This window comes from Harpia harpyja, chromosome 10 (assembly GCF_026419915.1).
Source record: "Harpia harpyja isolate bHarHar1 chromosome 10, bHarHar1 primary haplotype, whole genome shotgun sequence".
Taxonomy (NCBI): Eukaryota; Metazoa; Chordata; class Aves; order Accipitriformes; family Accipitridae; genus Harpia; species Harpia harpyja.
This window is the reverse complement of record NC_068949.1, coordinates 12,551,222-13,088,111: the sequence shown is the minus strand read 5'-3', so window position 1 is coordinate 13,088,111 and position 536,890 is coordinate 12,551,222. Positions and strand designations below refer to the sequence as shown.

At 40.1% G+C, this 536,890-nt stretch overlaps 4 protein-coding genes across 33 annotated transcripts; 1 reads left to right on the top strand and 3 right to left on the bottom strand.

The window, feature by feature from the left end:
- Positions 1-15,598: 15,598 nt before the first annotated feature.
- SLC16A9 (solute carrier family 16 member 9) lies at positions 15,599-35,026 on the bottom strand. 3 transcript variants are annotated; one of them, XM_052799680.1, is made up of 7 exons: positions 34,978-35,026; positions 30,600-30,659; positions 28,739-28,967; positions 20,559-20,702; positions 19,538-19,633; positions 16,800-17,708; positions 15,599-16,457 (listed from the first exon to the last, which is right to left on the bottom strand). In XM_052799680.1, exons 3-7 carry the CDS (start codon positions 28,932-28,934, stop codon positions 16,279-16,281), a joined length of 1,524 nt encoding a protein of 507 aa, XP_052655640.1. In that variant the 5' UTR covers positions 28,935-28,967; positions 30,600-30,659; positions 34,978-35,026; the 3' UTR covers positions 15,599-16,278. The 3 variants fall into 3 exon arrangements, with proteins under 3 accessions (XP_052655640.1, XP_052655641.1, XP_052655642.1); XM_052799681.1 differs by lacking the exon at positions 34,978-35,026 and adding an exon at positions 34,029-34,078; XM_052799682.1 differs by lacking the exon at positions 19,538-19,633.
- A 16,306-nt stretch (positions 35,027-51,332) lies between these two features.
- On the bottom strand, positions 51,333-105,143 carry CCDC6 (coiled-coil domain containing 6). 2 transcript variants are annotated; one of them, XM_052799000.1, is made up of 9 exons: positions 104,821-105,143; positions 84,221-84,370; positions 76,448-76,576; positions 71,240-71,343; positions 69,315-69,475; positions 66,591-66,747; positions 63,183-63,283; positions 59,219-59,343; positions 51,333-56,871 (listed from the first exon to the last, which is right to left on the bottom strand). In XM_052799000.1, exons 1-9 carry the CDS (start codon positions 105,127-105,129, stop codon positions 56,680-56,682), a joined length of 1,428 nt encoding a protein of 475 aa, XP_052654960.1. In that variant the 5' UTR covers positions 105,130-105,143; the 3' UTR covers positions 51,333-56,679. The 2 variants fall into 2 exon arrangements, with proteins under 2 accessions (XP_052654960.1, XP_052654961.1); XM_052799001.1 differs by lacking the exon at positions 51,333-56,871 and adding an exon at positions 56,908-58,868.
- Positions 105,144-113,090: 7,947 nt separating this feature from the next.
- Positions 113,091-501,732, bottom strand: ANK3 (ankyrin 3). Of its 25 annotated transcripts, none has more exons than XM_052800053.1 (49): positions 501,487-501,732; positions 450,241-450,279; positions 265,457-265,558; positions 264,886-264,984; positions 263,704-263,802; positions 258,550-258,648; positions 254,513-254,698; positions 253,928-253,951; positions 252,622-252,720; positions 240,075-240,173; positions 232,099-232,197; positions 227,314-227,511; positions 225,215-225,313; positions 222,339-222,437; positions 220,967-221,065; positions 218,607-218,804; positions 217,986-218,084; positions 217,156-217,254; positions 213,311-213,508; positions 210,250-210,348; positions 199,617-199,715; positions 199,429-199,527; positions 198,930-199,025; positions 195,206-195,278; positions 194,945-195,007; positions 187,604-187,727; positions 184,577-184,679; positions 178,503-178,609; positions 170,672-170,896; positions 167,444-167,598; positions 160,401-160,612; positions 158,402-158,609; positions 157,727-157,823; positions 156,277-156,505; positions 155,547-155,672; positions 154,657-154,779; positions 154,143-154,169; positions 152,309-152,390; positions 140,266-147,966; positions 139,553-139,627; positions 138,585-138,716; positions 137,378-137,521; positions 134,360-135,032; positions 131,976-132,354; positions 128,218-128,316; positions 119,750-119,833; positions 119,565-119,624; positions 117,649-117,741; positions 113,091-114,492 (listed from the first exon to the last, which is right to left on the bottom strand). In XM_052800053.1, exons 1-48 carry the CDS (start codon positions 501,532-501,534, stop codon positions 117,673-117,675), a joined length of 13,845 nt encoding a protein of 4,614 aa, XP_052656013.1. In that variant the 5' UTR covers positions 501,535-501,732; the 3' UTR covers positions 113,091-114,492; positions 117,649-117,672. The 25 variants fall into 25 exon arrangements, with proteins under 25 accessions (XP_052656013.1, XP_052656022.1, XP_052656027.1 ...); XM_052800062.1 differs by lacking the exons at positions 450,241-450,279; positions 501,487-501,732 and adding exons at positions 174,479-174,511; positions 324,607-325,032 and having other exon boundaries at positions 134,360-134,447; XM_052800067.1 differs by lacking the exons at positions 450,241-450,279; positions 501,487-501,732 and adding exons at positions 174,479-174,511; positions 324,607-325,026 and having other exon boundaries at positions 145,390-147,966.
- Positions 501,733-508,292: 6,560 nt separating this feature from the next.
- On the top strand, positions 508,293-517,765 carry CDK1 (cyclin dependent kinase 1). Of its 3 annotated transcripts, XM_052800028.1 has the most exons (9): positions 508,372-508,389; positions 509,019-509,148; positions 509,726-509,776; positions 511,241-511,397; positions 512,528-512,651; positions 513,042-513,212; positions 513,773-513,936; positions 514,068-514,209; positions 517,419-517,765. In XM_052800028.1, exons 3-9 carry the CDS (start codon positions 509,740-509,742, stop codon positions 517,530-517,532), a joined length of 909 nt encoding a protein of 302 aa, XP_052655988.1. In that variant the 5' UTR covers positions 508,372-508,389; positions 509,019-509,148; positions 509,726-509,739; the 3' UTR covers positions 517,533-517,765. The 3 variants fall into 3 exon arrangements, with proteins under 3 accessions (XP_052655987.1, XP_052655988.1, XP_052655989.1); XM_052800027.1 differs by lacking the exon at positions 509,019-509,148 and having other exon boundaries at positions 508,293-508,389; XM_052800029.1 differs by lacking the exons at positions 508,372-508,389; positions 509,019-509,148 and adding an exon at positions 509,263-509,594.
- Positions 517,766-536,890: the final 19,125 nt, after the last annotated feature.

The following is a 536,890-nucleotide window of genomic DNA, read 5'->3' as shown; positions in this document are numbered from 1 at the left end:
AAGGCTGACCGAGTGGTGGTGCACAGCCTTCTAACCCCATGAAATTTGTGAATTTCTACCCAATTTACAAAGATAAAAAATGCAAGATTCATGGAGGAGCCAGAAGAGGAATTTAAGCAGCAGCCATGGCACAAGCCTGGTAAAGGGTTCCCATCTGCTCGCCTGGTTATTCCAAATTTCTTACCCCAACAACCAATGCAAAAACATATGTAAGAAATCATGAACAACCTGAGCTTGGGAGCTGTTTTTTCATCTTGTTAGGATGGAGAGCCTGCCCAGTATGTGGGCTGAAAGGTATGTGGGATATCACGCTGGGTGCCTGCACCCAGGGTCTACAGCGGGTCTGAGGGGTCTCTGCGAGGTTCCGGCCGGTTCTGGAAGGTTCCACAGCCTGGCCCGCTGAGTCCCTCAGCCCCATGAGTGGCACCTCAGGGGGATGTATTTAACAAAGGGGGAAACGCTACCCAGCCACGAGGAGCCCTTGCTCCCTTATCCTCTTTCCCTCCTCTTCTACCCCCCTGCTTTGGCTTATAAGCAGGTGACATTACCCACTGTGCTACATTTGTCCTCATTTTCCTGTCAGGCAGGCTGTGCTCGCAGTCACGAAGGAGAGGACCCATTTCCACCATGCAATAAGAACAGAAGTCCAAACCGGGAACACCTGGATTTACCAATTCTGCATCAGGAATATTTAAACAGTATTTACATTTCATTTTAAAGGGGGATTTTAATTTCTTGCAGCATTATCCCAAGACATTCTAAAACCAACCTCTTCTTAAATGTTTTTATTCCTATGTTTTCACAAGGAAAAAAGGAAAGACTTTCCGATAGATTTCTAGCTGAACCACTACGGAAAAGCTGTTTTTGGGCTCATAAAGCTCACACCTTCAGTAAAGCCGCAAGCCAGAGCTCGAGGAGGCCAAGTCCAGCCATGCTGCCATGGTGAACATGCACAAACACACGCTGAAACATCTAGACCCCATTTCACTCTTTTGCTACATAAGCAAGCTTAGAACATGATGTTAATGCTAAAGCATTAATAATTAACCTAAAAGGAACCAATATCAGCATGTACCAAACGTATTTTACAGCATTTTTATATAAAAGCAGCAAGGTCTTAAAAAAAGCCTCTATGATATATTACTCTAAATATGTCCTCTTTCCTTCTTCAGATGCAGCAGTTGGGTTGGGGGAGGAAGCACAGCCTTCTCAGAAAGAAGAAAAGATGTAAGAAAGGACTCAAGAAGCCAGATTTAAGCTCACTTACACAAATGGAAAGGGAGGTGCTTGCTCCCATATTAGACTGCAGGAGAGTGTCAGTATTTCAGCTGTGCTCCTCAGAAGACATCACCACCTTTCTTCCCCTCACAAATCCATGCAGGCCAGCCAAAGCTAACTGCAGCCCAAGGCTGTTCCTCTGCAATTAACTTATCGTAGCATAATTGCTAGGCATCATCTTAATCAGTAGTTTTACTCCAGATTTTGTCGAAGATAGAAATTAAGTGCTAGTAGAAGTGGATTCCTTGTAGCCAACACTTGCCTCCGGAGGCACAAGCCGAGGGACGTGTTGCCATCAGGAGATGTTTCCATGGCACCTAACACACACAATGGCACAGCTTCCTGAAGCATGCTGATTGTGTGCTTGATATTTACTTTTGAATGGGTTTTTTCAAAGCAGATTTGTGGATATTCCTACTACCTGCTGTCCATTCTGCCTGCTAGCAGCAGTAAGTAAAATATTTCGAGGTGGCCCACAGTGTATACATATTCTAGATGCATGTTTATATAACATCTGCACAATCATTTTGGTAAACATATGAGTAAGGATCCCTCCAGCCTTTGAAATATGGAAGATGTAGATGCTGTTAAGCCCAACATCTTCTATTATAATTCTTTCACATACAAAGCCTCTCCTAGGAAATAAGCCAGAATGAAGCAAGTAATGTTGCAGTTAAATCTAATTGAGGGAGATTCTTAATACAAATTTGGTAGGTACATACGAAACAAAACCAAAACACAGAAGGCAAAAAAAAAAAACCGCAAACAGGCACCGAGTCAGACCCCCTTGGTGGAGTACTAGAAAAGCCGGAGTTACTCTGTCAACACGCTGGACTGCTGTTTCAGCATACATAGACGGTAGAGAGGATTCCCTCTTCCTTACTAGAGGGAACACCGCTTAAAAAATAGTGCAGATTTTTAGCTCACTTACCTTTCCACAAGATCCCACGATGACGTCTAGAAATGCTACGGTTTAAGTCTTTCTTGCCCTACAATTTGAGGCTTTCCTGCCCACCTGGCATGAGAACAGACCTCTCTCGTTAGCGCACGTCAACACCCACCACCCAGGTGCAGCTAGGACTTAGCTAAATCCCTAGTGAGTAGGGTTCATGTCTGGACAAAAATTCCTCCCTGCCACCTGTGCTGGCTCCAGGTCTGTGCTTTCCAGCCCTCAGAAAATTATGCATTTACCCTCCTGTGCACCAGAAGTGGATGGCTGACTTAGCCGCCCCAAGGGGCATTTAATCCCTTTCTCCACAGTGCATGGGCCACTCCCATAGCACAGCTAGCTCTCCCCAAGTCCATTTTGGCCAGTAGCATGTAAAGCTCAGACCCCCCCCCCCCACCACCACTGCTCCCCACAGCCCCCTCACGTGCTCTGCCCATGGGCTGAACTGGGGGCAGATGCCGTCTTGCCCAGCCTTCCCCAAGACAGCAAGAGAGGAGACAACCACCACCACCACCACCACCACCCCATGGCTACCTCCTGATGCCTGCCCAGCAGCCCTGCCCACCACCCCAGGCAGGGGTAGCCTGGCCTCATCACTGCAGACGTGCTCCACCGGAGCCCATCACCACAGCTGTGGCTGCTTGAGGGGCCCTGTCCCTACCCTGACCCCTCCAGCACTGCTGCCCCGCCACATTAACCACTTCACAGCTAAGCCTGTTCGAAGCTGTTGGGCCCCCAGGCAGTGCCGAGGCTGATGGTGCTGTCCCCCCTGACACTGCTCTATATAAAAGTGACAGCTAAAAAAAAGAAGAAAATGTGTTGGTCCTCCCATACCCGATGGTGTGGCTGCCCTCTGTCACAGCAGTCCAGTGTCCAGTGCTCATATCTGAGAGGATACGGGGGGCACTTCGGTGTGCAACGTCCCCTCCCTGCTGCATTCAAATCCTCTGCCCCGCCACTGCCCTCCAGCCACCATAAACAGTTCTTTCCCACCCTCCATGCCCTCACACACTTTATCGCTGTGTTTGCAGGGCAGCTGGAGCAGGAGCAGCTCCCCCACCCTCACTGGGTCCCTTTGGGACAGACAAAAGTACAAGGCACTCAGACCCACCGGCACCCCAGCTAACCGTGCTCGTGGGCTGGCAGCAGTTCGCTCTCTGCAGAGAAACATCTCACAAAAAAGACCTGTGAAAAAAAATCCAAAAACTAGAAAATAAATAATCAACAACTCTCTCTTTCCTCCCCACCCCACAGCACATTTCCACCCTCCATGTTACCAGATGTCATAGGAATGATCCTGCTGGCATGTCACTTGCCCCTGCTTCAGCTGAACATGTAAACTCTAGGCAAGTATCTTTTAAAGCAACAAATTCTCTGCCTGAGCAGCAAGCAAGCACAATGTTTTTTCTGTTGGATCATCCCAAGGCAAACCAGGCAGCAGCAACTGCAATCAGCCTCTTGGTCTCTACTGCTCTTCTAATGGCAATTACTGAAAAATTTGTTTTCAAGACCTGCCTGCAAAATTCAGCAAGGCTTATAGAAAATGAAGACATTTCAGTTCCCCAGAAAGCCTGCAACAGCTAGAGGGCACACGAGGCTTGCTGGAGAGGTGGTCCTCCAAACCTCACTTCAGACATAGCAAGGAGCCCCAAGCCCTGGACAGGATTTTCCTTTGTATGAAGTAACACAGTTCAGAGGGATGATTTCTCTTCGCATTGCTGTTGTACAAAAAGCAGAAGGCCGCAGGCAGCACAAATTAAACATATAACTGCTCATACTGTGTAGCTGCAATTCAAACCCTTCCTTCACAACTTCTGGATCAAAGTCAGTCCCTGCGGGACATCAGCTATACGAATAGGATGTGTGGTACTTTGAGCAGCCACCCTGACTTCAAGGGCTGCGTCTAAATTAAAACCAAAACTTTTGGTCTCCCAACACCCTGCCACCCAGGGGAAGGCTTGTGAGTAAAGGCAGTGCCTTGGCCTGGGCAGCGAGAGGGGCTGGTGGAGCGTTGGGGGTTGCTTTTGTACTCTCTTCACTGGGGCCATGGCCTCCAGCTACTGAAAGGGCTGCTTTTGAGGGTTGCTGATGTCTCAAAAAGATAGAGGAAGAATAAACATGAAAGGAAAACAGAAAAGTTCAGTTTTCTTCCTTAAAAACCAAGGGTTTTTACAGAAGCATTAGGAACAACAGGATCCCTGTGAGAGAGGGCAGAGGTAAATCCCCTGTCAGCAGCAGTAAAAAACAACAGCAGCAAGAAAAATAATTAACCGAGGCTTCATGGTTCATTTCAGTTTTCCTTCAAAGCTGCAAGCAGCCTGTTCTGCTAACCTAGTGATCTGTGTCTCCGCTTCCGGAGTCTCCAAGCATCCAGCCAAATAGGAAAGAAAGCCCTTCTTGGTGGGCAAGAGCCGAGCAGCCTGAGCGCATGCCCTGCAGCGAGGCTGCGGTGGGGATGTGGCGTGGGCAGGCCTGCTGTGCCGCTTTCCCTGCCGTGGCCCAGATCCAGCTGGAGAGGCTGCGGTAGCTCTGGGTTAGAAGTAAACACTGGGGAAAGCAGCCCCACTGATGCCGGCTGCAGCCTTTGAGCAGTGGATGCTCAGGAACAGAGTAGAACAGTGGGGTTCATAGACAAACACATAAAACTTGACCTGAAGCAAAGAAATTCAATCCAATTGCAACTGCTAGCCAACTCCTCCATGACATGATCCTCATTACCCAGGGACAACTTCAAAAGCAACATTTCAAGGACATGTGGGCATACAATGCTGATTAAAAAATCAGTACTATATGTTTTTCATTTAAAGCACTGTCCACCATAAATGCTGTGCTTCAGTCACACTGCTTGTCTTCTGGTATCTAATGTTATCCTAAAACGGAATTTGTGATGCCTTGATTTTAATTGTGTTGATGCCTTGATGTATTTAGAGCGTTTAGGTCTTTTTTCTTGTTTTTTCAAGTGGATAACTGCAGAGAAGAAAAACCTTTCCAGTGTGTCAGAAGGCCAGAGAACACCATAAATACAAATTAATAAGCTCATGAAAACATCATTAAATTTGTCTCATCTGTAGTAAACACTCTAGCCCTCTGCGATTGCTCTGCTGGAGTCGCTAAATTGTGCTGTTGATACAGGAAAATTATGAACTGACTGTGTTGAATCCAGCACACTGGACATTACAAGCTCACATAATCAACCTCTAGGTAATTTCAGCTGCCTTAAAAACCTTTTATTCCCATATATTAAAATAAATGCCAGCCTGGTGGAGGAGAAGGCCATGGGGTAGCACCCCACAGGACCTCACAGCTAATGGTGTTGCTTTTTGCAGCTTGCCAAGAGGCAAATCAGCACATGTGCCACAGCCAGCCGGTCAGCACCCCCCAGCTGCGAGACCCACAGCGTAGTACGCCGTCTCTTGCCCACCCCAGCATTGGGGCCTGGGGACAACATGGGGTAAAAAGGGCCAGACAGACCCTGTGGGTGCTGAGGGAAGAGGAGAAGGCACTGTGAGATGAGAGAGTATAAGAAGCTGATGTTGTAGCAGGGGATGTAGGACTCCAATGCACTGTTTAGAACTGTTTCAAAAAGCACTCTGCTTTTTGTTTTGGGTGGGGAGCTCAGAGAAAAGTCACTGGCATAAGTAGGAAAACTATTGCTTTGACTTTGCAACTTATATGACTTTTTAAAAACAGGATAAAACACCATGACAGGCCCATGAACCCACGCCAAGTGAGTGTATGCTTACCTCTTACACTTCAGAGCTGACAGCTTCAGCAAGTGGGACTGGAAATGCTAAAAAGCCCTAACAATTTGTCTGAACAGAAGGAAAACAGAAAAATTACATTGTCTACTCCTTGGCTCAAAATGCTAAAAACTGTCCCATTCAGGAATGTATTTTTTCCTTTCTCTATGTAATCTTTTGGGAACAGCATATTCATTTGCTAAATGCACTATGATGCATTGGTTGCACCATCTCAGCCTTGACAACCCTTGTGCGCTTACCCCATAAAAGCATCCCTGAATTATCACGAAAAACATTCAGGGCCAGACACACACAGATGAGTTTCCATCAGACAAACCTGTCTTACTGGCTTTCGAAGCAGGTTTTCATTGCCACCCTCGAGACACAGCATTTGTGGTTTTTATTCCAATGCATTGTGAGTCACTTTAAATGAAAAATGAGTAAGTTCTGAAAAATTGCACGTTTTAAAGTATATGGAGCTGGTAGGGAAACTGTAGTGAGTCTCAAACAAAAGGGAAAAATGGAAGTATGAGCTACAAGCAAGACAGAAGTACAGACAGGGAAAAATGCATCTCATATTAAGTAATCATTGGCAAGAAATGAGGCATGAAAAAATGGTATTTCTATTTTAATTGCTACTGTATCAATATACATTTTCCTACATCTTAGCTGCTAAAAGCCATAGTACAGACTTATAGGAAGGTTGCCACATATCCCTCATCACACGATTTTGACTGCCAACTATGTCTACTCACCAAGCTAAATTACCAGAAAGGCAGAGTTGCTGTCCTGACAAGAAAGCAGCTCTCCCCTGCTGCTACATGCATTGCTTTTCACTGCGCTTATGGAGAGAGTACATAGGCCACAATCCCTGCTGCCAGGCAAGCTCTTGTCAGCTGCCAGCAGCGTCCTCTCTGACTTTGTTTTATTTCTGCTCACAGCTGATCAGGTGGTCTCCTCGGGATGTGGATGCCCAGGGGCAAAGATGGGTATGTCTCCACAGCCAGCACCAGGCAGGCGCAAGGGAACTGCCCCCTTCTCCATCAGCCAGGCACACATAAGTCCGGTGCTGTGCCTGAGCAAATATCTCCTGAGTCACGGCAAGGCTTTTTGTTACTGTAGACGCAGCACTACATTAACCCACCTGGCAAGCTTGGAGTTGCTTCCCTCTATCTGCACCCATCTCTGGCAAGGGATGTGTTGGTGTCCTGCGGTGGCTCAGCAGAGCCTATTTCCAGGCAGCTGAATTACAGGCATGTGGAGAACTGCCCAGCAAAACAGTGGGAGGCACATGTTCAGACTGCTTGCTTGCCTTTTTTTTTGTTCTTTTTTTCCCAGCCTATTAAACTCTCTAGCATCATTTTTCTTTTAAGGCTTCAGAAAAGCATGCAGAAGGCAGTTTTGCAGAACTGAAAGTAACTGGCAAGTGACAGGTCAATAACTGTCAATACTCTTCTCCTTTTGGAATGAAATGTCATGAAGGTTGAATTGGAGCCTGCCTCTCTCTGCTTCCTGTTTTGAGTTTCATTTTCTTCCTCTAATCTCCACCTGGCACCTAAACCTCTTAATTTTCTTGATGCTGTTCCAGGGAAAACAAGTCAGCATTCAAAATTCAGTATTGCTTCATTATCTAAAGGCACTATCTTGCTGTTGCTGCTAAAGAGCAGAACATCAGCAGAACCAGCTGTGGGCTGAAAACTGTTGTAATGAAGCAAGTAAAGCTCTTTTGCAGGCCTCAAAAATTATTTAAGACCCACTTCAGTCTACATCATGAAGTTCAAATGACACATGAATAAGGCTGATAACTGAACTCTCTATTCAGGGAATAAATTGAGAGAAAGTAAAGCCCTAACTGACACATAGGGTAATTTTGAGAGGAAAAATATATCCAAAGTAGCAGGAGGTATAGTTGTATTCAGTAAAGGCTCTGTCTGGTAAAAACTAAGCACAGGCATAAGGGCTATTCTGCAACTAGACAGTCTGACCACTGTTCCTTATTTGAGTTCATATGCCAGGGTATACAGCATCGCTTACTGGAAAAAACACAGAAAGAAATATATCATGGGAACAAAAACTATCCTCCCTCCCCAGAGTTTTATCATCCCTGCCAGAAAGGCAAATATTCAATCTGCTGCTTGGTGCAGTTTGCACAAAAAAAAGGAAGTCATGGGAATAGCAGTTTGGGCTGAAAACTTGTAAGAGAAGAGCATTTATTCTTCTTTCCATGCAGATTTCCTTGCCATTTGCTGGTGGTTGCTTCATCTCACTTTCTTCAGTCTGAAGGAGAAAGATCAGAAAAATCCTCTGTTCACATCTCTTAAGCAGCACCTTCTCCCCTTGAAAGTGCATTACAGCACTATAACTTAGTGTTTCTAACATTGCAATTGCACTGGAGTGCAGACTGGCTCAAAAAGTCTTTGGCCTCTGCTGCAGGTATTTTCATACATGGTTAAGTACACCTGGATTTTCTGCTGAGGCACTACAGCAATAGTTAAGCAACACAACTCAGTTGATTGACTGGCAATTACTGAACGTGCATTTAAATGTAATCAGGAAGTAATAACTAAGGAGAATTTTCTTTCAGTTTGGCTGATCCCAGGTTTATTTCTCCAAGAAATAGGAAGCTGAAAAGCAAAACACAAAGCCACACAAAATTTTTGTAATCATAGTTTGTTCCCTATCTGCTCATTTTCGTGGGGATTTTGAATTGTTGGACTAGTTTTAGCAAAAGCTACAAGTACCAGGCCAGTTTCTGCAGCCCCAATCATCCTCCCAGGAAGACAGATCTCCCATGAGGCTCCATCCACGAGCTGGTCACTGGTTTCTGATAGCTTCCCACAGCTGACAGGAAACTTAACTTCCAGCTTCAGCTCTAGGCAGCTCATGGCCTATGAATCTGCAGCTGAAGCAATTATCTCTGGCACCATACATGGCCATTTTGCATAAATAATACAGTTCCAACACAATATTACCTCTTTGAAGAAATCTTTGAAGAGCTGTAAAAAAATAAAATATTATTAGTCCTTCTGCCTCTAGCTTTTACAGCACCTGTGGTGGGGATTAAAAAAAAAAAAAAGGAACAACATGGTAAGTGGAAGCTTCAGCATCCTTTTGCACCATAGACACTGCCCTAACCCATGTAAAAGGTAGGCAGAGACAGGTTTTTATTTGTATTTCTCCAGTGGTGTAAAATTTCAATACCTTTGGTCCTTACTGATTGAACATTATTTCAAATTAGTTGCTCCTGTCTATTATGTTCAATTAACTCTGCCTTCTGCAGTCTTGTGATACTACTTCTAGAGCAAAATTAGAGAAAACTCAAAAAAGTTGGAAGACCCTCAAAAGGGAGATCTTCCCTCCAGAGAAACTGAGATGGCATCAGCACTCCATCAAACTTTTCAGTTCCAGGCAAGATGATGTAACCCTGTTTTCAGTATTTCAGTCTGTCATATGCAAATTCAAGTCTCCTGCTTCTGAAGCAGTAAGGTAAATGGTGTGCTCAGTGGGAATTCCCTCTTCCTCATCTCTCCCTCCCAGGAATGTTGTTGGTAGCCAAAAGGGTCATCCACACACCCAAAACAGTGACTACTTAATTGTTACCTATAATTGGTACTGTACCTGGGGAGATACCAGATTGTCAAGCCCAGTCTCGTAAATGTAATTTTTTGTTCCTTACTCCCTGACAGCACCTCCACATAACCCTGTTTTATTTGAAGCAAATATTAATTAATTGAAGAATTCTTATAAACCCTTGCATGACCTCATACACAGTATTTATTGTAATTCAAGGCACACTGGGTGATTTCAGTTATCCTGATCTGCAAAGATGGTCCCCTAAGTAATGCAAAGCAAGGAGACAACCACTCTAACCCAGGGACATTTTAATTAAACAGCAAAGTAATTTGATTCTAACAGAAGACAGCATGACCTAATACAAATTGATATGCATGTCATATATCAAATTTTGAAGTTATAATGTATTGGTTTTGTGTGGCAAGGTTGTGGTAGCGGGGGGGGGGTTACAGGGGTGGCTTCTGTAAGAAGCTGCTGGAAGCTTCCCCTGTGTTCGAGAGAGCCCATACCAGCCGGCTCTAAGACGGGCCCACCGCCGGCCAAGGCCGAGCCAATCAGCGATAGTGGTAACGCCTCTGTGATAACATTTTTAAGAAGGAAAAAAAGTTGGGACGGCGGTATTCGGCAGCCGGAGAGAGGAGTGAGAACATGTAAGAGAAACAACCCTGCGGACACCAAGGTCAGTGAAGAAGGAGGGGGAGGAGATGCTCCAGGCGCCAGAGCAGAGATTCCCCTGCAGCCCGTGGGCAAGACCATGGTGAGGCAGGCTGTTCCCCTGCAGCCCAGGGAGGTCCATGGTGGAGCAGATATCCACCTGCAGCCCAGGGAGGACCCCACGCCGGAGCAGGTGGGTTCCCGAAGGAGGCTGTGACCCCGTGGGAACCCCGCGCTGGAGCAGGCTCCTGGCAGGACCTGCGGATCTGTGGAGAGAGGAGCCCACGGAGCAGGTTTGCTGGCAGGACTTGTGACCCCGTGGGGGACCCACGCTGTAGCAGTCTGTGCCTGAAGGACTGCACACTGTGGAAAGGACCCATGCTGGAGCAGTTCGTGAAGAACTGCAGCCCGTGGGAAGGACCCACGTTGGAGAAGTTCGTGGAGGACTGTCTCCCGTGGGTGGGACCCCACGCTGGAGCAGGGGAAGAGTGTGATGAGTCCTCCCCCTGAGGAGGATGAAGCGGCAGAAAATAACGTGTGATGAACTGACCATAAACCCCATCCCCGTCCCCCTGTGCCACTGGGGGGTTGGTAGAGAATCCGGGAGTGAAGTTGTGCCCGGGAAGAAGGGAGGGGTGGAGGGGAGGTGTTCTGAGATTTGGTTTTATTTCTCATTACCCTACTCCGGTTGATTTGTAATAAATCAAGTTAATTTTCCCCAAACTGAGTCTGTTTTGCCCGTGACGGTAATTGGTGAGTGATCTCTCCTATCCTTATCTCGACCCACAAGCTTTTTGTTATATTTTCTCTCCCCTGTCCAGTTGAGAAGGAGGGGGAGTGATAGAACGGCTCTGGTGGGCACCTGGCATCCAGCCAGGGTTAACCCATCACAACAAGAAACCTACATAATTTAGATATGATCTGTAAATGTAGAGCTGGTCAGAGCACTGGCCATTTACAGAACAGGGGAGTAGGTATTCATCTTGTTACTCAGCAACATCTAGTCATTGCTGTTAATCACTGAAAACATGTTTACTTTTCAGCATGAGCTGAGACACTAGGAAAGAAGGAAAGAGAGTTTAGTTGGATGATTTTCAGTCTGCAATGAGAGAAATAGGGAAAATAAACATTAATTTGAACTAAAAGAAAATGTTTTTGCGAGTTTAACTATGACCAAGTAAGATTAAGCTTGAAGCCAAAGGCAGCTGGGAACGTTTGCTGCAATCTTACTGCACAGGGGCACAACCACATGGGCAGCTTACAAAGGAATTGCTCCAAGCTCCTTCCCACCCATGCGCTGCAGTGCACTACAGCATGTTGTGCTAGCAGTTACAGGTGAGCCCGCACTGCAAAAACAAGCTGATCTCAGTTAGAAAAAAAAAAAAACATTTCCAGAGGTTCCCTGAGTGCATTTACAACACAGCACCCACAGTGATGCACTGTTGGATGCCTTAAACAAGCAATTCCACTGGCAGAAAACACAACTTTAAACTATGGCCTGGAAAACTCGCTGTACTTAATCCCTCTGCAGCAGCACTGAGGCTCAGCAAGTAACAGGTGCAGGGATGCTCCCTTGAAGACTCCCGAGGTATGTGTTTGATGACGGAACATTGCATGGTACTCCTTGTTGCACACTAAGTGAGGAGACTGGAGGTACCCAAGTGTTAAATCTCACACTCCAGGCATGTGACTCTTCTACCTCTCACCTTATGCTAGATCATAAAACTGCAGCGCACACAGCACAAAAGCTGCACCTGACACAGGAGATCTAAAGAGAAGAAAGCACAGCAGTGAGACCCTGGAGCCAAAAGATTTGTCCTGTCTTCACTCTTCATTATCACACATGCACAAGACTCCCATTCCTCATTAAATGAAGTCTTGAGCATCTGCAGGCAGAGAAGTTGAGAGATCTGCATTCATACCAGTCATAGTTTATTCTGTTTCTATAGCTCTGGCCAAGAATTTCAGCAAGTTGCTCATTTCAGACATCTTGGCCTCTAGGTTCTGACAACATGAAATGATTTGAGGGCTAATAAAGTCAATTTGGACTGATATGATTATTTAATACTAATGAGAAAAACTCAAGCAAACAAATACTCCATACACTGAATAAAGATAGCTAAAGCTGACTAACAGTGTTGTTGCAAAAAACTATGGACACACTAAAGAAAAATAACATAAGAAGCTATTGCAGAAAATGTGAGGCCTTACAATGAGCACATAAAAGAAAGGAGTCAAGCCTTCCCCACAGAGCCATGAAGGGGACAAAAACCCAGAAACAGACCAGCTATTTAGAGAAATTTGAAATCACTATGTCATGGCAGCAGGGTTAAACTAGATGATCTTTAAAGGTCCCTTCCAACTCAAATATTCTATGACTCCATAATTTAGTTCCTGCAACAAAATCCTTACATGATATAGCATGGTACAAAATGAGCATGTGTATTGGCTTCTGAGGAGACTTTTCAATTGTTTAAAAGCCACCATTTAAAAGCACAAATACCTTTCTTTCCCCAAAAAATGTAAAAAGCAAAATGGATTTTGGTAAACAGAGAGCATGCTGACATGACTCTAAAGACTATTTCTTGTAAGAAGACTGACAAGTCTTTAACTTGGCTCTTCAGCATAATTGAGTCTACAGCAAAACATCACTGAAATAAGTCCTTTGAATCAGAGGAATTCTATTTCATAGGAGAAAGCAGCTTTTGCCACTTACTTTGACACACCTGTCCAATTTCTGTATTTTTTATCATTTTTCCATTTTTAATCTGACCAGTGTCATGCTCAGCCCAACATATTCACCATATATATATGTGAAAGGCCTTAAGTAAAATATCTTTCCAATAAAGAAATACCTTAGTATCAGTTTAACGCTATGCAAATGTCTCAATTTTTATAGCATGTGATCTGTAGCCCTTACTCAGCATATTGTTCAACATCAGTAAGTGATGCAGGAATCCAGTATCAGCATGATGTAGACAAATTAACAGCTACCAAAGGAATGTAATAGACTTTTGCAGCTAACCATAAAGACCATCAGTTGAACAAGGCACAGAACAGACTTTAAATCTAATAAAACTTAGCAGTTTCATTTGTCTTGTGTTTTGGTAACTACAATAAATTTTCTTAAGATCTGCAAATAAGAAGATAAATGTAACCAATTAATTTATGCAATAAACAATAACTTTTTCTTCTACAATAAAGAGTAATTATTTAAGCATCTCATTCCTTCTGTTCCAGATCAGTTTGTCAGGGACTATAAAACTCAAGAGGATGCACAATTTAGTTCTACATGGCAGAACTGTGTACCTACCTACCTCTACCACCCTGTCAATGCTGATGACCTACTTTTCAAGCAAATGAGACACAGATAATCACGTTGTACCTCTCCTGCCAGCTTCCAAAAAACCATTTGAACCTAGGGGCCAATTTGAATGAAGCGTGCCAGACAGAAGAAGGAAAGGCTCTCAGATAATACTCAAGTTGCAGCATCTCTGGAAATATCTTCTTGGAAAGGAACCCTGCAAAACTAGACAAGTAAAAAGCAAAAACCCAAACATTAAATCTTAGGTCTTGTTTATCAATTCAAGTCAAGATTAATATGGTCACAGTGCTCAACTAACTGGCTAGGACAAGGAGTCCTAACAGATATTGCCTGCAGTGGCAATACAAAATTCTTCAACAGCCAAGGCTCGCTCCTCACTGATGGGTAGGGTTACATCAGGAAACAATCACAGGTCACTAATCATATTTCCAAACATATCAAGCTGCCTAATAATAGACTTCATTTCCATTGCAAAAGTGTGCTACATATTGCCCAATCATTAATTCCAGCTGAATTTTTTCAAACAGACTGACAACTAATTTAACATCAGTTTCGTATTTAAAGTACTCAGAACGTATTGTTGGCAGGAAGTGAGAGACTTTAGAAGATACTAATCTGAAGGCACACATACCCTGATTATATCCAGTATATCACTGCAGTTTCTTTAAGATGTGTAAAACATGGTACTACCTTTATATGCGTGCAGTGAAATCTAACTACAGCTGCCATACAGCACATAAAACGAGTGCAAATCCACATCAGATACCCAGGGCTCCAATTTGGAACTGGAGTTGCATTTAGCCTATATTGAATACTCAATATCTTTTCCACATGCATTGAATAAGCAATCCAGGAAAAAACACACACAGTAGTTACACCCAGCTGACAAATGGAGGAAAAAAAAAAAAATACAATCTAACCGCATCTTTATTTTTGTCAAGTTTTAATAAAACATACATAAGTGAATCCCAGACAGTCAGCAAAGACTGTCTGAAGCCAAGCTGGATTTCCCTACCTAGGACCAGAAGAGGGAACATTACTTGTACTTACGCCTGCCCCACTTAGAGGGTACATCGCTCTTGCTTAATGAGGTGTGCGAACACAGTAACTCTGTGCACAGCAACTTGACAATAAAGGTTGCTCATTATATGCCTGTTTTTTACCTTAAGGATTATTTATGAGCCAGAATCACAGCAGACCTCTGAGGCACATAGTACTGCTGAGAAATACTTGGGCATTTCCAGGCAACCATACAGGATGTATCTCAGGACTAAGAACTTCTACTTCACCCAAGGCTTCCCAACATGCTCCACTCAACTTTAAACCCACAGCAAGAAGCCAAAGCATGCAGCACATGCCACAGGTGGATAGGAGATTTCTGTGGCTACTGCGCATGAGCAACCAGCCACATCTTTGGCGCGGGAGCAGGTATGGAAGCAAAAGCTATTGCACAGGGCACGCAGGGCAGTGCAGAGCTAGCTGAGTCATCCTGCCTTCGCTGTAGCACCTGCCCAGCTCAGGAAAGACTTCAACCTCAGAGAGCATTCCCCCCAGTCATGCCAGCCTTGGGTTAAACAAAAGCAAAAAGCCAGCACACACACAGCTAGCCTGCAGCTAGAGAGTATCCGGGCAGTGGGTTTCAGGGGCTCTCTCTTCATCGGCCTGTTTGGTATTGAAATGTTGCAACTCTTTCCACCTCAGCTTCCCCCATACCTCTTCTGTTATCCCTCTCCCACGCTTTTTCTTGCTCCCTGTTACTAGCTTTTCTCCTTGCTATGCCCATTCCAAAAATGACAGCAAAGATGACACTGTTGTCATTTTTCCTTTTTTCATCAGGTCTATCTTGTTGAAAGCTCTACTGCTAAGCTCTCTACAGCAGGTTCAACCTACTAAACTGTAGTTGTGCAACAAGAGGTGCCCCCATTACTGCCAGACTGCGGTGACTTGCCTAGGAACACTCACCTGTGGGCTTCTGCGAGCACATCTCCAATTTCGATCTAAAGATTATGAACTTGCATAACCAAGTCAGCATTTCTTTTCATGGTTTCAACAATCATATTTATTCCTTGGTTTAAAAGGTTTTGGTTCAACAGTTTTATAAACAGACTTCACAAAATGTGCAATATTTATAAACATAGTTCTTAGTTGCAGTGGTAGTAAGAATCTTTACTTTCATCATAAAGTTCACTTCAGTTATGCAACACAAGGTTGGTTTTGCTCCCCCTCTTCTCCCCCCCCCCAGTTGGCACTTCATTGTAAATTGGAGAAACTTTAAAAAGACAAAAAGTTAATCTAAGCACGATGTTATAAGCACCTTGCCACGGTATTACATTCTCATAAGGCAAATTTTTGTTTTGTAAAGTCTGATTGTGCAACTCAGAGACCTATAAAAGGTGACAGAAATGCCAGTCTTCTCCTATAAAGAACAGGTCTTCATTTTTGCTTCAAAGTTTCCACCCCTCCACATCACCCCCCTTAAAAAAAAAGTACAGCTGATAATACAGCAGAACATACCCCTTACAGGGTAAAAGGAAATTACAGTAGACAAAGGCTGAAAACACAGTGCATAATAGACAAAATAAGACTGTTCTTAAAAATAAAATAAAAAAGAAATAAAAGAAGAAAAAGAAACTGAACAACAAGCAACAATGGAATTTTTCTAGTGGAAGAGGATTTTGGGGCTTCATAAATAAGTGGAAAATTACTAAAATACTTTGCTATATAATATAAAAAAGCACAAAGTGTTTTCCAGTTGTCACCTAAGCACTAGATGCAACTTTGTAGGAGTAAGTATTTGGAGGCAGCTTTGAACTCTGATTGGTACAGGCATTCCAGCAGGGTAATGCTGCCAACAGCAGAAGAAATCCACCCAGTAAGACACAAAAGCCACTGAAATAGAATGCAGTGTCATACTCCTGCGTCCAGTCGTAAAACCAACCTGAGGGTGAAAATAAGAGAAAGTTCATCAGTGAGGAGTTAAATGTAACACAGCACTGTAAATTAGAAAAACATCATGAAAAAAAAAACCCACCAAAAAAAAAAGGGCCAAATCTAAAATGCAGTTTGACCACTTGGACATGAAACGTGCTTTCCATCAGAGCCAAAACCAGAACACAATCAGCTTGGCCAGCTCAAGCAAAACAGGCTTTAATTTGTGTTGAAGATTTTGATTTCATCTTTCCATTGTTATTAGGACCAACTAGAACTACTTGCATGCTAATTAATTCTGTCTGGTCCTGACAAGCTCATGTTCATTTTATAGTATCTACCTTGAACTTACCTACAATTGGTGGTCCGAGGCTATTTCCCAGTCCAGCAAAGAACATCAATATCCCATATGCATGAGTCAGTTTCTCAATTCCCACAGTCTTTGTTGTTACATATGGAAAAATCGACCAGTTCCCAGTCAGAAAACCCAAAATCCCAGAAAGCATCGCTAATGTAAGGTAACTTTTGGCAAATGGAATTGCAAACAAGGCCACTCCTGTCATTAGTAAGGTAGTTACGTATAGATATAAAGTGTTAACCCACTCAAAATCTGCCAGTGTTCCTAAAGTAAGTTTGCCAACAGCAGTCATAATACCTATAATGGAAATAAGGGGCATACGATAGTCATCTTCATTAATGTTTGCACTTCTTGCTACGTCTTCCATGAGTAGAGAAGGAGGAAACACACCAATATCAAAGAGCAAGATGGCAACAAAGAGAGCTGCAAATACTTTGTTCTTAAAAAGAACCACGGTTTCCTCCCAGTAGTTCAAATAGAGCTGCCACTTCCTTTTGGCGAGTTGCTTGCAGAAGTTTGTCTGTTCTACAACTTTCTTTTTATAAGTGTCTTTCTCATTTACATTTATTGAGCTTAATACATTCTTATTTAAAATGCTATCCTGTTTGTAATCAGGCATATTGTTTGCACATTTTTCATCAACATAGCCTTTTTCAAGGATGCTTATATTTTCTTCAACAGTCTTTTCTTTTTCATGGTAAACAAAATATTGATCTGGGACTTTGTCTACACATGTTTTTTCTGGTGGAGGGGAATAAGATGACTCCAGTGGTCTCATTAGGCTACCACATGCTAATATATTTAGAGACAGTGCGCCAACTATTAGCAGACAACCATCCAGTCCATATAGATCAATAAGCTCTCTCTGCAACGCTGCGTATATAAAAAGTCCAACACTCGAGCCTATAAAAGAAAAATGAGATCAGTTTAAACTGAAGAACCGAGAACATTCTTCAACACTAACAAACTTCTACATTTCAGCAGCTACAAATATACCATCACAGCAGTGGTAAGTCATTTGTGCTCCTCTCTCCCTAGTCTAATGAACTGACAAGTTATCATCCCTCTTGAAGTTACAGCTTCTTTATTGAGTATCCACAAAATAAAAAGCCTTTCAAAATATCTGAAGAGTTTATGACAATTAACACTAGCAGACACTTTAGAAACAAGTAGGATCAATACTATATCTGATGCAAAACATCAAGGAACTATTAAGCCATCCTTCTGCCATGCACTTACACATATGTATCCCTTCAGGTACCATTTTGAGTTAGCACAGTTAGAATTTCACACACCAACATTTTCCCCTTTCTCCTCCTCGCTGCCACCTTCCTCCTCTAAGGCAAGAACAGACCAGGGGTTCACCAAGAGCCCTCCTAGAAACAGCCCTTGACTGCTTGGTGTTTAACGAGGGGGGCTCACATGGTGTGAGTTTACTCCAAAGGCATTTCTGAAGCTCTGCAGGGCCAAACATGCATTTGAGAAATTTGGATATTCAGAAGAAAACACGGAGGAGTAAGCAATTACTATGAACACAAGCACTTTATGCAATCCCACCAATTTAAAGAAAAAGCTCTCGGTTGAAGCGAGCATAGATCCATTGTAATCAATGGATGTCCACTCACAAATACAGAGCATTGTTTTTTCAAGTCAATTTAAAGACAAACTTTAAATTAAAATGATTTGCTGAAGACTGTCTCTAGGTTACATTAAAGCCGTTTATAGACTTTAGTGCTAAACACAGGAAAAAAATTATAAAATTCGGACTTGTTTTGTCTTCCAGGTACTAAAATTAACTAGGGCTGAATAAGATCAGGCCTTAAGGCAAACTACCTGGAACCCCAACAAAAGCCACTGAAAATTATTCCAAGGAACATTTCGGCAGAAGTTCCCCTTTATTCCACTGGTGTGGATCTCGCATTAATATCTCACAACACTCACTGTACTGACCAGGCCTCTCCTCACTAACAGCTACTTGAGAAAACGGATCAGAGGAGACACTCCATAAAACACAGAAAGCAAGGCATGGGACAACAGCTGCCTTTAGCAGTTCCTACTTGGTCCATTAATTTAGCAATTCCTCTTGGTGTAAAAGACAACATCCCACAACCTAAAGACCCAGAGAGAGGATGAGAAAGACTGCTCAGCATCCTTCAAAGAATTTTCCTTGTATTATCCAGAGGTTCATTTTTTCTAGGATCCTTTTAATATACATGGACAAAAAGCTGGGATGAGCTTTTGGAAGATTTCAGAATTTAGTCTACTTTTAGATTGGAAAGGAAAAAATATTAAAAATCTAAGCCCAAACTTCAACTACTCCTTTAAAGGTACAGCTAATGTGAGGTTATGGTGATCCAGCATTTATATCCTGCTTCTCCAATCTCTTTCTCACCTCTGATCTTGTGTAAGAAAGAAGAGGGAGAAGAGAGCTCTAGGGAAAGTTTCCCTTCTTATTACCCATGGCATACAGCCCAAGCTACTCATGAGTCTGCCTCCATTTTAGTGAATATCCTTTTCTCATCTATATGGATAATGCATACCATACACCTGCAAGTGTAGTTACTATTTTATATGAAGCCTGATTTTATCTGTTCATTGCTACTGATGTTTTGACTTAAAAGGTACTTCAGGAAGTAACTGAGAAAAATATAATCTCCTGGTTTTTATTGCCAGGGTAATGGTAGCTGTATCAGATTTTAAAAGTTAGAAAGAATGACAATTAAAAGCCATACCTGTTGAAATCAGACCAAGTGCAAGGCCTCTGCGTTTGTCAAAATAGTGGCAAGTGATGGTAACTGTTGCGGTATACAAAAGACCACATCCAAGCCCTCAAGAAAAAGAGTTAAAAATAACGCGTGCAACGTACTCTGGGAAATGAATGCCCCTTTTTATTTCCCAGATAATACAGTAGTGTACCCTGGGCACAGAGGTACCTTTTAACTCTGGCTCAGCACCAGCCACACTGGCCTCACACTGACAGGGCCATTAGGCTGCCTGCGCTGTCCCACCTCCCTCTCCCCTGACCATCCCTGGCTGCAGAGCCTGTGTGGATCAGGCTGGATTTGAGGAGTTCACCAGCTCAGGCTCCATGCTACGTGGAAGGGTTACATGGCTTTCAGTCCAGGGGCTGGCCCCAGAGAAAAGCAGAGCTGCATCCGCACGGCACTCTGCCCGAGGCAGCTTGCTGCTGGGTCCCTGCGAGGTGCCTGGATTCCTGACACAGTTAATTTGATAAACCACCCACAGCAGCCCTCTGCAGCACAGAAGGGCAGGTGACCACCTGCTAGGAGGAACAGCACTTTCCTGCCTCTAGCACAGCATTTTAGGTTCAATCCAGTTATGTGGAGAACATCATCGCTCCCTAATGATCCCTTATTTATCAAATTAGAATGAGTACATGAAAAATTCCAGAAGAGATGTTATTCCTTTAAGATGGGCACTTCACACCTGCAGAAGACCTGCTTGATTCCACCCCTTAGGTAAAACCTCAGCTTCTCCATCTCTAACAATCATGTCAATGGAGGACAAACCGTTTTCAAACCCGGATGAACATATGCATTGCTTTTATCTTTCACTACATGGTAACGGCGTGCCTCTGCAACACCCCTCCCTGCCCCACAGTAAAGTATTCCTTGATAAATCAAGTCCCAGACTACCACTGCCACTGTGAATCAGTTTCCCATTTCAGATTCATAAGCCAAGACTCAAAACAATAAAAATTAAGTCTCTGCATGAAGGGAAGGTGTATCTTACCAACAACAATCCCATATGAAATATATAGAAAGTATATGTTAGGTGCAAAACTGCTCATCATGAGGCCCCCGGCCACCATAAAGCCACTGAAGATTGCTACTGGTCTTGCTCCGAAAGATGATACGCATATACTGCAGACAGGACCTAGAGGAAAAGCAGGAAAAACATTCCTAGTAAATATCAGCACTAGGAAGAATTTCTAAAAAATACCAGTCTATGGAAATGTTTCTTACAATAATTATTTAAATATATAATTATATTAAACAACAATTCAGAGTACTAATTTTTACAGGATTCTTTAAAAGAGTCAGCTACAAAAACATACAAGATCAGGCTTGCAAGGTTTTTGCTCAAGGAGAAACTGACATCTAGACCACAAAATGGTACCAGGGCTCAGAGGAAGAGAGCAAGCAAAACCTTCTTTAAACATAGAATGATACATATATGGTATTTTTTAACAGAGACCAGAAACTGCGTTTCAGAAAGACAGTTATCTGTATTCACCTTAATGTAAGATGAGATATATAAAACTGAAATGGAAAATAGTAACTTCTGATCATAATCATGGTAAGAATGCCACCTGGTGCTTACATAGAGGAAATATCTGCTGATATACTAGATCAAGACAAACACTACTCTTCTCTGATTTCTATGGAATTAAATACCTGCTAGTCAGTATTTTACCAAATAACTGTTTACTACCTATCTTGGTTTCTACTGTAAAACTATGGAAAATAAAAGCATTTAATAAGAATGTCCAGAGCAACGTTCATGAAGTTCGGGAGAGGTTTCTCCTTCTCTTCACCCCCCCAATATTTCTTGGTTGGTTAGTTCTTCAAAACAAGAACAAAGTGCAGGCGACATTTGTACTCTGCCTCTACTCAGCCAGTTCCTCCTTCACAGAAGTTGTAGAACAAGCACTTATTTTCAGTTGTGTGACCTGGAATACACCTTTTAGTCTGAAGTAGCATGCAAGCTTGGTGCCCTGCATAAATAAGCACCCAGCAAGGGACTTGGCTTGCAAAAGACAATCCCTCATCTGAAACCCTGCAGTTCCAAACATTCATACGTAGACTTATATACTGGCCCCAAGATCCTAAACTCAGCAACTCTGAGATTAGAAGTTAGATACACATATGAATGACATTATTTAAAAACCAACCCCCCCCGCACCCTTTGTATCTCATTCACAGTGATACAAAACACTCCATGGCCAATACAATCTGCAAAAGCAGTAACTTTGGAGTCTGCCATTTGTTAAGGTTGGTCCTCCCTGACTCACACATAACTGAGATTCCCAGCAGATGGGAGGTGAGCCCAGAGAGGTGATATGAGGTGAACAACAGTCGGAGCTGAGGACAGTGCTTGCCTAGGTCTGCAGACAGGAGCCAGCAGCTGGGAATGTAGGCAAAGTTTTCGTGTGGTTACCAGCCATGGGACAAGCAGTTCTGGCAGGCATGAGTACAGATTTGTTAGCAGGTGAAACGATCCTCAAAGGCAAGGCAGGTCAGAACTTTTGCCCTATGTAAGAGCTATCTGCCTAAGGAACATAAAGGGAAGTGAGTCTGAATTGGGGCTTATCCAGGCAAAGAGTCAAAGAAGAATCGAGAAAAATCTTCTGGGGAAGTAGGGTTTATTTGGATTTTGCAAATGATGAAAAAGGAAGATGCAAGCACTTGCTGCCTCTCAAGAGTCAGCACGCTGTGGGAAGGAAAGCCAGCCAGAATAACTTGGGGAGAGTAACTTGCTGAGAACAAAAGCTAAGAGTGTTAGATTGTTGCTGATTCTTAGAATTAATTACTAGAACTGGCAAATTAAGATTGGTATGTTTCCTAAAACCACAGGATTTAAAAATAAACAAAGGATTGAATCTGTATTACATAAAAAATTCTTCTACACTAAAAAGAACATTAGGTAGTGATAACATAATTCAATTAAGCAGAGGAATTTGCACTCTTTCTATTCTTTATTTCTGACCCACTACCTTGCTAAAACAAACAGTATTCCCCTTCCACCTCCTCTCTATATTTCAACAAAGCTACTTTCAGGTCTCTGTCCAGCCTGGGGTGGTGATACTGGTACAGACTGCATTGATGGCTACTAGAGGATCTGAGGTGAAGCTGGACCCTCTGACCCCAAGCCAGAACAAGGGAGACACAGAGCTGAAAAACATGTCTTCATAATCTGACAAGGACACTCTCCTCTGGAACACCATCAAAAGCACCTCTGACAGGGTCCAAGGAGATGCTTTTCCAGCTTCTCCCACGTACAAAAAATAATCCCAAAGGAGAACAGAAAGTACAAAGAGATCTTTTTGCTCTGACATGGAAAACAACCTGCACAAAACTGAAGAACCTGCTCCAATAAGCTCAGTATTAACGTGTCATCTCACACAGCAAGCGATCTGGCAGCTCAGCAATGGCCCTGTTTATAAGAAGGAGTGCCAGTATAAGTATTAAAATAGTTATTATAGGTCTCCGGGATGAGAAGAAAAACAGCTCCATCTTCCCCTTCACACTAGGCCCTACCTTCACACTACCCTCATCATACTGCTAGAAAATAAAAGTCACAAAAGAAAACCCCCATGACAGCCAGCATCTTTGTTCTTTTCCCTGCCTCCTCGCATTCCTTCTCTTTCTCTGTTTCCCAAAGAGCTGGCATTTTTTTTCCACCAGGCACAGTACCTTTGGTTATTACCATGGTATTTGCACAGGAGTTCACTGTACACAAACATGTTATTCTCTACAATGGGTTCAAGGCAGTTAATTCTAGACAAACATCCAACTTTCCCAGAGTGGGACTGAGACTTGCTCTGTGAACTCCTGCCCTGTGGATTTTGTTCAAAGTGGACATTCTAAAGAATGTAGGAGTCTATGTACAGCCGCATAGGAAACAGCTCTTCAGGCAGCATAAGGGTTTTCATTAGCTGACTCTCTTTCAGAAAGATCCTTCCACTGATAATGTATTTCTCACTGTAACGTGAACAACATAAAAATAAAATCCCAGTGGCAATCCTCAATAGTAAGCATGGAAAATGGCTTTTAAGCCAGCATTTTGTTCAGTTTGCCAAGCAACTCCAGGGGTTAGCACTGGTATTAGAATAACATTTGAAGACATTGATAAATATGTACCTCTTTTACAGATAAAATCCCTGGGGCTTTTTTCCTTCCAAATGATGTATCCTAAAATTAGACCAAACTCTTTCAAAAAAAAGATACCAGCCCAGTTTATAGGAATGACACCTGACCCTAGGAAGAAAGACTTAGAAGCCAGCACAAGGACAGCCACCGCTCTTCTGCACATGACCTATCAAGGCTCAGCAGCCAGTAATACAATTATCAGGCTCTGCAGGGGAGCAGTCAAGAAGATCCCTAGACAAAATGGGAAGAAGCAGCAGAGAGAAGGTGGGCTCTCACAGTAGATCTTCATGCAGAGAGACCAAAGAGGAAGAACTCCTAGGAGGAATCGTTTGTACATTGATATTTTCATTAAGATTTTATTGAATAAAAGACTTAACACTCAGTGAGACCCAGCTGTGAGTGAGTCCATCCTGAGATGTGAAAACAAGCCATCTGCTGCTCACACAGGAACTTTATAACTACCACAATCTTCTGAGCTCCTGACAAGTACAAAGTTGTTTTGTTTGACGGACATCAAGAACTAACACTCTCTTCCTCAATCTTCTCACATGAAGCGAAAAATTCTGCAAACTAACACACCCTTCCTCCACTCACTCATTTCGAGGGTCCTCCCTCCTTCACCTCATACACAGATAAGACCATTTGCTAAACAAACAATACTGGACAACTGAGTTCTTTTTCTTATCGCCTGCATTAATCTGTCTCACCTTACTTGTTGGTATCTGCCTGAACCTGTTGAAACTGTAGAGTAGAAGCAATGCTCATGGACTGTACGTAAAATCCACTGGACAGAACACAAGAATATTTTTTGCCTATCAAATGCATTGCTAAAACCTGGTCATAATAAATATAATATTCTCCAAATGTTTGTACTTTGGATAAGAATACAGATCAGAAAAAGCCTTTTTACGCTGGACAGCAACCCACTCCCAACTGGTTGAAAAGACTGCTCCTTTCTGATAAAGTTATTAAATGAACTGGGCTCATCTTCGGACAAATCTTAGGGACACCCTCTCCCCTCCCCACAAACTACGTAAAGCTGCCATAATTTACAGTGGGGGTTATCTCTGTGCAAGGTTTTTGTCCAAAAATATGTAGATGCATCAAAGGTTTTTTTAGGGTTGTAAAAATATTGCTTGAAAACACAAAATTAAGCTCTTTAAACATTTAACACGGAATGCCTCAGACCAGCAGAAACACCTCATTAATTTATCAAGACATGCCTTTCAAGGAAGAATCTTCCCTTTGTTCTTTCTCCATTAATAAGGTGGAGTGGGAATGGGAGACATGTTGCTGGTGTCTCCTGCTATGCCAAATACTGTGAAGTCAACTCTTACTACAAACAGCTGTGGTGCCAATTACAGGCTCCAAGGTCTTTGTCTGTTTTGCTTTTAATGAGTGTAACATGGATCAAATTTAATTTCAGGCTCCAAATGGATGTAAAATTAAGAACACTTGGTGCAGGAGAAACACACTACCTTCAACAATGTAATAAATATCCTCTTCTGGCCTGTTTTAGTAGGGGAAACATGCTAAGCTCTTTCAACTTCTTCCTGTGCAACAAGCCCTACATCATCCATGGAGCCATGTGCTGCGTCCACCTAATATTACAGAGGAGGTCTCACCACTGCCCTGTACAATATCACTGATGCTTTTCTTTCACTGTTTTAGGCACATTTCTTCCAATACACTGTAAGGCCGCATCACAGAAAGGTGTAACTCAAGTCATCCTGCAAGGAAGAGATCAACCGGGTCCCTGTCCCATTCCGTTTTCCAGCTGATGAGCTGAACGGTCCAGCTCAGGGGTGAACACTGGCCTTAGCAATGCTGTCTGTGTTGCAAGCAAGAGGAGAGAAATCGAACACCAGGCGGCTAGGAAATTCATCTCAATAAACAAGGTGCTGTACTGGGTTTCTATGTCTCGAGTCTAAGTTTAGCTCTCACACAAGATAGAAGTAAACATTGTAGAAAGGACACCAATACAGCAAATGCAAAAGGACTCACCAGCATCAGCTACTTCAAAAAATAATTAAGACTACATGTACAGAGGGAAGGGGAGAAGACACAAAGAACCTTTTTCTGTGCTAGCTGGCACACATATGAGGACATTTTCTTCTTTTTGGTGAAATTACAGCACTAATATAGCAAAGTCACTGGACCTACCTTCCACTGTTACAGAAGCTAGCTAATGTGATTTCCAGTGCTATCAATGAGAAAAGTCTTCCTTAAGAAAATGGACACTAGCTTATTTCCTGTATGTAGGTGCAAACCTACCATAACTGCCATTCTTTTTCCAGTCTGGCATCTACAGCTTCAGAAAGGTGATGTTAAGTTGGAGAGGGCTCACAGAAGAGTCTTAATGGCTGTCCAGAAGAGTCTTAATGGCTCTCCAGAAGAGCCTTAATTAAAAGAGTGGAAGTCTCTTGTGTCGATGGCAAGAAGACTGTATCAAGGTACAGGCTTAAAAGAAAATTTAGAAGTAATTTGACTGCAGTCTCTAGACATATACCACACTAAATCAGGGGCACTTCAAAATATACCACTTAAAGATCAGCTGAACACTAAAACTAAGCAACTTGTATCATAAGCTTACATACTTTTAAGGAGGGAATTAACTACTGAGAAAACTCATAAGAGAGGGAGAATGCACTAAACAAGCACATTCTAAATCAAATGAGAATTACAGTATTTTCTGCATCCAACATGGATTGCTTTAAGAGTACCAGTACTTGAAAATATGATTTTGGATAACTAGATCAGAGACTGGAAACTGAAATAAAGAAGGAGAAAGGAAAGAACAACAAATACTAGAAGAGTCAAGGTAGGAACAGTAAAAGGCAAGTGGACTACCGGAAGGCTTTGGGGTAAAGCTTTCCTGTTACTAGCATTCAACACATGCAATATTGCTGCTGAAATCAGCTTGCTTGGGGAGATTGTTAAGTTACTAAGTTACAGATAATATCTTTTCACATACATGAAAACATGCTAATCTAGAAAAATTCAATTAGCCTGATCATCTACTTAACATGGGCTTCAACACACAATGGTTCCACCTGGCCTATAATACTGGAACCTGCAATAGCAGAAATAAGAACAGAAGCAAGTTCTCTTTTCCTATATTCATGACAAGGGCCTAACTTTGCAATGTGTTGTATCAATAGTTTTGCATTGAAAACACATATGTTCTTTACACTGGCGACTGGGTCTGAAAAAGGCCTGCTATGACAACTGCATGAAAAATTGTAACTTGTCAAGAGCATTCTAGTTTTAGGTAGAGTTTACAATACTTAAGTGTCCTTCAACAACTTTACTTTAAGTAGAGTTATCATTAAGGTCGGATCCCAGCTTGATAAGATAGTGGGATCTTCCATTTCAGGTAAAGCAGGGAAATATATTTTGTTTTCAGTCAACTCTGATAACATCAATGCAATTAAAAAGCCCTCACTGTACTTTTCTTTTAAGGCATTAAAACAGAAATGATTATTAAGCTTCCAAATCCCAAACTGAAAGAATAAAAGTATACTGACAGACAACATTCCTCCTAACCTGTCAAAATTTCAAGTAATTTAATCATTCATACCAAAATCAATCACAATAGCGGCCTTTATTTGTATTATTCAGTCACAGAAGTTTCTATTTGCTACAAAGCACACTACCGACAACTGCTCACAGTGGCAAGACAGAGGGCACTGAGAAATCTGGAAACTAGCGTGGTGTTGACGTACAAGAAAGGGGGCTAAGGTTTTTGTCAGAGGAGTGAGCCAGAGACTTCTGGTCTCCAGGGAAAGGGTTTTTCTTCACCCCTTCTCTTGCAATCCCCTTCTGCCTAGTTTTTCTTCAGTAGCTATCTTATTTATCCTTCTTCCCCTCCCCACTTCATTCTCTCACCCAAATTTATTTAGTTCTTGATCCATTAATAACAGCAGTTAATGCCCTTAAAACAGGAAAATAAAGTATGATGGAAGAACGGTCTACAGTCCTTTGCCCACTTACCCTGGGACTGAATATAATCTTCTTGTGATCAGTGATCCACCTGCCTTTGCCCATTTTTGTTCTGCCTAGAGATATAAAACCCTAACACCAGTGTGACACCAGTTTTGGCCAGTTACAGCATCAAACAAACCAGTGGTCTCTATTCAGCTCTGTATTGCTGTATTGAATATCAACTTTCTTTCAAGGAGAGATTTCCTCAGAATCCTGAGCTGCATTTTGTCCATTAAGCTACATAATTGCTTTTCCCATAGCAATTGCTCTGCTGACAGGCAAGTTTTTCCAGATTCAGCAAAAAAATAGTAGTTCCCATGGTGAATCTTTGAAAAGCAGAAGTTAGTGATATTACCAGGTACAATACCCATGCTCGATATTAAAACAACAACAACAGAATGGACCTGTGGACTTTCAAAGTGGTGTTTTATTTCCCTAAAACACTGCTGTTACTCTCCAAGTGACAATGTCTTACTAAAGAAAAGCTTCCAGTAAAGTTGTTTTATTTAATGCCACTGTTATCCATAACTTTCCAGGCTTCAAAGGGATTTTTTTCTCAAACAAACAGTAGAAAAGAGCCTTCACCCACCCTAACTGGTGGGTTTACTTCTAGAGCTGAAAAAATGAGTAACTGGTTTATTAATTGACTTTTTTTTTCTTAAAGCACTTGAAGCATTTCAGACTGTTCACTCTAATTTAAAGATACTAATGCAAATGTTAGTCTTAAAGCCTCATTTAAAAAAAAAATAATCCCATCAATAAAATTATCATTCAGTTTCCCAGAGTTTGTTTTTTTCTATTTTATTCAAATACAATAATTTTGAATTTTCTAAGGGTAATATTTTTATTGCTGTTTTACCATTGTATTGCTTTGGTTTATGTATAGTGGAACTATAAATGTAATCTTCTTACCTGTCTTGACCTAAAACAAAAATGCAGCATCTTCATTCTATCATTGGCAGCTGTCTTTAAAACAATTCTGAAAGCACACACAGATTAAAGCATCTATTACAAAGAAATATTTCAATTTTAGATAGGGACTGTTTCTACACTTACTGGCAAGCAATCCGATTCCATTTGCTAGTGATCCAACCCAAGCAGTCTTGCCTTTCCCTTCTCCAAAAGCATCCAGCCATTCTAAATACAAGACTCCCACCGCCAGCGGTGATCCGTAACACAAGAACTGAGTAAAGAAGGAAACGACAACAATCACCCAGCCCCAGCCACCATCTGGTGGTTTCCGAAATACCATCTTGTCAGATGAGTGCAGATGTACAGGCAGAACCTGTGTAAACAAAAACCAAACAGAACAGAGCATTAGAAATGTATTAGCAAACCCAGGTCACTCACAAGTGAGCTGTACAGAGAAGTACACGTCCAAAAAGAGACTTATTTCAACCATCCTTCAAGAAATATATGCAACACAGCTTACAGGCAATGAAAATTAGTTACCATTTGGTACTTCTACCTCTTCTGCATAACACAAGAACAGTACACAAAGCATTAATAAGTGATACATACATCAGCACTGTATTACAGAAAGGGGGAACATTTCATTTTCTGAGTGTTAAACAGTCTTTGTGAAGACCTCAGGCATTAGTATCTGCCACAGTTCAATGACAGAACCACATGGCCACCTGCTCGAATATCCTGAGTGAAGCATATAGGCTTGAAGGACAAGAAAAACTACAAGTATAAAACAATCCCAATAAATAATTTAGGATTTAAAAAAAAAATCACAAATATAAAAATATTAGTTCAAGGTCAAAAAAAAACAAAAAAACAAAAAACCCCAAAACCAAACCAAATCTCTACTTAGTTGTAATCTCAGCATGGTGCCTTGCAGTTTATAGCAAGGTGTTTGCCACCAGATAGTGTACTCTGGGAGGGGCAGGCCAAGAGGAAGACTGACATTCTAGAAATAGTAACAGTTCAGTACTCTGTCAACAAGGTGACGTGTAGCGGAGTGATGCATCCAAAAATCACTTTGTACGTATTAGTAAGTGAAGTGAGTTCTAAAACCGTGTACAGGTGTGGCTTGTATGCCAAGACATGACAGTATTAAACAGGCACACAAAAACCTGTAACCTGTTACAGTGTCTGGTCTCTGCGCAGTTTGCACAGATCACCCTTTCCTGAACTGGCAATCACTTCTTGGACTCCGTAAGTACCACCTTACTCCTCTGCATGGCAAGATCCAATGCCTATGCATCTATGGCTTTAAATAACTTGCTGTCCTCACACCTTCTCAAGACTAGTTTGTGAATGTAGGGACCGATACCTCTAAAATCTAGCAAAGAATTTGGAGGTTTTCCAGGCTAAGTTGCTTTGGAGTTTGGATGACTCCAATGATGTAAGTCCCTGTGCACACAACTAACCTGCCCTCCCTCTCTACAGGGAGCAATCTGCTGAAGTCATGATCACAAAACCCATGTTCTGTTCCTGGCTCTGTCACTAACCAGACATGCGATTCTCAACAATTTTATTTCCTTTACCCTGTAAGATAGAAACAGATAAGTTCTTACCCTGTTATCTTCATGAAATATTCTCAAGGACCATCTTCACACTGCAGCTTATGCATTAAGACTGCTGCAGTAACAGTTCTGCTCTGGGAGACCCCCAAGAGGCAAAGCAGAAGAATAAACACGTTGCACTGCCTTTTTGACTTACAACCCAGAGGAGATGGAAAAAAAATTACTGCTGTATGAAAGCAATGGTGTAAACAAGTAGACAATAACAGAACTTCTATTCAAGCTCCTTGTACTCTTTGCTTAGGCAATTTTTAAGAATTTGCATGGACAATTAACAAAAAAAGCTACAGCATAAGATTTTCAGGAATAATTACTACAGAGACACGAAAAAGGCCAGTTCTAGTTTACAGACACACTGAAATGTTACTTTGAGGGTAGATACTTACAGATGATGACAAAAAAGTCCTTCAGCTTCCTAGAAATGTAACTTCACGTGGTGACTCTACCTGCAGAAAAAGAGCAGCAAAGCAAGTTTTCAGCTGAAGTATCACTGCAACAGGGAGCACAACTCTGAAAAACTGGTGTCCTCCCATTAAATTTCTTCTTTTTAATATCTTTTCAAAGGAACTTCAGAAGTAATCAAGTTATCTCAGTGGAGAAATACTGGTCCCCCCTCAATTAATTAACAGCTGACAGCAGCCTTGAGCTCCAAAATAACAAAAACATTGTCTACTAATGTAAAATAAACTTTGACGTTCTAGGTCCTTTAGGAGTGATTTACAGTTTTAACATACTGACAGTCCTTCAAGATACAATATTTCCAGTTACAAATGTTACAAAGTTATATATTTCAGTTAAAAGTGTAAGCTCTAATTTATTTCCTCAAATGTCTGGTAAGTGTCCCTTGATTACATGAGATGCAAGGGTGACAGCTGGGACAGACAGAAATCATGCCATACCGTAAGGTATCAAAGCACTAAAAAGCTGCTTATAGGTAGTTTCCTACAACAATAACCTTTATATGAAAGGGGATCCCTGTATTTCTTCACAAAATATTTAAACTATTTGTATGCAGTCACCAAAAGAGCTGACATATGCATCTCTCCCTCCATTAAATAAGCATCACTTGGCTTGTTTTGTCCCTGACTGGAGTGAAAATGGTGGAAATAAGTAACAGCTTCAAGAAAAGACACTTCCACTGAGACAAAGCAAGGAAGCTTTCAGAAAACCACTAAAATAATGGAAATAGTGAATAATCCCAACTCATATTTGTTTAAAAAGTAATCTTTAGAAAACAAACACATTTTAGCAGTTATATTGATTTCCACTATATTGATGCCCTAAAATTTGGCACAGAGACAGCTCTTGAGTTCAGTTCTGCTATTCTAAACATTTGATGGGGAGGAAGGGAGGGCAGGGCAGCAGAGGGAAAAAGTTTTCATAGTCTTAGGTCACGTAGTCTTTTCTAATAGAAAGACTAAAAAAAACCTCTGGATCAGTTCCTCATCTGCTGCAAGTCTGCACAGCTTTATTGACTTTAACCAACTGCTCCCAACTTATGGCAGCAAAAGAGCTAACCTTCTACATCTTGATGTCTCCTATTTTACACCACAGATCTCTTTTGCATCTTTTAGCTAAATAACAGAATTTTAGGTAGCAAAAACATCTCTATTTCCTAAAACACTTAAAGCCATTTACAGCCTGCAATTGTCAAGGAAAAAGTGAAAACCACCATCATTTTTCCCCCCAGAAATCATCCTCAAAGTGAAAACAAATCTATGAAGACCCAGAGTTTGTTTTTAAGAGCCAACATGACCTGGCTTTTCCCTCCCCTTCTTGCAGGTTGCTCCTTCACGTCACACCGCTGTGTGCCTATTACCTAAAATAAGGCACATTTTCTAACTTCCCTGAAGGCACAAAGTCCTCCTGAAGAGAGCACGTGAGCTGAGAGCTCTGTGCAAGGAGCCCATTCCCCAGAGCCCTCTGCAACGATACGTAGTTAAAGATGTCCCAGTCAACCAAGCTGCTGCTGGGACTGTGGATACCAATACCCCTTTTATTGGTACATTATTTAATGCTTCCCTGAAAATGACAAGTTGTAGTATAAAAGCTTAGTAGCCCTGACAAGAGCAGTAGGAACTAAACCTTTGCTACTCCCAACACTGCCTGCACAGGCATTGAATCTGTGCATCGATTTGGAAAGGATCCAAAGTGCCTTTTACTACTTTCTGTCTGTGCAGAAGGAGGACACAGAATATACAGAAAAAACACGATCATCAAAAATAAAGAAGCAGAAGCCCAAACAGGAGCGAGTGCTCAATAGTTTTGTTTTCTCTTGGAACCAACCAGGAAGACTTGTGTGAGCCTGGAAACAGACGAACAACCATGGGTTTAATATTCAGGTGGGAACCATTTCACAAACCTTACTGCTCACAAAACCGAAGGATGTTGTTTCAGACTCGAGGAAACTTAGTTACATCAAAAATACTGAAACGGAGAAATGAAGCATAAAGAATTCAACAGTAACTTGAAGTTTGGTCAGAAAAAGCTTTTCAGTGAGTTGTACTCGCTGCGAATAAGAATCAGAGGAAGAGAGCTGCTTGATGAAAGCCTTTACCAACAACAACAACAAAAAGAAACCCTAGAGAGCGAACTGAACAACAACAGTTTTAATGTGGAAAGAGAGAGGTGTCTGGCTGCAACGATTTCCTTTTATCTGAGCAGCTTTATCACAATATTGAGCTCTTTTTCTATAAACCTTAAGATTTGGTTTAAAGATGACAGAGAAGCACAAAAAAAAGAATTGGTCTAAAGAACACGAGTACGACCGAAACGTTAGCCCTCAGCACAGAAACTTCTATTAATTTGTGGCAAAGGGAATCTTGAGAAAGACGGTAGCAATATGACTGTTTCCAGTTTGTTATTTGTGTAAACGGAGTCTGGTTAAGTATGCTGCTTTCTGCGAGCAGCACATGGCTGCCAAGAAAGCCGATGTCAGCAGAATCGCTGTGTGATTAACACTCAGCTATTCCAGTTTTGCAAGGCACTGATACAAATTAAGACGGTACCAGCCAATTTCACATAAACTTCTATTTATTTTTCAGGCAAGGTTCTTGCAATTCTTATCTGAAGCTTCTGCTACCCTTAGCTTGCAAGTAACACCTAGAGCGTTAGAGTGGCAGTGATGCATTACAGTTGTTTTTAACGTACTCATTGTATCCAAACACATGCATGTGTACTGACATTACAGTTTAAGCACTGCATTAAATGCACTCAAAAAGACACATCTGTACTTTGGTGACATCAGGCTTTAACTAATGTTCTCACTATAGTACCTCCCCACATTTAAATATTTGTCTTTAAGTTCTTTCACGCTGAATGTATATTATTTCCCTCTCAGTTCTCATTCAGGTCTACCTATTTCTTGCGCTCCTCTACTTTCCCTTTTGTAAGTTATGCAAGATGCTCATCAACGTCAATATTTCCTTCCATTTCTGCCTGACGAGGGAAGAAGAGCGGAGTTTGAAACAAAACAAAATACCAGAACAAAACTTAGTGATGACATAATAACGTTTTTCCACTGCGCAAAGTAAGTTCACATAAAGAAGCATCAACCGAGGCAGCACATAAACCAGCCAGCTTTGTACAGATCTGTCAGCTCAGCAGAACCAGTCCTACCTGTTTCCAGAGCCTCATTGCCCCAGAGGGGATGGAAACCCCCCCCACCACCACCCCGCAAGTATAACTGGCTGTCAGACACTAGCACGCATCCATGCAGACAGATGTAAGCCAGCACTGCTACAAACCACCAGCCAACTTGATTTACCGGAGGAGAATTCCTCTGCAAAATGAGAGCGCGGTACGCGCCGCCTTACGCATCACAACCTGCGAGGGCTCCCCGTGGCGTCCGTTCTCTCGACTGGTCTGCGCCCCTTGGCCAGGTCCTCCGCGGGGATGGATGGGCTCTTATAGCCCCTGGCCCGGCTCGCCTCGCCTCTCCCCACGCCCTCGGGGGCCAGCCCACACTCCCGCTCCAGAGGACCGCGTTACACATTGACGCCTTCCACCTCCAGACCCGTTTGGATGGGAAGCGCTCGACCACGCGACGACGCGCACCGAGGGGTGACCGAAGGTCGCCCTTGCCAGCCCGATGCCACGCACACGGCGAGACAGGATTGCGCCACGCTGTCCCGGTCCCGGGCAGCCGCGGCCTCCAAGATGCCGATGGGCGCCCGCAACGGTCACGCACCGATGCCGATAGGCGCCCGCTGCCTTGAGCCTACGCCCGCCACCACGACGCTGCTGGGTGCCCGCTAGATGCCAACAGGGACCCGCAAGGGACACCAGGAGGTAGCCGCAGCCAACACCGAGGCGTGCTCGCAGCGGGCGCCCGGGGCCAGACGTCGGTGGGCACCGTAAGGGACGCGGCCGCCCCGGCGGGCACCCAGGGGTGACGGCAGGTCCCGAGCTGGCTCCTTTCCCCGAAGCCCGGGCATTGCGGAGGCCCCTCAGGGCCACCGGCCTCGCCCGGCCGCCCCCCGCACCGACACGCGGGGCCGGGACAGCCCCGCGAGGCCTCCCGCCGGAAAGCCGGGCCGGGCCGACCCGGGTGGCGGCGGCAGCAGCAGCAGCAGCGGCCCCGGGGGGACGGGACACGGGACGGGACGGGACCCGCCCGGCCGCCCCCCGCGGCTCCCGCCGGCCCGGCCCCCTCGCTCCCCTCACCCGCAGCCCGGCTGCGCCCCGCGCGGACGGCCCGCGGCTCCCCACGGCGCGGCCGAAGCCCGGGTCCCCCCGAGGCGGCGCCGGCGCCGTCCCCGTTACCTGCGCCCCGCGCCGGCAGCAGCGGGCGGACCTGGGGGGGGGCGGGGGGCGGCAGGAGCCGCTCCCGGCGAGCCGGGGCAGCCCCGCATCCCCGGCGCGGCGGGGCGGGGCGGGGCCGCGGCCGGTGCCGGCACGAACCGGTTGTAACTCGGGCGGGGGGAGGAGCCGCCGGGGGCCGCCGCCGCCTCCGCCCGCAGCCCCGGGGCGCGGAGGGGGGGGCGGCCCCGGCCGCCGGCCCAGCCCCCGCCCTTCCCGGCAGGCGTGGGGCGGCCGCTCCCCTCTCGGCCTCACCGCCACTGCGGACCCCTGCCCTCCTGCTCCGCGGGCAGACCCGGGCCTCGCCGCCTCCCTCCGCCCCGCTCTCGCCGCGGGGAGGCGGACACCGGGCGGCCGCAGCGGAGCCGGGGCAGGAGCCGGCCTCGTTCCCCGCGCAGCGTGCCGGTGCCCCTGCGCGTCCCCAGCGCCAGCCCCACGGCCCTCGGTGAGGGCCGGGCTCCAAGGCACGATAAACGTGTCCCCCCCCCACCAGCACCGCCATCCCCCGCTCCTTTTAGCGGCATGCCCACGCTGAAGCCCGGAAGGCGTGAGCGGGACCGCAGCTCCTGCAGGCAGACCGCCGCGGCTTTGAACCTGCTCGGGTACCACAGGCGGCGTAACCGCTGCAGGACGGGGATGGGCGCCGGCTCCCCGCCACCATCGTTGCCCGAAGGCCGCAAACTTGCACTGCAAACAGCGATGCAGGCAGCATACGTACAGCGCTGCTACCCCAGCCTGCTGGCTCAGGTAAGAGCCGACTCCCTTTCGGATCAGCGTAGCCGCTGCCTTTAGAGGCAGTCTCGTTAGAGCCCGAGCCCAGATCAGCGTGCACAGCACGTACAGCGCTGTTAGACATATGACAAGGTAGCTGTCAACTCACGCAAGTTCAGCCACCTGCAACTTTCACCCTCCAGACTGCAAAATCTGTTGCAGAAGCGAGCATCAGGTTCTACCCACGGCTGTGTGTTCAGCGGGCCAGCTCTGCTACTCTCTCTACCCAATTAGGGCAGCTCAGGTTACCCCCACAAACTGCAGGTGGAAATACAAACATTCCCAGAGTTGAGTGAAATTCTGAGAGCTGAAATATTCCTAGAGCTGAAATGCTGAAGCAATCTCAGATGTTTACAGCCTGGGCAGTTGCTACGCGTACAGCACAACTCCCCTTTCAGACCCGCCATCCAGATTTACTCCTTCGTGCAATATTTACAAAGGTTCCTGAACTTCAAGTATCTTTTAAAGTACCTAGATCCACCTTACAGTGTTCAGGTAAATATTAAAACTAATACTTGCTCTTCGAAGGACTGAGAGAAGAATGACACAAACTCAAGGCTCACTTCTAAGACATCTCTGTAGTGACAAGGCCTCAGCTGGCATATGGGTCAATTTTGGATACCTCATGTCAAAAAGGGCAGCCAACTGAAGGGGGGGTGGGGAGGGGGCAGAAAAAAAGAGAGGACAGGAACTATCAGAGCTCTAGAAACTGGTCCAGGGAAGAGAACTGAAATAAATGGCATTTAACCTAGAGAGAAGGCAGAGGGGAAACATCGTAACATTCTTCAAGAACTGTAAGAAATTACTGCAAAGTAAAAGGAATGAAGGAAGGAATTGTTCTGCATATACATTAGATGACTAAAAGAGGTGAGTGGCCTTAAACTCCATCAAGAGATGCTGCTTTAGATATTAGGAAAGGCAAGGCTAGCTTGGCATTTGCAGAGATTTCTTTGGGAGAGCATAGCATTTTGGGAACACAAGTGCACTGGGTTGCTGAAACAAATGACTGAAGACAGCTGCCCAGATAGTAAACAGCCTCTGTTTACTTTGATCATTTCTTGGGCTCCAGGACACAGGCTGAAATCGAAAGGTTAACTGAAAGCTTTCCATAGCCACACAAGAGATGGCTGGAAAATCACAATTCTGAAACAACCGTTTGAGATGTGCTGTTTCCTACACTTCAATACAAAACTAATAAATATGATAAAACTTTTTTGCATACAAGTGCATGTAAGGCTCCAGTTCCCATTACAGTGCTTGATATATTTTGCTTTTTGAATTCTACAGAAGCTTAAAAACCAGTGTTTTGGGCTAAAATTAACCACAGGACATTTCACTCTAGGAAAATTGGTTATGAGCATCTGAAAAAACAGTGAAGAAGAATATTTGTGTATTCACAAGTAGTCATTAGACTACTGCATACAAGAAGCTTGGAGTTCATAATGGTTTATCCGTACAGGAACACTCAGAAGAGTAAAGGCGTATCGGTTGCAGTGTACATTGAAATACACTAGATCTTTATGCAGAGGAAGTGGTCCTAGTCAGATGCAAACCAACTTTAGATCACAGGCAGCTTTGGACCTGAAGAAGAAACCCAACTTGAGAATAAAAATGCACTTTAAATTAATACATATTGATCCTAATTGCTTTTCTTTATCTTCTCTGGATACCCTCCTGATGACAAGTCCTCCGCTTTTAATTAACTCCACTTTTCATACGAACATGCCAGTCAAGTGCATACCGTAATATTGGCAAGAGACAGACCTGTGAGAACAAGCCACAGAAACAAAAGGCTAGAGGAAAAAGTCCCTCCTCCATGTCTCCTTTGTCCTTGGTTTCATAAGAAGCAACGCAGCCCCCTCCAGCTCTAGGTTTCTGCTCACTTGGCCTACAGTACTTTGGCAACTAACTACCATTTGGCTTAGATTTCAAATCACTGATTAATCTTCTCCTTTATTCACTTCAGAAACCCTTCCTACAGGGCCTTCAAAGGCAAGTGGATTATAATGGTGTCATAGTCGCACCTTTTGTAACCACACTTTTCTCCCACCCATCACCAGAAGAGTTCTTAAATCCTCACTTTAAAATAGAAAATGAAGTAAAACATTGAATAATGACTATAAAACCCTCCCTCCCCCAGCCTCTGGGCTTTAAGAATCCAAAGGATAAAGGTACTCAGATAGCATGGCCAGGGATGAGAGCAGCACCTAGTTAAATTACCTTATTTTTGGTAAGTCACGGTTGCAGGATGTGTAGTTCTAGGTCACTAGTAGCTGTATCAGCATACAGATGATCTAGAAATGTTCTCTACTCTGCAGACAGTGCAGCAGCAGCAGCAGCTCCTGAGGGTACAAAGAAGAAATTTAGAGGGTATTCATACAGCCATCCTGGAAGGGGTCCTTCCCTGCAAAGATCACAGCTGGTGTGCTGAACACCCCAGAACTGACCAAAACCGAATTATCACCCTGAGTAAAAGGGCGGGGGGGGGGGGGGGGCGGGATGCTTGGGTTTTTTATTTAGTTGGTTGGGGTTTTGTTTTCATTTTGTTGTTTGGTTTGGGTTTTTTTAAAAAGAAGGTACATAATCTGCAATGGAGGAAAATCTCAAAACAATTCTAAATATTCGATTAACTACTGTCCTGTAACCTGTGGTCCAGATTGGGAAGCATCCTCTTGTGCATTTGCAGTCTTTAAACAGTCTGCGTAGGAGGAGAGACTCTGGAATGAAAGCACCAAGCTAATATGTCTGAAGTTCATTGTCGTCTTAGGCATTTTGTTAACTTGCTTGCGGAAAATGTCCATTAATGATTTAAGGGGAAAAAAGTTGAGGAAAGCAATCAGTAGTTTGACTGGAGTTTAATTTAAGCAGATGTATTAAGTATCTGTACACTTACAGAGTCTAAAGGACACTCATTTGGCTTCAGCAGCCTTAAAAGGCAATACTTCAGTAGTTATAATTTAACCCTTCATGTGAGAGGCAGAAAGAATGAGGCTTGTCAAATGCTGTCTGACCACATTAGGCAGGGTCATTATACCTTCCCTCAGATTTGTGTGAAAGGGAATAAGATTGCTTTAGCTGCAAAGAATACAGATTTCCCCTGAGATGCCAATAAAGTACTGCAAAACCCCCTGGTGTCATCATGGCTATGCTGACAGGGAACTTAACCTATTCTGTTTGGGGAGATGCAGATTTAGTGGCAGAACTGCCTTCTCCCACCCAGTCTGTCTGTCACTGCCAACATGCAATGCAATGTGTCCACACCACCGTCTTCTGAAGAGGTCCCATAACATGGGCAAGACCTGAAGTAAGTGTTCAGATGAACTGTATCACCAGTCTAACTTCCAAATGCTGATCTGTAAATCACTTTTCTATGTTAGTCTTCAAATCTATATATATGTGCAAAATAAACATCACATGCAAACCTTCTGCAAAACTTGTAACAAAAGAAATGTAGCAGTCATTTAGGTTGAAAAATTACAATCTATAATCTCTTTTTGTACTTTTACATGACTGAAAAGGTTTTTTTGTTCTCACACTACCCATATAGGTAATGAGGACATGGAACGATTACAGGAAAAAGTTACCTAAGTAAAGTAATTTTATCTTGCTTCTTACTTAAATACTCTTTGTATGCAACACAATCAACTAATGTAGTTGCAAGGAATGTTTTTTTAAGATTTCAGAAGTAAACTTGCTTAGCGAAAGTTTGTTGTAACAAACTAGGGAACTATGACAATTTTTACATATTGTAATCTTCTGAATCTGCCACATATATCTGCATTCTTTAAGCTGATAAAGGAACTATTTGGGTTTGTTAAATAATGATATTTCATGTATTAGAACATTAAGGAAAAATCACAATAATTTAAGGCTATTTAAGGGACCTGATGAGATTCATCCATGGGTCCTGAGGGAACTGACAGATGAAGTGGCTAAGCCACTATCCATCATGTTTGAGAAGTCATGGCAGTGCGGTGAAGTTCCCACTGACTGGGAAAGGGGAAACATAACCCCCATTTTTAAAAAGGGAAGAAAGGAAGACCTGGGGAACTACAGGCCAGTCAGTCTCACCTCTGTGCCCAGTAAGATCATGGAACAGATCCTCCTGGAAACTATACTAAGGCACACAGAAAATAAGGAGGTGATTGGTGACAGCCAACATGGCTACACTAAGGGCAAATCATGCCTGACAAATTTGGGGGCCTTCTATGACAGGGTTACAGCATTGGTGGATAAGGGAAGAGCAACAGACATCATCTAGCTGGACTTGTGCAAAGCATTTGACACTGTCCCGCGCGACATCCTTGTCTCTAAATTGGAGAGACATGGATTTGAGTGGATAAGGAAATGGCAGGATGGTCACACTCAGAGAATTGCAGTCAATGGCTTGATGTCTGAGTGGAGACCAGTGACAAGTGGCATTCCTCAGGGGTCAATATTGCGACCAGTGCTGTTTAACATCTTTGTCAGCAACATGGACAGTGGGATCAAGTGCACCCTCAGCAAGTTTGCCAATGACACCAAGCTGTGTGGTATGGTCAACACGCTGGAGGGAAGGGATGCCATCCAGAGGGACCTTGACAGGCTTGAGAGGTGGGCCCATGCGAATCTCATGAAGTGCAACAAGGCCAAGTGCAAGGTCCCACACATGGGTCAGGACAATCCCAAGCACAAATACAGGCTGGGCAATGAGTGGGTTGAGAGCAGCCCTGAGGAGAAGGACTTGGGGGTGTTGGTTGACGAGAAGCTCAACATGACCCAGCAACGTGCGTTTGCAGCCCAGAAAGCCAACTGTATCCTGGGCTGCATCAAAAGCAGCGTGACCAGCAGGTCGAGGGAGGTGATTCTCCCGCTCTACTCCGCCCTCATGAGACCCCGCCTGGAGTACTGCATCCAGCTCTGGGGCCCCCAACATAAGGAGGACATGGACCTGTTGGAGCGAGTCCAGAGGAGGGCCATGAAGATGATCAGAGGGCTGGAGCACCTCTCCTATGAGGACAGGCTGAGAGAGTTGGGGTTGTTTAGTCTGGAGAAGAGAAGGCTCTAAGGAGACCTTATAGCAGCCTTCCAGTACCTAAAGGGGGCCTACAGGAAAGCCAGAGAGGGACTTTTTTACAAGGGCATGTAGTGATCGGACAAGGGGTAATGGCTTTAAACTGCAAGAGGGTAGATTTAGATTAGATGCAAGGCAGAAGCTCTTCATTGTAAGGGTGGTGAGGCACTGGAACAGGTTGCCCCGAGAGGTTGTGGATGCCCCCTCCCTGGAAGTGTTCAAGGCCAAGTTGGATGGGGCTTTGAGCAACCTGGTCTAGTGGAAGGTATCCCTGCCCATGGCAGGGGGGTTGGAACGAGATGATCTTTAAGGTCCCTTCCAAGCCAAACTATTCTGGGATTCTATTTTAAAAATCACATATACTTCAACTAAAATACAATAGTGCACATGAAATGACAAGTAAGTGCTGGCAGCATGAAGCACATCTGCTAAGAGAGTGAAATGGAAATAAAATTAGTGCTGCATCTCCAGGCAAAGAAATTTATCAGTTCCATTTTTCTAGAGCATCCACTTTCAGGGAATATAAAGTAGTACATTTTTACTATGGCATAGGTCTCACATAACCTCTAGGTTTGCCATAAATTTACCAAGATCAATGCCAGTACAGACCACAAGTGCTATTTTTACTGATACAAATTTTCTGTTGTTCAACACATCTTCCCATGTAGCATTGATCTTGTTAAGTGTCTCTCACAGTAAAGCTAAAACCCAGTTAAGATGGTGCATATTATACTAGGATAGCTCAGAATGCACTCATTGTTTTAGGAAAATGATTCAATTTTCTTTATAGATGGGAAGAAGATTCCTTACAGAAGAAAGGCAAGAGTCAGAGCCATTCCATACAGGAGCAAATCTTGTATATACAAGTATGTATGGTTACACTAGAGAACCAGATGTCAGTGAAAATACCAGCATATTAAAAAAATCACAATACATAAATAATCAAATCACTTTTGCAGAAAATAATTAATATCTTCATAAAATATCTTTCCCCTTTCTAGATGTCGCACCTTTCTCTGAGCTATTGTATATAGGGCACAATGTGCTTGCGTAACTAGAGGGAGGCAGACTGATTTATGCTACCTCTGCTTTTTTGTTTTTAATCAGGAATATCAGATCTTTTCTAAGTTCTATTTTTTATTACCTTCATGCGTTAAAAGGCTAGCATAACAACCTTTATTAAAGAATACGATGCAAATTGGTTAAACACATTTTTACTTTCAGCAGTGGATGGACAGAAAATAGCAAAGAACTGGATCCTTAGTACTGCTGAAAAGCAGAGTGAACTAGAACAAAGCAAGTACCAGAATGTCCCATCTAGTCCGACGCTACAAACTCCTGGGTGATGGCTGTAGTAATCAGAGCTGTAGCAGAGGGCATGATGAGGTGGCAAAAATGCATTAAAGAATGTCCTTTAAGAAAATAATGACTCATTTGTTACACAGAACTATCTCCAGCTTCTGCCTGTTGGGCACATGACATGCGCTGTTACCAACCACATCACACGCCTGCTGATTTTCCAGTGGGAATCGGACTGTACAATACTGTGTCAGTCAGATGCTCTAGAAATCCTCAGTTCCCCTCTGGTGGATAGCTTTTAGTCTTTGTAAAGACTATGTAAAATAGCCTTTGTAAACACGGACCAAGTATATGACTTCAGCTCCAGACAAAACAGATGACAATCTCAGCATATCAAAGGCAAATATTTTTCTTGAGGTAGTAACCAGATACAGCATGAATACATAAATAGAGCTCCAAGTGATTGATTTAGATGGCATTCAGACAATGTCACTGGAGAACACCGAAGTGAAGTACACTCTAGTAGGCATAAATGGGTCTACCTTGGAAATTTTGTAGCATGTTCAGGTCCAGTCTAAATTCATTCGGAGAATCCATTGCTGTTCCCCACCCCGCATATAGTCATTCAAAGAAGCCTCTATAATTTGCCCAAGAGGCCAATTGGCACCGACTTTGTACACAACTAGACAGCATCTTAAATACAGGGCTGGGGTCTTCATAGAAAATGCTATTGCTTCAAGTTGCAGAAATATTTTTTTTAAGTATTATTTAATAAATCCACGATTAAGGAAAATGATCTTAGAGCAGATTTACACTAGTTAAAAGAATTGAAGTAAAACAGGTAAAGAGATTAATTTTAAATTTGAATAGGTCAACAGTGAATTAAAGCAGCATTTTCAGAAAATAATTATTTTCCTTAAAGGGCAGTTGCCTGCTTTAGGGTAGGCTGACAAACCACCTTAAGTTTCTCCAGTCCAGAGATGGAAAACATCCTTAATGGCTTCCGTTAACCTATCTTTGAAGTCCTGCAGTAATTATGTAACTGCTCTGGAAAGAGAAGAGGCACAGCTAGGAACCCTGCCTCTGAGCAGAGCACTTGGGAGGGAAAAACAAACAAAAAAGTCTTTGCTGAATCCTTGCTCTTTGCTGAGACTTCCCCCCACATCAGCCTTAGGCCAACTTGGATGGGAAAGCTGTAGCAAGTGTCAGACTTTTATGGTCAGCTCTATTTTTTGGGATTTGTTGTGGAGGAAGAAAGTGAAGCCTGAGCATCATGTGGGCAACTTTAATATCAGGGCGTAAATTCCGAGAGAACAGTGCTCTGGCTCCTTTTGCCCCTGTGGGAATAATGTTGCTGTGCCTTTCATTGAACTCTAAGATCTGAGGCTTGGAGGAAGCGTTCAGTTTAGAAACTGCTGTAAAATTTTCAGGAAGGTGTAGAAGACATCAAAGCTAATTTCAAAGCCCACTCATCCATTTGGAATTTGCAACCAAACTCAGTTCTCATTTCTGCTTGTCTAAGTCCAAAATAACCTCACTTTAGTTATTTCATCAGTGTGAACAACAGCTGACCCACAATATCTAGGTAAGTGCCAATCTCAGCCCTCAACAAATCCAAGTATTTTGGGGAACTGAACAAAGGTTCATTGAAGTTTGCTGAATTACATCGTAGAAGATTCCTTGCATTAATACATTTTAAATAAGCTCAGGTGGCAATTCATAAATGCAAGTGGCAGTGCTGTAAAAAAAGCAAACTATTACAAACTCTTCTTTTCAGAACAGTTTTAAAACCAGGAATTTGGAAGATACAAAAATAACTGAAAAACAAGTGAGAATATGGAAGTTGTACTGTCAGCAGCTGATGAGACTACTACAGCATGACAGCTAAGCTTGGCATGTTCATTATCATCTGTAAATTACAGAACATTTGTATCATTAAAGAAAAAACTCTTAAATATAGTTCTACAGTGGTAAAGGAAAGCTGCCCCAGCAATTATAAGAGAATAAAAATATATGCAGTATGGCCCAAAGAGCAAGATTTGCAAAAGAAGCAAGTAGCAGGCAAATAAACCTGGCAGCATGTTAACAAAAAAACCCAAGACAAAACAAAACAAAACAAAAACACCCAAACTGAACAATGAAGGCAAGAGGTTTAAATATATTTTCATTATACTGCACATACAAAAAAAAAAAAACCCAAAAAAACAAAAAACCCCAGGCTACAATTTTGGCTGCTTGTGCCAGTATAAACTACTCAAGATGTGAATTTTATAGCCTGAAAGACTATCTCAGTCACAATCAGTTCTAACAGTGTATAGTTTATTCAACATTTAATGACGTGACCTAGTAAATCTTTAGCAAATCTTCAGCAATTTTTATTACTATCATGAGGCATCCTGACTCTGATCAATTAAATGTTAGGACTCTTTGGGAAAGAAGCTAGCTTACTTTTACAGTTTTTTTTCAGAGAGGTAACCCAGGAAAATGGAGATACATTCTTAGGTTTAACAGAAACCTAAAACTGAGAAAAAGTTTCAGAATCAGAATATTCCAAATATTTTAAAAGAACAGAGTTCTGTAAAGACTGAGTAAAATGAAAGTATTTGGAAAAAACAAGCTATTTAACTCTAGCAAAAGTACCAAAATCTGGTCCATTTCCATTTCTAGAAAAGCCCCTGGATTTCCCCCTCACTCAGTTATTAGGCAATGCAAAGGCAAGTATTCTGTTCACATTGTGCCCTCTTCACCCTTGTTATTCCCCTGGCGCATCCGAACTGTTTTCATGTATCGCTCATAATGATTTGTTTCATTATTCAAATCAACATTCTGTAAAATGGAGGGTGGTCAAGCTGTTAAACACCAGAACAGAAACAAAGTCTTTCTTTCCTTGCCTGACAGTCCTGCCCTGGAAACAGTGGTCTGTGTTGAATGTTAAAAGTTCAAAGTGTAAAAACCTTTCAGGGGTTCTTGCTTTCAGTAGATGTGGGACATGGTGTTCACAGAAGCCAATTACTTCCTTCATGTTTTTCTTTCTGTTTTCCTTCCATACGTCTCTCCCCTCAGACCCTTTGCACACAAAGATAGGAACAAGCCTGAACCAGTTTAACTCTGAAATGAGAGCCTATCCCGAGCAGTCTCCATGCTGGTCTCCAGCGTGCACGCTGGCAGAGCTAAAAATGTGCTATAGTATTCAATCCAAAATGGGTTTGGTTTCGCTGTTCTCTTACAGATCAGGCAGATGGGCAGAGCCAAGATAGGTGGTAAAACTGGCAGGACATTAATGATATTTCTAACCACATTTGCACATGCATGGAGATTTCCCTAGTAACATCTCTCTCCAGAAAAAAAAAAAAAAATCATTATGCTCCAGACAAGCTTAGCAGGGTTACTGCTGTCAAGAGACCATGTTTTCCCAAGAATCTAGGTAAGCTTTGGGCTGAAATTATAGTTAACATGAATTTTAGTGCAAAGGGCCATCATTTTAGTTGGGTGGATTCCTAAGACATACCAAAAAATAAAAGTCAAAGCTTTATCGTGCAATTTTGACTCACACAAATTGTTCTTGCAATACGTCATCCCTTAAATCAGGGAGACTGCTGGAAAAAGGGCACAGCATTCCCAGAGCATCTCTGGGAAGCTCTTGGGACGTTTCAGCTAAAAAGATAGGTTCCCCTCTTAGTTCAGATATTAATTTCAGTTACACAGAGTCAATATACACATACTTAATAGTAGGAGATGCTTTAGTCTACACAGAAGTTTTTTTAAAGAAACTTAATGACTTTTCACAATATGAAACAGTTAACTTGAACACCCTTAATTATCTTCAGGAACTAACACCATTAAAATCGTCCTTAATTAAACACTCAAGACAACAGCCAGACTAATCCTAGAGTTCCTTAATAGCTTCAGGAATGCAGTAAGTTTTAACAGGTTTAATACCTTAGTATGTTGTCATGGCTAACACTTGTTTTGGAAAGAAAACCCAGGAAAATAAATTTAAATAAAACTTATGACAGTTACAGTTCACTAAATCTGCTGCAAAAATCTCTGTGCAGGAAAAGTGAATAGATGATTTTAAACTTACACAGAAATATGTCTTGACAAGCAAAAGCAACACAGGAGCGTATTAAGTTTAAAAGCCTTAATCATTTTAATCACCTATCCACAGAAACTCATTTCTAGCTACTGTTTCTGTGAAAATCAAGATTTTGCCCATATGTAACACTGCAGTTGTGGATTTGATCATATTTAGGAACTTCAATTTTTCTACTGCCAAGGCTGTGCTATATTTTTTTACTTACATTGGGGCCTAGATAATTGATAGATTAGTTCAAGAGGTAGATCTAGATCTACAAGATAAGCAACAGCAGGAGAGTAACCCCAAAACTCACTGCCAATCTTTTCTTCCCCCATTTGCTCAAGTATACAGTGATACATAAATTATAACCTATTTCAGGTAAAGAAGGGTGCTTCATTGCCAAGCATCATACGCAGCCTTTAACATCTCAGAAACGATGTCCTGGCTGCTGTACTGCCACTTCCAGGATCTCTCAGTCTTTTGGGGTAATCGACCATCCCAGCAATTCCCACAGGGCTCCTTCCCTCTCTCTCCCTACTGCTAAGTACTTCTACACTTCTCCGTCTGGCACTGCCCTCTATTCTCCTGTCTGCTCTGAGCTTTCCAGCAAGTAAGTCTCTCCGAAGTTCATCCAGCTTTCACTTCTCTAGTCTAACTGGAATTTGCTTTGATAGTTTCTGGTGCCAGCACTGCTGCATAAAGAAGCAAACTGTATTACTGTTATTCAGCTTTGGGCTGTTCACAGCCAATAGAGAGATGTTTTTGTAGTCCTAGCTAGGCAGAGAGGAAAGGGCTAGTCAAGAGATATTTGAATACCTGTCCCATTTTCTCTCAGCCCCTTTATTAGCCTCAAATACCACTCTTCCCTTTCAGCCAGGTCCATCTATGCTCCTTCTGCTCATGATGGCTGCACATCCTCCTTCAGTCGCTTATCAGAGTCGCACATCTGTATTAGACACACTTTTACATATAAGATTGGGTTCAGTGCCATTTTCCTATCACCAGGTGCTTTCTTTGGCCATTACAGCATTTTGGTTTGTTCTTAGATTTTAGGATAATCAGGCAAGACTGTGCTGTGGCAGAGAGCTGCGGAGCACAGCCCACAGGAAAGGGCTGCTGAGCTGGCCTTTTAAATACAAATTCCTGCTGTTTCAGGTTCTGCAGAGACAGAAAGCTGCCGATAGCCCGGGTGGGGGTCCAACCCTTACAGTACCCAACCTGGTGGGCTAACAGCACGCTTGTTTACAGAGCCGAGAGCTGCAAAGCAACTCAGCCTGTGCTTCCTGCACACTCATTTTCACCTTATTCCGCACTTTGCTATGAGGGTAGAGGAAGGCTCTCTTACAGTGCTCTCGCAACGGCCTCTGCAGCTTTGGATCCACTTTATGGGGCATGAGATACCTGAAGGCTCAGAAGGTCCTGAGGATATCAATCCACGTTGGGATAACTAAGCATGGTGCAACTGACCCAGTGCAGGCAGGTATACAGAAAGGGGAACAACACCTAGAGGGCAGTTATTAAAAAAAAAAAAAAAAAAAAGTAACCATCCAACCCTTTTCATATCATAACAACTGCAAAAATTCACATACAAGTGATCCAAAACAACTTGCCTTATGTGGTGATGCAGATTAGCAAATCTGCATATTCCAAAGAAAGTCAGGTACCAATCTCAGTTGAACTGCAAAATTACTACACATTATTAACCTTCCTTCTTTCCCTCGTTAGAAAATAAGCAAAAGTAGATAGCATGTGTTGAAGAGCCAGAGAAAAATCAGGATGATTTTTAGGAAGCATGAGAAAAAGACAGGTCACAGCAGATCTTAAATTCCTATCTCCAGGCAGAAAGATAAAGTACTCATTACTGACCTCTTCTCCATCTATTTTTTGCTGTTGACAGCCATGACAGTGTTAAGATTCACTATGGAGTTACAACCTGTTTCATTCAGCACTGTCAAAATGCACTCAGATCCAGAACAGCAACAGCCCAGTTCACAACGCTGCTTTTTCACACTGCATTGAAGGGGCCTTCAGTTACAGGAGAAAAGCCAGAGTGTGACTACAGGGACTGAGGAAGAAGGGAGGTACGAGTGGTGTATGTATGTCTGAAGTTCAGCCCCAAAAATACATTCCACACTGTGACTGGGTGAAATAAAACTCCATGTAATGTATTATAAAGGGGCTCTATCAAGCTATGAAAAGTGCTCGCTCTCACTACCATACTGTGATCCCTGAACACAGCTGGCTACACCCAGATGTTCTATAAGGTTCCTGTAATTTCTCCAACTCATCTCTAGTATGACAAAGAAAAGCACTCATGCTGTGAAGTTTAAACCAGTCCCACTAGACATCAGTATTTCCCTCCCTGTTAGGAAGGATGGAGATGGTCACACAACAGATCTTGAGACTCCCACAGATCACTGTTCTGGTTTCATTAAATTCACATGCCAGATTTCGTTCAAGCCTTGGAGAAAAAAATATGGGGCATACTGTACAGCACCTTATTAATATAAAGAATTTGGAACTAATCTTGTTCCACTCAAAAAACACAAGCCAATCAATCCAGCTTACACTTTTTTTTTGTCATTGTCAATACTCCAATTCTTGCTCCATATCACCTAAAGGAAAAAAAGCTTGTCACAGCAGGCATCACCACCAGTTGACTGGTTAGCATGAAGAGACTTTTCCCCATACAGGAGTACAGAAAATCAGCTGTAGCTGATTTTCATGAAGAGCCCTGAGGCTCAAAAGCAAGGTTCCCCCATCTCAGTCATCCCAATACTTGAATGCAGAAAACCCTAAATACAAGTGAACTAATGGTCTTTATACGTACCTTCAGTCTCCATCTGGGAAATGCAGGACTGACTTCAACCTTTTCTTGCTTCTGGGCTGAAGGATATACCATATACCTTGAAAGGTATGGAATGGCCTCCAAAGCACATGAAACAGACTGATATCCAAGCCAGCCTCTTTACATACAGGAAGGATTAGGCTTATTAAAATTGCTTGCTTTGCAATAATTGTTCTTTCTCCTGCATTCAGCAGTTTATCAGAATTTCTAAGTTAACTCCTGCAATGCTGGGAACTTGCTTTCCTTTATAAAAGGGGTACAAGCACTAGAAGAAATACAAAAGAACAGTCTAAAGGGGAGATCACCTGGACAAGGCAACCTGAAATTAAACCAATCACATGCATCATCTTTCCCTTTTCATCTGGTGTTCTGAAAGTATTGAAGCGACTCATTTCTGTTCAGACAAATGCCAGAGAGAAACAAAATGACACACATGAAGACAGACAGTATCAACACAGCTCATTCATCCAGTCCACAGACCCACGGGCTGCGTCAGTGTCAGGCAGGGTACTCACAAGGAGACAAGCAGAATTACTGATTGCTCAGCATTTACAGCAGTAGAGAGAAAATAAAGGCATTTTAAGAAAACAGTACATGTGTTCTAGGAACAGAGCGTAACATGGATCAGCTAGATTAGCATTCACAGAAGTACTTCTATGGCCGGTGCCCAAGAACTTGCAGCCATCATAATACAGGGATTTTACTGGTCAAAATGGAATAACATGCTTTATATTGCCTGCAGAGGCCTGTGCTCACTGGAGCAGAGCATGCAGATGCAGCAATATGCCTGAATGGCAGCTGAACAACAAGACGGAAACAAGTGGATTCAACCAATGAGTTTAGCAAGACTCATACACTGAATACAGGATAAGCATAGGCAAATACTACTGAGACTTTAACATCTATGGCCAGAAACTTGGCAATACAGCCAGATACAGCAAATACTACTTACAAAAGCTATTGAGTATGCCACACAGGTGAGCTCCGCGCCAAGCTGATGAATGAACGCATACAATAAAAAGGTGACAAAAACAGAGATTTCACAAGGGATGACACAACAAAGTACGCACAGAATTTTCACAAATGCATACCATTGTCTTTAGGCATTTAAAGTTTACAATTAACTGTAAATACAGTTTACAATTCAACTATAACACTGCAGTTATAGTACACTATGCCTGCTTTTCTCATCTGTTTCTATCCAAAGATAGTTAATATGATGTCCCAGTATCAAGAAAGCACTCACTACAGTTAACAAAGATATCCATACATTCAAATTGGTTAATGCTCTAATATTGATTATTAAATATAATAATTAATGCTTTAATAAGAAAATATGACAAAACAGTAGAAATCATGGTGGATTCTTAAGGCAAATCTCCATTAGAAAATGGCTGAATCCATCAAGAGTAGAACTACTTAACTGTAATCAGGTTTGATTACAACAAAATCAAGAAAAGCTGAAGCAGACCACCAGATGCCATAACCTTTACTATTACAAAGAAATAGCAGCAGCACTCTTTTATGAACTACAAAATATACATCACACCCCTTAACACAGGCAAGGAAACATTTTTTTCCCTTCTCTTCCTCTCATACTTAATATCAGATTAGAAAAGTAGCTGTACTGCTGTACACTGCTTTTGACTCAAAACATGTAAAATGAGTTTTCCTGTAACTTTGCACAAATACACATCTCTGTCCCTGTGAGCTTAGAAAACCTGGAAAAAAGATGGAACTCTGTTCTTCTCCTACTCCCCAGTCATCAGAAAGTACCCTCAAGGTAAGCAGGCCTACTAAGACCAAAAGATACTGCAGTTCCTGCTGTGGCACTAAAAGCCCGAACTCTCACTGGAAGGCAGCTATAAAAGGTTAAACATACATGTTTAATTCAGGGGGAGAAAGATACTCTGGAATTTTCCCACACTAGTAGCTCAAGAAATAGAGCTACATTCTTCCAAGATAGAAGCAGAACTGATGGAGTCAAGCATGCATGATTATACTTTGAATATTCACCTAATCCAAAGCAAGGAGCATCTCCTATGCAAACTTTATTATGCAAATAGGATAATCCCCAGATTCCCCACTCAGCCATTTAAGTGAAAATACCAGAAATGGCCCAACTAGAACTGAAGACAGCAAAAATAAAGACAAGCACATATCTTTCCCTGATTCCTAGTTCTCATTTTCTTCCTCTTTTTCCCCAGTGGTGACAGGCTGACAGATAGAAGGAAATAGACATCCACCCCGTAGTCTTCCATACAAGTAAATACAAAAAAAATCAAGTGTTTATTGGAAGTCTGCATGAAGGCACAGATGAGCTTGATTACAGACACATCATAACAATTACAAATATATGTAAACACCTTGAGATATACAACAAAGCAATAATACAGCTAATACAGGAATAAAACGTAACCTGCTAAAAAAACTTCTTTGTATCTGAGGTTCTTTCAACGATAAGCTCCAATTCACACCAACACAGTGTAATGCTTTTAAAGTCATCACTTGGATTCATGCTCAACAAGTCTGCACTTTGACCATTGTTGTTAACCAGTGGATTTATAAATTGATCCAAATTTGAACACGCTTCCTTCACTGGGATCAGGAAAACATAGGAACAACCAGCTAGACACCCAACCAACCTATAATGAAGCTTCATAGATTCTCTAAATACACAAGAGCAATCACCAAGGTACTGAAATTAAATATAAGCTTCAGAAAAGCTAAGGATGCTTGTTCCATTTTTACTTGCATTTGAGGAAATTGCTGTATTTCTGCAGGAAAAGAACAGTCTACAGCTGTCAGGTGATTTTTTTTTCTTCCTCCACAGGAGGCTTAGATTTCATCTGAAACACCTGCCAAAACAAAAGTCAGCAATCACAGACTAAAGTGCCTTGGACAGCTTAGGTTTTACCACTAGAATAAAACACCTTCATTTATAGATACAGTATTAATTTATATCGTGAGAAAACCCACCTTTGCATGTAGAGGACTACTTCCAATATTTCTGTGGGAAGGGGAATTGCTTTTTTTTTGTTTTTTTTAATTAGATACCAATGCCAGGAACTTAAAAGAACTGCAACACAGCACTTTTTGAAAGGAAACCACACAGAAAAAAACCGTAGTTTTAGTACAGGCAATTCCCAGGCCTAGCCAAAGAGTACTCTGAGCAGTAATTTACTACAGGGACACACAGTTTTCTCAAACTCAACCATCTGTCCTAACTCCCCACTCCTCCTCTACAAAAGCTTTATAACCTCTGGAGCCCAGTGCCAGTGAGGAAAGACTCCTATCCAGGTAATACATGCAGAACAAAACCTAGCACAGCTACAACATTTCTCCTGACCCTGCGGCCACATCATCCCAACCTAAAGATGAGGTAGTACTTTTCTTTGGAGCCCAAATAGTTGAATAGGAACAAGCACTATTCTCCCTAATGTAGCAGCTATCTGTTAATGCAGTGCTGAACTCCATAGTTTTATGTCCTCTTCAGGGCACACTACTCATGCAAAACCAACAACAGCTGCTTAAAAAAAAAAAAAAATCATTACATGAGCACACACTCCCACTTGAACTATGACTGCATCATAAAGGCCACGGTCTGGCATATTCAGTGACTTCCTCCGGTTCACGAAGTAGCAATGACTCTTAACCTCTATTCGTACTGGGACTAGTGGTTATTACTCAAAAGGAATATGAAGGATATCCTGAGTACTTATTACAGTGAGATGTAGAATTTAAAAGGAATTGAAAGACTGAGAACTCTAGGCTGAATCCGAAAAGGGCTGGGAGAGGAATTCAGCTCCTCAGGGAACTGAGGAAACCAGATTGTCTCTATGCGTACAGTCCATTTGGTAATTAGGGGCTCTGTTTTCTCTCTCTTCAAGAGAACAGATCTTTCCCCTCAAGGAGGCTGTTGTAACATATGCACGTATTATAATTTTATAGCTTACACTCATAAACCCGGTTTCTTATGAGATGGCTTGAACTGGAGAAATATGCTCTGCATAGTCCATGCTCTGTAGACTCCCAAGGATCAAAAAGAAAGAGAGTGCCATGACTGAAACAAAAAGGAAACATCAAAAAGAGTTGAACAGTATTAGAACTCGTACTGCTTGTAAAACTAAGCATTAGGATTAGAAAAAGCACTACAAGACTGAAACAAGGTCCCTGGTTACATCCTTTCAGTAAGCAATAATCAATACTGAGGATGAGAGACTGCATTCTTTGATTGACAAAGTATTCTAGGCTCTTTTATTTGTCTCTGTGATCAGTGTCCCTTTATTTAACAAAATATCCGGAGTCTATATTGTCTCCTGTCAGCAGTGCAACTCACACAGATCCCAGGAAGCTTTCTCATTTTCATTGCTTCCAAGACTGCTTTTTTCATTCAGCTAAAGTGCACAGGGATTCCACCCCGGCAGATGGATTCCTGAATGCAAACATTTTAACAGGAAAGGAATCCTGTTCTGTTCAGCTCCAGCACAGTGACTGCCAATAGAAAAGCACTGACACTTTCTTGAAAAACTCTGATAGTCCTTTCTGCCCTTGGGAATATGCTCTCAGTGGAGTACATGTAACTAAATCTTATCTGGCTGTTAGTGGGAAGGCTATCTCCGGAACAGTCCCATCTCTTCTTCCAAAGAACTTCTCTGGAACAAATCGTGGATAAAATAAACTCTTAATGCTCTACAGAGTATCAGCTGCATTCCAGTGTCCAAGCCAGTTCCCTTGAGAGAAAAAGTGAAAAGAAAGCTGCTTGATTGTCAGAGAGGAAAGCACTGCTGAAACAGCTAAAAGACTTTTTTTTTTTTTTTTAAAAACCTTTAGCTGTAAAGGGGTACACTCACAAAATGCTCATCACAGCTAAAAATTGCTTCTGTGGCCTTACACAAGTAGTGATGATGCAGTGTGCAACTGACAAGCATTAGTAATGAAAAGGACAACAGAAACCCACCCAGGTTGTTCTGAGATAAAGCAGCCAAGCATTTAAGCCCTCATAGTAAGCTGGACCTCACTGTCAAGTAAGTTTCTCCAGTCTATAGGAGATCTGATAAAATCACAGCTGCAGAATCAAAATTCATGACTATAATTCACAAGGGAAACTCAAAATCCATTTACATTTATTAGGAGATAGTTGTGCACAATTTCTCATCTTATTCAAAAAGTCTACAAATAGAATTTAACACTTCTGATTGCAAGCAAATGTTTGTTCAGAGTTCTTAGTCAGGTAAGGCCAATTTAGTGCCTTGTTACACTTTCAAGATTTAGTATACATTTGTCAGTTCTTTACTTTCCTCTGGTAACGGTCCGACTGGAATAGCAAGGAGAGTTCACTAAGACACATTATAACAGCAGCTGAACTTGGGTTACACAAATTCAGTTTTGGAATATGCTTCAAATGTAAATTATTCTAGGCAATTTTCCATTTTAAGATCTTAAAACAACACTGTCAAAGGCTTTCCCCCCTCCCCCCCGCATTTATACTACCACCACTATGAGCTTGCACTCTGTAGAGCCGTATGTCCAAGAATCTCAAAGCACTTCAGAAAGCAGGGCACCATTTCAAATAGTGGTATACTTGAGCTGGAATCCTACTTATAAAAGAATATATTTTTTCCTTCATCTTATGTTTACAAAAGGACAAGCATCAAACTAATCCAATCCTGTCTTGACCTTAGTCCCACCTCTGACTGCCTCTAATTTTCTCACATGCAATCCTACCACTGATTCAGGAGCTCTGCTTAATTACAATGCTCACAGCTGAGTTTCTTCTATAGAAAGGTGAGCATCTGCTATGGTCAATTATTTTCAGATGGAAGCACTGGTCAAATTTTAGGTCTGCCACGATCTTGAGAATCACTTGATTGGAGAGTCACTACCATAACTAATGTAATTTGATAATGCACTTGATCCTATATTGGTTTAAGAAGTGTAATAGACTACATATGCATTTCTCTAAATTTGGTCAGAGCTGAAACTACATAGCTACAGTGAGGAACTTCTAGGTTTTTCCTTAAGCAGAACCTTTTACAACATTATTTTAACTTACTATTTTGATTTAGAGCACTAATTTTATAAAGATTTTCAGTTTGCAGTTCTTACTGAATAGGTGAGCAGCAAACATGAAAATGTATGTACAAGTGTTAGTATACTACCAGAGTGCTGTACTTCCTTCTTAAAAACGACCTTAAAAGCATTAGGCATGTCAAACAAACTTTTGTAAACAAAAGATAAAGTACTCATGTTCTGCTCTGATTATAGCCAGATACATATTCTCATAAAATAAACATTCTCTTGTCATTTTCCATGGCCCACATATCCATATATATATGAGGTAAACCACTTAAAATTATCAATAATATATAAACCTCAGTACTCAACAAGAACCTCTGGAAAAATGTAACCGAGTATGATGTCAATATCAAGAAGTGACACTTTGTTCCACTGCAAAGTGAAACCAATTTATTTGTGCTAAATGAATGGAAAGAATGTATTCAGAATACATTTCTTTATACACTGTACCGGCTTAGGCTGCTAAATAAGCATTCTTTAGTGCCATGTTGTGCTACTTTCTTGTACTCTGTTTCTACCAAGCAATACAACATTTTGGCTGTTACGCCAATATATTCCTATATGCTCATCTTATGTCTTATTTTCTAACAGACTTCTGAACATTTAGAATACCTGTTCAAACTTTGCTTCAGGGGAATCACAATTAATATATTTTAACAAGAAAAAAATTATCATCAGCTGTTCTATACAATCACATTGCCTTCTGCAGCAAAAAAAATCAAAGAGCACACTTTAATCAGCGATCAGTAACCTGTGGGCAGGACCACACTTACCGAAGTTAATTGTGACAGATCACACAGTATGGGCAGCTTACAGGTTAACCTAAATGTCATGTGAAATCATCAAATCTTAAGGTCCACGAATTGTACATTCCACAGACTCCAACAAGCCAGTTCCCTCACTGTAAAATTCAGACTGTACCATACATTTGAGGTGCTTTTAAACAGGAGAAGTATGGATGTGTCCTGTGTGCTGAATTAAGCTTATTTACTACATAATACAATAGAGTATGTGTCTTGGGCACTGATTAGGGTGTCTGACTCACTTTTGCACTAGAAGCTGTTATTTCAAACGACTGAAACGTAGTGCTGATTTTCCATAAGCTTGGTAAACACTGTAATATTTCAGAATTTATCATGTAGCCCATCATGCCTTTAATTTTCTGCAAATTGTCATGAAAAAATATAAAAAGGTATCCCTTTAATTTTACAAACCTAAAAGCCAGGAAAATGAAGCTTTGGAGCCAAGCAAAACGACATAATGCCGTATTACCAAACAGAGTAGCAAATGTTCCAGCCAGAGAATGGACATACATGTAGTTCAAGTAAACACTGATGGAAAACTTTGTTAAGTTAGTGTTGTAGACCCACAACACTGGCTGCATTTTATACAAACGTTTACAACACAATTAACAGTGAAGCCTATATAACCTCAGTGCAAATAAGTCAAATCCAAATATGCCAAGTAAGCCTTTGGCTTTTAGTAAACTGCTCCATGTTATGAGTCCACTTCTGACATACAGACTGCTGAGCACATGCACTAAGGCTGAGAGGAGGGATGCACTGAATGTTGAAAAGTGGCTGACTGCGATGCTGCGGATTGGACCGTAGGTTGCACAGGTGGCGGAGGTGGTGGCGGAGGTGGCTGCACTGGGGTCTGCGTGTTTGGAGAAGGAGGAGGAGTGGGACGTTTAAATTTGTCAGGGCTGTTACTTCTTCGTGGTGAAGGCCTCTGCAGAACAAATATTGAAATTATGTTTAACACACTCCTGAACAACGTTAGGTGCAAGTCCTCTAATGAATTTATTGAGCTTGGCAAAAGGAAAAAAAAAAAACCTCACAAAAAATTCTGAACAATTATGTGGGAAGAATCCATTTCAAAACATTGCAAGAATCACAATACGACTTTTACATAAAATAAACATTACTCTGAAGTAGAGTAGCAAAGGAAAGGGGAAGTACTTTTGACATCAAACAGAACATGCATTCCCTCCCGTCAGCTTGCAGGAAATGAACACAAGGCATATGTCCTGAAGATACTTTTACCTATGATGACCACCAACCTAAAAAGAAATGAGAGATGCTGCAGAGACAGCACCTCCCAGTTGTGCTTGCCCAACCAGTAGATGCTGATCAATTTTTAACTTTACACTGCTGGCGTATGAAGTCCAACTATGTGGTACCTGAGTGTGGATAGAAATGTTTCGAATGCCAGAGTCTGCCCAGAATCTCTAGCTTTCTGAAAGGCTCTTAGCCTACACACTGGAGCAAGACCAAAGCATAATACAAGTTGTTCTTTGGAAAATAAAAAAAAAGATTACAACCCTTTGAGCTGCAGGAGTGAAGCAGTTGTTAGAGAGCTCCCCTCAACAGAAACCACAGGTTTTTCAATAACCTGCACCTTTAAAGACAAAGATTTAAAATCCACTTTATCTTTATAAACTGGGTGAGGCAGGGCAATCTTCTTTAATGTTAGCAATGTAAAAGTATAAATTACACTGCACAACACTAACTTCTGCACTTTTGAAACCAAAATGCTCACTACTTACCGATCCAGCATTAATCAAGAACCTCATGGCATGACAAACCACCCACCCACGATTAATAATCAACCACAGGTGATCAGCTCTGGGGAGAAGCATGATTACAGTGCTATACCAATGTACTATAGGTAAAGTCAATTTATTCTGTAATGGAGATCAAAAAATGAACAGTCAAGAATCAAACTGCAGTTCAGTCAAATAATGTATATTGCATCTATTCTTCTGCACAACTATGTACAACAGATTAATGTTCTACGTGAAAAGCCAAAGGATTCTTGACAACTGACTGATGTCTCTAACACACTTAAAATCATTTATTGCATTTGTGTACATCTAATAATATGAAGGGACCTGGTTTCAGTATCGAGACAAAGCCAAGAGCTACTTATCAATACCTTTCTCAAAACAATTAGTATTTTATCCTGAATATGATCTTTTTTATAGTGAGTCAATGCGACACCAATTAATTTACAGTTTCAGAAAGAGTAGTATTTCACAGAGACTGAACAGAACAAGTTCCTTGAAAAACTTATTTACAAAACTAGGTTCCAGGTTTTCCAGAAGCATAAAGATCTTCCTGTGATGAACTCATGTGACACACAGTAGTGGGCTGAACCCGGAACCAGGATTCTACCTTCCTGTTGAGCTCCAGCTTCCCTCCTGTTCTACCCACCATTGCAGCATCCCCACCAATCTTTGCTCAATGAAATTAACAATTACCTTTGCACGCTCATCTAAATGATTTTAGAAGCAGACATATTTTAGCATTCTACTAAACATTCTATTCTCACATCTGAGAATGCCAAGTATATGCAAAAACCTTGCAGGATATTTACATACTACCATACCTGTTGAGAAAAATTGAAATGGTCTTGATAGAACAACTATATGGTATTTTGCCAAATGGTTAATATTTAGGCTCTTTTTTCTCATTAAATTCCACAAATACTTAGAAAAAACACGAGTAAGTAGAAATGCATCAAACATTGCAGGTAAAAAGGAAATAAATCCAGTTGAAAGATATGAGAAATTGCCCTAATAAATGTTTATATTTTCTTTGCCAATGAGAATAGAAAATAAGAGTTAACTGCCTGTTACAGTGACATGATGGTAGCATTGTGTGTCATCCTGAAGAAAACCTGAGCTTGGAGCAACCTCAGATGACTCATCCGTCAGATGGTGGAGACTAGGAGAAAAATGAAAGCAATGTTTTTACTTCCCAGGATAGGCTTAGTAGCTTAGAACATCACTTCTCACACCCTGCCTGCTGATCCGTAAGATGATACCTATTACTGTCCTTAAGATGATAATACATCCTATTCTTTTGCAGAAAATAAGGTTCTCCAAAAAGAATCAGTTTCTGAGGGGTGAAGAGGAAAATCAGGGTTGAAGAAAGCAGCAATAGATATCTTGGAGTAAGGAGACAAAAACAAACATTTACAAAATGTTTTGTAAAAAAGCTTAAGGAAAAGCAATCATAACTTTTAAAAACCAAACTGACATTGGTAACAAGTATTTACTATTTTAAATACTTACTGTAATACCATGGGATGGTCCCATATGTTGCACATGAAGGCCTGGGGAATTGTAGTAAGACATTCCAGCTCTAGTCAGTGAAGTTGGTGGTGTGAAACCAACTGTGTGACTTGCATATGACAGACCTAAAAATTGTTAAAACAAGGTAACATCAACATTCTTGTTTATATTACCAACTAAAGTGTGAGGGTTTTAAAAATTTTTTTAGTTCTGAATCAATGATAGGTTAAGAAATGGTAACTGCTGTCAAATTAGACATCAAAAAAATATTAATTGTACTGAAAAGTGTGATGTAAACTTAATTTCTTTTCCTGTCATAAACTACCATATGTTTCAAAACATATATTACATAATGTTAAACAAAACTTTTCACTTAACATAAACCGTGTAAGGCTCCCCTGGCAGCTTAGTTTTAGTCCACGAGTATTACCATTCTCCTCAGAGGAAATGACTCCCTGAACAAAATACAGTCTGAAGAAGCAGAGAGGTTGTGCCTGGAGAAGCCATCTAGCACTGGGCCACTGCGAGTTTTCACAAAAAGTGGATGTAGATGGCTCCTCCAAGGCATACCAGATCCACACCCAGGATTCCTCCTGTTTTGCCTCAGCATTTATTGGCAGGGACCCAAAGATCTTTGGGGCTGTGAAGTTAAAACCTTCTGGGATTAGTTGCTAGCTGGACTAGGCTAGCAACTAACATTTGAAATTACAACTTGTTTTATCTACATTAAGGAAAGTTTAATATTCAAAAGTGCTAATATCTAATTCTTCCATCTAAATATTTCCTTTCTGTAAGAACTAATTTATAAAAATGCAGAGTACCTGTATAGCTAACCAAGGTAAACAGAAAGAGCAACTGCTAAGTGCTTAAAGTTCAGACCTTGAAGTGTTCTAAACACTTTTGAGTATTTCTCAAAACAGCACATTTTCCAAAACGTTTAGCTCATTATTCCTTTCTGACAGAAGTATCAGTAAGGTAAGAGACAAGACTTTTCTCAGCTGTTTAGTATTAGACACTAGCAACTGCTTTGAGAATTATGACCAAAAAAATTTCTAAAGGTCTATTAAACTTTTATACCACCACACTGGATTTAACAGTTTTCACAGTTCAGCACTAAATCAATGCAAAATAGTGCCACTGCAGCTACAGTATGCACCAACACCCAGCTTTGTCCTTAACCACATCTATCTGTGTTTGTGCTGACAACTGATGAGACAAGATCTTGGGGTGGAGGGGTGGGGGGGGAACAGAAACCCACACCCAAGCCTCAGATCACTAATAAAGTCATTTAAGAAAACATACTCCTCTTGCTTCCTTCAATTCAAAGTTTGATTCTGCTACATCCCCAATGTATGTCTGGTGCAAATTATGAGTGACTCCAATAGAATCACTGTCACTTTAGAGTAGTTAAACAAGGCAGATGAACAAAATTAATCTGCTTTTTGACTACACAATCTAATTGTCCGTACAGCACATGTTGTATAACTAAGTGCCTTTGTAAGCACAAGGACAGAAATAAGTCAACGTTCAGGTAGGTGACAATGTGTTGCAAGTCAGAGACAAGAGCCCACACAATAAAAGGCAAAAAATACGCTTTAAGTCACTTTTGCAACATTACAATTTTGGACTGCTTTGGGATAAACCAGCTCCAAAAGTTTTACAAATCCAGGTCTACATGGCAGTCAAAGAAGCAATAACAGAGTAGTGCACGTACATCTAAGGTAGCTCATCTCTGCAGCCCAAAATCTCTATCTAGCCTAGCTGCAGAAGCAAAGCATAAAACAGTTTATCTACACTAAAGACTAATTGGTAATTAGAGTAACTAATCCCCAGCTGCCTAGGGGATTCCACAATCTTCAAAGTTCCATGCACTGTGCTAGAAATCTCAGCAGTATCTCAGCTTGAGAGAGTCCTCAAAAGCAGCATCTCAAGCCATGCAAGCACAAAAGGCTCTGGGATTCAGGAGCCAGAATCTGACCCATTAAACCTGACTGGCTATGCATATGAAATTATAGTGTTTCTAACTGGTTTCAAATTATGTTTCTACAAATTCAAGCACATCATTTCCCAAACGAAACATGCCAAGTCATACAATTACTTGATGCAAAATATAAGCATTGTATTATTCTGTGCTGATATTTTTGAGTGTCTTCTGTACTACTTTAGATATAAAGTACTCTCAAAAACTATTTGTTTTCATCCATTACTGCATTCATATATCCCAGACAGCTGTACAAAATTCCCTATTGATCTCATTAGTTCTCTAACAAACTGCTGCTTCTATTTTTCTGAAGTCTGAAGCTTCCCAACTGTGGATATTAATTTATCAGATGTGAAGGAGAGTAATGAGAGAAACAATCATTTCAGCTGTGCTATTTTTAACTCTGCTTCAGACTGTGTTTCAGCATCCCCTGTCTGTGAGATATAATTCCCACTAGAATGCAGCACTCTTGTATCAACTACTGATGGGATGTAAAGTCCACAGGGAATGAGGAATGTGCTTCAGTCCCAGTGTAGGAACAAACTGACAAGAGTACACCTGCACTGACACATCAGCATCTAAATTGGATGCATTTCTAGGTAATCTAGGATGCAAGCCTATAAGTTACCAGATAATTTTTCCTACACTTACTTTTAATTATAACCACTGTATGGACTGCAGATACAATGTGCAGTTGAATATTGTATTATTATGAAGGCTGCACAAATATAACCACAAACATCCACAGCAGTTCCTCCAGAACAGTTGTTAGCATGACTAGGCTTCTGTACACCCAGTTACAGGAAAAGGATAAGAAAACATACATTGTTCTCTTAGCAATACACCTTGCAAAACTTTGAGTGTCAAGTGATTTGGCTCATTTCAGAAGCCTGAAAACCTCTTGAAAAACTCTATCATAATGCTCATCTCCTAACACTGTAACTGTGTTGTAAGTGTATGGCTTATGGCCATAGCTAGTTTTCACACATGCTTACTCCTTTTGCAACACATTGGATGAAAACTATTTTGAGTCCTTCTGAAAAACTAAAGTCAATCTTGAAAATCAAAGAGTTTAAAGACATTTTACACGTTCTAGCAGACCTGTGTAATAAAACACCTCAATCCTATCTTGCAGAATGTGTCACTATAGAGCACATCTCATTTGCCCTTACTGCAGGACTCTGTCCAACAGGTTCTAAAGGTAAACTTGAGAGAGCAGGGCAGGCAGGACTCAATTCATTATGTACAAGTGAGTTTGTGATTGTCATATAAGATCCATAGCCAACAACTTTTAATGAATGTCCAAGTGCAATTTTAAGGGATTTTACCTTTCAGTCAATAAATTGTGTTAGTAACACAATACATTTCCTTTGACTTAAAAATACATTCAGTAATTAAAAACTCAGAAAAGGTTAGTTTGCCTTTTTTATACAAAGTACTAGAGACAGGAATTCTTAATTTTATAGTTATCGTTTTACAATAGAAAATAGCAGGAGTACAAAAGCCATTTCTCTACTAAACAGAAATGGAAATTGACTTTTTTCCAACACGTTCAAGATTAGACTTCTATAAGAAGTTCTGATTCAGAGCACAATAGCAGTCTCATTACTAGTTCATCACCAAACTCTAGGAATCTGTTTGAACTATGCATCTCATTGGGCAACTTCTACGGGGGTGGGGGGGGTGGGGGGGAACCAAACACAAAAGAAGAAACAGTAAGAGCAAAAAAAGAGAGGGCAAACAAGAAATAAAAGCTCAAGTGACAGCTACTTAACTGACCTTTAATATCTGTTCACAGTGTAAAAGAGAACCATCCTAAAACATGCTGCACTAGAAGACATCTAAGGCAAAACTATTCTTACATTTATGATGCATTTTTTTTCCTCCAGACTAGCTTTGAAATGCTACTGACCTAAATATATTAATAGGGCACGTTACTATGTGATGCATACAATAATTTTAGAAACTGGTTTAAATATTTACCAGGTGATATAGGTCTGCTAGAACTTGGTGAGGGTGTATAAGGGATAGGACTGGACACAGTGCGAGGTCTTAATCCTTGTGCAGACATCTCATTAAAATATCTAACAAAAAAAGGTAAAGAATAATTAGATCAAACCTTTTAAAATGTCCCATGTTTTAAATGTTTCACTGTGGCTTTTTCAATTCCCATAAGAATCACATTAGATTAATGAAGGACCGGTCACCTTTAGGAAGTCATGACAAGAACTCTCATTGCTGAAGGCTCAGATACTGGCTTAACTTTCAATGGAAATAGTTGGACTTATCTTAGTCATTTGCAGTTAAAACCATACAAGTTGCATACAGTTAGAATAGTACATATTAAGGCCAGAGGTATAAATCATGTCATCCAATCTGACATTTTTGCACTTTACACATCATTTCTACATTGAACTCAATAGCTTGTCTGGCTGGAGCGTATCTTCCAGAAGGGTATTCAGCACTAATCTGTAATCATGAAAAGGGGGGAAAAGAATCATTAAAGTATTAATAATTTGTTCCAACAGCTGATCAGCCTCACAGTTAAAAACACGCCCTGTTTCCTACTTGAATCCCTCTGGTCTCAACGTTTAGCCATTTGCTCACCGCATCTTTTGCCACTGGAACAGAGAGACATTTTGAACCCAGGACTTTCTCCCACTGAAGATACTTCTAGGTTGTGTTGCAAGACACCTCTCACACTTTACTGTGATAAACTGAACAGATTAGAACCTCAGGCAAGGCATTTTTCCCCACCTATAATAATTTTAGTGGTATTTATTTGTACTTTACACACTGAATACAGTGAAGCTTCTTCACAGCCATTAAGTGCTATATAAAAGGAGATCAAAATCATACCAATTGCTCCTACTTGCCACTTACTGTTTGTATCTCGAAAGTAATTTCGTGTATTTTTTCCACAGCACTAGGCTGGCAGCTTTCAGGGTGACTTGCTTATGCACCCTCCACCTAGATTTTTCAGTCGTTGTCTAGATTAGAGGTTCCCCTGCTCGCCTTCTCCCGCACATATGGCTGGAAATCAGTGCACCTGGGTTTATACTATTACATTTTGCTGTGTTTCTTTACACACAGAAAAGCAGCAGGCAAAACTGGCTACCTAATGGCCCTTTGACTCTTACTTGTCTCCCCTTCTACCACTGTGTTCTCAGAAATTACTTACATTTATTTCCTGATCACAGAAAAAAACAAAAACAACACAAAATGGAGCAGCATTAAAAATATTCCTATTTGATGGAACTCACAATGATGACTACTTCGAGATCTGTGAGCTGGTTCATATACTATTTAAAACATGTTTTGATACTGCATCTTATTAATTTTTAACCAGGATATTCAGTTACTAAGCCACAACACCTAACTCAGGCAGTACACTGTAGTGATACCAAGGTTGGTTTAAATTTGGGTAGATCAGATAATAAAAGTAGCTGTGATAGAGAAAAACATAAAATTAACAAACAGATAGTTATAGTTTAATAAATATAAGGGTAGCGAAATTGAACTGACTAGGCTACCTCTACAACATACAGTAACTTGTAATGCAGACAGTACATGTATTACAGCAAGGCAGTGGTCTTTGTGACTTATTTGTATTTTATTCTACATAAAGACAATTTTCTGTAAGTCATCCTAGTACTGGATCAGGTGATATGGAACAGCAACACACCATTAGCGTGCTTCCTGGTTTCAGGTATTTCCCTACTACTCCAGAGAACAGGATGGAGGATTGAGAAGACAAAGCTATTGCTAGTCAGGAGGAAGAAGTTTTGGGAGAGCTGTGTATTTTGCATTCAGTAAAGCATTTTCATCTACGCCCATCTACAAAAAATAAGTATCATCAGCTAACTGAATGCAACTGAAAAAACTAGGTATCTGATCCATCACCACCATCGTTTTTAGGAAGACAGTGTAAGCTGACAAAAAATTACATTTTAAAATCATTACTGCATGTAGTTCCACAATTATTTTGTCTACACAGTTCTCCTAAGACTAACCAGTCTAACACCTGCTTTGTCCTTCCCTTTACTTTGTATTACTTACTCTGCAAATACCTGTTTTGGAGCAATTCTGTCACACCTTTGTAGTACCAAGAAAATCAACATGACAATGAAATTTCTTAGAAGTACAGAAGAGTTAACGAAATTTCCCTGCATTTTATTGATTACCACTACCTACAACTGGTTGACAAAAACATTATTAGGATACTCTACATTTTTTGATTAATACTGATAATTCACATAGATTTAGATTTTGACTATATTTCCACTACGATGTAAATACTGGCAGAAAAGATTAGGCTAATAAAAGTAGATTCAAACACCAGAATCCTGTGTTTCTAACAATTTAATTTATATAGCAGTCACTACATCTTAATACCAGATGCTACTGCAATATGTCAGTTGCCTAGTATTTCATTAAAATGAAAACACTACCTTGAACTTTAAGGGTGCTCCTTGAAACAAAATATCTGGTACTTTGTTTCTGGTAAATTATGGCTTATAACAAATATACCGATGACCCAAGAAGAAATATCTCAGTATCAGAAGAATACACAGCACAGGGTAACTTTTTAATATTTTTTTTTAAAGGACCGCTTTAAATCCAAAATAATGTAAAACAGTAAAACAAAATAACGAGCATTTGATAAGAAATAAGAACGTTTTATTCAAAGTGTACTTAAAAACCTCTTTCAAGATATAACACTGTCATATGACTATGATGTGAGAAAACACTAAAAGGCATCATATAAAACCATGAAAAACTCAAGACTATCTGTAAGGTCAGTGCAAGCAATGCAGCTTGCAGTAGAGGAAAAAAAAAAAAAAAAAAAATCGAGGATGTTATGGTTTGGACATCAAGAACAACCCAAAAGTTCTCTCTATGGCTTTACACAGTATCCCTTTGTATTTGGCTGAACACATTTTACTTTCTGCAAAGGACAAATTATCCCCAAGTTAAGGACGTTGTTCCTACCTCACAGAATTCTTTGCCGTTACCAAATTAGGGGCAAAACAAAGGTACTATGATCAAATTATCCTGAATCTACCAAATTAGGGACAAAACAAAGGTACTATGATCAAATTATCCCAAATCTCAACTCCACAGCTATATTTATTTCAATATAAGTTATCAAAACCCTAAGCAATCTTCAGATACAAATATTTTGTTTCTCACTGTTAAAAATAATGTGATTTCTACACAAGTTTTACACAATTCTACTGAAGATATTCCTGGACCATGCTAAAATTTTATACGTGTATGAAACCCATATACAGGTAATTTCTATACTTATTCTATAATATTCAAAAAGAAATACGAGTATTGATTAATAAGCTCAATGCCAGCATATCTGGATGGCTAGAAAATACAAACCTTTCATCGTCCATTTCCAAGCTGGATTCACTTTCTGACAGTTGCCTGCAGAGTGCTTCCCTACGTTCCATTTCCCTCTGTAATTTCCTTTGAAGTCTCAAGTTTTCTTCTCTCATATGTCGCTCCTCTTCTAAATATTGTGCCATCTTCTCTGAATCTGAAATTCAGAATTTTGTTAAAATTTTATTAAAATTCAATCTCACAGACAGGCAAATATGTTGTGCCTAATTTCACTCAGGTGCTTCAAGAATGAGGGTACAGAAAATGCTCAGGATGGTTCACTCAAAATTCTCATGTCTAAGTTATCAGTTCAAAGTCTAATTCCAAACAGTAGCTACTAAAATAAATTACTCGTTGACAGCTATTTTGGAAATAAAAGGTAAAAAATTTAAAAAGTTTTAAAGTATTTACTTAAATGAATTTGAAAAGAAAGGAAAAAGTAATGAAGAAAATAATAAAACCAAAACCATAAAGAAGAAATACAATGACTCCTGCTCCACTAAAATAATGTTATTCCACGCTTACAAAGGTTTTACTGCAACACACAGAAGAAATTATTTTAAATGTGTATTTCAATTTTAAAGGAAGAAGCACAAAACAAGTTCTGAAACCCAAAACACTCAAACTTGTATTAAATTGCTACCGTATATGTATTCTATAGCATTCTTTCAATTACGCATTTTATCATAGAGACTAGCCAGCAGAACATATACTGATATTAAAAGTCAACAAGTGCTTTACTCTTTATATCAAAGGGCAGTTTGAGTTTGCAATTCAAAACAAATTCAGCAAACATCACTTAAATGGTCTGGTATCACAGGCTATTTAAAGTGATAAAATCAACTTATGGAAAGCTATGAAGCATTTTGACAGGTTATTTAAATAATGGAACACATGATGAAGACTTACAACACACAATGTATTTTGTAAGGTTTTCTAATGTTTGATCAAGTTTACAGTTAATTCCTTGATATTAAAAAAAAACAATTATGATTCATCATGCTTTGTGATCACTTCTTTATGCAGCACCCTTCAATCAAAAGAATATTCCTGTTTTAGAAGACTGTTCCCAAACTATCAACAATATGTAATTTATCTCTCTTCTGTGGAAATATCACTTCTCTATATAACAGTATCACTTACTTAAAACTATTATTACACCAAAACAGTTCGTAGACTAGAAGCAAGTGCTTCAGGAATACAAAATTTAATACCAATATCAGAATTTAGGAAGCAGATTTTATTAAGTATTTATGAATAATACTAGAGGTTCTTTAATGGCCACATATTGCAAACACCAAACTGAAAACTCTATTTCAGTTTCATCTGCTTGCAGGCTAGCACATCCACCATTTCTGTCAGTATTGCTATTCATATTGCAGCTCTGTTTAATCTTTTCACAAAAGGAAAGAGTACTTTTAATCCCAGGTCTTATTTTCAATGAGAATTTTACTTTAAATGCTTCTGAATTTTTACCCTAAATCACACTAATTCAAAAAGAAACCACTTAAAAATAATAGAGGATACTTTAAATGAAATTAAGTAGGCCAGATTTGTACAAAGAGTACTTTAAATCTAAGGCCTTGCTCTTGTTCTGAAGTTCAGTAAGTGAAGACTGCAGTGCAGAATTGGCAAGTACAAAGATTAGCAGTCCTTATCTTAACTGACACAAATTATTAATACCACAAACTTGCGCACAAAACCTCTGCAAAAGAGCACCCTCCCATCATCTCTGTCTTTAAGGAAGGCCTCTGCCTCTGGCAAGCTAATTCTCTAAACGGGGGTTGAAATATTCCAGTTAGCCTGTCAAGACCAGCACACTAGAGGGGGAGAACATGGCCTGTTTCCCACTCGCCCAAATTCTTCCATCTATATGATCAGGTATCTACTTACCTATCAATTGAAATATAATGCGACTGACCAGGAATTAGGCAAAACTCATGAAACTCTGATAGAAATTTTAGATTTAGCATGAAGGAATGAAGGATTGGCATTGCAAATATCACAGGAAAATGCAAGCAACCTTCCTGCCAGCTGAGACCATGTGCTCAAAGCCATAGCCTCTTCTGTTGAAAGGCAGGGCAAAAAGCAGGCTTTCCACTTCTGGTCAAGGGTCCACGACACTTTTCACAACAGAAACACAAGGACTTCTACACAACTATTTATTCTGTCTACCTTCCAAGCGATCTTACATAGGTAAGAACAAAATAAGATTACTTGTTCTGCTATATTGTGAAGTCAAATAGCTGCCTGAACAATTAGTCTAACACAGCTACAATTATTTAAAGATAGCTACAATCATTAACAAGTGAAATTCTTACATACAACTGTATTTTATTTTGCTAGCTGCTAATTCTTTTGAGCAATTCTTAATTTATAACAAGACTCTTACTAAGTAGGCCATAAGTATGTTTTGAAAAATCTGTATGTTGAAATACTGCTAAGTCTCTGAAAAAAAAGAAAAAAGATAGAAACATTTTTTCTGGCCCCAAATATTCAAGAAATATTTGTTGATTCTTCCAGATACCCTTCTAGTAAAGCTAAAACCACCAAACTGCAGTATAAAAACATCAACGAGCAATAATACAGCAATTATAAAAACGTTTTAATCCAAACCTGCCCTATTTTCTTCCACTTCTACCTTTATTTCAAACTCATGAAAGTATATACAAAAATCTTATATTACACAAACCCAAAAAGATTTAAAACAAGTTGTTTACTCACGCTGTAACTGTGCAGCCCTCAGTTGTTTCTTTAACCTCTCCACTTCATTCTTTAAAAATCTGATATGTCTCATCATATTTTCTGGAGAATCTATCTCCATTGATATGTCTCTGGGTGACGGTGGAGCAGATACTGGCTGGTCTAATTTCTCCTGCAAAATTCTGTACAAAAAATAGTTCAAACTTTACCTTCAATTCTAATGAAAAGAAAACCCCTTAAATCCCCCAGAAAACCACTGCAAGGATTCTGACAAGTATACAAGATTTAGTGTAACTACTGGTTTTGGGTACAGAATTTTGGGAGGATTTATAATGCTTTCTTAACTCAAAATAAAAGAAGGTAAAATTTATTGTCCAAGCACAGACAGATTTTCTAAAATATTCAGACACTGAAATTCCCAAAGATTTCTGCATACAGTTCAGGAAAAATAAATTCTGGACTATATGTAGTTACCTCAGTTTTATACTCAAACGCTACTTGTTCCATAAAATCATTTCTAAGCAAATTCATTTAATCTCCTATGAGTTTTTACATTTATGTTCTTAGAGGAAGAATACATATTCAAGATAAAAAGATGAGTAAAGTACATCTACGGTGAAACACAATGTTCTTCTCTTTTGGCAATGTTTCTGCTCTTCACCATTACCAAAAGACAAAACTTCACAGACATTTTCTGAAGCATAGCCAAATAGTCTCTGGGGGCTTTCTTTGTTTATTTTTTTTTTAAATCTCCAAACAGAAAGGTATTCCATATAGTCAAGGTTTCAAATACCTCAAATAACTGACTGTAAATTCAGGAGTAATGAACTCTTATAATGAAATAAGCATATGGTAGATATTAAGTGTTCTAAATGATGATTTTTGGAGTTAACATATGAAGTATTTTTCAGCCTGAAAGCATGGAACTGTTCTTCACTAGAAATATGTTGATTGGCCAGATCCAACTCTGCCCTGAAGGGCAGGGACAGCACTATACAAGCACAATTCTTTGCATGGCCTAGTATTCACACGTACCATACAAAGTGGTACTAAAGCATGGTCTGACTCCACAATATATAGCTCCACGTAAGAAGGCACACAGTCTGAGATAAATTAAACCAGAAATGGTTTGGCTTAAAGAATGCTTTACATCTAAGATGCACAAAAGTCCTACCAAAGGCCCATCCTGCTATGGATTTACCACTGTTGAGTATCACATGTAGCTCTTCAGAGCACCTTCCACACAGCAGGGGTCTGTAAAATAAAACTGCAAGACCTGCAGTTCACCTAGGCTCAGGTGTTTTCTGAGGCCCCAGTTAAGATTCACAGTCACGCTAACGTAACCATCCTTAAACATGTAGAAGAAAATAAGGTATTAATCGTCTCTTCTCCCCTACTCCCACCCAAAACCAGAGTTCTTATGATATGGCATTAAAGAGAGGGTTGCTTTAATACATATTTTTAATCTTAGCTTTCCCAGGAATATAAAGTCTCACTGTCTTAACTTCTATTGAAGAAGCAGCGGGAACTCTCAATGCCATGAGTGCACACCACTGAGAAAAAGCTGAAGTCTTCGAGCAGACAGGGAACAAACAAGAGCTTTTCATATAACAAATACACTAAAATACCACATTATTTCCTCTGGGCCACTAATATAGAGCTGACCCCAAACCAGAAGCTTTAAAAAGAGTCTACCAGCAGTTGACAAAATTCAGCAAATTCCTTCGAGCTTTCCCAGGTCATTTCTTATATTATTTAGTTTCATCTACTTTAAGCAATCAAGGATGTGACATCATGTAAACAAGGAGCTTTACAACTGCTTTAACTTCCAGGTTTTCATAGATTAAACAACTCTTATGGGACAGAGATGAACATATTTAATTCAGAACATTATATATTAAATGGTATCTCTCCCACAGTTACAAACACACTGCAACAAGACAAACCGTTTTTCTGCTTCAAGCTTATCCATCCTCTTCCAGAGACGATTCACTAGCGCTTCTTGTTCTTGTTCCAAAGTATTTTCAAGGTCAATCTTCTCACGTCTTAGCTGGAGAGGAAAAACAATCAACGCAAATGATGGAAACATATTTTTTGCAAGGACCTGTCATTAGGAAAGATCATTGCTATAACACCACCATTTTACATGATGCTCTACAACAGTAAGGAGAAGGTGAAGAAGAGACAGAAATCAGGCACAACACACTGGTCACAGAGCCAGTGAAAAATCAAGAGATTCAGGAGTTGCACAGTTGTCATCTCCTTAACAGAAATTTTTCTCACAAAACTTGCTGTCTCTGGCCAATAAGGAGGAGCTTGAAACCTGGACACTCAGTCACTGATGACTTGACAAGCCTACTCAAGGACATCTCCTATTCCATGTGTCTCTGAAGTTCAAACTGAATTTACTGTCCACAACACCAACATTAATTCTTTTGAAAAATTTTAGACTTTTTTAGTGGAAGAATCACAGTTAAGTAAGCCAGAAATAGAAAAGAAGCCATGTTTGCCCTGTGTCAGATAAAGGCGTGACACAACAAAAATAGTAAAGAAAAAAATTGTGTGAATTGCCTTAAGTGTTACTGTATCAACCCTCACTAGCAGAAACAAATGTACTTCTATCTTAGCAAAGGCTTTATAAAAGTGCTTGACATTATTCCCATTCACTTACTGTGCGAACAAACATTCTTGATTCTACTATAAGCTAATAAAAGCAGATATAACACAGAACCACACATGAAGAAATCTATTATTAGTATTTTAGTACAAATACAATGCAAATATTAATAAGAATACACTAGAATACTAAGAGGCACAGCTGATCTTACTCAGTAACACTGGCAGCTGAACTCCAGAAGTTAGCAATAATGAAATATATGGGAACAGATCCAACACCTTTACAGGTGGAAAATAGCATGGAACTATTTTTCCCAGCCAAGCCTTAGTTTAACACTCACCACTTTCCTGATGGACAAATAATCCCACATTACAAAATGGAAGGACTGAAAACAGATTAAGTGATTTCCTCACACTGCATCACTGGGTGAAGTACTATTACAGCATTTAAATCTGTAAGGGCTCTGTGCTAACCACTAAATTAATACTGAGATACCCAAACAAAATTTAACTTACGCACTTCAGGTAACAGTGCAAGTTTAATGAATGCACAACTTTCTTCTTTAAAGCTTAGAGGAATTAGTTACTGTAAGTAAAAATAGACATAAATTCATGAGTAATAGGGAACATAATTAGAAAAAGAAACACTGTTTAGTAAATCTTTCCATTTCTGAGTTTCCAGATGTACACTAACAGTTGAGGGAGCTTACACTTCAAGAAAAGAGAAGTCAGGAGCAACATGCTTCAGCTTCACACAAGGGATGAGAATTTGAATCCTGACCAACACTTCATCCCCCACACCAGCAGAAGCCGGAGTGGTAGGAAGGCAAAGGTCTCAGCCCTGGGAGATTCAGGGCACTTTGCTTGAGGGCACTGCTCGTTAGCCAATTTGGCCAATGCTTGGGGCTGACAGCATTCAGAGGGAAGAAAGTACACAAGACATCCTGGGAATCTGCACACCTTGCCTCTACAGTACCAACATGCAGATCTTTACTACATTGCATAGCCATCTATATAAACACACGATGAAAAAGGTTTGACTGCAGATCACTACTTCTGCAGCAATGGCTTTTGTGTCACTTCAGTGCAGCATGGATTAGACTCACCTGCTCTGATGTGGTTTTTTTACAACTATATTATTGATCTAGCACCAAACCCACAAAAACATACTGGTAAAAATAAGTCTATTTCATTTAATGCTAAGAAGAAGAGCACACTGGAATTGGAAGATAGAGTAAATTATTTATAACCTTGGATGTGAAAAATCTAAGATTACATTTAGTATTATAGCACCATCGTGAAGGCAGCAGAGGCCATTAATCTGCATGTAGGTAAGCATGCACAATGGCAAAGTCAAATCATCAGCAACAATATACAAATGCTATAATGAAACACCAAAGAAACCAGGTTGTAAAACAAAGATCTAAAACTCCACATTTCCAGCAATATGAAAACACACTGGAAATTAGTATCCTCTTTCCTGTTCTCGAGTGTTGTCCCAGATCCTTCCAGTGTCAGTATATTAAAGCTTTGAGGATAAACACCTTGAACTCAACCTACAGGAGAAGCAACTGCAGCATCCTGACCAGAGCTGTGAATTCAGAGAATAGGAATATTTGTTTTGTACTAGGTAGTTTCAGGTGTGCTTTGAAATGTAGTCTATCTCTAGTCAATGAATTTGTTAGGAACGTGATAATATTCTGAACGTGATAATATTCTAAATATAAGCAGGATGGGATTGTATCTCGAGACCAAACCAGCAGCTCTGTCAATACAAGGTCATTCTATATGGGTTCAAAGTTACATTCCAATCAAACACCATTTCATTTTTACCACCACAACAGGGAAACGAGGAAATATTCCTTGCTTTTTTGGACCTTAATCTTCCCTTCAGAGGAAGAGAAAAATCCCTTTTAACCTTCCTCACCATCCACTTGTGTTTCTTCTCATCTGTCTCTCTCTATTGCATGCATACACTTACTTCACTTCAAATGCAGCTAAAATATCCATTGTGTGTGTATTCCTGGATTACCGCTTCTTCAGTCTTCTTGCCAGCTTACTAACAAGCACAACTGTTCCCTCCCAAAATGGAGATCTTCCAAATCAATGAAAGTTGAATAAGATCTCTGCCTAAGCCCACTATCCCAAATTTCACTTCTCTGCTTCTCATCTGCCCCTCCTGCTTTGTAGCTTTAATTCTTTGCTGCTCTCCAGGAATATCTTTCCAGAAGATTTTACACATTTCATGTTCTTCCCCTTTCAAAGAAGCAGGCACAGAAGATTATTAGTAGCAGTTTAGCTCTTATTTCTCATCTCCTAACTGCATCAATTCTAGTTTCTCACTGTACTGCATGAAATGGAAAAGCAATTAAAAAGACTAACAGCAAGCCTACACAAACTTGGCCTCTGTAGGACAAAACTGACAGCTATTTATTTCCTATCAAACCACTGAACTGTAACACAGAACATTATTGCTCATTTTAACTGAGACATTCAGTTAATGAAATAGTCACATATTGCAAATTTCTTCACCATTAGCCTTCAGAGAAGAATGTTCTGCCACTTCAAGCTGACTTAAGAAAATTAAGTCAGGTCACATTTGAACACTATGATCCAACTTAAATTTTTATTTAGGAATAACATTCTACACAACCATCTCTGCTACAAACTGGCTACCTACCGATCAATCACCTGTGGCATAAGCAGCTCAGATGAGAGAAAGCAAAGGAGGAAGGGCAGAAAGCATAGATAATTCATGCTCTGTATTTTAAAAATAATAGTTTAGTGAACATATGTTGTAACTATCTGCTCACTGATTAAAGTGATCTAGTAATGCAGCCCTAGATTATGTTCAAAGCATTGCTGAAGTACTCTTTCCAAGCTCTGTTTAACAGGTCTCCCAAAGGTTATGTTGAAGTATTGTGGCAATCTCTCTTCCTTAATTCCCTATGTGTACAATAAAGGCAACATTGCTCTGCTCACACCTTTTAGTTGCTTCTTGCTAGGTACAGCACATGCCCCAAAGGCTGTTGCTTCAGCTGGTTAATTAACACAATAAGCTTTTTTTTTAATTTGCGTAAGAAAAGAAAGCATGCTGAAATTTAAAGCAACTTGAGATTTACTATACCTTACTGTAAGAGAAAACAAAGGTGTACATTGCATTACATATAAATACGCATGGCATTTGTAAGTAAGGCTGACAGCCAAATTTAACATCTTCATAAACAAATTAAGTTTTCAAGGTCAGATATTTGAGAGAAAGACCTTTGACCATCCACGCTTTTTGGACAATCTATCATTGATATTCAAATGTAGCAGCGAGTTTCAAATTTTATGATTTCACAACTCTGCCCAGAAAAATGATACAAAAATAAATACCATTAGGATTTTAGCTGTGACTCATGTTAACATTTCAAAGACTAAACCAGCTTATTGTGTAAGCTTACTTTGCATTTTGATTAAGTGGCCACCACCACCACCTTGTGGCTCAGAGAGTTATGTCAATCTCATGTTAATTTCCATGCTGGTTAAGGATTTGCTGGCAACTACATCTTCCTACCTTTCTATTTTTCAATTTGTTCCATAGATCTCTCCATACAGAATGTTAGCATAAGAATCAAGAAAACCCATTTCATCATTAAGATAGCCATTAATTAATTTATCCACAACGTCAACAGAAATAGGAGTCACACAAAACTGGTAGAAATTCAGATTACCAGCAACAAAAAAGTTCCACATCTGATGAGAATAGCAAAAAAATTCACACAAATAATCTACTATTTTTACACCACCCAAATTATTGGACTTCCACAAACCAGAAAAATTGAAATTCTTTAACAAACCTATATGTTTCATCAGTTTGCCTTTTAAGACAAAAGGACTCCTACTAACGCCACTGAGATGCTTTGATGCACATGCCTAAAATTAGACATAAGAGCAGCCCCAATGTCTAAGCTTCCAGTGGAAAAATGACTAAAACAAGTGGTGTTTTATCTCTACAATCTTCATAACTGTCTAGGGAGGAAGGGAGTTGGATGTAGTTGAATCTTTTAAAGTATACACGCAGCTGACATCTCACAGTTTAAGTCCTGTGCTATCCAAGCTGCCACAAAAAGGTGACCTAGAGCACAACTAGACCACATACATATCATTTACTGTTGTGCTTAACCACTATCAGAAGCGACAGTCTTTCTCACTAGTAGCATGAGAGCGGAAGCTGATGAACAGCAACAAGCAGCATTACTTACAAAACAGTTGCGTTTGCAAAACTCACAGCTGTCCAGCAGGCATGAAGGCCTGCAGTAAGGCTACTAAAAGTTATAATGGCCATGAAAAAAAATTAATTGAAGTTTCTCATAATAAATTATGTTAATGATTTATTGCTTTGAAAGTCAAACTGACTCTTCTATATTTTTGATATTGCCCAGTTTCTTACATACTTAAAAAATTAAGTCAAATCTAATACAGAACAAGTTTGGGGTTTTTTTTCCCAGAATCCCTTGTTTTACAGTCATATAATTCTGAAAGTAAGGAGTTACCTGCTCCAGCGTGAGCTGCTTCGAAATTGTATCATTTTCCAGTTTTTTAATCTTCTTCATCAGTTTGTTCACTTGAAATTCCTGTTCCTGCTCTAAATGCTGCTCCAGTTCAGCTTTCTCATGCTGCAGCTGAAAATTTAGGAGACATGGAAGTATTTTAAACACATAGATGAAAGTATAAAACTTTATGCACCATTTATTTACACGTTTATTCTTAACACATTAAATTCTCTAATGATAGTTCTTCTCAGAAGACTTCAAAATGCACAACGCACACAACAGCCCTTCAAAAAGCAACATTTTAAACTGTGTTCCATTTACAAAGCAGATGGAAATAAACTACATTTCCAAATATTTAATAAAGTCCAATCAACATAGATACATAATATATAGTATATAAAATATAGATATTTCAAAAGTAAAAAATCTATCATAATGTTCACAAAAGCATTAATTTTAATCTAAATGCATCATCTCAAGAGCACCCAAAGCATAAAATGCAGGTCTTAGCACTTCCTTCTCCCAGGCAGCTGAAAGCTTAAAATCACAACTGAAGTCATACTACTGAAATTGCTCTGCAACAAGATAGTGGGGAAAAAAAAAACAACAAACAACAAAAAAACCCCACATCCAACACAAAACAAACAAAAAAACCCCAACCCAAATCTAATTTCTATTCCTATGCTATCAAGTATCAAAAGATTTTGTCTATACAAAAACACTGGTTATTTCAAATCAATGTTACAAATTTTCTTAACACTCAAGGGAAATTTTGTTGAACTGTCTAGTTGGAAATAAAGCCATTTCATTTCCTGTGTGAGAACACACAGGGCTGCTAAGTGAGATTTTCATTAAAAGAAAAATTTATATTCACACTTTTAAATCAAAACACTGTTTGTGTTGTTTGATAACAAAAAATTTGAAGTTTCTTACTTCAGTATTGGAGTTAAGCTTGGTTGGAGAAAAACAGGTTTAATATGAAAAGGACATTATTTAGTCTTATAGCTCTGTAAGCCCCTCTCTCCTTTCCTTCCCCACCCCTACACAGCAGCTACAGTTTAAGACTGAAGACAGCCAAACAGCCCAAGGAGCAAACAGAATGCAGATTACCACCTAGCTCAAGGTACTTGCTGCACTGTCATCAATCTCCATTTTGCTTTACTAAAAAAGCTAGATGCTTTTTTCCCACCTAACTAAAAATTGAGACCAAATCCAGTTGCTGTAATCAGCTTATATTTAGTTAGCAAATTAAACTGTGTGAAAAAGCACATAGCCAGAATCTCTTACTCAGCCTAAAGCCAGATGCTGCTAACAGAAAGCGTGTGGTTGGGGACTGCTAGCATTTGCAGTCCGTCCAGTGAGTCAGGCAAATCATACAGTTGTATGAAGGAACCTCAAGCCAACTTAACAACAAATACTGTTTCTTGCTTTTGTGTGCTTCATGCAAATGCAACTACCACATTATTTAAACAAATCGAGCTGCAACAGCACAATCTTGCCTCGTTCCTTTTAAAACTTGCTGGAATTTCCATCACACAGGAACTGATGAGGCTTATTTGTTAGATCTGTAGCTGCTGTGTAGGATCTACTAACCCCTACGTTGGGAGTGTGAACATACTGCAGCCAAAACACCATTCCAGCTGATCAGAAAGCTACTAAGTGAAGCCAGGAGAGATTTATTACAGGAATATCTTCTATTCTGATTTTAACATAAATATACCAGAAAGCAAAGTGACTGGGAATAAAAAGAAACCCACAAACACTTTCCCCTTGAGTGCTAAAAGGGATTATAATATGAAAGCCCTCTCAGACATTCTGATGAACTTACTTTATTGTGCTACTCCTCTTCACCCCTTCAGCTTCATTATTCAAAGTGTGAGAAAAATACTAATAACACACCCCAAAATACATATTAATGGTGTCTGTCACTCATAATTGGGTAAAATAATTTTCCCTTTTATTGGCTTTGATCACCAAACCAAACCAAACCAAACCCAGTTAATGCTGAAACCCTAATGCTGAAAAACAGAATTGCTAACAATGAGAAAATATCCACTGGTAAAACACTGGTGGACAGTGTTTATTTTACTTAGTAAAGTAAGAGAGTATTTTCAAACTGTTTTTAATTATATGCAATTATATTAACAACTGTTTACAGATACACCTATGGCTTCCAGCTAAAGAGAAGGAAAAAAATGTGTTAGAATGTGTCACCCTGATGACAATGTCTTATAGGCCTTGAATTGCACATGAAAACTGCAGGAGAGATACTGGGGGGATTTTCAGCTACATAAGATCAGAGATGGGTTTGATGCAAGAGACCCAGCTAATACTTTCAAGTGAGAATAGGCCTACCAAATACAAAGCTTAGCAGCAGAAAGAGTGCATGCATTAGTTCAGGTTAAGTCCTATACAACTACAGTAATATCCTTCTCTCTCTACAGAAATAAGTTTCCTGATACAATGCAGGACCACATTTACCTTACTTCCTTACTGTACTGGCTTATTCTGGGACAGCGGAAGGTGTTTTTATTAAATAATGGAGCTAATGGATGAAGTTCCTTCAAAAAAAACCCCAACCCTCATTTATCCCCCAGACTATGACCTTGTATATTGTACTGAACTGTCTGTTTTTAGTACTCCAGCCATCAAAAGTTGTCCAATTACTCCTCTGCTGCATCCTGAAAGTCCTATTTATTAACAGATTTGTATCAGCAGTTTGCCTCCTCTTTACATCCAGATGTTCATCAAATAAATGATAGATGAGCTGACTCTGTTTATTCCACACAATCACATTTGCATCCTTGAGCTGACACATCGTATTTTGGAGAGCAGGAAGGGTAATAGCTTATGTTTACAGGCTTACAATTTTTTGAAAGAACTGTCAAGAATCAGACTTGCATGAGAAACAGTTCTGTGGAGCCTCCCAATTACTTAATCTGCCTGACCACACATTATGCTATTATCTTGGTATGTTGTAACATTTTACTTTAAAGGACAGATACTTGGACCAATTCGCACTTCCAAAAATATAAGGGTATTGAAAAAAAATCTGTATTTGATTTTGAAAAGGACTGTTGCACAATTTAAAGAATAATTGACTTTGTAAGTTCAAACAATATTAAAAATTAATTACTTTCAAGCAGCCTTGTTACACAAATGATAAATCTTCAAGATTTAATACTTTAAATTTCAAAACAGTAACTCAAGTCCACATCCACAGCTGCAAGAACAGATCCTGCATCAAAACACTTCTAATGATACTCTGCAAAATATTACTACCATTCTATAATGACTAGGGATCAAGAACTCCACAAAAAATATTGTTCCAAAGCTTCCAGAGACTTAGTCAGGTAGACAAAAATATAGTTAAGAGTAAGTACATGGGAAAATGAATGTATTCATTCATGAAAAGAAGGCTTATAAGAACTTTATCAGGAACGTATGTGATGAAAAGCTTCTGTTTACTCCAAAACCTCTGTTGAAATGCTTGTGCTCCATCTCCACAGCATTCAGCCTAAAATTAAAAGTTATGCTAAACAGAGGAAATTTAACTAGTAAAAGCATATACTTATTTTTTGGGCTTACAGAGGCAGTAACAGCTAATGCCACGCAGTTATAAACAGGTATTATCAAGCAATGGTATGGCACCAGAAAGCCTGTCAACAGGAAGACAGTGTTATTCCAGTGAAAACACCTTCTTTTATGTGCTACTGTGTACATTTAGACTCAGTCTGCCATATAGTAAAATGTTTCAAAATTAATTTCTTACAATATGGAAAACCTGATGTAACTCTCTATTTTATAATAGTAATGCACATCATGCTGAACTGGGAAATTCTTGTTAGGCTGTTAGTGAGGAGCGCTGCAGCTTGTGCTCTGGCAGACAGCTTTCACATTTAAAATGTTTTAACATTCTAGGAGCTCGTTCCAGATGCCGCTCTGAATGCGATGCATAAGCCCCTACAATTGTGACAAACAAAGGTTTGACAAAGCAAAAAACACACAGGCACTATGAAAAAAGTCCCTCTGCTAGGTGGCTTTCAACTGAATAATATGCCAGTAATTTTGACACAGCCACAGACTAGTAAATACTTGAAAAATTAAAAGACTACAAATCGTATGCAGTTTACCAGAAGTACATCCCCTCCCTCTGTTCCAAAAGGCAAAGTCTTAGACAAAACAGATTTATATGCATTCTTTTTTTCCCTTAGTCATACAAAAACCAGGAAGCCATTTGATGCACCATGTCTGACAGCATGAATTTTGAAAGTCTAGTTCCAGGTCAGACCAATGTTGCCTGGCAAATACAGAGATTAAGAGTTTAACCCCAAATAGCAAAGAACAGTGGAGCAACCAATTACTGCCCACAATTCCACTGGAGGCTACTGTATTTCTGGTTAAGTCATCATCCAAAGTCTGCATCTGATTTAGCTAGAATTCTCTCCAGAGGAAAAAAAAAAAAAAAAAAAGGAAGTGGGCATTTATCAATTCATTATTAGCCTCATCAGCCTTGCATCCTCTAATAAAGACAGAATTGCTACATTCTAGTAGGTAATGGTAAGTATTGGCACTCCCAAATCTCAGGAAATTAAAAAAAGTAAACTGTAATTATCTTAACCTTCTGCATTTGAAAAACATTAGTCAGGAATTTAGAACTACACCTGTGTAATGGGAAGAGTATCCCAAACTAGAAAAGATACTGTAATAAATACTAAGTTGACCACGTGATCTGTGCTAATAATGCCCTCTTTTCCACAAAATGAGTTTATTTGTAGTAACAGGAGTTTCTCTTCTCAGAGTTTTTATCTGGCAGTCTACATGGGTATAATTTCCAGGATTCATAACTGAACTTCCAAACAGCAGATAAGCTTTCAGAAAACAAAAATCAATGTCAATATTACTTTCAGTTCTTTGCTACTTAAGAAAATTGCCTGCAACTCACAAGTATTCTAATATCAACTTACTAAATCCATAATCACTATAGAGATACAAAATTATTTTTGTGGAAACATACTGTTTACCATAATTCTACAGGTAAGCTCTTTAGGGGAAGAGACCATTTCATTTGTATAATTTATAAGCTGCTGAGCATGTTACTAGTGTTAAGGAGAATATATTAATACACATTTTTTGCATTTCACAGCAAGTTTATCACATCAAAGACATAATCAAGCCATGACACGAGATCTGCATTCAGCATACACACAAACAGAATAATAGTTTTAGTATTAAACTGTTTGCTTTAAAACAAACAAACAAGCCCTCCACCTGTTCTGCAAGTCTTGAGCCACTGTAAAGGTATGAAAAGTCATCCAGATGTATGGCCTACAAAACCTGCTGACCAGGCAGATTCCTCTGACACAGCTTAAAATATGCTTTGCACTAGAACTTTGATATATCCCTTATCATCATCTCCTCTGTGCACTGCAGTTAACAGGTGAACCTGTAGGCAAGATATTCCATGGCACTCACCCCTCACAGGCACAACCACTACCAACATCGACAGGATGTTGACAGTTGTTCTCTTTTTCAAGTAAGCTGGGTTAATATTCAGATAGCAGACAAACAATTTACTTCCAAAAACTGCTACCTGATGATACTGACAGAAATGACACAGTTTTAGGACTAACAATTTGGAACACAAGTGTATTTAAGAATTGTCACCTTTTAAAAATCTTCTGGTTGACATGACCTTGTTTATCAAACGCTAAATGAAGCTTACAGGAAAGCCACACTAAATGAAGTGTAAGGCTGTAGGCTGAGATATTGTTTAATAAAAGCAGATGGTGGTCAGAATTATACCTCCATATTATTGTAGTTATGGCTATGTAGTTACTTTCTTTCAGCAGAAACTTGCAGCATGCCTACTGAAAGCTGGATAGCATTTATGGGAAGATGTTGAATCCAAAACTGAGGATTTTCTCCAGATGCTGTACAAAAGGTGAGAATAACTTCAGCAGTTTTATGCCTGCGTTCTGTTTCAGACATACATGCTTCTCTGAATCCTTCTCTCACTAGTCAGAATGAAGTTACACCCTTTAAGGGTTTCCAATGGATAAACAGCATAATGCCCTTGCATTATTTCATACATTACAATGAGGCACCCCCTTGGCCATTTTAGTAACAGCAGATTATTAGCTTTTTCCTTAATTTGGGGCAACAATCAAAGGATACTTTCTGAAAGTCCATAGCAGAAAAGAATAAAAATTAATTGTAGTTTTAGGTTCACAAGGAGCTTGTATTTCTCTTTGTAATGTGTGAACCTATTTTGCATAACATTAGTAATTTAAGAACTGTTAAAGATACAGCTTTATATCAATCTCAGTTGAATTCTAGGAAGAAGGCTAAGCATATTTTAAGCAATTACTAGATACAGATATTTAGTTGCTGCAGAACTTGGTGTTGTACAAATTTGTGTGCAAGGTCATTATATGAGTTCAAAAACCTTCAACCAAATCAAGTGTAATTCATGCTTTTACTTTTAAAGTAAGTTTTACTTTGCTCTACATAACATATAGTACAGTCCCAGGTAAGCTGGTTCATTAACAGATTTCTATATACCCCTTTCAATTAAAGAACATTGTTCAACATACTGTTTCTCCCTTTTCTGGAAGAGATTTTAGTGGAAAGCTTTTTCTATAGTGGTATCTCCATCTTACTTGAATTAGAAAAGAACACTCAATACCCCCTATTTTACTGCCATCTGCTTCTCTATTTTTCATAAAAATGTATGACTTTGAAAGCAAATGTACATCTTATTCAGAAACATTCTTGTCAGTCCTCAAGAATAGCAAAGGGAAATAGTAATATCAGACTGAGGATATTTGATCTTGATACTTAACTTACAGTGAGATAATAGGCATCAAATAGACAAAGTCATAAAAGTCTCAGTTTTCAGTAACAAAAGGGTCAGATGGGATTAGCTCTAATGCTGTTTCCAAACAGTGTATTTCCTAACTGCAGGCCTAAATATGCCTTAAGTCTCCAGCTGCAGACATAAGAAATGCTTACAACATACAAATTAGGTTCTTTAAAATGGACTAGTTTTTCATGACAAAGGTTAAAGTAATGGCATGAAAACAGCCATAGTGGATCACACCAAACGTTCACCTTAGTACCCTGTCTCCTACAGAGGCCAAAAGGAGGTATTTAGGCAGGTCTATGAGAACAGTGCACACCACTTCCAACAAATACTTACCCACTTTCCAAAAATTAGCAACTTGTGTAATGAAAAGAAGTTTCTCTGCCATAAATTGTCGCAGCATCTTTAACTTTTTACTTTTAGCACCAGACTGATGTGTTTTAATTCAAGAGAAGCAACTGTTTTGTTAAAAGTATGGATAAACTTACAGACAAAGTCTCCTTCAAGCATTGCTGCACATTCTTGTATATAAAATTTAATATTTTGGGACTCCTGTTAAATATAAAATACTCCAGAAAAAAGTGTCTGTTTCACTAACATTTTAAATTAATCAGTAACTCTCTTCTGTAAGACAGTTACCATTTACTTTAATGACATCCATTTCTTTGCATCTCTATTCAAACTTTTAGGTTCTCAACGCTATGAGTTTGCAGATGCAAACTTTAAAGCAATGTATTAAAAAATGCTTACTCACTACACTTCTTGTCTTTTACTTTTATCAAGTGTCAAGCTTTACAACAGCTACAACCTGACCACATCCCTCTGACTGCAGTCACACTAACAAAAAAGTTCAGCCACCAGTTGGTCCTGAGGCTGCTGGGAGAAACCTCAGTAAAGGCACCAATTACCTGCATCAGTTTTCTTGAGAGCTCATTAGTGAGAAATTCCTCTTCCTTTTCATAGTTTACTGCAAGTGTTTCTTTTTCTTTCTGCAGAGCTTGAATCTTCTTAAACAGAGTATTACTGATGAATTCCTCTTCCTGCTCTGCCCTTGCTTGCTGTGAAATAAAGACACAGTTTTAAGAAAAAAGGGAGTAAGTCTCCACAGTAAAAACTGCAATTATTCCATTCCCCTTTAAATGCCCCCCACCTCTTTTTTTTTTTTAATCTTGCCCATCATCCTTGAGAACAGTAGGCTGTTCTAAGTGCTGTTACCATCACCTTTACTATCATTGTAGCACTTTTCTTCCTTTTTTGTTCCCCATCTTTCAACTTGGGAAACTACACTGGTGCTTCAAAGTTGCCTCCCCCCAACCAAATGCATGAACTCCCCAACCTTTTAAACTTTATAAAAGCATTACTGATTCACAGATACCTACTTTTACCTACTCTATTCCTAAAAACAAACTCCTCTCTAAACATTCTCCATTACGATCTGAAGCACAGCTCTGAGACTGGTGCATTCAGCACTGTGCATTCTTTCCAGATCCCTTAGACTGCAGCCCTGCTTTCTAGGAGTCAAATAATGTGTTTATTCTTTCACGCAGATACACCTTGCTTCTGAGCCGCAGGCAGCACGGCTCATCTCACAAGGATTTCTACCCAACCACCAGCCAAGGAAAACATACTTTCATTACTTCTCAGAACTGTTACTTCACTACATACAACATCAACTTTAAAAAACGCCATGTGGTAGCTTTACCCTGAGGATTTCCAAATTTCACAAGAGGAGAGCTACTCTGGAAATCTTCCCCATGAAGAATCACTAAAGACGACAATTTCCATTTCAGCTCTCCCCTAGCACCTAGGCACTGCTCCAGAGAGCCAGCCTGTGAGCTTGTTCCCTCGCATTCCCTACAGTTCAGATGTTTGTACGTTTTTTTAATGTACATATTAAAAACTCAATAAATGAAACACAGAAGTTATCTCTTGGAAGTGTGCTCTAAAAGGCCAAGAAGGGTATTTCGTATGGGCAAATGAAAGATCACAGCTACAAATTGTTAGAGCCAACTCTTAATTCTACAGTCCAAACAGCCCAGAACAACAGAATGACAGAAATACAGAATTCACAAGCCACCACCTTTAAACAAATGAGACAGTGTAGTGTTGAGGAGTGTTTTCATCCCCTACAATTAAAATCCACATCACTTGACCTGCGGATCTGTGATTTGCCCTGATTCTAAAAAAATTATACCAGCTTATAGCTTACAATATGTAAAGATTCAGTAAGTTTTATTTCAGTAAAATTTGACAGAGGAAAATTAAGAACTAAAACAGAAGTATAACTACAGTTTTAATGAAAGCTTAGCTTCCATAATCTTCTGCCCCAAATGTGCCAAAATAACCATCTTTTTATATATACTGCATATTGGAAAATGCTCAGAAGATTTCATTATGTCAGTGATTTCTTAACTGGAATGATATATTCCCTGGTAGCCCAAGGGACAATTATTTCAAAGACACCTTCCATGCCTAAAAGAAAAGTTACTTAAAGAACATAAATGTCTTAAATTTGGGGGGGGGGGGGGGGGGGGAAGAGGGGGAGAGAGAAAATGAGGGAAAGGTCTGGTACAGCTTATTATCTTAGGAGCTTAGGTCCTACACAGCACCTCCTCTCTAATGTTTGTGCATCTCAATGGCAGAGAACTGCTACTCCAGCATGTTCAGCATTGGTATTATGACTTGTCACATCAAGACAATGTAGAGTTGTCCAAGAGCTCTGAAGAAATGCTAAATTGTCAGCTAACATCTCAGAGGATTAAAACTCAAGGAATCTAACTGATCTTAATAACATCATCTATACTTTCTAAATGTGGCTTTACTTAGAGCTAGTAACAATCTTAACATCTTCAGAGACATTTCGGAACAGAGTAAACAAGTCAAATTGCAATGGTTCATTGTTCTCAAATTGTTAAAATTCATGTGTGCTGTTCCAAAATCAACTCCTCCATTGCCTTCACTACACAGGATTTCTACTGGTGTCCGCTTTTCAATGGTTCAGACACTAAAAGTCAGTGACACAGACCAAGCTTACCTAAAATTAAATTAGAAGGCACTTGGTTCTAAAAAAGAAAAGAATCAGGGTGTTTCTACTTTGATTTCTGTTCATTTCTAACTTGCACAGGTTTGTTCTGCTCATGCTTTGCACCAATCAAAAGCTCTAAAATCCCATTATTACAGCACCGAGCCTGCACAACACTTCATAGCCAGATCCTGGTGTTACATTAATGATGAGTGCTTGGGCCAACGCGAACACAGGCTGCCAAGATCCCAGCCCACTCCTAGCCAAATAGCAATGCCCCTCCTTTGTGCTTGCACGGGTGCTCAAGCAGCCAGGCAGCAGGCCAGCACAGGCAGAAGGAGACACCCAAAAACTAATCCTCTCCCTTCCTCCTCCCATTTTTCTTTCCTGGATCCACTTCCTAAACTGGCATACCACACACGCAGAGTGCTGCCACCTGGAAACTAAGAACAAACAGCCACAATTTGGCCTGTTTAAACTGCTCTGCAACAACCCCCTCTGCCTACACCGTGCAGGACATTGGCTTGCATTCAACTGGCTCAAAGGAAAAGCTGAGTATGATTACATCTGCCTCCGTTACACAAAGAATATATTTCTCAACTGAACAAACAACAGGAACCCCATAAGTCTACGTATGAACTGTAAATTCCAGATATCCACACATCATATTTAATACAATTAATGTCCACTTAAATTACCCAAGGGTCAATTTCAACACAAACTTTTTAGTCAAAAAACACCATAGTTTAGTCTGGATACAAAAGCACATGATGCCCTACCATATTTCTTCTAAATCCATTGTAATTTCATTCTGAAACTTTCCCTTCATCTTGTTACTCATTACTTGGAGATAGTTCAATTATCTTATGTAATAAAATCATTCATGTTTACCTTAATATTGCCTAAAATCTTGAAATCTGTTACTCATTTAGCCCATAATCAAACTGAAGTTGTAAAACAGTCGTTAAAAAACAAGGTTTTAATACTATTTCCTGCACAGAATCTGTCACTACAATATTTTTTCCGGACATGTATACATTGTGTTTCCATATGGACAATCTGCCTTTTTATTAAGTATCTGCATTTGAAAAGAGGCTCTGATATGATCAGAAAAAAAAGATAAACAGAGCATGGACCTCGGACACAGTAGGTCTTCTATGAGGGTACAGAGTTCTTGGTTTTTCCTCTATTAACCATATCATATTCAACATCCAAAAACACTAACAGCAATTCACTCTGTTCTGTGTACCATATTACAAAATAAATTGCTAAGGCACCAAATGATATAATGTGGTAACACCTGATCAGTCTATCTCTGGAAACCCAAAACAAGTAATCTACTTCCACCACAGATTTTCTGCATAACCAGTCACATCCACCTGTCTCCTGTGTCTCAAAACTCCATGTATAGCTAACTCAGAGCATTTCACGGGCACATCCACTAAGGAAAACTCTGTAATTATTGTGGTCAAGACCATAAATGGCAAAGACTATCATGCTACTTTGCAAGAAATCAAAAATGAAGAGGGGAAAAAAGCACCTCATGCATATACAACACACAAAACCTCTTACACTTTCTAGGAAGAAAAATCCTATTATTTCTATTGCAGTACCACCTGAAATCCTGATCACTAATAGAGCTGATGCATGAAGTGTTGTAAAAACCTGTCCTTGTGAGCTTACAATCCAGTGAGCTAATTTTAAAAGAATAAACATATTTCTCCTAAACTTCATATAGTAACTGAGTATCACATTAGAAAGTGAATCTCATCAGAAGTTATTTTTCCACATGCTGCATATACTAGCATAAACTGTGAAAAGTTTAGTGTTAAAACCTTTTTCTGCTCTCAGTTCTTCTTCCTGTAAATATACCTTTAGCAGACAAAGTTCACACTGCTAGATTTCCCTCTGTCCTCCTGCATCTAGTACATGCAGCAGCTTCTACTTATGGTAGGATGCTCTTTCTGTATCACTGGACCATACCCCAACCACATTGCTCTAGTGACACTATTTTATGAAGCAGCAAAATCCAGTATTTCCAATGAGGCATCAGTTTGAACACAATCAAATAATTAAAAAAAAAAAAATCACAGCTGTCTACACTCCCTTCTCCCCTCAATTAGTTCTTCTAAAAGCTTCACAAACCTTCCTGATATTGCACAGTAAGTAAGCAGGTTCAACAGTCACAAGCAATACCTACTCCTTAGTCAGTATCAGTACAACATTATCAATGATCTGACACGAACAAGTTCTTGCATTTTAGTTTCAGCTCTCACTTCAGACACAATTTCAGTAACAGGTGTTTCACAAACTACTTCAGTCACCTACACTCAACCACCTGAAAGCCAGATGCCAAGCATGCCTGGTTTGCTTGCTGACAAAGCATCACCTGTCTCCAGCCAGCATCCAGAGCAGACATGACACTAGAATTCAGGGATTCTTGTTGGAAACAGCCTATCAAGCACTATTTTGATCTAATCCACTTTTGAAGGTCCCCCATCTTTAAGGCAAAAGCCACCATGACCTCTTCGCCATTCATCCACTTTTTTATGGTGCAATTTCTGTTGACACGACCCTATGGACAATACAAGCCTGCAGATGGAGCTGAAGAGCAGTTTAATCTGGTTGCTGTACACAAGAAACTCAATCTTTGCTACTGAATATAGACTGAAAGGTTGAGGCAGCTTCGGGAAGAGATGATCTCAGTTGCTGCACACGTTACACTGAACTAAAGCTGTCACTTCAGAAAGCAGCGTTTCCAAAAGTCCTACTAAAAAAATATGATGAGGTAAAAAGGGCATTAAGTGCAGAAAGTTACAATGGCATGATTTTAGCATATGCAGTTCTTGCATAAAATGAAATCTAAGTTTCCCAGTTCTCCTGAAGTACACACTCCTCCTCTAGCAGTACTAACTCAAGTTACTGCTCTGGCTGTACTTTCTGGCAACAGTTTAAAATAGTACGGAAAACTGCTGGTCTACAAATGCAATAAATACTCCAGTGAACTGATACTGCTCCCTTACAGGAGGACCTTTCACACTGCAGGTCTCCCAGGCTGGAGCTATTTTTTGCTACAGACCTTCCAGCCGCACCTGAAATGAGCACACTGCATGCAATGTGCGTTTCAGACAGGGAGAAACACGAACCACCACAAGAACAGAAGTCAACAGTAACTCAGAGACTAAGGGCTCAGCTACTGCCTACTATCACGACTGCTGAGCAGCATACTTCTATGTGTAAGGGCTGAAGGACAAGGGAGTTCCACTGAAGTCCCAGTATGACGTGGGCACAGCTTTCCCCCCATGCAAAGGTACTTTTTTCAGCTGGGTGGCCTGTCTGCAGAGAAAAAGAGTGAACGCTCTTGCAGTTAAAGTAGTGAGCTGGAATTCAAGTTCTGGGTTCAATTTGTAGTGTGATCTCCTGTTTAATCTACGGCAATCCCCAGGGTCACTTCCTCAGTTTTGACATAAAAGTACTTTTTTCTTTTTAATATTTTCTTTTTCTTCTTTTCCTTAAGATACATTTTCAGGAATAACAGAGCTACACAGATAGCAGAACTGTACATTTTTATCTTTGGGTATACAGTATCTCCTCGAAGACCCATACTTTTGAAAACAAACAAGCAGTAATACCTTGGTATGTTTCCTTCTGAACGCCAAGCTGTTGGGCTTTTTTTTTTTTTTTTTTTAAACACAAACCTGGTATTTGAGGCAGAAAGGAGCTTTTTGTTTGTTTGTTTAGAAAAAAACAAACAGAAACCACCAATTTATAGGCTTACCAGATGTTGTTTCCAAAACACACTAATGGAGGGGAAAAAAAAAAAAAATCAGTATTGAACCTCAGCCTGATAACTTCCACTACTCTAAATGTCACCTATCATGTAACATTAAAGCCACATGCAGAACTGCCTAAAAACATAATTCCTACTACATTTCAGCTATTCAGTAGATGAGTTCTGCTGTAAGGGGGGGGGGGGGCATCTGGTTTTTATTACAATAGTAAAGAAATATCTATATGATAAGCAATTATTTAAAGTGTTAAAGTTCCTTTTAATCTCCATTTATAGTTGGAAATTCTCTCTCCCCTTCATCCCTCCACCCCCCTCCTTTTTAAAAGGTCAGTTAGGTTTTGGCTGGACATGTCAAAATGCTTCTGTCACAACACTCCTACTGCTAACTCCAATCACAGCAAGTTTTTCACTTGATGCCTACCAAGTGATACAGCATATTGCTGTACGAATCCACAATGGTCGCAGACTGACTTGACAAAGGAGCCGAGTCAAATGACCTAAGACATACATTTTTCTCCCTAGTCAGTTTTAACCATGATCAAATGTTTTCAACTCAACATCACTCATGCAGCCTTATGAGACCTTCTCTCAAAAATTCAGTTACCTTCAAGACATGGGTGCATACATCTTGTGGTTTGGAAAACCACACAAGGAACAACACTTTAAAAGAGCCCTCAGAATTGACTAGCTTCCTAAACACAAAAGTTCAGTAGTATTTGTACATGCTAAATAATCTCTTAGCATCAGCAATGAAGTAAATTGTTTGACGGTATGCAATTCCATTCCAATTCAGATTTGTAAACACTTAAAATAGCCCCTCAGCATTTTGATGTTGACCTGCAAGAGTCTTGCACAACTGAAACACACAAGTGGTGAAAACAAAATAAGCACATTATGAAAACAGGCTCATTTCACAAACATAAATATTTATAAAATTAATGCATTTGGTTCATTACAAATGAGGTATAACAACTATAAAAAATTCATAATTAATACAATCAGTTCCTGAATTTACTTAAATAATTTTAAAATAATTTAAATGCCTTTCTTCAAAACAGATAAAAAATTAGAGTATATTCTCTTCACAGGTTTTTATTATATCAAAATACCGGCATTAAATAGTTAATACAAATGTAGCACACGAAAAAGCCAGATTTTCTGTGACAAAGAAAATGTCAAGACAGGGTCTGGAAAAACGTATCAAACATCAAATAACTTTTACTTAGGAGTTTAACCATGAACCACCTGCTGTTATGCAAGTCTTAATGTAATTAAAGACTATATGGTAATAAAGCACCACAAAGGAAAGGTAGCAAGGTTGTACAGGCAAACATTAAACATTTCCTATTTTGAGCATTTGACGTTACCACCTTAGCAATCTGACTATTCATTAGAGACATGCTTTATAGCACTTATTTTTTCAGTCACTTAAACATCATCATGTACAACAAGCTCCCAGACAGTTATCGGGGCTGGAGTCTCTGCTTCCAGTACACAAGAGCTGTAACCTGAGCCAAGAGAAGCTACAGTCCAAGGCAAGAATGACCTAGCAGGAAAATTAAATCTAGCCCGCAGACCTTTCCAAATGGTTCTATTTCACGAGGCCGTTTCTCCACCTCGTCACTCACTGCACATGCACACAAAGTATACATTCCTGCACTTCTTGCATTTTCAGTAGCAGTGGATTTCCAGTGCGTGTGTAAAATGAGCATAGCACATACAAGCAACAAGCCCAGCTCCCCTAAGTCCTCAGGTTCACTGTATACAAGCAAAGTATTTCTTCAAAATACACATTAAATGTTCCTCATTTATCCTCAGGGATCGTAATGACCACATGTCCGAACATGGCCAGGAAGGCAGTAAGAATGGGGCCATATTACACACCTCCCCTCCAAGTCCAGCAGAGGCAAGTGACCATTCCCAGCACAAAGGTTAAGCAAGCAACACCACTCCAGCACAAGATATGTGTGCTTTGCTAGGGTCTCCCCCTTTTCTGTTAGTTCGTACCCAACTGAAGATTTACATTGACGAAGACAACCAATATGTAAAATAAAACTACACTGTCATTTCAAACACTAAACCAAAGTTTGAAATACCTCTCTATATTAATCCTTTACTGATGACTACTTGAAAGAAATTTTTTATTTACTCTGACTGCCAGTGAAACTGCTGTTTTACTGGTGAATTTTTTGTACTGTAAATAGTTTGCTAGTTAATCAATAAGTGTAAACCAAATAGAATACAGGAGTACATGGAACAGGCTTTGCTTTTGTTCAGACTCAATATAAAAGCTCCTGAAAAACGTCATAAGGATGCTCCTATACACATCACTAGATTTGTAGTTTTATGTTTAGTTTGCCTGAATTTTTGAACTTGCAGGTTTCTGGACATGAAAGATAGAAAAAAAAGAGATCAAATTGCTTATAGTTATTGTTGTAGTATATACCATTTTGTTGCTTTTGGTTTTGTTTTTTTAAACTTATTTTCCATACCCTGCATGATCATTGGAATTACCACCCTTTTAAAATGTTGTGGGTTTGTTTGACTTACATCTAAAATACTCAAGTTTTAATAATCTGGTTGTGTTGTGCTACTTAGAAACCAATAACCAACAACAGTTTAAATCTCAGCAACACCACCAAGCAGTACTAGAACCTATAAAAAATATAGTGCTGCAGCAAATCAGTCCAAATTATTCTGTAATATCAGACATCTAATGCATAAACACTTCTTAAGCTAACATATTTTAGATACTTTTTTCCCTGTTTTCCACCCACTGATAAATCACCATTTGTCTTCGATGTACCTGCGCATTAACGAGTCCACTTTGCTGGACTGACCAATAAGCAAATTCAATATTGCACACTCCCAAAGTTTCAGAGTAGGAAAAGCAAAAGATTCAGCAGAAGAATAGACTATTGGGTGACTAATTTACTACACAGCTTGTGTTCAGAGGTATGTATATTGGTGCTAACAGGCACTGAGCTGTGCTTTAAAATAACAAACTTCTGCTCAAAACACAACCACAGCAAACTACTGTCAAAAGTAGCTTTGCTGCCACAACTGTTTCTCTATTCAAAGACAAAAGAACACAAACAAAAGCAGGAAGCAGAGATTTAATAGTCACCCCCCCCAAAATAATCTTCATGAATATCCTACTTCACTTTATGTAGCTTAGGTAAATCATTGCAAGTACTTAAATATGAAACACTTTTCTTCCTCAGAGTATATAATGAGTCAAAGTATAATTCTGTTATACCCAGGTTTTACAGGCAGAAGGTGTCAGACCAGTGCTGCATGGCATCCCACACACATTGTCACTGGTGTGCCACAGGTATCAGCAACTCTCCCTGTTCCCAGGCAGAAGACTGCAAGTCTACTCACTTCTAGACTGGGTCCTGAGCTCAAACAGCCTGTGTACTCACCATCCTTCTCTTCTAGATCCAAATGACTTTCAGCACTTGTAGATCCTTCTTTTAGGTGTGTATAACCTGTGGTATATCTACATCAATCAACCTGACTTCCTTTAAATTTATTAAAACTAGGGAGGAAGACTATGATATCAAAATCCAGTTCCGGGGTTTCCAAACTATAGCATGAGAGGCTCACCATGTAATTTCTTGATTCACTTTCTCCAAGACTTTTTTTTTCTTTTTTTTTTTTGGGGGGGGGGGGTGTTTGTTTTAAATGATAGTTTAAATACAACTTAGATTATCACTAGGGATAGCAATGTTTTTCCCCACACTAGCAAGGTGTCCCTAGTCACTCAATGTAACTAACCTCTTAAGAGGGCTCCTTTTAAAAATATCCCCTAATTTCCTCTTGCACACATTGGCTTTCTAAAGAAATACTTTCTAAGTGATCCACAAGTGCTGGAGACAAAGCTTGTTATTGATTATAATCATACCTTGTTCCAAACCAGCACATTCACCAAGTAAACACCACACTGTCCATCCCACTGCTAAGACACATTAGCTCTAACTCCATCACAGCAAACAAATGTTTCTGCTTACACCTCCTAGGAGTCAGTGAGTGGAGTAATATTTTGGTTTTTCCTCCTCTACAGTTTGGACATCTTGCAGTACATACCACAGTATTCTGAAGAGCAATCTCTTTTCAGGTTTTCAATACAAGTCTATCAATTTAGTGTATGAAAATATGATGAGGAATATGAAAAAACTCTGTACCCTCTGCCTCTGATCTCTACAGAGGTTTGCAGGATGCAGGGGGGCATACAATCATCCTTGATTATTTACCCCATACAGAACTGGAGAAATAGGTCTAACAGAAAAATGGTTAGGAATGCCTATCCACTTTTCCACCCACAGAGCAAGAACTTCCAGGTACATGTCTCAGTTTCAAAGAAAAGGGAGTTTTTTGCAGATCTACATCTCAGGTTAAATTTACTCTTGGAAAAGGACTCTGGAGGTGTCCCTCCTCTTGACCCAACCAGGACTTCAGGGTCTGTGAGGACAGAGCTTTTTGCCTAATGAATCAATTCCTGGCAACACTAACCATGACAAAATTTCTACTCTTCCTTTTTAACAGATGTGAAAAACACATAGTGTTTAAAGCTCTTGGAAAAACAATGATTAAAAACCCCTACATTTTACAAAATTCATAGTAACTGCTTTTTCTGTTTATTTGAAAGTGAAGGGAAACAACGTAGAAATCCCACCACTACAAAAAAAAAAACCCCAAAACCTTCCAACATCCTCTGTTGAAAGTAGAAATTAAACTGTGAGGCACAGAAAGAAGCATACTTCATACTACAGCCCATTAAACGTTGTTGGGTTTTATCGTGCTGACTTATTAAGAAACATTTATACTTCTATTCTGGACCGAAGTGTATCATTGTGGGAATTATTTATATACGTGGTAGGAGTTTTAAATATGATTATCATCATCAACAACAAAGCAACTAAAAAGACCTTAGCTTTACAGTAATAAGCAGAAACATCACATTTTTAGGCAGTTTAAAGAACTAAAACATCTGAGGAAACTTTACAGATAGCTGAAACACTGCTAGGCTGTTTTGACCTACACCAAAGCTGAAGAGACACTCATCTACCTCACTAAGCCTACTGCAAACTGAAAAACAGATTGCGTGTAATATTAATGCACAGAAGATGAAATATCAAACAAAGTCAAATTCAGAGTTGAGAGGAGAAGAAAAGGCCTTATCCTAAGAGTTTCTCCACCAATTAAAGTATCAGCCGATGAGCTGAGAGAATACCCTCTTTTCCAGGAGCAAAACTGCTGCAATGGAAGGCATGAAGGGATAGAAGACTCTCAGGAGCTGAAAGGACTGTCCCTATAGGCAACAATTAACCTACAATGTCTGTATTTTAACTGAAAAGTTGAAAAAAATTACAAACTTAAGTGTCAGGATTAAAAATTGCTTCAATGTTTCCATAAATACTTTGCTTTAGCTTTCATCAAGGAGTCCTTGCACCCCACAGAGAAAGATGTGAAACCTGCACATCTGCAATTTGTGCTTTGCAGTTTCCTACTTAGACACTTGCATTTTTTCTGTGGAATAGTTCACCTCAAACATCTTGCCTTCATTTTTACTTCATTCATTAAAATGGGACAATAACAGTCCACCTAATTAAAACTAAGATACCTCTTCAGTCAGACAAGGACTTGGCTGAAGAAGTGGAACGTGAGATGTTCCCTTCTGGACATCCCCAGACTGCTGTGCTGGAAGCAAGACATCGCAGGAATGTTTTCTGTTATGGATCCATGGGAACTTCCTTTATAATGTATTTTTTGCCTCTCTTCTAAAGCATGTCTTTGTCTCTTTTCCATTCATTCTGTTTAGATCCCAAATCCTGTGTATAATTCAATTTGTACATTTTGTCCTTATTACTCTCCTCCTTCAGTTTTGTTTTGTTTTTTTTCTCTAAGAGAAAGACGGAAAGGATTCACCTCTTGCTCTGCTGCTAAATTCAGCAACTTCCTCCTACCCCCAAGCCCAAAAAAGAGCAGCAAAGCAACTGTTTCTCTCACTGCTTTTACCAGGCTATGCTGAAATACGTCATACGTCTACTGCTGACAATTTTCACTCCTTTGGAGGAGAGCACTGCCTTGCTTCTTCATTCCAATCACATTTCCATATCTGTTTGTGAGAAACCAGCGCTCCATAAGTCCAGCTGCCTGACCAGCCTCGTCTGCAGCTGCCATGGAGTCACCGTTCCAAGCGCTTTCTGCTCTTCCAGTCCCCAGCTGAAATCCCATCCAAGCACACCTTATGAGGTGCAGCATGAAAACAAAACCTTTTGTTGAAGTCTCTAGCAGATGCGTAAGCTTGCTCACCACAGCTGTGTGCCACACACCAGCATTATTTCCTCATTTACTCCAGTGAGCTTTAGCACTGACAGTCTATAGATGAAAATATACCCCATGCATACCAACACTTAAAACTAAGGACTTTGAAAACAACTTCACTATTAACTGAAGTCCGTATCAGCAGTAGGAGGAAACAAGCAATGAGGACAAGTAAACAGAATTAACAAGTGCAAGAAAACCACAGACCATGCACCTATTCTGGAAAAAAAAAAATTTTAGAAAATAAAATCACTTTCCTTCACCCTTTGAAATCAGCAATAAAATTCAAACTCCATTACAGTCAAAGCCACAACTAAAATAAAGTACAGAACTTCCAGTATTTGAAAATTATTCTAAAGTCTTGTCTATACTAGCCTTCCAATACTGGTATTAGCAACAGCAACAGAACCTCTAAAAAACCTAACGTTTTACTCCACCATCTAAACCAGCAGATGTGAACGATGCAAAACTCTCAGTATTGAGAATACTCATTTGGGTGAGTGACCCATACTGTACTAATGTAAAAGAAAAAAAAAAAAATCATTAAAAATTTATAGCAAATATACAGCACTAGCATACATGAATATTTTTCTTCAGTGAAAGCAAACCTGTTGTTAGGTGTACAATGCAGAAAAAGATAAAACAACTCTCTCTTCCAAAACATTTTTAAGTCACTGGAGATATACTAAGAAAGAATGGTCGTTAGTCTCAGTAAATGTTCAAACCCGACATTAAACAGTATTCTCAAAATAAAAGCTGACTACAAACCAGTTCTGACATACAATTCAAGATACAACCTCAATGATAAAGTTCACTTAAGAGAAAAGCAAAATTACTTTCTATGCAGAATAGCAAGCCCACAGAAACACCAAGAACTTTGCATTATTAAAAATTCCCAAATGTACTCAAAAATCTCAGTTCTTATTTCACTTCCATCCCCAAAGTAATTCAGAGCAACATACCAGTATTCCTACTGACTGAAGATATTCCACCATTATTAAACATGGGAACATCAATAAAGTAACAGATAAAAGAAGTAGAGCTGTTGTGTAATATTTAAAGGCAAGCAAGACATAGATGGTTATCACAGTTTGGTATCAACCCAGTAGCAATACTGGAAACAAATTAATTTACTTTATAAAGGAGAGAAACATAAAAAGGGTCATTCAGCATGGTTTTATAGAGAACAAGTTGTGGCAGATAGGCATCTTTCAGCCAAGGACTATTTGTAATAAAGATAACCGCAAAGGTGTAGGATGTGTATATGGCGCCCATATGACTTTTTGATATAGTAATATATGCCATACATTATTTTAAAATGGTTACAAAATAATCAAAGTATACAGCAGGATTTCCAAAGTGGCTTACTGACCTCAAAAATACTTGTCAGTGGGAAATTTCATTAGAAATTTCACACCAACATGTACTAAGCATGATGTTGTTCAAAATATTCACTGCACATTATTCTTCAGTAATTTCTGATAAACTCTAGGAGACTGAGATTAGCAAGACTGTAAAAAATAATAGAAGAGAACAGACACCTTCACGTTTTGTTTAATTTGAAACAAATTCATTCTACCAAAGCTGCGTTTCTGAAAAAAAGGACAAACCCACAAACCAAGGGATTCTCTCAGAGAATGGACATGGAGAGAAGGAACAACCACCACCTCTGTATTAGCTTCACACGTGATGCCGTAACACAGACTGCTACCCAAGGTCAAACAGAGAGACAGCTCACCTTCACTTCTGTACATAGCATGGTGAAAATGATACGGGCAGGGAAAAGAAACTTAAGGGGTTGGTACCTCTTTGTAAAGAAAAACAGAGGGGTTACAGAACAGAGCCCCAAAAAATCCCAGGAATAGGAAAAATAACCTTCCTGAGACTATGGCTCCACAATTATTAGCCCCAATTCAAAGGGAAAATAACCTTCCTGAGACTACGGCTACACAATTATTAGCACCAAAGCAAGTGCTTCTGGACAACCTAGCAGTACAAAACAGACCTGGAAGAGGTACAACCATGCTACTGCATTTCTGCCAAATTAGCCAGAGCACATAACAGTAAGCTCATGGAAGACAACTGACAATACTGGATGAAAATAAATAAATAAAGCCTGTCAGTTCCAAATTAATCTATCAGAAACATTTGTTCAAATCTGAAGCAGGAAAGGCTGTTTAGACTAGATCAGTGCATCATATACCTGCAGCATCTTTGATCCAGCACATTAGATTTTCAGCATCTCAGAGCCTGAGAGCTTAGTTCAGTTCGTCAAAGTAAACTAGAAGATGCCTGTTACAGCCTGTATCTTCCTAAGGAGAAAGCAGGTGATCCAGAAGACTCATTAACCTAGCCAAAATGCACAGCAGGAACCAACAGCTCAGCCTTGATGAAGCTGATGGGAAGAAGTAGAGGCAGGACACCAGACCCTTTCCAAGCACAATGCTTCTTCACCCCCATGAGTCTTCAAATTAAAACTGGATACATCTCGAGGTAAGTTATGAGATCAATGCAGGAACAACTCAGAAAAACATGAAGATGTGACACAAATCAAGGCAGATGATTTAGTAACCCTCTGAAGCCACAAACTCCCTGAAAGTACAAGCATTCCTGTTTATTAACTATTTGAATCAAGTTCAGAAACATTAGCACTTTCTCTGTGTTTTTTGTTTGTTTTGTAACCAGCATTGAAGGCAGCCTACAACACAGACAAATGGTAACGTGCTGTTACCACTGCGCTGACAATGTTTTTGCGTGGGAACTTGATATGCTAGTGACTGTGCATAACTACCAAATGAAGCAGATGATAACAACCTTTCTACTATTAGGTCGTCAGCCACCCAGCAAGTAGCATTGCTTTTACCACCTTAAGGGCCAAAACAGTTAACACTAAAGTGCATTACTAAGCTTCCTTTTTCCTTTTGTAGAAGCTCAATAGAAACTTCTTGAGAATCTGAGGCAAAAGTAAAACTGAAATACAAGACACTCATTTCCTATGTGCCTGCTCTTCCTGAAAAATTTTGGATGGAGTTTAATTGTGCATGAATTTGCTAATCTTAGCAACAATGTTGTCTTTACTCTAGAAAGCAGGTAAGCAAAGCATTTCTAAAGTAAGTTATTTTTGAGTTAGACTTTTAGTTTAGTCCAGCTACAAACTAGATTTACAAATGACCCAGCAGGATACAAAAGCCCCAAGCAGGTTTCTTACACCTACAGAAGACATCACAAAACAGCATCAGCCTCTTTCACACAAGCAAGCCCTACTTTAAAAGAAACAGTAAATAACAGACTTACAGGTACCTCTTTTAAAATATTAATCTCTGATTTCTTGGTTTGCTTTCTACCTCTAGCTGCTACTAACTGATTTCCTTCATTCATCCCCGTGCCCTTAAGTGAGCACCTTTTAAAGGTTTGTATTTCAATTCAGTTAGCCTATCCTGCCCTTTCTTCTACTATTAATAGGCATATTCTGTACTGAAACCAGTGTTCTGCTTTGAAATTCTGGTGCAAACTCCAGGAGAGAAAAAAGCTGTTAAAAAGCATTTTTGCAGGGGATTTTCAACAATATAGCACACCCATTCACTTCCCCGAACTATCTATCCAGGCTGACATTTTCCATGAAGACCCACAACAGCAGATCTCATGCATACACACACACAACAGCCACCACGCACTTCCTTGAGAACAAAATGCTAAAATCATATTTATTTCCAGTGTCTAAATCTGGTTGTTTATTGAGAAAACTGTAACAAGTCTACGATACGACACAGAATTTTTCTGATCTGCAAGTCCCAGAAAGCCTGTTTGTTTTCAGGAGATGACTGTTATCAAAAGCAACAAATTTCTTCAGGATTTGTGAGTAGGGGTGAGGAAATAGGAGCCGAGTAAAGCTTTTTCTTCCATTGTTTCTCCCAACTGGTGGGAGGCTGTTCACTTCACTCTGCAGAAACGCAGAGGAGACTGAGAAGCCAGGAGATGCAACTGCCCTCTGCTAGCGCTCAGGGAATAAAAAAAGCCAAGCTGAGAGCCAAGGTGCAGAGGCGCAGGTTTAGCTACAGAGACAAGGGCAGCAGAGGTCTCACAGTAAAATGCTGCCACTTGCAACCCACAGCAGTGTACACCAGTCCCACGTCCCAACGGCTCTTGCCAGCAAGCACTGTAGCAGTCACTACCGGATGGTGGTAACTCACAGCAAGCCCACAAAAACCAGCAACCAAGTGTTACTTATGCCATTAGCGTTTTGGATCAGACTGTCTCAACTGAACTGATGATCCCGTTGGGGATCCACACAGCACCACAAATCGGGATTTCTAGGATAACTCCCTTCCCTACAAAGCAAACTGCAGGGAAAAAAACCTGAGAAGCTGTTCTTGTAAAATCTATCTTACAAAGCATTAGAACTGCTACATCAAGCATTCTGGAGCAGGAACATTTTTAAATCAAGGCTTCTCAAATACTCATTTTTTTAACTGAGATGAAGATAGTGTAACAGAATAAGGCTTTTTATACTTTAACTTTCTTACACTACAGAAGATGCCTGACTATAGTAGGCCAATCTACACGAGTTAAATTACTGAATCTAACATCCCAGAGTAAGCATGTATGTACCTGTAGCAATCAGGGACTAAAACTCTCATCATTATTAAATGCACTCTGTTTGTGTGAGTCCTGTCTGTTCAAAAGAGTAACAAAGAAAACCAAAATGCTTCAGTATCAGTTAAAGGTTACATGGCCTTCACTGAAATAGGATGACTTTGTTACATCAAACACTGAAAAGTAGAAAAAAGAAGTTTGAAATCCAAGTTCTACTGACTTCAAAAGAAACTTCCTGACGAAGACGTACCTACACCCGGCTGTAGTATTTCAGCTTTTGTCACACGCAACAATTCAATCTTTTGAAAAGCAGCCACCCCACCACCACCACCCAGTTTTGAAGGTACTCTCATTTAACTAAAGAAGTTGTGCTGTCCCAGACTTAGTCCATTAAATATGACATCTCCTTGGTAGACCTTTTTCACCAAAAAATTAAGGACGTTCACTCAGGAAATCCAGTTCTGGTAATGCAGTACTATAACCAAAACTCATTACTTCACATCTCAAATACATAGCACCTCAGATCTTCAGGCGTGTGATTTTTCCCAAGCCACGGGAAATCCATTCCATTTCCTAAAAAAGACCTTGCAGAAACATACCATGAGATCATACAACTAAAGATTGCTAAATACATATAAATTAAATCTCTGCAAATGGGTCAAGTGATCTTAGTTATTTCTTAATTAATCTCAAACTTTGCATCTTGTAATGTAATGCTCTTGCACTGCTAGATAACACTTCAAATTTACCTAGCTTTCTCCTCACTTTGCTCCCTCCCTCACAGTTTGTTACCATTAATAGCAGGTGAGATAACTTTATCACGTATATTTACTTAATTTCAGAGTCTTGCACACAAGCAACAGCATGATTTCATTTGCGTTTCAGGCTACTGAAAGGAGTAGAGTTCACACATCTGAAGAAGTAGAGTTCACACATCTTTTGGACGTACACTTAGTCCAGGCTAGTTTTACCAATTTCAGTATTAAAGCAGCACCTGTTTGTACATGTTTTAGATGAGAGTTCATATGAAGTTAGCAAGCACACGAGCCTGTCAAGTCAACACCTTTTCTCAGCCAGTTTTCCAAGTGCAACTACTTAACATAGGTCTCCTACGCTCAATTAACGCTTATTTTCAACCCTACGACACAAGGGTTAACTACAAAATAGAACTAATAGGATCCTATGCAGCAAGCTATTTAAATAATTCCCAAACTGTACACATCCACACTGACACCAATAATGCCACACACAGACACAGAAACAAAGAAGTCAACATCATATTAACACTTACATGAGCATGGACGCAAGAGGAAGGAGGAAGACGACCGCTTTCTGCCTAGTAAACCTCAAAGGGAAAATATTGAAAACCATTAAAGACAATGGTGGGAGCTAGAGAAAGTGAAGTCTCTGCGGCACAACGACGGGACAGCAAAAGGCTCGCAGATGAAGAACCACGTGGTTCGAGGAGCCACCTTCACCTGCAGCACACAGGTTTAGTCATTTCACCTGCTATTTTGGCTACCTGTCAGTTTCATTTGCGCTTCACAGCTCATCCTCGACACTTGATAAAAATCAAAGCTGATTTGTGATATTACAGTATCTACAACAGGAAACTGGTATGCAGCGCCTGCCTGCCAGCACAACAACAGGGCGAGGAGCTTGAGCTGGCTGGTGGAGGAGTAAATTGACAAAGGTTTAGAATCACAATAGAGAAAATCAGAAAATTCTCTATTTAATTACATTTACATGCAAATGGCACACATTTCAATGTTCCAATAAAGTTCATCTCCAGTCACTTGTAAACTATAGCACACAACAAAGTATTTTGACTGCAAATGTGTTTACATTATGGACTATGTAAACCACAGCACAAAGTCTCAGTGGCCTGAAAAAAAAAGTTATGTTTTGCATTCATTATTTCACCGCTTGCTGAATTAGAAGTGGTTTACTCAGTTGTGCACACAGTTTAGCATACCAAAGACAGAATGTCTCCTGAAGATGCTGGTTTTCCAGACAGCCTACAGGTTGCTACAAAAGTCTAACACACCTTTTCTCTCTTTATCCAAGATGTCAAAAACATACAGACTGAGTTTTAGATTTAAGAAAAATACTTCCCTTTTGTAAATTAAAATCTGATGAAAATATAAGATAATCAGTCCCTAGAGACAGCACCTAAAGAACTTTAACGCACACACAACAATTTTTCAAGTTGTTTACAAACAATACACCTACCAGGGGTTCAGAAAGATGCTGTGCCTTTCTAACAGGTGAAGAGAAAATGTCTGACTGACAAGATGTCTTAGCCCCTTTCAACATTAGAAGGCACTCCGCTGCTACCTAATTAAGACACATTCTCTTCTCATAAAGTATTAACAAAGCACACATTTCCCCAACTAGCACTATATTTGTCATCCTTGAATAAATTACTTCTGTATTGTATTTCATGCGCTTTTCCGGCCCACATCCTGCTAGATACTGAACGCTTACTACTGGGAACAGATGAGAGGTTTGCCTAGACAAGCTCCATTTCTTTACTAGATATATTGACAATGAAAGACCCGATTATCAATAAAATAGCCATTATGCTTGTAATAAAGTAACACCCTGTGAAAAATCAGATGAGAAGAGAACGAGCACATGCAGGTGGGAGGGATCGATCTTTCTCAAGGCATCTCTACCTGCGCTGGCAGGACAGCCTGTACAAGTATCAGGGTTACCCTTCACCGGTCTTTAACACGTTACCTACTTTGGATGCAGGCCATGATCATTACAACATCTAAACGATCATTCTAACTACCGAATTAGCACACCCCCCCCCAATCTAAACTCCTAAACTCCCAACTCATAAAGAAGAAAACAATGTCATATTCATTGTATTTTCTTATGTACTTTACTGAGAATTGATGCTTAACAGCACCACATAAAATGATGTTAAATTCCAAGTTGTGCTTGCAGTTGCTCGTAAACCAGTAGCTGAGCTCTTCCCGGGACAGAGTGGGGTGTGTTACTCGCGTTGTTTTAAAGGGGTTTATTTTAAATAACCTCTTGAAATACCACAGCTAACAAAACAGTACAAACAAATCAGACGCTTCTTCATGACCAAGACGCTACCCTGCAACTCGCTGTTTCTGCACAGTGGCTGAAGAGGTGGTGGCTGCAGAGATAATCCGTAATCTCCGCAGATTACTTATACTCGAAGAAAATCTCTACTTTGAGAAACTTGAGGGAACACCCAGCATCGCCCTTCCTCCGCACGGCCCTTACTGCTCCGTACCTCAGAACCCCGCCGAGCCGCCCCTTCCCGAGCCCTCGCCGCTCGGACAGCCGGGCGCAAGGGCAGGGGCGGCAGGGCCGCCTCCGGGCGGAGACCCGGGCCGGCCACGCCGGTCTGGGGCGGCGGGGGAGCCACCTGGGTTCCTCGCCGGTTTCCCTCCCGCTCCCGCAAGGCCCCTGGTCCCCGCTGAGGGCCCGGGGACGGCGCGAAGGGCGCGGGGTGACACCCCCCCCCACCCCCCCCGGACGGGCCGCGGTGACAGCCGGGCCCGCCTGAGGTAAAACTCGCCTCAACCACCGCCCCCGGGGGGGGGGGTGGGGGGGGGCGGCCGGCGGCGGCGGGGCGGGAAGGCCGCGGCCGGGCTAAGGGGAGGGCGGCGGCGGCCGGGCCCGCCCTGCGCGGACACCCCCGCGGCGGGGCAACCCCCCCGCGCGCACACGCGCGCGCGCGCGCACCGCCCGCCCGCCGCCGGGCCCGGCGCGGCGCCGCCCGCACTCACGATGGTGACGCTGGCCTTGCGCAGGTCGCGGTTCTCCTCCTGCAGCGCCTTGCACTTGAGCTTGTAGGTCTCCAGCTCGATCTTCAGCACCTTGTTCTCCTGCTGCAGCGAGGCCAGGCGGTTCGTCAGCTCTTCCAGCCGGAACGGCGAGATCACGATCCCGCCCGCCTTGCCCCCCGAGCCGCCGCCCGCCACCCCCGAGCCGGGCCCCGCCGCCGGGCCGCCCGCCGTCAGCGGCCCCGCCGGGCCGCCGCCCCCGCCGCTGCCGCCGGCGCCGTCCGTGTCGCTCTCGCTGGCGCTGTCCGCCATCGCCGCCGCTCGCTCGCTCCCTCCCGCCCGCCGCCGCGCCGCCAGGCGAGCAGGGGGCGGCGCCCGCCGCGCGCCGGCGCCGCGGCCTCCCCGCGCGCCAAGAGGGGACGCCCGCCTAGGCCGCCCGCCCATAGCGCCGCCTGCCGGCCCGCGCCGGCACCGCCGCTGGCCCCCGAGCGCGCCGAGTTTCCCGTCGGCAGCGTGAAAAAAAAAACCACTTGTTTCTGCTGTAGCGCCGGTTCAGACGCCCCCGACGGCACGGCTTCTGCGGGGAAGGCTTTGTTTAAGTATTAAATTATCCATGGCAAACAGCTTGCGCGCAAACTCTGGATTTTTTACCTCAGTATATCAGAAAACCCTCTCGTCGCTCAGACCTGTGACCCGTGCGGGGAAGCCCTGGGCTCACCCAGCAGCGCTGTGCTGGACCCCCAGGGGTTCATTTACACACAAGTCAAACAACCGAAAACCTCCTTTTTTTTTTTTTTTTTTTTTTAAAGAATATATCTATTAAAATAACGTACAGACACAGGCGGCGCTGCCCGGTGAGTGCCAGGAGGGCGTGGGGCGGGAGAGGCCGCAGGGCTGCCCCACGCCTGGAGCTGTACCTCCCGGCTCCAGAGGCCCCTTCGCTTGCGGAGCAGCTCATAGCCCCCCGCTTTTGGGCCCTGGGGCAGATGGGGCTTGGGTCACCCCACCCCGCTGAGGCAGGGTGAGCATGGCGGCAGCCCCTGACCCCCCGGCCCCACGCCCCTTCACAGCGCAGAGGCAAAATGGCGTGTTACTTCAGGCCTCCATACCTCTGTAAAGCTGCTTTAAATTAAGATTTATTAAGGCCCATCTCTCATTCCAGATTATTTCCTGATTAGTATGTGCATTAGTTTCTTTTTTTTTTTTTTACTATTTCTTTGTGGAGCAGCCGAATAAAGGCACGAGTTATAGTGAGATATAACGGAGTGTACATGCCATTCATGATATGGCCTAATGTGGTCCGTATTGCTCCTGGATAAATTAGTCACCAAGACTGTATAATTGGTTTCTCAATTATTTATGAAGGGGTCTTTTAACAACAGCGATCTTTCTGTTAATGGCAAGTAAGGATTTCATTATCTCTAACTGCACTACTTTTTTGTTCCGTGCCACAGTAAATTTCAAATTTTACTCTTTTTAATGACTATAATATATGAAGGAATTCCATCTCTGTAAAGGAATTATTCTTTTCGCCTGCCTGAGAATATAAGTGCAGGTCATTTTATTTTTGGTCTCTTGATCACAAGAAAAGCAGTAAAAGGGCCGTTCCTAGTTTTCAGACATGGGTACTATTTTCTGCAATGCCTGTCCATGTGTCTGACCCCAGCACTTTACGCTGCCATGCAAACAGAGCTCAAAATGGGGGGGGGGGGGGGGTAGGGAGGGAATGGGCATCCCCATCCAGTGCTGGCACAGCCCTGCAGCTCTGCCTCGGCCCCATCAGGTGCATCAGCTCAGGGCTTTTAAGGCTGGAAAAGGTCCTGCACCACCCACCCGGCCCTGCAGAAACTGAGCCGTACACCTGCATCCCGTTACCTCTGTACTGAGCCTGGTGATGCCATTAAAATGTAGCAAGGCCATCAGCACCAGCGACCCTTGGCACCACCCCAGGCAGCTACAGCCCCCCCCAGCTGGATTTCCCATCCCTGGGCTTCATCAGGGCGGGAATTCCTCCCAAAACGTAAGAGCATCAGCATCAAGAGACGCTGCTATAGGTGCACAGGTCTCCACAGACCAGCTAGATGATGTCCACGAGGTCTTGTGAGAGCTTTTTGGTGCTGCCCTAAAATGCCCCTGCAGCAACCCCCGGGGGACCCCTGGGTCTGCAGGGGCGGACAAGCCCCCATCGCCTGGGGCAGCCGCCGGCTCCTCTGCCCCACAGCAGCGCCCAGGCTGAGCCACTCCACCAGCGCGGGCTTTGGATAAAAAGCCCGAGGGATTAAAATAGGATTTGACAAATAATGAGCACTGTTTTGGACAGGTCGTTACAATGCAATAGAATTGCTTTTAAATAGGTCTGCTGGTATTCGGGAAGCTGGCCGAACACAGCTGGGTCGTGAGGAAGCATTATTTCATGTACACACTCTGCAGCGCTGGAAACGGCAGGCAAGCCAGTTTGCTCTGTCACCTCTGGCCGCACGCACACGTGCTCCTCAAAGCAAACTCATTTCTGAAAAAACAGGTTTGTAACTTAATGTTCTTTCTTCATCCAGCTGCCTGGCTTTGATCAGCTAGTTATTTCCATTGCCTTCAGTGGGACTGCTCATGTTTGAGTGTCTTGTTGAACCAAGGCCTAAATATTTTGAAAACCTGCATCAGCAAAACATGCATCTGCTCCAGGCTAATCTTACCCAGCAAGCCCCACGGCGTGCTTAACCTTAAGCCACTCACCAGACCTATCAATGCTAATCTTAAGTGCTTTGCTGATTTGGAGCACTATAATTTTCCAGAGGACGTGGCCGCTGCTCCTCTGACACCAAAACTAGCCTGAAAATGGACTGGGAGGTGCAGTGACATCCTCAATCCAGCAACCAGGACAGGCCGGCTGAGCCAGGGGCTGCATCCCCAGGATCACAGCACACAGCTGCTGGTGCTGCCTTCAGCAGAGCATTTCTAGAGCAGGCTGAAGGTGCTGCAGACGGCAGGTATGGAGAGGAGGGATCTTGAGGTGAGAGAGGAGCTCTCCCTTGGCCTCCTTGCCGTCCCTCTCTGCCGGGGTTGCATCAGAGGTCTCGCTCCCAGCCAGCATGCCAGCTTTCATAACAATAAATTATAACTTGGCACTTCTGTAGCACTCTCCAGTTCAAAGCCGTGCTGAAACATTATCTAATTAATTCGCACAATAGCCCTGGAAGGCAAGAAAGGGAGGTAGCGAGATGAGGTACTTGCCCAATGACAAACACTGAGTCAGTGGGGGAGTGGGAGGAAAACTCAAGGGCCCTTGATGTTTAGATCTGACGATGGCATCCTTGTCATAACAGCATTTCAGTCATTTAAAAAATAGCGCCCGTACATTTAATTACAATTACAGCCAACTACTCCAAATTAATAGATTAAACTGGGAGAGAAAATTTTATCCTAATTAGCACCCCCCAAAAAAATCAAATGCTTTGCACATCTGTAAGATGTTAACCAAACCAATTAAAAAAACATAACTATGTGGTATAAGCACAATTAGCAAAACCCCTTTCTAAAGGCTTAGGGCGCACGGCAGAGGCTGCCTCGCACCGTGGCTTCGCCCGGCAGCACGGCTGCTTGGGGCACCGCTGCCGGGACCCTGTCCCCCACCACAGGCTGCAAGGGGCTTGATGCAGCAGTAAAAGCCACCACAACCAGCCTGTCACCACTGCAGCGCCTGCAAGATGAAGTCTCCATCCTCCTTGCTCCCATATTTTTTTATTGTATAAAAAAAAAAAGCAAAACTATAAGGGGACAAGGGGAGGTATTGGTCCAAATAAAGAACCTCAAAATGTCACTGGCACCGTAACAATAGCAGAGCAGATACTCACATCAAGAAGCAGCAATAAAAAGGCAGGGATTTATTCACAGAAACTGTCATTACAGGAGGTAATGGGCAATTAGAAACAGTGTTTCATAAACTCACAGCAACAGTAGAAATATTTGTATAAAATACATTGCTAGGCATGAGGGGTTAGAAGAAGTATGTTCAGAGATTTAATGTAATCCTTAATATGATTCCAGAGGTCCATTAATCAGCTGGAAGACCTTCTGTAACAATACAATTTTATTAAAATATTCAGTAGTTATAGACTGAAGAGGAAAAGACCAACTGAAGCTAATTAACCTCAGGAAAAATTCTGTACTGTACTCAGAGTACGTGACTGAAATGGGGGGGGGGGGGGATAAAGGAAAGATAAAGTTGCATTAAAATGCAATTAATGGAAAATATTTCTAGGAAAATAAACTGAAACAGCATTAAAAAAAATTGTGACCTGTATACAAGGAAATATTCAAAGGGAAAAATGGAGTGCATATGTGGAAATCTTACCATTGTGGAGGGTTGTTAAAGGGGAGAAACCTCGATTTGAAAGATATTTGCATGAGCAGGAAAAACACCAATTCGCTAATACTGTGGATTAAGGTGTCTATTGATGCAGGATAAAACATGTTTTCTAACAAGCAATTCAGACAAAAATAATGCCATGCTGCTTTGCTTTTCTGACCATTTAATCAGAAACCTGTATTAGAAAAGAAGTCTCTGTGCAGGATAGTGTATCTGACTACGAAAACGTGCCGTGTGGTAGCCACCCAGTAGCTAACACGTCTTCAGCTCTGGGGCTTTGCTTTTGAATCCTTGTTCTCCCAGGGAATTTTTTTCAGAGTTTGTACTAGGCTGGTTCTGTTGGTCTGGCCGTGCCGTAACGATATCGAGCCTCTGGAAGCCTTCCAAGGAAGTTGGTGAACAGGGGATCGCTGTGCGTTGCTGTTTTATAGCCCAAATGGCTCTCAATAATTGAACATTAGCGTGATGGGAAAAGTACCAATGAAACTTTTATTATAAATCTTCGCCTTCCTTCAGGACTTAGGGTCAAATAAATAAAGCCATGCACAATTAGCATACTGTTTTTAGCACCAGCAGTTATGAAAAATGTGGCACGTACATAATTTTTCTTGAGCAGCTCATTTTTCTGTCTTTCACTAACCTTTTCCTCTCCCAAGTAATGGACTATTTTTTATGTCAAGCACTTTATAGCAGTCTGGGTCTAACTTTCCCTTCTTCCCTCTCCCTACCCTAGGATCTGTCTCTCTGTCGGAAAACTGCTGTGCTTTCAACGAAGCAAGAATATTTTCCTCCTCACTATCACCATGTTTTCCCTCCCTCACTCACTCCGGGGTTAGAGGGGAACTGAGCCAGGAGCTCTTCCTCCTCCAGCCTCGGTTTGGTGGGATCTACCCTGAAAACAGAAGTCCTGTTTGCAGCCACCCCCTCCTGCCACCCGTTGGCAATCCCAGCATGCAGCCCCAGGGCCAAGAATGTAATGGGTCGGCGGTAGCCTTTTCATACATCAGGCATGTAGCTAGGACAAAAAAACCCAAGCCCTTTGCTGATACCCTGCCCAGCATCCTTGCACCGGCCTCAGCCAGGCAACCCCCAGTCCTCCAGCCTTCACCCCCTTCCCGGGGAGAGGGCTGGCGGGGGCAGGAAGGCTACCCCGAAGCTGTCGTTGCTGCCCCTACAGAGCCCTCCGACTGCGGGGGTCCTCGCACAGCTCTGCAGCTCATGCCGGGGCAGCCATGCCTGCTTTCCTCCAGGCCAAGCTGCTCATGCTGAGTTTGCTGTCATTGCATAGGTTACGTGATAAAAATTGCCACTGATGGACTTCCATGAGTTTCATCAAATTTCATTGACTCGATTGAGCTCAAAAAAGCCCCAGTTACAAACTCCTTCCACAGGGGCATGGAGAGGTTTTTGGGGGTGCTGTGCGTGCCCCGCACGCCAGGCTGCAGCAGCCGGGGGTAGAGCACATCTCGATTTCCTGCACAGTGCATGCTACAGACAAAGCCCATGTTAAACACCCCCCCCAAGAAATTAGCATTAATTAGCAGGGTGCTGCAATGCTGCAAGCAACCACCATTTATCCCACCAATGTCAGCTCTGCACTACGGGAGCTCTTAGAATTTCTGACATCGAAACTATTACTGGCCACAAATAAAATGTAATTGATACTCCTTCAGAAATGGATAAAGTACAGTAGGATACTCTGCAGCGTTATTATTAGGCAGTGCTAAATCAAATATCAAAGGATGAAACGAACGCCTTATCTAGCAATCGAGTTTATTTTCATAGATGGAATAAAAGTCCCACAACTTACAATTTTGCCTCTAAGGGGAATGTTCTCATTGGGGAAAATATGAAAAAAAGACAAAAGTGCACATTAGACGTAGAGCCCTCAGTCACTCCAGGGCTGTCTGCGCTGTTTGCTAGTACTGGCAAGATTTCTGTTTTCCTTCTCAAATGACTGTTAATGCTTCAACCTTGTTTTTCCCAAATATCCTGAGCTACTGTTGGAGTCAATACACTCAGTGCAAAACAAACCACCACCCAGCAAATCCTGTTTGTGCAACATTTAATGTGAAATTTTAAACTCTCCAAATTTAGCTATGGAATTCCCGTTCCAACCCTTGCCATCTCCGTTGTATCAAAGCTTCAACGGGAAGCAGCGAGCGGTGACACGGCCGGCCTGCGCGGCAGGAGCTGGAGGGCTGGGACCTGCCCGTGGTGGGGGACCACCCTGCCTGGGCACCTAAGGCGCTGGCCTGGACGGCCCGAGAGGCACGTCTGCCCTCGTCGCAGCCTGCTCAGGCGCTGAGCACTACCCATGGCTGGGCCTTGCTGCAAAAGCATCTTCGGGAGCCTCAAGGCGAGCCAGCAGCTACTCAAGTGTGCTGTCACAGTCAGGACCAACTGCCCGAGCTTGAAGGTGCCACATAAATCACCACCAGCAGGAGGGGACCTGTTGAGATTCCCCTACACGCCTCTGCTACCTGCACAGGCAACCCCACTTTTCTGTCTACATAAAGAGAGCTTCTGCCTGCCAGAACTACCGTTCCAGGTACAATCACTGTCAGGCACTGAGGGGACCAGGCAGAGAAGAGAGATGCATCAAATGAAACGCTGCCTTTTGGATGCCATTACAGAGAGGTGAAGTGAGGCTCTTCTACAGCACTGCTCCTGCCTTCCAGCTGGCCGGTCACCACAGCCTTTGCTTCCAACTGTAGAATTGCGATATAATATTAAATATATACATCTGCACTCCATTTACTGAAAACCTTCTTTTTAATTCAGTTGATCTGGGTACTCACGAGCAAGAGGGAGGCATCTGGATGGCAAAGTGTCCAGGAGGAAGATCGCTGCTGTTGGACTGTGACCTGCAATAAGATGTGTCTGTTCTCCAGTGGCGTAAGTGGCATTTGCCCTCCAGACTCTGGCGTAAGGACCTGAACCATCAGCACTGTACCAGCGATGTCCTGACCTAGGTAAAACATGTGTTGCAACACAGACCGGCTGCTAAAATGATGAAAACCACCTAATTTACTGTCACTGCTTCAAAAGCTGGCAGCCCTAGTAGCTCGGAAACACTGACAAACCAACCCGTTACGCTCTCCTGAAGCCAAGTGCCTTTCACTGCAGTCAGGAGAGCTTTGCTGACTGACGCCAGGTGAGGAGCGGTTCCCATGTGGGTCAGCAGATAACAACAAGCAAACTGAGTTGGGTCTGTAGCAGCAGTGCTTCCTCAGGTGCCAAGCTGGGGTAAAATACATCATCTTGCCTTGAAAGCCAGGTAAAACCGAAACCTGAGTAATGAAAATTATTTATTGCACCAGAGCAGAAGCCTGCGGTCCAGAGCAGCAAGTGTGCACTGATGCTGCCTAAAAAACTTTGCTTTGGCCACATTATTTACATATACATATGCAGTGGTCCCTCACCTATAAGATACAGGAAGTGCATGCAATATACAGGAGATGTACACTTTCTTTACATCATCTGCAGTGAGCTGGTTATTGATCTCACTGATACACACTGGGGAAAAAACTGCTTTTAGTAGTGCTTTTCCTGGTTCTCGATGGGGTGAAGGAAATTAAAGGAGGTGCAGAGTTAACACGCGTTGGAGAAGAGGCTGCGCATATCCCTGTTGCACAGGTCCTTTCCCCATGCCCATGGAGTCCCCTATGTCCCAGGGAGGTGGGTTTCCTTAGCTTTGCTGAGGATGTGCTGCTGGCTGCTGTGTTTTCCTCCTGTTCCCCCCACCTGGGGATGGCCTGCCAAGTGATGGCCTGTCACACTGGGAAGAGGAGGAGGTGGATCAGACAAAAGAAACCAAGAGTAAAAGAAGCAAAAAGCCAGGGGTGGTTAACAGCTGGCCTTGCGAAGCCGCATGTCTATAAGATACAAGAACACTGCCAAATACGCGTTGTCCAAGAGTTTTAACACAATTTATTTTATGCTTAAATAATCAACTAGATCATCCAGTGTTTGTTGTTTTCATACATATGTAATTAGAGCTATTATCAATGAATGCTGTTTCCATATGAATATAATCAACAAATTAAAGTATTTCACCAAAACCCAAATAAAAATGCCCTTTAAAACACAGCAGCCTTAACAACCTAATATTACACTGCTAGGATGATTACAGATGATTGGCTTACTGAAAGATTCTACACCTTATAGCCATTACACAATACAGTAATAATTTTACAGCGTGCTGCCAGTCTATTAGCTAATAATTTCTCTTCAGTTCATTTAAAAATATCCCAAACTTGTGCTCCTTAGAGCACCAACCCACTTCTAAAGCTGCAAGCATTACCCCCGTTATAAAGCGAGAACAGATAGCACCCCCCTCCCCATAATGCAACTACTGTATATGTTATGGGTTTTAGGTCATTTCATTGAAAAATTGGCAACAGCAACAAATATTAGATGAAGGGCTTTGTGTTTACAGATAAAATCTTATTTTTCATGTTGCGGTATAGTGTTTGCAAAACTGGAAAAGATTTAATCAAAATAAGGTGAAACACATGCATCAAAATATTAGTACTCTGAAGAAAAATTTTCACAGAACTACAGAATTCCTCATTTTGGGAATCATTTAAATTTGCAGCAGATTTTAAAGATTTTTTTAAAATCAAGCTAGCGTTTTTGCATATACAAACATTATAATTGCTAATATACAAGAATCTGTGAAGATACACCCAGAATATCCCTGTAGGTGCAGCCATTTGAGACACCTAGCCTGCTCAATGCATTTGCAATATTCTGTTTGTGATCGAAAAGGCAGTGCCTTATCAACATTTATTCTATTTTGTTAGAATTTATACAGTGTTATTTATTTACAGCAAAACTATTGATGTTTAAAAAAGAAACAAATAGTGTTTTATACCCTGACAGTTTGGGTCCAAGAAAAATAAGGCGAGCTGTTGTGGATTTTAGTAATTTTAGTGTCTTTCCATGGTTTACCATTTCGTCTTCGTATATCCCCTCTGGCCACAGGAATTTATTTCTTTTGAGATGATATCAAACTGCTTGAAAGAAGCTGTTAACAGCATGGCATCTTGTATATACACTGCATTGGTAACTGCGCACCCTCCAATCCTGTGAATGAACGTGAATTTCCATGCTCTGTAAATTGGCTCATGCTAAATTAATTTTTTTGTTTGTTTTTTTGTTTGTTTGTTTGTTTTTGCATAAAAACCATGCGGTTAATGTGTGGAAGCAGCAAACACACGCACACTTTTATAGGTGAATGTTTAATTCCTGTTGATTTTTCTTCTGTGAGTTTCCCTCTAGAATACTGGCAGTAAAAGCACACAGTCCTATGGAAAGAAAAGATAGCACAAATCATTTCAGAAAATCTCATTAGAATCAATTTCGTGCCTTTCTCTGACTAAATAGAAAAGTTCTAAGTGGCATTATGGAATTCTGCAATAGGATAAATCACACACTTTCTAGGCAGGTAATGACATTAGTTGAGCTCCCAGCATGAAGGGAAAACGCAGCTGCAGATGTCCACGCTGCTTGTGAACTGACTTACAAATACGTTTGCAACATGCTGCATTTCATCAGCCCAGACAAAGTACCAGCTCGTCAGATCCGATGATGACAAGGAATAGGTGCTCTCCATAGCGGAAGAAATAGCATCATCTCCAGAATGCGAGCGCTGCTGCTTTCACAGCACATTTTTGTTTATTGTTTGCAGGCAACCCCACAGTGGTGGAAAACTGCAATCCTTGCACATCCACCTCTGCCAGTCGCTCAGGGAACGTGACCAGGGGAGCCAGGAATGTGGAGTCCAGCCTTTAGGAGGCTTGGCGAAGGACAAAGCAAGGAAGAGGAGCAGCCCCATCCATCTCCCACCTGGCTTGCGTGAGTGGCACCAGGGAGAAAGGGGGGCCAGCTCCTGCTCTCTCGCCCATCCAAAAATAGTCAAGCAGCCATCCACATAAGGACAGCAAGTTTGTTAAATCTGTTGTACAACAGCGATGTCTTGCAGCAGGCAGGCAGGAAGCAGAAATACAAACACACCGGGGAACAGGAGCTGGAAGACCTGCAGGTTCCCCAGCACCTGGGCGCAGGAAAGCCTGTTTGGGAGTGCAGCTTGCGTAGCGCCTGCAGGATTCAGGCTGGCATGGACATGCCTGTTTACTAATCAGGTCACAGGTCCACACGCATTTCCCAGGAGTGCTCGTGCTCTCCTTCTATGCTAAAACAATCTGTCCTTGCCCACATCTACGGTTGTCATAAATCTATCCTGCTGCTAAAAGCCGCCTGTTCACATTGCAGCAGTCACACCAGCTCATACAGTGCCGTCCTGCAGAACTGCATTGCATGCAAAAGTTCTTGGCTTTTCCTTTCAACCTATATTTCACAACAGGTTTATTTGCAATGGTGACAAAGACATTTTTACAGCAAAATTGACCTAACGTTGTGATTTTTTTCAAACATTCAAAGGAAAAGCAACACCTCTGCCTCCCAAACAGAATTTTTTAGTCTTTTGTGATCAGTAAACGAACTAGTTTTCTATCAGAATCCCCTGTCTGTGCAAATACATCCACTTCTGCATTCAAATAAAATGTTTTCAATAGATTCTTGACTGGGCTCACAATTACTTAATGCACATTTGGTCATGCTTATCATATCAAAGTTTGGACCACAGAGATTCATCTTACAGGACAAAGCTCCCCCCTGAGCAAAGGTTTGTTATCTAAGGAAAACTCTCGAAGTTCCTCAGGGGCTCTAGTACAGAAGAGTTGCCTACTGGAAATCACAGGAGAAATGCATCAGCAGTCATGGGAGCAAATCGGGTTCTGGGGAACTCAGACTCTGGCTTTCTGAAGGTCAGAATATGTTTCATACATTAGGCAAGGACTGCCTTATTAATGCCATTTTATTTTAAAATGAAATGCTTCTCCCTTATCCCCAATGTACGTTGCATCACACTTGTATGCTGGCAGGCTCTTTATCTGCACTGCTTATGGGGTTCAGTGCCCCATCTGGCCTTCAGCGCCTTTGAATTCACAAATTTCCACTGGTTTTCTGCTGCAGATTGACAGTGGAAAAACACAGGAGCTAAGCTGGGACATAATTTCATATGAGCAGTACCATCCCTTTGGCTTGCTTTCCTCCCATATCCTTGAGCTCCGTGAAAGGTGTGTCAAAAGAATCACCTTCCTTTTCAAAACATTAAATATTTTATGAGTATGTTGAGCAGCAAGCCACATGAAGCAGTATTATTCTACTAGCACATGTGGGAGGGCTCTCAATAGAAGCAGGAATTCAGCGGTTGTGCTAGGTGGATGCAGTAGGTGCTTACCAGATGCTGAAAGCATGCCAGTCGCCTCGCAGAGCTTGCTTCTTAGGGCTTGATCCCATAAAGCCCGCAGCTAGATCCCACACACCGTGTGCCACGGGTCTCAAATGGCACTACTCACATGCACAGAAAGTCCACACGGCCAGGTGGCTTTAGGGGCTACCTTACATTGCAGCAGTTAGAAGGGACTAGTGACTCAGGAGAGACTCTGCTTCTGTCCTTTACCTCCACATCACTATCCAGTATGTTTTCCAGGTCCTGTTTATCCTGTTCTTAAATCCTACAGTCAAACCTATACTAGATGTATAGGAAAAGGATAACACATAGACTTGTACTTCATAAACTCTTTCTCTGCCCAATTCCTAAAACCCACCAAAGCTAAGAAAAGTTCTGAGTAGAAAAAAAGACATGAACATGGTAAACATACATGCTTGAAGCCATGACTGACTGACCAGCATTAACAGACACAGACTGGCTCTTCCCGTATTTACAGGCACATTTGCTGTGTGACTATAGTTATGTGATTGAGACAAAGCAGCCTCTGGCTTCACAGTGCTCCGGCACGCCGTTACAGAGCCCCTGCAAGTGTGTCTTAGTCTGTGCATTTGGTTTTAGTTTGGGAAGCCCTTATAATGTCAGCTGCTGTTTTGTTACAACCGTTAAGGCTGGATCAATAAAATTAATAAGAAACAGTTGGTAAGGATTATTTGTTGGCAAATATTGAGACACTTCACTGGCTCTTACAAGGACTCTGACTTGCGTAACTGCCCTCAGACCACAAGGCCGACAGTGGAAGAAGCCTTCCACTCCCAGCAGATTTACTTCTGTGCAGCTCCTTCACTATTTGTGTTTAAGTTGACTTTTAGGAGTAGAAAGTGCCATGGATTACAAACACTAGACTTTGTAAAACTCCCCAAAATCTTACACATGCCTCAGTATTGCTTTGCTTTATGTTCCAGGAAGCAAAGCTCAGTTTCTGTACATGAACCGAAGGTCATTTTCTGCTTACAAGATCAAGGGCCATCTATTCAGCTTTGCAGCTCAAAAGCAATGTTAAGGTAGCCAAGACAAGCCATTGCACAGCCCAGGTGCTAGTCCCCGTGCTGCGCAGCGCTGTGCTGGCAAAAGGCTTTAGCAGTGAAAGAAAATTGATCACACTGACCGCTCAGTGGTCGGCTTTCAGCTTTCATGAGTAACTTTTCTTCTCCACGTGTCTGACTTCTTTCTTCGTCTTAACCTTGTAACCTTCTCCCTGCTTTAAAGGAGAAATATGAACATTAACAGAGTCTGCAGAGAGTGGTCATAATTACAAACCTGCTTCCAAAACAGGCTCCACATTTTGCTGTAACAGGATAAGTAAAAAGCAGTTAAATCACATTAACACTTCATTTCAAAGATACACACAATCTGCTTATCCACTCTGATGAGCTGCAAAAGCACAGGCCTGAAATATCATCTTCATCATCTACAATTTCAACACGACCCCTGGGCTGGAATGACTGACTGGCAGGCCTCGGCAGAGCCCCTGCCATCAACTGCAGCGGTATTCAGTGCCACCATCAAGGAAAATCACCTTTCCCAACTGGCCTCCCGGGTCAGCTGGGATTGGTGGACATTTCCAACAGCACAGGCCATGGCTGCTGTTATGATGTTTCACAATGTCTGTGCTTTAATGTGAGCAGGTTAGTAATGGAATAGAGGGAGGAAGAAGAAAGGCAGCAAAAACCACCACCAAAGCAGCGCAGAAGTAAAACCAATGACAGTGACAAGCAGTGCAGGTTTCAGTGTCTTTAAAACAGCAAACCCCGAAATAAAGTTCATCTTCACTCATTAAAAGTAGCTCAATAATCATCTAAAAATAAATACTCCAGTAATCACAAGCCTCATTCACATCAGAGAAAGGCATCTGTTTATGTGTGGTTATCGGCAGAATTCACCCCTCGGGTGATCTGCATTGATGTAATTGTAACTATTTGTAGCTTCCGACTAATCTAATCTGGTGCAGCAAATTGAAAATATTTCCCCCTTGCTGGGCAGGATTTATTTTTTCCCTGATAAAGGACTACGAAAGAGGGGATGGAAATATGTTTGTTTCAACTCTCTTATTTCTATGTCATGTCCCCCCCACACTTTTTTTCTTTTTTCTTTTTTATTACCAGCAGATGAAGAGTATTTGTTACCTTTGTTTGGTTTTGAATCTGTTTTCACTCAGTCAAAAATTCCATTAACCTCAATGACAACTTTACTGCAGCAAAAACCTCCCAGGGCCATGTGCTGGGGACCAAGGCAGGCGCTCCCCTGTAGCCATTTGACTCCAGAGGTGCTGCCTGTTCCCCCAAAGCCTCCTTAGGACAGAGGATAGCTCGAGGCACAGCCTGCCCACGCCTGCCCATACCCCTGGAGCCCCCTGTAAGGGGGCTAGGGCGTGCTGGGGCACAAGGGGCCTGCCCTTCCCACTGCCCTCCTTTCTTTTTAGGGGTGCTGAAGCTGGGCACAGTCTGGCCCTACAGAAGGGCTTCTGATTTTAACTGCCAGGGACAAAATCCTGTCTTGGTGCTTGCTTGTAAAGGATCCCATTGCTTGGGTATGTTCATGTTCCCCTGAATCCTGCAAACCCTCTGTCACTAGCACAGGGGTATTATGCAGGTGAGCGAGAGGCCGGTGGGGACCAGACTGCAGCTCACTCCTTTGGGCTGGTGAAAAAGCAACACACTACACCTAAGGGTGTAAGGCGCAAATTCTGCAAGGGCTTAACCAAACCCACAGACACGGCTCATCTTGATGGCACAAAACAGGCCTCAAAACTATGGTTTAAGCCTGCTGCCTGTTATACAGAAACAGACCTTAACGCTTTGTGCTGACAGAATTCAGCCAGGCCCCCTTGACACAGCCCCTGCCTGCACAGAGCACAGAGACCCCTGCCCCGTTACCCAAATGCACAACTTGTCAATAACCACAAGCACTGCACTTTGCCAAGGCTTCTTGTTAAATGCAAACCTCCAGCCCTTTAGCACTTTCCAGCAGTCAACACAACCCTCTACATCTACTGTTAATTCCTGATAGTCCCCGTTCCATTACCATTTCGCCAACTTTCCTCTCATGGGGGATAACAACGCGTCTTACTACCTTCCGTGTGATCTGTGGGAAGCAATACATGAAAAGGATCGATTTTTTTTTTTTTCCTAGATTCTAAAGGGAAAAAGTATGTTAAAAGAAGTTACTTGAATGCAAAGACTCAGAGCAGTGATGTAATTCATGATTACTTTTCTTGTGATGACGTTGCCTTCTTCATCAGTAAACTGTTCCTCTGTTACAGATTCACCAGGAACGTTTTTTGCTTCCTCACCCTAAAGAACGTGTTATAAGATTAGCAACATAGCCTATATTCTGCCAAACCCACACGTATTTCCACACCAATCCAAGCAACAAGCACATGCTAGCTTCAACTTTATGTAACAGTTTGCTTTATGTCACACAAATAGTATGAAAGCCTTGCTCATTTAGCATGCCAATACCTGTGCATTTATTCTACAGAATGTGTCCTTAAAGCCTGTAGTGAGCTTCTAGCACATTGTTCTTATTAACTAATTCATGACATGAAGCTCTCTAGGCAACAAATCATCTTGCGATCAGTCTGAGTCCTATGAGATGGAGGCACAAATTCATGACGATAAAATCTCTAATCAGACGTCCATTAGCTTTTCACAGCTTCTCAGTGCCCAGCACACACAGACGCATGGTCTAACACCAAAATAAGGTGGGGGAAATTTGGGATTTAAAAAGACAGCTCTGCCTATAGCTTGCTAAACACAAGATCTTAAACACACACACAAACAACAAGACTTCTCAGCATTTACAAAATGGAGAAAGGTATCTTACGTGACACTTTTCCTGGCACGGTAATGCCTGCCGACCTGCCAAGGAGCCTCGGCAGCCTGGTGCACGACTTACTGAGATCGGCAGCACTCCAGCCATCGCTTCTTGTAGTACCAGCAATTTATAGGACCAGCGTAAATAAATGTAAAAGCAGTTTCCTAACTGCTATGCTAGTGACTTAATACCACTACAAGAATTATTGCTGAAATTATAAATAAATGACATTACTTTAGAGTCTAAGGCTAGCTGGCAGTCATGAACTCATGTTCCAGAAGAACTTTGACAATTTTATCTCATAAAGTCATGTTTCCAAACCTGGGTGCTGAAGCAAGGACTGCATTTGATGCTTCAAAAATATATGACATCTGTGCTTATTTATTTCATATAAATAAAGCAAATATAATCGTAATGTTGCTGGCCTACATGTGAAAAATTTCCACACATAAATGAATAACCCTTTAAACAAACAAACAAAAAAAATCCTTGAAACTTTTCTTCCCTCACCCTCAACCCACTATGGAAAAAATAGCAACTAGAGAGAGAAAGCAGAAAGAAACATTGTATGAAACATGTTATATCAATATTAACAACAAAATATTTGAAATGAGATTATTACAGCTCAATATCCAGCTTTCATAGTGCTTCCACGTACTAAGCTGCACAGGGCAAATATAATTCCTATTTACTGTGGTCTACGTGCTACACAGTTGTCTACATAAGCTCCTGGCACTGCTCTATAATGAACAAATACAGTGATGACATGTTTAATTTTTTTAACTGTTTTCTCTACAAACACAGCTTTTTCAATACGTACATTATAACATTAGGTTTATACACTATTTCTAAGCTCTAAACCGAATAAACCTTTCCTCCTGTTTACAAGCCATTTGCGGTCTTTTCTATAGCTAAGCTTTTCCATTTTCCTCGCTTTAGAGAGAGGGCCTGCAGCAGGCAGAAGCCAGAGGGGTGTACCAAAGAGCAAAAGGCAGGTCTGCCGCTGAGCCCATGGTCAGCATTTGCCATTATTCAGAAGTGCAGAATTTTTGCTTATTTCATAGCAAAAGCTGTATTGAAATTACCACTTGATAATTAAGTAATTAAACAGTTTTAGACATTTTACATGTCTTTTTCCCATGCTTTCACAGGCTATATATAAACTGCAAAACTTTTTGAACTTTGATGCTTCTGGAAGCATCACTGAAAGAAGGGCAGGCTCCAGAGCCAGGCGGATGTCACTGCGTAGGGACGTAAGGATGAGGTCTTGTGTCTGAGATACACCTGGGGCTGAAGGGACCTAGCTGAGGTCCCCAGGCCTGGGAATGGTGGCATCCCTGCAAGAAGCACGGCAGAACAAACAGCTGCTGAAGCCTTCAGACGGAGCCTGGGCTGGGCCCATACAATTCATTTCCCAGAAGGACTCTGCTGGCTGAGGGGTCACGGGCAGGAGAAATTACACACTTGCCTAAGCACTGAAGTCATGCTACGTGCAGGAGGAGGGAAGTAAGAGGCTGGCCTCCGTGGTGAGCGGGGCCCCAACGACAGCAGCCTGCTCCTTCCTTTCTCATGAGCGAGACAGCAGAAACGAGAATGGCATGGGGACTGCTGCTGCGGCAGGGGGGCGATGACTGGGTAAAGGTTTTGGGAACTGAAACCTGTGGGGTTTCCTAGCCACAACGGGGGGAAATACTGATTCTGGAGACCTAATACTTTTTATCAGAAGCGTAGCAGATGGGGAACTAGCTGCACAGTTTCTTTCCTGGCCTCTCACTCGTGGTCTCAGAGACTCCCCAGCAGGCTGCCACGCCATGCCCTAAAGGATAGGAGGGAACCCTGGCCCAGACGTCCCTCCCACCCCATGGAGCACAGAGGTATGGAGAGGTTCCCTTTCATGAATGGGATCTCCAAAGCCACTACAATAAACCCCATGAAAAACAGAAATAAAACAACGTGGCCAGTAGCAAAGTCACCAGACTACCTGGCACACCAATACTGCCTGCATTTACTGGTCCTTTGACTCCTTACTGCCACTATGAGCAAGGTTATTCCTTAAACCAAGTTAGTGAGAATTGCTGTGTTCAGCTTTAAAGTGGAAAATGCATTGATGCACTGAAAGATGTCTCTTGGAAGAAAACGCAGTTTTAAAGGTATGGTGAATCTTGGTTTTTAATTACCTATGTGCTCCTTTAAGCACAATTTAAGGATAAATGCTGTTAACTACTCAGCAGTCAGCACGCATGAAATCCAGCTTTCACAATTTTCTTGCTGGTGGGTAGTTAAACAAATTGCAGGAGGGCTCACAATTGGCAGGAGGTAGATCTGATTTACTGACATTTCTAATCCTATGCAGTTATAAAGATGGATGTTTGCTAGGGAAAAAAACCCTTACCCACTGGCAGTTTTACTTGTCAGATCTCAAACCAGCTTTGGGTTAGAATGGCACGTTAGATGACCTTGTCAACAAAAGCTGTTTTTAAACACAAAGCTGGTGTGTCTGCGTCACTGCTAAAGAATAAAATTCCTTCTGCTGCATCATACTTATGTGGGCTTCGTTTTAGCCTTGACCCGTTGAAATCACTGTCACAATACCGAGAGCTTTAGAAAGGCACGGAGAAAACCTAATACCGCGATTACTGGAAGCTCGGTTATATCCCGGGGACTAAACCATACAAAGGCTGCCTCAGCCCCAGAACATGCCAGGAAGCTTTGCAAAGCAGAGTGCTTTAATGTCACCCTGCTCGCCGGAGTGTAGTCCTGCCAAAACCAGCTGGTATCCTCTCTCTGCTGCTCTCCAGGACAGGAGAAGCAAAGAGCAGCTTCCTCAAAGTCTTCTGCCAGCTCTACTGATTTTCTTAACAGTTATTTGCAGATTACGGGTGTTCCCAGGGACCTCCAGATAAACAGAGTTATACAGTCAGTGCTGCAGTATTGTGCCAAAGTTCACTGCAGATTTGTCAGAGCTCTGGTTTTCTTTCATGTTTGTTTTGCTACTAGAGGGATAATAGTCCCTTTTATTCCTCCTATACATCTAGTGTTGTTGTAACAGTGGAGAAAAAAGGTGCGGCTGGATGCCTCTTACCCAGATGGATAAAAGGGAATTTAAAAGCAGGCGGAAATAAGCAAGATGGAAAGATCCTAAATATTTAATTTTGCCAAAGACCAGAGGCAATGCTGCAATGGGAACAGGAGCTGTACAGAGCGCTCAGACCTCTTCCCTTACTGGCCTAAGCCACCATCAAGACATAATCCTTTCAGTCTCGAGATCACATTCTTGTCATGCATAAACAGCAGCTGCGCCTCAGTCTCCTTGGGGTCTCAAGCCTCTGTGGCAGTGGCAGTGGCAGTAGAAACAAACATCTTTCACTAAGGTCATTTTCATTAGTGAGTTCTGCCTACTCAGGGAGACCTTGTTAATCAGATGCCATGACTCTCCGTCTGTTGCCCGTGCTGAGTCTGTACTTGCTTGTTTGCAGATGTATTGCTAAAGCCATGGCGGGGGCGGGGGGGACGGGGACGGGGGGCACAACAACAAACCGCCAGGCAAGTCAAGGAGACCTGAAAGGAAATGGTGCCTCAAATGGGGCAGAGTATAGTCCAATACCGGGAGCTGGGTCATAGGTCTGTTGCTTGTTGCATGGAGGACAACATGATGAACAGACCTTGTAACAGCACTTGTAGTCTGTGGTTTAATTTACCTCTGTGTTATCTTACTGAGGCTGGCAACTCCGAACCTGTCAGTCCCTCCCGGGGCGAGGGCACTTACAGAGTAGAGCAATTCTGCAGGTCTCCCAGCCTGGCAGGGACTGCAGCAGAGAGGCTGCGCCCAGCTGAATACACAAATGAAAATGCTTCCCATGTGCCTTATGCGGGGCACAGGCCCTTAATTCTTCTCACTGACAGGATGGCCACATTTTCACTTTCCATAAATAAGTTTCCTCTGAATAATAAGATCATGAAAGCTGCTGGTTCTAGTTTTGACTGACTGCTGCTCAGGCTCCCATGCCACACCTCCAGTGCAGGCTGAACCAAACCCTCTGCAATCAGTAATGGGTGGTTTCATGAGCAAAATGCATGGAAAGAGACAAATAAATCTTTAACAAAAATTGGCAAGAAATAACAAAAGTACAAGACACAAAATGACATCAGATTTTAATAACCCCTGCTTAGAAATCTATTTTATTTTCCGTTACAAAATTCTACCATAAACCTTTTGGCAAGTATTTTACTAAACAGTTTTTGCCAAAGATTTGTACCCATGAAAGATATAACCACCTCTGAAAAAGCGTGAAAAATTAGACACTGATTTCTGTCATGACTGAATAAAAGGAGCTTTGGATCAGGCTCTGAATGTGCACATTGTGGCAGCACTCTTATTTTTCCCTTGTGTGCTAATTGCTCGCATTCCTGCACTACCATAAAAATCCATTTCTTTTGCAATGCCCCATCCCATCAATCCGCCATGTGAACAGAAGAGGGGAAAGGAAGCAAAACCAAAACCATATGCACTACCTTGAGGTTAGAATAGATCCTATTACATGTGGAAATGGGCATCAGTCCTTGCTTGTCTGGTTTTATGGGCTCAGCCCTCTGAAGTGCTAAATCCCATGGGAATGTGCTTGAGAGTAGAGTGCTGAACACTTGACAGGACTCAGCTCTTGGACTGCTGGGAAAATACCTCCAGGGTAGAGAAAAGTCTTTCTCCATATTTGGGCCAGGACAGAGAACTAAGGTAGCAGTTAAATGGAAATAATACTGTTAGCAATAATACAGAACAGCACTGAAACGAAACACAAGTTGGGAAAGAAGAACAAAGGTAATGAAGCAATTCAGCCCTGATGGTAGCTGTGGAGGCACATAGCAAAGCCTTTTTTCTACAGGACTCAATTTATCCTCAAGTTTTGGCGTTACCAAACTTTATGCCTGCAGGCTACGTGAGTACCTCTGTTGCCTTTAATGCAACATGCAGGCAGTAATGAATATATGCTACAGTAAAACAACACAGGTCCCTTGTGCGTCTCTACCCAGCGGAGGCTCCAAGGGCACCCTCGTCCCCTCCCGGCTGCTGCCACTGGCACAAGCCGGCAGAGCGGGCTGACAGCACGGGCAAGGCACTGCCAGCCATTTATGATGCCTGCGCCCAGGTTTTTCAGATGTTCAAAACAGTTTTTGTTCCAGAGAATGCCAGCTCAACCAAGATTTCTAGGGCTGGCTCCTAAGTAAACATAAGACAGTAGAGGATAAGTACTCCCCTGGTCCAGGTGGGACTGCAGATAAGCACTGGGGCATTTCATTGTCAGCGTGTGGCAGGCTCGCTGCCTGGGGGACGGGAAACGTCCCTGCCTCCTACTTTGCATTGCACCTTAACAACTATTTGGCTAGCCACGAGTGTCAGAAACCACAGGAGTAGAAGGAAAGCCCGATTGCCCTCTCGCTACTGCTACGTGCAAGCGATGCCAGCCCCACTCAGCGTAAGCCTCAGAGAGGGGCACCGGGGCCGTGGGGTCGGGCAGAGCACCCGCTCACTGGGCACTCAGGCACTGGCAGGCGAGAGCCTCCTGCTCCTCCTGACTGCTGCTCGGGGCCATGCAGCAGAAACACAGGAGTTATTTTTACTCTGCCTGCTGAGAGCGTTGCTCCATGCCTCTGAGCGCTGTATCCTGAGACCTCTTCCCTGCATGAGGAGCTGTTCCTCAGTTTGTGCATGGTCTCCCAGCGATTTCAGTTCACCCAAACTGAACCTCTGCTCCCAGGAATGTGCAGAAATTAAAGTCCAGATCTCTACCAACGTTAAAGTTTGACTCTTCTATTTCATACCACCATTTCATGAACCTTACATGATAAAATATATTTACTGAAGTGGTTGTTTCCACTATCAAACTCTTTCCACTACCAAACTCTAAAAGGCCTGATGATTGCTGCTGTGAAAATTTTTCTTGTTCTCTTTTGTCTTGAGATGCAGGGGGGGGGGACACTATAAATCTTCAGAAAATGGCATAAGTATCACGTGTATTTTCTAATCAAGAGACAGGTACAGCTCTAATCCAGTTTGGATCAGACACGTTCCCAACAGAGCAGGTTCAGCCACCTCCACTCATGGAGCAGACCCTCCTGACTGCATCTGCACTAGCTGCAGATTACAACACTATATACACTGCTTTACCATTGCTCTGTTAAAAGTTCAACCCCAAATTATACCACCACATTTAAAAACAATTTTCTATGCCTTTCTCTAAACACAGCAAATGTACTTGGAAAGTAAGTGAAGGATGCCTTTTACATACTTTCTCTTTTCTATTCTGACATCTCCTGACTCCAAACCAGTGGACGCTAAAATAGTTCAGACATCAGTTGGGTGGGGGACATCAGCCACAGGCCAACTATGCAGCCTTTAAAACTTTCAGCGCACGGAGACTTTATGTCTTACCAGAAACATTCTTACAGCATTCGAGGGTCTGTAATCACCCACAGGCCACCTGCCCCATTTGAAAAAAAAAACCAAACCCACATTCCTATTTCTGACCAGTCATGTCTTCTCTGCAGAGGGAATTACTGATGAAGGGTTATACCCCGATCTGCCCAGGGCCTTTCATGGAAGTCAGCAGGTTCTGCCTGTAAAGATGAGGTATTGGACAAAATATCCACTTCTACTGAGCTCATTTTGCAATTCCTGCCCTGTCCCAAACAGAAGCATGACTGGTATACTGAAGAAATTCAGGGTGAAGACAGTCAGAAATGTCATCCTGCCTTTTCCAAAAGTGTCTGTATCTTGGACAGATCAGTAGCTGTGCAGAGCAGCCAATCTGCCCTCCACGTTACACAAAAGGTGTGGTGCCTGTATGCATACTCTTCTCCACGAAGCATGCAAATAGCAGCTATATAGATATGTGCAATCAGAGCGTCACAAATCATGCCTAAAGTAACAACTATATCTTAGGCAAACTCAGCTAGTGCTGTAATAGCACTATGGTGGCTGGCTGTCTTTTTGATGGCTCGACTACATGATTTTCTAATAAGAATCTAATAAATCTTGTAAGTTACCGAGGGATTAACATAATGGTTTCCAATGCAGAATTATTTTCTTATGCTATACGCTGCAGGCAAATAAAGCCATAATATATGACCATACAAGAAAAAACATGAGGGCAAATGCTATTATTTATATGACTATGCCATTGTTATCAATATATAAAGTATATTATGCTGTAAATAAAGGTCATCTGTAAATAAATATACTAAACAAAGCCTGCTGAAGGCAATACAAAGACTCTTATTAACTTTGGTAGGTTTTAAATCACGATCACCCACTGTTTTGAGGTTTTCCAGATGTCCTGGTTTCAGTGAGTGAGCGTCTGCGTGGTGCTTAGTTGCTGGCTGGGGTTAAACTACAACACCAGAACACATTAAGCACTTAGGACCACAAGTTTCAACCAGAGTACATGGCTCATCTCTCCTATGTCCCACTCATGTACGTTCCTGCAATTTTTTAACTTGTAATTTAGAATTTTTTTAAGAAAATAGAAAAAAAGAAAAAAATTGTCACCCATATCTCTCTGCAATTCGTTTTTCTCTACATCAGACCAACACACTGCATCTAGCTATAGTCCTTAAGATGCCATGCAAAACAGTGGCAGTGAAGGACACAACATGCCATGCAGCCCAGTTGTTTTCCAGCAGAAGACAACCATAAACCTCTGGGTTAAGCTAGAAAAGGCCACCTAGCGCTTGGTTATAAATACATACTGGCAATGGAAAGCACACTACCAGAGGGACTCCGGTATGCCAAAACTGACATTCTGACACAGTGGTCCAAACCCACATCCATGCCAACGTTGCCTCAGGAATGCAAATCACAAAATACCTTCAGAATCAACCGCCGTCGATAAACTCTTGTAGTAATTCTCTGCTCTTCATCTGAGCTTGAATCACTCTCAATCTCACTGTCACTGTAACTATATTCCTAATAAATGCAGTTTTAGTACATTTGAACAGCACATTTGCAAGACAGAACATGCTGATCAGGACTAGGAGAAGAAAACAGAGGTTATCATGGACAGTGGTTTTCCTGTCTCTGTCATGTACATAATGACTCACAGTTTTGCTCTTAAAGGATATGGCAGGAGGAGGCTTTTTTGCTCCTTGGCATGCTGTAGCTTGATAAGTATACCAGGTATGGAATATCTCAGCAGCTCTTAAGTCGTAGAAAATGGTATTTGGAATGCATCTGACCTGTGGAATTTCTAAATCTTATGTACTTTCTAAAAATTTTGTGTACAAAAAAGCCTTATCATAACTCCTTGCTTTTTTCTCCTCAAAAATTAATGTTTCAAACAAATTGTATGGATTCACAAGGTATGGGAAGTGAATTCCCTCATAAAGAAAGAAGACAGTCATGCAGAAAGATTCAGTGGAGCACCTCCACAAAGAAGATTACAAATAAGCATTTTGAAGAACTTCTCCATGTAAATGGCTTTCCTGCTCAGTATTTATCTGCTTTTAAGTAGCAAAACTGTAGTGTGAAGTACAATCATTCTGCATTTTTTAAGAAGTGAACTGGTAGACCTCAGCTGAGGGCAAGGGGGAACAGCCTAACGCTGGTCTCAGCTTGGTGCTGGGAGGTACCACAGCCACACACAGGTGTCTACTCTGTCCTGGCACCCTCTGACAGCCCCAGGGTTTTCCCCTCCGAAACCCAAGGAGCTCCTTGGCTTTGGGGCTGAGCAGCTCTGTGTGCACATGCCTGGCAGAGGGCTTCATACCTCTGTCTGTGACAGACACAGGGCAGAGGCCCTGCTCACGTGATGTTTGGCTGAACCACCCTTTCCGTGAATAGAGAAACTTGAAAATTTTCTCTATAATTACTCAATTATACATTGAGTGTATATATACACAATATATATATACAGCCCCAAACTGATTTTAAAGTCATGAACAGTGGATATTGCTAACTGAATTTCTGTTTTGGTTTTTGAATCTGGCCCAAGACATCCCAAACAAGAAGCATTTCTCACAAATGATGTGTAAAATAAGAGTAGGCATAGGTGGGTGGAGGAGAAAAAGGACTGTATAACAAAAAGCATTTAGGGCAGGATGACAGTATTCATCTGCATGTAAAGTCTCCTGCTGTCCCCTGACACTAGCCAAATACACGTACAAAAAAATTATAATCCAACCCTATCCTGAAGAAGTAACAAGAAGCAGGAGAAGATTCCCAGAGGGCACGAAGGTTTTGGAGGAAGAGTTATTTTTAATAAACAGCTTCAAATGGTTTATTTGTGATGGAATTCTGACACTGGGAGTCACCTCAACCACATGGTGGACATCACCCTCTTTGGGATAATAGAGCAACTGTGCTGTGCTCTTCTCATTTAAAAAGATCATTGGAATCTGATGCTTGAGCATTTGTAGAGAATTATATGGCCTACATTGTCACTGCATTGCTTTTGTAAACTTTTGGGCATTTACGTGGACTTGGGATGAGGCCAACAATTTGTTTCATCCACATCACCAGGCAGCAGCCCAATATCAATTGTCTGAGTTTATCTCTTGTTGCAAACTGTGTGCCAAAACACTGATGCATCCCTCACCTTTTACTTTGGGAAGTAATTTTATTTTGTTCCCCCTTTCTTTCCACAAAAATAAATCTGTTTCTTCCACACTTTTCTCTTTATGGAGCATTTCTGAAGAACACCTTGCAGAAAGACTGCAGTTGAAATTCTCTTTCTGTTTTCATGACAGCACATGAACTGTCCATAAATTTGACTGTGTTAGTAACTAAACTATTGACTTCAAATTAAATTAGGAGATATTCTTGAAGAAATATCAACAAGATATTAGAAGTAATTCTTGTTGTCATTCCAACAAACACTAGTTTGTCACCCATTCAGGCTTTGTGAGAGACCCACATTTAGAAATGACATTATTTTCTGATACCAGTTTATTCCAAGATCATATCTATAAAAAGACTTGTTATTTAGAAGGTAAGATTATCACCCTTTGCCAATAAAGCAAAAGTAGTGCAAGAAGCACGCATAACAAAAGCACGTGCTTTTTCTTCCCAATCCAGATGGGATATCCAAAAGTAAAGAGCACACAAAAGTGGATGACAACTTATGTTTTCACTGATGGGAATCTAGAGGGGAAAGTGCAGCACTGTTGCACAGCCTCAGCATGTTACAGTGTGCATCTACGCTCATCCCTGCTTTTAAATGGATCATAATAATAAAAGCCTGAGGTCTGCCCCAAAGCCTACCAATGCTAAAGGAACTCTGCCATCTGCCTTTAACTGCCTTTGCAGAAGGCTCTTTCTTACATTTTTTAAGTATTCCAGTAATTGGTGAACATTAGGAAAGATCTTCACTGCTTCAACTGTGTCACGAACTAATAACATGATAATAACAATCATATGCTGCATAACTGCTGAGACTGATTATGTTACCATCTAATAAAAGAACTCTTGGTTGTATAATCGAAAGAATAGTTTAAAATGAACTAATTTAAACCTGAATGATTTATTGCAGCCTACCACAGCCAACATTTTTATTGTGCTACAATAAAAAAAGTGCTATATCATGTAGAAGCAATTCTACTGAAATACCTCGCTTCCAGAAGTTATAATCTCCTCCTGTATTACGCCTGGGAAAAGACAATCTCAGCAGAGAGAGGAATGTAGAAGAGCCTCTGCAATTCCCTTTTTCAGCCTGGTTCCCTGCCAGCCCTGTGGTCTATTCCGTGGCAACTCTCCCACTGCTGGGGTGCAAGGTGCACGCACCCATGGGTCTATAAGCCATTCTTTGAATCTACTTTACTTTTAAACTTCTGGGAAATAAATATGAGCAACTGAGAAAGCTATTAAAATCTTAATTGTCAGACAACAACTGCAGTTCTGCAGTTAAGGATGTGCAAGCCAGGCAAGGTAGAAATAAAAGGGAGCCCCTCCGCAGTATTTTTAGAAGAGCCACCACCTGGAAAAGTGCTTTACACGTTTGGAAATCTTTTGATTCCTCTTGGCTGGATGCACTTTGGAGTTGGGATGAATGAGGCCGTGAAACAAAAAACGTAAGGAGGAGATTAAATATTACCCAAAATTTATTTTTCTGCAAAATAACAGAGTAAAAAAATGCCGGAGGTGTTGGGGACAAGGAGCAGGATAGAGGCCGAAGAGTCCCAATATCTCTTTGCTCACTTCAATGTCACAAAAGGAGTGGAAACCAGTGGCATCACCTTACTGGAAACAGATGGAGGACAGCTGAGCTATTTGGCACTGTTTGCACAGGTGGTATGTCAGGGCAGGGAAGAGGCCTGTTCCCTAGCGATGCGGGACAGTGGTCCCAGAAGCTGCTCTAACCTCTTCCAGGGCTCGGGGCCAGTCAGGCAGAGGATTATGCAGCCCTGCTTGGCTCCTCTGCCCACCCACACTCCACCTCATTCTATTCACACTGCAGAACATAAATTTCCACTACCTTCCATTTTTCTTAATTTAGCAATAAATAGAAAAGGCATAAAGAAAGATTAAAAAAAACCCCAAACCTGTCACAAACAACGTTACAAGTCTTACAAAAAATTATGTCGAGCAATAGGGACTCCTCACGCAGTTAATTATTACAGGACATACTGTACCTTCTGTTCAGACATTACTGCTCCCTCCTCCTCTTGGATGCTTGTTCTTGGCTTGCTATCCTCAGAAGTACTCCAGCTCATCTTCTTCACACTGACAGGCACAGATGTTTTGTTGCCTTCTGTTGTTGGCTTGCTAGTCTCTTCCAAAGATTTCTGATATGCTGTTGATGATAACGTTTGCTCATCAGTACCAGCTGCAATCTGGGTCTTTGTTTTCAGGGCTTCTTTGCCACTCTGTCTTCCCACATCATTTAAAGATTCCTGGATGTAGGATTTAGTTTTCGCCTCTGCTGTGGATTCGGATAGGCTTCCATTTGTTTCTGGCTTCCCTGCTTCTCCTTTGACATATGAGGTAATGGAATCTCTACATTGGTCCGAACTACAAGAAAAAGAAAAAAAGCACAGACAGCCGTTCAGTGCTTAAATCACATGCAGAAGGGCAAAGCACCAAGCCTCTTACTGAGCCTTCATCCTTAGCACATGCGTTTCAGACAAAAAAAAAGTAAGATTTTAAATTCAGCTTGCAAACTTCAATCTATTTAATAGCCTTATCTTCTGCATCATGGTATCTTTCCAGAAGCAACAAGAATATGGTGAACACTGGAAACAAGGTCAAATGTTTTATGTTATTCCCCTTCCACTTGGCAGGGGGAAGGAAAAAGAGAAAGAAAAATACACAACGCCTACCATTTCCATTGTATAATTGTGAGATAAATCCCCAAGGCACTAATTCTTTAACCTGCTCTCTAACTAGGGAAGTGATGAAAGTATCTGTTACCATGCAATTACCAGTAATGACCAAATAGTTTATGTTTTTTTTCCCCCAAAGTACAATATCTATAGTCCAGATAACTCATGCCTTTTAAAAAATATTGCTATCTGAAAATAAATCCTTAGACAGTTCAGAGTTTCAATAATAAACAAAGCCAAAGGCAAGGAAGGTTACTACCAGATAGACAGCTGACCAAAATTTTGCCTCAGATTACCTACGGTTAGGTTTAACTTGCACTTCTGAGGCACAGTTTTCTTCCCTTTTGCATTTTTGATTGCTTTCAGATAATGACCGTACACATGAAAATACTATAGCTATTTGCGGGCAAAACTCTTACAAAAGATAGTAAATTGAATTAATCTAGTTAGAAATTGATATGTTATTTTCTCAAGGAAGCCCTTTTACTTCTAGAAGTGAACTATTTTACTAATTTAACACAATATAAAATGCAGAATAACAATGTTTGCTTAACAACAGAAATCGCATCAGTAATAGATCAAGTGCTTTACAGTCCTGAAAGACAAGCAGTTTGCTGAAATCAATGGCTGAATTCCCACTGGATTCAGTAAGAGAGTATCTAATGCTACCTGAAACCTTAAAACATCCTGAGTCAAAGCTGCAATGATGTAAACTGCTGACAGACAAATAATCATTCTCTGCTGATTTACAGCTCATGCAGACCTGGCTCTTTCAATTAGTAATCATGGGAGCCACATTCAAAACAAAGGCAGGCAGGAGCTCTTCACCCAGTGGGTGCCAGCAAGGCTGAACATGGCAACATCTTGTGAATCTTGAAAGTTTAAGTAGATCCAAGGGGAGGCTGGAAAAGCTCATGCGAGAGAAATGCATTGAGGATAAACATGTAGAAAGCATCCATCTCAGCAGGTCATTATGCTGAAAGCAAGTGACACTTGGGAGAGTACTGGAGGAAAACAGAGTATATGTCCACTCTCCTCCTTCCCTGAGCATCCTCTACAGTCACTGCTGGGAGACAACATGGGGGACTAGACAGATTTGGTATCACCATTCTTACCTTTTTATTCCTTGTAACTCATCTCTTTAAAAGTCTAGTAAATCACCATGACATAACATGCTTGAAGTAAGTGTATAAAAACAGTGACAATTTAAAAATTGGCTTATGGAAAAAGTAACGACTATCTGAGGAAAGGCATAGAGATGCAATGAAAAGGATGGCTGCTAAAAAGGTACTCGAGAAATAAGAGTAATGTAGTGTCCTGGTTTCAGATAATGTACATTTTATAGTCCTTGATTCCAGTTACATGTATATATCACTTAGATTAATTAAAAATAGAAATACACAAGATAAAGAAAACAAAAAGTAATGTTATCCACTAAACGTAACACAAACTACTTCTGAAATACCTATATTAAGAATGAAACCTGATAAATATACATTTTAAAAGACAAATATGTCTGAGGCCAAATCGAGTCAACTATTAATTTTTCTTTTAAGTACATATATATATACACAGGCACGTATATACATATTCTCATAGAATATTAGAACAGCAGCCTCAGCACTGCTCCTGGAGGTAAAAGCAGCATGGGAAGGCTTGCTTACACACACACACTCTTATACAAAGGTGCTCACCTATCATCCAAACGATCTAGCAGGCTACCACCTATTCTGCGTCCCGATGTCAGTGGCTCAGTGACACTTGACGAGTCAGGCTGCCAACCTGTAATTGAAGACATTTCGTGTTCTGCTTGTTGAACACCTTTAAGAATTGACCATACTCTTTCTTCCGTCATCTCCTCAGACTCAGCTCCTTCTTCCAGATGAATGTCCTCAAAAGGAGATTTAAGCTTTTCTTCCGTCATCTCCTCATCAGTACCAGACTTTTCTCTCTCAGGCTGTTCAGTCCTTACTCCTGTTTTACTAGTCTCTTCACTCTGCCTTTGTTTAGCATCTTTTGATATCCCGCCATAACTACCAAGATACCGTGGAAAATCCTTAAGGTCCACTTCCTCCAACTGGTTCTCGCCTACGGAAATATCTTTAGGTGTTCCTTCTCTAGGCACTGAGAAACTGAGTTTGCTGTCATCCAGTGAAGTATCTTCTTCAGTCACCACTGGCGGTGCTGCTGCTGTACCATCTACGTGTCCCTGGGAGGTCACTAACACGTCACTCAGTCTACTGGGAGTTCTAAGGGGTGACTCTAGGCTAGAGGTGTCGCTAAAGAAATCATCCTGATGGAAAGGGGTGGGTGGCACGAAGCGCAACCCAGTGGGAGTTTCCAGTTCCACTTGAATGGTGGGATAACCTAAGGAAGACAGCACATTTGGACTGACTGGGATGAAGCATGGAGCAACAAACAAGCAAATGTCAAATGATTCATGAGCTACATAAAGTATGAAACGTATGAGGAGGTGCAAGTGTATAAGAACATATGTAGTTCTGAGAGATTTCTTTACTTTGTCCTAAACGGATGGAACAAAAAATGAGTACTGCCAGTGAATAGTACAGTGAAGCCAGTACTTTTGAGTATTTTGTAAATAGTCTGTAAAGATTTCAGCAATTGGTTTTGCAGCCATTTTAACATTTTCAAGCTATAGCAGATTGTCTTATGAGCATGCAATAAATCAAATGTGGACAAGGGTGGCTGTCCCTTTATATCCAATACAATCTCTTGCAGCCATATTGTGTAAATCTTTCTTTCCCAGTTTTTCTTTTTTTTTTTAATTTGAAAGTTTAATAAATAGATTTTAAAGACAGAAGTAGATCATAACATAGGACAGCCACTTGTTTGTCAGTAGGTATTATTTCTGAAACAGGTCCACATTTTTAATATACTTTACATAAAAATACACGATACCAGCAATACAATATTACTAATAGATATCTCCAATTTAACCATAGAGCCACAAGAATGGAATAGTTAAAGAATGAGGAATCGAAATGGATCCTAATGAGGATACTAAAGAATAGTAGATCTAAATACACAGCAGGATAAAAAACTAAAAAGGGAAGCTAACAAACGGATAAGAGAACACAAACACAACAAGGGAGAGCTATATGAATATTTCAGGTACAGTAAAGTTATACAGGTGAGAGGACTGTGGTGAGTAAGGAGATCTTGGTGATCTTGGAGAGTGAGGTGATCTTGGTGACATGGGTACAATCAGATACACTGCTCAAATAAAGAGAGAAAAGAAAAGAAAAATTGATGAAAACATGGGAAAACCATACAAAAGGATTAAATTGAATATACACATAAAAACGACAACAAAATCTGAAGTTCGCATTCCAGCAAATAAGAGGTTGAGTAACCTACAAAAGGAAAAAAATACATGCTGTGGGGTTAACTTGACATTGTGCTGCCTGCAAAGGGAGGTGCATTAACAGGGTTTGGTTTTTGGTTTCCTGAATCAGCTGAGAGAAAGGCAAAGGTGGTCTGGTCTTGGTGAGGAAAGGAAGCTTGAGGAAGGTCCAGAGAAGAGGAGAGACAGAAAGCAACTGCAGAGAAGCGTATTTTTTTCATAAAAACATTGATGCCGCTATTAAAAAGCGCAATCAACATTTCAAGAGCAACTTTCTTAAAATGTCATCAGAAAATTATTTCTGTAATGCAATGATGCAATGACCAGCAATGCTGCTCAATAATGGAGGTACACTGAGCTTATATGCGCTAAAGAAAAAAAATCCTACTAAAATACAGAGGAAGCCCAATACATACTTGAACAAATTACAAAAAACAAAGGAAATGTTACTTACAAAAGAAAAATCTTATTTAAGAGCTATTTATAATACATGTGACAAAAATCAAAGTAAAGAATATAGCAACCCAGTGCCTGTTAACTAACATTTAAAAGAAGAAAAAACAACATTTAGCATCTTCAGCATACTGAGAAATAATAAGTATACCTATGGCAATTCTGGTTTACAAGCAGAACTTCATTTATCCTTTTAATCTGGCTCAAAAGTAACCTGCACAATTCTGTTCTCAGTTGGTACAGCTTCCATGTGAAAATTATTACACAATTTTACCCATTAGTAGACTGAAAAAGATATTCTCTCCTGCAGTAATAAAACATTTTCTTATTTTTCTACTGCCATTGTAGAAATGGTACAAGTCAAAATCATAAAGTAATTGATGTTCACTTGTCTCAAAGAGGCTTGATAGTAAATTGCACATCAATGTACTGTATGCAATTACTAAGCACTTTTTTTTTCCTCGTTCTTCCTTCTTTTTTTCCTTCGAAGAAGTCTTACTGTTACTTATCTAGACAGGAAGTCAAAGAATATATATACATTTCCAGGTAACTTGGAAAGCATGCAATACCAAGTACATTAAAAATATACATGGGCAAGCCTCAAAGCACAACTATTGCAGGAGAAAAATACGCAGGTCTTGTCAACTGACACCAAGGCTGGCGGGAACAAGCTTACTCAGGCATACGTTTGTGGGATCCTGGGCTTATTCTCTGAGATATTAATGTGCAGCCTGCGTGTCGTACCATGAGCATGCTTTAGGAGTGAAAAAACCCTTCACATTAAAAACAGTTATTTCTGTAGAACTTACTGTCTTTTTTTAAAGGCTAGTTTATACAACATTATTGTCTTATTGGACATGTCACTGAACTAAATATGACCACAGAATTCAATTACCGTCAATGGGATCATGAAAAACATTATTTTCATCTGCAAAACTTCTGGTGCCTGAAATATTTCCATAATCAAATATTGGTCCTTCCAACAGGGTCACAATATCTATTCGATTAATTTTTGTCAATACGGAAGTTAAGGCATCAGCTGAAAAACAAATAAGACATGTCAGAAAAAAGTTCAGTGTTGCAGAACCGTGTAATCGTCTTTCTCAGTTACATTCACATTGTATTAATTATAAATTGCTGGCATATGTTTCTGTCCCAATGCCTTTGATTCTAGCAAACCCCATCATTTGTCTAAGTAGTCATTCTTCTGCCTACTTATTCAAGATATACATCTATTAAGAGTCTTCCTTCCCCCCCAAGGGAATACATATATATATATATATATAATGATATTACAACACAAAAGGCACAAAGAATAAAGTCAGAGAGTTCTTAAAGAATGTATTTACTTACTACTGAAACAAAATATCCTTTTACTAGAACATAAAAGGAATGTAAAAATCCTTTTACCATCTGTTTCGAGGAACAACAGAATAGGTAGCCACGTAGGTAATAATGCATGTAAGGCTATTCATGCAGTACATTGTGAAATCTCATTTGCAGTAATCTTGTTGTGAGAACACAGTAACACTGGAAATTACTTTTATGGTGAAAGAGGTCAAAGTAGACTCAAATACTGTGCAGGAGTGTGTGGATTAGAGAATGGTAATGAACACCATTGGCCTAACACAAAAATCAACCCCCCTCTTTCAGTTTGAGCAATTCGAGTGAAACACACAGATAAAACCAGCAGAATCAGTGCAGAATCAGTGTCTCCATCACTCCTCACAGAAAGAGGTTTAGTCTTTTCTTATGACTTGCAATACTGCAAGACTACCTAACTTTTCCAGGCAGCCTATTTCCATGTTCCACATTCCTTGCTATTGGAAAGTTTTCCCTAATATTCTCTTTACCGGAATTTAAGTTCATTACTTGTCCCATCAATTATGGATGTGTAGAACAGATTATTTCCTTCTGCATATATACTGAATAAAGAAGACACGTTTCTGACTTCTGGTAAAAATATAACTGAAACTTTTTTTTTCCATCAGTGGTTTGAGAAAGACATTCATAATGTTTCCTTCAATTTAACCTATTTAGATCAGGCAACAGATGAAATGGGCTATAACTTATAAACAACAAAAGTAACTACTTGAACTTACTTGTAGCATTTTTCCCATCTCTGGTAACCCATTTTTTTAATAACATGAAGCTTTGAGCAATAAGAGAATTGGGGTTTTCTACTCTGATTTGATTTATTTCATCCACAGAAAAATTCAGTTCTCTTGCCAGTTCTATAAAGACAAAAAAAAGCAAAGAAAAGAAAACAACAATAGAAACACCAAAGAAAGCACAAATCCCTCAATCATCCTGTCAGGCTTAAAAATATTATCTTTCTTGGATCACACAGATGCCAACAAAACTACCTGACACAAGCTTTATAGACAATGATGAACATGGCATTATATACTCATACTTTAATTTCCTAAGACAGACACAATTTTGAATTTCAGTCATCTCTGTGAGCTATTATCGTACTCATACTCAGTAAGCCATTTAAACATGGTGAAAAAAACTCCGTGAAGACTACCTCATCACCACTTATTTATAAAATCTGTTTTTTCTGGTGACTGTTACTCCTTTGTGACCTTGCTGTGCAGCTCAGCACTGATGCTGTTGTCACCTACGCCCGGGGAGAGCTGGCTGCTGCAGCTGTAAGCCCGGGAAGGGCCAGCTCTGCCCATCAACACAGGGAGGTACGGCGGGCATACAGTTAGATAACCCCCCCCACAGCACCGACTTGCTGGGGCACTGCTGGGCTCCCTGAAACCTCCAGGGCTCTGGGTAAACTGCTGTCCAGATACAGAGGCAGCCCACAGCCTGAGCAGATAGATACTCAACTCCTTGGGTGAACATCTTGAGAGGAGACCCTTTTTAGCTATTTCCCTGCGAGTTTCTGTTTGATTTATTGCAAGACCATGGGATAATTTCCTATTAGGCATGTTTTGGGAGGCTGGGCTCACTGTGCATTGGTGGGAGCCTGATGCAGCCTAGCTGTGGCTTTTGGTGGAAGACTACCTGAAAATGTAATAGCGAAGACTAATTTCAATATTAAAGCAGAAAAGCTTACCTGTCCAGCTAAGTCCTAGGTGATCAGCTACAATTGCCATCCTTATATCTGTCCGTTCACATGGACTCTGGGGACCTGTGATTTACAATTTCTCGATTAAAAAGGTTTTGCACAGAAAACCACAAAACCGGACAATAGTTTATTATAAATAATAGCTTTAATTTGACTAAGCTGCCAGTGCTTCTATTGTTTACTAGAATGGTTGTGTGTCCTAATAACCTACAAAGCAAATTTTTTTCACAGCTTTTAGATTTTCACCTGTGTAAAGCCAAATGTCAAACTACATGATGTCGTGTAATGAAACCAAACATGCTGACAATCTAGCTGTTAGACTGTACACAAGTTGTTCAATTAGTGGTGGAAACCACCAAGACCAGATTATCATCTACTTTCTCTACTTTGACAGAATAAATTTGCTGTCACAGAAGAAATCTTTCAATTTCTGAGTTACATCAATTTTTGAGTTACATGAATGTCTTCGGCATGCTTCACTAGCTTTCTACAGTACAGGATTTGTTTGAAGGAAGAAAGAAGAGTATAAGACAGCACATACAGATGACAATGACAGAATGAAAACTAAAGTTAAGTCACTCCACAGGCAATCACAACAGTTCATGCACTAGGATCAACAAGTTGAAAGTTTTACAAACTAGGCTTGATCTCCACGAGGTGAGCCATGAGAGCTCCAGAAACCTGACTGCCTTCATTCTCACCAGTCCTCTTACTCCTCCTCCTCTCACTGTCGGCCTTTTCAATCTTTGATTTTATAGATGCTGCCTCTGTTCTCATGTCTCTAGCAGACTTCGATGTAATGGAAGGCTGGTAAACTTGAGTAGCTTCTGATAAGGATGTGTTCTTTGATGTACTGTCTTCTTCATCATCAGAGACCTCTGACTGCATCTTTTTCTCTTCATCAGATAGACGATCCACAAGCTTTAATGTCTCACCGCTAATTCCCTTAAAATATTCAATAGAATGTTTACATACCTCCCTAAGCTGATTTTTTCTTACTTTAACTGTTGTCATGGTGACGGAGGTAGATCTTACCTTTACTGGTAATTTAGAAGGAAGCTGTTTTGGTTTTTCTTTCTCTACCTGCTCTTGTTTTGGCAGGGCTGGAGTTCTTCTAGCTAGATTACTCCTATGTGTATTTTTTACAGGAATCCTAGACCTTGCTTCTAGACAGGGAGAAGGATTATTTTGTTTTGCTTTGTCAGGCTTACTAGCCCCTCTCACTTTACTCCCTGTATTGCTTTGGAGATTATTTTGTGAAAAGACTTCTTTTACTGAGCTGGCCTTTACAGGAAGCTTTGATTTTCCTCTAGCCCCTACCAACTCTGTTGACTTTTGCTGCTCTCCATGTGGTTTTTGCTTATCTCTTACTCTGTGTCCTTGTGTTGTCCCTGTACCTTTTCCTGAAGTGCTTTTTGCTTGATTAGCTTTCTGGAGGGAACATTTCGGTTCCAAATGTTCTTTTAGCACTACATTACAGGTAATATCATCTGTAGGGACAGCAGATGAATCCAAATTGTTGTTGTTATTAAAATTATCTTTTGGAAAATCAGTGTTTTCTGTTTGCCTACAGCTTGTCTGGCTAGAAGCTGAACTCACAATCACTGCTACAGTTTCATTTTCTAATCCCTGACCACTTGGCATCACAGCTTCTATCTTATCTGTCACTTCGCCAGGGCCATCTTTCTTCAGAGTCATGGTGGAAGCAGAAATTCCCATTTTAATTGGTGTGCGCAATTTGGGATCAACTTTAGAAGCGTTTACCGCTGCCGATGATTTTTCCAGTGAGTTACTACCAAGTGTTTGTTCCATGCAATCTCCACTGGCCTGGATGATGGGCTTATGTTCAACTGCTGTTGTTTCTACTGGTCTCTCTAGGTTTGTTTCTACAGTGTTGTCCCCTGCCTGTGGCTGTGTGATGGCAGTGACTGTACTTTTATCCCCTTCCCCCTTGTCCCCTGACTTCCCTTCAGAAGTATGCTCACCAATCTGAAAAAATTGGAGTCTTTCTTCAACAAAATCCCTCTTGCTCATGTCAATTGCACCACTGCGAGTCATCTCAAACATCTTCCCTTCATGAAATGGGAAGGGGTTGGGCTCGCTAGTTGGCGTACTTTCATCTGTTGGAGTTCTGGCTGGAGTTGTATCAGGTGTTGTTGCTTGAGATCTGTCTTCCACTGCCAGACCAAATGGTTTAGCCTCATCATCCCTTGATTTAGTCTCAAACACTTCATCATCACCTCGGTTATTGGACCACGGATCAAAATCTAGACTCTTGGTGGCCACAGTTTTGAAAGGTGTTGCAAATTCTTCATCTACTTTGTAACTGAAATACGTATCAGGAAATACAGTCCTGTCAGGGTGTCTGCCTTCCAAAGTGAAAAACTGCGCCCCTGACTTCTGTTCACTCTTATCTCCGGCTTTTTCAGAAGCTGGACCCTTGGAAGGTGTCCTGTCTTCTTCAGGGCCTACCTTGCCTTCCTCCTCAATGACTTCAAGCTTACTCTGGCTAAAGCAGCGATCAGTCTGCTTTAGAATGCCTTCTGTAGTCCATACGTCCTTTTTGGTTTCAACTGCCGGACCTGCAAGTTTAGAATCACTCTCAGTTAAACCATCATCTTCATCTTGCAAATCATAACCGTCAAGAGAGTCAATCTCTGTCGCATCGGTATCATGGGAGAATTCTGCAGTGGTTGCTATGGAACACTCTGTGACAGACTGGTCATTGTTACTCCCATTTTGCACTACATCATTCTGGGGTGAATCAAGCCCAATGTCAAACTCATTAGGTTTCCCAGAAGTGGGATGTCCTAACTCTTTCTGTTTCTCAATCTTTTCAGGGCCTCTGGGTTTTGAGGTTTCTTTCTGGTCATCTTCCAGTTCTTTCAGTTTGAATGTATACTTTTTAAGTGGAATGGGTTGATAGAGAGATTCATCATCACTGGAGTCACTGACATCTGCTCCCGGTGGCACAGGAGACGGTGGCTGTACTCTTATGACAGGTTCAGCCAGTTGGCATTTGTCATGTTCATCTTGCAAGTTCACTTCTGTCATCTCCATTTCACTTTCAGTGGAATAATGAGGCTTCTTTTCTGACTCGCCTTGATCTGCATCCAGTGGTGGAGGAGGAGGGAATTCAATGTAGGCAACTCTGTTACCTTTGGGTCTTTTGTTAGAGTCCTTATTTATATGATTAGGTAATGCTTTGTCAGTCTGTGATTCCTCAACCTCTGCCTGTTTTACAGATGTTGACTTAGCCTCTGCTTCCTCCTCTGATTCCTCAGATACCTCAGGTATAGGACTGGGCTTGCCTGGGATATAAGCTATTAGTGAGTCGGGTGTTTTAGACGTAAACTCATAACTCACTTCCTCCGAACTCGGTGTTTCTGGTGTTAAAGGGCTTTTACCAGAGCTATCTATAAAGGACACTTGTTCTAGTGTGTCATCTTCTGGACTGCCCTGCGGAGAAGGAGGTTGTTTTTGCTGTCTAGCTGTGTAAAATGTCCCCCTTGTCTCTTGTACCGTCTTACTCTCCTGACTGACAATTTTTTTAATATTTCCTTGTTGCACCTCTTTCTCATATTGCTTTCCTACTTGAACAAAACTGACATAAACAGGTAAGGTCTTAATTTCTTTTACTCCCTCAGTGCTTACTAGTGGTGCAACTTTATCCAAGTAATCACTGGCACCAGGGTCAACTAACTCACTCGAAGGAAACTCCTTTCCTGGACTACATTCTAAAGAATCTGGTGATTTGCTAGGGGATATCTCCATTTCCGCAACAGGACGACTTAGACCTATCGAGCTCTGCTGCTTGGTAACTTTTCTGATTTCTGAATGCTTTATTTTTTCATCTTCCACATAATCAATCTGCCTCTCAACCTTCTCCTTAATCACAGCTGATTGGGATACTTTAGCTGAAAGTTCATAGACACCATCAAGCGTGGTTCTCTTCTCCTCAACAATTCTGACTGGAATATGGGACACAGCAACTTCTTCTTTCCTTTTGGATATTTTATCAGCCACTTCACCGTTATGTTCCCCCTCCCTGACAACAAATTCTCTGTATAAAACCCTTTTTGAGGGAGATTTGACAGTCAGTTCCTTCACTTCTTCTGAATGAATTCCATTTGCTGCCAGTTTGTGCTCTGTCACAGTGATAAATTCACTTTTTTTGTCAGTTTTAGCTTCGGCATGCTCAACATGGTTTTCTTTTACTGTATCTGGAACCAGCACATGTGAAAGTTTTTCTTTTTGTGTTTTATGATTAGAAGTTCCAGGACTTTCCCATGTCCTATAGATTTTTTTGTCCCATTGTCCCTTCATTGTTGAGTCTGAGCCACATGCCAGGTCTTTTGCCAGTGGTTCTGAAAAGTGTTCTGGCATGCCTTTACTCATCTCAGTTCTTTGGCTTTGTGTGTCTGAAGCACGAAAGTCTTCGATAACTTTCCCTTTACCTGGAACAAAATCTTCCTGTATTTTCACCTCTTTCTGCAAAGCTGTGCTCCCATCAATGACCTCTACTTGCTTTGCGTGTTTCTCTCTGGAATAAAACTGATACACTGGTAACTTACTTTCTTGCAATTTCTTTACTGGAATTTTGGACTGACCATCCAGCTTTTTCTCTTCTTGAGTTACATCCTTACTCCTTGGACTTATACTTTGTTCAAATTTAAGCCTAATGGAACTGAGCTTTGATTGCTTCAGCTGAAATCCAGTCTGCAAAACCTCAGGTACTCCAGTCTGCTGAGCACTTCCTTTGTGTTCCATAGTTTGTTTAGAGTCCTCTGCAGGTTGCACAAATATCCTTTTTTCAGGACTGCTGGGCAAACTGGATGCTTTTCTTTCATCCACCTTGGGAAAGCATTTCCCATCATGTGCATACTGCTTCACCTTACTCCATTCGTCACCGGACGATGGTAATTCAGAGAGCAGAACTTTCTCAGGGCTGCTGCTGGCAGAGCTCTGGCTAGAATGCATTTCTTTGCCATTTTTTTTGTGTTGCTTTTTCTCCGGAGACTGTAGCTCATCATTCAACTTCTCTGTTTTATCCCGAAAAAACTGTGATACTTCAGTCAGTTTTTCTTCTGCCTCTTTAACAGTCCTGTCCACCCTGTCTTCATACATCAACTTTTCTCTACCTCTGTCTAATCTGTCCTCAGTAAAGCGCATCCACATTGCATGTTTTGGACTACTAACATCTCCAGTGTAGTGTAACACTGTCACTTTATCATAATGATCATCTTTAGACATTTTACCTACACCATTTTCAGATACATCTTTATAGATTTTGGAGAGAATCTCTTTTTTGGGGGCAGTAGCTACTTTTTCTCTGCATCGTTTATCAGACCCCTGTAACTCTGCACTAAGGGGTAGAGCATGGTCAGTAACTGACTCCTCAGTATCAGAATGAGACACATCTAGCTTTTCTGAAAGAAGCATTTTCTCAGCAAACCTGTAAGACTCCCCTCTTAGTTCTGACAACTCATCATCATGGTATTCTATTGAGTGCTGACTCAAAAGCTTCAGTGTTTTGTAAGAGTCATCAGACATGAGTTGAGCAGAACTAGGGCGACTGTCTTCTTCCTGGGACACGGGAGTGTTAACTCTAGAGGATTCCAGGTAAGAAGGAAGTGACTCTTCGGCCGTGAGCTCCTCTTCTTCTTGCTGACCTTGTTCGTCTGAACAAGGAAAAGCATCGTGTTTTTCCAACTCTTTTAAGTTAATATCTCCCCGAGGTAAGTCTTTCTGATATACATACATTTCTTTTTCTGGATGCTTTTTTGTTTCTCTAATAATGACTTCAGTAGGTTCAGCCTGATTACCTTTTTCAATATGGACCTCTATTATTCGCTCCAGTTTGGGTGTCAGTTTGCTGTCCTTCTCTGCATGTTGTGGTGAAGTTTCAGCAGACTTGCTAACATCGGACGTTACTGATGATTTATGTTCAAACAGACCTGCCAGTTCTTTGGAAGGGTCACGTCCAGACTGAAAGGCTTTCATTATGTCATGAACAGACATTGTTTCCTCAATTCTTTCAGACGTGCTTTCAGTGCATGGAGGTTTATGATAAACCATCCTAGTTGTCGTAGTGATATGAGTTTCTTCTTTTACTCGGACACCTTTACTAAGGACACACTTATGGTCGTCTTCTTCACTGCTGCTGGCTTTCATTTGAAAAGCTTTAACCTTCTCTTTAATAGATCCAGCAGGTTTTTGCTCCAGCTCCATAAACGTAGGGGTAGGTTTTGAGGCTGGTAGCTCCTCTGCTTTCTGCTCTGGAATTTCTTCGGATGATGGTTCATAGCTGCGGATAACATGAACAACTTCAGTTCTTGTTTCGGTAATGACAGGAGGGATGGGTACATCATGGAAAAGTGGTTTTGGCCCTGTGCTTTCAGCACTTTGTGGGGCAGAAGGTGTCTTTTCACTCCTCGTTTCAAAGCCACTGTCAGATAAGGGACTTTTATCTTGATCGTGTTGAGAAAAGTCATCTGGAGACTCTAAAATAGTATCTGTTCCAAAAAATGAATCTGCAATTTTACATAACTCCTTTTCTGATGTTGAAGGCCTCATGGAGGCTGGAGGCATTTTAAGTTTATGTTCCTGCAAAGCAATAGCTGGTTTTAAAATGCGTTTTTGTCTCTCTTCACCTTCTTTTTTCCCCTCTTCAAACTTGTACTTTATGTTTGTTAATGAACTGCTACCGATATCATTTGCTAAATAATCAATAACTTTTGACAAGCTATAATCCTTTTCCGACATGGTTTTATTTTTAATTTGGACCTTCTCTGGAACAGATATAGGAGGACTTGTCAAAGCTTGCTGTCTCGCTTCATCAATCTCCTCTGTACTGAACTCTACCCAGTCATCCTCAGATAGGTGTCCTTGATCACTTTTGGATACTTTAGCCGACCCTCTACTTTCTAAACACACATCTTTTTTCAGAATCTCACTAACTTTTACTAAGTCCTCTTTTACTTTCTCAACAATTTTAAAGGGCTCTTCATCATCAATTCTACCCTCTTTTTGTATCTCAGGTTGGAACGGTTTGTCCTCTGCGACATCTGTCTGCAATATTGCAGTCATTCTTATTAGATCCTCTTTCATTTCAGCAACATCTTTCAGTATCTCCTGACTGGAGGATAAAGAAGATGGTGTGGGCAATTTGAGAGCAGAGGGTGCTAAAAACAAGGATGATTTTATTGGAGATGAAGTTCGATTAAAGGGAGGCTGTGTGCGTGCCTCTGTAGTCAATGTTTTAATAGGTGACAGTAACGCAGCAGCTGATTTTGTAAGTGAAGACGACTCTGGGAGCTTCTTTAATGCTGGTTCAGACAAAACATTGACTACAGAATATACCGGCACTGTTATGGTCGATGAAGTTACTGATGAGGTAGTTGCAGATATTGACCCAAGGGCTGTGTACAAAGCACCTGCAGGAGGAGTTCTCATTGACTGGAAAGCTGATGGTGCTGAAGACACAAATGACCTGAGTGGAGAAAATGACATTGTTGTAGCTGTTGAAAACACTCTCTCAGCCGTGTCAGCAACTGCGTTAGCAGCACAACTTGCAGAATGTGCAGCTGCAGCGATCTTATCTTGAAAAACAGCTGCAGCCTTGGATCCATTTATTATGTTGGCAGAAGGTGGGTATTTCAAAGGTGACACAGATCCATTAAGCAATGGTACATCTGTGTGCCCAGCTACATGTTTTGCTGGCGACGAGAGAGACGAGGCCATCATGACTTTAGAGGATGAAACAGCATCAACTGCTGCCTTAGCAGGTGACACCACTGACTTTAGAGGGGACGATAAAAGTGAAGATGCTGATGTGATGACTGATTTAAGTGGCAAACTTGAAGAGTACATGTTAATGCTGGATTTGGGGGATGCTGGAGGTGTCATGGTTATGGATGATCTCTCCAAGAGAGATCCTGCTGTAGTCACTGGAGATGTCCGAGGGGGGAATGTGGTAGTGGATGCCAGCCCTTTTAGACTAGCAGCTTCTGTGACTGCGGGAGCTCTGACAAAAGAGCCTGAAGTAACCTGTACGTTGTATGGAGGCTGTGATACCACAGTTTTTATTGGCGAAGAGATTGTCCGAAATGATCTAATCGGAGATGCTACATCACTAACAGATTTAACTGAAGATGTGGTAGAAGCTCCTAATGTGGATTTGATTGGAGAAGCAGAAGAAACAGACCATATTGATTTTAATGGGGAAGCTGTAGGAGTGTTAGAGGAAGAGCTTGATAAGGAAGTGAAGCCTGATTTGGTTTGCCCAGGCACTGTAATTGGAGCTGTTGTCCATGACTGATATGGCCGTGTTGAAAAGAATGGCTTGTATGAGTAAGTAGCAGGTAGGGATCTTGTTGCTCCTGCACTCCGTTCAACTGTTTCTTAAATTGTTAAATTAAAATCAAACATAAAAATCAACAAAAATGATTGAAAAACAGAGAGACCAGAGAAGAAAATTGGTCAGTAAACGTTGTAATATTACAAAAAGCAAGTACAATTGTTTGCATGAGTTAGGATGAAGGAGGCAAAAGAAGATTTAAAAAAGGAAAGAAAAATATAGGAATGAGCCATATACTGATGACTGGTTCAAACCAAAAAGCAACATGAAATGAAAGACAAAAAGCACATAGCAACCAAATCTGCAAACAATGAAGAACAGAAAACACAAAGAAGGAATGCATAAGGTAAAAATAAGGCCACATCAAAATTTCTTCTCTTACTTCCTATTGACTTTCTGATGTGCTACTTCTGGAATATTCGTAACAGTGCTATTTTGCCTGTTTAGGTATGTCTCTGCTTTGCACAACTATTAGAATTATCCTTTTAATAATTTCTGTTGTTGTTCTATTCAGATATTGAACCTATACAAAATATAAACTTGTGTAAAATGACATTATATAGCTAAAATCTTTTTTTTAAACCACTCAGAACTATTTCATGCAGAACCCAAAATTCCTTTAAGTGACAGGCAATTGATGTGCAAACTGTGAAGCAACTGGAATAAATTCAAATCTGTATCTCCCATGCACAATTCGGATATGCTTCACACTCACAAAGCCAATAAGAGCAAGAGCTTTTCTGAGTCAATATTTTAAAAAAATAACAAAAATAAACAAAGAAAAGGAACTTTTGCATTTGTTTCTCATGCGATATTCCTTTTGTTTGGTAAAAACTAAAGTAAAACTTACATGAAATGATTTTAAGAAGCATATGTCATACATGAAATATGGAAAGTATGATATATGATAAACGTGAGCAAGCAAAGCAACTGAATCAGTTTTTATTCATGCACAATATATCATGTCAAAACGAGCACACAGATTAATACATTTTGTATGCTGTATTAAGCACAAATATGTAAACCTTACAAAATCATTTCACAAGAGGCCATTAAAAGAAGAGTACACTTTTTCTACAAGATGTAGTGTCTTGGTACCTTTTGAGGAGATTTCTTGTATCAGCTCAAAGACAGACCTGTTCAACTTTACATTTCTCAAAAGGTAACGTTAGAAAAGCAGTCAAAGAACAATATATTATGCAAAAACTTCCTGGCAAGGAGAAACCTGTTAACTGTTATCATCCCCCAGAACACTCAGCTTATTCATAGGCATTTCAAACAAAATCATCATCAACCACATTTTGCAGCACAGGAGGTACTCATTCCAGAAGACAGTATTTCTGGGAATCCCATTAAAGCATACATATCCTCTGATACAGCAGTAACATTCAGAGAGTTGACATTGAAAGTAACTTAGAGGTTTTTTTTTTTTTCTTTAAAGTTGGAGTTGGAAATGGAGCTAAAATATCCAAACAACTTATTCAGCATACCTTTCTCTGAAGTTACACTAATAATTTGTCAAGCCTGCTTGATCTGTCTTATAGACAGACAGTAACTTACAATGAAAGAAGCTTAACAAGGCTAATACTAAACTGTTAAACTTAAAGCACACACACTCTTATAGAATAGTGAATATTCAGTATACTACAGGTCCATATCCTGCAAGGAGAAATGTGCTGGTCCTACAGAAGCCAATTGAAGCCCAGAGGCTATGTGGATGGCTGGTGATATTGCAGTATGAGAACATTTAGGTTGAAGAGAGCTTGAATGTTAGGCCTGACTGGCACAGCCTATATCAAGAAACATCCATTTTTCCTTGCAATTTTATTTTTAAGTGCAAACATACTTCTTTTTTCCCCCAAAGAAGAAAGCATAGTGTACTTCATTAAACAAGCTACACTTTATTATGAAGATTAATTAGCAGCAGCTGCTAACATTCACCAAAAGTTCATACAGTCCCAAGTCCAAGAAACAAACCCCAAAATCATTCTGAAAAGAACTAATAACAAAACAACTTGTTCAGCAGTTTATGTTTGGAAATGTCTTTACAGGGACCCCACTGCGCTGTGATGAGCCAGTCCATCACAACTGGCTAGTGAGGCAATCAAACCAACAGGCTCCCCTCTTAACTGCTCTTTCTCCTGTTAAATCACAGATTCAGACATGTTTGAGATGCTTTTTCTGTGCTCCTTATTGCAGTTGAGAAGAAGAACCGGTACAAAGAAAATTGAGCAATTTACCAGTGTGTGCAGCTATGACATAACTCAAACAGCAGGGAACTGGGCAATTTTACTATTTTGAAACAGCAAAGAAATCCCCACAACCATGCAAGACTTTAGAGTGGGGTAATATTCTAAAGAGTGGTTTTATATAACAGCCCTTTTTGGCTACTGGAAACTCTTGGCCTTAACAGTTTCCATCACTCTGCATCCAAGCTTTTATCAGAAAACAGATGTTAGTTACTACCTTCTGTGCACCAAACTACACTTCCTTGCTTGCAGCTGATAACTGAAAGCGCTGAGTGAACCCATACAAGTGGCCTCCGCTCAGGCTTGCTCCTCTTCAGCTGCAAGCAAACAGCCAGGACCGAGCAGGTTTAACCCGCTGCAGCACTCCTCTTCTGTGGGGACCTCACAGCTGGGAAGAGCCAAGGGGCCCTTTCATCCCTTTCCCTGAGCAGGGGTGAGGACAGGGAGGCAAGGGAATATCCTTCTGCACCGGCACTGGCAGGGGTGCAGAGATAAAAAATCTGTATGTGTGCACATGCATGCATGCACAAGCTTGTGTGAGTAAAAAGAACAACCCTTGCTGCTACCAAAACTGCAGGAACTGTGCCATCAAATTCACTGGAAATAGGTAGAGGTTTATCACTCATATCCAATCACTGAAACAAACACCCTGCAGTGTAAAGCAGCCACAGCCACAGTCCTGGCTCTGTGTTGGGTAGTGTGTGCTCTCTGGAGGAGCTGCACCTCCAAGATCACATCCTCCCCTCGCACCAGCACGGTGCAGGTAGTAGCAGCAGTTGCTGAATACATGCTACGTGTGCACAGGAGGTGGTGCTCAGGCTGATGGCCAAAGCACTATCTACGATCTTTCCTGGCAAACACAATCATTTTTGCATACCCTTTTTGGGTAGCTCACAGCCTTAAGTAGTAACCATTGCTGAAAGGGATAGAATGGTGAAAAGAATGGTCAGGTCTACTGTGTTAACCCCTCTTTTTTTTTTTTTTTTTTTTTGAGTGGAGCTCAAGTGGTTTTAGATTTTTTCCCCTCCAACTTTTTGGAAATGAGACTTAATGGACCTTTGGTGAATAAATAAGACGACTTCCCCCCCCTCTCCCCCCCCTGAGGCCTGAAAAACTAATTGTAAGCAACATCCACAGCCATCAAACTCCTTTCAAGCAACTTCCTTTTCCCTCTCTCTCAGTTCCCATCAAGCCTTTGACAATACCTTAACAGTCCATCAAGATGTCTCAGCAGATCTGATAGCTTCTTCAGATGTTATATGCTTGAAGTCTTCTTCCAGGCCTGAGAAGTGTAATATATTCTGGAGCACATCTGATCCAAAGAAGCCACAGATCTTATAGGATTATTAAACAGCAGCCATCCAGTGGGAACTCCCAAGACCCGATGAAGTTTGTCTATGGATTTTATGGAATTATATCAAAGGGTCTGTTGCAGGGTAGCAACTGAGAATTCATGAGGGAAAAAAAAGGCAAGAAAAAGCCTGGGAATGGGGAACAATAGCAGTCAACCTCAGACAGGAGAGGTGAGGGAAGAAAAGCTAAGCAAACTACATTATTGTATTTAAAAGGGAAGGAAAGAAATGCCACAGGTCTGGTCAAGGGGAACATAAGTTTAAGAGGAAGCAATGTGTGGTGCCAGGGAATAAAAAGCATCTGCAGGGAACAGAGGACAAAGGGAAGGGAAGGAGAAAGAAGAGGGAAAATATAAAATATGAGAGAGTCCATTTTGGCTAAGCATCTAAACATTTAAGCGCTTATCTGAATGGCATTCTCCAGCCTTGCTGAACTTTTGCATAAGAATCCCTTCTACAGCAGCTCTCTCTAATCTTTCAAAGGGAAGAGGAACAGACTCTTTTTGAAAGCAATTTGCAATCCTCCGACTCCGGAGCTACACGGCACTTTTTAAAACTACTATATTTTTACTTAACTAACACATGACATTTGCCAGTCAGGATTCTTCAAGCTCTCACAACACAAGAGTTCACAGACCATCCAGGAGTTTTGTTTTACACAGGTGTTTTTTTCTTTTTTCTTTTTTTTCCAGAGTGACACCAAATACAACGTTTATAGAAAAAATGTCTCTTCTTATGAAAAATCCTGTATATATGGTTTAGTACTTTGGTAAGAGCAACTCACTCATTCCAGGCTCAGTCAGATAGCTGTAGCGCTTACGTAAAGCAAGGGAGACAAAGTTCTGGCGCCGGTCAGCTTTCTCCGTCTGCAACAAAACATAATACTGTTTAGTGCCTTTAGTATCGCTATCCCCTATTTGAACAGAACAATCATCAAACCTTAGCATGATGGGCCGCATTTTGCAGTACACATCCCCACAAGGGAGAACAGATGCTTCCGTTCAGCTTCAGGAAGGCATGCTGAAGGCAAATTTGGGCAAGCAGGCAGGGAATGGACAGAGCCAGTCTCCATTCCTGTCTGCCATGTAATGAGTGTCAGGCACTGTGGAGCAGGGAGTATGGCTATTGGAGGTAGCAGAAACCTGCTGTGAATTACTACCCTTCTGGGGCAAGTGAAGGAAGGGACTGCAACCCTAAGAGATGACCCCCTGGGTTCATTCCTGCTCACAACATCTCTGCTTATGAGGCAGAAGAGCTTAGACAGCAGATGTAGCTCATGATCCTGCCTTAAAGTATCTCAATAATATATTACCCCATTATCACTCAATAAACCACTTTACACTACTAGAAATAGTATGATATTATTCATTCTCTGTAAAATAAACCACCTTTGGCTAGAAACACAAAAGACTACAGATACAGACATAAAACATTCATAAGAGTACAACTTAGACCGATCAAATATTTCTCCCCAAATTAATTTGTCCTGAAAGCACATACACCACAATGTACACTGGCTTTAAAGTGAATACATTAAGGACAAAAAAGGCATGGGAGGGGATTTTTTTAATAGGCACAAAATGCAAAGATGCAGATTAGAAAGCAGACTATTATTGTTAACTAATAAATTGCATCATAAGTTGCTGCGTTCAATGGCATAGCTGCTAGTGTGATGTCTTGAGTATTAAAAGTCCTTCAGAAATCAGCTCACTTGACTATGTGGCTAAAAATATGCTTTGTTTAGAAAGAAAACTATTGTTATAGCTGTATAATAGCTCACTGGGAACAAATCCTGTGGAGACAAAGTGATGTGGTTGCTATTATTATTTTTTAACATGTAAAGGGGGTTTTGGTTTGTTTTATTATTATTATTATTATTATTATTATTATTATTATTTTAATCAGCAGGTGGCTACTGCTATTTATTTGCCACCAGGAAGAGAAGAAAACTTTGCTGCTAGGTGAACAGGATGCTATGTAGTTTCTTTTATAAGGTGATCTCATTTGTTACTACCTCTAATGAGTAAAACCCACTCAATTTCCTGACAATCTAATGTTGCAGTCTCCAGCAAACAGTGGATTTTTAAGCTACAAATATCTGAGTTTTATTTGAAAATAGATTTGTACACAATATTTAGAAATTGGTCTTGGTTATTTTGCTTTTTCAGAAGAATCCACTTTATTTTCAGGAGTAAAATGTTACAGGCCACTATCGTGGCCTCAGCAATACTTCTTTCCTTCTCAGAAATACAAGTTAACAAAGCATTGGCAGTATTATTCCAAGAGGTAAAATCATATCCACTAAACTATTCTTGATTTTGCCAAAAATGGACTTGGTCTGAATTTTATGATTATATCCTTTTTCAGAAGAAAACAAGGTAAGTTTTAGACTGCTATTATTCAATGTTTGCTTTAATTTCATAATAAATAATCGTGGTTTTTGCACATTTGTGTACTTCTACTGTTTTGCAACAGACTATCAGATGTTGAGGTTACGGTTATTCTGTAGGTATCATTTCAATGCCATAGTTATAAAGAGTTGTTTGGTTTTTTCTATAACATTACTTTTCTTCACTAAATCTGAAGGAAATAAAAACAGAAGACAGTGTTTATATTACCTCATCATCTTGATCTGACTCTGTTTCCTTTTGGTCCCAAGATGCATTGCAGAGACAAGGAATATTATAATGGACAGCAGGGAAAAGAATATCAGGATATGAAAAGGACCAAATTGGGAGCACAAAATGCAAGCTGATTTATAAGGCAAAGCAAATCCAAAATGTCAACACAAAAGAAAAAAAAAATCTTACATCCAGTGCAAATCAACACGTGACATTACTGAAAGCATAAACCTATGACTTGCAGGCTGAAGCATGAGCTGTAAACAGAATCATAAAAATTATAGGAACTTGACACCACAGTAACAAGAGACTTTAAAAGCACTCTACATACAGGAAACCAATAAAACATAAATTTTAAAAGCCTTTATCATATTCCAAAGCATTCTCATTACTGGCATTTCACAGGGATTCTTTATCGCTAGCAGGAAAAAAAAAAAAAGACAAAAACTAAAGGAGCAAAAATAAAACCAAACCAACCCTAAGGAAAATGTTTACTTTTCCTAACAAATACCTTTTTGTGTGCTGGCAGAGTGATATTCAAGTTGCAAACAGCTGTTTGTGGCAGTCCTTTTGTAGTCTTTGGTTCTTTCAAAAACGATAATCGACCACAAGGTTCCTGGCTGGTGTCTCTTACCTAGAAAGGAAATTTTAGTACAGTGTAGTAATATGTAGTAATTCAGATACCTAGAGGAGGTTTCTGGAGAGTTTCTCGGAGTTTCTTTCTGCAAGAAGCTATCTAATGGGTAAAGGCCAATGTTACTGAGCTGGAGCTCAGCCTGAGGTGCTGAAGGAGAAAAGGCATTACCATGAAAGAATTAGATCAGCCTGAAGCTCTCTGATGGTAAATCCATGCAAGACAAGATGTTGAGTGAGTCCAACCAGATAGTTTCATACTGGGATATTACTGAGAGACATTTTCTGCTCACCTTCATTTTTTCTGCCACGTTTTGCACTTGTGCTCACCAAAATGCTTAAAAACTTCTTTTGCACGGCAGCTATGATAACGGTAAGGGAAGTGAGCATCCATTCATGGTAATTTAGAGATGAACAGCCTGTGCACACTTCTTGGAGGCTGTTCTGCTGTACAGTTTGTTACTGAATGCATCTCCTTTGCTTACTCCCTGGGAAATAGTGATCTACTGGTAATATTCTGGAAGTCTAACTTGAGATATGGTTTTAATAAAAGGCTGTGAATCCATATCATGGTTATTCTGGTCCCAGCTCTGCCAGCAGGTCTTTTGTGGCTTCATGCAAAGCACCATCTCCATGTTATTCACATATTAAACAATTATACTTACATTCTCAGGGCAAGTTAGTCCTATCGGGCTGAAAAAGTGTTATCACTGGGGGTGGAGAGGGCGGGAAATACCAGCAGAATTATTTGGCTTGTTTTGCTTTTACCTTGATAGAGAATGGCAGTCTATTTTCTTTGAAAGCATAAAAATTAAAAACAAGCTGCTGTCCTCCTTTAGTCAAAGGGGCCAGATTTCCATAGCAATCAACGTAAATAGGTTTTCCTTCCAGAACCTATCAAAGCAATAAATAAAAGTCAATAAAACCTCTTTTCACAGTAGATCCATGCACATAAGTATATCGTGATTTCTCCCACCATAGTTCCTAAGTTTAGCGCAAGTCCCCACTCAGATTAAATTCAACAACAAATTAGAAGATCACTGTGCAATATGGCAAGATCTTATGAGTGCAGGCAGTTTGGGAAAACGTGAGCTACATGAGTGGCTCTTCTACAGTAAGAATGTGTAGGTTTCCTTCAAGAAACAGTGTGTTGGCGACTACGTATTCACCACAAACCAGCCCTACTCATGACTGTGTGTCTGTGGGGCCAATGAGAAGGAATTCCACGTCAGCTGTCTGCAAAGCCCAACCAGGGCTACTCGGCAGCAGCGCATGCAAAACCCACTGCAGACTGGCCTGAGGCATCCATTTGGAGACAGGTCCTCATACTCCCCCCACCTTGTCCTTTTTTGGTCTCCTTTCAAGAAATTTTTTGATACAGCCTTGCTGTGAACCTTTATTTAACTGGGCTTATAGTGGCTTTTGCAGGATCTGTTGCCACCTGGAAAACACATTGTCCATTTACAAGGAGAAAGTCAGCTGTGAGTAAGAAATATACCTCAATGTCTTTGCTTCTTGCAACTTCTTCAAAGTTCTCTTGTTGCTCCAAAGTTTTGTCCACTTTGTCATCCGTCATGCAGAAGCAACGCAAATTGGATTCCACAGGGTCATTCATTTTGGCAAATATCACAAACTTTGCCATATAAGGAACGCATATTAATTCTCTATAAAGCTGTGTTGCCAGCCCAACAGTCTCTAGTACTTGATGGCAGTCTGCGAGCCAAAATCTGAGTGGGGAAAAAGCAAACCATTAAATCAACTTTTCATTGTGCTCAAATATTGCTTAAGCTTTTAAAGAGAAACCATGTCCTGTGATCCTTGGCCATTTTGCATGCGTACTGTCCTTGTAGACTTTCCAAAGCTGTAATTTTCCTCCTACTTTCAGTGGTGCTTTAACCATCCAAAAATGAGAATACCTGGCAATGAAATGTTGATATACTTATTTGACCCTTCTCACACTGATATCTCATAAAACTGTCTATTTAACCCTCATTTGAAGCCAAAGCAGGGAAATTGTATTTCTTGTGACCACACACCATGTATATTGTAATGTGCTGATGCTTCACTGTACATTTGATTTGCTAAAACAATCTCCTTTATAACACATACATACAAGCAAAATCATATCCCCCATATAGGTTGAACCCAAATATCCCCACAGTGAAGCTTCCCGAAGAGGTAGATGTTATCCTGTCATTTTCTCAGCCTATGATTAAGAGTTTGACGACAATTTCAATACAAGTTATAAATATTTTAATTTGTAGTTTGTATGAGTCTTTACGCAATATTTCAGCCCTGATCTATTTGGTTCTTTCAGCAATTCTCTCTCTTTATAAAGCTTTTTATAGGTGCAAAAGTTATGTACTGAATGACAAACTCTTTACCTGGCATACCATGAATTTTCTCCACTAGGATGCATGATTTGTACAGATCCTGTTGAATGCCTCCCATCAGCATGTAAGTTCACTAAGTCCATCACAATTAATTTCAAACCATGATTTTTTGGCAAATGATATTTTTGTGAGAGTAATTTTACATAATTTTCAACTAAAAAGCCCACAGCGAGAAACTGAATGTGTTTAACTTTTTAAACAAATATTTTTTTATGAATCCCCCCAATTTTTTATTGAATGAGCATTTTAAACTTTCCTTTCTGTTGCTGTTTGCAGACAAACAAACCCCTGTGTGGCACTGCAGACTTTAGAGAAACAGCATGTGTGATTGCCAGGAGACATCACCACAGCAGAAAAGGCCAGGACAAAGCTTCATGTGCAACACTGGATGTGTGGGATGCTGATACATAGTGACAAAGAAGCATCTGGTCCGTTACCGCTTCATCAGTCTTGCAAAAGACTTACAGAAAGCCAAAAAACAGCCCCACAACTACGCACTTTGTCAATCAAGGGAAACTACTCCCTAAGTGCATTTGGCAAGCTCTGTTACCATACCTGGCTGAAACATTGGTTGTGAATGAGACACAGTCATTTGAAAACGTCAGCGGAGTGGTGCCTGTGATATCCTCCCACTGCGCAGGTGAAGTACCTCCTACGTAAATATAAACCATGGAGATTTTCTTTCAAACACCAAGCATATACAGACTACATAAGAATATCTTAAGTTACTTTGCTTCACACATGAAAAGAGAACCTAGACAATAATATTCTCCAACAGCTGAGCTATACATTATATATTACATCATACGTTACACACCAGAAAATGATGCTGATGTAAGCAAAGTACATACCTACAAGTCAATAGCACCCCCCCCACACACCCCTTGATATGACCTAGGGCAGAATTATTTCTGCAAACTACTTTTACTGACAACCATGTTTAATAGCCAAGGCTGAAATTCTTCATACTGACTAAATATAAAACAGCATTTAATATCTGTTGGCAAAGTTCTTTTACAACGGCATGAGACCAGATTCAAAGCCCAGGGAATCAGTGGGAGCCTTTCAAATTACCTCAGCTGGCTTTGCTCAGGAGAACTGATCTGAACTCTATTGGACCAAGCACACCAATGTTCCCTTACTGGAAAGCATGAGTTGTACAGTTACGAGAGTGAGCGCAGAGGCATTGCTGTCTCAGAAACCTTTGCAAGGAGCATGATTTTCTCTAACCTGTAATGCTACATAAAAGTCGAAGGCTGGGCGTCGTGTCTCCTTTGTACCCATTGGTTACACCTTCTCCTGATGGAGGCGGCACCGGAATTGTCATGGTTATTGGCTTATGAAATTTTCTTCTTCTTGGCTCCACAGTGACAATGGGACTGAAAGTTGCTTTGTTTCCAAGGATTTTTTTGACAATCTCCTCTGGAACCGGTTGAGCCTGTCAACACAGGGAAAGTATTTAAACTAGAGCTACAAATCGGTTATAGACATGCAGAACTGTTTTCCAAAAGATAATTCAATTTTCCTTTTATTTTCTGTAGAATTTTATCTCTTTTTTTTTCCCAGGCAGCCTTCTCCAATAGCTCTCAAGGGTGATTATTAGTACAATTCATGCTTAGTACTTTTCTTGACAACCCACTTATGATTTCCTAATAGCTAACTTGTAGAGCAAAACTATAAATCTCAGAAGGTTGCCTGCAGTATTTGCTGAGACTTTTTCAGAGCATGTTTGGTTTTGTTTTTAATTTACAGTGATGGGTGATATTAAATACAATTTCAAAATGCATAAAGAGCCCTATTTTGCACTTGAGAATTGAGGACTAGACACTCTGCCTTGGAGATGCTGAACAATTCTCACATCACTGCCAAACACAAATCCATGCTCCTGAGGAACACCGTGTACTCCAACCTACCTCTGTACTCAGTGCTTCCTATGCTACTCCACTATTGATTATTAGGAAAGAAATACTTGTTTGGGTCAAATTCATAGAGAATGCATTAATCTATAGAACACCTATAAGCAAATTTCAGACTTTCTACCCCCATTTTGTGCCTTGAAAGGTTTCCTAACTTTATATGAGAAGAAAGGAAAAATAACCAATATGGGAAGAAATGCTATAGAATTTTTGTTGTTTTTGTCACGTAAGACCTGAACTCAAAAGTGACAGACATCTTATGGGAAACAGGGTTTTGTATCCATTTGCCTTTTTTTTTTTTTAAGCTTTCAAGTCTATTTCAATCAGGCTGACCTGTGACTTGCTGCATTATTTGAACTGCACAATGTATTGATATGCATAGAATATGTAGCTACATTGCAATCTCAGCAGTCACAATGCTGAATATGGAGACATCATGCTTCCTTCACACTGGAGAGCTCTGGAAAAGCAGCTGTATAACCATAATAGCAGAGCTTCCATTTTCTCAAGATTAATCATCTTTAGATGTGAAATATCATTAACAGAAATGTTCCACTGTGAATTCCAAGCACTGGAATCCAAACCAGCATCCCTATTTCATGAACCCATCAGACTTGTCAGGTTATTAAGTAATTTTAAGTGATAATTAACAGAACTCAAAGAAAAAGATACCTCCTACAGAATATTTCTCCACTTTCTGTGCAGTTTAAGGAGAGTTTAAGCTATTTGCTCTTCCCAGATTCCACCCACTGCTATAAACACCAATGGTGAATGTCCTAAGCTACAACAGATGTATATGGGAGGTCTTTGACCCAGTAACAGCTGGCAAACAGCTGCATGCAATCCTTACCAAGCACATTCTTATGGCAAAGGGCAGCCCAGCAACACCAATCACAAGCTGCTACTTCGCTGCAGGAGACTGGCACTGCATGGCGGCTGTGCAGCTCCTAGCTGCTGGCAGCTGCGGCCAACAGGAAGATGGCAGACAATATCACTGAGGCTGTGGTGGCTCCAGGTCTTTGCTTTTCTCTCCATTCTTCAGATGCTAATCAATACTCAAGGTGATGATAAAAGGGGAGCTGGGCTTTTGCCACAGGGAGGAGGACTGTGCATCACCTGTACCGTGGCACACTGAGAGGCCACGAGCGTGCCCAGGCAGACACGTGCCAATTCAGATCTCAGGTGTGTGTGAATACTACCTGCCTTGCAACCCACTACTAAGGAGCAGCAGGCTCCTTAGCTGCAAGCCTCATGCATTAGGACCAACGGTGTGCTTGTAGATGCTGCGGATATGAACACAAGGGCACCTTTACCTGGAGCCCCACGCGGATTCTTTTGGTTAGAGCACCCTCGGGGAAGGATGCCTGGACACGTGGCACCGTTGTGCTGCTCAGCACCCCGCCCTCTGGGCCAATTTGGTTACTCTCCTGCTTGATTCGCGAAACCACTGCAAAGTACTGAGGGAAATCCTTTGTGACGATCCTGCAGATACGCTTCTTCTCTAGCTCCTCAACGCTGTCCAGCTCTGGTGGGAGAAGACAGTTAAAACATTCAGGCATTACCTGCCCACGTTCATACCAGACACATCTGTGAGTGTGAGGTTTTGAATATGCCTTAAAATGCTTGAGAAGTCTTTTTTTTATTTACCACAGGAGAAAAAAAAAATATTCAGTGTTATTAATTATCTAGCTTTGGTTTGCTCTGGGAACTTTCGCGTAAATCTTGACAATAAGGGCCAACAGCACCAGACACACAGATCTGCCAGGACACCTAAGGACTAGGGTGTGACAATCTCTGCAGCAGCAGCTGCCGTAGGGTGGCACGTTTGTCACACAGCGTGGAAGTCCAAGGAGGCCTGAAGGAGATGGTCAAGCTTCTTTCCTCTCTCAGCTACATCTGGAAGTACACAAGCACGCTGATTTTTCTGTGCACACCTTCAAAAGACATTTGTTTCCAGCCTGTTCCCTCACATAGCTCCGACATGCAGAAACACACAGGAAATCACAGTTCATGAACTAGCTAACTTCACACCAGGTGTGCAATCCAGAGTTTGCCCAGCTAAGGCACTTGAGAAAGTTATCTCCCAGACAGGCATCCATGTAATCCTGACCAGACACTGAGCTCTCTGGTAAACTGTGGATGTGACAGAGCTCGCTCTGCCACCACTACCAATGAAAGCATAGCAAGGATCCCTTCCCACACCAGGCTTTCAGCCATTCAGGTATCTGCCCCAAAATAACTGCATTGTGCTCCTCAGTTCCTAGAGAAACTTAATGCACCCTCAGAGACAACTGGAACAGAAACAGGTCATCAACAATTAGTGCTCTCAGCCACATTCCCAGCTCATAGGGTCACCAGGGCTCAGAAAGATGCATGGAGTACCTACCCATATTAACTAATTAAGTAGATGACATAGACATATGTGCACTGAGGAAAACCTCTGTGATATGTGACAAATATAACTACTTATGCAACTGTATCTGTGTGTGCATATATATGCACTAGTGAAATCCCTGTGATATAAACACTATTCACAAATGGAGATAATTACACAACTGTCATGCATTTCTCCTGTAATTTTTTGCACTCTGCCTTTTTAGCTATTGTAACTGGGTTTCATTCCAGCACTCCACAAGTTTCCACTCTTATTTTCCTCCTTAAAAAGAGCACCACATACCTAAAGAGGAAAGTTTGTTCCTCGAAAGATGACATTTCTATCAGACGCTGCAAGAGAAGGCAGGAGGACCAGAAATGGTACCAAGACAAAAGACACTTGTAAAATTCTTTATGTGACTGAGACATTTTCCTCCTCCGAACATGTAAGCTCAAACACAGCTCCAAAAGAATTAGAATATAAATTTGGTAAAATGTCAGTTTTCCATTTTAAAACGTTCAGCAGGTAATTTGGATTAATTGCACAGTGTTGCTGTGGATCATATCTACCTACCAGAAGAGGATAATTTCTTATCATAATGTCAGCTTCCATTTACTTTGACTCAGAGATTGATATCTGAAGCCCTCTAATAAATTAGATATTCTGCCTGCAGCCTCTGGAAGCAGTGGCTTGTGCAGGAGACAAACTGGATTCTTAAACTCCCAGGCAGGTATGATCTTGACTGGTAAATCCTATGCATTCTCCTGTTTGTTGCTAGAGACTAAACCCTCTGTAAAATGCTCACAGAGAAGAAGGATAATTAAAATTCTCCTAAAGTAGAAAATTCGTGTTTTATATAAGAACATTTCAAAATTCTTTGAGCCTGGCAGGCACTCTCCTTCAGAGGAGGAAGATGATGTGAAGCTTAGAGTGGCAGAACAACAGTCAGGCATGGAGAGGAGTTGGACTATATATAGGGAGGTTATGTTTGGATAATACATAGGTAAGCTTCTACATGAAGTTGCCCTCTAAGAGAAAAAAAAGATGATGAGCAATCAAACCACCTCTCTGACTGCCATGAGAAATGCAGCGTTAGCATGACAGAATTAATGAAAAAGGGAAAACTAGTCCTGGGAGAGGTCACATTTCTCGAACACACCTCATGCATTTTACAGAAAGAGCGATCATCATTACTATTTCCCTCAGCTGCTGACACTTCATTCCTATGCAATGTGTTTCAATTAAAAACCTCAAAGGATTTTTCGGTTGGTTGGTTGGGTTTTGTGGGAGTGTTTTTTTAACCACAAAGAAGTATGTTATACACCTCATCTTACAGATAGGGATGGCAAAGCAGAGAGAGGTAAAGCAGAAAGGTTAGTGGCAGAATTGGGAACAGTGTCCTGATGTCACTGTCTCCCAGATTTGTGCCAACAGCCCAAAGAACACCTATGGCCATTAATTTTTAGTAAGTCAAGAGAAAGGTATTGTCAATACTCTGTGCATATATGTCTTCCCCTGCCACCCAAGTATATGGTACACTTATCTTAAGGTGGCTGGTGGGAGTGATGGAGGAGAGAGGAGATGGAGAGAAGGAAAGGAGGGAGGAAAGAAAGATCACTCCTCCCCACCCTCTAGTGCATGCTGCCACATGAGCGTTATGTTAAGGTTCCTGGACAGGAGAAGAGAAACCCAGCCATGTCCTCCAAGGTCAGAGAGGGACCTCACATGGGGTGGCTCAGGTCAAGGAAAGCAATCCCACCAGTTTTGTCAGGTGAGAGGCAGTTGTGGGTCAAATTTATCCCACGTCTAATACCTTTCTTTTTTACTTTGAGGTAAAGTAACACAGAGCAAGTGTCTTCTGACTGGAAACGGAATAAAAGAAGTCACAGAACACCTGGCTGTTTCAAGAGCTCAAAGGTGTCTTTGTGTGTTCTGGTATCTGATTTCCCTTACCAGGGCCTTAAAAGAGTTTTGCTAGCACTGAAAAAGCAAATCTCACCCGTACTTAGCAGACTGAACAGCTCTCTGAGTTTTGCAACCCTCCTGCAGTACTGGCTAGAGCAGAGCTGACCTTGTCACTGTGCAGCAACTGAAAGGTGGGACAAGCATAGGATACCAGTTTCCCCCATACAGAGATGTGCCCATTAAGAAATTGTTGCATTAAAAGTGGGGCACCTGGGAGGCAGTGCTCACATGGAGAAAAGTACAGGAGATAGATAGAGGCAGAAAGAGCACATGGGAAGGGGCAAGGAGAAACTGAGGGCAGTGAGACTTGTCTTTAAAATGCTGGTAACTAGACCCACCCTTGTACATAACTAGATGCTCCCAGTGCCACGAGCAGGTCTCATCCTTGAATAAGGCAATGTCCTTTATGTGCTCTTTTGTCTATTTTTGTGCAGTCTTTTATCTTGCCATTCACAACATGAATTTTAACAGCAGTATGTTTAAAAACTTTTCTTGGAAGTGTGGCAAAATCACTGCAGAGTGATTTATGGTGGTATTTTAAACTTCAAGCATAAACAAGGTCACGTTCTGGTTTGATCTATAGATTCAAAGAAGTAGTTATGTAAAAACTCCTGCTTCCCATCTGAAACTACACTGTGCAGCTGCAAGCATATTGTAGCCACAAATATTTGCATTTCTTGGCTCATTGACTAGTTTGCAAATGCCTGTCAGAAGATTAGCTACCCCAGTGTGTGCATTTATGCCTACAATTTGTCTACAGGTACCTGTAAAGGGTGCAGGAATGTAAAAAGCAAACACAGGTTATATCTAAAAGAAGCCTGGCTGAAAACGTAACCTATTTACCAATTACAAGACAGAGAGCTTCTTCCTAAAAAATAAAATAAAATAAATAAAATAAAATATATTTTACTTGATTCAAGTTTAAATAAATGTAATATGGTTGAGAGCTGTGAATTGCTACCCTCTGTGTTTGGAACCAAACTCCTTCTCTTCCTAAAAATGCCATGTTCCCCATACTCCCTCCTCCCTATATTTGCCTAAGTACAGCACCATCTTTAGAACAAAACCTATTTAAGCAGAAACCTGATGGCACCAAAGAAAAACTGACTCTCTACATCCCAGTTCATTGTTCTCTCATGATAATAAAAGCAAAGTTCTGCTGTTATTTAATCCTGCATTTAGTGCCCCGAAGTGTTGCCTCCTGCTCTGGATTATTTTGAGTCTGAGATGAGGTTTTCCAGCAGATGGTGCTACTTCCAGTAAAGAGGCGGGTTTGCAGCAGTCCCCAGGGAGGAGCAAAGATGTCCTCGCTCTCATCCCCGCTAGCCAAGTGGAAGGGCAAAACAGGAAAAAAAAACAGAGAAGCAAACTGCATCTTTAAAAATTCAGCGTATTAAGGAGCTAGAAATAAAAGTCTGTTTGCCCTCCTTCTCTACACAGATAGGAAAGAACTAGTGAATCACAGCAGGTTTAACACAAAATGGACCAGCTGCTTTTAATAGAAAAACGGGGACTCCTGCAGCATGTTATGGCATTTAGAGATGACGGTGCAGGTGAATTTTCTTGCAAAGACACACTAAACTTCTGGAAATGACTGACTACATGGCTGCTTTTTATTTCAGTTAAAGACTGCTTCTGCCTGGTTCATACCTGGAATAAAACTTCTTCCAAAGTTATGGCTTCTGACATGCAAGATACTCCTTCAGAGCCAAGTCTAATTGTGGCATTTTGTAACAAACCAGTAAAAGTTCAGATGAAAAAAATCAACCCGCTCTCAATTCCACAAATTCGTAATTTTATGTCATTGCTTGGAAGACCTTTTACACAGAAAAGGTGTCATTTAACTGGAGCAGAATTTTGTCAAGACCCTTGTACTATTTTAATGTATGCGGGTTTTATTGTTTTGTTTTCCTAACTAGAGAAGGATTAAGCTAAAATAAACTGAATGAATAATCAACAAAATGCTCTGGGTGTGCCTGCAGGATTTTTTCTCCTTTCCCTCTCATAAATCATTGCCTGGATTGGTAAAAGGCATTTCTGTGGCTTGGCTTTTAAGGTGCCAAATATTTTCCCTCTAAGGGAATAGTCCAGTGCCCATCACACTTTCTGTGATTCACTGGTTGTACATATACCCGCTAACCTCAAACAGCAGCTCCCCAGAAGGGAAGAGCCACCTGAAACTGTCAACAAATCAGAAAGTTGTACTCTGACTCCAAATTGTGAAGATTATTATTTTAGGCTCTAAGTACTGAGGGCTTCGTGCCCACCTCTCTCAAAGTGTTTTTATTTATTGAGCTGTCTTCTCTGCAAAATGTGACTTTATCCATATGGCACCTCTGGAGAGCTCTTTCATAAGTGATGCAAGTTGGAGCACTTTAGAACAGTGGTTTTGTGCCCAGATTTCCTATCTCAAAATTGAACTAAGCTCAGTTTGGAAAGCACATGAAGCAAGTAAGCATGCTGCTGATCAGTTCTGACTAACTCACCACTGACAAGGCACTGATACTTCACCCAACTGCCAAATCATTACTCCCTATCTCATGGTAGTGCACAGAGAAGGAGGGAGTGGTGGTGAGATTTTTCTTTCAGAAAGGCTGCAGCTACTGCCTTCAATCCTGAAGTAATTCTTCCCCAAGCAATACTATCCTGGGCTATGCTCACTCTTTTGCCTGTTCTGCTGCTTTTAGGTACCCTTCTGTGATAAGGTTTATTGTATTCTTCCAAACCCACTGACCCAACATTTGCAGTGTTTCTGCCCTACTGCTTGATTGGTTCTATTATATTTATTTCAAAATAAATAGCTACGATAGATCATCATACAACAAGCAAATCTTTAGATCATCATACAACAAGCACATCTTTGCCATTGCTCTGTATTTTCACAAGCTCATGTGCAGTTCAGGTACTTCGAAGTGAAAATACTACAAAAGCCCATTCTGCTGTTCCCATTCCCAGATGACCAGGAAATCAGTAAAAATGCTAAATCTCAGACATCCAGGGAGCCCCTCACAACAGCACTACTCTCCATGTTCTCAAAGCATGCCTTTTGCTGGGGCTGCCCTCTTCAAACAAGGAGAGGCCAAGATCAAAGGCAGAGTCTGCTCACAGATACCTCTCATAGCTGCCATCCACAGCCTGATCATTTGCTTCAAATGCTTTTGCTGATAACGAAAGAACTTTCCTGCAGCTTGTACCCCACCACACTGTGATTTTCTGTAGGAGGTTATCCCGAGAAAATCTGGTGGACAAACCCTTACAGAAAACCAAAATCGAAACCACAAGCTATTTCATTCACACTCAGATGCAAAGGGCTCAAGCAATGGTTTATCAGCACAAGTACTGAAAAATACTTGCTAAGAAAAGAAAGCAGTGGTGCCAAGGGATCACTGCAACTCCAGCCTGCCTTTGCCCATGATGTGTCTGCAGGGACCATCTGTCACAGCAGCTTCTGATGAATTGTGTACAGCTGAGTCCTCTCATCTTAAGGGACTCTCACATGAACAGCAATGTCCAAGCAAAACAAGGGAGCCAGACTTCCCATATGGGCATCAAGAAGGCAGGTTGTGCATTTGTGGGAGGCAACCTCTAACAATACCATTTCAGAGAAGAACAGTCTATGGGCTGAGGTCTGCATCTGCGGGAAAGTCTAATATAGCTGATATTTATACTTAGTCGTTGGTTTGGAATGACCTTCACCTGGCCCTGCCTGAGCAGCAGAAACATGCTTACCTCCAGCTGGGATGTTATTCTCAACTTCATGCTGTAAAGCAACTGTGCAACTTTGCTTAAACTTGGCAAGACTTCAGACCAAAACTTACCACTCATTTTAGGATGTCTCCAGGCCACTGCTGAACAATTTCTCTTTACACTCTTTCCATTAGTTTAATATGTAACACACACTATATTCCCCAAAGTCAGATGTCCCCTGCACTGTTTTACTTTAGGTTGCTTTAGTCTGCTCATGTTAGCAAGCCTGCACAAAGGTAAGGCTTGCTAAAACTTTGAGAAAATGTTTACCTTCGTCCATGCCATTGAGTATTTCGGTTAAGTCTTCATGTTTGCTGTCATACTGGTGCTCCTTCCACGTTTCACCGTTTTCACTTCGAAGTACAATTAGTTCTCTTTCCTTTCCTCGCATTGATCCAAAATGCGGGATTTCCACTATGACAGGGCTAGAGAAAAAGGAATCGTATTATTTTTAATCCTATATCTCCTCACTGCCCTTAATTTCCTATGGGTGTTAAGTCCTTAAGAAAACTACAGTCATTTTAAATAGTTAGCACTGTTATCGTAAAAATGTTTTTAATTGCCAAAGCTGCACAATCCTTTATCATTTAAACTATAAGTAATAGATAACTTGAAAATATTCATATATAGCTCTTTTTTAATGTAAATCCTCTGAAACAGCTGCCTACATGAAAAAATCGTGACAACTTTTGCTAAGGAGAGTTCTCCCTGCCCATTTATCCCAGGATATAGGTGATCCAACCTGCCTCCAGCAAACACAGCACGGCTGACTTTTAATTGGCATTAGCATAGTCAAAATTTGGATTTGGCTCAAGGGATTTAAAGGGGCAAAGTCAGTTCAGAAACAGTCCAGCTATTGAAATGCATGCAACAGCTATTGACTGCAGCAGGAACTGTGCATGCAAGGTTTTAAACTTCAAACTAAGTCCCAAACTTTTCAAAGCGCTCTCTGGCTCTCTGTTGATGTAGCTCCTGTGAAACACAAGAGGTGTTTCTCATTAGCTTCACTTTCTGGTTCTCATGCCCAAAATCAGAGCTGCAACACCAGCACTGTAAACATCACTGGGGAATGTTTACATCCTTTCAGAATTGAGCAACATCATGACCACATTTATATTAGTTACTGTCAAACATTTTGGAAGGAAGGAAAGGGAATGAGAAGGTGGTTAATAATACACCTGTCACCAGACAATGTACCTTCAACAGAGGACTGCAAGTGCATTGCTGAACAGTTATTGTGAACAACCGACAGAAACCACCATTCACTTCGTGTGCCATTCCTTAACAAAACAGACACTTTTGCCAAACACTTCACAGGCAGGATATGCGTTTTAAAGTATGCTAAGACAAACCGACCGAAATCACACAGTAGGTGAACAATTATGGATTATGCAGCTTTAAGACATTTAAATAGACAGTATCATTATTTTCCTACAGAGGTTGTAAAGGATTTCACTGCTTCGTAATAACTCAGTTAAAAGTAGCATCACATGATGGGAGAAGTATGCAGCACTTCTATGGTACTGTACACCTGCAAAGTGTTGGGTGCATTAACCAATCAATTACTTGAGCATGGAAATCACAACAGCCATCATGAGGAAAAACATAAACTAGTTGGAAGTCCAGTTTTCACATTAAATACCAAGGGAGAAGAGTTAGATAGTACTTTTTGCCATGAAAATAGAAAAAGACAGTTTAATTAATACATATTTTAGATGCTTTTAAGAACACCCAGGCTATTACTCTAATCTCAAGTCCTTTTACAAGAAATAGGAATGTAGCTGCTGTCTCCCATTGTGCCCAGCAAGTAAATACCAAAAATTCAAAGACATTGCTTAAGATATTTACTCTCCAGTTCAAAAAGAGTACAAACTGAAAACAAACGCTATGGTACAATCTTTGCAGGCTAATAGTTCAGATACTGTCTCTGTAAATATTTAGAAACCACACAATTTTGTGCATGACATTTAACAAGAATACTCAGTGAGAAGGTATTGAACAGGTTTGGAACACCAAACACTCACCAATATTTTGAAAACCTAATGCAATAAATTTCACAATATGGTTTGAAAACAACAGTCAAAAATGTATGGAAACATTCTTACATTTTTAGACTATACGCTGCAGTTCCTTTGGGTAGCATACTTGACTTTATAAATTTATTTTAACAAGATGCCTCTTGCACATTGAAAAGGTTAGTATTTCTCCAACCTTGTTGAATGAAGTTACTCACTCAATGACATTTTTTCTAAATAATCTTTCACAAATAATAGACTTTATGCAATCACATTTTACAAATGCTCTTCCCAAAACAGACTCACTCAAGGCCTGTAAATACCTTCTCTACCACAGGGTTGAACTTAAAGGACTGTCACTGTGTATTAAAATGTATTTGATGCAGTTGAAACACTTCAAATTTAAAAAATTACAAAAGCACATAAGTTATGAAAGCAGAATGCTGGCAGTGAATTTTACATGCCTATAAGCACAAGATAGTAGCAGAGCTATATTAAATCAAGCCACTATGATTTTCTTTCAGTGACATAAATCAACTGAAAGCTTTAGAAAACTTAAAAAGAAAATAAAATGGGAATAACAAAAATTGAAAACAAAGGAAAAACTGTAGACATTCTGTATCTTTTCCGTACATATCCTACCCAATAAATTTTGTTCCTTGTGGACCAAGCTGCAGGATTCGGCTAACCATGCTCTCGCCCTCATTTAGAGGGGGAGGAGTGTTAGGAAGATGCAGTTTACTGAATAACATCCATGCAGCAGGAAGAGAAACGAGAAGGGGAAATTAGGAACAAGCTGTCATTCCCGACGGAACCAGCAGTTTACACCAGGGTGCCACTCATGGTAACGAACAAAATTTATAATTAGGAAAAAAGCGCCACATCATAGTGGATTGTTTCCCCTATTTTAAGCTTAAAAAAAAAGTCATTTTCTAGCCTTTGTACTACTTGATGCTCTACAGTAAGTGCTCCACCATTGCTCTCAGTGGCTTTGCTCCACAGGACGAAGACTTGCAGCTCCCAGCAACTCTGGCAGGAGCTGTGCACATGCCATGGCATAGGGAACAGAGCTCAATGTTTGGGTCCTTGTGGGTGACTTTAGGACACTTTTTTGTGACAGTGATGTTTCTCCAATACTCTACAAGCAAGAGGGTCAGAACCTGTTCTGGGTTATAGGCGTGTGACTCTTCCTGACTTCAAAGGCAGGTTGCATGAGTAGATGGGGAAAGGACCTGGCCTTTTCATGGCTTTCCTTACCTTTGGCTCCACCCTGCAGCCATCGTAGAGGCAAAGCTCCCCTTAAAATACCAGGGTACTTTCTGGAAGGAATGGCAGGTTGGTATTTTTTAATATTTCAAGTTAAGTAGCCTATCTTACATGCTCAGATGAGGTAGAGTCAATGTTTAACTACTTAGATCCACAGGATAAAAGAAATGAAAGATGCAACATGAGTGTAAACAATGAAATTCATAGAACAACTCACCCTAAAAATTGTGCCCCTGCTGGCCCCATTTCTACAAGTCTACTCGCTAATCCTTCTCCTTCAACCATTGGTGGTGGGCTGGCCAGTTTATGCCTCTTTACCAAGCGGCAGGTGATGCGGGTTGGTGCTGTACACTTGCGTGGTGGGATAATTATTCTCATTCCGTGATGGCGACTACCCCTCATCGAACCCCCACGTGCATCAACCATAAAACTAACCAGGAAACTGTAGGAAAAAGGAAACACGTCAATGAAAATGGTCACAAAACAAGCAGAAGATGAGCAAAAAGTCAACCACCATAGTCTTTAAAACATTATTAGAAAAGTCCTCCCAGTCCCAGCTAAACTATAAAGAACATGAAGATTCTTTTAAAACTTATACTTACTTGTTAACTATTGGTTATCAAAACCAGGAATTGCTAAAGGTCTAGCAACATCACAGTGAAATGAACAGGTGCTACTGAGTAATTTGGACTGAGAGTACACAAACAGTATATTAGTAGTGGTTTATTAGAATTTAAAAACATCCCTCTGTTACTGTTACCTCTACTGTCCGTAAACAAGAGTAATCAGCCTCACATGCAGAAAGGAATCAGACAGTGTAGAAAAAGGAGAATCAAAAATGCTTATTATTTTGGGGATCTCAGTCTTCAAAACCTCCTCACAGTCTCATTTGCAAACACTGGCAGGCAGAGCGAGTGCTGACACCATGGGTGACAGTCAGTCCAGGCTACTAAGGGCTTCCACTGATTGGGAATGAGTGAGAATACCACGTACATAACTTTCTTTAGGCTGCTGGCACTCTGGAGGAAATCATGCCATTACTCCTCTGTTAAGATGACATTCATTAGCAAAAAGCAACATTAAAGAAAAAACACATTTGCCAGTGTCATTTCAATGCATAATTTTCCATTTAATAATAGAAGGGTAAGCAGTTATATTTGTAAGTGGCAAGTGGTAGATTTTAAAATAAAATTATTTTTATAAGCAAAGGAATAATGAATATTAACAAGAATAACCATTAATAGCCATAGTTTATTTCATCTATGAAATGCTGAGAAGCTGCATACGTGAAGTGTTACTGTCTCTAACAGAACAGTGACAGGAAAAGTGGAATCTCCTCCCAGAACCAAAACCAGACTTCAGCCTGTTTCAAAACTCTGCAGCAAAAATCCTTCCAATTTACAGGGATCAAAACATACAGCTTCCTGAAGGGCTAAACAGGTATGGGGGGTCTGGTGCTCCAAAATACCTTCCCTTGTCCTCTGTCCATAAGCTGCTGAGAGAGAATAGCTTCAGGTAGAAGATGCAATAACAGGCCAGTATCAAGAGGGACACGAGTTACCAACTCAGTCTTGATGCCAATATATTTTTGGTTTGCTCCTTCTATATGATATGCAGACGCTGACATAGCTGGCACATCTGCTGTACGGTTGCATGATTTGCAAGGCTGTTGCCAAAACTTCCACACCTTAAGAACTAAACCTTCACATGATTAACAGGGCAATCCATTCAATTTCCTGGTTCCCTACTGTAAAATGAACTAAGGGTAAGAGCCATTAATCCGGGGAGGTCATGAAGATTCTTTAAAAAAGCCCCCAATGCTCTAAAGTATGAATGGGACTTTGTGAAAGACTACTACATTTGCTTTTGAGACCAGCAGGATATCAAAAGTAACAGCTGACGTGCATTGGCCAGGCCTGCAAATAAGCTGCATTTGGAAGTCTGGCCGACGGGGGTGGGAAAAATCTGCACAAAAGCAGGAGCATAATCAAAACTTGGTATTTAGTTGTCTGCAGGAGACAGGTGGGTAGGGATACAAGCTGTAAATATATGAAGCAGGACAGAAAGGTTGTCCAACTGAATTCCAGATAAAGAAATTGCTACATTGCCTTTCTTCAAGCCAAACTAAAATCCATCAGTAAAGATGGGGAGGTGAAACAGCCCTCTGAGATGACCCTAACCCCAATTTATCATTTCTTGTGCCCCAGACTCTTTACAATACTGAAATATGGAATAAAATTCACGATGTTTCACAGTAGTTTTCATACAAATAAATTGTATCCACATTTCTCTCCTAGATAAACACGCTATACACTATTGAACAAAACCAAATGTTGCTGCTAGGGTATCCCAATTCCTCATAAGAGGAATTGTTTCAGTGGGATGGGATCTTTTCTGAATGGCTAACCAAGCGCTTTCTACAAATATTAGACCTATATCAAAAACATGTGTTCGATATTTAAGTTATAGAGTATATAAGTTATGTTAATATTTATAGATCACAAGATCTCAGATGTCTGTAAATTCTGTTGACTGGAACACCTTTCTGTTTGCTAATGGAAGGCTGGACCAAGCAGAGACAGCAGCTCTAGAGAGCCTGGACCTTTGGTTCCCTCTCTGCTCTGCTCACTGAGCACTATTAGCCTGTCAGCATGTTTACGTTGCTTTTTCTCCCTGCAACTGCTCTTTACGGTGGATGTTGAAGGCTGATGGTAGGAGGCAGATGCCACTGAGCATGTGGAAAGACAGGCCTACGGTTGGCCTTCAGAGCTGGCAAGGAGCCAGCTCATGACTAGCTGTGAAGAGAGTTCAAGACAATCCATTAAAATTTACTATGAAGCAAAGTAAAAAATAAAGCAGGGACCCACAGCCCTTGGTCATTGAAGGAAGAATACTGAAAGGAATCTGTTACAATTGGTGCTTTGGTGGCCTTTTAAAAAAGTGCAGGGTTTTTGTCTGCAGAGAAGAGGGGGCCACTTCAGACTACATGGAAGTGTGCAAGGGCGGAGGGGTGGCTGGCTGGAGCATCCCTTTAGGGCTGATGCTGCAGCAGCTCCGGGGAGGCACATCTGGTCGGTGCACCGTGGAGCAACAGAGGGGCCTCCCGGGGAGCTTGGCAAGGCTGGGCTTGGCCTGACGGCTCGGTACAAAGCAGCAATGTTTTGGAGAGCTGCCTATCATGTACGTGATTACTGGCATGTTAAGCCAGCTCAGAATTAATAAAAAAAGGAGTTTCTCATCTAATGCAAAAATGCCAAAGCTTGCACTCAGATAAGATGTTGTCTCTGTATCCAAACTATTTAAATGACGCAAGCATGTAAGAGTGGATTGTCAAAAATCTCTAGGCACCTAAATCAACTGACTTAAATTAATAATGAAAAAAAAATTTTAAAAAATCAGTGGAAGTTAAAACTAAGTACGTGTAAAAACCAGGCCCCAAGTTCTCAAGTACATTTAGGCTGTAGATTTCGAGGTCAGTCCAGCCTTGGGAACCTGGGGCTTAGCACTGCTAAGGCACACTGCTCACAGCAAGGGTAGATTAACCCTTGACACGAGTCTATGTCCCACCGCAGGAACTAGCCCATTACAGCCAGCTTTGGTGTCTACCACCACACTGCAGCCTTCAGTGAAGACAAAACCTTTAGCAGATCAGCCTTTATGGATATTGCTCCCATATAAAGGTAATCATTGTCAACAGCATATTAATTATTTCCTTCTTTAGTTTTCAAATTAGTGATTTAATTTTTAAAACAATAACAATAATTCCAAACAATATTTCATGCACTTTCTATCAAAAAGATTAGTAGCTGATGCTTATCTAAATTAATGCTGCACTAATAATGGAAACTACAATATGATCTCTAAAACACAACGCTAAATGCTAATGAGCATTTCTACTTGAATACACGGAAGGGATGAGGATGTGGGCGGATGCACTACAAACATCTACACACACTCTGTGGGAAAAAAGTTAAAAAAATAAAAAAAATAAAATGAGGATTCACAGAAAGCACAGAGTTATCACCTTGAATCATACTGAGGGAGTGGAGAGGAATAGCTGCAAAATAATTTAGAAAGCAAATGGGAAAAATTAATGTAAGATAATTAGAGGCAAGCAACAGAAAATATCAATTATAAGCACAAAGGAAAAATAAAAATCAGAAAAATAACAAAAGCAACACATTCGAAGGCCAACTTTAGAAATTATTTGGCTCTTGCTTCGCATATCATGACCTATGTCATATAAAATATGCTACACATGGAAAAAAAATCTGAAAGGAATTGTTCATTTAATTAGTCAGCACAAGTCCATAATTTCTCTGAGAAATGCAGAAGCACATGGAGAAGAGAAAAGCATCTGCAATTTACTTAGGTCACCAGAGAATTTATTGTAACACAACCTCTTTAATTCCCAAAACATGCTCCACTGTGCCATGGAAAATCAGTTCTTGCACTTTTCTACGGCAGTTTATTTTCCAAAGTATAATGTATAAAGATATGTACAGCAGGATGCTTGAAAGGAGTATCAGTCCATGCCATTCATTCCACTGCTTTCAAAAATGAGTTCTTCTGCGTGTACAGGAGGTTGGAGTAAACTATAATTAATCTGATGTGTTCCACCTTGCAAGACTGGATCCAGTATTTCTGAGTTTCTCAATAAGGAAGGTAGCGTGACACATTAACTTCTTTTTTTTGCCTAAGAAAACCAAGAAGTTAAAAAAGGCAACATGAAGAGAGCACACCCACATTTTAGTTTGGGGAAGTTGCACGAGTAAGCTCACATCTGAAAGCTGAAGGTCATTTTGGCAAAGGGTCTCTACCCTTCCAGAGGCCTCAAGATTCATGACACATTTCAATGTACTGCTTACAATGGACCCTGTTCAAAATATATGCTGGCAAAACAACTTATCTGAACTCAAAAAGAAAAACATGAAACATTATCTTGGCTTTTAAAAAGGAAAAACCAGAAGAGTTGAAATTACTGCCAACAATTCCTTCTTTCTTCCCCTTTCACTGATACATCGCTGGATCTCCACATCCTGCTCCCAAAATTCCCCTTCTGTCTCAGTTAAGAAATGAGAACGAACTTTGACGCTCTCTTCTGACAGTGGGTAACTGGAGAAAAGAGCAATCCAAGGGAGCGGACTGCAGAGGAGCTCCCCCAGCATGGCGCATTGCAGAGCCCAGGGGAGGAAGAGGAATGCAGAGAGTGGTGGGGTCAGGCCCTGGCCGCAGGGTGACCCAGCCCACGAGGGCTGCTGACAGCAGGCGACCCCAGCCAGCATACCTCTGCCTATGGCCACAGAAAGAACTGGGGACAAAGCCAGGGATGAAGCACCGCAAACAAGCGGAAGCGGAGTTGCTTTTCAGAAAAAGACTGACAGAAGAGAAGTGAAAAGTCATGATCCTCTGCATATCAGATGTGTTGAGGTACTGGAAGATGTGAAGGGAACATCTGCTGATTGCCCCTAGATGAGGATAGTGGGGAAAACCAAACAGTATCATATTATAATACAGGGCCACAATCGAAAAGAAAATAAACGAGTGAGGGTTTTTTCCTAACAAAGGAACTGAGTCATCAGAACATCATTTCTGATGGACTTTATCTGTCAAGTGAGAAATGTGACAGGTCAGAAAAGCTATACACGCTTGGAGAATATTTTGGTGCTCAGATCCTCTCCCTCCCCTGCAGCCCCACAGTTTGCTCCACTGCTGCAGGTCTGCAGCCTTTCCCCTCCGGGCAGCAAAGGCCACATCTGCATTAGCGAGGACTGACGCACAAAGGGAGCAGATCTGAAGTAGTTGATGTGAAAGATCCCATGTCCACAGAATATATGTTTTGGAGGGTTGGTATCATTGGTGAGCATGATGAAGAGCTAAGGGCCGACAAGTATTGTCCCAGAGGACTGGCAGGATGCAGACATCAGACCTATTTTGTACCAGGATAAAAGGGAGCCAGAAAATTTTAGACCAATCAGTCTAACCCCAATTACCAGAAATATTCAGGAATAAATTATCCAACAATTATCCAATCTACAAGGGCCTACAGGATAATCAAGAGATTACAATTTACCTACCACCAGTCCTCAAAATAAAAAAGAGCCAAAATATAAGTGGCAAGAGTAACTCATGTCAAATGAATTTCACTTCCTTCTTTGACAGGGTAACTTACCCAGTGGATGTGTGGAAGTACTGTCTTGGTATTTCAGTAAGCAGTAGAGGTACAGTATAGATAAGGTAAGTACACAATCATCTGAGAAGTTACCTCAAAAGAGATACCATCAGTGCTTTACTGTTAAACTGAAAGGAAACTTCAAGCGGAGATTTCACTGTGCTGTCCTGGGCCAGGTACTAAGCTAATGTCTTCATTAGCTTCTGAAAAGTCTTTGGAAAATAGGATCAGAATTAAAAGCTATCTTGCTAAAATGGAAAAAGGGTCTGGAACCAACAAACTGAAATACCCTAAAGGCAAATGCAAACAGAGGGAAGAAGCCAAACACATAAGCACAAAACATAGAAAAAATAACCAGACCGCAGATTTTCAGAAAAGAACCGAGAAATTCTAGCAAACATCCCTCAACAGAAACTGCAGTTACTAAAATGATAATTCTCATTGTGGGATTGCTTAAGATTAAGCGTGTCGTGTCAGACCAAAGAGGTAGCGATCCCGGCTTAGAAAGAAGCTATCATGAACATGGGGAGAGCCGGAGGACAGCAGCAAGATTGTATTGAAATGTGGAAAGCACCACCTAGGAGGATCTGGGACATTTTAGTCTATAAAAGAGAGGACTACATGTCTTCCAACATATAAAACATTGTTAAGAGACCAGTAAGATATTCTTATGGATACGACAAGAAACAGGCTTAATCTGCAGCAAAGAAATTTTAAGTTGAATATCAGTGGAGGAAATATCGTAACAACGGATAATGAACTCCTGAAGCTGGGGGACTATAGAATCTCTTATGTTTAGTGACTATGAAGAAATTAAATATATTTCAGGAATGGCTTAACTACATTTTATCCTGCTATAATGCAAATGGGTGGACTACTAGCTCTCTGTGGCCCTTTGCTGACATACCTTTCTGCGATAACCAACAGAATTCAGCTTTTCATACTGCAATTCTTGAAATTTCAACTTTAGCATTGACCATATGCAGTGTTTTATCAGCTCTGGACCTAAAAATCCACCGTTGTATAGATCTGTTCAGCAGAAGCAAGTGTTGATATGTATTATGGGATTGTAGCTTTAGATTTGTAGGACTTGCTGCTGTTTTGGAACTGAAATCTTTTGGTATGTGCTGCACTCGTTTTCATTATAAGAATGTAACTAGTCACAAAATGGGGAAGTAAATTAAAAAGGATGTGAAATTTTATGTCCTGATCTGGAATATTAAACAACAAATATTTATACTAGACAATCTCATATGCAATAATTCCTTTCAGTTACACATTTGTTTGTAGATTTTTACAATACACATTCAAACATTACTACTATTGCATTTAAATCAAGTCTACTGTCAAGAAGCACCACAACTACAGTGATGACTCATAAATAAATGAATAGTACCACTAAAATCAAACTACAGATACTGAAGAATAGGCAGGAGTTTGGAGGTATAAATAAAATAAGAGGTTAAATTAAAAACCCCCATTTTTTCCTCTAGGAAAGAACAGAAAGCATAACATTATGTCTCTGATTTCATATTCCAAATAATTTAATACAATTCAAACAAAATCACCTTATGACACTTAAAAGCAAAGCATATGCAACAGAAAAGCAAAACAGGACTATTAAAAAGAAGCCTGTGGGACTGCAATGTTTTTGCATTCAGAAAATTAAGAGCAGAAGCAAGTTTTTGTTTTGATATGCAAGAATTTAGACTGACTCCTGCTATTAAGCACCCTCCTTGAAGTCAGGGTGAATGTTGCCACTAGCTCCAACTGGAGCAGGAATAGGCATGTTATTAGCCATTACAGCAGGCTGTATTCTTCAGCTAACAATACACTACCACATTTAAAGAAAAAGGAAATCTGTTAAGTGACCTACCCAGAATGGATGGGACTTGAAACAAGGTTGACATTGTCCAAGGTGTCTGCAGCCCAGCTATAGTGTCTGAGGGAATCAGAATCAAACTCCCTTTGAAACGTCAGGTGCTTAAAACATAATAAAAAAGAGATGAGTTGAAATTTAAAATTAACATGAAAAACAGTTGTCTTAAATGCAAGCTTGTTAATATAATTCTATTAAATTTAAATCTGGCCCCTTTGCACATAACAGTGCTGATATCCCAGGTGTTAAATTACTGGAAATCCCGTAACAGAAACATGGAATCCACAGACAAACTAATCTTATGTACCTTCAGACATTCTTTTTGCCTGCTTTTCCCACTTCCTTCAGTTACAACTATGTCTCTCTCAATCTTTACTTACATGTGCAAGGTTAAAAATATTGAAAAAATTATTACCATTTGTACAGCAATCATACACCATACAGACAGGCAGTATAATATTCCCCCACAGAAAACGCCATTGGATAGATCCTTATTCGAGCAGAACCTGTGAATAACTTCACTGAGAGTTTAATTGAAGCCATGAATGCATGACCAAGCTCCCGGTGGGAGGAGAGTTTAGTTTGTCTTTGTACACGTACAACCAACACGAACACTGTTTTCTGGGGTGCCACTGCCCCTACTCATCTCTATAAAAATAGCTTTAACCCTGTGAAGCGCTGGCACACTGGTGCTATAATTAACTGCCCCATCTGACAGACACTGTCATAATTTGTTTTTTGCTGCCGCCCATAGACATGCGCATGCACACTCGTGCATCCTGTGCCCAGCAACAAGGTCTCACACTATAAATCCTCTTATCTGTGTAGCAAAGCCATTCTAGTAAAATATTCTTTTTTCTTTGGTTCTTTTTTCCTAGGAAATTAAACAAATGAATTCTTCAAATAATGTATGCCCATATTTCCAGGGTGATATGAAAGCTTCTAAACAATTTAAGAAGCACCATGAGAAGTTACATCAATAAAACTAAGTCAAGAAGCTATCACGCAATACACACAGACTATCTTCACCCAAGATGGTGTTAAAGATGTCAGTGTTTCCTGTAAGTAGGTTTTCTGCTTACAGGCAAATACATCGAGAGAGTGCAGTCTGTTAAGAGTAAAACCTCATGGGCTGTTTTCAAATCAAATTCTGTGGGTTCAAGTCAAACCTGAGCCAAGCACACACTTCTAGCCAGGGAAGTTTTGTTATTTCTACCTTTCTTTTTTTTTTCTTTTTTTTTAAATGTACTGGCACACAGAGGTAGTGCAAATGAATTATTTTGAATGGAAATACCAGCATTAGTAGTAAATCTGGCAAAGACAGTCATAAACACACAAAAATATTTCTGTTGAGAAGCTTCCGCAAGATAAGCAAGCAGATAGTGCTGTTGTTGGCCAGAACCTGCAACCCTCCCATCACTCTGGGGTTTCCAAAAAACTTCTCACTTTAGACATTTCTTTTATTTCAAATGAGCATCCCAGGTCTCCTTCCAAAAACCACTGACATTATAATTTACTGCCAATCAATAGAAATATCTGCAGGGTACAACTTTGCTCTGTCACCCGTCCAACACTGTGGCACATGGCTCGATGCCTCCTCCTTTTGCTACCTTAACTCTTTTATTAGAATCTTTCATTAAACTTTTTGCTGTAAGATGCGTACTTGAGGCCTGATGGTTCAAGCACAGACAACAACAATAATGGGCAAACTTGCATATGTTAAACACCAAAACAGACCATCAGATATAAAAGATAAAATGAATGCCATTAAAACAATAGCAATTAAGCAATGGCAGTGCATTTAATGAGCACCATTTTGAAAAATGTATCATAATTTAGTTTAATGAAGACAGTTTTCTAACTCCTTCCAATAGAACACTAGGGATTCTCCTACTTTTCCTGAAGATCCCGCAGTTTAGGCAGGAAAGCCATCGCTGTGGATTTCTGCTATTTCAAGTGATCTAACTTTGTAAGAGCTCATACTGAGTACATTATTACTTTTGATACCAAACAGTGTAAGATCCAGACAGTTGGTCTCAGAAGTTGTAAAAATTTAAATAAGGAAAAATAAATTTATTCCTTTGCTCAGTGATTATCATCAAAAATAGGACAAAACAAAGAAACAAAGAAATGTGTAGAAACAACACCACAATTTGGTGTTTGTCATTCAAATGCCTGCTAAGCCATAACAGTGTCACTGCACTGAGGTCCAGGCACGCACGAGGACACATACATCAACAAATAAACGTGGGATTGTGTTTGCTGTAACAGATGAAAAACGCCAAAGTTCCTTCAGCAGTGTGATACAGAAAACTAAACGTAGGGCCACATAATTTCCAAGGAAATACCACCACTCTAAAATAATCTATAGATAGAGGTGCTACTATGCTCACCAAGTTGCTGTATGTTTGCCTACACATACATAGGGTTCCTTGGTCTATTCCCTTGTCCTGAGATACTGTCTGTATATCAGGTGACCGTATTTTTTGATGCATTCCTTTCTGACAAAGTGCACTCAAACAGATCTCTTGGACATATTTACAGCCAGCAAAAGCACACAGCCTGCAGCCAATAATTTTGGCAGAGAAACAGAGTAGGAAAAGCTAAGAGCTGGACACATGCATCTTACATGCAGCACACATCTGTTGATCTCATTTTGTCAGTCTGTTGAGGTGCTGGATTTTCCAGGCAGGCAAAAAAAACCTTCCTGTGTAAGTTGCAATATAAGCAGTCCAGAAGATGGTGCATCATCAGTGACATCAAATCACAGGATTCATCCTGCATTTGGTCAGGTCCCAGTGTTCCCTCCCTGGACCAAGGGAGATTAAATATGCACTGCTAAAGGGTGTGGCATCATTAGATGCAAATGCATATATAAAAATACTGATGGTTCTGCTGGCAAGGATTCTGCTAGTTGCATAACTGAATATCCAGGCTGTGTAATATCAGAGTTTAGCAAACAGAAGTATTTAGGCTTCCTCCCAGATGAATTTATCCATACAGAAGAGATTCAGCAAGCTGCTATGTAACAGACAGCCTGATTCACCCTAACTTTGGCTCATTAAATTCAGAGGCTGATGAAAATTATTCCATGGAGAAAGTCATTCAGATTTGGTCTGAGTTGCTGCATCCATGGTAACGCACCAGGACACAGCAATTTTAACTTAGCTCCAGGCACGTTATGAGGTACAGTATGGCCTGGACTCAGACTTCCCTGTTCAACAGGGCCAGCAATAAACCACCGAATGCAAACAATGGAGAATATCAAGACTTATCAGGGAATTATTAGAAACTCTTCTCTAATACCTAATGTGTCATGCTGACAGTCAGGTTCAGTAAAGATTGGTTTCAAATCTTCCTCATTTGACTCTTTTTAGAGTCCCAAGTCTCCCAGTGATCTTGGGGAGAGGTGGCCATGGGATCTTCTATTTTAACCTGATCAAGAGGTTGACAAATGCCCCTTACTCTTTTATATACTTATATTTGTGATAAAATTAATTCCCTTTACTATGAGAATTTGCTGTTGTCATGACCTCCAGACAGGTCTGAGCTTTACAAAAGAAGAGCAATGGCATATGCAGATAGGCAATGGCTCACTCCTTCAAAGGAGCGTGATACCCCAAAACAGCCTTAACTCCCATCAGTTTCCGGGTGGACTTTTAGGATATTCGTTTTGACCCACAATGATCTTTGTTCCTCTGAATTCCATTGTTGGAACATAAGGTGGTTTTTTCCCCTGCTTTCTACTGCCATAGCAGAGATTATCTAGAAGCCCAGTAATGTACAGGGGGAGGGATGGGAAGAAGAGAGGCAGGGGTATTCTCCATCTCCCCAGTACACTCCTCCTGCTTCCGCCGAAGAGCTGTAAAGCTTACCACCATAGGGCTGGGCTGGGCTGAAGAACGCGGGAATTCCAGAGGATGGATATATTTTTTATCAGGACCTTGAGGTTTGCAGAAGCCGTAGCAGAAAGCTTTAGCTGGGCTCCCTTTTTCATGAAGTTTGTTGCTTCACTGTCATTTCTTTTTCAGGGGATCATGGTTTTACTAACCTCTCAAGACAGGACTGACATTTTTTTCCACTACCACCTTCACCATTCCTGATCCCCTCCTGAACTTGAGAAACTTGAAGTTTGTCTAGAAGATTAAGATTAGAATAACATTTACAACTAGACTGTCAGCAAGGCCTCCAGCCTGGCTTCATTTTACATGACAAATTTGGACCAGCACTGAACTGCAACAATTGCACAATCATTGCTGGACAAAAACTGGAATCACAAAAATATGAAGACTAAAAATGCAATGAAAACAGCCTACACTAGTGCTCAGCACCAGCACTAGAAGGTTTTCATAGTTGTTGCCTTCTCAGCTCAGGAACCAGCACTGCAAGAGATCCTCTAGAAAGCAGAGAGGTCCATGACCACTCGTAGAGGATATGAAGTTTGGCCTAAAGTAGAGCTCCTGTACATGATGTGGTGTCACTGCAACACCTCCATGTACAGATAAGTAATTCTTATATTTCTAGTGGAATTTTGTAATACAAAACAGGTTAATGGTGCACACTTTGGACAATGTTCTTTAGGAGTTATTCAGCATAGTGCTGGTTTTAAGTCTTGTTATGTGGTCAAATGCACCCTAGCTGCTAAATCAATGCCATCTACTTTGATGGTCATCACAAAAATGGCCAGAATCATAAAACAATGTAATGTGTTCTCAGACTGAAGAGCCTTCCTCTCCTCTGAAATTTCCATCATATCAAGAAGGCTTAATGAAGGCTTAGGAGTAGGAAGTGTCGGAGTAACTTCAGGTTCTCAGCCCCAAAATATCATTTCTTGTTCCCAGTGCCAGTAGTTGCAGATTTTATTTTCTAACTTCAAAACAAACAAAAGCAACAAAATTAATGCTATGCAATGTTCAGAAATTCTCCCTAGCTGGCCGTTGCAAATCAAGGTTATTGGATGTTTACAGCATTTCCTTTGAAAGTAACAACCTAATAATAAACATTCAGTTGCTAAAGGCAGAATCCAATTTCTGCCATTGGCATAAAGCTACCAAAACTGTGTGCAAAAGCTGTAACAAAACTGGAAAATTTATACTATGCTAGAATTTACAGACTAATACAATCAAAGTTTAAAATGCATGAGTCCTGCTCTGTGGACCCTTTCCCCCATGAAAGCATCCTCTGAGATCAATAACCCCCCATGCAGGAATAATTGCTGCTGCTGAGAGGTACCTCTGTGAAAATGGCAGCAGAAAACCTCCGTTTCATTACAATCCACCTTATGCTCTTCCAGGACATAAACAACAGTTCCACTCCACAGTCCTTTAATTCCCAAGTAAAGATTTCTATGTGAATTTTTATTCAACTTCCTAGCAGATCTCTGGCTTCTGTGTATCAAGAAACTCTTGAGTAATTCAGTTAGATTTGAAAATCTGAAGCAAGTCTACCAAGCAAAATGCTGAGGAACTTAGAAACAAAGCATACAGTACCTCGTCATCTCCAGCATTAGCTTTTGGAAACACTTTCCCACGCTATAATCAGGTCAAAAGATTCTGCTTTTGTTGTATTAGTCATTGCACAAATGTTTGGAAGATACATAAACTGGCTAGTGCATAATAGCTTAATCTTTACAAGGCCAAATTCTTCCCAAGGGTGGAAAAACAAGGACAGCAGTTGGAGTCCCCTCCATGAGGCGAACGTATTCCCTGGGCTATACAGTACAGACAAAGGTTGCTTAGTGTGAAACACATTGCTCCCTCAAAGCACTCTAAGGATACACATAACATTAAGCTCACAGATACTCCCATTGACTTCAATGGACAACCCCATACTCAGAAACCTAACTGGTCCCTTAAAGACTCCTTTGGTTTGGGACCCCATCACCCTGTCTCTTGCAGGATCAAAACCATAATGTGGTAAACCCACAATTTCTTTTTCTCAGTTCCTTTCTTCTCCCTTTTCCATAGTTAAGAGAGTAGCAATAGTCTCTGCAAGCACGGCTGAGGGCTGCAGCCTGTCATCCTCTATAAATATGAAGCACAAATACCTGGTGGCAGAGACACAGCACATACCTGATCCTTTGCTGGTACCAGCAGTTCTTCAATCATCATGCTGTCTCGGGCATAAGAACTTCTGTTCAGCGTGTAGGACCTATCCGAACTGAAGGAGCGGAGGCTGTTGTATTTACCATTTATCATAGAAAGTGCAGATGACAATGAGATGAACAAAAAATAAAAATAAAAAAATTAATACATGCAACTTCCAGGGATAGCATAAGATGGCAAAACATACATAACCTGTGAAATAAATACAAGGGAAAAAAATGGAATAGTAAGTATTTGACTACGGTAAATATCCCCTTCCCTACAATATACACAAGTAAAATCACAACAGATGTTTACTGCTTTGGCAGTAATGCTGTGGCTTTAGAATAAATCTAGAAAAGTGTATTCAAGTATTTAGATGAACTTTGATAAATGTCTTCATGCCCTAATCCTGAAAGGAGACCCACGAGAGCAGGTCCCGGGGGAGCTGTGGAGAGGTTACAGCGCCTGCCCATACGGCTCAGACTGCTGAAGCAGGTTTAACTAAGAGCAAGTCTTATGTGTTGCCATTCTCTTTGTGGCTGAACCACTTTTGACTTTATTATACACTGTAGTTATTCATTTAGTTAGAAAAAAGGATAATAATTTTGAAATGAAAGAAGAAAGAGAAGAAATTTGTTTATTGATGATTAAATACAGATTCCAATGCTTTGGGGATTATTTTGTGCATGTTAGACTATTTAGAAATAACTATGATCTCTCTGAATGTATTGCAATTAAATCAATGTAGAAGTGTGTTACACTTAACCCTGGAAGATACATTATGGTATGTGCTAAAAACATGCTGCAGGCCTAGACATGCTTGCTACGTGACAGAAAATAAAGTAGTAAAAAACGTGAATTAATAAAAAGCAACATCCAACAACATATTACACTTCTGAATTAGTGACACTTTTTAGACTCAAAACTCTACAACTTGTTTCATGCATTTTGTAGTTGCTAATCGAACTTTTCTAGTCCCTTAGCACACGTTCCTCCTTGTGCTGGAAGTAGAACTGGGATCTTAATTACACACCGTAGGCATACGTTAAGCAGACTTTTACATGATAAAGGGCATAAAGAAATCAAGTGATATTTGTTATAACAGAGGGATATTCTCTAAGGCTGAGCCCAACCCCCGACCCCAAAATAAAAGCATGTCACTTTCCAATGCTGAATAAAATGAAGATGAGCAATGGCAGCAGCAGAAAGATGTAACACGATGCCATGCCTTCTTACCTGACTTTTGGACTAAAGCAATTTACAGTGGAAAAGAAACAGGAGAAATAGAAAGCAAAGAATCAGACAGGAGAAGCAAGATGTTATGGCTGGATGGCTTATATATTTCATGTGTTTATTTCTTAATGTTACACTCAGAATCAGTAATAAGATACATCCACAAAATACTTTTTGCTAAATAAAATACTTCACAGGAAAAACACTGTATGTGTCTCCTCTGAGCATAACATGTGCAATGTAAAAAATGAGTCACGCAGCAACAAATAGTAATGGCACTGCTGAAATCAGAAGCATGGGAATATTAGATTTCTCTCAAAGAAAAGGTAACATGAGGTTGAACCCTCAGATCTACCTAACAGACCCTGACTGTGAAATTCTCCTCTCCCACCTGCACAGTGAGAATTTAGACATGTGCAGGAAGACTACTGTAATGAGTAAAAGGTGTCCTATAAATCAGTGCCCAGCTCTGTACACAAAGCGCACTCCCTCTCCACCATCACAGTGGTACTTCAGGACTGACCACATCTGATCGTGCTCTACAATGACCTTGCTCACGTCAACTTCTGTTTAAAAGCAGCATGTCAGCTTTGTTAACTAAGTTTACAAAGGCATAAGGTTCTCCCTTCAGATCTGTTTTGCTGATTTTCTAGCTAATGGACTATTTAAACGTGTTTTGGCATTCCTCGTGAATGTATTATCACATAAATACTTATTAACTTACCTAAAAATTGTAAGTGAAGCAAAACACTGCTGGGCACTACTAAAGAGCAAATCTGCACTGCATGCTTGCATTTCTAATGCCACCGAAACAAGTAAGACTGAAGGGTAGACATCTAAGCTTTACCTTATGGGAGTTGCCATTTGCTGTTAGACAACGAACTCACTTTTTAAAACAGATCTTTAAACTACAGCATAGGAAGAAGTCCTCAGGGCTCCAGCTTATGAGGTTTAATTATTAGCTTCAGTACGATTCAACTGTCAGTAAATACACTGCAAATCCACAGCTATGGAAGTAGACTCTGCTCATACAGCTTTAATTGTTTTGAGCAAGGCACATTGCAGGCTTTAGCAAAATGAAATCTAAAACGTTGATCTAGAAACACCTGAGTTGAAATCAACATTAGTCAGATATTATATTAAGTTTACAATATTCTATCAGGTTCACAGAAACTTTGGCCTGTTTCCTGTAACACATAATCCGTTCCCTGTCAAATGAAACCCAAATTGAGGGCACACCTGCTTTTTTATTTTGGGGAGCATTTTTCTTTAATATTGGCTATCTCGGTTGGATTACTCACTAGCACCTTTAAAGAAACAGAAGCACCAAAATAGCAAAATGATTGTCATTCAGTTTTTCTGGCATTTACATTCTTTGGCTAAATTAGTCCATTAAGGAACACCCTAATGTATCAATCTGACCACCAGCAGTGAAGAGAAACAGTGGTTTTGCTGGCTGTTCTAGATCAGTTTCTAGACCAGTTGCAAACTGCTAGCAAAGAGGTGCCTTGGAGATGTTCAGAGCATGAGCAGATACCAGAAAAAGTGAATAGTTAGTTTTCTGTATCATTGCTGTAAGAAGCCAACATGAATAAAGAATATGAAATAAAACTGCAGTGAACATATGCTTTAAAGGCGCAGTATTATCGTAACACGGAAGTACACCCCCTCTACTTTGTTTCGAAATAGACTCCAGCTTTGTGTGAAAGAGCGCACTTGGTTTGCAAAAACTGGTAACTGTAGTGACACGCAAACGTGAGAAAACAGCAAATACAATACCTGGCAGAGCGGGCGCCCAGGCTAAAGCCCATGTATCCTTCAGCAGGCAAAGAATCATCTCCCAACTCCTTCAGATCTTGGGGTCCGAGGTATTTGTCCGTATCACCTGTCATTGCATCCTCACCTGCCAGTACAAAAGCCAGGCTGAAATCAGAAGCTACGTGTATTGTAAAAGTTTATGCGCTTAGTAAGTCATAACGCCCTTCTCTGCTCGCCAACAAGGAATCAATCCCGTCACCCCCACTTTCCCTAAGGCTCTTTCCATGTAGTACGTCCATCATCCGCCTGAGAAAATAATTTTATCGGGGGCAAACATAAACAGCCAAACTCCACCTTGACGTAAATCCAATAAAGTTATATGAGAGATGACTTTTGCCCAATCGTTTAAGCAAGCTAAAGGGTTCTTCTGTATTTCGCACCACTGCATTCACTTTTGCTTTCCTTACCAAAATGCCCGCCTGACAAACTAAAGTTAGGTTATTCGGTATGAAGAAACAAAACAAAACTAACAAACAAACACACACTTGGCTGTGAGAGACAGCCTGTTTGCCCACCAGTACTGAAAAGTGCAGCAAGCTTGAATGGACGCTGAGTAAGAGAAGAGGCCCGCCTTCCTTCCACCCTAGGTATTTCTCAGTAACTTTTGCAAGTTTGAATGCAAGAGGGGATTTCTTTTTTCTCATTAAAAAACCCAACCAAACAAAAAGCTTCACACTCCCAGGTTGATTTTCTGAGGGTAAGTACTTCAGGAAGCCTCTTCACCCCACAGCCAGCTGGGGGTGGAGGGCAGGGCTCCGGCGCAGCCCCGCGGCAGCAGAACAAAGGCTTGCGCCCAGCGAGCGAGCGCTGCCACTCGGTGTGTCCACCGGCCTAACCCCTCCCCAGCCATACGGTTACCCCCGGGGAAAACGGCAGACGTAGGGGATAGGCGGACATCGACGGGGAAGTAGGTGGTTAGGGAGTTTTAGAAAAAAACGAAAGGAAGGAAAGTTAAAGCTTCGGAGAGGAGGGCAGGCGCTGCAAAGGGTTAACGGAGCAGCTCGCTCTCGCTGGGAGCATTTGCATACCATTACATCATGCAAACCTACATTCCTGCATTGACAGAGCAAGTCCAAAATATGCCTTTTGCGGTTGCAGGGTTTGGTTTTTTGCCTGTTCCCTCAACAACACAGAGCAGAGCGAGCTCCCTGTAAGCTCCTTACTCGCCGACATTCACGCTCTCCTCCTTTGTTGCGAAGGCATTTTAGGTGTGTAAAAGTTGCACAACAGAGAAGTTTAACAGGGTGTTCTCGAAGGTAACTGACTCCGCCAGCCCAGCTACACGTTTCCCACTTTCATTCAAGGAGTTTAGACTAGTTTCCATTCACTTAACTCAGGAAACCACAGGCGAGCTCTGGTTTTCAACTAACAATCAATTCTAAAAATACCCCTTCAGCTACTGCTTTGCAAACGGCAAACAGACCAACTTTCTCCTCCAGCCCAGCAACAACCAGTATTTTAAGCAACAGTTTAAAAGCTAAAATGTTCATAATATACCAGAAAGCATTCAAAAAACCAGAAACAGAAACATTATATATTAAGTTAAATTTTAAAAAGTCTTACTGTTTTGGAAAGCCATTTTCACCAGTCTGGTCTATAAGAATTTTTTCCCTGGTGTTTCCAAGAATTCCTATTAGTCCTATTAGTCCTTAAGCAGTGATTTAGAGTTAATCTCCAACCCAGCACAAGCAAACTAATCCCTGTGGGTCATATTCGCTTTCCACACAACAACTGAGATCTTCTTAACATCTTGATCTCTTCGTATGTATTTTAGGACATGTGCATCTTTGTCCTCTCAACTCAGATCAAAGTTCTTTGCAAATATGAAACAAAATGAAACATAATGACTACGGTTTAAAAAAAAAAAAAAATCCCCTTTTAATCACTCCGCAGACATCCCTTTAAAGCTTCTGCTGATTGGATTACAGCCTCCCTTGGCAAGCCTCTTGAATGGTGACATAAATGCAGGCACTCCAGTTATTTGTATGTAAATAGGGGTGCTGCGAGGGTGTAGTTTTTCTGTAACTTGATCCCGGGGCTGAGCAGGGAGCGCGGGGCTGCCGGGCTGCGGGGAAGGGCGCTGCGCTCCGCCCGCCCTCGCCGGGGCCGGGGGCCTCCTCCCGCGCCCCCGCTCGTCCCCGCTGCCATCCCCGGCCGCTCAGGCGAGAGGTGAGCCCCAGCCGCCCTGTGGGTGCCGGTGGCGGGGGCTGGGTGCTGCCCCCGCTCCCTCTCCGCCCTCCAGCGTGGGGTGCTTGAGTCCAGAGAGAAGAATGAGGAGCCTGAGAAAAACGGACTGCAGCTTGGGAGGTGACGAGGTGGCCCAGAGCCGGTGAGAGATACGGGCAACTTTAAGCAACTGCTAACTGGGCCGGTAAATTTGGAAACTTCTGCCCTTACAACGCCTGAAGGCAAGCGCTGCGCCGCTGTAAGGAACAGACGAGGCGTTTTCTTGAGGAGCATCATTTGTCAAAGGCAAGGTGGAGAATGATAAACTATTCCAGTTGAGCTGCAAAATACATTAGATGTTATCCTGCTCTGCAGCTAATCCAGCCAGAGCAGGATTACTCTGATGAAATGCGCTCATCAAAGGAAAAGCTGCATCTAGGAGTGGTAATTTCAAAGAATTCCAGACATTGTTTGTGATCGTGGGAGGCTGGAGCAAAATGGGTGGCGCACGTTTCAGCAATCCCACTCTGTTTAATTAGGTGCCACAGCCTAATCTTCTGCGTTTCAGGTAACGAGCCCACTGTTTGCTCACAGCATTCTCTATTCCTGCAGAGAGAGGTCCCACGGGAAAGTGAAGACGAAATTAATCTCCGAACACAAACTACAGAGGAATGCCCCAAAAAGTGAGGCATCGATGAGAAACCACCAAAGGAGGAGAATGCTGCATTGCTTTGCTGCCATTGCCATCCTTCCCTTCATAATATGTTACAAGTTGAAGAAAGATGAATGTCACTGTTAAGAGTGGGCAAACATAGCTACCACAAGTACAGGAAACAGTTCGAAATCCAGGAAAGAATAGCAGCAGTAGGTCAAAGCAAAGGCCCATCAGTTCTAGTATACCCTGTCTCTGACAGCAGCCACACCTCACAGAAGAATAGCAACATGAAACAGTGGAAGTCCTCTGGGACATTTTTCTAGCTGGCAGTGATTTAAGCATGTATTTTCTAAACCTGCAAGAGGTTTGCATAGTCATGAACAGAGGTTTTTTTCCCCTTTTAGATTCTTCCCGTTACACTTTGAACTCGTATAAACTTTCTGCATCCCCACACACCATGGATGTGTGTAAGGAGTCACACAATTCAACTACCTGTTGGAGGAAGAGCAGCCCTTTTAAGCTGAATCTGCCTCTTGCTGGTTTCACTGATGCCCCCTGCTCTTGGACTTCTGGAGAGGCAGCAAGCATTACTGCTCACTTTGCCACCCACTACTTTATACGTTCTAGCCTAGCCCTCATTCAGCTTTTTTTTTCTGGGGTCCTACTCTCTTCACTCTTTTCTTCCCGAGAAGCTTTTCCACACCTCTCATCACCCGTGTTTTCCCCTTTTTCTGGTCCCTCAGCATGTCTCCTATAACTGGGAATTGCAAGAGTGCACGGTAGGTGCTCTTTTTAGAAGCCAGTGAGAAATACAGGCTCTCTAGCAGCAGGAGAGAAGGCATTGTGTGGCTTGGGAAAAGTCCCAAACAAAATTCAATCATGGCCTGGGATCCAAATGGGCATTTGTCATTGGCTTTGCTAAAGATCTCTGAAGCTTTTGCCACTCCCTTGTCACAGCCTGTCCTGAGCTGCCTGTTGGCAGAAGAGGTACAGCCACAGGGAAGAACAGGATGCTTCTAGTTGTAGCCAACGTTTTGGTTTCACATAAGTATGGAGAAAATCCAATACCAAACCGCTGAAACTTTTATGAATCTGTAAAATTTTATGGAGACAAAGAAACTCAGAAAACTCTGAACATAAAAATATAATAAATCAACCCTTCCTAAAATGATCAATAACAGACTTTCATGCACGGGGATGCCCTGACCTGTCTTAAATGCACTTAAACTGCTGTATCTCAGCACCTACTCAAGGATAAGGCAGCGTGCATTCACAAACATCTGTCTAATCTGCCAGGGATTGATTAGCATGATACTTACTCCTACTGAGAGAGGAATCTCCATTAAATGGGTTTAAAACAGTGTCCTTATTTACACCCAAAAGTTTGTTATCTATTGAAGACCAAATCAAAAAAATTAAAAGCTCAACAATAAGTGTTTCTTGACAATGACTGTCTAAGTTCTCAACACCCAAACCGTTGATTGGTTTGGATTTTTTTTCCCTTCATTGCTCACATAGTCTCACCATCCTTTGTATCAGCTTCCATTGCTTGCTATCCCTTTGCCTCGGGGACAGCAGCGGCAGCTTTTGGGGGGGCTGTTGTGACAGAGCTCATTGCTGGGTTGTGGCAGTCTCAGCAGAACTCCAGATTCCTCTACCACACTAAAGCTCTTGCACCTGGCTGGAGGGATGCTCTGAGGCTGAGCATGCGACTGCAGAGGAGGGGGTTCCCTCCAGGCCTCCCGCAGACAGCTCAGGTTGTGCTTTAGCATGGCTGATTCCCGGATCCCCACCAGCCCCGTGGCCACAGGGTGCACTGCTGGGGCTCCCAGCTGCACAGGGCGAGGGGTGGGAGCTCACATCTGGAGACTGTAAGAGGAAAGGTCCCGTTCTTGCAGTCTCAGGTTTCACATTTATAAGATTTGCAATCTCTTTAAAAATAAAAGCAGAGCACGTGTTCAGTGTGCATCGGAATTGCTCTATATTCTTCTACAAAATTTCTGCTACATACAAAGATGAGCCTTCAGGTTTTTTCCCACAAAATCATGTTCACATCTTTCAAAAAACACCATTTCTTTTTTGCGGTGTAGCAGTTTCCCAGCACTTAACCTCATTTGGGCAGATTTGCCAGAGTGATCTAGGAAAAGGAAGAAAAGATCTCTCCTCTCAACCAGTCTGACTCCAAACCAAACTGTCCTCGGCAGGGAAGAGAAATTACACAATTTCCATGTAAATACTTATTTAGCAAGCACAGCAAGACATAAACACAAGGCAACAGTTTCCTGACATTTGTGTCTGAGCTCTGAGACTCTACTTTCCAAGCCTTCAATTTCTCTTATGAGAGAAACCTTGAGGATTGTGGCATATTGAGAAATCATTAAACAAGTTTCTCTTGCTGAAGAGTTTTGGCTGATAATATGAACATTAGCCAAGTGAGGGAGAGCTTGGATTTGGGTGGTAAAGTTGTGCCCTTCTCTCACTTGGAAGTCAGCTCCCTGGCTATGAGATTTGTCAGCATGCATTACCATCTTGAACATATTTATTTCTACTGGTGTAAGTGGATGCATTGTATATAAATACCCTATCAACATTGAGGATATGTGGGGATGGGCGTCGGTATGTCTTTATAGATGTACAAGCCAGGAAAGAGAGACAGGCCAGTGGCTATTAACTCAAAGCCTGTAATTCATCGCATGCCTTGCACACTGGAATGCTTCAGCATAGATTAATAAAAACCCTATTATTTGATTTGAGAGCTCTCTTCCAGTGTTAGGTTTGAAAATGACCCTGTTATATATAAACCAGTCTCTTAGCTCCCCTGGTAACAACATGGGTGCAGAATACAATCTCTAGGCAAAGAACCGATTGCATTACCTGCATTCTTAATTTTTGGTTTGGTTTGGTTTTTGTTAAACTGAGAGTTAGTGACTATAACAGCCTTCCACAGATTTGGCTAAAAAATGATCCCGTACATTAAAAGACACGTTTTACATCTTTGGGTCTAATATTCAGATTCCATATAGGAGTGTTTCTTATCTGTACCTCACCGCATGCTGTGCAGTGGGATACAGCAACAGTTACTGCTCTATTAACTAACACTATTACGCATCATTGTTCCCGTCAGTTAAAACAATACAGTATTTTGAGCAGTACGATAGCCTAAGAGAGTTACTTGGAAAACACAGGTGTAAGGTGAGAACACTATCCATTTGGAACTGCAGGAATGGGAACACGATGACAAACTGAAAACACCAAAAGCTTCAATGCATGAATTAAACAAGAGCTGCACACAATGAACTTAGCTAAATATCTTTTACACGTTACTGCTTAAATGCTATAAAAATTACAAGTAAATATATCACTAGGGATGAAGAAAGAGAGATTAACTAAAGAAGCACAAGAAAATTGAACCCAGTCACTTGTTCGCCTACTAGAGAAGAAAAAACTGCAGCTCTAATGTAAGTGAATCGGCACTCACAAAAACGCCTTCGGGACACTGTCATCCTCTTCATCAACTCAAGACCTTCCTGTTTCTGATTGTCACCTGGGAACCTAATCCCGCCGTGACCTCTGGAAACCTGCAGTTCCTGGTGAAATTCGCACAGACTCCCGCACACCCAAACCAGGGGAAGTCTGACCTAACAGGGGATGTTGGTAGAGGGGAGGGAAGGAGTTGCCAAGGGAGTTTTAAATACTTGGGGACGACTGAAGCCATGTCAACCTGCCCAGCACCGAGGAGTGAGCTGGGATGGGCAGGTTGCTAGTGCCCATAGCTCAGGACACTTATTTAGAGGCACTGAAAACAGAGGCCTTTATTGCCACTCACAGATTTCACGTCACTCCGCAGGTTGATACAGATGAAATCTCAGCTACAAGGTACTTCCTTAATACTAGCAAACACCAATATATTCAGTCCAGTGCAGCACCCTCTTTATTGAGGACAAAATCTGATGTGTTTTTACTGAATGGCATGACTGAAATATTGTTTAAAAAAAAAAAACCCAACCCTGAAAATACTTCTTCCAGGCTAAGAGTCCTCTATCAATGTAAACCAACCATTTCAGAGCTGAATTCACATCAGAATTTAAAACAACAACAAAAAACTCATTCCTTCTGCTGTTCACTCTCACTATTGGCAGTTTCTTCCAAAGTGTTTTGGTATTTGAACCTTTTGTCCAGTATTTAATTTTTCAGTTACAACAATAAAACACTTCTCCCTTTTACAGAGGTAGCAGCAAAAGGACTATTCCAGGAAAGTGGGGGGAATTTGATTAAAAAACTGGGAATAAGAAATTCAGAAAAAGTTAAAGGATTATCAGCAATAGCTCAAAGAATTTTTGAAAGCGTTCTTAATTGTAAAGCAAAAATTATTGTTAGTAGGATAATAAGAAAATTATCTGAAAGGATTAATTTTCAGACAGATGAAATAAAAGGAAGAGGCTTAAGTTAAATATCACTGCAATACAAAAATGCACAAATACCTTCTTCAACATCTGACAAATATTCAGCATCACTGAGTATTTCAGGGGCATTGGCTTTACGAACTGCATGATTTAAATAAACAAAATAATTAAATAAAAGCATAGACTATCAATGTGTCAACAAAACAATGTAAAACAATAACAAATGTGCAAAGACCATATCCAACTAATACTGTTTGGTTGTTGTTTTTTTAAACAAACATTTCTTACAACAAGAAAAGACTGAAAAATAAGCAAGAGGATTTTTTTATTTTTTAATACCTTCATCATCAGACATATCAAGAACTTCATTCATGGTTTCGGGTACATTCATTTTGTGCTTTTCTGTAACAGTCTGTCGAAAAAAAAATCATTTCAGAGTGCAGACATCATTTTTCTTAAAATTATAGTTACTTTAAAAATTAAATGCAAGGTAGGACATATTTTTATCTGCAGTTAGAAAAACAAAATTTAATTTTTTAGCTTCTTACTCACTTTCCTTCTTATAGATGCATTGAACTATACGTTAAAAAAGACTAGAGAAATAGGCAATATTATATGTGTGTGTTTTAAACTATATTCACATTTTCACAGCAGCAAAAGCATGAGCTGAAAGCCTAGAAGATGGTGATATCAAAAGAAGAAACAAATACACTGAAGACAGTATCACATTAAGGGGTTTAATGAGAACTTTTTAAATAGTCATCTAAATTTTGAGCAGGAATATGTCATCTCTATTTAAACTAAACTTTCTGAGGGAAGTTGTTTCTCCTTTGCCATTCCAAAAATGCTGCAATTTGAGAGCAGGCTTAGTCTATGTGAATTTTTTCAGAGGTGCCTCAGCATGAACTGTGTGTTTTTCCCACAAATGAGAACAATTGTGTCCTGGTTTCGTCTGGGATAGAGTTAATTTTCTTTCTAGTAGCTGGTATAGTGTTATGGTTTGGATTTAGTGTGAGAAGAATGTTGATAACACACTGATGTTTTCAGTTGTTGCTAAGTAGTGTTTAGACTAAGTCAAGGAGTTTTCAGCTTCTCATGCCCAGCCAGCAAGAAGGCTGGGGGGGCACAAGAAGCTGGGAGGGGACACAGCCAGGGCAGCTGACCCAAACTGGCCAAAGGGATATTCCATATCATGTGACATCATGCCCAGTATATAAGCTGGGGGGAGTTGGCCTGGGGGGATCGCTGCTTGGGAACTCACTGGGCATCGGTCAGCGGGTGGTGAGCAATTGCATTGTGCATCACTTGTTTTGTATATTCCAATCCTTTTATTATTATTGTCATTTTATTATTGTTATTATTATCATTATTAGTTTCTTCCTTTCTGTTGTATTAAACTGTTCTTATCTCAACCCGCGAGTTTTAGTTTTTTGTTTTCCCCGATTCTCTCCCCCATCCCACTGGGTGGGGGGCGAAGTGAGCAAGCGGCTGCGTGGTGCCTAGTTGCTGGCTGGGGTTAAACCACGACAAATTGTAATCACATACAGGCTAAATGATACCCTTTAAGGAATTTGCGCATGAAAGACACTCAGAAGTGGTTGATTTTCATCCTGATGTTTATATTGATTCAGACCCAAAGACCAATACAAAAAAAAGTTAGAAGCAGAAAAAAAAATGTTATGAATGCCTGAAATCAGTTCCTAGAATACCTGTGTATCCCACGAATGACACACACATGCACATTTTAGTCTCCAGCTGAGGTACAGCACAACAAGCACTGGTAAAGTTTTAGGTCACACAGGAGACCCTGCAGAGTTACCATTCAAGGAGTGCAGTGGAATTAAAACAAACACAACCAAAAAACAAACCCCACACCAAAACCCACTCCCATCTTTATGGGTTTTTTATATTATATTATTTTTAACCACTATTACTTCTCAACCTTTATATACAAATAAGAAATTAACAAGTTCAGGAGGACAAAATAGCTTTCCTATTTTCATTTATTTCAAAATATTTCAGTTTTTCTCTGGCCTCATGAATACTCATTTGGCAGTTTATGTTTCTTGGTCTATTGCCATCACTTGATACAGGCAGAGGAGCTCCTGCATGCTCAAACATCACAAAACTTATAAAAAAGCCTCACACTTATTTAATTTTGTGGGAATTACTTGCAAAGCTTTTTAACACATTGCTGTTAAACTAGCAAAATCACAGGACTTTTTTTTTCAGGCACTACTGGATTTTTTTTATTGGTGTTTGAATATAAATTATAGTAAAATCAGCTATGTTCACCCCTGGTTTCATTAAATTTACTTTTGGGAGTTGTTTAGCCACAAACCTCAAAAAATGTCTCAGTGGTCTGACTGAGTTTTTAAGACTCTCAGTTGTAAATCAGATTTCATGTCTAGATTTCCAAAGTCTGAAAATTACACACTTGTGACTGATAAGCAGCATATTCTGATTTTAATGGAAATTATTTCTGGGCTTCTCTTGAGAGTAGGTATTTGGGGTAGTATAGACCTTTCAGCATCTAACATTCATTCTAGCACAATTCACAGCCTGACCCACCACCTCTCTACTCTTCTTCATCTACAGAACATAAATGATCAGTCGTCTCATGCAGCACAAACTCCCCCAGCTTCTTGGTTGTACAAGCTAAGAATGACCTTGTGATATTGGGAGTTCTTAGCAAAAAATGGGGTTTTACTTTTCCTGCAGCTACCTAGTTGTATACTAGGCAATCATTCAAGTTTATGCTACCCCATATAATCTTCTCCATTAAATTTTTCAGGTTGTGGAAAACTGTTTTGGAATCTTTCCAGAGAGAAATATGTTCCTGAAAAAAAACTAGAGAGAAGCTGTAAGAAAAAATTGTGATTATTTTCTGGCATATTCCTTTATATTTTATCGTTCTGAAATTTGTCTTTTGTGTGGTGGATTTTCTGTAAGCTACTGAATTATTGACCACTGCCAGGAAAGCCACAGGAAGAAAAGGCACCTGCAGTAGCAGAGCTAAAATCTGCCTGTCATCCCAAATGCACACCGTATTGCAACCACCTGCTTGCACTGATAGACCACACAAATGGGTGATGACAAAACATGGAACACACAGTAACTCTTTTCCATCTCTGATATGCCTAAAAATACATATGTGCACATAATTCTCTTTTTCTTTTTAGTCAGAAAAAAAAATGCAGAAAGGAAAAACCAAATTTGGAGTCAATGCTCTGAATTTATATTCTTAAGACCCAATTTTGGCTTTACCACTATGGTGGTACATGGAGGCTCCTCACCTTAGAAAACTGTTTTCTTCATAGAGCAATTTGGCAAAACGTTAGCAAACAAAAGATCTTTCTGAGAAGTATTTTGGATTTTGTGAATCACCTTTTTTCTGACAGCAGGTAATATTTGACCATTGCTCGTCCCTTTAATCTCTCCCAGCTAATGCTGCAATAAGCCTTCCTGAGAGGCAAGACAGATGAGCTGGAGCTCATGTATGTGTCAGTGAATGGATATTTAGGGTTGCAGGAGCTCACTGTGCCTACTTGCAGATGACAGCCTTCCACCATCTTTCGGAAGATGCCAGAAACTACACAATGAGGTGCTTTTAAGTAAATTTCAACCACTTTTTAGAGTGGAATAGGTTCTCTTAGGCCAAATACAAGCCATTATACATCAGTCCCTTGGCAAACACTCTCATAAGGCAGAAGCAGCTTCTATTTACATAAGTCTGTAGGAATGTCTTTACAACTACAAACCAGCCTGTATTCATGTGGTTTGTGCCCTAAACAACAAGATGTGCGGAAAAACATGGCAGCTATGACCAGTCATTTACACTGTCCATTTTCTGCTCGGTTGGTACTCTTTCTGCATGCATCCTAATAGTGTCTACTACCTTAAAAATATATTGCTCATATCTGACTGAATATCCACTTTATACTGCTAAAAGGAAATAGGTGGAAATTAAATTGGAATCTCAGTAGACATGTAACTGAACAAAGCTGAATACACTGGCTTAGGAAAAATTCTTCCATTCACTACTGAACTAAGCTGTACTTACAATTGTAGTCATGGTCTCTTCTGTCACCACCTTCAATGTGTCAACGACTGAAATGTAGCCAAGTCGCTTAGCAATGGCGAGGGCAGTGTTTCCATTCTAGCAATTGAAATATTTATAACAGAAGTTGACTGTTAGCAAGGAAAAGTGTAGAAACTGCTAATTAACTGTAGAAGAATGCATAACAAAAGCCAAATAAATGTTTGCATGTTGGTGATTGAAATAAATATATTTTGGGTAGTAGGATATATAACTGTAAGTTTTTAACTCTTTACAGAAATGGGATGAAAATGAAAATATTTTCAGATGTTTGCTGTTCTAGTTTTGGAAGAGATGATGGCATAGAGGATGTGGGGGCGATGGGAATAGGCTTCCTCTGCTCTTTTCCTCTCCCACCACACACGTTTTTTTCACATTTCCCTTGCTCAAATGCTTTACAAGGGGTGGGACAACTGAGCCCGAGGGGAAAGCGGTGCCCTCTTAGTGGCCCCTCTGTACTTACCACAGTGAGCTCGTTGGGTGCCGCGCCATGCTGGAGCAGGACGTTGATGATGTGGGTGTGCCCCTGCTGTGCAGCCTGGTGCAGCGGCGTGTACCCATTCTGTAGGCACAGGGAAAGGGAACAGCTGCAGCGGGGACGGCGCACAAGCCGCCTCTGCAAAACGAGCGAGGCAGAGGCGGAAAACTCACCTTCGTTTTGGCATTAACTTTTGCAGAATGTTGGAGAAGGAAGTTAACAATTTTTATGTTTCCGTAGTGGCAGCCAACATGCAAAGGAGTGTATCCCATCTAGAATGAACATAAGCAATTAGTAAATGTGAATATCCCACACATCCCCTGACAAAAAAAACCCAGACATGAAACAGCAAAAATCCTGTTAAGCTTTATTTCTTTGGCCTATGTGAAAAATCCTCCAACCTTAGAAGAAACCCATACTGCTCATGAATGTCGATTCAAGTCCCGTTCTCTGTGACCCTCTCTGAATGCCTTGTATTTCTGTAATCTTCAACACATGCAGTGTTGATTTAAGATTTGCCTTCCTCTCCAATCATCAGACTATCAGGTCTCTGGGGCAGAGCCCACCTTTTTAAATAAATGTGTGTATAATGCCTTGCACAGTGAGGTTCGCATGCTTGGTGCTACTATAGTGTGATAATAAACAAATAAGTAAATAAGTAAGTAATAACAACTTTCTAAAAATCAGGCTTGCTGAGGGCTGCCTCAGCTACAGTACAATTTGCAGCCCGTCCATTCTGACTGAAACACCCGGAAGGTAAATCTAAAACAATGCAACTGATTTGCCAGCTCTGCCAGAACAATATAGTCCTACAGAAACTGGAACACCAGCTGCTGAGTTAAGGCTCTAAGACAGAAAGGTCTAATTTTTCATGTGTCTGGCCTTGTGTTATGCAAACTGGAAGAAACTGCTTTTTCTTGGCAACTGCCAAGATGAGAATGTTTAATGTATCCCTTTTGTTCCTATTACTTATTTTTCATTTCCAGTGGACAGACTAAAAATGTCACCGAATGCTCTAAACACAACTAAATAGCTTTTTATAGCAATGTATACACATTTTGGAAATTTTTCTAAAACCAGTTAGTACAAGATGAATACCACTTAAAAACCTGACAAGATTTTTAAAAACCACTACTGTTTTTTAAAAACTACTCCTGGTAGCAAAGCAGGAGTCACTAGGCTGATTCTGAACTCGCTCACATTAAACCCCACATATTTAAAATAAGTCAAACAGCATGTTGAAACCTGTTAATTGTAATAAACACTTTAATCAACAGTTAATGTTTAACATACAATGCAACAAAACAAAGAGGACCAAAGCTTGCTCTTGCTGCTCTTTTTCTAATCTCTTAGGCCATGAGAACACTGTTAGCAGTTTTGAAAAAGTTGGACTTGAAATGCTTAACGTATTAGAAATGACTAGATTATCTTTCTTGAAGTAATTTTCTTTTCCTGCCTTATCTTCCCTGCAAGACAACACTATCTCTTCCTTAACAAACATAATCAATCTAGAACTGTGCAAAGTACAGTTCAGGAGAGGGCTACCTCTAAACGGGACACTTGCTATTTTTCTCCATGCCTTGGCAAGAGGCCACTGTTCCCCAAACCTCCCCCCCACTCACACTAACAGCTTGATGGCTTTCCAGCAGATGCTTTGCTTGGCTCACAGAGATGGATTAATGGGCTTCCCCCTCTCTTGAGGTGAGTCATCGGGATTCCTTTCCCCTTTAAAGGTCAGGTTTCATGGGCCCACTTGATGGGCTCTGAGATGCCGGAAGGGTCATCTTAGTCAGTGTTCACATGGGGCTTCACCATTTTGCAAGCAGGATGAAACTACACTGCCAGTATAATATGTCCTTTTGCTACTCTGTGGGACTTCCAATGCGGTATTGGCCCCATGCTCCATTACCAGTTTTTATGGAAAAATCAGTCGCTAGGCTGTAAAAATCATATCTGATACGAGGATCACAAATACACTAAACACATGGTAAAATACACTACAAATATGCACTGCTGTTAATCTACAGGAATTCTGCTTTCAGAAAAAGGGTAAGAGGTGAGGCTGAGATCATTAATTTCAGCGGCAGAAAGGTCAGTTATAATATATAGGGAAACACGGCCATGATGCGTGTCTTGGCTGCTGGTAGAGCCCAAAGCAGCCACATGGCCAGAAGGAAAATTCACTACTTGGGATTGAACAATCTGGAACTAGATCCAAAAGCCAACCTTGTGGGTAGAAACACTGAAAGATGGGCTGGTCTTACATTGACCAGGCTCCTGCTGGTCTCATCAGTGTTTAAAGGTAAAAAAGTACCTTTGCTTTCCTGCTTTGAGAAGAAAAGCCTGGTGCCCAAGCAGTAGAGGCACACAGGGAGTTAAAAGCTGCAGCCTGTCATCCTTCATTTGTACATCCATGTCAGTGAGGTGTGGCCAGGTTAGACAACTTAGTCAAAAGCACTGAAGAGGCAAGTCCAAGGTCAGCCTAGGGTTCAGGAGCTAGCACTACACCACATGTTCAAACCATGAGGTCAAAGTTGCTCAGAAGAAAGGAAGAGAAAACCTCAAATGTGAACTATTTCCACTAGAGGGAAGTTTCAAGCATCCATGGGTTTAGACACACCATTTTCTTCATGTCACTTTGCCTCTGATACTACTTCACACAAAGTTACCTAATTTCAGTTGTATTAACACATGCTAGGAGATGGTAGCTGTGCCAGTTACTTTAAATTAGGGTGTGTATTTTTTCCTCAGTTAATTTGCCTTTAGATGCCCTTTGCCATCTAAAGAAACTGCTAGCTTTGACAACCAGGACGAGTTAATCATTGCAAGAAACAGCGCCGAATCCAAATTCCATTGGCATCAGCAGAACGAAACTTTCCATTGACTTATATATGAACATTGGATCAGATGGCAAATGACTACAAGGAACTTTTCCCACAGAGTAGTTGCACACGGTGATAAGAGCCTGAGCACTAGCTAAAATGTAATCATCATGAACTGAACGCTAGGACCTCATCTTACAGTTACTGTTAGTTTATGGTTGGCCTAATAGCTTCCTAGCAGTGTCCGGGGTCTGAATCCAACAAGGCTCCCTAAGCTGGACAGTCTTGAGTCGTCAAGCAGAATGCTGAGCGTACGCCATGTACTTCAAACGCAGTTTCTGCTCCTACATGTCCAAAGATAAACTCAGATTAAAACATGGCCAAACTATCAAAATATCAGTTAGAAAAAAAATGCTGTGAAACCTCCTCATACAAGAACTTATTTCCCTTCTCCCCCTTCAAAATACAGGCCTCTTAACATGACCTGGAAGGTCAACAAAAATCAGACATCATAAAACCAACTGGGGAGATGAAATCCAAAGTCAAGGGCCACCTGCTGGGTACCCCCTGCTAATAACCCTAGAACATTAAAATCTGGAGAGTATCAGAGAGCCAAGACCAGCTGATCTCAACTTTCCCTTTGAAGTGATCTGTAAAGGCTCCTCTCTCTAGCCTGTAACAATTAATATTGAAGAAGGAGCCATCAAACCCCCAATATTTACTGCAGTACAACATCAATTTCCTTCTACAAATGGTATATACAAAGATTTACATGTGGTACCTTCATAAATGGCTAGAGGAGTAATTATTGATGCTCTTTGTCACTCCTAACCAGCCTGCTGTTTAAATCTGAGACTAAGTGAAAACTTTTCCTCTTTCCCCTCCAAATGCATGGTAGAAATCATAATGTTTCCATGGTGACATGGTCACTATTCTCCCTGTTACAGCCCTTGGTGTTCCAGAGCTGAAGCTGAAGGAGCCTCCCTCTGAAGCTCTCAGTGCTGCTGGCCTGGTCAGGTAAGGCAGCTGGAGGCACGTGCACTGAAAGGCAGCTGCTTTGCTACAGGCATCATGCATGTCCTGAGTAGCAATGTGGGCACCTGCTAGCCTGGTCGCAAAATACCAGTTCCCTGTCTGAACTCCCTGGAGGGGCCCGGGAGCTTTCTTTTAAGTGTGCCATACCCTACGGTCATCTCACATCATGTCGTGTTTGATGAGGCAGTGCCTAATGCAGCACACAGTCACTGACAGCAGAGTGACAGAGATCTGACACGGCAGGTCACATCTCACTGGGCATGTTAGACCTCATCAGCCACCAGAGGACACCTTTCATGTTTCTAGTCAGCAACATTTGTAGTGAAGGCATTGGTCAAAATAAAACTAATTAGCAAAATGCCCTTTTAATGCCTGAGACCTGGACAGGATATCCTTTGCTTCTCAGCTACAGTATAGATTCCTGCATTTGACTGTTTCTAGCTCAGGAAGGTATAACATTTATATTTATATCCTAACATCCTCATGGAAAACAGATATTCTGTTAACTTTTCTGGCAGATTCTGCAATTACACAACCAAATTAACTATAAAAGTAGTAATTCTCATGGCTACTTCAGCTTGCTACTTTCATTCTCTATAGAAATGTGACCAGGAGGCTAAAATATTTTGCTTGAAAAGCTATTAATGATTAAAAAAAAAAGCCAACCAAAAAAACCCAACCAAAACACAACGAACAAACCCAGCCCCACAATTACACACATTTCTGCACAGCAGTTTAGGTTCAGAGTTATATTTACTGGCAAAGCACCAAGAGACTTAGTAGGCATCCTAATATTAAAAAAGTTACTTCCAAGAGAATCAGGGCTTTTGTTTAAAACAGCTCTAACACACATCACCTTCTGGCAATCAGCTACCATGCTGCTTCTAGCTGTTTTAAAGAACGAGCAGCAATATGGGAGTTAGCAGCTGGGAAGGACTTATCAAAAGCCACAAGAATAAGCGCCAAAAAAAAAAAAAAAATCAGAAATACTGAGCTAATGGAACACACAACACAAAGCATCCCTTATTCTCTTGCCCTTCAATTTTTTTGAGGGAAATTATCACAAGCCTTGTATATCATGTCAGTGAATTACTTTAATATCCTCCACTGGCAATAACCATAAATCCTAACAGCTTGAATTACTGCATCTTTCTAGTCATGCTGACTCTCAAGCTGCTCTGTTTTTGTTTTTCTGCTGTAAATGTCAGACAATGAAGCTATAGTATTATTGTTGATAAGACTAGAAAATGGTCTACATCCAAATATCACAAAGGTATCCAGCCTTGATCCAATGAAACAGGCAAACCTATGTGTACATACACACTTCAGTGCTGTGCTGAATCAGGGCCTAACATGTTGCAGTACCTTGCAAAGGTTCATTATTGCACATTAATAGGCTAGAAATTTCCACACAAATGTCTTGATAACAACTGAGCATATACCGAGAGCCAAGGAGAGAGAGATAATGTAACGTGAAGATATACTGAAGATATCTGTATTTGAGTGTTCATTCCGTATGAAAGTGATTGTTCTTGATAGCACTTCCCACCCTCCCTGCCTCCTTCCTATCTCTTTCTGCATCTGAAAATTAGATATTCAAATGGAAAAATTGGATTGCTGTTATGAACCATTGTAGCACTCAGGCTGGTATGGGGCTCCTGTCAGAACAAGGCAGGCAGACCTGAATAAATCTGAAATAAAAGGCCCAGCTCAACCAGCAAAAGAACACCATGACCTCTCAGTCACCATTATCTCCTACTAATACTACAGTTTTAGGAACAAAAGACAGTTTAATACTGGCTTTATTTTCTAGACAGTCATCAGCCAGGGACTGTGAGACCATCAGTTCCCCCAGCAGAGGCCCAACACCAAGTGCAGTGTAGTAACTGTTTGACTAAAATGACCTGCACTGAGATCAAAGCTCCAAATCCTGCTCTTCACCCTTGACTGAACCAGCACTCTTCTCTCGTCACTCTTCCTTTGCCAGTCCATCACAGTGATGCTGTATCCTACAATAACACTATCCAATGGAATAAACCATTGAAAAATGACATGTGGAGGCCTGCTGAGCCATTAAACAATATTTACTCATGCCAACTCCCAACACAAAAGCCCTGCAACAAAAGCAACATCACATGTACCAGTATAGCTTTTACATACTCAACATGACCACCAGAGAAGGAGTATCTGCTCACAGCCATGGCTTCAGATTGATTTTTAACTTCCAATGTTATGTGTAAGATGAGCATTCCTTGTGTTAAGCACGATACTGCATAACACAGAGTTTCAGCATCGAAAACTCTTTAACATACCTAAATTCAGACACACAAAAGTAGTGTCAGAATGGACAAAAAGTGCTGCCTTTGCAGCAGAACACTAACATGCCTTCTGTGAACACTAAATTCAGTTTTTAAAGCTTTCTAAATGTGAAGGGTTTTGAAGCAGCTCTGAAGCTTCACCTGAAGTGCATTTTAGTGTTGCTACTTTTCCACCATTCTATTATTTGCTCCTTGCATACTAAGATAAGGTGTTTTCTGTGGCTTATCAATTGGAGCTCAGTCTAACATGGCTAGGCTTAAACCCACATAACAAAATCGCATCTTCAAGTGATAGGAGCAGCCTTGTGGCCTCTCAAGCACTAGTTCTGGCGTGCTAAACCAGTATTGTTTACTCTTCAGCATTGACTGAGACTCCTGCAGCTCTGGGATTAGAGGCTATTTAGTTAATTGGTGCAGCAGAACCAGAAGGATCCTGTTATACCATCAATAAATGGACTTCAAAACCAGCAGCTCTTCTTCCTTTCATGCCTTTTACTACGACAAAGTTCAGGAAAAAAATTTCTTGGGAGGGAAACCACCTCAAGAGAGAACCACAGTTGCAATGGTTCAGGTCTGAGAGCAATTTTGAAAATGCTCACAAGTTTTAGAGCCAGAACTGATCTTAATCATACAGACTAATCTCCTGCACAAGAGATTTTCTGTGGTGTTGGGTTTTTTTTCTTCCCCGCTACAGCTTCAAGATAGAAAATGTGTTTCTGCCCAATCGTCTCCTCTGATCACCTGAAAAACCCCAATCATGTGTGCGGCCCTCAGAACCTGAGCAGGAGGAAGAACTCCCACGTGTCAGAATTGCAAACTCGAGATGTTTTCACAGGGAGTGTAAGTTATATCTAAATGATGATTAAAGAACATGTACCACTGGTGAAAGATGATAGTTCATTGGTCCCTACTCAAGAAGTTGAATGACCTGCTAAGATATTAAGTGTTCTCCCTCTATTGACAGATACTGTGCTGGAGTGACATAACCGATGCTTACTTAACCTGCGAAAATAAGAAATATGATAAGGAGAGAATCAAACAAAGAAAAAACAACAACAACAACAAAGACTACCGAATAGTCATCTAGACCACAGTAACTGAGGTAACAAAAGCATATGGATGTGAAATGGAGAGAAGAAAACAAAGGGTTAGTGGTGACACTGCTGGTAGCAGAGATCCCCAATATAATGCCACTCTAAGCTGCATGGCTTCACTGACTTCTAAGGCACGGATGGCCACATCTCTGCCACTGTATGTCTGAAGAAATGAATCTAAACTGGACGTGCTGGACTGTATCATGCAAACATGCAAGCATAGCAACAGTGCTTCTGAAGCCAACTCCGCTGTTGCTGTACCTTGCTCCTCAGTGCCTCTGGTTTTAGAGGCAGCATGCACAGACCTTTTATTCCCATAGAACAGTTAATCCATCTAAACAAGAGAGCTTGTAACTACAGAGCTGCTATTTTACAAGCCAATCATCTAACTTCACCTGCACAGAACATGAGGCCAAGGTATGGTGGTTCTTACAGCATAACAACTTTTCCTTCATTGTAGAAGTTCAGAGCTTGTCAGCTCTTTCCTTAGCAACTCAAGATGATAATCAGTTTATCTAGAAACTATTCCATGCTAAAATACATGGTACTGCATTGGCACTTTTCTTATATCACAGGCGGTAGTGAGTAGATATCTGGCAGACGACCTCCATGTGGCTGACTGCATGGATGGAGACTGGAGGGCTCACTGCTGCACAAACCCAGCAGATGGGACTCTGCAGAAGCCAGTGAATAAGCATCAAGCTCACTCTACTCTAACACAATCCTGCAAGGCATGTGGGCACTTTCTTCCTAAGGAGCAGACAGTCCCCTACAGCAGACAGCGCAAATTAGCATGGTAAGCAGGAAGACAAGCCATTGAGGGTGTTCTTCACCACAGAGGCCTACAGGATTAATAATGCATATTTTCCCGGACAGGTGATTTGTTACGCTACAAAGCAGTTCTGCTTAAATACACCGTGACTTTGCCTGACTTATGAGGCCCTGCCCCACTTCCTGACAACTATGGGGCAGTCTCATGGAAGCAAATGTGTACTGGGAAACTATTCTTTACTTGCACTAGTTATATATGTCACTGAGGAATGAGGGTGAACAAAGGACTTACTGTTGGCTTCTTTAAAATTATATGACTATTACTGATGACAGGATTCACACTACAGACAGCCAAATATGACTGTATTTTTATTCAGTCTAGTTCATATTCTCATGAACTAGTGCATGGTTTTACCTACTGACTAGTTCAATTTTCAGAGATGCAGTTAAGAAATTCAGCTCCACCCAGAGGACATCTCTGAATGATAAACTGAAGGCCCTTTTCTGTGTGTCTCTAGAGAGTCACATGTCTGCTCCACCACATTGCCACCCTGCTAGGCTTAAAGTTCAGTACAGAGCTTGTGCAACTGTGCCAGGCTGGCCCCAAGACCCAACAAACGTGCCCTGCCTCTCAGCTGTGACAGTATCTCAGATGCTTCCACCATGCTAATGTGACTAAAAGGCCGCTAGTCCAGACCTGGATCCTACTTGGACACAGGAGAGCAGCCAAAGGGAACATGTGACTGCCTGCACCTGTCAACGTAAATGTCTCCTTAGACTACTTACTATTTGTGGGACAGAGAAGAGTGGGAGAAAGGCAAACACTCACAGACAAGTTGTACAGGCTAGGAGGCGATTCAGCTCTGACCAAGTTAAAAGAATAGGTTCTGCAACGTCTTGCTACAGAAACCAAAACCAGGTAGGAACTACCTTCAGAAAGGCAACCACAAACATCTGAGGAAATAGTGCAAAGAATGAACCAGGGCCGATCTCATCTGCTGCTGGATGATTTAGCAGGTGGTAAGAACCCAGACTGATTCATCTGTAAAATATAGGCTGAGGATATGTTACAAAAGTATAAAGCTGGAGAAGCTCCTGGGATTTCAGCAGAACTATTGCTGTTTCATGTCAGAATAATGTCATTGAAATCAGCAGCTGGTACAGCTGGAATTACACAGTAGAAGAATCACATATGACTTTTCCCTCTACCATGGATTATAATCATTTGAGCTGCAGCCAGAGGTGATGATGGATTCAGCCCTTTCTGAGATGTCAGTGTGATGACAGAATGATAATATTGCTGGACAGTCTGACACACCTGGACATTTCTGGGATGCGAGCACAGCACCTAATTTGTGGCACACACCTAGCAGAGAATTGTGAAAGCTGCTACTCTGCACAAAGGGTGCAGGTCAGATTGTGAGACTTGGTTCGTTTAGCTGATTTGATCAGCTACAGTCCAAGTATTTGACCACAACTGATTTCTTACCCAGCCAAAGGAATGACTCAGAGATCTAGACAATGCATGAAGAACTGTAAGTGTAATCAACACTGAGATCATCATCGTTAAATTCTGAGCACCATATACACCATTAGTAAGCATGAAACCATTTGTACACAGGCTCTCAGAATTTACTCACAACATTGCTCTTAAAACCAATACTGTGAAGCGGGAGGCATCATCGCTTGGGGTCTCAAAAGCCATCCCCAAGCATGTTGGAAAGCCAAGTCTCTTATTTAGGAGTCCAAATATTTACTTTAGGCAAAACTATTTTTAGGCAAGTAAATTTGAAATGGACCACCATCACATATATGCATTTCATATTAGATAACAGTGATAAAGAATTTCAAATTTGTCCTCAAGTCTTAAATGTTTCCTCTCTAATATTATTTCTGAAGGTAGAGTAGAGCAATATTTACTGACAACCTAACAGGTTAATGTTTACCATCAGGAGAACAATGGTCTAGTCTGAACTGAGGACAACAGAAAAGGTCAGTTCCCTAGAATGAACCCATATGATGAAATAGTTCGCCTCACTATGCTTTGCAAAACAAAGTGGCTTAGAAAGAGGCATCCAGTCATGAAGGCTGAGTCAAGCTGTAGGAGTAGGGGGTAATCTTTACAAATGAACAATGGCTTTATTTGCAGAATCATGTCTATGGATGGCTATTTAGTATTAGCTCAGGGAGAGGAGACTACTTTATTTCATAAAGTAAGTCTCATAAGTCATGGGAAAAAGTATTAACCGCTTAATAGCCAGGAATGCCTACATTGCATTTACATTGTTTCTCTTGCTGTAAATACAGATGTTTTAAGTAACAGTTCTCCTGTGTTTTGTTTCTACTGTCAGCTGAATAAAAAGTATGTGCAACATGTAAAAAATACCAAAAGCAGATGAGAGTATGCATATGGTAAAAGACTATATGACTCTGTAGAGAGAGCTCAAGCTTTTCCGAAAGTTTCCTTACATAAAAACCAGATCAATCGCACTTACCTTCAGTGAAACACAACAGTAGGATACAATCTAAATCTATAATGATCTAAATATTTGGCAAGAAATAAGCTTACTGCTCAAAGACTGAGCATAACACTAAACATGCAAGTTTACACATCCTCAGTTTTTAGAATATATTCTATAATAATTTATTACAAGGAATATTTCTCTGCTATTATTTCAGTTTCACCCTGAAATCGATTACTAGTCCAATCTACAGGCTCATGCCTCCTTGAAAGGAAATAATACATGTTGACAGTGGTGTTCGTACCTTCGTCTGTGCATCAACAGCAGCTCCTTGATTAACAAGAACCTCTGCTACATTTACCCTATCTTCCTGAGCAGCCAGGTGGAGTGGCGTCAGTCCACTCTGTAAATTAGAAGCAACAAGTAACAATCTTCAGAGGCAGCACATGAATACTAAAATGCAAATTCAGGTATCAGTAAGACTCAAAACATCCTACTGAATTTAAAAAAATATATAAATTCCACTTTCACTGTGTAATGTGCTTCCTAATCACATTTGTTGATTTGCATGAAAGCACAATTTGAAAGCCAGGAAGATAATGTTTTTTATACAAGGAACATTTTTTCATGCAATGTTAAATATGGGATAGCAAATTATAGCACTTTAAGAAAAAGTCACATAGTATTTTTTTACCTCCTAATTCACTTAAAACAAGTAAGATTTTAAAAGAAATACTGAATTATTATTTATACTTCTACAAGTTTTCTAGAAGTAACATTCACTCAGATTTATCCTTACCTTTTACTCCTCTACTTGACCATTTTCAAACACAAACAGAAAAGATAAAACTACATTTCTCTGAGATCAGGTCCATTTCTCTCTGCCCAGGGAGTATACAGACTTGCTCGATGACATGTACTGACACTCTTACTTTTTGGATAGCTCATTATTTTTCTTATCTGAAACTTGAGATCTAAAATCCTTAAAACCTCAGAAAGCTATGCAACTTTCTCTCACATAAAATACTTCAGGTAAAAGGGGTAGAAGAGAGAATCTGCTGAGGGGATGTTGTTAGGACTGGGAAAGAATATAATTTACTTGCAAATTAAGAGTTCTTTTCCTCTCCTCATGTTCCTACTGCCTTTAGTACCAGTGACAGAAGAGTGGGAGGCAGCAGGTGGCACATCAGACAGAAAAACTTGCTAAGTGTCCTACCCTTGAACCCAAACCCATGTCCACAGTGCACTTGCTACCAAAGCCAGTTATTCTGAGTGTCCCACTGTACTGTACTCTAACATGCAATCCTGATGACAATGCAGCTTAGGTGGGTCATGTTACACAAATACATAACAGTAACCAATTTGTCCTGGTTTCGTCTGGGATAGAGTTAATTTTCTTTCTAGTAGCTGGTATAGTGTTATGGTTTGGATTTAGTGTGAGAAGAATGTTGATAACACACTGATGTTTTCAGTTGTTGCTAAGTAGTGTTTAGACTAAGTCAAGGAGTTTTCAGCTTCTCATGCCCAGCCAGCAAGAAGGCTGGGGGGGCACAAGAAGCTGGGAGGGGACACAGCCAGGGCAGCTGACCCAAACTGGCCAAAGGGATATTCCATATCATGTGACATCATGCCCAGTATATAAGCTGGGGGGAGTTGGCCTGGGGGGATCGCTGCTTGGGAACTCACTGGGCATCGGTCAGCGGGTGGTGAGCAATTGCATTGTGGAACACTTGTTTTGTATATTCCAATCCTTTTATTATTATTGTCATTTTATTGTTATTATTATCATTATTAGTTTCTTCCTTTCTGTTGTATTAAACTGTTCTTATCTCAACCTGCGAGTTTTACTTTTTTGTTTTCCCCAATTCTCTCCCCCATCCCACTGGGTGGGGGGGAAGTGAGCGAGCAGCTGCGTGGTGCCTAGTTGCTGGCTGGGGTTAAACCATGACACAACTGTAAATTACCTAATGGAGCCTGGATATTATGGGCCAAACCTTCTGAAAAGATTTAATAAGTGCTCAGTGCCCACACTGGGGCTCTGAGTATTCAGCTCCCAACCATTCTGTGGATCCTGAAGAAAACAAATGTACTTTTTATTCACATTGCAAAACGCAAAAGTTAGTGTGCTTTAAATATCTGGCTTCAAATGTACATGCTGAGCTCAGAGGAAACATGCATCCTTAAGTGAGTACAGGGGGAACTATTTTCAAAAGGTGGTGTTATCAGTATAACAAGAAACTAGAGATTACAACTGAACAGTAACAGATTGAAGGATGATGCAGGTAATTAACCTCTGGTGGCACCGAATCAAAATGCCAAGCAGCTGCAATCATGCTCTCTGTATTAGCCTCAGCAGCAAAACCATGATAGCCAATGTGATGCAGAATGTGTACATGGCAAATTCCTCTGTGGGGATACAAAGTACATCCTGCACTGCATAAGCCCACACACTTGATTGAGACTGGGGAAAAAGATCAGCATCTGCAAGAGAAGCTTCCTGAAGGAGGGCCCCAAAATAATCAAACTGTAAAGTCAGAAACAAGAAAACACAGCAGCCTTGTGCAGCATCACCCACAGCCTCAGAGGACACTGAGTCTTTCTACCTGCTGAGAATAAGAAATATTTTCCATGAAAAACTTTTCTCTTGCCTTTCTACTTTAGCCACATAAATCCATACTGAAACTGCACTTTAAAACACCTCTGATGTCTAGTGGGGTATTTAAAGAATTAAGGCTGCACATTTGCTAGAAACATTACTATAGAGCAGAATTAATAGCCTATAAATTCATACATATAGAAACTAAAATCTACCAACTTCCCTTTCCTGCCCTCAGGAGAAATTACACCAAAGTCACTGTGCTCTGAGGAACACCCCCTGGGGAGGAAGAATCACTTATATTAATGAACAAAATCTCAGACAACCTTGCTGTTATTATCCCATTAAAAAAATCAGCTTCCCTTAACTAGTTTGTTGTTACCACTCCTTAGTGGGCAGGCATATATCTAGAGGCTCATATATGACATGCACCAACCACACTAACTGCTGCGGGGAGGAAGACATTTTCTCTCTGGACATGTTTTGGCAGGCTAGCATAACATGGAAGGAAAGGAGATGGATTAATAAGCTCCTCTGCAGCATGTGCTATCATCAAAACTTGAGTACTATGAAATACAGTTCATTCAGTGTGACATGGCATGCTGCATGCTGCTCTCTTTGCTAGAAGAAATGATGATGTGTATTCAAACACCTGCAGTGGTTTTCAAAGCGTGCAGCATCACAGTCGACAAAATTTAACTGCAGGCCCCTATCCTTCTCATCACCATGTTTGTTTATTGCCTTAGCACCAAGCAGGGGGAACACTTACCTTGTTGCTGAGATTTACATTAGCATTTCTAGTAAGAAGCAATGACACCATGTCCACGTGGCCATCCTGAGAGGCAAGATGTACAGGGGCAATACCCTGTCTGGTTACAGCATTGGCATCAGCACCATATTCCAGCAGTGTAGTTGCTATGTCCATCTGGTTTTTCTTGGCAGCTATGTGCAGTGGCGTATAGCCATTCTGTCAACAGAAAGCACTTCATTGCAAGCTACTCATTAAACGATGGGATAAATTACTTTCCTGTACCTACCCAACTCTATGAAAGTTAAGTCATCAGTTCTAAAAATTCTGACAAACACAGTCAAATACAATATTAACTAGTTGTACAAATGAATGTATCAGAGCTTTAAGCAATCTGGTTTTGAAAGTACTGCTACAAATAGGAGGATTCTGAAAGAAACTTTCAAATTTGGGAAAAAAATATCTGTTCAGAAGAGCACAACCTATAGCAATAGCAATTTGAGTTCCATTTCACAGACATTTGCTATTTTTCCTTAAATGTATATAAAATCTTTAACAAACAGAAGAGCAGGATGTGTGTTCGTAACCCAGAACAGCTGTTATTGTTTGGTTTCTTTCCCATTTCCCAGTGTGAATGAAAGCATTATGTACATGAAATATGGCCTTTCCTGCAGCATTTACCCTAGCCTTACTGACAGGCTGGTTTTGTTCAGATCAAGGGAAAATTAAAGCATATAACTTTATAGTCTTGCATTCTTTATTTTTTTATTCCTTCCAATATGTCTACCCAGTGAGCCCACTACTAAAAATAAAAATGCAGTATCTGTTGCATGATAAAATTTTATAATTCTAAAAAAGGATAGATTTGGCAGAAAATAGATAAATAGATATAAAGAATAACTGATTAGCACACAAATACCAAAACACTGACTAAGGTATGACCAGCTTTTGGTACAGATTGCAAAGCCTGTTTAATCAAGAACTTTGTCTTTCAAAAATGTATTAGACCTCATTGTAAAGCAAATGGCAAATGTGCACATGTATGCATGTGACTAAGGAAGAAGGTCGGAGGGGACAAGACCCTAGCTACATAAGCCATTTTGTACGGTATCGTAAGTACCACATGCATGTCAGTTTACACAGCCCAATAAAATCTACCTTAAGGCACAAAGCATTCACCTGGCTTGGCTCCTCCCTGCGCCCCATGGGGCAGCAGGGCTGGACTATACAGGAAAGCAGGTCACAACAGATGCAGGGCGATGCAGGTAGGAGCAAAGAATAAATAAACAGGGGCACACAAATGATTACAAGAGAGCTTTAACAGTAATCTGTAAGTGAGAGATGCACAGCACTAACTCCATGTGGAAAAGGTTCTGTAACCTTCAAAATTCAATTCAGATTCAGTTCAGACCTTAGATACTAAGATACTTCAAAATGACACCCAGGAAACACAGTGCCACAATTAATAAGGGACGTATAGAGCCACTGAATTTTCACTTTGAAGATAAAATGCTTCAGGAAAAACAAACACAATCCTCTCCCTTAGACTTCCTGCACGATACTGACATGTAAAACAGCATTGCCACATAAGCACCTACTAAATCCTAAATACTACGTCCTAAATCTTGCGTATATGCTAAACTCTGTGTATTTTAAATGGAGCTCATGTATATTTTGTAAAATAACAAATACATTTTTCAAGCCTTTTTCTCAGAAATGGGCATATGTTGCTTTCAGTGCAATGGAAAGCAGCAGGTTGCCAAGAGAAGGCAAAAAGAAAGCTGAAAAATAAAAGCTGAAATTCAGTTCAGTCTCAGACTGCATCTTCTCCTCATACGGGCTGTGCTCTGCCACTATGCATAGACACAGAAGGGAATGAAGAAGTTTGGAAGGATGGGTATTGTGTTATTCTGGGTGGAGGGAAGAGGTAAAAAGGGAAAATGGTTAAAGGTGAAGCGATAGAGAAAAACCGGGGCTTTGGGGGTGGGAGGGAGAGCAAGAGAAGTATTGTGAAGTGCATGCCAAATTAAAATTAGGCACAAGCCTAATTTTTGCCTATAAAAAAGAGAATGGTTCATCAGAATAACTGTTTGTACCACAGCGCTGTACATGGCTATTTCCCATACTCTTTCACCGATCACTCTTCAAGGCAAACGCTGCCCGGCCAGGCTAATGAACTACTCTTAAGATCAGCGTTAAAGACAGGAGTGTCACAGAAAAAACTAACTGTGGAGCCAGTGATGAGATATGACATACCACATTTATTTATTAGACTACATTTACAAAAGAAATGGGAAATCATCTGCTGTTACCAACATCAACTTTCAAATGACTGCACCGTGGGTGCCTAAAGCAACAAACATGCTGCTGTTAATTTTATTTAGTATTGATGCTTTTACTCAGTGTTGCTGTGGCTCACTTGCTGCAGAAAAATGCTTTCTTTTAGGAAGACTTACAGCTGGCACTTGAAGGCCTGAAGTGGCAGTGGCAAAACTGTTCTGTTACAGATGGGGAAGCTAAGGTGACCTGACACGTGAGTTTGTGTAATATTATACCACAGTCTATAGCGCTTCCACCTTGGTTTGGACTTCCCAAGCCCTTGGCAGTGGCTGCTGCAATCCCTGCCCCTACAGGATGCACAGCTTCCACTGGCAGTTTCTTTCAGTGAAAACTGAGTCAGTCTCTTCTCATCCTCTTCAGGAGGCCCTTTCTTCTCCACAGTGGCATTTAAGAGTGCTGTGTTGCAGTAGTAAAAGATCAGAGATCACTCCAGTTCACCTCCTGAGGCACTGCTCTGGCAGATTGCCACTATCGACATTATAGATTTTAAACTGTGCCATTGCTGCTGGCTATCCATGTTTATTTAACTTTCCTCTCTTTTGCACCACAAATTCTGGGACCTACCATGTATGACAGACTCTATCCTCTTCTTCAGCCATGCAGAAGGCCTGTAGTGTTATGGCTGTATTCAGTCATGTGTGAGAGGAAGGCAATCAAGGAGAGTTGTCTGTCTATCTATGATACTGGCTTTTCCACTAGCTCTCCGTTTTCCACAGTGTTTTTTGCAGTGATTTTAGGAATGTACCTGGGTTGTTTCAGATGAGATATTTACACTGCACTTAGCCCACTTGAACCTACATATGCTTCCACCTTGTTTTACTTATTGTTGTTGTCCAACTATCAATTATTGATTCACACTTAAAACTGGGATCCACAAAAGATATAGACACTTTAAGCTTCTCTAAATTCTTTCTTCTACTCAGAACTAGAATACATTTAAATATTTATTCTTTCACATCCCCTGAAATCTTACACTATGTGTTTTCTTGCCTACTGTAATTGCAATCAAAGCAGGGCTGTGACTAGTTGTTTTATTTTCTCACCAGTCCATTTACACCGTGGTAGAAGTATTGTGAAGCACATTAATAATTACATACGTTGTACTGAGAAACATATCACACGTCAGGAGTAATCCTGTGGCACAACATAGGAGAACTACCCTTGTGTAGCAAAGCATTATCTCCAAGCTTGCCCTGCACAGATGTTAAGATGCAATAATAGAAAGTTGGCTGGCTTGGACAAGTACTAAGGAGACCAGACAAGTGAAAGCAAGGCTCAGTATTTGCCAAGACTGAACTTTATTGAAACTAGACATTTTAAATGTTTCTATATTTGCTTTTTTACTGCTATTTTATTCACCTGCAGAATTATTCTAACAGCTTTATGTGGTTGTGAGACATTAATAAACAAGGTCACTGAGCCCCCTGTAATTGCAAGCACATACAGCCTAGAAAGAACCAGACAGGAAATATAAAGTGACACAAAAATCCTACATATTGTTCCCCCAGAGTGGCCAGTACTTGTACCTTGGCAGATGCGTGAGGTGAAGCTCCCTGGTCCAACAGTAGGAGTGCCACTTTTTGATTATCGTAGTGTGCAGCTACATGCAGTGGAGTTAAACCGCTCTAAAAACACATGCAGAACAAACAAGTGCTGTTACAGACCTTCTGCAGGGAAAACTTAAGAGTTTGGAAAATCGGAGTAGATAAGGTGAAAAAACACATTTGTTATTCATTCATGTATCCAGAGTCTTTGATAACTTTAGAATCAAAAATAAAACAGAGATTTGAAAATCCTTACTGAGTTGTGAAAGCCCTTTTCACTTTTCCCAGGGAAGATGAACAGAGAAGCACATATCTGTGCTGCCCCCAGGACAGAGCAGGTAAGGAATTTTGACCCTGAGGTCACACCCTCGGCAATGTTTTTCTTTTACTGCAGTGGATAAGTAAACTGTCCCTTGGATCTGTAAAAATCCAAGCTGGGCTAGTTTAAAAAGCTTGAGGTCCTTCTGGGCTTTTCCCCCTGTCATGACACCTGGGGGAGCAGAGCCAGCTGCCTTAATACTCTGATAAGGACTGTAAATAGTCTGGGCAGGAAGGTTTGTCTCCATTCCCCTAGATGGGTACAGAGAGGACGTAATTTTGTTGTCAATTAATGACAATAAAAGTCACTTGTGTCAAGAGTTTGCTGGCTCTTGGCAGCCCCAACAGGGACTGGAATATTACATGAAACCCCTTCCAGTTAAACCCAGGCTGTGGATACTAGTGTGATGGTAAGTAGGTAGAAGGATATTATTAGAATATTATGTGCATTTAGATATTTGCTGTGCAAGTGGCAGTGGCTTCTTCCATCCTACCTTTCCAGAAGCATCAGGAGATGCATTCTTCTGAAGCAGAAGGTTGGCTACCTCAATTTTCCCATATTTTGCTGCCACATGTAGAGGAGTAAATCCTTTCTATAAGAGAAAGCAGTTATATAGCAGCCTCGCGCACTCTTTTTCAGTGTAAGGTTTTTCTCTGATCTACAAGGATACTGCTGTTTGCATCCATGCCCTTACATAGTCCTGAGTACAGGCAGTAAGTCTGCAGATTCCCAACTGCCCTGGCAGGTCTGGAGGCCCTCCCTTGCAAGGCAAAGCCCTGTCTACATTAAAACAACTGTAAAAAGGGAAGAGTCAGTTCCTTTCTTCACACCACCAAAGACCCAAGGACAAGGCTGCGTAACAGCTTATCAACTCCCATCAGGAATTTCTGCCCTGCATTCCTTTCATTCCAAGAAAATGCATGTCTGATCACTGGGATATGTTATACATCAGGCTCTGAGGTAAAAGCATGAAGCTTTGTACTCTTTTAACAAAATGTAGTTTATTCTTACATTATTTGTATGCATATATGACTCTCGCAGCATTTAATTTACAAGTAGCACTTGCTACAGGTATATTTTACTGTTGACGCTATCACTTTTGCAACTCCCTTACCTTGGTAATGATAGATAAAGATGCACCATGATCCAGAAGAACAGAAGCTACATCTTCATGTCCTTCTCGAGCAGAAAGATGCAGGGGTGTATAGCCAGACGTTGTAGCTGCATTTGGAGATGCTCCTTGCTGTAGCAGCTGTTGTACTATATCTGCTTTTCCCAGTCGAGCAGAAATGTGCAGTGGTGTTTGGTCATCCTAAACATAAAGGAAACAATACAGTCCTACATAAGAAAACTAAGGCTCATATTTTGACAGAAAATATTTGCTCAGATTCTATCGCTTTTCAAAATTGCAGAAGAGCATTAATTCTACTGAGGTCTTACCTAGTGAATATTGCATGCTGGCTTTCCCTTTGTCATATAATAAAGGTATCCTGTGCTTTGTTGATGCATCACAAAATATTCTAGACAGGTACATAATCCATAACAGTAAATAAACTGATCGATTTTCTTCTTCTGGTTTTGCCTCACTTTGCTTTGCCACTAAGGTGCATTGAGTTTCCTGTTGAATTTGAGACCTTTCTTAAAATGCAGCAAATGCATAGCTCTGTTCCTCACATCTTGATCTCTTTTATGATTCCCAGCAACATTTAACAACTCAATCAGTTGTTTGGGATGACCTGAAGTGCTTAGCATATTATTGCCTGGTAACTTGCATTAAGTATCATATTCTGTGCTTTTTTACTGGTCAATGATTTGTTTGGTATTTTGCAGATAACTTTACAGTGGATGTAACTGAAGATAAAGCGTGGTGTTGAAATTCACTGTCATTTTCTCACTGCTCATTCAGAACACAATAATCCTAATGGTTTTAAGTATATGGGTTGCCCTGTCATGAGTCTCATTGTTTATTTATTTTCCTTCTGTGAAAATATTGTGGTTGTTTGTGACCTTGTTCTGAGTGTCTAATAGATAATTTCTTCCTTATTCATTATTTGGTTTTGTATTTTTGTCCTCCCCATTCTCAGTTGTACAAACTTTGAATTAAGCACAGTATCACAACAGTATGGCCAACAAAGCCTGTGACTTTATTTTTTTCGTATTCCTCACAAATCTATTCAAACATCTTTCTCTCCCCAGTTTTCCCTGCTGAATTTCCTACCTTTTGAGCACTGCTACCCCACGTCCTGCAGCAGAGTAGTTCTGGGGTGTTCTCTGCCAGGGAGACTTCTGCCCATGCCCATCCTACAATAGTGATTTTACACCTTTGGGATTTAGGATGAGAGTGCATCAGGATGTGAATACTGCTCTTCTGCAGGGAAATTCTCCTCTGACTGGTGAAGAGCCTTTGCCGTTCTTAAATGTTTCCAGTTTATGCCCATTTCCCACAAATTTCTCACGGCTGATGTTAGCACTGGTGTATAATCTATTACTTGTATTTAGTTGTTATTTATGATAACAAATTGATCACAGGCCATGGCAGTTTGCACAAATTAATTCATTGCATGAAATCACTTAGAAAATATTTGCATGACTGTGCTTCTGAGCATGAGCTGTTCACTTTCAAGGCTGTCTTTGGAGATTTATAGACCCCACGATTCACTTCTATTGTCAGACTGCTTGCAGATATGAAGTGTATCTGCTATAAATATTTAGTCAAGAGTTCCTTATAAGTAGATATTCTTACTAGTCACTTTATTTGTGAACCAATTCACAGATTTCTTTGAAATTGTATTGATTTAATCACTATTTGAAAAAAAAAGTTTTCCTAGTTTTATCTATTAAGACTGCTATTTATTGCATCCATTTATGTCATTCCCCTGTCTGTTTCCTGGAACTCTTTTATTTCCATAATTTTGTATGTTTCTTCAGTGGCTCTTGACCATTTCTTTTTCCTTCCCCCTTATCTTCCTCAATTGCAACTGTTTCTATAGGGTCCGTTCCTTCTTTCCAGCCCTAAGCTACATCCCCTTACTGTGCCTCCTTACTTTAGGAGGTGTTCTTTAGAAGTACAATTATTTTTGAATGCATACAGGCTGATGCTTTAGGGACATGACTGGAAACACCAGCAGCCTAGGGTTTACAGTTTTGCAGAAATAAAAGCAGCTTTGAGGCATTCCTCCCCCTCCTTGATTCCCACCCCAAAAGAAAACTCTTCAAACGCGTAATAGTTTATATTAAAAGCTGACAAAAAAAGGGGCATGGTATTAACTTGACATCTCCTGCCTTCTCTCTTACATACAGATCACTGGTGACTACAGTAAAAGGGTACGTAACGAAGTATCAGTGGTCATTACACCAAGGCCCTTGGCTTCATCTCCTTTTCTCTTCCCAAAAGACACATGCAAGATGAATGTGATTCCTTGCTTTGTTAAATATAGATAATCTAGGGTTATTACACCTGGACCATCACCTTACCTTAGCTTTAGCCTCCACCTGGGCTCCATTTTGTACCAGGTATCGAACGACTTCTGTTTGGCCCGCTCTGGCAGCCATGTGCAGCGCCGTTTCTCCTCTCTAGCACGCAGCAGCAAAAACAAAATATCATTAAAAACACACTGCAGGAAAAATAAACCCAAACATGTTTCATAAATACAAAAATACTGGCAACCCAGTTCAGAATAATCTCCATTAGAATATTTTGTAGTAGTTGTCTGTGAGCAAGATGGGAGATTAAGTCAATAATTGACCTCTTAGCTGTATGCTACAAAGCAGTTTATTTCAGGGTCAGATTCCCAACACAATAGTGCCTTTGTCACCAGTCTTTTGCTGAAAAGAGACAGCGCAATTTTTGTATTTACTAGCATTTTACGAACAGTGTTAAAAATAACATCCATTTAAATAGAGCCTAATTTAGTCAAACAGTTTATTTCAAATTTTGTATATCCAGATACACATATATTTGGCTCTCCTCCTGCTATGCCCTGTGACCCTACTATCATTTGTTATCTGACAAGCACTGAGATGAGTGAACAAGAGGAAAAAAAATAATTCCTGAGTACATTAATCTAAGGCTTCATGGACTTAATTAAAGACAAATCCAAGGAAATCAGAATAAATTCAGGAGGGAAACTGCTTTCTACATTTTCAGACATCAATATAACACCTGCTAATTTACAAATGGTGTTGCATTTTTATATAATCTAATAGAATTAGCAGATGAAGACTTGAATAAAAGATTGTATTTTAACTGCACCTGTGTATGGAATGCAAAAGGGAGATTTTGAGGCCAAACTGTTAAAAAGAAATAACGAGCTTCTACTTTCCCCCCCATTTCCCAACTTTCAAATATCCATCTAACAATGACTTCAGTTTTTACACATGCCCTGGGAGCCTTGGGGCACACAGTGCACATCCAGTAGAAAAGCACACTTGTACAGCTGTATGGACACAGGCAATATGTCCCAACAATCTGCTGCAATCTGTTGATAACAGCAGAACTTTCCTTAAATGGTAGGCCCCTGGGGTCTGGGGAAAACAGTGCTCAACAGTCAAGTACACATCTCAAAAATTACACATGAGAAGCTACAGTGTGTTCTCACTCTTTACTTCAGAAAATAAAAAGAATAGAGTCTGCTTAAGGTCAGACTCTTTTGAGGTTTCCTCAACCTGTCAAGCATCTCCCAAGTAGGAGTCAGCAGGTTGCACTTTCCCATGACTCCAGTAGGAGCCACGACTGCTATGGAGGTGGATGGTGAACACCAGAATTAGGCACTTCACAACAGTCCTGCTCCCAGATATTATAATGTATTCACAGTTTTGCCATGCTGAAAGGAAGCCTGTTACTCACCACATTGGTAGTGTTGGGTGATGCTCCATGATGCATTAGCTGCGATACAATATTTACATGTCCCATGAAGGCAGCAACATGGATTGGAGTTAGGCCCGACTGAAAACCAAACCAAAATCAAACTTAAATTCCTACCTCCACACTCCTTTACAAGAATGCCATGGGGAAAATGTAAGTTATTCTAAAGTAAGTAAGCCCAAGTGCTTGCTCTTCTGAGAAGATCTCGTCTTCTCAAAAACATATACACATGCTTAAACTAAAGGGCACACAGAATTAGAAACACCTATGAGTATGATTCATGAGCAAACATAAACACATTCTGGGAATTCAGTAGTTCTTCATCGACTAAAATCAACTATAGCTAAGGAAGATTTCTTCCTCAAGTTTTTGCTAAATATCATCTTGGACCAGGAAAAAAAAAAAAAAGGGTAGAAGCATTCCCAGTACAAAGATAAGACTTTCTGGAACATTCAGCTAATGCAAAAAAGATGCAATGTCCATTGTCCCCACCAAATCCAGTTGCTTGTGGATGAACAAATGGTCTATTGAACATAGTGGTGAGCTCCATCCCCACTGTTTCTCCAGGAGAAAGGGAATTCAAAACTGTGGCATCCAGCCAGAGAGGCACAGACACAAATGACATGGGCTAAAGAGAATTCCCCCTTCCCTCAGCACCTTGTGGCACCATCACAAATCTGCACCACTGCCCTTATACAAGATATAAAAGACCAGCTGGAGGGAAAGAGAGAGAGAGAGAGAGAAGGAGAGATGAAAAAAGGGAGCAGTCATTTAGCAGGGGATGACCTCAAGGATTTTACTTTAGAAATTCAATCAATAGTTAATATTTTTCCATGTAGAACTACCCTGAAGCTTTTTCAGAGCTGCTTCTGCACAGCTGTACCAACAGTCAGCCAGAGGCTGCAGAAGGAGGTCTTGCCACCAAGAGAAGGAGAAAGATCAGTGGATCTCTGGAAATCCCCTGATTTAGGCAGATTCCTCATAGACGTAAACAAGTCCCAGGAGGGTAGAGTTAAGGACAACACACTTCTGTTCCTTTCTCATGCAGAACAGCAAACATGAGCAGGAAGGCAGAATAACTGCCTGAGTATGTTACTTCTTTTCTCTCTTTCATATAATTTAGTAAATGCTTTTAAAATAATAGACTGCAGGAAATACAACGCATGTGTGTCATCTTTGACCATAAACACAAACTCATACTGCAGAGATTCAAGCCTGCAGCTGAAAAAAAAGGTGCAGTATCTACAAATGGAAGTATGGAATCTACCTGGAAACCAGAGTTTACCACAGAAAAAGGTAATAAGCATTACCTTTAATAAAGAGTTTACATGCAACAATGACTATTTGTAACATTTAGTAGTTTCCTCTTGTTGCATTTGCATTGTTTATTCACATCTAGCAACCAACACTTGTTTGCTCTCAGATTTCTTTGTGGAGGAATACTCTGAAGCTTTCTGGACAATTTGTTTTGACGGCCAGATATAAACTTTCTTTCTGCCTAGAGAAATAGCAGCTTATGTATGGGTGCTGAGTACCAACTCCTAATTCTGCCTTGAAAGGTTGTTACCATATACACAGCCAATGAAAGAAGCAAGCAGGAAGGTAGAGCCCTGCAGTAAAGTACCATGATGAATCTCAACAAATGCAGTCAAATGTGGTTTGAGATCATGTGAGATCTTGGGGACGCAGCAACAGGAAATAAAGGAAGAGCTCTTGCTTTTGGAAAGTTTTTACTTGAAAAAGCAATTCAGAGGGTACAGATCAGACTGTTAACCTGGTTCACTCACACGAGACAGTGTAGTTAAGTGTTGCTGTTGCTTTCATTCTCTTAATTCTTTGCATTTAAGAGGGATAAAATTGAATAAATAGTTTTTCTACTTCCACATTGACTGATTAATATAGAGGACAGGCATCACATCTCTTCTGTTAAGGTTCTCTTTGTGCTTCTCACTCATTTGCTAGCGTGACTTCACATTAGACTCTGAAAGCTGCATCTACAACCCCCATGGTTTTTAACAACTAGCCTGGAGATACGTGAGCTGGAGCAAGGGCAGGCTCTGATCTCTCTCAAGAAAGCTAGGAAGGGAGCTGTATCGTTTGCTACTGAATAGTTAGAACAAAAACCCATGCATCAAATGAAACTCCATTTTGGGGAGGTGAACTGCTCCCAGTTCTACCTTGTTTACTCAATGGAATTGTTTATAATTTTCTAAACTGGCTTCTTCCACAGTGGTCACACATTCCTATATGTGACCTTTCCTCCTAACTTAGTAGAATATACACACACATAGACAACCCAAATTTTCCATAGATACTTAATTAATGTCTAAATTGTGCCAATAACTGGGTGTAGACTATTTCATGCTGACTGAAGTAATAGCATATTGATTTCTGTCGAGCTGATTTGTGATGACTTGTGATGGTGGGTGAACGTAACTTCTGTGTGGAAAGCCAAAACAAGGTCTGAATTAAACCACCTTTCAAAATAGGACTTGAGTGAAGCAGTCTTCACCTTGATCTCCGTAACAGGGTGAATTTCATCTTCAGTGCATTAAATTACAGGCAAAGGTTGGCAGAAATGATAGATCTTTTTAAAAATTTTAATCTGTTTCACTTGTTACTCCTACTGTATTCCCAAAGTATAACAATTGTTTGGGTGTTGTGATCCATTAGGGCAACTGACTTTATTATTCAGTTTTATTATTGGTATTTATTTTATTATTTGGTAATACCTAGTTGAAAATAATTTTTTACTTGATTGCTACATGCTCTTTCAGAAATATTCAAATATTAATCAATACAGTTACAATGAATTTTATAGGAAAAACAAAGACAAATATGAAAAGACCACTTCTTACCTCAGTCACAGCTTGAATTGATGCACCGTGCTTCAGAAGAAGTTCCATTACTTTTATTCTGTTCTTCTTGCAGGCAATGTGAAGAGGTGTGAAACCATTCTGTAAATGAGAAAGAACATACTTTTTGATACTGTGTATGTCATTAAAAAGTAGAATTGGGTATGGAATTCACATAAAACATTCCTCTGTTTTAACAAAACACCTCCCACATTTGTTTTGGCTGCACTGAAGTTTTCATGTAAAAGAGAGAAAAAACTTCTAAAAAGAAAAAGATGTATTTCATATAGCCAGTTTTAATTATGAAATATATTGCCCATTCCAATAAATAATTTCTTTTTAAAAATTCTCAGTTCACCTAAAACTATCAAAGCTTCATTTTCTGCTTAGCATATTCACTGTTAACTGGGTGGTGTTTTTTGTTGGAGTTTTTGGAGGGTTGCGGGGTGGCGTGGGTTGGTTTTCTTTTGACTTTTCAGAACTGCTGGTAAAAAAAACACTTTACCTTTACAAGCTCTGGTATTTGGATCTTCTTCTAAACTAATCTTACTACTTTTTTTTTTTCATTCATTACCTGCCAGTTTACTGTAATTACAACTATTTTGCCCCCTTCTTTAAAAAAAATTGTGTGCAGCAGAGTGAACATTTAAAACTACCATCTTATTTAGTGTGAGATGATATAACGGAAAACAAGTAAAACAGGCAAATAAGCTGTCCAGAGCACCTGCGACTGGTACAGTAACATTAGAGCACTGAATGCTGATGCCGTTCCGTATATTCATCAAAAAACCCTTTGCAGAACAATTCTGAAAACAGCTGACAGAACCGGTCCCTCAAATCTGATCAAAATTAGCTTTTTTACCTGCCATATAGTAAAGAATATCATATGCTTTTGTAACATGAGGTCAGTGCAATTGTCTGTTCCAGTTAAGTGTGAGCAGTGGACAACGTCCAGGGTAAGCTCAGATGTGTTTCAGGGAAGAGTGAGCTCGAGCTCCAGATACTGCACTCAGGCTCCTTCTACTTAATCATCCTGAGTGGGATCAGGACAGAATAAAAGGAAACACCAAAAGATTTAGGGGAAAAGGAAATTTGTGGCTAGGTTACCAGACCAATGACAGGCCACTGCCAACAACTCTGACAAGCTAAACCTGATGATGATTTGCTTATTTCAGAAGGCAAAAATAAATATTAAAGGCCTACAAGTGTCCCTACTTGCTGGTTACAGTGCACAAAACCCTTATATTGTAATACCTTGACCAAAGACACCTGAAGACAGGTTGATCTGACACAAAAAACAGAGGGGCTGAGAAAAGGAATTATGGAGCCTGTGCTGTTTTCAAGGGAGTCAATCCCACCTGGCTTGTGATGGTTTCAGGAGCTCACATAATATTTGAGGAATTGAATGAGTTAGTACCATCAGGCTGTGAAACCAACAGTGAACCCAATTAATGTCAGAATGTAAATTTGTTTGGAACAGTTATTGCAGAACAAATCAAAAAGACATTTTAAAAACAATGGATTGCAAGTATAATTTTGAACAAAATGCATTAATGCATTCAGTTTGTGTGCAGTTTAATGGCACTAACAGATTTCATTGCTAAAGTTTTTAAAGTAGAAAGGCATATGACTCCATTGACATAATTATAAAATACCCCAAATATTCATTATGTAAGTCATTCCTACTTTTTACTGTTTCACATCTTTGAGAGCTAATAAAAATTCTCTCAGTTTCAAACATTGCTGATTTTTTTCTCTTTACAAACATTTAGAAAATGAGAATTCTCTCCATACCAAAAACACAGCAGTTACGTCTGCAGCTGCTTCATCTATTCAGAATCATAACAAGCCACCAGCAGGCAAAAGTGCTCCAGTTACACTAGAAATTCATAAATCACTGTTGACCGTCCATAAGCAAAGGTCTACTCTGATTGCATGGTACATTATCAACAATTCGAACCTCAAGCATCCTCTCTTAGGCTGTAGCAATACAACATATCCTTACTGTCAACCATCAGCAGGCACAAAATAACTCTCAAATAAGTCTCACTGCAACTTCGGAAGAATGTTTAGCTGTGAATAATAACCCGCTGTGTACTCACCAGTGCTTTGGCATTAGGATTAGCTTTCTTGTCCAAGAGAACCTTGGCAACTTTGTAGTGGCCACAGTGGGCGGCAACATGCAGCGCAGTCAGATAGTCATTAGTGACATCATCTACAGGCACGTTGTGCTGAATCAGAAGCTGAACACAGTTTAGATGATCTCCTTGTGTTGCCATGTGCAATGGAGACAAACCATTCTGCGAACAAAAAGACCCGACACTGATGAGTTACAGGATGGTCAGAGAAATGAAACTCCTCCGTGTTGTTCTTAGAGCATTTGTTGTATGAAGAATTTTACAAGCCTAGAGAGCACCCAAAATAAACTTAACATGTTCAGTGTAACAACGAGGGTTCTTACTCTGGCAAAAGCCACGTGGAATTTGGAGCTTGTCTGGTTAGAGTTTGTAGGCAGCTCTCCAAAAAAAAAAAAAAAAAAAGTCATACCGTACCAGCAATGCTCTAAACATAGCTTATATCAGCCAGCATGGCTCAGATAAGTTGCTCTAGTTAGATGAGTTATGTGAAGAACAGCACTTTGTGACTGTTAATACCTCAGCCAGGAAACTTGCTGGTTTTAAAAGCTGCATTAAACTCACCACTCTAATGTAGTCTGCATATACAAAGCATGAGAGAGCAGGTTAGAGCATCATTCAGTAATCACTACAACCTTCCCTCATCCTTCCACTAGTGTTTTCCTGAATTTGGGTTGTACATATGCCTTACACCACATTACACACCTGTGGAGACCATTCTTCCCAGCCAACATTGGTACAACAGCAAAGATTTCAAGTGCAACCAGGCTAAAGAAATCTGCATGAGACCGCCATGATGTGACCTACCAGCGGCAGTGGTAAAGCTCAGTTTCATCAGGGAAACACCTGAAAGATTCATGTTTAGGAACAAAACCTGTACCAAGAATTGTTTCTTGCACTGCTTACAATGGTTGATCAACAAGGTGGCAACATATATTACATTTCCAGAGTAAAAACATGAGAGAAATAATTCTCAGAACTTTAAAGGACTGACCCTATTTCATGACAAAAGATTAAAAAATATGCCAGAATGAAAGAGGTCTTGTTAGCAGAGGTACATGAGCTCCTTAGATAAACCTCAACATACCTTCTTTCATTTGTATTCTTTTTTTTTTTTTTTTTTTTCTTACTTGGTCCCTCTAATGCCAAAATTAGATTCAAGTGCAGGAGTTTTTCTGGTAACACACAATAGTGTATCATCTATAAATGACTCACAGTACACTATGTTTGCCATCATAAAGAAACTGAAACTCTTGCTCACAGATGTAGTGCCCTCATGTGACCGCAGTTAGCAAAGGCAAAGTAGCAATGTAAAACCAGCTGAGATCCCAGGCTTTCTGAAACAGATGATTTCTTTCTTCTCCCTTCCCTATCATAACAGTAATGACAAACATTCAAAATAAAGGTGGAAATACACAGTGAAATAATCTTTAAAAGTGACATGGAAGAAGGACGGTGAAAGCAAACAGGCTAATACTGTCAGAATTTGAAAGCAGTTTATATTCAGTGCTGAGAAGCAGACATTTGTGGACACAATTATATCTTTCAAGTAAGACTATCTCATGGGCATCTCACTTGTGATTTATGTTGGCTTGGATAAGCCTCTCTCCCATTCCCAAAGGCTACTACAGCAATTATCTGCATGGAAGCTTCTTTCTAGCAATGCATTTTAAATGTTTTCACTGTCTTCTAGTGTAGTTAAACAGTAGAATAAAAAGAAGATTAATTCCCCTCAGTCACCAAGCCCTCCTGATAACAGTTTATAACTGATGATGCTTTTTAGGTGATAGTAAAAAATCATGAAACGTTATACACTGTTCTGTTCCATTTCTATAAGAAAGATCCTTCAGGTGAAAAGTGTCATTCTTCACAATAACAGCCAATAAACCACACTTTTTAATGGAGTAGGAAATTGAGAAGTTGACATGGGACTCCTTTATAGGAGAGACTAGTACAAAAGAGGCTGACATTGATGGAAAAGTAGGGAAGAAGCAGAGCAGCCACACCTTAATTTGGGAAAATCAGCAAAATGCTTGACAGAAATCTGTCATGGATGAGAAAAGTGGAGCAACTAGCCACACCTTACAAAAAAGAGCAAGAGACAAGACTGGATACTAAAGAAGTTGATGAAGACAAAACATTATTGGAATATTGTCTGTTGTTATGACCTAAACCAGGCTTGCCCTTAATTCAGTTACAGTAGAAGATACTCTGCAATCTTACACAAGTCAGTTAATATTTCAATGCCTTTGTCTTCTGACTTTTAACATAAAAATATTACATATAACAATGTTCTCCTGTCCCATATCCATGTTGTGAGAGACAATCCACCAATGACCGTAAGAAGTGGGTTTGGTACTTCAGGATGGAGCCACTATATAAACACTGTTATATTACTGTTTTTATGAAGATTGCCAAGAAAATATTAAAAGGTGAAGAAGTTCAAGATTAATCAAAGATGTTGACAGTCACATGATACCTTAAAAAAAAAAAAGAGAGAAGAGGACCACAGAGATGAAGAGATGAAATAGAGTATCAAATGCCTGACTGGGCAAACAAAATTATCGGTGATACATAGCTTATTTTGTAGCTCTGCCAAAGGACTTTAATAAGGGAAAGTGCCATTAACTCTGGGGAGGAAAAAAAAAAAAGAAAAAAAAAAAGGAAAAGAGCCAAACAAGCCTGGAAAAACAGTAATTAAAAAAAGATGGACATTGATACACAGAGATGTCATTTCTCACACAGAAAATCATTGGCATACTCAGGGCTAGAACTCGGTTTTCCTTTTGCTTGTAGAAAACCTCAGATAATCCATTAGGTCATTGCCTCCCCTGAAAATAAATCTAAGGTTATTCCAGTGCAAAAAAGGGTCAGCACTACACTAAACAATCTCTAGCAGGAAATAGCTATCGAACTGCAGTCTGGTTATTCTTCTGAAAGAGTTTTATATAACGTGAGAAAACTTTGTGAAGTTCAAATTCTTTCAAAGATATGCCCTATTTCCAATAATATATGACTTAATTTGAAGAGAATGGAGCCATTTATTTTTGCAGTGGACAGCACTGTAGTTTAGTGCCAACTGAATGGATTCATTTATATCATTCAGAGGTACTGCTACTTCTTAGCTTACCTTCTGAAAATAGTAGAATTAACACACCAGAGGGAAACTCAGGAAGCTCTGCACTTTCTTCTGTTCACTTTTTAACACATAACATAGTTTTCTCTCTTTCAGAGAGGAGGTTCCCAGTTTGCTGAAGGTGTTTATATAAGCCTCTGCAGGTCAACGTCCAAAGTGTGTCTTTCAGCCTTGGGCTATTTCAAACCCACTATCCCACGTTCTCATCTGCCTGATTTTGGCTAGTGAACTCTGGGCCAGGCTGTGTGAATCTCCTCAGGAAGAGGAACAAATTCAAAACCCAGAGGCCTTGAACAGCAGGTTAAGTTTAGGGATAATACCTGACAATATGAAATCCACAAGACAAAGAAATGCAGTTCCTTAGGAGACATTCACATTTATGATAGTGGAAACCAAAGCAATGGGGTTTACTTTTATTCTTTAAGCAATTAATTGAGCTACCAGAGAGTGTGGAAGAGCCTTACTCCCTGGAGTATGAGGTCAAGGCTCTGAGAGTAGCAGCGGTGTGGAGATGCGCCCCAAGGGGCTCCTAGACAGCCCCTTGCTGTCACCCCCTGCTCATGAAGTTTGCAAGTCAGGGCTGTGGCAGTCCATGGAAATTCCACATGCAAAGGATGGGTGGATCCTGTCTGTCAGATTACCCATGACAGCAGTTGCCAATCACTCACTGAGCAGAGGAAAGCTGGTGCCAACCTCCCCAAACAAATGCTAAAAATATTCCAGTAAGAGGAAAAAAAACCCCAAAAACCAAAGAAGAGGGAGGAGAAAAGCAGAATATAGAAGGCACTGGGACAGAATAGGACACAATGACAGAAGAGAGAAAAGAAATAATAGAAGGAAACAAGAAATGTTGTTGGAAATACACTGCTTACAGACTGAGAGAAAAAACGTAGTGGAAGGTTATCTTGGGAAAGAACCTCAACAAATCGCACAACCCAAACATCAACCCTGAATGGGAGAGTCACGGATTGCAGTGGTGCTACAAAGGAGGCTGCTGCACTCAGATTTAAAATCAGCAATAACGGCACAGCAGAGACCACCACCAGAAGAGTTCTGGCAAGTGCGTGCTTTAATGCCAACCCTTGGGTCCAAAGCAACCTGTGCACCCTGGCACAGGTGATTTGAAATTCCTGTGAAGAATTCTGCATGATAAACTGTAGAGAGATAGAAAGTGGAGAAACTGGTAATCAGGCTAAGTCCTAAGGAAATATGAGCTGTCTCTGCAAAGAGAAATTGCTCTATTTTTATCTCTTATCTCTACTCTAGCCTTAGGGTAATTTGGTGCAAGATGAAGATATATTGTAATCACCATGTATTTATTCCAGGATAGATACAGAGATTTTCAACTACTGAAATTCTGAGGGGTAGGGTTACCACACATGCCTTTTTGGTTGGCACAGAAACCTTTTCTTGTGTATCTCAATTTAACACATTTTACATATGCAGACGTGCACTACATACGGCATTCACTTTGGAGATCTCCCACACAGTTACTTTAAATAGCTATGAAATAGCAAAGTTATTGTCAAACCCTGAAATATATAAGACATGTAGAATTACATTAAAAAAAAAAAAAAAAGTACAAGGATTATCCCAGCAGAAACAGTACCAGTTACCTTGGTTTTGGAAAGAATAGGGGCACCACGATCCAGCAGCATTTCTACAACCTGTTCATGGCCACTTCTTGCTCCACAGTGGAGGGGTGTCAACCCATCCTGTGGGACGCAAGCGTTATAATTGATTAGTTTCAGACACAGTAAAATCTTGTGCACTTTTATAAAGAGCTATGATGTCCTAGGAAACTAATTAATTCCTGCAGGATGCTGCTTTTACACAACTGAACAGCTGAACCTGTTTATTCAAATGGACAGAGTACATTTTGGGTCTGATTTTCTAAACATGTAAATAGTCATATCAAATAGTCATGGTGATCATGCACTGGGCTACTTAAAGGCTCTCACTGTACATGCAGTAAAGTGGTAAATATACATACAAGAAAAAGAGATTGCACTGCAGGTACTTTTTGCCTGCATGCCTTTGAGAAAACTGGGTCTTTCATTTGTCAGTATGCATCAAAGTCAATGGATGTCATGAATAGTCCTTTTGTCTGAGAGGAAAAAAAAAAAATCTTTCCTACTTAGACTTTTTTTATTACACTGATTTTGAGAGGTGTATAGCAGATGAGAAAACCACCTTAATCCCAGGTGATAAAAGTATGTTGGATTAACTTCTGCCTCTTGTCATATAGACCATACTTGTGTGACTTCCAGCTGAATGACTGGTCTAGAGTCAAGGCATACTGTCAATACCTCTTTTAGAATAGTTTGCTTAGTAATAGTTATCATCATATTAGAAATACATTCTTTAAATAAGAACATGACTCTTTTTAACATTAACAGAGTTATTCCAAACTGATTTGATTATTCTTTGACCTGTACCCTGTTTACAGTGCTCAGGTAATCTGCTGTACATGAGTGCTATGACGAAAGATAGCACATATACCTTGAGTAACTGTGAGTAAAGTCACATGGAGTTTTTCAATGCTGCATGACATAGTGCTTGTTACAAATCATAATGTCATAGTTTCAAGAAAAATAAGGAAGAAAAATTAATGTTTTCAGAATTAGCAAGAGCAAACATTTGATTTCTTACAAGCAAAACAAATATGCAGGAGATACTGTCACACAGAAACAATATTGTATTTTCACTAAATATGTCAAAAGAGAAGCCTTTATAAGAAAGGTTGAAACTAATAAAGAAGAAAGATTATTAGTTTTCGAAATACAAGTTATAAAAGAAGGGGCTTTTTTCCAGTGTCTTCTGGCACTCTTAAAAACATATATATTGTATTGCCTAAAATATATATGTCACATCATTTTTGTAAAAAAGATTATCTAAAATTCCTTCTCACGCATCCTGTGCTCATTAATTCATGCACAGGCACTCCCTCTGTGTCTGTCTCTGTATGGTAGCAAGTACTATTAAGATACCTCCATAGACATAGTTTCCATGCATAACTACAATATTCTTTCTTGATAATTTCTAAACCATTACACTCTACTAAAACATCAGCTTAAGGCCTGCAAAGTGTAGAGGGCAGCTGGGGAGAGGGAAGTAGTGATTCAGAGAGCCTTACACTCCCCTACTACTTTCTTGCCCTCTCCTAATAAGCCTATGAAAGACAGCAGACAGAAATTGATTAACTTTTTCTGCTAGTCCCATTTAAAACTTGTATTGTTCTTGTTGTGCATGTTCTTCCACTTACAGTAAGGCATATGTTTTCAATGTAGATGAAGAAAAGATTTTGGTTCAGACTTGATTTCATCAGGACTCAGGGAGTCATTTGTTCACGCAAGATGAACACAGTTTGGCCCACTATGTTCTTACTGGCATGTCTGGAGCTGATGCTAATGTCATTTCTGCTTCTTTCCGTTATTTCAGCCCATGAAGTACAGGGAAGGGCATCTTGTTAAAATGATACTACACAAAATAAAGATGTATTGCTCAAAATATGTAAGTAAAGACAAAGAGAAAAGATATCAAAACCCATGAATGGTACGTTTATCAGCTGAGTTGCAAATGTTTTGCTGTAGCTTCACAAGTGTTTAGAAAAGGTAATGCATATTTCTCATACCAGTAATTTCCACAGGCAAGGTCATACCAAATACTGAGCAGAATGCAAACAACTAACATAAAAATATTGCCCACACGAAAAAACATGTATGGGAAAGAAAATAAAAACCAGCAAGGCTAGGTAACTAGAGACCTGTAGGCAGGAGTTGAAGATCATGTAGATTAGACTGTTCATTCTTCTTACCTCCTACAATTATCATATTCTCCAGGTACATCAAAGATACTCAAGGATATCAGGCACAAAACTGTAAGTTAGGGAACATTTTCCAGATTTTATGGCCCCCCAACTCATTTCACCACCGTACCATGGATAGTACATATCAAGCTCACGGAGAATGAGACACATTTGATCATCTTCATGCACTAGACTAGACCCTTAAAAACTACTTCAGTGCTCCCCAGAGCACAGTGCCTGGCCGCCTCGGCTTGTGCCTAGGGCTGACAAGATTCCTGTGGCACATGAGGTGGCAGGCAGTCATGCTTGGCCAGCTAGAGCTTGTTCTAGTCCACACGGCAGTCACTACCTCCAGATGCATCACATGGCGTGACACAACATTACAATGCAATATAGGTGCTTGTTGGGACAGCCGATCTATAGCTATTGTTAAGGTGATGTCAGGACTCCCACTGTGAAGAGCAAATACACTTGAAGACAGCTCATTTAGCTGCAGAGATCTTTTCTTGTACTCTGAAAAGACACTGTCTATTCACCTGGCTTGGTTAATTGATATATGGCACTAAAAGCACGTAAAGAAATGTGCAGAGGCAATCTGAAACACAGATCAGAGAAAGATTTTGTTTAAAAAAAAGAGAATCCAAGATTAAAAGAGACTGCTCCGAACTCAGCAAGACTTCACTGATTTTGTCAGGAGATTTTCTAGTTGCTTATTTACTGTTCATATAGACTATACTATGCGAAGCGTAAAATATATTACATGTATTAGGAAGCAAACTTGCCTTGATATGATAGTCTGCAATGGCTCAGAAAAATCATTACAAACGATTATGACAATAATCTGCAGATTAAGGACTCTCTAAGTATGTGCTGACATGATAAATCATATCATCTGTATTATCTATCCCTTCAGAGAGCCTGAGAGCAGCTCCAGCAAAGCCAGGAGGACAATAGGAGGAGTTCTGCTTAGGCACAAACTTCCCATAAGTATTGCACACCCATCTCTGGGGCTGCTGCTCTTCCTTTAGCTTTTATTTCAAACATGCACACATCCCCCACACACCCCAAATAAATGAGATCTAAGCATTGTTTCTGGTCCCTGTTGAGACTTGGATACCTGTGTAGCTCCCTGATCTTGTTACACTGGGATCACAACTGGCTTGATGTTAGCAGATGACGGTACAGGGAGTTGAGCCTCCCTGCTGCAGTGTGTTTCCCTGCCACCACCTGTGGCTCTAAGGGACCCCTGAGCAGCATGGGTAAGCATAGACCAGCCTCCCTGTGCTCCCCAGCTACCCCTTCCCTGTCAATGCTCACCCAGGATTTCCCTCACATAATGGGATCCTCTGGGCTGTACCTCAAATCCATGGTTGCCTCAGTATCACAACTCTCGCATCAGCAAGCATCAGCTTCTAACCCAGTCTAAGAGTGATGAAATTAAGCACAATGCCCAGTAAAACTTTACTGTGATGCGTATATTCAGCAAGAGCCTGTCAGACTTTGAGCCAAATCCCAGAGCCTGTCCATGGCCTTGGCAGGAGTGGGACAGGCGCTCCACTTCCCTGAGACAGAGGTAGAAGGCATGCTTCCCCAGGGGAGCAATTACTGCTGCCTCCAGGGTTTATCATACTCATCGCTGCTTAGTGAGTCTCAGTGCACGTGCTTCAGTCTAGCAGGGCTCTGTATCTCATGGTCCCTCCATGCTCTAAGTCTCCTGAATTCTTCACTTCATTGGCACTATTGCAAATTGCCCCTTCTGTACAATACGGCAACAAATGAGGTTTGCTCTTCCTACGCACACAAAATGTACTTAGGAGTGCCAAGGCAGTGATATTCCTGCAGTTATTTTATATCTTAATACAAGTGGCTTTTCTGGAGCAGCTTATGTATGATCTGATGCATCTTAAAAGAGCATATCCCACATGTTTTCATGCAGATATGAGTGCTGGCCTGTTATTTAGCTGCAAAATCAGTAGAATGAAGATTATAAACACTTACTGTTAATCCAGGCTAAAACTTGCTTGCTGCCTGCTTCAGACACAAATTCACTTTGGCTTATACAGTATTAGACAGCCAAAGAAAATCAAGCTAATTTAATCAACCTTTCTAATTAAACATTATTTTTTAAAGTTTTTTCTAGAAGACAGAGAAAAAATAATTAGGGCAACACTCAGTAAACACACTACATGAGGCATTAATAGGTCTTTGCTTAGAATGTTAGTTAAAAACCTGAACGATAAAAGCTGCCCTGGATGGACAAAAGCAGCACAGAGTTCTTGAGGAGTACCCTTAAGAATTCAGTACAAAGCCCCAAATACCAGCTGCTAGACATCTCACACAAAAAAAAGGACAGAGAGAAGATAAACAGCTGGTTAAAATAAACAATGCAACATAAGTGTGAACTAAAAGGAAAAAAAAGAGATAGCTGAGCCTCAAAATAGTTGTAAGATCATTTTTGGAAATAACCTCACATGCTCACACATTATCTCAACTCCTAAATACAGCTTGCAGGTGTGCAACAATATTTATGGTGCTCATCAAATCCTAGTCCTAATGAATACAGAGAAATTGGGAGCCCATGGATGACTTATACAATAATTTAAACAGGATAAGGATTTAGGCCTTCATGTTAACCTTCTATGCAATACTTCAGCACTGCAGTTTCCAGGACCATCCGCCTTCAGCAAACGCAATGCTCATGGGAATGAGTAAGGAAGAGAAATCATTATCCCAACTTATTTAATACGCAGGAAAGGCTTTATGTGAATTTATCTATAAAATGAGTATGTTTGTGAAAAACAAAAACAGACATTACATGAAGCGTATTTCGTACCCCATACAGAGAATGGATTGCAGAAACAGATCACAAAACGACAGCTGAATAGCTGAACCTGTCCCACCTAAGAGTCAGAGTAGCAAATCCTGTCCCTGTTAGTGTTTGGTCAATAACACAAAACAGTATCTTCTGCATACTCATTTAAAGGTGAATTACAGACCTGATACAGGAGAAACAAAAGCCTAGGAATTTCAGCCTCTCAGCAAAAGAAACAAGCAATTTTCAAGAATTTTTGCCCTTTCATACAGGTACAGAAACTTTGCCATTCACCTTTAAGGGGATATATTGTTTTCTATAACCAACATTTGCATTAAATAATATCACAGTGTCCAAGACAAAAACTATTTTAACCAAACAAAAAAAAATTCTGCTCATCTCTTATCCACAAAAACTCTACTCACCTCTTTAAAACCTCTTAAAAAAAAAAAAAATAGAGGTCTCACATTATAAATCTGGTAATAGGAGCCTCACTTATTTTCATGTGCAAATCCCATCTATTTATCAAGTTGTGTGTGCATTCAGCACCCACATCGGCCCCTCAAGGGCACACCACAAGGCTGGGCTCTGGCTGGGCATCCAGTCAATAGGCATGACTTGATACACGTATCAGAAAAGACAGCCTTGGCTGCTCTTTGCCTTTCAATACATTCAGTAGTGGTAATGCTGTTGCAAAAGGATATGGCTAAAGCTTTTGTCATCCTGTATTTTCATAAGACCATTCTGTGTCTGGGACATTAAAAAAAAGAAAGGTTCTTAAAAAAAATGAAATGACTGCAAAGTTGACACACCTCAACTGTTCTGCCTTGGAAAACAACATTGGGTCAGGTAGGAATAACAAGAGAGATTTAGCAGGAACACATGTTCTAACAGCTCACAGCAATTAATCTTTGCTATTGAATATGAGAACTAGGCAGACACTCCTGAAACAATGTCCTTTTTTCATCTAGCACCACATTAATCTCAGCCTTCTATTGCTTCTCCTATTGATTTGTAAATCCTTCCTGATCTACTCCAGCGATGCTCTTCCCTTTCTCGATCATGCAGCTGTCTGCTCAGTTCAGTGAGTCTCCTCAGCAGAGGCACAGGCTGCCCAGACCACAGACTGATAAACCCTTGCCAGGATGAGTCAGTGCCGCCAGGAGCAAAACTTCCACTTAGTCATTAACTGCCAGAAAATGATGCCTCTGGTAATGCCAGAGAAGTGCAATGATGAGTGACACACGTACAGCACAAGCAGGAGAAGTTACGCAAATCCCTTCTGATTTATGGAGAGGATGGGTGTTTGGGAAAACAGGCAGTCTCTGGGAGAAGCCAGAAAAAACAAAACACCACTTCATGAACCACACTTATCCGTTGCCTTTTGCCTCCCTGGGAAGCTCTGCCAGACTCAGGAGCTGTTAATGCTTCTACCCTCTTCCTGGATCCTGTTTCCATCCCAGCTTGTATTTTTAGTTACATAAATTACCCTAATATCTGATCCTGGAGCCTGTGATACAGAAAATGAAGCAGATGATGAATTTTCATAACTAAAAGAAAAGAACAAGCTGGACTCCAACTATTTAAAGTAGTGGTCCCCAACATTTTGGCTGCAGTAGGACATATAAATGCTTGTAGAGAGGAAGCAAATAGTCCCTTGCCACTTCCCTTTCTCCCTGCTCTGACCAAATGCACATCTGTCACATCACCAAAATGTGGCCCTCCCCACCACATGGTAGGCCCACACCCCTCAGCCTGGCAGCCCCCATGTAGCACGTAGGAGGCTGGTATTTTAGTCCAGAAATTATACCTACTGTTCATGTTATCCATGAAAAGTCATCTCTTCCATATTCCCCAATTAGAAAAACCAGAAACATTTCACAAAGAAATCATGAATGACTTCCAAAGGTAAAATAAAAGAAGAACTAAAGAAAAATATGTGGAAAGAGTGAAGCAATGACAAAATAAGTTGACTCAGTTTCTGAATTTGCCACAGAAACAAAAAATACAAACGTGCCTCAACAAGCACTGAAGGAAATCTCAGAGACTGCTGCAACACTGGAAAACCAAACAGAAACCTGTGGATACAGTAATAACTGTACAGAAAAATGTTCTTAAGTTACACCTTTGTTTTGTTTAGAATGATTCTGGTGGAAAGTATACAGAATAATTAAAAATGGAAAATGGACAGGTGATAAGCTAATATTGCAAGAAAATTACAACTGTCAAAAAGTTACAGGCACAGCTCCTGAAGGTTACCTCACGTGCACAGGAGCATGTTGCAAAGACTGCCATGACAGCCCACAGCACCACTAGTTCTAGGTTTACTTTGAAACATTTGACCTTTTCCTTCTCTTTTTGCCCCTGTGTAAGTAAATAAAATATCTCTAAACTGGTTTGATTGGGTTTTAACTACAGCAGTTAGATATAGCCATATGCATTGAGCTTCTAAGTCACTCAGTGGACAGAGTTAGGTGTCAACCTAACAGAAACTGTGACTATGCCTGGCACGTTTGCTGACAAATCCAGGCCAGCAGCTGAGCACCCAGTCAGACAGAGGCTGAGCTGCATAAGACTCATCAGCAACATCGTGCTCTGTGACACTGCCCTGTGGATAATGAAAGGCAAACACCACTGCAGTTCAAAGTTACTTCTAGCATTCAAATTCTGAAATATCTGAATTTAATTCTTTCTTTTAGTATTTTCCTGTACACTCTCCTCTATGCCTGACTAAATGCTCTACAGAGAACATGGAAAATTGTTGGTTCTGAGCTTTGCCATACATGGTGTTTCACACACTGCTTTAAGAGATGTAAATTGTTAGCAACATACTGCAACCACTTTACAAAAAAGAAATGCAGTGCAGCTATGGTAAGCTGCCAGTAAGATGAATGATTCAAGCTGTACAGCAACTAACAGGTCAGAGGCAAGAATTCCACACAGTCACTCACAGCATTCACACTTAAGCTTACCCTTGTTTTGGCATCAATTTTAGCTCCTCGATCAAGTAGGAGTTTGACCATATTTGCATTTCCCCTCTTTGATGCAACATGTAACGGCGTGATATCATTCTGTGGATGAAAAAAACATGGAAGTAAATATCCATATATCTTTCTTTCATGAACTCCATGATCGGTTTGCTCACAGAATGAATTATGCCCAGTTTGCTAAAGCGTAACACAGTTTTGCTGCCCTGGGAGCATGAAAGCAAAGGGAAGCTGTATTTATCTACATAGGTGAATTACTGGCCTGATATGTTGACATATATATTATGAAGAGAAACAATCAAGTTGTGGTTGGAGTTATAAGCAGACATAATTGTGCTTCAGTTCTCAGCTTTTGTATAAGAGTTAAATTTATTCAATTTTACTGACTAAACCCTAGCAATTTAATTCAGCTATCATTGTTTCTGAGCATGTAATGATAAGGATTCATACCTCACAACTTCATTGGCCTTGTAGGAGCCATGGAAAATAAATAAAACCATTACATCTGTAGGTCTAATTCAAAAGCAACAAGATGGCAATACTATTTATTTCCAAACATTATCAGCAAACTCTGAAAGCTTCGTAACCACCTTCATTTCAGTTATATTACTAATTTCATCTACCGAATTTATTCCTCTAATTGATGTAATCCTGTACTTCAAGTGAGACTGTAAATATGTGTATATGCTTCCCTAAGTAGTGCCTGGCAGGCCAGCAGCATGCAGCAATGCTGCACATCGAGGACAGTTACATAACCAATGCTTGCGCACACAAACACACTTTTTTAACAAGATGTAGCTAGGACATTTTTTCATGCTCTGATGAATCCTTTATCTTGTGATGTATGAAGGCCATATCCTGTATATATTTGATCATATGGAGCCAAGTAAAAATAAAAGGATTTAAATAGAGCATGCAGCTACTGTATGAAGACAAATAGAATTTTAAAGAACAGGTTTCTGTGTATTCAGGGGCAGCACAAACAGCTGGCTGCATAAAACCAGCTTCCCTGTGACCGAGCAGAAAGCGGTAAATTTTAGTGAACCTGTGTCCTGTGGCTGATGGCATCAGAAAGGCACCCATCGCCTCAAATAGCTGGAGAGTGGTACAAGTGTCTTACCTGGCCAACAGACCTTTTAATAGTGCTGCCTCAAAACTGCAGGTGACTGGAGTGATAGAAAACCAGTACTGAAAAAAGATCCCCTCTCAGATGTGACAAGCTGACTCACAGCTTAATAATAATGCTGAGTACCTAATCCAGTATGCTACATATTCATCGACACAAAATTTCACTATGAAGCTAACTCACAGCTACTAGAAAGTACCAATTAATATTATCACAGAGGTAAAATACGTTTTAGCAAGATGAAATGACAGAGCTTCTTTCTCCAATATTAATGATCATTAGAGCATCAAAACAACTACTATTCCAGGATAGCTTCTCATTTCTTTAAAAAACAAAGTAAAACAAAAAGATGCATAGCACATTAAACAGAAAGTGTGCTATGCCTAGTCCTTCCAGGAATGTAAAACTGTGTGATTGCTTAATTTGTAATTTGTGAGTTGGTTTTGAAAAAAAATTAATTCTATTTGCCTGGGAGTTAACACTGGATATAATATGGGGACAGTATATTACTGTATCAGCCACAAAGAGGACAGAAAAAGAGGAGAAAAACAATTATGAGGAGATACTTTCTGCTTTTCCTCTCTTCCCAGGAGGAAAGATGTTACTGAGGTCAGAGGGAGAGAGAGAGAAATTCTACTTTCCTGAGAAAAAACAGTAAAGGAAATAACTTTTGTGTTGTCTTCAAGTAAAGGGTACTGCAGGTAATCTAGACTGAAGGACCACCTTTTTCCACTTGCTGGGGTTGATGGGCAAAGAGGTTAACTCAGTCTAATAGACCTTAGTGCTCTGCTAATATGTCAAAATAATTTAGTACTAATAATTTACTGGATCATACACAGATTAGAAGAAATACCTTTTCTAAGCATCAATAAAGAAATGGAGGAGGAAGGCACATCATTATAAAAGGTAGGACGAATACATATTAAAAAGTCTGGTTCTCATTCATCTTGACACTAAGCTAAATCAATCTACTGCAGAACAGGGGAGGGCATAACTACATAAGAACGTGCACTTTGGATCTAATTATTTGCCAGTCCTATCGTTCAAACCTCCTGTTGCCTTAAATGAAGGAGAGTTGATTCTAGGTTAGATGGATGAGTGCTGGCAGATACACACTTCAACTCCAAAAGAGATGACTTCCACTTAGCAGTTAAGGTTTAGGTCACACTGTTCACTTGCAACAGGGGAAAAAAATTTAAAAACATCCACTTTCATGTTCAAAAAGGAGTCCTGTTCAAATGACCGTCATATTTCTGGTTAGTACTGAAACTATCAGGACAGTGCAGTTCTCTCTCAGCTTCTGACAGGGGTGAGCACCCTGGCGGGGAACGTGGGGAAATTCTCCAGCACGGAGTAAGGAATGAGCTCACTTCTGCAAGCTGGAGAGCTAGCAATCCATCTTTCCTCCATTTGATCACCTGTCTTCATAAAAAACATAAATTTAATGTCTGAAGGATCTTTAAACCTTTCAATATTTGGTTGAAAATAGGCAGCAAGTTCACATTAGGAAAAGATGGATGGATAAAGGATGTGATCACTTTAGACACAGTTTGTTAGGAAAACCAACAACACACAGCTACCCTGAAATAATGAATTAAGCAGGAGAAATCAAGCAAATGAAACCCTATATGCCCAGTGAAATATCTGTCCTTATGGATGATCAAACTCAGGTCTTCTTTCCTGGGAAAAGGGCACTGCAGCACTCACTCTCTGGGAAGGAGGATGCAGTTTTTGTCATACTCTACTAACCTATTCAGACAGTTCATAAAAAGAATTAAGAGACAAAGAACAAAAAGCATGTTTAGCTCAGGAAAACACTGTGGGGAAATGAAGAGGAAAAAAGAGGGGGCAGGTCTCTTCAGAATTTAATTTTGCCATTTACCTCGTTGAGCTTTTACTGGTAACAATCAATATGAAGTAATAATTCTGCTGGCTGAGAGTTCTGATTCCATGCAGACAAAGAGATGCATTGTGTGAATGCTTGAATAATTGCACACTGAAGTTTATGGCAAGCAATTTGTCTTTCATCAATACTGTGTTGTGTGAAGGCTTAAAGAATTATACGTAGATATATCACACATATGGCGCCTTCCCATCTCTCATCTAACAATTAAGAATGTGAACTGAGAAGTTAAACCTCAGACAACATCATCATTAATGTTTCTGACAACAAAACGTAAAGCAAGCAACTCAAAATCGAGTTGTTTGTACTTGTCACAAGAAACAAGAGATAAAAAAATCTTCATAATATGTGCAGCTTGGGTGTAGGTTATTAACACTAAAACTGTGGTATCAGCAAACAATATAGCCACCGAATGTAAGGTTCTGAATTCTTCAGTAAATCAACAGCATCTGCTGTCTTTTCAGTCTATTTTTATCTGTTTGATCTATAAATTTCTCCCTTTGTTCTTAAGATAAAATAGTAAATCAGGAAACTTTTGAAGATGTTTTTCTGCAGTAATAAAGCTGAAATGCCTTCAAAAAGTTGCCATTAAAAGATGTGGTTTAGATCTAGAATGTCTGTTGGAGTGCTTCTTGCCCTCACTGTTGAAATTTCAAATGCTGGATAATGTCTCAGGTAGACCCCTTGACACTGAGATCCAACTTGCCATTCAACTTGAGAGTTGACAAATTCTACAGGGAATATGAAACATAACTTGTGAGAATAGCAACCTGAAACTATGCAATAAATGCTCATACGATTATGAACTAGCACATAGCCTTTCCTCTCCGCCTTGGCAGGTTTCCTGGGGTATATGACTTGAAGTACTCTGAAACTTTATATAGCTCAAAGTGTGACAGATTAGATGCATGCAATTTTTTTCTATACCTCACATCATTGTCGATGGCTGTTTTCCCTTTATCTCTATCCATTGCCTGCTGCAGACACCACCCTCTCAGACAGGCCCTGTGCCTTCCTTCAGAGCCTCACAACATCCAGAAATACAATGGGTGACAAGTGACCTGCTTTTACATTCAGTGGCTTTTGCTTGTGCCTGATCAGAGGAAACACTAAGCCCTTTCAGCTGCAGCTCTCTATCTACAGCTTCACAAGAAAAAAACACCTTTGAGCTATCCTATGCTGAGCAATAAGCCACCTACATTTCCCATCTGAAATGAGATCTGCTCCCCTCTGACACATGGCATTATCCAACACAGTTCACCACAGTAGTCAGAATTAGTCCTTACTATTACAAATTAGCAACATGAATGGTTAGGAAGTCAGAAAAAAGTAGGGATAAACTTAAAATTGACAGAATGCAAACACAGTACATCTTATAAGTTTTATTTTAACGCATTTAGAAAATGAAGAATTCCCCCTGGTTTCTGGTATGCTATGCTGTCCTAGGGGATTGGCTCCTTCTCTCATCAGTCTGAGTTTACAAGCATAAGGATGCTAATAATAAATAAGAAAAGTAAATGTTTGCACTTACAGTATCACATTGGGCTCTGAAATGTACCTTTAAAAAAAAGCACACAAAAAAGGGGTAAACCTTTCCCAGTCATGTGCTGCATTGTTTTAAATGTTTACTGACTGGCACATCACGTAGGGACTGTGAAGACTCATTGCCAGCCTCATGGGGACTTGATATTTCTCCTTGTTATCAATGAGAGAACTTACCTCCACCTCTGAGCTCTCCTCCCAGCCCCTCACTGGGGTGTAGTTTTAATCAGAAAGATTTCACTTCTTTATCTTTGATTTTTTAAAAAAAAACAGTTTCTTGCCAAAATGTTCAGATTAACTTGCAATTTAGTCAGATAGTCCTCAGTTCTCAACTGAGAGCAGACTCTGGGAAGAGCTTAATATTGACAAAGAATGTGTGAATAAAACAGAAGCTGAAAATAGCCAGACTGCTAAAGCAGAAATTTCCTATACAGTCTGGAAAATCCCTCCATCATTAGGGGTTCTTAAGGAAAGAGCATAATGTTGGCTGCTGGTTGTTGTATGCTGGAATTGTCATCAACAACACTGCATAGATATTACCACTATTACCAGTTCCTGGAGGTATGGGAAGCTTGTGCTGTGCGTGTTAAGACTATCACATGCAACTACGCAAATACATCAATATGTTTTATATGAAAACACTCAATATTCTCTCCTGTATTTTTCTGCAATTCAGAATTGGAGCTACAACACAGCAGAACCCGTGCAGAGAAAAGTCTTATATTCTAGTAGCAGTTACTGAGATCACCGAGACTTGCATAGGACTTTCTGAAATTAAAGAAATTATAGGTACAAACACTCAATCAGATGCTTTCCAGGAAACCTTACAGCAGAGCATAATGTTTTAGCTTTTTTCTCCTCTACTTAATGTTAATAAGTCTTATACTGTGCTAATTCAGTTCTTATATGCTTATATACTTATCTTTCTTCAGGCTTGAAATGTATACAATGAATCCTGGAAGAAAAGAAGGAAGAGTATAGCAAGGAGCTGTTATGGCAAACTACCACTAGGGAAATAAAAAGATGTTTTTCTCTTATGTTACTGTCACTTATATATTGTCTGTTCTTTTTGATGGGCTAATGGTGTTCTGCTCCTCAGCCTCAGGGTCATCATTAATGCATGCCGTCCTCACAGCACCCTCTCAAAATTACCAGATCCTTTCTCAACCTTCCAGTAAGCAAACTTTCTGTCGGCAAAGCCCAATCCGAGTAGAACTGAGATCTCCTCTAGAATAAGGAGTGTTGTGTATCAGGAAGGCTGTTCACAGGGTTAGATGCAGTTTTACGGCACAGTGACTACCTCCTGTTTGCTCTGGTAAGAAAGATATGGGCAGAGGTCATCTTCATGTAGAGGATTCCCTTGCTACCTGAATCTTCTGACTTGCTCAAGTACAGAATGGATGTGGGGGTCACAGGGGTTTCTTTCACCTGTTGCTCTGGAAGTTGCAGAGAACAATTTCTTTCTTTCTTCCTTCCTTCCTTTCTAACCACTGTGCTCCTCAGAGACAGGTGGAGTTTCAGAGGCATTTCCTCACCTGGACTATACAGATCTTTCCACTGGAAGATAATCTCAGACAGAAGAATGATATCTCAAGACTGTGAACCCCCAAAAGACAACTTTTTCCTAACTATAATTCCCAGAAAATACAGTTTATTCAAAGCACCTTCTTCACCTCCCTGGTCTGCATAGCAGCCTTGGAGAAACACTGATTTGCACTTTCTTGTTGCTGAATTAGCATGGGGCAGTCTGGACACACATCTCCATTGCAGCTGGCTGGGAACTGCAGCAGATAAAATTGCCTGCCCTCCCTGTGCACTGCTCCTGGGGATGCCCAAGCAAGGCCTGAATGGGAAAGGGCAGGCACTCTGCAGGGGTCTGATTTATAGCAAAAGAGCTTTCTTGCACAGGGTACCATAGGTATAATCAGACCGCTAAGGAAAATGGTTTCTCCTTCCTTCCAGTGGCTGTTACTTGCTTTAGCATGTATCTAGATACACCTTTCCAAGTCCTAGATACTGAAGTGCAAGGCAGTCTAGAGCAAATTTGAAGGGAGCAGTAGAGATAAAGAAGAAGAAATCCTTCTGTGACCTGTCCTTTTTCTCCAGCACCCCACCCACCTGCAGACTGAAGATGACCTGATTCTGGTAAAGAAAGTCAAGCCAATGGCACGAAGCCCCTGCAACAGCTTCCAGCTCCAGAAGTAGCAGCTAGGATGGGAGCACAGCAGCTTTCACTACGCATGTGGTCACTGTATGCCAGCAACAGATCTCCTGAATTGAAAGCCTGGAACAAGAGAGCCTACTTGGTGAATTTCACCATTTTCTCCATACTAATCACTAGGTTGGTAGTTCCAGGAGACGGGAAGTAGATATCAAAATTATTAAAATTCTAGGTAACACACCAGATACAGTTTGATTCAAAGGCACAAGTGGCTGATGCACAATATTTTTCTTAACAGCAATTACTTTTTCCTGTTGAAAAAATTGATAAAATAGGTTGATTTAATGGTCTTTGGCCTTCTTTCAGTTTGTAACTAGGATTTATCTGCACCTCTCCAACATCAGGTGCCATTGCCAGCTAAAAGAATGGTGCCTGGAATTGCTGCAATCCTTCAAAGCCCAGGTAGTGACTACACTTACATGTTAATATGGCTGAGAAAGGAGACTGACTTCATCCTTAGTTACCCTTTATTCTCTTCCTCTACTTCTTTAGCCCATATGTGATTGCCTCCCAGTTGAGCAAGAGGGAAATATAGTGATGCAATGAAGGAATTTCTTTAGCTTTGAAGGGTTTCAGAGAAGCATAGCCATACACTTGAAAATGTACTACAGAAAAAGGATGATGAATAGACATAAAATGGCCATTACTTCTACAATGCATACCCTGCCAGTAATTGTGACAGGTTTATTGCTGAGTTTGAGCCCAAGAAGTCAAGCAATTTGGAATGAGTATTTTTCCTTCATTACAAAATGGCAAACATCCAGCCCAATAAGGAGATCTTGTTTCACTTGGGCTGAGGTTATTAAGGTTCTTGGAGCTGCCTCCCTGTAAATAAGTAGAATCAGGGGCATCACAAGCTGGTTTACTGAAATGATCTTCATCCATCCCACAGGGAACTTTCCATGTTGTGCCACCTTCCCTGCAGCAAGACTAGAGAAGAAAGCACAGACAGAGAAGTGCTAATGCAGTTCAATGGAAGAGCTGACATGAAATCAGTTGCTGGGCTGGAAGAGTGCAAACCAAAAGCAGATATGTTTCCAACCCTCCCAAGCCTCTATGGTCAGCAGGTACACAGGCTGGCAGGCACTGTAACACCTGTAAGAACTCCTGGAGCTACACCTATTTTTCTTATATGCAGTGAAAGAAGGGAACAAGGGAGTATATGACAGCTGAGAGGCAGACAGGTGTATACCAGTGGGGGTGAGGGGAGCAGCTGCTACTGCGTATCACTGGGGACATCATTTACTTACTGTACAGCACCACTGCTCACCTCCTGCCCACACACTGAGAGCCATCATCAAGCTCATGTCTTTCCCTGCCTTCATTGCTGGAGCCTCTTTTTTCCCTCGGGCCTCTCAGAAATGCACTGAAAACACAGCAGCTAGAGGGATCTCCTTTGCTACAGGTCTGGCCTCCTTTTTCTTACATCCTTTCACCAGCTCCTCTTTTCACCACACTTGCCCTTGTCCTTAAGGCTTAGAGCTCTGCCTTCATCCTACAAGTCCATTCACATTTTCTCCACCCTTCCCCACCTTCACTACATCGATGGTGGGAGCTAGCTATTTATCCTTCCTTCACACATTTGTCTTCATGTTGCCCCCTCCACACAAGCATCTTCTGTTACGATAATCCTCTGCTGTTGTTCAAATCTCTCCCTAGAACTGATACTTGCCTAAATAGTTTAAACATAAATTGAGAGATAGACAAGTAGTGTTGATTCATATTTATTTAACAAGAACAAAGGAAAAATAGTTGGTGGTTTGCAAAAGCATGGAGTGCTTCTGAAAGCTACAATACACACATAGTATGGTTTTACTTGGGTTACAGCCCTTCTGAATCTTTGCTCTGTTCTTGTCTTAGGTTGTCAACAACTCAAACAAGGGCCCTTCCTCTAGACGGGTGACAGCACATTGTGGATATTGTTTACAGAAATTAAAACAAGAGGCAATGAGGTGGCAGTGGGCAGGCTGTACCCGTGGGTCATTTTTAGTACCTGTTCTAGTAGTACCTCTACCTGTTTTGCAGTTTGGGTAATCAAGGATCAAGCAAAGGCTCTGTTACTTGGTGCTGATAATTGTACTTTACGCTCAACTTATACTGGTGCTATGTTTGCCTACAAATTCACTGCTCTACCAGAATCTAATCAATCTTTCTGTGAAGCGCTTTCATTACCCGCAGTCTAATAAACACTAAAGAACAAAATTCAACTCCATATTACTATTATTTATGCTACAATTCCTTCTGTCGCAGCTACTTTACCTAGATTTGCAACCACCGTGCAGTAGATGTGCTCTCTGGATGCCCCCACCCAGCTATCACAAGCACAAACAAGCCGTTCAGTGTTCTGAGTCACAGCGTCAGCCCACTGCTCTTTAGGGCTGATGTCATTGCATTTGTACTTCCCTGGCTATCTGAGCAGTCTGCCTGCCTCTCTGAGGATGACAACTAATGGAGAGAGAACCTGGAATTCCAGATCTTGAAGAGGAGGGGAGGATGGCCTTATTACTACGGATGTGCTCTCCATCAGTGCCCCTAATCCAGAACAGAGCTGCTGAAGCCTAAGATTTATTATTTTATTAAAACAATCATAGGCAGATGATATTTAGTGGTACTGGCATTAAATGCTGCTAATTGCTAATGTAGTAGCATTGCTAATCCCTAATCTTGTTTCTGAGTGGGAAAGAGTTGACCCAAGACCCCCTTCGCCTTCCTTGCTCCTGTGATCAGAGCCTATCAAATACTGAATGCCAAAGCTTATGACCGTTTGAAATGCCTTAATGGTCTAATTTGGTCACTTTAAGGATTTGAGAATAAGAGGTCAATGTTATCAGTGAAAGGAAAGCACGCATAGTCAGAAGCTTCCCAGAAACTTAACGCCCAAATCTACTCTTAACTTGTGAACTTCATGTGGATCTAACCTGGCACCTCTCTCTCGCCAATAACATGAAATACATTTACTGATTAATGTGATTTTGAAAACATCATTTGTGGGTGATATATGAGAGTTGATCCTTACCTTTGATACTCAGCTATCAGCTTGACCCTATATCTGCTAGTACTCTTCTCACCAGCATTAGTAGGTACTGGATCATGCCTTATACAGTGTCTTTTAGCTTTGGGGTTTTATCTTCATTAACAAATCACTGAATGATGCTATGTTGAATGAATAGCGGCCAGCATCAACACTATTCACCTGCACTCCTACTTACAGTTTAAGGAAAACATTCTGGGTCTGTCTTTGAAATTTCTGTTCCCACTCTATCACACCCTCTACCAACTCCCCTTACTAATCACAGACAATCTCTAAAAAAGAACCGTTCAGGTTTTTTGGGGGGGGGTTAAATGTGAGAAGTCTTATAAGTAATGCAGTAGTTTCTATGCTAAATAAACATGGTATTATTTTATTGTTTTCATGGATTTGCAATGCTTATCATAAACACTTTGCTACATGTAAATATGTTCCTTAACTATAGAAGCATTCATGATTTTACATACGCAAACTACCTAAAGTAAAATAAAATACTACAATTTGCTTTTTGTTATGTGACAAATGCTCTAAGCAGTAATATAGTACTTTTCCTCTTGTAAAAGTAATAAACACAACACATGATCAAAATCTCTGAAAAGGAGCTGCTGAATTATCCATACCACATAATTCCCCTCATAAATATCATCTTGAATACACATTGGGTTCTTTTGCTCTGTCTACTTTAACTGAAAGGTTGCTCCAGAATCTCATTACTTAAATTTAATATTAATTCTTAAACATTTGTTAATTAATATTAATTATTAATACTTAATATTAAATACCTAAATTTCTAGACAACATTTACTTATGGCCAGTTTATACCTATTTACTCTTACATCAGCATTTACCTTCAGTTTGAATGCCTCTTGCTCCCTTGAGTTTCTCTCCCTATTGTCCTAGGGACCACTACCACTTCTCCTCCCTAGTTTTGTTTTGGTAAGGTTTGGTGAGCCAAATTCTTGCACAGCCTCAGTTAGTTCTGTTTTGTTTTGGTGGGTTTTTTGTTTGGTGGGGGTTTTTGTTTGGGTTTTTTTGTTTGTTTGCTTGGGGTGAGGTTTTTTTGGTCTATATCAGAAATACCTTGGAATAACCTGAAATCACATTTGCTTTGGGGGGCTTTTTTTTTTTTTTTTAACCATAACACACACCACCCAGTGAACAACTAATATAGACAGGTTCTTCTCTTTCTTGGTTGGTAGATTGTTGGAGAAACCAACAGGAGAAATACATGTACTCTTTAGCCAGGAGTTTGATCTGTTTTCCACTATGAATTTCAACACATTTCCATGTTCTGTTGCAACCATTCCTGGCTGTGTGTCAGCAGAAATTCCATAGGCATCTTCTTATTTGTAACAGCCCAAGCCATTACTGAAGAAGCTAATGAGCAAACAAATTTTTAAGAACTTCAGTAGGAAGTTCTAGCTCCAGCATTTTACAACACTAACATATTTTGAATGTTAGTCCCTTTTCTATTTATCTGTATGTCCCTAATCACTCTCCCTGCTTTTCCCTCGTAAAGCCTTGCATACTCTCATAGCACCTACTCAGCTTTCTGCCCACGTCCTCTCTACCCTACCATTCTCTAACCCTCCATCCTGGATCATTAAATTTTGTGTTACCTCTGCATTTGCTTTTCTTTTGTCTCTGGTCTCATGCCTGGCACAATCTGTTTCCTTGCCCTTCATGTTGCTGTATCCTTGTCCATATACATTTCTTTATTTTCCTGCTCTTCCAACTATATATAACTTCCCTCTGTCATTTTCTGTCCTTTACACTTCTCCTGCTTACATTTTGTTGTTCCCACATCCTCCCTACCCTGACCACACTCCTTCACTCTAATATTCCTCTTTGGTCTCCTGACAGACCCGACCCTTGGCAGCAGATACAGTCAAACTTTGGCCCAGGCTGTGAGATGAGGGCCTGCTGGCACCAGGCTCACAGAGCAGTCCAGCTGCCTGTGGGAGGGTGGGCCCACTCCCCAAGCAAGAAGGCGCAGCGGAAGCCACCGGCCAGCTGCTCCCCACCCAGCCCAGAGTGAACCAAGGGGACACCAGAAAGCCCATACCATTTTCCTCCTGGCTCCTGATCCTTTTTCATACATCTGAGGAAATACCCTGTCACTCCCTGGGCTGTCATGACTTTGGTGCACAGCTTACAGGGTCAGGAAGGTTAGTTCCCCCACTCTACAGTGGCTTTTGCCATACAGCTCCCATTATCGATTCCCCTCTGTTTCTATACCTCATTTCATTTTCTACCTCTCCAGTTTCTCAGATCTCCTTTATGTATCATCTGACTCTCACATATACAGTGAAGGCACAGTTGCTTTATTCACCGGTACACCTGCACTTCATGTTTGTTGGAAACAACTGCATATTGAGGACAATTCAACAGGAACAGAACTCCTGCCATATGTAAAAGCTACAAGTGGAAGCATTCATCTCACTGAATCCCAGCCTACCTTTTGCAACACTGGAACTATGAAAATAGCAGCTTTTTTTGATTAAAACAGAAGTTTTCAAAGGTGAGGACTAAAGGTCAGGTTTAGTTCAGCAGCCCAGGGAAACCCCTTTTACACCCTATGGTAACAGAACAGGAGCAGTGAGGCCAGGCCCCTCGGCTTGCAAGAGCAATGTACCTTTCCACATCTTTGTTGAAAAAGTGTTTCAAAGTGATGATTAGGCAAAATAAGCATAACTAAGATTTCACACTTACCCTTGCAGTGAAGTCCACAGCAGCACCCCGATTTAACAGCAATGTAGCTACATTGATATTTCCATAGTGAGCAGCTATGTGGAGGGGAGTGAACCCACTCTGGAAAAACAAAACATAACCAATAGATACTTATTTTTTTATATCTCATTGGTACTCCAAAATTTGTATCACATCACTGACAAAAGCTAGTAATAGGAGTCTGCTGCAAATCACCATTCCAATTCTGTACTCGTTTTCACTCACTAACATTTACTTAGAGACTCTCAGAGAGTCTAAATAAAATCATATTGCTAAGCAGGAGAGAAAAAAATTAACATAATTATTCAGAAGACCAGAAGTAAGATAAAGCTTTCAGTTATTCCAGAAAAACAACAGCAAAACATTTGAGTATTAAAGCAATGATCTGTCTTCTATATGAAATTAATTTCTAACTAGAAATATCTAGTTGTTATTGGTATTATGTCAGTCTTGCAAGCTAAATCTCTTAGAGATTCTTTACAGAAGTTCAGATACAAGTCCTTTAATGATACTTGCTGTTTTTTATAAATTCAAAGTAGATGCAAATGAAAACAACATCAAAGATTATTTTAAATTATTAATATGGATTCTTTTTTCCAAGGGTTAGTACCATAAAGATCAGTCTCCCACTGTGGGCAATCGCACTGGGTTATGTTCAGACACCATGAGTTACCACCCTAATTAAAGATGCCTTACTGATAAAATTACTTCAGCAACTTATTTTCATATTTAAGTAGCTTTACTTCCTTTTAAAATAATGCTAAAACATGCAGCAATTCCATCAGTCCTGCAAAGTATGAAACCTTATGGGAACTAGATGCATTTCTAAATTGTTAGCAAGCCATGCTAGCTGCCTTTGCCTTGCTTTGGGAGTTTTGCAGATATAAAACCACTATCGGATCATTCTATTTGCTGACACCATCAAGGTAAGTGTCATGCAGAAGCCTAAAATCGAACCTGGATGCACAACATGACAGGGTTGTCTGCAGCTCTTAACACATCTGATAAACATATGCTCCACGAGAATCCCTGAAAACTCCATCTTACATAATGTGGCTCTTTTATGATGGCAGTTAGTTCCCAAGAATGCTTACTCTTACTTTTAAACCCTAGTTTCAGCTGCAGAAAGCCCTGGTATCTAAACTACAGTCTTCTCTAGCACATGCTACTTCATTTCATCTAAAGCAGGTATCTATCCTATAAAAGGCGATGCAAAAAGGAGGAGGAAGAAATGATGCAGCAGCACTAAGTCATGGAGGAGTGATGATGCATATATATTTATATATACCTCTGTTGTTCTATTCACCATCATCTAGGTTAACACATTTGGAAGCAAAGAGGGGGAAAAAATGAACGGTTAGTTCACCACTGGTGATATGGATGCAAAAAGCTTCATGATCGCTACATGGCACAGCAGCTCAGGTGACAGCACAATCGGCACACAAAGGAAGCTCGACTGAATGGAAGCTGAATGATCGAGTACTTTGAATGTTAATTGTTACATGTTTACCAAAGTTCTTAAAGTAGCAATTGCACAAATAACTAATCAAATGACTTAATTGTACAATACCTATAGCACACCACTGCAGGAGTGGCTTTCAGTCCCAAATGAATAATTCTAATAATATTTTGCTTATTATTTTCCATTTGCAAGGTTTCTACAGGAGAAATTAACCCTGATTTAAACAAAAAGGGAATGGGGGAGAAAGAGGCAAAGGAAGAAAATGAAACGTTATTCTTAATCACACACTATACAAGAAAGTTGTGTGTAACTCCGCAGCAAAATACTTCGCACTAAGGGAGATCTTCACTGGATGCAATACATGTGGCCAGCACTTAATAGCATCAAACCTTTTTTCTATTTACAACTGACCTTTGACTCCACATCAGCATTGTGGTCATTCTGCAGGAGCAGAGCCGCTGCCTTCGTATCATCCTTGCGAGCAGCGATGTGAAGGGCAGGAAGACGGACTTTTCCCTTTGTATCATTTTCAAGCAACAGCGAAACCACTTGGTCATGACCTTGTTGCAAAGCTACCGCCAAAGGCGTGAAACCATCCTGCAACATACAATGGGGACTCTCAACACATGTTCCAAGCTTTCCAGGAGGCAGAAAGGGGAAGGGAAGAGATCTCAGCATTAGTAACAGTACTGGCTCAAATTCAAACGTAAAGTGTAACATGGTACAAATTAAAAGTACTCTGCAATGACACTCAAATTAGAGTAAGGTGTTAGTGAACTAGGTCCCAAATGCTCAAAACACCTTTCTGGCACTCCAGACTTAAACATAAAATTACAAGACACAAGCAAACAAAAATGACAGCGACTTGAGAAAAAAAAGTGTGAAATTACTCATGAATTAACAGTTACATAAGTATGTGTATAATAAAGTGTATAATTCTATAAAAAGGTATAAAAAGCAGAAATATTAAAATTACAGTTGTTAATGATGTCTCCATAGCAAATTATCATCCCTTCCCCCCACAGCTACAGGTTATAATCTACGTTTTTTAAGAAAAAAACCCCAACACTTCAGCTCTATCCTCTGATATATTTTATATGTGGAATTAAAATCTAATAATATTTGAATATTAATACCACATTCTCCCAATATACCAACTATTTTACTACAACTTGCATTTATGAAAACTTATATAGATGTGATGGACAATCCTCTTACAAACAGAAATTATTTCCTTTCAGACTAGCAAATAGCCAAAGTAGTGCAGAATAAGAAACCTGAAAAATAGAAGATTTTTGTTTAAGAGATTGTAGAATGGATTCCTCAAACACATGAAAAGTACAGTCTGAGATGTTTTTATAGTTTTATTTTTATGGATTCTTAGAAAACTAAAGAATGAAAGTGTTGTCATTTAGATTCTGCTCCTTCCCAAACATTTAAGTGGCATTCCAATCCAGGAACACATTCAGCTTTGCCCAAGATAATACCCATAAATCATTCAAAAAATCACAAATGCAAATTACTCCACTTGGGATATTTATTTATTACATTTGACTCTCGATCAATGTATCCAAAGCTTATATTACTAAACTTCATTACACTTTAGTAGGTAAACACCTTCTTTTACTTTTCAACTACTTTTGTTGTGGTGAAACTGTCTAAGTGTGAAATAAAAGTGCAGCAATGACACAGAAGAATGTAGATCCTCACACTATGTCAGAAGTGCAGAGTTCAAGTGTTAACTTTTTAACTTTTAGAACTAAAAGTAATGTTTTCAATAAGGAATTTTTCTCTCTGGCTTACCAAACAGAGAGTGCCTCAATTTAGGAGGAGAAACTGGAGGAGTTCTGAAAAAGAGCATTTTTTCAAAGTTTTGAAGGGGAACAGGGGGAAAAAAAAAAAATCACTGAAATTCCTCGGGTCGTAACAAGCTTTTTTCTTTTTCATGAATTTTTCAAACTCATTTCACCACAGCCTTCCCCTCTGCCTCCAGCTCACCATCCTCCAGTAGCGGGGCAGAGCTCGGCTGCAGTCCTGGGCCATGAGTGGCTCCTGGGATGAAACAACAGCGCAGCCTCAGACTGCAGCCACATAGCAGCACAGGGTGTGAAAAATGCTGTGTAGCTCTGAAGGCCAAAAAACTCCATGAGCATCCCCACAAGAGGGCTCTGGCAATATAGCTACGCTGTACCTGCAGAAATGGAGGCTCTTGCCTGGAGAAAACCTGAGTGCGACAGCTCTCGCCCTAGTGACCCGGAGACATTGGCTTCCTGGTCCATTTATACAGCCAACAGCAGTGGCACAGTCAGCCGCCTCACAAAGAAAAGTGGTTTAGCTATCTACAATGTCTTTTCTCATTGGGCTTTTTCTTCTGCTAAAAATGCTGGTAACAGTAATATAAAAAAAAAAAAAAAGGTCCTAGGAACACATTTTCTCCTTTCCTTAGGGAAAAGGGAGTGGACAAATGGGAGGGAGCACTTCATTTCAATCCCATAACAGCTGCCATCATCCCCTATACCCCCAGTTTCATAATTCTGATGAGAGTTGCCCATCATTTCAGTGCGTGCAGAGATCACTGTACCAAGGCCAAGCAAACTGCAACCAAGGATATTAGCACTGACAAGAATGCATTTCCACCACACGCTCTCAGAAGATGCCAACTCACAAAAAGCAATTGCAAGCAAGTACCGTGATGTCAGTACTATAATTAGCAACTGCACTTTAAAACATAAGGCAAAGTCCACTCCAGAAAAAAACAAAAGAAAACAACCCCCCCAAAACTAAGAACAATTTCAAGAAAAAGTTGGTTCTATTTTTTTATTGAGATTAAAACACCTTTGTTGAAGAGTTGTATTTTTAATGAATATTTAGCTAAGTGGCAATTGTTTAATAAGAAAGGCTTTTGCACTTAAAAAGGCAAAGGTAAATCAGATTTATATGAAAACTTGGACCAAGAGAAAATAAAAAAGCACCCGTAGGCAATTATCACAAACAAGGTAACAAAGGCAACACTGTTTTGTAGTCTGGTATCTTCAAAGGAATTCTCCACAGATAAAATTAGATTGCACCTTATCGTCAAGCTGAGTTGGAGAAAAGCTCAACCTAAACGGACATACAATGCTCAAGGGAAAAACAATATCAAAGAAAAAGAACCAAGTACCCATGCACAATTAAAAAAATTTCTATTTTCAGAAAATCATACAGTGGCAAGAATATTTTCAAAAGTCTGAATCTACTGTACATCTCTGGGGGTCCCGTGACTTCTTTGTTTCCAAGTTTTTACAAAGAAATAGAAATTAGTGTTCTGAAAACTACAATTTTCAATTAATTTTCCAGATTTAAAGTATTTCATTTTGGTATTTCTTGGCTTTCATATCTTTGAGCCTTTTCAGAAAGTAGTTTCTGATGCACACATCTAGTTATAACTAATTTTTAGTCATTTTGAAAACATAATTTTGATCCATTAGTGATTCATTTTTTACAGTGCTGACTTCAGAAGAGAAGAATAAGATTCCATACATACATCACTATACAGTGATACTATGAGGTATAGTGATATAATAAACTAATTTTGCATTTCATATTTTGCAAAAAGTAGGACTTTTTCAAATAAGCGTTATTTCCTTCATGGAATCACTTCAGATAGAGCAATCATAATTTAATAAATATTAGCAAGAGCACATACTGAAATACCGTTTTTTTTCTGGTAGCAAAATCTTGGGAATTAAGACAACTGAAAATTTATTAGATTAAAAACCTATCTCAATGCAGTACAATTACAACTATTAATATATCTGCTATTTTTTTTCCCTCCAGGTTGCCTTATTTGAGTTAGAATTACTTTTTAGTGCAAGAAATAAAAAGTGTTCTTCTAGAAGGATCACAGAACACCTTCAAGGATGGACCTTGCATTTTTCTGTCAGCTTGAAATTATTACTGCAGGACCAGATGGCATAACTAGGTGCTACAGAGAGGGTATCAACATGGCAATATTCGCAGTTCAGAAAATGCTCCAAGCACTAAGTAACCCTGGGTTTTCCCTGATATCCCAGGTCTTGCTCCAAAGCATAGGTAAACAGTTGTTCTTGCTTTATGGCTGCCCTCCACATTATACTCACTATTTTTAATGAAGCACAGAGAACTTTTATATTATGCACACAGCTTCCCTGTTTGAGCGCTTAACCTGAAAGATTACCAGTTATGACTAAAAACACATCTATTTTTAGAACTGTTTCTAGTTAAAGTCATTTTTTTATTTTAGAAATGGCAAAACATGGTTTAAATTGCTGAAAAGCCAATAACTCAGTATTCATTACCACACTTTGCAGAGAGAACTTCTTACTGGTCTTTAATTTTGTATTTATAAGACTAGTTTGATATAAGCTGGCAAGAATCACTGCTGAAGCACATTTTACTTTGTTCATAAAGTGTGAAATTCAAACTTTTACCTCTGTGGCAAGGCTTTGACTGGCACCATTGTCAAGAAGAAACTTAACAACCTCCAGGTGGTTTTCTTGGGCTGCCATATACAGTGGAGTGAAACCATTCTGAAATAGGAAAACAAGAGTATAAACACTCCACAAACATTTCATGCATACCACAAATCTGCCAAACTTGGGTAGATTAGGAGGAAACCAAATAGACTGTGTGCTCACATGCCAGTTAATGCCATGATCTCCCTTGATTTAAATTAAGATAGGAGAAGGGTAATATTATTTAAAAGGACACAGTGGAATCTTTCAGCTGACCAGATACAATTCCCACAGCTAAGCAAGAATACTTCTTCTTACATCTGTTGTGAAGTCAAACTAAAAACCAGTCTGGACAGACCATTTGGTAGAGATGAGTTATGACTCCTGATAAATGCAGTCACAGCAATGGAAATGCAAAATGGGACGAGCAAATACAATAGGAGTCTGTAGCAAAAGCAAGAGCAATGGCTCTTCAGAATACTTTCCAATTTTTTCTATTCTTTCCATTAGCTTTGACTTCTCTTTCACTCATGCCAGCTACTTATGCCTTTTTTCTCCTCAAAGAGCTGCCTTCTGAGCATAGCCTGCTTGTGGTCACTGAGCTACTTCATATTTCAGACACCAGGAGATCTGAGGATCATTGGTTCTCAGTAGTTTGAGACAGAGGTTTATCAGTGTTTCCAACCACATTAGAGCATTTCTCAAACTATGCTTAAGTTATTTCAGTCAATGCAATAAAAGTATTAGAAGCCGCAGAGTTTAACTGATTCTTTGGCAAGTGCTTTCCTCTTACAGTCAATTCTTTTGTCTTTGTCTTAACTGTATACAGGTCGCAGCCCTTCAGGAATTGAATTTTTGGGGACTAACATTAAGACAATATATTTTTCCCTATTGTTCTAAGCATTTCTGAAATTCACAGCTTTGACGTCACTCAAAAAACCAAAACAGCATAATGAAGTCATGAAACCAGTCTTGGGATCAAGATACCTCTGAAGGAATTTATAGAAGTTGCTGATTTACACCTGAAATTGCTTGGCTTTCACATAGCACTGCATGTTCCTCAGTCCAACAGAATCATGAACTAGTAGTAAATACATTTTATAGTAACAACTTAAAATGTCCATATACTTATTGACTGAGCAGTTTGGTACTGCTGAAGCAATCAAAGCAGCATCAGCAATAAGAACAACAATCCCTTTCTCCTCTGATCACGTTGCATGTTTTTACCCTTCATACTCCAGCATTACTCTGTCAGACATACCACTGCTAGATTTTCCCTGATCCCTTTCCTTATGGTACCAGCATGGGTGATAACGCCATTAAATGTTTTGGCCAGGAGGTCACTGAGGTTTCAGTGGGCTCTGTTAGGGCCCCGTTTTTCTTCTTATTATCTTCCAGATCTCATGCCATTGGGATTTCTGTGAACCTCAGACTTCTGTTAAGTAAACTTCACACAGAGTCAGCTGCAATCGGGGCAGCAGCTTCCCTCTTCAACTGCTCCCTCCTAAGATCACCCCATGACCTCTTGCTCTACCACACACCACTTCTGGTGATTACCCTAGAGTGTGGGGAGGATGTGCAGGAAAGGAAATACAAAATAAAACAGGAGGTAAGGACTAGTTAAAAATAACAGGTAAAACAGAAGAGAGATTTCATCTGGCTTAAATAACAGAAAAGTTGAGGAAGTGCTTCCATATGACTGGGTTTGGCTGAGAGTATCAGCACTCTCACGTGTGGGTGGGAGTGAGTGGTGAGTGGATAGTGTCTGGCCAGGGCAGACATTTCAGCAGGGTGGAAGGCACAGGGGGAGCAGCCTAGCAATTCAGCTAGAACAGTTACAAAGGACATTGACCTAGATTTTGCAGGAAACCAATGGAGCCAAACAGAGATGAGCTGAGAAGAGTTTGGCCATATATTTGCATCAAAGAAAAAACATCAACTTTCTGGGCTCTGGAGAGATGAAGGGAAACTGTAGCCTAAGACCTATAGCAGTGAATTTTGGCTGAGTTATAGCAGCCATGGTGAAAAGAGCTGAGACACATCTGACTGTCACAGCAACGGGGCAGAGTTGCAGGGCACACGTCCAACGCAGAGCACGCAGGAGAGCGTAGGTGACCCGAGGCTGAGCATGCAGGCTTCACTGGCAGCAGAGACAAATAGGAGGTCAGAAGAAAGGACAGCTGGAGATGCAATGGCGTGAACTGGATGTCTGATCCAAGAGGAGCTTTACCATCAACAAGACACTGAGCAGCTGTGAAGCCACATGTTGACAAGGCTTGCACAGGCTGCAAGGTCTATTGCTGTTCCAGTATTTTGGTCTCTATTCAGGGACGCATCGCTACAAGCATAAAGCAGGCGCTGAAGTCCTACCAGAGCCAAAGCCTGAAGTTAGCAATGTGTTAATGCACTCTCCAGAACCAAGGCCTAATGGCTTAGTTATTGTACAGTCAAAATTCTGCTTAATGAAAAACAAAGAAGCCCGAAAGTGCTTGCTAAGGTACCTAATATCTCTCATTACAGGTTATTACTAAAGTGAACAGCAGAGTCTGGTGTTTTTCCCTATCATTTCATGGCATACTCAATATCTATTTACTAACTCAGCTGGAAACAAAGATTAATTTTTTTAGTTTCAAACATTTGCATTTAGAAAGGAAGCAGGAAACACTTCCTAATTATTAGTTTCAGAAAATAATTAATAGGCAAAAATTCTCAGAACCAAGTATTATTAGCATTTAGAGGCAGAGCAGAACCTCTTCTCCTATGCTAAATTATTTTAGGGTTTTCAACATCTTTCCCCCCATACTTTGTTTTTTCTTCTCTCTGTAAAAAGTGTCTGAAATTGCGAGAGCGCCACAAGCCTAAGGAAAGCATTTTGTCTTCAATAGTAATAAATAGCCCTTAGAAGAGGTACAAAATTCAGACTCAGACTCAGTAAAAATTAACTTTTTTTTTTTTTTTTTTTAAGGACAGGAAGATTTGGTTAAAGAAGGCCTAACATCCCTAACGCTGGAACTGTCAGCAGGGTAGACCTGTTACCTTCAAGGGAAGAGGAGGTAAAGCGAAACTCACAGAAAACAGGGTCAGCATCAAAAAGAAAAAGAAAACAAAAAAATCTTTGAGTAGTCTCTTTGTGGGTATGCCAAATTCAGCAGAACTTTATTCTAAGCTTTAGGAAGGCTCAAGTGATACTCAGTACCACGGACAAAGCTGGTCCAGGCGCAGTTTGGTAACAGGGAGCACCAGGGACCTCCCAAAAGACTAATCCCAACTGGGGCATCTCACTGACAGGTATTGGTGTAGAATGGCCAATATGCATGTCTCTCAAGCAAAGACGTCAAAGGCATCCATAATGGAAGGAAAAAAAAAAAAATCTTTAATTCTCATATGTAGGCAAAATAAGGGTAACGTGGCAAAACCTTAGGGTGTATGGACAATGCAGTTATATAAGATGTTTACAATCTCAGATTATTTTTAGTTTCAGGGTTGAATACACAAGTTCTCAAACACAAGCAGAAAAGATCCTTTCAAAGCCATCTCAATTTCTTTAACAGGAAAACCACTGGAAATACTTCTGCTTTGTTGTATTTCTTAACAGTCATGGAAAATTTTACTTAAAACTACTTGTTGTTGTTGTTGTTGTTGTTCTCTTTAAATTCAAATTGTATGGTACCTGGAACCAAATATTGCTATATCTAGCTAGTATAAAAGAGTAAGAAAGGAGAACTGAGACACCTAGTTTTTTTGTCCAGGTGAAGGAAACATGAAATATAGATCACAAATAACAAACATTCTTGAAACAGATTCTGTTAAACATTTTGTTGATATTATTTGAGAGACCAATAAAAAACCCCCATGTTTCTTTAAAATGTAAATTTTTTAATTTCCCTTTTTAACAAACATTTTCTATCATGCCCACATCTTTATAATACAGAAGAATGGCAATACCGGGCCAGGTGAGACGACCACCTCTTAACCTGATCCCTTCTCTGACACTGCCTGCCAGCCCGCCCCTGAGCAGGGAGAACAGGAATAGGGCAGGCATGCAGGGACACCTCCTATGGCACAGCCATCTGGCTTTCAACAATCTGTGGTTTATGCATTTTTTTTGAGCCACAGTTTTTCTCCGTTTCATTTTACTGCTTTTCTCTTAATACCAGCACTGTTCTCCCTTATTTCAAATTTTCTATAATTGACCTAAATATTCACTCAAAGGACCTGAACAAACTTAAAAGCTCTGCATATGCTTGCAGCACCTCCTTGTACAAGGAAAGGGGATGAGCTCGATTAAGTCTGAGACACTGAATTATGTGAAACAGGATCCCTTTCATTTGAACAAGTTCTCTCTCACTCTACTGTTCTATCAGTATCTCTTCTGACTCTGTAACAATTAGCAGATTGTAGGACACTGGAGGGCAGATCTAAGGCCAAAGGGTACATGCTTTGCTCTGCTGCCTGTTACACAACCACTTCCAGTATCCTGCAAATACCCCTGGATGTGCCTTCAGTTTCTTCATCTCCAGGGGTGTGCATCTGTGTGGCTTCTGGACAACTTAAAACAGAGACATTTTTTCTATGTTTTCTCTGTTGATGAATGAGGTGGACAACTCAGTTAATCCCAACTGATGGTTGACATCCCATGTGGGCAAAGACCTGAACACAAGCTGGGATTTCACTACGCTGTCATGCCTGTGGGGGAGGGCAAGACTTGATATGTCCATGATGCCTCCTGATACACTCTGACCACCTGGCGAGGGGTAGAGCAGAAAGGGGAGAGCTGGAAGCACTTAAAGTTTTAATTGTATATTGAGTTACAAGGTAGGAATGAACTCAGCACTCCACTCACTAAAATGCTTGCTTCAGTAATAAAATGACAGCTGTGTGTTTAAACTTCATCCTTGCACCTGTTGTCGATTACCTATGTGTGTGGAACAGCCAAAAAAGAATAGTTTTTTTTTATGTTAGCAGGACTACATTCATCTTACTGACTTTATCAAACCCTATTTTCAAGAGCCAGCATTAACACAATGAGATCTACCAAATATACTTACTAATATTGTAGTTTATAAGGGGAGAACCATTTTAATGTGAGCAAAGTTTTTGATAGTACCAAACAGAGAAACACTACTTTACCTGAGACTGTGCATTGACATTGGCCCGATTGGTAACCAACACTTTGACTACTTCTGCTTGTCCAGCGAGGGATGCTATGTGCAATGCTGTGTTTCCTTTCTGAAATGAGAGACAGTGATATTTGAAAAGAGTACAAAACCTGAGCTTGAATACATGACAATACTATCAAGAACATATTCCACTTTAAAATGTAGTATTTCTTGCAATAAAATACTGTTAATGAATACTTCTAATGGGAAGTTATTCTGGAAGACTTGAGCAGAAACCAAGACAAGAATCTACAATTTGCTCATAGAATCATAGAATGGTTTGTGTTGGAAGAGACCTTAAAGATCATCTCGTTCCAACCCCCCTGCCATGGGCAGGGACACTTTCCACTAGACCAGGTTGCTCAAAGCCCCATCCAACCTGGCCTTGAACACTTCCAGGGAGGGGGCATCCACAACCTCTCTGGGCAACCTGTTCCAGTGCCTCACCACCCTCACAGTGAAGAACAACTGCCTTATATCTAATCTAAATCTACCCTCTTGCAGTTTAAAGCCATTACCCCTTGTCTGATCACTACATGCCCTTGTAAAAAAGTCCCTCTCCAGCTTTCCTGTAGGCCCCCCTTTAGGTACTGGAAGGCTGCTATAAGGTGTCCCCAGAGCCTTCTCTTCCCCAGGCTGAACAACCCCAACTCTCTCAGCCTGTCCTCATAGGAGAGGTGCTCCAGCCCTCTGATCATCTTCATGGCCCTCCTCTGGACTCGCTCCAACAGGTCAATGTCCTTCTTACGTTGGGGGCCCCAGAGCTGGATGCAGTACTCCAGGTGGGGGCTCATGAGAGCGGAGTACAGGGGAAGAATCACCTCCCTCAACCTGCTGGTCATGCTTCTTTTGATGCAGCCCAGGATACAGTTGGCTTTCTGGGCTGCAAGTGCACATTGCCAGGTCATGTTGAGCTTTTCATCATCCAACACCCCCAAGTCCTTCTCCTCAGGGCTGCTTCAGTAAGTCTCATCCCTAGTAACCTGTGACATTTACTATAATCTAAAAAGTTTCTATTGAACAATTATTGAAACCACTCCATCAGTGGAAAATGCGCAATTACTGCTGCAGTAATGTCTGTAATCAGTTGGCTGACACCTTGTGCCCATGCCATCAGTGTGAACAAGAGAACAATTAGATAGGACCGACTGACCTTTGTCGCTGCATCCACACTGGCACCTCGCTGTATCAGTTCAGAGACAACTTCTACATGCCCTTCTTTGGAAGCAAGATGGAGAGCATTCAACCCATTCTGATTAAAAAACAAGAAAGAAAAAAAGAAAAGCAATGGGAAAGATTGGCAAAGGTTTTCCAGCATAGCAAACATATCAGGAGACAAATTATTATATCCCAGTGAGAGGAATGCTTCCAAAAACTACTCTTATGTAAACTTTACAAGAACTAGATTATAAGGAAAGAGTATGAATTAAGTCAGGATATAGTAGCTCTGGGGTCTCAAGTTCTGTGTGCTGTCCCATAATCTGATGTAATACAAATGGAATGAAAGATAACGTTAAATAGCACAACATTCTCCAAGGGGAAGTGAAATAGTGTCTTGGTAAGGGGTGTTAAAAAAAAAAAGTTTTAATTGGACAAAATATGTAAACATGGCTCATCAAAAAACACATAAGTTATCATTGACATGAAGTACAAATATAAAGAGAGATTCAAGAAATAGTGAGAAAGGTATTTATCCAGTAAATTTGATCAAAATATTCTTCAACCTGATTTGAAATGTTGATATCCACTCCACTTTTTAAGTAGTCGAGAGCCTTTTCCAAGTTGCCAGCTCGAGCAGCTCTCAGGTAACTTGCATTTGTGTCAGACTACGAGAAAAAAGGAAAAGTCCCATTAGAAATTACAGCACAGTATAAAAATACATTCCCTTGGCAAAGAAGTTACTAATGATACAACATATTGTACATACATTCAACTAGACATGAAAGGATCCCAAACTGCCTCATCAAATATGGGTCAAATCCTGCCCTCCTTGTTTATGCAGCCTCCCTCTGGTGTAAATAGGCTGTCCGCCTGACTAGGCAGCACAAGATTTGGCTTCATATATAAATGTGAATTATGCAGCACTGTCTAACATGCAAGGCTAGCAGCCAGGGACACATCTGGTACCCATCATGGAAGACAAACATGGTGAGGCTCAGGATAGGACTCCATGGAAACCACTCTGCTCTTTCCAAAAGTGCCACACCACTTTCAATGTCCAAGCTGAACAGACTGGACCGGTACTGTAAAATCTCACATGACAGATTTAAAAAAAATCCAAAATACTCAACGTCGAAGGACTGGACTACCTGAATGGAAAAACATGGTTCTATAAATTAAGGCATTTTAAAAACTAATGTCTGATTACATTTTGTTTTATTTTCTCCATCCTCCCTCATTTTATGGCACATTTTATTTACAATATCTGTCCACAGTCAGTGAAGTTGCCAGAAATCCCTAGATACAGTGCCATTATCTAAACTGCATTTTACTTTTTTTCAGATCTTGCTTTAAAGATAGCTGTGCAAATTTGCTTTATGACTTCAGCTTGAATGTAAGGATGGCAGAAAGGATGGTTAAGTCATGAAAGAATCACTGTAAGTAATTCCCATGCCCGGAGGGTTTTAACAAGAAGTTATGCAAATATCCACCAAGGACAGTTTAGATAACGCTGATCCTGCCTTGGAGCAAGTGGAATGAACTGGTTTAGCTTTCAAGAAGGACAAATCATATGATCTTTTCATTTTATCTGTGCCACGGCTTTCCCTGGCATCTTGGGCAGTCAACACATTTTTTTATGCCCTCTTCTCCATTGGTATAACAGGAATTGTCTTTTTTTTTTTTCCTCACTATCATTACATCACAGGCTTACATCACTACAATTTTAAGTGCTTTACGATCCTTTAAGGTTCTAAAAGAGTGCAACAATTACCTTTAGAGAAAAAATTAAAGGCAGTAACTGCTGAAAGAAATACAAAACACTCTGGCACCAAAGCTCACTTACTTATCCAGTGCTCAATTCCCACCCCCCACCCCCCATTCCCCATTTTCTGGATTTGCTATAGACTTTTCTCCTCTCCTGTCAATGCAGCTGCTGCAAAACGGACATTCTGTTCAGGCATTGCTTCAAGCCCATCTGAAGTCACCTTCATGTGCAGAATGAAGCAATCTTGGGCATAATGACAGCAAAATGGTAAGTCGGTATGAAGTCTGGTTTCTTCTTTGTACCAGTATAACCTACAAGACTATTTTACTAGTACTTTCAATACAACAAGCTCTCTCTTCCAAGGAGAGAACCATTACTTATGGACTCTTCATTTTCTCCTGAGTTTTGCACACATGGCATTCCACTTTGCGATGGTAAGTCACTAGTTTACAACCCTCCCTGCTCTTAATCACTATTTTCCAAGCATGCCATGCTGATCATTACAAATCAACTTCTGCGATGTGCTTCCAACAAAACAGCCTCCAAATACCAATGTTTAATTAGGGTTTATCAAAACCAAGGTGCTGCTACAAACTACATGGTCAGAACTGGAAAGACTACAGGGAAGAATAGCTGCCTTGAGAGGTGCGGTAAAACACTTCCATTTGGAAGATCATCCAACTGTGCAATGCAGATTATTACAGGAGACAGGTCAGATTTTCAGAGCTTAGCAACAGCAGCCACTGGGGTAAAAAACAGGTCAGCATTTTATCAGCATTACTAAAGTATGAGGGAGGACTTAATAGACCAGGAGCCTTTTTTGTTGTCACAGTGTAATGGCATGTCTGTTTGGCACAGTCAGCAGGTGGATGATAATTAACATCAGCTGTTTACAGCTGCTTCTGGGTGGGGAAGGGATGCACCAGAGAAGCTTGCTATGGAAAATCAGTTCCCGCCAGTCACATTAATGCATGGCGAACAAGAAACACTGCTCATACTCAGAAACATTGAAACCTTTCTATTTGCTCAAACAAAATGGAGGCAGGGGGTGGGGAGGAGGCAGGAAGAGTGATAAGTAGCTGATATTCACATTAATAGCTAACTGCGGTTTCACTGTAGAGGGAGGGCAATGCCTATGTCTTTTAAGGACTTCTCTTGGAAGTACTTGCTCACTAATGAGAGGAAGGACAAAGGTTAGGTCACACTTCCAGCCTGGGGACATATAAAAATGTTTCCAATCAGGCTAGCTCAGGTGCTGCTAAGTGATGCACAAATCTGTTCCTGAAATCCCTCAAGCAAACAGCATGCCCTCCTTTGCCAGTCACCACTCAAAACTCACTCCTTTTCCTCAAACTGTCCAGAAACATCACTGACACCAGCAGCCAGGTTGCCACCCAAGCGGCAGGGCTGGTGGGGTGCTGGGCAGAGAGCCATGCTCACCCATCAGCCTGGGCTCTTGCTGCTCAGACAGGGACAGGCTCCCAGCACGAGGGGCACCGTACAGACATGCACAGGCACTGCAACAACAACTGGGAAGCACCCAGAGAAGCTGCCATCTAATAGCATGCCAGGATAACGCAAACTCTCCCACACTTCAGCTGATCTGAGTTGGCACTTCGAGTTTCCACCTTACTGGTTTCCAGTTACATGAATGTGATGTGAGTTGGTAGTATACGAAACTGCATGAGCTGCCTTAGCAGCCAGGGTGTAACACATCCCTATGCACTGGGAAAGGGGAAAACCTTTTTTTCTGACCTTAGCTAAAGCTCCCAAGCCCTCAGACTGGGTTAACTCACCCTTTCTGGGCCACCATGCACAGATATTTTGAGATTTGCACAGAGGAGCAACAGGCTGAGGTGGTACAATTGCGCAAAAAGTTTAACGGGGCTTCTGGGATTCTCTCCATCCGTTACGGTCTCTGCCATAAGCAGAAACAAGCAATAACATTAGAGAGAAAGGAGAGCCAACATCTTTGGAAACCAAAAGCAATTCCAGCCTCTCTAAAAGTAGCATTGCCAGCTTCCGCTTTCCCTATAACTAAGGCGTTACTTCAGACTTGCTCAGATAGAGAATAGTCTTACAAGCTTTTTCTACCTTGCAAAATGCCTTGAATACCCTTGTTTTTAAGACATTGCACTTTCAAAACCTGGAAGAACCAGTGAATGCTATCCAACTTTTACAAAAGCTAAGTGCAGGGGTCAGTAAAAACTGATCAAAAACATCAACCCAAAACTTTCACATTTCTAAACCTAAAATTTTCTCAACTTTACATTTCTATTTTAAACCTAAATTAATTTTTTCTAAATACCACAATAGAGTACAAAAATGCCATTTCCAATTGGCACTGTTTTGTTTAAAAAAAGCCTCTCGGAGTCCCTGATAGAGCCTGTAATTGCCTTTGTATTGCACAGACAGGAGCAGCATCAGAGCCTAGGCTCAAATCACTGAAGGATTTAAAAGGTCAAACAAGCGTTACAGTAATGTTAATAATTATTTATCTGGATTGCCATCATGCCTGGAAGCCCGTGTAAAAGACTGATCAAGGACCTGTTATATTAAATGCATTAAAAAACACAGTAGGGGAAAAAAGGATTTTAGGTTTCCAACCATTGCTCAGGGCATCCATGCAGGTAAGTGCTCCCTCTGTGGGTAACTATTCTCGATATACCCACTTCCACCTTTCATGCTAGTTGGCATCCGCAAGATGAACCCCACACAGACAGCATGTCCCTTAACAGACCTAATAAGAATTTTCTCCAATACTGATTACTTAAACCTCAATATTCCTGAGGCATTCTGTATTCATATCTATTATCTAGCAATCTATTCATATCCCTTTGTTTCTTTCTTCCTTTTTTTGTAATCAGTTCCAACGTGAAATGAAGATGAAAATTAGCTTTTGATTCTCCACTGTCTTGACAAATATCAAGAGAACAACTGGCATGGGACATACATCAAAGCACCCTGAAACCTAGATGTTCCTGCAGTCAGCCACAAAGACCGCAGCCCTTCCCGTGCGTTCACACAGGATCCCTGTTGTCAGACTGTGTCCCAGAAGCCTTTCCCAGCTCCCTCTTGTGCTCCCTGGGGGTGCTACCTTTTCAATCTCAATATCTAGACTCCAATTAAAAATCAAGATTCTTACAAGTGTTTTGATTCTTGGAGAGACAGACCTCAGATCCTGTGCACAGCATTTAGTTCTGGAATGGCTATTCAGACAATATTTAATAAACAGTGGATTTATGAGAGTACTAGTACTGATGTGTGCATAGTATGAAGCTTTTTATTCACAGATGGTATGACTTCTCCCCTCTCCTCCCATACTTTCTTGGAAGAAAAATGGACTACTTCTACTTTTAAGAAATGTGTAAATGCAGATGATTGGCTTGTGAATGCAGTTTTTATGCAATGTGTATTTCTTTTAAATTTGTGTGTCTCCCTTTAAGGTACTGTGCTATAAAAATTCAATTCTATAATGTACAGCAGGCTGATGAGCTTGCAGACTGCAGGCTGCCTGCAGCCCACAACAGGTTTTCCAGTCTGGAGCTCATTTCAACAGCCTTCATCCCAGAGACACCTCTGGAAAGGGCTGAGGTCAGATAAGCTGTGCTGGTAGCAGTACTCCATTTCCCAACCCTTCTTCACCCTAAGGTCCTCTAGTCCTGCCACATGATGGATGGCAGAGCCTGTGATGTGCAGGGGTAAGACCTGAGAACTGTTTCCCCATTTTGAGGAAATGCTACGTGAGTTGAAAACATTCCTATTACAGGAAAGACTAACTCCTAAGTCACTTGGATATTATCTTACGCCTTCATTTTAAACTAGAAGATGCTGATGCTGACTCATGCTAGCAAATACATATTCACTGTCTTTTTCTCCAAGTGCTCCCAGTGAAGTAAGAAACTATTTAGCATGAGTAAAGACAAAAACTATCAGGAAATTTGCACTGACTGTCAACCCAGGGTCTGACCAGACATTTCCATGGCACTAGAGAGGGTCCTATCAAAAACCAGAGAATATGTATTATTTAGTGAACCCTCAAAAGTGCAAAGCCATTATTTTCAATGTGCACAGGCCCCCTCCCATACTGGTGGTATTTTTATTATGCTCACCTCTCTTTCCTTTGTGTTCTGCTTACAGTGGCTGCTTTTTCAGATTAAAAATCCAGTCTTTTTTTTCACATTGGGAGCAGGGTTTTGTTTTTCACTCCATCTTTAACAGTAGCTGTTGTGAAGGGAAACCCCCAGTAGGTTCCCATTGTGCTGGAGCAGGGTGCGTTCTGGCTTGAGTCCCAACAAAAAGATGCTAACCATGCCTAACATTTGTTGTGGGGGGAGGCAATGACCTCATTTTAAGGGATGAACTTATGTTACTTCCACTTGGAAATGTGCTCAACAAAACTAGTCTTGCAGCAGCATGAGATGATCTGAGGAAACAGATTATAACATTTTTGCTTATTTTGATATGGGTGGGCTTACTGCAACTGATGGTATTTTTGGTTTTTGCAGTAAGGCTCAACTCTGATGGGCACTAAGTGCTACACTGGAAATTGGAGGTCCTTGGCATTTCTTAGATTTTGCTCCTATGTTAATTTAGAATCTTCCTCCAAGTAAATATATTACACTCACTTGGTAAGGGATGAAATTTTATTTCAAATAAACTATACTGGCCAGTTAACAGCAATGTCTGAATCGTGTGAAATAAACCAGCCATATTTTCCTGGGGAGACTCTTCATCCATCTTCCAAGCAGCTATATCCTTTGTATCTCCCTACTACCTCATACCTAAATCTGTATTAAAAATTTTCACTTTTAGTTTCTTTATTAGAAAGGGGGCTGGTTGCACCGGATGAGAAGATGATCTTTGTGCAAACAACGATAGCTGTAGTCATGCTTTACATACCATACTACCATACGTGTTTTCTTCTGATAAGAATGTGACAGCCTGGGGCCAACTGCTATCTGCAGTTCTGCTGTCAATTATCCTTCAGAGAGTTGCTTTTGGGATCACAGCCCTAAACACAACCACAGGGCAACAGGAAAAGCTCCATTCCTACTGCCTGACAATTCAAAGGAAACATCTTTTTGCTAGGGAAGGCTAGCTATTTTGAATATGATTGCAGAATAAGAAATGATTTAATTATTGGTTGAAAAACAAACAAACCAACCCTTCTAATTGTTTGCCCTATCATGCAACTTAATCATCAGCTTTCTTTGATCATATTATTGTATTATGCATGATAAAGTAGCCAAAAATATTATACTGTTTGGAATGTCCCCATAAGTGGGCCTATTCCAACTATGTAACTATGATATGTTTTCCACAAGTTAAAAAACTACGCTGGTTTCAGGCTGCATGAAACCCCTCTTCTTGGTCACACCAGTGGAGACTAAAACACTTCATATTTCTGCAAAAATTGTGTATGAATCTATAATCAACTATATTTGCAACAACTGAGGGTTTATCCCTGTACAGTAGTCAATCTTAACATGCTTGTAGAAAAAGTAAAATATTTCCTGAAAATCACACATTTAAGCAGTTCAAAACAGTAGAAAATGCATCGCCTTTCTAGAAATCCTTGACCAAACCAGGAAAACATCCAAGGAAAAAAGTAAGCCTCTTTCCTTGCTAGGCCACAGGACAAGTCTCTGACTTATAGGTTTAGCGTATTCCATTTTCCATATCACTTGCATCCCTCTACCTGTTAGAGTCTGTCTTGGCAAAATGCTGAATCTGTGCTCACTGTTACCACAGAAAATTAACCACCTGTACTGGGGTGGTGGAAGATGGTTGAAAAGGCCCCAGAGCCTGAGATGTTAAGGCTGGTACATACAAGAACATTTCACAGCTTCCAGTACACGAGTTGTTTATCACTGCCTTTGACAGCATCAAGAGGTCTAGAGCGAGTTGTTGGCTTGCAATGACAAACATTTCCTGTGAAGCTATGATACTTCCTGTGAAGCTTTCTTACTGTATAAGTTGCTTAGACTTTGTGCATAGTCTTCTACAGCAGACTATGAATCTAGTCAACTCTGTGACTTATGATGCAACTAACCCAGCCCTGGGTGTCTTTAAATGCCTGCATGACTGCTTCCTAAGAAAGTTCAAGCACAGGATAGAAAAGAAAAGTAGCTATTATTCTTTTGATTTTCTACAAAGAGCAAAGGGGATTGTGATTGCCAAAGCACAAAAGACACACATGGAGTTAGATGGGAAACCCTTACCTAACATCCGCACGTAACATGTATAACATGTTGAACATAACATCCAAGTTGTAAATGTCCCTAAAGATGTCATCTCCATATTATTTACTTGTCACCACAGATATTCAACAAATACAGAATGATTTAACTGCAATTCTAACAAAATTAACATCTGACAACCCAACAGAAAACACCTGAACTAAGATCAGACCCGTCCCACAGGGACAATGTTCAGACAGGAGGTAAGGGTTTATGCTACTTCCAATACTCTTTGCCAGTTTGCACAGATGATGTTTTCAGAGTTTGAAACACAAGTTTGATGCGTCAGCTTCACCTGAAGAATTTATGAACAATTATTAGTATGAATGTGTTGACTTAGTAACACCAAAAGCAAGATCCTAATTTTCCAGGACTACAAAATCAAAGTACATTTGCACGACACACATAATCTTCCTAAGTATGCATGAACAACAAACTACAAGAATTATTTTAATGGGAAAATAAGATTCCTTTAATACTGACTTTTCAGCTATCAGACTGCCCTGCATGAAAAAACAATTTAATGACAAGGTAAATCGGGACACACTGTTTCACCAGTGAATCACTGTACTCCATTAGAAGTGCACAATCAGGCAAAGAACCATGCCCTTTGTGACCAACTCACATGTATAACCATGAAAAAGACATGATACAGTTGAAGGCAAAAGATTTGAGCATCTAAAATTCAAGACTCATTCTCCAGGCTGACAGTCTCAACTTCTAGAATTTTATTTCAAACTCTGGAAAGAAATTCCTGAGCCTGTAATGACTCATCTTTCACTCTTCTAAAGTCTTCCTATCATACACTTACAAGTGAAAAATAAATCACTGGCTTTCATAACTGCTACCACAGTCACAAAGAGCTAGAGAAGGGCTGGATGTACTTCCAGGGTTTCTTCTTATGTTTATATTCACCTGAAGATAATAACTCTAATATGTCAAGCTAGATGAGATGCCATTGATCTCCTCCCTGCTATTTTTCTCTCAGAAACTGACTGCCCAATGAGCATGGAGGTAACTTTCAGCACATCAGGCTCAAATTTAAAGCCATTTCCATGCTAAAGTCACATTCTTCAGATCACTGCATGAATTATGTCAGTCGGTCCACCTCCTGTTCTCTGAGTGCATCTGACTTTAGAATCAGGATCCAGAAAGGAGAGGAAAAAAATTCAGCAACCTTCTTCAAAACATTTTTAAAAGTGTATTTATGTGTCTATAATTTCAGATGGGAAAAAAATAGTACAAACCTAAATCAGATAATATTGCTGATTTTAGGGAGAGAGATTTTATTCACTCAAAACGAGCTCACTACAAAAATATTATGTAAATATGCTTCAATCAGATATGAAGTGGAAGTTGCTGGTAATAAAGTGGAGCAAACTGCATGTCAGTGGAAGCATAATGCACATCAATATTCCCTAAAAATACTGCAGTAAACAAGCTATAGGAACTATAGACAAGCTACATGATCTTTTCTGTAGCTAAACAACCTATTAAGAGCTTTCAGTACAGTGAATTCAGAAGTTTCCTGATCTCTTTCTGCCTTTCCACTTTATGCCTGCTTTTGAATGCATCTCTCATTCAAAACGAAAATTCTTCTGCCTTGGAAGTCTGAACATCATTAAATTGAAAGATTGTTTGATGATAACCAGTCAAGCCATTTCTGAGGTGGCAAAAATATGCACAGAAACACACCAATCTACACTGCAAGTATTGCAAATCCCACACGTAATTAACGTTTACACTTTTGTAGTCTTAAGAGGCATTTGAATAGCTAGTTTTAAAGATATTTACTAGAGTTTTAAATTTTTTGACACATTGTTCAGGATTCTTACAGGAATTACAAACTTTTATCAGTTTATAAGTGCCAATGCATAGGTTTCCATAGCAGGGATTATGACCTCTGTCAGAAGCAAAGAATGTCTTCCAATTTACACACCTGAATACCTTGTTGAAGAGAGTCTCTGGCTGGAAAAGCCCATGTAGCTCATGTGATACTCACAGAATCTGAAGGGCAGTGGAAATTATCTAAAGAGCTTACAGGTACTAAGAAGACTCCCAGGGAAAGATTTGTAACACAGCCATAAACCTGTAACCATCAGTTTTGCAGGGCTGGTTAGAGGCATCACATGAGCTTTGTCATAGCAGTTTACCTTAGCAGAGCTTATAACATTTACAGAACAATCTGTCCTGACACCTCTTTGTAGATCTGCTGTGAAATATATATGCCCTGGTACAATGAGAAAGAATTGACGGAACCAATAAACCAAAGGATTCAAACATCACCTGAGAGCCAAAGACTGGCTGAGGTAGTTTTGGTTGCTCAGGAGGAAAAAAAAAACCTAGCTAGCACTTCCCAAACTCATGAGGGCAATTTCACACAGCAGAGTTAACAGTTCTCAAACGCATGAGCTGAGCAACCTACCAGGAGACAATTTTAATCTTGGTCTGGAGATGTAGGAGACCTACTGGAGAATACCATCAGTGAATAATCTGAGCTTGGCCATGTTCTTCTACAAGAGCTGAATTTCCCTGCTGACTGTAACCTGGTGTATCTCGTTTTCCATTTGATTCTGCTGTCATAGGTATGACCCAGTAACTCCAGATCCATTCTGTAATGCACCACGTTACTATAAACCACAAAGGCAAGGCAGAGCAAAACAGAGCAGGTGTTATGCACACTGCTGTTTGTTAGTGTTAGAAACATTGATGAAAGCTTGTCTGCTTTCTCCCAGACGTGATGCCATATGACGTGGCCAACAGCGCTGTGTGGCCTGCACAGAGCAGTGGGGCTGGACACCGGAGAGGCACCAGCCTCCACATCTCCCAGACCTTTCTCCTCCTCCTCCATGATTAAACACTGACATTCACCATTGCAAATTTGTGCAATGGCTTGGAAAGTTCCGTGATAGCATTTGTTGGGGCTGTCTGGATGAAATGTATTCAATGGTGTACGCAGCAAATGTAAAATAGTTTACAAATGTTTTGTCCCTCATTCCACATGTCCCAGGTTTGAGGATTAGCTCATATTCCAATGGGAAAATTGCTTTTCCCAGCCCAAGTACCATAATCTGTGAGCAAAAACTACAAATCAGAGCCCTGCAATTGTTATCAAGAGTTTTAAACTAGAATCACGTTCTGACTCTAAATACAAGATTCTATTTTGAAACAAAAGGAGGAGTCTAAAACACCACTGGGGCAAGGCTAGGACCACGATTTACAGGTACAAACAGGATGAAAACAGTAACAGTGAGAACAATCTTAGCTGTATGGAGTCTTTGAGCTGAACAGAGGGGGAAAGAAAACACAACATAGCTCAGTTTTATTCTTAAAGTGAGAAAAAAATACCAAATATATAGATAAATCACTGCAGATTACATGGTGCCATTTTCACACAGTCACTTTTCAGTTACAGTACAGAACTAGTATTTTTCTGGCTTTCAAAGCCACTGTGCACTAGAGAGTTGGAATTCTGTAGAACCACCGTGATGATCTAAACATCTTGGGAGGGACTTCTAATTTTTTGACAAAAATAAAAACAACAGAACTATTTGAACATTTTACTTCACCTTAACCAGACTTCATAGTTTATTTTCATCTGAAAATTACTACTGTTTCTTAGCAGCAGAATGAAGTATGTTTGGAAAACACATCATTGTTTAATCGAAGAAAATAATGCTATTTCACTAATGAATTAACACTTTCCAAACTGGGCTAAAAGACTTTACCTTTACTATTTTAATAAACACAGGTTTAGAATTAGTTTTTAGCTTAACTATTACAGTGAAGATCAGTTTATTACATACTTACAGAAATAAGCTATGGCCAACAATACTATCTACCAGCCCTATACAGTAACCTCCCCTAGCATTCGATGACAGAATAAACCATTACAATGAAATGTTGATTAAAGTATCACTCCTGAATAGCAAATCTACAGAATAAACACGCAGTGAAGTAGAGCTTGTCTCTCCCTTACACCTAAAATGTGCATAGCAACCTATAGGAGATTTAAATATGCATGGAATGAAAACAGAATTTACTGTAAACAACATCAGCAGGAAAAAAACTTATAAAACAAATATATACTGTACCCCTTCCCCATCGCTCAAGTCTATTTAAAATAGCTATTACACCTTCAATAAACAATGTATATGCTAACAGAAAGACCAGTTTCTATGCAACTTCTAACAAAACCCTGTAAAGCAAGAGTAAATACCATTCCGTAAATACCACACAGGGGCAGAGCATACCGCAGACCAGCACATTGCCAATGCCACGGCTCGAGGGCAGCAAGATTTTCAGTTCGCTCTACTCCCCAAACTGTTGCACACAGAAACTAGCAGGACTGCATCAAGTTCTGTAATACTGGGGCTCATATAAAGTATCAGCAAAGATGTTTATCACCTTGAAGACTGATATTATTGTGCTAAAAAAACCAGAAGAGAGTAAATAATATTCTCAGGACTGAAAAAAGAGTTTAATCAAGTACCATAAAACATCTCAACCTAACAAAACCTTCTCCTACAAGAAATTGCTTCACAAAGAAAATGCCCCAAATAAATGTTTTCATGGTTTTGAAATTACTGGCGGAAATGAATTTATGAACAAGAACAGCACCATCAGAAAACAACCAGAGTTTCAAAAATGTTTTTTAACAGGGAACAACCACCCAGTCCTGTGTTGACAGCAAGTAAACAACATCATACACATTTAAGGGAACTCACTGCAGTATTTTTTCAGAGCACAAAGCTATTGCTGACATGGAAATTAGCTAGTAAACTGCTGGGTGCTACCATCAGTAATATCTCTAAAAAAAATACTGCCATCAACTGACACTTCCACAAAGCTTGGCACTCATCAATATTAATAACATGATACCACACTTTCCTGGGAACCCAGTATTTTAATTCTGCAGTAAAGCAGCCTGGAGAACAATTGTTTTAACTGTGTTTTTTAACTGATGTTGTTAACTCTAGCTATTGAAGAACCTCAGAGCCTAGTTCACAGAGTACAGGGATGTCATTTCACAGCAGCTTACTCACTTGAGGAATTTTTAAATCACACAGGGAGCACCCTGGAGGTCACTGCGACTATCCCTGAGAGTAAGACCGATACGTGTGCCTCCTTACGGGTCACTACTAGCATACTACAACAGCAGGCTCCTTTTTAAGTTTAATTGACCTATGGATTGTCGGTAGAAGAGGTGTGTTATTTGATAAATACACCTTAAAAGCATAGATTTCAGTTAACTTTTTTCAAAATGTGCAAGATTTGCTAAAATATTTTAGTGAACAAAATTGTTACGTGTATCTAGGTTACTGAAGGCCCTGATCAAAGAACAAAACATTACAAAATGTTTCTGCAATTTTAATCAGCGTCTTCTACAGAGTGTCCTGAACAGAATGTAGCCATTGCTAAGGAGAGAGAGAACAAATAATTCCATATACCATTTGACTGCCGCCTCAGCCTATACCACAATCTTACCGTCAGAACACAGAATACACCAAACAAGCCAAAACGTACCTCTTCCTACATCCAGCTTTGTCTCGTACAATCAAAGACTTAAAACACTAATACAAGAAACTCGATATGCAGATTTCACTCATTTCAGAATCCACAAATGCTTACTTGTTCTGGAAAGCATTCTCCCTCTTCCACTGCCATTTTCTGTGGCCAGTTATGAAACCTGATGACTCAATTAGTTAACACTTTGGACACTGCATCATTACTAAAAATAGCGGCCCCAGGAAGTGATTTTCTTTCTTTTTTTTTTAAAAAAAAAAAAAGGGAACTAAGCACAGTCACTTGTTAGACTTCCCTTGGCTATTTAAATGGCAAAGGACAAGTGATTGTAAGACTATTAAGTTAGTAACAGAGCGTGTCCCAGGATTCCTGGCTCACTTACCATATTTGCTGCCTCCAATCATTCCCCGTGTATGTAATCATGATCTGTGGAATACCCAAAATAGCTGCAGTATCAGCTGATCAGAAAACCACTGCTGCTTGGAATCACTCATGAAACAAGCTTTTGTCATTCTGCTTATCAGCTCTTTCTAATGCAGACTACTTTGAACTATTTCTAAAGGCAACAATAACATCATTTTACACTCTGTGTGTTTTGAATACCACATATGCCTGCCTCCTACTCCATGGTAATTTTATATTTATTCAGATTTTCTGATGACTAATTATGATAGATTGGTGTCGTTGGTTCTAGAGGCTATTTTCCTGAACTAAAAGGCTGCACTCTATATACTTCAAGTTCTTAAACTAGAGAGATTAAAAGCAGTACCAAGAGCAAAATCACTTTGCTTCAGAGGGAAGCCCAGAGAGAGCTTCATGATTTCAGTAAAGCAGATCTTTTCCTTTTCAATGGAAGCTATTGCCAGAAGCAGGAATTTTCTTCATGCTTCCCTACTTACATTAGGACTGGTTTTAAAGAATGTCCATCTTCTGAGAAAGGGAATATTGAAATCTCTTTGATACACCACAAGCACCTGCACAGCATGCACTGTGCTTGCCTGTTACACATCTCACCTCACACATGTGAGCTGCACACAGATATTCACTGGCACAGAAGAACAACAAAGGGTAAGATGAGGGGAAAAAAAAATAATCAAGGTTTAATATTTTTCTCAGACAAGATATGCCCAATGTCTCCTTTGTCTATGAAAGGAAATTATCTACATGTAAAATATTATAAGGATCATTTGAAATTCTCAAGAAATAGTTCTCCATGTTTTCATCGACCAGAGCCCAGCCACCAGGTAGTAGCTCCATGCTCTCGGGCTAATAATGCAGAACTTGTTGCTGATTATCTATGTAAAATCTTTCAGAAGGTGCAAAATTTGAGGCCCCAGTGTATCACTAAATAAATAACGTATGCCACTCACTCAGGGGATCTAGCTTGAAATTACTTCATTAATGTCACTGACGATGCACTCTATTAACAACTACTTTCTGCTTCTGCACATTTTTGCTTATGGCATTGTAGTATCTATGACTAAGACAGACTTCTGCCTCTGACTAAATAGAGAGAAGCTAACAGCTGTCTGCAGGGGTGGAGGAGCCTTCCACCTCAATTTAAATACAAGACGATAACCAAGTCAGTTTAAATGAATTTACCTCCCTGACACATCTGTGCAGAGCTCCCTGTAGCAGAGATTTCAATCATCTGCACCACAGCTACCTCAGCAATGTCATTATTGCAGGCTGCCACAACAACATGTAGTATCCTGAAATATTCAACTTCTAAAGCTGAATTTTGATTCAGTGTTACTATTTGTTTTGAGGACTGAGAACTATCATTTCAAAACAATAAAAGGAAACATCCCAGTTCTAGAAATCCAAGATCACAGGGTTACTATCCAGTGACTGAATTTTTCTTTTAAACTGAAGAGGGGTTGGCCCTGAATAAGAACTAGGTGCCTAAATACCCTTCTTCTGCCTTTGAAAAGGTGCTTGAGAACAAGGAGAAAGGAAATATGATGATTCCTGTAATGGGATCCAAGGGAATCACATGAAATTTAAAACTTGCTGAATAGTTCTTTTTGTAGATAAAAGGATTAAATTGGGTAGTTTTATGAAAACTCACAAGAGTCCATCCAGAAGACCGAGCCCATTGTGGGGTGGTGTCCCCACACCACTGGGTGCCACTGAACTGCAGCCTCCTGTTGGGGGGTAGTGATTGGTGACACAGAACTGACAATTTGACAGCTCTCCTAAAGCTGAAGTACTGCTTGTTTGGAAAGGAGGAACAACGCTTTTAGAGAAAAGGATTCAACGCAGCCTCTGCATGTGTCTTTTACCGGCGGGCTGTGCCCCTTGTTCCCTAGGCAGTCCAGGTCCTGTGGACAGTGCCAGCATGGTCTGGGTGACAGCCTGCTCCCTCCAGGAGCTCCTCTGAGACCACTCTCCCCTACCCACTACCTGCTCATTTATTCTGGTAGAGCTACTTTGCTTTTCCAGTCACTGGTTCTTGGCTTTTCGAGTTCACATTAGTATGATGAGACCAGTGGATGATTGAGCCAGACCGTTGCCTATTAACCTTCACCAAATTGTCCTGGTTTAAGTTGTGACATTACCACAAGAGAAGTTGTCTAATACTCTCCCCATTAATTTTAAGAGAGCAATGATCAGAATTACAAAAGAAAAGCACAAAGAAAAATTAAAATCTGCCAGCACCAAATCTCAGCACATTCACATCCATCAATTTAGCTCTGATTACTGAAAGCTCACATCATAAATCATAGTGACACTATTTTTTTAACCTTGTGGATCAGTTCTAGAGCATTCAGGATGATTTCTCACATGCATGCTATTAACAAAGGGTAATAAAAGAAAGGCTCAATACTAATGGCAAAATCAATTTGCTATAGACTTTGGGTAAAATTTTTAGGATCCTTTTGTTACTTTGCATCCTGAATTATATGAACTGCAAATTCCTATAGTCATTCTTAGCTTGGGAAAGAGGCAGTCTTGGATACAATCATGTAATAAGTAGATATGCAAGGAAAAAAAAAAAATCTCAACAATCGGTCTCCTCCCCTCTTTGAAAAAGAAAAAACCCAACAAACCCCCTTTACAATGTCATTAAAATGGCAGATTTAGTACAGATGGAGGATTCTTTTAAACAGAATAGTGGAAATGTCCTTTTACATTATCACTACTCTGCTCCCCGACCAGATGGAGTGCTTATGATTACTGGCTTGGAAGCAACTTGCAAACAAAGCAACACATGGCAGAATTCAGCAGAAAGAAAAACATGGTTTGACATGAGATACAGACAATATAAATATATTCCCAAGAATGGGAAAGACAAGCTGAAATAGTTTAAACCATAATCTGGAGTTACTGAGCCAGATTTTGCAAGAAGAAATAGAATTTTTTTTTTTTTTTCTTCTTTCTGAAACTGCAGTAGATGACATTTCAGACAGTTTGGAAAGCTGAAGAGTCAGCTGAAGCCCACCAGAGCAGGGGATTTATAGCTCTGTGGTATTTCAGGCACCCTTTTCAGAGAGCAAATGGTTGACAAATGGCATCAGTACAGATGTGTGCTTATGCAACTCACACCTACGAAGGGTCCTCAGTTTTAGAAACTTGTATCACAGAAACCAGTGGTAGTATCTGAGATATTTAATACAATTATCTAAAATTCTGTTCTAGTCATTAAAATAATGGCTAATGTGTGCCCCAACTGAGTTTTTTAAATAGCATTTCAAGTGCAGACATTGCAAAGGCTACATACAGCAACAAGATACTCACAAAGCAGTTCCCTGAGACCCACAGGCCTTAGGTTCATATGTGAAGCCAGAAAAAGATGCACATTGCATACAGCAAGAGAGGCGTAGTGAAGCTCATCAGGCAGAGACTCACTGTTCTTTCCATCTAAGAGACCCCATCTCAAACACATTACACTTAACCGCTATAGATAGCTACCAGGCTTTTACAAAGCTACTACCAAGAGAAAATGTACATTTACTCATTTATATTTTAATTGTTAAAATTGTGGACACTGAGAATATACAGCCACAGGGTAAAAATTCTTTCCTAGTTATAAAATGCCAAAATGATCAGCATAATTTATGTATGACTTTTTTTTTTAATCTGCCTGTTCAACCACCATCCATCGTGAAAATATTATGTTTGATACACTACCATTCAAATGCTGCCAGCTCAGATCATCTGCTAAAACATCCACAGAATTAGAAATCTGTAGTTAGAAGCATACATTCTCTTTCAATAATATAAAATTTAAATATACTTATAAAATAAGGATAGGAAAACAATACTCCAAACATTAATTAAGTTGAAGTCTCACAGCAAGATAAAGATACACACACTTTTTTTCCCCAGAAAATCTGTTTTATGCTCCTGTGTAATCTATTGCTCTAGAATAGAAAGTATCTACAAAATCTGTAAATCCTCTATTTTCTTTTCTTGTTAACTTTGACAAGGATATTCACCTGCCATCACACCAAATAATCTAAAGCTCTGCAGAACTAAAAAAATGAAATCCTGTAACTTCTGCTACAAGATACTTAAAATTTCTCTTTAAAGGCTTTCCAAATGAGTGAACAGGAAGCCCATAGTCTCATCCTATTCTTCCTCAGCAGCAGCTAGGATCAAACCTCAAAGACTGAAATGCAATCACTTTTAAAGGATAGCCTGCAGTAATTTTTCAGAGGTCTCCAAGAACTTCGAAACAGCATGCCTTGAAGCCAGCCCTGCTGTGACCTGTGAAATTCAGCACATTACAGCTATTCAAAATGCCCATGAAAGACACAGACTGAAGCACTGCAGTGTTTACTCTGTCAAGATCCGTAACAGCTCCTGTTACCTCATCGTCAGCACTTTGCCTTCCCAGTATATACTGCTTTCAATAGCAGGGCAAGGGGCTCTCAGGGTAACAGACTAAAATAAATGATACATGTATGGTATGAGCGGTATGCTCAAAGCATCTGAACTGCTATCTACAAAACCACTTCAAATTCCATTTTTTAACCCTGTATTGTTCCCTTAAGCTATCAGAGTAGATTACATATTTCCAGTCTGCCATGCTAACCACCTTTCTGAAAGAGCACTTGTTTCATTTTCATCCATTAGCTGTGGTTTTCACGCCCAAGTTCTAAAGCTCCCTTAACTTCCAGCGACCCTGGGGCAAAAATATCAGCATTCTTCCCCAGAATAACCCCGTCCCCTAGGAACAGGAACAACTGCAACCAAGTGGAATACAGACTGTTAGATAACCCCAAACTTCTTGTCCAAAATGGACCATATATCATTCAAGGCTTCCACCACTGAGACTTCAGCAATTTCTCTTCCTCCTTCAGTATATTGCCTTTACATGGAAAAGGTGCATCTTCCACCTGTATCCTAGAGAAAGGTAATTTTGCAAAACCACTGCCACAATATCACAGAAGCCCCATAATCAGCTGCTGTGTGAAAATGGAGGTTAAGGTAATACTTATCAAGACAACTTCTTACTGTCAAGACCACTCCACAGTCTTCAAATCATAGTTTCATTATACCATTCTGTAAGCACCAAGAAAAGCAGCTTTAGTTAAGCCAACTGAAAGTCCTTGGTTTTATTAAGATTTCCTTCTCTCCCACTGATCATCTAGAAGACACCCATGTCATTGATATGCTATGGACAGCACCTTTGGAAAATACTGAGGTAATAAAGCTGCAAGCTGGAAGAAGTGTTTACATAAGTGTCGTGATGAAAATCACATGTTCGACTCCTGAGCAAATTGACTTGACACTATCACCCTTGAAAAATAACTAGTAAAAGCCAATTAGGAAGGGAAAAACCAAAAGCCAGAGACTTCAGTCAGCCCTATGTTTAGTCAAACTACAGACCTCACATGAACTCTCATGGAGATGAGGGGAAGACCAAGGGCAAAGAACTATACACGGAAAGCACAAGGAGACACGGTATCAGATCTTCCTATATCATCTTGAAGCATTGCTGATGTTTGCAAATTCTCTGCTGATTAATCAGATGGATTGTTGCATGCCATGCATCTTGTTCAAAGTCATGCTGAAAATTGGGATTTTGTACAAATTGAAAACAGCAACTGCCTTACTCCTTCTTTGACATACCTCACCAGAATATAGGATACCAGAAAGTAGAGATTCCTTGTATCTGAACAGTAGAGCTCAGCCTTTTCACTAAATAGGGAACTATTTGTTAACAGAAAATAATACTAGCAGGCTAGCGAAATCAGTGGCTGTTGATGGTCTCCATAGGTGTGTAGGTATGTAAACACATAGATAGGGAAATAAAAATCACATGCTAAACTTATTATTGCACCACAGCACAGGAAAATAATTAACAGAAATAACTTTTTCAGTTTTTTAAGAATACACAAAAAAATAGTTGAAAGTATCAGAGGAATGTTACATAGAGTATACTGTCCATTTGTATGTGGTATCCATGTGACAAAATGTTGGCGCTCTCTCAGTCTGGATCCTATTTCTAGCAATTTTCAATATTCCAGGATTGCCAGGAGCAAAGAATTAATCATTAAGATTCATGGTGATGACAGCAAAGTATTTCATCCTAAAGTTGAGTTAAGCACCAGAAATGTGACTGCTGGCAAATAAGCCTTTCCAAACACTCCCTCTCTCTGTTGTCTTTTAGGCTTACTCTGAACATAACTGCGATACGAAGCCACAGAACTGCCAGATGGTTTCAAAATACTCAGACATGGTTTCTGCACAGAAGAAGGAATTTCTATCATGTAATACATTCCAAGAGCAGTACTGCAAAAGCAGTAGTTGTCCAGCACACCTGACAGTTCACTGTCTCCATGAGACCTTAGCCAAAAAAACCCCCCACTATTAACAAAATATTTGATTATACATCTTGACTTTGTTCATTCCTCAAGGACCATCTAAGGGAAAAATTCAAATGAAAACAGAAGTAGGCTTAATTAAAAGAGATGCAAGTGTATCCACTCACCAAGGGCATACAAGGGTGTCCAATGCCCTGTGAAATAAGCACAACCTAGCACAACTATAATTTAGTGTACAGTGGCTTACTAATCTTCATTTATAGATGGTGCAGGGAATTATTCAATAAAAGAAAAATGGAACCACTCAACTAACTATAACTAATCCTTTGAAACTGTTCCCAAATGCACTGGAGACATTTCAATGGAGCAATTTTATGACCAAAGCTTTTAAACAACAGTTAGCCTGTTACTCACTCAGTGTCCAGACTACAGCCAAATTATTACACCGTTAAAACATGTGCAGACACAAGATAAAACTTGCATGAGAAAACTAACATGAGAATAGCTTGCCTATGAAGTGGTGGGATTTCCAACGCATGCAGAGTTTAAGAACACTGGACAAAAAAATAGAATAAAAATAAGAAATTGGCAGGAAGAGATTAGCAAAGACGATTATGGATGAAGGTAGACAAAAGGAGTTCTTGATATCACACCCAACCCTATTGCTAATAATTCTGTGACACATAGGAGCATTAGAGCTCCTCTGCAGGCAAACCGCACTCAGCATCAGAGTCAGTAGGAGGTTAAAACAAGATGCCATTGAAAACAAGCCCCCAGCCACATAAAATCAATCTGAGCCCTGCTTACAGACGCTGTATGGGAGAACATGTTGCTCACATGAGACTACAGCCTGCTGTTCTCCAAGGCACTGTCAGGACTGCTGGACCTTTCATCCTTTAAGAGTTACCATTTCAAAACACTCTAAAATTTCTAAGTTACATTTTGGAAGGACTTTCAAGGAAAAGTGCAAGTTTAAAATATCTCATAATCATTACAATGATGTAAAAATAAGATATTACACTGCAATGAACCCAAAGAAAAAGGAGTGACTTAACTGTGGTTGATCTCAGCATCACTCAAAAGTTATCCCCAGTCTCAGTATTATTGTTAGGACACACACAAACTAGTCACCAGTCGTCAAAAGATTGCTATACAGTAACCATTCACAGTTATAGGGTGCTGTTCCCAGTTAAAATACTAACCTTTGTCATGGAAAATAACCAAAATCTAATTTTAATCTCCAGCAAGTGCTCTGTTCAGTATCAACAGTATCAACTCTGTTCCCTATCAACTTCCTTTCATAAGGCACTACTATTTTCAAAGAAAATGCACATCAAGGAGAAAGCTCCATGAGCTACACAATCTTAAGTGCACTGTCGCTTTTTAACACAGTCACAGCAAAATCTAAAATTATTTCTCTTACTCAGCTTTCACTCTCAGCTATTCAATGGCATAAAATCAAAGCGTGGACTAATTATAAAACAATATATATAATTCACTGAATTTCCAGCTTCTTAGAGGTCAGTGCTCTGATCAGGTACAAAACTCTCTCTCAGATTTAACTCCATGGTGAAATGTCTGGGTAGCAAATAAAAGAAACTTCCACAACTTTTTCCTCCTCAAATTTTAGGTAGGGCAGTAACACTAGAGTCATATTGTCTCAACTTTGTTATTGCAACAGCGCTGAGGCTGTGAATAGTGCTTTCCAAGAACACAGAGAGCATTCAAGTGTTAGATGTAATAACCTCAAGATGTATTACACCAAGAAGGGGAAAACATTCTTCTGCATTGGGGTTATGCAGGAATTTCCCCAAAACAGAGGAAAATGCATAATACGAATAAAAAATGATCTCATCAAGATAATTTTTGACATGCTGCTGGGGGATGATGACAGTTGTGCAAACTGCATTCCAAACAGGACTTATATTTGTCAGCACAGATGTATGAAAATGTCTCTCAGTTCTCACTGTAGTGCTAGCAGCTTGGCTCAATATTAATGCCATCCCTGAAGTGCTGCTACTGATTTTGCGTCCCTTTATGTGTATTACACACATGAGATGCTGGCCACATTTAAGACAGATGCTTTCTGAAGTTGCATTGGAACTACAAAGGAAGAGAAAAGGGCAGCTTCAGAGACTGCATCAATGCTCATATGGCTCCCTAGGAGTTACGGATGGGAGAGAAGGGGGAAACTGTAGGATGCATAATTCCTAAAGATAGAGCTGAGCTTTCAAGATGTATAGCAATTTGATAATGGATTATATTGGGTTGTAGTGCAATACTTTTCAGTTATACTGCTGTTATTTTAAGCTACAAGAGAATTTTTATTGTACAGTAAAGGAGCTCTCCTGAAACTTGTTCGAAAATATAAGGTGCCTTTTCCTATCTTTATAGGCAAAATACAAGAGTCACAACTATTAAAAGTCTTTACGAAGGAGCTACGTACCTCTCTTTGCACTGCCTTAACTCATATGAATCACACTTTGTATCTGGTAGTCATGCTATACTTCTCAAAATGCATTTCAAACTATATGAGGTTAGAATATTACTGGGTTTTGTCCTGGCTTGCATAGTTGTAATCTGTGCTACATCAGTGAAATAGGTTCATAAAGCTTCTGATACCTGATTTCACACCAAATATTTTGAGCAGATGCACAAATACACCTTGGAATGACTGCATGAATAATGCAGTCATTACAACAGCACACATGGCCATATTCTGTTTTTTTCTAACCTGCTTAGTTAGCATTGCATTTCTTTTCCTTGGGAGAACCTTCAAGTCTCTAGCTACTATTATAGCTAGCTCTCACATTTCCTTTCTCTCTGTGAACTGCTATTTCTAATCTGATGTTAAACAGCTTTCACAGGGCTTCTAAAATTACTGTATAGCAGTAGTATTTCTTATATCTGTATTACCGACATGATGCTTCATGAAAAAGCAGTCCCTTGGCAGGACAAACTAGTGTTCACACTGCATTATGGAGGAGGCAGCAGCTGCTATATTTAGGGTACTGAGTATCTTCTTCCATTATAAGTCTGTTTATTTTACAGATCTCAAAACTCACTAATACATACAGTTATGCCTTTTCTGATTGATGAAAATCCTATTTAACTTTAATTGACAACCCAATCATTAAAAAAGTTGTCATTTTCCCTTGGTTATCTATTTGCCTTAGTAAAATAAAAATCATATACAAAATTACCCAAAGGAGCTGGGGCCCCATGGAAGCAGCATCACTGGCTCACTGTGCTGGGGATTCAAGCCATCACAGGGAAGGGTGGCACCCTGCATACCACCTGCAATGCCTGTGGAGATGGGGACCCTCCCAAGCACTGTCCCAACAACATTGGGGCAGGAACCCCATGGAGTATGCGACCTGGCTGCATTCATTGGTAGGAGCAGGAGTGTGCTCTCTGGTTTGGGGAGTTCAAGTTTTGCTGACAACACATGGCTAAAATTGCATAAGACAGAATACTCTTTTTCCTTGGAATAAAAAAAAAAACAAACCTTGAAATTTATAAATTAAAATGCTACCAGAAGATAAAACCAAGCATTTAAGATGTTGTCCCAGCAATCTCAAATTTTCCTTTGGCAAGTATATTATAGTTTCACAGACAAGAGCTTCCTATTTTTCCATAAAACTTTTTCATTTTCTGAGAAAAACATGAACAATTAAAACTTCATGAATAACACAGAGATGGCACTTCTTAATTGTCCCCCACCCCAGCAGTCATTGGTATTTAACATAATTTTAGTACGCAGTATTTTATATTGCAGCCCAGAGCCTTCTCCAATATGATTATTGCATCCAAATAGCATTCTAGATTTTACTGAAAATGTAACTATCTCCCATGATCTGCCAGGACAAACCATCAATCCTGTATCTATACCTTCTGTGAATAATCCCAGAGTCCAATGGTTTTTCTACATTTCCCAATTCTCTCCAGGGCAGTGGCTAACAAGCTCAAATCATACTGAGACTATCTCAGATGAGCCAAGGCTTTAATGTGGTTTTTAAAAGAGATCTAAAATACATTATAAATGTATCACTGATCCAATTTTTGTTTTGAGTAAAGTCGTCTCTCCAATAACTTACCTATGTTTTTTGTAATGGTAGGAAATGTAACAGATCTTTTCAAAGACTCAATTCTATGTTTAGACAAACAATTCTCTGTGCATACACACACACAGAGAGTTTGTGTTTGTTAGATATCTATGAACATATTCCCTAGTCCTATACATTTGTACATGCAGACAGATAGCTGCTGAAAACTGCAGAGAATAGTGTTGATCCTGAATTTAAAACAAAAGGAAGCCATGGACCTTATCAACTGGATTTTACTGGCTTTAGTAAAGAGGAATAGAGAAGTAACACGCTCCCGAGACACAAAGCAATATAACCACTAAGTAAAAGACGTCTTTTTTCCCATTAATAAATAAAGACTGCTTAGATTTGCACATGTACTAGTCCTGCTCAAAGTTAGAGCAAGGCACTTACGAATCTAAATACAAAATTTGACCCAACTCCCACATAATTTATTAAGGAATCTCATTTTTAGTTACCAGGCATTATAAATTATTTGACTGTTTAAATTAAAGTGACAAACACAATCAAAAGGGCAAATGAATGCATCAGAAACTGTACTTTACTAATGTACTTTAGTACCTCTGCTTTAAGTTCAGTTGGATTTTTCATGCTGTCTAACAAATATCATGTAGTTTGCAGCACGCAAGGGCTCTCCACAGTAACACTGGATTTCATTTGAGATTTAACAGCAGAGAATTTAAGAGGAGGGGAAATACTTCCATTTTGATTTGAGTTGTAAGCACCATCTTGTGGAACTACAAAGCCTGCAGATTAGAAGAAATATGGGTTTACAAGCTCCTCTCATAAACTGACTGGGAATGCCACCTGAACATAAAACAAAGAACAACCAAGAATAAAACTATTTCTCTCTCCTCCTCCAGACCCACAATAAAAATGAAAATAAGCTATTCTCCTACCCAAAGAATTAAGGCAATCTTGCCCCTACCTGCCTGCATACAAAGCCCTACGGGCAGCAGAGCCAATACATTCATTGGCAAAGAATTGTAGATCAGGATTCCTGGGGCTGTAATGAGGAACTACAGTCCCTCCATAATGTAGAGTATCATTTCTGATAAACAGAGCAAATGTCTTTCTCCCTAGAAGAAGGTACTTACCACAAAAGCTCAGCTCAAGCACTTAGTAAAATATTAGTCTGGTAAAATGAGCCTGCACTGTGGATGCATAATGCTAACCTTCACCAGGGGATACATGGTGTTTGGGTTATGGAAGATACCATTGGACAGACTGGATGGGAAGGCATCCTCCTTTCAAATTAAAATAGCAATATATATATTGTAAATGAAGGAAAAATATGCAGCTACAGTATTTTATAGAATAAGGCATATGCAAACTTCTGTGATCTATTTATTTCCTTAGCACTGCTAATGATATTATTATTAATATCATTGTATCCATCAGCATTCAGCAGACAATTCTCTTGCTCCTGCACAATTCCATGGAATTATTTGAAATGTAAATAGAGAAAGAAGAATAGCTCTTCTAAAAGAGCTAGTTCATCTATGAATATTAAACTAAAATGAACCCTCCTGGGAGCTCTGAAACACTGCTCCAGGATGGAAAACCATGTCATTACTGACATGAATCATATTTCCTAAAATTAGTGGCAAGAGAGTGCTCTTAAATAAGCACCATCCACATGTCTAATACCAAATCAGTATGTATGACCCAAATGAAAATTCATTATTCTTGTCCTTATTATTAGGATTTTTAGTAGAGATACAAGTGGAATGTAAATAACTAGCATCTCTATTTTTGTTATCAACTACTTTAGCACTTTGATCTAATCTTACCATATGCATATAAGGCTGAGAAATCACTTCTTAAAAGCTTACAAAAGAAGCAAGAGGTGGACAGCAGCTTTGCCTCTTGTGACAATAGTGCTGGTGTATGTGCTGCTCCTGGTGGTGTCCTTCTGCTTAATTTAGCCCATCGTGTAAATACACACTTTATGAGAATATTAACTCTGATACCAGGAAAATCGCTGGACTGTAAAAGAATGATTAAAACACAAAGAGGGTGGGACTACTAGGATGATACATACAGCCTTCAAATATCAGCAAGATTTGGGAGTTGGTATTTATTTGCAAAAAGATTGTGCAAGTGCAATTACCGCTTAAAAACTCACTGGACATTAATACAGTACATGTCTCTCACTTTATCATAGGATCACAGAATCATTTAGGTTGGAAAGGACCTTTAAGATCGAGTCCAACCATTAACCTAACAATGCCAAGCCCACCACTAAACCATATCCCTAAGCATCACATCTACACGTCTTTTAAACACGTCCAGGGATGGTGACTCCACCACTTCCCTGGGCAGCCTGTTCCAATGCTAACACATCTGTACAACTGTGTAAATTTACATCAAAAAGCTCCCCCATGTTTTTATGCTGTTATATTTCACTTATTTATTATCAGTAAGAGCTTGGATGAAGCACAACACCCCTTAGCACCTTATAGTCTTCAAAGACCCCAGCTTGCCTTTTGCAAACTTAGAGGTAAAGGGATGCCATGGCCAAATTCCAGCTTAGGGAATTAAGTTCTCCCTAACCCAGTTTTCAAAGCAGTGGCAATTACCTATAGTAGTAGTCTTTATCTGCTGACCTCAGTTATTGGCTACATTTGTGGCTAAACATTTGGCATTTTCAGTGCCAATGTTAGAGGTTTCTTGTAAGATTTTTTTCTTTTACTTTTCATGCACAGAAAAATATTGGATATACACAACATACTATGAATTAATTCAGTTAGCAAAGTCCTTCAGGATTCTTCACACTTTTTTCATTAAAAATACAGTGAAATAATGGATAATGATAGAAATCACAAAGGAAAGTTGTAAATAATGGCAACAGGTCAATGCCACTGTACATTCATAATCTCAGGTCTGCCTGCAAAATTAATGCAAATAGCCTCACATGTTTGACTCACATTTTCCATTGCTTATCAACTTTCAGGGCACTCAGCCTACCTTGAATACATCCAGTATGATCAGAAATTATGGCTGTGTAACTTCAGTTATAACAATTAGCCAATAAACTAGATACTAACCCTAAATGAATTAGATTTTCTAGCAATAGGGAAGGATATACTTGATATTTTTTGAAAGACACCTTTAAAGCCATATAATATATAGAAGCCAAAGGTGAATATGGAAAACCTGTGAGAATTAAATGCAAAAATAGCATTCCTTCTCCTTTTGGTACAGTTTTATTAATGAGGTCTCAAGAACTGCAGAATGAAATACCATTTAGTAAGAGAGATTCAGTTTCCTCACACGTACTCTGCAGAAAGTGCAAACTGGAATTTCCAGGTTTTTGTTTGTTTGGTTTTTTTTAAATACAGCCAGCTGATAGTGGTTTTAATAGCATCCTTGCCAACCAGAACTTAGGAGCCCTCCGGCACAGGTGTTTACTTCCGTTACACTGAGCAACAAACTCATAGACATAAATCACAATATTCTGATAAGCTCCCTCTCAGGCCAGCACAGCCATAAGATACCTACTGGGAGGACAGGATTTGACCACACAGGTATGAGCTGTCACAGCTTGGACACCGGGAAGCCAAATACCAACGCACACAAAAGAGCAAGGTCTGGCACAGGCAGACAGACCCAAGTTTATCCTGGGTGACTTCAGGCATTCAATCAAGGTCCCTCAGGAAGGTCAGTAACAGCCCACAGGCAGGGAAAGAGGTTGGCTGAACTGCTCTAAGAAGGTGCCCAAGTCAGCTTCTGGAGGTGTCACTTTCTTTCCACAGATTACTGAGGGACATGAGGGTCCTAATTCAGGTGCTATGAATCTGATACTAGTGAAAGCTGAAAGCAAGGTTAACCTCCTCACTTTCAACATCAAAGATGTTCAAAACAGTCCCTTTCCTCATTTTTTGTGCGCAAGATGGACATCTGACCTGTGAAAGCATCCAGCTTTCCCCATTTATGTTTTACTGGCATCATAACAGCAGCAAGTAACAAGTGCTGAACTGAAATATCTCATAGGGATTTACAGATTTCATTTAACAGTCACTTTTAACTGTTAAATGACTAATGGGTTAATTCCCTCTTTGGCACAAAGCCTTTACTCAGGGAGTACATGAGACTTTGCAAGCTGTTTTCAACAAAAACATATGGGAAATTGTAAACTTGTCCAGGTTATGTTTAAAATAGGATATTCTGTTGGAGTAATATTTTAGACAGTACCCTTAGAAAACACAAATCAATCATGATGAGTTTTAATGTTCCATTTTGGACAGCAGCTGAGTAAATATAATAATGATTCTCTTTCCTTCCCACTTAATCCTGCTGCCTTCCTAACCACTGAATCATTGCTCTCCTTCATTACTAAAATGCACAACTGAGATGCTGATTAGTGTCCCAGATGCTTGATAACAGGGATAGTAATCAATACGTCTTCTTTAATCTGTCTGTGGAGGACGTTTCATCCCTTTGCTTTTGGATACAGGCTCTGCTGCTGTGATCCACGGCTTTAATATTGCCTCTAGATTGGATTAGCGCAGAGCACTCTTCTTTAGTCATTCCATATCTTCTTTTAATATATAGCATCACTGTGCCACAGCTGTTGCCTATTTGCTGAGTTTGAAAGCACTGGTTTAAAAACCTAAAGCTCGAAATAGTTTCAGATCATGCTGCCCGAGAGAGACTTCTGCAGCCATGCCATAGTGCCGCAGGGAGCAACCAGAGCTTCAGCCCTCGTCTGTGGAGCTTGTGTGTGTGAACTGCTGCCACTCGACTTGTCCAATTGCTCTAGGGTTTTGGTGGGGTTTTATTTTATTTATTTGTTTATTTATTTTAAGAGCCATAATGGAAAAATACTTTCTTTCAGCAAGTGAAGAGCTACAAGTGGACTTTCCTTTGGGCAACTGCAATATAAAAGATTTAGAGTTTGGCCTGAGTTTTGCAAACTACACCATGCACATGCTTAGCTTTAAAGACAGGAGATATCTCCCTGAAGCTTAACAACAGACAGGTGCAGACACACTTCAGCCAAGTCCCACTATTTACTTCCTGGATGTTTAATTTATAAACATATTCTTCCATATTTGTGCTCTGTAAAACAAAACAAGTCTCTTTAAAAATCTGGTTTGTGTATCTTTTTTAAAAAATACTGCACAGTAATATCGCAACATGAATACACCTAAATATATCATTGCAGCTTTTACTGCATTATAAGGCAGCCAATTTTAAGACAACATCAATAATTTAGAAACTCAGCTATGTGCAGCAGCCTAATTGGATTATCTTTACTTGGCAATTTTTTCAGTAAGATATTAGCTTCTTTACTTTTATAGGGATGCATGATGGAGATCTTTCAGTAAACCCATGTAACACACAATCAATAGACATAAAACCACATGCAATTATAAAACATTTTTTCAGCAAGTACCTTTCTTCTTCTCATGGCTTCGGTAAGAGGAGTGTGCTGTCCAAAATTAAGCTAACATAGTAAATCAGGTTTTGACACAAAATATCCCTGGAGACTGAGATTTAGAGAGCCTTCTCTAGAGAACAGCACAGCAGCTGCCAGAACCACCACCTACAGACACCAGAGAGCTGCCGGGATACAGCTCCCTATTTTTGTGATGGAACTTCCTCATGATGCTTGCCTCCAGGAAAGGGCACTTTTAGCTCTAACTGGCTGAAAAGGTCCCTTTTCACCAGTGAGCAACTAGCAACAGCAGAGCAAAATACCCTTTTTTCCTATGGTACATTTTGTACAGTGTAAGGAATAAAAACAACATCACTTTGGAGTGAGGAGATCGCCTTTTAGTGACTACAGAAAAGGCAGAAGAAGCAGTAAGTCCCTAGGCCTCACGTGTCAGCCTGGAGCCAGCTATAGCAAAGGCAGCCAGCCAGCAGTAAACACTAGGATCAGAGATTTAGGTGGGATACAGCCTGCCCGAATAGAGCACAAAGCAGCAGAGAGGATCTTTTGCCCACAGAAAAGTGAAAGGTGCTTAATTTCTTTTGTGTGTGTGTGATTTACAGCTGTGACCATGACTCAAGTGCCTCTGAAAAACTCAGTTCAACCAGTCAGAGCATTTTAAAGGCCAGGCTGTCTATACTGGAATCTAAACCAAACAACAGACCAAAAAAAACCCCAAAATACACATTAAAAAAATCCTAACTTAAAACCAAGCCTAGCTGGCACAAGGAAGCTGCCCTTTCTTAGTCCCCAGAAATGGATAGATACAAGGCTGAGATGGTTACTTGTGTGCTCAAATGCTAATGCACTATTCTTTTATTGCTCCTGACATTTTCATCCAATGCAAACAGGCATCATGCGGAAGCCACCACCAGCATCACTGGGTGAGTACCCAGTGTCCACCTGGTTCATTTCTTCTTCAAATGGAGGGTGACCCACTCCAAAGTCCCTGTATGTTCATTGATTCAAAAATGAAAACTGTTGGGTCCAAGGATTATCCCACTGGGGCCTGACAGGCCTTGCTTTGTCTAAACTGATTCTCTCCGGACTGAAGGCTACTCCCTGTTCATGTGGGCTTCAAGCCAAAATCGTTTGCCAAATCAGGGGGATGAAGCTGTGTCTTTTGGGGGGCTGACATTCTCTTCAGCACAGACAGGAGAAACATGGAAAGTCCCTTCGTTGTCTGAATCTGCAAGCGATTCTTTAGGCCAAAGATTTTAATTACAACTGACAGTGCAGACGTCCTGCTGATGGCAGCCATTTTACCGATGTAGCATTATCCCTAGTGACACTGGCGGTAAGGAATAGCTGCCAAATGACCCACATTTGTAGGTGGGACCTACTGACCTGAGGGGGACTGCTGAAGCCCAGCATCAACTGCGTCAAGTGACTTCGAAAGAGCCATTATGGAGCAAGAGATTTCAGTAAATGTGCTGACCGACATGAGCTCCCGTAGCTCCTGCTCTCCTTAGCACAGGTGCAAAAGATCAATACTGTCTGCTGCACTAAGCACATGCAGTAGGTTGGGAGCCCGACTTCCCCAGGCTCTGCAAGGGAACCACTTGTGCTGCCAGGTCTACATTTCCAGAGCCCATGTGTTTCAGTAGGATCCTGACCACAGAGGCAGCTGGGGCTGAAGGTAGTTTTCACTGAAGTGTGTCTTCCTACACAGGGGACAATGTGTGTACAGGGACTGCACAGTGGGTGAAGACAGATCGCACAATCTGTCCCTTTCAAGCTCACGGTCATATAATGGCAATCTCTCATTTGAAATAATCTTGTTGACTCTTCTCCTTTTTATTGCACAGATGCTCCTTAGCTCTCTCTGAGTGACCCAGCACACTCTATAGCAATTACAGAAATCAGGTATTTTCCACTTATTTTCATTTAAAGCAGTAACGAGGAGGAAAGATCACCTCAGCAGCAAATACTCCATGGACCGCTAATGTTTCACAGATGAGTGAGAGCCATCAATCTACACAGTATGAATTCTGGGTAATGGCAGTAAGACATCAGTAGCAGTTTCCACTACAGATTATTTGCAGACCTGGACTTGAGACTTCAACTTCTGAGACTGTGATGAAATGAAAGGCTAGAGTTCATACGACAAGAAAAAAGCCTGGTTCTGACAGACGCACAGCGAGCACACAAGGATATGTCTTAACAGCAAATTGCTACCTTAAAAAATGCCCTAAGGTGTGCACACTACATACAGTATGCTATTTAAAATGCCTAGTAATGTATTCTGCAGTATCCTCTCTGACTTCCTTCCTCAAGCTTAAGGGCTCATGTGGAAGCCAATACATAAACAGTGTTACCAGAAATGCATAAAGACCCACTGGCAGAGAAAGTGGGTCTTTTTTCTTACTCTGCTTCCACTCATTTTTTGGAGAAACAATTAACCTATTTTTAGGAACATGGTTGACTTTGAAAGGTTGCATCTCAATGCTGTTGTCTTGCACAAAAGGTAACAGAGAACCGTGTACCCAAGAGCTATATGTTACTGCTATGTCTGCTATCTTGCATCAAACCCTAATGGCCCTCTAGAAATTTAAAGATATTTCTTAGAAAGATACAGCAGTGGAAAATTATAAAAAATGACGCTCACATCCACACTGTAGATTAATATGCCCCAAGACATTTTTGAAGACTGGAAATGAATTCATATTCAAAATGACAAACTCTATTATGACTAGTAGAATAAATATTTGTAATTAAGCTCTTTACAGGGCAATTACAGAAATTTAAAAAAAATATTGTTTTAAAAACAAAATGAAGCCAGAAGTGTCTTCAAAAATATTCGAGTAGCAGTGACACTAAAGCTCCCAACTATCATGAAGATAAGAAGCAATTAGAACGCAAGTGGAATATTTTTATGAAATTGCGCTTCTAAGTTTTTGGTCCCTTGCTGCACTGTTTCTTTTGGTCTCACCTCAATATGGGAAATGTCAATGACATATCAAGCATGAAAGCCTACCATTCAAATAGGTATGTTCTCATAAGCCTATTAGAAGTGTTTTTCTATGAGCGTTTGACTTAGCATATCTTTTACTGTATGTCTTTAAGTGTTTTACTTTGTATATAAAATACAACATACAGCTAGCGTGTAGAGGGAATAAGATCATGTACAGCTAAAGAAATGACCCTTGATATTTGCCTTTCTATTAAAGAATATATTCCATGAATAGAAGTGGATACTGCAAACCCTGTCACTGACATTGCCTCCCAGGGAAGTCAGAAGGATTCAATCCCAATGCCATAAAATTCATACTTGAAATTCTAACACACACTGAACAAAAAGGTCTGTATCATAAAGAACATGCTCTTCCCTAGATGAAGTCCATATTAAAATTGAATCTCTAAAGTTCAGCAAGAGGAAATATTAAGCCCAAAGATATGCATGCTTTGTCTGTTGCATGTTTAATGGCCTGAAATCATCTCTCCCCTCTCTTCAAGCATGGAGGAAAAAAAACCCAAACCAAATCCAAATGCCACCCTTTTGGCCTATCCTTATTACAACTGGAACTCCCCTTCTCAAAAGAAAGGCATTAAAGGAAGAAAAATGGAAGAATGGAAGACAGGAGGAATGAGAATGAGAAGGATGGAAAAGAGTATCAAATACTCCCCATGCCACTGAGACAAGTTTTGGACGAAAACAAAAAAAAGCAAGCTAGACAAACTGTGTAACATACACCCTTTCTTGTCATTGAGATAATGGAGATTAAATCCTCAAGATTAGCATAAAACAGGTGTTTCTTCCCATTATATTACCACTTAGTTTTGAAAGCAGGAACATTTGCACATTTGCATTTGCAAAATATCAAAAAGCAGCAAGGGCTCCATTATATCCCAGACAATTTTTTTTTTTCTTCCCAAAGTTTCACCTGCAGCTGTAATTTGTTGGTGCCTGTAAAATGAGCTGGAGCCCCTACACGAGCCCAAGAGAGCAGGTGTATTAATGGCACACAGGAAAGCATCACGCTTGGCACCACTACAGACGGCTGTGACCGAGGCAGCCAAGGTGGAAACAGCAGAGGAGCTTGACACCCATTTGCTGCTTTGCTCCTCTCAGTGGCCTTTGCACACAGGGAACAAGACACCCCTCATTGTCCTAGGTTTATACATTTATGTAGATCACAGAAAATCTTTGGGCATCTGAGGTATCCAATTTCACTTTTCAACTACTCAAAAAATTCATTCTAATGTTTAGTCAAGTGTGGCACAATAAGAAAATCCTTTTAAGAACCTTTTGCAAGGATTTCTTGTTTTTCTTTAAAGAAATTAAGAGGGTGCTCTCCTAAATAGCTTTGGATACAAACCTCCAAGAAGCAGGGCCTGCAATATATCCTAGAAAGCTATTATTTTGGAAGACAACTAAATACTTGCGAGATGTCAAAGGATGTTTCTAATGTGACAAACCTTGGGGAAGAAATGCTGTGGAGCACCTCAGAAATTAGGTGACAATTAGAAAGAGATGGCAACATCTTTTCTTTTTCCCTTCCAGTCCAGTATTTTCGATAACTAGTAAATTAGTCCCCAGATGCACTAATGGCTGCCATCCAGGAAATGCATCTGCTGTGTTTATGAGATCTGCAGTTCATAAATAATTGCCAAATATAGAATTATTCACTTCAGTGCTATCAGAGGCTGTTTTATAAGAAAAGAGAATATACCATAATTACACTTATAAGGTAAAGCAGATCAATCAGTTTGATTTAGAATTCATGTGCCTGTGTACCAAAGGTTAGCTTTTGTGGAAAAGGATCATTTACAATTTTTGCATGAACTGTCTGACTGGCAATTGATGCTTTCTGAGCCAAACACACTGCCACTGGCCCTCTTGCCATCAGCATGCCCGTGTAGGTATACCTATGTGGGTACACTTTAGTACTTCAGCTTATGAAAACCCTAAGTCCATATTGTCAATGATTTTTGACATCCTTGTGCTATATAACAAAGGAGCGGTTTTCGGATTGTACATGCCAAATACCACATGCTGCCTTTCGTGGCTCTGGACAGAAGGCTAAAGCTCCAGTAGCCCACAACAACCTGATATTGAGAACCATCCACTGACATTAGTTTAGTGCAAAACAACCCCACCAATTTCCATAGGGACTAGATCATACCTGAACTGATCCAGGAATGCACGGGTACAGTAAAGGTTCAGCTGCTTGCACGTGGTTCACACATTTAAACAAGTAAGAAATTTTCCCAGTATGATCAACTTCTATAAGTATTGGAAAGATAATGCTGCACAAAAAATTCGGGGGTCGGGGGAATATACTGAAGGTACACATGAAAAGGAATGACAACTGAGAGAAAAAGATTGAAATGCTTCATAATTGTGTAGTCTGTCCCTGATTTCTTCTTCCAAACTGAGTTCGTATCAATACTTGCAATAAGTTGGCCATCTGCAGGGTGGGCAATCCTCTGCAAATAAACCTGTCCTATCTTCACGTTTGATTCCAACTGGCTGGACCTGAATAAACTCTGCTGTGAAGGCCATCTCATCTCTTTAGATGCTGCTGTGCTCCTAGCATGGCTCTCCATATTAACTCCACCATTGGTCTTAGGAACACAAGAGTCTGACAAGATAAAAAGCCACGCAGATATAGTCTACAATGCAGCCAGAAAGCTTGAGTAAAGGCTTTACATGGATACTTTCAAGTTCTGGGCATACAGGCAATCCTAGGATAGCAGCACAATGCAGTCCCCCTACATTCTTTTACTAAAGAGATGGCTAGGAAAGGAGCTGCAACAAATTCCCACACGTGTGAGGAGCTGACTATTTGCAGAGGTCTGAGTATTTCCAAATGTCTTTGGCAGCCCAGACACCCACAACACAATGTACATAAGAGCTTCCAGCTGTATCGGGCCTGTGAGCCACAAGTTTCTGGTACCTTGTCAGGTACTAGGAAAAAGCAAAGCTCTTAAGCTTCCAGGCACTAAGATACAGAAAAACATTTAAACTGAGAGGCCAACAGGGGTCAGCCCTGCCTTAGCACGGAGGCAAAGACAAACGCAGTAACACACCGCTTTGATCTCCACAGCCTGTGGCACAACACAATCAAAAGCCACATTTGGAAAATACACAAGGCTTGAATAATTAATGTTCTAAAGCAACTCCAGCCATGAAAAAGCAATGAAACATTTTGCAGGAGGAGCCTTCTAAAGGAAGCTTCTCAGCTCTCTGACTTTAGTCCAAATTCATCTCAGTTCTGCAATTTTGTACCTGAAAGAAGCATGGAAGAGATCTGGTGGGCTCAGTTCCCTTCTCATGTGCCCACATGCATTCAGAAATAGAATCAAGTTCCTTGTTTGCTTATCACACCTAGTGGCTTCAGCACCACCTGGACATGGCAGCTGTAGTACTTGCTGTCCCCCCAGGGATGGCCCTTCCAGGACAGGCTTGGTGTGAATAATGAAAGTTGCATCTTCAACAGTCGTGAACCTTACTTGCAGGGTATTTTTCTTCAAGATAGCAGTTTTTACTAAAAGGCGCCATATCATGAAAGAAGGAAAACAAGAAAATCCTTCTTTGAGGAACACTCTAGGTAGTTAATGGATATGTCTAATACCACCCTCAGTCATCTTCCACCATGAAAAGCATGAATGCTGCATGGACAGGCCATGCCAAGGACTATATGCGGGCCACAAAAGCACAAAAGAGCAGCTCAGCCACTAACCTAACACTGCAACCAGCTGAATATACAAATAGTCAAGAAGTGGCTGTGCTTGGCTTGGATGTCTCTATTGCTGTGCTAATTTCAATGATGAAACGAAGCAAGTGCTTCAGATACAGCAATGTGCCTCAAATAGGCACGCACAGCTCCCACTGGTTGCAGTAGGAGCTGCACGGGCACACTGGAGAGGAGAAAGGAGCCCTTTGTGTCGTATCAAACACTGGAGCATCCACCAGATGATCTACTTTTTAGTCACACTTTATCTCATGATCAGCTGGGCTGGAATACTGAATACATTGTCAATTGTTTAATGATGGAAAAATAAAGCTGCAGGCTGTAGTTGATGTTTACTAAGGTGTTGATGAGCTATTTTATCAGGGCAGAAAGCACTGCAGAAGAAATGCTGGAAAATGTAATCATGAAAAATATTTAATACTGTTTCTATGTCATTGTGGCTGGGTCTTTTCATTGGTACTTTGTGATAAATATACAGCATACCCAGTAACTTAAGTGTGTGTACACATACCTACATGTAAATGCATACAAATTGTAATTTGTATTTGTGCATAAAAAACATTTACTGTTTTAAAAAACTGGCTAATTCTAACCCTCAAAAGGAGTTTAAATGTTATGGTTTGCCTCAGATTTCCTGTGCTTACTGAAACACTGAGAACTGAACATTGCGGGTATTCCATACACTACAATAACATTAAAGAGAAAGGTGAAACTCAACCCTGTAAAGAAAAGTTCTACTAATTCAGTTTAAAAAAACAAAACAAACCCCAACAAACAGCCACTGTATTGGTGATGTGCTGAATTCCACAACAGTTCTGCAGCCAAAATAGTCTCCCAAGATTGGCTACTTATTCCTACCTTCTGCTAGGTCTCCTGGGTAGCCACAGGCAACAAGCAACACATTATCCGTACAAGGACTTCAGTACAATGTAACAATTTCAAACCTTCCACTTTCATTCTAAAATGAATAAATTAACAAAAAAATCAAAGCAAACCCAGAAATCATTCCCTCATATAATTACCAAGAAGACCCCAGGCCAGATCAGGAGCAGGGCAGAAAGGCTTCCAGATTAATTTCTGTCACTTTCATTTTCAGTTTCTGTAGTCTTCAGGAGTTTACATTTGCTCATCCACAAAATGTGTCTGATTTTACTGCTTCACTATATATACACTCAGAAGTTTCCATTTGAAGGTTGCTTCCTTATGATACTGCAAGAAAACCCAGCCTACACAATTTTCTTTGAGGAACCCAGGAATCACTTGTTCCTTTAGAAAAATGTTAATGTTTCAGTATCAAAAGAAGATGGAACTGGAATGAAATGTATTGATTCTTTTTCATACAGAGAGAACTCTCTGCAAGCAACTAATATACTCTTTATATAAGCAAAATAAAGTTATATGGTTGCAAAGAAATCACACATTCCAATTGATTCTAAATAATGACAAGAAATCTTCGTGTTTGGCTATTCTGATTCTTCCTTGTCATGTATATGCCTGCTGGTAGGCTTAAATGGAAAGCTCTTAACTTTCTCTTTGAAACATTAAATGGGATAAACCTGCTTGCTAGGGTCTATTTCTTTGAGATTTTATACATAGTGGAACCATTTACATCTGAATCAAAAGAGGTGAGAGACTAACCATTAACAGAGCTGAATCCTGTAACACTCCTTTCAAACAAATAGGTAAATAATCACATAAGCACAACGTAAAAAGAAATTAAGCCTAAACTCTCCTCTGCTTTCATAAAAATGACATGAGGTGGGGGGGATTTTTAAACCACTGCTCGTGGTTGTTTCTTTTCTTGTATCACAGTTAAGAAACCTCAGTCCTTCCTTCTAAATATATTTTCAGACACATTCAAATCTCTGTTTATGTTAAAACATCATTAAAAGAGAATTGCATTAGTCTACCTGTCAATTTGCCACAGCAGAGCATTTTCTGGCACTTGGCAAGTCATTCCTAGAGGACTTGTTCAACATATGGCCAAATGTTACACAGAAAGTAAACCAACATATGTTCAGTGTGATGGAGGAAAGGAAGAGGAAAGAGGAAAGTATTGGTAAAAGTCAGTGTCTGGTAGCTTTCACTTTGTTTTCCACAAAGGATCAAGTGCAAAGATTCTACGTCTTTGTCTTCAGCCCTATTGCATTTGTCTGTAATACTGGGAGAACAGTTACATCTACAGAGTCATAGCTTTCTCTTGAGCTTAAACCTTCAGATTAGTAAGCATTCACCATATAGTCAGTCAACACGCATATCACACCTGCTTTTGCTTCCTCCCTGACACGTTTGTACCTTAGCAAACGCTCTGACATTACTGATGCTGTGACTCATGCTTCATGTGTAGCAAAAGCATGCTATTGTGAAAGCTTTATCCACAAGCTTTTTTCAGTTTCTTCTTAATTAAATTCTTCTTAATTAAATTCTTCTTAAAATATTTTAATGTTAAAACTCAGAGATTTAACAGCAACATACCTTTTAGGGTCAGATTTTCAAAACTCATACTGTTTTGGTTTTTCACAGTCACTTCTGTGACCAAAATTGTGATCAAGTTTGTGGAAATAAAGATAACTGGCCTTTGAAGTTCTGACACCTGCATAATCCACCACAGCACGGAAAAAAGAGAACAGCCGTGAACCCTAAGGCTAAAAGCAAATCACTGCCAAACCATAAAGTTCCGAGAATTGGGCTCAGCAATGTTTTCCTTCTGTTTCCTTATAATTGCAGGAAAAGAAAGCCAGGTGACAGGTTGGGGACAAAAGGAGCTTTTGCAGTTGGATGTTTCCTACAAGCACAGGTAGAAATTTGAGTTTCTGATGGCAACGGGGAGAAAGCAGAGCCTGAATTGAGCCTATGGAGGTTTCACTCATGCTCCTAATCAAGCTGAAGCCACATTGATCACTCACATACACAGTTATAACAGGAGAAAAAGATAGTTCTTTCTTCCAGGATTTTATCTGTTACGATCAGTAAAACAACTGAGTGCATGCCAGGCACCATTTTTTAATTGGCAAATATTGTCCTGTCAGTGGGTGAGGTTATTGAGAAACTGGAGATGTTGTAGAGATGACAACTTAGTAACAAAAAAACCCACAACATCTGTAGGCTAAACAAATACACTGAGAATGTGTTTTGAAAATGTATTCTTTTTACCTTACACTTTTACAACTGGAACTACACAAGGCTACACCACAATCTGTGATCCAGCTAAGTGTTAGAGGCTGGAAGACAGTTCTGCTTCTATTCAACAGAAAGAACCAAGCCATAAAAATGCTGAGGGTGCATTTTAATCTTAAAGTTAAGCTGCAAGCCAGAAAAAGGATGCTCATGCATTCTTCTCTGCCTCTCCCACTCGCCTCTGATTCCCACCGGGCCAGCGCTGCTGTGCCACCAAACCACTGGTGTCCCTCTACAGGTGAGTTGAACATCTGCAATACTAATACAAAAATGCTGAAGGTGGTGAGATTGAGGAAAAAGAGGAGTTAAGCCCTGCAGCTTTCAGTGACAAGTGGCTCAATGAGTCTACAACAAACTGTAGTCCAAGAAACACTGGGCCACACTCCAGGATCACACTGAGACTACAACTAGGTCTCCGACTTCTTTTCATCCATCTTAATGCCCTGTTGCTTCTCCAGGGTCATCAACATGTTGTATGTTATGGTTACAGTATGGTTACAGATATTCTCTGAGAGCCAGAAGAGAGATGAGCTGCTTTGTTGTAAATGAATCTATATTCTTATTTTTTAGCACACAGTATTCAGTTCCTCAATAATCAATGTCACCAGTTATTAAGCAATTGCATTACTAGCTGAGGAACTAATGTTGCAGGTTTCCTTCAGCTGTATTGATCAACACTTTCTTGGTTTGGTCTCCAGACATCCACTCTCTATCTGGAAAGGCTTCTTGCAAAAAGCAAAACACATCAAGCCATGACTTTTATTAATTTTATCCTGGAAAAGAATATTACATGTCCTCTGCAAGCATTTTACTTCAACTACTGACTATGCTGTTTATCCTTTAGAATTAAAAATTTGCATTTGAAGGAAGATACTCCTTCAGCTGATTCAGGAGATTTAGTTCAGTTGTAAAACCTTGCATGTTACTTTGGCTGGTAGAAATCAAAGAGCATATTCCTGACTTCATGCAGAACTGCATCAAGGACAGTCACATCAGCTTTGAACAGTCTAGTGTGTCCACAGTGAACAACGAAAAGCCCTGAAGAGAGAGTTGTTTAGAGCCTGGAAGGAGAACATGTGCATTAGGACAGCAGTGTCCTACTTACAGCAATACAGGGCCATGGGAAAGATACTATAGCTTGTAAGGAGCAATGGTCTGATAAAACCATATTGTTTCTGGATCTGCTTCATGAAGAGCCAGCAAAAAGGTCTCTGCCTAGTGAATAGTGCATAACAGGCATCTCTAAAGGAGAACGAATCTTCCTCTATGAAGATTTCCATTTTAATCCCATTGAAACAGCAGCTCCCAGTTCTCTCTAGAGTTGGACCCTTGCCTTTTCTTACACAGACTCCAGCCACCAACTAGAACAAGCCTTCTATTCTTGAACGTTAAACTTTCAAATCTTACTGCTTTCAAACTCCCTGATATTGCGAGACAGAAGAAAGAAAACTTCACTCTCTCATACCAAAGATAACAAATCCTTTCTAATAGCAAGTCATATTTACAACCACTGTCAGAAACTGTAGCTCTGCTCAAGGCTGGGCAGCCAACAGAGCCAAGTGGCTCTAAAACTAAACAGGTGGGAAGGGATATTCCAGACCCAGGGAGCTGCTCGCTTCCTCAGGGCTCAGTCCGTGGAAGGCTGAAGGCACAAAGAAGGACAAAGCCTGCTACCTACTGTACATATACCCTTGCACTCTCCTGCACATTCACCCAAACCCTGTTACATTTTCTTCCACCCACTTGAACAAACTGAACACCACTAGGTCTCTGCAGCTGGAGCATCATGACGTGCAGCCAGGCTTCTGAGGCCTTCCCTTCGTGAGGTCCAGCTGGGGACTGTGCTCTGTGACCTTCAGACAGGAACATGGTCCCTCAGGGGTGCTTTAGCCCATTTACACCGATGGCTAGTCTTTGGTCAAAGCCACTGTATCTATAGTCCTGTAACTACTGAATGCCTGCACAAGGTGCAGCCAGATTTCCCACACTCCACGTTTACCTTGCAAAAAGGAGAGAGGCCAAAGCCTTTAGTACCCAATAATTTAAAAAACACTTTCATATTCCTAGTTAAAAGCATTTTTATCTAAAGACACGCATAGTTTCATAATTTGTATCTCAGGCTATCAGTATTAGGGCAGAGATAATGGGATAAATCATGGATTAAAATGGAACATATTAAGAGCAAAAGACACTTGATAATTGAACAATTCCTACCAGAAAATCTGTGGATTTATCTACCTCTTATTTCTTTCCATTTGTACGTATGTGGGCACTATTCAAAGTAGTTAGTGATGCAAGGTAAGAATGCATGAGAATTAGATAATGATCCTACAAACAAAATTATTATACCAACATTTAACGTCATGAACATGAATAACCTTGGAATTCTGAGGATTTTGCTAAAAAACCTCCAAACCAATTATTTATTGTTTAATAGTTAGGGTGCATAGTCCTTACCAGCATACAATGCTACTGGCAGAGAACACTTGGTAAGCATGCTCGGAATATTAAAAGTACCATTTGAACATACCTTTGTGTAATTCAGACAAACCATTGCTCCACTTACAGTGTTGTATCTGATTGAGTTGTCCCTACTTCAGGAAAAACTTTTTATCATTTAAAAACAAATTATTCAGACATAATGGTCTCTGACTAAAGAGCTGTTCTGTAAGTTACTGCTTAAACATGTCTAAGTATACATATTTTGAGAAGCACAAATACACACACAGAGTACACGTGTAAAACTCCACCTCTCCTTATGTAATGGAAATTTTGCATGTTTTCTCTCTGCAAATGAAATTTCGTAGTTTCAAATGCATTGCCCTCGAGGGTATCAAGTAATGTGATAAAATAATGAAAGGTTTCTGCTGTTACAATGAAGGTCAGTATAGAGTGGACCATTTCTTTTGTCTCACTTTTCAGGATGATCAGAGCATTGAGGCGATAAGAGGGATGCTAGTGCTTTTATGTGATGCAAAATTATGAAGCTGTATGTCCAGTCATTGCCTGGTGCTGCACTGCAGCTTCTGAAACAAATCCTCGCCTGTCCCCAATGACATTAGGAGAGCTCAGGGCCTGCTTCTATTTTAAAATGACAAAAGCATTTTCCCTTTAAGGTTGAAAATATTCTTGATCACAGTATCTGATGTTATTGTTTTGAAAGAATCATCATAATTTATAATGGTATTCATTTATTAAACACATACATGTGGAAGTTAAAGTGATAGGAAAAAAGCGTAAATAGTATGCATGGAGCCCACTGCAAATGCAGATGGAATTTCTACGGTTCACCTGACACTTGTCTGATTTAATGAAGACAGTAAATTGCACAGCACAGTAACTGCATTCCACACTGCATACACCACCATGCAGCCGCAGCTACTGGGGACAGATATTCCCTTTCTTTCAGCTTTACAATATTCCCTCTGATTTAATCATCACATGGGATATTGGAGAATAGTCTCTAGGATATGGGAGAAAGTCTGTAATGTAAGCATACTAGCTAAACAGAGAAGAGGAAAATTACCAGGAAAAATTCTTATTTTCCTCACCTTGACCCTCCCCACATATAGAAGTTGAAGAATAGATGAATTATTTGTCTGGTTGCCATGAAAACTAAGAGATGTAGCCTTACCTCAGAGGAAATGATGTTGTGCTCACACAATGAATAAGAAATGAGAGCTGCATGGTCTTACCTCAGCAGCACAAAGCTGAGTCAAAAGAGAGTCTTTCTAAAACCCAGACATGTGTGGATTCTAATCAGCTCTGTTTATAACATATGATCATAGTTAATTGTTCATTAATTCCACCATGTCATTTGTTCAGAGATTATACCCTCCACATAATGAATGTTTTGGGGTACTCTCCAGCAGAGGAAATTAAAATAGATAATAGCTGTGATTTTAAATAATCTTCTTAGCAATCTTAGGTTTGAATCCATTGACCTAAACCAGTTTTTAAAAGGTTTCAAAACATCAAAAAATTGCCTGTTCTCTTGGAAAAGGAAACGCGCATGTGTAAATCAACAGGCCTACAGAATTGATGTGTTTCTCTCTAGCACTGGGCCTCACCCTGGAAGCTACTTCCCTACAAAGCCTTCCCCTGCAGGGGACAGGAAGGTGGAGGACCTCAAACCTCCGGGTACATAATTCACCACCAGTTCAGCCGGCAGCCTAGACTTCAGTTACTTGCAATTAGTACTAATACCATTGCAAATGCTGAATGGAATAGTCACTAAAAGAGCACACAGCATGAAATGCCTGTATTAATGATAATGGAGATGTTCATGTTCATGTTTCACTCCTGGATTTAAGAAAACACTTTAGTAAATTAATTTACTCCACTTTACAAGATGAGACATACTTGTGCAATGTCACAAAGAACATGCTCATCTGAGTAACACCGATACTTAACTATTTTACTGCTTAACTGAGTCTCCAGAATCATGGATGTGTCAAGAATGACAGTACATGCTTAACTGCCATCACCATGGGCTCGTATTTTGTTTCACTTGCAGTCTTAGAGTAAGTTGATCCTTAATAGTTTTCACAAGACTGAATTTGCTATAGGGTCATGATGTATTTGGACGGCTGTTACATAGAGAGCGGTGTTAGTTAGTGACTGAAATGGCTCCCATTACTCACAGCAATAAAAAAAAATCTTGGAAAAAAACACCAGGTTACACAGAAATTATTTTGGGAATCCCTTGCTGAATATAAATGACGCATTGTAATCAGAATTTTCAGCTTTCCAAAACAGTTGCAAAGAAATTTAAAAAAAAAAAAAATTAAAATAAAATCCTTTAGTTCAACATGTCAAAACAAAGCTTTCAAGTGACTGACTTTTTTCATTTTCAAAATTTAAATCAGCATTTTATGAGTTGTTTGGGGTTTGGGTTTTTTTATTTTATTTTTTCAGAATGTGTTCATCTTGTTATTGACTTAAAATACTTTGTTAAGCTTAAATCAAATTTGTGACTTTAAGCATATTAAACTCTGTATTTTTCAAATTAGGGAACTCTTATCTGAAAAAATTGGCCTGAATTAGTTGCTAGGCTTTGGCCGGTATATTCCAAATTTACATTTGTTTGTGGCATACAAATAACTGCCCAAAGGAGAATTTACATACTTACACTTCACATATTGGATTAATACCTCTGTAACACCAGCCATATAATGAGTTAATTAGCTGCTTAATAAGCATGATTAAATCAATAATGTGAGTGCAATTATCAGCTGTGACTTAGTGCTAGGTGGCCTTCCTTGCCTTGTTTAATGGACTTATCATTGTTCTTACCTTCAAGGTTTTCTCACTGCCAGTGTTTGACCATTGTTTACTGATGTACAAATAATGATAACACGGGTTTTAAATAAAAGCACCTATGAGGAAAATAATGTCTTTGAAATGCCAAATTTTGATCAGAATCCCCAATATTTCAATCTACTATTCAAGGTAAATGATGTCATCTCCAGATCACAGGTGCTCACACCCAAGCTTGTTTGCTCAGAGCTGAGATAACTGATAGCATTTCAGGATGGACCTTGTCTTCTAAAAACTCTCTCTTCTGATTGAGTAAGCACCATGGCCCCCATTCGACACATCACTAAAGACTGGACTCAGCTTTAAGCACACAGTGCTCCCTCTGTGTTCAACTGAATTACAAATAGGCTTAAACTTAAGTGCACGCTTAAGTACTTTGCTGGATTAGTGCCAGAATATTTAGCACTTTTTACTAACCAGACACATGACAACAGAAGCAAAGATATCGTGCAGTCTGCTTAGTCATTTGTGAGCTCTGAGAAACAACGGTGCACCTTTTTATTGTCTGTTTTTCTGGCTGAAAGCAGAAATAAAAATTAAGTAAAGATTTCAAAACCAGAAGCTGCCCAAAGTCTTTCTTTCCTGTCAGCTCAACACAAAGCTGATCAGCCTACCTAGTCACAAAATATTTTGCTTTCTGAAAACTGAAATCTGTGGCCAGCACATAGCATCATTTTTCCCTATGCATTTCAATTGCAACAGCTAATACATCTTTTGCAGCTAGAGGTTTTTAAAATCAAAGCAAAGAGAACATTTCCTTGATCTAATGTAAAGGAACTTAGTTCTCTGGAGGGAAAGATTTATTTAATTCCCCCTTTCTGATGAGATAGGTGAGTTCCCCTCATTTTGCAGACTACGCTACAAGTGGTTTGACTCCCTCCCACGTGCACACCCACTGCATTTGGCAGCATCATTCAAGAAAGGCAACATGCCATGAGCCATAGGTCAAATGTTTTTAAAAGTCATTCCAAGTACAATGTAACTAGACCTAAAAGACATGCAGCATCTTCTTAAGTGAAATCTTAAAGTTTGTAATACATCAGAACGGAAGAAAAATATTCTCTAAAATACCAGCTGCACGTTAATAACACAAGGCTGAAGGACCAGCTTTCCTCCACTGACTTCATTGGACTGTTAGCATGCAGTGCCAGGACAGCCATCAACGGAGTCTCCCACAAAATATAACTGCCCTTTTCTCATTACAGAAGGAAGTCTGAAATCCAGCATTATTATCACTGCTCTGCTATAAAACATTCTGGTTCTGCTATTTGCAAAAAGCACATGTTGTCATTCTGAGGCTGGTTAATACAGTCCCTCTGAGTTACCTCTGAACTTGTCCTCTCTTGCCACCGCTCTTCCTCTGAGCAGCCATTAATGTCTCTTCACCAAACAGCAAGATGTATTCAAAATAAGGTTGCTACATATTAAACCTAAATTGTACTGCTAGAAAATCCTCCCTAAAGCTATGCAGCCCTAATCTGTAACTGCCAAATATAAGAACTATAGACAATCGCATTTATTGAATCACAGTAACTGGCTACCCATGAAATAAATCTGATTCCAGGCAGCCCTCATGTTAATAAGAATTCATATATTCAATTTATATTTGCATGAACAAAACTATCCAAGAGGCAAAGGACTGAATATTCATCTGAACAATAAATGCATAAAATAACTCATATTAATAAAATCAACTGCCACTAGTTAATATGCATGTTTCTAAAAAAAAATAATAAAAACTCTATTTTGAATAACTAAACCAGACAAAACTGAACCCATAGGAAGACCCAATGTATTGCAAAGTTCCAGTCAGAAGCCTCCAAAAGCTCTGGCAGGGATTTTGCTGGCTAGCTTTGCAAGATCTCCCCCTGCTCCTCCCCCAGTTTTATTTTTACTCTTTGTATATTTCCTCAACAAGGAAGATATTGTTTAGTTTGACTATGAATATAATCTGTGACTTTATTTTCCTTTTGGGGTATTACCTTTCTTCCTTTTTCAGGCAACTCTTTCAGACAACTATTTTCTAGGGAACAGGCAGGTAGGCACAGAGAGCATGACTTGTGAGAACTAGGACAGAGATTCTGACTTGTCAAGAAAATGTGGAAAAATTTTACTGCAAATGAGAAAGAAACACACAGAAAGACATGATGCTAAATTTTTTTTTCCACTCCTAAACTTTAAGAAATAAAAAAAATGTATTTTGGTTAGCAGACTGCTATTTTAGGGAACAATTGCTGTTTTGTAGGCGTGTGTGAATTGCTCAACTTCATACCAGAAATACCTTAAAACTGACAAGCCGTGATTAATTTGTGGTTACCTCTTTGTATGTGGACCTTGACAAAGCACTAGGCTACATATCCAAAGTATAAATTCATGCAACCAGGTAATGGATAAGAGATCTTATCTTTTCAAGGATTTAATCAGATGCAATCTCTTGGATGTCCTCAAACCAACTAAATTTCTCACCCTGCTATATAAAGCTAGAGGCTTTTTATCTTTTTGCCTACTTCAATGCCTGAATTTCTCCCCCTAACAAGCCAACATCTCTGTCTGGGGAGGAGGGGTTCACAAGGACAACTGCAGTCCCACAGCAGCAATGCAATCAGAGAGCAGCAGCCCTGCAGGCAGCACAGTATTTGCTCACTTGCAGTATGGCTGATACTCTCAGGGAAGACAGATATCCCCTTAGCCATCTTATCAGCCATACATCACCTTTACTGCTCATAGAGCCTATCTGCACTGTCCTGAAAGGAACTGCAGGGCTCTCTGAACTCAGCAGGGTTTAGAGCCCAGTCCCCAGCAGAGACTGAATTTTTGCTGGCTTTGTCCTATTCTGCTCCCTCCCCTCCTGGGTTTTATCTACTGACTCAGCCTGCGCAAAACATTGTGGGTTAATAAGGAGCTCCTCAGAACGATGGGTTCATCTCCCAGTAGCTAGTTACAGCCAAAATAAAACCAAACTTCTGGGTCAGCTGCCCCAATCACTTCTGTATCTCCCCTTTAATCACTGCTCCCATTTCAACATCAAGGCCCTTTCTAATGCTTTCATTCCTTTTTCTCATCTTCCTTCAACTGGCTTGTTTTAAAAGTGCACCAGCTTTTTTTGCTCATTTGCATTTGGTAGTAAACAAGGAGAAAGGGGCAGCTTTGCTGTTGGGAACAAAGGGCTATGATTTTGAACAGCTTCCCTGTGGATCTTGTTTGGTCACAGCATCTCTTGGCTTTCCAACCCAAGGCAGATTGTGCATGTACCCTTTCAAGCTGAATTATTGCACATGTTCAGTGGTTCTTCTAATTGGACCTATGACTTGACCACAGTTCAGTGAGTTTAGCTTCAAGGATAACAGGCACATAGGTCAACAAGAAGATACATACAACGTTATAGAATATGCTACATTTAGCCATTTTAGATTAAACTCATTAACTTCTAAAACCAGGATTTGGACAATTTTCCTGTATATTGAATGAGCTAAACAGAAACAATTCTGAAAGAGCTTTACAAAATCTTTGTAAACAACATGCATTTCTATCTGCAACTTAACTAGTATGACCAGTTGTTCTAAAACAGCCTTTAGCCAATGGCTTCATATAAGATATAAAAGAAAATTATTCTAAATAACAGTAAATTGGATTTTTATACTGAATACCAAGGGCCATAATTAAATTGTTACCATGCATGCTTCCTCTCCACGAAAAGCTTTTTAAAAAGCATATACTTTTTTAAAAACATCTCTCCTCCAAAATTATGGCAAGACACCAGCAAAAATATTGCTGAGAGCTGTGGATGTAGCCAATAGGCTACACCAGGGCAGCACTGAAGTCATTAAAAAACTAAACCCTACACAGGCCTTATTTTGTAGCAATAGTCCTTATACAAGGCATGCAAAACATATTCTATATCAAGAACAGAAAAATAGTCAGTCATTTGAAAAGAGATCCTTAAAACACACAAGAACAAAAATATGGAGGTATTTTACAGGGAGGAAAACCAGAGATTAAATAAACTGCTTAAGATCAAACTGGAAGAGTCTGCGGGAGAACCCCCTACCCTTTGTTTGTTGTTTGGATGACTCAGAAGTTTGCATACTTTTATCTTTTATGTGGGTAGTGTGTGCTGAGTGTGCAAAACATTTATTAAGCCTTCTTTAAGCATAACCAGACATTCTGATATTACAAAAAAGGTAGACAGGAAAATATCAGATAGGAACATCAAACAACATACACTTTCCCATAACTGTTAAAAAGCGTTGGCTGTTCCTCAGGCTGCCCTACTTAGAAACTTTGATTGTTCACCCACTGTCATGAGAAATGTTTTCCTCTCAACATCTTTTTAATCTTTTCAGACTGGTAGAAAAACAGCAGTCTTAAGTTATCAGAATTTTGATGTTTAACAGCTTCAAGGTGCTGGTGGTTTCAAATTAAATCAAGTGGTAGGAAAAACTAGGACTGCAGGTATCCAGTGCATTCACTGATTCTCCTTGAAGATGTTTTCTTTGCTTAGATGGTAAAAATGTAATAAAGCAAGCCTTTCTCACCTACTCCTCAGCAATATTTCACTATGGGATGTTTTAACTTTTTAGAGTCTTGTGTAAGAAAAACAAAACCGTCCACAGCCACCCTCCAGAGCATACTGTCTGCTACTGCCTGGCCAAAAAAAGCCTCTTTTGAGAGGCTTCCTCAGCACTACAGGAAAAGGCTGCATTTACTCACACATAGATTGAGGTTCTTTTTTAGCTTGCTGCACCATGAGATGCTTGGTACACATATCTCTCCTCTTGTGGGATCTTTCCCCTCAGGCGTGGAGAGCACTCCAGGCTTATTCGCCTGTGCTTCAAGGTCTAGTCAGCAATCTATTTCTGAATAATATCTGCATTAATTTTCCTACAGTCTGGGCATGAAAACATTAGCCTCAGCACAAGAGATGATTGCTAGATTCATACAAATCCGAAGGGGGCAGGACAACAGGTTACAGACTCAGATCACCTAGGCACTGATATTTCCTCATGGGCCAATGGTAAATTCAGCTGACGAGATGGTTGCAAATGCTAAACATTAAGCTAGTGATTAATGAATGGGAAATGATTGCAATTTCAGAGATACCATGGTAGGGTCCAGAAGGAGTTATGGGAGAATGAAAAAGCGCTGTGTGGGAGAAAATAAAATTATTCAACCTATGAAGGAATTTAATCTAAAGCTAGGAATGCCTATATTTATAAGATACTCTGATTACAACCCTGGAAAAATTACTTGAAAGTTATACATTGCTAGCTACAGTCAGTAGCTCAGTTCCACCTTTGCCTTCTATTAGTAGAATGCCCCGTAAACTCGTGTTGGGAAGTGGAGGGAATATAAATCCAGGGGATACTGCACAGCTCTGCTTTTCTACAGGTTCCCAGAGAACACTGGGGACCACTTCCAGATGGGTAACCTTGGGGACAACATACAGGACATGTCACTGGGAAGGACAACTACCCAGCTAGCTGTGACAATCTTGCTTAACTGAAGGAGGTCAACGATGGAGTTATTCTACATCCTGACATTTAAGCATAATTCCCCAGAAAATAAACCAATATGCTGAACAGAAAGTGAATTCCACAACTGTATCTTCTACCAATACCAAATAGGGCAGGTAAAAGTATGGTTTATTAGAACATACAGACAGGATAGCATCACTGTGGTTTCTCATTTTAATACTGCCTTTAAGGAAAGCTCTTTAGAATATGCAAATCAGTGTGCTCTAATTGAAAGGTAGATATCAACAACTGCACTGACTTATGAATTCTTCTGAGCCTTGTGAACTCAGAACATGATGCAGAAATTGCTGGTGATGCTGTCATTTGAAGAATTTCAAAAGAAAAGTGGCAGAAGTTTGAAAAAGACCATTTAACATTTTGATCTGTTCTATCTAATGACTTGTTCTTTCAAATTGTCTTTTCATTAAAAAAAGGATTTATAATATCTTTAGTAATCAATGACAGCAATAGAACAGAATCACAGTGGAAATTACATAAATGAAAAAAACACATTATTTATATGCACCCACACAGTGTACACTTCTGAAAACACCACTAACATCTTTGTGGACGGCTTCTTCCTAAGGGCCCAGACTAACCAACAGCACTGGTGATAGGCTGAGCCTGGCTCTCCAGGAGCCACTGCATGGGAGCAAAGGGAACGTGCTTCCTCTGAAATTAAACCCCTTGCAGCACCATACAACCTCTCCCAGTGAAGTGCTCTCTAACACAGATGGAGACTCACTGTGGGAAGCAGGGACACTTCGGAGATGCCTTACTCAGGGCTATTGATGAACTGGTGCAAAGAACACAGGTGGGGAGTCACTGCCAAATCCCTGACCACCACCTCCCCTCCTGCTCTTGCCCTGCATACATACAAACTCACTCACATAGTACATGCATTGCACGTATGTTTTGCTGTGTATAAATCCTTTACTTGTAGAGGGTATGAGGTTTTGTACACACGCCAAACTCTTCAGCAGAGCTCAAAGATGCCATGCAAGCAGCTGTTTACAAGAATGCCATCCCCAGCTTGGCAGATCACATCATCATTAGTGGAGAAGAGTATTTGTGTTAAACCCCATGGTTACTTGTCAGTACTAGTGAACTATGTGAGTACTTGAATTCAGATTGGTTACTAGTTTCTTGTAGTCTATCAGAGTTGAAGGATTTGCATAATCATCGTGCTTACTTTTAAAATTTGATGATGTAAAACCAGCCACTTCAGCAGCTCCAGGAAATCCTTTCACAGCACTCAGAATTCAGCAACTACCTGCCTCCTCTTCCAACTTCGCTCCTAACTCTCTTACTCCAGCAGAGCCTGGGTACTTAATAACATCTTATTTCAAAAGGCAGAGGCCACAGGGTTAAGGACAGGGCTGTAGCTCAGAGCTGAGCTGACAAGATTTCACAAAAAAAGATACACTTTTCTGCTTTCAAAAATACCTTCCATATTCTACAAAAATACAGACAATTGACATATTATACCCTCATCCCATCTATGCATATGTACTTAAAGGGGTATTACAAATCAGCGTGGAACACATGAATGTAATTCAAGCTCATTTAGTGATGAGTGATTTTCCCTCAACACACACCAAAACTGAGCGCTGTTCAGAAATCTGCTCAGAATCTACAAACCACAATCTTCTACAAGCCATCACGGACAGCTTTGCAGAAAGCAGGCAGTGATTTCCACTGACACTGGATCAGGTATCAAAGCGACACATGCATCCTTTCCTTCACAAGGGAAGCAAGTGACAAGATCACAGTGGTTTTTTGTATTTACAAATTATTAATTCCATGGGTGAAGCACCAAGCACACCTGGGAGCCTGCCCAGCTCCTTGTAGAGATGGGGTCACCAGAGACACCAAGTTTAATGCTACTGATGGAGATTTTGTTGAGGTACCCTCCACTAGGCACTATGGTATATGTCATGTTACACCCATGAAACAAATGCAGACATTGTGTCTGCATAACTTGCCATGATGGTGTAATGGATACCTGTTAAGGTACAGACCTTCATTTCCTGCTTGTGCTCATGAGCAATGGCTGTGTTAACAGAGGCCTTGGATACTATCACTTTTATCAAGAAGTAACTACTTCTATAAAGTCCTGTTAATTCCAGTTGGATCAATATGGAGTAGGATATATTCTGCATAAACTAGGATATCAGAAACATAAGTGAACCCCTTCTACCTTGTCCTTTTATGTTTAATTATGAAAGATTTTAAATGAAAAATTAGGAAGATACTGAAATGAACACTTGAAATGAGATTTAAAATTGATACACAAGCTGTCATGGCACAACATATAATACATTAGATCCTTCAGCTGCTCAATAAGCTAAAATCCAAAGCTGTGAATAAAACACAGCTAAGCAACCAAAAGGTTAGATAAAATACATCATTCAGGTCATTAAAACAAACCATAAGAAGTTTTCTAAAATAACACTCAGATGAAGGTGGCTCTGCAGTACAATATGTCCTGTATCTTTCTGCAACTACAAAGGCAAAATAAAGTTTTAGTTCTAGGACATAATACAAAGGCATTAAACGGCTTGTGTACATCTCAGAGCACTAACAATCTCATGTGGGACAAATTCATGTTACTAAACAGTCTAACTTTCTAAATAATGGAGAACTTCAGTTTATTGGCAAAATTATGATTTTTTTTTTTTTAATAAATACATCCCAGAGCAAAATTTCTTTTCAATTAGCAAAACAATCTTCATATCTCAATCTAGTTCTCCTGTCCACATTAGTCTTACTTGAATAAATACTAAAGAAACATTCTGTTGGATTTCCCGTCAAAGTCACCACACAGTGATTTCAATCTCTGTAAAAAATAAAAACGAAAGCTGACCTCTTCTGTGGAGATCAGTAACTAGCCACCTCACAGAGCACTGGCTAACAAAGCAGAGCTCCGCACAAATACCACACTCAGGCAACAGATATACAAGAAAGATTTTAAAAAGTGTTATACAATCCCAAACATCCACCAGAGATGCCAGTGCCTGATCTGCAGAATGCCCAAAGCTCTCAGCTGAAGCTGCAGGGCTGGCGGATACTTGATACCTTTGAAAATGAGGACATTGCTTTAACTTGTCTCACTTACATGCACTGAATTATCCTCTGAAGGCACCTATCTTTTTCCATTTAATATATAGGGCTATAGTCTAAGTTAGATAACTGAAGTCAGGAATAATGTGGGGCAGCTATATTGTCTCAGTTGAGCTCATTACCTGAAAGGGCCCCCACACATCCCAGTCTAATGGGGAGGCATTATTTTGTGGAGTTGCTAAAAGGCCTAAGAGGTTTCCAACTTGACAGGCATGCTGGGCCTGATCAAACCCTTAAGGCCCAGTTCTCTATGCCTTTACAACACAGCCCTGTGCTAGCCCTACTGCCTCAGTCAGAAAATCCCCATTACCACTCTACCAGTGGCCTAAACAGCTGTACAAATTACTGAGTAGCAGCAAATCCAGCCTTTTATTGTCCAAACTTCTATTCAAATCAATGTGGGAATACATCAGGCTTTGTATGGGAATTAAATAAATATTTTTTTTTAAATACATCTTACAACTCAGAGTTTTCTTCCTCTCTATTTCTTTCCTCTACCCACATCACATACATTAAGAGCCTAGTTCTTACCCCCCATTCTAGTCAAACTAGGTCTGATTGAGTCTAACACTCAATTTTAGCAGGTGCTCAGTCAGTTCCACTAGCATTTAGTGTAACAAACATTTAGTGAATGGCCAAGGGGAATTCTATCAAAGTACACACAACTTATCCTGAAGCCATCAATTCAGGCAAGTTAAGAGCTTGAAATTATCAGTGCTTTGACTTTTGGCACAGGGCTGAATATTCATAACCGCATAAAGAGTTTGGGGTTTTTTAATTAAAAAAAAAAAAAAAATCACCGTTCATCAAACATTATCTTTGAACTTTCTTTTGCTTCAAAAGCATCCATTTTCCCCTCCCCCCTCAGCTCTTCAAAAAAACCCCAATCCAGCCTGGGTGGAAAAAACAGAAGGATAAAAGACTCCATTAATACCAACCAACCAGGTAGTTGAAACAGTATTGATTTACACTCACTGAGAGTCCAGCTCTAAATCTAGTCACTGAGCAATCTTCCTATAATGGCGAGGATGCCCATTGTTGGTCCTCCCTCTTCCCCATCTCCTCCCACCACAAGCTGGTAACATCAAGCATAACGTGGTTTATAACCCAAACTGACATTTGCATAATAACTAATGGCCATCCGTTGCGACGGCACAATCCTGAGGCATCAAGAAGGCGAAGAGGAAAAGCCAAATGTTCTAAACCTGCCTAAATAAAACTGTAGACGTATAACAGTGCAAAATTTTTTCTGGGTTTATAAACAACAAAGCAACGCTGAGCAGTGCCCACTTCAAATGATGCTGTAGTGCTACCCACACAATACAATGCAATCTTTTCATTCCTTTGGGGGTCATCTTCAAAGAAAGAATTGTTTTTCCAGCTGAATAGAAACACTCTTTCACCACCCAACCCCATGCTAGTAAGAACTCAACACTGCTAGTAGATGTCCCATCCACCAGTGCCCCTAAACATCTATCAAAAGTATCTTTCAATTATTTAATTAGATTTGCCTCTTACAGAGCATCATGTCCAAAATCAAGGACATGACCGAAATTTTCCTCACACCTAGGGAAGATTCACTGACTTAACAGTTTTTCCTTCAGGCCCTAAATCTACACAATCTTTTCATTCACCATAGGTCATGTTCCCAGATATTAGAGCAACATCCACCTGGTTTATGCCTTAACACAACTGAGTTAAGGAACAATCATTTGTGCCCAACCTATCTAGGTTCTACTACTGTCAAGTTCAACTGTTCAGAAACCATGGAACAGATCTCTCTAATCCTGAGATTTGTTTAAAAATCATAAAATTAAAAAAAATTTAAAAATGGATGGGGATTTGTACTTGTTATCTGAGTTAAAAGCCTTGAAGCTCACATTTCAAGCTTTACCTGATAACTGGTAGACTTGTTTGCATGTGAAAACTGCACCAATTCCAACCCGAATTGCTTTTTAAATCCACAGGGCAATTCATTGCAGGAATATGTGCCTGTGAGAGAAAGAATTATTCCTGTTTTCCTTAAACCTGCTTTAATTATCACTGTGAACCAAACTGAAGAAGCCACTTGTGCTGAAGCTGGTCTGCACACAACCCTTTGCTCAGCTTAATTGTGTGGGTGCAGATGGTGAATTTTTTCAAACTCATGAGACTCGTAATTGACATGGCTGAGATCCATAAAATATTTGACAGCCCCGAGAGAGCTGAGGGGAAAGGAAACAGTGGGAGTCTCCCAGCTAGGACACGATGATGCCCTCCTGGGGTCCTGATGCCCCTGGGAGGTGTTTCCAGCTCTGCTACCTTGGGCAGTCCAAGCCATCTCCCACAGGCCCTCGCAGCTGGGAGCAGAGCCCAGCCCAGAAGATGCACAAGCTCCTTGAAGCCACATGAACAGCCACACACCTACAGGTTGTTCCTGACACGGCATTTCAATTTATACCCATTAAGAAATTGCAGGGCAATTTTTCCAGCAGACCTGAAAGTTAAGTAAAACCTTCAAACACTGTGAGCCTTATGATAAAATTACCAGGATTTGCAACATTGGCATGCATTAATTTCTCTGCTGCCCACAAGTTTGCAGCAGCAGAGGATGTGACAGCAACAGCCTTTAACATCTCAGAGACAGCAGCAGTCAGGCTTTGCATTATGATCAAGCTATTCTGTGTTCCCAAAGAACATGCTAGCTCCTGAGCACTACATGCAAATGGAAACCACTTCAGTCCTACTGAATATTGTATAAAACATAAATCATTGAGTATGTGCCAAGACCTGCCCTTCTCTTCTACTATGTACTGAACAGAGAACACAAAAAACAATTTCAGAGATTTCACCTTTATTTTAGGAACGGCACTGACTAAGCAACTAATTTCTTTCCAGACATTATTATAGGATAAACAATTTCTAGTTTTCACAAACCAAACTATGTATGACAGAGCCGCACTATAAGAAATCAAGCAAGCTATCCTATGAATCACTTAATAATAAGGGTGGCTTGGCTTGTTCTGTGATACCATTTAAGGCTTAGGTCTGCCCTTGGGTGTACTCAAACTATTTGCAGTGTAGGGCACTGCAAAACCATCCAGAGGCAGAACTGCTTGAAGCTGTAATATAAACTTGAACAGAATAAACGGGAAACCTGTATAATGCAGACCCTTCACTGTACTCACTTCACTTGCTGGTCCTATCCCCTTCTCTTGCATGAGTTAAACTACTTAAGCTCTGAACCTTCAGAAATGTCTTGAATTCAGGCAAACACAAAGAGCATGGTGGGCCCACAGGGCACAGAAGCACAATGTCTCTACAGAGCTAAGTGTGGCAATTTGAAAATATCTCACCTTGAAATGAAATAGGATTGGATATAATACAGGGTTTTGTTTTGTGTATATTTTTAAAAAGGTAATTTCTCTCCTACAAATATTGCAGCAAGCCTTAACAGAAACATTATTGCACTGTAAATTACTTAACCAGTCAGAAGCAGTGAAATATTACCCTCAGACAGCAATCCTCAAACTAAATAGGAACATAAATCATCATGACTGTTGCTGGTATCATCAAGTCTAGGACACTGGGTGCTCCCACCAGCCTTGCTTTCTAACCATTGGCTGCCTTGGTCTCCTTACTGTATAAATTATCCAGGAACGTTAGCACTCTCTGTTGTTCCAATGTGATTGGAAGACCCTAAAGGATATTTCTATATACTGCTTAAGCAAAGGCTTAGCTTTGTGCAGTATCATGTGATCAACAAAAAACCCCCAGAGTACTGCTTGCTTGTGGGTGGTGCAGAGGAACAAGAAGTGACTCACAACTCATAGTGGAAAAATTGGGGGGAAAATGTTTTAAATAGTCAAGAAAGTACAAAATGGCAAACCACAATTATTGGACTTCCTACGCCCTATGTACTGGGTGGCAGAACCATGTCTTTGCTATGAGAAGACTGATGCCCAAATGTATAAATGTTAAGTGAAGCAATTGCTGCTTTTTGGTCCATTCTCCTAGTAGAGAGAGCCTCTACATGCCCTGAATCTGCAAAGTCCTAAGGAAACCTGGAAAGAAACTGAAATAAGCTACCAAATTCCAGTGTGACATGAAGGGGTTGGGGGGGGGGGGGGGGGCGACGAGACCCAAATAAAGCCTTTGGTGGAGCAAAAGCTCTCTATTTTATCTCATTCTTAAGATGCAGAAATAAAACACTGACAAAAATCCATACATTTGAGATTAATAGGCTGATATTTATCCATGTGCCACTCTGGTTGCCAAGAGATTTCTTTTCTACAGCACTGTGTTGTGTAAACAATAAAGCATTTTTGTCCACAAAGCAATTGTCTCACCTCACTGAATCAAGAGCCTTTCACTGCCACATCCCTTCTATATTGTTCTAATTACAAACTGTGAGAAAGGACCCTCACACAAAGACAGTACATGGGTATGGTTGGGCATGCTATTGTTTAACTTGAGCATATTAAGTACAACGTGGGCTTCCTGCATCATGAGTAGAGTCAGCTGAGAGACTATACATTTTAGCTCACAAGCCATAGGTAAATACGGGTTTGCAGGCCAGCTCCTAAAATTCGTAACTGCTGTGGTAATTTTCAGCTGGGGGGAAAAAACCCACCCTGATAGGTACATTACAGACCTGCATATAACCTAAATAGAAGGCAAGAAAAATATTACTAATTCAGGCTAGTTTCAAACAGCAGCGCCCCAAAGAATCTTACTTCCACACTTTCCTTTATAGTGGAAGATGATTCAGAAGATCTGTATTTATACATTCACACAGAAAAAATACCTACAGTTAACATGCTGCAGTACATTCACTGCAGCCATCTAAACAGTCTCCTAATATGCTCACTAGAACAGAAGGCAGTGGGTTTCTTAGTGCTTTTCATTATGTATAGTACTGCCATAGCAGAGAAAAAAGAGAAAAGGGCAGGGAAATGCTGACTCTCACCCAACGAAAAGATGCACATATGTTAGAGGAAATCTACATGTCATTTAGGAAGCACATGCACCGCTTATCTGAGCATACGAAGATAATCCAATCCCCCCCTTAGGGGGATTTCACAAAGGCACACAGAAGTACTACATACCCAGGTTTCTGTTAAGACAACCGGCTTCTTGATATGTTCTTGAAAAATTATAATAAAATACAGCCAAAGACAAGAAATCATGGCAGGGCCTTATGTCTATGGAGCAGAGTACAAGGTGTCATTTTTAAGGACATATCCACAGAGCTGCCAAAGTGACTGGCCTCTTTATCTGTCCTTATGCCACAAACCATAACTATTTTGCTGTATACCTTAGAGAGAAACAGTAAGACTGGAATCACACAGAGGCTCCTGAACTGAACAATGAGCAATGCAGTGCCTACAGAATTTTTCAGATCCTAGTTTGCTAGTGGGTTTTCTGCAGCTAAGACAAATCTACAGCAGAGAAAAACCAGGCTCTGCGATCTCAGTCACATATTTCCCTAACAAAAGAAAGTTGCTAATAACAGATTGTTACAGCTCAATTCTGTAAAACAGCTCACCCTTAGTAGAAAAGAGAAACACCGAAACACCTTATTTCTGTAACATTATCCCAAAAATGGATGTTTCAGAAGCCAAACATGTGACACAGTCCCAACACAAAGAAAAAAAAATCTGCCTCCACACACATCCCTTTTAAGTACATGTATGTAAGGCTAAACTATTATGCTGTTAAACCTATGAGAAAGCTCAGCATTTAACCTCACATCATGGTTACAAACTATTTTCAACTCACAGCTTGCATATCACAGTAACACAAGTGAGTTATCTGAGAATGAATGCACACCTTCTGCATCACCACTGCAATCAACTAATATCCAATTAAACATTCAATTGCTTTGCAAACCCCACAGCAGTGGTTATCAATGCTATCTTACAACGTTAACAAATTACTCCAACAGCTACCAAGTTACACGCAAGAACGAGCTTCGATACTTCAATTGCAAGGTAAGAAAACTAAAACAAAAGAATCTCTTGTCAGAATTTGGCACAGATCTAGATACCTTTTTCTTCCGATCCCGGGATCTTTTCCTGTGTTTTCTTTTTTTCTCAGTTTCTTCATCAGCATTAATTTCTAAATCCCTGTTTTTCTTTAACTGTGATGCTGCGTGAGCCATAATGCATTAAAAATCCTTTACAACAATGTTCCCTTGTAAAAGGTGATTTCCTCGGGCACCTTTAGCCAGCCCTTACAGCAAATGTTCCAGTGATTGGAAGGAAATCTGTGACCAGAGCCAGGAACACATTCAGGATTCAGAGATCTCACAGAAGCTTGCAGTCACTACAAAAAAACATAGTTGCAGATTTCTTCCTATACCTTTCTATACCTGAACCTTTATAAAACAGTGCAGCCATCGTAATGCATTTAACGTAATGAAAAAGACAGCTGGGACAGAGAAAGCTGTATTATGGCTGTATCCCCTGCCACCAGCTGGAAGTGTCTAAGTGACTCCACTGAAGGGGGAATGCTGAAAAGGAGTGCTTTCTATTAAAAAAAATTCCAGAACAATAACATATGCTGTATTGTATTTTCTTCACTAATCCTAAAGCATGTTTCTAAAACCTATTAAAAAATGCAGTGTTAGTGATGTACATTTCTCAGCTAGTTTTGTATGCTAAACCATTTAACCTATAATGAAATGGAGCAGCTCCTACTTTAGGTTAACTGCTGATGGTGACAAAAAATAAAATAAAAATTTCTTTTTACCATGGAGACCCTGACTGCATTATGTAGAAAACAATGCATGCATTGCCGTATCTTAACAGTGTGTCCTTTATACCCATTTTTCAATTCCAATACATTTTGTGAGAGAGGATTACAGAAAGCCCTGTTGTCTTTTTTCCCTTTTTTTTTTTTAACCATACTTATTACAACACATCATACAGAATGAAAGATGCGATCACACTAGTGTGTGAAACAGGCATTTAATTCATGGGAGATTTCCTGGCACCGTTCTTTTACGTGGTCAGAAAGGGAAATCGGCACTATTTCCATGTAGTTGGAAATGTACTTTTAGGCTTTTATGTCAAGGCTTGCTTCAATCATCTTACTATTTTTGCCACCTGAGTCCTCAATGACTGCAGCTTTTGAATATTCATTATGGGAGGTAAAATAGCAGCAGTATTAAGGCCTGCAGGAGGATCTTTTACTAGGATGAACACAGAGCAAGCATCTAGTAAATAAGGAACCATATTTTTTCTACACAAGTATGAACAATCAGCAGCTTGCCTCGAGATTGCTGTTTTTAACCTTTCCCAGTATTCCTAGCAGCATACTTCACAGTAATGAAGATTAGCGTTTTAAGGCAGTCTGATTTCTTTCAGAAAAGAACCAGAAGTCTCCACAAGTGAAACTGGTATATTTTACATGAGGCTAGCTTTTATTCCCAGAAGGAAAAAACAGAATTTACTGTAAAAATAAAGTTAAATTTATTTGAAGTGCAATTAGCCAAATCATAGCGAATCTTTGAAGTGTAGCATAAAATCCTGAGAGGTCTCATGAGGTTGTAAATATTCTTCCCCTGAACTTGAGAGACGTTTTCTGAATCCAGGTTGTTGAGGTCCAATAAGTGACATGCATCCGTTGCTTTAGTTTTCACAAAACATGGCTAAAAGTAAAATAACCTTTTAAATCTCCAAAACAGAAACTACTTTGAACACACTGTATGTTGTCCAAAAGGCAGCACATAGTGCAGTTTGTCTACTGTTCACAGGCTAACAAACTAGGTTTAAAAAGTTGTTTATTCTGGAATGACTTTTAAGAAATGCTCAAAGATGGAGACCACAGTTATGTGACCTTAGGGACCTTTCTTCCTGATGCAGTAAAATCACAGGTTCCTGTCTGTATCCAAAACTCCCTGTACCTACACACCACCATGTACCTCTCCCTACTCTTCCTCCACATCTGAAAGACTTCTGAAGACTCATATAATGCTGCCTTTGGAAAGTTGTGGAAAGAGGAATGTTGCACTTGGGCAATGCCTGGTTTTGAACCAGAAGTAAATTCCCACTTCTCCATGTGCTACAGAAGCTTGAATAAACATACTTCTATTTTTAAAGATGCCAAGAGTATACCCGAAGTATGCCCAGAGCATGCTTTCAGGTGTAACTGCAAGCAGTCAAAGGCCACATTCAGGCAGGTATCTGGATTTTGGCCCAGCTCTTCAGTGAAGCACTGGGCAGCAGTGAGAAGACTCTATTGTACCACAGGAGCCCTACTGGAGAGGGGAACTGGGTAAAGTTACTCATTTAAGGGGGCTGGAGAAGGTATCTCAAGGACGCTGGTGGAGAAACTATCAAGTTTCAGCGGGAAATGGAAGACCGCCTGGTGCCTATTTAAAAAAGAAAAAAAAAAAGGCAAAGAAAAAGCATCCAAGGCTTCACTTTCCAGCTCACGAGCTGCGTGCATGACCTTGGCAGTTATTCTCTCTGAAGCTCCATTCTTTCTCTGTAAAATAAAGTTGACATTAGTTCCCTTGTCTGACAGAACAGTTATTAGCAGGGAAGTGCTTAGAAAATACATCAGGACCAGAACTGAAAATGGATTCAACAAAATTTAATAGAGTTGGATCCCTCTTATTCCCAGCACATTTCCATCTGGATTTGGAAGACTCATGAGCCTTTGCCTTACGAAACCAACTTCTTATTCGACCACAAATGAAGTGAATGCTGCTGTCATTCACTGCTTGCTAGCTAATCCTGTTATGTTCCATAAATCTTTTAACTATACTAGCCTGTAATTTATGCCTAAATAACCTCATTAAATGGAAATACAAATAACATATTATAAAGTGTTATATGTTTAAAATACTTGAAGCATACTTTTTTAAATGTTGGTACAGAAAATAATATGCACATGTGCAGCTTAAAAGCCCTAATGCCACCTTATGCACAGGCTATATTCTATGCAGGTAGAAAGCAGTCCAAGCTTTTATTAATGAGAATAATTCTAAAAAATGAGGATAATAAGTGAACCCACCCAATCCCTTGAGATACGCGTAAGTGCAAGGATTTTATCTGTTAGCCAAGCCTGCTTCATCCCAAGTATCTTTTCAGCTCATTAACCAACTAGACCAAACATGTAGACGTTTTTATTATGTGGATTACAATCCCTGCTTGAACTGCAGAGTCCAAATTCCTCCTGAATTAGATTTCAGGAAGAAAAAACACTTTTTCAAGCTAGGATTTTGACAAATTATGTCTTAGCTAGTAAAGCAACAGTTTAAAAAAAAAAAAAAAAAGATGATCCTTTATAGTTGGAGCAATACTAGGGAGATTTTGGGTGGCTTGCAGGCTGGAACAGTCTCAAACAGAAAAGAGGTTACAAAAAAGGTGTGAGTAAAAGATTCAGACCCCTGTGGAAAAGAGACTGTATATGTACAACTTCTGCTTTTAGGGAAATGGTAAACTGGCCTCATTCACTGGACGGTGATAGGGCAGTGCCAGACGAAAGATGGACGAAGTGTGAAGATTTTCATGCCAGATATGTTGTAACTGACTTCAAGGGAATTAGGTACTGGAAAGCTTCATTAAGTGCTTCTTTTCAGACTTCAGTAAAATAATTAAGCTATTTGATTTCAGCCTTAATTACAAAGTTAATGAAATGCCAATGAGTGTTTCAGCACAATCCATAGGGTCCTGATAAAGTTAAGGAGAACAATAAACTGTATCTTATTTGAACAATAGGAAATTTACACTTTCTGTTAGTGCAAGGATAACGTCTACTTAGCTTCATCTACCCACAAAGTCCTAATAATGGCTGGGAAGTGATTTTATCAACTTGAAAGTGAAGTGTGTTATTTGGTTTAGTTTAAGCTGCTAGGCCCACTGTTAAAACTAGATTCAAGAGAGGTTGCAAAACGGCACTGGCACACAGTATTGAGACAGATTTTGAAAAACCACAAGAAGTTATTGGGGGGGGGGAAATGTTTGCGATCTAGTTATTGGAGTTAATTTATCAATTAGGTAGCAGCTTATGGAGCAAAGATGGTACCATCACTTTTACATTTATTTTAAATAATTACGTGGCACAAGAAAAAAAAGATGAGACAGTCATGAAAATATTGGTTTACTAAGAATATACCAAAAAATGGATCTATGAAAATCTAAGCTCTTTTAGGGAAGGTGGAACACCATAGAAACATTCAATATTTACACTACTTAGATCACTATGGATCAAAAAAGGCTTATAATCACACACAGTGCTAGAAGGTCACCATGACAACTCTTACTGGTAAGCAAAGTATGTTTACATTTTCCCAAAGCTGAAAAGAATTGTTATAGGTAGAATAGAAAGAGCAGAGAGCAAAAGAAAGGAAATCACATGAAGAAAAATAAAACCAATTCTTGTTATATTACTCTTAAATTCTTAATTTATGAGTTATCTGATACAGAACAAATGATAAAAGGGGGAAGGGAAGTCTATCTTTCTGCTGCTACAGGCCTGCTCTGGATTATTTTGTTGAGAAAAGCAGTGGAAGCAAGAAAAAAAAGAGAAGAAAGAACAACAAGACATGATAGAAATAAGGGCAATATCAATTTACTAATTCATGAAAATAACACTTTGGGAGAAGACTAAGCAGAAGAAATAAGACGTCTGGTTTTAAAAAAAATGCTATGTGAAATTTAGTTAACTGAGAACTCTTCAAAGGAGTCTCATAAGATTCATCTGCTTATGCGTTAGACTAGCAGGCCTTGTGTCTCAAAAACAAATGAAAAAATAAATCAAACAAACAAGATTAAAAGCTTATTTATAATCTAGTTTTACTTTTACCTCCTTTTCACATATCTGATGTCAGGGCAGGATTGACCCATCTCCAAATATGCAGAAAATCAAGGTCACTAAGTAGCAAATGAATGGAAAATAAGAAAAGTTAAGGCTTGTTTTGCCGTTCTGTTTTGTTCCATTGAGTTTCCCCCACCACTTGCTGCTTCTAGCAGAACTCTGCTTTGTCAATAACAATCCCAGAGAAACTCTGAGGAAACATGACAGAGTCAGAAAGGGATGCATACACTGCATGGAGAGAAGGGAAATATCTAAATTGTATTTTATAGACAACTTTTATATTGCTTACCCCTTAACTTCTTTGACTTTACAGTATAAAATTTGGGATTTTATTGAGTTATGTTTTATTTCTTATTTGACTTCTTTAGGGCACAACAGCTTAAAAAAAAGCTTTGGAAATGACAAAAATTCAGGGATGCAGTAATAATGGCCAGATATTTGAAGCTGAAGGTATTTGTACTCTCCTACCAAGAGGCTTACTACTTCTTAAATGACCCTGCTGCCCTCAGTGGAAATTTAAGTAGAAATGGTAACAATTGTAAATGTAAAAAACAAAAAACCCACCCCAAAAAACTCAATACCCCCCAAAACACCCACACAGAAAACAGTAACAGAATATGCGTTTCACTAAGCGCTCTCCAGACACGTTCACTTGCTTTCGAATCTCAAACAAACTCAAAGCAGCAGTAACATTCAAGATTGCAGAATTAACTGCAAAATTACTATTCCTCTACGCAAGGATGACACAGTTTGGCTTAACCGATGAAGTTATACCTCCTGCAGTCCAGCATACTCCCAATACGAGGATGACTGACATGTCTGTGAATTCATCACTAACTTCCAGTCTGAGGCATGACATTTAAAGAAAACAACGACCGATTTTGGTTTGCCTGTAAGACTTACATTGTAAATTGGGACAGTTCAAAAGCTGACTCAAGGCTCACTCAACCCATGGCCTCAGGGGCAGAGAAAATGGGACAATAAATCTTCAACTGTCCCAGGCTATCACACAGGCATGGTAAATCTGCCTGCAAACAAACTGGGAGAGGGAAACAATGCGTTCATGCACCAGCAGAGGAGAAAGTGTGACTGTAGAAGACTGCAGAGTACCCAGGACCTGGAGATTATCATCCCTGACTTTCAAAACAGGATAATTTTGTTTGAGGCCTATACAGAGAAAGGGAGCTAAAAGTGACAAATTAATATTAACTGTTCTGTGAAGATGGTGTAAAGAGTTTCATTTCTGACTCATAACAAAGTAAGAAAAAGATACTGGTGTATCTTATTTATAGAGGCATGCTAATTGGAAGATAGATTTTGAGTGGGTTTGTGGATGGAATTGCTGAGGAGCTCAGGAAATGCATCCGATGCAAGGAACACAGTAAGAGTAAAATATGCAATCTCTAAATTGTTGCTGAGCAAACACACAAAAAACTTTCTTCCTATTCTTCCTCCATCAAGAATAATATTGCTAAAACCCTACATTTACTGGGAACCACTGAAATTATAGAAGCGTGTACTTTTAGAAAAGGCTTTTCTGTGTTTTTCCCTGTAATTCAAATAACAGACTACAATCAGGATTGAAATTCACATATAGAGTATGTGTCTTAGAGATGCTGACAAAGATCACTCTGAAATGGTAGTAAATTGTTTTCAAACATGCTAATGGCTGGAAGTTATATCTGGGACTGACACTAGATCACAATTAGTGACGTATTTTTCAACCTTTGTTTGGAACTACCCAACAATGTTCTGAAACCATAAATTCAGTATATCAACATTCCCCAAATTCCTAGTTTCACAGTCTCTGCCTAGTCTACCATGCTCTCCTAGTTTTGCTACTGCAAGCCCCAGTACAACAGGGGGACCTGGAGGTCAGTGGGATGGTGCTACATGGCACCAAACTGAGAGTTTTGATCTGGGAATTGTTAGATGCCTCTGCAAATTACACCAACACAGCCAGAAAAAGCTACTCCGGCATATAGGATTAAGTGCAGAAGTAGGCTTTGTGTCAGTTTTGCACTCCCACATACATAACTTGAACACTGTCTGTGATATGATGGGAGGATCTATTCCCTCCTGGTGAGTTTCAAAAAAGAAATGCAAAAAACCATTAATCAGAATTTTATGGTTCAGCTACAAACTTCACCCTGAGTGGACAATTAATCACTGCTGCATCTGTTAACTTCTGCTCCAATACATGACAGCAACAGCTAATTCGCTAACACATCCAGGAGCCCTTGAAGGGGTTTCCTTCAACATAACAAAAGCAGATATCAAGGAGGTCCTTGTGTGGCTTTCAGAAGCACCTCTGACAGGTCACCCAGTCCCCAAACAGATATAAGAAGAGTTATTCCCTGCTCATCTCAGATGGAAAACACCCCATGTCAGAGCGGTTTAAAAATAACCCAAAACAGGAGCAGGAAATGTCTTTGTGGTATTTCAAGTTACTCAGCATCAAGTCCCTGCCTGCTGTCCTTTTTTGGGGGCAATAGCAGTCTTATAATAAAAGCTACATAAAAAGCCATACCACTGCAGAACTGCGATACCTGCAAACGTGTCAATAAGTGAATATGCTTAAGCAAATGAAGCTGCCAAAGAGTGGGATCGGACCAACAGCCATAAATAGATGCAACACCTTTGCCTATAGTTAATAGATCATTTTCCAGTGCCCTTTAATTAGTGTCCTTTGATTTTTGTTAGGTTTCAGTCAGAAACATATACTTCAAACTAAAAGAAATTTTGACTAAGTGAGCCTCCACATAAAACATTGCACAATGTATATCCAGGGCTAGTAAGCCCCTTTGCCTTAGGAAGATACTGTGACCATGAAAATACTATTTTACCTTCCCTACCATGACACAGCCACAAAAGGAAAAATACGTATAACTTTGGACAAAAGCAGCACTTGATTGCCTTATGAAATGGGTTATTTCCCCCACCCACCTTTGACAGTAGAGAGGTGCACTAAATGACCCAGTGCCCATACGTTTTCCTGTTGCCACGCTCTGCACATCAAGAGCAGCTTACTTATTTTATTTTGAAATAAAAAGTTGCTGAGTAAGTGTAACAAAGGACCCATCTGCAAAGGTCACAAGAAAGACTTTCGTTGAAGTTTCCAGCATTTCCCAGTTGCCCTGAGACTTTCAGCTGTACATTTTTTTGTTAAATTTCTGTGGTGCAGAGACACAGAAAGTACAAGGAAGGAAGAAAAATCATTCCTTGACTTGTTTTGTATGGTAGGTATTCTTCATTTTTAATTTCTCTGAAGTACTTTCATATGCAAAAAAATCTACTACTAACATGCAATATTCCTAAGACTGGGAAAACAGGTATGTGTGAGCCAAAGACCTGCAGTTTCAGTTCCTTCTCTGCTCAATGCCACTCTTGCGTGCTGGACCCAGGCTCCCTTGACAAGTGCAGAGGACATATTTACTAACTCTGACTTTAATTGCAGACTTCCCATTTTAGCAAAACTAAGTGCAGGATTTTCAGTGAAGACCCTAGTTCCTACCAATATACAACAATTTATTAAGTTTTAAGGAAACATTTAAAATGAAAATACAAGAGAAAAAAAAAAATCCCCAATCCACTCCAGCATAAGAAACTCATTTAATTAGACTCCTTAATTATTCATTATTCTTTTTCCTATGTTCAAATGACCATCTTTGTCTCATTCCCAAAGGATCCTCTCCATAATTAAGTCAGGGAATCATTAAAATCTCAACATGCCGCCCGAGTAAGATTTCAGCACTGTAAGCATTCTGCACGCTCTATGCAGCAGTGACTTGACTTTTAGAGAAAAAAAAATATGTAAAAAGCAGAATCATTAACAATCAATAACAAGAGGCAGAAGGTTATCAAATGTATATTTTTCAGGTGACATTTTTCTCATGTTCCCATAAGTAAATTCATATACCAGTCATAAAATCTACAACTTCACATTTAAAACAATGGCACGTGAAATTCTCAATTTTCTGAAAATAACAACCAATATCAAAGATCATTAAGGGTCACTTTAGAAACAGAGATTTACATTTTATCTGGGGGAAAAAAAAAAAGGAAATCCAGCTATTAGAATTTCAGTGCTAAAATCCTGCTGGAACAAACCCTTGGAGCAATAAAGATAACTACCAGAGACTGGTCAAAAGCAAAAAAAAAATTCACTGCTGCTACAGAAATTCAGAAATGTTGTTCATGCATAAATTTCACATAAAGCTATTAATGTCCACAGGAGGCCAAGTTCTTTCTTGGCCTGGCAAGAGCAAGCTAGCATATGAAAAAAAACACTTACCTGTATAATAATTATAATTATCACGGAATAGGTGCATTGATGTGGTGCCTGAAAACCCAGGTAATATTAGTGCCCTATTCAGAACAACATAGTAAGAGGCAATTTGTGCCCTGATCTGTTTGTAAGCTAAATACACAGTATACAGGGGGTGAGGAGGAATGCATTACTCTTGCTTTAGAGAGGGGTAACTAAGAATTGGAGATGATGAGGTTGGAGGGGATGTTGTTTTGTTTGTATTTTATGGCAAATGGAACATAAGTTAACAGAAGGCAAATATTGTACTAGGGATGTAAAAACAGAAGTAACAGCCTTGAAGACATAGGAAAGAAATCTCTCTTTCCTACGCAGCTTTGCTTGGGTCTCAGCTGGAACAGCGTGTCCTGTTTCAGGCACTAAATTTCTAGGAAAAAGTTGTCAGCTGGAGATGTGAAGAATTTATTGCTTTAACTCTGAAATCACTCTTCTTCACAAAACAATGCTGAATGCTTCTCTGAATCTGTGGTTAGTAATAAATAGCTTTGGACATGCATATTCACACACACATTTAGCAAAGACAAATACCAGTCAGCACTGCAATCTTGCCCATTTGCCTGCCCCCCCCGCCCCGCCCAAGACAGGCAAACTCATATGATTGGGCACAAACCTGCATAGGAACTAAAGGTGCTTTTTTAAATACTTTTTTTTTTTTTTTTTCTGTTTTCTTTCTGTTCTTGTGTTTTGTTTTACTTTAAAGTAGTTTGTGGAGGGACTGGGAAGGAGGAAGGTTGTATGGAAGTTCTATTCAGAGATAAATGCATTGTTACTCTTCTAAAGATAGTATAAATTCTACCTAAAATATTTGATTAACCTAAACTTCAAATAATCTTCTGCTTTATGTAGTATTGATACGAAAACAAACAAGAATTGCCACCCTAGAACAGAAGTGAAACAGCTTAAAGGGTACTAAAATAGATACATAACAACAAGGTGACCTCCATGCAGTTCATGCTAAGACACCTGAATTACAGGGGCCTAAGATAAAATTCCAGCCACTATAGTTTTGGGGGTTTTGGCAGGGAGGGAGCAGCATTGAGACCTCTTGGAAAATAGGCAAGATACCAAGAGACTGTTGAAGGGCAAACTTGGTACTACAATTCAAAGAACAGGGTGGGGAAAGAAAACTTGAAAGAACAGGAGATAACAAAATTGTACACTGGGCCACTTAACCTCCAGCCCTAGAAAACTCCTGTATCAAAGAATTTGTCATCACCCAGAAGGTAATGGGATGAACTGCGATCAATCTGGATTTGTCAGGAGGAAACTGTACAAAATTAATTTAATTTTGTTTCATGAAAGGGTGACAGAAGACAGGAGAAAAGCAATACTTGTACCTGACATTCTCATCAGCAAGGTAAGGGACATATGTTGATGAAAAGATTGTTAGATTAATCCAAGAGGGATCTGGTAACTGAACTCAGGAACGAGATATTAACATCCATTGTCAAAATGGATGGATGTTCTGCAAGAGTCTGTTCTGGCTTTGCTTCTCTCCAGTGTTTTCATTAATGACTTGGGCAACAGAAAAGAAATTTGTTACCAATGCAGACACCATAAAAGAACTGTATGCATGTTAAAGAGAGAAATGTTAGATTAAAATTATAAGTAAGACCAGAGGAATGGTTTGGGGAAAAAACCCAACCAAAACAAACCAGATTAATTTCAGTGAGAATGATAAGGAGGAAAAAAAACCCCAAAACATTTGCACAGGCTAGGGAACAAGTAAAGACTGTTCTTCAGCAGCATCTGGAGGGTATAAAACATTGCAAATTCAACACAGGACAAGAGACAAACAGCACGGTAGAGTGTAGAAGTATAGCCTACACAATAAAACAATCTTTCTCTTCTATTTAGCATTTGCAAAGCTGCAGGTATATTGTGACTGACTTCTGCTCTTCTGCTTGCAGAAAGATATGAATATTTGGAAAGCGACAAGAGCAATCAGAATTCTGTAAAGCGCAACTTCATTTAGCCTAAAGAAGAGATGAATAATAGAACATGGCAACAATCCTCAAGTCCATCAAAGCCTGCCAAAATGCAGAAGGAAATAGTCTGTTCTCCACTATTACTATGGATAGTAATAGGAGTAAAAAGTTTGAATTGCAGCAACACAGATTTGGGTAAGATACTATGAAAATTTTTAACAGTAAGAATAATGATGCTCCGCAAGAGAATGCGAGAGAAACTCGGCAACTTCATCACTGACCTTTAGGAAAGACATATAGGATCCATACTACTACAGAGGCCCATGAAAGTCAGCAGGATACTACAAAAGCAAAACCAGACCTGTGCATAACTCCTTTGCAGAAGGCAAGTACTGAACACTATCAAAATGGTTCATGTAATATGCCCAGAGCTGGGAAATCGATAATACAACCTGTACTTAAAAAAGAAAAAAAAAAACAAAAGCAGCCCTGAGACTGTCTTGTGGGTCAGATAGGCCCCTAAATAGTGCTCTCAATCAAGATATCCTGTGCCCTAGACAAACACGTGATCTACCTAATGCAACTTAATACATAAGTGAGCATTAGGAGACTAATGCGTAAGTAATTGTCTAAAACATAAAAATACCCACTACATTATCAAATGTATAAATATTTGAAGAAACTGAAAACTCCTGTTTCCCTGCCCACTTGCCAGACTAGAAATCTGAAGGAACTACATATTAGTTATTTACAGGGCTAGTTATCTGACCATTTACAGACAAAATCTTTGCAATATAAAATTCTAACTATGACCAGAATGGAAACTTTACAGCCTTTCCCTTCTAAAATACATATTTGGATCCATTTGGCAATATTTATGTCAGTGACGCTCATGACCATCCTATGACCACCGTACCAAGAGGACCACAGACATCCCAGCTTCCAAATGTCTGTTCTTAATTCAACCTTACTGTGACAGCACAAAACTATTTTATTGATTTCAGTGTTGCATGCTTTAATAAGGTTGGAGTTAGAAATATATTTTCAGTACCTAATATAAAAGTCTATGACCGTTAGCATGCTTTACATTATCAGAAGCATTTGCTGAAGATACCAGAGCTCCAAATGAAGATCCAAATCAAGAGTATAGTGATGTGTCTGAATTATTCTGGTGAGTTTGAAAGTCTTGAAAATGTATTTCTTAGTGTATCTAAAATAGATTTAAAAATAACATCTACAATTAGTTCATGGGTTTAAAAATGAAGATTAATTAAACACAATAAACTATGTAGAAATATACAATATGCTGAGAATTCTACTCTAAATTACAGGCACATTACAAAATTCTACTCTAAAGAAAATGGTGGGAGCCCATTACTTGTCCATTTAAAACTCAGCTAGAAAATACAGAAAAGAATTGTAAAGAACAATTCTGCATTGTCAGGATAATGGCTAAGATGATCTAATAGGCTTTTTCCATCTCTTATCATCACATTTTGATTACTTCTGTGTGTAGAAGTCCTAGGCACAATTTTTTTCTTACACAAGATGTTCTGTTCTACCGCAAACGTGAAATTGCAGTTTTATATGGACTCTTTATAGAGGCTGCAACATTTTTGGTGTTAAGCTGCAAAAGCACTACATAAAATTACAGCTGTTTAGAGGTACCAGAGTAGTTAGCAACACATCTCTTCTAAATATACATTACATAAGTTATAAAAGCAGAAAAAAATTTTAAAGTCTAATTTGTAGCCTTAGAGCAGCTTTTTAGAGTTATACTATATATTCCAAAAGGTATTTGCAGGCTGCGTGAACACAGGCTAACCAACATGCAAGTTATAGAGGCCACAATCCAGTGCAAACGCAGTTTGAGTAGCTGTGTATTTTGGCAGAGGCTGTGGATACAGTGATAATGAAAAAGAAGTTTTGGTCTGCATCACAAGAACTGCATGTTTGTGAACAGTAAATGAACAATTTACATACTATTTGGTGAAAACAGAAAAAGCAGCACTAATCAGAATCAGCTAGTTCGCATAGGCTTCCAGTGTGTAGGCTGAATAATTGTCTCATGATAATAGCCATTATGATAACCCATAATGTCACCATTGCACTCAAAGATCCAAAATGCTGCTGGTACTCTTATACCCACAAGAAGGCATATTCAGTCTTTGCATTTTAAGAAAATCCTACTCTGCAGCTTCAACCCTTGGCTGTTAATGCAGGCAGGGTGCGATCTTGTTATTTTTCATGCCTTTGTTTTTAAACTACAAAACCTCTAGATTCTCTTTGTAGATAGAAAAGCATAGACTGAAATTCCTGTTGTTATACACCATTAATTCAAAACAAATAGCAAAGTTTTCAGCAGTAATAAAAACTAGCAGTGTACACATCATAAACAAAATAAAATTGAGATGCAATTTTATGTTCTGTAGCTCATTTTTTCCACCTACTTTCTGCTTCACAAAAGCAGCAAGTTACAGTGTATCCTGCATTAGGACCAGGCATAAAACATGCCTTTTGCCACCACTTCCCTCTGCCTCCTATCTTATGGGAGGCCTGGAGCCATCTATTTTTAAGTGTAGTTATATTGTTTTCTCTAGTTTAACAAAGCAGTGAATATTAACACCAGCCATAGGTCTGGTTAAGCATGTAAACTCAGGCAAAAGGAAGTGAGCATCAACAACAGCCGAGGCAAAATCCAGTGTACAAAACAGAAAGACGACAGTTTTCCATTCCCGATGGGTAGGCAGGAAGAGCACCCATGCTGCAGTGTATTCAAACTACATACTGACGTGTTGTTTGTCTTTGTCTGTTCTAAAATGGGGCAGAAAACAGTCTCCATGATAAATGTATTACAAACATCATACCCACTTAACTGAAGCACCTCTTTTTGCCTTAATAAGATATTCGCATATTTAGTGGTGTAGCGACTGAGTTCACACACAAGGATAGGCCAAGGGAGAGGGAAGCACTTTAATTTGCAACAACTTAAAAGCACTGGACAAGATTTTTCATCAGTACAAACTGGTGTCAGGGAAGGCTGTGGACTGCCAGCTGGACTTCTATCAGACAGCCTCCTCTAGCCTCATTCCCACCTGCTTTAAGCACTGGATACTCCGTGTTTCCCTCCAAAACTTTGCAAAAGTGTATATATTCTTTTTAGTTTTTACAGCATGTGAAGTCTCAGAAGGCACAGTCTTATTGCAGAAGAGAATAGCTGCCACGGTGTCAGCATGTGCCAGTTCCTGGAATGCTGCTGGAGCCAGCTTTGGGTCAGCCCGACCTCCCCGACAAAGGCTGGCTACTCCTGCCCGTCTACAGAAAAAAAAAGCTTTCTGGCAGTTTGTTGCAGTGCTGTCTGGAGTATGGGTAGGCCTGCCACTACATGAAAGATATAAATAGAAGCCACTCCAAAGGACACATTTTTATCCTTAAAAAAAAAAATAATAATCATTACTATATGAATTATATATTCAGTTGGATGGGCATGTTAATTCATTCCATGTGTATTAGACGTACACTGTCCAAAATACCATATCATTTTTCAAATTTAAAGAATTTGCTCCCTGAAAAGCGGAGCTGCTAGGCCTGATTTTCCATATCACATTTGGATCATATGTCTCCACATTACTCCTTGCACAACAGCTTTAGGTCCCCACCATTTCTTTTAGGCTACTGCCATAGGTCCCCTCCCAGCCCCTTCCAGCCCCTCCCCGGTAGCCAGTTTGCCCACCCTCACCATGCCTCCAGTTTCTTTCCCACATCACTAAACCACCATAGCATCCAGTCCTCTTCCACTTCCCCTATGGCTCTCAAAATGGCTTTTTACGATTGTGTAACCTTCATTTCCTTAGGAAACTAGAGTTAAACCAAACACACACATACACACAAACTGAAAAGCAGAGGCATCATGGAAAACTATAGATATTTTGTTACAAAAGTAGAGAGAACAAGTTTTTCTCTGTACTTCAATAGTTTACCATGACCTAAGCACAATGACAGCAAGATTAGGGACAGTTTGTAGAATAATGGCTCTCTACACTTTTAAATTTTATTTTATTTTTAATTAATTAGGCCAGTGATATGTAAACAGAAAGATGAATTTTCAATTTCTTGCTTGAGTAACCTTCAAGACATCAAGAAAAGATCACAGTGAGTCAGACTCCAGCTCTGAACTTTCTCCTTCAGTTAGCAGATTTTTGGACAGATTTTTATTCTCTCAATGCGGCAACTTCTGTTTTCCATTTTACAAGCCCCAAGTAACTTAATGTGATGCCAAAACTGGAAAGGCTCAAAGGGGATTTCGAAGCCAAAACGTATGGAGAATCTGAATAATGCAATCTCTCTTGTATAGGAAAAATCCCAAGTTATCAACACAGTCATTATTATCAGATCATACGAAGAACCTGATTAAAAAGACCTACATACATAAGGCACTCTTTCCATGTTCTACTGCTCTCTAAATGGAAGTTGTGGAAACACAGATGATCAGCAAGAAGTGCACTTAAGTCAAATGAAGGAAGATTTTATCAATCAGAACTAGCAAGACATCTCTCCCTGACCCAGAAGAAGAAAATAAGGATAACCTTCTATATTGCTTCTTGTGATGTTTCTCTGTGTGATGTTTTGACATGTCAAAACCATTTTAAGAAGTTCCAATTAAAACTTGTATTTAAAAAAAAACAACATATACAAGAGACCCCAATGTGCAAAGGTGTCCTATAGGAATACCTAAAGAATCTTAAAAGCTGCACAGTGGGGTATTTAATAAGCAGTAGGGTTTTTTCAGGCTCCAAGCACAAGTCAAAGATGCTCTTCACCTCTGTTATCAAGTGTTATCAAGCTTTCTAAGGAAAACATCAAACTGATAGACCCAGATGTGGTGAGTTGTCACCCAAGTATATTGATAAGTTTATTGAACATAGCTGGTTTTAAAATGCTAGATGAGGACACAGCTTATTATCCCAGCAATCTGATCCAGGAACATAAACCTAGAATTCTGTGGAATTTTCATTTCCAAAGTGGTAAAATACTTTTGCTTTTTTCATATTTGTTAGCATTTAAAAATAATTTACCAGGAAAAAAAAAAAATCTCACAAAGCCATGATTGTCTGGACAGTTTTGATAAGCCTATGCAAAAAACTGGTGAGTAAAAGAATTACATTTTTGGAGAACTATTTAGAAATTTGGACAATTACCAGCATCAACATCACAGAGAAAAAAGATTTGGCTAAATTATATGCTCACTCACAACAGATGGCTTTATGAGCGGCAAATTTTGAGGCTTGTGCTATCCCTTTGTGCAAAATCTAAGCCCTTAAATCGAGGGACAGCAAAAAATAGCTAGCTAGCACTTTTGTCTACATTTCTTTTCCAATAAAGGAAATAGGAACCATGTTCAAATGGTTTCAATTCCATCTACATGCCTGTACCTAGTGTGTCCTGGCCTTTAGAAAGGCCTGGCCAAGAGGCAACACTACACTCAGGAAACTTAAACAGGATTTTGCGTCTCTGGAAATGACCTTTCGTCTATTTCCACCTACCTTTGGGAAGAGTAGAAGCTACATTAAAGTCAAACAGAGTCTGGGTTTGAGGCTGGTTTGATTTTTGTAGGTTTTATTGTTGTTGTTTTTTACTGGGGAAGATCCTGCAAAACTAAGGTTGCAGAAGCAGTAAACCAGAAGAGACAGCCTGGGTGTACTTCCTGCCACCTGGCAGTTCCAAGATTAGGACTAGAGGTAATAAAGACAAACTTCTCTAGCATCCCATGGGAGTTTTGCAGGAAAAATTGAGGAGGACCATCATGGGCATAAGAAACCAGGTACTCCTCTTTTACTGTCCATTTGTCTATAAAGGATGGCAACCTCCAGTCCTTTCCATGGAAAGGAAGCCTAATATTGATGCAGTGCTTTGGCTTAGGTGTCTGACAAACATTTTCAAGGCCTATGGTTATGAAGATTTGCATGAATTGAAATCTGCTGAATCCAAAGTGACAGATGCAACTATAAAGAAATTAAGTAGGCAAGTAAGTCTGGAAGCAGAAATTGCTTTTGGAACCACAGATACTTTCTGCATTCACAATTGTACAGTAGTCAGATCCACAATTTAACTGTACTTTAGACATGGAAACAGTATTTCCTTTAAATTGTATAAAAATACCAATGATTCATTCGCTGCTCATCTTCTCCACATCAGGCATGTTTTTATTCATCTTTATCATATTCCCCTTTATTCCTTCCTCTCCAAGCTGTAGAGACCTACTCTATTTAGTTTCCCCTCATACAAGAAGTGATTCTTTTGCCATTCTTTTCATCTATTCTCATTTTACATTCTTTTGGTGAAGACATATAGGTTGATGGAGCAACAGAAGCTCTTCTCAATGCAAGAACATTGCAAATTAATAAAGGAATATACATTTGTTTTGTTTTCTATTCTGTTTCAAATTATTCCTAATGTTATTTACCTTTTTGATCATACTATTGGACTGTGAGCAGACACATTTAGGAGGTACCTGCATGTTCTAAATTGTTGGTACTAAACGAAGTAAAGAAATCCAAAACACCAAGGCTCTGTTCAAATATTGAAATGTACATGATGAAGGAAGACATCCATTAATCTTGCCCAGTTCCCCCTCCAGTAAGGAAGAATTATATGTTTACATCTCGCCCGCTTTATACAGTTGTGATTTCAATGACTGAATCTCTTTTTTCACCCCAAAACTGCAGTGTAATTTCCGGTAGTACTCAGACTCCACAAAGGATATGAAATTGCTGGAAAACCTGATATACTTTTATGCACAAAGGATATGATTCTGATCTCACTATATGGGTGTTACAAATCAGGAGTCATTCTACTGAGGCCAGTGAAGTAATATCTAAGTAACTGATACGAAGTAAAGCAAAGCAAGCCTAAAAGGATGTTCTGAGAAATGCCACCAAGTCAAGAAAGAAGTCATCTGCAAATGGTGTTACAGAAGAAACGCTGAGCAACAGACAAATGAATGCTCATTTATTTCTGGACAAGACTGAGCTGGAGTTTCTGGAAATGAAATAACAGAAGCTAGTGACATCTTGGCAGAGGCATGAGCAACAAGATGTTCTCTGATCCAGGGGTTTGGCAGCATCCCAATAAGGGGCTGGAACTTGCTTGTATTGTTAAAACCATCAGTTAAATACAACCCAGCTGGAAAGCCACCTTAAAGTTTAAAAGGCTTTTCCCAATGATCTGCTGAAACAGGTGGCAGGGCACAACATGTCTAAAGAGCAGGGTTAAGTATTTCAAAAGGTGAAAGTGATAAACTTTGGCCTCTATTCTACAAACAATCCCCTAGCTTTGCAATAATCTGACTTCTGGATGACTGAGCATAAAATCATTCTGAGTTGCTTCCAGAGACTTATGGTAAGTTGCTGCAGTTTTATGTTAAGGACATTCTGCATTCTTGACCAGCTATTTTCTTAAGGTTTGAGATCTGTCTTTTCATAACTGGAAAAAACAAAGCTAACTGATGCCAATATCATTAAAAATAGAAAAAAAGAAAGGTGAAAACAGAAGAGGGCTGAGACTAATTATTGGAAAAACATAGCACAGCATAACTGGGTAGGACCTGCCTTGCTTAAATTCATCTAAATCTTTATCAACATAAGAGACAAACCCAAACTAACTCCTGGTTTGGCTGACTTTTAGCTTATACAGCAATAGCTATTTTTTTGTTGTTACAGTTCTATGCAGTCACTCCTCCTGATTTGACTGTACTTATGTCTCTACCTGACGACTGCTGAGCTTACCCCTTAGGTCTTCTCTCAGATACAAAAGAAAAGTCATTCCTTGCAATTACACTCAAATCCATCTGAACCCAGGTACCTCCCTTCTGCCTTCTCCAGTATGAACACTTTCCACAAGCCTAACTCTAGCCATCACAGATCACAAGACACAGCAAACTTCAGCTCCATATTCAGAACAAATAAATCTAACTCAGAATTTATTCACTTCATCAAAGCAAGAAATGAAGTTATTGTCATCACTGGGATTTCAAACTCCCTTCATAAAAGAGCACTGTAGTAAGAAGCGCATAAGGACAATTCTCTCTTGCTCAAATTTCAAGGCAATATTTTGGGTTGGGTTGTTTGTTGGTTTTATTATTATTAAAACAAACTCACCCAACTTGGACTAGCAAGAGCAATGGTGTTGTGTTTTACTGATATTTTAAATCTTTCTCAAGGAAGTTCTGAATAACCTAAAGCCCCATTTCTTATCTTCTCTTTAGCAGGGAATAAAATTATAGTACAAGTATAAGGCCAGGAAGAGACATTAATAAATGCAGACAGCCTAGTGACTACCACTATCTTATATGCATATGATAATGAAAAAAGGCTGACTTGACCACATCTCTCTGGAGTATTTGACTTTTCAGGTCACCTGTTTGTCATGGTGATGAAACTACTGCTCCTATGATCATAAAGTGAACACTGGGACTCTTAAAAAAAAAAAGAGAGAGAGAGAGAGAGAGATGAAGTTCCCCCAAAGGACAAGTCCTCAATTTTCAATGATATACCAAATGCCCATGAAAAGCCACTGTAAGAGCAGAGATTAGGTTTCAACTCAAGACCTGACCCTAAGCAGAACATTCCTTCCCCATTTGGATCACACTGTTTTTAGGACATGCTCTTTGCATTGGCAACTGTAAACGGGTTATGTCATACCTGGCACAGATAAAGCCATAGGCAAATAGTCAAGGCCATGTAAGAAGGGGGAGGAGGCGGCAAAGGGAGTCAAGCATGTCAGAATGTGCCCTATGGGCATACTCGCTGAAGAACTACATTAACAAAATATTTCCAGTTGGTACTGTAAATTGACCAAAAAATAAGGAATTGGGTGTAATTTATGAGTGAATCTGATAAAAAAGCCAAAACTGTTTTTACCATACAGTATTCAAAAAGGCGTACTAAGGAAATGGTAAAATTACATATCATACCGACTACCTTCTATCAATATAGATTTCAAGATACCTTTGATCAAAAGTGACTTTTCACTTTGATGGTTCACATTATTATGACATCTGGCTGGAATGGGTAGAGTTAAGTGTCTGTTGTTATTTTCATTAAAGACTATTTTATGCCTCAATTACTCAAAAAAAAGATTTTACTTTAAAACTAGACTTGGCAGGCAAATACTGTAGCCAAACATGTGGGTTAATAGATTTGTCAAAATGAAAAACATCTAACAAATAAAAAAAAAAGAAAAAAGAAAAAAGAAAATGGAAAAAAGCTCACAACAGCATCTGATACTAAACCTATCCACAAAGTTTACTTTTAATCCAGCTATCACCTATTTAGAGATACAAACTGGTATTTATTAACCAGTTTTACTGTCTCACTTGTACGTTATCCACCAGCAACCCATTGTTTTTCTTTAAAACGGTAAACATCCAGGCAGGTCTAGAAGTCAGCATTCTTGTTCATGTAATAGCACAGGTAAACATCACATCCTGGGAACACCACATCCACAGGCTTTGGGATCACTAGGACACTTCAGCTCCCCAAATCTGCAACTCCAGCCCAAGCACTTTAAAGACTTAAAAACTTGTGCCAATCTGTGGCCATTGAATTGCCTGTGGAGCACAGCCTCCTGCTGCTTCCATATAGCTGTAAGAAAGGGTACAGAAAAGCCTTCCCTACACCATGTATAGCCCTGTCCAACCCGTATAAATCCCCTTCTTGTTGCAGGGGACAACTGCAAGTTCAGCTGCTTGGAGAAAATGAGATAAAAGGCAAGTTGTTGAGAGGGAGGCAATGCCTGTGCAGCATCCTAGAGGGGGACACTTGCTCATCCCTGTCTGAGCAAGACTCAATAGGACGTGCTGCTTTAGGACAACTTAATTTGACAGCTCAGCAACAAAGCTCTCAGCCAGGGAGCTGAGAGCAGGGACCATTCACACCAACACCAGCACCCCCATGCTTCTCCCACAACCAAATACAGCTGGAGAAGGCAACTCCATTTGTGAATAAGATAAGATGGGATTCCTTTTCTCCACCCCTAGGTTAGACAGAAGTCAATGGCACCTAGAGCCAGTGGAGGCCCAGAAAGGGACAGAGGTGCTTACAAGTCTGGGAGCACCTGTACTTGCACCTTTAATTATTCAGGAATTCTTCTTCCTAACGCCATTCCTGCTATCACAGGACTCCTTTTCCACCTGCAAACAGGCACAAGGACCCATCCTTGTAACATTGTGATCCTGAAGATCAAAGAGGTACAGACTATGAAGAAGAGAATTTGGCTCATTCCTTCTAATGATGGCCTAAAGCATAATCATCAGCCAGTGACACATGCATGGATCTGTCAGGAGAGCAGCACTAAATATCAGTAAACTAGTTTAGTACAATTACGTACAGCAGGTAAAAACATGGATGGGGTGCAACCGTAACACCAATGACAAAATTTTGATTGACTTCGCTGGAGTCAGGAGTCATGAGAAAGCCAGAATTAGCTGAAGAAGGCACAAGAATGAAAGTTTAGAAGAACGGGAGAAAACAAAGGGGTTTAAATCCATCCATCCATCCCAGAACAATGGTTTCTGGGAAACTAAGCTGTAAGAACATGGAAAGGTCAATAGCATTTCCCTGACGAGTGGAAGCTATAGTCAACAGAAATTACCAAAGTGATTCCCTATGAAATCTTTCATACCCATCTTGATTTCACGGAAATTTAGGAATATTTTGAAAGTTAATATTTTTGATGCACATTAAAAGAAAATAAGTAAAAAATTAGATTGTTAACATAAATATTTAATCAGTAAAGTTCTGACAGCGTATAGTAGGGGAAAAAGTGAAACTAGACAGAAACTATCCAAAGTTCCATCAGGTGCCTGAAGTTTAATTCTTAATTGTAAGCTTTCCTTCCAAAGGCAGAGAATAAAAATCCATCTCAGAGATGCACAGAGCCTTTTGAAATGATGTATTTAACTGCATGACAAGCATTAATAGGAGTTACCCAGATAAATTCCAGCATATCTACTTCCAAAATATATTACTTAACCTAGCTGAACCCACAATCTTTTTTTGTGGAATTGCCAGCAAATCGAAATGAGGTTTAAAAAAAATTATTACACAGCATAATGTACAGACAGAGACATGATTTTGGTGCACTACCATCTTGTGGACTATCTAGGAAAAACAATAAATGGAGTTTTATATATACAACCAATTCACATTCAGAGTATATATTAATCTGTGAAAAGAGCCCTAAAACTGCATTGGGTAAATACTACATAGAACTAGGAATGGTTCATTGGTTTCTTATTGCTTGGCAGATTGCATCAAACGTCTTTTGGACAGTTCAGCACTAACGTGTGATGTCACCAGCCTTTCCTGGGAGAAAGCTCCCACCAAAACTGCAAGATTATACAGAGCAACTGCAGAAGATCCATGAAGCACTGTGCTGGCTTCAGCTCCACTGCTGCGCAGTTCCAGGCTTTCACCTATGCACTCATGGGAGTTTCCCCTGTAGGCGCAGCTGCACCTTGTGGTCTGAAGGGTAAAACCATAGTCTGGTACTCAATGCCAATATTGGGGATTTGCTTAGGTTGGTTAAGTTAGCAATGTTTTACAACACATTTTCACGTATATATGTGTGAATGTATTATGTAATATTTGTGAAAAATGCATTTTAAGATGCTGTTGACATGTCTGTGTATATATACAAACATTGGTTTTGTGTGTGTGTATACACACACATATAAATTGTATATATTTGAAATATGATAAACAGCATCTATCACTTCTGCAACTCACTACTGTGGGTGTTACCAGTGCCTCTCTGCAGTATAGTTAAACCTCTGTGATGAATCACTCTCTTGCATCTCTCTTTCTCAAAAGGTGTTTCTTGTGAGTATCCAGAAATATGCTAACAAATTTTGAACTGTGGAGAGTGACATGGTCTTCAAATTTAGCTCCGGGTAATGAAACAAGTGTATGAAGAACAAACCCACATCAGACTTTTAGTTCACTGCTTGGTTATATTGGTTATATTCAAGTTTTCCTGTTAATAGTGAATCAAATAACATGTTTTTAAAAAGTGCTAAGAACATTAGATACCTAATCATTGACATGATCTGCACATAGACAGCATATTTAAAAACATATTATCATGCCAAAGTCTTTTGTATTTCTAGAACATCAGTAATATTGTTAAAAATACAGCAGCAAAGAACGCAATTACTTGTACTACTTTCATTCAACTGCTATGTACAATTACTTGGTAGTACTTTAAAAGTACTTTGAAAAGATACAGAATTAAACAAGACATTTCACTCTCTAGCTATGAAAGATTAATCACCAACAAAATCCAAAGATTTCACAGCAGCAATGCCAACTAAGAAGAGGGCAATTGCCAAAGGTCTTTAGGTATGCAGTGATTCAGCACAGCTCCTCTTTGGCCTTTGCTGCCCAGCCCTCAGTAGAGCTATTGGCCCTCTCTTTGGGACAAGGCTACAAGGATCTCATTGCTACAGGAAGGCACAGCTTACCTTTTGGTATTGATTTCACTGAGTCTGCCTCAACACAGCAAGGGCTGAGGCAGATTAATCAATATAGATAAAACAAAGGCCAAACACATTCACACTATTTTCTTAAAAACTGGCTACGTCCCTTTCTGATGAAGGTTAAATTATGCTTCCTCGTGGTTCATCTCTAGCCATTCAGCACCCCTCGTCAGGCCATCATTCAGGATCACTTCTGATATCTCACATAAACATGCAAACAAGTTATTGCAGGACTAGATGCATTTTGGTGAATGCTGCCAGTTGGCTCCTTCTGACTGAGACTAAATACAAGATCAGAGCCCACTACCAACAACTTGCTCCCCACTCAGCAGCCTTAACAACCAGTCTCATATTCAGGGGTATAACAGAGGCAAGTCTTTATTTCTTTTCTCAGTATCAAGGTGATATCCTAATACTTTATCCTTCCATGATGATTCCCAAATCCAAAACTTTCTTACTGTTCTAAGTATCACTGTTCAGTCCCTCATCAATTTTTGAGAAATACTCTCTGGTTTCCCTCTCACTTCATTTGTACAAAGTCCATTGCTAAACCTCCCTCAGCCTACTTGCCATGATCACATTATTCCCCTGAAACTCACTACTACACACACCCCTTTCCCCCAAGCCCAATTTCAGGGAAGGGGAGATAGTGAGCTTGAGAATGAGCAAAACCTCCAAACTGCCTACCTACATAACTTATATGAATCAATAAAGTATGACAGGCCTTTTGTTGCAAATTTTATAAAGCTGGTGACCACGATATCTTAACCTATAGCTCTAGGAACACTCAGAATTGGTGCACATACAGTAGATTCACAAAAAACCTCAAAACATTCTCCTTCAAAATCACATCCCCTGTTGCAGTAGCACCACAGTTTCCTGTAGCTATCAGACAGATGCCTTAAGCCACAAGGAATTACTGCAAGCAGAACAAATTCCAATTAAGAATCTCTGAATAGAAAGGGGTGGGGGGAAGGTGCAACACCATCCTTTATAGTTAGTTAGTATAAATCCACATAGCTTTTCTAGAGTTGCATCCTTTCAGATTTTCTAAAAAAGAAAATCATAAATAGCATAGTTTCAGTAAGAAAGAAATGAGCATGACTTAAACAGAGTTGAAGCTCACAGAAATAAAAAGTTAAAACCTTCATAAAGGAACATGATATTGCATCAACATAATGTGGTTAACTTCTACATATTAACAAAGAAAAACACAATTAAAAATTTTATTTCAGAGTAAAATGCAATTGTTCCCAAAATGACATTTAGATCGCATTGTAGAAATGTTTCTCAAAGCCAACACAGGAATTAAAAGCATACCTGGCAGCCCTTCCACAGCATGCAAAAATTCTCCTAGGATTATCACGTGTAACAAGCCATCTGACAAGTCCTATAACTGATCAAATATTTACAGGGGTCACCACTTGTTACTACGGTCTGCTATATATGATATTTGTAGGAATCACCGTTTGTTATTAAGGTACTGCTACGAACGCTAATACACAAATGTGTCTTTCTGCTTTTAATGACGTGCTGAAGAGTAATAAGTGTTAAAGATCAGACTGAAATCACAGATCAAAACTTAGCACCACCTTATTGATTTTCAGAATCAATTCTGATGCAAGTTAGAAAATGCTTCAATTATTTAATTTTTTGGGGGGGAAGAGGAAACTTTTAAGAAAACTTGAGGTATTAATACTGATAAGGGGAAAAATACATCCTGACTCCTAAACCTTACCCAAGCCAGAAAAAACAATGGTAATCAACATCCACCAACGGTTGACTAACAAGATTGAACTAGAAGAAGAGAAAGCTCAAATCCACCTATTAACGAACAAATGTCTACAGCACTTGTAGATACAGACCAGAAAAGATAACCTGCACTCCAGACTGAAAATCACAGACATGAAGACAATGAAAACAACCCAACTAATCTAGTCAGCCTGGTTTTCATCCAATTTGAGATTAAATTCCAGTTCTTGTTGGCAGGTTTATACCTGATCCAAAGTGGAAGATGGAGCTGGGTGTTGGCAGTGGAAGAGAAATGCAGGGCAGCCCATGGGAGCTTTCACTGTTACTGGAAGTTCTGGACGTTTTGTGAATGAATGCAGCAATACAAGCCAATTTCAAAGCACTGGTTTGCTCTTGCCCATGTTTACAGCACTACCAACTGGGAATGGCACTTCATAAAAACACAGTTTTATGGAGGTTTCTTTCTATCATGTATGTGGGTGGCTAAAAGATACCCTCTTTTAAAAGTAATTTTTCACAGCTCAGTGATTAATGCAAAGTTAACAACACGTCTGCTTTCCTGAAACAGTTTCTGAATTCGTAAAATTGAAGGCTGATTAGGGGCATCCTGAACTATCCGTTAAGTGAGAGCTACTGCAATGAATCGTGTTACAACCAGCGCCAAATGTGAGAGTGCCCAAGTACGTACGAGAAGCCCTTTTTCATTTCAGAAGCCTGTAGACACATGTACAAGCAGTCACCAAATTTGATTTAGCTGTAGAGATGTTGGGAAATGGCACTAGAATTTCAGTTTATATCTAACAAGAAAATTACATACAAATTTTAGTTTGGGATTTGAACCAGGCTCTTGATTTGATGTCAGATTTTCACACTGTTCTGCTGAGCTCTGTTAATGGAAATGCCCTTGAACAACAGAAAAAATCAACTGAAGTAGAATAAATTCATCTCAGTAGTTACTCTAATCCTTTCTATACTGACATAGCTACTGTGACATGGCACATAATGCAGGCAGCCTTGGAATTTTCTTAAAAATAAGATGTTTCAGAGAATAAAAAGTAGTCTTTTTATTAAAATCTTTGATTTTTGAAAAAAAATAGTTGTTTTGGAGGGATTTTTAAGTGAAAAGTACTTTCTCTGCTGAACTTTCTGCCTCTTGCAAAATATTGTAATTGATGAATTAAGTCTGATCTTTAAAATTTTTTTTTAATATTTATGTTTTAATTCACTATATTTTAAATAAATACAAATTAAATTCTGAGTAGGGTCTTCTGCCCCAGAGTTTACATTAAGTATTATCTAATGATACTTACAGCAATGAAAATTTTCAAGTACAAAAATTCACACAGGCACCATTTATGCATCTATATTCAACATAGAGTATCAGTATTATGAGCTCCAGAGCACAGAAATTTTTCATCATTAACCACAGGCAAATACAGATGGGAAGATTTAACAGTTTTCAAAGAGCTCAGCTCCTATGGTGTTCTGACATTCAACAAAATGGTTGAAGTTTATACTTAAAGAATTGATGCATATTTGTAACAGTTTCCTATTAGAAACATTTTAAAACATACCTGTGACGGTTTTAATACTTAGACCTTTAAGGTTTTTAATCATGAATATATCACAATGTCCACACTTGATTACAAACATCCTATAATAATATGTTTCCATATTTTTTTAATGTAATATCTGTCTTTAGAGAGGAAAAAATAATTGTTGGCTCACTCAAGCAACAGTAACGTAATACTCCAGAAAAAACACATGCTTGTTAGTAGACAACAAAACCAGTAAAGGAAGTAACTTTCATGTGAAAATTTCAATACCTTTTAAAACTATTTTTATGAGATATTATCTCACTGTTGGAAAACACAAAATGTTCCATTGCCCATTAACGTCTACTTCAAAACTCACGCAATTAATAATTAGGAAAATCTCCACAGGAGGTACACATGGCAAGCACATCCTGACATCTGACAACTATTCCAGCGAACACAACACACAGCCTCACTCACTGATGAAGCCATCTCTCCATTTGAAGGAATATCAGCTCTCAGATGCTAAGGGAGTGGAATGGTCACTAGAGGGAAACCAGCAAAGATGAGTAGAGACAGCAGGAAGCAATACCGGTGAATCAGCAGGTGACAAGCAAAGCAGTATCAATGCACTGTCAGCATGCTGCAAGAAAGGTAGTGTTTTCAAGAAAAATCAAGATCATTTAAGGAGCTATGAAAGAGAAGAGTCTGGCTAAAACCTATGTTCTAGCTAAGCACCTAAAGCCAAAATACTGGCTGAATCAAAGCTGCTTTGAATGGAGTCACCAACGTTTTGTTCTGCTTTTGGTTTAGTTGTGTCTTTTAACAATATTCTTGTATATCAACAGATGCATTTTCAACCTTTACCTTATAAGCCCTAACAGCACTTACATTTAATTAATTACTGATGACTTCTGAGTATTTTGGTGAAAATACCATTACAGTAGCATTGTAGCAGCAAGCTTGCAGATAGTGTAAGTTCAGAGAGGAAGCTGTGCATTTCTAACGCATGCAAATAACTCAAACATGGCTTGTTTCCCTACAGGAAAAATTGGTGTTGCTTATAGCACGCTTGACACACTGTCACATTACACCATTCAAACATGCCGGGTTTTATTAACAGTATGCCTAACAAGAAGTAAGTTCTTTTTAGCAGTAACCAAAAGCATGACATGACACGTTGACAAGTAATGTGACAGCTCCTTTCTAATCAAATGTGCTCAACACAAATAGCGATTCGCTATGTCTGACACACAGTGACAGGCTAAGTCCTTAACAGCAAAGGCAATGCTCTAAGAATTTCATCAATACGTTTAAAAGATAACTAATGCTTTATTTCCATCAAAGCTTGCCTATTCTATAACATGAAATCTCTATTTGTCTCACGCCACAGACAGTTCAAAAGCTGCCTTGATCCTCTGGTACACGTACAATCTGTCACTAGAGGGCGCAGTTGTTCTGTTTCTTAAACTGAAATTACTTACAAATAATAAAATGCTATTATATGACTAAGCTCTTTCAATGATTTCGTTGAGCCACATGTGTACTGCATTTTTAATTTACATTCAGAGGAATTATTTTCATTCAGGGTCTCCAAATAACTAAACTGGGAGACAACATACGTTCTCTACAGCAAGACTATCTTGGTTAGATTAAAGCTGATTTTAATACTCTTGACTTTATACAGAGTGACAGCTAAATAATTGCAAAAGCAAAAGTTCCACTACAGGATTTACCACATTAGCCAGGCTCAATCATTAGGTTGTTGCTGTTTGTATGCTTTTTTTACAGCAGTTGTATAACTTTCTTTCTATACATTATTTCCATTGTTTTCCCTTCAAAAAGAAGTGATGTTTTAACAGTAGCCTGGCTTTGGCCCCAGATCTGAAAATTGCCTCCATTGAAGTGAACGTCAGAGCAGGTAGTAAAGATGGACAACTGCATATTGTTAAAGACAGATATAAGCAGCTTACCTTCTCATCTCTCCGGCTAGAAAACTAAACAGGTGAGTTCACACAGTCTGTCCTTTATCAGGACAGAACTGCAAATGATTTGAGAACTAAACCACTGACAAGTTTGGGGTGGTGGCAGCAGCTGTGTGCTGAGGGCAGGCTTAACACCTCAGGGCTACAGGAACACAGAAGGGGAAGGTAGCTCCCCAGGCAGCAGGAGGTCGTGGACTGCCCAGAAGCTTTGCGCCAGGGTTTGTAAACAGCACTCCCAAACTTGTGTACTGAGAGGAGAAGACAGAAGCCTCCACATCCTTCCTCAAAAGGAAAAGAAGGAGGGAAACTTCTGCTAACATCTCCAACAGATGAACATCTGTCTGGAAGAGCAGTCCCAGGGGAGGGAGAGGCAGCAGGTTACACAGCAGATAGGCAGAGATACATCCCATCCGAAGCTAAGGAACAGGTTAAAGTGGTCATACACACAAACTGTTTTCATCAGTCTTTCAGTGGAGCTATATTGGCAGAATTAATACAGGAGCAACGTTGTTCAGTGCAATTACAAAATATCATGCAGGCTGCATCATAGATCATGCCAAATCTAACACTTCACCCTGCACCTCAGCAAGAAGCAGATCCTGAAGCCCCTCACTGCAGCAGGTATCCAGCCCTCCAAGGGAAAACCACAGGCTTCCAATTGTGGCGTACCATCCATGCCACCACCTCACCCTCTGTATACCAGCCAGCCACGATGGCATGCAGACAACAGTGCCACATAACAGATGAAAAGTGAACACTTTAGATACCCAGATTTAGAAACACACTTAGACAGTTGTTGCCAAATTAGCATTAGTAAAACCAGCCACAGTATTTTATAAAACAACACTTCCTCTGCTCCAAAAAAACAAAGAATTTGGAAGGTCTAGGTTCTTATCTGCAACCGAATACATTATCAAACTGCAGCTGATAATTTTCTATTCAGTTATTTTCTATTATTTTGCGGGAAATCTCTCAATTCTTTTGTAAAACCATCCACAAGAATCAAGTCAAAACTGCCTCTTTCAAAATATATGTGTTTTCCTCACTAATACATTCATAACTATTCTCTGAAAACTGAGAAACTATTTACAGCAGCCTATCTACAATTAATATGTCCAGGAAGCTCTTACAGCATCTAAACCTACAACTGATTTTATCTTTTTGACAGACAGGGTTTTTTTCCCCCTCATCTGTGCCATAGGGATCTGCAGATTAACAGAAATTGGGCAGACCTTCCACTAAAGACAGTTTGGTCCATATCCATCAGATCAGTTTAATAACATCCAAGTCATTTTCCACTTATGTTAAAGACAGATAGGGGTACGCATGCGAGTACCGTAACACACAGCTGAGGAAGAGCACAGGGCTTGCCTACTGACATCCTCAAGGTAAACCATGAGTGCTGCCGTGGGCCTACTGCTCTGAGAAAGACAAGTCCAGGGTTAGGGTTAGGGTTAGGGTTTAGCTTCTGAGAACAAGACACATGAGACATACAGCAAGAGGGGCTTGGGAGCAGCCAAACATCAGCGTGGGCTGTGACTGACATTATTCCACAAGCCTGGGGTGATCAGTGTCCCACGGCCAAGGGAAAGGGTGAGGCAGGGCAGCTTTTACTCTGGGGACAGCAAGGTCCATCCCCACCAGGAATTTATAACTGTTTGCTTCTGAGTCTCGTTTCCCTCCTGTGCTAAGTGTGGACAGTGCAGTGCTGCTGTTAGGAGAGACATGTGGCCTATTGAAACATATAAACTAAATTCAGCTACCTTATTTACGCTGTGGGAAGGAGAGTGAGTACTCAAGCAGCCTGAACAGCACCCCAAGGCTAGAAACGAGGGAGAACTCCCAGCTACAAGCCCTAGCAAACTCAGCAGCAAAGACAAACTAGCATGGGGGGCTTCCAGTAGACCCACACCATAGACACTGTAAAAATAGTGGGGGATCTGAAGTATGAAAGTCCATGAGATGTAAGTATTTCCGAAAATTTTAATCCACAGAATCTTCTTTGTATTCAACAGGACTTACACAAACCAACCATAAGACCTTACTGGGGCCTTTCAATACTTAGAGAGGGCTTATAAGAAAGATGGGGACAGACTTTTTAGTAGGGCCTGTTGCAGTAGGACAAAGGGTAATGGTTTTAAGCTAAAAGAAGGTAGATTTAGACTAGATACAAGGAAGAAATTTTTTACAATGAGGGTGGTGAAACACTGGAACAGGTTGCCCAGAGAGGTGGCAGATGCCCCATCCCTGGAAACATTCAAGGTCAGGTTGGATGGGGTTCTGAGCAACCTGATCTAGTTGAAGATGTCCCTGCTCACTGCAGAGGGTTGGACTAGATGACCTTCGAAGGTCCCTTCCAACCCAAGCTGTTCTATGATAACACACTTTCGAAAAAGTAAAATAGCTCCTAAGAACACAGTCTATATGGATGGAGTACCCAAAGGCTGCAACACAGCCCTGGGGAGCAGGGATGAAGGAGGAAGAGGGAAGATTCTTGGTTATTTGGGGGGAGGAAAGGGGAAGAAAAAACAGTCTAAACTATCATTTCAATTAAAAGTAGACTCCCCAAATCTGAAAGCTGAGTATTAGCTGTGGGGTTCTTTCTGATAGAAGATCCAATACATTGTTACAATGGCAGGTAAAATGAGAGTAATTTTTTTGTTTGTTGGTTTCTTAACCTGGTTAACATTTGCTTTAACACTTCACCTTGTGAGCTTGCCAAACTGCTGCACTCAATCACGTTGCTTTCCACCATTTATTCAGTTAAGCATTTCAAGGTACGCTTACAGTGCATGAAGCCCTATCTGAAGGCATGAGAGCCTGATAAGAGGATCCACCAGGTAGCTACAATAAACAGCAATATTCAGTATGTTTGGTTTGAACTAAATAAAAAAAAGATAAACTTTCACTGTTACTTCTATATAGAATAAGAGTTAGCTAAAAAAGCAACCAACACTTCAAGAGGAAAAAATAAGGGAAGAAAAACGAACCTCCACTTTGTTTTCATATTATATATATATGTCTGAAACCCAGCATACATGAAGAACAATTAATGGCAATATGTCAAGTGGGAATATTTTTAGAGCTCTGTGCAAATTATTCATATCTAGAATTATTACAGTTGTCAATTTTAGCAAACTGTCTTTTTCCAACAGCATTTAATAGTTAATGTAGTCTGTACAATTCTTCATACAAGAGGTTGTTAATAACTGAGGAAACTGGCAATCCACTGAGATTATATGACAAGCCTCACTATCCCATAAACACCTGGTTATTAAGGCGTATCCATTAGGTGTGGGTGTTTTTTTGCAGAAATGTCATTGGCTTTTGATGAAACAGCTACCGAGAAAAGCATCTGGCAATGCAAAAAGAGAACACAATGGGCTTTATCCATTTTTTATTTTTTAACTTGTCCTGGATATGAATATGTGTTTGAATGTTATATGTATGTAGTAATCTAGGATTGCAAATTACAGCTGAAATTTTTCAAAAATGTTAAAGGGGCATCTAAAAAACCTACTATCAGCGGTTATAATGTCTGGAAAGCCTATCAGAAATTTCTTTTTTAAAAGTTATAAAACATCTTTTAAATACACAGAAGAAAGAGAGAAAGTGAACTGAGAAAAATCTGGAAGCCAGTTCTAGAAATTGGCATAGATGAAAATGACTATTTTTATCATGTTCAACTTCATTTAATATTTCTTCCTACAAAGCAGTAGAGATGAAAACAGCTGATCAATATTGCAGATAAACAACCAATAAGGAATAATCAGCATTTGAGTGAGCACAGCTGAAAGAAATGGTGAGAAAACAAGAAACTCAGTAGACTGAAATATGGATAACATTGTTGGTTAAATATAAATATTGCCAAGAGTTGTTAAGAAGCAAGACAGAAATGATTCATGTTCATCTACAAAAAATGCGGAAAGTCAGTTTCTACTGCTTTATTTTCTTTTTAAAGGCTGGCTATGCTGCAATGAAAGCTTTCTTTTTTTATTAAAGCATCAGAGAGGAAAGCTGAGTGCAGTCATCAGGTTCACAAGATGTTAGTGACATGGTTTCTGCCTTCAGAGGACAGCCATAAGGGCTGGTCTCTGGCCTCCTGGGCTTTGCTGTAGTGTTGGAGCCAAATGTTTGAGGGGGCAGGTGGCAAGAGGAATTAACACTAGCTTCATTCAAGACCAAAGTCTATTCATCTGCCTTCCAAGCAGCACCCTTGACGAACAAGGATCTAGGCCACAAGCATAACTGAAAGACAAAACATTTAAACGTCTTAAGGTTATATCTTTATAATTAAAGTGTCCTCCTCATAAAAAAAGCATTTGATTAAAAAAAAAAACCTGCACCATTTGATGTGTTGTTCCCAAAGTAAGCCACTGCAAGCAGCATCAACCATTGAAAGTAGAAAATCCCAGGAAAACAAGAGGGAAACATGGATAAATCGGCCCCAACATTAAATACAAGATAGCTTGTAGAACATGACACAGAAAAGGCTGCAAAAATCCAGGGGAAGGGGAATAAGTTTTACAACCACAAGCAATGTAATACTTGCAAAACATTTTTAGAACCTTTAACTACAAATGACAGAAAGAGGCTGATAACCCATCTTCACATTCATTTTGGGGAATTTTCACAAATGTTGTCTCTTGATATTTATATCCGTAAATATGTTCAACTTTATATTGAGCAAGATTAAAACAAAACTATCATTTCACACCCTTGACTCTCAAGAAAGGAATTACAACCTTACAATAGCAACCAGAAGGTGTTTCAGAGATTCTTAATAGATCAAGCATCTGAAACCCTACAGTGAGAGTTTATACAGACACCTATTCTGAACTTATTAATAAGAAAGGGGAGGGGGAAGAGTGTGCATGGTACCTAAGGGCAACTAATAAACAGCAGAGAGATGCAGCAGAATTTGTTCATTGCTTTCCAAACAAAGTTCACAGGCTAAGCTGCGAAAAGGAAAAAAGCTACAAAATGGATGATTGAATGCAATCATGGGCTTTGAGTTTCCTTCTAGGACTTAAAATTGAAGATCTAGATTTCTGTCCCCGAGCTCTGTTTGCAAAGCAGGCTGTGTCACAGTTTATTGTATTAAAATGGTGAGAAACTGGAAATAATGCAAGACAGAAAACAGATCAATCAAGAATTTTTGTCCATTTTTGAAGAGACTCACTTTCTCTGCAAGTAGCTCTAAACAAAATAACATGTTTTAAAGCCTATTGCTGTTCTCTACTTGGGATTCATGAGACTGGAACATTGAAAAAAATGAACAAAACTTTTAAAAACATGTTGGTTATCTAAAGCATTGTATGACTTCTATGGACTGCGAGTTAACAGGTCATCATACACAAGTCAAGTCTGAACAGTGATCACTCGAAAGCTTTTATTTTGGACAGTAAGGGTCAGTATGTTTGAAAAATAAATATCTTTGCAAAAATAGCGGATTTAATCCCTAAGCTATATCTCTTTCCTCAGAAAAAAAAGCTCTGATATTTCTAACAGGACAATCAATTGCAAAACAAACTATTTGAACTAAAAGATCAGCTAAAAACCTGGATTGCCATAGTTTAGGAGAACTTCAGCATTTCTACACCTGTATTTTTTCTTGTTTCTGTGAACTATTGATTAACTTCAGCTACAGATAGCCAGATGTAACAGCTAAAGGCATCTCATTGTTACAGAGCATGTATATAGATAGACTGCACAAGGGAACAAAGCTGTTCTGCACAGATTTTCTTAAAATGATGCTATCACTCTTCACCTCTGGCCAGTGTCACGTATTTCAATTGCTAACAGGTTTCTTCTTTGATATTCTTTTTTTCTGTAATAAGAGTCACACAGAGCTTTTCTTTAGCAATATTAGAAAACAATCTTTTTGATAAATAATATGACTGACTCCTACGCAGAGCACAGACATCAGACTGCATGCTGCAAAAATCTCTGTTGTTGATATCTTCACCAGAGAGAAGTAGCTGCAGGGTCTGAAATGACTGCCAGACTTGCTGATGTCTGGACAGGAACAAAGCATAATATAAATAAGTAACTGCCTGAACAATAGTTTGACAAGTGAAATAAGCCTGACAGTCATTCTGGGATAATGTGACATTGGAAGGAGAACAGCATCCATGCTTATTAGCTGGCTGTTTTAACCCCAAGGATGTCGAGACCGTATTGGTGTACACTCTAATAGCCAGCCTTCCAGTAGGCTAGATAACAGCCATTTAGTTTTAGATACCAAAATGCCAACAATACCAAATAGCAATGTTTGAACATGAAAATCTGCTTTGGTGTAATACATAATACCATTCATACCATTCTATAGTACATATATTACCATACCATTCTGCTTCTGAACTTTTATGAACAGTGGTTTATGCAGGGTTTTTTGTGTACGACACTGCATAAGAATACTATTCAATACTTTGAGTTCTGTGTAATTATACAATTACAAGTATTTCAGGTGCACACCCATTGGTGCATCCATTTTCTTTTTTTCTGATTGCCTGTGAGGAGGGGGACTCCTTGATCCAGCTGGAATACTTTCTGCTAGTCACATTTTGAAGCCTGGTTTGTTTGATTGGTTTTTTTACTCTGGAAGTTTGCTAACCCTCTTCAAGCTGCTTGCAAGTGAGCTCCACCAGCTGTGACTGACTGCCTAGGGCTTAAGCTCCAGGGTCCCAGAGGACTAAAGATGGCATTTCCTTTGAGCTCTGCTTTCGTGGTTTGGAATTGCTGTTGCGTTTCTTATCCCCACCTCAGCCTTCAAGTTACCAAATTGCTCATGGGAGAGAAATCCTGTGCTCCTGGCTGATCTAAATAACCTATGCAAAATGGGCATGTGTCTTGCAACATCTTTTGTTTTAGCTAGGACTACAACCAAAGCTGCATTTTGTAACTGAATTCATTACTACATTTCTTGCTGGGACAGGTCGCTAAAAATATTATTCTCACCACCATCCCTCTTTGTATTGTAAGTATTAAAAAACATGCAAAAATGTTGAACTGTAGGTGCCATTTGGCACAACATATTTTTTCCACTTAATTTTCATTCAGCTTTTATTCTGTAGATTGGCCCAGAGCTACAGTCTTTCTTTCTCTTCCTATAAAGCATAAGTCATCATCCCAAGACAAATGGCATCAATCACAGCATGTTTCAGTGCTCTGCCATACTGTTTTCATGGGAATGAATCATCCACAAGAAGGCAGCAGAAAGCAAAAACCAAAAAGAATGGCCAGCAGCACTTACATTCAGGAGATACTAATACAGTTGCTGCGATACAGTGATAGCAGAAGTCAAAATTTAAACAGTACATGGAAAGAACTTTAACAATCTTTGGTTTATTACGAGAATACACATAATAATTATGGTGAAGTATCAAATATCTACCCAAAACTACAAGAACAGGTATAATCATCACTTGCAAACACTAAATGTAACAAATTGAGACAAGCTGGATATAGCTTTAGCTGGAGATACCCTATTTGTAATTGAGCAGTGCTCTTTCCTTCAAACCTGCTGATGAAGTCGAGTAGTTTAAGTGCATCAATATAGATAAATGGTCTAAAACCAAAACAATCATAGAAAGTACTGTTTTTCTCATCATTCCGATCAGGCTGAAAGAATACATGCCTCAAATGGCATCCACCCAAACTTCAGTATTCTCAACACGCTTATAAAGAAATACATGGGAACTTTATCAGAATAAGAAATGCAACGTTTTCCCCAGAACAACTGCTCCACTCTCCCTGAGTTTTGTAGCACTTCTTCCACACTTCAGAAAAACTAACAAAAGCAGGATGCATCTTCCCTTTGTTATCCAAGGTCCCTTTGCTTTCAGGTGAGACGCAAAACTGGGATCCTGTCTGCTGATGATTAGTAAGAAGAAAAACCAGAGACATCTGTCAGGACAGGATTTGCAACCAACACTCCCTTGTCAGTTTGAGAAACAACTCTGTAAAGGGACAGCAATCCAACGACTGGATCAGAATGGACAGTGTTATGAGTACAGAAATTTTTTTTTGTTGCTGTGGTTGGGGTCTAGGGAGAAGGCTATGAGCAATGAGGCTACCAGTGCCAATGCAGAAATGTGTTTACAATATGTAATGCTTTAAGATTTCTGAAGCTCAAGCCCAATTGCCCCCTTCATATTTTTATCACGCCCACAAAGCTAGACAGACAAATAAGACTGCCTCAGAGTAAGACTGTTTTTCCAGTGCAAAAAGCAAATGAACTGCAGTACAGGGGCATTGTGGGTGGCTAGGGTGGTCTGCGCCCATTCAACAGCAGCAATCCCAGAAAAATGTACATGCACAAGGCAGGGACTGTAATCCAGCCATGCAAAAGTAGTGTGCCTTAGCAGTCGGGGAGCTGACCACTGGCCTTCCCAGCTCTGTGCTGCGGGCCAGAGGTGCACGGCAGAAGCTGTTGCACACATCTGTGGTCAGCACTGGCTCTTGAGAATAACGCCCTTGCTTGTACAACACTGTTCACAGTTAATTCATCACCAGGCTACTTTTCAATAAAGAGTATTTGTTACAGATTTTTCAAACAGGTAGCCTGACTCTTTCCTCGGCTCAGTGAAACCTCTGGTTAATACACAGCCAGTACAGGAGGGTACAGGCTGCTCACAACTGGTCCCCGTTCAGCATAGTAAGGCAGGCATGGCAAAAAAACCCCCATACTCAACCAATGATTCCTACTCCATTTTATACGTTGTGGGGTATTGGTGGGGAGGGGTTGGTTGGTTGGTTTGTTTTGTTGGGGGGAGGGGCATTTTTGTTTGGTTGTGGGGTTTTTTTGAAAGGTATGTAGGAGAAGGGAAGCAAGAAGAGAGGAAAGATAGCATTTATCAGCGTTTAACCTGTACCTCCAAGGACGGTTCTACCACATGCTTGCAAAGAGCATGGCAGGGAATTGCCATCAGTATTGGACTGACAAGAGAGCTGCTTTGAAGTGGTTACTGAGAACAGCAAAAAAATGATCTCAGATTTTTGCCAATGCAAAGTAAAATAAAAACAGACAACTGCAAATTTAAATGATTTTTAAAATGCTACAGAACCTGTGGTTCAGAATTTGTGTAAATAACTTATATTTTCATTGATTTCAGCCTCTCCCACAGGGTTTGAAGAAATAAAAAAAATTATGCCATACATTTTCTGTCCACAGGGGGGCAAAAATGGGTTGCTCTAGAGAAAAAAATTCTTACATTTCTAAACAAGTATGTAATTGTATGCAGCTTTTCTCCTCCCTATTTTATTTCCTTATTTCTAATCAGGACAATATATTATCCAATTTTCCAAATTACCCTTGGCTTTTTTATATTTCATATAACATTATGATAATATTCTCATCAAGCCACTTCAACTAATTCAAGTGTTCTTTTTCTTTACTCTTCACAATGCTATTCCTTCCTCTTTTGTCTGTTTCTATAACTTCTGTGAACTAATAGTTCATGGATAAAGAGCAAAAAGGGTTTCCTGAAGTTGTATTGAAGTGCTTTAGCAATGAGATGTGTTTGTTGAAGGCTTTAATAACTCAGCAACAGTACCACACACCCTAAATATATACATCATTTTTAGCAGAGCTTGCAAAAATATACTGATTTACTTATATTGCTATATATCCTAAGATCCAGTTCAATAAATTTCACATTATATTTGCAGAGTTTAAAGACTGTGAAGAACACTTCTCCCTGAGTATCTGCTTCCAGCAAACATTAAACTTTTTTTTTTTTTAAGATTAGTCTACCCAGGTTTAATCACATATGTATAGCTGCACAGAAAATAAAAAGGTTAGTATCCTAGCTATCAGAGTTAGAACTGATCTACTGGGGTTTCTGTCCACTCTCCACTTAAAGAAATGAAAGAAGCTTCTCAAGAACATATTTATTAAGCATTCCTTAAAAATTAGTAAAAATCTGCTGCTGATGCTAAGATAAAGAACCAGAACAAAAGTAGGCTGAATTTCAAGTCATTTGTGTTTTTCATTGCACCATGCCACCTGAAACTCATGCTGTATTACACAGCACTAGGTACAATACGTTAACATTTCACAGTGTTGTGGGCTTTAACAAAGGATGCTGTCCAAAGATCTCAAAGCATAAAACATATTGCAAAGTTAAATGAAGAGCACAAAAATCCTGATTAGACAAATAGCAGCTTGCCTATTCACAGATATAAATAATGATGTACTGAAAGCCACTAGCTGAAAAGAAAACAGTCAACCTCTGACAAAGAACAGAGCAGAACAACTCTGAAGAACTTTTACTTTTCATTTCAGGAAAGAAAGATGAGATAGCCAGAGGTGAACTTGTTAGCAAGCTAGGACCTATTTATCAGTGGGTATTAACAGAGTATGAGACTAAGGATGCATTATTCATGACTGGTTTGAGAATTACAGCAAAGTAATCTGAAGAAAGGGAAGAGAATATTCCTTTCCCACAAGACAGTGACCTTAGTATTCAAAACCCTTATTACTTGTAAAAGGCTGCACCACTGCTTTGACCACTTCACCAGGTGCTAAACTGGTATCCAGCCCAGAAGTTGAGCAACAGCCCTAAAATTAGGCATGCTGCTTTGCAGTTGGAGCACAAAGACCAGAATTCAAACTCAGAAAAACAGCTGAATTACTGTTCTGCCATGAGTTCTTATCCACATACAGATCCAACCTGTATCATCAGTGCCTGTCTACAACTCAAAAGCCCTTCCTCTGACTAACCTTGGCCACTCTCTGGACAAGCAAATCCTTCTGGGTTGACAAGGTCTACATTCCCTGGGATATTTGTGGAGCTACCAGGAATTCAGCAGCAAAGGCTTTAAGACAGAACAAGCCACAACCAAGCCTATGATTCCCCATTATACAGATCTCCAAACCAGGACAGCTGATAGCACAGTCTTCTTTGGTGGCACTAAAAAGCCAAACAAGAGTTGAGGCATTTCATAAGACTGAGTTTTAAACGCACCTGCAGTCACCATTAATCCAGCCAGTAATATTTCACTGTATTGTGGCTCACAATGAAACATGAAGATGCATTATCCTAATCATCATCTCAGTAAACTACAGGGTATACTGCTGTATCTTGTCAATTTACATCATTTTCACTGACATTTCTGGTTAGCAAAAAGAAGTCTTCAGGCAAAAAAGCACACTCACCGAAACATTGGTTATAACAAGCATGTGGCCCTTCTCCCTGAAGACCTAGCACTATCTAACCATTATATTTGTTCACGGCATCTTTTCTCTGAATTTGCTTGCAGGAAAAAACCTTAATCTTCATCGTGACTTCTCCAATCAAGTTGCATCTAGATCATTTTGACATGATGTGTAACCACTAATTTTACTGGATTATTCAGTATCTATTTTCAGCAAATTTCTTTATATACAAAAGCAAATACACTTATCTGAAATGTATCCTGCAGCATTTTGACTGTCCATTGCAATGCTTAGTGCAGTAAGATTTAGCACTAGCAGAATAACAGCACTTCAGTTGTAAAGCTCAAAGCAAACATAATTAAGACATCAAGATGAGAGACCAACATGGGCTCACATTAAGCATGAAGGTTCCTTCAATTCCCATAAAAATGCTGAATTACAACTGAAAAAAAGTAAAGCACTAAAACCTACAAGTCTAAATCAAATCTCTTCTCTGCACTCAAGCCACAAAACAGTAGCAGCTGTTCTGTGAAACCTGGGCCTGTAAAGCGTTACTCACATACAGCATTTCATGTGGATTCAGAAATCTGTGGGACTTCCACGCCCTTAAGACTTCATAGGAGTAAAGTCTACAGGGAATATAAAGCGTGTTTTCCAAGAAACATATATCTCAAATCACAGGCATCAGCCATCAGACTTTCTCACTCAGGCTTCCTCCTCTTCCACTGCTGTATCCACATCTAACTCACCTGCACAGCAGAGCATTGGGGTGCCAGAGAAGCAGAGATGCTCTGCATGGGTTCCCCTCCAGGACACACCCTTCCCTGCAGCCCCACACTCACTGCATTCTCATAGTAGGAAAAGAAAAAGGGTAAGAGGTTCAAGAGGAAAAGAAAAGAATGAGAGGTCGGAGAAAAGTCCAGCCCAGCTAAAGAGCCAGTCAGCACAACAGAACAATACAGTACACAAGCTCTATACATGATGTTCACAGTTTTGTACCACATTTGTGATCCCCAAAATAAGACCTGAAGTCTGGTGACAACCAAGTCACAGGCAAATGGGGGTCTAAAAATCGAAGCATTTCACAGCTACATGATGACTATGAAAACTACAGTGAATTATGTCATTCATTCAAGAGATTATGTCATTTAATTCTGCTGTTGCTGATCAAGCTTAACTGCTGGATGTCTTATTAATGCAGGTTCTTAGGGTGTAAGTTTTCTGTGGTTGGGCTTCTACATTTTTTAAAAACAGAAAGGGAACAATACTTTCTGTATGCACATAGCACCATTTTTTCAGCTTGTGGTCCCCAAGGCCTGAACAATTTTTAAGGGGACAGAGAAAAGGAACAAGGAAAGTACATTCTCTCTACAGGGTACTCACTTTCAGTGACAAAACAGGGTGTAGATTAAGAACCTAATTCATCCCTCTGCTAGAATACTACTTACGTGGAAAAAAGAATGCAGAATTTCTCTCTCTCGTACTTCTGTTTCAACTAGCCTAATCCCCATTGCCATAAAAACCTAACGTTCAGAGTTTGATTCTCTTAAAAAGTGAGACAACATGTACTTTTTTTCCAGAACAATTTGTGACTGAAACATTTTAAACATTGTTCCACTAAAGTGAGCTAAGGCATTACTGTACACCAATACCAGACTGCACTTCAGTGGGTTGCCTTTGTCGAGTTCTGCTCCTTAGCAAATTGGGGTTGAGAAGTTTTACCTGTAAACTCTGCAGATATCCAGCAATACCTGGCACATCATTTTCCTACCCAACTTGGGGTCCACCAATTCCTTTTTTTAAAGGCACTGTGGGATGTGTCATGGAAAATACCAGATGTGTAAGACTGAGTAGGGTCAAATTCCAATCAATCTTCTCCCAGTAGCCATTAATTTTGCCAGCATCATTCTCCAAGTCACATTTGGCACTGCAGTGTCCACGGAAGAAATTAATAGGAATAGGGTAAAACACCTACATTTGTAGTGATAAAGGCAGCTGGATCGTGTTTGCCACTTGAATGAGCTTTCAGTGCCATGTACCAATAATGGAAGAAGTGGTCCACAGAATTTATCTCAACAGCATGATGGGGTACTGCACTGCTGCTAGGCTCAAACAGCTGAACAGGTTATAGAGGGGACCACCAGTAATGATGAGATTTCAAGAAGTCTACATTTCTCTAAGGTGCTTACTTAACTATGACTTGGTTAAATCATTTCCACAGCATGTCCATCTCAGTGGTGAAACCTTACTGTGAATACAGTAAGTTAGCAGAAAGTGAACGTTATTAAAAAACATTGTTGAACAGTGATGCTCAAAACCTGTTTGCAAATAAATATCTCAGCTGCTTCAGATTCACATTTTGTAATCACAAACTGGCAGAAATGGGATCATTTAATGTATTTTTGCTTTAGCCTTTTCTAGTCTGAACACAGTTCAGGAACAATTAGAAAGCAATTACTACATTATGCATTTTGAAGCAGAAGATTCAAATATGGTTAAACAGACTTAGATTAGGTATGCTAACAAATACTGCTTCTGTGCAATTTCTTAAGTGAAGTTACAGGCAACAAAACTTGGAAGAGGCAGAAATGAACTACCCTGGATTAAAACTGAAGAAAATTCATTTTTAGCAGCCTTACTAAAAAGAAGACATCACCTTCCTCTGCAGGAACAACAAAAGAAGATGTCATGTGTGCCAACATTTCACAGGATCAACAGTAATTTGCAGGACCAGTTTCACAGGGTCCTTTCTATAGGAAGAGTGAGCTCTACAAAGCCATTTTTATGAAAGCAGAGGAGCCCTGTAAGGAGTGGGAATGTAGAAACTAAGGTCAATAACAGAAGGATGTTTTGAAACTGTCACATAGAGAAGGATGTTCCACTCAAAAGCTACAAGGAGAAGGGGCATTTGAATTTAAACATGATTCGCTATATATTTATAGACGTTAAATATTATACATTCTATTTACTCACCTTGCTACTTTCATCTGTATCCATATGTAAAAACCCATTTGTGCTTATTTTACAGTTATTGCGTGTCACTACATCTTCTTAATATACTAGTAGCTCTTGGAGACAGGTGGCATTTACTAAATAGATACATAAGGGAAGCCACATATCGCATATGACAGTAGATTTATTAACCTTAACTCACAGATAGTGCTATATACTGCAGCACAGCTGATGTTTCTTCAATAGTTATGGACCTGCAGTAGTTCTTTAATAATATTGTGGCTTATCTCTATATTCAGAATGTATAAATGCTAAGGATAGGAAAAATTTAATCTAAGAGCTTCAGACATTTTAATAATTAATGCTATTTTATATTGGGTTTGGTGCTACTATATTACTTGATTACTTGAGACAGTGATAACAGCTATGCATGACAAGGATATAATTTTCCAGCAGAAAGAATCATTCTAGTGCTCTTCCTTTGCCTTTGATTTGGGGTAGGCCCAGAAATCCTACTGGCAATCACCTCCATCAAGCTGTCTGAAGCAATCAGAAATTCTGGGTGTAGCACATTGCACATATCGCAACCGTGTCAAACACAACTGACTGCAGCGGTCCGCGGTATTAATCTGTCACTTAAGAAGCTCCAAAGAAAAAAAAAAACAAGAGAGACCCACATGATTTCACCATCAGGAAAGAAGAAAGAATGATGGTGAGATGTCAGAATTATTCTAAATTTGCCTGAAAAGTAGTTCCCTTCCACGCTCCCCCCATCCCCTCCAAAAAAGAAAAAAACACCAAGGGGCTTTGTCCTCCCTTCCTGCCCTCTATTCCTGGCCTGAGGTGTGCACTTAGCTGGAACAATACATTGATCAACTGAAAATTAAGCAGGAAAAAAAAAAAAAAAATTATCTTTCAGCCTGATCAGTTCCTTCACCTAATCCAATGAATGCACAAACAGTAGTAACAGCATACGGAAGGCAGGAATGAGTGGCTGGAAAGTGGAAGAGTAAGGGTAGAACTGCCTTCTTCAACAGTAGCCAAATCTAGTTAAAATGATTGTGAAACTCCAACCTAAGCACATCTGAAGGCACAGGAAGACTGAAGGGTCTGCATCTGGGATAGCTGCAAGGAAGCAATGCACAATCACACTGAGCTACAGGAGACAACCATCTTCTATGGGGATGTGACAATCTCAGTTCTGGACTTCTCCCCCCTCACTAATCTTCAGGTTTATCAGTGGCAATCGTTAAAAGTATATCTCACAGTCCCGCCTCCATAAGCAGAATGTCATTCACAAAACCAAGAGAAAAAAGCATAATATTCCTTCAGCAGATGTCAAACAGTACCTCCCACAATATCCTACATACATCAGCTTCTCTACATTTTTAAGCCTATTACCAAGTAGGCTTCAACAGACAAAACACCCAGGAATTGCTTCATCATTGAGTGTAACTTTTTTCTCTGACCTCCTCCATACCCAAAATGTTAGGTAAAACACAAGGGGACTCTTCTCTGACACAGAGTAAAGCATTCTTTATCATTCAGGATGTCCTAACTGCCTGTTAGCACAGGCTCAGTTCTGCCAAATACATATTCACTATAATGCAACCTGTTTCCTTAAGGCTGCTAGACTGTACCAGGTAGAGGGAATACGTGACTTCGTGAGCTCTCAGAATCATCATGGGGAAAGTGAAGGTGGGCTAGCTGGTGTTAAGGAACACAAAAAACATTCCAATATGACAACCTATCTTCATATTATTTAAATCTTTGACTTCTTTCCCCTCCACAGAAAATTTTAACAAATTCCCGCCCTATTCTAATACTACAAGTTAAATGATGGAAACTTTTCAATTTTATTTGCACAGGCTCTTAACAGAGTGCAGGTCCACAAAGTTTCCCAATGCCTGAGTAATTTTCAAAGTGGAAAAACAGATTTACTAGCCCCTGAAAATCATCCTTTCCAGCTCAGTCACTGCAGAAGAGAAAGTCCGTATGTTATGAGTAGGAGCTCAAAAGCCCCAGATAAAATGAACTAGAAAAGGGCAAACAGAAGGCATAAAACATGTGACATGCATTTGTGAAAACAGCTCTGATGTAGAACACTGGACATCTGGGAAATAAACCCTGATGAAGAAAGGGAACAAGAGGAAAGACAAATACTGCAAAGAAGAAAAAAGAAGAGCTAAGAGATTAGCATCTAGAAGAGAGGAAGAGAGTACAAGAGAGAAGCCTGAGGCTGTTGCAAAACAGAGAGAAAGCAGGGTGGAGCTTACCTAAATCACAGTGAGGAAAAGAAGATAATTCAGTCTGAAGGGGGGGAAAAAAAAAAAAAAAAAAGCCACCAGGCGTTCCGAAACAGACCTGGATTTTATAGGACATAGACAGGAAAAAGCAGAACCATGAGCAAGTGATATGGGAGGATTTTCAGAAATCAAAGATAAATTGGGATCAAAGGAAGACAGGCGAGGCAAGCGGTCACTGTTTAAGCATGAGACAAGAAACAGTTAGGCATCCAGGTAATACACTTCTTCCTTTAGGGATATGATCTTTTCTCATTGAGCACTTCACATCTTCCAGGACTCTAGCTATTAATCTCCCTGTATATATCCTGCTGTGTTCTCTGTTATGAAGCTATCTATTATATTGTCTCTTCAGTCATATTTAATTGAGTTTGCCAAATTAATCATGAAAAGCATAATCTTCTTACATATTTAATATTCTATTATAGGATCTTAAAGTATCAATCATCATTATACATATAAAAATAAAAGTTACAAATTCTAAAATGAGAACCTGGATCTTTTCCTCTGAGTTAGAGAGATCTGCTTTGTCCTGCCTTTCTATTTCATAAAATAACATGTATGCATTTTGGTTTACTTCAAAATCAACTGTTTTCTTGTGAAAAGATCATGGCTACATGCTAGTGGTTCTGAGCATGGAGGGTTTTTTTCCTAAAAGTTTCATATCACCAGATATTCTGTGGTTTTCTGACAACCACATTTAGCAGAGCAAGCTTTTCACCAAACTAGAATATTTCACCACTTTCACATATTTCACCTGTAACTCTTCTATCTGTAGCAGGTAGATTTAGTAAGTGCAACTATCTAAAGTTGTCTAAAATTAACTAAGATTTACCTGTTCAACGTATATGACTTCCTTCTATACCACATTTAGACGTAATAACGTGATCCAAACAGTGTCTTTTAGGTGTCATTTGGAAAGATAGTAGTTTCCTGAGGGTAGCCAACTTAAGGTATTTTTCTTCTGTTTGGCAATCACCCTCAGTGGCCAGAGGCAGAATTTTATCTCTCTATTCACATGAAGCTTTCCCTACAGGGTTACTCACAAGAACTTCCAAGGGAATGTTTGATGAACTGGTTGCAATGTAGTTTCTCTGCTTTTTGAAGCTTTCATGAGGAGGACCATTAAACAATATTAATAGTTACTTAACTGTTTGAGTGGTCATAGCAAGCTGATGTTGCAACATGCCCAAATTCCTATTCACAGACAAGCTCCCTGTAAGAAAATTAAGAGTCCGTTATCTGAAACAGCCTGCCTGCCAATTTGCTTGTCTGCCCGATTAATGGTGGTCACAGTGTCATAGTCTGACACTGTTTCCCAGAAGTCCCTGTGAGTCATGGCCCTTCTATAGGGACAGCCCGGAACAACTTGCAGGCAAACGTTTGGCTACCTTGGCATTTGGGGGTATGACCAATGGCTTCCAACATCAGCTATTTTCTACTCTTATTTGGAAGAAACTCTATCCTTGATTTTCAGGCACAGACAGTATCTTCAGTTCAGAGGTGTCTCTGTTAAACTGCTCTACTAGGACTGCTAGCACTGCTCCTAGCCACTGCTTCAGTAGAAGAAAACCATCAGATATTTTTAATTTGCCTGATTTTGCCTGCAATTTTGTTTTCTTTTCTTGCCCACTGCTGAGGAAGACTTTGTAGCGTAGCACAGTTGCTGATGTCCTACCACATCTTTGGCATTCAATTTCCTGTTTGCTTGCGTGTCACTGACTTGTCATTGCATCTGATGCTAATCTGAGTTTGACAAGTCATTTACTTTTGCTGTTTTGAACTGCTTTCCTGTCACGTATGTGCTATCTCATCCTCATGAGTCCCCACTTGCCTCCTGAAAATAAGGCACTCCTCAATGCAATGATTTCTTCTGCTACAAATACTCTACTCTTCTACTCTTAGGGCTATCTTCAACTACTGTGTTTTTCTCTGCTGGACCCAGGTTCCAACTTTCACATATTCTTTGTCTGTTTTGCTCTGTATTTGTACTTCCACAAAGAAAAAAAGGCATGCAGCAGCATTTTCATCCTCATCCTGCAGTATCTTGTGAAATTTCTGTCTGCCATACATTGTGCTTGTTGTACCTGTTGCCTTTGGCTATAGGTTAAGTCCATAGCTTTATTCTGGTCCATCTTTCTCAGGAGCTTTAGCATGATTTTTGTTTGCTTTCTCAGTCATGTTCCTGAGCTTTTCATACTTGTTACAATTTTCCATGAATTAGCTTAACTTTCATGAAGATATAATTGCCTGAAACAGTCACCCTGCCCAAAGCATGCAATACAGTGATCTATTTTTCAGTTGCAGATTGCAACAGTTCAAAAGATACCTCTCATGTATACGTTTTTATAGAAGTGCATGTTTTGTCACAGTTTTTCTACTATGAAACTATTTGAACATACTCTCCTCTTTCTAATATTAAGACATTTGCAGAAAGCTTCTTGAATTTTGTAAAGTTTTTCCCAGCCTACGGCTTGTGAATCAGGCACCAACTTTAATCTATCTCAATTAACAAACCATTCTTATTCCTTCTCCTTCTCCCAGTCCACCAGAATTTCATAGTTCTCCTTATGGTTTGTATTGTTCAGTCAGCTATCAGCGACTGACCTACAACATGCTGCCTGTATTAAGTTCATTGATGTGTTTTGCAAAATTATCCTTTTTAATTTCACAAACCTCTCTCAGGAACCAAATCACACCTAAAAAGACCATTTGCTGTGCTGCAGCAGAAACAGTTTGTTACAAGAAAGGTAAAATATTCTTTGACATATTTCTTCAAACAATTGTTTACGGGATCGTTACAAAATCCCCTAAAGTGGCAACAAATGCAAGAGAATAAGTATAAGTTCAGATGTTTTCAAATCACAGCAAAAGCAACGTTACCAGAAGTTTGAGTACTTGCACCGATAATCCTAATTATTATGTTTCTAAGCAAACATAATTCCCAGTGGTAAACCAATTATTTATAAAGGTTTAAACATCATTAATTTTAGCTAGTTTCCCCATATGACAACTATCTCTACTGTCGGTAGGTACAATATTACTGTAGCAACTGCTAGCAAACATTGCTCAGAACAGTGATTGGCAACCAGGAGGACAGTGTTTAAGGATCCAGTAGGCTACCTCATCGCCCATGCAAGGCAAACACTTTTGATTCACAGTCACCATTCTTAGAGTAAAACTCATGCATTTGAGATAAACATAAATGTATTCTTAGATCCATGCATAAGTTAATCAGCTTCTGTACAAACCCTCCTGATGTTACAGAGATTTCAGTGGTTAGGAATTCATGGCTCATCTCTGCTTCCATCAAAGTTCATAAGGAAGCTGAAAATCTGAACGAAAACAGAACCAGATCAAGCAGGGAAGCATATAATCTAAAATGTACATAAGTCTTCAGGGAATAAGTATTTCATAATTAAGAATATGGCACTGAGCCATCACAAAGTTTAACCTACAGTGCTTTATACTTAAGTTTGTGCTGCCTTTTGAATCCCCACCCCCACCCCCCCCCCCAATTATATTTGGTCCTGACTCAAATACAAGGAAGTAACATACATATTTTAACACAAAAGGAGATGGCCTAAATCTCATGTAACAGTACTTCGGGAAATCCAGTACCATTTCCCCTCTACAGACTAATGGAGACATGGAGGAGTAAATCCGAACCTATTTTTAAAGAAGCAAATGTGCCACACTGATAACCACGTTCATTGGCTATAATCCTTATCACCCAAATACATATGGTGCAAGCTGAGACAAGACCACTCTCCTGCACTTCTGCGTAATTTTGTGTTGAAAAAAAAAAAAAAATCACACGGTAGCCATGGTTACCCATAGAAGATAAGAGCAGCATTTTCCATCCAACAATGTCAGAAATGTGCATAAATTCAGGATCTGCACTTGATGTTTTTTTCAGGCCTCCCCATCTGCAGTTATTTTCTGCTGCCTGTGTATATCCTTTGACATACTGGGATTCTAGATATTTCAAAGAATAATTCTTTTTTACTGTGCTTAATCTAAAAAGCAGTTTTCAGTTATCCCTAAAGCACAAATTAATTGCAAATCTATTCTGAAAATCAGAATCTAAAGCTTACAGAAAAGCTTTGAAAACAATTGCCATGCTCATAATAAGGCAGCTCCATTTAACATTTAACACTTATTTACTGAAAAAACTATACTATCAGTGTACCAACTGGTAAAACACTGCTTTCTTTTGTCTTCACATTATTTAAAAAAAAACCAAAACAACCAACCAACCAATGCTAAAAGAAGCCATTAACTTATTTCTTCTATCAAAAGAAAGTGGTTTTTTATTTCATGCTTAATTATTTAGTGAAACTCCATGTTGTTTCATGGCCTAACTCTTCATACAGGTAAAATGGAAACAAAACATTTGAGAGAGATTAAAACCAGACTAGCTTACTGTTAAATTTTACAAAGACAAAAAGTGATAGTATCAAGTCAAGTGCAGTGCTGTCTTAACTGCGACTGCCATTTGCAAACCTGGGACACAGGTCATATGCTATTCACTGAAATGCTGCATTTACTCTGTAGGGCTCTTCCCTTCAAAAAAAATCTAATTTGGACAAGCTGCAGTTACCACTCTAAAGACAGACAGATTAGAGACTGTCAACTGAAGAAACATTTAAAAAACTCACCTGCCAGGGAGATCTGCTACCAGCTCACCCAACCAGCTCCCCAGTTAAATAACTGGGAGGATCACCTTCAAATTTAGCTCCCAGTGTTTCTAAGGATCTCTCATGGAAACAGGATTCTCAGGATTAAAAAAAATCAGGCAGCCCAGTACTCACTGGGCCATCTGAAGGATACGGGGAGTCCTACCTCCATGTGCTTCAACATGCCAGGGACACATATGCAAGCTGCCCATGGTGATGGATACCACACCCAGAATAGACTGCTTAGCCAATTGCAGGAAGAATCTCTGCCCTGCTCCCAATTTCTGGATGGCCTTTGAACCTCCATGTGCTAGCACAAGTGACTACGAGCTCCTCTATAAGTGTTTTAGGATCCCTGGTGACAACGAACAGAATGTATTTAGCAGTGTAGTATCGTGGCAGCTAAAGGATTCAAAGCTATTTGAAAGACATGGTAATTTAAATCCAAACAACTCAGCTTCAAAGGGTTCCTTATCATATGCACAATATCCCATGCCTAGATCAGCCAACAGCAGCAGAGAATCAAAGTAAGCCCCTGCCTGAATGGAGAATTATTAGGAGTGAAAAAACAGCTGAATTTTATACCTTATCTAACCTTGACTGAATAATTATTAGTATTGGTAGGATTTAGAGAAAAAACACAAACAAAAGAAAGCTGTCTCAGTGAAATACGAGGACATAAACGAGCATGTTATTTGGACCAGGACAGCAGGGTGCAATGAAGAAAGAAAGTCTACAGTCAGTATCATTTACCAGAGAAAAAGGGAGACAGCCCAGCTGGGCCAGGATGGACCCATACGTGCACCAAAATATGTCAGTGAGGTGCATCACACACCTCTGGGAACCTAACGTGCAAGAGGGCCTTTATGGAGATCCTACTACCATGCTTTCAAGAGGAGAAAGAGATGTTGTTCTTACTTGTGCACGGCTGAAGATGTAAGCTCTAGATGTTTTGGAAGCCAAAGGCTGAAATGCTGGCTTGGGAATAGATTTGGGTAGGATTTCACCTCAGAATTTTACCTTCAGGAATGATGGGTGTAGTACAAAGCTGCTCCCGTAGAAGTGGTGATATTTTCACAAAATACTATTTTCTACATCCTTTTGTATGGCCCTCTGTTTGTAAAAGACTCTGAATTGTTCTTACACTAGCATTCAAGTATATATTGTTTTATTAGGCCTACTGAAGAAAAATAATTTTTTAAGAAGTCAAAAGAAATAATTTACATGTTTTAGATGTGCTGAAAAAACCCATGTGTTTTAGCAGCCTAAGCACCTCTCTGTAAATGCCAGAGGGATAACAAAAAACATTTGCACTTCTTGAAAGCTGACTAATGGTATTTATTAATGTAACGATCCCATTATGCTACTGAAATCTGACAAATGATGTCTAAAGTGAAACAGTGATGGAACAAATACTATTTTTCTTTCAGGTACAGTTCTCTAAGGGATGAGTCAAATGATTAGCTAGTCTGGTTTCTTAGTGAACAAAAGGCTCTTTACTGACTCCCATTAGAATCTGCTGCCTGTGTCTCAGTGGTGTGTACATACACACACAACAAGGGAGGATCTAAACAGCTGCCAAGGGCTTTGGCACAACACACCGCAGAGAAAAAATTTTAAATCTATAACAATATGCATATATTAGAACATGATCCTTCCCAAAAACACATTGTGTGAGCTGAACGACCAACCTCTGTAAGGCACTAGTTTGCAGCAACTGGAGAGCAGCAAAAATACCAGCAGAACTACCTGCTCCAGAACCAAATCCTACTGACTGGAGGAGGAGAGAAAGAAAACTTCTAAAGTCTCACTATAATAAGCAAATTTCCTTTAGTTTTTGTCCTGTATAAAGTGTTAGTATAACATCTCTATAACTCCTAAAAGAATTTGAAGATGCCACTTAACACACTCTCTAAAGACAAACAGGAACACAGTACAATAAAATTATTTGTTTTTTCTTTTACTTGTAACTAATGTCAATTTATCTGAACCTCTAATCAACTTAGGCTTTCAACCTCACATTTTTGTGCTGTCTCAATATTTTCAGGTTTGGGGGGGGGGGGGGGGTGTACACTTTCCCACTAATAGAATCATAGAATCATAGAATCATTTCGGTTGGAAAAGACCTTCAAGATCATCAAGTCCAACCATTAACCATGCCCCCTAAACTATGCCCTGGAGTACCCTATCCACTCGCTTTTTGAATACCTCCAGGGATGGTGACTCAACCACTTCCCTGGGCAGCCCATTCCAATGTTTGACAACCCTCTCAGTAAAAAAATTTTTCCTAATATCTAACCTAAATCTCCCTTGCCTCAACTTGAGGCCATTTCCTCTCGTCCTATCTCCAGACACCTGACAGAAGAGACCAACACCCACCTCACTACAACCCCCTTTCAGGTAGTTGTAGAGAGCGATAAGGTCTCCCCTCAGCCTCCTCTTTTCTAGACTGAACAACCCCAGATCCCTCAGCTGCTCCTCATAAGGCTTGTGCTCAAGGCCCCTCACCAACTTGGTTGCCCTTCTCTGGACACACTCTAGCAGCTCTATGTCTTTCCTGTAGTGAGGGGCCCAAAACTGAACACAGTACTCGAGGTGCGGCCTCACCAGTGCCAAGTACAGGGGAACAATCACCTCCCTGTTCCTGCTGGCCACACTGTTCCTGATACAGGCTAGGATGCGATTGGCCTTCTTGGCCACCTGGGCACACTGCTGGCTCATATTCAGCCAGCTGTCAACCAGCACCCCCAGGTCTTTCTCTGCCAGGCAGCTTTCCAGCCACTCTTCCCCAAGCCTGTAGCGCTGCATGGGGTTGCCGTGACCAAAGTGCAGGACCCGGCACTTGGCCTTGTTAAACTTCATACAATTGGCCTCAGCCCATCGATCCAGCCTGTCCAGATCTCTTTGTAGAGCCTCCCTACCCTCAAGCAGATCGACCCTGCCTCCCAACTTGGTGTCGTCTGCAAACTTGCTGAGGGTGCACTCAATCCCCTCATCCAAATCATCGATAAAGATATTAAACAGAACAGGGCCCAACACCGAGCCCTGGGGAACACCACTCGTGACCCGCCGCCAACTGGATTTCACCCCATTCACCACGACCCTCTGGGCTCGGCCATCCAGCCAGTTTTTCACCCAGTGAATAGTGCACTTATCCAGGCCACAAGACGCCAGCTTCTTAAGGAGTATGCCATGAGAGACAGTGTCAAAGGCCTTGCTGAAGTCTAGGAAAATAACATCGACAGCCTTTCCCTCATCCACTAGGCGGGTCACCTGGTCATAGAAGGAGATCAGGTTGGTCAAGCAGGACCTGCCTTTCGTAAACCCATGCTGACTGGGCCTGATCCCCCTCTTATCCTGGACTTGCCATGTGAGTGCTCTCAAGACAAACCGTTCCATAATCTTTCCCGGTACCGAGGTCAGGCTGACAGGCCTGTAGTTCCCCGGATCCTCCCTCCGACCCTTCTTATAAATGGGAGTCACATTGGCAAGCCTCCAGTCCTCTGGGACCTCCCCTGTTGACCAGGAATGCTGCTAGATGATAGAGAGTGGCTTGGCAAGGACCTCAGCCAGTTCCCTCAGTACTCTTGGATGGATCCCATCAGGTCCCATAGATTTGTGAGTGTCCAGATGGCGTAACAGGTCCCTAACTAATTCCTCCTGGATTAAGGGGGGTATGTTATGCTCTTCATCCTTACCTTCCAGCTCATGAGGTGGAGTACCCTGAGGATGATTGGACTCACTATTAAAGACTGAGGCAAAGAAGGCATTAAGTACCTCGGCCTTTTCCTCATCACTGGTTGCTATGTTCCCTTCTGTATCCATTAAAGGATAGATATTCTCCTTGGGATTCTTTTTACTGTTAACATATTTGTAAAAACATTTTTTGTTGTCCCTTACGATAGTGGCCAGATTTAGTTCTAGCTGAGCTTTCGCCTTTCTAATTTTCTCTCTGTATGATCTAACAAGATCCCTGTACTCCTCCCAAGTTGCCCGCCCTTTCCTCCAGAGATTATAAACTCTCCTTTTTTTCCTAAGTCCTAGCAAAAGCTCCCCATTCAGCCAGGCCGGTCGTTTTCCTCGGCGGTTTGACTTGCGGCACATGGGAATAGCCTGGTCCTGAGCCATTAAGATTTCCTTTTTAAAGAATGTCCATCCCTCCTGGACCCCTTTGCCCTTCAGGACCGTTCTCCCAAGGCACTCTCTCAACCAGTGCCTTGAAGAGGCCAAAGTTAGCCCTCCGGAAGTCCATAGTGGTGGTTTTGCTGACCACCTTCTTTGCCTCACCAAGAATTGAAAATTCTACCATTTCATGGTCACTAAGCCCAAGATGGCCTCTGACCATCACACCTCCCACCAGTCCTTCCCTGTTCGTAAACAACAGGTCTAGCAAGGCTCCTCCCCTGGTTGGCTCACCCACCAGCTGTGTCAAGAAGTTATCTTCCACACACTCCAGGAACCTCCTAGATTGTTTACTCACTGCTGTGTTGTATTTCCAGCAGATGTCTGGAAAGTTAAAGTCCCCCACAAGGACAAGGGCACACGATTCTGAGACTACTGCCAGCCGCTTGTAGAACAATTCATCCGTCTCTTCAACCTGGGGTCAGGCGGTCTATAACAGACTCCCAGCAGAATATATGTCTTATTGGCTTTCCCTCTCATCCTCACCCATAAGCACTCCACCTTGTCATCAGAATTGTGTAGCTCTGAACAGTCAAAACATTCCCTAACATAAAGAGCCACCCCACCACCTCTTCTACCTTGCCTGTCCCTTCTGAAGAGCTTGTAGCCATCCATTGCAGCACTCCAGTCATGGGAGTCATCCCACCATGTTTCCGTGATGGCGACTAAGTCATATCTATCCTGCTGCACAATGGCTTCCAGCTCCTCCTGTTTATTGCCCATGCTGCGTGTGTTGGCATAGATGCATTTGAGCTGGGTCATCGAATCCACCCCTAACATCAGCACGCTGCCCCCAGGCTCATCTCTGGTGCACCTAGTTTTATCCCTTGCCCCCTTCGAACCTAGTTTAAAGCCCTTTCTATGAGCCCTGCCATCTCATGAGTATAAAGTGTTAGTATAACATCTCTATAACTCCTAAAAGAATTTGAAGATGCCACTTAACACACTCTCTAAAGACAAACAGGAACACAGTACAATAAAATTATTTGTTTTTTCTTTTACTTGTAACTAATGTCAATTTATCTGAACCTCTAATCAACTTAGGCTTTCAACCTCACATTTTTGTGCTGTCTCAATATTTTCAGGTTTGGGGGGGGGGGGGGGTTGTACACTTTCCCACTAATGGGTATATGTTCTTACAAAGTTCTTATAAACATGGACTTTTACGTGTCCAAAGTAAAGGTCAGCACTGACAAGCAGTTACTCCATTATATTACTGGACAAATTTTGCATATATCCTTTCTCACAAACACTGCATATACTCTCTGGATACTTAGCTGGTCTCTAATAGCTGTAAGTACTGCACAGATACTCATATCAGTAGATCTTTTACTTAACATGCTTAGTAGATTCTGTCCCTGCTACAGAGCACGTTAGCCAACATTACATCCTTGAAAACGTAACTTCAGGAGACTTTATCACAACACATTCAATAATAATATAACACTGGCCATCAAAAATATAATAGCAGAAGTTTCTTAAATCAGTGTTTCCATGACTGCAGTTACCTGAAGGTGTTTCAGACATGTATTGAAAGCACCAGGTGCTTCAACTGTGACTCTGCTAGAGATCAGGGTTTACTGCTTGTCAAGCTTTATTTGTCAGAATCTGCAAATACAATAGCCACAGTAGAATCAAAATGTTAAGCAGGAATGAGTCACAATAATGTCAGAGAGAATGACCTCAGTTTTTCTATTCTACAACAGGTCATTTGGTGACTGTTTTTTACCATGAAAAGTTATTTCTGGATGATCTGTTTCTTCAGGAAAGCAGAATCATCCTCATCCAAAATGACTGAATTGGGAATAAAGTGTCTGAAGGTTTATAAACAAAGCAATATTTGAAAGCCAAAAATAATGATTAATCAAATATGCTTAAAACCATACTACTATGTGTTGTGATCCTGCCTCCCTGAACAGGGTTATGTTGGGCTGGTACTTTAATGTGGCTCGGAGGAACACCTGGGCACTCAAGAAAACAGAGCAAGTTAGTGATGAACCAATTCTCCAGTGTGATGTTAGCATTACTATCCTGCTGCAGTTGTAAATTAAATACATGACAAGGTCCTGACCATTTGTGATCATTACAGATCCCATGATACCTGAACGCCAGTTTCAGTAACCCAGATAAATTCCAGTTTGGGAAATTTCAACTTATTTTTATACATATTCACTGCAGTTTTATTAGAGTATAATATTCTTCTTCCCTTCTTGTTTGAGATTGACATGTTCAGTGCTACACAGAGTAACAACAGTTGTCACATTTTTGTGGTGAGTGAAGTCACTACTATATACAGCTTGCAATCAGGAAGTACAGCATCCAGTCAAAGGATGATAAAAGTAAAAGGTGTTACAATGATTCCATTTTCAAAGAAGTACCATGGAAAACCAGCATGACAATGATTTAGCGATTTTCTTCTTGCCTCTATTCATCACAGAAGAATCATTCTATAATTACATTAGTTTTATAGATCTCTGCTGACATTTTTCTAGAATTTTTTCTTTTTAAACCAGATACCTACAAATAATATGTTAAGAAACCACCCTTTCAACATCATGTACAAGTAATTAACTATAGGATAGTTTGCAGAGAATTAATGAGTTTTAGAAATACAGCGTAGCAACTACATATAGAAGTCGTCACAAAAAACTTACAGGAAGCAAGTAGAAACATAAAAGTATCTTTTTTTTCTTTTTTTTTTAATTTTAAGAACCAGAGAGTGTTTTCCTAATGCATCAGAAGGTACTAAATACCTCAGGGCTCAGAAACACATGGGGCTACAAGACAAAAGAGAAAGCTGAAAGGTTGCCTAAGGTTTTATAGATCGAGAGCAACACCTTGAAGCTGCTCGGACTGAGCCTCATTGGCTAAGAACTTGAGTCACACAGTTCCAGTTGGCACAAAGACATCTGAGTTCAGCATTTATAAATTGCATAAACTGATTGAGAGTAGTGGGAAATGTACACTGAAGGCAAAAAGCTCTAAACCAGATAACAGCAAAACACAAATCAAACGTATATACAGAAACACCTGCTTTCATATAAAACTACAGATAAGGGACAAGTTCTCAATTAAAATGCCCTGACTTAAATGGAGAATGTGATTCATCTCATCTCACAACTCCAGGACACTGTGGGGAAAAGGAACAGTAAACTGAACTGGATTTTAATGTATAGTCTAAAATGTTTGCACCTAATTGGCGGCATTAAAGTTATATCCAAACAATTTCTACTTTCAAAGGGAAGTAGGCATTGAAATGTTGTTTCACCCCCTTGATTAAATAAGCCAGACTGGTCACATTCACATGTTCTAACAAATACTGCTTTGTTGATTCTTTCCCAGTTTATTTGTCTGCAATAATTAAGGTGCTTTCTCCAAGCCACTTGGCCTAGGAATTACACGCAGTTGTGTTCTATAGGCTAAAGAAAAGACATTGCCTCTGATCTGCCAGCAAATTTTAAGAGTGGATCATCCTGACCCAATTAACTTGTCCTGTTAGACTGACTGTTTTTGCTGAGAGATGCAGACAAGAATAGCTTAAAGCCAGGCTGCACAAAGCAACACGTGCTGGCATCCTTAGCAGTGAGGATTAAGAAGAAATGCAGACAGCTCTCTATATTTTACATGTCCTTTCAGGTCACGAAGGGAATGCCCCACTCAGCCACCTGAATGGTAAAAATTACAATACACAAAGCCCAGGCTGCATTTAGTTTTGCAGTTCCACAGCAAATGAGCTTGACCATCTTTCCTTCTGCCAACAAGCAGCAGGTTAATCATACACAGCAGACTTCTGTTACATGAGATAGATGTGAGAAAAGGAGACAGCTAAACAGCTTATTGTGTTCAGCACAACACCCTGAAATCAACATTTGAAAAATATATACAGGAAAATCAGTACTCACTGGCATGAAAGCAACCCTGGGATCTTCTTACTCCATGTGTGCATATGCGAGACAGATCTGCTAGATATTGCCCAAGTTTGGTTTACAAGGAAAGTTTTCTCCTGCAGATATACTTCAGCCCAAACTGCGAGAGCATGAGCAAGAGCTAGTGCAGCTGAATGGGCTTAAAATATATTTTCATGCAATACCGAAGGGAAGAATAAAATCCTGGGACAGATTCTCAACTGCTATAAAGTTATCTTTGCTCCACTGGCTTCACCAAGCTTGCACTGATTTTAAACTCCAATACCTCCCAAATCTCCTCCTGTTGCTTTCAGGCAAAATGCATGATAACACCTGTGGAAAATGCTGCCAAAGGAACCAAGCACAACCAGTGGCACAACTCGGGTAACTGCTCACATATAACACAAAAGCACAGTGGCAAAGAATATGCAGATACATGATGCTCAGCTACGCCAATCAGACCTGAAACGAAGCTACATGAGTACCACCACGTTGCTGTTATACAGCAAAAACAAGAGATCAGATTTTGGTCTTGCTTCTACCTACTGCATGCTCTGATCCTGCAGGCAGCCGTTGCGAAATGGATGTGCCTGTGCACATCCTGTGCAGCCCCACTCAAGGTGCTGCTCCTGCCCACGCCGCACCACTCACAGGGTCAGAATCAAAAATTTCATAAACTTTACTCAAGTCAGAGTTGTGGGGGATAATGTAAAAGGGAGATCTGAACTCCTCTTCCATACGCACAGGGCGGCAGCAGGGCTGAGGGGTCTCTGTGAGGAGAGGGCCGGGCTGCCCCGGGCCGGGCATGGCCGGTTCCGGCCGGTTCTGGAAGGTTCCAGCAGCACCTCAGCCCTGCCTCAGGGGAGCGGAGACGAGGGGAGGGAAGACACCACCAGGAGCAGGGAGAGGCAGAGGAGCTGGGAGCGAAGGAGGGAGGCTGAGGTGGGGAAAAAAGGAATCCACAAGCGTTGTCTGTCTGTCCCTGCCATTTCAGGTACCGTCAGGAGAATTGCTACAGGAGACAAGAACTTCTGTCTCTATCCATTTTGAATCCACACTTTTTCAAAGGCAAAGGGCATATGCCATTTCTAGTTCACATTTTCAAATACATTTCTGAACACCAAATGGATCACACAGGAATCACTGCGGGTGGAATTTTGCTTTCTGAAATAGAGGCCTATTTTTAAGAGGTGAGAAAAGCTCCTTGGGGATTCATACTCACATAGGAGACCTGAAGCTCCTGAGAACAAACAGTTTCCTAAACAAATAAAGCCAGCCCCAACAATAAAAATACCTTTTCAGCATGTTAAGAAACAGGGAAGCAATTAACTGAGTATTTAAAGCAAAAGCAGACATTTGAGTAAGATAATACCTTTGAGGTGGTGAACATCTGAATTTCCCTTATTCTTCTTTTCCTCAAGAGCAACCTTTCGACATGCGTACTACTTTTGTTTCCAGAGTAAAAAGTCACAGAAGACAGTCAAAAGCTTTTGTGTCATTTTGATTAATGATACACCTTGTTAATGTTTCAATTCAGAGCATATGTGCCTGGCAAAATTATAACAGTGAGAGTATTTCATTAACAAAATAGTTTACCAAAACATGTAGTGAACTCTCCGTCACCTGAAACTTCAAATGCAGGTTAACAGTCTTTATAAAAATTGTGTTGCAATTTAACCAGCATTATGTACAGCTGTTACGTTCTGCTTTGCAGAAAAATCAAGACAGGTTGAATACAATGATCCTTACTAGCCTTAAGAAAACCAGTCAATCTTATGCAGAAATACTGCATCCATTTTCCAATATAAGGTGCCAAACTTCAGATTTTGTAATGTTAATACGGTCCTTTTACTGTTGCCTTCCTTCTCACTTTCTGCTGTGAACTGCTGCCTACTTGGTTTATAGCTTAGATATTTTTCCATATCAGGTTTAAAAGTACAGTGGTTTTCCCTCCATGAGAGGGAAGCTGTGCAATTTATGATGAAAAGCACAAATCCAACTTCTCAACAACCTGGAAAGCCTAACGGTATTCTTTGGGGAGCATTTAAGCCTCAGCATTCATAAAAATGGATCCCTTTAGTGCAGATTCACCGCACTGTACCTTCTCTGCAAAGGTGTTATTTTCACATCCACTGCATTTGCACCTTATTGAGATACAGTATTTATAACTCATTCCCACAGCTAAGGGGAATGATTCAGAAAACACAATGTTCCTTCTAGCTTTGCATACACCTTCTGTCCTGTATGACATTCCTCCAAACCTCACTGTACATCTTGCCCATTACAACTTTAAGTAGTAACAACATCATTGTCACATTAGTTTAAACACCCTAAGGCTTCTTACTCTATAGAGTTTTACCCCCATGTCTGACCAGGAGTTTAATTCTACTAGCCCAAAAGAATAGCCATAAATGAGCATGTTTTCAGCACCTTTTTGCAAAGGACTTACTCTTGGTAAGAAGTCAGTAGAAGTTGTGCAATGCTTTTTGTGATTATTGATTCCCATGTTTTGTTACACTTGCTTTCTAGCAACAATGAAGAAATAGTGCTGTCGTGAAAACAATACTTTACAGGAATAATTCCTTGAACTTACATTTTTCCAGCTAAGCTAAGCTAAAGCGTCTTACTGGGATAACAATAACACATGCAAAGTACTATAATACTAAAAATAAGACATCTGTATGGATATGCCTCCTCCACTTAATTGCAAACAAGATTAGCACAGAGTATAATCAATATAAAATTGTGTTAGCCGTACAGACCATTTTCCATCAACATGTAGCTAAATGCAAATACACGTTTCATTTTAAAAATCTCTATACTTTTATTTCGACACAGTGGAAAATGCTATGCCATCATTATAGAACGAAATTCTTCTCACAGTCAGAAATGATGGAAGTATATAACTGAGAAGCTGCAGCAAAAAGAAAAGACAAACAAACCCAGTTGCAGCCTGTAGTTGTGCTAATTAAAATCAATCCATTGCCAGTGTCTTACACCAAGTTAAAAATTGCAAAGAAATTAAGATGATGTGATATGGTAGCAAGACAAGAATGGCATTAATTAAAAAGTTAAAGGTGAGGCAAAATTCCACAAAAACTAAGAATTAGAGTCATATCTGCCTCCAGTACTGGAACTGTATGCTCTTCACACATTCAATATGAATTGACAGGATTTTCTAAACCTCTGCCAGGTAGTGCCTGCTGTGCCACCCTGGTGGTTCTCCTCCTCTGTGGGGGATCCACCAGGGAACCTCCTGAGTGCACACCTTGGGACTGAGCTGTAGCCAAGAACAAGTCAGCATGAAGGGGCAGAAGTGCAGATAATGCACTGCCTTCCCTGCTAAAAGGAAAGATTGAGCATTAATTCTTCTGCCGTGAAATGCATTTTCAGTCCCATTTGCCATTACACCAAGGAAGCCATTAACACTGTGCCTCAGGAATGAGGGGTAAAACATAAATAAGATGGAGCCTCAGTAGCCAATTATCAAGTTATGTGTTTTCCAAGCCTTGCCCTGAACTTCACCTGAATCCCCAGCCTACACAGTGCAGCGCTCACCTTATTCTCTCCCCAATCTCATAGTGCTAAAGGAAGACACTGAAAGAGTTTTGCAACTTTTGTTGTCCTAATTGCCACCAAAGAAACACAATGGATGAAGATGGTCTTATCCCTAAAAAAAATAAAAAATTTACATCTACTTTTCTATTTTTATAATTATCACCCAAATAAGCAGAATATACACACATGTTTCTGAGAATATACAAGTCATACCATCATTATGATAAGTTTATAGCTAAGATTTTTCTCACCTCAACAACTTTAGCAAACACCCACGTGATTCACAAACAAGGATTTGCCAGTATTTTTACTGGAGGCTAGAAGTTTACTGGAAAACATACTGAATTGGCCACCTCCTGCTTTTATGCTGCAGAAAACAACAGGATAGCATTTTTAGTATGGGCATCCTGCTAATGAAATAGCAAGGGTACACAGTAGCTATGATCTGATCATAAATCATGATAATTTTGTATAAGGAAAACCCATGAATATAGTAGAAAAGGATCATGAAGTAACTAACTACAGACACACTTTAAAACATAAGATTACAGTAAAACTCAGCTAAATGGAACATTTGCAAAATACTTAACCAGCCATTTTCACCTGGAGAGGGTTGGGTGTTATTTTTCATTAAAAAGAAACTTAACTACTGATTTATTCACTTATCCTTGAAAGATCAGCCTCTGGGGCATCTGGTTCTCAGTCTGCAAATTTGTTCTGGAACTCCAAATTTAAAATAGCAAAAGAGGAAAATAATGAATCACACAAAATCTCAACCTAGCCTTAAGGGACATGCATGACCACACATCTACAGTAATTCACAAGCTACAGCACCAAAAATCTCAGGCAGGAAACAGATGATCTCAGTGAAGTATCCACTCCTGAAGCAGACAGTGTTGACATTCAGCAACAATGCCACCACTGAAAAACCTTTCCACTTTCACTGGAAATTACCTATGGAGTTGATAGGGCACATGATACAAATGGCCAAATTGGAATTTTTCCAGATGGGCAAAAAACAAACCAACCAACAAACCAATCCAACCCAACCACAAATCATGATAATACTACCCCTTTTTCTACACTTGTAGTGATGACAGCTTCTCACGGTTTCATTCTACCAACAACCGTAGAGTCTGTGTGTTTGTGCATGTTATCAGATAAGTACACTTAAAAAATAGACTTCTGAATTTGAAATGGTAAGTTCAAGTGCAAAGTAGTTAATGGGTAGCAAATATACAGTTATCATTCACAAATAGCAGTTTGCACCCATAAGACTAGAATATGAACATAATAAAGAGCAGGTGGAGTCTCAAAAATAAACGCTCATTTACAACCCTTAATGCAAGTAGTAGCTTCTACTAAGCACAAGTTAATTAGTAAAAATTAAAGCTAAGCTAATAAATGAATATTTTTCACAAGCATAAAATAAGCCTTAGAGGATGAATACAGACTCATTTCAAATCTAAGTAGTATGTTTGATCATATATTTAGTACTAAATAGATGTATTTCAAGTGCATTTCTGTATATAAAGTCATAAGAGCAAAGTTGTATGCCAAGTTACCATGACCAGAGCAGATTATCAGAAGGCTTATTTCCAAGAATCATTAGCACTGTTCTAGAGGTAACCAATGAATAGATCAAGAAAATATTAAATATATTTATCAATTTTAACTTGTTACAGTGTACCTGTTACACAGCAATTCAAAACAAGAGGTTTTAATTTATCCATATTAATAACTCAGCTACTTTGGGAAATTGCGATTACTGATCAGTATGTAATCCACACCTCCTGACACTTACAGATTCCCCAAACACCTTTGGCTACAGAATAGGAGACAAGACAGGGGAAAACTGCGATGCTGAAGTGATACAAAGCCATTTTAGGCCTTCTTTGGGAGGAACTCCTTGCAGTTTTAGAACTACCTGCATGTCATGACGTTAACCAACAAGAATGCCAATAAATCTTTAACTTGATAGTATTTTTTAATAATTTAGCCCCAGTGTTTACAGGAGCTTTGCAAAATTAATACAGAGAAATCAAGTCCTCACAACATCAAGTCAGACAGTCCTCATCATTAAAAGCTGCAGGACAGTATGTGACTTAGCCATTCGGCCAAAAGAAATGCAACCTAGAAGAGCCAGGGCATTCACACAATTCTCCCATCTTCATTATTCTGGAAGTTCTTGATTCAGTTGTTTCTGATGAGCACAACTAATTATGCTTGCTGCTGGGGAGAGAGAAAGAAGTTTCCTGAGGGAGCTAAAGGTTTCCTTCTATAGAACAAAGCCAGAAGTACATCCATCCTGGAGATTCACTGAAAGTTAGGACAGCCCAGTATAAAGTTTTGTTCAAGTAATTTACCACTTTGCAATGTCCTAATAAGAAAGGCAGGGTGCTTTTAAGACATTGTGACAACTTGGATTTCAAATGTGACAGTTTGACAGGTGAAGCAATGATGCTCACCAATGCAAGTTACTGAAATAAGCCTGAGGTACAACTCCCTGCAGCTTGTAAAACAGCCATATTAGCTTGAGCAGACAGACACAGATGATGGTACCTGAGTAACAAAGATGCTCTGTCAGGCTAGATCTCACTACAGTCTCCACCATCTTTTCCAGTTGCTTCTTTGCCTTTCAGCACTACCTCAATCTTGTTTCTGTTGATCAAGCCAGCTAGTTTTCATCCCAAAATTACTCTCAAATTGTCTCACTCCATCAGGTGTTTCCAGCTGGATGGTCCCAACACACTTGATAGCCTCATAGGCCATGTTTCATTACAAACCTCGCCTTGGCCTGATGTACATGTCAAATGACAACAAAACAGCTTGCTTTGACATCTCACAGGAGAGGGGAGGAAAAGTATTGTCCCCAGTTATGTTTGGGGCCTCTTGTTCCTTTTTTCCTCCCTTCCACTCACTCCCCCTCAAAATATTAAATAAGTGAGAACAATCCAAGCTTCAGGAAAAAATCAAAGTAACTTTACAAAAGTGAAAAAATGGATTTTTACAGTCAGCCGTAGTCAGTCTCCAAAGCTTTACTGTTCTCATAATCCTCTCACAGAAATTACTTGTGCATGTAAGCAATACTAAAAAGAGGACCCCAGACATTTTATAGCATTTTGTGAATCATACTAGTTTTAAACAAGGAGAGATCATAATAGTGAATACCATAACCTACCATGTAATGTAAACCACCTATTCAACAGATGCAGATTATATGATTAAATATTCTGGTACTATAAATATTATTTCAAGTATATCCCAAAAGATGGTTTAAAACCCACATTTGTACAGAAAAAACTATATTATGCGAATATATTCACACATACATACATATGTACATAGACAGCAGGAAAAAATCATTCTATAAAACAAAAGGTTTATGAATAAATAATTATCCCATGAGAATTGCAGTAAGGCGTTCAGGGACAATGAACCCAGGTATTTAGTGCCTATACTTCTTACTTTATAATCTACTGTATGTTATATTTGATATTCTAGTATTTTATCTCCCATAAAGACTCTGGGAAATGGTTATGTAAGTAGTTTTAACTAATGTCGTAAACAGGTTTTCAGCTATTTTGCCATATGTTAAAGATGGCAGAAGATGTTACAAGTGATGAAATTCATTCATGAAGAGAAAGCCCAAGAATTCATGGGGTTTTATGCTCTAAGGGTAGGAAATAGTTTTGGCACTCTCCCAGAATGAATTGTTTAATCAGAAAACAGGTTGCACTGAATTAACTACTAGTTCCATGCAGCAAATCTCACTGACTCTTCCCATCATCGAAATTCTCCTTTAAGGGATAAACCTCTGCTCACTTAATTCATAGAAATATGGGTATGTGCAGCTGTGACTGTTAAGGCTAAGCAATATCGTGACAGACACTAGTGTATCAACATTACAGGAGTTTCTTTTAACCTTCTGAATATACCAGGAAAACTCCTCATTTGCCATTGCCACTAGACTGTGGAGAAAGCATCACAGTAGTGGGTAGACTGGCTTTTGGGGCCCCTGCAAGTGTGAAAGGCAATGAGGAGCTAGGAATTTGTATCCCTAGAGGAGGAGGAGTAATTTGTCCCTTTGAAAGTATTTTGAAACACCTTAGAATACCTGTGAGCAAAGCAAGGACTGAAGGGGACATTACCTTTTAAAAGTATTCACTCAATATTAATGCTTCTAGAGATACTTAATGTAAAACATGGCATTTAAAACACCATCCTGGTAACAGCCCTTGTTTACAAAGATTTAAGTAGACCTGCTTAAAGGCATTCATATGTTAGACTATGAATAAGTGCTGCTGTAGAAAGTAAAATACATTTTTGCCTTCTCTGAAAATGCAGCATAATACTGAGCTCACTTGGAACTCTATCTGCCCTAACACTGAGATGAGTAAGTTCATTCTTTTATTTTTCCTTTAAACATCAGTTCACAGTGGTGTATTTCCATTCCACCAAAAATCTCCCCTGCATTGTGTATCTCCTGGAGCACAATTAAGTACCTGTAAAACCTGACTGACTAATTTCCAATTTATAAAAAGTAATGCAATTATCTTGTTCAAATTAGATGTAATCACAAAGCCTCCGAGTGGTCTAAGAATATTTTCTTGATACATGCTCAGCTGAAAACTCCCATCATTTTTAGCAGGGTACACAATAGCCATTTCTGGTTGTGTATCTCTCCTCCTAGTTTGATAATCTATGGTTAATTGCACCACCCTGGAACATCCCTTCCTAGTTTGACAGTTAATGTTTAATTACACCACCCTGGAAAATCTCTTCAAACGGTATCTGGTTTCCAAGCTGAAACATCCAAATCCAAAGGAAAATGTTAGTAACCTTTCAGAGAGAAGCATGTCCTGCAATCCAGGAAAAAAATTCTGCAGAAAACTAGTATCCACCAATCCAACAAAGCAGCTCCCATTTCATCCTCCTTTCAGCAATGCCACATAGAGCTGGTTTCCAAGAGCACAACAGGCTGCTGCTAGATGTCAGCGGCAAATTAGTAAAAATGCTGTCATGATGTATGCGAAGATGGAAAACATCCCACTTACCATCCTCCTCAGAATATATACTCCAATAGCATCCACAGTACCTGCATGTCAATATTCTCCTATTGCCTTTATTGTTTTCATTCCATAAATTGGCATCAGAAATAAGAGCCAAAGAAAGTGATAATAATGTAGATTGGGATGCTCAGTGCCACATTCACTTACCTGCAAAAGGAAAAGCACAGGGTTTGAGCTCACTAATCACAGAAGTTAGCTAATCTTATTAGATAGCTGCTAATTATCTCTGACACAAAGAAGGATTACATAAGGCAGGAAAAGAAATGGTTTTTTAATAGACATTGATTGGTTATACTGGGGAAAGAAGCAAATATTATATTTATCCAGAGATCAGAAACATTTCCCTTTCTGTTTGCTGAAGAGCAGATGTGACAATGAAACAGGTGGTGGAAATATAAACCCTTCTAAAACCTCCAGGGTGTTTTCTCAGGAAGTGTCTAATGATTGTCACTAGATCTGTTGCAGTGCTTACTTTATAGGCTAACGTGGTGCAAGTAGTTGCTGGGGTTTTGCCAGTGATCTCCTAGGCAACTGGCTGCTCAAAGGAGCCACAAATAGAAGCAGTAAACCCCACTCCCGATTTCAGTTTCAAAGCAGTTTGCATTTATAACATTAACCATGCAAGAAAATAGACATCCTATGGGTGATGAAATAAGCATGCATTGCCTTTCTTAACATACTACAGCCACAAATGTTGGGAATAAGAATCAGATCTGTGCATTAGTTACAAGAAAATAACTGAATAGCTTATTAAAAAACTGTTTCCAATTCGATAGATTTTACAAAGAAAATCTCAATTAACAACAGTGCAGTGTTCACACAGACTTCTTAGTAATACAAGGTACTCATTTGGACTTGTCAGGCATCAGAGAATATGAGAATTTATTCTCTTATATTTTAAAGATTTATTATAATGACTTTATATGGTTACTTATTTCTGTTTAGCCCACAATACAAGCATAAATTTATTAAATTTAGGTCGCCCATGCATTTTATTTCATAAGACAATAAATAGCAAGTGAAAACCTAAAAAGAGTAATCTACTGTCAGCTGTTCTGAGTAACCAGTTCATATATTATTTAATTACATCTCTCCAAGAATAACAATTCATCATTCATGATTGCTTATTAAATATAATTTTTAATTTCTTCAGCAATTTTCTTTGTAACTCATTTGTAAAAACAGCAGGTATTTTCTTTTATAAAGAAGTATTAGAATTATTTAAAAATTATTATTGAGTATCTACACAGCAAGCTTATTTATATCTTAGTTTCCTCTGTATTTAGATAACATTATAATATTTTACAGAGAAAATTAATCATTCTCCAGGAGAGATTGTGGAAAGAATTAAGAGTTCTCTCTGCAAATCAAATGAATTCTAGTTTTAAAATATATTTCAATACAAAGCATGGATGCTTTCAGATAAAAGATATTCCCTCAGTTATTCAGAGTGCAGGTGTTAGATAACAGCAGGCATAGATTCACCAACAAAGTAAACACAACCAAAACATAAGAAAATCTCATGCTGCTAACTAATGTCAGTGTCATACTGATAAGGTCAAAATTAATTTTAAAGCTTCCTACAATCTCTTAACAGAGAAAATATCAAGGAAATATATAAGTAAACACATTAGTCATATAGACACCTTTGTAAGCAGACACAAATACGTCACAAGTGTACACAATTTTATCGTTTTTATTTGAATAAATGCATAGTTCAATTTTAAAACTGGAAGCAGCTTTGCAGGTGTCTAAACGTTTCACTACATAAAGAGAGTCTTACAACGTCGTGGTTAGGCTAAGTACAGAGTTTTACTGTCTTGGAATGTATTATTTACAGGTTTTTAATTAGAGCTACAACAATGTCTGGTTGAAAAGGGACTCATTATACACAGTTCATACTGCATGACGAAAATAAGAAAAGAAGATGTATGTAAGCCAACCTGAGTGTCAGAAACAGCCTAGGTACATCACACAAACCCTGAGTTTAGTACAATCTACTTTTCAGCTGCATTGCCTCTGAGAGAACTTACACAGAGACTTCTGATGCATCAGTAATGTTGTATTGTGTTATGCAGACACACCCAGTGACCTATCAGATTATCTCATTCAACCTCTACCAACACAGGGTATGTAGCCTCCAGATACACAGCATACCTGGAGTTAAACTGCTTTATAATGCTTAGGTGCCAAGCCAGGAATCCAATTCTGAGTAGATATACTCTGTCTTTAACTGTTTTTTGGTTGCAAGTGTTGAGCATTGGGAGGCCCATCCTTATGTGAGAAAATTAGTTAACAGCCTGTTAGTGAACAAGGCATCTCTTCAGCTGATGGGGCAACCAGCATCTCATGAGGTCATTTCCTCCCTTTTCTTGAAAACTACTTTCTGTTTGGAGTCCCAGTGGCAATACACAGAGTTGATCTCTGTTCAACAGCTCATCTGAAAGCTTCCACAGCTGCTGATCACGAAGGATCTGAGTAGGTTGAGAGGAATGGGGACAGCCATTGCCCACCAAGCCTTTGAAGAGATCCCACAAAAGGTCTCAGCTGGGCAAAAGCAATGGCTAAGGGCTTTGCAAGATTGGCCTCAGGTACACAAGGTGGCCAGTAGCAATTTTGCAGGTATTTCTGCAAAACAATAACAGACCTGACCCAAGACCTTACAATCAACAGCAATAGCTAGGAAAAGGACAAGGTGCACACATATTCCCTACGCCCATTTGGAGAGGCAATAAGAGCAAGGAAGGCTGAAGCACAAAAAAGAAAAACACAATAGCAGCAGCTGTGCTGAAGGACATAAGGCTATTAGAAGATGAGGGCAAAAGGCCTTCTTCAGTATTGATTTTATCCAGAGAGTAACATAAAGAAGAAATGTGAAGCAAGGCCTCCGGCACGAGTATTATTCCTTTCATGGACAATTTTTGCAGTATGTCATTAGACGGGAGAGAACAGCTACCTGGACAAATTACGGCACAACATTTCTTCAGTGTTTAAGACCAAGTGCTTGTGCCATTCCTCCAAAGAGTTATGAATGGGAAGTTGTTCTTTGCTACCAAAGTTCTGCTATCTGAGGAAACCAGAAGCATTATTTAGAAAAAAACCCCACACAGACAAATGGACCATTGTCAAAAGATGTTCTGAAGGACAGAAGAAAATGTACTAATTAATTCAAAGAGAAATTTGTCGAGACCTTACATTTTACATGAAAGGGACTAGTAATGAAGTTATTTGCAACTGCTTCATTTCCAGGGAACAAACTTCATTGCAAGTCTGGTAGGGAATTATAAAAATCAAGGGGCTCAGGTTTATTTCTTAGCTGCAAACAAGTTACCACAGGATAAATGAGCATAATTCCCACGAGACAAACCAAGAATTTTCATTTGCTTTCCAATGCCCAATTTTCCACAGAAAGACAACAGTGAAAAATTACACCAAGTTTATCATACACTTCCACCTGCCTGAATAAGTTCTGTAAAGGAGATGAGGGGAGAAACCAGAAGAGCTGGCCCCTGTTCTGAACTACAGCCAGGCAAGTTTAAGAGGAAAAAAGCAAAACCTAATCAGCTAAAAGTTACGCAGGAGACTTCTGCTAAGGTCTCTGAAGGTGTGAAAAGCAGATTAAAAGATATTGCATTGGCTGAAAAGATAGAGAATGGGATGGAGGCAGTGACTGAGCTGGGCAAAAGTCTTAGAAATCAGGATACAGTATATTTAACTTCATGCAGAAAGACAGAGATGAAAAGAGCAGCATGGCAAAAGCACATGCCAAACACCCAGCAAGTCTGGGGGAAAAAAGGTAGTCAGAGCTGACAGAAAAGGGATGAGCTTACAACAAACCTAGCCAAGAGAAAACCATGGCATAAGCCAACTTTACATCAGCAGAAGTGAACAGAAAGTGACAGATTTTAGAACTCTGCAGTATGAAAAGCCAAGCCAAGAGACAATAGGAGAAGGAAAGGAGAAGGAAGACTTCTCAAAGCACAGTCAAGGTTAGCGGAGGATTGGTATGAAAAAGGAGCACATTACTTTTTCCCCCCATTTAAGACTGACCCACTATTTTATAATGTGGTGGTATTAAAGCAAGAAAAGCTACACCTGGATAGGGAAAGCACAGTTATTTAAGGAGTGGAAAGAAGAGAAGCACTAGTCAGAATAGAAGTAAGGAAAAAAGCATCAGAATAAAAGGAAACGTGGGAGAACAAGGACGAACAAGAACAAAATAATTTACAGGCTTTGAACCTAGAGTAAGCAATTTCTGTAGACTAGGGTAGGGTATGAGGTGGGAAGGATGGAATTGAGCAAGGTTTTTAATATAATGTAAAGGCAGCATGAAAAAGTCTGGTCAAGTGACAAAGTATCTTATCAATGTTCAGTGAAGGACCAGCACAACTTTGAGCTCTGTTTAAGTGTTGCATCCAAAAGTCAAAACAATGCCAACGGTATGATACCTTCCCTGAAAATGTGTAGGATTCTGAAAATTAAGACTTTCTGCAAGACAAACAGATGCTGGCATAGACAAAGGTGATACTCCCTGGAGCAAGCAAAAAAAAAAAAAAAAAAATCCAAATTGAAAACGCTACAGTTTAGGGAAACTTATCATCAGACCCCACTCTATACATGTCCAGTCCAGTCAAACTTTGCATCAGCTCTACTTAGCTCTTAAGTTATAACCCTGTTGTCTTAAGTGCTGCTTTCCAGATGATACTGTTACCTTCTGCTGCTATAAAGTCAACTAAAACCAAAAGATTGATTTTTCTCTTGCATACAATAAACAGGAAACCCCCCAAAATCATTACACTAAAGGCAGTAAGAAACTCTTCTCAGCAGACAAATAATTCCACACATTATGTTTAACCAAACAGTTTGAAAAAGAATATGAGGTTCTCTGGTCTGCAGGGAAGCAGGTGTCAATGGAGGCTTGCATCAGCACTTCAGCTGAGACTCCAGACACCTCACAAGAGTCATGATCTATTTACTATTCAAGTCCATCTTTAAGGAGCAATGGTTCTTGTTTCACAACTGGTGACAGTGCTGATAGTCACCTTCACCTACAGGAGCTGATGACAAACTCCCAAGAACTTTTCCCTCATTCCACCAGATGAATAGAGACCTACTTGAAGTCCCTAAAGGCAGTATAGATCCTTCATCTGAACAAGATTAACCTCTGTTCCAGAAGATAAATCATTGCAAATACCAACAATCAGTGAATTCACATCCCTGTACATCAACCCCTGTTGTCCTATAGTTAACAAGCTGAGCAGAGACCTGGGGTTTACTCTGGCAGGGCAAACTGTAAGAAACCAACTACTAGACCTTGAAGCATTGACACTTGTATAAAACTTGTCACATGTTTTAATGAAACTGAACAAAACTTTTAATTCATTAAGTGGATTTTGGATCTGATTTCTACCCAATAAGTTAGATTTCCTTCTGTTCACTCTTTCTGATTTTATGACATCAACACACAGTATGGTTCCAGTTTTTACTATCTGCAGTCAGTGAAGGAATGTAAATCTGGGAAGTTATTTTCTATACAGAAGTTAACAATGCTAATATTGTGAAATGCCCCTTTGCTCCATTTACATGTCCAAAAAAAAGATAAAAAATAAAATATTTTAAATATTATAAAAATATATAATTTATATTATATATATAAATATAGTTTATATTTTTAAATATTTTTATATAAAATATATTTTTATATAAATAAAAATATATTTATATCTTATGAAAAGATCTGCTACATCTTTGCAAAATCATTTTCTGTGCCCTGCAATTCACTGTTAAGAAACAAGGACTGTTGAGAAATAAGGGATGTCTAGAAGACTGCAAGACATAAAAAGAAAACCCTTTAATGTTTAAAATGACATGACATTTTTTTGAAACAATGATTTTCAACAGTAGAGGAAGACTTGCATTCTTTTGGAAAGAAAAATCTATTCTACTTTTGGGAGCAGGGTTATCTATAGAGCATGAATACTATTCACTTCATGAAAGTAACTTGGGGATCATGTAAGTCACTCCTGACCACAGCTGCTGGAAGCAAAGGAAAAAAAAAAAATCTCTGAACAGCTGTGTCACAATCAGATAAAAACAACTAAACTGAAAATGACTGAGGCAGATGTTTAAAAAAAAAAATTTCCATCCGTAGTTAACTGGTCTCATGCTATTGAACAGTTTAGATAGGCTGCAGTTAAAACACATATCCACCCTATATATTCTTTTTAATCACACATGAACACGTTTGCACAGAGCCAAGGAAAACCGCAAAGGCTCCATTAACAATACCTGACATGACCTTTTGTCCTTCTAGAAAACGGGCTGGTAGCTCATGAGTGTTGTAGTCAGTCTAAAGGCAAAAAGCCCCACAAAAAACCCCAAACCAATAAAAAAACCCCAACACAACCAAAAAATCCAGAATAATTCCTGAAAACAGAAACCCACTCAATATATAACTACTTTGGCAGGAAAAAAAAAAGTCAGCAAACGCTTTTTTAGAGGAAAATGTGTTCATTCCAATTGACAGTGAGCAACAAGGATAGAAAAGTGGCTGTCCTTACTAAAGGACTTTAGTCCTTTACTATTAGTACTTTACTATTTGGCTAAAGTGAAATACTTTTTCTGCTCAATAATCCTGTGAAAGCACATAACAATAACAGATGTACAAACTGAAACAGAATGTAGTGGTTATCTCCTGGAGTTTAATTTTTTAGTGATTGCAGATGGCTCCAACTTTAGTTTATGCAAGGTTTTAACAAGCTAGAACTATGAGAAATTGGGACACAAGAAAATTTATTTCACAATGAAATCCTGAAGCGCTGAGCATTCATTTGCATTTTAGCAGAAATTCATCATCTGACCATGTCACAGATATCCCCCACCCACAGTCTATCTCTTCTTTTCGCTGTTGACTAGGTATCTTTAGGCCAGGACTCTAAAAAAAGAGATGCAGGCAGTTGCTAAGGTCGGACTGAAATGGAAAGACTGAAGATAAAACTGCTGCTGGGATCAGTTCTTCCACATGATCAGTGCATATATGGCCTGAATCCCAAAAGGTTCCTGAGCAAACCTGATGCCTTTTTACTAGGCTTCTTTTAAGGACAGTTTGGAAAGGTAAAGATTGAAAATGCAGTGCAGGGGTTATAAAGGATTCTCTGAAACTCACGGACATGTGGTGTACATAGCGACAGCAGCACTTACCTGAGAAGGCTGATACAAAACACAGTTCAAAATTTGATAAAAAGAATAAATTTTGCATATTCTCCCCCCTACACTCTTTTAGTAATTTTTCAGAAAAACAGTGGCTCTATAGTAGTTTTAATGCTTTCTTCACTAAAATAACTTCTATTGCTTTTGGTATAATGCCAGCTAATTCCACAGCTGAAAAAAAAATAACAGAAAGCTTGCTTTTGATCCACTACTTCTTTCATGAAAGGAAATACTTACCCTTTCAGTCACAACACAGGTATTGTCTTCCATGAAGTACCATGCCTTATTTGGCATCAAGACAACACTTGACACTTTATCCAGAAGTACCAAAATTTACCTCATGGAACTGGCATTCACAAGTATTATATATCCCACAATTATTTCAATAAATACCAAGTCAACCTCATTAAACAGCATGCACAAGCACATCGAAATGAATTACACTAATGCCAGAAAAAAAAAAAAAAAAAAAAACAACACCCAATTGACACTTAAGGGAATTATTTAGCGGAAAAGAATGATTAAAAAGTACAATACATACTTTGAGATTTTTTAAAGCACAATCAGACACCTTTCTGAAAAACATACTTCTGTCAGAGTACAAATTATGGAGCTGGTTAAAGAAATCAGAGTGAAATTGTCTGCCTCATGCTATGGAAGAGTTTAATTGCCATGATTCTTCCTAGCTCTGTGTGTTATGAATTTATGAATTTCAGATAAGCTAAGCATGCTTTGCAGATCCTGGAAGAGACTGAAATGCTTGCAGGTATTAGCCCTAATACCTGAAGCCAGCTGGAGCTCAGGCAGGTGCTGTACCCATCTCAGAAGTTGCAATCGCAAAGGCATCAGACAGAAAGCATGGGTTAATTTCAGGTGGGCAACAGTGTAAGGATCTTGCAAAATTGGATTTTGGCATCTCTATACCTGAGTTTACAACAATCTTCCTGTCAAACATACCCCAAAAGGTGAATTCAGCTTAGAACACTTATCTGCATCAAAAATCCTGCTTAGATGTTATGAAAAATACAGCACGTGTGTTTTTGTGCTATTGTGAAATACACAAAGGCAATTGTGCAGCATACTAAGAGTGGGGCTAATAATTTATTGACCATATTTTGCCATGGTTACCTGGATTCATAAACTATGAGAAAGAAAGTATTGATTTTGATGCTGTAGGAAACTTGGGAGGGTAATATTCAATACTGATGAACTAGACTGAATAAGAACATTAGATGAGGACACTGGAAGCTGCTTTGGGAAGGCTTGTGTCAAAAAAACCAACCAAACAAAAAAAAACCCCAACAAAACTGTTAAAGAGTTTTTCAAAGAACTGACCTTTACTATTGATGGAAGCAGAACACACAGCAACCAAAAATGCTATTCTGGAAGAGCTGTGCAATTTACTAGAATTTTCATTTCTGTCACTTGGAGTACTTTTACCATAACTTTGCTGGAAAAGTTCTTTAAAAATAAACCAGTGTTTTCAACCTGCTACAAAACCCAACTTAACTAGGTCTCCTATTTTCAACAATGATGTATATTCCCACGTGTCAAAATCACTGTGGAATTTTATTATTTTCTGTACTTCATATATGTCGTGGTTTAACCCCAGCCAGCAACTAAACACCACGCAGCCGCTCACTCACTCCCCCCCCACCCAGTGGGATCGGGGAGAAAATCGGGAAAAGAAGCAAAACCCGTGGGTTGAGATAAGAACAGTTTAATAGAACAGAAAAGAAGAAACTAATAATGATAATGATAACACTAATAAAATGACAACAGTAATAATGAAAGGATTGGAATGTACAAATGATGCGCAGTGCAATTGCTCACCACCCGCCGACCGACACCCAGCCAGTCCCCGAGCGGCGATTCCCCGCCCCCACTTCCCCATTCCTATACTAGATGGGACGTCACATGGTATGGAATACACCGTTGGCCAGTTTGGGTCAGGTGCCCTGGCTGTGTCCTGTGCCAGCTTCTTGTGCCCCTCCAGCTTTCTCGCTGGCTGGGCATGAGAAGCTGAAAAATCCTTGACTTTAGTCTAAACACTACTGAGCAACAACCGAAAACATCAGTGTTATCAACATTCTTCGCATACTGAACTCAAAACATAGCACTGTACCAGTTACTAGGAAGACAGTTAACTCTATCCCAGCTGAAACCAGGACAATATATCAGTTTAATGTTATTTATTCTGTGTAGATTAATAGGTAATTATGCATTTCCATCTCTCAATTCTCAGCTAGGTTGCTATCTAGTTTAAGTTATTTAGGCTGTTACTTATGCTTACTTTTGTACAATAGCAGCAAGCAACTCCAGTTCAGCAATACAAGCATTCTACAAGTGAGATTCAAAATATTGGCACTGTAAGTAAAAGGTGCCACATTTTTCACTGTGCAGTGTCACTAGCAAATATTTTTTTGAGTGAGTCAATGAAGAGCTCTGCACAGATCTAGTGATCACCACCTGAAGAAAAAGCACACCTCCTTGGCCTGCCAGGCACATTTACAAAAAGATTTTGCCAAAAGTGTGGTTTGAAGCCATTGGTTGAAATTATACTGAAATAGAAAGCTAACTTAAAAGTTACACCAGACTACCAGACACAGCACTGTGCTAACATGGCTGCAGAACTTCTACACTACAACTGGTTTTCATCAGCCAGCTCAGACTGAACATACAGCCATCTGCCCAACTCCGTACAGACATGCATAGGGAGCTCTAGAAAATTAATTATTTGAGGGTAGAAGAATGGGAACATAGTGAAGATTAAGGAAAACCATTAAGCCCCACAGATTCAGTTCCCCATGTCACACTGTTCTTCTGAAACTTGCAAAGACTTTTTGGGAAACTCCACAGCATATTCTAGAAGTATGGTTATCCAAATCCAGTCTGTATTGCTTCTAGAGAGACCTGGCAAAAGGCTTGCATGGGAATACATACATGAGGATACCATTACAGTAGTCAATTCGAGGCATTGCATTACTTATAGTAAAGAAGAAAGTGTCATTGCTTTAAGAACAAACTTACTTTCATTCTCCTAATAGCTACCGGTTCACTGATCACAGCTTGTGAAACAGCTTGCTTTTCAGTTTATAGCCAGAATGTAATTCAAGTAGGGGTAATGTAAGATTTCATAAGAAAACCTACAGCAATAGCAATACAGGGAAAGTTTCTGTCCCCCATTTCCATCCTCAGTGGTGACAGAGAGGATAGAGGCTCCCGAGGGGCTCTGCAGATCAGGTCAAGGTCTCCTGGGTAAGCAGGAGCAGGCACTTGCCTAGAAGCTGCATAAAAGATGGGGAGGAAAAAAAAAAATAATATCTAGTGAGCCCCTCCATCCTACAGACTCCCTTCAAAGGCCCTAACAAAACCCTCAGCCTTCTGGAGGAAACAGAGCTGCCCTCAGCCTGTCAAAATACCAGGATAGCAACAGTGCCATGGTGGTCACTTTACACTGAACTGAGAACTTCCCAGCTGCTGGTTGACCATTTGCTCCTCCTGACCCCTAATAGTTCCATGAACGGGTTTTCTCCCTACTTGCTCTCCAACTTTCCCTTTTTGTTACTATTATTACTGCCTACAACCTAACAGGCCTTCCAAATTTGTGTCTTCTATACAAAAGATAAATAATTAAATGGTAAAATTTAGAGACACATGGAACCATCATGGTCGTTCTGCTCTCCTTGATCACATATTTTGCTCCCCAATTTCTTACTGTTTAGGTGGTGAAAAGGTTGAAGACAAGGACCAGGTCCTTACCTCATGCAGACTGCAGCATAAAAGGGCTCTGATTATAATTGTGGCTTCTATGCTACTATTGAGAAACATTTCATGATTATACTGTACTAAACAGGCATTTCTCATCTTAGACTCTTCCACATCTCAAAACAGCAACCCAAACTGAAGGCTGTTATTTTTCAAACTGTCTTCCCTTTCTCACTATACACATGCCACTCTTTCCTCCCCAAAACATACTTGAACTCTCCTGCATTGACGTTTAATATTTCATGATGGCTGTCCAGTGAATGGCACGTATGCACAAGATAACCATGACAACAAATAATTAGCACTTTTTGGCTAGCTGAATGCCATCTGTGAAGAAAACAGCAATTTGTCTCCTTACAAGAGATAAAGACTGAAGGAGTTCTAAGACATCTTGCATTAAACCATCATATTCCTTCCCTACAGTGTAATTGCTTATTTAAACACATTAAGAGAACTAAGAGTTTCTGTACAGTAAACAGAGCCAGTGCCCCCCATACCCCTTCCCCTTTTACATGGCTTTAAAATCAGCTGAATTAATGCAAAAGTAATTTGAGCAATAAGCCAGAGCTAGGTTTTATTTCTTTTTCAAATTAAACAGTTTCAGCTTTAACTGGTGACAAAAACTGAATTGGATTTTTCAATTGCTTAGATTGTCATCAGATGCTTTTTCACCATTGGGTCCTTTGTGGGCTTCCTTCATTTTGCCTGGACAGGATTGAAAATTAACTGAAACGCAAAATGGAAACATTCCTCCACTTTATTATGAGCATTTGCCTGTGCTGGCTGGAAGTCTTCATTCCCTCTCTGCCTGTTATCCCCACATACTGAAAGTGGGGACAAAAATGCTTTCTGTTTCCATCTCAGGCAGGAACACAGCCCTTCTTGTATGAGGTGGCATCAATCCCTCATCTCCCCTCACTCTATTGTATAGCAAAGATCTAGAAACCCACTCCCAAATGCCACTGGCTTGCGGAACTGACAGGAAGAGAGGATCTGGGCACCAACCTCCTGCTTGTGTACCGTTGTGATTCCTATAGTTTATTCCGTCATGGACACAATAATCACAGACATTTCTGCAAAACTGAATTGAGATTTTTCAAAGCCATGTCAGAAATACCAGCAGAAAAGCACATAACTGACTAATTCTATGGGTCCTCCTATCTTCCTCTCGTTCTTGAGCCCCAAACCCAGTGAGACCGTGCGGGGGCACAGTGGGATTGAGTGGGAGGGAAGACATACCCTCAACACAGAACATTCCTGAAATTCTGCCTGCGCTGCCCAGCTCAAATTCATAGAATAAGTGGTTGCAAACCAGCTGGGCCCCTCCAAAACTAATGCACGTAAAAGCAGGAACCACCTTTGTCCACAGAGTCAGGACAGGCAGTCATTCCTCCGCGCTGACAGAACAGTAGCACTAGCCACCATGCCAGCCCTCTCCACGTCATACCGAAGTGCTGAGAAATCAGTCAGTGCATCTGAGAGAAATAAGAGGAACAGAAATTTTAGAGGAGGTTTTTAGGTAGGCAAAGATTACGCTTCCCAAGATTTCCACTCCACTGTTAGGAAGTAGTGTCTCGGAGAGACCCATTAAGGTCTGCAATTCAGAGTTGGTAACTCCAGTTTCTCAGCAGCCATCACGCCTACAGCATCATGTGCTTACAAGTTCTGGCACGTCAGCCACTTGGGGACTGTTCACAAGCCACGTGTGTCTCTAGAGAGGAGCCACTTTTCCCCAAACAGGAAGGCTAAGATTAGCTTCCTGCACCTAAAATGCCTGCCTCTCAGATAAATGGCATGCTTTAAGACATGTAAATGAAGAAAGAGGCCAAGTTACTATTTAAGCTCTCAAATCTCTTCTATGAATTGTACTAAAAAACATTACCTTTACATTGAAGATAGGTGTTACATGATGTTAAGACTGCGTTGAAGTTGTGCGCAATACTGAAGAGCAGCAAACGGAAGAAGCAAGGCAGAGAAGTGAGAAGATGGGCAAATTGTTACTGAATACATAAACACTGCAAAGTGTTAATCAAGTGTGTTTCTGCCTATATCAAGTTCATGGCATACAGTACAACATAGTGTGAAAGTTTTCACATTAAGTGCTCTTCATTGTGAAGAGAGAGCAGCAGATTTTGTTTCCAATGAGCAGGGTCTTGTTTGAAGCCTTTACATCTGACAATGTACCAGTCGGAGAGAACAAAATTACTGTTTCCATCCTCTCCCATATTTCCATACTTACACCTCCCCAAAGAAAGGCAGTCATTTTCAAAATGTTTCCAGCATTAATGTACCTGATTCTTTTAAATAAGAAAATACATACGTATTAGTCACATAAAAATCTTTAAAACTATACATAAAATCTGCAAAATCTGCAGCAACCCATGCTTATTAGCATATCTGTGCAAGTTTAAGTGAATGCTATTGATTTAGCTCATCAGATAAACATGTTTACCATCAGCTATGCTTCTCCTATATTTCCAGTATAAAGCTCAATGACAAATACACAACGAAGAGTCTTAAAAAGGACAGAACAAGTACTTGTCATCCATGATTTCATGCAGAAGCTTCCAGTCCTAAGTGTCCATTTGCATAAATTCAAACGTGAATACAGGAGTTAAGACTAACTTCCTCAATAATCAGTTTTTCCCACTGCTGCTACTTTTCAGCAGCAAAATAAGACATTGTTATCCCTCACCTACCTCACCATGGTCCTGAGGCAGATGTGCTCATTAAGTCATGCATTCTAAAAAGTAGGCATAGATTATCCTAAAGTTGGTTTAAATACATTATTTTTTCCCTTGAAAATTCCACTGAAGTGAACGAGAAAATACAAAGCAAAGTAGTACACCGAACAATTCAAGGAGTTCCACATTTTTCATCTAACTTTTCTTCCCCTCTTCCCTTCTCCCCCTCTAGCATTTCCAGATTGATTTTTGAGATGTCGATGAGGGGAGACAACTAACATCCAGACTTAATCCCATGAGTACCATTCTCTTACAAACGGTGGAACCTACAAGAGAAGACAACGGGGCAAAAACAGGCAGTATGAATTAAAGAATTAACCTGCCACAACAGGGATACAGCAAGGTAACTAAATGTGCCCTGAGCTCATGCAGCAGCTTTTTTGGCTGCTAATCCTGAGATGGTGTCAGTTTTTGATAGCTCATGCTATGGAACACATCAGTGCTTGAAAGGTCTTTGTGGCTAGCCTCATACTGTTATGCTGCAGCTAGGCTAGACAACAGTCAGAAATCCCCCTTACCAGTTTTCTTTCAACTCTGTTACCCTTTACACTTATCCAGCTCAGCCTGTTTAATGCAGACTTCACAGCATCAAATGTACCTGTCTACATGGTGACATTTAAATTATAAGGGGTTTGCTACTGTTAAAATTGTATTCTTGCTAGACTACCAAAATACTCTATCAACTGCTTTCAGAGTATACTCTTACAACCCTATTAAAGACTAAATACTTTCGAAAGATGAGTACGGTTTGAACTGTAGCAGTTTACTTTGAGGCCAGTAAACTGCATATAATGGCATTTGATGCAGATCTCAGATACAGGAAACAACTTCACTACAAGCTCTGAAACACATCACCTACAATATTCTGCACTACCTTTGAAGCTGTCAATCATGGAGCACCTCTGCTGGTTGGTTATAGTGTATATGAGTGAGAGTAGTTCAGAAGTTACAGCATGAGACTCCGAATTGATCTTTCTTGGGTTTACTCCCAGCTTTATTTGTGACCTGCAATAAAACAAGTAGTACTACAACAACTCTCAAAGTACTCTACCCAAGACCTAGAGTACAGAGACCGAGCAAGGTACCCAAAATTGTGGAGTACTGAGAATTGTAGCAAAACCAGAATTTAGGTGTCCTGGCTATTGATTACCACGGAAGTCTCAGTCAGGCTGTGTAAGTTGAAGTCAAATGCATTGAAATGTGCATCTTGCTACAGCAGTACAGAGACATTTATCAATAGCAACTTTACAACACTGTGGTAGAAAATTACTAAATCCTATGCATGATGTGTTACCCAGCTGTAAGGTAGCAAGTAGTATCCTACATTTTACATTAATGTAGATAGGGTGTAAATTTGTTCATCATTTTAACTTTTTCTGGTTTGCCCACTACTTTGCCTCTCCATTTTGATTGCAAACTGGATTGTTTTTATTGCTACCACATCAGCTCTAAGCTTCCTCTTGCTGATCAGAGTCCTCTTGTCACACCTATAATCCCCTGATTCTCAGACCCTTAATGTCTACTGCCTATTCTGTTACTTTAGGCTTTCTGTGTTCTGCTAACATATTTCCTTCCTCTGTTCTCCTAGAAGGAGATCTGCCATATTTCCATTTCTCTGTGCCCTATCACCTCTACCTGAAAGTCCAATCTTTCAAGCACAGGTTAGTGCTAGTAGACTGAAGACAGCAAGCTAATTAGTTCAAAACTGTGACATTTAAGCTTAGGTAATTGTTGTGAAGATTAATCTCTTGTTCCACAAATAAACAAGTCATACTTCATTTTCACTTCGGTTTTAGTTGACTTTCATATCATTACTGCATTTGGCAACTAAGACAAAATGCTGAGTTTTTTGTAAATTTTCTATGGAATGAAGGAAGTAGTGCCATGGAAGCATTCAGAGAAGATCAGATTTTCATGACATTAACTCGGTAGTATTAAATATGCTTATTTCCACAAAGGCAGTAATGCCATATAGGTCATGTCATCAGAAATAATTTATGCACCTATTTATCCAACATACAGAAACTTTACTTGAAAAGACTGTTTCAACCTGATATATTACAGATGCAGTTTGAATTTGTCAAGTAATTCAGCTAGAAAAATAACCATAATGGTATACTGACATGCTCTTCTTGCCTTGTCTCCTTTTGGCCTTATAGCTCCATGTCCTACTCATGAGGATTTGAGAAAGGCAGGTACTCTGTTTCCTCTCTGTGAAGGGATTTGAACCCACACTTCTCCCAGTCACCAGCCAAAAGCTTCTCTCAGTTCAAATCTCTGTCCTGAACCAGCAGGTAGTAGATTAAGCATGGAATTTCCACACTATCCTGAGGTCCTTGTTAGGTTTGCTGTGAGGATTATTCTGCTTTGCAAAAAAACCATTTCTACGGGGGGGGTGGGTGTGTGTCATTTGACTTAGGGAAGCCAGAATAGAAAGGAGGATCCCTATCACGTTATTTAGAGGGAATTATCATGTGCTCATATCAATAAGAAACCAAACATTGATGAACATGTACTCAGATTTTATTTTTTCTTTCTATACATGTTTCCATGGTCATTTCTACAAGAAAAAAACCTTCCGAGCAGATTTATATTACCCCAGTCACACCCTGTAATGGCATCTCTCCGAGTCAGACTAATCAGCTGCTTCCTGCCTGCGGTATATTAGGTCATCCTTCCCCTGACAGCCTTGCTCTCTAGTCACACAGGGCACTTCAGACAGACAGCAAGAAGGACAAATCTGTTCTTCTCCCGTCAATCTATATTAAGGGGATTGCACTGCAAAGCAAAGGAAGTGCTGAAAGAGGATACAAATAGATTAATATCATTACAGCTTGTAAACAATCCTAGGAAATTAAGAACAGTCTGCTTAAAGAACAGAGCGACTGATGTGCTACAGGCATCCTCCACAGATCTCACCATAGTAACCAGAATAGCCAAAATGTCTCTATCTCTTAGGTATAGCATTTATATTTGAAAATATTTTCCTCCGTTTCTGTAACACGCAGTTTTGCAATTGGTTGAAGGACTTCTAATGGCAAGCAAAGCCTAAAGGAAATGTCTTTTTTATACAGAGCAAAGGAGAGGGAAATAAAAAGAGTTCTGTTACCTGGTTTCTTCACACATTAAGGCCTTCTTGCTACAGAGGTATCTTAACAAATAAAATAGCTACTCTGAACAATATACATCTTGCATTCCATCACAGATCATGGATATTTCTGTATCTGTGTGTAATGAGATCATTTATTTGGGTAGATATTAATACAAGCAAACCCACTTGTCTATATTTAGATATTATACTGAAACACTATTTCCCCAAAGTTCTTGTACTTGAAATGTACATAAATAATCAACAGCCAGTAGCCAAAATAAACAGATAAATTACAATGAATACACAAGTAAATACAGTTCTGATTTTTTTTTTTTCTCTTCTTTTCAAGCTTTATGGTAAGCTTTCATTATGGACCAAGTTGAGCAGATAAGGATGATACCTTCTGTGTTTGTACTCTATGTTGAACACACTCCTTTAAGCTCCCTCTGGAAGGTCAGGCTTCAATCACACCCTCCAGCTTGCATCTTTCTGGCAGCTTGTGCAGATTATTTTGCTGATACCACCATGTCAAAGGGACCAGGCTTCCATCTGTATGTTCCCCTAACATACTTTGAATTCCTCCAAAAAACCTGCTCTATTTTTCATTTACAGTTCTTTGATTGTACTAAAGCTAGCAAACATGAGGATGTACACTAGTAGCTGTACAACAGTCCTGTGCTACAAAGCATAGAAAGGATCACTAAGGATCCACCCTCTTGGTGTCGGAGGAGGGGAACAAACCCCAGGGACCATCACCAGACTTCCTGGCTGTTATAGCAGATGAGAACGCTTACACATTAGCTTACACATTAGAAATACCATGCTGAGGGCTGAGATCAATGCCAGGCCCCTCTGGTCACATCTTGCCTGAATGTAGCTAGCACTGTGGCCCTATGTAGATACAGAACTCAAAACATGGCATGTTTGCCTAAAGGATTACTAAGACATCTTGCAGTTAGAAGTGGTTTTATATACCTGAGGTTTGGTTCCTAAATTTCAACTGAAATGGAACGTACCTTTCTTGCTTCTCCATAAGCATGCAGACCTTATCATTTTTCACAACATAATTCATTGCAAAATAGGCTGCCAGCACTGCCATTTTGTGCTGCCACAGAAGATTTGCTGAGATAGCCATTAGTGCTAATGCTTATCCTGGCAATAGATCATGCTACTGAAAGAATTTGCTTGCTGTAATTATTTGAATTACTTAAAATTAGTGAAGTGCCAATCATTTGTTCAGCTAGGAGATGCGTACATTTTCTAGCAAAAATCAAAGAAAAGTTGTCGTAGTCAACCAAAATGGATTCTTTTCTTTAAATTCCTCTTAGGGTTACAAAACATTTAAAATGAAAAGCCACTTAGGCCTTAGTTAACTAGTCTTTTAAGAAAAGTTCTAAGGGGTGTGGGTTTAAAATGATTATGAAAAACTCTCATGAAAAAGAATGAATATACAGCAATTCTAAACAAAGATGTGCAAGTACATAATTCACATAATTCCCCAAAACTTCTATAATTCACTTAGCACTATTTAGATATTCAACAACCATTGATATGTAATAAAAATATAACACCTGGAAAGAGTGACTAAGTTTTACGCTATGGTTACCACCTTTCACTGCAGCCTCCATTGCCTCAGATGCATACCCTTGCCCCTATGAAGCAACGGAAGTGTTGGAGGTAAGTCAAAAATGTAAATCCTCACCGGATGAGCTATCAGCTGAGTTTAAACTCACTGTTGTTATACACCCTCATATCATGTTTACAAGTCATAAGAGGTCCTGGCTGTAAGCAAGCTACTATTTCCTGGATGTTTATAGAAACAAAAAACTGCAAGGGAAAACCCACAGATTTCTCAGCATACAGTGTGTGGCTGTTCCTATGTTCATAGCAGTTGTTGAATTCTCACTTTTAACTTTAATGGACAATTCAGATATGAAGACACATAAATATCGCAATATAATAGCAGTAAAGAGTTTCACTGACCCTATTAATTTCAAATGAATGCAACTATAAACAGGAAATGAAAGTATAATTACAGTGATTGTTAAATGGATATAAAAAGCCCACATCTTCATTTCCAGGTATTTATACTTTAGGAACTACTACAGCTTACCTTGAAAGGCTGTACCTTGTCTCTACTTTTGTGACTACTTGTTTCAGGATACCCCCACAACCGGGCCAGCAAACGCTAGTATTAAGGTACCAACCCCTGTGTGCCTTGTAGATTTGGTTGCCATTTATACCCATTCAGAACAAGTACAACAGAAATGCATGGCAAATTTGGGTTTAAAAGCAGTATGTATCCACTTTTCACTACAATAAATATAGACAAAGAAAGACAATGGCATATCAAGTTTAGATGATAACCCACTTTCAAGGCAGATGCCCCAAATCTCATCTTTTTTGCCTCCCTCCCCAAATCATTGATTACATTCTTCTCAACTTAGACTTTTTGTGAGCACAAAGTTGTTAACAAGTTCCATTCAATTCAGGTGAAGCATGAAGGTCCCACAAAATCTCAAAGACCTACAAACTGCAAAAGCTGCAAATACTAACACTGAAGCTGGAGGAGAAAACATGAAACGTTGCGTCTTAGGTTATACATCACATATATTACCAAAAGTGTATTTTTTTTTCACCTCAGTGACACAAATATAAAACTGTTGTAGACAACAATAATTTAAACTCATTCTGTAAACTGTGAATATTACAATCACTTTCCTGCTGTAATGGCTTTAATAACTGGAGCGTTAGAACGAAAGGATACAGGCTTTTTAGGTAGGACAGGTAGGGAGACGAGGAGGGGGTGTCACCCTCTATGTCAATGACCAGCTGGAGTGCATGGTGCTGTGCCTGGGGATGGATGAGGAGCTGACCGAGAGCCTATGGGTCAAGATTAAAGGGAAGGCAGGGACAGGTAACATTATAGTGGGGGTCTGCTACAGGCCACCCAAGCAGGAAAAGGCCCTCATCCACTCAGTCTATAGACAGGAGCAGCCTCATGTTCCCAAGCCCTGGTCCTCATGGGGAACTTCAACCACCCTGATATCTGTTGGAGGGACAACACGGCGGGGCATAAGCAATCCAGGAGGTTCCTGGAGTGCATTGATGACAACTTCCTTCTCCAAGTGACAGAGGAGACGATGAGGAGAGGTGCTACGCTGGACCTTGCTCTCACCAACAAGAAGGGGCTGGTGGGAATGTGAAGCTCAAGGGCAGCCTTGGCTGCAGTGACCATGAAATGGTGGAGTTCAAGATCCTTAGGGCAGCAAGGAGAGCACACAGCAAGCTCACTACCCTGGACTTCAGGAGAGCAGGCTTTGGCTTCTTCAGGGATCTGCTTGGTAGACTACCATGGGATAAAGCCCTGGAGGGAAGAGGGGCCCAAGAAAGCTGATTAATATTCAAGGATCACCTCCTCCAAGCCCAGGAGCAATGCATCCCAACAAAGAGGAAGTCAGGCAAAAACACGAGGAGGCCTGCATGGACGAACAAGGAGCTCCTGGACAAGCTCAATCACAAAAAGGAAGCCTACAGAAGGTGGAAGCAAGGACAGGTAGCCCGGGAGGAATAGAGAGAAATTGTCCGAGCAGCCAGGGATCAGGTTAGGAAAGCCAAAGTCCTGACAGAATTAAATCTGGCCAGAGACATCAAGGGCAACACAAAAGATTTTATAGGTACATTGGTGATAAAAGGAAGACTAGGGAAAAAAAGGGCCCTCTCTGGAAGCAAACAGGAGACCTGGTTACTCAGGACATGGAGAAGGCTGAGGTACTCAATGACTTTTTTACCTCAGTCTTCACCAGCAAGTGCTCCAGCCACACTGCCCAAGTCACAGAAGGCAAAGGCAGGGACTGGGAGAATGAAGAACCACCCACTGTAGGAGAAGATCAGGTTTTAGACCAAGGAACCTGAAGGGGCACAAGTCCATGGGACCTGATGAGGTGCATCCACAGGTTCTGAGGGAACTGACAGATGAAGTGGCTAAGCCACTATCCATCATATTTGAGAAGTTGTGGCAGTCCAAGGAAGTTTCCACTGACTAGGAAATATAACCCCTATTTTTAAAAAGGGAAAAAAGGAAGACCTGGAGAACTACAGGCCAGTCAGTCTCACCTCTGTGCCCAGTAAGATTATGGAGCAGATCCTCCTGGAAACTATACTAAGGCACACGGAAAATAGGGAGGTGATCAGTGACAGCCAACATGGCTACACTAAGGGCAAATCACGCCTGACAAATATGGTGGTCTTCTATGGCAGGGTTACAGCATTGGTAGATAAGAAAAGAGCAACAGACATCATCTAGCTGGACTTGTGCAAAGCATTTGATGCCATCCCTCATGACATCCTTGTCTCTAAATTGGAGAGACACAGATCTGACAGATGGACCACTCAGTGGATAAGGAATTGGCTGGATAGTCACACTGAAAGAGTTGTGGTCAATGGCTCAATGTCCAAATGGAGACCAGTGACGAGTGGCATTCCTCAGGGGTTGGTATTGGGACTGGCGCTGTTTAACATCTTTGTCAGCAACATGCACAGTGGGATTAAGAGCACCCTCAGCAAGTTTGTTGATGACACCAAGCTGTGTGGTGTGGTTGACACACTGGAGAGAAGGGATGCCATCCAGAGGGACCCTGACAGGCTCGAGAGGTGGGCCCATGCAAACCTCATGAAGTGCAACAAGGCCAAGTACAAGGTCCCACACATGGGTCGGGGCAAACCCAAGCACAAATACAGGCTGGGCAGAAAATAGATTGAGAGCAGCCCTGAGAAGGACTTGGGGATGTTGGTTGACAAGAAGCTCAACATGACCCAGCCATGCACGTTTGCAGCCCAGAAAGCCAACTGTATCCTGAGCTACATCTAAAGAAACATGACCAGTAGGTCGAGGGAGGTGATTCTCCCCCTCTACTCTGCTCTCATGAGACCCCACCTGGAGTACTGCATTCAGCTCTGGGGCCCCCAACATAAGGAGGACATGGACCTGTTGGAGCAAGTCCAGAGGAGGGCCACGAAGATGGTCAGAGGACTGGAGCACCTTTCCTATGAAGACAGGCTGAGAGAGTTGGGGTTGCTCAGCCTGGGGAAGAGAAGGCTCCAGGGAGACCTTATAGCAGCCTTCCAGTACCTAAAGGGGGCCTACAGGAAAGCTGGAGAGGGACTTTTTACAAGGGCATGTAGTGATCAGACAAGGGGTAATAGCTTTAAACTGCAAGAGGGTAGATTTAGGTTAGATGTAAGGAAGAAGCTCTTCACTGCAAGGGTGGTGAGGCACTGGAACAGATTACCCAGAGAGGTTATGGATGCCCCCTCCCTGGAAGTGTTCAAGGCCAGGTTGGATGGGGCTTTAAGCAACCTGGTCTAGTGGAAGGTGTCCCTTCCAACCCAAACCATTCTATGATTCTAGGGTAGTCACATTTCTCTTTTGGCAATAGAAGTAGACAGTTGCCTGAGGTTTGGATTTAGTAGTGCTTTACTATGGGAAACGATGCAGTCAGACGGAGATAAGGACTCAGTTCTTCCATACTTTCCTCCCAATCCATTGATTTCAATGAACAATACGCTTGTGAGCAAAGACTAAAGCAAAGTTTGAAATTGAAGTGTCTACTCCATCCCCTGCTTGTTGTTTTGGGCTTTGTGTTGGGGTTTTTTGGTTGTTCCACCCCACCCCCCCCCCCCGGCAAACAGAACAAGGACAGCTTGCCTATCTGTCCTGTTGAATCACAATTAGAATAATAGCACCACATTTATTCATCATGGTGTACTGTTCATATTCTAGACATGGGTTCTTTGTTAAGGAGCAAGACTCGTTTTTCCTTTAAATTACATGTTAAAGGCCTAGAGGAGTGATGTGTTTATTTGCATCATACTATCATTATATGAAAACCTGACCTTAGAAGAAATGTATAATAATAATATTGAGTGAGTAAGATGATATTTGCTTATTTTTTGGACCACTTTAATTTCTGCATTAGTGACTAAATCCAAACAGTGTACAATATGAATCAAGATATTATTCATTCTGCCATAAATTAATATGCATTAACTTAATGAAAAAATCTAAAGGTTATTTAAAAATCCTACCAGGGTATACATGTTCCAAGGACAAAATGAATCAGACTACATAAAATTTCAAGACAGTCTCAATCCTATAATGCGATTGTTTTCAGCTCTTCATGACTTTCATTTAGACACAAGAGCTGAGTGCTTGCTAACACTTCACGTGGCTATTCTGCACATTGGTTGTAAGGAAACAGTAATTCTGAACAGGAAAAAGTCAGGATTTCTCTATCCAATCCCCTCAAGGTTTGATCCAGATCAGTAGCATAGCATGGCTTGTTTGGATCCTTGTACATAGGGTGATACTTGCTCTCATGTTCAGCCAACAGTCAGCACATAACCACATTGGTCTCCATGACGCCTGGGTTCCCCTGCTCAGTCAATCCTCCTATACTATCAGTACCTTACCACTACCCCAGTCTCATCAAAAGCAATGGAAATACTCCTCAAATATTTTGATATAGCATCATCTTTACAGTTTAACAATTGTAAGTAACTCAGCACAAGGTGGCATCAGTTTAAATACCAACACCATGGAAAAAGACCACAATGCAACCAAGGTTGAGCTTGCATTCCACCTAACACTAGCAGTCCTCATCAATCTCTATACTGAGCTACAGACTCATTTGCTATTGTCATTAATACAGCATCAGGAAGTTACTTACTTTGGAAATATGAGAAAATAATGCAAAAGGCTACTCTCTTCTGTACAGTCCTGAATGAAGTGGCCACTTATATCCTTAGTCCCTAATTAACCTGCAGAATCAATTGATTTTTTTTCAGTTCCATTTCATTATTCATTCAGCACCATGCTTATAAAGTGGTAACAGTTCAGAAATTCAGTCCTCAGTGTAGCTTTTTAAAATATACGTTATTTATATGCTTAAATATCCAGGCCTTTAAGACACTATCTTTTCTGCTGAAATGCACACCCCAGTAATGAGATGAAAAGTAAAATGCTTACAATACCACATGTAGTAATGGTGGAATACTTAAAAAAAAAAAAAAAAAACAAACCACAAAAAAGTTGCTAAAATTCCTGAAAAGAAAGATCAAGCCAACACTACGACTGATTCAGTCTTTTCTCTCCTGTACATGACTATCTTTTAACTGCAACTGAGATCTTAAGTCAGTTTATGAGACAGATGACTGGTACAACCAAGTAAGGGGAGAGTTACTCCAGGGATGGAAGCCACTGTGAGAAGAGGTTTGTCAGAACATTCAGTCATGTTCTTCCCAACAGACTGAGCACACATACTGCTTAGCTCCAGATGGATGTATCACACATTTTCAGAAATAAAGACATAAAGTGAAAATATGTTCCAAATAGCTACTTTCTCTCCTCCCTTCCCTCATGCTCTAATTATAAATCCCTTCCTAGTTTTGTTGGATTTATCTCTGCATGCATTCTGCGGTATGCCTATCATTATGAATGGCAAAGAATTGCATAATAGCATTGTTAATAGTCATTCACAGAAGTATGCTGTAATGCATTTAAAAAACCACACAGGCTAAGTTGGGCTAAACAAGTAGCCTGATTTTAAAACTGCTGAACAGACAAGCAACTCCCACTCTTCAGTGAAGCTGCTGAGTGCTCAACACTTGAGAATTAGAGCACTTTGTAATCTCTGCTCCTGGTTTGCATTCTGAAAATTTTGGCTTTAGACAAAAGTCTATTCAATACTAATCCCTGCCATGGGAGTAAAATAAACAAACACACTTTTTGGTAGGAGTCTGGACTACTCTAGCTTTGTGCTAGTTATGGACTTGAAATGTGGTGGCAGGTGTAAGGGGCAAAGATTGTGTGCTCACTTTCAACAACCTGTATTACAGACCTGGTTTCTGCCCAAGTTCCCCTACATCATATTAAGGTAACCTTTGGAAAAATTATTGTATACCCTTGTTTCACTAGACCTCTTGACTGTATTCCCTTAAGTTCCAAATCTTAAACAGTAGTTAATAGGCTTTTTTGATATTTTGCACCACAACTCTAGCCCCTCAAAGATTAACATTTTGTTGCCTATTTTAGATGAGTCCTGTCCCTCCCAGCTGTGAAATAACTTCAAGCAGAAGTAGCAAACATCAGAAGACAAAGCAGTAACTGCATTTGACATAAAGCCCTCAAACTATATTTTACAATCTCACAGGCAAAGTGTTATTGTGTATTTATTGTCTAGATTTTGTGTTGTAATTAAAGAGATGATGTTCTGGGTAACAGGAAAATGCACAAGTTCAAGTATTGTGGGTTTTTTCTCATCTTTCCAGCACTCCTCATTAGACTGACTGTACAAACACTCCGAAATATTTTATGTGCCTACCTAAATTCCCTTTCTTATTTCCAAACTCAGGAGGATTTCTGACAAATGAACAAAGAGAAAAGATGACATGTATCTACTCAGTTCCTATTTCAGACAAGAGCATGAACTCCTGTTTTTATGAACTTTTGCTCAATAAAAATCAGTAGTATTGTCAAGATAAATATGAAAACAGTAAAATAATGCCCTCTTCTTCTGGAGTCATTTTATAAAACCAAGTTCTCTAAAAAGAACAAAGCACACCAACCCTAGATAAAGCTTGAATGACTACAAAGAAGAAATGCTGACATTAGTAATTCAAAGTAGTCATGCTGTTTACTGAAATTTGCTGTCCTTCCAGGTTGCCCTACAGAGACTTGGACAAGATGAGAAAAGGACATTATTTCAGGACCACTAAGATTGGGATCAATGGCGACCTTGTCGTTTTGATTTCTCAGTGTACTCACAGTAAATTCAAAAGGTGAGAAAAAGACCTAAGATGCAATACAGAAATTTATTCCTGAACTTGCTGTAAGCTATCTTATTATTACCGTGAATATTTTTTTAATATATACTTTAAACCTCAGAGAATATTATAATGTAGCAAACTGATCTAGCAGATCTGTTGGTGTCTAAGATATGGTTGAGGAAAAAAAGACTGTAAGGGATATGCTGACCATTCTTTACCCACATCCTTTGCAAGCAGATTTCCCCTTCTATTTTGGAGTATACTAAAAGCAAATGATAGAATTTAAGGTATATACAAAACCCAAGAAGGAAAAGCAATAACAAAAGCAGTGAGGTGAGCATTATGAGAACAGAAGGCTCTTGTCCATCTGTTCCATCTCACTACCAAACTCCATTCCCTGATTCCTCCCCACACCCCAACTTCCCTCCCCCCCAATAACCTGCTGCAGGAAAATGCAACCATTTTAAAATGGTTCTTGGTAATTTTAATAAACAATGGAGTCTTTAAGAGGCACAAGGACTAGGGTAGCTGATTAGTGCCTATTCTTCCTTTTCCACACTGCCCTTGACAGCAGCTGGAGTGAGTCACAGCCAGCAGCCTTGCAGGTCAGAAAAGCACTGCTCTTCCTGCACAGCATGGCCTGCCAAAACATGGAGTGGCATATCTCCTCCAGTGTCTTTAAGATTTGAGCTAGACTGACTCTCTTTTTAAAGGCAGCCAGCTTGCCTGCCTCAAACTTATCTAGATTGCTAGCCTCCTTTTTCTTACTGACACCAACATTTGTTGGTATGCACTGGAAGTAATCTGCTAGTATCAAGCAGATAGGTCCCTTTCATTAAATATAATTTCCAGAAAACAAGCCACGTTTAGCCCTAGTTTACAATTAGGTGTTGTAAATACCATGCTTTGCAATATGCTGATAAAAACACCCACTCCAGAGATTAGGCAGAATCTGCGCTGCCTTCCTCTCACTCTCAGAGCTTCCACTACAGGGAATAGTTTGATGCTGCAGCCCACAGAAGCTCTTCCTATCAAGGTCATCACAGAGGGCTGTTGACTGCCCCTCCAAACTGACCCTGCCCTCTTTGCATTTAATTTGACATTGGGGTCAGTTTTGCCACAATGGATCTTCCTTACAAATACACACATATGTGTAGAGAAGTGAAAGACAGAGTTGTGAGCCCCATCTTAATTTTGTTTTCAAGATCTTATTGTAGCCAACACCTAAAAGCAGAACTGTGAGTGAGTATAGAAGTCAGAAAGGCTGGCTGTACAGCTCAGAGTGAAACATTTCATTATAAAGACATCTTTTCATTTAACAGAACTGCAGATTTTCACATGATTGAAAAGCCTGAGCCTTGAGAAGGAATAGGAAGGACATCATTCTCTGTTAGATACGTATGTTTGTGTAATACAAAGGAAAGGAGAAGACATGGACAAAGAGAAAATCCCTGTATTAGTAAGTCAAGCCATGGATATCACAAAAATGCCTGGAAAGGGTAAGGTAAATAGAATATTTGTAGTTGTGAGCTCTTACTTTATATCCAGCTTAATAGGAAAAACAGGGAACAGAAGCATGCAGTTAGATTCATGAGAAGTCACAGACACAGCATTTAAAATAAATACAAAGGTTTGGCACAGTGAGAGAAAAAATTAAGGTAGAAGCAAATAACTTTTCGGTTTTGTTGCATTTAGGTTCTGTTTCGGAGTTTTGGGTGGGGTTGTTTTGTTTTTAAATTAAACGCTAGGGGGCAACGCAGAAGGGATCTGCATCCTGCACAATGCCCAGGCTAGGACCCTGTTACAGTATTGTTCATGCAGCACCCATGGACTCTTATTTCTAGGGTTTGGGAACTTTTTAAAGAAAACTTCAAATCTCTCTCGTGAAAGATAATTTTCAGTGTTTCCAGACAGATCATATGATTCCCACCCCCACCCCCCCAAAAAAAAAAAAAATAGTAAATTGCCAGTAATAGAGCAACACTACCAGGCTCAGCGTAAAACTGATTAGGGTAGCATTTATGCAGCTAGCCAAACTGATTGGTACATTTGAGAGCTAGGTAAAAACAAAGGCTGTAGTTCTTGAATTTAACTATACTCCTAAATTCAATAAAAGAACTTATGCTCCTGTTTAAGAGTTACCCTGAACAGTCAGCCTTGGATTTTCTCTTCAATTTCTGTCTAATAGCATCATAAATTAGAATGTTTCAGGCCATTATTCCACTTTCAAAAGTTCAGCTTTCAGACAAATCACCTACAGGCCTTAGTGCAAATACAATACTTCATTATTCTGTATAGTTTCATCAATACCTGTGGATGAACAGACATCCTGTTTGGTTTTATTTTAACTGCCAGCAGTTGATCTTCAGATACTTTCATTTATTGAGTTACTAAGTTGCTAAGTTTATTGCATTACTAAGTATGAGGTTCCATAACGAAATCCTCAAATTTTTAAAAACTCCTCAGAATTTTCACATTTTTAGAGTATTTCTCTCATACTGTATATCTAAATAAAAGCTGGCTGCTGAAATCTGCTTTAAGAACAAGAGTGTGAAAACCTTATTTAACACAAGTTTGCTACACTGCTTTGAAACCTTTTCTCTCAAATGCTTTGCTAGTAGGTGATTACAATATTACCACAGTAAGTACCACCCTTGCACTACCTTTTATCTTCCTGTTAAAATATCAGTAAAATAAGCAGGTTTGGATTAGCTAACTCAAACTATACTTTGATTCAGGTCCATATCTTCTCTGTTATACACATTAGCTGTCTGCTTTTTATTACTTAAAATGTATCACTACCCTTATTCTCATGATACTTCTACCCTTTCTTTAAAAAAAGGGCCAATAATATCCTTATATGCTCCATGGACTCATTCCCAAACAATATAAAACTTTATTTTCAGCTGGGACTGTCCCTCTCCACATATGAGGCTCATTTTAGATATGTGATAGAACGACTCTCCTGGCTATAAAAGCAAAGATACTGATTTCACCTGACTAGGAAATACTTCTTCCTATTTTTACTTTCCAAAACTATTTCACAGCTGATGTTCCTATTGACAGAAAATTGTTTCTTAACAGGTGGCAAGAAAATGCCAGGAAGTTGTATGTAACTGGTGTGGAAGGGACTCTAAGCAAGGGACACAGCATAGCATAAGCAGTAATGAAGGGAAAGAGGTTAATTGCTTCCATTGTCACTTGTACTCATCGGTTCATTCATTCTTTTGATGGAGCTATACAAGAATTATGTAACAAACATATATGAAGAGCATGAAATGTTCAAAACTAAACTTGTTTGAAAACTAAATGTTAGACAAAAAAATTGATGTAAGAAACCACTCTGTGCCAAACAGGCTTAAATTTGTGGTGCCTGGATGACTGAAATAGCTGGATCCCACCATGGTTTAGGGTGGACTGGCATCCCCATATTTAGGTTTTTGCATAATAAAAGGACACTTAAATAAAACCCCTCTCTGGGATGTGTCCTTCAGACTCAATAGAGTATGAGTGGAACCAGCCACTGGAATTACACAGACCATCTTTGATAATAAAGTTTCAGCTGGAAAACCATTCAAAGTGACACTGGTCTATTTGCTAAGGCTTTCCCCTGTGATAACTCCACACTAGCATTCTACTGCAAATATTAATCACTAATTAGTAATGATACTGCCTCCCAACAACACAGAGCAGTAATTAAGTAAATGAAATTACAGGTCTGTTTAGGGGAGCAGGGAAAAGAAGAGAGTCCTCTGCATCACTTGCATAGCATTAGCCCCATCTGACTAGGGTACATGTGAATCATACAGCACTCTGCCTGAGGCTTGTATGTTCTGCGTTTACATCCTTCACGCGTAGCTGAGATTTTGCCTGAAGATGGCCATCTCCATCAGGATAAATTTCATCCTCACCACATATAGCGATTCCTGTTTTAGAGTGTTATAGCAAACATTTTTTATTCTCAGAGCCTGCAAGATCAGTATATCCATATGTATTTAATATGCAAACAAGCCCAGACACAGCCCCAGCCAAAGGTACCCAGCAAGAAAAAGCTGGAAACCAGCAGAAGAGGGCAAATACCCTGAACCTACTCCTGCCCAAGGAAACATAACCCTGGACAGATCTTCTGAAAATCCCACTTCTTCCACCACCTCCTCCTTTCCCAGATTCTCCCATTCACTCCCCTGATACAAATTTGAAGATAATTATAAATTCCCAGCACACTAGAATAATTCAGATTAACAGGGTCTTATCAATACTGTGAATCCTACATATGTTCCAGATCTTTTCAGAAAGATTCTTACTTTCTAGTTTAGAAACCAACAGAAATAAGTGATGCGACCTTGATTAAAAGCATCAACCACCACTTGACTAAGAGGATCTCCTTAAAAGCGCCATTAGGGAAAATTACACAAATAGCAAGTAGTATGGAAAAACTGTTGGTGTTCTTTTTAACTTTTGTTTTTCATATTATTTCATTAAGGAAAAAACCGCAGAATTAATAGAATTGTTCACTACAGATTATGCCATGAATGACACATCCAAAAAGAGAAGATGAGGAACACAGCTTGAAGTTATCTGTTCATTTTGACATTGATATAAGCTTACATCAAACTAGAAGAAAAAGGCCACACACACCAGCAATACACAATGGTTATATAACCATTATTACACACACAAAAAAATTATTATTCCCCCTAAACAGCAGTTTTAAACAAAACTATGAAACAGACTTAAAAGGTGAACAGCATGAAGCACCACATTGCTTTATATTATTCCTTTCACAATATGAAGACTCCTTAAAAAAATTATTCAGACAAATCAATCCTTATTTACATTCACAAATCGCTAATGTGCTATACAGAATTCTCAGCAACAAAAACCTCTTCTAAGTGCAAACCTGAAACAAGTCTGTAACGGTAACACTTTAAATTAAGTGTCTTAAATATACTTAGCTATGCATTTAATTTAGATGTAATAAGACACAGTGTGTATTATATATCAAAGAAATTCTAAAGAAAATAGCCCATATCCCCATCCAGCCAGTTCATTCCTCTTCTTCAATGCTAAAGAAAAAAGGCAGGGTTTACTCCATGCTGCTTTGGGAATGAAGGGATAGCAAAGTTCATGCCTGTTTCAGTTTATCCAGCAAATACTAACTGACTGACCCTGGCAGCTCTAGCACCTGGCAGTCAGTAGAATGCAACAATCTGCACCTCCATCAGCAAGCTAGAAAATAACTGGAAGACACTGTGGACTTTACTATTACTTCCATAAAGTATTTAACTATTGCTCATATTCCAAAATTGAAAACAGGTGTTTAGAAGAGTGACCAAGAAGAATTCATTATATTGTTGGTTTGATCAGATACCAAAAGCTTCAACACTTGAAATAAGGACCTAACACTTATCAATTTAATAAAATGTTTTTATATAGCATTAAGATTTAAACTAAAGCTGAACCTGTTTGGCAAGTGAAAGATCCAACAGCTAGTCATGGTACCCTGGCTCCAACATTTACAATGAATATGGAGCTTCAAAAACATAGCCCCCCTTCCCCCCATTTTTTCAGCTTAAAACCCTAAATTGCCTACTTTAGTAATCATCTCTTCCCTGCTAAGATACCTTTCAACAAAAATGTGATGGAGTTAGTTCCCTCCTAGCAGGGCGTTGGCTCTCTGTAGGCCCTGAAACACTGCAGAGCAACATCCCCTACTCATGCCTGGAGTCAGCCAGTGGTGGAGGAAAGCTGCAGGTTCTACCACCACCTCCACAAAGTGGAAGTGAGGTAAATGGACTGAGGAACAAGCCCATGCACAGTAAGGGTTAGGCTCTTGTTTGGGAGTCAAAGGGGGGTGCCAGTTGCATTTAGTTTTCTCAATCTGTAATTGACAGATTGATCGAAGTCTTTTTAGTTTAAGACATAACCATTGCATAAATGTCATAAGCATTTTAACACCTACCAGACCTGCCTAGGTGCTATCACTAAGACCTACTGAATTCTGTAATTGCATCAGTCACAGGGTTTGGAAAAAGAAAATCCCAGACGCTAAACAGAGACCCTCTGGGTTCTAAGGAACCTGAAAAAGGTCTCCATATGATTCAAAATAAGTTGAAGTTGGAGCAAGCTGAAGTTTACACAGTGGTTTAATAAAAAAACACTATTACAGAAACTTTTATATCATTTCCTGTCCTACTGATGACTGCAAAACTGCAGTATGTAACTGAAGCTGATCCACTGTGTCTCTTGTAGCTCAAACCCACTTTCTGTAATCCAATCTAACTGTAACCTAACTGTACACAAAACAATTTACTGCAAAGGCGACAACCTGACCTGGACTGTAAGTGCCTGGCTTATGGAGTAGGAGGCACTGGAAGTCCTCCAGCTGAGGCACCAGGCACCAGCAGCAACCCACATACAAGCCATCCTGGAACACTGCCCATTGCACTTGTGCTCTGCCACACTGCACCCAGGAGAGGCCACCAAGGAACCAGACCCCATGTGGGGCCTCAGTCCTTTGGGTGATAATATTAGTGAAAATGTACAGGCTCTATTCTAGAGATGGAAACGCACTATAAAGTGTCGAGTTCAACATGAGGAAGGTATTGAGAGAACAGAAGATTCAACCCAAAAACAGACTCAAGGCCATCAATTTCCTCATGGAGGACACACGGCAAAAGCCAAGGTCATTCAAGGGAAGGAACAGCTCAGAAACCCAGTGAGAAATGCTGAAAAAGAAATGGAAGAAGGAAAAGGCAACACAGGCCTCAAAGAAGGCAACACTGGGAAATGACTGGTCCTATACCAACTGGGAACATGGCTCATTGAAGCAAGGGGAAAATCCCCACAACAAGGGAAGCAAAATTTGGTTAACGAAGAGGAGAAACAAAAATCAGCTGAAGCACTTATCCACAATTGTACTTCTACTTCCTAGACCCATCCTTCAGAAGGACAAGAACCATTCACACCTGAATTTTCTGGAAAAAGCTCAAAACTGTAGGATGAGCTTATGTCACAGGATCCGAAAATCTCCCTCAGGTTTCATGTTCTCTCACAAACTGCAGGATTCCTCTGTTAAAAAAGCATGTTTAAAAAAAAAATCATCATTGTTTTTTTAGCAATAGTGGTAATTTAGCAGCAAGTGGGAAGATTGTCACTCAGGTTACAAGTTCTATCACTTATCTACAGAGTGAATTATGTTAAAAATTCAAAAACATAGTACACCTTGCTGTTTCGTATAGACTATGACAATAACATCTACTTAAAACTTTTTAACCATATGTACCTACGGGTTAGGAGCTCTTGACTAAAACTACTGAAGCTAGGTAATGTCAATTAGAATATTTTTCCCAGGGAAAATGAACACTTAAAATAGCTCATTTCAAAAGAGATGTTTAGCTTGCCATTACATATGTTTTTATTAGACTGAACAAAATAAAAGAAAACAGTAGTATTACTATGGAAATAGTACCAAAGTGACTCCAGTCAAGGTGACAGGAATCAATGCATTTTAATTTTCTGGGGCAATTCAGAAAATTGTAGATGGCAAGAAAATTTAAATGTGTTTGATTCAAGGGAACACAATTTTAAAGCCTAGAGTTTTATAAAACAGAGCAAGTAAGTTAAGAATAGTCATAATGATTGAAGACTTCTTCATACTACTTTCTTGGGCTTTTACTATTTGGACATGCAAATGAGGAATATCTTCCAGAAGTTCCGGGGGCTTTTTGTACTTTGTTTTTTCTTTAATATATCTGCTGAAAATGTGAGGTTAAGAATCTATCACATCAATAAAATGGATGTTAAAGCTGAACAAGTAGAAATTGACAAGCAAGGCCAAACCAAATCTGTCTATCATGCCATTGAATTAAATTTTCACCATAGGATGCATTGACACATTAAGGTTTAAGACCATCACCATACAGTCAAATTTAAATCTATAAGAACCATTTATCATCCATAGAATCTTGAAATTAATAACATAGAGTAAACCATATTTACCAAGACAAGAAGAGAGACAGTTTCCTTGTAGAGTCTTTTTGCATTTTATTTCACAAATTAAGCAGATTTTAATTTCTCAGCTTGTCAGGAACAAACCAAATTTAGAAATCAATTTACACTCCAAATAAGTTAATTTTACGAATACATTAAAAGCTACAAAAAATTTAGAAAAGTCTATCACGAACATTTTCTTTACCATTAGCAATGAGTACTTCCCCACTGGGAGCAAACAGCAGCGAATATTCTCCCCCAACAACCATAATGCATGAGAGAACTGAACATAGAGAAACTTGGTTCATTAAAGCAACCAAAGCAGTAAATCTAGTTGTAAGACAGCTTTGAAAGAAGTGTGATACCATGATGAATCTCAGAAACAAAACACCATTTCTCATGTTGTCATGATGAAAGTTGGTCTTCACAGGTGCCGAGTTAGGATCACCAGAAGTCCCACTGTAATCATACATGCACAGATGAATCATTTGACCATATAAAGATGAAATGCCAAGACCTCTGGCCCCCTAATATTGTCCCCACTGAAATCAGTGATGCTATTTCAGCAGAGGCAGGCTTTGCCTATAAAGGGCCTGATCCAGCTCCACCAGAGGCAGGGACAACTCTTCTCCCAGACCACTACTGATACTGCATTTTCACAACAGTGGGGAATGGCTCATCACACCCAAGAACCTCTGACCTCTCAGCACCTACCCCCACACAAATGCCCCTTGAAGTTTCTCATCCCAGTAAAGGCACACTGCTGACCAGATTTTCAACCATGTGCAACAAGGGAAGAGTCACCTCTGGAGACAGCCACTAATGCTGCTGAGTCAAACCTTGGAGTTACAGACAGAGCAAAATACTCCCTGGCAGAAATTGCGAAGTGTGTTCCCAGTGTGGTGAGCCCAGGCTACTGGCTCAAGAAAAGTGGATTGAGCTAAACCTCCTATTAGTCCAAAAAACATAATGTTGGCCACCCTAAACATTCTGACCCCAAGCACTGATTTTCAATCTGCTGCATAAGCAGCTCACTCCTCCCAGCCTAGCATATACATATTTTACATAAAGCAATGGAACACAATGCTGAAATCATACTACAGTGATCAACTAAAGGCAGTGAAGTGGATTAATAAACAGATTACTCCAGAATCACATTAAGAGTTCAGCATGAACTCTCTCCTATGTACATTTACGAATAAACTCTTTACACATTTCTGTTAGGAGCTTTCATTACTGATTTATGCTACACATACTGAGAGACATATCAGCAACATTAATTGTGCAGGTTGTCTGAAGATCTTGGAGGGGGCAGAGGAAGAGGGGAATGAAATATTCCCCAAAACAAAAAAATATGTATTTCCAGCAAAGCTTCTGGTATGAGAATTTAATGTGAAATTTCCCACTACTCAGAAGTGACTGGTGTCCAGCAAATAACTGTAAAATTAAGTTGAAAAAAAATCTCTTACTACATAAGTTGTGAGCTGGTCTAATTTATTTCTTGTTCATGCACTTCTAATTATCTTTTAAAGCTTCAGAGGACCACAAGTATTTTCATGGCCAATTTCATTCTGGTAGTTTGAAGGAGAAGAGGAAAGAATACTTCTCTTTTGTTAAAAATCAAAACACATCCTACATCTCTAGTGACAGCCAAGTTCAGTGCTCTTCTATAATTGAGATTCCAAAATTTACTGAAAAGTGATGACACAAACATACAAGATAAAGCCACTCCATAATGCCTAGGGATTCAACTTGACAGTTTCAAAACACTGACTCTGTAAAAGCGTGACGGGAAATTGCAGGACAACTGAAGCTCAAGTGCAAGAGGCACAGGCTGCTGGTAGAGAGGAACCCTGAAGGATGGAACAGAGAAACTTATTAGGCTTCCTATTCTATCAGAGCTATTCCTGTTCAATGTAGCCTCAGCAATAAATATTGATGCAGTACTTTCATCATCCTTTGAAAGCTGTATCCCCACTTAATATCACAGTGCTAAACACAGTATGTTCTGCTTTCATGTAAATTGTCCATCCTTCAAAATAAATCTCAGCAACACCTACCGATTTGTTTCTTATCTTCCTCCTCTCCATCTAGATTGAAATTTTCAGCATACTTGTGGAAAATCTTCTGCTGTGGCCAATCTGTTCTAAATGCACAGTTATTATATGTGTCTGTGCTCAAAAGTGAGACACTGTTTGCCAGGTTAAGGCTTATTTTTGTGGTACATCTTAATCATACAGCCCTGGAAAATCAGAACACACACTACCGATTGTGGTTTCCCTATAGCAAACTGTGCGACCTTTCCATTGCTGTCCTCCTGCTCTTTCTGTATCTTTATTTCAGAAATTGTGTAAGAACAGGAAAACCTAGAGCTGATGAAAAGGGAACAAGATATGAATGAGTACCTCAGCAATCAAAGACCAGAAGGAAGACTTGCCACGACTCTGCTCTGAAGATGAGACAGAAGGCAAAGGAAAGGCTAAATATGGAGAAAGGACAGCTGCCAAAAAAGGAACTATCTAAAGAGAACAGGAAGGCAGCCATGGAAATACCCATTTCAGGATACCTACTTTTAGGATAGACAGGTGGTTGTAACTCACTGGAATCTCAGACCCAGTTAAGCTTTCACCTGGCTCAGGAGTTTACAGCCAAACACCATTTGTTTATCAAACTCTTCTTGGAGAGCATTCCTGAGTTAACTAAGTGCTTCTTCATTGGCCAGAGAGTCATCTTCTGAATCAAAACAATAAATTTAAAACCTTCCCCCAATGAAATGTGAAAAGCAGAGAAAATTTCTACTAGGACCAGAAGAAACAGTTGCTTCTTGTTTAAAAAAGAAGAGTAGTTCCCTTTCCATCAGGCACATTCTGGCCTAAGCCTGTGTTTAACACTGACATGTAAGCAGCCTTGATGTGCGCTAGTCATGAGGGACACGCCTCAGCCTGATACAGCATATCCCAGCAGTCTCAAAAATTCCCACAGCATGAAGGAAAATCAAACAGAGCAGTGAAACAACACTTCCTGCAGGTTTAAAAAGCTCTAGCCACTCCATATTGAAACGTAATGGTTTGCAGTCATGCCCTGGTGTTAGCTACAGCTCGTGTAGCAAAGGCTCGAGGCACATAATGGTAGGCTTTACTATTACCTTGCAAGACATCAACTGAGCATTGTGCCAGTGGCCTTCAATGCTCACAGCAGCAGCTCACAAATGTAAACATGTCTGACAGTTTCCTCCGCCCACATCCCCCAAGACCAATGACACACTGTACCAGTCAGTAGAGGGTGGATTTGGACAGGGCAGCTGCAGCCACCTGCCCACAGAGATTATCACCTTTACAATGTAAAGATACAGGTAGACTATCACCAGTCATTGCTGGAATAACAGGTGAGACTCCAAACTTTGCTTAATCCTAAATCACCTGGGCTGCTCTGTCTTGTTGGCTGTTGGGTTGGTCCTCTAGAAGATATGGATCTATATGAGCTTAAGCCATGAAACTTGGCGTGTGCTATAAAACTACAACTAGATTGTGAACACCATAAAAATAATTTGTATAACAGAGTAAAAGTATTAACACTGTCAAAATTTAAAACCCACCCCAGAATTTAGTTGTAGATATATCTTCTAGTCCTGAGGCAATCTATCATGCCTGACAGAAGCATTTTGTATATCAGGAAGGTATTTGTAATTTACCATTAAAAGTGATTTCAATGATATTTTTCCCTGTTTCTTTCCAAAGCTGCTCTTTGCAATTCTGGGAGAATAGAGGGGCCAATCTGGTTTAATTTGCTTTTTCAACAATCTTTACTGAATCCTTCACCAAGGAAATGGATTAACTATGAGGCTGTCATACACTTTCATATGGTAGGAAGGCAAACATACACTCAGAAAATAAAGGGTGGGAGTCTGAATATATTCTCTGCAACAATGATAAACCTTTCAGATGTCTTTTTCTACAGTACTTGAGGAAATTCACATTATATATTAATATACAGAGTTAATATTTAAAATACGAGTTAGAAAAACCTGAAGAAGTCAACTTCCTAGATTTAACAATCTGGCTGTTCAGTGTAAACACATGAAAATCATCCATTTCAAAATGGGAGGGGGAAATTACATTGATATCAGGAAAGCAAAAAACTGCAACATAGAAGGTAATAATCAAATTCATTTTTCTAAGTACAGTCTCAGGCAAAAGAGTTACACCATAACATAATTTAATTCCACTGAAACTGGAATTTTATTCCAGAGTTTAGTTTAACCACAATATTTCCAAGCCCCCAAAATATATAAAACTGATCAGTGGCATACAGTAAGAAAACATAGCTTTTTAAAAAATAAAAACTTATTGTAAAACTTGCTTTTCTTAGCAAATGTCCATAATATTCATTTACAAGAGCACATGTTGATTATCAGTCTCTCCTTTTAAAAAGGCTTCATTTAGATCCTGTTTACTTGTTAATCCTGTGTCTGCAATACACTATGAAAACTATAACCACATTGAAATTCTGTAACTAATATATATTTAAACACTGGAATATTTAAATAATGCAAAACAACCGAGTTGTGATGGTATTACTGATTCTAGCAAAGAACACACCCATCAGCATCTAGCATAAACAAAACCATCTCGATTCTACCATCATCCTTATTCTAGACAAATTATCAAACCAAAGCCACTCCACACCCAGAAGCAAACTGCTAGAACACAAAATGACTAGAAAAAGGCATTACAGCAGGCTGTCTATATAGGGAGTTACCTTTTTTCCTTTCTTTTTCCTGTGAGCTGGTTTAGCATTTTTCTCCTTTGCTTCCTCACTCATTTTTCAGCAGGTAAATATACAGGGGAAGGGGAATAAAAGAGATCACTGCTCGTATTCCAACATGCAAAGCCACTGCAAATATTCACAGCACAAACCAAAGTCCATCTGCTGACGTTTCTCAAACAAGTAATAGAATAACTGCTGTTTAAAGGCAGTCTCTGCTCCTCCTGCACAGCCTTGAATTGCTCATAGCCTTGTTCTGTTTTCCTCAGTGAGAAACTGGGTGTTCTCACATCAGTCTGATTCCTCTAAAGAAAAGAAAAACCGTTTTCCTCTCTCATTCTTAACTAGTCTTTACTCCTGAGATAAGATCTTGTCAATGCTTTCTAGCTTGGTCATCCACAGCACTTCCAGTCTCTTAAATGGGGTTGATGAGCAACACAGAAATTAGCTGCAGACGGCTGACAAGCCTGAGAAGCATGCACCAGCGGATGATTTGCCGTTTCTTGCAGACGGAGAAAGTGAGCCTGAATTGCTCTGATTGCCGGTCGCGTACAATACCGACATGTGTTGAATGCATCAGGGCATACCAGAAAAGGAAGCCTCCAAGAGTGATAAAAGATCAGGTTACTGGATCTTAAAGCCACTCCCAGGCAGATTCAGACAATAAAAGGCACAACAGGCTGCTGAAGAAATTGCTAGATGAGATGTTTATGTTTCCAACAGCTCCATATCCCCATGCAAAGGACCTGCAAATTGCCACTCTGAACAATAAGGTTTATAATATTAATTATGCATCTCATAAAAGCAGCAACAATATTTCAGCAAAACACATATTTACAACTATCCCTGCCTGTGAGAGCTTGCTCCTCCCTTGTACGCCTGTTCCTATGACAGGATTTGTACGGTCTCTCTACTAATACAGCTCTCTCACAGAAGTGTTATGTGCCTCGTGTATGTGCAGGACTGGCAGGTTACAGATCATGTTTCCACATGTCGTGACCTACTCCGCAGAATGCTTTGGCTACTTCCCTACGAGTCTCACAAAAAAAAAAAAAAAAATCAGGAGAGGTCAGAGACTTCATTGCAATAATTCTCTCCCTTCTGTGCCCATTAAGACACATTACGCATAAGCCACACATTACCAACAGCCATGACAGCAATCATTCAAGACGTGTCCAAATTATGTCACTGCCACATTTAAGACTATGCACCCCTCTTTAGATACATCCACAGATTCCTATGTTGACTTTGCCCCTTGGATCTCTACCCTCCCACCAAGCTAGCTGGGGGAGGGTGAGGTGAGAGGGTGGAAGAGGTAGCAGGCATCATGCAACAGCCCCATCCGCTGCACTTGTACTGTGGACCCCAGTTAACAAAACACTAATTTGCCCATTTCTGAGGACTCCAGTCACATCAGAGGTGCCAAATGATAATGAGAGGTTTTGTTTTGTTGGGGGTTTGGGGGGGCAGGGAGGGGGTGTTGTTTGTTTGGGGTTTTTGGGGGGCGTGGGGGTGGTGGTTGGTTTTTCTTTAAACAGGCAATCTCCAGTTCATACATGGTTTGGGGGGGGGGGGGTGAGGTCAGTATTAGGATCCTCTTGCCTCCCATCTTTTGACATCTTCCTACCCTTCACCCTCATTTCAGTGGCATTTCACTCATGACAACCAACACGTGTACCACAGACTAAGAAAAGAAGATTTAGTGTACTGATTCATAATGCTATTTACCTCAAAGCTTTCTCCTTGTATCATTCTCTACAAATGAATTTCAGTGAGCAACCACAACAGCACCATCACACGGAAGCTGCTTTCTCTGTGTTGGCAACAAGTCCTTGTGCTCACTGTCTTCATGCACTGGAAACAAACCGGCACCGTCTGAACCTGGGGCTCCAAACTAGGGAGATAATTCTCCACATCAGCCTGGCAAGGGCTGATATTTTGAGGAACTGTACCTCATAAGGTGCAGAGTTTAAATAAACACTATCAAGAGACTACTGATAAAATTCACCTCAAATTTTCCCTTAGGTCAATGGCATACAATAAAATTTTTACTTATAAAGCAGTATTTTTGTGCAAAACACGAACACTGTTGATAATGCACAAAACCAGGAATTTAATTTTCACAGGCAGTTTGTTTTTAATGGCCGTCTCAGAGAAAGAAAAAGAACCCCAGCCTTTCCCAATTTCATATCTTTTTATAGATGTTATGTTATAAACTAAAGTGCTCTCTGCTGGTTAACAGTGGGTAAAACAATGCTTAAACACTCAAAATACCATCCTACCCTAATGCACATGCAAAGCAAGCCTCCTTTCTTCAAGACTATTTTTTACTATGTATGCATCCCCCTGGACAACACATTATTTTCTGAAACAAGCCCAAATAGGTAGAGTTCAAGTACAGTTCAAGTGTGCCTTCTAAAAACAAGTTAAGGCTTGGACACATTAAACTGGCTAGCTAAAAGAAAGCCTCTGTGGCATGCTTAGCTAATTGTATGCATATAAAGTAATTTTGTATTACTTCTTAAATGAAAAGGTTATAAAGAACAGTCATGCTTCTTCAGGAATAAAAATGAAAAAAATTCTTCTTTCCAGAGCAACCTGTTAGCTGTCAAGAAGCTGACACATTCAAACCATTCAGTGAGCCCAGGTATGCAGACAGAGGAACATCACAGGTTCCCACCGAACTTCAGTTATACAGCTGTGTACCTCTGAGTCCAGCCCATGAGATAGAAACTGTGTTTATTAGATTTTAGGACTCCTGTTCTTAACCCACAGAGCACTTAATTATTTCTGAACCATCAGTACCTTCAGTGGCCACCTATTCCAGAACGCTTTTAATTTTTCCTGTTTTCTCTCTCTCTTTCACAAAAATGAGTAATCTCCCAAGCACTGGTATATTTAGAACACGAAGGAAAAATCCAGTAAGCAATAGGAGAATTTTATAGTCACAAGATGCTCTGAGAGGTAGGAAAAGCTCTCACACTCCTCTCCCCCCATATTGCTCAGCTAACCATAGCAACCCCACTGAAACGAAATGTAATGAATCTATCTTCTGCCATTTAAAGTAATTATTCATATGTCAACATTTAGACCCTTTTATGAGGGGTTTCTTTCTTTTCCTTCTTACCTCAAAAAATTTGCCAAGTTCTTTTACTCCAGGCAAAGCCACTATGACAGAAGGAGAAGCTAAGTATTAGATATAAGAGTACTTAACAGAAACACAGAAGAGATTTCTTAGGAAAGGCTTTTAGAAAAAAAAAATTCTTCAGATCATGCCTTTCAACTTTATTCTTCTGCGGAGCCCACAAATTATCTTTGATAGTAAAACTACTATCAAATGACTGCTGACATCAGTCCATCTCTAAATTATACTAAAGAAATTACTCAGATTAACCTTCTTCCATCCCTAGGCTTTTAGCATGCTCAGTGTAACTCTGTATTTAAATGCCTAAGGTAACTGAAGTGGAAGGAGAAAAATCAGAAAAGACTGCCTGAAAAAATCAGGATTTTCAAACATCCAGGAAAAGTCTCTTATGCATATTAAAGTGCTGCCATGAACATAAAACCTGAATAAAAAAACCCAATGCTTTTTTGAAAAACAATAGAAATCAAAGATTTAAACTTTTAGAAGTGAAGTCCAAGTTAAAAAAATAAACAAAATTAAGACAGAGCAATACCAATGCAGAATTATCTTAAAATATGCTAAGGAAGCATTGGCATTCAGAAAGAACCTATGCTTAAACATACTGCAACACTGCTATGATCAAGGGAGCAGTTTGATAAATTACAAATTACAGTTACTTTCTACTGTCTGGATAGTCCTTGCTCACAGAAGCATTTTCTTTTTTATAATGCTCATGATAGTAATTTCTTTGTGGAAGTGCACACATGTATATTTGGGGTATGTTTTCATAAGCTACAGCAAAGGAACAACATGCAGAAGTGCAACACTTTGCAATCGCATAGCTCCTTGAAATACTGAAATTATTACTACCATGCTTTAAAATCTTTATTGATGAGAAGACATGCACTGCTCCCTGTAATTTACTGCTTAATTACAGTAGCGTCTAGAAGTGAACTTTCACAAGCCTGTTGATACATATCAGTTCTAGGACAGTTCTATTTTTAAATCAAAATAACTCGCATAAGAGGACAAGAGTATAGGCCAAGTTCTGTCTATCAGTACAGTTCTATTTATAAATTAGAGTGACTTGCATGCAAGAAGCAAGGGGTACGCAACTTGTTATTGGTAACCTGTTCTGTAACTGTGTGCAATGGGTTTTAAACAGAACAGCTATGACAGCTACTTGCTTTACCAAAACTACATCCAAATCCAAATAGCCAACCAACTTCAAAGTCTAACTAAAGGACTAAGAGCGTGGAGAAAGCAGGGCAGACAAAAAGCCAGCTTGCTCTTTATACATGTAGAAATCTATAAGCTTAATTCAACAAAAGCTTGTGGCATTCAATGTTTACCGTAAGACCACTTTGTAGATGGACCACTTAGTACTTCCTCTGGCACCTCTAGCAATATTCTATGCTATGCTAAGCAAAAATTCAAGGTTAAGTATTACCTAGACAGGAATGGAACCTGTGCTGAGAGGGTGGAAGGCAAATTAACTCTAATCCTCTTTCTCTAGCAAAATTAAAGCCAACTAAAAGTCATACCCCTTTTATGTACAATGCATATTTTCCTTTCAAATATGAAAGGAAGTGTTTTGTGAAGACATTAAAAGCTAAGAAGAAAAAAAAAAAAGTATTGAGGTCAGTCTCAATTCCTTTCCAAATTCCCTAATTTGAACAAAATACTAGTTTATAAAAATTATTCAAATACTACCATTACTGACTTCATTAACTTCTAATAGGCTTTTAACACAGCCTATTTACCAGTCTGCTCTTGTTTGCAAAGGTGTATGTGTGTAGAGGTCCATTATCCCATGCCAACATAAAAACAACCCAAAACCCACTTATCTTCAGGTTAAGATTATGAGAATAGAATAGTGGTTACCACTTTGTAACCATGCCTAGTTACTGACATGGTTCACTATATACGAACTTGAAGATTTTTTTTAGTCTAAAAGTCACACACTATAGGCTCGTATTGCCCCACTTGATTTTCCCCCTCTTTTTAAATGGAGGTTTATCATCAATTCAGACCTGGAACAATGTTGTAGGGTAGAAGCAGAAGTCAACTAAAGCCATAAGAAACAAGAACCTTCTGATTAAACCCTCAAAAAAGAGCTGCAAACTCTCCTGCACTATTAGGAAAGAAGTTTCTACAACTCCTTCAAAAGGACAAATATCTACATTGAAAAAAAGATTTATTCTGATCTTAGAAAGGCTAACTGGAATAAAATAGAAGCAAAGGCAAGGCAACCCAGGTTTTAACTCAGGTTAATAAGTTAAAATTAATTTTTGTATTGAAGTCCAGGGCTGACATGAGATGCTAACAAGAATCAAAACCAAGCTGTCTTGCCTTCACAATTACTTCAACATATGTTAGCTAACTGAATTTAGGAGCCTCAAGGACAAACATATCCCTTGAGGATGGAATTGAAGGGAGTCTGGGAGTGAAGCCCAGAGTGGCTGGGAAGTTACTCAGGGAGAAAGAAAGCCAAGAGATTAAATTCCTTCTCTCACTCAAGGAGGGAAATTAGCTTGCCTTGAAACATCCCTCAGCAACCGAAGTTTGTAAGAATTCCAGTTCATTAACAAGGGGGTACTAAACCAAAAATTAGGTGAGGAACACAGTCACACCACAAAAATCCTACAAAATTTGTTACCTAGTACAAAGTTAATTCTCTGCCAACTGTGTTTGAAAATAGTTACACAAAAAGAATATACTTCATATCCAAGCTCTATAAATTCCTATTTACCTGCAGAGATACTTCATGATAGATTCTGGGTTTGATTTCACTCTTTCCATATTTTGCAAGGCTTTTTTTTTTTTTTTCCCCTGTTATTTTAGAGAGGTTCTTTTAAGTTTAAACCTAGCAAAACAGATCATTTTACTAAACTAAGATGTCAGGTTTTACACTAGGCAGGCATATCGCTGTCAGTAAAATCTTGTAGAGGAAGGATGCGAGCAAGAGCAGCCCATTTTGGACAAACTTCCACAGGACCAGAGTGTGGGGCAAAGAAGCCCCACCCTACAAAGCAATATTTCAGACTATGTATTTCAACATCCCTTTACGTCAGAAAGCATGGCAGGATTTGAAAATTTGCCTGCCAGCACAAGGTGCTTCCCAGCATGCAGTGTCTTCCCATGTTTACATTTCAGATACAAGAGGACACAAACCAGCCAAGGGGCTGCCTCTCCCAGAATTGGTTTTCACCAGGCTGTGTAGCAGCACCATGGCCAGGGGCAGTGGGGTGGGTGGGTGGGTGTGTCACCTTTCTGTGGTGCTTCCATCAGTAAGCCACCGCACCAGCTGGTCACATCTCACATCGTTACAGGGGTTCACCAGTGTGGTTATCAGACATCTCTGTGGTTGGTGTATATTAAATCCAGCCTAACGTCAACCCCGTTAAGACAAGTACATGAAACAATGGAAGGTAAGAGACAGATGAAGCAAATCTATACATAGGTGCACGTGTGACCTCTTTATTCCCCAGAATAATGCTTAATTTGGCATTCACAGAATAAAGGACAGTAGCTTCACAAGCCAGGAAAATGGTATAAGCCTTCACAACAGATTATTCACAATCCTACAAATTCACTGAACTAGTAAGAGCTGAACAACCCAAATTTAGCTTTGATTCTAAAGGCTCAGGCTGCAAGTTTGGGTTTTTTTTTTTAAGCCAGACACTCATCTGAATTTTGCTGGTGATATCACAGCAGCAGCAAGAAAAGCTGTTTTTTTTAAACATAGGAAAAACGTTACGTTGGAAGAGCAACTCTGCTTTGGGACCACATTTGGAGCATAACAACACAGTGAGTATCTAGCAGCTTTTCTCCCTAATTAGGGAGAAAAACATGCTTCATTACATTTTGGTTAGGTGACAATTTCTTCATCTTTTACCTTTTATTTTAAACCATGATATCATATGTACCCACTGTAAACACCACTTTAAAACTGCAAGAAAAGCTTTAAGTCATAGCACTAACTGAAAAATGTGTAACAGTCAAACTTAAATTTTCCACTGAGGAATATAAAACCAAAAATTTTTTATAGTCTCATCACTGTTATGCCCAACAGTGCCTTAAGTGTGCACAGGAGCCGACGTTTGGGTTTTTACAGTCATCTGCCCAAGTGCCTTTTAAAGAAGAAACCCCCCAAGTTTGATACCCAGATGAGATCTAGTCTATACTGTAACAGGTACTGTAACATTATCTGTATAAATCTGTTTATACTTGCATACAGACAGCTATACTACAATATAGTCCTGAGGTTAATCTGTTTATATAAGCTATAAAATTATAATTTTCCCCCTCCAGAGGGGAAATATTCTTTACAATTTTTTTAGTTCTTTTGCAATTCTGACAAAAATATCACCAAGAAAAAAATATTTGGGGGCAAGGGGGAAAAAGGGACAGGTTGTTTCCACTCCTCTGTCTCTCCTGTTCCGTGTTTTAGGACAGAGAAAGTGTTGAAAAATAAAGCCATTTTCATACTGAACAAATTATTGGTTTGTTTGGGGGGGGGGGTTTGTTGTTGTTTTGTTTTTATTGTTTTTGTTTTTAAATCTCCAGCAATGAAAGCAGTAATTTTTTTTGCCCAGCTATACCACATACAAAATAGGTGAAATGATAGCCATAGTTATTTTATATAGCACCAAATGATAAGCTATATCCTATTTACATTCAAGACTGTATGCTGGCCATGATTAGATTTCTCTTATTAGAAGATATGTGGATGGGAATAAATTCACAGATAGCGGAGAGGCAAGGGAGACTAGACCAGAGAGAGTGTGTAAGAGGCCAAACAGGAAAATGCATTAAATCTGATCATTTAGTAATATGAAAAAAGAGAAACACTGTTATATTTATTTTCTCTCTGTCGCTGTGCCCATAATTTGAAGTGTCCCAGAGACTTTCATCATCTACTAGCAACAAATGTTTTTTTGCTTTGGTGTGATTTTTTTTTTTTTTTTTTTTAAATCTCATGTAAGCAGTAGAAATAGTTTGGAGTTTCACCTCTTCCCAACATGACATTATGTACTGTATCTACAAGAAAGATTTGTTTGTTTACAAAAACCAGCAATTTAAGAACAAACATCATCAGAATAATTTTAAGCTGCCCTAGGTCAGTGCCTATTGATTAGAAACATTCACTTCCACTTGCAATTATGAAACCAATTTACATCCAGCTCAAAAGGAACAACTTTCATCTATAAAGTCTGTCAAATATTTGCTTCAACAGAACTGAATCAAAATTAAGTTTTTTTACAATCTGTTGATGTATAACGCCATAATAACGTAGAGCTTTATACCTAAAACACATTATGAAGATTTAAAACAAACACCAACTGTAAATGTGATTTTCCTATGTCTATAGAACTTCCAACAATCTTTTCAAACCCAGAACTACACAAAAGATTTTCTATTAAAATGTACAAATAATAAAAAAAAAAACCCACCACACAGACAAGCACCTAAAACTGCCTTTCCTTTAAGCTCATACTAAGAAAAAAAGCCCACCAAAAAAAAAAAAAGAATCAGAGAAGTACTGGGAGGGGCACACACATGGCTGTATTCTTGTCCAGTTTCTGTAACTAGAAATCTGATCTGTCACGCAGAACATGGATTTTCAATTTTAGCCAAGGGCCAGTTTGAGTTTCTGGGTTGTTATTAAATTAGAATAGCTTTAAAAGGAAGGGAGATATTCAACTTCTCGTAAAATGAGCAGAAAAAGCTTCGTAATTAAGTAATTAATTCATGAAGTCTCATAATTGATGCTATGGCAACTGGAAACAACACTTGGCATTAAATATAAAACACAACAGGCTATAATGGAAGGTATTAGAAGTATCAAACTTCTAGCTTCATGCAAGTTGCAGGCTCCAAAACCGCTCTCTCCTATTTAACATAGTTCAAGATTATCTTTGTTGAAATCACTGATGAAAAGCAAACAGAGAGAACCAAGAAAATGTCTTGCAGGAAGTCAACTAAATTCTAGAAATCCACACAATCCTCATTATCTATACAAGTTACGCTCACAAAACCACAGTATTTTCCTTTCATCTAACAGATTTTCTCATACTTTGTATTCAAGACCCTGAAATTTGTGAGTAGTTTTATTTTACTGTTATACCAGATTGAAATGAACCATTCTGGAGGAAGTCTTTTTCTTTCATTCTCACCATCCAATTGTATTTTAATTGGCAAGAAATTAATTTTCCCCAACTCATGACTGTTTTGCCCATGATGGTAATTTGTACGTGATCTCCCTGTCTTTATCTTGATCCATAAACTTTTTCATCTTAGGTTCACCCTCTATCCTATTGAGGAAGGGGAGTGAGAGAGTGGCTGGGTGGGCATCTGGCTGCCAGCAAAGTTCAACCCACCACACCAGAGAACACCAGCCTACAACAATCACTGCTGTCTGGAACCACTGCACAGACCTCATGATAAAAAAAAAAAAAAAAAAGTTATCTAAGCTGCAATATTATGCCCTTTAGAGGTCCACATGAGGAAGAAGGGCTGACATCATTTAATCCCTATAAGGAAAATTTCAGATTTTGCAAATTAGGAAATCCTAAGGAAACAAAACAAAACAGACTCTTGGTATTTGGAAGGATCCAAAAATTGAAAGGAAAAAAGTCAGTAAAAGATGACTATCACCAAAACGTTCTCTTTAACCCAAAGAATGTTTTCCTATTCCTCTCATCAGCTAGAAGGTGAGTGGGAGAAAGAAGCCACCATTTAAATAGCTAAAATGTAAGATGTACTTTGTCATTATGGCATATAAAGCTTACATATGCAAAGCAATACTTAATGTGCACTTAAGGCCTAGACTTCCACATCTGCAATTTTTACAGCAGTACTGCAGAAACGCTTATCTTAAGTGAACATAAGCAGCAGAAAAGGAAAATAACTTTGTCTTTCTGAAGCCATCAAGGAGGCTGCATAGAACACAACAATTTGTAACAATTCACGTCTTGCAAATGTTGCAGCTACAATATGAGTTACGCAACTGAAAGGCGACACTGAATACAATAGTTCTGCCAAGCTGTTGGAAAGGAGAAGTTTACCTGTGCTGCACTTTTAATGTACAGCCCACCCTCCTCCAGAAATACTCACTTTCAAGTACTCCAATAACTTGCTGAATACAGAGTTGAAGAGCTATTCAGGAATAGAAACCATACAGCATGAGGTTGCAGACAGCGGTCCCTGGGGGGAAGAGGCATTCTGCGTTAAGTTTCCTCTCACATTATCTACACACAACAAATAACCCCTGTCACTGCTGAACAGCATTATTGTTTGGGCTACTTTTCATTTCAGATTAATATATAAGGTTACAAACATGAAAAATATAGTAATTCCAATATAGAGGAAGAATTAAAAAAAAAAAAAAAAGCAGGCACCACAGGATTCCAAGAACCTCATAAATGATGCCAGACAATTAAAAAAAAAAATGAAAGCATGTTCCCTGAATCAAAAACTCCAGTAGTTATAATTCAGATCTTTCCAGGAGAGTAAGATGAGGAAGATAAAGTTTATTTAAAAAGCACTCTTCATGATACTGTATTATTTAAGTGGCAGCGATCAAAATTGACATTGAGTAATATTGATGCATTACTGGTTTACACATCCAGAAACCTCACTACTGGGACTCCAGACTCTCCACAGACTCTGAAAAGATTCCAGCACTCCTTTCAGAAAATACCTGAAAGGGTACAGTACCCTAGCCAAAAGTTGAGGTAGGAAAAGATCATTAGAACCAGTTCTTACAATCCCATTGCCAACTCACTGTCCTATTAAGGGATAATTATCTCCAGTTTCAAAAGGTTTTCAGGGTTAAAGAAAACTTGACTATGTCTGCTGCAAATGCCAGGTAACTAGACACTTAATAGATATAGAAAAGCTTGTACCCACCAAGGCACAAAGAAATATTAAAGGAAACCCCTTCTGGTCAGGAGTTTCCACTTAAAAGCACGGTTTATTTTCTCAAATATGAACCCACTCTTACAATCTTATTCAACTGAACACATTCTTTTCCCCAGCACTCTAAACTGTATTTTACTTTACTGTACAAAATGTTTACTCAAAATACTCTTCAGTGCTCGCCAGTTATCCAAGGGATATGCACATGAAGCTCTCCTGGGAATTTTCTGCAGTGCCAGTCCTAAATCAAAACAGAAGCACTCTTCCAGTGAGAGCTTTGCTGCATTTGGCAACATTTAGTACATTCTTTTACCCCGTATATTTCTTCATCACACATTTGTTTAATTGCACACCATTTGCAGTGTTATTAGCCTCCTCTGAGGTGGCTTTTAATGCTTATAAGCACTTGTCAAACACAGTTCAGCCCTTTTTTTGTTGCTGTTTTCATTGGGAGTTTTTGTTTGTTTACCCAGATGTCACTCTTGAGCTTGTAGTAACTTCCTCTCTCTTCAGACTCGCATTAGCAGTCCCAACCATTGTACTGCTCTAAGAGTATCTGCTGGAAGAACAGACACTTTTCCAAGATGCAGAAAAAAAGAAGAGTCAACATGAGGACAACATGCATCATCTGAGCCCTTCAATGTCCCAGTGGAAGTCTGTTAGAGTAGTATATGACAGAAAGACCGCAACAGCCACTAGCTCCCAGATAACATAAGGAAACTGACTGGAGAGGTAAGCAAGAAGCTGAAAGGCTCTTTCCTTCTCACTGTCTCAGGATTCTCTGCTTCCTCTGTGGGCTTTCTACCATCTTGTTTCTATATGGAGAGCTGCTAACATAAGCATCATTGCCTATACCTCCTTAATCATGCCAAATGGGATTCAAACATAGAATATTCTGAAAGATCTGCTCCTCTGGCCTCCAAACAGAATTTTTCCATCACATTTAGTATCACTTTCCATGCTAGGTAAAAGTCACAAGGGTGTCTAGCACACATGTGAGTATAATTTGCAGCTTTCTAGTCAAAACTGTTAAAAACTTGTAATTCACAGGTGCAAGCGATCCATACGATGGCATAAATAAAAACACTGGCACTGATTTCAACACCACCAACATAGACAGAGTTTGTAAAACCAGAAGAGTTAAACAGTTAACCTTTAGGGCTGCCCAATCTTTCCTTGTTAATTCAAATTGGTGTGCTCACTTTCCACTACTATTATAAATAGCCTCCTTCTCTAAGGATGTTTAGCTTTAAAACACACTTGGTCAACTTTCAGTTTCAGGCATAATTTCCTCACAACAAACACTGCTTTTCTGAAACTTTAAATATGGGAAACTAGCATGAAGTTTTTCAAGCTCAAAATAGGTGAATTATTATATCCATTAAAGCATCTTGGAGAAAAAAAAGCTCTCTTTCCATCCATCAAAACTGGAGCTGCCACAGAGCATTAAAGGAAAACGACAGATATAATTTTTACTATAACAATGATGAACTAAAGTTCTTAAATTTTTTTACCTATTTTTCTCATTTCTGCTCATTTTTTTGAACTGCATTATCATTAATCTGAAAATTCTCAAAAGAAGCAGGCCCTCAATAGTAGCTTGGATCTCACCAAAAAAAGTAGAGGTGTTGAATGAAAATTTCAGTAAAAGGTTTGGTTTAAATATGTGTTCCTATTCTAAGCAGGATAAACAACAGCAAGAACAGACTGAAAGCTCTTTGACCTTAAGACAATTTGTTTTAGTATTACTTTTCACTTAGCTCAGTAGTTAAGCCCTCATGATAACTCCAGTGGATCATTACCAGAAAGAAAAATAATCCCACTTTCTTGATATTTTGCTGTGCTGCATGAACTAGCATTCCTGCTAGAATCTTTCCAGCTCAGCAGTCATGCCCTCTGGCTTTTTCTCAGGACAAATCCTTACACATTATCCACATGCCATTTCCACATTATTTATATAGCAACACTTACAGCATCTTCTTGCTGCAAGAAGGACCACAAGAGTCTTCAACAGTAACAGCAATACTTATTCTGGTAACAGGAGACATTAGCAGGAACAGCTTTCCATATGCTGCATTAATAAGGTTCACATTTCACTATCTGCATGTGGCCTTGTTCTTCAGAGCAAATTTCACCTTCTATTTATACAATTTTGATAGCCAGAAAAGCAATTTAACTTCATTACCATGACATGTAAGTCTGAATGACCATTAGCTAGAAATGTTATGCTTAAGAAGCCCTTTTTCAAAGTCTTAATGGCTCACCAAGTGAGCTGATTAACCCCATCTGATTATTAAACTCCAGGGCATGTCATAAATGCTTCATGGAGACATCATTATTATTATTAACATGTGTTTAGAGAAAAGTAAAAGCCTGAAGTACATGCAGTGTATGTAACATATTTAAGCACTGAAATAGCTCAAATTTACATAACAATTCAATTTCAAGCTGAAAGAATTAGCTAGCAAACACTGTTTCAAGTTGTCAATATTTTTCATAACTTAAAAATTAAGGATAGCATTGTTCACTTTCTGTAACAGCTTATCAGCTGATTAATTCTATCAGGCTGAACACGGACAGAGGAATTACTCTGGAAGTACAGTCCCATCTTTCACTTTATTAAGCTTACCCAATTACATTATATGCATAAGGAGTTAGAGTTGGTATCTCATTTTTCTACTGTTGCACAGTGAACATTCTATTCTTCGCAAAAGCAGTTTTAAAGTAACTTTGTCGCTTTTTCCTTTTGCTCTTCCTCCAACTCTCCTTCCCCTTCGTTTTCCCTTTGAGCTAGTGTTATTTGGCACTCTCCCTTCCACCACTTTCATCTTCCTCTTCCTGATTTGTGTGTGCAATGTTCCATCTCAGCACAACCACTGAAACCTCATACTGGCCAGTGAATTTTGACAGGAATCCCTCCATTTTCACCTGTCTCTTCCACATGCCTTCTATATACACATCAGCTCCCCCCACATGCCACCTTGGTCACACATCTGACTTTGCCTTTTGCATGCATACCAGCCTCTGGGATCAGTGCTTATGACAGCTCTGTGGTGTTCATCCATCCTACCATGAAACACTCATGATTTTGTCTTAATTTCTCCACCTATCCACTTTTCAGCTTCTTCCCCCTCTCTTCCTTGCAGTTTTGAGAGATCCAAGACTTCCCTTTCAGATCTACTATTTAATTCCTTTCCAGGGACAGGTAAGTAAGTGCTCACTTCCAAATTACATTTTTGGTCTCAATCTCATTCTGTGTAACATCACAGCTAATTCATTCTCACACTGCTAGCATCTTTCACCATCTTTTTTTACTTGCTTTTTCACTTTCTAGTCTAGTGTTCTCCCTAATTTGTTTCTTCCCATATGTTTTACGCCTCTAAGGTCTTTCTCACCATCCACACCCATTTAACACAACAAGGCTGTTCTTTCCAGGTTTAGTTTCCAAAGAGCCTAACCAGTTCCTTTTATACCATAATTTGTGTCTTCCAGGTGTTGGGGAATGTTTATGGCACACCTTGAGGTGAGTTAACCACACATTTGTGCTTAAATATAAAAAAAAAAAAAACTTGTAATGAACAATGCATTGAACAGTCCTACTGTCATAAGCAGTTCTACAAGGAGTCTGCAAAAATGCATCAGGAGCCGATTCCTTATATACACTTGCAACAGCACCAATCCTGTGAACATCGGCAGGGGACACCTCAGCCCAGTGCTGGGTTCATCCCCAGCACCAGCTCTGCTGCCCAAACATTGGCATTACACAGTCACTACAAGACAATGCTGTGGCTGTTTCTTCTCTCATCAGCAAGGGAAACTTCACTCCTGTACAGGGAGTCGCTCTGTATCTGGCATTCCAGCTTCCAGCCAGTTCAACCCCTTCTGCAGTTGGGCCTTCTTGCCCTCCATGCCAGATCATTCCTTGGTCACAAGTTACCACTGCTGAGTAGTTACAATTTGAATTTCCCATTCACAGGCTCCAAGGCTTTTGGTTCATCCTCTATTAAACCCCTCTGGGCCATGCTCCTTCAGTTGCTCATACTCTTTGGATTACTAGCAATCTTATTCCTCACCTTTATCTCCAGGGATAGTAGGAAGGGATGAAATCCATTCACAATTCTGATCTGACTGAAAAAAATTTCCAATAAGAGTTACACCTCCCATCACAACAGCTTCTTCTCTCTGCTTTGGCAGAAGACTTCCCTGTCTCCTTCTCTGAGGAACTTGGGCAGTTCTGCTACTGGCAGGATGTTAGAAAATAGGGTAGTTTCTATACGCAAGAAGCACAAAGTCATCAGCTTTTCTTAAAGCAGGCTGCTTCAAAGTGACTGGCACCCCCGAAACTTCAGGCATACTTCACTAGTTTTCTTTACTCCACCTTTTAGGTAGTCTCTTGATGTTGCTAAAGACAAGGGTTGCTTGAGTGCAGGAATTTTCCTTGTCCTTAGCTGATTGCTTCTGTGAGCAGCCATTGCTTAAGTGAGGTTTCACTTATTACTCCTCCTCCAACAGGTGCTGTCCAGATATAACAAAGCGATCACATAATGGAAGTTTGGAGATAAGCCCAGAAGACTTGCTGTCTTCTGCCAAGGCATCCTTTTGGCTTGTTATTTTGGAAGCCAGGAAAATATAGTGTTGGAACCTAAACCTCCTTCCCAGCACTTTGCATATAAAATTGCTGCGTTAAGAAATAAAAACTTTTCTTGTAATTAGGGGAGAAAACTCAAAATTGTAATCTGTTTGAGAGAAAGGCAGAAAATATTAACAACTAAACCCAAAGCTCTGTGTTACTGTTGGTGGGGTTTTGGGTTTTTTTTTGTCTACTGAGAAAGGAAAAATCTTACACGAATACATAAAGTAACAAACAATAGAAACCAGTTAATTTACAGTTGAATAAGTAAAAAAAACCCAAAACACATAGATCACTGATACTAGGAGAAATTAAACAGGTAGGATTTTACTGATTGCTGATGCTATTGATAGCCACTACTGCCATTTCTGTGGTACTTAATTATCAAGGGGCTTTATAATTTTTGTTTCAATTTACTATTTTGTCTGTTTGCATTAAGACAAAACAGATCCAACTAAAACTTGAAAGAACAACCTGTCTTGCCAAGAACCATTATTGTGATTTATTGTATTTATGAAAATGTTTTAAAAGGAATAGTGTACAATAGGTTCCTAGCTAAAGCAATATTCAACTGCCAAAAATAGCTGTATTAGCTGACTGGTTTGTACTCCAGAAGAAGGAAAAAAAAAAGCTTACTTCCCCACCACAGTTATGAGTTTTCACATTTACACAGCAGACAAAACTTAAATCAGAAATCCCAATTATGATAATGCTTTAAGAAAAGTGGAACATTCTCCTGCTCTACCGCCTAGCACACTGCATCTAAACTAGTTCACCTATCCCAGTTCTCACACATCTGATTTACATACAATTTTGTAAAACGTATATGTAAATTGTCGTTTTTACATCAAGTGATGCTCAGATGTTTAAACCAAAATCCTTAACATTGCCTGTACCTACCAATCAGTACACCTTTGTCTTCTGACTGCAGTGCCCTGCATAGAACTTTACGCTTTATAAAATAAAGGTTTATTTCACAACTGAAAATCTTGGTTGTAGTTTTTAAGCATAGAAACTTGTGAACACCCTCCATATTAAAAATAATCTCTGGGGATTTCTAATAAGTGTAAGCACAAAAAGGGTAGAGAACAAGACAGAGTTCATTTGACACTCATCTGTTTGCTATGCAGTTACATTGTATTTTTATCTTCATAGAGGAGCTCAGGAGACTCCTGATGCATATCTTGATGGACATCAAGGCTAAGCATGAACACAGCTAAAAAGTCAATATGAAGCGCACAATACTAGAAGCAGTTTTACATATCAGCTGAAGAACCAAAGCTGACACACTGATTTTTTTTTCTCCCCCCCCCCCCCCCCCCCCCCGTTGACTATAAAAATTAATTCTCATTTGGAGATCAAATTTTGGAGGAGGGACCAACTATTTCCCAGGCACAGATCCTAGCTGTAAGATGCTATATGGCAAAAAATATAAGAGCCAAATACTACATTTTCAAAGTCAACGTATTTTCCTGAAAATTGCGTTGGTTGGGTTGGGGGTTTTTGTGCCACAAATTCCTGCACAGAGAGATCACCAGGATCCTCAATTACTCCAATATCATCTGCTAGGTGCAAGGTTAAAAAAAAAGGTCTGCACCTCCCAAATGCCAGGATCTGGCATTGCATATACCTGGATCAGCAAACACCATATAACGGATGCAGTTAACAGTGCTTAGTCATTCTACATGACTTCTGTAAGGACCATCTACCCTCCAGCAACTTTGCACCTACCATGTTGTGCATTACTGCCAGAGTGTCATGCCATTGTCTTCAACTGAGAGAGTCTCAGCCTCAGAGTTTGGGGCTTTTTCTCCAGTTCTTACTTCTGGCTATTTCTATTACCTCAATTTAGCTTTAAACAAACAGGCTTACAGATGCCAACTCTAATTTCCAAGCCTTTATATCACAGTCCTGACCAGAGAGATAACTGGCACAAAAGACTGAGGTGGTGAACTAGATTTCTAAAATGCTGCCATCTGATTCTCATCCCACACAAATATGTAATTTAAGTAATGAAAAAAGCTTTCATCTCAAACATCAGCTTGTTCAAAGCTCTTGAAATGAGTAAAATGTTGGAATTTGGATTGAGTCATGACAAGTTAAAGCTATAAGAGTAAGAAATAACCTTCTGACAACAATAAAAAGAACATCCTTAATGTCAAGCAAAAGAGAAAGCAATTACATTTTCAGTCAAGGGCTGTCAGTTTAAAAATATACAATGTAAAGAAATAAAGTGGTTTTCGCTCTTTTCATGTTTTCTTGGATTCTTCATGTATTTTTAAGCTTCACCTTATTTATAATGTTTTTATATTCTGTTTTTCTTTCATCACAAAAAACATTAGTTTGTTAGTGTAAACTATTGTTGGTGAAATTTAAAGGAAAACGTATTTGCCTCAGCTATTAAGACATACAATAACTCACACATTGGTGTAATTTCATCTAGGTGCATTCCTTAAGTATGCACTACACTTTAAGCCTTTAAGGGAACAAAAATAGGAACTGAGTATTATAACAGAGCTCAGGAGGCACCAAACACACATGCTTCATGCATGATGAGAGAGCGTGGGGTACAAGACTTAAAAAGGACAATGGTCATCATTGGTCAGTACAGCTTAGTGATTCCCATTACAAGTAGTTACTAGTCAGTTGTCACCACTGTTCAACACTAAGAGGGGACAAGCAGGAAGGGTAAGAGAACTGCCTATTAAGCAGGAATATTTCCTCTGGTTTCCTGGAAAATGCCACTGTTCCTTCCTTTTCCCCCCTCACCATGGGCAACGCAGGGTTCAGTTTCAGGTAGGATGTGAGCACAACACAACCAGGAAAGAGCAGTGCAACTTGAATACATAGCACTTAACAGGTTCAAAGCTAACAGCTAAATTCAGTTTCCTTAATTCAAAAGCTTTGTTCCATAGAATCAAACAACTAGACAACTGGCCTTGGCAAAGAGAACAAGGTTTCCCTCTTTCTTCCCTCCTTTCTTTTGGGCAATGGATTATCAGAGCACTCAAAGGGCCTTCCAGTCCTAAGAAAATTAAAAACAAGAGCCACGCTTCTTCCATTAAATGTGTTAAGCTCAGGAGAGGGCATCTGAGGTTGTCCCAGTTTGAACATGGAAAAGGGATTAAAGGCAAGTTGTGCCAGCTTCAGCCATTTACTCCCCCACCCTCTTATTCTTCCCCTGTTCAGTGCAAATTTTCTGCCTTATTTAAATTTATTATAATTTTAAAGTTTTAACAGTGTTGCCAAGAGCCTTTTGTACCAGTTCGTGCCTTCAGTCGCTGGTCACAATGTCAATGTGAGAGCTTAGTTCAGCCACCTGGAAGATCTGGAAGCCAGTATGATCAAAAATGTTTCCTTTCTACCAAGATGATGGCAGTTTCAGGACCAGTCTTTGTCCTTCTCAGCTGAATCACAGTAGCTTTGATGGCAACATACAATGCTTGTAACAATAAAATTCAGAGCACTTCTAAACCTTAGTATTTAAAACACAAAACAAAAGCATAGCATGGAAAATTGGGTGACAGACTTGTCCATTGAACCTTTTTGCATTATTAGATATTTTAAACATGTCACAATGTCCAGCAAATCTGAAACTTAAGTGGGAGACCGTTCTGCCAAATGCTTTTATTGGAAAAGAGGAATATATGATAAGTGAACAATAAAAGGCGTTTGTTCTATTAAGCAACACATTGTATGTCCAAGAAGTTTAATTTCCACAGCTCAGGGGAATAAAGACAAAGCTGACATATGGAGTCGGTGTAACCACCTGATTAGATGATACCACAGGCCTTTAAACATCTGACACCAGTACCCCCAGTGCTCACATTTGCTTCTGTAGATGATAGTAACAACCAGGAGGAACAACTTCTGTCCAGTTGCAGTACAAAACTAGAGAAACTTAACTCGAAGTAAATTATTCTCTGTGCAACATCTTGCCTTGTAATTTGCCAATGACTACATCCAAGATAAATGTTACCCAGACAAGAGGGAAAAAAAACATGTGAGGGAAAAGAAAAATGAGAGAAGTAACAAACACATTCCTGTCCAAACCTTCCTAGAACCTGGTGATTTTTTTCACCTTATTCTAATCTGACATGAGAGAAAAAGGTGTACACCAGAGCATTAGTGGACTAAAACCAAGGCAATTAGGAGGAAGTTGTACACAGATTTGTAACATTTGAAGACTGTAAGTTTCTCGTGCAGGTTTCAGGTGGTATTTTAGAGGGAAAGGGCATAATGATTCATATGCCAGCACTATACACTGCTAATACAAGCATAAGAGTACAGCATAGCTTAATTTCTCATTGAAGTGATTAATAGTTGAACATTCAACTGATGAGGACATAGCTAAACACTAAGGTCTGCATACCTGGTATTTTCTAACCAAGGACACGGAACGAAATTGTTTTCAACTACAGATAAGCACAGCTCAAATGACTGACAGAGGATTTTTGTTTGTTAAGAGTAAGCAAATTCTGTAGCAAGTAGTCTTTAGTCAGGAAGTTCTTGTCACATCAAAGATGTGTGTAAACTAGCTATTCTAAATGATAGTAGCCTTTCATGTATTTCCACGTGAAGAGTTACTGTTTATTTGCTCACATAAACAAAGCAACATCTATGACGTGAAACACTGAAGAAGTGCACAACAGCAACACAGATGCTTAGAGAAACAGATGAATTAGAAGAGGCTCAAAGGCAGTGAAGCCAAAAGTGCAAGATGGTAGATAAACACATTCTCTCCGAGTGCTCAAAGAGATCAGAGTCCCAAAGATTTTACAGTATACCATTCTCTGTTTTTTCCAATGGTAAGCTCAGTGTTATAGTGATACATGGAGGATAAAAACAAAACAAATACTGGCATGTAAAGCCAGGGAATGATCAGAAGTGGGATTTTTAAGGTTTTACCTTTCTAGGGCTGCCTGGAGGGTAGAATTTGTGGTATACCTAAAAATAAAAAAAATTAAATTGAAAAGAATTAAAACTAGTAGGCAGAATGATCTCCATAGTAGTACAAAAATAAACATAATGCTTACATGACAAGATAACATTAGTAGGGTCTACTGTGGAGCAATCCAAAGATCATCACTTTGTAGCAAAGATCCCAGGAATACACACACTACACCTTACAGAAAATACAATGGAGAGCATCAGCATCAGAAGTATGAAGTCACAATACACGTTACAGTTGACGGATGTCACAACATGTGCTTCACATCCCACGATTTACTGATGTCACAATAAGTGTTTCACATCCCATAGAATGATGATGTCCTGCTATCTCACAGGGATATTACACATACCAGTTGTTTTCAACCCAGGGTCCTACATTTAAAAAAAAAAAGTCTGTGTCCTGAAAATCTGTTCATACAGTTTTTCTAAACAGATCCATGTGTTGTCATGGGGCAAAAGATTAAGTCCCTCAAAAAGGGGAAAAAAAAAAATTAAAGGCTATGAAATATCAAGATGCTAGGCAGAAGGAAATGGCAAACCAAAAGACTGCAAAGCACCCAAAAGAACATGGTATACCTCCAGTTCTGCCAAAACCTACAGATAGGCAAAGAAACTGCAAGATGAAACCTGGGGGGGGGTGGGGGTGTAACGGGACCAAACCAAAAACACCCACACAGTAGATATCCTTTTCATCTACTTGGAAAATAACAAGAACAGAGACAGACCATGTTCTTTAGCATACTTTAGTTTTAAGCACCTTGGTGGCTTTGCATTTGAGGTGCCACCCACAGTGCTTGACCAAATGCTTTTCAACAAGGAAAGTAGTTAACAACATGACTATATAAACAATGACTTCTTAGCAGGGGTTGGGAAAGAGGCCAAGCAGATTTCATGCAGATATGACACAAGCCCCCAGAATCTTTCTTGAATCTCTATAGAGTTAGGACTATCCAACTGTTCAGATCTTCAGGTGAAAAAGCAGAAAGTTGAACCTACCAATCCAATGAAACACTGGCTTTTTATGGAAGCCCATCTGTCTCAACTCTCTGGCTCAAAACACAAGAAAACGTAAGAATCAAAAAAGTAAGAATTAATGCCAACAGCACTCCAGTAAAGAACATTAATCTACTACTTGCTCTCTTAAATCCATTTGACATTATCCTGGTTTCAGTTAGGATAGAGTTAATTTTCTTTCTTGTAGCTGGTATAGTGTTATGTTTTGGGTTCAATATGAGAATGTTGATAACACACTGATGTTTTCAGTTGTTGCTAAGTAGTGTTTAGACTAAGTCAAGGAGTTTTCAGCTTCTCATGCCCAGCCAGCAAGAAGGCTGGAGGGGCACAAGAAGCTGGGAGGGGACACAGCCAGGGCAGCTGACCTGAAGTGGCCAAAGGGGTATTCCATACTATGTGACATCATGCCCAGTATATACACTGGGGGCAGTTGGCCTGGGGCAGGGCAGACCACTGCTCAGGAGCTAACTGGGCATCAGTTGGCAACTAGTGAGCAATTGCATTGTGCATCACTTGTTTTGTAAATTCCAATTCTTTTATTATTATTATTATTGTCATTTTATTATTGTTATTACTATCATTAGTTTTTTCCTTTCTGTCCTACTAAACTGTTCTTATGCAACCCCCAAGTTTTACTTTTTTCCCCGATTCTCTCCCCCATCCCACAGGGTGCAGGGGAAGTGAGTGAGCAGCTGCATGGTGATTAGTTGCCAGCTGGGGTTAAATCACAACAGAAATGTAAAGAGATATATTTGATCAGCCCACCTGTTAACATGAAAAGCAAAGGTTTTTGATTTCAGAACTTGCCTGAGGTTTTTTTGGTTGGGTGGTTTTTGAGGATTTGCGGGTTTTTTTGTTGTTTTGTATTGTTTTTTAAGTAGTATTTATGTCTTCCCACAGAAGAGTTGCTCACTCTGAGGTGCTTAATTTCCATAGCCATTACAAAACATTTAGCTAAGCTTTAAATTGCAGCCTGTACTGGTTTTGGCTGGGGTAGAGTTAATTTTCTTCATAGTAGCTAGTATGGGGCTATGTTTTGGATTTGTGCTGAAAACAGTGTTGATAACACAGGGACATTTTAGTTATCACTGAGCAGCATTTACACAGAGTCAAGGCCTTTTCTGCTTCTCACCCCACCCCACCAGCAAATAGGCTGGGGGTGCACCAGAAGTTGGGAGGGGACACAGCTGGGACAGCTGACCCCAACTGACCAGAGGGATATTCCAGACCATATGACATCATGCTCAGCATGTAAAACTGGGGGAAGAAGGAAGGAAGGGGGGACATTTGGAATTATGGCATTTTGTCTTCCCAAGTAACTGTTACACATGATGGAGCCCTGCTTTCCTGGAGATGGCTGAACACCTGCTTGCCAGTGGGAAGTGGTGAATGAATTCCTTGGTTTGCTTTGCTTGCATGAGCAGCTTTTGCTTTACCTATTAAACTGTCTTTATCTCAACCCACGAGTTTTCCCGCTTTTACCCTTCTGATTCTCTCCCCCATCCCACTGTGAGGGAGGTGAGTGAGTGGCTGCGTGGTGCTTAGTTGCCAGCTGGGGTTAAACCATGACGCAGCCACACCTCTGCTTTCTTTGTGAATAAAGCATATAATATCACAAGATTTAGTTGAAATTACTATATGCTTGTACTGTCACTGACTGCCCAGACTGAATATCAACTAAGCAAAATTACCACCTTTATTATAGAAACAGTACCACTGAAAGAGCAATGCCTAGAACTGCTCATTTTCTACTGTTCTTATACAAGTTACTTAAAATCCCTGAGAAACTAACCTCAAGAGAGGTATACACTTGCTTTTGGTTTTTGTCACAGTGGGCCTGTAACAGGGTTTTTTATTTATTTATTTTTTAAACAGTGGGAATTCAGAATGAATTATTAACAGTATCTATATAAAGCTCAGCTAATTCTCTGTGTATCATATGAAAATCCAAGTATTTCAGAGTATTTCCTTTCCCAAATAAATGTATTCTGTCCAATAACAAAAAATATTTTCACATCCTAAGTCTCTCAAGTTCTTATTTCAAGATTTAACTTGAATACGAAACACTTTACTAATATTCAGTAAAAAACAAATAGGAAATAGCATTGTTAAACTATTTATTACATTTTCTCACCATAAAAGTCAAACCACATTCCAGTTCAGTAATTATTTGGCTGTATTTCTAAACAAACAATAGGTTCTGCCTCTGTAAATACTGTTCTGGTTCTAATTCATAAGTTATGCAAAGTATTACACAGATCACTCAACAATCCATCCTTAATGTACCTGAGAAGGTCTTTACAATCCCTAGTGAATAATTCATGTTTCCATTTTGCCATTCTCTTACAGCATAGAAGGAGCAACTTTAATTCAGTTGTGACTCTAACTTTGAGATCTGACCACCACCAAAGAATGGTCAAAAAGCTCAAGGAGAAATTGCTTTAAAAACCCAATCTACTTCCCAAATGGAAGAACTAAGTAGTCCTAAATATATCTGAAATAACAAACCAGCATCTGAAGAGATTGGCCCTATGCTAAACTGTCACTCTCCCATAGTGAGTGATGAATTAAAGATGCTACTGTAGCTGGCTGCTTACTACAATACTGTTCATGTCATTCACATATGCTGCTTTGGCAGTTATTACAGTTTTTTTGTAAACTAGCAGCACATCAGATTTGAGAACAAATTACAGAACAGATAAAAGCACTAAATTCTTGACCGATTTCCATGGAACTGGAAGAAAGACTACAAAAGACTGGAAAGATATAGAGGGTAATTGCTGTACCTTTGCAATCTGCATGATGGAAAGCATAAGAAAGATCAAGACAGCTAGACCAGAGTCTAGTAATCAGTATTTTCTGTAGTCTGTGCAATTTTCTGTAATCTGTGTGTGAATTCTGTAATACCTATACTATTGTAAAGGGAATGTACAAAGGGAGGAGAAACATTCACCCATAGCACTTAAGGAATATATAACATGAATTTAACTAGCTAGTTAGTATGAACATCTCACTGATGTGAGCACTGGAGCTTTTCTCCATGCTTGGCATATAGGTAAAAGAATCCAGTAATTAAAGAATTATGACAGTGGCCCCATAAAAGAGGATAACAAGAGGCCGCACAGTAAAATATATAAAGAAGTAATGAAATGCTTGTAGTAGATATGTTTGTATCCCTAGACAAGATTTTGGTTACTGAAGAGTTGTGCCTCAACAAAACCAAGCAAGTCAATCCTTAGCGTGTTGGTATCAGAGCAACAAATTGTCACTGTGCGTCTGTAGTGGCCAAAAGAACAAGAATACCTTGTTGCTTAGCTCTTCACCATGTTTCTTAGACTCCACAGGAATGTCAGTCTCCACATTGCCCAGAATTTGCATTAGGAAAAAAGTGTCACTTTGACAACAACACTTGACCTTTATAATCAAGGTTCCCAGCATTATCACATTCAGACATCTATAAAATCTTTTCTGACAAATTAGAAGTTGAGGGATTTGGGTTATAGATTTGTGGTGAGAGGAGAAGCAGGATATATCTGTACTTTCCATAAACACGGAAGTACTTGTAAGGTACAACAAGTCCTCTGAATGATGGCATTTTTAATAGGCTGGACTCTTCTTGCTCTTGATTCATTTTCTCATCCATTTACTTTCAGGCTACATTGAAGTTTCTGTAAATGACAGTACTACAACATTCAGTTCTTTCTGCAGCTGCTTGTGTGTCTTGTCTAATACATAAGCAGAGTTTGACAGAATACAGATTTACAACATCCTGGCCTCCATGGAAATACTTGGCAGCAGATGGTTAAGGGAAGGCATCACAGTACAAGTTTATGCCCGTGATTACTCTACTCAGTGGTGCTCTAATACTCATGTGTGCATGTGCCTAAATGAAATGTTTCTATGTGCACATAGACATACAGACAGTTGTCTTATTTTGTGCAATACTGATTTTAGGTTGATACTTATGAAAGGGCACCTGTAAGTCTAGAATAACAGACATCATTGAAGATGTTAGGCTACATTTTCAGGTAGCATAAATACCGTTTTTGAGGAAAGAAATTTAATCACTTTCCAGCATTAGTGAATTTGGGTCCAGGTTAGGCACCACAAACAAGGTCTACCCTGCCATTTGCTCCATAATGAGAAGGTATTAGAAATATCAGATGTTTCCCATTACCTGGAACAGTTGCTATGGCTTCCATACAAGTCCGCCACTACAAGTTAGACTGGGATATCAATGAAATAAACTAACAGAAGACCTCAGGGACAAAACTTTTGAGATCTACCAAACTTCCATACATTCTTCAACATAACCTGCCTTGGCAATACATCAGGCAGTCAATATAAAAGACCTGTTATGCGATAGAATTATTTGGTCTAATGAGTTGCCAGAGAGAATCGTAGGATACCAACAGCAGCAGAAAGGGCATTACTACATGGCAGTCAGCAATGTGGTAACTAGTAAGTACTAGCTAATGATATGCAAACAGATATAAATACTTTCAGCAATAGTAGAAGTCCACTCAGTCTCTGAGGCAGAAACTTATTTTCTGCATTCTTTAAGACACTGAGCAGAACTGTATGGACTACACCAATTGGTTCTCATGAGAGAGAAAAGGAGAAAAAGAATATAACACTAAGGGTTATTTTATAGCTTGAACAAAACACAATACACATAGCCACACATAAAAGCTTTGCCAATCCAATAATGAGAAGACCAATTTGACAGCAGGCTTCTGAAGCTTCACCTTTTTAAGACACAGACAAGAAAAACATTCACCACTTTCAACAGGGATTCAAATTAAAATATTTATCTGTATTGTTGGTAGAACTCCTGAATTTTTATGCTAGAGTAAAAGTTTTAGACAATTGTTTGACTTACTGCTTTTGCATTTCCGAAGTAATAAAAGCCAATAGCATAACATTGCTGGGAGATGTTTCAATATTTCTGAGTGTCTTTTCTCAGGGACACACCTTCCAGTCACGTACTCCCTCTCACACACCACATTCTTTGTGCTGAAATCACATGGGAGTCTCAAGGGCTCAGGTTAGTCCTATCACACACTTTAACACAGTTAACCAAAACACAGAAAACAAGCATAGCTATATCAGCAATTCTTTCTGAAAAATTTGCATATTCTACAGAAGATTACTATTTTCCCTATAAATGGGTAGCAGTGCCTTCAGCTGATGTATGAATTCTGAGGAGCTCTTTATCACTCAGCACTGGTATGTTTTAAATGTTTAAATGATGTACCTAGTCCCATTTCAACACAGGCTTTTGTAGCATTTTAATGTCTTGCCATTTAGTAGCTAGAATCCAGCAAAGGGGATACAAATGCTATTACTGGTAGCTAATGGATATTCTTCTTTAGCTCAGTTGCTGAACTACATTTTGAATAAAGGGCTTGATTCTCAAAGGGAACAACCTCCTTTCATTACTGTCCAATGTTTAGACTAAAGGAGAATTCTCCACAAGTGGTAAGTAGGGGCAACGTTCATATTTCTATTTCTAGGTTCTCACTTATCAGAGGATAAAGGCATTGCACAATATTTAATTTATGGAGGTCACATCCAATAACTCAAGTCCTACAGCTGGACACATTTCCACATACAGTCCTTTCCTATTCCCATTTTAAAACTGTTTTATTCAGAGCATTCTTCTGGAAAAAATACACTTAAAAACTATGTAGAAACAGCAGAAAACATTATCTTTTTTGAGCTGTCCCACTCAAGATGTGCAACTACCTCCCAGCTGTATGCTTGTACCATTTGTGTCCACCGTGGTTACCAGTGCCACATGTTGCCACACTCACGCTACTTTTGATAGAGGCCTGCAGCACACATAAGCAGATCAATACTGGTTTTGACCCAGCTACCTGCCAAAGCAGTAAAGACCCCCAGCTTGTCTACATAGTTCAAAGGAGCAATGCTAGCTCCAGAACCAAGAAAGCATATGCTGTAGTTGGCTACCAAACAGAAGTCACATCCTTGCTCAGTTTTTAGGGTTCTCTCAGCAACAAAAAAACCCCCTCATATGATTATACTCTATCATGGTGTCCTGGGTTCAGCTGGGATAGAGTTAATTTTTTCAGGAACCTGGGAGGTGGGGGGGGACATAGCCGGGGCAGCCGACCTGAACTAGCCAAGGAGCTATTCCATACCATGTGACATCATGCTCAGTATATAAAGGGGGAGCGGGCCGGGGGGAGGGCTCGGGACTTTCGGTGGTGGAGCATCTGGTTCCGGGTGGTGAGCAGTTGCACTGTGCATCACTCTTTTTGTATATTCTTTCATTAGTACCGTTGTTGTTGTTGTAACCTTTTTTTTGTGTTGTCCCAGTAAACTGCCCTTATCTCAACCCTCGAGGTTCCAGGGGTTTTTTTCTTTTCTCCCCTCCGTCTCCTCCCTATCCCACCGGGGGGGGGGGCGGGAGGAGTGAGCGAGCGGCTGCGTGGTCCTTTGTTACCGGCTGGGCTGAAACCACGACAGTCCTTTTTTGGCGCCCAACGTGGGGCAGGAAGGGTTGAGATAACGACAGATCTGGCCAGAGCGTGTTGAAACAAATTTGTCATACGCATTTCTTCTATTAGATAAATAGATGTTAGTCACAATGTTGATTCATTTGTTTACATGGTGGCGTTTTGTAAGTTCTTATGTGCTCTATGTATTGCCTGTAGTCACGTTTCTCACCTCTGGAAGAGTGATTGGGATTATCATTTTGCTGTACTGGGCAATGTCGACTTGTGAAATGATTACATCACTGGTCATGAGGTTAAGCTGGTATCTGTATGAGGCAGTGATATCATTTCCATACTTCGGGCACCTTCTATCGGATTTTATTGGTAATTACACTCACTCCATGGGGAAGTTAGGGGGGGATACTTCCCCCCCATCCGTTCGCCTCCCTTCTCTCCTTCCGACTAATTACAACAGCTTTTGAGAATTTTGAATATCCTTGGGATGCACAAGCCAGCGTGCTGTTAGTGCTATGCCTCCTGAATATGTTTCAGGTCTTGTTTAGGGCTACAAAAAGGCTCTTTAAGAGTACCACCCAGAGATCTGCCCCAAAGCTGGATATTCATGGGTGGCACGGCATGTGGGAGGATATGGGCAGGTATCTAGAGAACTTCTCACCTCCAGTGGCTTGGAAGTTCACTCCTGAACAACTACAGAACCCTCATGAAGTGGTAGAATATTTGAAAGAAAAATGCTGTGGCTATTCCAAAGACGTACAACTCGCTGCACTGTGCTGGGCCCTGGCCAGTATCTACCAAACACTGCTTGATATTAGGCAGCACCCTCAGGGGGAAAAAGGGGAAAAGATGAAAAACAGGACAACAGGCACCGTGGTTACCCAACCCCGACAACAGGCACCGTGGCTACCCCAACCCCGGTGACAGATACTGCAGCTAAACCAGAGAACCAACCTGTGCCAGTATCAGTCACCCCTGTACAGAAAAAGAAACACACAAAGAAATCAGTTCGCTTAGTGAGAGATGAAGATGAACCAGGGTCATCGCGAGAACAGGAGGAAGAGGCAGAACCTGAAATAATTACCCGATCTCTATCCCTGAGTGAGTTGCGTGACATGCGAAAAGATTTTAGCCACCACCCAGGTGAGCACATTGTTACCTGGCTGCTCCGATGCTGGGATAATGGGGCTAGTAGTGTGGAATTAGAGGGTAAGGAAGCCAAGCAGTTGGGATCTCTGTCTAGGGAAGGGGGCATCGACAAGGCGATTGGGAGAAAAACACAAGTCCTCAGCCTCTGGAGGTGACTTCTGTTAGGTGTAAAGGAAAGATACCCCTTCAAGGATGAAGTTACATGTCACCAAGGCAAGTGGACCACCATGGAGAGAGGTATCCAGTACCTGAGGGAATTAGCTGTGCTGGAGGTGATTTATAATGATCCAGAAAATGCGCAGTCACCCACAGATCCAGATGAAGTCCAATGCACACAACCGATGTGGCGGAAGTTTCTACGAAGTGCGCCACCAACCTATGCCAACTCATTGGCAGTAATGTCCTGGAAAGAAGGCTATGGACAAACGGTGGATGAATTGGCTGTCCAACTCCGGCAATATGAAGGAAGTCTCTCTTCCTCCCTACGGGCCTGTGTCTCAGCTGTAGAGGAATTGTCCCGAGAGTTCCAGCGATTCAAAGTGGATATGTCCTCCTCCCCACCTGTACAGGCTCGCATCGCAGCTATTGGGAGTAAGCACTCCTCTGCCCAAGAGAGAGGAGAGAGAAAGTACACACGACGGGCTAACCTGTGGTTTTACCTGCGTGACCATGGAGAGGACATGAGGAAGTGGGATGGAAAACCTACCTCAGTCCTGGATGCACGGGTACAGGAGTTGCGAGAAAAAGCAACCAGAAAAGAGGATTCTTCTTGGAAAGCTGCTGCTCCAGTTTCCCGTGAGCAGTCCCCCAGATGCAGTAGATGGGCTGATGCCATTTCTGATCCTCTTGAAGGGACTTCTGATTCATGTGTGCGAAAAGTGAGTAACGGATATTCTAACCAGGATTAGAGGGGCCCTGCCTCCAGCCAGGTGGAGGAGAGGGACAACCGAGTCTACTGGACAGTGTGGATTCGATGGCCTGGCACGTCCGACCCACAGGAATATAAGGCTCTAGTAGACACTGGTGCACAATGCACCCTAATGCCATCAAGTTATAAAGGGGCAGAACCCATCTGTATCTCTGGTGTGACAGGGGGATCCCAAGAGCTAACCGTATTGGAAGCTGAAATGAGTCTAACCGGGAATGAGTGGCATAAACACCCCATTGCAACTGGCCCAGAGGCCCCGTGCATCCTTGGTATAGATTATCTCAGGAGGGGGTATTTTAAGGACCCAAAAGGGTACCGTTGGGCCTTTGGTATAGCTGCATTGGAGACGGAGGAGATTGAACAGCTGTCTACCCTGCCTGGTCTCTCTCAAGACCCTTCGGTTGTGGGGTTGCTGAAGGTTGAAGAACAACACGTGCCAATTGCTACCACGATGGTGCACCGGCGGCAATATCGCACCAACCGAGACTCCCTGATCCCCATCCATAAGCTGATTTGCCAATTGGAAAGCCAAGGAGTGATCAGCAAGACTCACTCACCTTTTAATAGTCCCATATGGCCCGTGCGGAAACCTAATGGGGAATGGAGACTAACAGTAGATTATCGTGGGCTGAATGAAGTCACGCCACCGCTGAGCGCTGCTGTGCCAGATATGTTAGAGCTTCAATATGAACTGGAATCAAAGGCAGCTAAGTGGTATGCCACAATTGACATTGCTAATGCATTTTTCTCCATTCCTTTGGCAGCGGAGTGCAGGCCACAGTTTGCTTTCACTTGGAGGGGCGTCCAGTACACCTGGAATCGACTGCCCCAGGGGTGGAAACACAGCCCCACGTTGGGCGCCAAAAAGGACTGTCGTGGTTTCAGCCCAGCCGGTAACAAAGGACCACGCAGCCGCTCGCTCACTCCTCCCGGCCCCCTCCGGTGGGATAGGGAGGAGACGGAGGGGAGAAAAGAAAAAAACCCCTGGAACCTCGAGGGTTGAGATAAGGGCAGTTTACTGGGACAACACAAAAAAAAGGTTACAACAACAACGGTACTAATGAAAGAATATACAAAAAGAGTGATGCACAGTGCAACTGCTCACCACCCGGAACCTGATGCTCCACCACCGAAAGTCCCAAGCCCTCCCCCCGGCCCGCTCCCCCTTTATATACTGAGCATGATGTCACATGGTATGGAATAGCTCCTTGGCTAGTTCAGGTCGGCTGCCCCGGCTATGCCGCCCCCCCCCCCCACCTCCCAGGTTCCTGAAAAAATTAACTCTATCCCAGCTGAACCCAGGACACATGGATGTAGAGGCATCTCTGCAATGCAGCTTAGCACTGCTTTAAAGTGGGACTCCTGCAAGATTTACGTAAATCACTCCCAGTATATCTCTGTATTCATGCTTCACCTTAAGAAAGGGTTAAAAACACAGGGTTGGAAAGGCACATACTGCAACAGCCATCACCAGCTGGAATCAGAGATGCCAATCCTGTTAAGGCTGCCTTTGGCTAGTCTGAAGACTAGCTTCAAAGCATTGCTCCTCTGACACATGTATGCAAGTCTGGGACTACAGCCACAACAGCAGAATGCAGAGTATTTTCACTCAACCACAACTGTTGAGCACATCACTGTTGCTGGAGATACATATCAAAGTTATGAAGATGAGTCACACATTTTCTGAATTCTCTCTGGATAACTGCATGCTAATCAATGACAGATACCCTCAATCCTTTCTTCTATGCCCCTTCTTTTCCTCCACACAGAGTAGAACACTTCCACAAAAATCAGAGCCTGAAGTCCAAGTCTTTGAAATAACTTTTTTTTTTTTTTAATCTCATCCCAGCAAGGACTTAATGAGAACTTGGTTTGTTCAGGTCACACATTCAGGAAAAATAATTTTGTCTCAGGAGTGGTCATCCACAAGACCACCCAAACCATTTGAAGTGCCAATAGAGACACCCATATACTAGCCAGTACTTACAGTTGTTGACATCTATCTTCTAACTTGCATTGTGGCAAGACTTTTTTAAACCTGATTAGTATTTTAAAACTGTTGGAGAAATGGCATTATCATCTTAATTAGCACAGTACTAACAACAACATTTTTCTCTTAAATAAAATATTATGAAGACAAACAGTAGCTTCTCTCCCAGTATCGCAATAGTAATACATGCGTATAATACTCCTTATTTAACATATTACAAGATTGCATTTCTAGCATGTTATATGGTTTAAGTTGTTTGGATTGGTTTAAGCTCTGTGTCTTTTTCTCTTTCCTCATTTTAATTCATTACAGCTCCGCTATATCAACAACAACAGAACACACTATTAGCTTGGATTTAATTGCTCAACTAAAAAAGAAAAAAAATTCTTTCAAGATTCAAGCTGCTGCCTTCCTTTGCAGTAATGTGTACAGAAGCGCTGTGTGTATTAGACAATCCGCATGTTTGCTAAGTTAAAGACCTGTAAGTAGGCTCAGCATCCAGTTTAACAATTGCAATCTACTGACATGCTAGTTAATAGTCAATCTGAAAGCTCCTAATAAGTATACCAGATATTATTTAGATTCACACTCACTACTTTTAAAAGCTAATGATTTACAGCATATAGAATGGTGAAAATAAATCAAAGTCATCTAATGCCACACAATTTACTTCAAATATTTCTCAGAAAATAATTAGTTTCTACTCAAAATGCACTTGTACAAAAGTATCATCAATATTAGGACAGCAAAAATAGTGGCAAACATGAAATTCCATGGGTATCATTGCATAATATTTATTTTACCAAATTCCTTCCCCCCACCCATGCATAAAATCCTACATTTATATTAAAAGAAAGAGCTCACATAGAATGTTAATGGACTATGTCTAGTTTCATGCAATTAACCCTGTACTCTCATCAACAGAAACCTCTGTATTTAGATATGAGAGGAATAAAGCCCATGGCTGATTCATTGCTGTGGAGAAAGGAAAAAGAAAAAAAAAGAAAAAAATCAAGAAAAGCCAAAATAAGAGGCAGAAAATGGCTTGTCAAACAAACAAGTCACAACTGAATGCTGAGCATTTCTATCAAAGATCTGGATAGCATCCTGGTCACATACCACTTTTAGCTACATCCATGACTTAAAGAGGCTTCTGAGTTCAAATCATAGAAGTGACAACCATGTCGCTTCCCTCTCTTTAACAGTAACCTGGACATACATGTTTTGTACTCTACTGTCCCCAAACGGGCTATATAGAGAGTTATTGATCTCATCTATTATTCTACCAACAGTCACTACATTTGTGTTTATATTAATATTTAATTGATGAAGAAACTGTTGATGAAGAAGTTTCATCATTAATACATTTAGCAATAGGATAATTGCCAATACTGGAAGTGGATAAAGAGTGCATAAAAAGCATTCACATAACATGCTTGTAACAGGTTTACTTGGCATACATTGGTACCTTCACAGCTTATGGCTACAAGCAAACAAGAGTTATCTGCCATGACAACTACAGCAATTACAATAGGCTATTCAAAAAGTTTAAGTTATGTAACTTAAATTTAACTTTTCACATGAATGCTTAAGGGTTGTATTCTTCCTGGTAGAGAATAAGATCATTCTATAAGAAACATTCATACTCTGAGCAAGCACTTCAATTGCTTATGAACCACCTACAGACTAAGATTATTTCAAGACTAATTTTTGCTTTCAATATATTGTTCCAGTTGACAAGAAGAAAAACAAAACTCGGTTTAAAGTTACTAGGCAATAGCTTGGGTTATTCAGTTATGCAACTGTTACGTTTCTATGTAAAACATCACAGACAATAAATTTCCAAATAGCCAAGCATCAGCTATGCTTGCAAGGTTAGGTTAAGGGCACAAGAATGCACATTGAAGCGCAATGCATTCTTATATCATGTCAGATGTTTTGGACTTTCCTATTCATTTGTACATTAATTCCAGTGCTTCAGGGAAAGGCCCTCCCCAGACAGAGCTTGAGCATGCCCTGGTATTTCTGACAGAAGATAAAGAAACTTGCTGAAGCTCTCTTCAGGAAAAGCTCTGAGCTTGAGCAGTGTTTTCATCTTCCAAACACTAAAAGTGCAGGCCATACCCAAGTGCCTCTTGGGATTTTTGTGTTTCTATAGCTATGAGGATGACTGAGAAGTCTTATCCCCTCCTCCCGTATCCTCCCTCTTCTTAATCTAACCGGGACTAAATATAAAGGACAGAAAGAAACAAATAGAAATACCCCCCACACCCAACATCAGCAATGTACAAAGGTAGGGTAAAAGTGTTACAGCAGGTGATGCCAGCTAAAAACTGACAACCCCAGTGCAATTCTGGCAATTTATTCCACAGTCTCAATTCCTTTAAAAGTGTTTGTTTCCAGATTTCCATCAGTTATTCTTAATTTCTCTAGTTTGTGAGTCAGAGGAAAAATAGGTGATAGACAGAAAATATATAAAAATGAGCTTCCTATCACTTTTTACGGCTCAGTTCTAGATTTATATAAAAGAGCTGCTTAAATGTCTGCTTATATTAGCACAGCTCTGCACTGTGCACATTAATCATACTGCACTTCCTGCCTTTACTTCTTTTAAAGTCAGTGCTATAAAAAAATTCTTTCCCTTTTATTACAAAAATTCTACCTAGAATAAGGACTCCATGAAGAATCAATGGTAATGTCCTAGCCATTGCAGATGCCCATCTTCACACTCATTGATTCAAAGGAGCCACATGTTTAACTGTTGCTACACCTACATAAAAATTACAATTATTAAACAAAGCCAGCAGCTGCTTACTGAAGAGATCCTTAAGCCATTGCAAAACAAAACTGCACCAATGTTGAAGTAAACAGGTATTTTTTAAATGCATTAACAAATTTATAAAACAAAAGTACATTCTTTTCCCCTCACACAGTGTATGTCTTTTTTTAACCAAGTACTTAAAAGCGTGCTGCTCTTATTCAAGTTTAAGAGTACTGTGAGATAGCATTTTCAGAAGTACTGGTGTATTCAGGCCATGCAGTCTGACTCAGTTTGAAAGCAAACCCAATTTGAAGAAATGTAGAAAAGACAAAAAGCATTAGCTTTCCTGGCTGTCAGCTTTCAGTATGTTGAAAGACAGCATTGCTTGAAAACATAACTCAGTTGTTTGATTATCAATTCACATTTAAGTTCATGGTGTTCTCTAAGCAACGGTATCAAAAAGGTCTTTTTCAGCACAGACATTTGAAAAGTGAAACAGCTTACAGAAAAAGGACTCCAAGAAATATCTGAAATTCTAAATGCAGTTGGGAAAGAGGCCAAGGGATGCGTGCAAACTTACTTTATCAACTTAAAGCAAAAGAGTAAGGATATGAGCTGATAAAGTGATTTCTAATGTTTAAATCTTTAAATAATGCGATCCAGATTAAAAATTTTGTTTAAGTCACTGGTTTTTATCTGCTAACACAACAAAGAAACAAATCAGAACCATGACAGAATTAACATACCCTCTAGAGCTGCAGAAAGCCTCATGCTTTATGATTAAGCAGAACAAAATTCTCACAGATGTGTCAAGTCATCACTTCTTGGGAATAATGCATTATCATTTCTTGATATTTGATTTTAAAAATTGGACAGAGTTCTACATTCCACCCAATTGTATATCCTTCTAGTTCATTACTATGACTGAATAACAGACACTGCATGGGCACCTGTACAGGGGCCAATCAAACTGTCCCATCTAAACAGGCTATGTAGGCATGTTCCACATGTGAATGCATAGCACTCCACATCTGTCAGAACATTTCAAAAAACCACAGCTTTTTCATCAGCTCCTTAACTGGGTACATTATGTAAACTAAAAAAAGTACAAATGGAGAACAAAATTTAAGGCAAGTAAACATCCTGTCATTAGCAAGGAGCTGACAGGTGTTAATTTGTCTACCACATTTCTAAACATCTCCAATATCAAATCAAGTTCTCCAGCAGTGGATAGAAAATTTTACTGATCCAAAGATAACCATCTACAGTGCTGCTCCACACCAGCAATACCTTGTCCCTAAGCGAACCACCGCAAGCTGTGTGCCAGCAGGTAATTTGCTTTCTCTTCCTAAAAAAAAAAAAAAAAAAAAAAGTTCAAAGACCAGAACCCTCTTACATGCACTTAGCCATACACAGGAAGGTTGTAACTCCTCAAGGTCATTCAAGGGAAGAGCTGCAAGCTCGGAAGTGTCTTAGTTTCAAATCTAGACACACACAAGAACACATAAAAAATGTAAATGGCTTCAACACCACAATTTTCTTTTAACCTCTTTAGAGGTCAAGCTATCCCCTGCTACTGCTTTTTGAAAACAACTTTCCTGAAGTCCAAAACTGTGCTGCGTTATACTGACCCAATGGTCCATATTAACATACCAAACACATTTGCAATGCTAATCACCTAGGGATAGGATGGTAATGTTATTTAAAATATTAATGCTACCATAAGACCATCTTAGATTTACCCAAACAGATTTGCTAGCGGATCTGCTGAAGGTACATAATGGTGGAGGTTGCCATGGGAACACGGTACAACTACACACTTTGCCATGACAACCAGGCCTCCCTGGAATACTAATGCGTGCCCATGGCAACGCGAAGCTAAAGACAAGATGTCTGGAGACCAAATATTTCATGTATCATTTATAACAAAAACTATAAATATGTTTGTACATTTCCTGTGTGAGATTCGACGGGTTTTGGAATCCTGCAAAAACATTACACATGCGGCAGTATCGCAAAGTATAAAAATTATATGGCTGTAGTATAAATGGAAAATCCTATTTCAAGGCAATGATATGGTTGGGGTTCAATTCCCCAAACAACAACAACAAAATATTTGTAGCCAGCACACCCAAAGTTTGCATCATCTTGCACATAAACATTATTGTCAGCCCGCGATGTAACAGAGTTATCTGTACACAATGCTTGGTGTCCTCTACGTCTACCAAAAAGGTGCTGTTCTTACCCAGTGCAGAATACTGTATTGGGCATGTATCTATTCTCCATATGGCAACTACTGCAATTCGTGTTGCAAAGACAGAAAACATTGCTTTGGTATTTCAGAAAAGGCTCACGACAAGAGATCCCTATTACTTTACAGGAATGTTCCAGCAACTCAATGCATGAGCAGTGTTTTTCGCTTATTTGTTTATAGAAAAAGGATCCAGTGTTGAAAGTTATATATCAGAACAAAATGTTGGTATTAAAAGTGATAAAATTATCAGTTAAGTGACATTTGGTGCATTTATTTTTTTTAAATAGTATCTCTAAAAATGAATTTCAGAACACTTGCTAGATATTTTACACAAATTATCAAAATCTAAGCCATTTGCAGGTACCCTGCCAGCACCTGCCTATCATTTAAAAAAAAAAAAAAAAAAAGAAAAAAGGCAGCACCAGCTGGAAAGCCAGTCTTGCTTGTCCCCGAAGGCCTGTATGTAATAAGTCACATCAAGAGACAGCAAAATCTTAGGTGACAGAAGATGTCCCAAGGATCACAAGCGCCAGGATTCAGCTCACACCAGCAGTGGGGAAACCAAAGGTAATTGTATCTAAGATTTTTCCTCATGTCTTATTATTTGCTTTTATAACCTAGGCCTCCTTGCATGAGCTCCTCCTCAAAAATATAAAAATCAGGTAAGCATTAGATATAAGATTTATTTTCTTCTCTCTCAACTTCCGTGCAAGAGCATCCAAAACATGATCTATGAAATATATTTATTAGCCATCCTCCAGGTGTAAATAGATCAATTGTTACCTTTACTAAATGACAGAGCACTGAGGTCAGCAATAAGGGATAAAGAAATGTGCTTCATGTAAGATATTTCACAGTAGTCTCATGGTTGCAGAGCTTCTCAGGTGCCTAATTCTCACTGCTTTTGAGTGACTGCCACAACTGATGCTATCCCAGTGGTAAAAACCCCAAACCACTGTCCCTTCAGATCTCCTCAAGCCTAGAAGAGGCAGCCCCACATGACAGAAGTTATTTTTCTGACCTAAATCAGATGCATCAGTTGTACTCACCCATCTTCTATTCTACTTTCAGCTTGTAGAGGCCAGAAGGAACCACAAGTACATAAGATAGGGTACAAAAAGAGGTCTGTGTTCGCTAACAAGAGAATTATTCACAGCTGTAACCCAAACCCAAGTCATTCTCCAGTTTGCTGGAGGAATGTCAAAAAAAGGTAAATTGGAAAGACTTTCTGCATCTGAGGCCAAAGTGTTACAGAATAGACATGTCTCAGTAGCAGTGTAACCTACAACACAAGACTAATCTGGACTAATCTCTGGCAAATCCCTCTTCTGCTTCCAAATACTGCTGGCTGGGGCCACAATGGACTGAATACACACGTACAAACATACAATACTAAATCAATGTAACCACATTCAGAATTATCAGATTAATGTAAGCACTGGCTATGATTACATTAAAAGTTTCAGTGAATTGCAGAAACATGTTAATTGGCATGTTTGGAAAGACCTGAGGAAAAGGTGTGGGGTGAAATAGCACCACAAAATGCAGACCATGACCCTGTGGCCCTAGTATTGAATTTAGGATCTATTTCCTTGAAATAGTATTATAAGACAAAAAATATTTATCAAGTTATATGAACATTTTTGTTTCATAAGCTTCAATTAATCTATAATAAGTCACAAACAAAGAGAGAAAAGGCAAACTGCTTCTTTAAGCAGTTTAACACACTGCAGATTAACAATTTGCAACAAACATAGCCCATGGTAGACCTTCAGGCAACAAAGTTTTCCACAGAGGAACTGAACTTGCATTATTTTTGTGATAACACACAGCATTACTTAGTGCAAAATTTGTCTTCTTGTATTTAACCTGGCTGCACAGGACTGAATCCAGTTATTCATTTTTAACTATTTTAATTCTACTGAATACTACAGTGCCCAATATACAACCCAGCCTTTCTTCTGTCAGCACTTGGAGATGATAGTCGGTTCCTGTTAAAACTACAAGACAGGAAAGATGCATTTGCATTGAATTTCAAGATTACACAACAGCACACCTACATGTATGTAGCAGAGACTACTCTTTCATTCCAATCCCTATTTTTCCATGAATATTTTGGGTTGGGTTTTTGTTTGGTTTGGGTGGGGTTTTTTTTCAAGCTGATATTTGTCAGTCTTGTTCTTTTGCAGCCCTCTTTCTTTCAGACTGCTTTCTATTATGTGAGGGGACATGATGGGTAGTTCAGCATTATCTCCTACGAAGAAAAATACAGTATTTAATTGGTCTGGGGTCAGCAATGGCAATTACTACTCAAAAAGACAGACTTCTTCACTAGAATGCTTTATGTCATTTGCTAGTAAATTAAAGGAGGAAATGGTTTTTGTTTGGGTTTTGTTGGGTTTTTTTTTTGCGTTGGGGTTGGTTTGTTTTTTGTTTTGTTTTTAAACAGGCTGTGCCATGTGGCCATAGAAAGCGACAGCTTCCCTGCAACAGCAATAAAAGAGAAACCCTAGGAAAATCCACAACTCAAATAAACCTCTTTACTTAACCTAGGAAGACCATTAGGCTTGAAAGCAGTCCTTAACCTGAAGAGGTTTAGCAGGATAGACAGCTCTGCACACAAAGTTGCAAGACCAACAAGCAAGAGCAAACCTTACCCAATCAGTGCTCTGTACAGCAGATTCTCATCTTTTTCTGGTTCCCTAATCTGAAGCATAGAAAGTCTTTGTTCACACTAATGGTCTAGCATACTAGGATAGGCACTGATGAATTCAGAACATTGTATCAATGGATACAGCTGTCCTAAGAGAAGCCAATAATTTCTGCATGTATGGGGCCAGAGGCCTAGTTGCGTATCTGGAGTTTCTATTTCATCACAATAATAAATGCCAAGCAATAGTTAGTAGTTATACTGTATATAAAGCAAACTTACACAACTCTTCTTCCAGCTAAGAGTCTGAAGAGCCTCTCCACTTTCCAGGTGAGAAGCAAAGAACATTATTACCTCCATGTTTCCACCAAAACAGAAACACCTTGCACAGGGTCTCTGATCAAGGATGCTTTTCCACACACACCCTGCTACATGGCACCACCTGTCAGGAGCCTTTTGACTCTCTCCCCACTGCATGGCACTGAGCATGCACAATATATGCAAACCACACACCACCACATACTGTTCATTTCAGTTCTTGTATATGAAGAACTTCAGGAGCTCATTTGAAAACCCACTTGGTTCATGTGCATGCAGGTCATATGCACACAGAAGAGCAGTCTCACTTATGCAGGATGCACATGCACATTGTGACTAGTGTGGGACAGTGGTCTGTTGACTTCTCTGCATTACTCTGGAAAATACAAGGACCTGTCTTATACAAAAAGGATTGGCAGCACTGCTAAAGATGGTAGTCAGGAAAGCAAGGCAAGTTAAGAACAGTAACAAGATGCTATTTCCCAAATATACCAAATGAGAGCATCTGAGTAGTTCCCCTCTATGTAACTGAGATAATTCTAATAACAAATAAAAAGGTCTCATCTCCTGGAAGTTCTGGGAGGTCCCAGGAGTCCCATCTAAGAAACACACATTAAGATCTGCCCCAGTCGGTTTGGACTTTTAGAGCCCTAAATCTTCTTAATCCTTCCCACCCTATTACTTATTTTATGTTTCCTTGTGAAGAAATATGACACCTTTTTGCATATTGTTTTAAAATTCCTTCTACTCAGTTAATATACTTAGTTTGTGGTGACCTCCTACTTCCCACCCTGCCATACTACAGGTATTGAATAGCTGTCTTACTTCAGGGACCAGTCATAAATGTGAATGATGGTACTTGAACCTGCTAAACTGATTAAATGCTGAAAGGAAGGATCAGTTATCAGAGAAAGGCAAGCTAGGGGAGCCATACGTAACACGCTGCAGAGAGAACAAAGAGCTAGTACTGCCCCTAAGTAGACACAATCTGTATCACAAAAAAAAAGGGGGGGGGGAGAGAAGTATTTAGAAATGTTTTCTTCATTGCAGCTAAAGGTATCCATTTTAGACCAAGACAGTAATGCAAAAGCAACACATACTTACAAACTGAATTTCTCAGAAGGAAGAGGGAAAGAAAGGACCTGCAGGTTTGGGCAGCATATGAGCTGTGGTCTTTCTAATGCTTCGTTTAACACCTACCTATCCATTAGGACATTAAAAGCCTATTAGTGATGCATTTCACATGAAAGGCATTCACTCCTAAATATTCTTCTTTAAATGAAAGCAAAGAAAAGCATAGGAGGCAACACAAAACTACAACCTTTCTGAGTGTAGAGTTACCCAGTTCGGCAAAGCACTTAAAGATTATACATGGGAATAGCCCTCAGAAGCTTATGCTTTAAAGTGGAGCAGCAATTTCATTACATCTTTTACAGACAAGATGTTCTGTAAAACAATAGCCAGTATAAAAAACATACCATTTTTAAGCGGGGCCAAAAAAAAAAAAAACCCCCACCCCACAAACCAACAAAAAAATCCAACGCAAGATCTGTCACTATCCAAAAGGGATTTCCTGATTCTGTATAATGGTCTGATGTTATTCCATAGCTTTTAGGAACAAAATTGTGTCCTCTCTGAACTACTGAGTATAACACTTAAAAATATACTTGCTTAAGCAAGATATGCATCTAAACATGCAAGTGTCCAAAGTGGAAAAATACCGTCAGGCCACATGATCCTACAACTCCAACAGCACACGGGATTTTCACACTAAGGTTTCTGCAACCGTGGGGCCTCAACGCCATCTACTGGCCAGTTGTACTTTCTACTACCATCTTTTTACGAGCAACTAGGTGCTAGGCTGTCATGGGAAGATACACTCTCAAAATGTCTGAATGTGGGCAAGTATCTTCTTCTCAACTGTAGCGTAATTGAAAACACTGGATGGTGTTAAATGACATGCCTTTTCACATATAGATGTCTTTAAAACAAGTCTCTATATGCTTGGTCAGGATTTTAGTAGTACAAAAATCCCATGTAAGCACAGAAATGACAATGGCTTATTGTTCAGTTCTGTTCCTACCATTTTCTCTTACTCAATGAGCAAATTATTCTTTCCCCTACACTCTTCATTTTTTTTCTCAGTGATACCAACTTCAGAGCCATTATGTAGTTATAACCTCCAACAATAAACCAAAGAGTTATTACCTTTTATTAAACTACCCAATATAGCTGGGAGAAAAGAAAAGGAGAAAGACATTTCCTACAGTAAAAGACTTTGTACAGTTTCCTCTGTTCCTGACATATTATAAAAGCCAAAGGTTATAAAAGTTTATAGGAGACTTTTTCTTTTTATATCTTTAAACTACTACTGCTAAAACAATACCACTGGAATTACTAACACTATCAACCCACTAGGAGCTCAAGGACTCAGGCTTCTTTTGCTTTTCTCAGTATATGTCTCCCAGCTGCAGGATATTTGTTTTAAGATGAGTCTGGCATTGCCATCATACAGAGAAAAGTCTGTGGTGCAACATCACATAATACAAGTGATATTTAGCAAAATTACAACTGTCCTATGACACTATAAAAGTATGCCATGTGATTTATAACATTGTTACAAATATGGGGGAGGGGGTGTTGGTAGCGTGTACTGGCAAATGCAATTCAGAACCTTGCAGGGAGGCATAGAGGTGGATTTTTTTTTTTTTTTTAACATGACTAAAAATGGAATGAGTTTGTAGCACATGCTACATACTTGATGAACAAGTAGTAAAATATAGTCAGGCAGAGAGAGAAACAGTGAAGTGAGGACTTGTAAAGAAGAGTGACCAAATTCAAATTTATCCTTCTACTAGTTTTTTTCTTTAGGTCCACCAAATACTGATCAAGGATGATGATAGTCATGCACATTTTTTCTTTGATCTTTCAAAAGCAGTAAGCTATTCACAGAAAGCTCAAGGTCTTGCAGAAAAAAAAAATACTAGAATGCTTGAAATAAAACAGTAATTACAACTAATAAGTGGGACATGGCTATATTCCAATACTTGTCTGGAAATGGATATACATCTTTGTAGTCATTCTGCTTGACCTGAGTCAGTGAAATGTGCCAAAATAATACCATACAGAGATTGCTAGAAAAGAGTGATAGAATGGGTGATTGCTTCTAGCAAATATGCAGGAAATTAAAGTAGCTTTCTTCCTCCACTCCCCAAAATGGCCTGAGTACATGGAGCATAACTTAGAGGAAGCAGTTAAGCAGCAAAGATGGTAACAGGACACTTCAATACTGATAGCAGGCAGAGAGAGATACACACAGAGGTGAAAGTGTTATGAAGGAATAAAACAAGGAATGAGCTTGGTTTCCGGCAAGTAAGGGGAAGTTACCTATGTAATTCACAACAGAAAATTTGGATGGCTACAAAAAAAGAGTTACAGAAAAAAAATAAGGGGAAATAATTACCTTTATCCAAGCATAATTCTAAAATAATTTAAGAGTAAAGAAATTCTAAATGCAATTGCAGTATACATATTCTGTTGTCCCACACTGGAGCTGGCAATGCATGGCAGTATACTTTTTAGCCAAAGCTTTAAGAGAAGCGCTACTGCACACATTCTCCCTCACTGGTCTGTGCATATACAATGGTCTTGTGCTTTTCAGAAAGCATCAGGTCTACCGCACATACTAAGAAAGCTTTCCACGTGGGCAGCAAATCCAGTGATTTTGGTTTGCATCAAGCCTTTCTGCACATTTGCTGAAAGGTGAAATAACATGCACACTGCAAGTCTGCTGCTTCATAGAAGCATGGAACTTGACACACAAAACAGTTATAAATACACACATTTGTATTTCTTCATAGAAAAGAGAGCTCTACATGTACTCCTGCTGAAAAGGAACGCCATACATAAGGCACAAGAGCCATCACATCCAACAAGACAGTTAACTGTTTTTGACATGTAGTCTGACCATCCAGCCTGCTAAGCAATTTAAAGCTCTTGGTTATCATCATCAGTTTTTATAAGCTTATCATAGAGCTTTCCATGGTTTTAGGAAGACATGTCTTTCAACTGAAAAATGGTACAAAAAGCTGAAGTCAACAGGTTTTAACTAGACTATTAAAAGACTACATCAAACTAGACACACCATCTCCCTGATTTTCTTTTTTGTTGTTGGGGGAGTATTGTTTGTTTGTTTGTGTCCATCCCCCCCCAGTAAATCATCATTGGCAAATGGATTAAATAAGTAAATTTACTTTACTAATTTAGTCAGGTCACCTAAGGAGGACTAACCAACTGGTTTCAGTGAAGGTTAAAAACGTAACACCTCAGGTCATTATGCAGTAAGCTTTGCTGCTGTGATCCTGCAGGCACATACCAGGCAGTGGAACATAGCTGAATGTCTAAAAGCACAAGAACAGGTGATTAGCGTTAATGTCTTAAGATCAATTCCAAATTCCTACTACTGTAAAAGTGTTCCTGCTGATTGCCATTCTCCAAGACCCTTCTCATTTCCTGAAGTCCCATGGTATAAGACAAAGCTCTGCAAAATAATTATTCTCTCAAATAGGGTTTTAAACTACAAACCCCATTCAGTGCAGAACACCACAGACTGGTGTAGATGATCTTTAAAGTACCAATGTATCTGTTTTAAGAAGTCTAAAAACAATACTGTCAGCCTTAACATCCTGTGGTTCACTAAACAAACATCATGTTACTGCACCGTACACCGCACATTGAGAACACTGTATTGGCTATTGGTTTTGTGCAATCGTAGTTGGAATGCCTGCAAACGTAAGCTTAGCAGGACAGCCACCATTTACTACTACTGACATTTATACTGCTGCTAGTAACAATTATTAGAGATCCAGAGCTTTTCATTAAGTAACTGAGTTGTATATTTTCTTGATATTTTCTCAATGGGCAGGATCCTCAAGTATCTAATGAGAAACCTGTTTTACTAGAAAAACCCTTTTATGAAGTTGCTGTGCATTTACTAACATTTACACTCTGGTAAAAAGTTATGTTAATCACAAAATGACAAGTTTCCTGCAGAGGAGAGCTGTGGTATACTCTGTAGTGATGACATTCAAGCATATGCTTATAAGTATTTGGAAAATAATTTCAGAATTAAACAACACTTCTAGCAAAATGAAGTTTTCTGAATAACAACATCACTGATATAATTCATAGCCCTTACAAGATGTGAATACACTTTTGACAAATCCATTGACATATAATTTACATAGTAGGATTAAATTCAACCATATCCATTATGAAAAGGGATCTTTGGTTATTTATTTCACAATTCTAAGGGACTACTTATACTAAAACAGCAAACTGTTTTGTTTTGAAATGCTACTACAAAACAACAACTGTTAACCCCCAGGCTAATAGTCAAGACACTAGGCACTTTGCAGTTATCTATTCTTCACACGCAAGAAGTGAAGGATCACTGGCTTTTGGGTTTCTGGGAAACTGGAAGAGCAATGCAGTTCCACCCAGAACTGCCATCAGGAGGTCCCCCTTCACCTTCCTCCAATGTTACTCCTGCCTCCCCCCAGCCAGCAGACCCTCTGCAAGCTCTATAACTCACTAAAGCAGCAACCGCTCCCCTCTCTCCCCCCCCCAAAAAAGAACAAACAAAACCCCAGCTTTCTGCTAGATATGTTTTCTGTCATTTTTGTAAGCTATACCAGCTAGTAATTGCTGAGACAGCACAAGGACATTAGGCCAGAAGCCCCAAATCCTCCCTTTAGCAGTGACCTCTATGTGGTCAACTGCCTTTTCAGAAGCTTTCAGCTTCATGCTGCCCTTTTTTTTTTTTTTTTTGGTAAAATTAACTCATTTAATGTCAGGCTGAAGTGGAGCATGTAGCTCCTACATCACCACTTAGACACCAGTGAAAAACCTAACACAAGGTCTGCTCATTTTGCACTGGAAGCCACATACATTCAATTCTTATTACACAGAAGCCCATAAAAACCATCCGGGTGTACAGCTCCAAGCACACTCTGAGCTCAGCCGCACCAAGATAGCCAACAGCATTAGATGTATGAAGTCAATTATTCACCACTTTCCACAAAAAAAAAAAAAAAAAAAATTCAAAAGAAGCAACAGAGACCTAAAGCTCTGATCCAGCAAAGCACCAGGGATGCACTGAAGTGTAAGCCAATGGGATACAGGCATGTACATGTGCTTTGCACAATTCAGACTTACATGGTTTAGGTGAAAGGCACCTGGAGATATCTGAAACTGGTATCTGGGGAATAAACCTGTTACAAACACTGCAGCAGTTTCACTCTGGTAAATCTTTTTCGCTATTTTATCATGGCGCCAGAGGAAAAACCACCACTAGATATTCATGCACAGTCAGTTCTTTAATCAATTTCCTTAGCGTTTGAGGAACATTTGAACAATAAAAGGCATTTCTATTAAATAGTTATGTTTGGGAACTACACTATAATTTAGCTCTAAACACACCCCTAAATCTATAGGTTAGGTTTCACACGTGTGATACAAATAACTATCTAGAATAATTTATTTATTAGTTTTCTGTTTATAAAAAGTAATGTGCAAAACAGAAAATGCAATCTAATAAAATCTATCAGTTCAGATCCTACTACAAAAAAGTGGCACACAAAAATCGTCATGCCTTTATTTTCATATTACATGTATTAAAAAAGTCAATGACTAGAATATTTTTTTAAATGGTACTTGTATATAAATATATACGAATACACACATTATGAAATAGTAATACAATTAACCCCATTGTAACCATCATCCTTACATGTTCTTATCTATGCAGAGACACAGTTCTTAAGACTACAGTGTTTTGATGCAATGCTATAGTTTTAATACATCGCTTCTATTTATAACTTACTGCAAGAGGAAAGTGTTTTTTCTTCCCCATTCTATTCTGAAAGGGTCACATGAACATTGTATATCAACTTCAAAAGAACACTTTTAAGAGCCATGCTGATTTTGGCTGGGGTAGAGTTAATTTTCTTCATAGTAGCTAGTATGGGGCTATGTTTTGGATTTGTGCTGAAAACAGTGTTGATAACACAGGGATGTTTTAGTTAACACTGAGCAGTGCTCACACAGAGTCAAGGCCTTTTCCACTTCTCACCCCACCCCACCAGCGAGTAGGCTGGGGGTGCACAAGTTGTGAGAGGACACAGCCGGGACACCTGACCCCAACTGACCAGAGGGATGTTCCAGACCATATGACATCATGCTCAGCATGTAAAACTGGGGGAAGGAAGGAAGGAAGGGGGGACATTTGGAATTATGGCATTTTGTCTTCCCAAGTAACTGTTACACATGATGGAGCCCTGCTTTCCTGGAGATGGCTGAACACCTGCTTGCCAGTGGGAAGTGGTGAATGAATTCCTTGGTTTGCTTTGCTTGCATGCATGGCTTTTACTTTACTTGTTAAACTGTCTTTCAGCCCACAAGTCCTCACAGTCCTGGGTTCTGCTGGGATAGAGTTAATTTTCACAAGAGGCTGGGAGGGTCTCAGCCAGGACAGCTGACCCAAACTAACCAAGGGGATATTCAATACCATATGACATCGTGCTCAGTATATAACTTGGGGAGCTAGCTGGGGGGAGGAGGGATCTCGACTCAGGAACAGGCTGAGCATCAGGTTCCAAGTGGTGAGCAATTGCACTGTCCATCACTGGCTTTACATTCTTTTACTAGTATTACTAGTATTATTGTTATTATCACTTCTTCTCTCCTTGTGTTGTCTTATTAAACTGTCCTTATCTCAACCCACATGGGTTTACCTTTTTCTTCTGATTCCCCTCCCCACCAGGGTGGGGAGGAGGGAGTGAGCAGCCATGTGGTTAGATCACAACATTCACTTTTACTCTTCTGATTCTCTCCCCCATCCCACCAAGGGGGAGAGGGCGAGCAACTGTGTGGTACTTAGTTGCTGGCTGGGGTTAAACCACAACAAGAACAAATAATGCAAACCTACCTTTCTCCCCACACTCTTATCCAGGGAGCTCAGGTTTTGACACAAGTGAAAGTGAGCATTCTACCATGTACACTACTTCAGCACCAGTATATTATTCAATTTTATTTTAAGACTGAACTGGTAGAAATTGTAAATAAAGGTTAAAATCAGAAGTATACACCCTTCCTTTTTTCATGTGACATAGCTTTTTCCCAGTGGTTGCAAAGACAGCAGAGGTAATTCTAATGAAGAGGGTGCCCAGCAAGTTTGTAAGGCTATATAGTACTGAAACTCAAGTTATGGATAAAGTTAAAGATCTAGAAAAATATTTAAAATTAGGCTTCTAGAGGGCTTACAGGCCAGTAATAGGGAAATAAAATAAGACAAAGATACAAAAAGCATGTTTAGCAATACTGATGTTAACATGTTCTATAAAACCCTAGTGCCTTAACGATCATTTGTAGTACAGCATTTAAATTAGGCTTCTGAATCCAAATTTAAGGAAACTAGATTTAAGAATTTTGACCAAGAATCTATAGACATGTCCCATTCAATAGAGAGGCTACAAATACAATTTCTTTTAAACAAGTAACTATGTTTTGGCATCACCTTGATCTACCAGGTAGATCTAGTATGGACTTGCCTTATGCAAATTGGTCATTCAAGTTTTAAAAAGCAAACAGATGGGAGACTGAATGAGTTGAACTGAAATTGCCAGAGGCAGAAACTCTTACCATAAGTTGCCCTTAAGTTACAAGAACAACATAAACCTAAAAGGCAAGATGAAACTCTTGTCCTTTCTAAAACTGTGTACAAAAAACAACAAATGCCTGTATTTTATGAAAACATCTTTGGTTACTGAACATTTTTATAGTTAATTTTTATCTCACTCTGTGACAAACAGGCACATATAAACACACTAATCAAAATATCACATTTATCAATGTATTAAATATCAAAGATAGATCCATCCTTTTTAATGTTTCCAACACCTTTGAAATTCAAAGTGTCATTTGCTTAGGGCAAGTGACCACAAAATGGATTGCAACTGCATTATTGATCTTATTTAATGGCCATTTGTCTAAAAAAGTAGTAAACAAAACACTCATTTTTCAGTTCCTTCCATGCATTTAAGCATAGTTTTAAACTTTCTCTGATTTGCATGATTCTACTATGAACAGCATAAATATACACTATTCATTTTCTAAAGGCTCAATTGTAAGCATATCTGCATCTCAATTAATAAAATGAGTATACTAGGATGTTTCCAAGCCTACCCACTTAGCATAAAATGCATTAATTTTTACTACTGTTCTCATAAGTTCCACATATTTAAAATATGTAAAGGTAATGGATATGTAATCCATATTCTAGGATAATATATACTCCAATTATTACTTTCTTAAACAGAAGTGGTAAAACAAACTTTTCCCACCAGATTTTTGTTTTACTTAAACAACAACAAAAAGTCAAATTACAGGTAATTAAGTGCTTAGATCCTATGTCATGGGAGAGGATTGTATTACTTTGAATTCATAATGTGACTCAAGACACAAAGCCCGTTATGGATAAAAACAAAAACAATGTGGAAAAACTGCAGGTCCTTTAAATGAGTTTTCACAACAGCCTACGCCAGGCTTAAAGGAAGCCTTATATTGAACAGGCTTCCCAGCTCACTAATAATTAATCACTGTTTAACAAAATATCTCATTGCAATAAATATGCAAAACCTCATGCCAGTTTAATTTGTCTCTAAATAAAAATCCAGTTCTTCTGTTCTTTGATGGGTGGAAGACTGGTAATTGGCCTCTCACCCAGATAGACTAAAAAAATGCCTGTCCCTCCTCCTGGCACACTGCATGCTTGTTTCACTCCAAGGATTATAACCTCGGAGATGTGGTATTCTCAACAGCTGAAGCACTGCGCCGGTTACCCCGCCTGCATGTTCCTGCTGTACATCCACAGGACTTGGTCTCATCTGTGAAGGAATATGAGGTCACTCTGTTTAAACCCCTAAACTTGCACCAGCAGTTACTAATCACAGCTTCACTTTTCCCTCTGCCCACACTGTAAAACCACCTGCTCAGCTGCATAGATAACTGAACTACCAAGCCAAGAAAAAAAAAGCCATCCTTTTGAAACACCAAACTAGCAAAAATAAATCATGCCTTCCATTGACATGAGTGGAACAAAAGCAGACAAGAGTAAGCAAGAAGTAACAAGCAAGGAAATGCAACAATCGGGGGAAAAAAAGGCAAAGAGCTGATCCCCAGATGCTTGTTGCAAAGCACCATTAGCTCCCCAGAGGAGGAGGTCTGGAGACCATGAGCAGTATTGGCTTAGGTTCTACAATGGCAGAGCTACAGTAAGTCCACAAGTAGGACCATAAAGATCCCATGATGTCCTTTTCTTAACTTTTTAGGGGTCCCTGCCTACACCATAACCTTATTTTTGTGAAGACAAAAAAAAAAAATGTATTCCCATTGGGCACATGGTCCTAGTACCTATGTAACAAAGGGAACAAAAAACCTGTTTAGTTCTTAAATGTGCTTCACATCTTATAACAGAGCCTCTGAGCTGGCTCTCAACTTTCTTTTTGGTAAACTTTAACAAAGGTTGATGCTACAACTGTTTCACGAGCATGTGACACAATTAAGCAAGTCATATTGTGAACACTGGAACTTCCCCTGTCTGGTCCCCACCCCCACTTAGATTCTTTGCTGTGTAGTAATACAGCTAAGCTCGCACGACAGTGGATCAACTGGGAATGCAAATTTGCCTGCCCACCTATCCTCATGAAGCTGTGGAAAACTAACTTTGAACTGTTTCTGTTCTTTCAAATTTAACCAAAAGCAGTCAAGAAGTTCAAAATATCTTGAGCATCAGTAGGGAGAGGCTGACAGAAAGGATTACTGTGCAGGAAACCCCAGCTGAAAAGTACGTTCTCTCACCAAAAACATTGTCAGCTCACTGCAGGGTTATGTATTTAATAGGTCATACAGTAACATACTCAGCAGATGAAAATATATAAAAGGTTTGACTGAGATCTTTGTCTTCTCAGCTAGCTATCCCCATACAATCACATTCTGTTAGCAGAGCCACCATGGGCAGTTTCAGGATTCAGGCTTCTTCCCATACTTGGGTCTGCTCACAATTTCCATCTCCCTTCTTGCACCTGGCAGCTCCTACCAGAGTGCTTACCAGCCAGCAGAGGCTGTGAAAATGAGAAATAGGAGAGCAAGTCATAGTAACTCAGTATTGTGCACTCCCCTCTCTCCCCCAGCTTTCACAGGCTCCTGTGGCAGTGCCTGCTGCCTTCCCAACCAAGCTGATGACAGCAGCCAGATGAACTGGAGAAGGCTGTGGGAAACAGCAAATCACCTGGAAGCAGCTACCAGCAAGGTTCACAGCTTTCTCCCATTAACCACCTCACAGAAGAGTTGTGTTGCCACAAAAGCTCTTCAGACCTCTTCAGCCTCTGTGCAACTAAAGAAACTTTACATATCAGATCCCATACATTAGATCAATCCATACATTGGTTTAGCATCAGTTTTGGAGCTGAATCAATTAAGTATAAATAGAAATGAAATAATAGTTCTCCTTTAACTAAATACAGAAGTTTGAACAGCTACAAATCACACTCTTCCTCCAATACCTTCACTGCTTTCCCAAAACATTTCAACAGTATAAACTGTTTATACTTCAGAGGCAAGTGCATACAATAGGTATAGAGCTTGTTTTCAACACAATAGAGAAATTACTCTGACCTTTCTACCTCCCACCTGCAATTTCTCCCCAAAAGAAACAACTGCAAGGCTAAACAGTGATTTAGCTGAATGTTGGTACTGTGATTCAACAACCTACAAAGTGCTCACATGAAACAGTTCTTACATGAAACAGTTCTTATGCATCCTTAATGACCAACAAAACTCATAGCAACAAGCAACAATAAAAGGAACTTGAAATTTCCTAGTCCTGGAGCTGTTCAACCTGCTACCTCTGGAATAGTTTATGCTTTGGGGAAAAAAAGGTTAAGTTCTTTCCTTTCATTCTCTGCTGGAGAGATTTTATAGCAAAAATATAGTAGAGAATTTTTCACACCTACAATACTTAGTTGAACCAAACTTCCTTATGGTAACTGATTAACAGCCCTATTATTTATTAAGTGAACTCGGCACAAGATGTGTGTTTTAGCTTCAGCTTTAAGACTTCAATTCGGTTTTTTGTATCTTACACTGAATCTTCCAGGAAGACTACGATTCACAATCACAGCACTGCTACTAATTTCTGGCTCCAGTTCAGGAACATATACTTGTTCTGGAGAAAAATTCATCAGGTGCTATAGTCCAACAGAAAGCACAGATATTCTCAGGTACTTTCCTGAAAGACAGCCAAATGCAAGAAAAACAGCATGATATTAGTATTAATTAGGTAGCAATTCTTTTACTCTGCTATTCTTGTCAGGGGGTAAACAGAGATGTTTGTACTGAAGGATGCTGCAGTGGAAGAGTAGAAAGTGATCCAGAACCCATTAATTTCAGTGTAAAATTAAGCATCCACTCCAGGCTCTGAATAATTATTCAGGAAGCAACATAATAAACTTGGATCACAAAAATCAAGTTAAAAAAAGCAGCAGCTCTGAGGGAGCTTTTATCCTGTAACTTTTTATATTTTCCCCTAAAAACTTAGTTCTGCAAGAATGATTGTGGCTCTGTAGTTGATAATCCATGCTTGACTTTTTATAGGCAAGCGATCACATTCATTAAATTTACACATAAAAGTATAGATAACTCTCCAAATGAAATTAGCCTACAAATAAAACTGCAAAGAGAAATAAAATGTACAGAATTTTCTTAGATCATAAGATCTTCAGCATACAGAACTGTCCACGCAGGTCCCGAAACAACTTATTCTGTTTCCCACCCCTGGGGTCACCACAGTTGTGCAAGACATTATATCAGCTTACATTTTAAGAACAGACCCCCAAGAGTTTGCTTCTCAAATCCCTCTCTACATTGTACTCCTGCTTGCTCACTTTCTCAAAAAAGTGAGCCCTAAAATCCTGTGACTAAAAGGAATCAGATTAGCCCAAATAAATTAATGGGGAGGTGAGAATAGTTGGCAAGTACAGAAATGCACAATATATTATCTTTTTCTTCCATAAAAGCTGATTCTTGGAAGCCTGACTTGACAAAAGGACATACAGCCTTCATCTGTATCACTTGTGGCTCCCAAAATGCCTTTTCATGCAGCTGTTGGAAGGAACTCTCAGCACTATTTGGAATTAGATAAAATTAGATGAAAAATAGACCAGACCTAATTTGGCAAGATTCAAACACAGTCAAACAGCTTAAGGCCAAAGTCTTAAATTTAAGTTAAAATAGCTGTTGCCATCTTTGCAGTTATGCCAAAAATACTTCCCATTTCTGATTTAAGGAACCTTCTCTCACTGATAAATTATGAGCATTTCCCACTTTTAACTTCTGTAGCCTCTGGAGCAAGCCGATTTCTGGTTTTATTTTATTCTCAGGGTGGGGACAACCCCCCTCACAGAAAAATAAAACAAACTAAAAAAAAATCCTACGTCAGTTCAAAAGAAACAAGGCCTCATATTTCTCCCCTCACTTCAAGATATACACTACAGAATTGAGTAAACCATTTCCCTTAGCCATATCCAGGAATGTCTAGAACCACAGGGCAAAGAGGAAAGGGAAGGAATTCCCATCACAGGAGCTGAGCCCATATGCTACACTACATGAAGTTAACAGGGGGAGGAAGGATCATCATACAGTCCCCTTTCCTCTCCTTTAGCAAATCTGTACTGTGATAAAAAAACCAAAATAACCCTTTACTAAATCACAGTCTAGACAAAGCTTTGGTTACATACCAAAAAACCAAAAACAATTTTTAGGAAGTGACTCCAGAAATCTGGAATCAGGTTCACAATGTAATTCATTAAAGTCTCCTCTTTGACCACCAGCATTTTAAGTGTTTCTTTGGCCATATTTAATTTGAAGGGGAAGGTCTATTTGCAAAATAGGCTTCTGGTCTTCCTCCCTATTGACCTATTATATAGGGCTAAAATCAGCAACCAACTTTTATACGGCTTGATAAACATCTTAAGCCAGCAGTCTCTTAGGTATCTGTCTGGGATACAGTTGCAAAGTTTACCACTAAACATCATTTAGTGTTGCTTATTTTCTAAATCTTAAGGCTGAAGTCCACCATAACCTGGTTTACCCAAAACTGTAGGTTCTTGCTTTATCTCTGCTCCATGTCCTGTATCAGGTCAGCTCTCAGTACACAGCAGAATTTTTTTCACTGCTTGTTCACTTAGGGCTGCCTGAATTCAAACTGACTGTTGAGAGAGAGGGAAGGACAGAAGGAGGGACATGGAAAGAAGCAAGCCCCCATCCCATCCCCCAGCTCTGGGATTTTCCTACTTCTTTTGGGTTGCAGTTACCTGGAAGGTTCCTCAGTAACATCACATCCATTGTCTTTGTCACTTCTAGGAAAGTGAAAGCACCCCAAAATTGTCAGACTCATTTGCATTTGCTTCAAACACTAGTTAAACATCAATGAACATAGCAAGTCTATTCTTGCCATGTGGAAGTTTAAGTTTTTTAAGGTTTATAATAGGCTTACCAAACAAGAAAACACGAACTGGGGCTGTATCTGACACCAGTTGCTCGTTCAGTTTCTTTCAAGTCATCTCTCAGAATACTCTGTCTAGATCCTTCTCACCCCAAGCACATCCAGTGCATCGGTGTAGCAGTAAACTATAAAATACCGGTGACACATCACAGTTTGGAGGTAAAAATCTCCCACCTTCCTTCCCATGTTCTCTCTACCACAGGAGAAACTCATTGTGTTTTGCCTTTCAAATAAATATGGGTGTTAGTGAAAATGCAAGTAAAACAATGTTGCAGCTTCTCTGGTAGCACCACCTTTTTTTTTTTTTTTTTTTTTTTTTTTTAATGTGGAAACTCTAGGGTTCCTTCACAGGAAGGCACATCTAGAACGACCTGGTTGGACACAGGGAGGGAACAATGAACGAGAAATAAATATACACAGGTCTGGTTTGAGAAAAGATGTCAGATCAAACCAGTCCATGCTGTCTAGCTTTGCAATGGCTTCACTACATCTTTAATACAATACATTCTAAACATCAGCCCTACAACAGTTTTGATGCTTTGACAATTTCTAACACATTGCAGTCAGTGCTTATGTATACAAATATGGCTTTTAGAAGCAAAACATTTATCATTCATTTAGAAAAAATGTGAAGCTAGGCCTATTTTCTGCCTCTTATATTTTCCATCTATTTCTAACTTACACTACTTTGACCTGGGTTTCCATTAGCTCCAAGAAATAGATTGCTCTTTCAAATGTGGTGGTTTCCCCCCCCCCCCCCCCTTCTTGTTGCTTTAGGTTAGCGTTACAAATATGGATCTGAAACTAATAATCATATACATTTCTGGCCTATGTACATGTGCTGCACCTACAGTTATCCAGGATCACACTATTTTAAAAGAAATGAAAGGTTTTGAGGACTAAAAGAATCTTCCTTTCCCTCCCCTAAAAACCCAACCTTTCTCAATCAAAAGCAAAGTCCATCTGCTAATCCTGAAGCATTCCATCCTGGCTGACAGCACACCCCAACACTCAACCAGCTATATTTTAAGTTTTGTAAGACAAGAAAGAATGTGCTAAAAAAAAAAAAAAAAGCGTCTGCATCACATTTTCATAGACATTGACATTTGGATCTGACTTACATTGCAAGATGCTTGCTTGGGGGTGGGGAAGTTGCTATTGCCAGTATTGCACGTGATCCAAGATTAGAAAGTAATCAAAACATCTCATTTCAACAAGAACATATCACAATCAATAGCTCTACAGTAGAAGACCATTAAATTAAATCTCATTTCATACATATGTTGGCTACTGTTTTAAACTTATGACAAGCAGAAAAAAAATCCCATTATGTCAATGAAGTTAGAGACCAAGTCACACACAAAAATAGCATCATGTCTTTAAAGGGCTCAGAAGACCTTCACCTTGTCTTCCACAGGTCCTTAAAGATCCAAAGAATTGTCAGGCTGGCCAAATGCCATCTGGACAACATGGCCATTGTCAAACACATGTGCCAGGAGACCAAGGCCCAGCATGTGAGCAGGATCTAACATGAGGGAGTGTCTTCACCTACAGTTGTGCTCACAAGTCTGATCTTTCTCATGCCTGCTCTAGGTCTCACCCTCCCTCTCACCAGCAAAGTCCTGATTGCTTACCCTGCACCCTATTTTATGATAGCCATTTTGCAATTTCCTAGTCTTTAGCTTTGTTTCTAACCATGCTCTTGCCTGGCCATTTAACAGGTGCAATTCCTTCAGCACTCCAGTTCCTTCCCTACACTCTCCCAAGTCCCATACCTGTGGCTGACTCTTTCCTAACCCTGTCTCTAACAAGTTTGGCATGAGCATCCACACACCAGTCAAAAATCCCTGTACACACCTAAAGAAACATTGCTACAGATGAAAGGCCCTTAGTTATAGAAGTCAATTGAATGCAGAAACCCACAGTTTATCCCTAGGAACCCTTGGACTTTGAGAAGCGTTGGTACCTCTATGACAGTGTAGGATATCTATTCTCAAGACAATTTAAAAATCGATCTCTTCCTAAATATTTTGCACTTTAAAGCAATAACTTTGTTTCAAGACAACCTCTGGTCACAGGGTTTTACAGTACACAGACCCCATCCAAGATCACTCTCAGCTATCGAGCCAGGCAGCAGGATGAACTTCACACTGAGAATAATAACAACAGTAAAGTTCAAAATCCTTCTGAGGAACAAAAACAAGAATACGTGACCTAAACATCCAGTGTTTTGAAAGACAAGAAGTGCAGACTGTCCTATAATCATGATAGAGTGAACATTAGAGAATGTACCTGAGCTGTTTGTGACCATAAACACCATTGTCTTTAGGCTGGTATAATTTGTGCCCTAAAGCACCCTGAAGTCACTCGTTTAGAACATAACTGATGTTCAGCATGTCCTAAGAGTAGCAGAACATCTGCCAAAATTAGTGCAGTCCTGAATAGTTTAGAATTCCTATTGAAACTATAAAGATCCTGAAGAATCCTGAAGAGACTGGGAAAATGCATAACATGCCAAAAGCATTTGTTTAAATCTGATACTTGCTAGTAAGTGTTGGGGTGGGAGGGGATAAGCAATAAGAAGGGACAGAATACCTAGGATATTTGAAGTTTACACATTTAGAAGACTTCCAAACTGGAAACTGGGTGAAAGTCTCCAAACATTACATATGTCCTGAATTTCAAGACTTATTTTTACTTGTTCACCTAATTAAGCACAGAAGAAAAACTACTTGTATACAAATGCAAATGACAGAACTTTCTGCTAGTAGTAAAATACATCATGAAATACTTGTTTCTTCTATTTCAAAGCATTTTACTACAATTTAGTGAAGATTAATATTACAATGTTACCCTCTTCAATTTATTTTTCTACTAAGCATGTAATTTTCTACTTGGCTAATCATTTAAACATGATTATGAAACAAGAATACACACATCACTGAGTCTAAATTGAAGAGCATGGAGCTCATTTATTAGAAGTCAGCCATGTCAAAGAAATGAAAGCAGTTAAATGGAGTCTTACTGCTGACTAGCATCAAAACAAGACCAGTTTTCATACAGGTTTTGTTTGGTCCTTCCCCCCCATCCCACCAAGCTGTAGCAGTGGATAGGGAAAGGAGAAAAATTAGTGCAGCTCATTCTTTTCTTCAGTAATTGTTATTTAAATTTATTTTTTAATAGTAATTGTTACTTAAATATAAACTACAATGTTTCATTATGGGAACAACGACCTAGGAGTCTGAATACAGACAAAACACCTTACACCACATTAAGATAGATATTAAAAAAATTAAGTAATGTAGTGGTACCTAATTTCTTTGCTCTTAACAGGTTTAACTGGTAGTGAAATGAAACAAATCTCTGGATCCATTTTCAAATTAAACTCATTTTCCACAACTAGCAGGTATGCAGTCTAGTGGCCTTTCCATCTTTAATAAAAGCATTTGCTCATTATTAGATATTCCAGTGAGCTTGTCCTCCCAAACTACCATGTATCAGTATACAAAGATCTGTTTATCAGCAAGACTGAAACAATACAGATATTGATACTTGTTACAAAGTAAACTAATCATTAACCGGAAGAGTTACTAAAAATAGGAAAGAACACATTCTGCAAAATGGGAGAGCTTTTATATTTCGTGTGATCAGAATATCACAAAGCTCCAGCCCATGCTTTCAGGGGATCACAAGTTCAGATGGACAAAAGCCCTACCAGCATTCAACAAGCTTTCTGACCCAGAGAACAATCAGCCACACAGTAGGTACAAGCATATGCCAGGAAAGCAGAGCAGAAGAAACATTATGACAAGAGTGGCAAACATCTACCCACCCTTGCAAGCAGGAGAGATCACAAACAAAGCAGCTGGCAAGCTGCCGGGGGACAGGAGGGGGCAGCTATATTGCCAAATTTAAGTAGAACAGCAAAGACATTCCTCCTGTCAGGGGAAGTGCAAGACACCTACATATTGGCAGAGGTTTTTGGAGGAACTGCTCACAGTCAGTGACTGGCAATAAAGATTCAGCCTCCCCTTTTGCTCTCCTGGCCCCATACACTAACCACACAGATGCAGTACACATTTCTCTATCTTAAGTTCTATATCCTCATTTCACATTGGGTTGTCCTGTTACGCAGGCCACAACACTAAATACAAAAAAATGCAGAGATAGATGTTTTTGTCAATGAGCACCAGGAGTTAAACAGTCACAGTTAAAAACAGACAAGAAGAAAAATTTCAGACGAGTGCTTGATAGCATTTCTGCAAATCTCAAAGAGCAGAAAATGCTTTTTCAACACAGACCTTTACAAAAAACCTTAGGATTTTAGGAAAACCTGACAGCAATGCTGTAGATGGTCCTCTTTGGTTTGGCACTCACAACAAGACTATAAGACTTCAGAGCATACAACAGTCCCAGAAAGCCCTAAGCTCACTCGCAGTAGTATTCAGGAGTTCCCTATAACGCTAATGGAAAAAAGAGTCAAGATTTCAGAAGAGAAAGGAAACATTAGTTTTCACTTTTTTTTTTTTTTTGGAAGGAAATTCAGTGGGCTTGGGAAGGTAAGACTGTAGCTTACTCCACTAGGACACAAGTCTTATTTCACTAGAAGTTGGGGGATTCCTAGTAATATAAATTCAAGAATGGCCTTTCTCTTACAGGCTTTGTATGAACAGACATTTGAACCCAACAGAATTACTTTAATATGTGTTTTTACTCAAGGACAGAGAGGAGAACAACATCAAACAGTGCAAGTTTTATCATTATCTACCTAATCACTATGAAAGAGAACAAAAAAATTGATGTTGAAGTAGAGAAGGTTCCTGTAATGTCAGTTACAAAGAGACCCACTCCAGCACCCTTAATCAGCTTCAAGATTTCTATCAATGTCAGCAGGTTTTTGAGGCCAAGCTTTGTTTGGCATGGTTCATTAAATATAAGGCTATTTCTTAATGACCAGCTTCCTGTTCCAGATTAACTGCAAGCACAGCCAAATACATTTAGGTATACAGGGGCAACAGAAACACCTCCATCACAAGCAGCAAAAACAAACAATAAAGCTTCCATGCAACCATAGAAGACAGCATCTGAACACTCAGGACCTGACAGAAGTGCTAGCAGAGCACATACTCAGAACTGCTGAAGGTACCACTGATGAACAGGAAAGACTGAGATTAATCCATCTTCTACTCCCTCTTCTGTTGAATCGCTCATCTTCCAGAACCCATGCCCTATAGGACCCCTCCTTCCTTCATTAACACACCCCAGTATTCTAGGTTGAAACTCTTGCAAGGTGGCTGCCAGGCAGGTATACAAGCCAGCAGGACAGAGATGAGCAGCTGGAGTCAGTTTCAAGCACCAACATCATGATGGTAGAAATAATTTGGCTGCTGAGACCTTCTACCAATATTATCACCCTAGTGATCTGGCCACATATACCGACTGACTGGTTATCTGCTCCCTTTGTTTCTTGTCTCCATGACACTTCTTTCCCAGTTATTATTATGCAAATCTCAAATACATACTTTAAAATATATTTATATATATTAAAATTATGTATATATCATTCACTTATTCCTCCAAATATTTCAACTCTAGAATTCCAGCAGCTCTGAAAAGTTGTTCTACATTTCATCCCAATCTTTTCTCCAATCAAATCTGAAAAAATAGACATTGATTTAAAAAAAAAAAAATCTGTCCTTCCTCAATACTGCTATCACTATTTTCCCTGGTCATTGTATCACCTAAATTAGTATCCCACAACAGGATCATATAGTCTGTTATTAAGAGGAGCTGCATTTCTTCCAACTCTGGTGACAGCCACTGCCATTCAGCACCTATAAGAAGTCAAACCAGTCAGCAGCTCTGCACACACAAGGGACAGAGCCAATTCCACTTCCTCAGCTGTGCATACTCTGCCACAGTATGAAGAGCAGAGAAAGGCTTAACATAGTGATTGACTGTGATGAGTATGGATGTCAACAACTAAAGGCTGTGATCCCATTAAATACAAATACACAACTTCTATAAAGAAGTCTTGCTAAGAAATAACAGGATTGCATTTTTTGTTTCAGCCAATGGGAGTGATCACATACAGCAGCAGCCACACGACAGTTTCTTTTCATCCTTTAGTTAGAGACAGTCACAGTAAAATTTATTACTACTTCTTAGCTGTCCCACTACTGTTATTTTAACAGAATTTGCTGTATGAAACTTACTATAACATGAGGACACATTTCCAGGAAGGTTAAATTTGTTCGTACATTATACTTAAAAATACACAACTTACATCAGTGCTTTCCAAGGTTCTTAAATTCTTAAAGTTTGGAGTTCTTCTGAAGAGTACTGTATAAAGTTTTAACTGACAAAAAAACCCTAGCAAGGACTTTGAGTGACTAGTGCAGCTGAATTTGCTATACTTAATCAGCAACAACTGTCACAAACAAGAACAAAGAGGTTTTACCTAATAAAACACAAAACATTCAAGTGGTTTATTTACACTAGTATTGAAGGTTCTTTCAGATACTAGTGTCTTTCATGCAGAAAGCTTAACATGCTTATCATGCTAAACTGCCAAAATCATCTGCAGTGCATAGAATTGGCACAAAAATAAGCAGATGATGAAATTACAGGTGTCCAAGACAATTACTTTTCCTGCCATGGAGCAATGTGAATGGTATTCCCTTTTGTTGCTTAACTGTTACAGTCCAGCTAAACATACCATGCAGCTGACTAAAAGTTATCATACTTTAGACTCTTCCATTACAATACACTGGCTTTGTTAAGCATAGCAAAAGCAGGGCATAAAAGAAACATTAACCATAAAATGCACAAGCTCTATGGAATTTGCTGTTACTCATGAGTATCTCTTTACACATATTCCTCTTAAGATTATCCATAATGGATATGTAAAACAGGTCCTGTTTCTAAGCTTTTTTCCTCCCCAATATCTAACCTTTGCAATAACCTTATTTGGTATATCCCCCCTCCCAAGCAGGGAATATATTTGAGCTCAGTGTGAGGTTAGTGATCTTTGTACATTTGCTTTTTAAGCTATAGATCACTACTGAATATTATATTTTCTTTTATTTCAGTTTGATCAAGAGAATATTGTTTGATACCACCACATTCTTTAACAAGTTCTTTAGGAAGATGGACACATTAAAAGACAAGGGAAAGAGACTGCAGAAGAGACGTGCATTTTGTTAGAATTATGATGATTGGAACAAATGCAACATAAAATGAAGAGTCCTTACTCTTTTCAGAGGCATGTTGTTGCCTACTTGTATCACTGTAACAAGCAATTCTAAACTGCTTATAACAATCCAGTATAATTCATTTGCAGAATAAAGGACACTTCACTTTGAAAGCAGTTTAAATTTAGCCCCCCAAAAATGTGGTGGTTTATCTTGTAAAACCAAATCTGTCACAGTGAAACTATACTAGTATCAAAACAAATACAGCACAGTCATTAAAGTGGGGAGAAAGAGCCACATAGATAAGCAAAAGTATTAAAGCTGCCAAACAGGGACAAGACAACTTTTAAAGGGCAATTACAGAGAACACTACCTAGAATTATGATTCTCTTGGAGAAAAGTTGTTTCTTTAGCTGTATCATAGACTTCCTGACAGGCACATGAATGTTAATAAAATATGAAAATACTGGTATGCCAGCAATATTGGCATTCCAATTACTAAATCAATCACAGTTCATAACAATCCCCCAAAATTGGAAGCTGGGTTATTGTCCACACGAGAGACAGATTGAGACAAATATTTGGAAGAGCAATTACAAGCAGCACAAAAATTCCACTGTCCTCTCCCACACGAGCCCAAAGGATGGATATCCACTGAGAGCTGCTGATGGTGATGGAGAGGGGCAGGAGGAATGTTAACAATCTTCCCCTTTTGACCCACATCAAGGCTGAGATCACAAAGTGGCTTTACAGGGATGGAGTCCATGAAAAGAAATACAGGCCACACACAGGAAAGTATGCTGAACTGACACAGACTGATGCATATACATTCCTTCCCTCCCCTCCTTTTTTTTTTTCGGGGGGGGGGGGGGAGGACGAGGCTTGTTTGATTTATGACTGTATTAGAACAGTAGACTATATGTCATCTTTATATCGAGACTATTGCTGTTTTTCACAAGACTTGATAAAACAGCTTCATTTAGGACTTACTGACCCTCTTATTGCATTGCTAGTCTCAGACTTTTCAAACCACTAAACCAAACAGGTAAACACACGGCTATTTTTCATACCCTTCCAGAAAGATATTGTTTCCAGTGAGTTTCCCCAGAATACAGGATTAGCTCCTACATGAAGATCATTGGAAAAAGCGTATTACTCCTCAGACTCGTCACATTGTTTCTGAATGTATTCAGCTTGCTACCTGACATCTGAGTTTTAAACAACACAGTGCTTATTTATGAAACATTACATCACAGAAATCAGAGAAAAGTCTCAGTGTATTTACATAACACTTTCTGCAGCAATGAAACCAGGTAGCAAAGCATCTGCCCTGCTCCCCTACCACTCCCTACCACAACATTGCTACAGTCCATCTCTCCCCAACTACAGAAACAAAACACTTTTCAAAACTGTGCTGTAAGCCACATCACCAAAATGACTAAAGGCTGAAAAAAAGTTTAACCTGTATCAATATAAAGAAAAGCAGTAACTTCAAGAACAAGAGTACCTTACTGAGTTCAAATCTTTCCACAAAGTGATGTCAGAGGGAAAGAAGACAGTAAACAGACAGGCTTTTTAGCAAAGGATTGCAAGGATCACCAGAGCACAGTAGATTTAGTGCACCAAGGGAGGGAGGGAAAAAAAAAAAAAAAAAAAACAACAAAAGAAGAAAAAACACCACAGAAAAGATAGAAGTTCTCTGCTGTGTTAAGGTATTTGGAACTAGGGCACTGGAATGGGATGTTGAAGCTACAGGTTGAGGTCACAACCGAGGACACAAGCACCAAGACTAAGACCAAGCAAGCCTCAGGTTAATTAAGTCCTGTGAGCTACATATGCTCCTGAATATAAAAGCTGAGCACCTGCACTGGTTGGTGCTGCTCCAACATGGCAAACTTTTTAAGAGGCAGATGCCATTCTTGCCTTTTCCTTATTCACTGTAACTTGTTCCCACCAGAGGCTCCTATCCCAGAGTAAGGCTGATTCATGCATTTGCAAACTCATGACCTGTGAAATGATTTGCCTTCTCAGACACAAGCGTACATGCTCTCTCTGCAGTATTCTTTGAGCAGGAGCAAGCAGAATCAAGGCATAGAGAGGAATAAGAAAGGAAATTGGCTCTGCCATCAGAGATTTAGAACACTGAATCACACCTACAGATCATTCACTTACAAAATGGGGTCATGTCTGTGGCACAAGTCATTACTTGTAAAAGTGAATGTCACAGAAGGAGCAAGTCCACATCCTGAAACATGCTGGACTTGTTCTCATCTTTGCCAGGTTGCAGGTACAGTACCCTAAGAATTTGAGCTGAATTCTCCAAATAAAGTAACGAAGGTTTATGAGGCTGTGCCGAAAAAAACAGAGGCAGCTTCTTATTCAACAGTGTGGAAGTGATGAGGCAAAGTATGCTGTTATGGAGACTGAGGTTAAGTAAAAAGCAAGCTGCCTATACTACCTCAGTCAGAGCACAGAGCAGCTGCTCCACATTGTACTAGAAAGGACACTAAAAGCAAGAACTTTGGGCATGTTGGTGCAGATTAAAGAAACACATAACAAAAAGTTTAAGGCCAGATACTCAGAAGCCATGTGGATATTTAACTTTTCCTAATTTAAAGCCCAACAAAACTTAAACACAATCACTTCATAGCTATTTTGCCTAAAATCTCCAACAACTTTAAGACCAAGTCTAGGTGCACATAATGTTCTCAGCTGAAGTGTTTTAAGAGGCTGGTTAAGAGTGTCTTCCATCTTTGACTTCCTTTACCTCATCACTTACCACACTGTAAAGGCAACTTGCTCCACAGTTCTGGGTGATATATGTACCAGTTTGTGTACCTCAGATATTACACAAAGGAGTCATATAAGTAGATATATGGGGTAATAACATAATTACTGTGCCTTAAATCTAATCTCTGATGAGAGATAGTCACTTACAGAAATGGCCTAAGATACCTATGAAAACAAAAGAAAACCAAAACCACCACCAAAATAACACACACCATGTAGTTTCTCTTTTTAAATAAGTTCTAGAACTCGGAGGTGCCCCACCACCACCTTTTTTATTTTTACAGTTGTCAATAAAATGTTTTCCCTTATAGAAGACCACTGAGGTCACTGGAGTGTAAGCAATAAAGAATTTTAAGTTTTGAAAAAGTTACCAAATTTATTCATTGCTATAGGTTTTCCTTCAAAGATTATTGTAAAGTCACTACTACTCTTTCTGGTTTTGCCAAGTTAATTAACCACTCCCTTACCCATCACATGACTATTACTATATATGTTACTACTTTTACTTTTTAATATTACAGAATGCTTCTACCTATAGTTGGATGACTCTTCTTTAGAAGTCTTTTTTCTTTCCCAGAATGCAGTATTGATTGTTAGAACAGAAGGACAGATGACTCACCTTTTATGTTAAGTTTTTAGTGTTTTATTATGCCCCAAAGACATAATTTAAAGAGCATACTAGGGTTACTTGGCCTTGTATACTTCCCCCTCCCCATTCACAAGACTCATTCTTTACCACCTCACCCAACTGCCTCAACAAACTTTATGCATCAATCCCAAAGACACCTTCGTAAAAGGGTCTCTTGTGCAGTACAGAAGCAAAACAGTCTGCTTCTTGGGATTCCTCCACAGCACAAAAAGGAAGCTCCAAAATAATGGGAAAGTGAAGAAACAAGCAAAATTCTAATGACTCAAATTAACTGTACTCAATAAGCAACACCTGCAGTTCCTGCTGTTTACCTCCTCCACTCCTCCCCAATAAGCCTTGCTTTCCTATTACAAAATCCTGACTTTTGTGCTTTTAAAAATCTATTGTGGGTTCACATACAGAGCAGACTCATCTCGGCAAGAAAAGGAAAGGGTAAAACTAAGTATCAATTTTTTTTCAGCTTTGTCACATCTATTCTCTAGTGTGACTGGGAGTTCTTTGCATGGAAAGTCCAGCGATTTCAGGACAAATTTTCTTTGAACCAGTCCTAAAGCTAAACAGGTGTTTTGAGGAAAATGAACCTGCACAGAAACTGCTCTGTTGCCTGAGGCTGGACTGAACTATTAACATGACAGAAATGAGTCTGCGATTTGAGAGTGGAAAAGAGAAATTAATGAAAAACTCCCCCCACCACAAAAGTGAGAACAAGAAACAAAAGCAGATAATCTTTTAAGTCCAAGAGACACACAACAAAAATTTACAGAATAGTAAATTGAAGTAAAAACAAATGAGGCGTTTGCATATAACATTTCTATGGAAATGGAGGTTTCCCACCACAGAAGACTTCAGATTTCTAACTTTCAAATTCAGAAGAAAAATAGAGACAGCTGCCTGAACATCTTCCTAATGCTAAGTAATTCCTCACCAACTGCATAATCAGCACCCTCAATACAATAACAGGCAGAAATTCTGACCCCACAAAAAATAAAAGCAGAACAACTTCTGTTGATTATTAGGTCAGGGTATGGTCATTCATAACCTTTCCAGTTTCTACTTTTTCATAGAGCAAACTGTCATGGAAGCTAGAGAATCCATATTCCTTTCTTTAAAAGAAAAAAACCCACGCACACTTAAAATACAGTACTAGTAACAGTAGCATGCAAAGATCAAAACTAACTTAACTTGTGTAGAACAGGTGTATCTGAAAATGACGTCTATTAGGATTGCTTTAAAAATACTTTCCAAAACAGATGCTATATCACAGAGATTTTAAAACCTAAAACTAAGTCTCTATATGAAGACTCTCAGCAAGAAACAAGCTCTCGTATGACATGCATATGCTATCAACTATTATGCCATTGCAGAATGCTACTTTAGTTTCTCCTACTAAAAGGAGCTGTTTAAAATAATACAGAAGATCAGTGCAGCAGCTTAGCCAGCTCTTGCTTCATCACTAGCACACAGGGCAGATGGGAAGGTTTCAGCCCACAAACGCTCCTGACTACAGCTATGCAGAACTCCTTTCATTAGCTCATAACATTTTCTAAGCCATTATCAAACAGAATTGATAACAGCTAGTGATAAAGTCATAATGCATACTTCAGGTATTATATGGAAACTTTGAACAATTTCTCTTTTGAAGGGCACCAACCTAAGTATGCCCTTGGAGAATAATTTTCTGACTTTTTAAAAGAGATTGAAGGAAATATGGTACTCTTTTTTCTTCAACAAGTCAGCAGAAACTGAAGTTTTAAATTGATTTAATAGAAGAAATTATATTGTAATTAAGTAGCTAATACTAAATTCATTTTTGTGGGATGTCACAGGGGAGCATAGAAGGAAGAGCAGCCACTACTCCAAGACTAAATGGGATGGTTTTTACTCAAGACACTACTAAAACTGGGCAAGACTGTAAGAGTACACAGTCATCGCATGAACAATGAGGCAATGACTGAAACAAGCTGAGCACGGTTCATCAGAATTTCACCATCACACTAGTCAATATTTCAATAAAGCAATTTTCTTTGCTGTCCTCTTCATTCATTATTCTCAACCTGTAACATATCCTCTCTACATAGTCATACTGCATCCCAGCGGCAAGGACAGCAGAAACATATAGTGCAAGCAACTATTATTTGCTATGTATTTTATGTGAATGCTAAAGTAATTCAACAGTTGAGAGCAAGAGCTACTAGCACCAATCACCAAGCAGTACATGCAAGTTATGAAAAGAGTAGCAAAGTTTTGGCATTTCTTGACTACTGAAGATAAGAGTAACAGTTTGGAGTTCCTTCTTTTCCCCCTCTTCCCCAGATTAAAAAAAGAAAAAGAGAAAGCAACATTTTATTTCCAATTTTTGCCTAATTTCTCAAATTTTTCAGGAAGAAAGGAATGGAATCCAAATTAGTTTTATCACATTAAAGAAAAAAAAAATTTAAAACTATTTTGAAGGCTTCATTTCGGAAAATTCAAACTCCAAAACTCTCATTTTCCTTCTTAGACATGTCAGCATTATAAATACCTATTTAGCATTATACATTTCAGAATTCAAGCATAAAACCCACAGCAATATTTTATATTACCCTCATGCCCCAGGTTCTATGCCACTCTTTGCTTCTCTGGAAAAAGCTAACAAGTGCCATGAGCTGTTAAAAAAAAAAAAAAAGGCTTCCTTGGACCAAGTTGTTGTCAAACTCCCTCAAAGAGCTAATGAAACTTTGCCTGATTAAATATTGCTTTTCTCAGAATTAACATAGCATGCCAAGTCTTATTTTGTTATTCTGAGAGCCATGCCAACAGGAGTACAAGTACCATTGTCAACAGCTTATCATGAAACCTAATGTATATGGGAAATATTCACACTTCAGAACACAGAGACTGACAAAAAATAACTTTTAATGGGTAATCAACCACTGGATTAGTACATCAACAGTTTTTACATGGTGTCAAGAGCACTGAATCTTGAGAAACAACAGTATGTAAGAACAGAAGTCCAAGAACTTCGGAGTGGAGAAAAAAAAGCAAAGTTAAACCGTTAAAAATGTATGATAAAACCAGAATAGACAGCAGTGGCAGGAACTTGCCTATATTGAACGTTTGTCTAGAATTAAGACTCAGGTAGTCTGATCTGTATACTACACAGAGGGTTTCACGGCTTGGGAGGGTTGTTTGTTTTTTTTAACTACAGAACTACCATTTTCCCCAAAGTTTTCAATGATTGGAGAAAATTTAGGTTTATTATTGTTTTTCAGAGCAGCTATGATTGGACTTGCAGTCTTACAGATCACACTTGAAAGCTTATTTGTGAAATAAGTTTTCTACTTCAACAGTAAATTATTTTTATTATGCAAGTATAACATGGCTTTCATATTGGAACAGTTTGAGGTTTTTTTCTTCTCCTGCACAACAGTGTGACTACTGTCTCCTCTCGTTTCCCACCAATGCCCCAGTTTTAAGTTAATTGGCCAAAAAAAGTGTAAGTTTCTCATTTCTAGAATTCAAAGTCAGATCTCCTACAAGCAATAGACAATACCCAAACTTTCAGTACTGAAAATTGACCAGATATAAACACTACAGAACAAAAACACAGCACTGTCAGTGACCTACAAGCATAATTAACTTACTTTTAGGTGTTGACTTTTAAAAGTACTCAGTGTTGAAGCTCAGAACTGTCACAGCAAAAGAACTAAAAAGTGCATTCTACTCTTCCCATTGCTTTTTAAAAAAAACACAAACTTCTGAACAAAACATTTTAGAATACATTGAAATTAAATAAAGAGCAATCAGAGCCATCCTAATAATTAACAGCAAAGTAGTACAGCAATATAAAAATATCTTTAATAGCAAGTTATTTTCTTTCTTATGCCTTTACAACAATTTTGACTCCCTCTGCAAAGCTTAGAAGTTATCTTAGGAAAAACTGGAAATAGAATTGACAAAAAAAAGGAAAATATTTATCCACATTTAATTATTCACATGAATTTGCAAATCACTGCATTATAGCAGCTAGATCTCATTGTCTCTAAAAAAAAAATATGGCCAATAAATTAGTATCTGGAAAAGATGGGAGAGGTGATAATTTTTTCAGTAACAAAAATCCCCAACCTTATTCTCTGGCAAGTATCAACAGAGCAATGGCACATGATATAATTTTGTAACAGAAATCAAGCAATGAGCATTAGCAAATTCCCACATAAAGTATCTAGGACATCAGAGTGAGATTTATGATGGCAGAAAAGATTCTTGTAAGGAACTCACTAAAAACACTGACTGTTTCAAAGCATGCCCCCATCTCCAACACTGGGGATTAATAGTGTCTCAAGATCGGAGCTTCTTACACACCCACCACCCTTCAGGGCAAAAAATACCCCAAAAACCACCATACAAAAAGACACCCAAAAAGTTTAGAGCCTGACCTGTCTTCTCAAACCAATGGGAAATCTGCTGCCCCTGATGGTCTGAAAGATCAGAGTCCAGAAGACAAAGCTGAGTCTCCCCAACAGTCCAGAGGCTAGTCCAAGCACGAGGTGTAACATAGTTTGGAGACTGAGCACAGTCACCTTCTTTAAGTACTCAGTGTTTCAATGCTTTCAACATAGCCTAGGTTATAAACCTTTCAGAGTAAGTTTGGAAGATGCCCACTTTGTGAACCCACAACAGGTCACATCTTCTCCATTTATCCTTGAGCCAACTGTTGAAAGAGAGGAAGCAAAAATGCCTGGAGTACCAACACCACAGTAAGAAATGCTGTCTTCACATCCTAGCAGCTCTCCTTCAAACACAGGTCTCAGGAAATGAAGAAGTGATGGGCAGGGGGAACAGCAGCTTGCTGAGCCAGAACTTAGAGGACCTGACTACCAGAGCAGTGCTTTACTTACAGTTGATCAGTCCTCTTGGGGTGTTAATTTTAAAGCATGAAGACTGGACAGATTTGAGGGAGAAACATGAGAAACCATAGTGCTCTACAATGAAAGAGATAACTGGACAGCTATTAAATGTTCCAAGTGGTAGTAAAACTGATGTTAAAAGCAGGGAGGTTTAACGATTTAAAAGTATTAACTTCGCACAAAAAAGTTACAAGGATAAAGCTTATTCACCCTTGATTAATTAGAGCTTTAATCTTAGAGTTTTCAGTTTTAGTTTCAGGAATTCTGGGCATATAGCCCCCCCTCCCCAAAAGTCATTCACATTTATCATACTTTCCCAATCCCTTAAAACTTAGTTCAGCTGGGACAAGTGTCATTTTGCTGGTCAGACATTGTGTAATAGGCCAACACGTGCTCTTTTTTTTCCACCTGAGAACACAAGTCTTTGCAGTTAAAATTGACTATGCCATTTGTGTTCAGCTAGAAGAATGTCGGACCAGTCCGCTCACTCATGACACAAAGCAGCATTTTAAGAGCAATAAACAGAAAGCGATCACGTTGAATACCTAAGAGACACACAACACAGTAGCAAAACTCCTTCACCTGACCCTGTGGCCTGGGTCTAACCACTGTGGAGGAGGGAGGATCGGGGAGAAAAAACAACTCCTGTAGCGGCCTGTGCCACATTGCAACAAAGCCTTCCACAGCACCTTCTCTTCACCCACCCCGCTGCCAGCAAAAGCGACGCTGAAGCTGGTTTGAGTCGAACACCCCTTCGATGCCCCCCAAGTGACGGGGTGTAAGCCAGCCACCACCTCCTTCCCCAGCAGCAACCCGCAGGCCCGGGTGTGCAGCCAGGTGCCAGGCGAGGATGGCTGCAGCTCCGGCCCTCGCCCAAGAGGGTTTTCAGCCTCCATCCCAGAAGCAGGTCACTGTTTCCTGACTGAGGTGTGAAAAACAGACAAGCAAAGCACGTGCAATACACTAACTCGTTACCAGCGCGTTGAAGCGCCTTATTTCCTGAAAGCACAGGCGTTAACGTGCACTCATGCTGTTGTTTTCAAAGACGTTTTTGCCACCTTTTACCCCAGGAGACTCAGAGCAGCGCGACTCTCCCACAGCCAGGCAGCGGGGGAGGCCGGGCCCGGCCAGGGGCGCCCGTTCGCGGCGGGGAGAAGCGGCTCGGCTCGCCCTGTCCTCTTCCAGCCTTCACACCCGGGCGGGCAAAGACGGCCGTGCGGTGCCGCTCCCCTCCCGGCGGGCTGCCCGGGGCCGGCGCTGACAGGCGGCGACCGTTAACGGCGGCGGTAGCGCAAGCCACCCCCCTCCCGCTGCGCGCGCCCCGCCGCAACCGCCGCCCGCGAGCCGCCGTCGGTGTCGCCGCTCGCAGCCCAGCGGGCGCTGACCCCGCTCTGCCCGGGAGCGGCGAGGAGGAGGAGGAGGGAAGAAAGAGGAGGAAAAAGCAGGAGGAGCCGCCGGGACCGGCGCCCCTGCCCGCACCCCGCCCGACGGCAGTGGTGCGGGACCGAGGGCTGCGCGCTCACCTGGTCTCTGCCGCCCCGTCCCGCGGGACGAGAGGAGGAGGAGGCCATGTTGCAGCGCTCCCAGGCACCTCTCCTCACCTCGCCCAGCGCGGGGGCAGAGCCGTCCCGGGCTCACCCCCACCAGCGGGCGGGCCTGCCCCTCACCGCCGCCCCCTCAGGTGGAGCCGGGCCCCGCCGGTTCCTCTTCTCCCACGGCAGGCAGGGGAAGGGCGGGCACGCTCGGCTCCCGGGGCCCGGCCGCCCGCTCCGGGGGCCGCCGCCCTCCCCGTCCCGTCCCGCCCCGTCGCTGGGCAGCGGGGCGCGGCCTGACGGCTGCAGCCCCCGACAGCGGGGGCGGCCGGGAGCTGCCGGCGCTCGGGAGCGCCCGCAACGGGATGGCTTGAGGGGAGGGGGCGCCCCGAGGTCTCCCCCGCGGGAGGACGGCTGCTACCGCAGGGCTCTAAAGGGCCAGAGCCGGGCCGGCCGCCCCTGCACCGCGGCTCACCTGGAAACGGCGGCCTGCGGCAGGGCAGGTCGGGTGGTTCAGTTACTGCTCCTTTCTGCCTGTGGATCACTCTGGAGGATGCGGTTCGGGGAGCCCAGCTGAAGTTTCTTGAAGAAAATTTAAAAGCCAACCAAATCCTCTAGCTTGGCGCTAATGAATTCCTCACCGTAGTTAAAGGGTTGCCGCTGGTTTTCCATAATGAGTCCTACAGGTGTAGTATGTTTACTATAATGCAAATTCAAAGTCACTCGCATGTGAAAAGCAACAGGAGAACGAATACCTCACGCACTGAGTGCAATCGGGAGCTGCTCCTATGGGTAATGATTAGCTGATACCCACTCATAACGCGCTTGAGCCTGGGTCAGTCGGTCTGGGGGGGTTTCCCCCCCCTTCAGTCAAAGCTGATGGCTATGCAAACCTCACACATGAGCTGCCGCATGGATCAAAGCAGTAGTTCTGCTTGTAGTTTTTCTCAGTATTAAAAAAATATTTTAACCGATCTTATTGAAGTGCGTTTTATCACAGCACTTGCAATTGTGAAAGTATTGATAAAAGCAATTAAGATTATTTTAGGATTGATTTAAATGACTTTATCACATCATCTTACTTTTCCTCCCCTCTCAAAAGCCTGTTCTGGTGCATCAACCTATTCTCCTGTTTTCATTAGAACTTGATTTGCCAGTTAGCAGCCATTAAACACAACAAATGCTATTAGGCACTAATTTACCTAGAAATATTACTGATAACAGCTTAATCCAATTACTTTTTACTACAACGGGCCTTAGTCCTGTAGATGCAATTTACAAAGTGAACACCCAGCTGTATAAACTGACTATAGGTGTTTATACATCTTTGTGATACTCTGTAACTAATTGCTTCTCACTCTCTCTATAAAGTGTATACTTTTTTCTTGGTATATAGAGCCAAATAAAAATATTTAACCAAAGACCTTGGCTGCGTCTTATATGGAGAAGTTAATTCCCCCAAATGTCTTTATCCCTCTTATTTTGGATGTGACTCATTTCCTCAGCCCACTCAGGGAACCAGGAGCTAGAGGAGTTGTGGAAAAAAAGGATCACAACCTCCACATTAGCTTAAAGAAAGCGTGAAGCAAGGCTGGCCATGTTTAGGAATGAGCAGTACTATCGCTGGCAGTGGCAATTAGAAGCTCTGTGGCTGGGCCACACGCTATTTTTATACAACTCACATACCACGCCATCACTGCGTACCACCTTCCATCGCTCTTTGGGAAGGAAAATTATGAAGACTTAAATGGAATTTGCAGACTGTAAAAGAAAATAACACCTTAAGGAAAAAATATCATTTTTATTTGAAGTGAAAAGTGTTCTTTAATTTTACTCTCACAACAAATAGGAAGAAGAATTTTTAAACAAATTCAAGTGTGACATGTACATGTAAATCCAGAGTCCATTTCCACAGGCTTACATACCTCACTTGTCTCGTCTATACTCTCACCTCGAAGAGTACATCTTCTTTTTTGGCAGCTGAAATGATACCTGGAGGGAAGAAAAAGTTAACTTCCCTTACTTCAAGAGAGGTTTCAGGTCAGGCTTCCCTGACAGAGGTTTGGAATTTAAATATGCTATTACAGTGCATTTGATCTGGTAGAGCACAGTAGCAGGTGGTTGTCGTAAGATGAAAAAGGATAAATGGATAAGGAGCACAGAGAAAACCTAAGGTAATTGGAAAAAAGAGTATCATTTGTTGAAATGAAACAGGTATACCAGCAAACAGATTTTTAGCTAGCCTAATTGTCTCTACCTGAGGAAGGTTGCTGACAGTTACATTGCTACAGCTATACTGACAGAGCCTTAAATTTGGACAAAGCCTAAGGGAATGGGGCTTGGGATTGCCTTGTTCAGCTGGAGGGCTCTGCTAAGCAGCCCTCCCATTTACCCCAACACCAGTCTCCTCCAACCATGGGGGACTGCTCACCTACATCAGGGCTAAGAGCTGAACTCCACGTGTAACTCTGAATGCACCTCTCCTGCTCTCGTACACCCAAACAGCAATCAAAAAGCAGTTTACTAGCTTCTGCCACTTTTCTTCTCGGCTTGTAAGCCATGTGAAATGCAAAAACTAATATCAGGAAGCAGCCACCTTTTCCTAAGGTTGGTTTTACAGGGGTCAGGAGTGAAAGCTTTGCCCAACTGAAGTAAATGGGAGTTTTGCCAATGACTTTGGTGGAGCCTGGATTTTTGCCCAGACGCTCTAGAGAAACAAAAGGTGCTTTTTTCTTTTCCTCCCGCCCCGCCCCTCCCTGGTTTGGTACATATGCCCTGTTCACCTTTCTTGTTTAATTACAATTATTAAAACAAAATCCAGGTTGGGTGTTTGTAGGTATTTCTCTAGAACCAGCTGTGTGTCTCACGCTAAAGGAAGAGCTCTAGTGACAGTGAAGCATTCCCTACTGTGGGACAGGAGTTCAGCAAAGCCAGAGCGGAGGGAAAGTTTTGGACTTTACATCCAGGGATTGCACATGCTTCAGCCTCTGAAGGCCAACCCCAACATGCTCGCCGGGGACTCTGTGCATCCCGCTGTCCCTCCCACAAGCTCCCTTGTGCACCGCGCTCTCTGCTCGCTCCTCTTCATGTGCTGCTGCAAAGTTCATGGTAGAACTTCCCCTGATTTCAAATTCAGCCACCGTTTCCTCCAGGAAGATACAAGCCCATGAATAACCACCACACTGATGTTTCCTTTTATCTGCAATTGCGTAATTTGAAATGAAGGGATGGTTTATGATATTTTTGTTATTGTAATCATATCAGTGATTAGGGGTTTTTAGGTAAAAAAGAGTCTCCGTGTTTCTTGATAGCAGGAACTGTCCTGCATAACAAGAGGCATTTAACAGGTTGAATGCCTGCGAATGCACCTGAGCTATGTGTTAAAGAGATATCATCCCTCTAATATTATCTTGCTTTCCTAAATGGTACTAAATCTCTCCTACTGTACTTTTGCATTGTCATACTAACAAAACAATCTTTTGTTTTTAATAAATGTTAAAAGAAGCTAATCAATGTTTGTATTTATCTGCTTCTGAGTACAGTGAACACAACCTATTTTAGATACCCTCACTGGTATTCACAAACCAGTTGACCTTTTTTAATCACATCATTATGTAAAAGACAGAATACACTTGCTCTCTTTCTTACAGTGATGCTATTACTGAGGAGAATATCATTAATATATGAAAGACAAGACGATATTGACTCTTGCAGCTGCCCTCTACTCAGCATAGAAGGAGTTGTTCAGAGTATTACACTGGGTTCTTAGCCACAAATACAACTGGAACACTATAATACAAGCTTGGCATTGTAGGTCTGATCCTATATGCCTTACACAAATAGCATTGCAGTTCAACCAAGTGGAAGTTTTGGATGCCAAAGAGGTTTTAATACACGTGCCCTTTGCCCATTTATATAAATAAAATGGTAATTAACATCATATTGTCAGGGTAGACCTAGATTCCTTCACTGTTTACCTTTGAGTTTTCCCTTGGTTTTGCACTTGGATCCATGTTTTGCTGTAAAGGGGAGCAGCAGTCCTAGGGATTCCCACATGTGTCCATCTGTGACTCAGTTGTCTGTAGGCTCACTGCCACTATTCCTTCAAGCAGAACAGTAAATCCCTTCAAACACAAAAGTCAACACAAACATAGTTGTAGCACTTGTCTCAAGCAGTATCATTAGCTACTGCCATGTCTAAAGCAATGATCAACCCAAGATAAGCACTATCCAGTCAGAAAGGAGATGTGATTTATATCTTAAGGATACACAGACAACAGCGAGAGGGAGGAAAAAGCTAGGTAAGCAGAACTGTTAGACTGATATTTGACAAATTAATGCCGTGACAGGCCTATACTTACATGTACTCTGCCTCATAAGCAAGGTAGCTAGAGCTTACTGTTATACAGAGGGACAGAGAAAGTGAGTGCAGAGAGTGTGGGCATGGAGCACGTAGCACCTCTGTCAGTGTACATGGAACTATGCCATGCACAACTGTGCTGTGAAGTGACAGGGACAAGCTGAAATTGGCATAAGCTGCTTTCGGTCTATACCCACCCTCACGGCCACTGAGCACTCTTAGCATGCACTAAGGGCAAAGCAGCCTCCGCTGTTCCTGAAGAAAACCACTGCACACAATGGCATTCTCTGTTGCTATAAGGTGTTGGTACACAGCTACTAGTCCATCGAACACGGAGACTGTGGCAAAATAATTTCCCTGAGCTGCTTACCTGTGATTAAGCCAGCACAATTGGTGCAGTGAGGCAGAATCACAAGAGCAGACGCGAAGGCAGGGGCAGTTAATGCTGGGCTTCAAGTGCAATGGCAATCAGATGGATCTCCAAGCCATCCACCTCCTAGGTTTTTTCTAATGGTATCAGAAAAGGCTAAACTTGTCATCTCAGGCACTAGCTGAGGGGACCACCACCTCGTGCAGATCATGGCATTGCATGCCACTGGCTCGTGGAGCAGCCTCCTCATGTGTGAAACAGAAGTAAGGCTGCCGGGCTCCTGTGTAAGAGCGCTGTTCTCCTTCGACCAGCTTTCCTTCTGGTCTCTCCTGGTCTTCGCCACTCAAAACTCATGAGGCAATAGGATATATGGGAAAAGACATATTCTCAAAGAATTTGAAAATTCAGTGAGCACTCTGAGAAGGAACGGTTAGTGTCCAACAGAAATGACTGTATGAGCACAGCTATATTATATATATATATATGTATGTATATTTAAACTAAATCTGGTTAAAACTGGAAAAAAAGAAAATGTCACTTTCAGGAAAATTCAGATCAGTATATTCAGTACTTCCAGACACAGTGTATTTTATATATATATATAATCTGTATATATTTTATTATAACTTATATTAATTTATAGTACTAAATGTTCATGATACTGCTAACCACCCCTCCCCTGCCCCCCCCCCAAGTTAACTAAAGGTTACCATATGTCTGGGATTTCCCAGACATGTTTTCTTTTTATCTGAAGGAAAAGGTGGACTTTGGCCACCTTTCTAAGGTCTCTGGACAAGCATTAGTCCAGCAGAGTCAGCAGCAGTAGCTCCGGTCCTGTGCTGGCTGTAGAAAGCAATCCCCCCAAAGCTGTGGAGCGTGCACAGAAGAGGAGAAGAAGGGGAGAAGCTGTACATTCTTGTATACAGCAGCCTGCCCTGCTTGCACTGAAGAGGAGCAGCAATGCCGTCCTTCAAGGATGATGTAAGCCAGTGCAATGAAGTAATTGAAAAATGCAGTTACTTCAACAACATGGAGTGGTGCTTGTATCTCACTCCTGCAGGGACTGTAGGTTTCCACAGGAGCACGTTGGCCCAGGGGTGTTGGTGCCAATGAGAAATGGGTGGCAGAGTGGGTCAGCAGCATCACAGAATCCTCAGTGAAATTATCCTGTAGGGGAAAGACCTATAAAACTAGAAACATATTTGCTTTGCAAATCTATTTAGCATTGAAATTTCTAAGTAACACAATTTTGCAATGTTTGGAATAGTATTTTCCCAGGCTCTTTTTTTTTTTTTATATAAGCGTATGGCATTACTACTTCCCCAGCTACTGATGGACTGAGGTTGCAACTGCCAGAGCACTCCCTGAGCAAAGCCAGCAGATGCCTCTCTAGCCTCCGACCCTTCTTTCGGAAGCTGTGATAGCATAGGGACTAATTGTTCCTAATCTGGGAGCAGTGATACAGAACTTTAATTTGCCTACAGACATATGTCCCGGCTTCTGGGGAATTAAGTTACCCAATGACCTTTTATTAATGCATGTACTTTAAAACCAGCTTCAAAAGTCACAGCAGTACTTCACAGAGCAGCAGCCTTGCAGCCACAAATAATGAATTTATGCTTTAGCCGGCCGTGGCATCTAAATCTAAAAGGCTTCCTTGATTAAAAGGAGCAGCTGCAGCCACGAACCTAGCTCAATCCAAGTACGATTACGTTCCCTATACCATGCAAACAGCCTAATGTGTCATTTGAGCAGCGACCGGTTCGCCCATCAGCGCTGTCCCAGAGCAGCTCATTACACGAGTGCCCTCGTATCTCACCATTTGGGCAAAAAGGTTTTAGACTACAGGCAACCACCCGCCCGCGCCAACAGCCCTGCCTCCCCCGGCACCGGCCACGAACCAAGCGGACACCCTGCACATCCTCAGCTTGCCGCGCCCGGCCGCGCCGGTTCTCCACGGAGGCAGAACCCGCCTTTCAGCCTCGCTTTCGCGCCGCCAGAGGCCCCGCATTGATTGGCCGCTTTGAATCATCTCAGCGCGGCGCCATTGGCGGAGGGCGGCGGCGCGCGGCTAGTTCGAATGCGCCACGCCCGCCCCTGAGCGAGTCTGGAGACCTCTTTGCGGCGAGGAGCGGGCTTGGCGGCCGCGGCGGCTCCTCCTCAGGTGCGGGGCAGCGGGGGCCGGCGGAGCGCTGACGGGACGGGACGGTGCGGGGCAGCGGGGGCCGGCGGAGCGCTGACGGGGCGGGACGGGACGGTGCGGGGCAGCGGGGGCCGGCGGAGCGCTGACGGGACGGTGCGGGGCAGCGGGGGCCGGCGGAGCGCTGACGGGACGGTGCGAGGACTTGAGCCCGGGCAGGCCGGCGCTGGCCCCGCGGAGGGGCGGGGGAGCTGCTTTTCCGCGGCCGTTGGTGCGCGCGGCCGCGTAACGGCTGCGGGGGGAGGTTGTTCTTCGCCTCCTCTCGCGCGGGGTCGTGGGCTGAGCCCGCCGCTCCCCGTCCGGCCCGGCAGCGGGGCGAGCGGCTGACGGGCTGACAGGCGCGGGGAGGGGGGGTGTCGGCGCTTTTCCGCTTGTGCCGCGTCTCGGCCCTCGCCCCCCCGGCCGGCCGGCAGAGGGGACCCCACTCCCCGGTGGGGCAGCGTGCTGGGGCGCGCCGCGGCCCCCCCGTCCCTGCCTGAGCGGGACGAGGTCGCCCGTGAGAGCTGGCGGGGGGGGGGAGGCGGGCAGGGCGCCAGCTGCTCGAGACGGTACGCGGGCCCGGTTTCGAGGCGATGCGACGCGACCTGTGACAGGAGCCGGACCGAAATGGAAGCGTGCTCCTGACCTCGGCTGCGCGGTTAGCGGGCTCAGGGCGAGCACTTGCTGCCCTTCCTCGCTTGCTTAGTGACTGCCTGAAATCGGAAACCTCCTCTGGAGCGGCAGGTAACTACAGATTCGTTTGTTACCTCGCAACGCCTCCGAACCTGGTATTAAAGCTCAGCTGTGCTCAGTGAAGGAGGTCAAGAGCATCATGGAAGGCGTGAAGTGCCGGTTCCACCAGGTGCTGATGGCTCCTAGCGTCTTGTGCCTGTTAACGTAGTTTAGGTTTGTAGCTCTGAAGACTGCGCTGTGTACTTACCAAATGATACGGGGCTGGTGTTCCCTTATGTTGCTAACATCAAACCCTGTGAATTTTAGATAGTAGGGTTCCCGCTAGTGAGTAACTACATAAAACTAATGAGTAGGGTGTGTTTTTTTTTCAGTTGCTTGGATGGGCTTTCTTCACAAAAGCATCTTTCTCCTTTGAGTTGGTGCCCACTCATCCTTTGGGATGTAGTTTTTCTAGTCAGAACCCTGAATAAAAACCTGTGTTTTTGTTGAGGAGAACGGTAAGTGTTCCATGTTACATCCTAATTATGTAAGACAAAACTAGCTTCTAAAGACCTGGCATAATTTCAGTGACTTGGCTGTGTTCGGGACAGCAACTCACCCTCATGGTTTTTTTTCCTGTTTGTTTCAGGGATAACCATAGCAATGGATGATTACACAAAAATAGAGAAGATTGGGGAAGGTAAGTATGGAGAACCATGAGGCTTGTAATGCCCCACAATTTGAATTATCAAGTGTCATAGAAGCTCTGTGCACTCTGGCTATTAGAGGAGCTATTGAGATTCAACTAACTGGCAAAATAAGCCTGTGGCTTACTGCTGTAATTATCCCTATACATGAAAGCTTTCAGACTGCCCTTCTTTTGAAGATGACATGACCTATTTGAAACAACTGATCAGTGTTGAGAAGAGTCTACCTTTATATTGATGGCTAATGGTGTAATTTTCCTCCAAGAGGGGGAAAAAAGTATGTTCTGAGGCCTGAAACCAGCTTTTCAATTTAGGAAGCTCCTCCATTCCTTTGTGTATGAACTTTTTTACCAGTTGCTCCTGAAGTTGCACTGCACGGTATACTTACTTTGCTTGGAGCTGCTGGTAGGGAGTAGTGGCTTGTGGTTTGTTCTGCTCAGATCATACCTGGTCAATATGGCTGTCAAGGGAAAGAGCAGATTGTAAACCTCTGGAGAAGTGAATTTTAACAATTAATTTGCTGTAAGGCACTAAGAAGATTGCTTCAATGTAGATGTTAGTCACAAACACCCCTTTCGCTGGAAATCTAGCCTATGTTAAATGTAGAAGCTTTATGTAGTGTGTTTTATAATGCTTTAGCCTTATGTAGACTTGAGAACTTGCGGTACATTACTCTGAGAAGGTGCTCTTCAAGGTAATTGCAAAATGTATGGGCTTGAATCTTATAACAAAGCTTTGTAACTGAAGCCTTGTGCATGAATCTTTCTTCCTGAAAGAAACTAGTTTGTTTGAGATTAATCTGATTAATGCTTCAAGAAGGATGAAAAGAGAATACATAAGCTGTCTTGGTTTGTTGAGGGTTCTGCTTCTGTGAACACTGATGATTGAAATAGGTTATTGATTTGAGATTTACTACTGGTTCTAATTTTAGCTTCTGCTGAGACTCACAGCACTACCCTCTCTCCTGCACTGAGGATTGTGCTAGAGGTATTTCTATAGATCTGACCAATGGATGGATAGTTTCTCCAACTGCAGAGGGAGCACTACTTTTTTTGCAGCTAAATCTTTAACACTTTAATATGATGTATCAATGGCAAAATCATAACCCCTTGGAGATGAAGAGGTATAGTGATCTTGCCTGAAAGTTAATCAACCCGGAACTCAAATAATATCTGACTTTACAACTACATCTTCCACATATTCAAGTTTCACACTTAGGCTACTAAGTACCCTGTCCTAACAAGCGATACTGTTTATGGGTGGCATGCTTTAAACAAACAAAACTATTGCATGGTAAAATTGCCCAAACTAAGTAGTAGTTTGTAATCAAGCCAAATACTTAAACAAAAAATGCTTGATTGCAAGGACTCTTGCCTATGTTGGCAGTTCTTATTTGTGAAGACTTATCTGTACCTGAAGCTGGTGTTTCCTATATGTTTCACTGTCTTTTTGTTCAGGTACCTATGGTGTTGTGTATAAAGGTCGGCACAAAACCACAGGCCAAGTGGTTGCAATGAAGAAAATACGTCTAGAAAGTGAGGAGGAAGGTGTTCCGAGTACTGCTATCCGAGAAATTTCTTTATTAAAAGAGCTGCATCATCCCAATATAGTCTGGTATGCATATACTGGTATTTAGCTAAACCCTTTGAAGGGCACTAGGTCCCTTCAGGTAAGAAATTTTTTCCACCATTCTAGTGAGGTGAGAGCTACTCACTCTGCTTAATACAGGGTCTGCTTTGCAGCAAATAGCTGTAGTCCCAAATCCCGTGTTTATCCCCATTTTCTAATTAAGATTTCCTCATGCTGCCTCCTCCAGTTCTAGTAGTCTAACAAATTCTTGTTGATTTTTGTAATTTATGTAAATTATCTTCAGAGTGGTTATTGTCAGAATGGAGACAGTGTACCTCATGAAAACTGGTTGAAGCTGTTACTTCAGTCAGTCAGTGGCATTTTATTTGCCACCTTGGAATAGACCATTTGATTTTAGTGTTCTTATGTAAGCCTCTGTCATCAGTCACTTCCTTGCCGTTCTATAGCAGAGATTTATGTGTTGTGTTATGACGCTGTCATAGCTGGCACATCTAAGCTATGAGTGAAACTTCCATCAGTGCCTCTTTGACATGTAGAATTGATTGCATCTATTGTCTTCCCCACAAAATATTTACTTGCACGTTGATGCAGCAAAATACTTTATCTCTAATGTGACTTAAAACTGGCCAAGTTCCAGCCATGTAGTGTCTCAGTGTACATATGCTTGGGTTTAGGGACCCTTATAATTTATTAAGGATGAAGGAGATACTTAAAAACCTGTGCAAATCCTGCTGTGTCTACTAGGTTCCTATTGTAATATTCCCTTAAACCCTCCTGGTAATTCAGGCTCTGCTGTAATAAGCCAGCTTCAGGTAGAAGCTAGGCACCAATACTCACAGTCTTTTTTTTTCTTTTTTAAAGGCAACAATATTTTTTCCTCAGACTTCCTGTGCCTGACACTTAGGCAGGAGGGAACCTAAGTTTAAGGGGAAGCATATAGGTTTTTATCTCAATCTGACACTATTTCAGATGTACTTGATTTTCCAGATGACAATATAACTCACCAAGTCTGTTAATCTTTGAAGACTGAAAGCTTTTTTAAGACTTTCATAATAGGAACCTGGAAATGTCAGCTTGTATTGCTGTTGAGAGGGGAAATGTAACTGTGAGTCCATGTATTTTGCAATGGAGTTGATTGTATACTTGATTTTTAGTCTTCAGGATATTCTCATGCAGGATTCAAGATTGTACCTCGTCTTTGAATTCCTTTCCATGGATCTCAAGAAATACTTGGATACTATTCCATCTGGCCAGTATTTGGATCGTTCACGTGTTAAGGTAATGAGGACGATTTCTTAATATAAGAGAAATTAATCTAAAGATGACCTGCAAAGGTATAAGCAGCTCTTATTTTCAGTATAATTAACTCCTTGAGGAGAAATGAAAGGTTAAAGAACCAGCTGTGGATAACAAGATGAATGTGAGTTTTGCTTTCAAATGCCACTTCACATTCTTTTCGTTACTGAAATTAAACTGCTTTAAGGTTACATAAAGAATTAATTTGTGTGGCTTTATGATTGATATTAACTCTATCTGCAATGCTTTGGATCTCTATTTCCTACTACTGTGGGGAGAGATAATGTGAGGGAACAGCTTCATGTTGCAGAACACTAACTTGTACTAAAGGTTACTCCTTTTCTTTTTTTTCTCCCACTTCATCCTTTCTAGAGTTACTTGTATCAAATCTTGCAAGGTATTGTCTTCTGCCATTCAAGAAGAGTTCTGCACAGAGACTTAAAACCTCAGAATCTCTTAATAGATGACAAGGGGGTGATTAAACTGGCGGACTTTGGATTGGCTCGAGCCTTTGGAATTCCAGTGCGGGTATACACTCATGAAGTGAGTTGGAACACCCTCTTGGTGATTTAGAGAATGCTTACTACCTTCCTAGTAATAACTGAATATGAAACAGCTAAAATAGAATCAGGGAGTTTTTGAAGTCATAAACTAACTATCAAAAAGTTACTCAATAGCTTTCCATCTCCCTGATTGTGGTTTTACTCTAAGGTTCCAAAGCATCTTATGAATCCCACTATTATTACCTTGACAGTGCATCAGATGGGCCAGAACTTGTTGCTCACTGTCTTGTAAGGGCATTTTTGCTTCACAAAGTAGTCAGGTTTGAGGGTTTTAGTGGCTAGGTGCTAAAGGCTTCCTGCTCTTTGGGAAGTGGTGTAGGCAACTGCTTTGCTTGCAGTAGAAACTACTGCAATGGAGTTAATGTTTGTCTATAAATGAAGTTTGAAACTAGTCTTTTCACTAAAACTGGTAGCACTGGCTATTATTTTAACCAAAAAAATGTGAATGCTGCTTAATAATGAATAAGCCATTGAACTTGCAGTCAATTAGAGGACCTAATTCTATAAACTTATAAAAAAAGAAATTTCCTTGTTCAATAGGTAGTGACACTGTGGTACAGGTCTCCAGAGGTGTTGCTAGGTTCTGCTCGTTACTCTACTCCTGTGGATATATGGAGCATAGGTACCATATTTGCTGAGCTGGCAACTAAAAAGCCACTTTTCCATGGGGACTCGGAGATTGACCAGCTCTTCAGAATCTTCAGGTATGTCAGGGTGAACCTTTCCTTGCTACTTGTGCAGCATTGCACAGCAGTGCTGTGTGCCTATTAAAACCATAGTAGTGCATACAAGATTTCAGACTAAACTGCTTAATATATTGCTTATGCTTGCATAGAGCTTTAGGGACCCCCAACAATGAGGTATGGCCTGAAGTGGAATCCCTGCAAGACTACAAAAACACGTTCCCCAAATGGAAACCTGGCAGCCTTGGAACACATGTCAAAAACTTAGATGAAGATGGACTTGATCTGCTGTCTGTAAGTAGTCTGTCTTAAACTGCTGATTAAGAAGATGAACAGGTTGTTTCAACTATACTAATCAGTCTTGGCTAGAATGAAGATATGGAGATCTTCAAACTATCAGCAGTGGTATGGGCTGTCATTCTTGTAGAATTGATGCCTTGTATGACATTCACTCACCTCTTTCATAAATAATAGATGACTAGACTACTATTCTTCTCATTAAGCAATCATGCCTCAGCTTTTCTATACTAATAAGCCAGGTACAACTTGAAAGTAAGTCTGAGCTTTTACAAACAGGTCTAAGTGAAGGCTCCTGCCCATAAACTGTAACTGCCACCTTCCTGGTGCCAGCACTAATTGTGATGTGGCTGTATGACTGTTGATCCGGTTGGAAATGTTTTTCTTTTATGGTAGCATGTGGATTAATCTTGGTGGGCTCATCTTCGTTAAGCTTTCATGGTGGTCTTACCTGAGTAAACAATGATGGAAACAGCTGAATTTATTGATTAGCTGTGAAACCAGGGACTTGGTTTAAGTCAGTCTGTAGTGTCTGTCTCAACTGCCTTCAAATTTTGAGCTAAAGATTTTTGGCTGTGGCGGTTTAACTTTTAATTGGTACAGTTTGTGTCTAGTGTAAGCTTACTTTAAGTTCTGTGGCTGTGCAGTTGAACTACCATGCTAAGCTTTTATTTGACAAGGTCTTCATTAGGCTTTTCCATTTAATGCTCTTCCAGCTCATGTGCTGCCACTGAAGACTAATTTAGATCACATCTTAAGTGTAATGTTAGATGTACCTACATGTAAGAATGTACCTTGGTGACTTATCCTTTGGCTCTCCTAAAGCTGCATTTATGCAGTGCAGACTTGCATATGGGGGTGTGGGGTGGGTGCTCTATGTGTCTTAAGATAAGCTGAAACTTCAGAACCATCTTGGTACAAGGGGAACCTTGTACAGCAGTTACCTACGTAGCTGGCTCATGTTTTATGTGGTCATGAACAAAGTAGTTTATTACCCATATTGGTATGGCTATGGCAAAATACTCTGAATGAAGCAGTGTTACCCAAGAAGCTCAAATGACCACAATTTCTCACAATTTTTCTTTGTGAGAACATAGTCACAGTTCAGACTGACAACCTGAACAACATTTGTTAAACATATAGTTGTTTTGGATAGTTCTCTGAACCTTGTAGCAGTATTGTTTTACAGAGATAACTGACTTAAACTGGGAATAATTCCTCTGTGTCCACTGACAGCATCGTTATTAGATTAGTTTGAAGTAGAATTGTTAGTGATTGTATTTACAAACTAAAATCAATTGAACAGGCAAGTGAATCTTGTTGATATGGTTGTGTTACTGGCCTGCTAAGTACTCATCTGAGCTTAGTTGTGGCTTTACTGTATAAAAGCAATGTTTTGGGCTGCTGCTAATAAAGGCAAAAAACCCCCCCTAGTTCCTTAAATGGTGTTAATGCAATACTAATCTCAAAGCATATTAAATTCTGTAAAATCTTGTATAGTTTTGCCTTAAAATAATAAACATTGAAATTTTAGCTTCCTATTAATGCCTGGTAACAATGGTATGGCTGAATTCTTAGGCATCTGGAATCCATTTAAGTTTCCTATGGCACTTTTAAGCCTGAAGCAGTAATATAACTTTAAAGGCAACAAAACTGAATATTTCATTCTAGAGCACAAGCTCAGATGTGCCAATGAAAATGTTAATTTCTCCTTCTATAGACTATTGCAGATGGAAGTAGTATGTAAAATAGCTATCTTTGAAAACGGATTCAATGTTTTTGTGTTAAGACCAATTGCTTGAGTGAGGCTGTAAACTTATGACCTTTATAAGCTAAATGACTGCTGTTGCCAGCATTTCAAAGCACTTAATGGCTGTCATCAAAAGCTATGGTCTATCAGACACCAAGTTGCAGGAAAAGCTATGTTCAGACTGCTCAGAGAAGAAATGGTCACTTAATCTATCAGCTCAAGTGCGGTAGCCTCAATGTCACAGCATCCCTTTTCCAGAGAAATTTGCCCATTTTTGTCTGAGTCAATTTTAAGAGAATCTTTGATATCAGTATTAGCTATAGGATACTGTTGTTCTGGTATATAGCTAATGGGAACTTGTCACAAGGTAAAATTGGACATGCAAGGTTAAATCTAGAAGCAGTGTTGCATTTGGCAGGAGTTCAGAGATTATAAATGGAAATTCAGTGACTTAAATCAACTTGGAAGACTCCCTGTAGGATGAAGTCTAAAGATAGTTAAATGTCAAACTGAATACTGGTTAAACTTTTTTTCTGGAAGACAAATGTGTTGTGGGGATGGGGGAGAAGCAGTGGGTAGAATCATGATTACTTGAATTGGAAATGTACTTTCCTTTAGTGAGGAGAAACAAAAGCAAAAAATTTGCAGAAATTTAGCTAGTTTTAGGTCTAGCAGAAAACTGCTGAATGATTCCTTCATTCCTTTTTTTTTTTGGCCCCTTGTATGATATTAACTGTAGATTTTTTTTTTTTAAACTGCTAGCAGAACAAATCTCATGTCTGTTCTAGAAAGTTCTGGGGGCTATTTTAGGGTCTATGGCATCCCCTCTATTTGCTTTCATCAACTTTATTATTGAGGTCTTCAGCTGAAGTAACTTATTGCAAAGAAACTCAGGTTTTAAAACTCTGTTTCTTCAGTTCTACCTGCTTGTATACTACTTTCCTGTTTGGATTCTGTAACTGTGAGTGATCACTCTTGTATTTCAACTGTAAACAGCTGCACCAAGCTGAGTAGAAGCAATTTGACATCAGCTTCTTTAATGTCAGTTTAACAAAACAAGCATAAGATCACTTGTCCTTGTAAGCATTTTGTGCTTTAACAGCCTAAAGCTTATTAATTTCCTTTAGTTGAGAAGCTGAGACTAATAAGTATTGCCACTTGATGCCTGGTTCTGGATTTAGTTCAGTGTGTATGGTACCCCGATACACGCATGGGCTTAGTTATTGAATGGGAGAATAAATGTGTTTCTTCACTTTGAGATGTTATGCACTACTACTGATGTACTACTGACTTGTCGGCAGAAATAACTTTTCCCTTCTATGAGAAATCATGGAACATAGTGGGAAAACTTGTCTTTATGGTTACTTGATTATTACTATGGTTAAATATCTACCTATTTAACATGATTTTAGTTCCCATTTCATGAGGGAGTAAATGTGTTTCCTTTTTCTTCCAGAAAATGTTAATTTATGATCCTGCAAAAAGAATTTCTGGCAAAATGGCCTTGAACCATCCATATTTTGACAACTTGGACAAATCCATTCTTCCTGCTTATCTGATTAAGAAATGATAGACCTTTGGACTAAATCAACCAGAGTGAAATAATCGTTATTACTTTTATTAAGTTTGTCTGTCTGTAACTTTTATATCTGTCTTTCTGCTCTAAAACTGTGGCTGTGTTTTTAATTTGTTTTGGTTTAAATGTTATCTAAGTGTAAATATTAACCTATTAGTGCTGAGTTCAAATACAATGCAAATATTGCTGCCATTAATGCAGTGAACTTTCTATAAATAAAGCTTTAAATCCAATAAAGGACTGAACTTATTTCCAGACTATGGGTGGGTGCTCTACAAAAGGACTCTGTATTCTTTGGAATTTGCTGGTAAGGTTCCACTTGTCTAAAAAAAGCTGCTAACCTAAACTACTAAATTGCTGTTCTTGATATGATAGGAAATTTCTCTGAAGTTTGAGTTGTTTCATTATGATGTCAGTTAAAATTTTACTTGAGCATGGTAATCAGTGTGCCAAAGGACATATAAATTGAGATATTTTGAACTGAAGAATTGCAGCTTACTACTGAATCCAAGTAGATGGCCAAACTCATTTTAAGGTTTTGAAGGTATTTGCAAAACAGCATTTGGAAAAATCCTTGCTCTCTATCTTGAAGGCCCAAGAATTTACCTAGATTTTGGCATGTTAACTTGTGAATTGGCATAGTTCCAAATCCTGGACCAGTTAAGGTATGATATCTTAAATTTTACATGGACTGTCTATATACCAATGTGTAACTGCCTAACAGGGCCCCTTCCAACTGCTAATAGTAATACAGTTCTCTGATTCTTATTAAAGGTAGAGCATCCTGGATTATACATGAATTTGAAAACTAGTCTGTCTTCATATAGGAATAGTCAAGTAATTGTTCACTTAATGTGACTGCCAGAAATTGTAATCACACACTTAGATGCTACATGTCTATAGTCTCCCATGATTAAAGCAGGAGCTTTATAAAGCTCCTCAGCATTTAACTTTACAGGTGAGAGTATTGTAAAAAGTTCAAACAAAATTCAAAGGTATATACTAATAATGGATTTTATGTTAGATTTCCAACTGCTACCTCTGTTCTTGGCTTTCAGATACATCAATAGGCATGGTGTGCACATCTGTCTTAAGTTTTATTGGATCTAAGTACTGTGGTGCTCCTTTACTTGCTGGTTAGGGGCCAAAGCTTGCAGCAAAGTGTGGAATAGTAATGAAAGTATTTAAGTTTCTAAATCAGGCATGTGAAAGGAACAAATTGAACTCTTCACAAACCTCACTGTTTATAAGAGTTGTGTCCTACAGCTGCTAAAGAGTGAGACTTTGAAACAAAAGCAGTGGAGATGATGACATCCTTTTCCTCAGATGCTTATTGTGTCTATTGATGAGTAGCCGAAAGTATTAGTGTTAGACCTAGTTTTTGTTAACAAGTAGTATTTTTAGATGTAAATACTAGCTGGGGTGTTAGCATTGCTCTCTGCAGAGTGGTTCTGAATCTCTAGAAGTATCTGGGTACTGTTAGCTTAATGGAATCATTTAGCAGCGGAGAGCCAAGGAGAGATTTTTTTTTTTTTTTGAAATTGCTTGTACAGAAAGTTACTTCTTAATTGAAGGCAGAGAGGAATAAGATTGCTATGGCTGACTCCTTTCTATTAATACCAGCGATGGGATGCAATTTCAAGACAAACTAAACTAGGGACCTAACTTACCTGCTTTTGAATATAGTAACTTGACATGAGCTTTACAGGCCAAGGGATGGTATTGCTGGTGATAGCTGGTTACCTCAGTGTAGAAGAATGAGGAGAACCTAGTAGAAACTGCTCTGAAAATCAGAAGTTAATCTGTTCAAGCAAATACTGGGGACCTTAACACTTAGTGTCTCTTTATAGCAGACAGACTTTTATTTAAGTTCTTTGTGTGGAGAAGACGACTTCAGCTAGGCAAACTCAGATTTTTGTTGCTTACAATACTGGTAAAGGCATATTTTTGTCACATAAGTACTGGTGTCCGTTTCAATTTCATGTGATGGGCTAAAGTGTTCACTGTATCTTAACTAAAAGATTTCAGGACTAAAATTTCTAAAGAAAGCTTCTTTTTAAACAATTTACTACAAGTCTGCAATCTTTCTTTTTTACCCAGGCACTGTTATGACTGGTGTTGCAACACAGCTAGCATTGCAGCTCTGAATGAACTATTATAGTACTCCTAGCAAATAGGACAGAGAAAGGAACATAACACTGTCCATCTGTGTCTAAGGTCAGATAAGGTGATGAATATCATACCCAAGGACATGACTCATTTTAATAGCTCCATTCTGAAATACAGTGCCAAGTTATCAATGATGCAAATATCTTAAGGAAAAATACATCATCTACACTTCGTAACTCTCCTGCTGTCTAGACCTAGTATGTAGAAGGTTTGTGATGCTCAAGTTTTGGCCATCTGAAACTCCATTTTATACTGGTGAAAACTCGAGGTGCCTCACACTTTTGGGATTTACCCCACTGTGGGTAATAATTGGCAGCCCTATTTATTGATAGTGCTTTGGCTGTGTATTGTGAGAATTGAATTGCTGTAGTACGTTTGTCCTTCAGTTGACAACATTGTAGTGCTTGGCAGGGTTTCACTGTTCATAATTTTTATTAGGATGTTTAAACAATTGAACTGTACTAAACTAACAGTTGGATATGGGCCCACAGGCAAAAGCCAGCATGTTTTTCATAACTGCAGATAGAGAATGATTAGCTGAAAATAGAAAACATTGCACCTTTTCTGAAGTGACTAGAAGTCAATTTATTAGGTGTTTCCCTCCCCCCACTATATGTGCAGTAGACAGTACTAAGTTACTTAGTAATTAAGTTACTAAGTGCCCACTTACTGTTATTACTAGTAAATAATGTAACAATGTTGAATTTAAAGTTCCCTTTATGGGCTTCTATTAGTGATAGTAAAAGCTCCACAAGCTTGCAGTAGCTTTCTTCTGAATGTTGTAAGAACTGGGGGTGGCATTACTTTATTTAAAAGCATTCTGCTCTTGGTTGAAATAAAGTTCCATAATGTTGCATCAGTATTACCTCTGGTGCTATGGCTGCTGCTCAGTAACAAGTTTTTTACTAGAGCACAGGCAAACCGAGAAGGGAATGATAAACTTAACTTGCTGTTTTAGTTAACTTGCTTGTCCTCCATCCCATTAAAAAGAGCAGATGAAAAAGTTTGGTGTACACAAGAATGGGATTTTACACAGGATCAAACTAGGGTTTTGGTGGTGTGGGTGTTTTTGGTGTGGTTTTCTCTTTTTTATGTTTCCTAGCGCTAGCAAGCTTTGTTCTTTGCAAAATAGCCACCTACTAGATACTTGTAGGCTGAGCTCATCTGCTTTTATTTTACTCAGACATAATTCATTTTAGTGAGAATACGGTATTACCATCTGCTGCTTTTAAAATAAGTGGCTCTTAAAAATAGAGATTTTACAGGGAACAAAGAAAAGAGGAAGAACTTCACTTTCTAAATCCTTGAACGGGGTAAATACTGTAGAAGCTTTACACCACACTGGTGTAAAAAGAAACTTGTACCTCTTCATGTGCTGGTGCAGATGTCAGGGTCAGAAGTGGTCCTTCCTGGGCCAGTCCTTCTAGCAATGCTTTAATGCTGCAGTGTTCAATGAATCCATCCTCTTTTTAATTTGAACAGGTAGAGCAGGGTTAGCTGATAGGCATGCTCTGCTGCAGGCTTAACCTGTTTCAAACAAAGTTTCATTTACAATCTGTTCTTTTCTAGTGACTTCTCTCCTTGCAGGTGTTTTCTGCCATTGTTTACGCACCTTTATGGCACCTGGAGATGGAACAGCGTCAGCAGATACCTTTTCCTGAAATTGCTGCTACCAATCACACAGAAGTCATCTCTTCATGCATTTTCCTTTTATCCAGATTCTCATTTGACAATCCCTAGCAATTTGATCGTAACTGTGGTATCTCTCTTTTGCTTATTTTCTTGTCTTAAATATTTTCCCCTGTCATATACATCAGCTACTTCTAGAGTCATGTTTGCCTTTGAAAGTGTAAGTCTCTAGTTCTCTCAGAGGCTCTCATTCTTAAAAGCCATTGGTTGTGTATGCTGTTACAAATCATATACTCTGCCTAGTATTTACTGGTGTAGGAGGTGCAAGAAGCTTCATGAAAGAGAAAAGAGAATGTTTCAGGTAAAGGCAAGTTCAGGAAGATTAATACCTAGCACTTCCCACCCATAGGTTGGAATGGTCTGCATTAACGTGTGCCATCTTAGAGTAGTGATCAGGGGCTAAGGCAGCAAGAGGTTTAGTGATTTGTCTGGAGGAGAACAAAATTTTCACTATTAAGTCCTGTAGTGCAACACAGTGGTGTTTTGTGTGGGTTTTTTGTTGTTTGTGGTTCTTTTTTTTTCCTCCCCCCCTTGCTTGTGAGGAGAGACAGGAAGAGTTCTTGGGGGGATCTGGAAGAGGAACTCTTATTGATGAGAAAAAAAGGGCTTTTCTAAGCAGGTAGGAGGCTGCTCAGAGCATAGGACAAAAGAAAGGCAAGCACCAGAAATAATGCAAGGTGAAAAAAAAAGGTTATCTGAAGGCAATGAATAGTGTGAAAGACATGTGAGAAGTTTCCTAAATACTTTTTCAATGGAGAAAGTTTTCAGTTTGAGACTTGTGCTCTCTTTTCTGGTCTAAACCTGATGTTAGAACCCTTCTAAGGGTAGTGTAGCAGAATTAATCTCTAAATTGGAGAACAGTAGCACTATTTAAATCATAGTGGGCGTCAGGAAGCACCTCATAGAGGGAAGATTATTCTTCTTCCCCCCCCCCCCCCCCGGAAAGCAGAAGCTCCTCAGAGCTGAGTCAAGAACTTCTTCCCCTCCTGAACTGCCCTGGCTTTTGTGCACCATCCTTGTGCTTTCTTCTCCAAATGGTTCTGTGTGCTGTCTTTGGCACCCATGCTACAGTGGGCTGACCTCTGCTCTAACCAACTAACTTCTTGTTCCCAAAGCAGTGTCTGTTTAAGGCTTGGTCTGACATGATTGTTCTGAGCCTGGTCAGTGAGTTGCAGCTGACTTATTTGTGATGTGCTCTGTTGGCTCTACCAGGCCATCTGGTAATATTTGATTTAGAGGAAAAAAAAAAAACCCAAGCCAAAAGAACCCTCACCCATAATTTACCTACCAACCCAGCTCAGAAAGAGTAAGGCTAAGCATGGTATCTCATAATCCCTATCCATGTCCCTCATGAGGTGGATTATAGCTGCACCTAGAAAGTTTGATAATATCAACCTTAGATGCTGTAGAAATGTTAAATGTCTGTCCCAACCCAAGTTAGAACTAATGGTAATTTTTTCAGTACTAGGAAAGGGCTGCTGTCAATTTGAGCTGCGAAAGAAAAACTTCAACACTTAATGTAATTGCGGTTACTAGAACTAGAAGAGTGTATTTACTGTGACTAGCTGTATTGGGTTTGCTTGGAAAGGTTTTGGTAGTGGTGGGGCTACAGGGGTGGTTTCTGTGAGAAGCTGCTAGAAGCTTCCCCTATGTCTGACAGAGACAATGACAGTCAGCTCTAAGATGGACCCGCCGCTGGCCAAGGCTGAGCCCATCAGCGACAGTGGTAGCACCTCTGGGATAACAGATCTAAGAAGGGGGGAAAAACCCTTGCACAAATCAAACTGCAGCCAGAGAGGAGTGAGAAGATGTGAGAGAACCAACCCTGCAGACCCCCAGGTCAGTGAAGAAGGAGGGGGAGGAGGTGCTCCAGGCGCTGGAGCAGAGATTCCCCTGCAGGCCGTGGGGAAGACCATGGTGAGGCAGGCTGTCCCCCTGCAGTCCAGGGAGGTCCACGGTGGAGCAGATATCCACCTGCAGCCCAGGGAGGACCCCACGCTGGAGCAGAGGGATGCCCGAAGGGGCTGTGACCCGTGGGAAACCCACGCTGGAGCAGGCTCCTGGCAGGACCTGTGGCCCCGTGGAGAGAGGAGCCCACGCTGGAGCAGGTTTGCTAGCAGGACTTGTGACCCCATGGGGGACCCACGCTGGAGCAGTGTGCTCCTGAGGGACTGCACGCTGTGGAAAGGACCCACACTGGAGCAGTTTGTGAAGAACTTCAGCCCATGGGAAGGACCCACGCTGGATCAGTTCGTGGAGGACTGTCTCCCATGGGAGGAACCCCACGCTGAAGTAGGGGAAGAGTGAGGAGTCCTCCCCCTGAGGAGGAAGGAGTGGCAGAGACAACATGTGATGAACTGATCATAACCCCCATTCCCTGTGCTGCTGGGCGGGAGGAGGTAGAGAAAATCAGGAGCAAAGTTAAGCCTGGGAAGAAGGGCGGGGGCGGGGGGAGTTGTTTTAAGATTTGGTTTTATTTCTGATTACCCGACTCTGATTTGATTGGTAATAAATTAAATCAATTTTCCCCAAGTCAAGTGTTTTGCCCATGACAGTAATTGGTGAGTGATCTCTCCCTGTCCTTATCTCAACCCATGAGCTTTTCATTCTATTTTCTCTCCCCTGTCCAGCTGAGGAGGGGGGAGTGATAGTACGGCTTTGGTGGGCACCTGGCATCCAGCCAGGGTCAACCCACCACACTGGCAAAGCCGAGTCCACTGGAACACAGTGCAATTTGCCAGGAAATGAGAATGTTACCTGCTGCTTTACACTGTGTGCAGTTAGTGCCAAAGGGAATAAGGTTAAGATATTGATGTGTGCGACAAAAGGAAGGAGGTTAATGATTAAAAAAAGATCTTATTAAATGAAGGAAAATGTTGCACACCTCTGAACAATTAAAGCTGGAAAATGTCCCTTATGCATAAGTTCATTTCTGACTGAAGACTAAAGCTGCTGTTAACTAAATCAATAGAGCAGCTCAGGGAGCTACCAGGCTTTTAGAGGCTGAAGAGGCACTGCCTTGGGATGGTCCTGCAGCAGCTGGTAAATGTGTGTTTGATCTAATTCCTATGGTGCTAAAAGAGGCCTGACTTTAGCTTTTCACTGATGTATGTAGGTCTGTTTTCAGCATCTGTATAATCAGTTTTCTCCAGGAGGGAGGGGATGTCAAGCTATTGTGACATTGCTAAAAAGGATCATGTAAACAACGTCCTCCTCTATTAATTACCTAAGGAACCTCCTGTTTGTCCTGGAATGTGCGCTACAAAGTACTCCTTTGCTACTTCATCTGTTGAAGCATGGGGTTGGTATAAGATTTATATTGGTGCAGAGGGGATGGGAAATGTACCTGCTGGAGTCATAAAGAAGATACCTATTCAGCCAGACTGCAGCTGCTTTTGCTACACTTAAAATTACTTTTAAGCAGCAAATAAAACTTCTGCAGCAAATGATTGAGAACTTACTAGCGTTCCCATATCAGTATCTGGGGTTACTTTTGGATAGCCAGTATTGAACAGCAGTATTGCCTGTTTGGCATCCACAGACCTGCATGAAGACATAGCACTACTACTGGCTCTATTTGATTTTATTTTGCATCAGCTTTGTAAAGACTGAGTGAGAATAAGGAAACACTGATACAGAGACCATACTTCATTAAGCCTGACTATTCATTCTCAGCCAAGTTCCTTGCCTTATTTTCTGACAAGCTGCATCAATTTATGGGGTAATGTAAAAACTTCCCATTGCTTTGACCACCAGCTGCTCTGGTTTACATCTGCTGTGTCAATGGCTGATTTCAGGTAATGACTCTTGGTTTTGTTCCCACTGTGTATTCCTGTATAAAGTATTGTCTCCTCACATGTAAACGTCAGCAGGGTACTGGGTGTTCACCTCTGTTGTTGGGCATATTTTACTTCAGCATGGTCTGCTGACTATTTCAATATATTCTCATTGTGTTTGAATCAATAGCAGTTTCTATTCATGCTGCTGCTAACTGATTAATTGACTGATCTTAAACATATACATCCAGTATAGGTGGCTGTCTGCCTTTAATGGAAGAATTGGAAGTGGTAGCTGGTTTCTCCTAGTTGCTAAAATAACAGGTATTATGCCTTTGGGGATAATTAGTGGCTTTACAGGATTTGTTATATTCAGTTCTTTGAATTTAGTAAAAGCCTTTCTGCTGACCTCAGTAGGGTTTAGACTAGACTGCTGGAGGGGGTTGTTTAAGAAAATATTTTCCCAAATTATTTTAAGTGGTAACCTATTGAATTTAATTTTTAAAAGGTCCTGCCTACAACTCACAAAATATCCCGTATGTGCAAGGCAACATGTTTGTGACTGAAAGTCAAAACCTGTGATCTTGGTAATTTCCACCATGGATCCTTACTCCTGGAGAAACATGCTTTTCCCATGACAGCTTAGACTTGCTTAACAAGCAATGCCCCATGGGCCCTTCTAATCCAAGGGGGGCTCAAAGAGCTTCCCTGTTTATTTGCTCTGCACCTACTGCTTTTCTTTGTACAAGACCCATTAATTATCACTTTTCCTGCCAATTGTTGGTCTTTCAGAAGAGTTATTTTTGGAAAAAAAAAAAAAAAAAAAAGAGAGAGATTTTGTGCCTGTATCATTAGAAGTCCTAGCTGCTATTTCCTCCATCTCCAACTGCCCTTCAGTGCTATTTTTCTTCCCCTTTGTTATCCAAGCCTATTGACTTAAGAGGCATCAGAGATGGACCTTTTTCAAGGCCATTCTCCTTGTCAGTGACTAGAGGAAGAACATCGTAACTAAACCAAGGACTGGCTCTGCCTGTCTTGCTTCCAACAGGGACTAAAGACAATGAAGAGGGCTATCTAACACCTGAGGTTGTCCCATCTTGACTCTTTCGTATCAGAGGAGAGGTCAGGCTCTAAAATGCTCCCAACTGGTGGCATGGGGGTATAAAAGGAAAGGTCAGTCCTTTTCACCCTTTAGGCTCTCTTAATGGATCATACTGTGAACAGCTTATTGCTGTGACCTAGCAGGTCTTCAGACACCTGTGGGGATCAGAAAGGATTTGACTAGTTGAAGGAAGGCAGGGAAAAGACTAAGTCTCTTAGTGTCCCTCTTCATGGGTCATTTTGGTTGCCTTCCACAGGATGTTGACCTTTTCTGTGTTATCTCACAACAGTCACTCATTGCAAGCAAGTCCCTGAGCCTCTATGCTCCATTTCAACCCCTTGCTGTGTAAACTGTGGACAGTAGTGTAAATATTTCACAGCTGTTTGCTGAACTGTTTGCTCTGGGCTCTGAATATATAATACTTTGTACTACAAATGTGCTTGATACCTGCCAATATTTTTTCCCTCAATGCAAGCATGTGTTTCTGAAATGTCTTTTAACTCACTAGCTGCAAAAAAAGGAGGGGTTCTTGTCTATTAGATTTGTCTTGATCTTATTTTAAAACTATAATCCAAGGATGAGGAATTACAGCTTCTATGAATTACCTCACCCAGCTCAGACTCTCATCCTGAGATGTACTGAGACTACTGACTTGCTGGGAAGTTAATAGTTACTCAGCATCCTTTGGTGATAGGCAAAAGGATAAAAAGAAGTTGAAACAGTGTAGAACATATAAAATTGGCAGATGGATGAGAATGCTTGAACTATTTTATGTTCCCATAAGGGGCAAAAAAAAGATTTATGGGGAAGCCTTTCTTAAAACTTGTCTGAGAAATAATCATAATTTTAATCATAAAATAAAATTTAAAAGACTTTGGGGAAGTGTGGTTTTTTTTTTTTTTTTTAATCTCATTGCAGAAATCTGGTACTTTTCCCTGAATCAGTAATTAATACATTTTTTTTCCTTTCTTAGTGTTCGGGGCTTAATACATAAATGTATGACAATAAAAACAATGGAGCTGTAGGAAACATTATTTTAGATTAACTACGACAAGATGTAGTAAAGTCCTGGTGTGTATTTAGTATAAAAATGATATTCTCTTATTATGCCTAAAGTTTCTTTGTTTTGCCTCCCTCTTGACCACTAGGTGTCACTCTGGTACCTCAGTACTGACAACCACTGCGGGGGGCAGGGAAGAGGAGAAAAACTCCATCAGGCTCTCCTGGCTCCGTGAAAAATTGAAGGGTATTTATTTTCTGGTAGGCAGCCAGGCTGAAAATACTATCTGAATTGAAAGCCTTTCATGAAACATCTGGGCAGTTAAATTTTGCTAACTTCAAAGATGTCCAGCACCATACCGACATACTGATTTCTTTCTTTACTGAAGAATCACTTAGGCTAACACACAAAAGCCTCTGTAAAATTATTTCATGCTGAAATTAATGAACAGAATGGCTATGCTTAATAAAGCAAGTATCACAGAAGTGCCAGTCAATATAGTTAAACTACAACAGGCTCATAATCAGCCTCACAAATCCCTATCAATTGTCCACAGTGGCCAGATTTGCAGTGGATTTTTTTGAAGTCTGCACACTTAATCTCTAGATTTCCCATTCTGTACCTGAGATGCGTGTGCAAAATTGTGCCTCTGTTTTTGTTTTGCAATCTGTCATTTTCCAAGTACTTTTCATAAGCTTGACTAGATTCTCTGCTGGTAAAAATATAAATAAATAACAAAGTCAAGTTTATAGCAGTTGAGAATCTGGTCCTCAATGCTGACTTTAAATATAAGGTCTTGTTTTTATTTGTTGATATGGTGTTCTAAATGCAAAAGCTTTTGGCTAAAAGCAGAACTATGTAAAATACTCCCCAGATGACTATCTGCTCTCAGAGGTGTGGGATTATACAGTCACATGCCTGGTAAAAATCACCCTGGTGCTGGTACATGAAGCATTAGGATTTTTTCTCTCTCCTCTCTCAATGTACAGTTTGATGTACAGATACATAACACAAGTTTACACTAATAATTCTATTCAGTGAGCTGCTTGAGGCAGAAATGCAGGTGCTAAGCTGTAGGAGATGTACTTTGATAGGTATCCTTGAGAATGGAAAAATACACTCATTCAAGTGCTCATGATATGGTCTAGGTAAAAGTGCATTTTACACATAGTCAAAGAGCATAAATAAATGTAAATATACAGCAGGTATCCTCTCTTCTGATGTGGCCCTGTCAAAGTACTTGTTCTGGTAAGTGGGGAAAAATACTAATGCTGCTGCTTTATAATGGGGTGTTTTTCAGTGAAAGAGATGTAAAATCCTACATAACGTATCCATCTCCACAGGTAACATCAATTCTAAGGACAGAGATTGAGTACAAAGAAAAAGAGAGACTTTAGTAAAATCTGTCATTGGCTTAACTCAGAGAGTCACCATACATCATTCTCCAACTCATGGAAACCCTGCCAAAGATTGACTCTGTGATTTAACTCTTACTGCACATCTTCAAAACCCCAGACCATAAGTGAGGCTGTGCTCCTTTCCAACAGGAATGCCAAACCTCACAGCTTCGCATGTTGTTCGAGAGATGTGTTCTCAGTCACGATATGTTGCAATGCAATGAACACCACACACAAACTCAGATGCAGGAGAGGCACTAGCAAGCACTGCAGGTGGGAATGACCCTGTGTTTGGGGAGCTCATGGCATCACTCAACTTCTTAGTGAAAGGCTACAGGAAAGAAATCTATGGAAGATACTTCTTTTTCTTAGGAAATGATTAGGTGTATCCTAACTAGAGTCCTCTGACTGCTCCTGCCATATACAATAAAAACTAGGCCTGTCTCTTCAAAGCAAAAAACCTAGAGAAATAAGGTGGAGTTTAATTTGCCCTCATGTCAGTAACAAGAATAAATTTTAGCTCTGTCATTGTGGTCTACTGCAATTAAAAAACATTTTATATAGGTGAGTAAATTGCTATGTATAATTTTCTCATGTAATGCATGTCACATAGTTTGAAAATACTTTCTTAGTTAAGAATAGCCCTGGCTTAGAAAATGGCAAGTTTATGGATAACAAAAAGCAGTGCTTGTCCAGGTTGTCCCTTCTTCAAGCTTTGAACAAACATCAGCTGCTTTAATTAGCCCTCAACACTTCTATATTGTCATTTGAACTGAAATTGAGAGTATTCTCTGCATATATCTACCAGTTGTTTTAAATAGAGACAGTGTTTGCAAAGCAAAAGATTCTGTTTTGCAACCTCTCTGCAACCAAGCAGCACTAAAAAATGTTTTTGCTTTGGTTCCATTGTTTCTTTGATTTGATTTCTTTAATTCTTAGGATAGGAGTAAATGGACTTAAAATCCATTTGGTATTTTGAAATCCAGAGAGTATCTCCCAGCTGACGAAGCCAACAGTCTCAGTAGATGTGATTTAGAGAAGACCCTTAGTGTTGAGGGAAGATTTAAGTTAGCTGTGAATTTGGGCTTTGGTGTTTCTAGCACCATTTCTGCAATAAGCTTCATGTGAACATGGCTCTTTGCCTGGGGAAAGCCACAGTCTGGGGGAAGCTAAAGCAAAGTTGCAGGCTCTGGGCCTTCTGTTTGTAGACCACACATGACAATTTTTCTCCTAAAATGTGATTATTACATTTACAACACAAATCTGAGCTGAAACTTCAACAAAACTAGAAACTAAGCTGTTCAGTGTTAGTCCAACAGAGAGAGAGCAAAATAAACACATTCCTGCAGTGTGCTTTTCCATGGCCAGACTCAAATTTCACATCAAACAAATCTAGCAAGTGACAGGTCACAACACATACCTTTAAAATACCAGACAAAGGAAAGCTTCTTCAGCAGCAACTAGTTAAACAAAACCAAACCAAAACCCCCAAATTCTGAACAGCCTCAAAACATGTTATCAGCATATTCAAGGTGGCTGTCAGTTTGGTTGCTAGCCCACATTCAGCAATGGTTATTCTGCCAGTCATTCTTTGTGTTTGAACCTGGACTGTCTTGCTGTCTAGCTCTTAAGCCCTGTCCTGAAAATATTCTGTTACTTCAACCCTCTTGGGGGAAAAAACCCAAACAAAACAAAACGAAACCAACATGCCACTGCATTTCATTTCTGGCTTGCTAAGACTGAGGGGGAACGCAGAACCAGGAATAAGCTCACAGGCTTCCTTGCTTCACCAAAGGCACAATCAAATGAAAAGGTTATTCTGGCACGTGACATTACCATGAAGCAGCTGGCCTATACTAGGTGATATATGCTTTTAGCCTATGACAAATGGGAGGTAATCCAAGTTTAGTTCTTACAAAAAAAATATACATTAAAAAATCAGTCTGGTCTAAGTAACTGAGCCTTCAGAAAGTTCTCTGACCAGCAGGGAAGTTTCTCACCATCTGCACCTACAATTTCAAAGTGACAGGCTCACAGCATTTGCCATGATTTTGACAGTGCTTGACTTTTTTTTGCCATTTTAATAAGTTGGCTTCCAAAGGAAAGCTTTTCCCGTTCAGTGAAATCTCTTATAAGGGCCCAAAAAGCCTTTCACCTGCTGAGGAGTTAAAGTCAGCTTTTTAGATTTTACCCATGGGATTGTGGAATAAGAGCATGAGACTCATTCAGAAGAGTTTCAGGCTACAGGAGTTATATGCAAGCTGGAGGAATCAGTCAGTGTCAGAAAGACTTGACATTAAAGTAAAAGTGAAGGTTTATTATTATTACTTTATTATAATTATTTTAATAATTTCTGGCTATAAAATTATGAGCTATGTGATCTCTATTGGCCCCATAAGACTTCCTGACCAATTACAAGAGCCAAACTGAGACATCCATCCTGTAGGCTTAATGTCCTATGGCTACATGGGATTATCAGTGTCTCTGCTCTCATTTAAAAGGCTTCTTGTTTCATTTTAAAGTCTCTAGGCCTCACAGAGGGACTGGAAGGCAAAAAGCCTCACCATTATAGTAACGAACTGTACTGGATTCTGGCTTGTCAGCCTGGATCGGCTGGCAGGATGCAGCCACTGCCTTGTGCAAAGCCCCTCAGGTACCACACTGACAGGCAAACCCACGGCCCCACACCAGCCCTCTGCAAAGGCCTGCAGAGGAGGGTGTGGGGCTTGGCTCAGCTGCCTCATCCACATGCAGGGACTGGCCTCCCTAGTGCTCTTGCTCTGAGGTTCGTGAGCAGCTCGGTCCCACTTCCACCCAGGACTGTCTCATGTCCAACAGCAGCAGTGTGCTCTGGAGGTAGCTGCCCCACTGGCAAACCCCACTTGTGGCAAGAAAGGAGCCAGCAGGAGCAGGCAAAGGGAAAAGACCCAGACAAACCCATACAGACCTGTGTTATAAACCACCAAACAATCACTTTCACGGCAGGAGGCATCTTCCCTACAGCAGGTAAAATTACAGCATGAGGAGCATTCACCTAGCACACATACCAGATTGACAGAGCATCCCTGAGATCTTCATTGTGCTGAAGAAAACATGTAGCTCCAGAGAGTCTCAGAGGAACAGATCTAAAACGTGTGAATGTCCGTAATATTTTCTTCATATATTTAGTCACATGTACATATTCCCTACAAAACTGTAGGCTGTTAACAAATGCAGCAGGTATGATATGGGTAGATAGAGCATCAAAGGAAATGCTTCACCAAGGAAGTGGTGAACCTGTCACCTGTACAGCAGGTCACAGAACAACTAGGAAGGATTGTTTTCTTTTTATTGTGCAAAGGACAATAACACTGAAACACACTTTTCCCTCACACTTTGCTGCCCAATGTAACCAAGAAAAAAAGTTTATACTTGAACAATTTGAGGAAAACTTCAGCTGGAGACTGAAGGAGAAGCAGCAGCACCCAGAAAAGGATTAAACACCACTATCGCTTTCTTTTCTGGTCAGCAGAATTATTTTACCTTTTTTCCTCAAGATCCTGTTTGAGGTCCTCTTTGATATCCAAGCTCCAAATTTTATGTAGGGCTGTAGTAGACGTCTCCTTACAGAAAAACATGTGAAAGCTTATGAATAGATCTCCACTAAAAAACAAGCTTAAAATTTTTTTTTCATGTAAACTATTTTATCTTGCACAATGAAAGCAAGAAGACATTACTCCGTTTAACAGAACACAATTTCAGCAGAAAAAGATGGAAAGAAACAAGAATTAAAACCTATGCTGTACCTGAAACAAACCTACTCTCTTAGTAGGTTAAAGACCACTGAAATACAGCCTGAGGAGGAGGAAGAGGAGGAGGAGAGGCTGCAAAGGCTTCTGGGGGACAGGAGGGCTATAAAACCTGAAGTAGCAGAAGAGCTAGCCAGTTCAGAGCTTGTGATGGAGGGGAGAAGCAGTACTCAGAGCTAAGGGAAGCAAAAGGTAAACTGCTTCACACTTACCTAGCTTAAACTGATATTTTTCTTCTGTTGTGTAAGCTAGAAAATGAGATCTATACCTTCCATGGTTTATTGGAACCTTTCTTCGTTCGCATGAAATCTTCCATCCTATGGCAAGTCAGTAGTTGCATGCTGTTAGCAGTTTAGGTCCATGTTTGTTTAACCTGTATGCTTGCTCATAGACTGAGCTAAGTGTTCCTTACAGCTTTCTCTGTCCTGTTTTGGCATCCAAGGCTTTGGTCTGCTAGAAACCTTCTCTTCCTGGTTTCATTGGGTTGGCCTTGTACTAGTTTGTATTGCTGTGATGCCCCTTGGAAAGAAACAGTTGTAAGCTGCTGTTGTCTTTAGACTTCAGTCTCTGCTCCCTGCCACTATACTACATTACTGTGCTAAAGAAAGAGGTGTTTAATTAAGGAACGAGTAGTAAAACATCTAACAACTGTAGGGATGAGTTGTCATGTGGGATATCTTGACTGTGAATCCTAGCTGATCACTAATAGCAGGGAAAATGCCTTGCTCAAAGTTAGATGGTATTGCTGCTGGAGCTTTGTACAATGATTGAGGACAAATAGGCATGGGGCTCTCTGTGCAGCTGATGCACTTACAATTAGCTTCCACAGACTATTTTTATCTACTACTTTTTCCCCTATTCAGTGGCGTAATCCACCTACTTAAAAGTGGTGTTATGGTGCTAAATTAATTAATCTGAGTAATATGCTTTTATAGCACTGCCTCATCTACTACAGAAAAGTTAACGATCAGCCACTCCTATTGCTTGAATCAGGCTTTCAACAGCCCACTCAGCTTTTAATTTACCCTTGTTAGATGTTGCAATGCATTTTTTGTTTGACACATTTTCCTCTGCTCCTGGCAACCTTCAAAACCCTCAGCAGGTGGGTAAAATATCCCAAAACAGGGGAACTGAGCCTCATATTTATGAGGAAATGTGATGCTATTTCACAACTAGGCGCACAGCTATGTTCTAGCTAGCTATGCAAAGGCAGATTTGATCTGAGGCAGGCTTTAAAATGTACAACTCAGCAGAAAGCAGTGCCAAAAAGAAGCCCTCTGGGCAGGTGGCACACATCCAAGGGGAATGCTGTAAAGCTTGCCCTAACGGCTCACCTGTGGTACTGCCTAATGAGCTCCTCCAGTGCTTTCCTGCAGCTGGAGGTCAGAGGGTGGTGGTGCAAGGGGAAGGATTAGGAGCTGTGTGAATGCAGGCTTGCAAACACCCTTCTCAGCTAAGGTGAGTGCAGGTGAATCCACTCATGGTGATGATTGTGTATGTACTAACAAGCCCCACTTTCTCCTGGGGTTGCCTACCACCTACTCTTCAGCCTTTGGGCCCAGTCTGCAAAACAGAATGCCACTGATGCAGAGCAGGGACAAAAGGCACTACTCCCCCTGAACTTTAACACCCCACCCCCCACTCCCCCCCGGAAAAGCTGTGGTTTTTGTTAACCACCTTAGTACCAATAGGCTCAATGTTTACTCTACTGACCAGTGTAAGTGTTCTGCCTAAGGTTTGGGTCTCCAGTGTAAAAAGCCTGGCACTAAGCCTTACATAAACATAGTTCTCGGCTGAACCTGGGCACTTCTCAAAAGGCATTTATGGTAGATCAAGTAATGTGCTGTAACTGCACTCTGGTATCAGCATCTCTGGGAGTGTGTTGTGCCCTTTTTTTTTTTTTCCTTTCACAAGAAATATTGAGGACTGCTCTGTCTGATGGCTCTGTGCCTTGTTCTGTCCTACTTGAAGTGCTGCACAAGATCTCCATCAGTAATGGCACTTGTGCAAAACTGAGTTAAGTTTTCCCTGTACTCTGATGTGAGTACACCCAGTCATCTGTAATCATGCTTAATGCCCACACTTTTCTACATAGCTTAAGAAAATCTTAAACTACAAGAGGGAGGAGGATGTAAGGGGAGGAAAGAACCATTTCAATTTTAAAGGCAATGATAGACAGAGGCTAAACTTTTTTAAACTCTCTATAAAATATATGGATAAAAATATGTAACTTACTTAAACTAAGGCCATGGAGCCAGAAAACCAAAGGACAGCAACTCAGAGGGACAGTTGCAGCTTGTTGTTTGAAGGGTCCTCAGCTGCTCTGGACAGAACTGAGAAGCTCCTGCTGCAGGGAGGGTGCCAGACCCTACCCTGTCTATGTGGAGTGGAGAATTGAACTGGTGATTGAACTGGTGTGAGGTGTCAGAAGTCAGCAGGTTTGAAGCCTCATTTTTAGGTGAAAAACTGCACTGCAAAAGCAGAGAGCGACAATAAAAAAAAAAAAAGCAGCACAACACTGATCCACTAGCCAGCAAAGAACTCATCAGAGACATATAAATACAACTTCACACACTTTAATGTGTAAACCACTCAACAAAATAAATAATGCTACACTGGCAAAGTGGTAAAATGCCTTAAGAAAATTGAAAAAGCTTATAATAATGAAAGATTATTCCCAGTGCAATAGAAGAAATGTGTATCACACTAAGTGACAGTACTTTGTCAGCCTTGTGTGTGAAAGTAAGCAAAGTGAGTAAGAAGCAAGACAAAGAGGGTTAGGCAGAAGTGGTGGCTGGACAAGGTATTTACCTTGGCTCTCTACAGTCAGCAACAGGCTGGTGGCTATGCTTAAGGTAAGACATATCTCCCTACTATAACTGCTCACATCAGAGTGATTTTTTTTTTTTTTTAAATATGCTACTGTGCAACTCCAGAACTGGAAACTGATTAACTCCCAACAGGCAAAAGGGCCTCCTAAAGAGCAGGGCAGCATAGGTGACTCTGGGGATCACAACACAAAGAGCTGAATCTAACATGTTACTTAGGTACTTGGTTAGGGTGAAATGATTCAAGATGCTTTAAAATCCCTGACGGACACTGTATTCATGCTGTGTATTCTCATGTGATTTAGCATAATCCAGACCAATGACCAGAGTTTGCTGTAGACCATGAGGCCAGATTTCATCATTAAGTGTATTGGGCAGGACTAGTCTATTTTACTCCAAGGAGCTGTTACCTGGGTCTGACTCCTCTGCTCAAAGGGGTTTCTGTTTTGCAGTCTTTCTGCCTGTAGACACAATCACTTCATGAATGTGACCTCTTCTTAAAGACTAATCCTTTGCACAGAACGATGCAGGAACACTATAATCTTCCAGGAATGGATGAAGGATGAATTCCTCTGCTTTCCCTCATCCCCCTTCATGGGCTGAGTCTGTACTTGCAACAGGTAAGCGATGAGCTCTTGAACTCACACCAGATAAAAGACTTGTTCAAATACAACGGAGTCTGCCTGCAGCACAGGGAGAGAAAGACCAGACTTGGGTATTTCTGCAGTGAAGGAGGAGTGTCTTTAATGAGGGTCACAGGAACAGCCACAAGCAGATCACCAAAGTTCTGCTCATTCCCAAATCCTGCCTCTGACAGTGGCCAACAGCAGACGCTTTGGGAAACATAAAGCAAAGGTAAGCATGAAATGGTATTTGGTGGTATACTCCCAACTTTTGGTGCCCTGGGCTTAAGTCCCTGAAGCAGAGGTGATGATCTTGTATTGGACAGCTTTCCTCCCCAAAATTTTCTTTCAGGAGCTGTGTGAGCTTCCAGCCAGTGTTTTCTGGCAAGAAATTTTGCAGCTCAGCTAATGCTGGTGTGGAGAGATACTCTTGGTTGTGAACCTGCTGTGTGCTGGTTTCATTTGATGCCATTCAACTCTTATACTATGGGAATGCTTAGTTACTCCCTGATAGCCTTTCCACCTTCCATGAATTTGGGCTTATCCAGTTCCACTGTCCTGCCCAGGCTGAACACAGCCCTTAATGTAATACAGATGCCTGCTTTCTTGGCAGGCTAGAAGGACGAACTCTTCCTGAAAAGCCTTCTGGTTTCCTAGGGTATGCCACTCCCTACAAGTGTGCAGGCAACTCAGCACAAATACAGTGATTGTGCCAACCTGACCTCCCTATGCCCAATTATAGCCTGTATCAAAGAATGAGGATGCTCATGAAATGTCAAGTGCCCATATCAAATGGCTTTGACTTGATTAGCGCTTCACGCAAATGCTACCATATCAGAAGATGACAGTGTAGTTAACTGCTGAAGGAACAAGGGGAAAATGTTGTGGCTGCATTTTTCTCCCTAGGTATCGCAATTAAGACCAAAAGGGCATTCAAAGAGAAGCTGTCTTACACTGATGGGTCCCTGAAAGAAAACAGC

Bases quoted from the DNA above. Each gene is read 5' to 3' on its own strand.
- SLC16A9 (XM_052799680.1), bottom strand. From the start codon at position 28,934: ATGGTATTTCGGAAACCACCAGATGGTGGCTGGGGCTGGGTGATTGTT. The intron at 17,709-19,537 runs GTATGGCTTTTA...TTTCTTTTATAG, and splicing joins ACTTGGTCTGATTTCAACAG to GCTCGAGTGTTGGACTTTTT. The intron at 16,458-16,799 runs GTAAGTTCAAGG...TTTCACCCTCAG, and splicing joins CCTCGGACCACCAATTGTAG to GTTGGTTTTACGACTGGACG.
- CCDC6 (XM_052799000.1), bottom strand. From the start codon at position 105,129: ATGGCGGACAGCGCCAGCGAGAGCGACACGGACGGCGCCGGCGGCAGC. The intron at 69,476-71,239 runs GTTTGTCTTGTT...TTTTTTGTACAG, and splicing joins AAGCTTGAAGCAGAAAAACG to AATTTTGCAGGAGAAATTAG. The intron at 56,872-59,218 runs GTAAGTATTTAA...TTTGTTCTGCAG, and splicing joins GACCATCCCATGGTATTACA to AGGCCTTCACCACGAAGAAG.
- ANK3 (XM_052800050.1), bottom strand. From the start codon at position 324,720: ATGGCTCACGCAGCATCACAGTTAAAGAAAAACAGGGATTTAGAAATT. The intron at 232,198-240,074 runs GTAAGCTTAAGT...TGCGTCCCACAG, and splicing joins AAATTGATGCCAAAACAAGG to GATGGGTTGACACCCCTCCA. The intron at 128,317-131,975 runs GTACAGTATGTC...TGCATTTATTAG, and splicing joins CAGTAATGTCTGAACAGAAG to GAATATAGTTACAGTGACAG.
- CDK1 (XM_052800027.1), top strand. From the start codon at position 509,740: ATGGATGATTACACAAAAATAGAGAAGATTGGGGAAG. The intron at 509,777-511,240 runs GTAAGTATGGAG...CTTTTTGTTCAG, and splicing joins AATAGAGAAGATTGGGGAAG to GTACCTATGGTGTTGTGTAT. The intron at 514,210-517,418 runs GTAAGTAGTCTG...TTTTTCTTCCAG, and splicing joins ATGGACTTGATCTGCTGTCT to AAAATGTTAATTTATGATCC.